We start from the raw sequence: 478,312 nt of genomic DNA, 5'->3' as shown, positions 1-478,312 counted from the left end.
ATTATCAGAGGTCTGGAACACCTCTCCTTATGAGCACAGGCTGAAAGAGTTGGGGTTGTTCAGCCTGGAGACGGCTCCAGGGAGACCTTATTGCGGCCTTTCAGTATGCAAAAGGGGCCAATAAGAAAGTTGGGGACAGACGTTTAACCTGTAGTGACAAGATGAGGTGCAACAGTTAGAAACTGGAAGAGGGCAGATTTAGATTGGACATAACAAAGACATTCTTTACAGAGAGGGTGTTGAGACATTAGTACAGGTTGCCCAGGGAAGCTGTGGATGTCCCTTCTCCAGTCAAAGTGAGGTTGGTCTGGGATTTGAGCAGCCTGATTCAGTTGAAGAAGTCCCTGCCCATGGCAGGGGGCATTGGACTTTGAAGGGCTCTTTGAAGGTCCCTTCCAACCCAAAGCGTTCAGTGGTTCTGATTCTATACCAGTGCTGCCTCTGTCAGCCTCGTGGGTGGGAACTGGAACCAGGCAGGTGTGCTTCACCCCCCTGCATCTTTGGCACTTCAAAGGAGAGACTCTGCCCCCACACTGGTCCTTCATTTCCTCAGCATGCTTGGTAACGGCCCAGGGTTATCTTTTTTTAAATGTCTCGGACTAGTCCGAGACCAGATCGAGACCAGATCGGAGGTGCTCACCGACTAAAGCAGTGAGCCCCGTGACAGGTGACTAGTGTAGTTATGTCCTGGGATTTTCCTTCACTGTCATCTTGTCCAGGTGCTTTGAGCCTCCTTTTCCAAGCCTTTTCCCACCCTTACCACAGCTAGACGCAGCACTGTGTTTGGTGGAAAGGAGGCTTTAAGCTTAGGAGGGACCAGAGTTACTAGAGGTCTCCTGCTCTTGCTATAAAGCAAGGAGAGCTTGGTGCTTAGTCCTCAGGAAAATATCAAAATAGATAAGGGCAGGGGAAACTCTTTTACCTTCTCCTTGTTTCCCTCTGAATGATAGACCTTTGCCAGCAGCATTTCTGAAGGAGGTATAACCTCCCACTGTCCTCTTGGGGACTACCTATTTAAAAACAATCAGTTTATCCTTGCAACACACAGCTCTTTTGTTCAAGCACTTCCCTGTTGTCATAGTTTTCAAGGAAGAAACTTGCCGTGTCCTGATGCCAAGTTTCCCAGTGAAATGTCGTCAGGTAGTTACTATTCCAATACGCTGAACTTTGCGGGAGTTTAGGAGCAGCTTCCAGCTGCACTGTTAATCATACATCACGGGTCACGTACTTTACATAAGAAGTAAACATAAACAAATTCCTGCACACTCTGTGTCATTGTGTGCTCCAAGGCAGTCTGTACAAATCCTTCCTGAATTACCCCTGATTTTGATACCTCTATTTGATGCCAACCAACCTGAGGCTGTGAGGTGCGTTTTTAAGATAAGCACTCACATCTCTTACTGAATTTGCTAGAAGGTGCCTGAGGTGATGTCACAGCCATCACTTTGTCCAACAGTGAAGGCTGAATGAGGCACCTACACATACAAGTCTCTATATATAGTCTGACTTGAAAAGTCACACTTTCTTATATCAGGGGTATAGAGTAAGACACATTGTATACTGAGTGTCATCTAAGATGGATCAGATCATGTTGCCTCAACACATGACTACAAATTCAGGCATCACTTCATACAAGTTTGAAAAGGACAGTTTTAAAAGCACTGTCCTGACATACAGCTTTAATACTAAAGTCCCTTCCTATTCCCAATTTCTGTGTTACATGACCCAGGAGGTGGTGTTTTAGAGAAACACTGAGACATGATGACTCTTCGTGGAGAAGCCAAACAGCCTGACCCGTTTAGGGACATCAGATGAATCTGAATGTCAGTGCTGAGCACTGGTGCTGCATTATTTACCAACAGGGATGCTCTGGCAGTCTGGAGACGGGCAAAAACCCTTATAGCACAAATTCCAGGAAGACTTGAGAAAGCACTAAGGCATAAAGAGAAGGTAGAAGAGGAATCTGGAGTCTTGCAACCTAGGACACTACCATGCTTGAAGACCAACACTGCCTGCACTTTCAGCTGACGGCTCACTACCCAATATGCATAGGCAAGAGCCAGCTATCAGATACATTTCAGTTAATTATTAACACGTGAATCACTACCAACTTTAGGTTGAGAACCAAGAAAGCATTTTTTTCCTCAAAAAAGAAAGTTTCAGCTGGGGCAAAAAAAAAAGCGGGGGGGGGGGAAAGAATGCTGATTTTATCTGATAGAGAGATTAGCCAGAGTGAGATGGAAGCGGCAGGCTGGAGGAAGAGAAAGCCACACAGTCTAGAAGCATATACTTCCCAGTGCATAGTTTATTATCCAGCTTAGATAAGGGTATGGATATCCTATGCTCTAAAATGCTTTCCAGGCCAAGAGATAAGCTGAAAAAGTAAAACCAGCTCCTGACCCAGGAATAAATGGTTCTGTGTTTCATTTCAGTCATATCTCAGCTCCCTTAAGTGATGTCTTCTTTTATTTCAGCCTAGCCTCAAGAAACCATCTTCATCCCTGGGGAAAACCCATTAGCTGTAATGGAGTTTGAGTACAAATGAACTTAGCCCAGCACACAGCATTTTCTCAGCAAAAGTGCGAGTTGCAGCAGAGCCCCTTGGAGCCTGTCTGGGCGATAAATGAACACTTTCTCTCCACCACGCTGCAGCTCGTTGCGAGGCAGGCAGGGCACACACACCGTGCCGTTTGACACAACAGTGAAATGAGATAAGGCTTTTGTTGCAGGTGAGGTCCCTAGGTGAAAATACATCCCCTTCCTTCACATCCTGATTCCAGTCTTTCTTTAGACACAGTGTTCAAAGTGCTTAATACTGTAGAGCACCCAGAATCTGCGAATAGAAACAAATATATCTATTGTAAAAAAATGAAATAGTTTCAGGAACAGTAGCATTAATGAAGCTTTATTTTATCTGTTCGAGGCTTCCTCTGTATCTGGAATATTCAGAATATCCCTCTCCTCTGTGCATTCTTAAGTGTTCCTCAATAATATTGCCATTGTTCTCTCAGTGGAGGTGCTGATATTAATATATTTCTTTTACTTGGCCATCTCTGTTTCCTGAAGCATAAAAGCATATATTATTCTTGAGACTGCCAATCCTTTACCATTTTTTTTTTTTTTCAAATTGAGTAACAGGCACAAAAATTCCTAAGGGGGACTCACAGTATTTATACACGTGTGTCTTCTGTAGGCATTATTTATTTCCAACCCAAACTGGTGAATATTTTTAAAGAATATAGTGCTTACAAACTGCTTTTTATTGAGTGTTTGTTTGTTTACATTGAAACTGTTTTTTTCTAATACTATTGAGAAATACTCAGTTCCACAAGGGCTGTGTGTGAAGCAGGTAACAACTTTATTATGAACAAACAAACACAATGTTGTCATTTGCTTCTCTGCATGAACTGTAAATTATGTACATCCACTATTCTGTGTTTATTAAAGTATGCCACTGCCTCCTTCACATGTGCTATTAAAAATCAGTCAAATTCTTGTGTGCTTTCCAAACTCTCTATTTTAAATGTAGGATCACCTCAAATACATTTTGAGATTCTTTTTTGTTGTTGTTTTTTATAACTATGTAAAGGGTGATACCCTTCAGTAAGGAAAATAAAGCTCTTTTAAATGACATAAAATATTCAGTAAATGTCAGCCTTCCAAAATCATCACTGATATCTGTTGAGAAACTACATTAGCATTATTCATTTAAAAACAGGTAGAAAAAATATGCGATAACCAGCCAAGACAAACGTAATGTCATATTTCTACAGCTTCTGTATCTTGTTCGAAGCCCTTTGTTTATCTATGGTGTGTTTTATTTGGGGTTTTTTTTGTTTGGTTGGTTTGGGGTTATTTTGTGTTTTGGGTTTGTTTGTTTGTTTTTTAATTCCTGTGCCTCTTTTAAGACATGTGGGACATTTTCATCATAACCATGACCATTTTTTCTAACTTTCTAGCAGTTTACACAAAGGTGTAGTGTCTTGGCAGAATAATAGTTAAATTCTAATCCAACTTCCCAGAATAAAAACGAAATTTTTTCATCACTTGCACCAATAACTACTCACTGTGACTGACTTTAAATGCAACTTCAAAGGAAATCTGACTCAGAACTTGCTCAAGTTTTAAGAACCTACTACAAATTCAGTAGTATGTTACTCCCAGTACCTCTGTTATCTTCAGTAAGAGTCAGTGGAAGTTTAGAGAGATGATCCAGGCATTCTAACCCTCCTTCAAATGATAATGTAAATATTTATACCTCCTACAACTTAATTTTAGTATGGAAAGATTTATTGAACTGAGCAGCACCAATCAAAAAACTGTACATGATTTGCATTTTAGTATTCCAATACATCCAGATATTAATTTTTTAAGGTAATGCCAGCATCATCATTAATGTCTGCAAGGCACATGAAGAGGTCAGTTTTCCATAACTACTGCAATTAAATAGAATTCACTAAACAGAATGACCACTTACTGGGTTGTACTTGGAGTCCTCCGAAAAAGAGTCCATAGGAGTCATAGTCACTGTCTACTGCCACACTGGAAATCTGTGACCACTTCAGATACCATTGCCAAGAAAACATAACAGATATGCTAAGAAATGAAGGGTGGAGTGATTATTGATAAGGCACCCTGCCCAGGCTCCCAAAGAACAACCCTGCTGCTCACACGCCATGACTTTCAGGCTTTCTTGGTGGAGTCAGATATTTGTCCATCATATTAAACAAATAATTCTATAGCAAACAGTATTTTGAAGAGCAGCAAATACAGGATAAACACTACTATTCCAGAGGACAAAGCTCATTGATTAAACATACTATCCAATGCAATGAAAATAGACGTGTCAATCAGGTCAAATGCTTTTTTGTTCAGTTTTCTCAATCAAGAATGGAGTTTTATCCTCTCAGCTAAGATACTAATGCTTTATGTTAGAGAACTCAGGAGCTCAGAGGGATTATTTTTTCCTGCAAGATGAATCATTTGCAAATGCAAACTCTTTGTTTGCAGTCCATGGTGAAAGGTCAAATGCTGGCTTGGTGGAGGGATTAAGGAAGGTTAAGTTCATTCAGAGGATTGTTACAGGACTAAAGCACAGTGCCAACAAAACATTTAGGCTCTGAATTCCTATTTGAGCTCCTATTATTGATTTCAATGGATATTCAGAAGTCTGAACCCATGCTGTTGGAGCTAGACGTGGTCCACACTGCCTCAAACCTGAGGAGAGTAAGTATGAAACGCTGTCAAATTAGACAGTTTCTATGCTGCCTTCAAATGTTTTGTAAGGAGACAAAAGGAACTTGTCTTCTGGGTAGATGATTATGTCTGCCAGGGGAAGAAAACAGGGCTGAATTGCATCTATGGGAGGTAGGGAGATCAGATTAAACAGTCTAACTTTGGCCAGACAGAACCAGGGTCAGAAAATTAGTAAGATTTTGTCGGGTCTGGAAGGCACAAGAGGACGAGGAGATGGAGTGGGGTGGGACTCCAATGATAAAAAGCACAGCACAACAAAGCATGGTGAACATAAGCAGTATAGTGCACAAGGATGAAAATGGTCTGAAATGGAGATTCCTAGTGGTGAGACATGTACCACTGATGGCCTGCAAGCCATGGAGTGCTAGTGACATGGGGCAGATAAATGCAGTTTGCATCCTTCCTTGGGAAAGTGAGAGCCTGTGGTAGGTAGGCAGGGTAGGGGAAGAGGAGCTGGTAGTGCTTCTCCCCTTATGACCGCTGCCCACTATCGCTGAGGCTGAGTAACCCAGCTGTAATTTGTTTATAAATATGTACTGAGCAACTTTTTGTTTCAGAGTTTTTATTAGGTGGTACAGTAATCTGCAAATGGAAAAAAGGATGATCTGGCTAAATGTCAGCCCTTGCTTGCCCTCTGCTTTTTTCACCACTAATTTATTCTACTGAGCAGCCACTTGAGGTAAAAACATGGTTATTCTCCCTAAGTGTTAAAAGAAAATAAATGAGGGAAGAGGTGTTGGCAGAGACTAAGAACTAAAACTGATCATTGTCAGGAGTACATCATGTATCCTGACACTGTTAGTGAGCTCTCTTAGCACTCTGGAGAAAATACCTGGGGAATGCAATTTCAAGCACATGGTGACATAATGGAATGCAAAGCCATACCCTTTGGCCTGCAAGGATGAGCTCCCTGGAATTAAATAGTCTGAAACACCTAATTTTTGCTTTGTCTTCCTGTCTGTGCCGTGAACAGTCTCTCAACCCTTACAGCATCCTCCTAGCCAGAGAATAAAAAGCTCTACCAGGTCAATGGTTACAGTCTGGAATAATGAGACCTCAGTGATCCAATTCTTCTCATATCAATGTAAATTAGGATTAATTCCACTGAAGTCAACCGAACAAATGTAAGACCAGTGCAAGTGGAGAACTAGGTTTTAGATTTCAGCTTGAAGTCAAACAAAAAGCTGAAGTGAGTTGCATAATAGGGGTTTTCCTTCTTTTTTTAAAATAGTAACCATTTCCTGCCTTTTTTCTCTTCCAGTGTGAATTTATCTGTAGCACACCAAGAATTTCTCCACTGCTATAGCCTGGATATTTCAATGTGAGAAATAACATCCCATTAAATAAAGATGGAAAAAATGCATCAGTTGTCTGGGAACTACAGGCAATGTGTTTATTAACTAATGTCCCCCCACCAATCTCAATTTTTTCATATTGTAATGAGATGGAAACACGATTAAGCTGTTGGTGGACTGAAAAAAAATCAACACTAGATGTATTCTAGAAATCACAAGGGATAAAATGTAACTGATGTCAGAATTACAAGAAATCATAACAGTACAGAACAAGGACATCTGATCTGTAAAACAAACCGTTTTCAGTAATGGAAAATATGTAGGGCTTTTAAAAGGACTGTGCAGTGATGCCATTCACTCGGTCTGTTGGAGCAACCTTAGAGACCCTCATGGGGTCCATTATGAAAAGGAATATTATTTAACCTTTAATCAACCTTCTTTGAGATGTGCAGTCTCCATCTACATTCACACACATGCAACACTGTTAGTCAGGGAATATTTGCCTAAATAGAATCACCCAGTGGCATCTCCATCTACCTATTCTCCCATGTTCTACTGCTACTACTACTACCACCACTACCAGGGTTGCATGCAAAACCAAAAGAGGACATCAGACATATCTCCTTGCTCCCTCAAAATTCGACAGGGACTAAACCAGAGAACAGAAGGTCAGTGGTGTTAGATGAGTAACCTTTCCCTCTCACTTGAGAGATAGTCTGCAAGTGTGCCCAGTGGATGACCCTAAGCCCTTCAATAATACAAAGTCTACTTACCAGCCAAGGTTGTGAAGCAGTCTTGATGGCATGGATACACAGCTTGGATAAAAATATAGGGCAGGTAGATCTGCAAAGCTGGCTGGCATGAACAGCATGAGGTATAGCCGAGTCACGACTCATGTTTAAATTATGGAGAGGGTTGTCCACCACACACTCATGTCAGATGAAGAAATGTCAGGCAAGGAAATTTTCAAGAGAAGCGATGAGTCAAGGAAAGCGAGTGGGGATTACAGGAGGCTGAATGTAGGTTTTGTCCCTTGGGCAGGGTTTCCAAATACTCATCTCAGAGTTAAGTTTCATAGAGCTAAACCACTCAAGCATGAAGCACAGCATTTATATGAGTGTTGTCATCTGGGTACCTTTTGCTCTCTAAATGGATCCTGAGAGGCTGCAGGATGAGGAAGCTTTAGCTTTGCTAGAATACAAGCAGTGGAGTGATTTCTGTGTCAAGAGTGAAGAAAGAAGCTCAATGGACTGTAGATTCAATATGTATAAGATTTCTTTGGTGAAGGTACTAGATAGTGGTTTTTTTCGCTGTTAAAAGGAGTATCTCCAATCTTCTGTTTCATCTTCAGCCACCTTCTTGAGGAAACCTGAGGACCAGAGCCAAGAATTTCTTCCTAGCAGTTGTGTGAAGGGGAGTGTGCAGGCAGAAACTGAGGCATGCAAGGCTCTGCATGAGGAAACTACTTTGATTTTCTTTAAGTGTGCATACTGCTTTTCCCATAAAGCAAGCTAACGCCTTCAGCTGAGGAGTATCAGTTCACTAACTCAAGAGGCATTAAGTCAGTCTGGGTCATTGAGTAAATCTAAATGCAAGGACTTAGTAAACAGTAAAGTCAGTGATTTATTATTCACTTGGCTTTAACAAACCGCTAATGCTGTTCACTGTGAACAAACATCTCATACTTACCTAAACTCCACTACAGCATTTATTATCCGAGGCACTCCTTTCCTGGCTGTTCTGAACCACTGCAATGTGCCATGCATTGTTAAATAACTTTCAAGCAGATTTACTTTCAACTATACTAGATTTTTACCAGCACAGCTTGCCTTATGTTAGCACATATTTGCCTGGCCCTCAGTCAATTTCAAGTCCGATCATTAAAATCTGTATTTGTGCTCTCATGCCCATTTCTTGTAATGCTCTGTCCTTCAGCTGGCCCAGCCTTGAGGAACTACACTATGACCGTGCTCCAGGGCATCCTTATGTTTTAGGAAAGAAGTCTTGGTTTTTCTAGGCTTGCTGATATTGAAGCAGAGGTAATGTGTGCCCATCTATAGAAATAAAGCTATTTCTTGAGCACAGGAGCCAGGATGTGGTGGGGGCAAATCACACTGCTGGGATACGGGAATGGAAATAGTCCTGCCAAAAGCCAAGGGAAACTGATAATCTTACACAGCACTCTGTAGCAACTGCTGCTACACAAGGCTGGATGCGATGGGGGGCAGGTATCTCATCAGCACTTGTCTCTCATAGTAAAGACTACATTGCATTCAGATAGAGCATAAACTGGTAAAAATTTGAGGTAGAAACCTAAAATGATGCAGACCTCACAGAGAAGCAGAAACTTTCTGCTGCAGCCACTCAGAAATAGCATAAACACAAGATGGTTTCCTCCAAAAAAAAAAAACGAGGAAAAAAAATGTTTCCGTGTTCATTGCCACAAGTCTTTCCATCCTCAGTCATCCTTTTCTTCTTCCTCTCTTTTCAAAATAGCAACTGACTATGCAAAAGGAATAAAGAAAACAGCAGAGTTGAAGTGTCCCAATACATTCAAGATGACAGCCACAATGCAGCCATAGCCCAATAAAATAACAAATCCATTCTACAGTCAATGCAAAAACCATTCCCAGGTGCAATTTTTGACAGATAAATTGAATTCTTAGTAACAAACAGCAAAACACACAAAGGAGCAGAAAATAGGTTTAAACCAATAAGTTTCCACATTGAAAAAAGTGGATCCAAAAGAGTGTCTTTGATCTGCAGCTATGTTAAAAGTTGGCTTGAGAAAAGTTATGGTCTGATACAGTGTTGCAGGGAGTTGCTCCCACATATAGAAGAAGTGTTGGTATCCTACATCTCAGTGTAACAACCTTTACACACCCATGGATTAGACAGTGGAGTGACAAACAGCCGGATATCAACAAGCTAAAAAGCAACACAGCTTTTGCCAGTGGAATCAACCATTCAGCTTACCATGCATATAGCAGAACTATCCACAGCACCAAATGGCAATGTGAACATCAATTATTTAACAATTATTATCTATGTATTATTATTAATAGACCTTGCTTTGACATTTGCAGGGATTCTGCCTGGAAAGAATGACACAGTTCCCAAAATGAAGTGCTTCTGGACTCCATTCAGGATGAATATCCACTATCCTTTCATCCTTTTTTAGTAGTGGCAAGAGGTATTTACAGGAACAATAGGACTGACAGGAGAAAATATCCTTCTTAAGGAAACATTAGTCCACTTTTCACTGTACAAAAACAGCAGGTTTGAGGGCAAGCATAAGAACACTGAGCCATCCATTATTCCAGCAGCAGCTCAGCCTCAAAGTATTTACACTGTGCCTAGAAATAGTCAAACTCAACATGCTTATTGGTAGATGAGGCTGGTAACACACATCCTGCTCCTTCTGTCTGCTGTGTTCATACCACATGAATGAGATGGAGAGCAAGCTATCTACTTCTCGCAGTCACCAAAGCTTGGGATAACATGTTCTTTTTATATTAGGCTAGAGAGTTCACAATATAGATGGTCTTAAGAAGGTAGAATTATCCTCAGTGTCAGCAAATGGTATTACTTTATTACTAACTAGATGCATATGCATTTCAAATGGCATGTGAAATCTCATAGCTAAAAATAAAACAGCGGAACTATTATTTTTCTTGTTGAAATAACTGATCACTTGGTCTTGTTGCCTCCTAATAGAATACCATCAGGCCTGTAATTATAAGAGTGTAAACCAAGTAGCTCTAATAGCTGTCTTTTCAGCCAGTCATTCTTACTCACAGAAATAAAGACAAACACAGCATATTACAGTGTTTTTTCAGATCACTAGACCAACGTAATCTAATTTATACCGGCAAGCTTTAATTTTAACTAGGTCAATTCACTCTGTGAAACCACAGAGAAGACTATCCTGACAATGCGAAATTATAAAGTATTGCGAACAATAAATGTCTAAAATTGCATGTGGGAGAACAGCAGTGTACAAATGACGGTAGCCACAATTGAAAATATTGTGCAAACCTGCCATAGGGAAGAGAAATTAAAAAAAAAAATAAAAAAAAGAAAAAAAGAAAAAAGTCATTTACTCGCATTGGGTGAGATCCAGCAAGCTATTGAAGTCAGTGGGGGATCTTCGTCTTGGTTTCAGTGGGCTTTGGCTTGGAGCCATTGTTTATCGCAGTTCAGAGAATCAATTTAGTTCTTTCACTCTCGAGACTGAATGAAACAAGTAATACTTGCTTTGATAATGTGAAAACTCTGCTTGACTAATACAAGGATGTTTTGAATGATTGTGCGCAGGCCACCTTTGTTGCTGGTGTCAGTGAGCTTTACTGAGCCGGGACCCCAAGGACTTCTCGTGCCCATCTGCTACCCTCCGTTCTCTGAGAAGTACGACACGTAGAGGAGGGCGACACCGTTTTCAGAGACCTTCTAGAGCTAGTACACGTTTTAGTATTCCTAACTCACAGATTTTAATTAAATCAAATGTCAGTGGAATCATATTATTTTCTGCTGGTTAGATTTTAATGAAGTTTTAAAACGATCCTTCACTGTAATGAAATAATTATATAACACAGGGATGTGTGCTACTATTCATCTGAATTAATAACGCGATCACTTTGTGTGCTGTCATTTTCTGCCGAGGAAGAAGAATATAAAGCAGCCTTCTCAGTCTGCAGATAAATGAAGCAGAATTCTGCCTGTTTGTGTTTACTGATACAAGATATGCACTTTCTCTTACGGACTATGTCTCACTTTCAGTGACTTGTCTCCTTCACCTTTTCTTACTCCCAAAACTCTTGGAGTCTATTTTGTTTCTGGCTGAAGAAGCCAAGTGAGCCTTGTCGGGGCAGATGACCATTCCGTGGCTGCTTGAAGCAATGCAAGCAGAGTCCAAAAAGCTTGCTCTTTTCAAAGGAATGAAGCACTAAAGCCTTCTGTTGCAGGCAGTCAACAAAAATAGACAAGTTCAAGCAGCTTTGTGAATTAGGAGATTTGGTTAGGATAAAAAGCTATTTAAAGGAAGTGGGCACTTAATGCTGAGATGAAAGGACAGGTCAATAGGAAAGGAGGAGGAGATGGCAGCAGTGTTTGACCTGGTGGTATTTTTCAAGGGCCTGTGTTCTTCATTTGAGCTTTCATCCTTCCTTTTCTATAATTATTCTGTATGCATTGAAGTAATTAGAAAGATATTTGGTGCTTTGGTGAGCCTTTGTAAGCCATTCATTTCTTTCAATAGTACTGTCTTTGCAGGGGGGAAAGACTCTGAAGAGAAACGATGTAGAAACCCAGTGAGCTCACCCCAGGGAAAATTCCTCCCTGTTCTGGCAGCCATGCACAGTTTGCCTTGCACTTTTAAAATTTTCATTCCTAACAAGGAAAAAAGTCATCAAAAGAGAGACAGTTTTACGACCTAGGTACACATGGAAAACACCATTGCCTCATTTCACCTGTGGTTAACCACTCACTATGCAGGGTGTCACAGGGATATTCCTGAAGGATGAGATTTCTACATGACGCCAAGCAGATGAATTCTCAATCTAGTCTTGTCTTATTACAGTGCTGTACACAAAGATTGCTTTCCTGAGCAAAGCCGAAGAAATTGCCTCCTGTAGCGTGCTCAGAGTCACAACTGATTATCACTCCAGCGACACCAAGTCCACAAAATCCTCTCCCCTCCCTCTCGAGGTCATGCGTTCCTCATGCATTTTTTTAATCTTCCCTCAGGAGTTGGAAATGTGGGTAGGCTAAAATGGCAACTGTCTCAAGAGAGTTTTTATAACTCTGATATGTTCTCGGTTCCCCTTTTTCATGCACCATCATAATGGTTTTGCAATATTGATAAAGCTTCTATGATAAGACCTGAGCTCTGTGTTTATCTGCTCTGAGTATCTGGGGGTTGGCCCAGTGTGAGCAGTTTCGCATTTCTTTCTGATGGTGGAAATTTCCTCTTTTCTGATTGTGTGTGACAGGCAAAGTTTACTGTCACAACCCTCACATCTCTGATTTTATTTTCAGAACACCACCTTCACTTTTTTCCACAATCTCTAAATATAGCTATTCCTACTCCCAGCTGTGGCATGTGCTAGGACACGTAGAAACATGGTTGGCCCTGCTGTGAAGCTGTTGGCAATGTCCCCTTAAGGACCATTCTTGGGTTTTCAAAAGCCTCTTCCATGTGTCGAGCTTGGATCTTAGAGGAAGAACCTAAACCTTTCTGGGTGCTGGAAGGAAAAAGAAACCCATATGATGAAGTGCCAAAGTGAATCAGGAGATAGTAGAGAGAAATGATGGAAGTTGCAGAAGTTTCCTTAGAGGTGGAGAAAGCTGGATGAGCAATCAAGCAGAAGGCTGTGTTCCAGAAAACCAAGAGTAGCCTTTTTAAGTGCGTTATGAATGTGCATATTGTATGGTCCCAGATGCATATAACCATCAAAACACTGTAGTAGAAAACAAGGGCTAAGAATTCCCGTTGTCTTTTTTTGGGCTTCTTATTTGACAAAAATTTCCTGCTTGCCTCTCAGTTGTCAGGCATTATCTCTCTCACATTTGTCCGGCAATGCTGTAAAAGGAAAGGCTCAACTAGCCTACGAGATTTTAAAAACTGTTTTTTTCAGTCCTTTCACTTTGGCTAACAGAAATAGGCATATACATGCAAGACTGTTAAGAATCTGAAACGGAACTGTATGACACATGGGTTGGAAAGCGTAGAGGCTCAATAAAGTACTTTGCAGTTACATACATTTCAAGAAGTAGTAACATCAGTCAAAGAAGCCTCTAAAATTAAATCCCATTCTTTCACTTTCAGTTCCCGATGACCAGAAGAAGTGGTGAGCAGCTACACAGATCATCCAGGCATCTGTCTGCCACGCTTCTGACTGAGAGGCATTTTTGTTGGTTCAGCAGTGTTGTGTCCTCAGCTTTAGGGAGAGGAGAAAGAGGTTAACTTCAAGGGTTCAGCAACTCCAGGGTCCTAAATATTGGCTGTAGTGGTATATACTGATATGCTCTGTATTAAGGGCACATAAAAAGAGCTATGGTGGCCATTTCTAAACAGTTTTCAGTTCACAGCTCTGCTTATTTCTCTTGATGCCTCAATGACAGAGCTGGTATGACACGTTTCTGTCCTTAGCTGGAGATTTATGAAGTTTCATTCACTTCAATTTGTATTCTAGAATTAGCCTAAAACTGCCTCTTGATTGGGTTTTCCCCCTTTTAAAGGCTGCGATATTGTTATTCCTCTTAGTGCCCTACATTGGGTTGTGTGAAGAAAGGAATTTGTTATGTGGACAACTGGATGCCATTTCCCACATGGTGTAAAAATTAGTGGTTTGAAAGTGCCAGAGGGCTTGACCTCTGCCTGATGAGTTTTTTGAGTCACCCCACAAGTTAGTCCTTTAGCAGTTAATGTCATTGTCCATCATCCCTGGGTGATAATTCATAGTAGAACAAGGCAAAAGAGCAAAGGAGAGAAACTGAGGGTCATCTATTGACACAGAAATCACATCTTAACAACTTTCTTAAGCACTTTAAATTCACAGCAAATTTCAACTATAATTCATCTGAGACACCTCCAAGATGTTTTTGTCTCCTATTGTTGTTGGAACAGATGATTAATGAAACTCTGCTTGTTATGTAAAAGTGAATAAGCATGTGTTTCCTGATTTGTGTAAGGAAGAAGGGAGCTATCATCACTTACCAGAAACTCTGTGGTTCTCAGGCACGTTCCTGCCTTATACATTTTTTGCTTTTAATGAAGTCCAGATCAACTATTTGGCTATCAAATGTTCTTGCTCACTTGACACAGGTCTATGGTTTTAGTGCAATTTCCTTCTTTTAAAATGGATGCAAAATCCCCAGTCACTCTTTCCCTTTGCAGTTGAATAGATAGTTCATTTCTAGGTCTCTTGATATTTTTACATTAATCTGTGCTTATAAGAATCCAAAACTCCTGCACATTTCACAGGTTCAAGGGCTGGCCAGGTTGCTATCAAGTTTGTTAGCTTTCTCAGCCTGAGCAAAATTCTACTTTCTGTCTCTCTGTCCCATTTTCCACATTATTTGAAGGACTTTTCCTAAATGCTTGTGATTCTTATCCCAGGATTATCTTATATTTAAAATGATCCTCCTGACTGTGACTGATTTTGTCACAGTAGTAGTATTTACCTGAATTGCTTTTCTCTGCTTTTTTCTGACTGCCAGCTTCCTGGCTTAAACCGAATTTAACACTTTTTTCCATCCGCTTCAAGCACCACAAAGCAGATGAGAATCCCTCTTCTCCACCCAACTTGGCAGCATCCCACTCTTACAGCACTGACTGTGGCAGAGTCCCACACTCCTTGCTTTCACAGGAGCTTCCTCTTCTCTTGCCAGTGCAAGCACTGTGATGAATATCACAGGCTACTAAAACCTTCTCAAGACTCCCATGCTGAGCCCTACAGCCTGCCTCCAGCTACATTTGCTTGTTAAACTACACGGCAAGCCCTCTGTCGCTCCCTGGTCCAATACACCAAGGATCAGGCTGGCCTGATCCTGACCCACTCATCCCTGTGCAGAGGAGAGCCAGCCACAGAACACATCATGCTAAAGTCACAGTCAAACACTCAAAAAAGTCCCATCAGGGGACAAGCCCCCTGATTGTGTGCTGGGCACTGCTGGGCATATGTGCTGCCGCTCAATCAAGCCTTGAAGAATGATCCCTTGAACCTGAGCTTGCTCCTCATGGATCGGGAAAGAATATGTTGCTGACGCTCAAATGCAGCTGAGTGTTTATTAATTAGTCCAATAAGAGATTCCCCATATGGTCTGTATATATGGATACGTGAAGAGTGCAGGGCTCCTCACCTCCTCTGTTGTTCTGCATGGCTCACTTCTCTCTCTTCTGGCAATAAACTAAATCTGCTCTGCATCGCAAGGATGTGACCAATCTATTCCTACCTTTGACATTCAGCCTGAACAGATGTGAATAAGCAAACATTTTCAAAGAGTGAAAAGGAAGTAGCTTTGATTTTCTAATCAAGTATCGATTGCCTAATGCCACTAACATTGAATGTAAGGGTGTTTTTCTGCCTTAAAGTGTTATTTGTTTTTCAAGCAGGCAGTTCTAGTTGATAGATGAAAAAACAAGGAATGACAGGTTTATACCAGGAGCAAAATAAAAGACCATATCATGGGTAGTCTGCTAAAAACTCTCTCCCCCCCGCCCTGTCTCATAAGCAGGAATTCTACTTGAAAAAGTATTTCAGATTTTGTGCCTGTATGAATAAGAACTGACTTTCTTACCCACAGAACAGCCTTTTCCACAGAGGGTTAAATAACTAACAACATAATTTGTCTTTACTTTGATCAAAGTTTAATCAAACAGTAACCATGGGGATGCAAAGATGTAAAGGCAGAAAAATCAAACACCATGCATAATACCTCTTAATAGAGGTTCAGCAACCATAAAAATAAATAGACTGTCACTGTTTCTAGGTTCCTTGATCCAAACAGATGAAAACACAAGATTTTATCTGCATTGTTAATGTCACAAGATTGCAACTAGAAGAATACCTGGGCACGTGATGTTCCATAGAAATTATTATCTTTGACTAATTGGAGTGTTTTCCTGGAGGAGAGGAAGGCAGGTCTGTCTAAAATAAACACAGTTCTGTATTAAGGACTGAGGTTTGAGTTAGACACTGAGGGTCAAATCCTGAAGTCCTCATTCAAAGAAAAACGTCTTCTTTCTGCTTTAGGAGCTGAGACTAATAAACTGGCCTCACTTTCACCACACAAACGCACACAGAAACACAGAAATCTGCAAGCTTTTAACTGAAAACAGAACCGCAGACTTAACAAACAAACAGCACGTAATTATTTGCTCAATTACTCTCAGAGCACAACATCCTGTTACCCTTGAGCTGACAAGGGAAGGACAGTGCTCAATTCTCATTTTTAAAATATTTTTTTTCCATAGGTTTATAATATTCCCGAATCTTGTCAGATCATCATGAAGATTGCAAATACCACCTTCCCATTTCAAAGTATTTAAAAAAAAAGTTAAACTTTAGCATAAATAAAATAATGTATATTCTCCAGGTAACACCTCAAAAAAACCCTCAAAACAATGGCTTAGAAATTCTCCAAAGCTATTCTATCTGAGCCAAGTATCTGGTGTGGAAAATTACAGTCCAAATGTTAAAGAATAGTTAGAAACAACTGAAACCAGCTTTTCACAAAGGAATATATTGGGCAACCTTACTGATAGGCAATGCAACAAGTTCTGCATGAAATAATAAAAAGCTATACCAGGTAAATAACTTTTGTTTACATTGGTCCTGTCTCCTGCTGAGAGGATGAGTGGTAACCACTTAATGACTTACTACAGCCACTGAAGTGATAAATCAGAATTGATGGCTTTCACTTAGAGCGGGTTGTGAGATTTTGCTGGTCCCCGCTGATGCAGCCCACCGCCTCTGACTTCACTCTCCTCCGCCACACCAGCGGGTGCACTGAACATGCCACTGTCTCGCTCAGCCTCATTAGCAGCCGCAGCCTGACAGCTGTTCAGACCCTTGCTTTTTGAGGCAGGGGGGGGAAGAGGTAACAGAGTCAGGCAATTTAGTTTAATTGCATGAGGCGGGCAGCCGAGCTGCACCCTCCTCCCCTGGCTCTCATCTTCCCCCTCACAGAAAGGGGCTGCTGCTCTGCAAAGATCAGACACGTATCACCCTCAGCCGGCTCTTTGCCTTTTATTCTGCTATTTATTAACTGATGCCCGCAGATAATTCCAATGTACTTGGGCCTCATTACCAGAAGGCAGGCTCTCAATTCAGTAATCTCCCAAGATAAAAGAAAACAAAGAAGAGGAGAAAGTCATTTATGTACTTCAGGCACTGCGCCGAGGCTTGAGAAGCGTGTGTTGCTTTCACAGCTACCACAAAAAGAGTCCATAGGCAGGAGGATCGCCAGCATTTGTCAAGATGTGCCTCAGCCTGCCTCAGTTCATGCCTTGGTGATGGAACACCCATAGTTTTGTCTCTTCCCTTCTGAGCTGGGCGCTGTCTCTTAGTTGGGCTTGGCCACCCCACTGCTACAAAGGGATAGATTTAGCATTACTGTGACACCAACAATTACAAAGAGATGGGATTATTATTGATTGAAAAAAAATCAGGCTTTTACTTTTGCCTTTGTTTTCTTTCTGTTGCCCGCCCTACAAGCCTCAAGCCCAGCCTCCCCTTGATGGCTGGTCAGAGGGTTGGAGTGCAGAAGGCCAGAAGTGACCAGCATCTCCTTCTAACCTGGCCTCCTCCACTGCCCCAAGGTAGGGCTCTCTCCCTGTAATTTCTAAGCTGAGCTCCTACAAACCGTAAGTTAAAACACAGTTTAAACAGTTAAAAAAAAAAAAAAAGGGAAATTCTACCTTTTCCCAACCTAGAAGTGTTAAAAATAAAAAAATAAAAGTAGGTAAAAGTAGGTAACTCTTCCTGGAAAAGCAGCGGCTTTTAACAGTTAACTTTTTCAGTTCAAAGCCAGAACAATGACCTGTAAAAATAAAAACACTGAAGCAGAGTGAGATTTGCCACGTTTCCAGTAGTTGAGCTCACTGCAGAGGCTAAAACCCAGGCTCCGTGGCCCCTCTCGAGGCAGCTGAGACTGTACCCTGCCCTGCAGCACGCTTCCCTCCCACTTGTGCCTTCCTGACTTTGAAAGGTGCTCCTGTTAAGCATGAATAATGAACCAATCTGGGTTAAAAATAACTTTCCTTTTCCCCTCAGCTATTTTTTTTTTTAAACCAGATCATCCTCACAAATCCCATCCACAAAGTAGCTCTGCAAATCATTCATCTAACAGAAGGACTGCTACCTAAATGCAAGGGCAGACCAAGCAGTCCTGGGCTTAACACAGCATTTGATGATGATCCTCTCTCAAGAAACCATTCCTGCATGCAAGAACCCACTGATTTTTTTTTTCCCCCATAAGGCTAACCTTGTGGAAGAACTGAGTGGCACCTGGGCAGAGGAGAAACTGCTCTCCACCACGTGTTGTTGCATCTTTATTGAGGCCGTTACCCTCATGGATCCTTGTCTTCATCTAATTCTGCACCTAAAGTGAAAGCCAGACCCTACACATGTTCAAACCCTCCTTGCATCCACATTACATGAATAAAACTGCAGCTTTTGTGGGACGCCAGGTCCCACAGTCACCCTTAGGAAGGACCCGAGGCCATAGCTTTCCCACATAGCACTGCCTGGCAGATCAGCTGGCGGTATTTCCCTGTCCAGGCTACTCATCTGCATCTTACCTGTGCTTCCATATGCTGTAAGGCCTTCCCCTAGGAAGGCAAAGGGGATTTATTGGCAGCCAGAGCCCTGCCTGCCCAGTGTGCTGGTGCCCAGCATAGAAACCTGCAGAGCTGCGCTGGGGCATGTGGTAAGCATGAGCCTGCTTTGTGGCTCTGACAGTCATTACAAATGTGGCTCCTCATCTCTTTATGCTTATTATTATACTTTCCAGTACCACCTCCTGGTTCCCTCTTGCAGCTTATGAAAGCTTGTGACCATTTTTCATTAATGTCAGGATGCGTATTCTATAACCATCCTTGGGTTTTATCTGCAGGCAATTATTAAACTGCCTCTTTCTTATCTCTCCTCCACTGCTAAATATGTCACCCATCCCAATATCTACTCTACCATGCTGGCTTAGTACCTCTCTCTTTCAGTCAAGTATCAGCACTACCTGCTCTCTACACTAAAAATAGGGAAGATCCAGACTACGGAGCCTTCCCCCTACCCCGGCCATTTGCCATTTTCACCTTGAGCTCTTTTCCAAGTCTGCTTGCAGTAAATCAAACCCTTTCCCACTGCATAAGCATCTCTTTGCTGCAATAGTCTGGGACTGATGAATTCCCTATCACTTTTGCATAATGCCCTTCTCAGAGCCTGTACAAAGTACTCTGTTATCTGATGTGAGGCCAATTTAAATATCTCCTGCCATACAAATATTTGTCACCCTTCAAAGGTATGTTGTAGACCTTAATCCAAAAGCAGCTGTGCTGGCAACCCATAACTGAAACTGCTTCAGCTAATTTTATGGGAAAGGTTGCTTAGTAATACATACCATTTCTGTCCAGAAAGAATATCCAACAACCACAACCTGGTACAATTGCTTATTCTTCCCTACAATAGCACTGCTTCTTCAAAAATCATGTTTTCCTTTTCAATCCAAGCAGAATGCAGGACTTCCATCTCAGTTTTATAAGTGTCCCACTATTTTTTTATTTTTTTTTTTTTCTTTTTCACTCTTAACTCCTACACCATAAAACACCATGCAGCAACATTTATCCTGGAAGTCATTAATCTGTAATTCTTTAATATACAGCAAATGCACCAACTATGCTGTAGGGTAATTGCTCCCACCAAAGTAGTCATTCACGTACATTCATTGTTAGAAATGCATTCAGTTCTAGCTCCAACACTCACTCCTTAGACACACAAACTGAGCATAGTTTAGTAACCTCTAGCCAGCCTCCAAGTTTTGCAAATGAATAAATTTAGGAACAAGATATTGATTCATTTCAGCTGGGATTTACAGTGGCTTTGTTGCACCCACAGCTCCTTAAGCTGCCATCAGTCTTTGAAGTATTTGCAATTGGTGCAGTCCTTTTCATAAATTCCACAGATTAATTTTTGCTCTGCTTTTACAATTTATCCAAGTGCTTTTTACTGGCTTTTTAGCACATATACCACAGACCTAGATTTGAGAAATTTAGAAATGAGTTTCTGAGTATGTGACTCCACTACATAGAGCTCAGCATTTTACTTTCGAGTGTTCCTCACATCCAGCACATTTGGATCCAATTTCTACCTAATTACCATTGCCTCTAAATACCTTTGGACAAGTTACCCTAACAGGAAAGCTGCTTCAGCTTTGCTTTAACTGTGAGGTTGTAAAATCATGCTCACTTACCTTAAGCTTGACCTAGGGCACTTTTGTTGTCCAGTACTTCCTGGACCCTTAGAAGCAAAGAAATTTGCTGCTTCTACAACTACATCAATTTTCAGTACCATACTGTGTACCCTCATGTTAATGATATATAAGCATACTGTCCCCTCCTTATACATGTATGGTCCCAGGGAGCAACACTGTACCTTTTTAGTCAAGAAACAATTTTCTGCCAAACATCTCTATTTTTGCATCTCAGCTGGGTGGGAAACACGGTCACCCCAGCTCTGGGTCAGCTGCTCTACACTGCAGCTTTTCCTAGAAGTGCTACCAAAACTTCTAAGTGCTAAGCTCTAACTCCTAGATAACATGGCTTCACCCATTCTTCTGTATTCTGTAGAATATTTGGACCTATACTGGGCCACATCACCACCATTTTTTTGTTTATTTTTATGCCCTTGCTGAGGCCTTCATTAAGCCAGTGATATTTCAGTGTTGGAGCCTTCTGTGAGTGGCTTTGGCCAGAACTGTCTGCCCACCTCCTGCTAGCGACAACTCCTTTTTCTACACAGAACACTTAATTCTCCCTAAATTCCAAGCATTTTAGCCCAAACACCAAATATTATCTCCCTTCAAAAAAAAAAAAATCAGGCTACTAGCAGCCAGTTTGGTAGGTTGCTCTGTTAAAAGCTGTAGCAGGCACACACACACAAAACAGTTCATCTTTATACTTCATTCCCTTCCAAACCCAGTGTTCTTGAGGAAGTCATGTCTTTCACTTGAGAAACCTGCTTTTTCCAGTCCAGGTATGGCTAGCATCTCTTTTTCTAGATTCATCTTCCATAGCAGTGGTTTCTTCCATCTGCATGGCAGGTCCACTCTCACAACATTTGTAATCAATCAGTCACAATCGCGCCGTAATCAATAGATATCTGCCTCTCTGTAACTCCAGATATCCAATGTTCCCACCTCATCTCCCGTCCTTCCATCTTCTCCCACTACAATATGAGCCCTACCTCCATTATGTGTGTATTTTCTTATTCTTTTCACAATCCTTGTCTTAACGAGAATTTTATAAGTCTTTGTATAAGATGCTACACAGAATTTGACAGGTGTTTTGCTTGCATAAAAAGGGAAAGTATTTCTGGTAAGCAATGTTATTATTACATTATGCCTAATGAGATAATCATATAAGCATTTCAAAGTTTTAAGCAATGTTGAAATGTAGAGTAAAGCCCTCCGTTTCTATACCAACTGCATCCCACATGGAAGCAAAAGTTTAACTTAGCTTTTCCTCATATAAAATACGTTTTGTGCTCAGCTTATAGCATTGAAAATATCCCCCATGCCACAATCACAAGAGACTGAAGTAACCCCTTCCCAAGTTCCCATAGCAAGGTATCCATTCCTTCCTTCCATCTTTTCCATGCAAATACACATCTGAATTTAACAAGCTTGCTCTAGGCCCAGTTGCTACCTACCCATCAATACATTTGTTGTCAACCAGGAAAAAGCAGGATTCTGAAATCATTACCACCAAATTCCTGCCCTGAGCAGGAGGCTTTACTGACCCCATCACCAGGTACAATGCTCTCATTTCAGTAGAAACAGGCATGGCCTCTTCATTGAAACTAAACAAGACAACACAGATGATGTTGGAAGAATTCAAAACTACGTCCACCAAAGTAATTTTTTTTTTCAATTGAAAATAAGATATACTTGCTTTTCTAGATGCTCAGCAGGTTGGTCCCTCTGTATTGTTTAAGGCCATGTTAATTGTTAGCAAAACTCAGGTGCAAACACTAAGGCTCCTTTGGCCAAAGAAGCCCTGCATGACAGAGCAGGCTCTGCTTTTATAAACCTCTGGTTTGTTATCATTAAAGAAAAGCCAGAAGATCCAAGTTTAGGCATCATCTGCTACAAAAAAAGGTCTCTAACAGGAATTGTCTCTGTTGGTGAAGAAAACAAGGGATGTAGAATGAACTTTTCAAAAGGTCTCAGCCCTGCTCTGCTTCCCCAGCCTCCTGCCTTTAACTTTAAAAGGACCTATACCAACCAATCCAAACTCTTGGAAGATCTTTTCTGTAGGATTTATAGCTAAACTGTTCAATACAAAATGTTGTATTGTCTTTTGGGAGCCATAAGGAACAAACATATTTTGATAAATAATTGCATAAATGGTGTCACAAAAATCCATATTTATTATCTTAGCAGTTTCTCAGTTAAACGTCTCAATTTACACCTAATATGTTTCCTTTGGCTGCCAGCATAACAAACGCAGTCTGTGGTGCAAGAGCAAACCTGGCTCTTGGTGATTCTCATGTCAATAAAATAAAAATGCAGCAGATCAGGCTCTGCCTCCAGATGAACTTGTGCATGAGGGAGCTTACTTTCATCCTGCAATTGGCTGTTAATTAGGTATGCTGTACTAAGTAAAACATAAGGCAGAAAGAAAATCTTACAGAATCTTTGTAATTAGTGAAAAAGCGTATTTAAGACCACAACTTGAGTTACAACACACACAGCAGAAGTAAAATCTTTCTTTGGTAAATTCAAGACTACTGTGATGGGTATTTTTAATGGGCTGAACCAAAGCAGTTGAACAGATAAAATCTAGATTTACATTTTGAGGTGTAGATCTACAGTTATTTATGAACTTCGGTAGTATCTAAATGGTCGAAAAATATTTATACAGCTGTTATATAGTGCTCATATAAGCAAGAAAGAGCCTGCAATTATTTCAAAATAGCGTGTTGCTACCAAGTGAGAATATTATCCAAAACAAAACATCCTCAGAGAACATGGCATGCATCTCCAGCATGGTAACACAGGATGGTCATGGATTTTGAACAGTACCTTCCCTGTGGCTGGAATACCTCGTCTTTCCTACTTTTTACTGTAGGCCTCAAATGGGAACACTAAGTGAAATATGATTAATTTTTTTATCATCTAAAATAGAGAAAAGGAAGAAGGACACTGATGGAATGTGTGCCGGAGGTTGTGATAGACGACACACTAGAAAGAAAGTACCTGCCAAGTATGGAGAGGCAAGAATAGAGCAAGAGTCAAAAAAAAATGGATAACACAGAGAAGGAAGCAGCATGGAGGGGTTTTAGTAAATAAATATGTTCAGCTCATGACTGTGATTCAGTTGCAGTTCCAATGTAAAACAGGAGCATTACGGTTTCTGTTTAGGGTCTTAATATTGCAAGCAAGGGGCCCTATTTGTTTATAAGAGCCAGCTTAGCACATGTAAGCTGAATATCCTGTATGATTTTCCACACCTTGTTCCCCACTAGTGAGGTTCTCTCTGCTGTTACTGAGATGCACTGTCACCAGTTGCACAGAGGCATGTGGTCAAACAGGCTGTTGATGCCCAAGCAGCAACACACCCCACCTCTTCAGCACAAATTTAGCCCAAGTCTAGCCCATTATTTTCACAGTTAGAATAAAATCTTTAAAGAGGAGAAAATTCTATTAATGTAATAGCTAGGTAGCATATGTGTGACACAAAAAATAAGGTCCCCACTAAAATTAGCATCCTAGATGCATCATCTACATTGAAGTCAATATAAGCAATATGTGGCAACTGGCCCATGAGCTGAGGATATATTATTGAAAGGCATTGAGGCTTGTCTTGCTGTGGTGGTTTATAAGAATGGTGTAAATAAACACTAAGAAAAAATAACTAAAGACTCTTGATTTGGAGATTTTCTGTACTTTATGAAAGACTCTGTGGGTGCCAAAAAGTTTTTAACTGCCTTTCAACTAAATAAATAAGGTATATTTTTCCTAGGATTATTTTTCCGGTGTGAGGAGGAAACTCGAATTCAAAACAATTACTTCAGGCTTCCAGGAGGAGAGTGCTTAGGCTTTTGTGTTCATAAATGCATTAAAAATGTCACACTTTGAGAAAAGAAGGCAACTTGAAGTCTGGAAGTACTTCCCCAGCTATCTTCAAGGACATCAGAAGGCCAAGTGAATTTCAGCATATTTATTTTGAAGTGCTGAAATGCCATTTGCCCTTGTGACCTGGATTCTCAGAGATCCTAAACTTCCTTTAGGGATTTTATGTCACTGTTTAGTATGTGAAGAGATAACGGATATTTAGCTTATTTGCTGGGTGTCCTGTTATTCAGGCTAACAGTGGAAAGTATGTTCAACAACACAAAACATTCCATTTGTTTGTAAACATGATAGCCAACTCAATACACCAAAAATACTGTATTGATTTCTGCAAATCTTTCATATGGGCCTAAATCTTCAGGATACCGATTACTGCACATAGCTCCTTTTTTCATTGATGTCTTTGGAGGTCTATGGTCCAGGGGTGGCATTACGGTTTTAGCTGGCACACTTACATGATATATAATCCCATGGTTTATCTGTTATATATGTGACTCAAAGTTAACATGTGCAAGGGTCTTTCCAACCACAGGGCTTTGATGCCTGACAGAAGTCAGACCTAACCCGGTGTTTTTCCATTTATGAACATTTTACATAATCCACCCTTTCCAGCACTGGCAAAGCTCAACGTCCAAGCTTTCATCTCCGCCTCCACAACCCCCTGGCCACTGGCACAACTACTTGGCCACCTCCTGCCTACTGGGAAGGCCTGGGATCCATTCCCAGACAGGAAAACCTGTGTGGTGACTGGAGAATTAATTATTTCCTTTTATTCTAATTTTAAGAGAAATTTATGGATTTCTGAATCCTGTAAATTAAGCATTTCTATCTGCATCATTTCTCTGCCTGTCTTGTATTTACCTCCTGGTCAATGCACCTCAAGCTTCTTCTCAGGCGACCTCAAATAGAGACGATTACAGAGATTGATCCTCAAAGTCCCTGAGGAATTATATGCACTCTTGCTTATAAAAAGCATTGTCATTTTAAAGAATTGTTTTCTGCTTCAGTAAAGTCATATGAAGGCCACAGCCTCAGCTCCTTAAGCTGAATTACTCCTCTGGCTTTAAGTGAGCTCATTTGACATCCGTGGCATATAGTTGATGTGGTCAGATTCTCTTCCCCTTTGCTATAGCCAGGTGTCAGGCTGCTAGAGAAGCCAGGAGCGCACTAGACTGCTGTTTTAAACCTCAGCCACCTATTTCACAGCTGGATCCTAAAACACAACAGTAAGAAGCCAAACATCACTGTCTTAACCCTGCGTGAGATAAGGAGTTCCCCATTCCCATGAGAGCAAAGCATTTTTCTGTTACTCACCCTGTCCTACCCCCGATTGTAATTCCCTTCTCTTGTCCTCTATTGTTTTATGCTTTTTTATACTAAGTAAGCCAGATGACAGCCTTTTTGTCTTCCTGTCTGCTGCATCCTCCATTTTCTCACTGGAGCTTGTGCTAGAAGTAAAATATTATAACACCACCATATCCCCACAGTCACTTTCTCCTGGCCCAAAATCTGCAGGTGTTACTCATGCCTGAGGCCACAGAAAGGATCTAGCAGCCCCGTCACCAACCATGATGTTGACACCTGCACCATGTCTCCAAGTAACCAGTTAATATTCATAAAAAGAAGAAATGAGAAGGCAGCTGCTTACACTTTCCCACACTAAATCCTGCTGGTGTGTCTCCCCAAAAGCATTACAGTGCCAAAAAAAAAAAATTCAAAACATGTTAACTCTCTCTGGCTTAAAAAAGAAAAAAAATAAAATTAAAAAAAAAAAAAAAAAAAAAAAAAGAAAAAAAGAAAAAAAAGAGTAAACCCCAAATTAACTGGTAGGTTTATTTAGGTTTATTTTCCCTCTGATTTTTGTTATTTCCAGCCAGTTGGTATTTTTTCTGAAATTAACATATTGATTAATTGAAAACTCTGACCATCTTAATACTGAAATTTCACATGTCCTAAAAATTATGAGAGCAGCTTTAATCCTGCATATAGTTTTAATTCTGTATTACAAAAAAAAATCTGAGCTAATGAGTATGCTATCCTTGCTTTTATGAATGAAAACCAGAGTTATTTGGGACAGAAAAAAACAGTCTTGTTATTTTCAACACAGCAGGGAAGTGACAAAAACCTAGGGACAACTCCAAGGCTTTTGCACCCTTTTTTTCCCCTCTGGTGGCTGCTGTAACTGGCTTCCAAGCTTTGGACTCAACCAAACCTGGACTCAACCATCCAGGCATCGGGGCAGCTTTTCATGTGAAGTGGCACATGCAGCGCTGTGCTGGTAGCTACGCTGAGGCACAGCAATCCTGTGTTAATTCTTCAGCTCAGCCCTGTGGGGCTGGAGGCCACTGCCTTTGGGTGGGATGCCTGCTCCAGTAATAATAAGCACAGGCCATTGCAGTCTGCCAGCTAAATTGCCAGTCCAACTCTTTACATTTTCTTCTCACACAATCATGAATACTTATCCTGCTTGGTTGCTGTTCTCCGGTTGGCAACTTCCTTCAAGTGCCCACATGTTCTCCTAGATGTCCACCATAATGAGGAGAGCTGAGGAAGCTGCTTCTCTCACTACTTACGGGTGCATACATCAGGACATACCCAGCTCTCTGCCTAACCATATTTCATCTCAGATGGTGCCAGGCTGGCACTTTTCACCAACAGCAGGACTAATTTGATGAGGAATGTGCTCTTCTGAGGATGAGCCACTGCGTAGTGTTCCCTGGTAACCCTAATACTTTTGGGAGCCATTGACCCTTTTCAATCACGTTTGGAAATGGGAGGAAATTGTTTCATACCTATCTGGAGTCCTACAAGTTGGGAAAAACCAGGAGCTAGAGAGAGACACTGCAGATCACAGCACACTTGGTGTCTCCTGTGGGAGGCATTTTACAACAGGCTTTCTCTGCAGAAAAGGGAGTCAAGGGACAACATGCACAAACAACATGGCAAAGCAGGCTTCATTAGCTCTGCCACTCACAGAAAAAACTTGTCTTTGACTCTGGGCAATTATCCAGCAAATAATGACATCTTCAACTCAGCATAAGTCTTAGATGAAGACAGGGGAGTTTGAGAGGCCATCCTACATGTATAAACATGCTCTACAATAATTTGGTGTATTGGGAAATTTTAATGTTACTTTTACATAAAAGAATCCAAAAGATAGCTTAGGTAAGGAAATCAACTGTGAAAGTGAGGAAGATAATTGTCTTCCAAAATGGCTGAAAGAAAAGTACTGTGGTTTAAACAGTTTATATTGACCAGAGGACTTAGTATTTTATTTTCCCACCTTTTTTTTTCCTGTCAAGAATACTCACAGATTATGCCATGAAGTTTTAATTCTCATAGCTTTCCTATTCTGAGGCTTCAACAGTAGTTTGTTTGTTTGCTTGTTTTTAAATTTGATCAAAATAATTAAGGAGGCTGTTAAAAGACTTCTATTGCTTTTGGCTGGCTTTGTCCTTAGGTTTGTGTTGACAGAAGGAAAAACTGATACTTGTTAAAAGCTAATAAAGGCAGTAGTTATTTCCAAAAACATGATTAAAAAAAAAAAAGAGGCAACAAAAACAAACACAAACAAAACCTGGAGAATGTTCTAATTTAATCTTTTATTTTGTACTTGTTTTTAGAGGTCACTGGAAGTTTTAGGAGTGCTACCACGTGAATTACCAGGCTGTTCTGCAGTGTGGTCCTCAGCTTATTTTGTGGCACACGTTCCTCTGTCAACTCTCCTAGCATGAAACAGAAGAAAGCCAGGTGCGATGAAGAGCAACATCCATGCATGAGCTTTGGCAGACATATTGTTTACAAAGAATTTGTGTGTTGAATTCGTATGGAGCCTGTCCAAATGCCCCGAAGCAAGAAATGTCATTTATATTCATATCCCAGAAAGGAGAAAACTATTCCAAAAGATTTACAGGCTGCTGAGCACGGAAGAACACCAGGATTTCAGATGAAATCTGCATTGCTGTGTGTAGGCACAAGAAGGGTATTTTTCCTCTTTGGAAAGCCACTTATTTCTACATGAATACTGTTTGTCATCAATACCCTTAGGTTTCAGGATGCTGCACTCCTGTAGTATAGTAATATTTTTCCGTAGACTAAGCAATTACAATGAGATGCTGCAGGGCATGGGAGGAGGAAGAACAATTGGTACTCTACTGCCTTTTTCTTACTACATCCCTTAGCAATGGCCTTTGTCCTTACGGTCTGTTTTGGACCATCAGGTGGATTTCCTTGCTGGTGCATCAACCAGTTTTTCCTGATTACCTGTGGCTGTGGCACAGTGTCAGTGAGAGACCTGATGCAGAGTTAGGTCAGGCCTCAGCAAGCCCACTGCTCTCTCAACCTTCCTCTGGTCTCAACAGAGACCTCCTTACATGTTCTTCAAAGATTAACATACCAGATCTGTTCTTTTGGCCGAAATCATTTATGAATTGCATTATGCATGTCTTTCTTGCCTCTGAGTTACGTTATTTGCCTGCAGAGCCCTGAATTACTGGGAGTGAGCACTATCCTGCTGATAGGGTCAAGTGTATTTAAAACCTGCAAAAATATACACCTCACCACTGTAAAGGGTCCAGGATCACCTGAATTCATACCAGTGAAAGGCACAGGCTCAGACAGACAGAAACAAATCTCCAGCTGCTCAAAAACCAGAAGGCTTTGCATGCTGATTTGAAATTGTCCGAATATCACCTTACTCAGCTAAGAGTTCAAGTCTTTGGCTTTGGCTGTCTCACAGAGGAACACAGAGAGAAGGCGAATGAGACCAGCCCTACTCTTCCTGACACCTTTGGAGGTGCACGGGGGGCGATGGACCATGTATATGATTCCCTGGCATTCAGGCTGGTGTTCTGAATCAGTGGGACATCGGGGACAGGCCTACATGTCTGTGCAAGATTAGGACAAATAAGGCCTTGATTTAAGTGATGTTAACATCTTCTCTTAAATCAATTTTTCAAATCCTGCAAAAGTGTCTCTGCTGTTCCTGCCACTTCTAATCCCCCTTTCAGTGCTTCGGAGGAGCACCCAAGGTAATCCATACACCAGGAACAAGCCCCTTTAGTGTGGGTGTTCTGGCAGGTGCAGGTTACCTTCAGAGCCAAGAAACTCTAACTGATGGGAATTAGGAGACTTGCACATTTCAGTCATTTACCACAAATGTACAGCAAACCCTATTCAGCAATCCACAAAACGAAACCCTAGAAAACAAATAAGCAGGAATATGAAAACACAATTATTTGATTCTGCAATCGAGAGTTTGCCATAGACTGCGTATGCAAAGCAAGTTGAAAAACTTGGTTTTCTCTAGTTACTCAGTCATTATCCACATTATTGTGTTCTGATGAGATAAAAACTGATTTTGTTCTTTGCTGGGATGTCTCAGTAATGTTATCCTTCGTCTTGTCCTTCCTTCCAGAGAGTAGATGCTGACCTGCAGGTGTGGAAAGCCCGGGAAAGCCAAGGTAGCTTCTCTTCTTCCAAACATGCTGCTTCTCTCCAACCTGACCGCATCAGTAAATGGCAAAACACAACAGAGAGAAAAGGGGACTAGAGGGGCAAGGGAAGTGACATGGGGAGCGGGAGCAGTAGGCGAAATGGAGGCACCAGAGGACAAGGCAGAAGGGAGCAGGAAGGAGATCCTAGTTCAGCAGTCATCCTGCACTGAACTAAATGCAGGGATTCCTGGCAAAAACTATATTAAAATGGAGCAATTTAGCCTGGATGTTGAATAAGCAAAAATTGTCATAGTTCAGTTTTGATGTGGCAGAATCAGCCACAACTGCCTCTCTACACACAGTGAGAAACACAAAGCTTTGTGTCACCCTGGCTACAGGGGCTGAAGGAAGGGAAAATCCAAGGATGGAGGATAATCCAGTGGCTGGGGCTAGCACAGAGATGATTTAGTCATCAGCCCAGCATAAGCCTCTCAAATTTCCTTGAACTTTGCTGATTTCAAAGCAGTGGGCCACGCTTTGAAATACAGCATTATATAGCCAAAAGCAAGGAGATACCTGTAAGGAACGTTTAACGAAGGAATGTTGTTTTTACAAAACTGGGGACCCGGTGCCTGATCCCAGCTGGGAGGAAGGACTGAGAGACATCAGACTATGAATACTTAATGTAAAACAAAGTCTCTTCAAACTAATCCCAAAATGCAAACTGATTACTGTATTTAAAAAGTTAAGCTAGAGGGAAGGGTAACCAAAGAGTCAGGAATACACTTTTTAAATAAATCAATAAGGGGAGGGGATTGTTAGAATTAGATGAATGAAATATGTAAACTGAGGCAGGTGTCAGGTAGTCTGTAAATCCTGAAATACCCAACCAGTGAGGAACAGGGGAGGGAATTTGCAGCTGGGATTTGGGGGGGATATAAGCAGGGGCTTTTTGCCCTATTATATGTGCCTACCTTTAGGTAGAACACCCGGTCTTGCAAAAGAGTTAATAAAATGTGCTTTGCTGAGAGATCCTGCCTGGGCCTATTATACTGGTCAGCTGATCATTTCCTACATACTTAAGCACTTATTTGCATACAATTGGCTTTTCAAAAATGTTTTCTTGCCACTTCTAAGACTCAGCTACTGAGCACATCAAAAGAAGAAAAAACGCACCTGTGAAATTTTGCATATGACAGAAAAGAAAAGTTGATAGATTTCTTGCATTGTCCAGTTTCTGTGTTTCTCTCACCTTTTCCTTCCTCTAGGAAAAAGTGGAAGACAATAATCAAACTGGGGCAAGAAGGTCATGTAAGGAGTGTCTGAAGTCAGCGTCCAGAGTACAGTCTGCCCCGTGTGTAAAGGCACACAGCACATCCTGCTGAAACAACTAACTGAGCAGAATCACACCCCAGAGTTTTTAGTACTAATGAAAAGATTTCCATTGATCTCAATTATAAGTTGCAGAGAGATAGAGCCAGCTGGGCTCCACACTGGAGCACCTTTGTGTTGCTATGTGCCAACTCAACAAGTGTCATCTGCCAACCATAAAATCAGTTTGTTACTGTTTTTTATGCATCATGATCTGTATTCTTGTGGGCTTAAGAGCAGATTTGGGGCATGCTGACCCACAGTCTCAACAGAGGATGCACAGCATAAGGAAGAGTGAAGAAATAATGACTAAAGGGCACTTCTATGAGTTCCTGAGCCCTGCCAGTTCTCTTGGCATTGAATGCCAGAATGATACCATTCCACAGGCCAGAAATTGTGAGGGTGGGTAAACAGGTCATTGTTTATCTTTGCAAAGAGAAGTCAAGCCACTGGCACTGTCATTAGTCCAGGATCTGTGCTCAGTGGGAACTGCTAAATATCATTCTCGCGATTAATAATTTTCTTTCTTACAGGGGTACCAAGCTGGGAAACTAGGCCCCAGGGGGAGCAAAACATCAAAATTTTCCAGGTTTGTGTTTCATGTGATCTTTCCTGTAAATGCAGCCTCTCTGTCAATTCCTTCATTCACAATTCCCTACTCTTCCCGTCTTCCCTCACTCCAGGCCTTTGCTCCTATGCCTTATTTTAAACCTCACTGGTGTAGGCTGTCAGTCAGGAGAGATGTTTGCCTGGGGAAAAAAAGCCAAAGAGGACATTTTCATGTTTTTCACAGGTACTGATGAGTGGAAGGGAGAGTTCACAGCAGCTTCTCCAGCAACACTACTTTTTTTCCTGCCTCTTAGTAAAACAAGCCTTAAGAAGTAAACATACTTTGGATCAGATGCCTATCTAAATCTTTTTCCTAATACTTCAAAACCTCATCTTACAGACAATAGAGTCAACAACAGCCTATTATTACACTCATCGAGCAAGAACTGCCCCTGGTAAATTTTTACTCTTCTGTTTTTTTCTGTATTTTCTGAGTAGATAAATAAGAGCAGAGGTTTCCTGAGATTAAGAAAGAAACAGGGCACCAACATACAACGAAAGTGCTGCATTATTCAAACTGTTTCTCTGGGAAAAATAAACTGGCTACTGGAGCTGCTTCGAAGCAACCAGAATATCATGAGTTTCAGAAATACATGTCTGGGGAAAAAATGCATCCCAAGCATAGCTGAATAGGAGATGTCCAGATGTCATTTTTTTCCATTCTGGGTAAGGGGAAAAGGTTTCCTACAAAAACATATTTTTTTTTCCTCTGTCTCAGGAAAAGCTGCATTAATAAATAAGCATCACAATATGAATCTCTGCCCTAGCTCCATCTGTTAAGCCACTACAAGACTCCAGAGAGAGTCTTCGCACAAATAAGACCAAATATAAATTTCAGACTGCTCTTCATTTCTTTCTCAGAACAACAAAATCAAGAACAGCTAAGTCCATGCTGCCAAGGTGAAAAATGTAGGCTGAATAGTTACATTTGCCTAGGTTCCTTCATTGGTAGCTCCTAGTGTACAAATGGACCTTACTGAGCATTGGTCAGTTTTTTTACTGAACAGGTCATGTTTTTTCCACCAAGGAAATGCCAGGCAGTTTCTGCTTGTCCTAGAGGTGCAAAGAGGTTATCCTGAAGCACATTTCCCCCCTGGAATGTGGTTAACAACTTGCAGCACAGACAGCATGGATGAGAACCAAAGTTGATAAAGACTCTCTAGGGAAAATTTTCTCCAGAGAGTCTCCCAGCTATGTTTTGTGTAGCACTGCCCTGATGCACTAAGGTTTTGCACAGTTGAATTGCAGTTACAGGACAGGAGGGTGATGAGGAATAATAAGTGGATACCAGGACTTTGGAGGTGAAACGGTCAGCTGCAACTGGAGGATGAACTTGGGTGAACTTAGCCTTAGAGAATAAACTATGCCTTGGCAAGGCTATAGGCTGCAACTTCAAAAGCCGGAAAGGACAGTTTTTGGAATAACGTTCACCACATAAATGAGCTATGGGTACTGTTTTAATTGGTTGTGTAAAGTAACTCACAGGTACACGTTGACAGCACGAGCACAGTCCTCTGGGATCAATCCCAGGGACTCTCTCTGAGATCAATACCTCTCTGGCATCCCAGTCCTTCACTCTATTAATGACACCTGTGTTTTAGAAATCTTTAATTTCCATAATTTTTCTACTCTTTGTTGTTAATAAAAATCCTTCTAGTTCACATTAGTTCCAGCTAACTTTCCAAGTGTTCCTTTTCCTCTTGAGTTTTCTAACTTTTCTGCATCCTCACCAATCTGGTCCTCTTTCTCTCTGTACATCAGCCTTCTGCAACTTTGCTAACATTCATTCATATTTTTACGTAAGTGTCCAACAAGCTCTCATAATAATTCTCAGTATTTTGGAACTTCCAAATCCTTTCCAGGGATTCAAGATCTGTGCTTTCCATAAATTTCTTCAATTTTCTTTGTAAGTCTTCAGCTTTTTGCATGAGAATGACCAGCAGCATTATGAAATTTTATTAGAAAAAGCTCGGTAAACTCCTGTGCACAGTACCTATTCTGATTACATATGGGGTAGCTTTAACCAAGCAGAATTTCCTAGCAAATCTACATCTCTGTGGAGACACGGACTTCTTAGACTATCAGCTCCTTTATCCATCTGCTCACTAACTTGTCACATCTGACTGGAGTGCAAGGGGAACTCCATTCTGCTGACCCACTGCTTCCAGAGTAGCAATAGCAAAAGGTCAACAGCTGAATGTTGTGGGATTTGTGACCAAGGACTCCATGTCTCCTGCTTGTGTTACTTGTTCAATTGCTAAACAAAACCCCCACCAGTCACGTCAGCAGGCTTGTGCCACACACGGGACATGCTCTACACCACAGGTTACCCTGTTGTTGCCTTGGCTGCAATGTGCAGGCTGGGAGCTCTTCACCCAAGAGAAATCACTTGCCAGTGATGCACCCTCCAGAACCTTAAAGCAGCATCTCCAGGAACCCCCTGTCCTGCCTGCGTCTGTGGACGACATGGACCTGTACAACACAGCCTGGAAAACACCTCCACGGTGTCTGCAAATATGAAGAATATCCAGCACTGCCACAGGTATGTTGACAAGTCGTGCCCCGTTCTGAGCAGAGCGGACCCCCAAGGACTCCATTTCCACTCTATCAATTCACATGTATTATTTTGCCTTGTTCCAGCATCTTGTGGTTTATGAACCCAAATACTTTCTTCCCTCCCTGTCCCCCTGCTGGCTTCTCTACATCCTGCTTGTAACCTTGGTACTAACTAAGGTGCTGTGTAATATGCAGGAACTTGTTTTTCATTTATTGGCCTGGCACACAATGCTCTAAGAGCTATTTTTATACTTCTTAACTAGGTGTGTTGCCACTCACATCCTGAACAGCTTTTAAATCTTCTTCTGTGTCCTCCTGCTGAGAACTATTAATGTCCATCAATAACCTCTGTTCCAGGGCCCTTACTTATTGCTTCTCCTCCCACCAATCCCTCCTGCCCACAGAGGCCACAGGCTGACATTCTCCCTAGAATCCCAAATATCTTTTTCCTGCTGTTTTGTAACATTTTCCCTTTTGGGATGCCAAATTCCCTCCCTGGCCCAAATACCAACTGATCTATTGATTACTTTGAACTCATGAATCACTTCTGTCACCGTTTCCACATAAAAGTACGCCTAGTTTTTGTGACAAAGCTGTCATGGTAACTTGAAGTTTGTCAGGTTTTCACATTATACATAATCTGCAAAACTGCATGTTATTAAATATGTTCTAACGCTCACAATTACTTATAAATTATTCCATTGCCAGATCCCACTGCTATATTCAGTCAACATTTGTCATCCTGAAGAAAACTTGCAGATTAAGTTGCTGTTGCTTCAGGGCATTGAGGGGGGAAGGTGCTGTTCTGTCATGCCTGGAGCAGAATTAGAGGAGATCAAAGTCTCTCATACTTTGCTGGATCAGCTGGTGGATGGACTTAAGAGCTGCTGTAGGTTGTGCTGCTAGGGAACACGATTACTTCTTGCGTGCAACAACTGAGCCTTAAAAACATGATACAACAGCTGTTGTCATCCCTTTCTGAGCACTTTTTAGCGCTCACATTTTGGTCAACTAGAGTCAAATAAATGTATGCTGATAGCTCTAGACATAAGTCAGATAATCCATAACATTATGCTGAAACTGTAGTAGGTACTAACAGCCCTGTGCTCCCCAGCTTGGAGCCCACAGAAGTTCTACTAATATGTGAGCCTGGCTGTCAAACATTTCACACACATCTGTACTGCTGTAAAGACATTTAATTCACTAACTTCATTTTCCATTTCATTTAACTTACAAACACCTATTCTGAGTCTGGCCCAGCCTCCGGTTGATGGCAGATGGATTCTCCTTATTTTTTATTAGGCAATAAGGCTTAGGTGTGGGGAGACAATTTTATTTCATTTCTGATCTTAACTTCAAGTACCTGCAAGTATTTTTCCATCTGTTACCTGATTTTCATCTTCATAGGCTTCAGATATTACCAGAACTACTTCATCTTACAAAAAATTCTTGCTTTAAGAAAGAATACAGAGACTTCAAAGGCTTTTCCCTGTGGAAATCTAGATGGTTTAACCAGCTATAATGCACTGATTGATTTATAATTTTTAAATTCCCAATTTTTTAACTCCAACTGCACATTTTTACTGCACAAACCTATATAATAAATAAATAATGAATCAGTTGTAAAGAATTAAAATAACAAATTGCTTAACAAAAAAAAATAATAAAGTAATACATCAACTTGCTTTTTCCCTTCTGTATGCAGAGTAACTTCTGGTTTATTCCTTTTTTTTGATGAAAAATTACATTTGTTCTGCATTCTCTGAACAGCTTTAGCCATAATATTTTATATTTGATCCCACTGGGACATCCTGGGATAAAAAGCTCATAAGAAGGTATAAAAAACTGTGTATTTGTCCCTCTTTCTGGAGTAAGATCAGACAGAATGATATACGTTGCCTTCCCACAGACATTAATTCTCTGCAAAGCTCTACAGCATCCTGAGGTCCTTCTTTGGCATTACCGAAGAGGACACTGTTACAGTTTTCTCCATCATTTCTCAGGAGATGCTACTATTAATATATTGGAGCGTCTGCAGGATGGCTGCTGTGATGTGCTACAAATTCATTCACATGTTATTGGATTCTGAATGCAAGAGTGGCTATTGATAAATTATTTTCAACTCAGGATTATCTGACTTTAAACCTTCCCCTCTAATCAAATTAGAAATTGGGTTTGGTCTCTGCACTCTGTTGAAACACTTCAAGTCACCCTCTGTGGTCTCATCCCAGTGGCAGTACCCATTTCTCCTCTATATAGTCCCTTTTCTTCCTCTCTGATTTTACCAAGCGAGCAGGAAAATAATGATGGGAGTTCTAGCTCACTGCCTAAGGAGGTATCTGTAGACAAACGTCCATTTCCCAGGTGAATGCCTTTACCTTCTAGCACTTCCACCTCACAGCAGCCTCTATGAATTTTCCATCCTCCACATACTCTCCAGTAACTTCCAAATTACCCGCCTGTAACTACCTGCCTGCTTCTTTGATATGTCACAGCATTTCTCGGCTTTTTTCTGCCAGGGCATCAGAAGCTGTAGCATGCATCAGCTCTCAGTTCTGCGATCTTCTGCTTGAGTTTCTGATTTTCACCTTCATCTCTTTCATTATCTGTACATTGAACTTTTCACATCCTCTTTCAAGGCCTCATTTGGCTCTGCTATAGGCATGGTTGGTATCTGTCAGGCCCTGAACAACTGCAGCTGTGCTCTATTCTTGTCAATATTCTATTAAAATACAACAACAAAAAATATTTAGGGATTTCCAGCACATGTTTCAAATACATTCTGATGCATTTGTATAACAACCTTTTTGAGGGATTCAATGCCAGGTGCTGCCAAATACTTACCTGTGCACCTTTGCGGAACACCTAGTATCCCGTATCTCTTATTTACTGTTCCCAACAACTTTAATTCACATTTAATTCACAAGATCAGTAAGAGCCCCATCTGCAAACTAGCTGCAAATAGCACTGTATTTATCCCTCTGGGATCACCAGCATCTTGATCTCCTTGAATCTTGATCTTTATAAAGTCTCTGAAAATCCCTTCCTACATCTACAGTACTAACTTCAACTTTCCTTTTTAACAGTTGCAATGTCACTGTAGGTGGTGTCTTTAGTTTTAGTCAGTTATGATTACTTTGTATTACACAGGCTTTTCTAGCAAAATACATTAGTAAGGTTTTCTAGTGTAAGTAGCATTCTCACTCAGAAGCCCAATTTAGCCTTTGCCACTTCTTTCCTATAACACCATTTCCTCTCACTTGCTACAGCTGCATTTGTAATTATTGATCCTTGTACACAAATGGTCTCTTTTTATTGCATTTGCCAGTGACCTATGGAGTTTGTCCCAACACAGAAGGATTTCCAGCTGTTTGCAAATGTTGTAAAGAGCCACTAACAACAAGAATTCAATAATCTGGAATTTTTTGGAGGAGAAACACCTGTCTCATAGGTCACATTTTCCTTGCTGTTCTAATCTCTGCCCAGCCATAAGCTCTTCCAGTTTCTCTGAAGCTGATTCAGAGCAGCACTGCAGGTGGATGAACACCTCCCTGGGGACATGAGCCAGCTCCCATTTTGGAAACAGAGCTTATTTTCAGATGTCTTTCGTTTTCCCACATGACGAAGGGGCATCTCTTCTGCCTCTTCCTCCTCCCTCTGAGAATATGACTTTTGTTTAATGTTTCAGAAAATAAGCATTAATAAATAAAGATAATAAAATTAATTCTTGTCCTGGCTGAACCTTCTTGCAAAACACAGCAAACAGCTGCCTCTCAGGGAGAGAAATCAATGGCAAACTTGTATTTCAAGTAATACTCTAAATGTTAATTCTGTTATGTGATTTTTTTTTTTTTTTTTTTTTTTGAGTTTTTGTGGGGTTTAAATTCTGGAGTTATTTTTTATGAGAAGAAACAAAACAACCTTGAGATTTAGGAAGAAATATTACACCTTTTTGGACTTCTATTATCAAAACCAACTTTTCATCAGAAACCCACCTGAGTGCCAGAGCTAACAATTAGAACAGTGTTTAAACTATTGTATCCAAGTTGCTGTTGTAGCTGTCTTCCCACGTTCCCCCCCCACCCCATTAGATAATTCTCCAGCTTTCCCTGCTCCTCCACCTCCACTTCTCAGGAAAACTCTGCCCATAAATCATCATCCTGAAGATCCTAATATGAGTCTCTGTTCTGAGTCTTGCTTCAAAGCTAGGGACTCCTCCCACACAAAATAATTACATCTGAGGCTTCTTTTTTTAACCCAACTCAAAACCACAGGTATGAGGCATTACAGGTAAGCCAGCACCACTCCTCCATCTAACAGATCTCCTTACAAAACCTCTGGAAGGCATTGCATAGCTCCAGCCAGCTCGAGTCTACAGAGGAAATGTTTTTCTCACAGGTCTCAGAGGACATGCTTTCTGTGCTAAGTCTGCACAGATTTGTAGACAAATCAAGCTGGATTTACTAAAAAAAAAAAAAAAAAAACCAACACAAACAACAAAAACAAACCAACAATCAACAAAACAAAACAAACAAAATAACACACACACACACAAACAAACAAAGAGAGAGAGAAAATAAAAGGATAGAAAGACCAACCAGAAAAAAAAATCCCCCATGTCTTATCATGTCTTCACCACAAGGGCACCAAGGCAGCTCGGTGACTTGTTGCCTTTCTCTTCAGCACAGCTTCAGCACAAAAATGCTCCTTCACCAAACAAGGGTTCATAGAAAAGCACTTAAGTGTTACCTGGACTGGACTGGACTTGACTGAGTGAAAAGGTGACAAACCTTTCTTCCATCTCCCAACCTCTCTCCTGGCTGCTGGGCCTTTGGAGAAAAAGGGTCTCTGGCACAGCTGGCCCTTGTTAGCCATGGGCAGAGAGCACAGCCAGACACCGGCCCCAGGGTGATGTCTGGCAGTGACAGACCAGGAGAGAAGAACCTCTCTTGAACACCAGGAGAGAAGATGGTGTGAAAAGAGGCAGAAGCCTGAAAGAAAGGAGTGGACTTGATCTCAGAGATGCAGGGCAGGGAAGTTAGAAATCCTTGATGCCACAGTCCGTTTACAGAGTGAAAATGTATTGTTTAGAGGAAATACACCTTTAGTCATTAATAAATACATAGGTTACATATATATTTAAAACCACTTAATGCCAATTTCCAAAACAAGACAAATGGTTCCCCTGCTTTCTGCTTTTGCTTGGACTGGCTGACAAAGGCAGAAACAGTTTTTACATCACTTCCCTCTGCCAAATTCTAGCTTCCTTTTCTCTTAATTACCACCAGAGTCTGCAAGAGGTTGTGATTCCTCTCAAGAGCCTGTGTCTTCCCTGCATCCTGCCCACACTCACTGCTGGACTCCTCCTCTCCATCCTTAGGTGAACAACAAGAAGGTTGTCATACTTTAAGAAGAGCAGTTCTTACAAACAAGAAAGCTCACTGTGTTTCACAGTCTAAACTCTACAAAATCAATTTCCCAAACCTGTGACGGACAAAGTGCTAAAGTACCTGACAAACATATTACAGCAGAACTACAAACCACGTTTCCAAATAGGGTGGTTTGAAAATACTGGGCAGGGGGAGTATTTATCTAAAACATGAGATAAAACAGAGCTCAGGTGAAGTGCAAGTATTAAACACAAAAGATGAACTGCAAAACTATTCAACAACACTATATCAAGCAAACAGTGACCTCAGGAACCACAAATATTGAAATAAAAGCTGTTGATTACCCTGCAAACATGAACATGATGACACGTATGAGAACGGGTGAATGTACCCACACACACACACACCTAAAACTGAACACCACAAAAAATAATAAAGCAGAGCAGAAATTAATGTAGAATTTCTATAATACACTTAATATTTTTTTTCAAACACTGATGATGATGGTTTGGATAGGCTCCCTTGTTACATGTGACAGGGCAGACTCAAAGTCCATTAAAGTTCCTGGGAAATCAAGCACAAGTATCCCACCACCCCTGTCACTGTCTGTCCAAAGAAGAGTGAAACATGCCCATCTGACAGTACTTCCTCTGAAATGCTTGCTGTCTCTTGCCCAGAACGTGTGCAAGTAAGACAATTATAACTATAATCTTCATTTTTAAAATACTGGTGATCTCTTCATTACATTTATGAATGCATGTCACACCCCAGATCAAGCATCACAACAAGTAAATCTGGACTTGAATTATACAATGCAGCCGAGCGTGGCTTCTGTAATGGACTCACACAAACCCAATTCTATTCCAGAGGCTGCAGCATTTTGTGCTCATCTTGTTGGTGTAAGGAATGTTTAACAAAGAACTGTTGTTTTTACATGACTGAAGACCTGGCATCTGACCCCAGCAGGGGGGAAGCAACGAGAGACCTCGGACTATGAATCTTTAATGTAAAGCACAGTCTCTTCCCAGAATATATAGTGACACCTGTATACATACTGATACCTGTATTTACAAGTTAATTTAGGGGGAAGGACTGAGAGACATCAGACTATGAATTCTTAATGTAAAACACAGTCTCTTCCTGGAATATATACTGATACTTGTTTATACCTGTATTTACAAGTTAATTTAGGGGGAAGTGTAGCCAAAGTACCAGGAATCCATATTGATAAGGGGAAGGGTATTGTGTGCATCAGGGTAATCTGTAAACCCTGAAGTACCCAACCAGTGGGGAAAAGGGGAGGGAAATTGCAGCTGAGATTTCGCAGATATAAGCAGGGGCTTTTTGCCCTATTAGGTGTGCCTGCCTTTAGGTAGAACACCCGGTATTGCAATATCGTAATTTTTTAAAATTGCTTTGCTGAGAGATCCTGCCTGAGCCTATTATATTTGCAAAATAATTGTTTCCTACATCAGGTTGCACACCCAAGGTACCCAGTACTTCTACATATTGCCTGCTCATCAATATAGGTAAATGGAGAAGTGGGAGATTGCAAACATATGGCCTCTTCAAAAACTGTCTTCAAGACACATTGGTTGCAGAGGTTGGTTTCTGCTATACTCTGAGAGTAGAGCAATAGAACAAGAGTTATAATTGGTATAGGATAGTGAGGGAGGAGACATAAGAAACAGCCAGCAGCTGTGCCCAGTGCACAAACACAAAGGGCAAAAAGAGCCATCTGGACCTCCTGAAAGGAGAGACAAAGCATGTAACCAAACTTTTCAAAAAAACAACCTACAAACAAAGAAACTACAAATACAAAAGCTACAAACAAACAGGATAGATTCCAATAAGTAACATACAAAAAACACACAAGAAACCTAAAAAAAAAAAAAGTTAAAAAAGACAACAAAAAGAACCAATTACTAATCTGTGAAACCCAACCAATGACCCAGCCTCAATCAACCAGCTTCAAACAGCCAGCCCAAATAAACAAAACCAAACTATCTAAAACAACCTAAAACAAACAACTGCAACCAACCTAAACCAAAACTGCTTGAACCATCCAGGCTGAAACTGCCAACCTAAACAAACCAAACTCAAACAATGAACCCTAAACAACCTGCAAACAATCTGAATGGCAAAGAAGCCATCAGGTCCACCCAGCAGCTGTGCCCAGTGCATGGCCACAAAATGCAAGGGACAGCCCCTGGGCCTCCTAAGCACAGGGTGTGCCTCGGGGCCAGCACCTAAACATCATCGTGCACAAAACCCCCAACCTAAACCAGAGAACCGAAACCAAAGCAAACTATGAAAAGCCTCCTACCAAAACCAACTGAACTAGAACCAACAAACCAAATAATCCTAAACCAAACAGCATCAACCAAACTAAACCAAACAACCTCCCCCTCTACTCTGCCCTGGTGAGACCACATCTGGAATATTGTGTCCAGTTCTGGGTCCCTCAGTTCCAGAAGGACAGAGAACTGCTGGAGAGAGTCCAGCGCAGGGCAACAAGGATGATTAAGGGAGTGGAGCATCTCCCTTATGAGGAAAGGCTGAGGGAGCTGGGTCTCTTTAGCTTGGAGGAGACTGAGGGGTGACCTTATTAATGTCTATAAATATATAAAGGGTGAGTGTCACGAGGATGGAGCCAGGCTCTTCTCAGTGACAACCCATGACAAGACAAAGGGCAATGGGTATAAACTGGAACACAGGAGGTTCCATTTAAATTTGAGAAGAAACTTCTTCACGATGAGGGTGATGGAACACTGGAACAGGCTGCCCAGGGAGGTTGTGGAGTCTCCCTCTCTGGAGACATTCAAAACCCGCCTAGATGCCCTCCTGTGTAACCTCATCTGGGTGCTCCTGCTCCAGAGGGGAGGTTGGACTAGATGATCTTCCTTCCAATCCCTAATATTCTGTGATTCTGTGAACCTAAATCAGCCTAAACTAATGCAAAACAACGCAAGCTAAAGCAACCCTTTTTAAAACAAATCTAAAAACTACTAGCTATTCTGCCATATCCAAAAACTACTCAACCAACCAAGCTCAACCAAGCTCAACAGAAACTGCAACCAACCTAAACAATGCAAAGCAAACCTACTTCAACTCACTTACCTAAAGACACACATATACACCAACCTACCTAAGCCACCTACTGAAAAGGACCAACCTAAAACACCTAAATAACCTCAACAACCTAAATCCAATCACCCAAACCAACCTAAACCAGACAACCCAAACCAAACACCCTAAGCACACCTAAAACAAAACACTGAAAACAACCTCACCGAAAACAACTTCAAACATCCCACCTAACGAACAACCTTCATTACCAACCTAGCACAACAGACATCAAACAACCTCAGCCAAAAATCACCTCACCCAACCAACCTCAACCAGCCACCCTTAACCAACCAGCCTTCTAGAACCAGCGTCTAACAACCTGCCTCAAAACAAAAGCCTCCAACAACTTCAGCAACCTGAACCAAGATACCTACACCAAAACACTCAAACCAAACTCTAACAGCCAACTGTAAAGAACCTTCCTAAAACAACATCAACCAGCCTCATCAAAACAAGCAATACCAAAACACCTGAACCAAACAACAGAAATCAACATTCAAATGACATCAAACAACCTCAAGCCACCAACTAACCAACCGCAACCAAGCTAAATCAACAAACCTAAACCAAGCAACCTAAACCAACCAACCTAAAGCCAACCTCAACAGCCCCAAACCAACCAAGCTTCAATGGCCTACAAGCACACAACCTGCAAACAAGCAGCCTCAGCAAAACACCCTCCAACAACTCAGAGAAACCCAGCTAAAGCAACCAACATAAACCAACATTTGAAACAAAGAGCTTCAACCAAGGTAGAAACAAAGAAACTACAAACAACCTCATCCAGTGTAAAAAAGGCAACCAAAACCAACCATTTGTAAACAATGAGCCTCAACCAGCCAACCAACCAGCCCCAGCCATCCAGCCTCAACCAAGCTAAACCAAAAGACCCAAACCGGCCTAGAACATACAAGCTCAACCATCCTACACCAAAACAGCCTCAATCAATCAACCTGAAACAACCAACCTAAAACAAACAAGCCTGAAACAAGAAAGCCTAAACAACCAACCTAGAACCAGCAACCTTCAAGAACAAACTTTCAACTATCTACAAACAGTGCACAAACAATCCAAATGGCAAAGGAGGCGTCAGGGCCACCCAGCAGCTGTGCCCAGTGCACAGCCACCAAACAGCAGGGACAGCCCCTGGGCCTTCTGAGCACAGGGACTGCCTCGGGGCCAGCACCCCAAAGGCTTCCTCCACAGGGTGCTGGGCAGAGGCGGGGGCAGGAGGGGCTTCTGCTGGCGGGACTGCACGTGTAGCTCTGTCACCCCCATGTCACAATGCCAGCACCCGGCCACACAGCACAAAATGGTCATATTATTATATAGATAGATAAAGGATAATAGTAATAACATATTCACATCAAAATGATGTAAAACTGAAAATTTGTAATTAAGTCAGTAAGGCAAATCAGCTCAATTTAAAGAGCAGGTTTTAATCCAATAGTGTGTACTTCGTACTTATTTCTGAAACCACGACTGAACTGCATCAGTGATTAACCACTGATAACACAAATAACTTTTACGCAAAACTTACATTTCACTTTTACTTAACATCTGCTACTTAAAGAGATATAATACAAGGGATGCACTTCTTATATAACCTACAGCATATGCACTCAGATTCCCATTGATAAGACTTTATTATCTTATAAAAAAATGGCATTTCTTATTTACTGAGCTATTAATACTTCACTTATTTGCTTTGCATAGCAGACTATTCTATTTTATAAGTGCAGTAATCTAAAACTATGCTGAATGCACTGAACAATGAAGAAAAATAGTAAATTTACCCTTAAAATGTGCTGTATTTAAAACTGGTTTATTATAAACGAAGTATAGTCTGGGGTTTGAGCCTGAAGATTTTAAAACTGTCATATAGCCCCTCACACCTAGTTTGTAAGCACAGGCCCAAGGAACCAAGCAAGTATTTCTGCTTTTTAAACTTCCAACCAAATTTTTTGTTGTTGTTATTGCTTAGTTATTATTTGGAGGGAACTACACTGAAATAAAGACAATAAAATGAAAAAAGCATTCTATGAGAAGTTATGGCTATAGAAAGTTATTTTATCAATTCAGAAAACTCTGGCCTCAGTCATTCTGCTAAGAGCTTCCCACAGTCTCAGCAACTTTTTCTTAAGTGGTAAGTATGCACTAGGGTTTTTTGCTGATCGTATTGACATAATTTTATTTTATTTATATCATAACTACAGGCATTGCATTTTAATTTCAAATTCAATTTTAAGTAGATTTATGTTTTAAATTTTTATTGTTTTTTCTGTTGGTGTTTTGATTTTTGGGTTTGGTTTGGGATTTTTGTTTTGCTTTGTTTGTGCTTTTTTTTTTCTTTATTAAAATCTGATTTAACTATTTTTTGTCCACCATGCCTGAAATACAAACATTGAGCTGGCTCAGAAAATTGAAATTTCATATGGTGTTGCTCAGTCCTGGAAAAGCATCCTTCAATCTTGCAAATTGAATTGTTTCATATTTTCTGTTTTGTCAAATATTTTCTCACAGAGATAGAGTCTGCATTGAATGGCAAAAAAACTGGCCTGCGAAACCTCCACTTGGAGTGGTCTGAGAAAAAGAAGAAAACAAACAGCTCTATTCTGAATGCAGTAAAGCGTTACTTTGGGTTTTACAGATCTCGATCACTATTCAAGCTCAAACTGGTCAGAAATTCTGCTTTCTCCCAGTCTGGATAAAAATATGTTTGGATGCCACAAAAGGGAATTTTTTCCCAGGCAAGCTCAGGATGGCCTTTATTCACTGGGCATTTATTCTGTCACAGCCAGACAAATTACATGGTTCTATTTCTGCATCCGCACACTTCCACTGACTATCTTCCTCGAATAGCTCCCACTCCTTGATGCTCCTGGGAGCAATTTTGTTGCATCTTCAATCAACAGGTGTCCCTCCAGCTTTGCTTTTCCCTTTTGCTGTGATAAGCGGTACAGCTTACCTGCGAGGGTCTTAACTGGAACTCAAATGAAGTACCAACTCAAGAGGCTCTCCATTGATTTGCACTTTGAAGAAACGTGTGAGATGTGGTTCATTTTGATGTGGTTGCCCTTTGAACTCTTTTGCACAGACAGGAATTACTACATGAGGCTTAAGGTGTGAAGACTATTTCTATTTCCTTTAGTCTGAGTGAACTGAACAGTCAAAAAGAAAACAGCTGCAAGACATCATTTCAAACAAATCTGTTCCCTGACATGAATGGCTAAAAGCAGACAGGCAGATTAAACTGTAATTATTTCATGCATTAAAAATCAGTGGAATATGTTCATGGGATAGTCTGAGTTCTTGATATATCTTAGTTTGGGTCCTGAATTTCTAAAAGATCAGAGCTGCATTGATAGCAAGACATTACACTGCCAGTAATAACTACCTGACTAAGATTTACTGCAGTTTTCTGCCTAATAAACAAGTCTTAACATACTCAGTGATCAGAGCATTTTGAGTGACACCTTATTATACGCTGTTGCAAAATGAATATCAATGCAAAAAAAAAATCATTTCAGCTACATATGCAGAGGATACATCAACCTTGTAGAGTATTTTACCCATGTAGCTAAAAGTACACGTAAAAAAAAACCCTACCCTTTTTTTATTGGAATGATTTAGTTTTCACACACTTATCCTTTCCCATATACCTGTGTTGTAATAACTTCTCACCCTCTGCAACATCTGGTCATGGCTTTGTACCAGGGCTGGCAACTTGAATCTGTACAAAATTCACATTCAGTGCCTTGTAGTACTTGTGGTGCTAGAGATCAAGCTCTAGTTTAAATTTTACTTGCAAAAAAAAATAGATACTTACCCAGAGATGTTGTTAGAGTGTAGGACCTGCCTGGCACAGCAGTATGGCCATCCAAACTCACACAGCCTGGCGAGGCAGTGCTTCTTCCTTCAGAGGATGGCTGTAGCAGAGCTCTCAGAAATAGAAGGTACAAATCCTGCTGTTCAAGGGCTGATAAGCAGAGGTCAAAGTGACTTTGACCAGCCCAATCACATATTGAGTCCAGAGTTTCACCCCACAGGGAAGCTTCTGAATTCTCCGCTCTAGACTTTCCAAAGCCAGAAGACAAGCTGTCACAACTGCAGATCACCCAGTAGGAACTTAGAAGTTAGAAAAACAGGGCAAGGCATCCCGGTTTCCACTGCTTTCCTTGCTTTCAAGGTGAGGCATAACTCCTACTCACAGCAATAGAAAGCAGAGGTGGTACTGGGCTCCAAATTGTTCCACTCCTCCATCTCACCTCCTTTCCCAGAGCCAGACAGCGCTGTGTGCTGGCAAGGAGGAGCACCTTGTGTGGCTGCTAAATAGAATGTGGCTCTTCATTAAAATTAAAAAAAAAAAAGCAAGGTACATCTGAGGAAGGTGTATATGAGGTAAAGGACAAAGGGAGCCTTCCTCTATCAGATTCACCTTTGTGACTGATAACCACCTACATGGACACTTTCCCCCTTCAAAACCACCTCTGGGAGGACATCAAGGAGATGACCTGATCTGAGGCAACCCAAACCACCAGACTGAAGACAGTAGCTCAAAAGAAAGGAGTGAGTGGAGGCAAGCCCGCACTCAGGCTGGCATACAAGATCCTCCCTTGCCCACTTCACACTACCAGGTGCCTCTGTACAACAGGAAGGAGGCTCTTGATGTGGAAGGCCAGTCAATGGATGAGGATGATGAAGATCCATCTACACCGGAGGTGTTGACAGGATCAGAAAGTCCTACCCACCATATTATGACCACCTCCACAAGGAAGAAAAGAGGTTAGGCTTGTAGTTGTCGGTGACTCCCTTCTGAGGGGAACAGAGGGCCTGATATGCCAGACAGACCCTCCCCTTAGAGATGTCTGCTGCCTCCCTGGGGCCTGTGTTAAGGACATCACTAGGAAACTTCCTAGCCTGGTACATCCCTCGGACTACTACCTGTTACTAGTCTTCCATGTGAGTGGCAGTGAAGCTGCAACCCATAGTCCAAGGGCAATCAAAAGAAACTTCAGGGCCTTGTGACATTTGGTAAGGGAATCAGGGTAAAGGAGGAGAGATTCAGCCTAGGCATAAGGAAGAAAATTTTTACAAGGAGGGTGGTAAAACACTGGCCAAGGTTGCCCAAAGAAGTGGTAAAAGCCCCATCCTTGGAGATATTCCAGGCCAGGCTGGACGGGGCTCTGAGCAACCTGATCTAGTTGAAGATGTCCCTGCTCATTGCAGGCAGGTTGGACTAGATGGCCTTGAAAGGTCCCTTTCAAACCAAACTGTTCTATAATGATTCTATGATGACGAGATCAAGAGCCTGGGTTGTGAGACTGGGTCCCTGAGCCCAGTCCCCTACAATGTCAGCTCGCTGTGTAGTAGGTAGATGTTTAGTACAGAAGGATCCATGGTACAACCCATGTGTAAGCCCTTGCCTACTTCAAACGCAAAAAAAGCCTCTCAATATCTGACAACAAACATAAAACTAGACACAATAACAGATCCTGAGAGAAGATGAGTAACCAGTCAAGGAAAGCAGGCTTGCCTGGCAAAGAAACTTGAGGTCATGAGCCTTCTTTTTCCTTTTTCTCTTGGTTTAAAAGCCCTTCTTCCACTGGCCCTTTCTCAGTACAGGAAAAGGTGTCTCTGCATGGAGAAAATCTATAAATGCAGAGCAGCCAAATTACGATGTGACTTTTTACCCATGGGCATTTAAGACATGAGAAATCCAGGCATCACCTACAGAGAGATGCAGTTGGTGGGGTTTGGGTTCTTGCAACTCCTTTCAACAGCAAATTGGAGCAAGTCTGGACCTTTCATATACAAACACCAGGAAGAAAGATTATCTGTGTTTTCTGACTTATTTTCCACAAAAAAATTTAATGCTCCTTACTGGATTTTTTCTTCTTTTCTTTATTTCTTTCTTGGTGTGGGAGTGCTAGCGAAGTGCCAACTGAGAGTGACAGCTCAGCCTCCTCCCTCTTCTTTCTATGCTAGAGTCCATGCCTCCGGCTGCTGCCCAGATTTTGGGTGGAGAATTGCTGCTGCCTGTTCCTCCCTCCACAGCCCTTCCCAGCCCTGTAGCGATCTCACAACCAAACATCTCAGGGATGCACCCTGCGGCATTGGAAAAGGGGCCACAGCAGCAGCACAGCACATCTGGAAGAACACCAACAGGTATTGTGGGAGGGGCCACAGTTGCATGTAGGCAGCTGGGCAGGGACAAGCCACGGGCACTTGGTGGTCCTGACTAAAGAAGTTGTACCCTAAAACACCACGGCTAAGCTCTGACATGTAGAGGGCTGAATTCCTGAGAGCACAGTACCTGTGAGTGGATTTGCAAGCAATAAAAATAAGGAAAACTTTTCACTTTACCCTGTCCTTCCCTCCAAAATCCATGATGCTAGAAGACACTTAAAAGAGCTTTTCATGTGAAGCATTGGAATAACATGCTGGCTGCCATGGTTTTTCAAACTGGAAGGACTGCAGAGAAACAGACTGCAATTAACAGAGCTAATAATCTCGGGGTTGTTGGTAGATGTAGTCCACATAATGCTATGCACCAGGGAAAAAGGTACAGATACCTGAAGAGCCCCCCACCTCCAGTGACAAGTTCAATTAAGCAGAATAGAAAAAAACCCCACACACCTAGTTGCACCACTTGAGCTACATGAAACCTCATTATTTTCCAGTGAAAAACACCTCCATGCAAAGAGCATCTCTGATGAGTGAAATCAAGGACATTCCAAAATGATTAATGAGTGTGTAACCTGGCTACAGCTGACAATAAGATGACTGTGCCTTGACAGGCTGAGATGACAGGCTGAAAGATGAGCTCCTAACAAAATCAAGCTCAAAAGCAGAAATAGAGAAAGCTCTAATAGCTGAAAATTTAACATAGAAAACCTTAAGAAACAACAGCACATGGGAGTGCTCTGGGGTGTGCAGTCATGACCCGAACGGTCGTGTAATAAAACAGGTATCTGTAATAAAGCCGATATGAGCAGTAGTCTCATGAGCACACAGAGGTGTAGGTACAACAACAGGACACGGTATTACAAGAGGAGCAAGTGTGTGAACACAGCAGGTTTGTGGCTGAGGTGGATTGCACTGTGCGAAGTAAAAAGCATGCCCAGTGAGAGGCAAGATAAAACTACATTTAAGCCCATTCTGCCTGAGTTCACTGCAGCTAGACTGGCAGACAAGGTCAGGACGAACAGGGTAGAAACAGTGACATTGGTGGTTTAGGTCTGTTTGGTTTTTACCATAGGGCAAAACAAGACAAAGAGGGAGAGAAAGCATTTTTAAGTCCCCATTTTAACAGGTCTTAAAGAAATTTCCATAGCATTCAAAATCTGGACACAAATAGAATTCAGCACAGTAAAAGTCTAAACATAAACACCAACACCATGTGAATGAGACTAGGAATTGAAACAGTCCTCATATGCAAAAATGCTATATTAAAATGCAGGTAGAGTCAATAGTAGGAAAATGTCAACATCCAGGCTTTTTCTACAATAAAAGCGTATTTTGCATCAGTACTAGAAAGAAAAGTCTTACTGTTGAACTTGATAATAAATCCCCTGGCAGTGGAATTCATAAAACAAAATCTCACATTGGAGAAAACTGAGAAAAGGTGTCCCAATTCACTTAAAACCTTACTGAGATTTAGCAAAGCCAAGTTATCTACAAATATTGCTGATAATAAGGACCAGAACAAAGGAGAGACGTCATTTTACAAAGGAAATTTATGTTTTCAAAAAGGCAGAGGAGCCACTGGTATAGGCAACAGAGAGATAGATAGATAGATACACATGTATAAACAGCTCCTTAAGAGCCATGTAGAACAAGGATACTGCTGCCTACCCAGACTAGGACACCAGCTATAAATCAAATATATCAAATACAAAAAACAAATGCTGCCAGTGTGCTGCTTCCCAAATAATGGGAAAAGGTCGTTTGAATTAAAGCTATATTTGAATTACAGATGATATTTGAATTACATAAGAGAAAAAGAGGGCTAATAGTTTACCCACTGCCTCCTACTACACAGAGCTATCCCCATTCTATTTGTTTCTGGACTGTTTTAGAAATCCTGAGTGACCAATTATTCACAAAGAGATATTATTCCTGACATTATTATTAGTCCTCTCTTGAGGACTTATTTCTTGACTTTCTGCTAATATTTAACATCTTAACATCTCATTTAACATTTAACAAATACATCAGTTGTTGAATGGGAAACTGGAAGTGTACAGCCAATATTAAGACTTGCCAGTACTCCTGGGCAGCAGTCAGACAGGACTGGAAGGACAGGAATTTTGTGGGAGGGCTCACGAATTGAGACAAGGTCACAAACCCCACCACATTTGTATTCAAAACTATGAAACAGGAGAGAGAGACAGTTGAGGGCTTTAGGACAGGATTAGAGCCTGTAGTCGCTGGCAAAATTTCGCAAGGCTCAAGGGGCAACAGGGAGGGGGGAAGAACCTGTTGGGACAGAGACGCAGCACAGCCAATGGAAATTTCTTATGAAGGACAACAAGAACTAAAATAAATGATTAAGAACTGCAATATTTTTATTGGTGAGTTCAACATCTGGTTAAACAGTACGTACGTTTGAAGTCTGACATCCAGTAGCTCTCATATACAAACCATCGTGTTACCTGAGCAAATTCACAGGGCTGAAGGAAAAGCCATTTGAACACTGCAGGCTCCCAGGAGCAGGGCAGACAGCAGTAAGCAAGCAGGTTAGCTAGGAGGAATGGGAGGGGGGTGGAGGAGAGCGCAGGATATCCAGCTCTAGGCATCTGCCTTTCCTAGCTCAAATTAACCAGCTAATTTCCCCAGGCACTCTCTATAGAAACAAGCTTCTCCAGAGGGTGATTCACGACACAATGTTATGCTGCTGCTCTACAGAGTTCCCGTGAATTTATTCTCCATTTCTTAGAGGAATACTGCTCTCCCCAGCAACTGCAGAGCACGCCTGGGGAGACATGGTGGCTAATTTTGATGCCTATAGATGTGGAGTGTGAATCTCCCTTCCCTTTGTCCTCTCTCCCCAGCTACCTGTTTTGAATTAGTGTATAAACAAGTGGTGTTCACCTCATATTTCACCTCTCATGTGCTGCCATACATAAAAGACAGATATAAACACTAAATTCTAATCACACTCCCAGCCCAGATGGACTTCCCCATTTTGCCACAAACCCACTTTTTCCCCTCTCACACATCATCGGATCTACCCAAGTAAAGTCCATCACATCAGTAAAGAAGTCCCTATGAATGCTCAGTAAGCTGTCCATTTGGGTGGAGACGTGCATGATCTGACTGCACAAATCTGTTGGCAACCCACATGAATTTCAATCCACTGAAGTCAACAGGAGAGTTTTCACCAATTTTAACAGACAGAGTAGATTTAAACAAATTTCACACACAGAACTAATTCACGTATCAAGCTCCAGTTGCCCCTCAAATCTGACCAATTTGGGAAAAAATACAGTCTCTACTTCCCTGTTTCCAGCTAATTGAACTGTATCCAACTTCTGAATGGACACGATTTACCCAGAGGAAGAACTTTTTCCATCAGTATTGACTGGCTATAATTAGGTATACATTCACAACATATATACTCCCTTATTAAAAAATTGCCCACGTGATAACATGGAAACAAAATTATGATTCTGTGTTTCAAAAAACAACTCCACAGACTGAAGTTTGTTGCTATATTAATATAACACTGACAGATGCTGTAATTAGAAAGTAAAAGGCAAACAGAGGAATTGTTAATAGTTATGTGCACTGTTTAGGCTTCTCCTAAAACTAAAATGCTTCTTCAGGGAAGTGGTACTGTCTTCATACATGACCCTGGGACTACTGTAAAATGCTAAAGACCCATTCCCACAAGTGACATATCCCATAACCACATGGCTATATTTGCAAATTGCTCCATTTTCTACACTTCTATTCTAATTTTATCATGTTTTCTAATGAATTTCACTGTTTCCAGGAGTTAGGTAGTTTTTTTCCTAGAGGTAGGATGTATATTATTTTTAGCAGTGAGCTGTTCATATGCTGAATTAGATAGAGAATATGAATGAAGGACAATAATACACTGCTTCCAGTACATAAAAAGGAAAATATTTAGATTCTGTAGTAAGCAGGCAGGAGATGCCTTAGTTTAATGTACTGTTCTAATCTCTGCTGGAAAACTATTTCTGTGTTGGCACAGGGCACCAGAGAAACTGAGTAGACTCAAAGCTGCACTTATCAAGAGACAAGATTTTTCTTATGGTTTGATACCAATATAGATTCTATTTGAAGGCCGATGATTTCCAATGCAAAAAACAAAACAAAACCAAACACAAAACAAACAAACAAAAACCCCACATCAAACAGGCACCACTAATTAGAGCAAACACACAGAACAATTCCGGGCATCTGGAAGAAAAGGTCATGACTGTGGTGGCACAAGTTCTGCTGATCAAGTAATGAGGTGGAAATCTCACTTGGAACTTCATTCTAGCTAGTACTTCTTTCTAGATAATAATACATGAACATTACTAAATAGACAGATGTCATTTTCAGACAACTAGAGGTCGGAAAAAACCTCAGAAAGGAAAACCATATCTAGTATTTGCAGTCCTCCAGGATCTGCTTTTAGGGACATTTCTAACTGAATCCCAGGAAAGCTTGTTGCTGCTAGGTTCCTATCTGTCTGAAAGGAAGGCAACGCATCAGAGCGGGGTAATGCTGCTTTGTACTGGTGCAAACAAGAAGGCACAGGGTGTAGCCCAGGCTCTCCAGCCCACCCAGAGAGCTAGGAATCACAACTAGTCAAAAAGAAGGCAATGAAACAGAAATAGCAACTGCCTGATGGCAACAGTGCACTCTAGCCCTACAGCTTTCCCGTCTGCCACATTCCTCCTTCCCTAACAGCAGTCTCAGGAACAGATTTCCTCTGGCTGTTCACAGTGCTGTTGAATCACCTCAGCAAGGTCAAGACACCGCAAAATTCGCCATTTCTCAGCAGCCAGCTCTTCCTTGGATACCTGGCCCAGCAGTTTTTTGGCAAAGAGGTTCTGATCCTGCATGAAGAGGCCCATGGCAGACCTTGGGGCTTGAGGGAAGTCCTCCAGGCAACCACTTGTGAAACAGAAGTTGATTTTCTTTTCACGTCTCATCCCTGGTCCCCTTTCTTCAATCCAAGTCAGAGGTCTAGTGTGGAGAAACAGAGAAAAAGAAGAGTATTTATGAAGAAATTGAATCAACAGTTTTGGTTTATGCTTTTTTTTTATTTTCTCAGCACTTACAGAAAATGCCCTCATAAATGCACCATTTTTAAATTTCAGTCATTGCATATTCAGGTAACATGTTCTCACCAACATGTCTTGTGGTTACAGAGCTGAACACCAGGTAGTGATCTTAGCTCTGCCACTACTTCATGCCATGACTTTCAGTACATCATCTAAATTCTCTCTGGCTTTGTCTTCCCTATGTACAAAGTGAAGCCAGCAATGTCTAGCCATCTCACAGGGAAGTGGGAAGCTTAATCTAGTTGTTTGTGGACTGGGATGAAAAGAGCAGTTAAGCATCCAAATATTTTGTGCATGACTCTCACAAGACCCTTAACGTCTAGTCATTCCTCCAGGTACATAATGATGACCCAGGTGCTACTGTGCAAGCTCAACACCACCCCATTAGGATGAGCTGGAGAGACAGCAAGTTCACCCATGCAGACACTAGCATCAGTGCTCCTTGAACTTTTCAAAGGCCTTTCTTTCTTTTCAGTGGGAGCACCGAGTTGACCCTAGAGATTACACCAGAAGATGTCAATTTTGCCTGGTTCAGCTACACAGACTCTCAGGCAGGTCTTCCCTAATCAGAGCAAAGTCCTGTCTTATGCCAACCTGATGGCCAAGGTCTTCAAGTCGAGCATTGGTGCTGTTGGCTATTAACTGGCATTGCTCACAGGTCCACGCACTTTCCTCCCCAACTTTCCACTCTGGCTGAGTAAAGAGGAGCCATGGAACAGAGTCCCTAGCCCAACACGGCAAATGTTTGCAGAGGCTTTGAGGAATGGTCTTCAACACCAGCCACAGTCACGATTCTCCCTTGCTGCTCTTTTGTCAATTTCCTAAACCAGACCATTACCTCTCTGCAGATCATTCATCAGCACTCACTACTGCCTGTGTTTAGAGGATGCACATTATTTTTCTCACTCGGTTATTGATGGCCCTTCCACAGTCCTTTATGGCCCACTTTATTCTGCCATTCACAAATTACAAGGGCATAAATATCATGGAAGAACAAATTCTGTCTCCAAGTACTGCCCATTAAATCTTCAATATCATTAGAACTTGAAAGTCCCTGTCACTCTACCCTGAACACATTCTGCAGAGCACTTAGCTTAATGATTCTGCACCTCTCATCTTTTATGCTTTAGGATCCAATTTCTGTATTCATATCATTGTATCAATTATTCTTTGCTCACCTGTACAACCACACACACCACCTACAAATTAAGCATGGCCAGGCGAACCTGACTGAACAGAATAAAACAACTGGAGGGGAAAGAAAAAAAAGACCCAAATCACAGACTGCAAAAACGCATCCAAAAAATCCTCAGAGGACTAATAAATGGACTTCAGGAAGTCCCAAGGCTACGTGTTGCTGCAGGCCAGAAGGGTGCTTAAAGGCCATTTCACTTAGTGCATTCTGTGTTCTCATCCTCCTTCCCCGAGGTGCTGGCTATTGACCTCAGTCAGAGGCAGGTTGCTGAGCAAGCTGGGTTTTGCTCTGACTCAACAGAGCTGGTTTAATGTCATTTTGAACTGTTCTTATGAAAGCAAACAGCCACAGAGGGTTCAGGTCACTGCTATTCCAAGCTGCTTTACCTCAGGTAGGCAGGTATGAAGAAACCACTGGGCAGGCATAGGCAAAGACCTCCACCATGTAACAGAGGAGAGTCCACGATATGATCCAAAACAGGCAGTGTCAATGCAGGGTCACCTCCCAGGGTGATCTGGACCAGATGCACACCAATGACCAGGCTCAAGCCTATGTTGTCTTATCCTCTAGTCTGGGCAAGCCACTGAACCAGAAGCACAACCATGCAGAGCAGGCAGAATTTAATTAAAGTGAATAAAATGACTCATTCACATCAGCGAGCAGGAAAATGTTGATTTTACTAATACATTTATCTTCTTCTGTGATTAGATTTTTAGTTACTTTCCCAAAGAGAGGTTGGTTCTACTTGACTGGTAACCAAAACATGTTAACTTTTAATTAACAACAACTTCTACATTAAAATTAGTCGTTTTTTTTTGCTATAAAGATATGTATGCTGCAAGTCTGCACATTATTTATGCAATTTTGTAGCTTAAGAAACAGGTTTGTATTTTATGGCAGAAAACTATGAAGAACTTCTGTTTCTTAAGCAATAGCTTACCCATTTACATTAATGATTTACATCGAAGTATTATCTGCCTATGGATGTAGCTAGTTAGTTAGTTCATAGTATTACTTAGAAGCAAGATATGCAGTATTTTTGGTAGCTGAATAAAGCCACACTAAATGTGTTGGACAGTTAAAGAAGAAAAAGAAAGTTTAGTCAAATACTAACAAACCACTTTTATACTGACTTTTTACAAAACAAGCACTATCTGCAGTGAAGAAACCACTCTGACTTTAAGGTCATTTTGTCTTTCCAGATTTTAGATTGGTAGAGCTCTCCTAGCTACATTTTATTCAGAGATTGGAAAAGACGTTCTGCTTTTCAGATTCCCGGTTTCTTCTTTCTTCAATTAATGAGTGGCCCTAGTTGGAGTGTCCAGTTAAATAAACCAATATGAAGTGAACATACTTTGTACCTGCAGAAGAATTAAGCTGGTTTCACAATTTAAAGAATTCTGGGTCCACTCGGCTTAATATTTTATACAACAACTTCTGCAGAAAGCATATATTACGTGCTTTTTAAATTGGATGTTCAATTTGAAGGCTTTTTATTAGACTTTATACGCTTATATCTCAGTACAAACATAATTTCAAACATTTATTGCCAGAATACGTGTCCAGAAAATGTCTTCAATTTCTGTTAAACATCTTCCCTTTCATACTTTGAAAATGCCAATATTGTTTATTTACTATGCAATCAAAAAGGACTACCTTACCTTGGATGTGAATTAGACAATTAGACCCCAAGCCTAGTAAATGTCAAAAGAGATGTTGCCCAAATCATTATCTCTCCAGCTCACAATAAAAATTTATTTTTGACATTTCCTGAATCCAAGTCCTGTAATCCTGGGACAAGAACTGTAGTCCCAAACCAGCCGTGCTGTCAGTAGAGGTTTGGGTTTTCCTAGATTGCTCAATGTTTTATCACGGAGAGCCTGTCAGCTCAACTGTCTTGGAAACACAACAGAGGCAGAGGTCATCTCTCAGATAACTGGGCACCAGAAGTTATCGCACACCTCCAAAATCCACCCAGAGACAGATGAGCAGCCAGCGCCGACTGTGCAGTAGACAGACTGTAGCCTTTGCACAAATCCCTGCTTAACAAGCAGAACGCACGCTGCTGCTCTCTGCACCTGCTGGATTTTCCGAGGCAGAAAACAGGCTGAATTAACCTGCTTTCTCAAGGTTAGTGTAATGTCTTTCAGAAAAGGGATTGCTCTCAGGAAAGATGCAGACCTTTCCCATCCTTCAGCAAAATAAAGGTTGGGCAAATCAGAGCTGTAACGCCACCACCATGACTGGCTGGGCCATAACTTCACTTGATGGTGAGTGGGCCAAATGCTCTACTGCTGTAACTCCACTGACGTCAATAGTGGAAGGTCAGCAGGAAATATGGCTTGGCCACTGAAGAGCATACAGGAACACTATGTAACTTTCCAGCCAGCGTAAATTATCCCAGAGACATAAAGCTGAATGTCCTCAAGGTCGTTAAAAAAGCTCATGGTGACAAAACACTGACTGACCCATACAAATTGCAGTGGGCTAAGAAAAGTGGGTATCTGTTAACAGTGTAGAGTAGGAAAAAAACCAAACCAAACCAAAACAAACATAAATCCAGAAATGCTTCTGTATCTAGCAAATATCACACAGGGCAGCTAAGGACTACTTAAGAGACAAGACAGCCAGAGAAATGTTTAAGCCACTCGCTAGTTCCACCTGCTGGAATTAGTTCAAAATCTCACTCTATACAGATCTTTACAGCTACTCATGTTACTGGCAACCTGCTAAGAGGGTAAACAGAGCTTGTATACCAAGTTCTGTCCTCTCACAACTGCATTTTAAAAGGAACTGGAAATGATGTTTCATTTAAAGAGAGAGGAAAACTGCTAAGGCGAGATGTTAATCCCACGGTAAACTGCAGTGGGCTTTGTAGGACTGGTAGATAAAACGTTTAAGTAGACCCATGGTGAAACTAACAGTTCAAATGAGCCCTGATTATCCATTCCTCAAATAGCTAGTCCTTTGGGTTATTACTTTTTTTAACTAAAGGCTTATCTAAAATTCTTAAAGGAGTAAGCGTTCATGTTTGGTGGGGTTTGTTTGGCTGGCTGTTTTTTAAGTGTTCAAGTAGTGTAAGTGCAACAAAAAAAGAGTAATTTATTTCAAGTGAAGACAGGCCAGAATATTTTCCCATGGGGTCTTATTTTCTCCAGCTTTCCCTAGTCTTCTCATCTGCCTCTTGCCATATGCCTATGAGTGGGATCATCTCTCTCAAAGGCAAAGTCCACTATATGGAAAACCTGGAAAATAGGACTGAAGGGAAAGGAACAAATTGTTCTATGACCATGCCTATCTCCTAAGAAACATATAAAGCTTGGGTAACTTCTCTGTACCTTTCTATGTCAGACAATTCTCAAGTTGCATCTATGGCATGCAATAAACTGCCGTCGTAAGTAACTTCAAACTATCTGAAAGGACATAACCTTCATGTGGATGGCCCAGAATGATCAAACCAGAATGATCAAACCAGACCTTGGACCAAGTTGAGCATGCAATCCACAGTATGAAACACTGGTGACTTGCTTCATGGTCATATAATATTTAAAAATATACTATTTTATAGCAAGACCATTAAAAATATATACGTAGGCTATTGTTATAATACAATAAAAGGGGGATCAAACTCAGTATTATAAAATGCATCATCAAATGACCTTTCTGCAAGAAAATCATAGTGCAATGATTGGAAAAAATGACAAGTAATCGTGACTGCTGGATTCTCGCTCAGCCTGACACACTCATGCAACAAAAGCAAAAAGAAAATAAATGGGAAACTGGCTGTTGTCTTACAGCCAGTCTTAAAATTGTGGAAACTTCAGGACTGCAGATTAGGCATTAGTCAAGAGCAATCTTTGCAGGTTGGCCTTTCAGTAGTTTATTATAACTCTGCTTAAAAGGCGTAATTTTGTCTTATCTCCAGCCAGTACTACATATTAGTACAAGCTTTATACTGCTATACGCTAAGTGTTATAACTAGTGCATTACCTTTTCAAACAGTCATATATTTTCAACCTTTAAAGAAAGGTTAGGTTTCAATGTACAACTAGAATATCTGATGATAAACTAAAAAGATCCTGCTTCTGAACAATTTTTCAGAGTGCAAGAGAAAGGTCTTTCAGTCTTGGGCATAGTAAAATATGTTATAGGCACTTTCCTACATTCAGACATCAGAAAAGAGCTTTTAAACCACCTTGTGCTCTTCAGCAGACATTTTGTGGTGATAGCTCTTTTTACCATGATTACTATAGTAAGCATTTTCAGGTCTGTTTCTCCTGTTCATTTTCATGCCAACATCCACCTGTTCTTTTTCCACAAGAGGAAGAGACGATGCAGGACTCCTGCAGACAATACCTGAGAAACCTGGCTCACCTGATGCCATGGCCATTACTCACTTCTTGTTTGTTGTCTCAAAGTGAACAGTCATTCTGGAATAATTCTTATCCTTCTGCATTACTCTGGTGGCAGAGGTGACAGTGAGGTCTCCAAAGAGGTCAATCAGCCAAGTCAGTCGGGCAATTCCACTGAAAGCTGGGAATCCTGCTTTGTTTTCATCGAGGACACTACCTGGTGCAACAGCAACAGAAAGTCTTGAGAAATGGGAAAGAGAATATCCCTCTGCATAGGAAAGGCTGAACAAACTGCAGTGTTGCAGGCTGAGAGACCAGGGTGTAGGAAAGCCATGAGTGGATGGATGAGCCGAGTAGGAAAAGTCAACAAACATGGTAAGCCTTGAAATGGTGAGCTATGACACAGAAGGCTGCACGAAGTACATATAGAACAAACCCTTCAGGACATGTTGAGGACAGGAGGGTGTATGCGGATTCAACAAGAGAATGGAGAAGGAGAAAACAATGGCTCAAAAATCTCTCCCAGCTCTTCCAGGGCCAAACACCAGTATAGAAGCCTAAAGGTGCCCAGTAGAAACTGGGAGACTTCCTCAGAGCTCATCCTCCTCTCTGAGACCAATATAAATAAGAAACTGGTCACTATCACCAACGTATAGAAGGGATGAAGACATGCTCTCTCCTCCATACAACAAGGCGTGGGCTTCTGTTCTTCACCAGAAGAAAGAGATTAACAAAGCAACAGCCCGTAGAAGACAACTGTTAAGGCAAAGGTGCTTTCCAGATAGCTCTGTAATTTCATGGGAACATCCAAAGCTGACATCCAGGTCTCTAGTCAGTTTAAAGACAGACTCTCATCTAAAAGGACTGAATGAAGCCTGGAAAGACTGGCATCCCTGTGGAGCAGGCAGACGAATCCAGATGGACTTTGATTTTGCCACAGCTACTGACCTGTGAAATGCAATGTTCCCTTCACAAGGTCTTTCCCAGTCACTTCTTTTTTCAGCTGCTTGTACTCTTCGGTCAGAAGCTCAATGTGCTCCACATGGAGTACTTTATCTGCCATAAAAACAAACAAACAAACAAAAAAACAACAAACACCACCAAAAATCAGGACATATTTAATAAGAGCTTTCTGCACATCTAAGCAATAGAAGCTTCACCAGCCACCAGTGAGAACTGACTTAGAAATGTTTTCATGCATGGCTGGCAAAATGATGTCAGGAAGAAAACCAAACCAGGCATCAATCTGGGTTAAGGATTTTCAGGAGACAACAAATATAGAGACTACACAAACAGTAGCCACTATGAAAACTAGAAACTCTGTAATGAAACCCAATACCTGACTAAGGCTGAAACATGAGTCTTCAAAGTAAAAGACGGATTAATTCTTGGTCTCTTTCCCCTCACATTTCCTTGTTCTGCATTTTTCCTCCCAGGGTAGTAAGAAAGAAAAAGAAGGGGAAAACACAGCATAATACTCAGACCCAGATTGTAACAATATGTTAAGGAGTACCTCCCTCCATTGGAATTAATTGGGCTAGTTTGGAATAGAGGCTATCCAATACACATTGAATGTGTCCCTCATTCAATATGTGTTTTTCTGGAAGGTTTCCAGGAGAGTTAATTTAGGCTGCTGACAGTAATGCCTGCTGCTTCAAGAGAAGAGGCATAAATTTTGCTCAATGGGAAGCCATTTGGCGAGGAACAAGGCACTAAGTGGTGTTGGTACAGGGAAACAGCAAAGCAGAAATCCTATACCTCTGGTGCTTTAGGACAAAACTCAGAAAGGAATTTTTTTGAGAAACAGTGGTATAAACAGTGCAGCTTGTCCAAAGAGTTTGCACTCTGCTCCTGCCCAGCACTATTCTGTTCCTTCCAGCTCCATACATCCCCACTGGCCTCAACTGAATTGCCAGCTTCTGACCCTTGGCACTGCAGAGATGGGACCACACACTTTCCAGAAAAAAAGAGATTTTGCTTAGAGAGCGGTCTTTCAGACAGGGATGCTTTGCTGGCCCACATAAGCAAATCACAAACACTAGAAGCTAGGAAAACTGTTTCCAGTTTTATTTTCAGGGAGAGAGAGGACAGTGAAGTGCACAATTCCAATGGCTACACTCATTAAGTGCTATATTATCACTGTGACAGAAGTTTCCTTCTCTATCTGCATTCTTAGTGCCACAACCAGAGACCAGGGCTGTTGCAAGGGCAAACATACCTTACTCTCAGACTTGACATTTGTGTGTTTATTTCCCCATTGGCACGTGCCTTAAATCCTAGACTGACACATCTCTGAGACAGGCATACTCCCTTGTATGTCATGATTAATAGCAGACTGGAGACCTGCCTTTGAGTTTGATGCCTTTGTTGCCACCAAACAGGCAATACTGTTTGCACCCATGAGAACAAATGCCATTACCTTTCTGTTCAGCCATCTCCCAAAGCTCATGGGCTGCCTTAGCAGACAAAGCCATGGGGTACTCAACGAGGACATGTTTCCCAGCTTCTAAAAACATTCTGAAAGGAATACAAGATCAGTCTTTAAAAAGCAGATCATCATAATCATCTCTCTCCACTGCGCAAGCTGCTTCTCATTCCCACAGTCAGCCCCATATGGAGAAGTGCAGAACATGGAGCAACAGGAATAAACGGAAAGTTTCCTAACAAGGATGGTGTGGTGGCTGCATCACACATTTAAACACCAGAAGAGTTGGCTTTTAATTCTCCTTTTTCCACAGAATTCCCTCACTCACCTACAGCAAGTCGCTAAAATGCCGCAGCATAAAGCATCACAATTTCTAACATCCAGACACTTGAGTGGCTGGAATGGGGGAGTGGAATGCCCTTCCTCTATATAATCTGTGAGGAAAGGCTTTAGATACTGTCTTAAGCTGCCTGTCAATCAAACACAGGCCTAGATGTATGCAATTTGAATTACTTGGGAAATGAATGCATCTTAAATCCTACTCTCTTCCAGGGCTTCTTGGGTGCTCTAGGGAACTCACTATCATTCACTTCAGGCTTCTAGTCTGGCAGTCTCTCCTCCAGTCTCCACATCGTCTTAAGCAACAGCTTTACACAGCTCCTCTGTGCTTCTAAATTACAGGCAAAAGGGTGGGAAAAGGGGAAGAAAACCAAACCAAACCAAAACCAAAAACCAACTCAAAATACCTGATGGTTTCTTCATGGCTTCTGTTCTCTGTGCTGATGAAGACTGCATGGACCTCTTTGCTTGTTAGAGCATCTTCCAGGCTAATCTGCTTGGCCTCATTAATATTGCCAAAACTCCTCCTGTGCATTTAGCATAAATACAACCAGAGCATAAGCATCACAATCCATTCTTCCCAATTGCATGTTGTGCAGCAGCACTTAAAAACTGTTACCACGGACCACTCTCTCACTGCCTTCAACTGGGGTAGAACAAAGGCAGCTTCTAATTCAGGAAGGGCAAGATCACTTACAGACAGAAGTGGAGTGCACGAAGGAAGAAAACAGATGGGTCAGTGCGTGGGTGCTGGTATCAGTATAGAAACTGTCCTGCTATTCAAGTGTACAGTGTTTTGGGTTTTGTTTCTTTATTTGGTTTTTTGGTTTTTGTTTGTTGTTGTTATTGGGGGGGGAGTGTTTTGTTTTGGTGTTTTGTTTTATAATAACCATTATTATGAAGAAGCCATTTTAAGAGCATTACTTGAAAGAGGACTGTGCTCCTGTGGGAGAATTCTCTCCACCACGTTGGACACCGTGGGTAAAAGCACTTGAGTTGGCAGGGCCATATGCAACTACAAGAAATACAGACAGGCAGGAGAGGGACAAAGCAGATGCTTGGCTATGATGGCCCATTCCTTGCAACACACACTCCATGTCAGTGCTAAGGGGAAGGCTCTCTCAGCCACCATCCTGAGCACATCTCCACCTGAATACGAAACACGAACACACACTCCCCCCAAAAACCCTTTCCATTAAGAAAGACTGGAGCAGACACCTTGACAGTCTTAGGACAGGTGACAGATAGCATGAGGGTAGGCCAGAAGCAGGACTTGAAAGCAAAGACAGGTAATGTTTGTATGTGACTGGAAGGCAAAGGGCAAGGCAAAGGACAAGCAAGCTGTCTGTGAACCGTGCATTTCGACAGCACTGTGTCTCAACAGAAGCAATAAATCCCGTCTTCAGTGTTGTCCAAGGCTAGCTGTAGCACTAGCAAAGGCATCAGGGAAGCAAGAGGGAATTTGGCAGCGAGGTAAATTGCATGACCTAATGGGTCCTTTCAGTCTCAAACAACCCTGACTGCATGATTTAAATATAGCTGGAAAAATACATTCACAGTCTGAGATCCATACATGTACCGCCTAACTATTTAAAACCTTTATGCTCCACTGTTATGGGGCAGACAGTTTACCAGGAGTGCTCAGAGGGGGGTATAGGCGTAACACAGTCTTGCTAAATTTCCATGGCTCCAAGCTAGTGAGAAAAAACATAAAGCTGCCCTCTCAGAGGCAACTTAACTGCATGTACTAAATGATGAGATTTTCTTTAAAGACTTCTACAGGTTTGGTATTTGGTTTTAAAAAAAATTAGAACTTTAGGATGCAGTTGCAGTGTTAGAAGCTCTACGACGTGCTTTTGTAGAAAAAAAAAAAAAGAAGTTTTTAAAAACTTCATAAAACACCTTGTGTTTTTTAAACATTTCTATAAATTGAATGCAGACATTACCTCATTAATGCAATTATTGTCTGCACCATCCTAAACCTACAGGAATTTTCAGTCAGACAAAATTGCATTTCTTTTTATCAAACATATTCTGCAGTGAGAATGAATCTTAGCTTTTATTTTAGTAATTTCTGCAAGGTATTTCACTAAGGTAACCTATTTGTTCCCTCTTGCAACACTTTCTGTGCTTTTCCCCAGCTGCCACTCAGAATGACTGGCATGTTTGCACAAACATTCCCTTTTCAGACAGCCTTAATTATAAGAGAAATGTAAAACTTTGGATATTAATCCACTGCCCCCTTCAAATAATAGTCCTCCACATGGAAAAGCAAGTGCACCAGAAAGAAGAAACATTACAATATCCATATGAAACATACTAAGACTAAATTTCTAACCTGGATACAAATCCAAAGAGTTTGAGGTGTTCAGAAGGGCTGGAAGGCATTGGATTCATCAAGTCTCGGATCCGTGCTAAGCCAGCGATTCCAACTCCAACCACCACAGTCCCAAACATTTTGTTAATCTGATCAAAGGAAAAAAAAAAAAGAGCAACATTTTTTTCTTTTAGCAGGGAGAGGAGAAGCTGAGAGGGAGGTAGGAGGATGGATTACTCTTGAACTGTGCTCTCTTATAGCCAAACCTTATTCAAATGTCAGCAAGCAGACAGCTAACAGAGATGCTACAGGCTACTGAGCTCACTTGCATCCCATTGAAATCTGGTCAAGTGGTTCAGCCTGTCATAGGACAAGTCTTGAGGCTTGTATTTAACAGCTATTATATCACAGCTCTGGCACAAAGTTCTTCCCTTCTGTGAATAGAAGGCAGACTTCAAAAGTGAGACATTCTTCTATTTATATCGGCGCTTCCATGCTGGAAAGGAGCCAAAAGGTTCTGCAAACCCAGCAAAGCTTTATATAAACCCTGCTGACTTCCTGAGCATCTGCAACACAGCCTGCCTCGGGGTCCCACACAGACACTCACAGCACACGGCAGCATAGCCGGAATACTTTGGGACAGGAAGCAAAGAGCATCATTTCTTCCCCCATATAACCACCGGCACGTCCTACAATGTCATGATGCAACCAACCATCTGGTAATTTGGTCAAGATGCTTGCTTGACATTTCCATGCACAAAGAAAGCTCTGCCATCTCTTTAATGACAAGCAGGCATGTCCTCAAGATTTACGTCTCCCAAAAGCACATTCCTGCCACAATTGCATCATACAGAGGACAAGCCAGGTATTGCACTCGCTGGCCAGACTGCTGGGCCACTGGTAATAAATTATTCTGTTGGTTCTATGATTTGCATTTGATTTGCGGAAGCACTGGGCAACCAATGTAACCTTTCAAACCTGCACTGTTCCACCATGCTGAGGACTAGCAAAACTCTGTGAAGGAATTGTAAGATTTACAGGAAAAACGGCCTAAAGCCAAGACAAGTCAGCCCCTCTGCATTTTTTGTTCCTTCCATCCTATGACAGCATCCCTTCAAACTCTGTTTTTTTCTGTTTTGTTGTTCTCCTTCCTGCCACTGCCAATCTCTTCACCTGAGTGAACTTCTTCAATCACTTCTACTACCCAGCTGCAGCCCTTCAAATCCTTCTGACACTTAAAGGGATATATGGACACCCCCACTTCATTCCTCCTTGTGCCTCTTGTCTGATGGGATCACAGTGCAGCAGCACAGCCATAAGTGACTGTTCTGACAGTGCTAGAAGATGACAGCTGGTAACAAATTACATCAACTGGCACAAAGAAAAAAAGTAAATGAAGTTCCTCTCCAATCACATGTCACATCTGGATTTTGTTTTTCTATAAGCTCCCGCCTACGTATATATTCCTGTCAGTGCTGAATCCTGCTTACTTTATACATGTCAAAAGGGTACAAGGGTAAAACACAGAGTGGCATATTTAATATAAAAGAAAAAATGAGTTATATTGGAAGAGTTCTCTAGGGGGATTACAGTGACACATCATTACCAAATATTTGAGGTATAATGTGATGACACTGCTCACCAGGGAAGAGAGATGTGTAGGGCCGAGAGAGGGGGTTGGAAAGAAAGGTAGCGTAACCATACAACCCATTTTCAGTTCCACCCACAGGCAGAATCCTGGCCTGGGATCTCAATTACACTTGCTTTTATCTATGGCCAAAGAGGAGAGACTGAGATTTCAAGAATTATCTTGGCTGGAAGGAGCCCCTGGAGGTCACCCGATCAAAACCCCACTTTGCCGCAGCAGGGCCATGCCTGAGTTCTGACTGTTCCCGTGCATGGCAATCCAGCAACATCAGGGCCTCTGCCACAGTGTCTGACCACCCGCACAGCAAGAACAACTTCTTACTATCTATTCAGAGTTTCCTGCATTGCTTTTTGCCATTTCACTGCACTTCTCTGAAAAGAATATGGCTCTAGCTCCCCTACATTCTCCTATCAGAAAGATGCAGGCAGTGATAATATCCCCCTTTACACTTCTTTTCTGGAGGCTCTGAAGCCTCTCTTCATTCATCATCTAATCCAGCCCCCTGACCATCCTGGTGGCTTTCCACTGGACTTGCGCCTGTATTAAACTTATTTCTCATACCACAGTACACAAAACTGGACACAGCACTGCAGACGTAACCAGAATCTGTTGGCTACACTCTTGCTAATTCAGCCCAGGACAGGGTTGGTCTTCTTTGCCAGAAGAGCATGCTGTGGCTTGAGGTTGAACTTGTCTACCAGCATCTGCATGGCACTTTCTTGCTTTCCAGTCAGGCAGTCCCCAACCTGTACTGTTTCACAGGGTTATTCCGCCCTGGACAAGGGACTCTCATGTTTGCCTTTGATGAACATCATTATGTTCTTGTTTGCTGTTTCTCTAGCCTGCCCAGGCCCTTCTGGTGTATCGGCCTTTCCCACTAGTTTGATTCCATCCATGGACTTGACAAAGCTGCTCTCCATCCTGTCGTCCAGGTGGTAATAAAGACATTTAACAGTACTGAAGAGAACAACAATATCTGCCCTTTTGCAGTCACCAGGAATCTCCCTTGATCACCAAGTGTCTTCACAGTGACATCAGCCAAGCCCCTCAGCACCCCTGGATGTACCTTGTCTGGTGCCGGGGGCTGCTGTACATCCAGTTATCTCAAGACCTGTATCACTGTCTTCCTCTACTATTAGCAGACTCAGAAATACCGGAGGTCTGAGGACAGACCTTACTAGTAAAAGCTTCAGTGAAAAAAGGCATCAAGTGCCTTTAATTTCCTTCATCCCAGCCCCACTGAGCACCAGGCTCATACTTTCTCAGTGCTCTTTTTCTTGTGAATATACCCAGAGAAACCCCTCCCATAGCTCATTTTCCAGCTGAGCTTTGCCTTTTCCAGCTCCAACCCTGCAAGCTTGGCCACTGTGTCTATGTCCCTCGTGGATAGTCCCTCCCAGTTTATGCACTTGCTTTTTGTGTTTGAGCTCAGTCAAGAGGTTCCTGCTGATCTACACCAGCTTTCTGCCATTCTTGGCTCTGCTTGCAGAACACGAGTGGGGTGCCTGTGCTCCAGGAAGGTCATTCCTGTAGATCAATCTCAGCCTCTCAGCACACCAGGGCAGTCACCCATAGGACCTTGACAAGCAGAGCCATCGAAAAGCCGAAAAACTGCTCTTCTGAAGTTTATGATTGTAATCCCTTAAAATTTAGATTCACGAAGGGCTACAGTGTGTATCAGGACTAGGTCAGCAGAGGTTTAGAAGCAGTCCAGCTGATCAGGGGCTTACTTTAAGTTCAGAAATTTTCAAGGTTAGTGGAGTGTTAAGCTGTTAATATTTGCCTACTGCCTTGAGGAGGATTGGGAGTGGGAGTCACACAGCAGACAAATTCCCCTGAAGCTCCTACAGTCATCTTGTTTCCAAGAACTGCTTTTTTTTTTTCTGCAGAGCTGCTGACCTCCACTTCAACGAAGTGGAAAAGGTGGGGGAGCTGACTACCTTCCTCAACTGCCATGAACAAAGAACACACCTCAGCAGATGCTCAGATTGCTGAACATCAATATTTTTGCCTCTCATTTAAAAAACTTTCCTAGTTTCATCTGATGAACAACTTCTGACCTCCCTAAAAGTCACATTTAAGAGAAGCAAGATGATTTCAAGCTAGGAACAAAGCCTGTTACTATGCAACCTGTTGCCATAGCAACCAGCCACTGGTCCAGGTCAAGGGTTTGCAGGCTAATACAGTATCCACACGGAAAAAGACAGCTACTACATGTGCATTACAGAAGCTTTCCTTAACGCGTGTAGCTAAGAGAAAAATCACCATGTCTGCAACCCTGCTGCTGCTTTTTATTATCCTCACGTGAGTCACATAAGAAAACCCAGAGATGCTTAAGGAGCAAAGTAAATTAGATGTTTTTTGGAACTGTCATGAACCAGGTAAGAACAGAATACAGAACACTCATCTGAGATTCCAGATTAATATATGAAAATTTACTGCTCAGTTCATACCTTTACACTAGGATAACAGCTACAGTTATCTTTCAAGCACAAAAACAAAAAAAGAGGAAGCCCAAACCATAAACTGCCTGTCTTCCATGCCTTTTTCTTAAGATAGGTGACCTCAGTTCAAGCTTTGAAAAAAGATTTCAGAGGCATTTTAAAGGCTGCTGAACTTTGACTCCTGTTGTACTGAAAAATTGTACAGTAAGTGATAGAACAGTACATCAGCCAGGGTCTAAAAGCATTCTTCTCCATTCTCTCCTGACTAGCTATATGAAAGCAAAGGGGCTGGTGAGAAGACGAGAGAGTGATGTCCTTCATGCTCACAGCCTGTGACTGAAGAGTGTCTCCCACCACCCCACAGCAATTGCCCTGGCCTGGTCACAGGCAGTGCTGCCAGCCCCACCAAGGGTCCCCTCTGAACTGGCACAAGGAGCATGGCCGCTGCTGACTGGTGCTGGAGCTCTTCCCTACCAACAGCCACAACAAGTGCCTCCTCTTACTAAGGGAGATGAGCCCTGCATGGCACAGAAGCAGACCCAAGAAAGGCATCTAGCTGAAGAAGATCATCCATCCTACACCAACATATCATCACCTTGTCCTCCTTCTGATCTCTGTTGAATTTTCTGTGCTTGTGCTGCTTATTTCCTCCATTGAATAGACACAGACTACTCTACAGCAAAAAAAAAAGTCCCCTATACCCAAGGATTCTTGCAAAATTTAGCAGTAAAATAGGAATATTCAGCAGCAAAACAGGCAATGTCCAAAGGGATTGGTCACCCAGCAAATGTGTTCCTTCCCAGAGAAATCACAGTGGAACTTCAGTCCCTATATCTTAAAACTGCTAATGCTCAGAGGTAAGCTTTAGGGAAGTGAGGCTTACCTCTGTTTTGTGCAACATCACTAAGACTGTGCAGAGGTAAGATAAAAGGCAGAGCTTACAAATTATCTCCCCTTCAAGAAAATTTTTCATGGCATCTCTAGATATCACAGGATGAGAACACGTACTTTCTCTCATAATACATCAAGAATTTCAGTAAGCCTCATGCACTCTCCCTGCAGTTTTCAAAATCTTGTTCCCACAGGTATGAATGAGTGACTTGCATCTGAAATAAAAATATTTTCCAATTAATGTCACCTGCAATAGCATAACAGTAATGTGGGAGTCTTTACTGAAGCTCTCCCAGACTGGTCTTTTTAAGTGTGCTACTTCAAGTAACTACCACTTTACTGCCACACATATCTTAAGAATAGCAGAAACTTCACAAATGAGCACTTAATCTGAAAATACTGCTGTCAAGGTTAGTTGACTTTTGCATACTCAGCTGTTGAACCATTTCATTCCCACAAGTAATTCTTCAGCAATTTTCACTCTCTCCAACATCCCCTTCTATACCTGTCAGATCTTTGCGTACATTAAACCTATAGTTCTACCAAACCTGAGTGCTGACACATTGTAATTTCCTACCTGCCAGTTAAAAACACACAATACAATCCATACTGACCTGGCAGCCACATCCCACTGCTCCTGTGAGTAGAGGGGGACTCAGATGGCCAGATACCAGCAACCGGGGACATGAAGATTCAGGGGCAGCTATTGCACACACGGTGTGTCTGAGCCCAGCCACTGGAAGGATCCACCTTGTAAATACATACATACATACATTCTCATTAGCGGACCTCCATCCTGCTCTGCCAGAGAGGGGAAGAGGATGTGGCTGCTGGTGCTGGCTGTGTTTTTGTGAGCGCTCTGTCTGTGATCTGTATGGCTGGCCACATACAAGTGTATATACACGGTGTACACGTATCCTCTGAGTACATCTGCTGACTGGGAATATGTTTTCAGCGTTGCTGCTGGTTGGACCAGGGGCCACAGAGCTGAGCAGCCTCGACCCTCTCAGGCCGCTCAATTCAGCCAGTGTTCTCCCATAACATAAACCAGGCTGGACCGAGGAAGTTCTCCAGAGCTCCCTTTGCAGCAGACTTGTGGATTAGACATCATAGAAAATGTTTTCTCTGTTATGGCAGCAAAACCCTGAGAGGGGGGTTGCAGAATCTTCCTTGATAGGTGTTTTTACGTCAATGCTGGACAGACAGCAACAGTCACTGTAAAATCAACAAGCTGAAACCTCAAGGTCCCTTCCAGCCCTACATCTCTGATTTCAAATACCCAGAGCCCCGGCAGATGCTGTACACAGGGTGTTAGTACAGCCAGTGCCACCACCTCTCACTCTCATATTGTCTACTCCTAGCAAGATGCATCTGTCTGGAGGAGAGAAAGCAAAAACTGAACAATGTGGATTTTGTTAGTGTTGTTTTTTAAAAGGGAAAAGCTGCACAAATGTTCCAATTTAGCAGCCTATTCAAAGGCATAAATATCCTTTGCTCTGCAAGAAACCACTTATGTGCTTTAACCTCTGCATGTGCTTAAGTACCTTAAGAAAGCAGACTCAACACAGGCTGTGTTAATTCTAGCTAAAGGCAGACCTTGAAGGAAAAGGAGAAACAGAAACAGAGGCAAAGAAAATCATTGTTCAAATGCTAACATGCTGGAGCGGGAGCTTGTGCCTTTGCTGCAACCTAGAGATAAAAGTAAAATCCTTCTGCAAGAAAGAGACAGTCAGGAAGGCAACCCCCACCACTCTCTTTGTTACTTCTCTTTAAAACATTAATTGGACATAAAATGAGAGTCAAAAATTTTCTTGAAAACCTGCCAAGACCATTTACAGTCTCCACATTTCAGAGGAAAACAACAGCACCTAGAAGCTGTGAGCAACCACACACATTTTCCTTGCGAGTTGTTTGTTATGGTCTTAAGTGTCAACCCTCCCCAGCACCTCTCTGTCTCTCACACCCATCTCTCTGGTTATCGTAACATGCAGGCTCTGGCAAGTTACACCTTTGAGGCACCAACTCTAGCAGAGCTTTGCCAGCAAAAAAGTGTCTCTCATCCTGACTGGCACCACTGTGCTGTGGAAACAGCTAGAACGGGCTGTTCCTCCTGCCTTTTAAATGCTATTTGAACAATACACCTGTATTGGTTTACATTTATATGTAGGTTTATTTGCCCAGGTTTACTGATTAAACTCTGGTTTTCCAGCTAGCTGCCAAAGCTGAAGTTGATACAAGTATGGTCAGATGCTGTGATACAGCTGCTGAACAAGCACCTTTATCATATACAGTGATGGTTAATAATAAATGACTGCCCTTGTCAGGGATACTTGACAGATACACTGTCTTCAGCATTAATAGTTAAATAGAAAGGAGAACTTATCTTAAAACATACATCTGCAACTTAAGTACCTCCAGAGTCTGCAACAGTTCAGACTCCAGTCACAGTGAGGTTGCTCTCCACAGCCTGCAACTTCATGCTTGCAGCAAAAACACTTCACAAAACTAATATAAAAGCATGAGAGGTACTGGAAGAATCTGAAAATCTGTTTTTAATACATGACATATCCCACCCTGTAGAGGACTGAGTCAGATGTGCTGTGACATACATGCATGGGTATGAATGACCATTTTATCCTGCTCTCTGTCGGTAGTTACCCTTTGTGTTTCAAATTTGGTTGTTAGTCTGAAGAGGAAAAAAAATAAAAGCAAATAAAACGTCTGAGATGGAGTCCCAGACATGCGCAGAGAAGCGAAGTCCTTGGTCTGGCTCATTTTGTCCATTAGACAACCTATATTGTTTCAGTTTAAAGAGAAAAATGGTGTTTTGTGCAGACAGTTCAAATGGTGGACCTTGCCTATTTTAAGTGTTTTGCATGAAACAACTGATTTCTATAGGTGACAGCGGAGAGCCAAATTACATTTGAATGTAATTTAGATAGTACACTACTAATGCTGAAACTATCCAGGAAAGAACTAAGCCCATTTTTTGGCACCTGGGAGAAAAAACAAACAAAAAAACAAACAAACAAACAACAGAGAATTGAAGAGTTCCAGTTCTTATTTTATAAATATATCCTCTTAAAAAAAATACAACAACCACCCTACTTCTAATGTTAAGTTTCCAGGAACTAGTCTGGAGTGAATTACCAAGAGCCTTATGAAACTTCTGGTGGGTAAATAAACAATCCCACATAACTGCAGCCTCATCACAGCTATTCTTTAACCAAAAGGCTGCTTGTATGTGGCTAAAGCAAAGAGAGCCACAGACAGTGCCAAAAGTTTCTTTCAGGCTTTAATGTGCTATAACAGTTTTTGAAAGTGAACTTGTCTATGGTGGCAGAAGAATGTTTTAGCAAGTGACTGTCAGTTACTTTGGAGTAAAGTCCAGTTTTAGATGAGCACTCAGGAGAATGAGCAGTGGTATGGAGCTATCGGCAATCCATAGATCCTAATTTTCCACGTAATCAAACAACATTATTGCTGTAGTACTAGCCTGTGCCTGAAAACAGGCTGGAGAAAATAACCCTGAGTAAAGCTAAAAATTGTAATAGCTCAAAGAACAGAAAGGGAAAAAAAGGCATGAAACACATCCCCCACCACATTTTTGATTTAACACCCACATAAACACTAAAGCTACCACAAATTTGAACTCTGCCAGGTATGTGTGGACCACTATGTACCCTGGCTTCCCCGCAGAACAATAAAGCCACCAAAGCCTCTGCACAGCTAAATAACTACTGAGGCTCTGCTTAAACACCTATTGGATACAAAGACATTGCTGTTTGTGCTGACTCTTACACTTTTTAAAGAGAGCTTTTCACGTTCCATTAAAAAAAAAAAAATAGGACTACTCATCTCTATCTGCATTTTTGGGAAAACTTTACTCAGAGCTAATCACAAGAGGCGTAGCTGACAGGGCAAGGAGCTGAGACATGTCAAATAACCTCAGCACATTCCCCTCCCTTCTTATGCTGGTCATTTTCTTTTTGCTATGTTACCTATCAAAACTAGAAACTTCTCCAGCTCACTTGGTAATTTCACAAGTGCCTTGCAGATAAACTCCAATGCTAGCAGTGGCTTCCAAGCCTTTGCTGTAATACAAATGAAAGTGATGACAGACAGTTACAGAAAAATGTTCAGAAATATTGTTTCAATTACTACATCAGCCCCTGAATTTACCCGTCAATTACTGCTGGACTTTCTACAAGCGTTTTCTTCTGCAGAGGACCCAACGAATGCAGAGGTGGGCTGGGTAGAAGTAGGAAAGCTGTGTTTCCAGGCTGTATTCCTGCCTTCTTCCAGAAGTTTACTGGGTGACCTACAAGAAGCAAACCACATCCCCTTTCCCTGTCAGTCCTCCCAGTTAAAGAGCAGAGGAAGTATGTCTCTTCTGTAAAGCACTCTCAGACCTTCTCATGATAAGTGCACTGTAAGAAGTAGGTATTATTACAACCTTTCTCTTCACTGTAGGAAAGGCCACACAGATCAGACATCTAGAAAAGGTGGCTATAACTTAGGTTTGTATTGAAATATCAATATAAAACAATGTCATATAATGCATGACACAAAAATGTTTTGTTTTGTTTTTTTCCTTTCTCTTGCTGTCAAATTAATCTGAAACCTAAACTCTACAAGGAGTTATATGCATGCTTAGCTTTAATCCCAAGTAATCCCACTTATATCAATGAGAATATTCCTACAAATACATTAAGAGCTTTTGCTGTTTACTGTAATACTAGCAGGCACAAGAACAAAACACTTAGCCAGCCACAAGTATCTTTTAATATCTTTATGGACTCAATCCAATAGATGATACCTATCTTCCGGTCCACTAAAGGTCACTGCATCCCAGATCTGTAACAGGCTGACCTATTTTGAGAATTCCCCAAACAAAAAAAGCACTCCTGCTACAAGCTGCAGTCATGATAAAGATATTCCTCACCATGGCTCATGGAACCCTCTGACTCCATCATTAGCATGATGGCAATTCATAACACCAGAGGCCTGTCCCACACTCTCTTCAAAGCAAACAAATTGTAGCTGGTCAGGCAAGTGTAATTTTTTTAGCTGATTTCTCTTCCCCTATCCCAGCAAAAATGTTTTCACTTTTCTAAAATAAATTGAGTGTGATAGACTTTTTTCTAATAACAAAATAGAAATAACTTGAGAAGTAGATAACATTTTGCATAATGTTGTAACCTTAAAAATTATGCATGCAATGGCTAACACCTCTGTCATCTTACCAGTCTACCACTCCTCAGTAGGGCCTGAAAAATGCCATGGGTGCTCTCCATTCCCATCAAATTTTGGAAATCTACCAATGGCAGCAATTGCTTGAGAGAAGGGGGGGAAAAGCGCTTTTGAATTAAGATTAACAATTGAGGTTACTCAAATCCCTCCTAACTTTAGAGCTCAGTATTTTTCATGAAGAGTCAGTCTGCAATTCAATGTCATTTAGCAGTCAAGTAGTCCTGACGTGCTACTTATCTGTTAAAATTGTCCCAAGAAACTGAAAACACCTTTATCAAAATATCAGCCACTAGAGGGGGCGTGTGGCGTCCTTCTTAAATCATACTAATAAGAAAGTTAATTAAAAACAAATTTAAAAGGTTACAGGAATGCTGTAAAAGCATATTTCCCACAGCGCTTCAACTGCACATTAAGTCTCCTGCACAGTTTTAGGAAGAACACTGCTTTTCTTGTCTATAACCAGACACATTGCAAAAGCAAACTCCACATTTTCCCTTCCAATTCCTAGGTCTACCCCCATCAAACCCTACAATTTCTACAAGCAGAGAAGTAGTTTTATAGGCCAAGAAGACGGCTAAATTACCCACTAGTTTTGATTTGCCTGTACAGTGAGGCAGCTCTGAGCATGCCTAAGCATGAACCTTCAAGTGTGCCCACCTAGAGCTTGACATGCTCAGGCTCACGCTCAGGCTTGACAAACAAGCGAAAGAATGACCTACAAGACAGCTCCTATTTACAGCTGTCTGCCTCTTTACAGATCCGCCATCAACAGATTCACTGTTCCAAAAGTCTCCAAAAGGACCTAAAAAGCAGCCATCAAGTTGGCTCCAATTGCAATCAAAGCAGAAGATCCTATTTGGCTCAAGCCACTCCAACAACTACTAAAATGAAAACTTGTCTAAAGAGAAATGAATACATATTGCAACTCCCAGTTATTGTATTCCAGTCTTGCACATGGATATGTAATGAATATGAAACTCATAAAAAATGATAACCTGACTTGATGCTTGGGTTCACACAGTAAATTAGCTAGAGGAGGATACAGGATGGATTGTGCCAGTGTATTAGGGGCACTGTAGGTTCTACATACTTTGTTAGATCTCATTGGTTTTGGACCAGTGAAGCTGCTGGCAGCACCTACCAGAACTCATGACCCCCACCAAAATGTCTTTAAAAATAACCATAACTGGTGAAAAGGCTTTTTAAAAGCCTTTACTCCTCACAATATATCTTCAAAGATGTGGGGCTTGAAGGTTTTACTGAAGCTGAATGCCTGCTCAGAGAAGTAGTTTAAACACACAGCCTACTGACAACCAGCATGGCCATGTAATCAGGACAAACAACCAAGTGTGAGTCTTTTCGTTTCCTCTGACACAGTGATCTACTTACTGTGGACCAGTATTTTATTTACAACAACTGTGACTGAACAAATGGACAATATTCCATCAAAGGCAGGATCAGCACAACCTCCTAACTTTGCAACAACTCAAACAATTACTGCAAAGTTCAGGAGCAGGCAATACGTAGTTCATTGGACCTTTTCTGCAATATTTTGTTGAAATAACAGTTACTCTTATAAGAGCTCTGTCCCCTCCTCAAGTTCATGCCCTTAACTGCACCATCCCTTTAAGTGAACAAAGAGGTCACTGAGTTCTGAAGAGAGTGGCTGTACTGAACCACCACCATCCTATGCTACCAGTGGTAACATTAAAGATATTTTAAAATGTAACAGCAATCGTGTTCATTACTTTATTCAGCCTTGCAGCTTTAAAAAATCTCAGTCTAAATCCCTTCTTTACTCCTTACCTTCTGCTAGCATAACTCAAAGAATTTTAAGGTTCTGGGAAAGAGACCCAGTGTATAAGACTAATTTCTACTATTTAAGTCATTCACATCTCATGCATGAGTGTGGCCTGTTACTGTTTAGCCCTGTGCTGGTGGCCGAAACAGCAGACAGACATTCCCTCTTGCCTTTCCTTCCATAGGGGGACAAGGGGAAGGAAGGGAAAAGGAGGAAAGACTTGAGGGTTGAAATGGAAGTAGATTTAACAGAACAATCAAAGAAGAGTGTTACAGGGCAATACTTAGCCACTGAAATGCATGCTATTAGTAATGAAGGCCTGAGGACAGGCAACCAGCCCAGTAAAAACACAGAGATCAGAACCAGTGTCAGGAGCAGGGATAAGAGCAGGAACAGGAGCTGGAGCCCCTCTGCCCCACGAACAGCAGCCATCAAGGAAAGAGAGCAGACCCTGGTAATTTCCCACTTATATATGAAGCATGATGTTCATGGTATGGAATACCTGTGTTGGCCAGCTTGGGTCAGGTGTGCTGGATCTGCTCCTCCCCAGTGCTACCTTGCACCTGCATCTGGGCAGTTTCCTTTCATACCAGATCCCAAAGACCGGAAAGCTACTTGAATAAAACCTTAACTCTGTCTCAGGGTCAAAAGTGTCTAACTGCATGAAGAAAATTTACCCGCTTTTCAGTCAAACCAGTACAGGCCTCTCCACAAACTGGGTTTCAGACAAATCATCTTTTTTATCATTAGAAACAGAAAACACAAGGCATCCTACATTAGTATCACAAACACAAACACTAAACATGGATATTTGTAAGCCGTCACTGTTTTATCAATGCCTGCCTTAGCTATCAGATGATAAATCTCTGTTTTTCCCTCCCATGGTCAGACTTCTATAGATAAAGACAGCAATGGAGCCTCAGCAGCTCAGAATATGTAACCGACAACCGTCTGCAATGATCTGTCCTCCAAGTCCACTTGGATCCATTGGCTTTAGTTAGGATTAAATGGAGTCAGAGAAAGACCATTAATAGTGTGGCCAAACCATGGCTTGTGAGTCACAAGCCATTTGATTACACTTGCTTTCAGGCTGGATGGTTTTTCCTCCTGACCACACAGATTTTAGTTCTGCAGTCTGGAATAGGAAGGTTTATTCCAAATAGGCATATGAGCAAAAATAAGGTGATGTTAGAATAAGGTGGGTTAGAAATAAAAAAAAAAAATAATAATAATGAGCACACTGTAAGTAATGTACTTTGAACTTCTCTTTGTTAGAATGACAGAATGGTTTGGGTTGCAAGGGACCTTTAAAGATCATCTAGTCCAAACCCCCTGACATGGGTGTGATGTTTCTCTTTCTCCAGTCACTGGGGACATTGCCTGATCGCCACAAATTTTCAAACATGACAGAGAGTGACTTGGCAACTGCACCAATTCTTCCTACTCATGATGATTCTATTGATGAAAAAGGCCATCTCTGTCACCATGGCAGTATGAGAATCCAAAGGCAAAAGATGAAGAGTTGAAGCCTCATTTAGTAGTCATTTAACAAAAAGAAACTTAATCTCCAGGGTTATCAGCACCTTCAGGCTTCCTTAGGAGCTGCTAACTTGGCAGCATCTAAGATAGGAGGACTTCCCCTCCCATGTTTCAAAAACAGGAACATCATGCCTCTGATATTACAGGACATTTGATGCTGGGAAAGTACCAGCCAATTGACAGGGATGGTGGTAAGCTGCAGTGAACCAGCAGTTTTTCTGAAAGGTGCTATTTCAGCCCGAGTGCATGAGCAAAAGAGCACTGCTGACCTTGCATTTGAAAAGAAAAAGGAAGGTGCATCATGCATTTCCCTGGTGCAAAATTAGGACTTCTTCAGAGACAACAGGGAATAAAGAGTGTGTTCTCCATCTCTGCCCACTTGAGAAAGCAACATCCTGTCTGGTAGAGTCTTAGCAGAAAAACTGGGCTCAGAACAGCCAGAGAATTACGTTGCCACATTCCCTGCTCAGAAGGCAAGATGAAAAAGGATGTGAAGCTTTTCTCTCCGCTAAAAGAGAAGACCATCAATCCATCTTAAGTCCTGTTTATTTTATCATATAACATGGATATTTTTATGGTTCTTTTGTGGTGTTTTCTTTATGCCTATGTTGCAACTATTACTACATCAGGCTGGTTGTCACCAGGACCCACCCAGAAAGGACTGGGTTGGAAACACCTGTCAGAATACTGTTAGTTTTAAGCAGTAAGCAGAGCCAGGCAAATAACCTTATTCAACAGATCCTAGTATTAAGGCCTCATTACAGATACCAGGCATATAAGAAAAGACAATATGTCTTATCTTTCTAAATCGGGCTAAGTGCAAAGACAGCTATCCCACTTTACTATGCAAGGTGGTAAATGTAACACAGATTCCAAAATCAAAGTTTTGCTCAGATGTTGCCATTTGAAAAGATTACACAGTTCAAATGAAAAACATGTTTCCCAGATCAAACACTTCCAGCAGTCACCAGTACTAGTTATGCTGACTTCTGCATGACAAACCTAAAACATATCAGGGCTGTTTCTAACAGACTGCACTCCAGGTTACTCAGACTGCAAATCAAGTACTCCATACTAATGTAAAAAACAGGCCTACTCTGTCTTACATGGGACACCAAGAATGAATGCAGACAAAGCCCATAGTCACCTTCAACGCCAGAAGTGTACCACTCCAGTTGCAGCCTCATCAAGTGACAGTGAGTTGTCACGAGTACAGAATCCATCTTTACCCTTTCCTGTGAGCTTCTCATGGATTTCTGCCTCCGCAAAATCATAGCTTTAGTCAATTACAGAAGTCAGGAGACAATTTGCCATCTCCATCCAAATTTTATGTATCAGATTTAATGGGGACAAAAAATCTCAGTCCTTTATATATTTGTATCTGTCACTAAGACTAAACTTAGAGAGATCTATACAAACACGCTGATGCCACTTCCAGCTGCACACCATTGTGCTATGCCTGGGAAAAATTAGCAAATTACTCCAAAGACAAGTACAAGCAAGCCACTGTGGTCTCTAAATTCATCACCAAAATTACAGACTAACCAGTCTTCTGTTGCTAATCTGTGTTGGAGACTGCAAAAGACAGTAAATACTGACTAAAGGCTGTTTTGCCTAGCAACAGAAGGGTTCACAAAGCTTTATAGCTGCTAGCATAGCTAAAAAACATCCATGGTGTTTCAGCTGTGGTCTCAACTTTTCCTCTCACATCCTGTCCCAGTTCCTCCTCTTACTGAGGGATTATGGAATTACTTAATAATTCCATATTCTTTCTGGCAGCTTTCCTTTGCTCTTATTCACAGAACAAAGGTAACGACAAGACAATAAGAATCCCTTTCTGCCCACACATTTCACTAAGAGGGAAAGCTAAGAAACACAGTAATGTTACTTGAGCCATAAGAATAGCTTGCTTTATTAGCCAGTGTAGTGCAGCCTTTAATTTATCATTTAGGATACTTACTATAATATAATAGGAATGCTGGTTGTACCAAACATGGTCTTTCTAACTGGTTTATACTGCTATACGGAGAAGAAGGGGGAAGGAAGGAAAAAAAAAAGGAAACTTCTTTTATGCTCACTGTTGAACTTGTGTTGTTAAAGTGGTGGATTGCAATCATCTGGAAAAACAGGACTGGCAAATGCATTTCATTATCTTTCCCAGCCAGGTGTGTTTTCTGCAATGTTTTCTTATTAGCACAGCAGAGCTCTGTCTGGATTGCAACATTAGTCTATGGAACACTTAAGTTCAGTTAAATAAAAAGCCACAGATCTTTTTGCTTAGCAGAGAAGAAACAGGTCAAATGCATAGATTCATGTTTTTATTACAGTTGCACTGATTCTACAAACTTTCAAGATGTAAGGCAACACTTTAGCCTTACATGCTGTCCTGGTTTCAGCTGGAATAGAGTTAATTTTCTTCCTAGTAGCTGGTATCATGCTGTGTTTTGCATTTAGGATGAGAATAATGTTGATAATACACTGATGTTTTAGTTGTTGCTAAGCAGTCAAGGACTTCTCAGCTTCTGAGGCTGTGCCAGGTGCACAAGAAGCTGAGGGGACACAGGCAGGACAGCTGACCCCAGCTGACCAAAGGGATATTCCATACCATGTGATGTTATGCTCAGTATATATTTGGGGGAAAGAAGAAGGAAGGGGGTACGTTCAGAGTGATGCTGTTGGTCTTCCCAAGTAACTGTCACATGTGATGAAGCCCTGCTGTCCAGGAGATGACTGAACACCTGCCTGCCTATGGGAAGGAGTGAATTAATCCCTTGTTTTGCTTTGCTTGTGTGTGTGACTTTTGCTTTACCTGTTAAAATGTCCTTATCTCAACCCAAGAGAGAGTTTTCTCACTTTTACCCTTCTGATTCACTCCCACACGCCACTGGGGGATAACAAGTGAGCGGCTGTGTGGTGCTTAGTTGCCAGCTGGGGTTAAACCAGGACACATGCATAGGAACACTTTCCATGGTCCAAGGCTAACTGCAGAGGAGGGGGACAGGCCCTCAGCAACCTTTGTTCTACTGAGTTACAAGAGAGTATGTATACACTCAGGGTGTTGGAGTTTTTTGTGTTTGTTTTGTCTTGTTTTTTTAACTACAGGATTAAGCTGCTAAGTGCCTTGGCTTTCAGACTGTTTTTCTTTCCTAAGCCCCATTCTCTACCCTGTCAGTGAAGTAACCTTTTTAGCACCTTGCTTAATAAAGTGCAGTACAAGTATAACATAAGTTCTTTTACTACACTGTGCACTACTTACAAGCTTCAGAAAAATCTACAGTTGCTTGAAAATTAGAGGTGAATGCGTTAACCCTGGTCCTGCATATGTTGATGTTGGTGTACCACTGTGTCAATCACAGGTAATCCTTTCCTGGGGAGTTATTTTCCCACTGCAAACACTGCTTTATTACATCTAAGCTCTTTCTGCTAGTTTTTCCACTTCTTTCCAGTGTTGGTTTGTTTTTTATCTCCTGTTGCCTGGCTGACACTTACCTAGCCAAGGAGGGCAGCACAGACAGACCTTCAATGGACCACACCAGTGACAATAGAAAACACCCACTAAAGCTTCTTACAACAAATCTGCACAACATACAGTGCAATATACTCTCTACAAACTATATCAAACTGAGGTGACTTCAGAGTCATTATCAAAAAGCAAAAATGCCAATGAGCATTCCGCTCCTGCATCTTACTAAGTCTTGAAATTCATGTGCAAGATTCAAAGTGAATCCAGTTTTAAATTGAAAACTGGTCAGTTAATTTATCCATTCACCTTCACTTGTTTTGACAAGAAGGGTTCATTTTTAGTGAAGAGATCAAAGTGGCCCCTTTCTCATCCTGTTCTCATCTGCTGAGTTTAGTTTCTGAAGTCTGTGGATACAGCAGACATTCTTCATTAAAGAAAAAAAAAAGTTTGGCCCTTTGACATTTAAAATCAAGTCTTTCAGAGCTGAATGTGGTGGTCTTTGGGGTTTGTTGGTTTTTCTTTGTTTGTTTGTTTTGTTTTTTATTTTATTTTATTTTTATTTTTTTTGGGGGGGGGCAGTCGTTGTTAAAACAACCAGTTAGAACTACATTCGGAAAATACTGAGGATACTAAAAATAAGAAGTTGAAAACTACAAAGATTGATTCTCCTTTTTAGCTATACAAAATAAGCATTGCCATTCCTTTAAGGATAACACAAAGCATACTTCACTGATTTAAACTCCAGTTGCTCATAAATGGTAACTCAAGTCACTGTCTAAAGAAACAGTGAGGTTGGTATTAGAAAAAAAAAGTCTGTTGACCATGTGCATGTAAATCCAGGACAAGTCCAGTATCATCAGCCTTCCAGTATATGGGAAGTTCCCTGATGAAATGGTAAGAATCATATCAATCATTAACATTTTACTATCAATTATTGAATATCTAAGTTGCATGACCTGTTTGTGGCAACAGGTTTTAGTAAGACTTTAACGTTAAAGTGCTGAAAATAATTTTAAATATTTACCTATTGCTTTTTATTTTGTGAAAAATAAAATTCAAGTTAAACTACTGAAACAGATTTGTCTTTATTTTCCCATTTATCAACATGAACGACAGAAAGATGCTCAAACACTATGTTATTGATTTTTGGCACAGTGTCATTCCATGTTCACATGTGTAACCACAGGACCAATAGTTGAATGACTATCCTCTTTCCAGGAGAACTAATTTGGCAAATCAGTGCAAGGAGTTTGATAAAAATTATTTCACACAAAATCAGTTAAATAGACTGTTGCCCTAATTAACATTACCTTGTTTTGTTTGAACAAGCTCTAACACAGAAGTCCAGCACGATGCCAGGAGAGTTACATAAAAGCTGAGCCTCTTTTTTCTGTGTGTAGACTGAGCCTTGATGCATTTTTTTTTAAGATGGAGACTGGTAGTAGCTGTGACTAGACCATAAAATAATCATTAACAAAGTGTCAATGTGTTTTATATACAGATTCTGTACCATATCTGAGGACGTAAGAACCACCTTTCTCCCACCAAAGGCTGACTGGAATATGGCCCCACCACTTCCTTTTACAAAAGGAAAATATTATCTCCACTTTTTGCATGGGTAAACTGAGGCACAGCAAGGCTAATGGTCTGTTTCAGAAGGGGGTGTCAAACATCTGCAGTAAACATGGATTTTAACACGATTTGGAGGAAGATCAGCATCTGTGAACACAAGCCCAGAAGACACTTTCTAGGGAGGGTTTTAAATGACCTCTCATGCTCTCACCATGCAGTGCTCTGGCCACGCAATGATGCTACTTGGCTACTTCCACATCATGTACAAGGTGCTGCTTCACTCCACCTTGAACATTCTTCCAAACCAAGGGCTTTTCCGTTTCTCTTTTCTCTCTGTTCCCCACCCCCTTCCCGAGTGCTGGCCTGTCCCTCTGGTGTGGTGGGTGCCTTTGGAGCAGGGAGGACAGCCTGACTCGCAGGACTGCCCCACTCCTTCACAACCGAGGGGGAAACGCTGGTGACAAGCAATCCTGGGAAGGGTGGAAGGAGGGGGGGTCAGAAGACGAAAGCGGTGCTTCCAAATTCTAATTACAGTTAGCAGGGATTAAGTAATAGTCACTAACCTCTTCAGCTCACAGAGGAGAAATGTGATCCTGTTTAATTCTCCTCCGCTCCCCGCAGCTCCTTCTTATACAACCCTTCGCAGCTCCCGCATATCAATGCACGGCTGCTATCAGTGCAGCAACACCCCCTCTGTCAGGAATCCAATAAGGACTCTATAGGGGCGGGCTATAGCCAGGAGCAGCTGCAGAAAGGCTGGTCCAGGCACTGGAGCTGAGTGCTTTCTCTTAGAGAACACCTAGAAAGCTGCATATGGCTAGCAAGGGGCTGAAACCTCCCTGGAGACCCGTACAAGACCCCGGTTAAGCCCACGCAGCGGTCACCCCAGAGCCCAGTCACGCAACGGCTTGCAGATACCGGTACATCAGCAGTGTCCATAGGCTGAGCCCGTGCTCAGGAAATTGGGAGTTTCAGCAGTGCCAAGCTGAAAATAAACCCTCCTGTGCCTGTCTCCCCCCAAGCAGGCGGTATACAGATAGCAGCCGCTAGAACAGCCCAGGACAGATGTTACACAAGCTCTTATTCAAGACTATTTGTCTCCCTTCCTACAGGGATTGCTTCCTGGCCCATTACCTACTGTGCTTAAGCACCAGCTTTTCCTTGGAGAGGCACCTTTTACCCAGATCTTAACCCCAGCCTCTTTACTTGCCATTTCTTATCTACATGCGACAGGACATTCAGCTGCTTCATCCAGGGCTTGGAAGATAAAAGCCCGAGAGGCTGCAGCTATTTTCCCCGAGGCCAGTAGCTCCTGAAATAAACAGTGTATGGAATGAGGACGGTCTGAATTCCACAGATTATTCTATACCATGCCGATGCTGGGCGTTTACAGACCTTGATGGAACCTAAAACTGTGTCACATTGGGACTACACATACAAAGGATCACATTCTGTACTCGTTTACCTCAATAGAAACAGCTGTAGAAATCAGTAACTATTTTTGCACCTGAGTGTGTTCTATTCAACCTGTTTCTGGCAAATCTTGGGGCATGCAATGTGTAAGCAGTAATACCTTAAGCAGTCTGACTTCTTCCTATGAAAGTTAAAAATCCAGTGCAGCTCTACATTTCTTGATTTATTTTTCAGAAAATCTGCAGAAATTTTAAGAGTGCTACACTCTGCTTTCCATCTTTTCCCACTAATTTCTTCTGGCCAATTAACTTACCAGCAAGACTTCAAGAACTCACTTGGCCTCCTCCCAGCCACATTTGCTTTTCCAAAGTGACATTTTCTGAGTCAGTTATAGAGTTTTAACTCATGCAAAACTTCTGTGGTCTAACATAACTTCATCCGAACATGGGTTTTATACTGACATTACTATGCTGGATGTTTCAGATATGTCACAGGATGTTTTAGAATTCTTTCCTTCCGCTCTCAAACACATTGTATTACCTACCTTTGTATTATTGTACATTGTACACATTGTATTATCTACCTATCAGCAGCTCTAATTACAGTTGTTACATAACTGCAATAAGGAGGAATTCCAGTGAGTGACTGAAGAATTCCATACAAGACTAAGGAGCAGAAATATTAAAGTCCATCAAAGCATGAATGGTGGTCTGCAACATATGTATGGTATTGCATTGGCAGACCAGGAGATACAGCATCTAAAGATATACATCATGAGTTCAACATACAGGATTGCTAATGAGTAGCACAGCAACTGTATGCTTAGCAGAAAGTAATGAATCAATTAGCATGATAGGAAACCATAATGAAAGGCAGAACATATGAAAGAATGAATGTGGGAGTGATTAGAGGCAGATGTAACTCGGAGCCCTTAAATTCATTAACAGCGCTCACATTTGTACAGCCACGTGTTCTACAGGATGCAGGACCTATCCAATCTCCTAATTAACATTGTACAAAGAGAAAAAAAAATGCTTCCCAGATTGATCAGCTCCCAAAAGCAAGCGGGAGTGGCAAAATACAGCCAAACAGGAGGGCCTTTCTGCCTCTTTCCAGCACACTGTGGAGTTAGGTTAGCGTAAACCAGCCAGGTAACTACTTGCTGTTTGATACCTGTACACCGCCTCGAGCTTGCTCTGCCACACATTTGTTTATTTATTCAGGCAGCCAGATAACAAACCCAAAATTTAACTGAACTCCATACCTGGTCAAGATTCAGGAGGTGGAGGGAGCAGCTCCTCCAGAGGTGAAATGAGACATAGGGGAGCCATTTGTGGCCATGAGATGAGCAGCTGGCATGGCAAGAGAAGCTAGGGTCCCCAGGGTGGTGGGAATGGGCAGGGGCAAACGCCAGCCTTGGAAGAAGCAGCAGGAAATATCCCCCAGCGTGGACATAGCTCTACTGCTATATTGATATCTTACACAGTGTGTTTCTCTTTCCATATGGAAATAGCAGAGTGAGTATCTATAAATAACGAGTGCCTTTCGACAACAATAAAACTTCATTAAAATTGGATGGATATTATATAGCTTTCATCATTGAAAAATTACAAGGGGTAGTTAGGCCAACAGAGGCATAGCTGGGAACAACAGACAAGTTTTTGGCACAAAATCCTTCTTCACGTCTGAAATGTGTGAAATAGATTTTTTAGAGAATAATTGGGTATGTGGGAGTCAGACCACCCCTGAAGGTAAAGACAACAGGTTCCCACAAAGAAGGGATGTTAGTGGAAAGGCAGGAGGCGAGAGAGGTTAAAAACCTGCAGCTTTGCATACAAAACAGCCTCTAGCAGAGCGCAGGAAGATTTCCCACTAGCCTAGGTCACCCGTTCCCTTTTTTGTCCTGTATTTCTCATGGTCCATTTTTTTGTCATATCTGCACATCGTTTTGTTCTGCTGATTTTTTTTTTTCCATGCCATGTTTCTCCCTGCTCTCACCTTCCACAGTCCTACGAGTGTTACAAGTCCTAGCAAGCAGATGTATTAATTAACTTCAGCTACAACCTAGCAAACTCCCACTTCTCAATTATTTTGTTAGGAACAACTAAGCAATGCAAAACAATATAATCATTATTGTGACAACAGGGGTTGACTAGCAACCACTGGAAGACCTCCACAGGAAGGAACGGTTTTATTTGGGATAATTCAATAGCGCATAATATTCCATTAAATCAGAATGGTAAGACCAAAATTAAAAAAAAAAGGTAAAAAGCTGGAAACTATTTGGATGATAGAAGAAACTGGCTTGGCAAGAGCCCTGAGAAGAATGGCTGATTCGACTCCTCAGCCAGGACGCACAGACAATAAATAAGAAAGCAGGTACAACGGAGCAAGAAACAGCAGTGAAATACACTCTATTGGTACACTCATGGCTTAATTTCAGATTAATCAGAACCTGTGAGTCAAGACTTGGGGCCCTGTAATCCAGCAGTGCTCACGCACACTTTACAAATGCTACAGCCTGCGTGCTGAGCTCAGTGACAGCCCTGGACAACTTGCTTAAATAAACACCACCGTGGCTTTGGCTTATGCGGTACAATGATGAGGGATAAATTCGGAATGAAAAAGATAAGATAAAGACAGCAGTAATCAAGTTAAATATGCACATCGGTGTAGGGAATCAGATCATCAGATAAAATCCAGAAAGTTATCTTTGGGGATTGCTGGACACTTACAGAAATTGTTGGGTTTTCCAATTTTAATGCAGAAGAGCGTTTTTATGGTGTCCCCGATTGGGGCTTGGCCTGGAAAATAATAAACCACCACAGAAGAGAGCAGATCTCAGAACTAGGCAGCAAGTTCAGGTGTATTTGGGATTATCTGTACGGAGCAGACAGGATTTGGGTTAGAGGGAGGCCCGCGCTTTGTTATCAACCATATGTTGACCTAAAGAAAATGGGAAGAGCAACAGTAACTCCAAAGTGTCAGAAAATATTTAACATTCAAACTTGTTTTCACATGGACCAAAAGACATACCATATTCAAATACAAAACCTCTTGTCCACAACTGTGACCGCTTTAGAATGAACCAGTTCGTTGCATGCTGAAGCAACATTGTTGGTCTAGAAACCAGGTTCTGGCATAGCACTATTTGTAGTTAATTTTGCTTTCTCTGAGAGACTGCAAATAATAAGATATAGACATTAACACCTCGTGAATACATTTAACTTTCCATTTAGCAACAGGTTTATTCAGCATGACTGTAGATAAGGGTAGCAGCAAACAATCATTGGAGCTTAAAAGACATTTTGAAAATAAGTACCAAGGCCTCATATTTGTTCTGAAACTGTTTGTTTTCTTTTCAGGGAACACTGTTTGTCTTGAGGAGCTGACAGGATCTGGGTTACAGGCAGGCCCGCGCTTTGCCATGGCAGGCGGCTGGGAACCGCAGCCGTCTCCTCACAAGTTTCCCCCTATTCACCCCCCATAGCCGAGCCCACGGCTATGGGACACCCGCCACCTCCGCAAAACGGGCGAGGCACAGACCGAGGAACCCTCCAGCCGTGCCTCCGAGGAGAGGACCCTCGGAAATCACCCCCTGCTCGGAACACAGCGGGGCCAGAGCCGCCGCCACAACCGCCGCAGCGCCCTCCCCTCAGCCGCGGCCGCCGGCAGCGCCCCCTGCCGCGCCCTGCCGGCACCGCAGGCCGCGGCAATGGCGGCCCCCACGGCCCACGCGTGAGCGCTTCCGCTGACCGCCGCTGCCGTGAGTGGGGAGGGGCAGCCGAGCCCGGGACGCGGTCACGGCCCCTGTGGGCGGTGGGGTACCCGAGTGAATTCCCCCCCGCCCGCCGGCGCGCTCGGCGCTGCCCAAAATGGCGACGCGGGAGGGGGCGGTGGGGCAGCGGGAAGGGGGCGCGGGGGTGAGTTTGCACTGGGGAAGGTCGAACAGGGCTCCTCCGGCTCTGTGAATAAGTACAGGAAACAGCAGACACTTAGGAAGGCGGTAGGGGTGAAAACAGAGGTACTAACCGGGTGTCATCACGGTGAGGGGAGCCGTGCAGCCAGGTGGCCACAGGCCTGCTAAGCAAGGAGTCTAAGACCCATAAGAGGATGAACAAGGATAATAATTATACACACATCATCTCACAGTGCATTTACCAGGGCCACGTTGACATAACTGCACTTTAAGTTAGCTCACCTGCTTTTAGAAGTGGGGTGTGAGGCAAATCTATTTAGTAAGGTAAAAACAAAGCCTGATGTGCATAAAGTATTCAAGCTGCTCCTCTAATGCTGATTTCATCTATTTAAAAGTCATTTCCAGAGAAGGGAGTGCCCAAGGGAGCTCGCACGCAGGTGGGTTTGAGATGGGGGAGGCACGGGATGCCATCACTTCTGCCCCACGGCCAAGGGGCACGGCAGGCAAACCGGACCTCAGCCCAAGGAAAAGTTAAAACAAGTACAGGCCCACAGTGCTCTGAGCCCTGGAAAACCTGGTGACAGAACCACAGGTATCAGAAGTTTGAAGAAACAAGGCAACTGTAAAGCAAGTCGGTTTCAGTAGCTTATCCACATAGTACAAAAACTATAGTAAATTTACTTCCGCATTTGGTACAACTTGAGGAGGGATCAAGTTGTCTTGAGCATGTTTAATATTCTAACACAATGAAAAAGAGGAATTGCTATGTTTCTTTCTCTTTAAAAAAAAAAAAAAAATCGAAACTCTCCAGTTTAAGATAGCTTCCATAACTAGATCAGACAAGGCTTTTGCCGTCCCTTTTGATTGGTGAGGCTAGCTCCTTCAGCCCTCCAGCTTAGTTGGTTTTGACTCAAATCAGTTACTTTCTGCCGATTTACATTAACTCTTGAAAGTACAAGAAGGGAGCATGCAGCATGAGGTATAAGAGTGGGCTGGATTGCTTCTTTTAATGCCAGGTTTTGATAAACTGAAGCATTGAACTGTAAAATGAGCAGCCCCTGTTAGGTCAGCCTCACAGTCTGGAGCAATAGCAGGCTGTGACAGCAAGATGGCCCTATTCCACTGCCCAGCTGTACATCATGCTGTACCTCTATCAGGTTTAGGGATCAGCTGGCTTTTTGAAAGTTAGTTTTCCTGTGCATCGAGGTTTTGTAGACTTGGCATACACCACAGCAGCACAATCCAGCAGAAGGGATGGAAAGTGAGCATGAGTACCCCTTCCAGCAGCAACTCGCAGCTGAACTTTAATGCAGTGTTAAACTGCACCTACTCTTTGTTTTGAGTCTAAGCTTTGACACAAATTTGAGCAGTAGAACAATGTTTCCTGTCGTGCTGGAGCCCATGTTAAGGGTTCTTCTTAAACTTGACTGAGGGTGTGGTAGGGACAGACGTGTGCATGTTGACAGATAACAAAATGCTGCCTTTCTGGCAGCTTAGTGCCTAGAGATCATTTTGTCCTAGTTAAGACTTAACAAGAATTATTGCTCTCACTGTCTCAACATAATAGTTTAAGGTACTGAAATATCCCAAATCAGCCAAATTCCAATAAATACAAACTGCAAAGAAAACTTATCTTAAACAAGCAATGTAGCAATTTTAAAGTTGATACATTTATTCCCCTGAGGAAGAAGGGGGGTGAAGAGGTTAATCAAACTTAATGTGTCAAATTTTTGTTAGATGAGCTTTAATTTAGACCAATGTAAATTGAATCAAAAACATGGAGAATGGAGATAAGGAGCTTTTGGGATTAGAAGAAAAAAATAAAACCCAAACCCTTCATTACTACTTTACAGCTTTTTCTAAGTAGTCCTTCACTCTTGCAGTTCTGAAACTAATCAAGTGTGCATGGATTATTGCTGCACATATTTTACTTCAAAGCTGTTTATTCCCCAGAAGTCAGAGGCTTTGCATGTCTGTTAATATAGTACTTTCCAGGCCACTTTTCTAATACAAACTTCTGAGTTTTGACTCAATGCCAAAAGGAGCAAAATAACATCCTTACCTTTGCAGCTGTAACCACAACATAAAACCAAGCAGGAGGAAGAGATGATGCTGGGGTTTGTTTTCGCTACACTTAAGGCACCTGAGGTGTTGTAGCTCGCACAAAGAGACAGGCCCACGCATGTCTTACCTAACAACATGGCTGTTAGGGCACTTGATCTTGCTTTTACAAGTGCCACAGTTAAGCCAGCACAGGTGAATGAAACTTATCTGTTAAATAACAGCTCTGTGCAGGCATCGTCCTTGCACAGCAGTTTCTCTTTGCCTGTACTACTGTCATGGATGAGTGGAATGCATCTCACTCGAAAGAAAGAAGCAGCAATATGTTTTATTGTGGTTAAATAATAATTTGACAGAGTCCAATGAATGCAATGGAGGAAATACACAGAGGAAAATTGAATTAGCCTCAAGTTAGAATGATGTGCACAGAGACTGGAGATGCAAAGCGTAAGAAAAACCCTCCCCATTGAGTCATGCGATTTAGAATGGACCCTCTTGCTTTCTAAATGCCTAGGTGCATCTATGTCCAGTCTTAGTCCCAGACTGGATCAACAGTTTATGTCTAAGAGTAGAGACATAAGGAATACAGAGGTTCTAATGATTAATACTGAGTAGCCACATAGTTTTATAACGTCCCATTGGTATAAATTCAGCATGCAATCAAACTCACCAAGGCAAAAATAAAGTTACTGTACTACAGGGTATCATGATATCAGTCACTTACCAAAGATCCGCCATTGGCAAAAGGTTTCTCTGCCTTGAGGAGCAACCCTGAGAGGTGTCCCAGCAGCTCAAGGGAAGATCACCACCATGCAGCCACGCTGCCTAGCAGAGAGAGCTCAAAGAAGGCTCACGTAGGCTGTCATATTTATAGATTAAAGTGGTCGGCTTGTAGTCAAATCATATGTGGTGGAAAGGTACACACGAGACTCCTTGTACCCACAGCTTCCTTTGTTCCTTGATAAATGAGTCTTGGAAAAGCTACTCGCTATTCATACGTCTACCGCATGATCGGTGTTCAGGCTCATAGGCATCAGTGATCCCTGTATCACTGCTCCTTTGTGGTGAACTAGAGGAGTTCATGGATTGGCATTAGCTCAGGCCTTTGCGTCCTTTGGAGCCGGCACCAAACCATCGCCAGTCTGGTCAAGGGGGCGAGTGCACCCTTCACAACTACCTTACCTGGTCTGTAGCAAACCCTTAGAGCAGCTCTGAGAACGATTCGGTAGCAGCCCAACTTGTGGTTGTTCTGAGAATTAGGAGGGATACAGATCTGAAGGCCACATCAGCTCTAGCCTACTTTTGTGCAGGCTTGTCCAACTCCAAACTGTACAAGTGCCACAGAAACAGAAGTCAACAACAGATGCATGCAAACATTTGATCTTGAAATGCTTGCATATGCATATTCAAGTTAGGAGGAAGGAAGAGGCGGGAAAAAAGGAACTTAGCTGAATTTTTCTAATTGTCTATAATGCTGTTAGTGACTCAGTCTACAGTTTTGAGCTGTGATTTTGCATAACTGAGGAGGCTGCAGAAAAAGGCTGTATTGTTTCTTAGTTTCTGGAAATAAGCAGCAGTTACATGACCATAAAGCTAGTGTGGGAACTAACTTCTTGAATATGCAGTCTTACTTTTTTCTACTCAGCATACCATAAGGAATAGAAATGATTTGAGTATGTACTTCTGAAAAGCTACTTGATACACAAGAAAACTTGAAATTTTACTAACAAGGTTCCAGTTGTCAGTCCAGCATTGCTTCTTGGTCTTTTCCCTGTTGTGAGCAACTTGAAAAGCACCACCAGCTACTTACATGACATTTGCTTTTAAGCATGTTTCGGGTGATGCTTCCTGGTATTAGTGTGTCTTTAGTTGAGTGATAGAATACTTTCATCTGCTGGGGTGGCAGTGGTGGTTTTTGTTTAACAACTGCATAGCAGTAATAACAGTTGTATTTAAACACCCTCTCTTCTCCCAGGGCAGAGTAATTTGCTTTTCTTTGTATTTACATACTTTCATTAAGTGATTGCACAGCATACTGCCAGCAAAAATAGATAGTCCCTGTTTCCAGAGCTGCCTCAGAGTACTCTACATATCCCCTGTACACAGCAGAAAATTTAGAGGCTTTTACCCCACCTTTCTCTCCCTTCCCTACACCAAATAAAAACTCATTCCTGCTATTAATTTGATTGCTACACTAAACATAGTAAGTGAAATTATCCATTACCTAAAAATGGATCCTGCCATCATGTTGTTAGACCTCTCATGGATCAAACTGGAGGCACGTGAACAGGGAATGTTTTCCTCTTCCATATCTGTAGCTGTATCTGCTTTGAAGAATGGTTTTGCAAGCTTCTCCCATTAAGTAACAAAGAGATAGAAATCTTCCACATCCCTGTGTGCCTTCTCCAGATGCGGATTAACTTCATTAGTGGCAGCACTAATCTCCCAGTCTGTCTGGCAGGTGTTGATCTATGCTCCAGCACTAGCATAGATTCACTTTGATGATGTTAAATGTGTTAGAGCCAGGAGTGTGCTTTTGAAGCAGATTGTCTCCATGTACTGTGCTTTGACTTGAACTTGAGGCTTTAAGATGGACCACCAGAGACTGCACCACCAGAGGATGCCTAACAGACTCACAGGTGGGAAAGTCTGTGAGAGCAGGCAAGAGCTAGTATAAATGAACCACACACACAAGACCCCTACAGTGGGAACACAGCCCCCAGCATCATGTATTTTGATTTACAGACCTGTACTTATTCCTGATATAGATATAATCAGCAGTAATTATAAAAAAGATCATTCTAGCATTAAAATATTTATAAATTGATGTATTGAACTCCCCCAGAAGTAAGACCCATAAGGAAAGGGAATATCCATGGGGAAGTTTGATCCATCAGAAGTCTAACACAGTCCCAAAGACCTCAAGACTAGTGCATTCCAGTCTTTTAGCACTCTACAGAAGTCTCTACAACTGGCTACATGGTGTTGATGAACACCACAAATCAAAGGTTTAAACGCAGAGCAGTACACGGAGTTCTGGACTACTTGAAAAGACACGCTTATCTATCTGAGCAGCGTTCATTATAATGTAATGTGAAAAGTCATTCACCTGGGACCGGGAAATACATGTTAGAGTACTTAGGAGGTCAGAGAAAATAAGAAGATACTCGGAATGCAGAGATGTTTGTAGATACAGGGTGACTAGACTGCCTAACAAGAGCTCACTTTGGCAGGTTGTAGGTAAAAGGAATACAAGTCTTGCCAGAGGCACAAATCAATAGGAAAGCAGGAATTTGTGTCCTGTTCATGGCATAAGAGAACCATAAAAGTAGTGTTAGCATTAAAACCAGGCACATAAATGTAAGTTAAAAGATGTAAGAACTGCAGAAACCTGCTCTGGAAAGCTTTCTAGGCTAAGAGTTATTAGGCTTGATTAGATATTCTTAGAGGCAATTCAGATGCTTTCCATATAGCTGTGGTTTTCTTAAGAGATTGCTACTGAGCTGCTCTTCAGCCTACTGGGTAACAAAGTATAAGCCAGTAGGAGAAAGCCAGAGCTAGCCAGGTTAAAAGTCAAGGATAATGGAGCTGGAAATATAGTGAGGAGAACAAGCCATGAAAAACCTTATTTAGCAGCATTGTGTTTTTTTTTCCTGAAGTCTTAAAATGAGGAACAGTATTGTCTGAAAAATCCTACAGGTCTTGTCAGCTCAATGCAGACATCACCAAGTAAAGGTCTTTGGCTCACTTACAACCTTGCATACTCTGATGTCTTGTATCATTTTCTTCTGTCCTCTCTACAAAACAACCTCTCCAAAACACATAGTAAGCATCCTTTCAGTGGCCTTCCCTGACAGCAGCTATGCCAAGCAGTAGACAGAATCATCTTTACTCTCTACTGCCTGCCCACCATTATCTCCAACCGTAATAAAGGCAAACTCTGAAGAAACATTTGTCATTTTTCATGGGACTGGTTGTCCAGTAAGCACGTTATTAATGAGTGTTCAGAGAAAAGAGTCACAGCCTATGTGTCTAAACAAGTGACATGGCACTTTTTGCACATGACTTCAAGTACCAAGCATTTAACTTTTAGTCAAAAAAAGCTTTAGGCTTGAACTTTTGCCTTGGCCCCCAGCATCATCTGTGTTTAGCCAGAGAGCTGCAACATGATGTAGGCCATACACCAACCTATTTTAACTACTGAGTTTAGATGGAAGAATGATGTTGCTTATTCTACCAGGACTGGAAAGCAACTGTCAGCACTTAGAGCTACATCATGAGCTGCTGCAATAAGTTTATGAAAATCTTCTGTTAAATAGAAAGCAGTGAACTGCATGTGAGTTATTAGAACTGCAGCTATCTAAGCTTAATTCTGGCATCTAGGAACATTTCCTTGGGTTTTACTGCATATGTATATTCATGGTACAAGCACTGAGAGTGAAAACTAAAAGCCTATGTGCCTCAGAACCTGCAGTACAATTAGAAGGACACAGCAGACTAGTACAAGTGAAGACGGAAAGTTGCTGTATGTAACTTCATCATTACATTTGGTCATGGCAAATGCATAAACACAAAGCTGCTTTAGAATTGCTAGTTTGCTGTAGTACAATATTTCTTCATATAGCATAGTGGGAAAGCCTACCTTAAGAAATGGTTTACAATAAATAGTACCTCTAAGATTCCCTGTGCTTTATAGGAGTACATGAAGAGATCCTTAGTGGAAGCCATCACACGCCACTTGGAAAAAGGCAAGTAACAGCTTACCAAGAGCCCTTATACCAAATAGCAGGCTTCAATCCTTTAAAAAAAGCAAAACGCCACCACACAAAAAACCAACTTGTATCCTAGCACATTTTCACTTCCTAAAGTAGCAGTAGAACCCTGCTGTAAAATGACTTCTCTTAATGCTAGAAGCTCCCAGGTACTTTGTCTTTGATGCCTATCACCTGCTAGTCTTTATAGCCCTTCTCCTTCAAGCCTCCCAGGTGCAAACCTTTCAGTTGAAAAATGTGCTCCTTAACTCTGCCTTACCCACAAGTGCTGAGGAGTATGTTTCTACCAGTCTTTATACTGCTAGGTGTGGAGGACTAACTAATTCTGAAAAAATAAGTTGTCTGTATTTCTGTTACTTTTTTTTTCTTTTTTTTTTTTTTTCAGTCAGGGCTTAATTACAAATTCCATGGGCTTCTGAGTAAATTAATTGAACTCCAGGGGTGTATATGAGTTACAACCACTGTTAAACACAGCGTGTTTTCTTCCCATCTTTGTTACAAAATCTACAGTGGTCTCCGTACTGCTTCCATTTAATTGGAGTTTTGCCACAAACTTAAATAGGTAGCTCAGTTCCAAATTCATAAACAGAATGGAAAGATTTACTCCAAGTGTGGGATGTAGTGGAAAGACGATTAGAAGCTGAGCAGTTGCTTTTACATGGTGAGCATGCCCTAGCTTGATGAGGTTATTTCCTGAACCTAAACTGTAAACAAGCAACTGTGCAAAGTCACAAACCTGTGTATGGGACACTGGATGGATGTCTTGGAAATTATGACAAAATCTAACAATCTTCACCTCACTGAAATTGCTGAAACATTTTCCGTGTACTTGACTGGAGCCAGGATTTTGCTGTAGGCACTTACACTCTGACTTTGCAGCAGTTAATGCACGCTGTGCAGTAAATTCCTATGAAAACTGTTTTAGCTCCTCTTCTTCCCATTTCTCCATTTTCCTTTAGGATAACTGAGTTTTAAAAGGTTTTCCTAAACTTTCTTCTATTCCATTCCCCTTTTTACACGAGAAACTAATAGATATCCTTCCAGCATTCTGCTTGAGCAACACCATTGTTGTTACTTTTACACTGTATTAGTCATAATGCACACTAGTATGAAGTCTTCCTTCAGAATTTCAAAGTACTTAACAAATATTAATTAAGTATTGCGTCTCTGTGAGGTACGTAAGTAATTAATTTTATAAGCCAGCATCATAAAAAGGAGAGAGGAGGGTGGATTCTCACATCAGTGCATAGCCTCTTATTCATTTACAGTTATTTTCTTCACAGGTGTCTAGACTTGAAGTTAGTTCCTTATGCAGCTTTTGTGATGGCCACAGTAACAGGAACATTTGTGAAGCTGAACTGCAAGACACCTTTCATATATCCATTATATGAAAGCATGTCCCCTCAAATTTGTTGTAAAATGGAGTTATAGTGAATCAAGTCAGTAGAGAAGCCAGGTGAAGAAGGTGAGACTTGAGCTCCAGCCCTGCCTCCAGTTCATCAGAACAGGCATTCTGAAACTTCTGTTGCCCTATGTTTGCTTTCCTACAGGTAGCAAAGGGCTTTCTGGATGTTGCAGGCTTCTTTTTCCCGACACATTTTACTCTTTCCACCTGGAAATCACATTTAGGCAGATTTTGAGGACTTCATAGATCTGTCTGGGCTTTCCAGATGTCTGGTAGCTGTAGGGAGCAGCAGACACTTCTGAACTAGTTGCTGCAAGTCTGGAAACTCTGGACATAATGCTATGAGCATGCACTGCAGTTACAGAACATGAAGCAGCCTAAGCAGGAGCAGCTCTGTGTGTGCTGTGCTGTCCAGCCATGCATCATAAGTCCTAAACTCTTCAGAAACAGCAGCCTTGATGTAGATATATTGTGCATCTACTAAGACTCAATGCAGTCAGCCCCATGCTTTCATGGGGGAACTACGCAGTTATTTGCACATAGATTATACAGCCACTGGCTTGTGGGTGTGCTGCAGCTGGTGCATAGGCACAAACTTTTTTCTGCTCATGAAGTCCACTGCAGGCATACGGGATTCCTACCCCTCTTGTTTGCATCCTTATACCCACACTCCTCCAAAGCAACAATGATCAGGATCCATACTTGTTCCACTTCTCTCTTTGATTCCCCCCTGTGACACCTGGGGATGATTTCACAGTTGCTACCACCAGGAGAGAGAGGTGGCAATCCCCAGTCCTTTTCCCTCCCAGCAGTCCTTGCTTTTGGTCATCCTGCTGTTTACCCTGCACTGGTTCTGGCATGTGTTGGATCCCTTCATTAGCCACTTTGGCCTATTAGCCTGGAAGAAAAAGAGCAGAAAGGTGGGTAGCTTTCTCTGTGGTAGCGAGGTAAATCAGCTTACAGACACAAGGTAAAGGATCCGAGGAGTACACGAGCTGCTGCAAGTGCAACCAGGGGGCTGGGAAGGAGATTGAGAGACTTGACCTCACACTTTTGCAACACTGACTTGTTAGATCAGCCTAGCTGCCCATGAAACAGTAGTTTGATTTCTTTCTTTTACAGAACAGAGACCTTACTTGGCCTCTTTTTCGCTTCTCATCATTTATAGCTATGTCTTTCAATCTGGGGAAATTTGGGTGGATTAAGTGTTTTTGTCACACCACCACATAAGAATCATATTTTTTGAGGGGTTATCAAGGATTTTCTACATGATCGCAATTGCGTATGAACTTTCTTTAATATGCTTCTGTGGCCTTAAACCAGTTGAGCTATTTGTTTTCCCCAGCTATTCATGTGTTGGAGGCTAAAAGTGTTGCTATCTTCATGTTCAGAAAACTCTGCTTTTTAAACATCCTTATTCTGATGCTAAGATATTATCAAAAAAGGCTTTGAATCTCTTGTCTTGCTCCCTTGAACTAGTTTTGAAATTGTACCTAAGGCTAAATACAGCTCCCATATTGTGTGGAAACTGCTTTGAAATTAAACAGAAATTTGAGAAGCTTCTGACAGCTGCCTCCGAGAGTGTCAAGCACATGATAGCTTCTTCCCAACCCTCTGGAAAATTAATAAATAATTTAAATCATCAGGTTTTTTTCCCTACTGCATAACATCTAGCCAGATTTCAGCTGGAAGAGCAGAAAATCAAAGCGTGATGAAATTCTGATTATTCCTTCAGTATTGTTTGAGAAATGATGGAAGACTTCAACGCATTAATAAAGCAATTTAGACATCCGTCTGCCAGAGTGGTGGAGCACAGAAGATCAAAAGAACATTCTCATCTGCTTGATACACACACCCAGTGTTCATTCATTAATGGCATACTTTTAGCGTAGGTTATAACTGTACACATCTTACAACAAAGCAGTGCCATGATGTCCCTTGTACATAGGGAACAGAGAGAGCAGGAAAAAAAAAGTCTGGTTGATGAAAGCATTCTCAGCAACTGAGAACATCACTCACTCCGACATGGTTTACTGTCAACTTTGAAAGGGTGGGAGGAATAACTGCACACCACTGTCTTAATTCAATTGTATTGTTCAGAATTAATCCCCCACTGATAAAATAATTCCTGATAAAACACATTGTAGCTCTCAGAAGTCATGCACTCAAAGCATACACAGCAGGTGTGTGTTGATGCATCTGTGCTCTGTAAACTATAAGCAAATTAGCAGTTTGGGTCTGCCCATCTGTTTTGGTGACAAAAAGTAAAGACCTAAGTATATGTATTTTAAATCAAATATGACCCATTTCAGCTTCTGAAGAAGAAAGAGGGTCCATCCTTTCCAGACAGAGGAAAGAGACAAAACACATTGTGTTTGTCCTGGTATTCCACAGGGGTCTCTCTAAAGACCTAAACTTCAACTGGAAAGCAGAAAGCATTTGCTTACTGCTTTTGCATTTTTAGGAAATAAATTTCCTCACGTCCTCTTAAGGAAAATCCCAGTTGTAATGAGGCTATCTGGGCAGACTCCAGATCAAATTTGTTCCTGGCATGATGGCATTGACTTAGTGGCAGTGCACCAGAAACAAATCTGGCCCTTTCTCTCTTTGAAAGCGAAAGTGTGTTAGCCAGTTGTTCCAGAATCACACAGAGTAATATGCCTTTGGATTGTACACAGCTAATCCTCTTTATACTTTGCTGACTGTAACCTGCTTAGTCTTACATGAAATGTATTCACCGTCTTTTCGTGAGCCTGATCCAAAGCATGTTGAAGTCAGTGGAAGGAGTCCAGATCTTTTCAGTAGTTTTGGAGCCGGCTCTATATGAACAGCTGGTCTAGCAGTGAGTCTTCTAGTTGAAAGACAAGGAAAATAAGCAGCACCAAACCACATTGGACTCAGCGCTGTATTAAAGATATAAATGAGAGTAATGTGAAACTTGTAAAACCAGACTGGACAAAACACTGTGAAACATGCTGCAGGGAGCAGTCTAGTGCTAGCAGAGGAATAAGCTAGCTATTTAATGATTTCTTTTCCATAGCTTTTACTTTTCCACTTATTCTGTAATGTAACAGGCAAATAGCTGCCAGACAGCAGCACTGCAATGAGAACATATGTAGTGTTTGCTTTTATCTTACATTACAAAAGAAGTATGAGTGCTGTGTGTTATTCAAAGTATAAAATTACAGGTGTCAAATCCTTTGGTGCTTTAAGTGCTGTGCCAGAAAAGTAATCCAGTAAAAATAGCTATGTCCTGTTGAAGCTGAGCAGTTAGTATTGTTATTGCAGCTCCTTGCTTGCATGGCAGTGTAAGATGGCACAAAACAAGCATAAGAGACCAGCAAGAAACCTGTCCGGAATTGCCAAGAGCATAGAAAGACAGGGGGGTGGAAACCATATAAACCTAAGAGTCCAAAGTGAGAATCTGCCTGGTCTGCTTTACAGTTGGTTTTAACTTTAAAAAAGCTGTTAGACTAAAGCTCTTTAACATCTTAAGAGGTAATTCTTATCCAGAGATACCAAAGAATTAAAGCCAAGGGTGATTTGTGCTTGGTTTTGGATAAGTATGTGGTCAATCCTCTATCCTAAGGAGCGTACAATTTAAAAAGTAGAAAAATATTTAGCTCGAAAGGTGAAATATTTTTTTCATCTCCATGTTACAGGTGAGGGTGTGCAACGGGGATTAAGATGGCTTGGCTGGGCTAGACAGTCGGCTCTGTTGCCTGTGGCAGAGAACCTGCAGCTGCTGTCAAGTACTTTACAAGCAAGCCATCTATTGAGCTGAATAAGTCTTGAGGAAAAAGCTCGCTGTGGACCTGAACTAAGGCAGGAAATACTTGAAGAGGACATAGTGGAGCACAACACGGGTTTTTGGTACGTGGATTTCTCCTCAGTAGAGCACGAAGAGCCACACACACTGTGTGCAGCTCCTGGAAATTAAGTTAATGCTTTTAGTGTTCATTTCACAAAAATTGAGTCTGAAGAAAATCTATTTAGTACATCATTTCCCTAAAGGGGGCAGAAGACTCACTCCACTTGATACTTTTTCCAGGTCTCCAGAGCTGCAGTGAAACCTGGACGGAGGTAGCCTGGTTTGCTAAATTGGGGACATGCTGTTTCTGTCAGTATAGATGTTAAGAAGCTTATTAAAGGACATAGCAGCTAACAAGTGAATCTTTAATCCCTGCCAAATCCCTTTAGTTCATGATCTGTGTAAGCAGTTCATGTAAAAAAGAAACTTTTACTCATCAGTTCTTGTGTGTTTCCAGATGAGATGTGTTTTTACTTGCAGGGTGAGAATCAGAACACATTTTACTTGTAATTTTCAGGATGAATTTTGGCTGCCCTTAAAAACACTCTCCAAAAAAATCTTTCTTCCCCTACTTCTTGAAAACCATGGGAGTCATATTCATTGTCCACACTGGTATTTTAAGTAAGTGGCATGTAGGGTGTGGTGGGCTACGTAGTATTCCACTGAACAGCAGGCTAAATCCTTATTCTGAGAGGCTGCAGTTCTGTTAAAAGGTCAGAAATGACAAGGTTGTGTAGTACACCAAAGCTTGCCTGTCTTGACTGAGATGTAAGTAAGAGGTTAACAGTCACGTTTCGATTTACAGAAAAACTTTTACTTTGGTTGCTCTTTTTTTCTTTGCATACCGCATGCTCACGCTGAATGTAAGTATCTCGTGCTGCAATGAGTGAGTCAATTTTAGGTTCCTTTTTCATACAAGTTTTGTTCCTGTTAATTTGTGAAGGGACTCTGTACCAAAAATCAGAACCAGCTATGAAGGAGTTTTTTTTACTTTATCTCTGAAAAAAAGAACACTGCAGTAGGTCTGTCAGTCATTAGATCAAAGGATGCATCTAGTGTACCTCGGTATGCTGTAACGTGAGCTATTTGTTCAGTAGTTAGCTCTAGTTAACTAACATGACTATTCATTCTAAAATAAGCACTTTGGCAGTGTTTGCTCCCAGGCAAATACTTGTTCTCCTACAGCTCTTTCTCAGCTCAGCTGCCTCTGATCCCCTTTGCAAGTGCCGAAGTTGTTAGCCTTTGTAGTCATGAGAGTTAATTACTGCTCATTTTGCTCCCTTTTCTGCATGGCCAAAAGCTTTTATGTCCTTTAGGTGGTTCAGGAGTGGAAAGCCTAGCTTGCATTAAGGGACTGTTTACTTATGCAACATACGATTTATAGTTGCCAAGAAGTGGTCTGCCACATGCGTACTGGCAGGTTGGTGGCTGTGCAGCTGCACTGCTAATTACATATCTGGGCTGGCTGAGCTCAGTGCATCTGACAGTGGAGATAAGCTCTGGGGCAAAGCAGGAGATCGAGGTTGGGTGAACTAGGCCATCTGGGAAGTGGTGGCTAGATGTGACACCTGGGGACAGATGGGGTGGATCTGCTGGGGATGGAGGCTGGACATGTAGAGAGCACAGCAACTAGCCATGATACAGGGCTCTGAGTAAGGAGCAGAGGAAGAAAATTGCAGGCTAAAGCAATTTGTGTAGCAACTAGCTGTGCCCAGCATGGCCCTTTGGTATTGGGCTGGACTCCTTTAGCTTTGGGAGTGGTTGTGGTAGTAGGAGGGGAGCATATATTATTGTTTAGCTTTCATATCAGTCCAAGAAAACTAGGTTTATCTCCCAGCCCCAAAGCATTGTCCTCACCAAAGCGGATATTCAAACACAGTGTTTTTTAGAGGTTGTGGCCTGCAGTAGCAGGAAGCTCAGCAGAGACCACATACTTTTAGCATCTCCGATCTCTGGGGTTTTTTACTTGAATTATGTTTTCCCTTTTCAGCTAAATAAACCATAGCGAAAAGCCTTTCACTGTGTGCTAAGATATTCTCAAATGCTCTTGTTTCCAAGGGCAACTTTACTGGAGGCAGCGATGCAGTCTCAGAACAGAGTTTTTACATGTCCCAGTTATAGATTTACTTTCCATGCTGCTGACAGCTTGATTTGTGAAAGAAAAAAGGACAAAATAGCAAAACAAAACTCAACCCGCAGCCTGTTCAAGAGAGAAAAACACAGACTTGCTGTGCTACAGAGGAAGTGTCAAACGCAAACATTTCAAAGGAGGAAAGCTTCTAGTCTTCAAGAATATTCTTTACAAGAATAAGTCTCATAACTGTAACTATTTTTAAGCTTTAAAAGTTTCCTGTTTAATACCTGTGGGATAAGTCTGTGCAGCTAGCTGGAGGCCAATTTTAACCTTGGACCATTGAAATCTATTGACCTGTGGTTTGGTACAGAGCTGGCCATTGTTTTTTTCCCGCTTTGAAATAAGGGATATCTGGGAAACCTCTAGCACCACCCCCCACCCCCCCACCCCTCCCCCCCCCCAAAAAAATCGCGTGACTGACTCTGCGCTAGACCTGTTTTACTTAGCTGCCTAGTTTTGCAAAGTAGCCAGATACTGAAAATGTTGCTTAATTAAGCAGATGTCAGATGTGGAAACTCACCATGATGCTTTTACACTGAATCTGGTGAATACTAAGAGGACATTAACTGCACGTGTAATTCCAGACCTGTTTCATTCTGGTTTGAAATTTAGCAGCAGCTGTGGAAAGAGAAGGCTGAACTGGGGTGTTCTGCTGTTGAACAAACAATTTTATTTCTAAAGCAAAGTCTCATGGCAATGCACTGCAGGGCTCATGATTCATAAAGCCAGTCGAGCACTGAAGGGAACTGTGTCTCGATTTGCGGCTTATAAAAACAGGAGTTCGCTAATAAACGCATTCTTCAGAATTGCAGGCCGGCACATTCTTGAAAGTGGAGTTCACAGCTTTGTCTTGAACAGTAGACTCCTATGATTACTGCATACTGTGCTTTTATGATAGGTGAGACAGCTTCCTCCTGGCCACTTAGTTATGTCACCATTAAATGAAGAAAAAGAATTGGGATGACCTGGTCTAGAAGGGGTAAAGCAAACAGCAGAGCATTGCCATCGACGAAACAAAACTTGCTTTAAGCGCATTCTCTAGTTACTCTGAGTCACCAGTCCTCAAATATGTTTATTCTCTTCTTCCTCCTCCGTCTTTCCCTAAGCTGTATTACAAAGCGGTGCTTTGACTAGAAGCTGGGGTGCAATATGGGGGCGCTCCTGAGAGCAGGCAGGGGTGGAGACTGTGGGGAGGGACTGAGCTAAGGTACTGAGAAAGACCAGAGCCTAGGTTGCAAAGCTGCTTGAGTCAAATGTTGCTTCTTAAGGCGTCTTAGGAAGTCCCAGGCTGGGTGTTCCTCTCCCTGTCGTCTTCTCATCCTCAGTGCTGGGCATTTCAGTTTTAAATCCAGAATCTTCAGAGGAAAAAAAGTGTTCCCTGGTTATGAAACTGAATGAGTCAAGCATACCTTTGAATTGCTGCATGTATTTCTGACAAGAGGATCCAAGACCTGCAGATTAGAGTCAAGTGTGGTGAATAGTGACCATCCACAGAAACCAGCCCGAATATGGCCATCCAAATGGTTATATTATAAAACTAAGTAGTATAGGTGAGCAGATGTATTTTGCTAAGGCTTAAGAGAGACACAGAGGAAATTATTTTCCATAAATACTAAAGTAGGAAGTATTTCTTAGTTGTTCATAGTGCACTTTTTTTCCTAAAGTCAGCCAAATACACAGTTTTGGGAATGTACTTCTAGTATATGTTGAACTCAGGAATCTGCCTTCACCAATTTAGTTCCCTAATCAAAACACATTAGACATGTTTTCTTCTCTTAGCACATCTGTATATGCATGTGTGTTTGTATATGTATCCGTGTGTGTGTTCCATTACAGTTAGCATTAACTGCAGGCATCTGGGATGAAATGGACTGTAATATTTCCATGCCATCTGCTCAAACAGCAGACTGCCTTCAAAAAGAATACTCAGATGTTCATGAACTGGGATGATGAGGATGATGAACAAGTCTCTGTGTGAGGAAAAAACCTAGTTTCTCAACTGGCAAACTTTTTTTAAAAATCAGAAATTTCTGGTATCTGAAATGCTTTTAAGTGCAGGATTCCGATTTTCTCCTTCATGAAAACTGTGTTAGAACAGCATGTAGACTGAGCAGGACAAAGTTAGCAGTATGATAAAATGTTTTGATATGTTTTCCTAATTTGAGAGAGGGTTTCTCACTCCTCCATGGAAGAGAGCTGCTTGTCAGCATCGGCTGAGGCTGCAGCAAACCCTGTTTCGGTAGCAGCAGCTGTGTCACTGATTTTGCTCTGCTGCGAGAACCCCAGAGCAACAGCAGCACCAGGGGCAGCATTAAGATAGCAAATCTATAGATGAAAGAATGCAAATTTGATTGCAGTATTGGTTATGCTGTTAGTCAGGTTCAGCCAATTGCATTTATGTTGAGCAACACCTAGAGCCTGCTGGAGCCAGTGGGAGTTTTGCCATCAGCTTCCCTGGGGGGTAGGATTTTGCTCATTGTTTGAATTAGCTGTATCTTCACAGGAGCATATGGGAGCAAATGCAAAGGTTTAGAATTGAAGGAGCCAGTAAGCAGCTTTGTGCGTTTACTTTGTTATACAGGTAAAAGCTGAGACTGTATAACCCATCTGCTAGACTTTCAACACATCTCTGTAAAACCCATGTTAGAGTCAGAGCATTCTTTTCTATTTAATTTATGGCCCTGGCTGCCTGAATGAGTGCATCTGGAGCTCAGAAGTCTTATGCCCTTATTGTAAATTAGCTTGAAAAACTGCACACGTTGTCAGACCTTTGCTGTAGAAATGCCAGGCTCTGTAGTTGAGATGCTTTTGTGTATGTGTATGTTTTTTACGTGAAAAGGCTGTTGAACTTCATGCATAAACACTGTTCTCTGTTTCTTTTTTTTTTTTTTTTTTTTCCCCTCCCTCTTTTGTTACAGACTGTGGACTAGCATTGAATATTCAGGGAAAGCTCCCCAGAGAGATTAGGGACATGGACAGATTTTAAACAGGGCCTTAATGCATGGACACGGAAGGACAAACATTCTAGTGGGAATACTAATGCAAATGCCCTGGTTTTGGGTCAAAATGCATTAAACAGTTGCTTTAATGCTAAAGATGCTTTTAAAATCAATACAGACCGGAAATTATCAAATTTATAAATAGAGATTTTGCCATTTCCTCAGTAAAGTAGCCAAAGAGAATAAAAGTACTTCACTGACTGTCTTTGTTGTAAAGCATACAACACTTTCAAGTACCAGTGCTCGAGAGAAGCACATCTACAAAACCCTTTCTGCAGGGCTCAGAATCCCATATCCTACTGAAACTTACTTAAGATAGGAGTTGTCTGTGTCCTTGCTAGAGAGCTGTGAGAACTAAGATGCTTTGACCTGAGTAAACTGCTGTTATCATCAGTTACTCTGATTACACCGTTGTGGAACACAGCCTATTGCTGTTTTTTAATAAATCTATGTTAAAAGAAATTCAGTGAAGCCATTGCACAAACAAGCAGTAACAGTACATATATTTGGGCCAGGTATGCAGCAACTAAACTCAAGTGGAATCCAACTGTAAAAACTGACAACCTAGATGGGTCAGAGTCTGTAACTGGGTTGCATAATATTAATATGGCAATATCAATGTCTCAGTGTGGCTTTAATCACTACATGGTTGGTATTTATCATTAAGCTATGTGCATATTAAAGGAAGGTTTGACAGATTTAAAATAAATGTAGTGAAAAGATATTCCAAGTACCTTATGTTTCTGAAATAAATACGTTGCCCTACCTTTGCTGTATATTTGCCTTATGAGTCCTTCAGCCTGACTCCACATCACTGTTGTGCCCCAGTCTCTGAAATGGAAACAAGTATCATTTGGAGTATAGAAGTGCAGCAGTGTCCGTATAATACTTAGATAATTTAAGTTCCCATTGTGGACCACATTTCATTAACTGTACACTTCATATGACCCATTGACTCTATTGCCACTGTCCCATGTCACAATAATCCCTGGGATTATTTTCCTGCCACTGGGTTGAGGCCCTTTGGCTTAGGTACTGCATGTTTGCAGCTGTTGCAAACATTTGACAGCTTTGAACTCAACATTTCTTAAGCTCCAGCTTAGTTTGGAGCAGAAGAGCAAGTCGTCAGTGAGGAGCCCTGCATCGCTGTGTGCTGCAGCCTGCAACTTTTCATTGCTGCCCGTCTTCTGCATCATCCCTGTAGCACTTCCTTTTGGCTCCTCTTTGCTTTCAGTCATTTCTTTCCAACCTCACAGTTTTTCCTGGTCTGCTTCTCCCTATTGTGCTCTTTAAACCATTCTGTGGACACTAGAAGTTGTTCTCAGGTTTATTCTGCGGGCCAGTTTTGAGGCCATGTTAGGTGTATGCATCCTGTTTGCTACTTGGAAGACAGTGGTCAGGTTCCACTCTGCAGCTATAAGACACAGATAGAACTGCAGCTGCTGTCCGCGGGAGATGTAATTTTAGATTCTTTCAGGATGAGGCGGTCTCTCTAACCTTAGCCTTGCTCTCAGTAATGCCTGTGGTGTAACCACGCTCAACAGTTTGTGGTTTGGATGTTAAAGAGCACAATTCCCATTGAGAAGACGGCTGCTGTTGACATAAATGGCAAGATTTCAAGATTTCTGCGTTCACACATGGCCTTTAAAGCTAATCGGACAGCAAGACCAGTCAGACCTCTCTCCACAGGCTGGTCCTTGCTGGAATTAATACTTTATGAGCCCCTGAGACTGTGCCATTAGTGTTAACCAGGGTGCCCTTGCATGCCTCTGCTTTTCCTCCCTGCCCTAAAACTCACAGTTGTCTTGTAAGAAAAGTGCCACTGTCTTGTCTCCACTTCTCCCATGCTTGGCTGTGTCTCAAAGATGCTTGGAGAAGACGAAATGCCAAAGGGAGGGAGCATTTTTCCAAGCTTGCAGTCCGTACTTTTCCACAGAAAGTGGGATGCACCGTGCAGCTGTCTTGGGTCCTGCTGGGACCACTGCCACCTGATTTGTGTGCTACATGGTTATGGATTAAAAGGTGTGTGGCGGGGGGGGAAGCAAAAAGCAGGCTGGGGATTGAAATGAGGACACTTTACTGGGTTGCTTTCATCCCAAAGGGAAGGTGAATAACTCTTGCGCTTATATCCAGAAGGTGGCACCGGCAGACCGAGCTGCAGGCAGCTCTCCCTGCCCTGCCGGGCCCCCGACAGGCTGGCACCGCCGCCCCGGCTGGAAACAGCCTCGCTAATCCGGGCTCTCAGCCCTCTAAGCCTACATCCAAGCCTGTGCTCTCCTTGCTTGGCTCCAGGCTCTGAACCCACGAGTGACCGGCATGGGGTGACCAACAGTCATAGGTGTGATGGGATCTTGTGGCTTGAATAAGCAACTGAGCCCAAGGACAAGCAAAAGCTTTAAGCAGTGGGATCTTTACCTCCTTGTTACAAAACCAGTTTTGCTGTTGAAGTGGGGAAAAGCCCATCTAAGGACATCATTCAGGGATTTTTTTTAGAAGATGTCTTGCAGCAGCTGCTAGTGCTGTTTGGGCACTGCCGCCTCTGTTAGTAGATGTGTATGTGTTGGTGTCAGCAGCTGAGTTATCACACATGCTGGCAAGTGTTTCTCAGGTGACACAATTCTAAATACTAAATTAAGAGATGGTTCTTTATCTTCTTTGTTTTGGGGGGATTTCTGTGGCTGTGAAAGGCAGACCAGGAACAGCGTTTTGGCATTGTAAATCAAGGCTTTCATCCAAAGTGCAGGCCATGGGGACACCTTCGTGCTGGAGAGCCCTCAGCTCACTGCCCCTGGGCAGTGAAACTGTTTCACTGCAGAAGGGAGTGGATACAATTTTTAAACATGCTTGAGGAGCCAGACAAGTCAGGCTTTTCTGCAAGAGCAATTCTGGCTTACACGTTTCCTTTTTTGAGACGGAAGATAGCTTTCTTAATTTAGTCAATGGTTTTCCAACCTCAGAAACCACAAGGATCCATGCTGGATTTTGGAGATATCCATCTTTCCACATTGGCCAGTCTGTCCCCATTTTCCCTTACTAGCATTATTGCTCTTGGTTACAAAAATAACCTTTTTTCCCCCCTCTTTTCTTCATCCCATCTCACCTCAGCAGGAGCCAAAACCAGGCTCCTGTACCCACCACGCAGAGCCAGCTGCTGGGGTGGGAAGGAGGAGGCAGGCACCAGGCCAGCTGCCAACTGTGGGGCTGCTGCCAGTCCTCATCCTCCAGCTGCTGCCCTCTGCTCCCTCTGTGGCAGCCGTTCAGCCGTGAACACCAGCAGGCAGGAGATCCTTGAGGGAAAGCAGCGAGCTGCCTGCTGATCATGTTGATCACTTTTGAAAAAAAAAAATGCCAACAAAACAACACCCACAATAACCCCCAAACTCCCAGAGCTGTCTTCTGTGATGGTTCTTAGGTGCTATTAGTTGTCATGTGGTGGCATGAAATTGAAAAGTAGGCCACAATAAACTTCTGATATCTGGGCACTGTGTGTTTACTGTGTGACTTCAGTTTAACAGTGTCCTGAAAGGACCTTTGTTCTTTATAGCTATACACTGAGCAGCTAAAAGTAAGGCTCTTTAAAATACAGATAATTAAGTCCATTTAAATTTTAAAGAGGTTTTACACTAAGAAGTAAACATGTAGGTTGAAAATAAGGAGTAGACAAGAAATTATTCTGAGCTGCCCAGTTGACTTTGTGCTGGAACACCATACTTTTTCCCAGATGTTTGTCTGCTGTTGATGACTCTTGGCATTATGCATATGCAGGAAGGCAGAACATGCAGCTGGACAAAAGGACTGCATACAGAGTGAAGATTTTTGAACTTGCAGCCACCTCAGATGTTACTGTTCTTATTTCTGCCTGTGTCCTTTGTTTCTTATATAGTTCCCTTGCTAGACAATGTTAGGGGCTGGGCCTCTTTTCCTTTTTTTTCTTTTTCTTTTTTTTTTTTTTTTTTTTTTTTTTTTGACACCACTTCTGATAGATTCTTTATCACCTGCTCCCTGCAAGGCAAACTGCAGGGCTGCTTCCCTTCTGTAGCAGCTGTGCTGGAGAACTGCTGATGAGGAACAAATAGGAGCTACTGAGCAATCATTTGGAGACTGGCTATTAAAAAAAAAAAGCCAGCTAATTAGAGCTTAGAGAAAGAGGCAACACTTTGTGCAAAAACACCAGAAGGTAGGCCCTCCAAATCCCATACACTCCCTGTAAATAGCCATAATTAACCCCACAGTATTCAATTTATTAATTAAAATTTAATTAATATTTTCTGTCCTTGATGATCATCTTAGAAACAGTCAGGAAAACATAGAGGCAGCTGTGTTTCTGTAGAGCAGCAGTGACATTCAAGAGGATAGAGCCATGTGAGACTCCTCTCCAGTTGTACCTGTGATAAAACAGAAGTGAAACTGGTCTCTGGATTGCTGGCAAAGGAGGGAAGGATGGGAGCCTGTGGAAGCCCCAGTTTTCTTCTCCTGCACGCTTCCAGGCATTACCCTACAAATGCAGCACTCACCTGGGTTGTTTGAAAGTGTGAAAGGGAGGAATAGTGAGAAAATTAATATCATCATTACTTATTTGACCACACCAGCTGAGGGCTGCTGTGCAGCACTGTGCTTCGCTTAGTTTTGATGTTCCGCTTGTTGCTGAGTGAGCTCAGCAGAGATACCTCTCCTGAACTTCTTGGACCCCATCAAAGTAGCACAGTTACTGCTTAAAAATGCTGTGTCTATAGCTTGGCACAATCCTGTTTTACTCCAGGGGTGGGTTTCCTGGTCATTCATGCTACCTATGGTCAGCATGTCAGACATCTGTCAGTGTCAGAGCTCTCTTCTGGAACAAATCCATTGGTATTCCCAAGGGGAAACGTGAGTGTTGTCAACCGTGTAGTTCACTGCAGCGTTTGCTACAGACAGACAGGGTAGATGTGGAAGACACTAAATGTATTTCCTTTAAGGACAGCAGTTCAGCATTGTTCCAGGTTAGGCAGTAGCATTATTTGTGCCCTCACATGTGCTTTTGCTAGAGCACACAACAATTTTTTCGGACATTTTAGTGTTTTTGACCCAGCACTCCTTTGCTGGACTGCAGCATACACCTGTTAGGATTGTTCATACTTGGAACTGAAAAAAAACCCCACCAAGGTCACACATAGAAAATAACAACTGTTATCTACAGGTTCATGAGAGTCTACATGATGTGAGTGCTACGCAGCCTGGCTGCAGTCAGCACACTCAGAAAGGAGCAAATTCTTAACAGTGTGATCATGAACTGTCCTGCAAAAACGGGCCTGTGGGCAAGTGCCCACTGTACAGGCCTGGTGAGAATGGCCACGAGGTAATGAAGGTCTTTTATTCCCCATTTAATAGAAGGGTGCAGACTGACTCAGCAAGAGAACGTACTCGGAGTATGTGGAAAACAAGTCTCACAAGTCATGGGGAAAAAGCTTTCAGTACAGAACTGTTAGACAGAAGAAGCAGGCAGAGGAGATGGGACACAAGTACTATGACCACCATCTTCTTGTCTTCTCTCTGCTTCTCTGGATGAAACATGATGGGTTAGGCAGTCTTTTTTGATACAGCTAGTGGATCAGGCCCTTCTGGTAGTGAAGTGGCATGTCATTTCTCAATCCTAGGGCGGCAGGCACCAAGCTGTTCAGTGCTATGAGGTCAGAAGTGCTTCTGAGCACACCCAGAAGCAGAACTGGAGGTTTCGGCGAACGTCAGCATTAGAAAAGACTAATGTCACAATCTGGAGTCTCTTCACCCTCCAGGCTTTGGTGCATAACTATAGCTTTAGGATCGTCACAGACCCTGCCCTTATGGTCTTTTCTATGGTCACACAAGAAACAAGCCTCAGGCCTGCTAGACCAGGGGTCTAGTTTGGGACTAAACTGTTACATTACAAAAATTACATTTGGCCCTTTGAAGGCAACCACAAGGCTGATGTGGCTCCCGGTGAAAATGAGTTTGGCAATCCTGCACTAGACTGTGAGCTATGTCTCCCATCAGTTGTGTGCTCCAGGCATGGACAACACTTAAGGGCAATAGGGGACTAGAATGAATAAGTTCTTTACCTTTGAGGGGAAAGAAGTGCCTTTCATGCTCTGCAAAGGTACTCATGCAGGGATGTCTCCAGTTCTCCAGTAGCAAGGCCAAAAGGGTGGAGATGAAGATGCCATCGCTATTGCAATGGCTCCACTGGCTTCAGGCTGGGACACCTGACGTGACAATGTTGAGTCACAGCAATATTTAATCTTGTGTTGCCACATGTGATGAAACAGGCCTGATCCATTGTTACACTGTTGGTAATTCCGATGCTGAAAGTTACTGCAGCCTTCATCTGAAAATGAAACTCAAATTAGCACAGTAACTGTCCAACAACTATTGCAACTATTGCCTGACTTCACGTGCATCATTTATCACTTTCTTTCCTTCTTTCTTTCTTCCAGTCTAGTAAATGATTTTTGCTGAATTTTTAGAAATGTACTTCCTGCACCTTTCCACAATTCACCACCTTCTCTGACTTTTACAAAAAGTAAGGCAGGGATAAAAAGCAAAACAAAAAAACCTTAGGCAACTCACTGTTGTTTTGAATTTGGCATTCAGAACAACAAATACATCCAAACGATTTTTGCTTTACTGTTAGTCATTTGTAGTAACCTGCAATTAAAAGGCTCAGCATTTGTCCTCACCTCTTTCTGAAATTACATTTTCCACTTCCGAGGCCCTGGCCTCAGGCCGTGGATTTTTGAAGCAATCATCCCTTGATAATTAATGCTTAAGATGAATGTTGCAACTTTTAACACTGTGTTGCTGAGTAAACATCCAGAAATGCCTGGTACTAAAAAAGAATACAAAAAATACAAGGCTTTTACTGGAAGCTGAAGGTTTTGCAGACACTATCCTTACAGCTCCCGGCTGCAATACGTTTGGTTACCCCTTCTTCTGGATAGGGGTGACTGCCACGCTCAAAAAACCAGAGAAAAATAAATACCACATCTCATCTGTCAGTTCTTTGTGCCACTGACTCATCACCCCAGAAAGCTTGCTGGGAACGATTAGCTCATACCGAGAGGGAGGAGACCGATCTTTGACAAATGATCTGTAGTTGTAACGCAATCAGTGTCATTTTGGATTTTCGTGAAAGGGCATGAGGAAAAGGGATGGACTGGGAGGAGAGGAAGGGGTAAAAATGGAAGATGAAGGAGCAAGTATGGTTAGAAGTTCCCTTTCTCTTTCATATCCCTTTGTTTGTCCTGAGTCTGCCTTTTCTCTGTACAAGCCATAGTTTCCAGTCTTACTAACACAGTTGTTTTTAGCTGTGATAGCAACTCCTCCTATAGGGGGCTTCTGTATGTGACACCACATGCTCCTCAGTAGCATTATCTGAACCTCTCCTTGAGGCATTTTTGGTGCTTTAGAAATTAAGTAACTGTATCATCCCTTTCTAACTTAAATCTGTAGCAAATATAAAGGCAAGTGGGAAAATCTGCAACTTCAGTCACCTGAGAAGGGGAAAGGGGGCCTGGGTTGAGGCTGTCTCCTTGGTTTAGCTATCTGACTTGGGCATTCCAATCCTGATTCAGACCTTTTGGGAGACACCTCATGCCTAACATTTCCCAATCAGTTGGCACAAGGCAGCTGCCTTCTCACCTGAGACTCCTAAGAGAGGAAAAGTGGGAAAACACATGATTTTGTGAGTGGACTCTGTGAAAAGTGGCAGGGGGATCACACTGCACTAACCCCGTACTGCATCCACTAGGCTGGTATGTCCCCCAGAGATCTGATCTCTTAGTGCTGTTTCTCATACATTGAAGCCTTTCCTGGTCCAGCAGAGGCTGGTAACAAAATCCTAAACAGATCAATTAGAACAAGAACAGAATACTACTTTAGACTAGTTTCCCACTCCCCTTTTTTTTTCTTTTTCCTCTCCTTTTCTACCTCCCAGAAGAAAGAAGGGAATTCCCAATCCAGCACACAACTAGCAGGTTGACAAACCAACTTTGGAGCTGGTGGTTTGGGTTTTGTTACCCTTTTACGTTCATTCTGTTCAAAAGAAACCAAAACCCGAAGAGCTCCTGGAAGAGCTTCATGTGTCTGATTCTGCAATTAAGTGTGAAAACGGAACCTCCCACATAATCTTGCCTTTCTGGAAGTGAAGTTCAGGCTTTAAGGAAGATTAGTAAGAGAAACATTCAGCACTAGTCATACTCATTTGGGTAACAGGCAAGTTTCTGCCTGCGCTCACTTCTAATATTCATTATGAATGTGTATTAGTGACTTCCTAAGCAGTAATCCCAGCTGAATAACAAATGAAGTATTGCATTCTGCTGTAATAGTTTCCTGTTCTTTTAGCATTCTTTGTATACCATCAACAGCATGCTGATATATTAACCGGGTGCCTAGAGCTTGGCTATTTTATTATCGTTTGCTTTAGTTATCTGCCCAGATTGCTGATCCTAAAAGTATTAAGCTAATTTTCAGATTATTTCGTCTTGAATTATTTTGTTGTTGTTGTTTATTTGCTCCTTTAAAAGTCTGCCAATAAAGATGAAGACCTCTTTGTGCTAAGTTTAAGTCTCCTCAAAATAGCTTGCTTGCCTTTTTCTGTTGATTTTTCACAGATCCCTTAAAAAATGTGGGTCCAGAAAGCACTACTGCAGGCTACAGTGTTCTTCAGTTACACTTTATGTTAAACATGACACAGATCGTTCAGCATTTTGCTGAACTGAAGCATTACCAAATCCCATGGAATGGAAAATGTGTTGTGAGTAAAAGCAGTGTGTTTTTCAATAACTGCTTAATCCTAAACAGATCATTCAAATGCAGTGTAATAAAGACGCTACTATAGCTGATGAAAAGATTTTGTTTAACCTCAGTGGGCTCTCAGACAGGTGGAGATAATATACTTGCCCTTGCTAACAGCATTCATTTAGCTGTGTTTTATTTAGCTGTGTTTCATTTCCTAGACTGAGAATTAGATTTCCTTCTCTGTTGTTTGTATAGAAAGATTCAAACTACTCCAGAAGGTCATGTGGGACCCAGTGTGTTTAGAAGAAGGAGCTGCATTTGAATAGAAGATACCTCCCAACTTCATGTTCAGCCATTTAGCTTTATTCAAAATAAGCATCCTTACCATGCTTTTGAGCTGATGCCATACAATGGACCGTGCTAGTCTACTGCACACCGTGGCTTGCTGCAATGAGGGACCATAAAAGAGCCTACATAAAGAGCAAGAAGCTGTCTCACGTGCCAGCTCACACACATGTGTGCATGTGTTCACACTGGTGAGCATGTATATTAAGCCATTCAAGTTTATACACCTAAGGCTAGAAATGTTTATCTTTTTTTTCCCCTTGGCTCAATTCCCACTTTATTCAAATCCTGTCCCCAGACTTAACATACTTTGTTCTTACATTGCCTACTTTGAAGTCTAGGAACCTGAAGTGGGCAGGCTCCCAGCACCTTCAGTTGTCTCTGGACCAGACTTCAACTAGTACGTTTTATCTAGAGGACATTTTGAAAGACATTTGACTGTAGCCTTCCACAGCCATTTCATAAGGACCAGGACTTGTAAAGAAGCAAGCAGAGGCACAGAGCAGTTTGATCAAAAGCACAGTCACCTAAGTATCAGGGATCAGGGTAAAGTTTAGGCATCTGACTTCATACTTGCACCAGAGCATAATTTACTGGCTTTGTTTTGTTTTGTCTTTTGCTCTTTCTCCTCCTTACTTCTTCACTGTTAGAATTAAAGTGACCAAGGTAATTTATGCTCCAAATTCCTTCTCTTGTTCTGAAACCAGCAATGAATACTGTAGGTTTTTCTGAAGGAAAACCTTTCTCTTAAGGTGTCACATGCTACAGTTTTTTCCCTGGGAGCATGGGATAGGTAGAAAAAAAGCTCCATTAGTGACCCTTTTGCTATGTAACCTTTCCTTAAAATGTCAGCAACTGGGCTTCCACAGAGAGAACAACAAATATTGAAAGAGGAATGTGAAGGACATTATGAGAGAAGAAAGCAAGAAAAGGGATCTGCTCAGACAAGTTTCTTGGGCAAGGTGATGTAATATGTACTGTAGAAAATCCTAGCGGTTGACATAACTTTCTTTCTAAGTAGCTGTGGCTGCCAGCATGCAGGGAGGAACAAAACATACAGCTGGGAATACAGCTGAGCAGATTGTTTTGTCCAAAAGAAATATAGTAGGTGTAAAACTTGTTTTCAAAAGATGTCATTGAAGCTTAATTGGAAAGTGTCTTATGAATTAAGGCTGAGCGACCAGTGTTGAAAGTCTCATTTCTGTTGGGGCTGTTCATGTCGATACTGTAACATTAACTTCTGCATGCTGGGAGTACTCAAGAGGCTGCTGTTGGGATGCCACAATATGCAGTTCTGTTATAAACTCCCAGTCTTGTTCCTACAATTTGGCAAATGTTTAACAAGCTTTTTAGCAGCTGTCTTGAAAATTCCCTGGCTTTGTATTGACTGACTTGCACATATTTCAGCTTGTTTTCCTACAGAAGCGAGACTTACCTGCTTGTGCGTTGTGCTTGTGTCTGCATCTGTGTATGTACAGTTCGGGACCCTCCCTCTCTGTTGTATGAGACCTGGCAGACAACCACAGGGTCTTTGAGATATTGAAGATACTAGAATTTTGTGGGAGCAGGTGTCTGGATACTGAAGAGAGTCTGATTCTTCTCTGTAGGGGAGAGGCTGCAGGGAGCTGTGCTCTTAGTTGGCTTTGGAGACTCCAAGAGGCTCAAATTCAGAGGAAACCAGGTTTTCTTACTCCACTTCTCACAGAGTTTACTAGTTTAAAGATCTTGACTGCAACCTGAAATGTTTCATCTTTGAAGACACCAGTTCCTCTACTTTGTTCCTCCTGGTACATGTACAGAGCAAAATGCTGCATGTGCAGAGACTGGTAAACATGAAGCGGATAAACTACTAAACAAAAAGTTCCAGCACATGGACTATTGTGGATTTATTCATTATTACCAACAGATGAAGAGCTGTACAGGAAGAACGTCTATTATGAAAATTATATTTAGTTGTAGTACTGAAATACATCATCTGTTACCTCCTTTTCACAAATACTGCTAGTGCTGTTCAGACAGCCAGCAGGCGTGGTTTCATGCAAAAGAGTGTGTGGTTATTTCTGTAAGGTTTTTGTGAATAAGGCTGGACAAAGCTGCAGAAGATCCCTAATGTTTTTGATGGGACTACTGTTATGTCAAAATGCCATGTGCTTACTTCTCACTTTACTGTAAATTGGTTATAGGGAAAACACAGGCAGTAGGGCTGACAGTATGAGATTTTTTCTTGGAGTGGGAAGGCAAAGGACCCCGTTGAATACTTAAGAATGTCTGAATATTCTGCCTCTCCTACATACCCACTCTTTTGTATTTTCTTTTTTTGTTCTAGGTGGTGTCTGGACAAGAACTGTCAGGAGAGTTTTAATAGCTGGATTGAGGCTACTGAGTGATAGCGATTTTGAACCACTGTTTTACAGGAGTGGTACCAAAAAGCCTGCTGTTATGCTGAGTGCTTTACAGGATAAATAACACTCCCTTCTTCCTCAGCTGCCTAAAAATCAAGCCATAGGTGTTGAGCTTCAACCTGAATACGGTAAGTCAGTCCTCAGAAGCCTGCATCCATTGCATGATTAAGCTTAAAATAATTGCATTATAGTTATCAACCTGTCATACACTGTTTTAAACAAAGCCAGGGAAAAATCACTGCAGTGCAATCAAAGAATCATAGAATAGTTTGGGTTGGAAGGGACCTTCAAAGGTCATCTAGTCCAACCCCCAGTGTAGCTGACACATTGCCAAATCTCTCCCTGTTGTACTACAGCTGCAGTAAATTGGGTCTTGTTAGCACATCCCAGCTCTGTGCTGATGTTGGGTTGGATTTCAAGAGCTCCCTAAGTTACAGCAGTGCTGAGGCCAGAAAACTGCAGTAGATCACTAGAAAAGCCCTGCCTGCTGCCAAAACCAGTCGTGCTTCTTGGCCATGACAAAAGCTCAAGATTTCTTTGTGCAACCTCCGTTTACTTCCTAAACTGGAAAGTGCAGAAGACGTCTAAGCTGGCCAGTTGCTTAAGCAAATAAAGTGGTGGTCTACTTTTTCTCCTAGGGTAGAAAAATGGGATCAGAAAGTGATGTTACAGATCAAAGTGGCAACTCTCTATCCCTAAGGGTTACTGTATCCCTAAAGAGACAGTAACCTTTCAAAAACCTCTCTGTCCAGGATACAGTATCCCTAAAGTGTCCCCTAAAGTATCCCTTTCAAAAACCTAGTCTTGGGTTTTGCTTGCAATTTGCTGGGCTCCTTTAAGGGAAAGTTTCCCCCAACTAAAACTTTGGTGACTAGAGAGATTGAGGAGGAAGGGCAGTGTAACTGGCTGCTCTCTTTCTGCACAGAGGTGAAAACCAGCTGGTTGCTCCAGTTGGCCTTTAGGCCAGCATTTGATAAAACTTTGCTCCTTTGCTGTTCCCACTAAATGCTTTCCGGTGTCACACTCGCATGCACAGTCCTTTCCCATTCCCTCATAACCTCCATGCATACTCTTGCATCTTTATAAAAGTCTATTTGTGGCTTGGAAAACTTGTATCAGAAACAGAGCTATTTAAATATCTTGTGATTTCTTATATTTATTATTTCGGCATCTGAGTACAGTTGCTGAAAGTCTGAGAATGGTTGCTGCTTCAATATGAATTACTTCCCCTCCCCACCCCTAAACCAGGTGACATTTTTAGCTTCACATTGTATAGCAGAAAGTACATTAAACATCAGGTCTGACAGAAATGGGAAATAACAGGATGGGGCTGCAGCTTTAGGTGCTGCAAACAGGCCAACTCTCCATATTAAAAATCAACCACTTTTTTGGTTTAAAGTGTGAACAGCCCATCAAAAAGCTATTTCCTGGGTGATGGAATGTATGCCTGCCTAGTTTGCTTCCTATTAGGATATTAACACTTACTGCATCTGTAACTGCAGGTTATTGAAGGAAGAGCTTAACTCTCTACTAGAACCCTGGGACTAATTAAAACATTCCCATTAACATTTAATGAGAAAGTTGTTACTTTCACCAGTAAACTGGCTTATACTTTTAGTCCCATAAAGCACAAATAGCACATACTGAATCATAATTAACAAGCGGATTTAGGGAAGAGTGCAGTTAGAGGAGTGCAGCTTGCTCCATAAGTTAAAAATAATTGGTTGGTTTCTTCTTGCTCTTCCCACCAGTACTGGATATTATATATGCTAACTAACATTCGTCTCTCAGCAAGGCATCCAGACCTTGTAGGGCCAGTTCTGTCTTCCAGTAAGACCTTTGCATCATAAAATGTCCCACACCAATGATCCACAGGGGAAAAATCCCATGCTTGTAGGAACTTCCAAGGCAGGGTATCGCACCATTTGCTTGCCTAGCTGCTTGTCCTGGGTAGAGGAGAACGGCCTGTTAAAAAGAAATAGCCAACACAAAAGGAGAAAAAGAAATGAGACACTTGAGGGTGTGTCTAAAGGATCTAAATATGGAGGGCAGGAAAGGAGGAAGTGTTGCTCTTCTGTGCCCACTTTGGGCAGAGGAGCAGGTCTGGTAAATTTTTGCTCTGTATATCTGTCAGACAGTTCTGCTGTTGTACTCTGGTACTGAGTTATACCTCATTTAAAGTGATTTGATTTACACTGAAGAAGTGTCACATAAGGAATGTAATGTTGGCAGAGTATGGGTCCTCATTAGTAATGTTATAAAGGTTAAAAAAGAATAATACCTCAGTCATTTCACAATGAATTTACAGATAATATAGTAAGAGCAGTGAATAGTGTGTTTTATTCCAAATGTTTCATTTAACAAAGATCAAACACACGTCTGAACACTCTGACTTTGATGCAAATTCCTAATCTGGCCTTCCTCTTGCTTACAGCTGTATAAATCAAGAATTACTCTAATGAAGTGAGCAAAATCATTACCCTTTATAAAAGTCAAAAAAGAGAGTGAGTCTTTTTGCCTCTTCAGCGAATCCCATTTTATTCAATACGAACACAACAGTACATTTAAATGCAATGCAGGAACGGAGCCAACTGGTAAATATTGTTCAGAGTTCTTGAACTGAATGTCCATCTGAGTACTCTTGAACACTGCAGCACTAAATCTTCTTTTCCTGCAATGTAATCTAGTTTCTTTTCCCCAGAAATAATTATATTTCCTTTTTGTGGACAGAGTCTACATGAACCACATAGTTGTCTTCTGAGCAAAAACCTCAAAGACCACGGCTTGTATAATATATATATATTAAAAAAATGACAACCCACAAACTTTTGTTTTGAACTTAAATGCAGTTTTTGAGTCTATCAGCATTTTTAATTCCATACCAGTTTTCTGCATAGTGGAAAATATACAGCCTTGGAAGGGTAACCATTGTCATACATCATTTAAAAACAAATTATCTAGGAAAGTAATTTTTTCCATTATGAAAATGGCTTGTCATATGTTAGTTAAATGAATTAATCACATAGTACAGCTTTCACAACCTCAAAGACTTAGATTATGGCCCATACATTCCCACGTGTAGCAAGAGCAGCTCTCCTCTTCGTATGTACACCACTATCACTCGACAGTTTCTGTTATGTTTTATTCATATGCAATCATAAATCACTCACAAATCAGTCCAAAGACTAAAACTAACCAGACCAGTTCATATTTCTAGTGTGAGCCAGTCTATTTGCACCTCTCTCAGGATTAAAGCATTTCTTGTTGTGATATGGAAAGATTCCAGGTACGTGGTGTTCAACAGGGAAAGATGACAGCATGACATTTTAGGAGAAGTATGCAGGGAGACAGGAGGAAAAGCAACAGGGACAGAAAAGCACATTTGCTTTTGACTCACCCAGGAGAAGAAAGTCAACTGAGCAATAGCTACCCAATTCATCCTTTGATTTAGCACTCTGCTTTCTGGGATTGTTCAGAGAAGGGAAGGCTTAAGGGAGATCTCATTAATATATGTAAATACCTGAAGGGAGAGTGTGAAGAAGAGGAAGCCGGGTTCTTTCCAGCAGTGCCCAATGGTGAGACCAGAGGCAATGGACACACGCTGAAACACAGGAGGTTCCCTCTGAACATCAGGAAACACTTCTTTATTGTGAGGGTGACTAAGTGCTGGCACAGGTTGCCCAGGGAGGATTTGGAGTCCCCATCCTTGGAGATACTCAAAAGCTGTCTGGACATTGTCCTGGGCAAATGGCTGCAGGTGACCCCATTTGAGCAGGAGGATTGGCCAAAGTGACATCCAGAGGTCTCTTCTGATCTCAGCCCTTTTGTGATACTGTGATGCCACTTTGGTTTTCTGTCAGTGAGAAAGTCAGGCACCTAATTTTCTTGGTGGCTCCCTTCAATCAGGAACAGCAAATTTCAGAAGTGCGAAGGATCTCCAGCAGCCAGGAGCTCTGTAAGGACTTTGAACATGCATGTAGAGTTTGCAGGGGGAAGGAATTAAATGCTTTTGGGGTCAGAATGGGCAACCTTACATCTGGCAAATTAATAGAAAAAAAAGAGGAGTGCAAGAATTACATATTACTTCCACTTCAGTCACTCCGAATAACATTCCTGTCTTTTTTGTTTCAAGGAAGGAGAGAGCTGTGACATAACTAATAAATATACTTCCAGGTATCACCTGATGACTACAGCTTTGTGCCAGTGTCACTGGGAGCACAGGAGGGATGATGAGAACTACTGTGAAAGGACTTGTCATGAGCAAAAGCAAAGCAGAAAAATCTGGATGCCTGAATTTTATGACATTTAATTTCAGTGCAGACTACTGAGGCCTCAGTGGTTTCTGGGGTTATAACTTTTCTTCAGGCTGATTTACCATGTCATTGTCCTGTGCAGGATGAAGTTGAGCACATCAAGAGGTGCTTAGGTCCAGGAGCTTTGCAATGCCAGTTGCTGGTGCTCCAATCTGCAACACTTAGCTCCGACCATAGACAAGAATCCCAGACTTTGGGGCTGCACTGCGATCACACTGAGGGAAACATAGAAAAAGGGATGACACACGTCCTCCGTCTCTTGTGACTATCTGGTCTTCTTGAATGCCAGCTCTCTGACATGCTAAGAAATAGCTGATGTGGACTTAATGTAATGGAGGACAGCAGAAAAAGTGAGAAGGCACATTAAGCACCAGTCTCAACACAGCCCTTTCTCAGAATGTGACCTTCCTGGAATGGCTTCCCATCAGCATGGCAAGACAAGGTGGCAATTTCTGTTTCTACCTTAAGTGCATTTAGCAAAAGGACAGAATAGAGGAGGCTGAAACTTTCACAAACATGAACTCTGTAATGCTAAGCTGAGTTCAAGCAAAGGTGCAGTATGTTCAAACCATACCTGGCACACTAGGGCAACCCTGACAAGCAAGATACAGAAGTGCAATTTCAGCTTTAATGTTGAAGTAGCAAGTTTCTGTTTGTCATGTTGAAAAAACAGCATCTTGCCAAGTTAAAAAGAAGGCACTTTTTCATACTGTGCAGTAGACAATCCTATTATCAAATAATGACGTCTTCATCTTTTGATAGTGCCGTTGGAAGGGGAGAAGGAGTTATTTTCACATCTTGCTGTGTTCTGCTTCCACTTTTAATAAATACAAGTGCCCACTGCTGAAAAGCTCCGTGCTAGAGTGCCCAGGTTTCTCTAACAGAGACCTCAGAAAAGCAGTGCTGGGGTTAACATACTGTTTTACCCAGGCGTATACAAGTGTATTGCAGGAGGCACTATGCAAATAGTGTTCACAGAGTTTATAATTTCCTGTTGGAACAGCAAAGAAAAGAAGGTCATTGATTTAAACCAGAGAATACAAATGATTTCCTGCCCACAAAGCTGCCAAATGCTTGGAGTTATTGATTTTTTTTCTTCCCTGCTGCTAACCAAACACTTCTGGTCCTGTCACGGGCATCATCAGCTTATTGACTAAGTAAACATAACCCATTAAGCTGAACATTTTAAAAATAATAGAAAACAACAGTGACTACAGTAAAAAAAAAAAAAAAAAAGGAAAGGAGCAACAGCTCCTGAAGTTAATTAACTTTTATATAGATTCAAGTTTCTGGAATTCAGTCTTGCATCTAAAAGAGAGAGAAAGGAATAAATTGAAAGACTGTGGGGAGAGAGAAAGAAAAAATAAAAATTAAAAAAGCCCTTTCCAAAAGAAACCAAAAAGTGAATGGTGCAGGGAGGTGTGTACCTCAAATTTTAAGACCATAAGGAAAGAAAAAAATATTGCAAAATTTAGATTGAAATGGTAAAAAGGTATGGCAGCAGCATGGTAAAGACATGCTTTTATTTACTTATTAGCAGCAGGAGGTCTGTGCTGTTGTCTGAATATTTTTTTTTGAAGCCAGAGCTGAGCACAGCTGATGCCCGGCCTTGGAACATGTCAGTTTGAAGATGGCACGTACAGTATTAATAAATGTAGAACAATACTTGCTGTCAAGTCGGTTACAAGGCAGTACTTCACTGAAGGGAGCCTGACAATGTCAAAAAGCATTAGACCAAAGCCAGCAAATGCTTTATACGGTACAGCTGAACCCAAAGGATGAATTGATGCCCTGGATCTGACTTTAAGGCATCTGTCTGCTCTGGAGAGCGTGTGTTTGTCTGAAGATGTAGGGAAACAAGTTGCTTTTCTCTCCTCCTCCAACCATCTGCCTACACATGGAAGGCAAGGAGAAAGACACCAGAGAACGAACCACAGTGTGTTGTAAATGGACATGGATGCCTTGGAGACAAAATAATCTTCAGAAGTAGGAGCACAGGCTCAGGAGACGTGTTCAGAGGCTGCTGTGAACAGCAGGGAGATGGCTGCCAGGCTGGGACGCCACAGAGAGGGCTGTCCTTCCCCTGGGGCTGGCTGTTGCAGGTGCAGCTGCTGGCTTCCCCGGCCAAGATCCTTGCGGTCTTTTGGTGTGAGCGCTAGAGCAGCGAGAGATGAGGTGGTGGGAAGAGATACCACGAGGGAAGTAAACAAGCAGATTACAAAGTGATGAAAAATAAGGGTATCAGCCTTCTACACTGACTTAGAAGAAGGTGTGACCAATTTCTTCCACCCCCTCACCCTTGTGCCTGTCACAGAAGAACACTAATAAGGCAGGTAGTCACAGATTATTAATGACCTGTTAACAGCTTCTTTAATTGCCAATAAGTGCCAACTGTGGCTGTTGTAATTATTCTGCTGGTCCTGAAACACACTCTGTGCCAGGCTGCTAAATACCTTTTCTTTTTTTTTCTGGAACACTCTGTCATGCCTCTTCACACGTGTGTACTGCACCAGGCAATTCATACCTAAGTAAAATTACATATTAGGCTATCAGAGCATTTTACAGACATTAAATGTTGTTGTATTCCAGAAAAATAGTAACCATGAAGTATTTAGTCACTTATTTTTACATGTGTGAATTGAGACACGCAAAGTTTATGGTTTTAGCCACAGTGATACAGTGAGTTGGTCTCTGAGCTGCTTATGAAACCTGAAAGCACTGTCTTCTGCTTTGCCTGCTCTGGTGTCATATGAACTGCAAAAGCCACAGGTAAATTGGAAGTAACACCGAGTAGGGGCTTTTTATATCTGAGCAGAGGTCCCTAGGAGTACACTGTGTAAAAGCCATGGTACCTCTTTATCACTTTTTCTAATTCCCACAGAAGAGAGAGCTGACTAGCATGCAATGGGGAAAGAATACAAAAACACACAGAAAAATGTGTGTATTGTGGTCAAAACCAAAGTCTTTCCTCGGCAGCCTTCAATTTAAGAATTCTGTGAGCATGGATCCCTGCCAGCATCATTAAGCAGCAGTGACTCCCCGCTAACTGGTCCTGTTTCCTTTTCTAATGGATCACAGCACAACAATGTATCTCATGTATGCCACGGTTGTCAGATTTCTTTGTCTTTAGCTCTTGGTAATCCAGCATTTGATCAACAAACCCCACAAACACCTATTTGAAGATTACAGTAGCAACAAGTTTATGAGGAAATAATGCATGATTTAGCAGCCCTGTATGAAAGCCACTTGTGAGGGTATGTCTTGAAAACACCATAAAGCAGCCTAATTTTTGAAGATCCCAGCACTTTTAGGATACAGTGATTCTGTAAAGGTATTGCCCATTTTTAAAAATGTCACCCTTCAACAGTACATCGAAGTGTGGTTTGTGCTTTTGTCCAGCTCTTGGACTGCCACACCTCCTTGTTGGGCAAAGCCCTACACTGTAGCTCCATAGGAAAACCTTGTCCCTGTATCCCTGAAGGTATGTTCACCATGGGAAACAGCCCCAGAGTTGTGCTGAACCTGTCTAGGATGGTACATTTTAGGGTGAGAGAGGGGATGGGGCAGGGGCATAGCCCGGTCTCTGGAGACCGAATGCCTGACCTGGCATAGAGTTCCTGTGAAGTCATAACATGCTTCTCTGCCACAGCTCTGAAAAAAAATAAAAAAAATACTGCCTTTCCTAACAGGAGCTATAGGAGGACCTAAGATTTAATGAATGAAATAGAGACATCGTTTAAAGCATTAGAGAGAGATTTATTTTTCCCTCAAATCTTTTCCCACACATGTTCTCAGCAGGAAACTATGGATTGTAGTCAGCTGTTCTCTGAAATTCCTCCTGCCTTGACTCATTTTTGGAAGAGAAGCTGATTCACATCCAACTGTCTTGTGAGCATCCAGCACATCTTTTCCTTTTTCCAAGGATGGATGGATAAATTGGTAGCTACTCCTCAGAGCAAGTTAAGGGTCTGAGCCCAGATGCAGTACGTGCAAACAGTGTGGCAGGTTCCACTACTTCCTTTGCCCTTTTGCTTTCTCCGTCTTGCACAGCTCTGTGCACAAGTTAACAAGCTGGATCTGTCTGAATGGAAACATTCAAGTATTATGAAAGTTTCTTTTTTATTATTTTCTTTTATTTTTTTTAATGGTTCCCATCATAACTTTTTCTTCCCCTTTTTGTCTTTATGAGAGTAGAATGTTTCTAGGTCAGAATCCCTGATGGTCTTGTGCTGGTTTTGTTGTTCCATGCTTATTAAAAAGTCACGAGTCTTTGAGGTTATTTTTTCCCCAGATCTTAATTTGTGTTAACAGATTTAGCTGATACTGAACCAGTTCTGCTCCTATGGGCAAGGACCAACTTCTGGAAACAATCCAGGTGTCCAAGATGTTTGAAAGTAATTAGTTTTCCTCAAAGCCTTAGGCTTTAAGTGTTGATCTGATGTATTACAAAGGGACTTGACTTTCAGAAGAAGGGTAGGGTCAGCATTTTCTGGGGGAGAGAACGTTCTGAGGAGGGTGTAAAGATGGACACTTGAAATAAACTTACCACATCTGAGAATCTGGAGGGGGTTAGGGCAGCATTTTATTTATTTTTGGTTTTCAGTAGGAAGTATGAATAAGAGCAAGGTGTTCGTGAAGTGCCGAAAGTATGTATAATACTATATAATAAAAGGCATTATGTCAGCAAGATGTTTAGCCTTAGGGCTGCAAACCTTCCCATCTCTGCTGATATTTTTAAAGGCTTTGTAAACTGGGCTCCAGGCTGATCACGGCAGAGTAGATCAGATGTTTTACCTCCTCATTTCTGGAAGCAGATGCATTACAAGGGAATAAGCATCATATGATTTACACTGTGTTTGTGCCTTAAACATTTTGTCCTGTGACTGCCTCCCCTGGCATTCTCTTCCTTTAGGTCACCATCTACTTCTTGCCTATTTAATGCATGCATGTGGATTGTATTATTGAAGCTAGTAAGACTACAGACAGGCATAAACCTTATCAGAAGTGTAGATGGAGACTGTAAACTTCCAGACAGGTACTAACTTTTAACGTAGCCCCATATAGTTCCTAGCCAAATAGTTCCTAGCAGTAAATGTGACCTGATTGCCAGGGAGGTTATTGCAGACTCCTTGTACTTCTTGATGTTTTTTCCCCATCTCAGGATTTAATAAGGTGACTTAAAGCTAGGTAGGTTGTTGGTTTTGGCTCTGAGAATTTATCACTGTCTTTGGCATAACTAATGTACTGGACACAGATAAATGGCGGCAGACTGGCAAGAGAGCTAAGTAGTTACAACTGCATAGCAGGTATTGCAGGCTCTTTGATCTTTCCATGAGAAACGGTTTGGTACTCTCCACTGATCATTTACCTTGCAGGTTCAGTGAACCTATTCTAGGAAACTATATAGAGAAAATACACATCACGCTATGAAAACTTCCCTGGCTTGACAGTCTACTTCTGCTAAGCTCCTGCTAAGCACAGAGTGCTATTCCCTCTCATCCTGACAGCATGAGACTGTCAAAGGACTATATTTGCTCGTTCTTTATGAGATTCTTTTGTTTTAATGTGCCCATTTGGAAGCCGGGCTGTGACGCAGGCTGTGGGTAGGTGTGCGTAGAGTGTGGAGTAATTCTTTTGAACCTTGGATTGCAGCGTTCCATGACTTCCCTGTCAGTGGCAGGGAAGCCAAGAAGCTGTTCTATAGGTTTCTCAGGTAAACCACTCACTGTTAAAACCATAAACACTACTGATCTTTTCTTCCGGTACCTTGGATGTAAGTTTTTCATTTGCCCTACTTAAGAATTCTTACTCTTAAATTGTTTGCAGTTCACCTCTAAAACACAAAAAGTGAATTCACACCTTCCTCACCACTCCGTGGTGTCCAATTACAGAAACATACAATTAGGGATGTTAATGACGGATTATTAGGCATTAACCTATAATGCTGTGCTCCAATAACAGCAAAAATGGGTCACACTGTGGGTATAATTATCCTCCTTCTCCAATAACACACCCTGGTCCTGCCTCTTTCCTGTGATATCACTTGTATTTCAGTACAAAGCATGGGCAGCTCCAGTTGTCTTGGATGATGGTCTGTAGTGGGTTGTTGAACTGGCTGGCACGTGAGTCTGTCCTTCTAAAAGACTGAACAAACTATGATGTAGCATCTTTGCAACTTGGGAGAAAAGCAAAAAAGGATTTAGGCAGTTGCCTTTGTTATCTGCAGTTAGTAAGAAATAATCCATTTCACAGAGGGATAAACTGAGGGACGGCAGAAGAAGTCTCCTTGGACAGTGGGAACAGTGGCCCCACTGTTTCTGTCTGCTTGGCACTGGGGTGGTGCAATAGTCCACAGGGGAAGAGGGCATTTAGAAGGGTGAAGGTGGGCAGGCAGGAGCTAAAAAAATGCAGTTCAGGCAAGCCTGCTGGATGAGACCCTGTAGCATAAGGGCACATGGGGAAGTAGACCGTGACAGTGGGTACAGAAGATGTATGAAGATATATAAATACATAGAAACGTGCAAATGAGAGCACCCAAGAGAGGAGGAAAAGGAAATGAAACTAAAATATCTGTAGGCATCATGTCAGGTTTTGTACCAGCTGAACAAGCCACCTGCATTGTTGTGTGTACCTCAAGAGATGCAATGCAAGAATAAGGTGGCTGTTTAGCGTTCTTCTTAATCAGTCTATTGTCTGCTTTCACTTTCCTGGTTAATTAGTTAGCAGCGAAGGCATAGAATAAACTTATCATGGTTTCCTGACTTGCCTGGAGTTGTCCCTTCAAAGAATTTTAACCGGGGTAAGTTACATCTTTCTAGGAATTGATCCATGAGACCCTTGAAGGAACCATTTCAAAGCTGATTGTAAAGGTGTTTTACCTCCATAAATGCCAAAATGTGCCTATTCAGTGCATCTAGAGAAGAATCACTGAGGAAAAAAAAAAAAAAAGAGAGAAAAAAAAAGGGCACTACTTCTACTTTTGTTTGACTGTGAATTAAGCAAACTTATTTTCTGCAAGTTGCTGAGCTTTTCGTGAAGGCATATCAGACATGCAAAAGCTTGGTATTTCTGAACATACTGGCAGGGGCCACAATTCGTGCTATTAATTCTCAGAAATTAGGTAAATAGCATGTTAAGACCTGAAAAAGGGGAAGATGACATGCTGAAATTATGATCCTGCCAAAACACTTGTGCAGTACTGTCGTCTTTGGTGACAGTACTGATGATGAAGGTATTTTGTAGACAGTGAGTGTTAAGAAGCTGTCTCTAAATCGTTGTCCTGGCATATTATTAGTATAGGAATTGGCTCACACCCAGATGCCTTATGGATCTTACAAGATCAATGGATGGGCAGGAGAGCAAGAATGTGAAATACAAGTGTGTGCTTGTGCTTGTCTGTGGTTTACCTGATGTTACCCTCATCTCCTGTGACTTCCATGACTACCTGGGTGGCTTGCAGAAAAGCTGGACCTGGGGCCAACACAAACCCCACCAGTTCAAGGGAGACGTTCATTGCAGAAAGGTCAGACAACAGTTCCAGCCTTGAAGATAGATGCTCAGATACACGTTCAGACCTATTTATGAGTTTTAATTTAATTTAACAGTAGTCTTTTGCCACATATATATTGCATGTCATGCTGACACCTCAAAGTTTAAAGGCTCCCAGCTGCTTGTATTGGTGGCCTGGCAGTGCATTGTCTTGGCCAGGTGAGAAAGCCAGGAGTGATCCCACCAAGTTTGCATGGATCAAGTCACTTCTCTGAATTCAGTACTGTATTATTGTTTACTGTTTGGACTGCGATTAGCACCCAGAAGCCAGACATGCTGGTGGAGCTTGGTAGCACCAGTAGGAGAAGGATGAAGAGGAGAAGGAGGAGGAAATGTTTTCCCCAAAGAACCTGCAGCCCCAGCTCCCTCGCTCAAGTCTTAGGCAAACAGAACGAATAAATGTGGCTTGGTGAAAATGCCCGTGCATCACTGCTACCTGCCTTTGGTGGAGATGCCTGAGATCGAGCTCTGCCACCCTGGAAAAATAATGACCTACACAAATTTCAGAGACCAAAACAGAAAATCTGAATTTGCTGAAATAAGGGAGACTCTCTTAAGCCCAGCCTATTTTTAGAAGGACCTCTGTGGAGAAAACAAAGTCTAATTAAATCCCGACTTTATTGTTACAGTAACCCACCATTTCACATGTGACCCTGGGAGTCTTCCACCTCTCTGGGTTTGTTAAATCTCATTGTTAACTGCCTGAGTCCTGTTTAGTTTCAAAGTGAAGCCTGAATACTACCTTCTCCACCATCACTCTTATTAGAAATCTCTGTTCTTTAATATATATTTTTAGAGACTGATTCCTTTTGTAACTGTAGGCTCAGTGTTTTTGTGTGCTGATTTCTACTTAATCTTTCTTACTGCTACAGATAGCACAGGGGAAGAAAAAAATCATTTTTTTTCAGAACAGCATAGCTTGGAAATTGTGCTTTTTTTAATTACCGGCTGTGAAGAAATCTGTTTTTCCACCAGTTGACTTGCATACTTTTTAGTGGTATAACAGGTTCTGAGGGGAGATCTTCGCCACAGATAGCAGCGTGAGCTGCCTTCGTTAGGAGGCAATTGCACGCTCTATCTGTAAGATTCTCCTAAATGCATTGTCTTACAGTTACTCCCTTTGTGCCGAATGAAGTCAATGGAGTTTGGTTCTTCCCTTTAATAGTCTCTGCACTTTGCAGGCTCTAATTAATTTTCAGAAAAGCTTAGGACAGAAGGCACTCCTCTCGGCATGCCTCTGCTTCCCTTCCCTAGCGAGTCACCTCCATGGCACTTCAGCAGAGCAGCAGATGGGAGCAGCAAACACGGTTGGCCAGAGGGCAGAAATCCTAGCCACAAGCCCTCACAAACACCAGTTCCTTACTATGTTTCCATCTTCCACAAGGTGACACCATTAATCTCCAGTGTCATCATCCAGAAGTCGTCAGCAGCTGCATGCTGAGGGATGCTCAAGGATTTGGATGCAATATCTGGACGTCCATGCTGCAAAGGACTGTGATGGCAAGGAAGGGGACCAGCAGCTTCTCTCTGAGGGCTGCACTGGGCTCCAAGGACACTTCTGTCCTTGCTTTTTGAAGCTAGCAGGGAATTGTGGCATCAAAGAGGAGGTTTGCAAGGTCTTGAGATGCTTGCTCTGAACCTCTTCCTGCAACATGCTGTCATAGGACTGGCTTGGGGAAACAGACAAGAAATAAATGTGAGGAGAGTGTCAAGGGCTAGCCTGGGGCTGGGGTGGTCCATCCTGCAGGCCTCCTTCTGCTACTGAAAGCAAGCACCAGCTACATTCTCCCTGTTACAGCAACGATGACCTTCAAAGAGCCAGTCTGGACTGCACAACTTGGGTGCGCCTCAGCCCCGTGTCCCTGCCTCACCAGGACCAGCAACGTGCAACAGCTGCAGGCAGGGGTGTCACATTAGTAGCACTGCATGGGGCTGCAGTGCTTACCAGGATCACCATTCCTTGGCTGCCAAGCTCCTTTGCCAGATGGCACTGCCTTGGCACAGCACCATCAGGGTGCTTGCGGCCACTGAGTTGCTGCGAGCGAAGGGGGTAAGGAGAGCATGTGCGAGAATGTGACTGATCGGCACAAAACTCCTCTTACTTTCTATCCCCTTAGTCTGGGTGCAAGCAGACCGTGAGACCTAACAAACCTCAAACCCACCGACAGCGAGTTGTGGAGCCTCTGATTTCCGTCCTTTGCTGGGCACGTCCCATGAGCCTCAGTCAAAACATCCTCGCTTGTGCAAGAGCTCCACATTTTCCCATTTTAACTCAGCAAACTGCCAGCAGCACCCCTCCACCCCCAGACATTTGTGTTCAATTACCCTGAATTTCATCACAGAAAGCAAATTTTGCCTGGCCACAACTTTGAGTAGGGCAAAACCAAATACTGCAGGTCACAGCCTGTTGTATCTGATCTGGTCTCCAGATTTACCACCTTTTTTGTTTTCTTCCTGTTATGTAGTGGTGTCAGATCCTCCTCCTGGCCAGACAGATCTTACAGGAAAATCTTATTAATCAGATTTTGCAGTTTCGGGGTGGGAGGGGGAGGGGTGTCAGGAAATAATGTTGTAAATTGCAATTTAAGGAAAGTTGCAAACACAAGCAAGCAGAAAGCTCTCCCTGTCCTTGTGAAATGACTGCTGCTGTTTCTCTGTAAAAACACACTTGTATTTCCTCTGCCGCAGCTTCTCACACCACTCAAGTTCCCCAGGGGAAGTGAAGAAGAAAACTCATCAGAGAAGCAGATCAGGAAGGAGAGATGGTGACTAACTGTACCAATGGCACAATTTGGGGTTTTTTGAGGCAAAAAATAGACATAATGCACACATGCTTCTCTGAGTTGCTAGCATTACTAGCCATCCATAAATCTGAAGTAATTTAAACAATAAATGTAGATATTAAGAGCTCTTAAAATCAACCTGGGTTGCATTCACGGTTTCCCTTGGTCTAGAGGATGTAAGAAACGGTGTACAGGCATGTCAGCAGAGAGGCAAATGGAGGGAGGCTGCCCGTGTCACCTGGTCCAGCTACAATGGGAAAGACTCCTGACATTTGCCTCTCCACCCTTCTCTAAACTGTGGTTGTCAGCTGAGCAATGCCTGACTAATGCGTACCTGAGGGGATCTAGAGGTGGTTTTCACAACAGGACTCAAACGGCCTTGCCCAGGTCACATTTCTCTTACTGGTTTGAGCCTTGGTTTAACCAGGTCTCACTAACTGTAACCCTCAAGTGATATCATTGTGGCCACAATGAGCGCTGGCAGCCCAGAAAGCCAATTGTTTCCTGGGTTGCATCAAAAGGAGCGTGGCCAGCAGGTCGAGGGAGGTGATTCTATCCCTTTGCTCCACGCTGTTGAGTTCCCACCTGGAGTCCAGCATCCAGCTCTGGAGCTCTCAGTACAGGAAAGACATGGACCGGTTGGAGAGGGGCCAGAGAAGGCCACAGAAATTATCAGAGGGCTGGAACAGCTCTGCTGTGAGGACAGGCTGAGAGAGTTGGGGTTGTTCAGCTTGGAGAAGAGAAGGCTCTGGGGAGAATTTGTAGCAGCCTTCCAGTACATGAAGGGGACCTAGAAGAAAGCTGGAGAGGCAACAGGCTGCCCAGAGAAGCTGTGGATGCCTCATCCCTGGAAGTGTTCAAGGCCAGGTTGGATGGGGCTTTGAGCAGCCTGGTCTAGTGGAAAGTGTTCTGGCCTGTGGCACGGGGGTAGGAACTAGATGATCTTTAGGTCCCTTCCAACCCAAACTGTTCTATGGGGTGTGAAGCCTTTGGGATTAGAAATCCCATACAGTTTCCCCATGTATTCAGACGTCTACATCAGAGGGCAGCCTTTTGCTATTTTTTATCTTTTATTTTTTTTAATATTTATTGCTGTCAAGACCACTTGCCCTTACCATCCCAGCTGCAAGAGAAACAAGAGCATAAACCAATACTCAGATGCCTGGTCAAGTCCCATCCTGTCACAGCCTGAAGAAATGTGCTATTCCCCCACTGACACCTCAGCTCGACTCTTGCTAAGCTGCTGTGGGCAGGAGCATTAGCTTGAGCTCTTCAGGCCACACCGTCTCCCTCTTACCCAAACCATAGGAAGTGTTTAGTAGATGGACTTTCTCAGAGGTGTTTCTTATTCTGCTGGGTCATTCATTCAGATGCCAAAATTGTGACTCATTAAAAGGGCAAGCTTGGGCTGGGGGGAGGGCAGGAAGGAAGAAAAATAGGCTTGCAAGAGCCTTCCTGTTTACCCATAGCTTGGGAAAAAAACCAAGACAACAGAATACCCACACCCTGGCTCCATTATCTTTGCTGGCACAGTGCTGGCTTGGCTCTGTCCCTCACCACTCCAGGCCAAATCCAGCCCTGCCGCGAGCGTGTTTACTTTAGAAGAGTTTACTTGAGAGAGAACCCCGGCCCCCCGAGCCTGAATGCTCACAGTGTGCGAGCGAGCGTACAGGCACCACGAGCCCCCATGACAATGTGCCCTGGCACTGGCCCCCAGCCACACTGAGGAGGTCATTTTCTTCTCGGCAATTAGCAAAGTGGTGGCATCGCTAAAAGAAATTGAATAAACACATTCAACCCGGCTGGGTCCCCAGTTTGCTCTGTTCTCACCACCCTTCCTTCTGGGCGCATGGTGGGGCCCCAGTGAGCAAGAGCGTGATGCCTGTGCCCTGCACTTTCATTCAGGCCTGGTTGGAAAGGGCTTTTAGGAAAGACGAGAAGGGGGGGGAAGTAATCCTTTAGCTTTCTTCTTTTATAACAAATGTCTTCCCTTTTTGTTTTCAGGGAGGAAAAAATGCCAGCTTCTCTAAGAAAACTGCAGCAAATGGCTGTTTTCATGGGTCTGTTCAGTGGCGGGGGATGCATCGTGATGTATAATCTTATGCAAAGTAAGTCTTGGTGCTGTTAGCAACCTTATTTCTCCTCTGCTCCTTTCATTTGCTTTTGTGTAGCGGGGAAAATAGCAGCATGCAAGATGTGAAAAGCAGATGAAGTTAAGGGAAGTGTGGCTGAGCCTCTGGGTTCTGCCTCCATGGGCTCTGCTTTGTTCAGCCTCAGGGCTGCTGCTCTCCCAAGTGCTGCTGCACACATTTCCAGAGGTGGGTACTGAATAGGAATCAGGCTCCTGTAGTCAGGAGAAACTCTAGTTTCTGGGGGTTTCCTGAGGGTGAGGGCAAAGTGAAAGCTTAGGCAGGTTTTGTTTCTTACTGAGATTTTACAGCTGGGCAGGAAAAGAGGACCATCTGTGAGAGGGTATTAAAGTCTAGCGGTTTTATCTGCATATCTCTGTGGTGCTGGCCCTTAAACACAACATGCCTGTGAAGTGCTAAGACATTAGTTTTTTCTGAATGAAGGGCAGATAAGAGTGCTGTTCATTGAGAAGATGAGGACAAGGAGAGAAAAGCTAAACACGTGCCATTGCTGTTTATAAACAGCTCTAATTGCCACATGTCTTTGGCCAAGAATCCAAATTATTAGTTAAAATATGTTTATTTTCTTCTAAAATTGTTTCTAGATATTTGGCATCAGACCAGAAACAAAGCTTTGCCTCTCTCTTGGTGGGTTCTATAGGCTTCTTGGCCCTATGCCTCTCACTCGCTGGTACTATCAAATTACACTGCTTTTCAGCTAGCCTTATATCAGAGGATGCTGCCAGAAAAGTGTAACCAAGCCTGTTCCTCAAGCCCTCAGATAAGCTCTGAAACCTCCTCTTCATTTTGCACGTATTAATAACAAATCAGACAAGGCTGGAAAGCAGGCTTTAATTTTAGGCAGCTCATGCCTTCAAGCTCTGGAGCACATGACAGATATATGATCCTCTTACTCTTTAAAATACAGAATCTGGCTTTAACAAGGACATTAGCATTTTTTAATTTTCAGCTTCAACATTGACATTGTTATCTAGAAATCTCTGGGGGGCGAAAAAAGTCACCCTCCATACTATACAGAAAGTCAAAGGGCTCATTCCCTGCATCACTTAGCTGTGTAATCCAGTGGTGGAACGCGATGGCTACTTCTTGCTTTGTTGCAATAGCAGTGGCCACCGAGTAGCTGTCTGATAACTTGGTGACAAGCCAGCCAGGCTGTTGAAAGGACACTTTGTGCTGCAGAATGCGTCCTTCTGCAGCCTCCAGCAGACAGGGGAGCCACACTGGGACACTTCCTCCCTTGGCACAAACCTAAGGTTATCCCAGTTCTTTCTGCTATCCCAGTGCACATACCTGGCCTATACTGGGACCTGTGAGGAGCAAGTGACTTCCATAGTGGTGGGAGCAGGGGGAGGGGTGTGCTTCAGGTTGAAGGGAAGTTTGCATGCACATGGTGTCTACGAAAGCTTGTACAAACACTTGGGTAATCCTATTTCTACTCACTCACTTTACTTCCACACCCTTCTCAAGGGAGCAGCCTCCCCAGCCAACACCAGCATCCTTTCAGCTCTCCTGCTGAAAACGTGTGGACAAATGGACTGGTTGGGTATTTTATGTATTTTATTGTGTCCAGTTCTGGGCCCCTCAATTCAAGCTTGAGACAGTCCAGCACAGAGCCACGAAGATGATTAAGGGAGTGGAGCATCTCCCTTATGAGAAAAGGCTGAGGGAGCTGGGTCTCTTTAACTTGGAGAAGAGGAGACTGAGGGGTAACCTCATTAATGGTTATAAATATGTAGAGGGCGAGTGTAATGAGAATGGAGCCAGGCTCTTCTCGGTGACAACCAATGATAGGACAAGGGGCAATGGGTACAAACTGGAACACAGGAGGTTCCACTTAAATATGAGAAGAATCTTCTTCACGATGAGGGTGATGGAACATTGGAACGGGCTGCCCAGGGGGGCTGTGGAGTCTCCTTCTCTGAAGACATTCAAAACCCACCTGGACACATTCCTGTGTAACCTCATCTAGGTGTTCCTGCTCCAGTGGGGGGATTGAACTGGATGATCTTTCAATGTCTCTTCCAATCCCTAACATTCTGTGATTCTGTGATAGGAGATACTAACAAGAAACAGCTGAGAAGCAGCACCAGGAAACTTGAACCCATTTCCCCTACAACCTGCAGGATAAGCACAACATACTTTTAACATTGGGTGACTGCTTGCCATGATCCGTGGGCACTAACGGGCTTGTGTGCTGCCACCTCTATTGCTGGAGCTCCTTAGGATGGTCCAGGGGTCCAGGGAGGACCAGCACAGGCTGCAGCCTTGCAAAGCTGTTTCTGTGCCAGCTGGGTGCTGCCTGCTCACAGGGGATACCTCTAGTGAGGGAGAGGGGGCAGCATCCTTCTGCCTCACGCTCCAAGAATAATACCGACAGGCAAGAGGCCAGGGAACAAACCTTACACCTTGTTTTAAACTCTTTGGAAGGCGAGAACCAAGTTGCCAGAGTGGAATTTTCACATGTACATACTCCTGGCTTAACTCTGCCCTTCTTGAGTGAAGTTAGGCTGGTGTGAAGCATACCTAGAAGTCCCAACAGACAAGCCTTACAACTGTTTATAAGCAAATCTCTGCCCCCATATGGAGGGTCGGCATGTTTCCAGCCTCACAGCTCTGCATTGTCCATTGGTGACCACTGCACAGCATTCCCCAGCTATACATGGCAACCAGACATTGATAAATAACGATTTACCACAATTGTCCTCCATATGCCAACAGTGCAGCATCCAGACTACTGTGCTTTTGTTGCTGCTTGACCATTGACTCTAATGGCCCTTCTTTGTGCCTCCCTTTCAATGCATACGTCAGTAGAGTTGCAGCTTCATGGCTGCCACTTGAAAAGCTGTATCAAGACCACAGCAAGAGTTTCACAGCAGCAGCAGCTTTTCCTGTCTCACACCAACGTCTGTGAAATATCCTCCATTCTTGAAGTATTTTCTGTACCTCCTTTAAAGAAGAAATTAGTTATCTTCAGAACATTTTCAGTTATTCGTTTGTATGCTTTTTTTTTGTTGCTTTTAGATGACATACAAATGTATGAAAAGCAGGGAGACACAGCTATAAGCTGAACTGTATAGCAGTATGGAGCAGGCTATATTCAGAGCCCTCTTTACTTAAATTAGCTGAATAACATTACAGTTCAGCATCGCTTCTCTGATGTGTTTCCTCCTTTAAACAGATTTCTCCTAATTAGTAGTTTTGGACTGTTTTTCAGGGAGGGTGTGGTAGTCTTGGTAGTCTGGAGGAAATGTCTTTTTTTTTTAAAAAAAACAAAACTTATGTTTTGGTTTTAAGTGGACAGTCTCCTCACCATCCTGTTTCTCTCACCTAGAAAGTTTTGCCCGGACCCAGTATTACCAGCAGGCCTTGGAGCAACTGAACAGCAATCCCGATGCCTTGGAAGCCCTGGGTGCCCCACCTCTTAAGGTTCACAACATCCGACTGACAGATGGGAGTAATCGTGTGGACACAGAAAGAGCACGGGTAACGCTGGGGAGGTGGTGTTACAGGGTGGCTTCCCAAGGCATCAGTTGATAAGAGGTCAGCCAGGGGATCTTTAGCAGGTCACAAGTCACTTGGGTGCACTGGAAAGCTGTAAAATGCGATGCCAGTTGATTTGGAAGAGGAACAGGTTTCCAGATAATAGATCTCCACTCATGTGAGGGACTAGATACAGCAAGAGTGGCATCTTCATGTTGTACTATATGGGCACATCACAGAATATCAAGGGACCTCCCAAGCCAGTCAGTCCCCTTCCTGCTACTGTAAGTCACAAAATAGTTTTGAGAAACATATCAGATCCAGCTTTAAAGTAGCAGCTGCCTCCTTCATCTCCCTAGATACATCCCAGGCTAGTTTTTAAAGCTTTGTTCAGAACAGAGTTTTATAGCTGCTTATGAGCTGTGCCATGGTACAGCACAAATGATGGGGTTTCTAAAAATCACCTGTAATTCTGTGCCATGGAGGACGGCTGCCTGGCGTGGGACTGAGTGCGTGGGTTACGTAGTAACTGAAGAATGCTGTGCTGGGTGCTGAAGAGTTGCACAAGGCTGCCTTGCATCAGCCCAGGGCTGGGCCAAAGCAAAGCTCACAAACACAAGTCCACTTCCAGTTGGGGTTGCTGCCCAAAAAGGACATCCCATCAGTGTTTTTCCCCTTAGACCAGGACTAGCTGCCTTTCCCTGGTTTTGCTGGTAATGCAAAACATGCCTAGTGACCTGTGCAGGTCCCTCACTGGGGCATCTCATCACATTTGAATCATTTTGTTCCTCCTGGTGAGTAGTTTTGAGTCCTGGGGACCAAGCAAGGGCATTAAGGAATGGGGTAGATGGTACAGTGAAGGAGGGGGGCTGTCAGGGCAAGAAGGAAAAAAAATAATTAAAAAAAAATCAACCTTTAACCAGCTCACAAAATTCCATGTTCCATCTCACTCCAGAGAGGATTCACCCATGTAATACTCTGGGCCAAGTTTCCCAGGTTTTAGAGATTCTACCAGCAAACATATCTAAAGCCAAAAACATGCAAAAAAACCCCACACGACCTCTTATGCTGATTGAAAAGAAGAAGAGAACCTGTCCCAGTGATGTTTTCCTGTGTCACTGCTAAAGAATGCTGGTCGCTTGGGTGACTCAGGGTGAAGTCAAATCCTGCCTTCTACCGACCTCACCCAAGACACAAACCACCAACTTTCTTCTCTGCTTTTTCATGCTCCTGACCATTCATGTTCTCATGAAATAAGCTGTTTAATCATCACTAATGATTATATCATAGATCAGTTTACTAACTCCACAACATTCCCAACTCCTGGGGTTGCTGGACAACCCCTGACATTTTCTCTTCATGATTGCAATACCACCAGCAAACACTACCCCTGAAACACATTCGTTTTATTCAAACATTACATTAAGTGCAATTAGCTGTGGTCGCTGCTACAGCTCCTAACTTTGTTGAACTGAGTGGTAGGATTTGTGACACTGAGAAAAATCATTGAACATCTCTTATTGCCTCGATGTGTGTTAAGGAACTGATCTATAGAGGATTTGAACCTATGTTATGGTTATGGGAAGCTCTAACACAGTGCAGGTCACCTCTGGATCACCATGCATTCCGGTAAGGAAAGGTGTTTGCTCATAAATATTTCAGAGAGTGAGTGGTTTTCTCTGGGGGTTGCAGCTGTAACACAGTACATTCTTTCAGCAGAGAGAGATTAATGTATGGCAGAACAGACATACCTGTATAGCCATGCACACATTAGCCATTAGAAAAGCTAAAGCTTAGTGAAACTCTACAATACAGTTAAAAAAAAAAAAAAAAAGTTAAAAAGGTGTTACATCTTTGACTGTAAAAGGACTAAATGTCCGTTTCATAACGTTTCACTGAATCTTTAACATACTTTCACATTTGCAGATAAAGTTACCAGTATCTGGAACAAAATCAGCAGGGTACCTTTACATTAACTCGGAGATGGACCACTCCCGTCAATGGTGAGTACTGGGGAAGGTGCTGGGAGAAACATATAGATGCAAGAAGAAAAGTGGCAGGAGAAGAGAGCAGAGCAGGGCATTTGCTTTAGTCATCCGTGTTGCTGAGATCATGCACACAAAGGAAGCAGAAATTAATGTCTGAAGGTCTTGTGAAAGGTTGTTACCATTGTTATGACAAAAAATACACACTAGTTGAGAAATACATTGACTTCATCCCTATGAATACAAATAGCAGAGCAACATGAGCGATTTGTTGTGTAAAATGTGTTGTTCAGCAAACTATAGCTCAGTATATATCTGTAAATACTGTGAGCCAAAGTAATGTATTGCCCCCTCCCATCTCTCCTCCCCACAGAGGCGCAGAGGCTGTTGCACAGCAGTCCAAACTCCAGTCTAGTATTAGGTGTTGCAGTAGGGGAGTTACACATTAGACCAGAACCTATCAAGGTGAGCTAAAAATCAGTGCAGGACTTTTTTTTTTTTTTTCAAGCTACCTGATAGATACAGTCCTTATAGTTAAAAAAAGTGCTAGAACAGATACATTACAGCAGAAGGATGCTCTGATTCCACATCATATAGTAGCAACTTTACATTTTTGTAGCACTGTAGCCTGAAAACCTCCACTGTCAAGGGTAAACCAATTTCTAGAACCAAGCAAAAAATTACAACATGAATTTGAAGTCCATCTTCCGTTGCAAAAGAGGAAATTTAATCAGACGCAAACTTCTTCACATGTACTTGTTCTTGGAGTCTGTTAGGCACTTCTGTTAACTCTATTTAAAAATCCAAAGCTACAACATTTTTACTCAGCTGCCACCAGCCATATGGTAATGTTTTCTTTTCATAATTAGGTGAACACAACTTACTGTATTTCTCTTCTGAATAACTGTGGGAAGTAAGGTGTAAAACAATGGGAGGAAGACGCTGGGCTGGGACTTGAGAGAATCAAGGCCAGACCTGGCCTCCTCCCTAGTGACCAGAGATATCCCCAGAGGTCCCCAGCCACCTTTCTTGCACATCTACACTTCCCCAGGGCCTGGGCTCTGATGTCCTCACTTATCTCCTCCTGACAGATGGAGGGAAATAACAGTTCCCTCCTGTTTCGCTGAGTTACTGTGAAGATAACTGAGGATTGCAAGACGTTGAACTACAGGAGAAATTGAAGTGCACACATATCTCTCAGAGATATCTTCTGTAAAAGGGTTTGTGGCAGACGAATCTGTCAGACTCAATCATCTTTGTCCTGCACACAGTTCCACTTGAGGCTAGGCAGGATTTGGTGTCCTTGCACTGGGCTGAGGAACTGAGAGTAAAATGGCTGGTTCCCATCTGATCCACGGAGAGGAATTCCTGAAATACTCAACAGGAATAACAAACATGTAAGCTGGCCATCCTGGTGGGGCTCAGCATAGTGGGCACATGGGCATTTCCGGTGGAGACCACCAGACTAATAGACACAATTAAATGACACCAGGAGCGCTCTGTGCAAGTGGTTTAGGCTCCTAAGCCACCAAAATGCTTCTGACTCCAAGTGCAGTCAGTCCATAGCAGTTTATTTGTTTATGTGGTTATTAAAAAAGAGGACAACTTCAAAGAAAGGGAAATTTTGAGTGCACGAGCTGGTTTGGTCCTGGAGGAGGAGGCACTCAGGTGCAGGCAGCACAGGGATGGGGAGGGTGCCTGGAGGCGAGGTCCTCCAAGGCACCAGCCTTACAAAATGACACTTTCCTGCCCTGAAGTGAGTGGAGGGAAGGTCCGAGACCCCAGGCCATGCTGGGGAGAATGAGCAGTTGCTCCTTCAAGCTGCTATAAATGAGGCAGCTGCTCATCCCAGCTCAGATGGAGATGGAGGGCTGGCGAGCGAAGGGCCCTGCCACAGACCCATCACACAGAGGTGCGGCAGCTGAATTACCTGGTTTTGTGTACTCAGCACCGACTGCAGCAGAAGCAGAGTTGGTCTGGGTGAGCACCGGGAGCTTTTGAAAACAATCCTATCTCAGTACCCCAAAACACTAGTCCTTCCCAGCTGAAAAAGCAGCACGAGCAGTCTCACAGTAGCAGGCTTGGAACAGAGTTCAGAGGAAGCAAAAGGCTCCCTCTCGGTCTCCAAAAAATGCAGTTTTCCTTCTTCTTTGAGTAACCACTGTCATACCCTGTCAGTGTTTCAGCAGTCACATTGAGTGATCACACAGTGTTCAAACTCCTCCAAGCCAGGATAATTCCTTAGCAACACAGTCTGGCTCCAAGGCTGGAGAGGAGCTGAGCAAGGAATGCACCCGCAGGATGGGGAGGAAGAAAGGCACCGGGTCGGGGGAGGAATGTCCTCTCTAAAAATAGCTGGCAGGATTTTATTTGAGTTGCAAACAACAGTAACATGCATCCCAGACCTTTAAATCTGGGCTGTGCTGTGCTATTAGGAAAAACAGCTTTCAGAAGCTGGCACTCAAAAACCAAGTTTTAAAACACTTGAAAGAATTTTTAATAGCACTGAATGCATGGAATGATTTGTTTCTCTATGCCAGCTGTTGCTATACCCTTACTACTATATTAAAGGTAATTGAAACAAGTTGAAAACCTCTTTTGGTTTGTATCAGCTGGTGCCTTCAGGATGTCACCTTGAAACTGCGAGATGGTCAGAGTATTCCTGTTTACCGCTCCCCGGTGGAGACCAGTGGTGTGCAAGAAGGCTAAAACTCAAAGGCAGCTGCGTCTCCACCTCCCACTGAGCCGAAGGAGCCATTAATCGATCGCATCCCACTGTGTTTGTGAATGTATGCAGTTGTCACAAGCGACAATTCCACTTAGGTGGGTGCTCTCAAGACAATTTTCTCTCCAAGACTGACCTCATCATTGTCATGACTGTAATTTCTTTCTTTTGCTGGTCTACTCATGTGTTCAGCAGAAGACTAAAATAAATATATTGCAAAAGACTTGCTGTTGTTCCAGAGAAGTCATGTGTTATGCCCTGTGCGTGCTGGTATTATGAGTTTGAAATAAATAAACAAACTGCCAGGAAACCAGGCTTTTCTACAATTACAGACCAAAGTCAGGACAGCTGGGCTGCTCTGTCATGGCTAGAAGGCTGAGTCAGCTTCTCATAGTCATTCCTGTACTACTTCGGTTTCCCCCATTTCTCAACAAGTGTTTCCTAAAGCAGGAGAGACAAAGCAGTGAAGGCGAAGCTCAGCACCAGTCTCCTCCGCTGCTAATGAATGTCACATATTAGGTAGATTTACACCCTCACAGTTATCATTAAAAAGCTCACGAGATAGCAGAGACCACTTACCATAACTTCTGAATTCCAGGAAAAGTCTTGCTACTCGCATTGCTCCTGCTGAAGGTCGATATAACAGAAGAAGCCACTGTTACACACCAGTGCTGCCCGACGCAGGCTCAGGAGAGCACCTTCACTCTCCCACTTCTGCTTAGAGAGGAAAACACTCAGGAGGTCCAGAACAGGCAAAATACCACCACAGTTCAATCAGACTACAACAAGAGATTGTGGTTGTGCCTTGATTCTCTCAGTGCAGCCACTCAGCCAATGGAGGTGGAGGATTGCCTATAACAGAAGCAAGTTGAGGAATAAGCAATAAAGCCCAAAACCCCAGCCCCCATCAAACTGCACCTTCTAACTAATTGCAAAGCCTAAGGCTCAGTCTGAGATGGCTGAGAGACACAAGTAGCTGTCCTGCTGTCATACCGTGAAGTAACATGCAAGCCACTAAGAACATCCAGAAGAGTATCTTGGATTTATTGTAACAGAGCAGGTTAATCAAGATGCAGCTTCTCTTGAGCCGGCACACACGAAATCCCTGGTCTGGCGTCACAAAATGCTGCACCATGATACCACTGCCTGTCGTGGCTCTAACCCTGAGGGAGATCTCCCCCCATAAACCTGACCAGTAACACTGGAGATTTTACCTTGCTTGGGGGAAGCAGAGATCGCAAAGAAGTTTCATCTCTTAGTTTCCCCCTAAAGACCTAGCAGACCCCGCCTTTAACTCGAAGCACTCCTGATCATCCTAACCAAGCCATGGGCTCCCCAAAGCTGTGAGAATGGGTGGCATCATCATATCAATGTTTCTCTAAGTCCAATCTTTAAACCTGGAGAAGGAAGTAATCAATGGGTGGAGGCTGGAAGCCAACCAATCACTGAAGTGAGACAAAAGAAAAGTCACATTAAAATCCCTGCTTTTGTTTTGCTATTTAATAGTCAGTAAACCCAGAATCTCTTACCTCTTGACCTCAAGTGCCTCAGAAACCACTTCCTCCCTGTGTTGGAGCTCTTCTAAGATGCTCATATCCAGAGGGAGAAAAAAGGAGCAGGCTGGTGTGTTCAGTGCTGAGCTGCTTTGACCATGTGGCTCCCATTAGATCTACCACAGCCTACGGCTGCTGCTTTCAGAGAGGACACAGGTGCAGCCAAAAGAGCTGGAGCATGCCAGGAAAACAGGGAACACAAAGGTCTCAAAACCACTAGCAGCTGCTGAAAGCCCAAATAATTTCAAGAGGGTACCTGGACACCCGTCTTCCCCTTGCAGTCTTTTCCACTAAAATATGCTGGAGCAGATTAGGTTGCTTTTTATCTTCATTAGGTCATTAAAACACTAATTAATTGTAATTATATTGTGTTGCATGTCAGTAAATACCAGTCTGGACAATCATTTCATTTTTATTGAGAAAATATTCATCTTTTATCAAAAGACCTTAAAAAGTTAAAACTTCTTCAGAAAGCCATTCTTTTCTAATCCCAGGAGGAGCCTCTGGAGATCATCTAGTCCAACTACCTCACTCATAACAGGGTCAACAAGAGCAACTTGCCTGGGACTGCATCCAGTCAGGTTTTGAAGATCACCAAGGATGGAGACTCCACAACCTCTGGAGACACTGTACCAGTGTTCAACCATTCTCACAGTATAAAAAAAAATAATAAACCTCCAACAAAACAAACAAATAAACAAAAAAAAGCTTTTTCTTATGTTTGAACAGAATTTCCTGTGTTTCAGTGTGTGCTGGTTGCCTCCTGTCCTGCCATTTGGCACCACTGAGAAGAACCTGGCTCCATCCTTTTTACTCTTCACCCACAGTTATTTACACACACTCATAAAATCCCTCCCAAGCCTTCTCTTGTCCAGACTGACAGTCCCAGGTCTTTCAGCCTTGTTGACAGGTGCAGCAATCCTTTAATCATCTTAATCATTTTAAGCATGTTAAATAATTTCTTTTAAATTGGCTTGAAAATCTGCATAGTTCCTTTTCTATTTGGTGTGGTTAAACCAAGCATCATCTTTATGACCTTTGCTGGATTGCATGTTTGTTTCTTACTCTCTAGTTTGATCTTAATAGGTTCTGCCAGGCAGTCATCACCCTCAAGGAATCTATCAAGGCTGTTCAGGGCAAGAACTTAATTTACAACTGAGAAACAACAAATACTGCTTAGCAGATTGTTACAACACTTGTGCCTATTTGAGCTGGACCCGACTAGCACACAGGGGCTATATAAAACCAGATGTTTTAAAAACACTAGTTTCATAAAGGCTCAGCGGGCTGATGCCTTCCCTTTTGAGTATGTTTCTCCAGGTAGTATTCATAATATGTTTTTGTCCAATTTGTGGGCCTGTCAGTTCACTGCGTAGCTTGGGCAGGTGTGCTGCAATGCACAGGGAACATCAGTCATTTGGATTCACCTCCCGTTTAGAAATGAGGCTGCATAAAGTTCTTTCCCTCCATTTACCTGCATCTTGTCTGCCTGACAAAGCAAAATCATTTTCCTGCATGTTTTCTGCAAAATTGGCTACAAAATTCCCTGCAGCGTGGCCCAGGCAGTCCTGTAACACCGGTAGCAAAGGAGACCTGCCACATTCTTGGTGTTACTTTGGAAGACGCATCACACACAGCTAAGCACTTCTGGTTCATTTTATGTAGCACCGAGTATATAAAAACACTGGAATCACAGCATTTCTTGACCGGTCAAATGCACTTTTCTGTTAATTGGCTTTCCTAGAAGGTTTAGAAGCAAGCACCTTCATTCAGTGACTTTTGAGAGAGCCTTGCCTCTGCTTGCTAAGGCGAGAACTTCCATCCAGCAACCAGACCAGCTGGATCTCACAGGGTGCTTCTGGAAGGTGGCAGCTGGTAAGGTGATACCCCAACAGCTCAGGAGATTTTCCTCTAAGGTTTGGTTAAAAGGCACCTGTGTCATTCAGCCTGTACACTGGGATTACAAATTAATTGAAGAGATGGGGTACACTGGTTTCAATGCATTACCAGTTTAGCTGTGATTCTGGTTGCACAAGCAAGCAAAGACTCAATGCAATTAAGTTCTCTGTGTTTACACAAAAAAAGATAATCCCTTCAAGTAGTTAAGTTCCCTTTCCTCTCCTAATTTTGTAGCAACTGTTGTAGTCCTAACGCTCTGCTTCACTTTGACAAATTCTAACCTTTCCTTAATTAAGAGAGATTTTTATCATACCCATATGGACATTTTTTTTTTCTATTTTATAAAGCTTCACAGTTGTATTTTTATGGAACCAAATATTTTACTTTTACAGTTGTCAGGTGTTCTATAACAGGAACAATTAATGAAATTAAGCAGTGTTAGAAGAACCCAGCGTCTTACCCAGCATCTAGTCAATGCTCTGACTTCCCTCACGGGAATGTGTGTCAGGCAAATAACACATTTCTGGACACAGTGCCCCTTAGAGGGGGTGTGAAAGTTTGTGTCACGGCTTCAGAGGACACATTTCGGTGTGATTTGTTAAACCTGGATTAATGCTGATTTGCATCTGCTTCACCCTGTCCTGGGTACACAGCTGTCCTACATTGCACACCATTCACTGGCATTCACATACCATCTTGCCAGCCCCACGTCTTCAGGCAGGTCGTTTCCCACCTATCAGACATCTGAAATAACAGTCCTAACTTTAATGGCAAAACAAAACAAAAACCCCAAACAAAACAAAACAACAAAACCAAAAAAACCTCAGCTTTACACAGATGATGTGACTATATTTATTAATCCCAGTAACAGCTTAATTCAACAGCTGTAAATGCTGTATTGTGAAGATCTCTTCAGTGTAAGCATATTGCTTTATCGGTGCGTTTTAATATTTGCAGCAAAAATGGAACAGGTGTGTAATTGAGAAAACTAAAACATTAGTAATCCTGCTATACGAACGTTGAGAAAAATAACTACAAAACTCCGTGGATAAAAGCAAGGACACCTGAACATGTGTGCTGGTTTGATTGAAAATGGGTTAATTTTCTTCATGCGGTTAGAAACCTTTCTTTTTTCATAGCTAGTACGCTCATTATTTGGACTTAGTTTGAGAACAAGAGATAATACAGAGTTCATGTTTTTAATTGCTCTGGTCTGAGAGCCAAGGACACTCAGAGCTCTGCCCACAGGTGTGAGGCAGCTGGGAAGGGGGGGGAAGAGATGGAGCAGAGCTTGACTGACATCCAGACTGATCAGTAAGAACATTGCATCCCATTAGTGTCATGCTAATTATTTAAGAAGAGTCAGGACTTTCTGGTTGGCTTTTCCACTCTTCTCACTTGCTCTATGGCACAGCCAGAGGAGTTTTTGGTCAGGATGTTTAGTTTGGCCTTTTGCCATTTTGCAGAGGCCTCTGGGCTTTCCTGCCTTTTTCTTCTTCCTTCTCTCTTTGGGATCAGGTGTTTTGGGACCAGAGTGCTGCTTTCCTGGGATTAGCTGCTCCGCATGTTCATGAGGAATTCCTTGAGTATCTTTTATTTCTATTTTGTGTATATATATATATATATATATTTACTAGTAGTGTGTTAGTATTTTGTTATTTTATTAAACTGTGTTTATCCCAAACCAAGTTTCTGCCTTCCCTTTTGATTCTCTCCCCTACTGGGGGTGAGCGAGTGGCTACGATGGTCGTATTGCTAGCTCGGCTTAAACCACAACAACCTGAGACTTCATCTCACGTATTACAACCCAGTTCCAGCAATATATTTCTAGCTGGTATGCAAAGCCAAGCGTGAAGGTGTGCAGTCACCAACCACAAAAGGGTTCAAGTTGCAGTAGTTTGCAATGCAGCATTGCACTTCAGCTTCACTATTGATTCCAGCCATCATGCAGTCATCCTGCACCAAAATAGAGTAAATTCTGGAATTCTGTTTCAAATCAGTAATGCTGTCTTGAAGAAAGATTATAGTTTCTTTTAAAATATTATATATATGATGTTTTAAAGTGTTTCCCAATGCATAAAGAACAAAAGACCCATCAGCTGCTCAGAAAACAAAATTTTATTTATTGTAAAGTTCCTGAAACAACAAACACCTTATCAGAAGTACAATATACTGGCACTATTTCTTTAAAATGTTGAACTGTCTTCCAGGAACAGCACCTGGAATATTCAAGAGAGCTCTTAAGCCATGGAACAACTTGGTGCAAAGCCCACCTTCTGCCCTGTCCCTTGCCAGCGCCACCAGTGGAGAACGGGCAGTTAATTTTTATTTGCATTTCCTACCTAATGGCCCTCAAGCTTCACCTGGCAGATTGCAAGCTGGAATTCAGCCTTTTGTATTTATGGATCCTCGACTGGAAAGTGTAAGAAATGAGGCAAATCATAATGCGAATTCAGCTTTGGACAATAAAAGGATTATTTAATAGAAATTTTAGTTTAATGACTATAAAATTGCTTCTTGCTTAGAGAGGTGAACATAGCAAGAAGACAAGACAAGACTTTACTTTCAGCTAGATGTTTGCTGTTTATTCCAACAACTGCAACAGAGGCAAAGGCCTTGACTAACCCCCCCACCCCCTACAGATGTAGGTCACATCTCTTACATCAGAGCCACAGAAATAACAATTCTCCAGCAATTTGCAGGAACATCTGCACTTCCATTCCTTTCAGGTTCCTGCATTCAATCAACAGCAGCCCAGCCCCAGCCTTACAAAGGCAGCCAGCAGGTGCCCAGTCTAGAGAGGGGGACCAAGGGACAAGGAGTTGGTTCCTTCTCCACAACCACCCCATCTCACAAACACTTTAAGGCAAAAGCAGCTTTTTTTCAGATGAACTGCGTACATACAACACAGCCCTTTGTATTCATGGAGCTGCAGAAAACCAGCTCTTCTTCTCAAACTGGTGATTTGTTCCCAGTCTTAATGTGTTACTTCACTAGTAACTAAGCGTCTCAAAAACCTTAACCTCAATAGCCCCTTTCTACATCTTTACTCACAGTGGAACAGAAATAGCTTGAAGTGTGTGGGACTGACTGATAGTCCTGCAGTTAAACATTACTGAAAATTTTTCCTATTATAGGGCCAACCTAGGATGCCTTGTTTATAACTTATACTATTAAACTTTCACAACTTTATACAAACTCTTAATGATGTTAAAAAACACTGTACAAAACCACCTTAAGGCACAAAAAGTTAAACAGAAATGCAGCCCACTTGAAGTCTCAAAGCAGCCAATTCAAGAGAAACTGGCCTTGTAATAAGTACATAGTTCATTTATACATGTTAAGCTTCATTGTCATACATTGAAACCAGTAAACATAGGACAAAATGTATGCTGCTCAGCATCTACTGTCTTTCTTCAGTACCAACCCCCATACAAGACACGATCTGCAGTTACAAATTGGAACTGAAACAGCTTATATGTCTCTCCAGGGATTTGCTTTGAGCAACCATGAGCTATTACACATTGAGGTGTGCAGATATGGCAACATAAATTTGTTTTGTAAGGGTGGCACGTGAACATACACCTCAGGGTTTTGCTCGACTTTATAAAAGCAAGGACACACAAATGTGAAAAAGTCGAAATGGCAGTGATGGAGACTGGGAGAATTTTAATCTCGCGGAAATGAATTTCATAAGTTGATGTCCCTCCTCCAAGCAAATTGTCTTGGGTAAATGACCGAACAATAAGAGAGATGCCCATGAAAAGTACTGCCCTGCTTCAAAACTCCAAAAGAGATCAGCATTGTAGGTAGGGTCAGCAAATGTGTGATAATGCAGCTACCCTCCACCTCCAGAAACGTCCAGGGAACACAACTACTCTGTTGGCTCAAAGATTCTTGTTTAACGTTTGCTAATGGCCACACAGAGCTATCCAAGAAAACCTCGCGTGGTTGCTTCTCAGTAGGAGCCTGTAGGTTACTGGCTACAGAAGGGAAAAATCCAGCAAACAACCCATTTCTCCTGAATATGAAAGGCATCTCTGCATTACAACATAAAACACATCCAAACTCAATCATTCAAGTACTATTGGATGTTTTCTTACATGAAGGTCTTCAAGGAGTGGCAAGTTGCCCTACCTACATCAATATTCAATATATGATTCCACAGGGGAAGAATCCTGATAGAACAGTTTAATTTGGGTGCAATTTTTCTGATGTGGCTTCAAGTGAAGGCAAGCAAAGCACTGGCAATGAAGCCTCAGGGAAAAAGGCTCATTGCCTCCCTCAGTGTCACGCTGCTGCTTTTCAATTGTCTTCCTTACTAGCACTTTTTTTCACACCCGTACAGCAATGCTAATTAGGTCACCCCAGGACTGCCTGCGTTATTAATAAGCCATTTACATCTTGTGTGGAGGAGGAACTGTAATAGCACAGAGCACTGAACTCCTGTTCGCTCAAAAGAATAAGAACGCTCTTGGTACTTTTGAAATTGGGAAAGTCTGTAGCAACATGAAAAAAGGAAAAACTAGCTTAAGCACTTATATTCATTATTTTACAGCAAGAAAACTTTTATCGGGGTTTATTATAAAGGAACAGCATAAGGAAACCAAATAAATAGTTGAATAGTTAACAGTACACAATATAATAGTACTAAACTTCAATGACATCAAAATTAAACTTTGGAATAGCATCAATATGAAAGATTACTTGGAAAACTAGGATTCGGTTCAAGATCCTGAGACCTGTGCATTGCAAAAACCAGTCATTTTGATGCCCTGTTGGTCCCGGCTTTGTCCCCTGCAGGACCACATCCATTGAGAACTGATGACCCACCCGTGCAGGTCCCTAATCCCGCTCTGCCCCATCATCCATGTGCTGTTTCTCCAAGTGCCTAAGGGAGAGTGATTGGGAAGCACGAGGTGTGAGTTGTGCTTCATTGTTTCAGAGGAAGCAGCATCTCCTTCCTCATCTGATAGTTATATTGAACCAGGTTATGCAATTTAGCCTCAGGATGCTTCTTTCTTCCTTAAAGCAGCAGTTAGAGGAACAGAAAGAAGGCAGCAATGACCTCATGCTCCCAGTAAAACCCCAGCTGGGTTCTGGGCAGAAGGGGTGGAATCGAGGGCTGATTCATCATTAGTTGGATAAAGTGATCTAGCATGGTGAAGTCAGTGGAGAGAATTTAAACAGACCCTCTGTCATTTGCTTTTTTCTACTCATTAACACTGTGCAGCCACACTGAGCTGGATTCTGTCAGCTCATCTCACCCGACACAGGAGGGGACAGGAGTGATCTCTGCTGGCTCGCAGGAGTGACCAATTTAAGCAAATTCATCACTCTCAGGAGGAGGATTTTACTGTGCTCCCAAATAAGTATCACCTCTGTGTGGTCTGGAATCATTCACTGATACAGATTTCTTCACCTGTGGGACATGTGCATCTCTTAACAGAGAAGCACAGCTCACTTTAGCCATACACCAGGCCAGTCTGGGTCTTGACTTGATGTAAACTTAAAGAACTATATACACAGTATAACTTTGAAATCTGTATGTCAAACCTGTTGATCAAACTCTCTTCTCATACAATTTTTAGATCAGTAGATAGTACCACTGAAGTCAAGAGTGCTAAAAGGTGTTTGAGGAAAACTCAGCATTATGTATTTGCATTAAATGCCAAAACGTATCCTAAAATACTCCTTTTGACGTCTGTCACTGAAACACTTCCAATGTCAGCTTCTCCAGAACACTGGAACAATTAACAAAAACTCTATCAAGCAACAGAAAAACGGAAACAAAAATTACAAACAAAAATAAGCTTTTATCTTTGTTAAATTCCTGTTTATCTGTTTCATGAAATTAAAAACTTGGCACATTTTCCTTGGATGCCATTTATCAACATTTTCTTTTATCTAGAACATTTATTGCATATCAGAAATTCACTTGGCTAGGATATTTGTGTTTAGTAGAAAACACTGCCTTCCAGTTATAGCTATGAAGCTTCACACAGTTCAGTAAATGAATTCTCCTGGTATTTCTTGCAGCAATGGTTCCTCAAATTTAAATCGTTTGGAAATGGCTTTCTGCTCAGTTACTTTTTCCTTTTCTGACTGCCTACATTGTCCCAGTGTATACGAAGCCACTACAATTAGTTCTTCTGTCACTATGGATTCTTCCTCTTCAGTCTTCTCAGCATCTACTGACTTTTCAGAGGCAGAATCTGCATCTTTCTGGGCAACATCACTGGTCTCCCCTCCTGTACTCTTGCTCCAGGCCCTGCAAGCAGGATTATCGCTTTGTTCTAACCATGGATGTTGAAGACATTCTTCAGCAGTTGCCCGGTCCCTGCAGAAGAAGAAAAGTGTTAAATGTCCAAATAAATTTGGAATCCAGTGCCTTGCAGAAGAGATCCGTATCAACTATTCCAAGGATATGACTCTATTGAAGACAGACTGACAGAACATCTAAAAGAACATGCCAACAGCTACCTTTTACCAAAAAAGACCAACAGCAGCCCAAGGGGATGAACAGCTAACACTGAAAGTAAAGGAGTTCATAGATCCTTAAATATCACAGTTTACACTCCCATGTTTCCAAACAACTTTCAAAGTTTATACAGGTGATTTTTTTTTTTTTTTGTAATATAGGAAAACTATCTAAACCTTACACTCTTAAAGTATTTCCACAGACACGCAGTAGGCAGTTTCAATGGTTGACGTGCCCCATGAAGAACTGGTGAAGTTCCACAGGAAACACCTCTTTTGAGACCTGGAATTTCCAACTTGCTGCCCACTGAGAAAAGCACGCTAACGACCCAGAAACGACAAAGCTACTCTACCATCTCCTCAGGAATAAGAGGCTCAAAACACAGTTCATTTAAAAGACATCAGCAAGGTACCTGTAAAAACAGCCAGTATACTGTACCATATGCTACAATTCATATACAGTTTTCTGAAAGGAATTTGAGTTTTAGTTATTAACAGTTGGACACATTCAGAATATGCAAATTTGGAGGGAAACAGAGAACTTCTCTTTTCATATACATGAAAAGTAATAGCACAATGAAATGCAAATACTCAAAGTCCCCTTTTACTTTAAAAATGAAAATACCAGCACTTGGTATATTTAAAATTAATCCAGTCAGACATACTAGCATACACAATTGTGTATTTTACTTACTCAGGTTTCTTAACCAGGAGAGTTTTGATGAAATCCACAGCAGACTCTGATATGAGGTCAAAGTCTTCTCCAGAGTAACTTACATTCATTTGAGATATATTTAAGAATGTTTCTTGTTTATCATCCCCTAAGAAAGGTGATATCCCTGTTAGCATAACATAGGCCAGTACTCCAATGCTCCTAAATTAAAGTAAAAAACAGAAAAGCAGTTTAGTGTTGTATTTTTTTTGTTCTTTTTTTAAAAATGTTTGGTTTGGTTTGTTCTGTTTTTAAACCAAACCAAAACACCTTTTCAATGAAGTTATGACCACCATTAATTTCTTCAACTTACCACATGTCAGTTGCTGTACTGATTGGGTCATAACTCAGAATTTCAGGAGCTATTCAGAGGAAAAAAAAAACAACAAAAAACAGTTTTATTTTTTTGTCATATGCAGACATTATATTTTAGTTACATAGTGCAATAACAGGTATGTGGTAAAATTTAATATAAATCATTTGACGCACAATAGTCTTTTGAAAGAGATATTTCAAGTTATTTAAGTGATTGCTACCATTCACTGGCTTTAAGTGAAACTGATTGTTTTCCTTTTATTGTTCTCTTCAGAAGCAAGGCTATTCTCCTTCTCAGTTAAGGAGGCTATACAAAAATTCCTTATGGGAAAATGAGAAATATCCAACATTCTATATTCCAGCACTGAAACCCATACCCATAAAGATATGAAAATGTACTTGAAAATATATTTTAAGGCCTGGAATGATTTGCTTTGAAGAAAATGAAATTGATACAAACCTCCACAAGCTAAAATATTATATTCAGAGACTGAATAAGCAATTCTGAACTTTTAATCCATGTAATACTTGTGATCACTGCTGGTAAGTATCATCTGAAGTGTGAACTCATCTTCAACACAAGCCCACAATTGTCACACATTAGACTGGCAAACCTTGGCAGTTTTAGCTTTTACAGCAGTATCACATCCAAGTAATAACCTGACCTCTCAACACAGTAACTACCCAGCCTTCTGGCACATTCACTGCACTGAGGCAGCTTCTCATTGCTCCCCAAAGCCTGGCCAGTCCCCTTCTCAGGGTGACATCACTTGTCATGACAACTTACCTACATATTCTGGAGTTCCCATAATTTCTCTTAGCTCCTCACTGCTCTTCATTATTCTGGAAAGGCCAAAATCCACTATCTTAATGTCTCCTAGAGGAGACTTACTGGTTAGTAGAATATTTTGGGGCTGAAAAACAAAAGACAATGACTTTCAGGATCACCCAAATCTAATGCCTATGACACCATATTGCATAAATATTTTATATCACAAGTAGCAATAATGCGTTCCCACAGCAAGTATGAGACCCAGGATGATTCATTTATTTATTTGTGTTCCCCTCTACCCCTCAAGGTGAACTTGAAGAAACACACAAGCTAAAAGGAGTGGCAGATTTTTCTGCTTATAACTGAGACCAAGTATCTACCTTTATTAGCTTAGAACATAAACAGAAGACATACCAGTAACAGTGATTTAACAATAGCATATAAATACCTCCACATTTGTACCTTTGGTCCTTCATATCACCCTTAAAATTCCCCTTTCCTCGTGTCCTTCCAACAGATGGTGCAAAATACCTCCTGTTGAAGGGTGTCCATTCTAAAAGACCTGAACACATAAAACTATTGACTACTTCTGTTTAAAGTCTGTTGCAACCAACCTCAATCTTGTTCAAAGTCCAACAATTGTATTACAGAATACGAGCTCAAGAACAGTTTTAAAAAAATACAGCAGCCTGAAAAACAGGTTTTTAAGAGCATCACCTTTGGATAAACTTGTTTGCTCTGACGTCACTAGATCTTGGCTGTCACCCTTCAAAGCAACTCTGTGGTCATTAAGAATGTCCTTACTGTCTACTTTGAATGCTTGCTCAGTTTAAAAAAAAAAGAAAAAAAAAAAAAGAAGAAAATCTGAAAGCTAACTTTAGACAACTGGTCTTAGAGATTTCTTTTTTTGTAACTGAAGCACATCCTTGCCAAAAAAGACACCAAGTATGACACTCCCTGTTCCCAGGCCAATGATCACATTGGGTTCTAACATCAGCTTCTCCAATGGCCACACTGACAGTTGACACTACGCTCATGCCTCTGGTGAACACAAGTTCTATGAAAGTGAAGAACCCTTTATTTATTGAGAACCTGGATCATCTTGCATTAGGGCTGTTTGAACAGAGAGGAGGGCTGAAGAACATCGAAGCAACCGCTGGCTGGTAATCCAACTGAATTAACACTAACATTTATAATTTTACTAACATTTATAATTTTACTCTCCTCATCCCCCAGTCAATCACAAAGGCATGTTTTCACATGAACAGCCTTGCTTTTGAATACAGAAATAGAATTGTGCAAGAACATTTTCAAAACCTTGGGCCAGTTCTCCTTGCTGTGAGACCTAAATACAGTCAAGCTCTTTCCTTCCCGCAAACTTAAACCATGGTATTTCAAAATAACTCCATTATGTTGTCAATCTATTGCTTGTTTGTAAATTTACGCATTAAGAACACTTTAAAAAAAAAAAATTGTTTGCTTACAAACTAGGTTCTGGTGGCCCTACAAAGGCTTTTGGAGCTGCACATTACCATATGCTTTATAGCTCACATTTGTTATTCTGTATTTGTATTAGAAAAGCAAACATTCAAAAATGCTGACTATGCCTCCCTAATTAGCCTCTCAGATGTTCTTCCCACTGGGAAATTTAGTTACTTTCTGAAGAGGCAAATAGAAAGCATGAGAAAAGCATTTGTTTTCTATATTTAAACGAGGAAAAGTTTTTGATGGAAATGTTTTGTGAAACCCTCAGACCCTGTATTGTAATATTTTTGTAACTAATGTGGTTGCCAGAAGCCTTTTTTAAAACAAACAAACAAACAAAAGCAAACAAAAAACCAAACAAAAATTACCCAAAACACACATATACGGAAAAAACCTTTCTGAAGAATGAGTTGAGTCATAAGCCTAAATCAATTCATAATGAAATATCAGTGATTTTCTTCTTTTAGGGAATCATTAAGGAGTTCAAGAGAAGTGACAGTCTAAACATGAGCATGAAGCCTTAAATAAACCACAGCTTTTAACTTACCATAGCTTTCAGCTCGACACAATTACTCTAAAGGTTTAATAAAAGGAAGATCACTTTCTCACATCTCTAAAGCTGTTTCTCTTTTGCCTTTCCACTGCTATAATACATCTAGGTTTGCCTAATGCTGATTAGCCCACAAATGCAAGAGCAACTCAGGCCAGAGGCTCTCCTGGTAGTCATTCTAAAAAGGGCCTTTCACTCTTACCATCAGGTGGTAATGAAATGGCTAATGACAGCTGTCAAAGGGCAACATTTAAAAACCTCCCCCTCCGCTGCAGCAGGGCTTAAAGGTTCCAATTTAGATCCTTTTATGTTGTGCACTGAACACAAACATAAAAGGAAAAAAACTCCTGCCCAAACAGGCAATCTGAATGGATGCACTTTACTACAAGATGCGTATGTGCAGAGAAACCGCGTGGCACGGCCATAAGACTCTAGCCCAATGTCACGTTAGCATAGCTAGAAACAGGTACCTTTGGAAAGATCATGGAAAAAAGAAAAGTTTCGTTTTTCCAGGCATACTGTCAACAATCAGAAACTTGGGCTTTAGGAATCTGAGATGTTGGTTATACCCGTATCATCATGGTAGAGTAATAGCAGTGTAAAGCATAATTTGTCAATGCGAATATACTTAAATTGGACTAAACTAGCGCCACATAAAGAGCATAGCTCTCCTGACACTACGAACGTCAGTGCAAAGGCCAAAGTAAGGCAATATACACAAAGATCTGTTTTAATCTAGAAACTTATTCTGCAAATTGCAGTTTGTAGTAAATGTACTTAGTGAAATGAAATAACCTTCAACCCTATGTTGCCAGAAGGTTTTTGAATCTTGTAAACTCACTATATAATGGCACTATATATAATGGCAAAATCTGTACATTGCAAATTTGCCATTATTCTAGAAGTTTCATAGAAACTCTGGTCCTAATATTTCTTGTAACTTTAGTTGTTTTCAAGAAGAGTTTGACTAAGGACACATAAAGGTCATGCTTTTTATCAGTGCGTCACCTTAACCTGCAACATTAAGTTAGCTATCTAATTTTATGATACGGTCAAAAAGAAAAGCCAGATCCCTATAAGACAACACAGGAACTGCCCAAGGAATAATGGGCAGAAATGGGAAAAACAGACTAGGTGGGATCCCCCAGCTACAGGGTATGTAAAGATACTAAAGCAGGCTGAGCAGTCAGCCATAAAAACAGTTAAAGGACTCCTATATCTTTAGGCCATTGAAATGCAAGAGCAGAACTTACTTGGGGGTTGGGTTGTCTCCATCCATATGTAAAAATGGAAAAAAATGCAATGGTCACTAAAAGAGTACACATATTAGACTGGCATCACACCTTATTCCCAAAATTAAGCAATGCAAGTCTCAAATTAAGAAATAAGGCCATAATCAAAATAGGTTCTGTAGAACCTGGATACACTATTCTTGCCTATTAAGTAGTTTTGTACTAGTTGCTATAAAGGTTTGAACTCCAGATGAAACTGTTCTTTTGCCTTGAAAAAATGATATTTTAATTTTTAACTCTTTTCTTACTTTCCTAGATGTTCTTTAGGCTGGAATACCACACTTCTGTGTAATAAACATTCCACCTTATCCAACCTGGAAATCTCAGCTGAGAAAATTAAACTGTAACCTTCTTGTAACAGGCCACTTCTGTAATTGCATTAGCTTGCTTGCTTGCTTGAATACGGGTGTAAAATGACACCCAAAAGAATTCCAAACAGTGATTATGCTCATTGTCCTCACTGTACACAACACCTTGAAAAGTTGTCTGCTGGATAACCAGCGTAATACATGCTGTAGGAGAGTGCTGCATAAAGCATTCTCCCAGACCTCAGGGCGAGGTAAGGCTCTTTTTACCCATCTCCACTGCATACAAGAGGCAGCAAGTCCTCCCTAAACCCCCACGCCTTTTTAAATGCTCGTCCACTCCCAACTACTTTAAGCTTTTACCAAACGCCAATTCAAGATCAAGTCAAACAGCGAAAACACAGAGAAAGGAGTCTTCCCTTACTCTGCAGCTTTTATGCACCATTAAGTGGAGATGAAAGACTTCTGACTACAATCTACGCACACCCTGCAAATTAAATAGCATCAACACAATACTGTCCAGTGATACTTAATTTGCACTCAGTAGCACTATATTAGCTCTTTCTCCCAGTCAAAACTGGATTACATGATTAGATTTTGCTATTAAAAAACAGCTATTTTTCAATGATCTTTCCGAAGAACCATGCCTTTGGAAAGAAATGATCAGGTGACAACCCTGCTAAACCACATAAAAATACCTCATTTTTTTCTGCAGTGTTTAGTCTCATAGGAAAAATCTTGCATCTATTAAGGAGGCAGACAGAGGCTAAAGTAAGTTAGCTGCCAGTGTCATAGATCTGGTTGATTAGACTTATAATACAAAACTACAAAAACAAGCTGATAAACACATCCTGACCACCATTTTGACCTAAATTCTTCCAGGCATAGAGCCTTTTTTCAAGATGCAACACAGGGAAACTGGATGGACCTTTCCAAAGGTACTTGTACCAGACAAATGAAAGGGAAACCTTTAGAGAGCCAAAACTAACAGCATAAGCAAAACATTTTATTAAGTATTTGTAAACTTTTTGATGTTGGCAAACACCTTGCTCACCAGCAGTACACTTTGCCCGAGTCTTCTAAATGTCGCCCCGCAAAACCAAGTATGTAGTAAATTCCATGGTGCTGTAAGCACTAGGTAGTGTGAGCCACACTACACAAGAGAAGATGGTTTGAGGCCATAAACATGCTGCCAAAAACAGCACTAACTTCAATTTTTTAGTTTCTTGAAAAATAGGCCACCCCCCCCTTTTTTTTTGAAGTCTTGCAAGGCATGTAGGTCAATCAATCTTCTCAAGTCATGGTTTTTAATCCTATAGTTTCTATCATCCTTATTTGCCAATATTCTGAAGATTTTTCTAAACCTTATTTTGCAGAAGAGTCTCATATATCAAAGTGATAACACTGCAATTAGGACTCCTATTAAGATCCACTTTTCAAAAATACATTGCACACTGCAATCACGTATAAACATATTAACTTGAACACGAGACAATTTGCTCTCCTAATTAATTTTTACAAGCTAGCAAAGCAATGCTGGATCTTTCATTGAGAACTGGAGATGCTCAATTTTATAGCACAAGTTTTCTGGTCAGTTGGAAAGAGTTTTTAAGTAAGCTTTTCCTGAACTCTGAAAAAGCTGCCTGTCCACAAGCTGTAATCAACACTCCAGTCTACTTTTGCCACTAAGTACTGTAGTCAAATAAAGCACAACATATTTCTGATTACAGATACCCACGACAACTTTAACTACAAACATGTATGAATACATACCGTCCATGAAAGACATTTTAATTTGCTTCAATTTGCACTTTGCTTCAAGGACATTCAATGGAAATACCTTTGGCCAGCCATAGTACAGACACTGAATATCTCATGTAAAAGTGTACTGGAACTTTAAGGAATTCTAACTGCTCATTTTCAGTCCTTCTGAGTGCTTATTCTCACATCACCTGCTAAAAATTTTCCATTAATTATTTTAATACAATTATGAAAATATTACGTGTATGACTAAATCAATGGACTACAGAGAATTTTAAAGGATTCCAGAGCTAATTTGAATAAATGGTTGGGAAACCAGGCAGGTGAGGTATTTGTGTGCAAATATTACTCATCCTCTGCTTTAGCTGATGAATGGTGTATGATGTGCTAGGTTATATACTAAATACGTACAGCTTGATACTGGAATCTACTGGCAGCTTTGTACTACTGCCAAAAAGCAATTAAGTATAAGTAAGGATCTCAGCAACAGAACAGACGAAACATGTAGCGGCTTACTACATACTTAGTAAATATGGTAATTGGACATGCAAAAAAAGAATTCAAAAATTTTAATGCAAGATACTTTCCCTACTGCCTTGCTTAGTAATAATAAAGTAGTTCAACCTCAAAATCAGACAAAGTCCCATCTTCCATATGAGAGTACAAATGGAAGCTAAAGGAAATTAACTGCAGCTTGTTGCCAATGGGAGATGATAGTTTTCTGGATCTGTGGTACAACCATAAACAATACTCTGATGATGGCAACTATATTTTTCTCTTCCTTTGGGTCAAAAGTATTTTTGAGCAAGAAAAAAATATTTACTCCAGTAAGTCATGATAATTGATATACCAATAGGGTGGTGGCCAACTGTTTGGCAGTAATTGACAAATATTTAAATTAACTTTTACAGTAATTTAAAAAAAAATCTCTGAAGTGTTAGAAATACATTTAACACATTAGCATACTGTTTTCCAGTCCAGTATGAACACTTAATTCTGAAACATTATACTTTATAATACCACTGTCTCTGCCATCCTTCTGCTTCATTGAAACTCAAGTCAATACTAAAACCGACCTATTTTTCAATGATCATATTGTACTCAGACATTTTTACTGCACTTTAAAAATGAGCCAAGTCTTACCCACAGTACTCATTTGCAATTTAGGGTGAAATGCAAATCCACTTTTGACTTAATTACATTTCCATTAATCAAACCAAGTTTATATTTGACATAATCACAGAAATTCCCCAAAATGCCTGCAACCCCTCAAAGGTTGAATTTTATCCTTTGAAGAATAAGTAGATAAAAATTGTGTTAATTACAAATTAGTATTAGTATGACATATGACCAAGATGTCACCAAGTAAGAAACTGAGAAAAATACAGCAACAATCTTACCTTTAAGTCAAGATGAACCACGTTGTTTCTGTGCAAGAATGAAACTCCTTCCAAGATCTGCTTCATAAGTCGCTTAACATCTTTTTCTTTGAAGGCTTCCTCTCTTTCAGCCACACACTGGTCAAAGATTTCACCTCCAGCAGCGCTATGGAACAATATGAATTCTATTATTTCAAATGTTCAGTTATAGTACCCATTTTGTTCTACTTACACTATTTTATTTAGCATAAGCAAGATCAGCAGGTGGTAGCATTCAATAGTGATACTTTCAGTTATTCAACATTTGGCAAGCTTTTCCTAGGAAGGCCTCTCTGCAGTGTGGTGGCTTTGGAGAGAAGCAAAGATGAGTCACTAGTCATTTAGGTTAGAGAATATGAGTACTACGGAAACTTTTGGGACTGTTTTGGAAACACTACCGACTATGCTTAAAGATGAATGCCACGTTCGTTGGAGGGCAGTGTTTACGTAAAAGATGTGCCTTTTGCCATTTCTGTGAAACCACCTGGAAATGTGGCCAAGGTGAGCCTTTGTAAATGCAAAGCAAAACAGCCCCACCCCCAAACCTCCTCAAAACACTTTGTACGTGCTCAACATTTCAAATGTAAAGTTTATAATTTGTTCTTGAGGTCTCTGGTACACAGGGATGCATTCGGTTTCTAAATAGCCTTCATCTAAAAATAGTTACGAAAATTTTAGCTCTTAATTTGATTCCTTATCTTTTGTTTGTATGATTTAAATAAATAACAAAGTAACAATTCCCCCCCCCCCAAAAAAAAACAACCTACAGATGAATGAATGTTTTTAAGTACTCTGAAGCCACATGCAGTACTGTCTCCATATAAGAGTGACTCTAGAGAACAAAAATTGTTTCACAACATAACCATGTAGCATCTAAAGGAAAATGAGCAGAGCAGAGGCTCCATCTTAAAACAAGAATGGGCATTAGAATGGAACCATTTTGCATATGGATTGTTGAATTACTACTTAGCAAAGTATAAATGAAATCAACACATACACACTTTGTTCTGCATGAAATTCTATAATCATCCCTTAGTGAAAGACGTGAAACCCCCGAGGACAGGATCTTCTCCAGTTACCTCGAACTGTGACAAGCCAAACCTGACTTTGCACAAGCGTTAATCATTATTGATGCACAGCCATCTATTCTGCCTATGCTTGCTCTTTTCTAATAAATTACATTACCTTGGCAATCCAAAAGACAGAGAGTGGTATTCAGCAGGGATGTAACAACAAATGAGAGTTTTATAAAAATGGTGAAGTTGGTTTATGTACCCACAGAAAACACAAATATACTCAATTTTTGATTTTGGCATTACTAACTGCTATAGTCGCAGTACCTGAAAATGAGTCATGGTTGATAATTTTTTGCTTTCTTAGATATTCTCATTATTTAAAATTCTTCCTGTGGATTGTCTTACAAGCAAAAGGAATTTAAAAGAGGGTTATGTCTTTTTCTAAAGAGTTTTATATTTCTGTTCTATATTCTGGCATACTGGTACAGAAATGCAGTTTTATTTTTGAAACTAAGAGCTTCTTTTAAAAAAAGAAAAGTCCATGAAATAATTATTTTTCTTCATCCTTTATCAAAGATGATATAACTCAAAATTGAAATCAATTTCCACCAAAGCAGCATTAATGCTTTAATTCCTCTAGAAGAATTGCATATGCCTGACACTTTATCACATCTTTCTTCAGTACATTTTTACTTAATTCAAGGAAAAAGTTAATAACATTTCAGGTTTGAACAGGTATATTCTAATATTTTAAAATAAAATAAATTTTAAAATAAATTCTTCTCAAAAGCAATGTCATTTGGATCTTCAGGATAAGGATAGAAAAACATCTACTGTAATCAATAAATTAAACTTTCTCCTTTAAGAATTCCATATCATGTTACTTGAAGAATTATTTAATTCCTTGTAGCAGTAAATTATAATGTAAATGCAGTGATAATTTCTACTACCAAAATTACTAACACAATATGTTTTACAGCAACAACGCTGGGATTTTTCTGGTATTGCTTGGCCACTTAAAATAAGTGAAGCAGTACTTCTCCTATTTAATTCTATGTGAAATAGGATTTATTTCAACAAAATTGCTGTTGTCAACCAGGGATCACATTGCATTTTTCATAGACTCTGCTGAAACAAAAATCAGCAACAGGGGGGCCTTATAAAGTCCTGTTTGCTATATGTCTATTCAGCAGACATCTGTTATAATTAAGTAACACTAATAAACATATTAGCATTGAAGTAGGCATCAAGCTAAAATGTAAGCTACACAGAATTTTAACATTACCCTTAAAGTTTCACATGGAAAGGTGGTTTCACAGGCAATGTTTCATTTTTCAATCAACTTTACTAATTAGAACAACTTTTTCCAGACAATTCATTTAATCAGAAAATTACCCCATTCAAACAAGTAACTAGTGACCCTTTACAAGAACATGGGGAAATTTGTTCCTGCAAGTTTGTTTCGTGTATTGTTGCTGTGGAGTGAGCTTAACTGATCCACTTAAGCACAACAGCCAGCTTAGCTGTGAGCCAACTCAGTCACAAGTGGTTGGAAGCACAACATCAAAATGAACTCCAAAAAGATTCTCCCGCACATCTATGCCAAATTTTGCCAAGGTCCTTAACAATACTTTCAACTCGGTTATTTTGTATTGCCTAGCTGGAGTTTAGGGAAAAAACTTCAATCAAAACACAGAAGGGTTTTGATACTTGCTATGAAGGTAGCACAGGCATGTCATTCCTCTGATTTCTGTACACATACAGACCAGGAGTTCTCTGGCGTTCACAACATTTACACATTTTTCCATCACATTTTCTATTAAGCTGTAGCTTTTCTAACAGTCATTATAAAATAACTTTGCAAACCACTGGGTACCCCCACCCATCTCCATACAAAATGTTCCCATAGGATAAAAGCAAATAATTGTCCTTAGGACAAGAAAATCTCTAGGAAAAACAGCCATCTTAATCTGAAAAAAAAAAATAAAATAAGGAAATATATAAGAGCACAACATATTGAAATCCAGTGTTACTTAGAAGGCATTATTTCTCCAGTATACACCCCCTTAGCTATTAACTTCTCTATAGTTTCAAGTGAAATCCAACTGCTCTTCATTAACAAAAAGCATGCTAACATTCTATTACCGCTTATCAGCATGAATGAGCTAAAAGTCATTTGGAAGGCCAGAGCATTAATCTTGGTTACAGTTATGTTGACTTTAAATTCAATGGAGACTGCTTGTCTTCCTTCAAACAGCTTAACAATGCACTATATGGAATTCAGCGTCCTACTTTTCTCAAGGGTACTTAAAATACACCCGCACAGTCATTTAGCCTATCATTAGAAAAATATTGAAAAAACCTATTTCACTGCATCTGAAAAAATTAAACATTCCCTCAGCTCTAATGGATCAGACATTAAGATAGTCTTCTGAAAGACTCAGAAGTACAAATCCACAGAGTACAGATACACAGATAACTTCCTAGACTACACTTGATTTCAAATGCTGAGTGAGAGCATATACAGTCCGCAAGGGTCAAAAATTTACTTCCTACATGTTATTGTCTGCCAAAAGCCTTTATTGAAAGCATTGTCTTTGGAAGATAAATGGAAACCCATCTGCTTTCTGTACACAGAGCTTATATTAAAGATCACACCAACGTGGTTGTAACACTATCAGCAAAGGTTCATCTTTGCTACTGCTGACAGTCGTACCTACCCTCCTTTCCTTGGCTCAGCACAACATTGCATAGTAAACAAGCAAGTGAATTTACTGAGAATTTTTCCAGTGTAAGGCTACCATAACATACCAATGTCTGCATAGCCTGAGAAAACTGCACATCTGTACCTTATGAGAGGATATATGGGAAGAGAAGCATCCAAATGCATTAAGTTGTAGATTCTGTTCTTTTAAGTTCTTGGTTCTCAGACAAATTATTATTATTTTTTTTTTCCTTAACCTTTCCAATAAGGCAACCCAAGAACTGAAACACAAACAGAAGGCAACTGACACATTCAAATAGTTTTCCCCTAAAACTTTTTGAAGAGCTTCAGTCTTGATTTGAGATTGTCACTTAGAACAATTTGTTAATTGTCCTAATAGACACAATGCAAACACTGGAGCAGCAGTTATTTCTGATTACAGTGGTTTTGCATCAAGGTTTATCTATTGAATCCTTTGTTAAATGACAGCAGACTCTTACTTTAAGCAGTTGCACTTCCAGTGAGTAGGATAAGTAATATTCAGGACAACACAAGTAGTAACGTCGTCCAGGTCTAAACAACTATAGGTTAAAAAAGCAATTCATCCAGCATCATCGAATAATCCCTATATTTTCCATATGATATAGACATCTTTTTTATTTTTTTTTTTTTAAGTATAACAACAGTCTACAACATCTACACAAGACCCTGGCAGGTAATTATTCAGTTAAGAAGCTCTTCACAAAAGAATACTTAACGGCTTAGACTGTGAAGTTACACATACAGGTTTCTTTACTATTCAGCCCACTAATATGATCTATCCCTTCCACAGATGTATAAATATACCGTGATGAACACTTATAAAAAACCCCACCAGTCCTAAAGCATCAGATGTTCTGTTGCTCTTTCTTTCAAAAGAAACTGGAAAAAGCCAGGTACTTTGCATACAAATATTGAGCTTGAAAGTTATCAACTTTGCTTTTTTCTTTTTATATCTGCTGTGTCAGGCTTCCCAGACTGTATCTCTACCTTTTTCAGTAAAAGTCCAGATTTCTTTTTCATTCAGTTTTCACTGATATATGGAAACATGACTGACCCACAGATCAACTCAAGGCTTTACATGCTACCCCTTCAACTCCTACTTAAATCCTCTGCTTCATGTCTTGTGCCAACAAACACAAATCAGAGACTGTTGTAAGGGTGGAGGCCGACAACCACCAATTTGCTACCCTCCAGCTGAAGCCGATACTGTAATGCCTCATCGCTTCCCATTCCTCAGCACTTAATATTAACAGTTAGTGGCCAATTTTAAGTTTGTTTTCTGTCAGAAGTTGATAGTGCTTGAAAGACAACCCTCCAGGTAACTAATATTTCTCTTCATGAAGGCAAAGCACTAGGTGTCCTCCTCACCCCTTACGACAGATTCAACATCAAGACAAGAAACTTCAAAACCTTAGCAGATAAAGTTAGTGGCCAACAATTAAGTATTTGTTCTTCTCCTTCCCAAGATAAACCATCTGCCACACAGACCATCGAGCTTAATAGAAACTGAAATGTCCCGGAGAAGCTTACAGTCTAGATATGACCTTTAATCCCCTGCATACAGAATGTTAGAAATTTACTAACCTTCATACCTGTTTTGTTGCAACATGTCTCTGGAACATGCTGACATTAAAGAAGCATCCAGACATACTGACTGGAGTCAGGGAATGACTTTTTGTAATTTACAACTTAACACACAGCTATTTATCTGAAACAAGGTATGACTGTTTGATGCATATAAAAAACATAATGTTGCTAATTAGTGAACAACCTGGTGCCTACTGAACAACCTAGTTAATACTTTGGATTTAAAATGTTTTGCAATTTTAAGAGAACTGAGTTATAAAAGAAAAGTAGCAATTTTGCATTAAAATTATCACAAAACCCATTGCTGATATCAAGTTTTTCATTCTACCGCTCATGTCATATACTTACAGGATCCAGAAATTTAGACTGTATTCTAGGTAGATCTGTGCTGCTAGGGTTTAAAGCATGTATTTCTGAGTCTCCAATAGCAGCAGTTAAAACTCTAGAAGCTCTGTTACACCTTTGCATTATAACAGATACTTGAGTATCTCACAAATCGTGAATTCCATAAGGGCACACTCAAGCTGAAAAAATGTACTCTGGAAGAAAGTTTGCCTTAGCAGACATACTCTGATTCCATTTCACTGAACACTAAAGATACAGTTTCTTTTCATCTCTAAACGTGATTAGATTGGGACACAAGATTTCTCACTATTTCTTTTTGTTATCAAGCAAGAAAAGAGCTATACAAACTAGATTTACCTTAGCAGACAGGTTAAGTAAATTCTGAACTCTCGAGCCTCCCTGTTCCTCTCCTAATTATTTAAAATCCATAAAGCTTGAACAGAGTCTTAACAGTCATTTGACTGTCTCTTGACACCTACATGCCACACATATAAACCACTGGCTTATTATTAGATGAACAATCACAACAGCTGCAGAGACACCCACCTGGGCAAACCCGAGGAGGAAAAAACCACACAGACAAATGTAGAGTCAAGTTAAATGTCATTTGAAAGAAACTATTCTAGGTCAGAATCCTTTTTCTTTGCCAGAAAGATGATTTAGAGAGCTTTTCATTGTAGATCATAGGGGTTTTTGATAGTTTCTTTCTAACAATGAGGTTGCTTCAATACCTTTTTCACAAGTGGTAAAAACCAAATAGATGTTTTGTTTTGTCTGTTTTGTTGCAGTCAATGAAAGAAACTTCACTTTTTGAAGAGATGCTCATTGCAGTCTCTTATACAAGTAGGGAGTGTACACAGGTCATATTTAACTTAAGATTTTTTTTTAATACACAATTTATAGTTCAGCTTTGAAAGATACTACATAATTGGAAAAATTTATTATAACCTGCAGTAGTTATGAGACTGCGTATAATTTCTTGTAATACTGATTTTTGTAGCAGTTCTTTTTGAACTCATGCAAGTGTAACAGGCAAGCAATAAGATATTTTCACATTATTCATACAGACACACAGCATTTTTACATTATTAGTTTTAAGCAAATACTGCAGAATGTTATTCAGAACTCATTAGTAGCACTTACTATTCCAGGACTAAAATCATCTCTGTCGCAGTTTCATAAACTTCATGCAAGTTAATGACCCAAAGGTTGCATTGTGCCAGCTCAAGGACTGCAATTTCGTGGATTATTTCCATCCGACAGTCTTGGCCCTTTCTTCTTTTTCTCATGAATTTTGCTGCAAACTCTCTTTCAGTGTCTTTCTGGATGCATTTCCTCACCACTGCAAACTTTCCCCTGAAATTAAAAAAGAATTTAAAGTTAAAATTAAAACTCTTAATGACAACTTTAGTATCACCCTTATAATTTAAAATTTCAGGAAACCTGAACTCAGTCACTGTTAATGGATACATTTAAAATATGTTCTAAATTTACAAAGATGCCTTCCTGAGTGGTAATCCCTACACTTAAAAGTTAGGAACACCACAACTCAGAATGCAATTTAATCTCCACGGAAAACAGGGAATTAAAAAAACCTATCAATTCAAGGAACCTGGATTTCAAAAATACAGAATAAACAATCTCTGCTAGTTCATAAAATTATGTCACCCTCAAAAATTTCATTAAAAAGCTGGAAAAAACAAAGTGTACAAATCTGCACTTTCTACTTTCTACATCACAATAACCCGGTCAGTTTTCTAAAGTTTCCCACCATATTAAAGGCAACAGCAACCATCACTCTTATTGAATAACTGCTAAAAATCCTGCTCCATTTGCCATGTAATATCCAGACTCTGCTCTTTATTTTCGAAGATAGCACTTTGTTTTCACCATGATAGGTCTCAAATGATGAGTCAGTTCTTTGATTGTTTAACAGTTCTCAAAATTCCTTATTCTTAGTCTCACTGTGTAAGTAAGAAACATAGATAATAATAATAATAATAATAATAATAATAATAATAATAATAATAATAATAAAAAAAAATAAGCACCTTGGCCAGCATAAAGTTTTCTAACAAAATTTTTGCAACAATGATAAGATCAACACAGACACACTGAGCAGAACTGAGCATAGTACTTAACCCACATTAATGAGCGTCATCTCCATCCCTGACACAACACACAACCGATGAGTTACAGGAAGTCAGCAGGCTGGCTAAAAACCACGCTGCAGCACTTGCGTCAGAAGACTTCCCCACAGCATTTTGGACTGAACTGTCTGCTCTAAACTTCCTTGCAGTAGAGTCCCACGCCACCTGCTCCACTAAGTTTCATTCACACAGCATGAATTTTTAAACCAAAAAGGTCTATTAATTAATCTGTAATCTAATGCAATGATGAATTATCATACTTTACGGTATGGCAATCTTTTCTTAATTATTACCATACATGTATAATGTTCATCCTATCTATCTCTTTATTTATATGCAAAAATGGTCTTATAAAGCTGCAGGAGTTGCTTGAGGGTCTTTATTTTGATTCTTTATTTAACTGATCGAAGGGTTGTTGAAACAAAAATGATAGTCCTCACCTGGTTTGGAATACAGTTACATGAGCTTTGCCTCTCCTACCTCCAAGCTGCAGTTCACAGATTTAACTAAGTAAGCTCATGTCAAAGTTTTCCCTCTCACAGCTCCTAACCTATTGGCAGTTACAGCTATCCATGAAATGCAACTGCTAAAAGAAGCTGTGGTCAGCTTACTTAAAATAAGCATTTGTTTCAAAATTAGCCAGTCTAAATGAATGAAGTCAAATATGATCCCACAAAGTGGGTATTCGCTAGGCAATCTCACCAAAATAATCTGACTTGTAACCGCTCATACAGTCATAGTTTTCCTCTAGGAATAATATTTCCCATAAGCACACATTATCTACAGAACAATAAGTATGAAGACTAGATCAGAGCACAGTCCAGACGGCTGCGAAGGCAGACAAACAGTAAGAATATGCTTTCAATGCCTTCAATCCTGTTTCTTGGAATAAAGTTCTTAATTACTAATATATACATTAGGACAACATTATAGTCTTGCAAATGCATTAAAATAATATTATAGGATTTTGTAGCACTATGATGGTGTGGTCAGAAGATCACTATGAAATGTGTTAATAGATATAGAGTTACCACAGAACACCACAGGAGGAACAGACACATAAAGGCTAACAACCTGCTAGGAGCCTGCGTCTGTCAAAAACCACACTGGAAGAAATAACAAACATCTACAGTACAGACAGCTCATCAGGAAACACTAGAATGTGCTCTCAATTCCCAAAATATTGCATGGACAGTGTTTCTTTTAGGTAGATTTCTAGGAAGCTTGTGACATTAGTGTTGGTAGCTACCAGTATAAACATCCCTCCAGTATTGCAATCTAAACCACAACAGAGAGCAACCCTCCCCATGTGGGCAGCAAAAATGATTTTAAATTGCTCCAAATGAAGACATGCATCTGTACAGCCTGTGTACAGTATAAAGGTATAAATTTATTAAAAGCATTAAAATCCTTCCTGAAATTTTTAGCACCAAAAACAGCACAGGAAAAACAAACAACAAAAAACCAAAAACTACTATTGACTACGCTGATAAGAAAAAAACGAACAGATAACTGAGAGACTAACAGGTAAGCTCTTTAACAGCAAATTTTTTTACTGCCTGGTAGATACTAAGCCTTTATTACCAAAAACCTAGACCCCTGGGTTCAGCCTTCTCTATTTTTTCTTAAATAGTCTCTGAATGAATGGTTTCCTTACGGTTGAATGTTGCCTTAGCTCAGAGTCAAAAGCTTTTAATTCTAGCACTGGTGAAGGACCTGGAGAAAGCAGTTTAGAAAAGTTTAAAATCTCTATAATAGAGCTTTCAAGAAGCACGGCCTTGCTTTGCATTGCATACAAACCCATCTGGAAGCATGTTAATTAGCCTAATGAGTAGCAGTGTTGCCAATTCATTGCACATTAGTCACTGTGGAAATAAAACAGTATTCACCGGGCAGGAAGAAACAGCAAGAGCCACCACTGTGTGTGGCCACGCATGTCCTGTTTAGCTGAGCTGGCCAGAAGCCTGACAGGTGACGTAATTAAAAGGACAGGTTACACAGGAGTTCAGACAGCTGACAAATACTAATTCTTAGTTGTTTAAGACCAAGAATCCTGCCCAGATTCTTTATGGTTATACCTATAGTTAGAGCTATTACAACTATAGACTGTAGAACTCATCTTTTCTGAATACAATCCCCCAAAAGATCAAACTTGGCAAACCTGACCTTTATAGCTAATAGAACTAATTACTGTACAGCAATCTAGATTCATGCCTGAAACAATTTGAGAGGTCCAAAGATATCATCCCCTGTATGGTTAAGATAAATTTGTAGAGAATTTATTTTGATAGAGATAGAATAGTAGACAAAACAGATGGAAACAAGATTTCCCATAAAGTACACACGGCACAGGCTTCATTTTTGCTTTTCAGAACTCCTTATAAAAAAATCCTATTAAATAGTGAAAATAGTATTAGATCAGAGTCCTGCTTGTTTAGCTGTATTGAGAAAAGCTAGCAGGGAGAACACTGCATTGAAGGAAGTGCAATGTTGAGAGAAAATACTGAATGTGCATTTCCAAAGTTAAAAACTGACTATCAGTCATCCAAACGCAAACAAAAATTCTTTGAAGGGAGACATGAATAGGAAAGCAGAAGTAGTTCAGTCCTCACAAGAGTCTCATTCAAGAATTATGATTTCAGATACATCATATCTGATTTCAAAGAAGCTCAATGTCATCTTTTCAGATCACCAACAGAATTAGCATTGTTTTATCTGGCATACATTATGGCTTAAAGCAAAAGCCTCAAATCACAAATCAAATGTCAAATCAGATAAGCAAGAACATTTAGGCCACACCAGTTAATTTTGGTTGTCATAAGCTCAGAAGAACAGAGAACTAACCTTACTTTAATAATTATGTTTAAAGCGACCAATAAAACCCTGTCACCGTGACAAATGCAGGAATAATAGCAAATCCTGTGAAGATATTTACTTTTCATAAAGTTCAAAAATGTTTTCCAAGACCCACAAAACACTATGCAATTTATTGCGTAACTCACATCAAACATTTTCTCTGAAGTGAGATTTTTTTCCTTCCCTAGAATTTCTGATTTTCAAACAGCATGGTGTGGCATTCAATTTCTGATGTTCATAAATTATTTACTTGCATAAAGTTATTCTCAAATGGTGGAATCAACTACTTGCAACATTTTCACCTCTTTTCCACTTTTACTTAGTTCCACAACTGTTCCACCCCAGCTGTGCTACTGCAGAGAGCAGCTGAGGACAGAAGTGTGACAACATATACATTCCTACCGATGCACAAGATTGTACAAATGTCATGGGCCTCTAAGATGCACATTACTGAAAGCTGCCTGAGAAATAAGCAAGGTCATGCCAGAGTTTGTGGAAAAAAAAAATAATCAAGATATGGGTTATCTGCATATGAAACTACAGCCAGTTCACTAGTTAGAAACAAATAATATTTCCTTATTCTGTTCAGTGTCCTAAAATTATTAAATACTTGTTATTCTTAGCCCAGGTGGAGAGTGAGCTTGTCTGCTTTAATAAGAAACCGAGAATGATGAGCATCAACTGAATTGCACTTGACATACATTTACATATATGTGTTGCATACATTTTGCTAGCAGAAGATTTCTTATTTTAGAGAAATAACTTAAGATGAATGTTACCATCAAGTGAGAGGAAAGAAAGGCCAATCATTTACACCTTCTTCCAACCCACCTCTAGCACCAGGAGCATTATTTTCTGTACACAAATGATGATTTCCAATATGTACATAGCTTGTTTTACGTTTAAAAAGAGTGCAATACTCCAGTGAGCTGAAGGATTCGTTGTCTAGTAATACTTTGTGTGCAATTAGTTAGAAGTTTTTTGTTGAGGAAAATGAGCAAAGCAACCAAATACAATTACACTAGATTCTTTAGAGAAGCTCTAGGTAATACAAAATATATTATTCCCCATTTTACAGACAATCATGGCTTAAGCATAGATGGCAAGTGGAAGAAGAGGTAAGCAATTGGTGCCTTGTCCTCTGCAAAGGTCACGCTACTTCAAACTAACCTAACTCAAGCTAGCACCATCTGAAAACACTTAAGTCTGAGTGAGCTGATGAAAATGGCACCTTTAAAATACCCATCAGAGGTAAGTTTGATTGTAAACATCAGGCAGAGGAAGATTTGTGTGAGAACGTTCTGATTTTAGGACAGTAGAATTAATAAGGCTGTGAAGACTAGCCCAAAGTTTCATTTCATTAAAACACCTGCCATTTCCATGTCATCTTAAGCAACTTAAATTCATTTCATTTCCAGAGTAGCCACTACAACCAGGTTTTCGGTATTTTTTCCTAAATTAACCTGGTTTTCATCGCAGCTCTATTTCAATAGACTTGCAAATGCCCATTCAGCTACTGAACGAGGCAGCAGCCTTCTGAAGCACATAAGCTTTGCAGTCTAAAAGCAGTTTTTCCCCCATGAGCAGAACTAATGAAGCCTGATTTCCTATGGCTTTGCACCCAAGTCCCTCAGGTGACATTGTGACAAGGTTCCTCCCTCATCTACAACTTTCAGCAATACTTCCCTGGGACTTCCACCTCTAACCAGCACCAGTACCTGCCTGCCCTGCATTGCTAGAACACCTGAATGTTTTCCCATGTTCTCCCCCCTTCCCACCTATCACACACACAGGTGACAAGGAAACAGAGGACAGAGGCCCCAAGTGCCCAGGTGAGTTCAACATACACATATTGGCCGACTGGATGAGGGGCCAAAGAGCACACAAACCCACTGAGCCCATGAAGTCAGCGATGGTGCTAAATCTGCTTTCTTACCTCTCCCTGCTGTCAGTTTTAAACTCAATTTATACAAGTGTTGTTATTCCCAAAACCTCTACCTAAAATGTAGCTTTTAAATTGTTTCCCCAATTCTGGGAAGTGGGATGGACGAATACAGAGTGTGTAAACTTTTTCCACTAGCAAACTCCACTATCAAATTAGAATTAAAATAGACTATGTTGTGTGCACAGAGACTGCTTTTCATCCAAGACTAAAATCTGTCATACCTGAGTGATCATTTTTTCAAGTCCTGTGTAAATATAAACTCTATGCATAAGCAGAGACTTACACACTTCATGAACACTTAAAAGTGAAACAATTTCTGTGAAGCATACATTATCAATAAAATGACAGAGACAGTTACAAGTGGCAGAGAGATTTTTCCACTTACCACCTATGTTTTGTCACAAAAACCTAGCAAAAAATCATTTTAATGGGAATACTCAAACTGAGATACCCACCTTTTTATAAATGAAAAGGTAGTGACTTATTGAATAAAAAAAAACCCAAGCACATACATTCAAATTTATACATTTCTATATTCTAAGACAGTGAAAACATTTGTGAGTTGAGGAAAGAAAAAGGTAGTAAGAACCAAAATATGTGCAACTGTTGCACAAAAACAAGACAAAGCCTCAGAACAGTCACTTAACTCATTTTACTGTAACTACAGTTACAAAATCACAACCTTCATGCAAAGGTCATCTTTAAATGTAGTTCCGACCAAAAATGACTCCACACGAAAGCCATGCTGAGATTTACTTGTCTAAACTACAGACTAAGATTTGCTGTAGTACTTAATTCTTGTTCACAGCATAAAACTAATAATTTCAGTTGTACTTTTGTGTGCCAGAAGGAAGCTCCATCTAGCCTCTTTTCTGATTAGCCCAATGAATATCACACAGCTCTAAAAGAAGCTCTCACTCCATGGCAGAGTGACAAAATATTTTCTGAAAAGTCATCTCATCTTCAAATTAAAAAAGACCCTCAAAAGTAGTGCTACCGAGACAACCTGTGCTGCACTGTTCCTGTGACTTCTTCACTGTTGCTTAGAATTTAGACTGTTTTGCAGTCTGCGTTTAGGTAGCTTTGGTTTCCAGTCCCTGGACGTTATGGTCACATCACGCTAAAAAAAACCAACAACTTTCTCACTTTAGGCTTCTCCCACCTGCTTCCCATGTGAATGCTTTAGGCCACTATGTTTAAACAGGTATTATTCAAATAGTACACCAGAAGTATTAATTAAGCATTAAGCTGACACCTAGGCAACCTAAAAATTTGTTAGAGGTACGTACAGCAGCTACATTTGTTTTGAAACTTCTCTTTAGCTCCAAGTGAGTTGTTGGTGCTGCTGTATAAGCTGAGCTACACAGTTAGCATAACTTGCAAAAGAACACGCACCAAGGAGCGTACCTTGCCATATATCCTATGGCATTTAATCTAATCTTCTTTATCTGAATACTGTTTAGAAAAAGTACACATCAATAATAATACTATAATTCTTTTAATAAGTGACAATTTCAGACAAAAAATACTGGTTTAGTGGTGCTGGAATTCCATGTATATGGTTCCCGAGATGCAAAAACCTTTTAATGAGACTTTCTGCCTCAAGCCCTGCTTGTTATCAGTCAGGTGTTGAAATTATACATCAATTAAACATCACCTGTGCAGTCACTTTCAAGCTCTTTTTTTTTTTAACCACTTTTAAAATATTTTCAAAAGTCCCACCATTACTCTCCAACACATGCTACTACAGACTAGTCTTTTCTAGGCTTGTTTTCCCCCATGTCAAAGCTTACAAAGCTCAAGGAAAAAAAAAAAAAAAGGCAGTTTTCTATCTCCAAGGGGAATCTCTAAAGCAAAACTCTCTACTCCACACTGGCTCCCAAGGAAGAGCACAGTCTCTCCCCAGCCGGCTTCACAAGCCTGAGGATGACTTGTTGGCCAGACGGAGGGACAAGCAGCTGCGGCCAGCAGCTGGGGCACAGCTGCCTCCCAGCACCCCTCTCAACCGAGCCAAACACCACCCGGCCAGTGCGATGGGCACGTCCCCGGGGCTGACCGCAGCAGGGCGAGGCGAGCAAACAGCAGACAGGGCAGCGAGCCCCTCGCTCCCCCCTCCCGCTGTCATCGCACACAGGGCAGCATAGGAAGCGGCAGCAGGTGACAGCGGCTGGTGAGCTCCCGGCTGCGAGGGGGGAGACGCGGAGCACAGCAAAGGCACTGACTGGGTTCTCAGCCTCTCAGGCTCCGCCGCGGGCACACGGCTTACGCCCGGCGCTTCGGGCGAGCGGAGCCGGCGGGGAGGCCGCGGGGGGACACCGGACACACCAGACACCTCCTCCCTACCGCCGCCCCCGCATCCCGGGGACGCGCCGGCAGCGCCAGCCGCCCGCGGCTGCTGCGCCTCCCGCGGCGCGCTCACCTGCCGAGCTCCCTGCCGGGGCTGAGGCTGTAGCGCTCCTGGAAGGGCTCGGTGCGGATGGGCGTGCGGATCTCCGTCAGGAAGCCTCCGCGCCGCCGGCCTCGGCCGGGAGTGGGCTGCGGCGGCCGGTCGCCGCGGGAGCGGCCGGGTGGCGGCTTCTCCTCGGGGCTCATGGCGTGAGGCTTCTCCCTCAGGAGCGGGGCGCCGACTCCTTCCTTTCCCGGCTCGGTCCGTCTCCCCGCCGGGCCGGGCTCCCCTTAGGCGGCGGCTGCGCTCCCGACCGCGGCCGCTGCTGGAGGAGGGCGGCGGGCAGCACGCGCCGCGCCGATGGGGGCGGGGGCTTGGCCGCGGGGCCCCGCCCTCTAACACCTCACCTTGGTGGAAGGGAGGGCGGGGCGCGGGGAACGAGGGGCGGGGCGCCGCGCGGTGCCGCGAGGAACGGTTGGGCAGCGCCGCCTGCCGGCGGCCCTGGGGAGCAGGGAGGGAGGGGAGTGACAGGAGTGGCGGGAGCGGGGACCCGCCGACCCTCCCGCCAAGTGGCGACGTTTAAATAGTCGTAAAGCCGAGTGACCTGTTGTGGGTGTCAAGAGGATGGGGCCAGACTCTTTTTAGTGGTGCCTAAGGACAGGGTGAGGGAGGTTCTCCTCCCCCTCTACTCTGCCCTGGTGAAACCACGTCTGGAATATTGTGTCCAGTTCTGGGCCCCTCGGTTCCAGAAGGACAGGGAACTGCTGGAGAGAGTCCAGTGCAGGGCAACAAAGATGATGAAGGGAGTGGAGCGTCTCCCTTATGAGGAAAGGCTGAGAGAGCTGGGTCTCTTTAGCTTGGAGAAGAGGAGATTGAGGGGTGACCTTATTAATGTTTATAAATATGTAAAGGGTGAGTGTCATGAGGACGGACCCAGGCTCTTCTTGGTGACAACCAATGGTAAGACAATAGTAAGGGCAACGGGTATAAACTGGAACACAGGAGGTTTCGCTTAAATTTGAGAGAAACTTCTTCTCAATGAGGGTGAGTTTATAAATATGTTTATAAATATATATATATATAAATAAATGTTTATAAATATGTAAAGGGTGAGTGTCACGAGGATGGAGCCAGGCTCTTCTTGGCAACAACCAATGATAGGACAAGAGGCAATGTGTACAAACTGGAACACAGCAGATTCCACTTAAATTTGAGAAGAAACTTCTCAGTGAGGGTGCCAGAGCACTGGAACAGGCTGCCCAGGGAGGTTGTGGAGTCTCCTTCTCTGGAGACATTCAAAACCTGCCTGGACGCATTCCTGTGTAACCTCATCTGGGTGTTCCTGCTCTGGCAGGGGGATTGGACTAGATGATCTTTTGGGGTCCCTTGCAGTCCCTAACATTCTCTGATTCTGTGATTGCGTGAGGGGCAATGGGCACAGACTGAAGCATAGGAGGTTCCATCTGAATAGAAGGAGAAACTTCTTTACCTTTCCAACCCTAACCATTCTGTGATCCTGTTGTTGGCTCACCTGGCACTGCCGTTAGGACCTCACATCTGTGCGACCCAGGAACTGGTTTCATGGGCGCTCAGGTGTGGCCTGAGGGAGTGGTAGGGCAGAAGGACAAATCATAAGGTAGAAACCACAACAGCTGGCTGTGATGGGCATGCCCTTGTGGGGAAACAGCCCCCAGGCCCCATGGGGACATTGGGCTGCAAGGCTGAGGGGAGGTGAGGACAAAAGGGGCAGCGTCATGTCTGAAGGGGTCAAGTACCCCTGAGCCCACCTGATGAAGTCTTGGCCTCTGTGGTGTCTGTGGCACAAGCTCTAATTAAGCCTTTCCCATGGCTGGGACGTACTTGCCTCCTCTCCTCCATGCATGCCTGAGCTCCCAGTGTTTGCATGAGGTGTGTAGGAACTCCTTCCAAACACCCTTTTGTCCAGGCTGGTGGAAATTGTCTCATGGATTGAGAAATGGCTGTGCTCCTCTCACCTCACAAGCTCTTCACTGACTGGCTTACTTAATGTACATGTTTAAGAGACTTATTCAGCCATTTATCAGGGTAGTGCTTTGGCATTTGCCTCCATTAAGGTCACAGAATGTGTTTGCCATTGCCTGCCAATATCTAGAGTACAGTGGAGACGAGACTAATGAGGAAACAGGCCAACAAACAGGAAGGGATTCAGCCCAAACCCCGGTCATTGATTAGGGATGGGAGTACAATTGCTGATGAGGCATTTTGCTGGAATTCCCTCATTCACCCAATTTGCAGAAATAAATAGCTTAGCAATAAACTCCAGAACCAGTATAGAGAGTAATGGATGGTTCAAGACCTACAATATCAATGTGCTTCCCAATCAGAGCATTGCTTATGCTTCAGCAGGGACAGACTTACTGCTGAACAGTAAAACTTGGATTAAATGAGGGTTAAGAAATTATTACATCTGAAAGTATGTATTAGAGGCACTTACTATGGAGAAAAGATTGTTTCCTGAAAAGCAGATCATGTCTTATGTTAATCCTAAATGAAGCGTTTGGATACTTAATTCTTATTATATTTTCTATTTCTTTACTTACTTTCAAAATCACATTTTCCTGGGGCAGGAACCTGCAAAAAAAAGGATGAAAAGGAGTGCAATTACTGATTCTGGAATATGAACAGACCTTCCTCAAAATACTTTGGGATTTTTAAGGTTCTCTGCTCATATTTTAAACAAATCATAAGTTTTAGATTATTAAATGCCTTCAAAAATCTAGCATTTGGTTCTGTTTGGCTTACATTTTTTTTCCCACATGCAGTTATTCAATAAAAATTAAGATATATTTCTAACTTATGGAGAGTTTTGAGTATATTGCTTCGTCCTATCTGGAAATTTTTTTTTCCTTACAGTATGTAAGCTTAACTATTTTTCTCCCATAGCATGAAACTACCAAAGACATGAACAGTGTCTTAATACAACAGGAAGATGGATTTGTTCCATTCTTTAAAAGAATTATCCACAGAATAGGAAGACAATGACAAAAAGAAAAATTGTGCTTTAATCTCTTGAAAACTGAGAAAATAAAATCTTTTCCCACAAATTCCTGTGTACTAGCCATACCACAGACTATGCTTTGCCCAGTCACACCAGAATATTATGGACCCGATGTATGCTGTATTAGTTTAATTTTTCTCTGTAGAAAGAACAAACATAAGCTTTATAACTCACCTGTATATTAAAACACTGATAGCCTTAAATACTGCAACATGTTCGTGCTATCCACACAGGGAAAAACATATGCAGATATGAATAAAACTTGATTTATTTAGAGATAAGCTAACAGACATTTTGGTGGTTACTCTCATATGCTACCTACTGGAAAAAAAAAAAAGAAGCAGCTTTTTTTCTGTTGTTATATGCTCAGTTGCACTCAGATGGCATAACATATATTGATTTCTGCTTGTACAGATAACATTAACTGGTTTACATTGAATATTTTTTCTTCTTTTCTGCCAGTAGCATTCAAGGAATTCATTCTCATGAGCTGTGTTTGATCTGCAAGCTAAGGAGTTGGAGGTGAGGTGGAAGACACTAGCACAGGTACTCTGTTTAGAAGAATTTCCTTTTCAATTTATGCCCGCATGCACTGGAGTTAAGGAGCAATTTCAGTTCTGCCCTGAAGAGGTGGATCAAACGTGTTGCACAGGGCTATTAGCTTTGCTGAGTTCTATCAGTGTGACTCTAGCTTCACCTTCACAGGACTTGGCTCTTTCCAATATGAATATATTCAGGCAACTTGTACATGATGGAAGAGTTACCCTATATCATCATCGTGGTCCATTTATAACAGAAATACGAAATCTAACCATCAGTAGCTCAGCACATATACATAATTTAAGGTTGTTTATCAGGTGCTAAATTCATCCTTTCTACTTCCATAATGACAGAAAAACTTGATCTTCTGTGGCTGGAATGTCCACAGGCTGCTTAAATTCCATATGAAGCTATCTTTTTTGCATTGATGGGCTACTTATGTCTTGATGTGATTGTTTTACATATGAGGCAGCAGGAAGAGTACACATTCCTCACCTGGGGTGCTTCACTCCTGTATTCCTCAAATGCTTCTGGTCATCAAGTAAAGTCACTTACACAACAGCTTCAAGTACTCAGCACCCCTGAAAAATGGTCCCATGCTACACCTCTGTACAAACTGGGATTTCTTACTACCTACAACAAAAAATATCTCCACTTTTCCAATTTAAGGAAGGAAAGCACAGCTCCACTAAGTGGCAGCACTAGGCATCATTAGTGCCAGCTTTGTTGAGTTATTTTTATATTTGTAAGAGATTTAATATAGACTGCTGCTCAGGTAGCAATAATATGTATGCCTCTTTTTTTTGCTCATAGTGTTTGATTTTCTCATTTCCAGAACAGGTGAATAAACTTATGCTCAGAGTTACCTTTCCAAATACTTTCACAGGTTAATATTTTGCAGAAATTTCAATTTAACATGAGTTTTACATATAGTATAATAACATCAATTTATGAGTTGAAAAAATTAATACGGTCTCCATGCATTCTTTTGGGTGCTCCTCAGATCACTTTCACAGCTTCTGTGCAGCGCCAAGGCAGTCCCAAAGACTATCGTTCACAAACTAGATAGACAATATTTTACAAAATCCACGGTGCATCCCTACTTATTTTGTGTCCAGAGCATAAAGATAATCCATTATGGTTTGTACATTGGGAGGACTGAAATATGTAGTCGATGAACAATTTTGATGTTCAAAAGTCAAGGTGCATGCTTTACATACCATAGTAGTAGGAATTAAGCTCTACGGTCCCGGTTCTATGAATCAATGCATGAACCACTAAAGCTGTTAACTTACATGGCAAAAGCAGGAAAGTTTATATTCAATTGCCAAAGATGCCAAAGCTGTCAGTAAACATGTCCTCACACATTGTAAATATAATCTTATATGGTAATTTGTATTACTAATTTCAGTCATTTTTAAGTCACTGATCGTACTTAATACTAAGACATACCTAATAGGTACTGAAGTCAAATCACAGCTTGTAACAACGTTCCTGAGCAGATTCCAGTGCTGCCCCAGCTGCATTCCTGAAACGCTGTTATCTAAATATGATGACTCCATGTGGCACGCTGGTTAGGTTCCTACACTGCTTTGTCTATGGACTGAAGCATATTATGTGTTGAAAACAGAAAAGTAGAAGCCTCTGGGATTTATTTTTGTATGTTGTTTTGACTCTGGAAAACCAGCATTAGGAAATCACACTCAACAATAGTTCTTTAACTGATGTCTGTGGTCCATTTTGAAACTGACTGAACAGATTTTCAGTGTCACACTGCAGAGTATTCACAGCATTAGTTTTCTTACAACTGATTCATTTTGGAACCGGGAAACAAAATAACCCAAACGAGTCTTTATTTTCATACTGAAAAATGTAAAAGGTGAAGGTATGTCTCTTAAGTGTATTACTCTTCAGAGAAGGAAAGGCAAGTGAACTTAGTATTACTATTGTTTATCATTGACATAGAAAACTTTCCCATGCAGCTCCACTATCTTCTTATACCATAGGAGTTAATTATATGAAATCCTAAGTGCCAGCAAGTCAGGAAAAAAAAACATCATCTTTGTGTTCTCCAGTGACTTCTGTTCTTTTCAGCCTCAAAGAGCTGTAACATAGCACTGTGGGGATGAGCTAAAGTAAAAACAGTATAAATGTGCTTTACACCAAAGCCTAATCTAAATAAGAATTGGGGCTTTTGTTTTAGATAGAATCACATATCATTTTATTTCTTCAAGATTTAATTCCAAGAGGGTAGGAACTAAACAAACAAAGCCACATACTCTTCATTTTTATATACCCATGAAAGGTATTTTGAGGCAAAAGTGATTTTGAAAGTTACCAGAATTAAATCAAAAAATAGTAAGAGTGTGGCTTTGTAGCTCAAGGAAGATTTATGATTAGAGGAGGCACAGCAGATCCTTTGTCACTTTATTGTCCAGTCAGGCCTCTTATACAAGAACAAACTTCAGGCCACAAGTGGATTTATTGTCCACTGTAGTGAAAAACTATGCCTTTACTACTACAGGGTGGGAAGGGATTGTTATTGATTTGTAATATCCTGTAAGATTATGGAATTTTGCTAGCAGGCCAGGAAAGACATTTGATGTACATATGGAGGCTTCACTGTATTTTTACAGAAATTCAGTAACATAAGTCATAGAATGGATTCTGGTAAAAGGCATAGTTGCAGTCACATAATGGATCACTGCTGCAGAAACTGACATATCCTAAAGATCAGCAGCTCATCTCACTGCTTTTTAGTAAATATTGATTTTCCCTGCCTTTATATGTGAAAAATTCAGATAAATGCAGCTTAGTATCACAAATACCTTTTCCCTCTGCTTCCTCCTCACACACCTGCATGATCACACAAACAAGTTTTGAATAAAGGCTGCACTGTGAGACCCGGATTTCTTGAGCACGTGCATGGGAAGATGCTACTCTTGCCACCACCACTGTCCCTGCCGCAGGACAGTCAGAGCTGGCCTGAGGCTTGTGGGCCTGTGCTCCTCCACACATGGCAAAATGCCGTGCTGACTGCAGGTCTCGTAAGAGTTGTTACAGTCACATAGTTTCACATTTGCTACTGATGTGTCTTGTGCAAGATATGCTTACCATTTCTGTTGAAATTTCTTCAACGGGTTTGTAGTTTTCCTTATGAAAACTGCTCCTCCTATTTAAGCTTTCCCATCCTTCATATTGTACCATGAACCCTCATGAGGTGCCATTTATGTAAGAAAACAGGTACGGTCAGCAAGGTGTCTGCTGACTGTGTATCTGAGGTGTGTTAATCTATCCTGGAATGTGCAAATGAAACACGCCTGAGATATTAGAGTGAAGAGCAGTAGAGAAATGGGTGTGACATACTGAGAATGCCAGAGCATCTTGCTATTTATTTCCTGTCAACACTTAATGCAGACCCAGCACATGCTATTAAGAAATCATCTTCACACTTGCATTTCATGCCTATAATGCGGTAATTATACCTAGAAGCGAGGTATGTATTAGTATATACATCTCTTTTGTCCCTCTGTTTGTCCAGACATTTTCTAGAGTGAGGAGTAAGCTCACATGCTTTCAAAGGCAGGTAGTCTAGGAGAACACGGGGGATTTGGTTATGCACACTCTTTGGAGAGCCTCAAGTTTTAGACATGTACCCTGAACAACCGGACAAAAGCAGTGGAAGAATGTGACTGCAATGATCAGAAAGGATAAGACACTGGAAGAGCAATTCCTTAAATCAGTGGACTTTCACTAGCGCCAGTTTCCACTCACTGCAGTAAAATACGTCCTCTACGAAATAAGTTATTTGTAATAGACAGTCCACACAATGCCATAACAAAGTGATTTTATTGACATTCCTCTATAGTGTTATGGTTGAATAGAAAGCACAGCCTGAGTATCATGTGACATTTTTCTGTCAATATAAGCAAAATCAGTCCAATAATGAGGACCTTTCCTGCCATTGACTTTATGTAGTCTTTAACAAAAACCATAACAGACATTTCTGTTAGATAAATCGGAAGCTGCAGGGAATTTGGCTAATGGTACAATATTTACTATACCTAGTATCTACTATCTACAGGCATCTGTTTTTCTACTAGAACAAAGGAACTACATGACTCACTAGAGAGAAAGTAACAATCCAATCTTTTGGACCTTGTGATAACTGGAAAACCTATCCCAGACTTAGTATATTGCAGTCTTTTATTTTATTTTTTTTTAAAAATAATGAACACTGAGGTACAGCAAGAATAATAATAAAAAAGCACCGCATTTGTTGTAGAAAGATCTGTTGGTCTGCATTTGACTGAAAGTGTTTAATCTTGACTGGGAAGCCCTATTAATGGTACTATGGAGACAGGACAAATAATTAGTATTTCAACAGAAAATAAACAAATCTCCAGTCAAATTTGTCCTTCTGGAATTCCATAGAATGTCACAGGATAAATAGCAAAGGATGAACTTAACTCATCCTCTGTGTGTATTTTAGCTTACCTCTTGTTTGATTTTCATGTCCAAATTCAGTATCCTACTGTTTTCAACCAGAGGTATGTCAACTATTCGTTACAGTGAACTAGAACAACAAAACACAAACCGAACGAACACCACCTCTCCCCATAGGCTATATCTCTCACAGATTAGACTACGAACAAAAACCTTAGCTACAAGTTCTTTGAAAAATTCACGGGCACTTGAGCAAACTGGGTGAAAAAAGTCCTCAGTGTCAGACCTGTACAAAACTCATGATCTCTCTGTTAGATGCTCAGTGTAGTCTGGACCACTCACTTCCGGCCTTGTGATAGCCACAAATCTTCCTAGAACATAAAAGTTAAGTTCCGAACATGCATAGCCACATGACTGAAACTGAACACTCCTGTAATGTACTGCAGACTGAAGTGACAACATTTGTAAGGTTCACACCCAACACAATTAACAGTAAGGTACGCTTGTTTGTATCGGATCAAATCCTGCATAGCTGATAGAGTCAGTCAGTGAGACTACTTCAAGGTGGAAGACCTACTGGTGATTTAAAATACCTATTTTCATTCTGTATCTTCAGCTTAATGCTACTATGACAACAGGATTTCATAAACAGAAATATCACTTTCCATCCTTCTACCATTAATATTATCAGAACTGTCACTTTGAGAAAGATACGGGTCCTCTGAAACGAAATGTACAAATTACCAATATTCATTGCTTCTGTCAAAAACTGCAATTTACAAAAGCTGTCAGGTTGCCTATTCCATTTTTCAATTGCATATTAAAATCTGTTGATATTGACGTCATATCGCAATCTAGCCACCACCACGTTTAAAGGGAACTGAGATGAAGAAGCTGAACAGATTATTTCATTGTAAATCTGCCCTATGGAATATCTTCTATTCCTTCCTGTAGGAACACAATGTCACCAGAAATTCTCTAATTAACAATCAGCATTTAAAATGTGAAAATGCAGACCTAGAGAGAGCAGAGATGATTAAATGAGCAAGTAACAATCGAAAGGTGAACAAGGAAGGGTATATGCCTTGCATATGCCTAACAACAACAACGTCGTCAATTAATTGCATAATGGACAGGTAAAATAACAGGGCAAGGGCAATGGGTTCCTCCCTGTCTCCTGTTAGCAGCATTCAGTGCCTCTCTCACTCTAACATTATAGTGCCACTTAGATGCATGTCTTGCCCTTCACTCCAGACTGGGACCAGATTCAGCCCATGCCATGATGCAATGAATGGAGAAATGCACTGTGAAGCATCGAATTGGATGCCCGACAGATGATGTCAGTGTTTGAAAACCTATTGGGGTAGGGCATTTGGGAAGAGAGAGGGATAGGTTTGGTATAACAGAGTGCAAGAAAAGCACATTATGGCATTTTCTTTCTCTTTGTTTTATGAAAATAGTAAACTGTCTTCCTCTATTTCTGGCTTTGGATCCATATAACTTGCAAGGAAATCCACATGACCTTGTTACTTTGATGTCATCACAGCCACCCGAGAAAACAACCTTTAAAAAATACTAGGCTGTGCACTTGAAAGACAGCTTGGACCGAGGATTTTGATGGGAAGTAGCAGCTGCATGTTTCCCAGAGGAGGAACACACAAGGTGCTCGAGACAGCATCTGACACACGCAGAGATGCAGAACACCTAATCTGCCTTAGAGTGTGGTGAGTGCCAGAACATGTCATGAAGAAGAATTTCAGGAGAAAGCCTTCTTTGTTTCAATCAGTGGGGTTTGATGCTGTCTCTGAAATACAAACACCTTTTATTACACTACAAAAAATAGTTTCACTTTTCTTAATAAAATATAATTTTAAAATACTTTAAAAAAATTAACTATACAGTAAAGATTTTTTTTTTTTTATCACGTTAATGAGACAGCTCTTGATGCACTATTTTTCTTGGCCAAACCTGCACCAACTGGTTGGATAATTCTCTTTCTTGTCTTCTGTTGCTAGAAGACACCCAACATTTGACATAGTGCAGGTAACTTTGTAACATTGCCAGGAATAAAACAGGAACCATACAGGAATTGCTGGATTTTGGGGCGTAGTGGTGAAGAGACAGAAATTATGTACATTGGAAGATTTTGTTGTTCAGTCTCTCCTGGTGTGACTCGCACTGATGTAATTCCTGTGCATGTGACAGACTGTCTCAGACAAAGAAGTTAAGATTTCCATCTCTACTGTGCAGTGAGGAGGGTCATATGGAACAGGGGCCCAAAAGCTCATTTGTGGAAATAATAAGCATAATTTTTGGTGTCTGGTGGAACGAAAGCTGGCCTGTAGCCAAGGCCCCTGTATGCAACTGTAATATGAGTACTCAATACGGATAATAACGTATTACAAAAAGATCCTCAGTAAAAGCCATACAGTAAATTACTATAAAAGTGGCAGAAATGTCACAGAAATTGAACAAATGGAGCAATTTAAATATCCCAAATGTTTTATATACCATTAACAAAAGCTACTATTTCTGCTTAGAAACATGTTTTTAGGTACGTCACCTTTCAAATACCTGTTGACCAAAGAATCAAAGCAGGAGAATGATCTAAAGTTCTCAGAATGCAGTTTTTCAAGTGTGATGAGTTTCTATGTAGCCAACATAAAAATATGGGGGAAAACAGGGCCAACTATTTTCTCTGGAGAGAAAACTTACAGGAATTAATGTGTCAGACATTGAACTGATCTCCTGATTCTACAGTTTTCTGAAGCATAGCTAACACAAAACTACCAGTAACAAGCCCCCAAGGGGGTGTGGTATTTCGTGTGAGCTGCTAGACACTATGATGTTACCTTCTTACTTACCTTCACAAGTCTCTCACTTCATATTTCATGCATCCTTTAACTTACTTAGTGTCAGAAGCAAAGAGAATTCTTATTTCCTTTTCCCAGTTAAGACAAACACTTTCAATCTGAGTCTTAGAAAATAAGGGCAGCAAAGATTAATAAATAGAACACAATTAGAACAGTGAGGTTGACTGTAACAGTGTCAGCAAAAATCCATCCAAACACAAGCCTACTGCTGTTTTCCTTTTGTTCCCTGGCTTCAGAGCTGGAATGCGAAGGACACCAAACTGAAGAGGGTTATGTCTGCAGTAACAAGAGCAACGTCTTTAGTGGTACCTTAGATAACTGAAGGGCCTTTGGGCTTCAATAGGAAGTATGACAAATTCTTGACCCAAAGAGTTACAGTCCCCTTCATCCCTGACAAGCATCCTCATTCACTGCAGCTTCTCATTTCATAGACTGTAGACTAAAACCTTCTGTCTACAACCACTCTTGAGGTTATGGAGATTGGCACTGAACAAGAAAAGAAAAAATGACAGAAGCGAAAACTGCCCCCAGCAACCATAGTTAAGCCCAGCCTGACAGAAAATAAATGGCTTCTGACACAGGGGGTGGGATTGTCTAGACTTCTCATTTGAAAGGAGCATTTTAAACATCAGGAAACAAAGATCTGGTAAACAGAACCCAAGGTTATTCATAAGAGTAGAACATTCTTCTTATTTCCCCTTTTCCTTGTTGTATACAATACTAAGGTAAGGGAGCCTCATCCTTTATGCTACATAAGACATCCTTCTTGAGCATGCACAACCTTGTGCTTCTTGTGTGGTAAACATTACAACGGAGATGCCCCTCCCAATATCTCTGAAGTGCAAGTTCTCTCCAGTACTGGCAAGCAACAATCATAACAATCACTGTTATGCTTTGCATTGCATTACAGGTTGTTTTTTTAGTTTTTGAAGGTCTTATCTGCACCATGTATCTGGGCCCGTTCCAGCTGATGCAACTGATGTGGATCATGAGTTCATATATAAAAATTTCAGTTTCGCTCATAGGTGTCTCTCAAATGGACAATACATACAGGGAAAACAACGATGGATGAAGACATATCTGACCAGCTTCTAGTGCTGGGTTCAACAGTTAAGAAGTAAGATGGGCTGTGAATTGATTTAGAACATCTGGGCATATAAAAGCTTGGAATGCTTGATGAGGTTTTTTTTATTTTTTAATCAACGTAGGTGGAAGTAAACATTTATTAACATTTGGTCAAGTGTAGTGTAACTTGCATTTGTATTTTCATTGTTATTAATGGAGGTATGTAGAGATATACAGAAACCTTGAGACAGTTGTTTTTCTATTGCATACAGACTAGCAGTCCATTGGAAATAGAGGATGAAAGCATGAAGGTTAGATCTTAGAGGGCGGCAGTTCTTCATGCACAGCTTTTGTCAATCTTGATTTTTTTTTTTTTTGTTCATTTTGTTTTAAAAAATAAAAACATGGGAAACCAAGATCAAATTATGGTGGACAGGAAAGGTGACATCATCAGCCAGAAAAACACCAGAAGTGCCTGAACCTCCTCATTCAAGTCCAAAGGTGCTAGTTTCTTCAACAGCTGTCAGCAGCTTTTCATACAGCATAGAGTATGAGGGGTAAGGTGGAAGATCCAAACGGTTGAAACATGTGTGTGCCCTGCAAAGGAAAACATGCTACATGTTAAGTTTAATCTAATTAACTTGAGAAATTAAAAATTGAGAACACAAGTTCCTACTGACATTCAAATTCACTCAAAGGAGAGAAAAGGAAATTCTAACTATTAAAGTAAAACTCGCAAATTCCACCAAAATCTGAGGTACTTAAAAGTATATGCACATACACACGAATATTTTAAACAGAAGACACAGCTAAGTATCAACAGGCATTGCAGGGATCTTGGAGGGAGCAATCTTCATGGAGAATGCCGGAGGTCACTGAGGAGCTGGGGTCTAGGCCCTGACAGAGAGAAAACTGCACTACTATAATTTTGGTTGCTTTGAGCTTTTCCAAAAAAATTGCAACTCAGCTGTACATCCAGTATGAGCAGCTAGTAAGTTTTGGACCAGTGGATAAGCATAATGTGATGAACTATATGGACAGAATGGGCTCAGCAAGTGTCCACAGTGAGGCAGGGCTGAGTGGTAAGAGACCATTCAGGGATCTGCTGACTGAAGATGGAAGGTTGCTGAAAATGTGCCTGTAAGTCAGCTGTCGGCCATCTGCTGCAAGTCTGGCCTTCAAATGCTATTTATTTGTAGTAGCCAAGGCAAAAGCAAAATATTTTGTGCAGAGCAAGCTGCCAACTTGACGACCCTCTCTTCTCCCGGTTTTATTATTATATTTACCCTCAGTTGGCAGCACCTTCAAAAGGAGCCGTGGAGCAGGTTCCACGCACGCCTCTAACCTTGTTGCAGCTTTTCTGGTAGCAGCAATTAGAGCCAGATGCACAGTGCACTTCACTGTGTGAGGTGCTATACAGATGTGGAGCAAAGAAACAGTTCCCTGCCCCAACAGTTCATCCATTTCAACTGACTGAAAAAGTGTAGAGCTCATTCAACAAATGGGGGAGCACATTTTCATTAAAATTGTCGCATTTTTTTTCAGTCAGCTTGGAGGTTTACATGGTGCTAGAAGTATTTCTGTTTTCTCTCGCTCTCTTTGATAGATGCGAATTGACAAAAATGCTACAAGAAGGAAATGTAGCCTCAATGGCTAACAGTGTCTAAGCTTCTGGCCCCTAGCATTTTTAGAAGCCATGAAGTTGTTTTACTTTTAGCTTTTCTATCTCATACTTTGATTCAATGCTATTTCTTCAAAACTGAAGTAGAAGAACCATCTTGGAGAAACTATTTGAAACCACCCTAGTCATCTCTTAGGCCACCCAGAAAGTGAGAAAAACATGATACTGGTATATGGGCTGGCCTGAGACTTGTGGATTCAGAGTTTTATCAAGCACCGATGGTGAATAATTAAAAGCAATCAGGCAACTGAAATAGCCAGAGGCAGGTAACCTTCCCTGCATAACAGAACTTCAATTAGGAGAGGTTTTACCATTCTTTTTCCCCTTCTGAATGAAGATTATTAGCTGGTCACTCTCGGAGTGTACAAAAACCACAGAATTTGTGGAAATGAGTTGGGAACACGTGAGTTAGTGAAAAAGGAACATTAATAAAGCCATATTAAACATGGCAGCTCCTATGTATTATCCATGAGAAGCCCTGCACTGTTTATCTCAGCAATCTTTGGCAGCATTGTTTCTACAATCTATTGCAAATATGTATCAACCACTGGGAGTTAATAACTGAAGGATTCTTGTAGTCCATTCAGAACGTATTTATCATAGGCAAGAGAGCACCATTCAGAGACAGCTGGTCTTGAGGAGCTCAGCTGCCTCCTCCAGAACTGGAAGCAGCATTGTCATGGTGGCTCAGGTGTGGATTCTGCTCATATAACTTTAATATCTCTGTATGGCACTTAACCCTGGCATATTTAACTGTATGAAACCACAACATCTCACACATTGCCATCATGCATCCTGTTGTATGATGCAGACATATCCACAGCCACTGACACTGGTGTTTACTTTCTTGCAGACATTCATCTTGACTGATGATTATCCATCTCATTCACACCGGTTATGAAACAACCTTGCAATGCTGTTGACTTTTAGTCATTCTTGACTTAGTCAAACTGAGGAAAAAGACCAACTCCTTTTCCTATATGAGGTTTACAGAAGTGGGCTCCTCTACAGAAGGTCACAAAGAATTTATTGTAAGGAGAAACTATTACAAAGAAAGGAAAACCAAGTTAACATGTCTAGAAACACTGAAGCATTTTGCCAAGCAATATTCTTGTGTTCTCCAGTTCAGAAACTTTATAGAAAAAATTCCTTTCACTCCAAATAACATCACCAAATATAAAATGAAAACTAATTTTCAGGAGTACTATGCAGGTTAGGCTTATACTTTTACTACTTAAGGTGCAAAACACAATATATTGCTAAGGCCAAAACCTGAGTTCTAGTCTGTGAAACTAATGTGGATCTACTGCAACTCCAATGATGCTAGTGAAGCCCACTCAGTCTTACAACAAGGTAATTACATGCAAAATTGTCTGGTTTACATTCAGAAATGGGGCTAATTGGTTCTCTTCTGCAAAGGTCAGACATGGTGTCTGCTTGTGTAACTGAGCAACATATTCTGCCTCATCTGAAATACGAGAGAGGGTTGGTTTGGACTCCTCATTCAGTGTTCCCCCTCTCCTCAGTACTGCTGTGCATAGCACATTTGCCTTTTGCAACTGAAAGCTGAAACCTTTATTTTCCAAACCAGACTAAAGACGAATTGCTCCATCGCCAGTCTGTTATATCATATGCTGTGTGATACAGCAGTACACAGGGCAATTAAGAGGGAAGGATATTTTCCATAACATTCCCTGTTGGCTAACTCTGTGCTTTGTCCTCCAAAGCAGTAAGCTCCTCCTGAACGATGTTGATCTCCTATTACTGACCTCAGTGAGATTCACTACAGCAAGCATAATCCAGAGGACACTTGCTGCACGTATCGGGGTGCAGTGCAAGAAAGAGTCATAGCAAAGAGAAAAGTCTTTCTTCCCTTGATTAAGCCTCCTACCACATAAGCCTGCTGACATTTGAGAGGGTGTTCAGGGAGTGAGAGGTCTGGTATAAGAATTAGATTGGTAAGAACTTTTATGGAAAGGATTCTGGCTTCTACAGAAGAAAATGCAAGATAAAGTCATGTAAACTAACTCTGACCCTTGTGTGCCCTCATCCTCCAGTAAGTAAAGCAGTAAATGCACTAAAAATTTCATTCTTCCTGGCAGTCTCTCTTTATTGCTCAAAGCAGATTTGGTGGGTCTGAACCTTTAATCTTGCTCACTGTTCATGGTGCTGTGCTATTTTTCTTTTAAGAATTCTCTCTAAAAATTATAAGCTTTTAAGATTTTTGCATTCTTCTTTTCTTCATCATTTCCTTTAATCTCCATAACGATGAGAGTACAAAGGCAGTAAGTGTGCACAGAATCCCCTCCTATCTTATTTATAACTTCAACCTATCAACTAAAATAAGCCTTGCATTCTAACATAGCCATGCTTGTCGAGCAGAAACTAGGCATTTCTCCTTTTCATCTTGCTTTCTTTAGATGAACCCACAAGCCACTCTTTGATCGATCTCAGGATCCACCGGTATCAACTTTTGTTCCTTTTGTTTATAAGAAGGAACACTTATACACTGTCTGGGAACCACTGCTTAACAGATAAGTGTAGATTTGTAGATGGTATTTCTGTTGTATGTAGGAAAAGAGGAAAGAGAAGAAGCACAAGAGATAAGGAATGATAAAAGACAGCAAAACACACAAAGTCCACTGAGAAAGATGGAAATGATGAGAATGAAGTTCTTTGCAGTCACACATAATTATTTTTTAATCGCTATATGGGATTCCGGTGTGATTAAACACTTTATCATCTAATAGAGAGGGACAGAATTCTCTTACAAAAGATCAGATATTCACTAGCACTGGTAATATCTATCATACATAAACCACAGACAGTATGGTGGTAATCACTAATATACTCTGCTGAATGAAAATCTCTTTTGATGCAAGGGTAGTTGCAGCTCAGCGCAGATGGGGTAAATTACCTCATTGTGTCAAATGTGATTATTTGAATTTCTGGGATACACGCTGAGGTCCCTACTTAATTAATACTCAAGCAGAAATAACCTAGGAGTTGACAGGAGTTTTGGCCAGGTGAGGAGCACAACCAGAAGATGAGGCAGTGGCATTTGTAGGCACTGGACACTTGCAGGCTGAGGTCTGAAGATGAGGGAACTGTTGCCTTTTATAGCTATGGCAGAAAACACTGCTAGTTCTTTGCACAGGTTTGGTTTGGGCCAGGAGTTCTGCTCCCACAGTATCAGATGAAGCTGTGTTATTCCAGCCAGAAAGCCACTGCCCGTTCATTTATGTTCGGTGGGGAACAAAGAATAAGTTCTTGTGAAACTACTGCTAAAACTGGTTCAGTGTTAAGTATCTGCCTTACCCAGGAAAGGTGAAGAGAGGTTTCCTGCTTTAGAAGAGCCTAGAGCTGGAAGAATTCTCCATCCATTCTTACTCAGGCAACCAGTTACAAGAAGTAAAATATGTAACTCCTTTATTTTGGGAGGAAGTTCTGCATATTAAAGAAGGAGTCTAAAACTCAACCTTGATGAACAAGTGGTTGAGCCTGTTACTTGTTCAGTGCTATTCCATTTGAGAAGCTACATCAGCTTGGAAGAAATCATGCTGCAGATTCACACTGACAGATCTGTAAATCTGGCAGTCTCTTTGGCACCTGCTTTAGGGTCATCATCTAGAGATATGGGATTACAGTAGACTCTCTGCCATTTAGTACTTTGACTTTCTAACGTGTGTGATCTCAAAGTAAATATAGATAGGAATAACGTGTCTGGTACACATGCATGCTCCAGAAATAAACCACTGGTGTATATCTAACTCTTATTTGTCTTACATGAACATATCACACCATCATTACCCTGTTCGTGTAGGGAAACTGGTATGGATGAACAAGTGCACCAATTTAGAATGAAGTTCCTGGATTATCAGCCTTCCTGAAAAAGTCTTGTTTATTCTCAGTTCTTTCAAGAAGCACTGTACGTGTTATGTATTAGCATTTATTCTTTGAAAAGTGTTGCATTTTAGAAATTTACATCATACTTATTTTCTGGGAGTGCCACATTGCCATCCCAAGTGCAAAAGCATGACCGGTTTAGGTATAATCACATCTTTGCTCACTATAAGCAAATGGCAGTTGCGTGCTCCATGGCCAAAGTGTAAGGACAAGATGTAAGGGAGAGTCACCTAAACTATTTCAGCCATCTGGAGCAGGAGTGAGAGAATGCAGATGGAGTCCTGGACTTTCCTGACAGAGCCAAAAGTTATCTTGATACTTTGTAACGCAGCTGAAAACCCAAAGGCCAGACTAACCCATCCCCAGTGACACACCATCGCCCTGGATGTCAGGAAAGCCCAATGCATCAGCTTTAATGCAAGTTCCCTAACACCCCTCACTGCATCACATTTATTGGGTCAGAGGTTAAGAATTAAGAGCAGTAATTAAGAGGTGCAATCCACACGTAAGTACATAAATTACTAAATGTGATGATTGCTAAGACTTTGAAAATGTGGAGCAGGAGTAACTCTCACCGTGAAACCGTAGGAATTTTTAGAGATGGGAATTTGTTGTGGTTTATGTTAAACAGCTAAAGTTAGTTACACTCGTATTATATCACAGGGGCCAAAAGGCCTACAGGATATGACATATGACTTTTTTTTTAGCCTCTAAGTAAATATGTAAGTAAATCTAATAAACACAAGCAAACCATAATCAGGAATTAAAAAAAAAAAGTTTAAAATAACATTTATTTAGTGGCTTAACTAAGGATTTAGGGAGCCTCGAGGTTTAGCCTGTGTGTTTTATGCATTTCTTAATGCTGTGTATACTTGGCAGCACCCCATAATTTTATAAAAATGCAGGTAATAATTCAAGGTGATCAAGCTGTGTTTATTCCCCATGAGCAAGTGTTGTTTCTCTTTCCCCCGGCTAAAATGAATGCAGAGCTCTAAGACTTCTAAAAGGTGCTAACAACTTTCACCTGGAAAAGAGGCCTCTTTCAGGGAGGGTGATCAGCAGACAAACATAAAGTCATTAATGCGAATATCTTGGGGCTAACTGAATCTAGGTCATAAGTAATGCCTAGGTTCACAAAGAAAGTTAAGCAGAGCAGAAAGAGGCCAATTACCTTTTCAGAACTTGATGGGTCAGCCCAGGGCATTTTTGTGTGCATGTGCTAAGGTCTACCCTCCCCTCTCGACCCTTCTCATCTGGAAGAAGTGCAGAGAGCTCTGCAGAAATGCTGTACAAGTCTGTGACTTCCAGTTGCTGCCTGTCACAGGCCAGGAACGCCCTTGGTCAGCTCTGAAACCCTAACATAGAAAGACTATATATATGCTGCAAAAGGAGGATCTTGCCTACGCAAAGCAAGCTGTAGCTCTCAGGCTTTCCACATTGCTGGCTGAAGCTCAGAAGGCCTGAGTCATCTCACTGACCGTACGCTTTTTTATCTGTTTTTAAATCTCAGTGCCTAAATCTAGCTTTCATGTAGGCTCTAGTTCTCCATATTGTCTCTGTAGAGATGTTATAGTTGATGGACATAAATCACAATATACCATGTGTGATTCAGCTGAGCTATTTTAAGTCTGTGTTCAGCTGAGATGAACGGTGCCTTAAAACCACTTCCCTTTTCCTGACTTTAGGGGGAGTCCATGCAAGATGTCAGCTCAGACTGTATGCTGCTATAGCACCCTGGTCCAGCTCCTGTCTCTCCCCACTGCATAAGCAGGAACCTGAGCAGGCTTGTACTAAGAAGGCGACCATATTTAGCCTTTCTCTCTCCAGAGGACTCGAGATCTGCTCAAGTCCATATCTTATAGTATACTTCTGGGCAAACAACGTGGATGGTAACTAGAAAGCTGGACCAGACCCATCATTCATTGATTGTCTGAATATATCTGTAAGCTTTGTGAGAAGAGATTTTTGCTTTGTGTCATGAAAGTAGCCTCCTTTTGACTGCAGCTGAAAGCAGATGATAAGAAGAGGAAGAAAGCATCCTCTGAAGGGCAAATATTATGTATACAGGTCATGTAGCAAAAGTATCTCAGAGGTGCTGAGATGCGGTCCCACGAAAAAAGCTCTGTAATTTCTGTGGGGCAGAGCCTCAAACAACTTTAGGTACATTCAAGAAAATGTGAAAAAGGATGAGTCCTGGTTACAGATAAAGTGCTGGAGCAGAACTCAAAGCTGAATGTGTCCCTGCCTGTGCCATGGTTCTCTTGGGTGGCCTTAGGCAAGTCAGACCACCCCTCTGTGCCCCAGTCCCTTTGTTCTGAAAAGGAAGATGTCCTCTCCTTCAGGAAACACTGTGAGGTCTGCTGACTCTGTATGACATACAGACTCTGTATGACTCTGTATGACATTATGGCTCATTTGCTCCTACTTGCCTGACTGAACTAGATGTAACAAATTGAGTATTATCACCATATGGTCTGAAGTCCCTTCACTAAGCTTCCTTGTGATGAAAAAGTGCAACTATCAGAGCAAATGAAGGGATTACACTCAGGTCTCTGGCCAAAACTCAGAGACAGGTTCTGGCTTCCACGGCTCTGTAAACTCACAAGTATTTTTACTAGTATTTTGGAAGTAAAGGGAACAGAACCAGTTGACAGGCTCCTGCTGATCTGGATCATTTCCAGAATCAAAATAAGAGAACACAGTTTGGACCTATGGAAATCTTTATCTTAATAATTTCCTAGGATTCAAAGTAGTTTAAATTGAGCGTGCAAATCAAAAATCTCTGAATGTAATTACAGAACAAATTGATAATTGTTCCTTGTTGTTTAAAGATGTCTTTATTCTGTTCATTATGTTTCACTGTCACAGTGCAAAAAAGTACCAGGCTCACCTTTCTCACAGCACTTCTGGTTTTGTATCCTAGTTGGGACATACCTTGGAAGGGAGGTTATTTTCCCCCATTTCTCTATGCAGAAGCGTCGTAGCCCATTGCTCCCTCGGAGAGCTGCAAAGCCCTCGTATGGCACACTTGATGTTCCAGTGACAAATTGCAACAACCGGAGTCTCTGCTCATTGTTAAATCTCTCCACTGCTGCCCAGAACCACCGTATTACTATGTGGCCATCATGGTAACCTAAACCAAGAAGCAAGAGAGAGAAATTAAAATGACCCCCTCTAAGTGGGAAGTGTAACATTGAAATATGTTCCCACTGGCATAGCACAGTAGATCTCTGACTGAAAATATCCTGACCTAACAATATATTTTGGGATGAGCAGTAGGTCCCAGCCCCCACCTTGTCCTGGCTGCGGATACTATAATATTACTATCTCATTTGAAACCCATAAACTCAAACAAATATTTGAGGTACATCGGCCTCTCACAAATCTCTTGGCAAGAACAGGGGCTACCTGCATGAGACATAAAAGACCAATTGTGATATGCCACACAGTGAGAGTCCTAGTGACTTAACAATTTCTGGTTCCAAAATAAATTATTTTTTGGATTGCAATAGTGTCCAACATATGGAGTAGAGTTTGCAAGCCCTTCCCTGGCAAAATTCCCACCTGAGGGGCTCTGTGCCTTGGTTTGTGCTAGTGAAAGCCAGCATAAACCCAGGCGGAATCTGCTTCAACAGCTAAACAGAAAAAAGTAGGACAAGAATAACTTGGGGGACAAACTGTGCTTGTGGTAAGCTGCATATTTCAAGGTATAATAACAAAAAGGCTGGGCAGTGAGCAGCAAAGACTTAAACTTTGTATTTCAGGGGAGGATTTGGGAGCTTCAGGGACTTTCCTTTTGTAGTGCTGAATTTGTAGATTTTACATTTATCCATCATCCAAGACAGCCTGGATAAACTGTGCTCAGCATTTAAAGCAAAACCGAGGTAAGTATTAGAGAAGGGAAAAAATCCAACTTGACACAGTTTAGGCTGAGGGGGTTATCTGTATTTTGTTGAAGTGTAGTTGGGAATCATGAAATTCAGCTCTTGAATTCTGCTCCCTGCTGAAGCCAACAGGACTTGTTATACCACCTTCAGTGAGGCCAGGAGTTCATTCACAGTCATCTGAGTAACTTTCAGATCTAATATTACAAATCCTTTTCGGTCCTTAATAGTCAAAACTCCTGTTAAATCATCAGGAATTGAGTGTGTAAAATCTGGATAGAAGTAGCAGAAGCAATTTCAGTATTATTACACCTCTTGATCCAAACCAAAGATCTTAATTATTTTATTTCATGAGTTACTCTTCACAAAAACTTCCCGATCAAAACAGGGCATTTCCCTCAGGAAAGACAGAAGGAAAAGATGGACCAACTCTTTCACACTTAAGGCTGAAATTGGTCAAGATATTAGTAAGCATCAGCAGGCAGTTTACCTCCACGATATTCTGTGTTGTTACGCCAGTCATTGAGATCTATTTCTGCAGTGCCAGCTATAACCAGCTCCAGTTCTCTGGCATCAAAAACAGAGACAAGCCTGGAGTCTACAACCTGGAACAAAAAACACTTATTAGTTTCAGACTGGATATAAAGCAGATGCAATGTCTTGTAAACTTATGAATTTGATGGCCAGCTCTTTATTCTGATGAAGTCTGCATGCTGACAGCTAACTTCTACTCCTCTGCTGATAAATCCATGCTCTTCTTCAGGGACCCTGCTGATATTTTGAGCTGCAAGCAATGATGACATATGAGATTTGACCTGAATGAAATAACACAAGTGACAGGACATAATGTGTGCAGAACATTCTTCATTGACACATTCCTTCTGACAGGTGATTTTGATAGCCAAATAAAGACTGGATTTGTAATAGGACAATTTATTTCATATTTGTTTTGCACCGGAATTTGATCACAATTGTGTAGGAATGACCTCAGGTCTTCATCCACTAAAGATGCAGCTGAGGTTCACTTTCTTCATTACATGAAACCAAAAGCTTTAACGGCGTGCAGTATTCACAGGGAGAAAAAACTAGTGAGCCAGATGCACACTTCAGTAAAGTGTATGGAGTCACTTAGCCAATCCTTTTCCACAGGAAGGGGCCGACCAGGTCTCTTCAGGTACAAAGCCACCCTCGCTGGCTTCACCTCCAGTAAATGCCAGTGCATGACTGCTTGGAGCCAACAGTTACCAGTACTATTCTGTCTGTCCATTATCTGCTGTTCCCTTTTCCAGGGTTGCCACTCTTCCAGTTTATTTCACTGTGTAAGACAGCCTTCAAATTCTATTATGCAGCTGCCAGGGCAAGATACATGTTTGAATATGATAAGTAAGGGGTGCAAGAATAGGTGACTACATGGGTTGGTCAGCAAAGCCACAGGTTTTCATCCAGTCTTTGGCAGCCTTTGTAGCAGCTCTGCCAGAAAGATGTTCTCAGATCCAGGTCTTCAGCAAAGATAAATTAGCAAAATCAGGGACAGCAATGGAGTGGCATCCAGGAATACCAGCAAGGTAATAGCTGACTGCATCCTAGGACCAACTTTACTGCAATGAGTGCCTGAAGATACAGTATGTCACACCAGCTCCTCACTGAAGTGTACAATTCTTCACAATCTTCTTTTGTATCACAGCAGGGTAAAACAAAATTTGCAAATGCCCACTTCTCTTACTATGTGAATGAAAGGCAGTATCTTTCTTAGCTTTACCATATTCAGAACAGACATTTCTTTCCTTTCTCCCTTCATGCTAAACATGAAGGTCCCTGTCTCTACAGGTCCATGCACACCAATTCCTCGCCATCTGTGTCTGTTTAGCTCTTTCCTAGGGTACCAATAAAGCACAGTTTAACCATGGGGTCTTCTCATTCAAATGAGGAATGGAAGACTGTGGGAGCATCGCTTTGTTACTTACTTCGTAGAAGCCACGGACCAGGGCCTCTGTTTGCTGAACCACTCCTCGTTCCACTCGCCACTTAACCATTCTCTCGATGTACTCTTTTTTGTTCTTTTCTGTCACCGCTGTATTTGCCCCTCCAGATTTCAACTCTCTTTCTGTCACCTACAGAACAAAGATAAATAGTGGCAGTAGCAATGTATGGATCACATTGCATCTCAATTTAAGTTACATTTTTAAAATGTTAGTGAACAATACAGCAGCCATATTTCTAGTTCTGGTCTTCTCGCCTCCTGTCCATTTGCAACAGAAACAAAAAGGATAATGAGGGCACACACCCTCAGCCCCAGCTCTAGCCTTATCCCCGGCTAAGCTCCACTGACCTCTACGTTACTCCAAACTGTACCAGCAAAGACTGATTTGGAGAGCACCATCCATCAGCCATGTATACTGTGCCATTTCAGCCTGTCTTGTCATTCTTCTCCTCTCCTTTCCCCCACAGAAGCTCCAGAGCAGGTGACAACCATACCAGTTTGCTACTTGCTGTAGTTATCAGAGCACCAGTATGGGAAACAACAGGATGGAGAGGGAATCACAGTATTGGAATAGGCAGACTGTTTTGTCAGCTTGAAGGGATATCTACTTGTCTCTTAAGCAACAAGTGCTAATAGAAGTGTTTACTCAGAAATAACAACAGCCAAAGAAGTCATCACAAAATGAATACACCCAATATGCTACCTAAAAAAGACCTGTACAACACCCTGCTCAGACGAAAAAATATCGTCACTGTGGGATCCAGAGTTTGGTATCAGCCATTCAAATCTGAGAAGTGTTTGTACTGTAAATTATTTTTTTGTTTAAACCAAGAGCTATAGCATTTCATTGCATTTTAATGGTTAATTTGATTGGCTTTGGTTACTAAGCCTTAGGATTGAGAAGAGATCAATCTAGATTCTAGCCAGCAAGCACATACCCCTTCTCATGTGTGACAGAAAATAATATTTATCTTGCAATTATTTTTGCATTTAACCTAGTGGATTTTAAATCAGGAATGTTTTGCCTTCTCTTCATTTTTCTGCTGCTATAACAATGATGTCTAGCACAGATAGTAAATGAGCTGCACGAATACATACTTGTTATTTGTATTATTTACATATTATTTATCTTATTATCTATTTATTAGCCCAACAGACAGCACACAGCACATGTAGTATTTAGGTCACTTTGCTTGAGGGACCAGTTGTAACATTATGAATTATGGAAACACTCAATGAGTCATCTAATCTGTAGCTTTGTTGAGAAACAGCAAGAACAAGTAAGGTTGGATGTAATGAGTTAGGAATTCTTAGCTGGTTCAGGTTAAACTCCCAAACGTAAATCACGGCATCAACATTATAGAAGCAATGCTGCTGTGTCCAGAGGATAAGACTCTGGCCCAGCTGCTGTGCTGTATTCTTCAAGAGTGTGTGGCATGCAGATATGTCTGTTAAAACCAATGACTAAATGTTGTCTAGATTTAAGCACAACTGTAAGTCCAGATGTTCTAAATCTCCTTCAAGATTTCCCACAAACACCTGGGCATGCTGGTGATTTCTTCAACTTGTCGTCATCCATATAGTTCCAAATAGCTGTCTAGAATTGGAAGCGGACAATCAATAACAGTGTGTCCCAATTTTTTCTTTCTTTTTCATAGAGGCATTAACCACAGCTGTGAGCTACAATTCAGAATCAGGTTTCAGAGCAGGAAGGAGACACTTCAACCAGTCTAGCCCATTCCTTTTACCTGACTGGAGCCATTGACGGGCCTTGGAGACATACAGCTTGGAGAGAGCCCTGAAAGAACACTTTCTACTAGTTAAAAGCATGAGAAAGTACTTGGGGTCACAAGCAACTGACACCTCTCTCAGTCTTACAAGTGAAATTCTCAAATTGGCATTCAGTCCCAACCAGCAAAAATGTGTGACACTTGATTTGCTATCTCTGCTATTAGAGTAGTGCTCTGGGCACCAGTATGCAAGAAGGCTAGAGCTCCTCAGTAGCACATTCTAATAAAACAGGCACCAGGAAAGAGGATTTGGCCTGAAAGGATTAAAAGCTACATACATGTCAGAGATGAGATAAGAGAGAAAAAAATTCAAGTCGTAGTGAGTGGTCCATAATAAAGTCATTGTGGAAGCAGGACAAAAGGGCTGCAACCCATCTACCACACAGCTTCTCAAGGAGCCACTATTTCTTGTTTCCCCTCCCCAACCCTTGAAATCCAGGTTCCCAAACATTAGCAGAGCTCCCACTGCGATCTACACTTGCACACGTATCCAGCAAAGCAATGTTCAGATGGCATGTAAGTGGTCAGATACTCTTGGCATGCAAGAATTTCCAACTGGGATCCATCTGTGAGCATGAAATGTGATCGTGATTTCTTCGTTAGTTTGCTGTCACCACTTAGCAAATTTCAGAAGGGGGAAAATCTCACTTTCACTTAGGACTCTTGGATTCTGACAGTCGTAATTCACAGCAAGAAACTTTTTTTCCCCATCATTATTAATAGATCTAGCAAGGTTAGTACATATGAAATAAAAGTACTAGACAACATGTGAGCTGGCAAAAAAATCTGGCTTTCAGTGTTCTTTTGCTTTCATACCACAGCATCTACAATAGATTGTGATTTTTTTCTGTTCTCTTTGGAGCCATTTCTTATCTTCCACAACAGACTCCTATGTAATTGTCTAGCTCTTTTCTTTGGGGAGAGCATAGGAAGTAATGAGTATGTGAAATGTTACCTTCAGGTGCATTAGGGCAATTCAGGCTGAGATTCTTATTCATTTTTGTAGTCTTCCAATGCAAAGACAAACTTGTCTCATCTGTCTTTGTGAATATGTCTGTATGTTTCTGTCTGTCTTTGTGTATTAGTCTTATATAGCCATACCTTCCAGGGAAACCACTGTCAATTGAATGTCATGCAAGCTCTCAGCTCAAAGCCTGTGAAAACCCTCTGCATTTAAGTCTGTGAAAAAGCAGTGCTACCTTTTCTACAGAGGCTTCTTACTTCAGTTTTTCTGTCCCATCCTTTTCATTTCATCCACCCTTGACTCTGCTCATCCTTCAGAACCTTGTACTACAAAAAATGTTTGACCAACCTGACCTCCTTCTATGACAAGGTGACCCGCTTAGTAGATGAGGGAAAGGCTGTGGATGTTGTGTACTTAGATTTCAGTAAGGCCTTTCACACCATATCCCACAGCATTCTCCTGGAGAAGCTGGCAGCTCATGGCCTGGATGAGTGTACTCTTCTCTGGGTAAAGAACTGGCTGGAGGGCCAGGCCCAAAGAGTTGCGGTGAATGGAGCCAAAACCAGTTGGCAGGTGGTCATGAGTGGTGTTCACCAGGGCTCAGTACTGGGGCCAGCTCTGTTTAATCTCTTTATCAATGATCTGAATGAGGGGACTGAGTGCAGCCTCAGTAAGTTTGCAGATGACAACAAGTTGGGTGGGAATGTTGATCTGCTGGAGGGTTCAAAGGCCATACAGAGGGATCTGGACTGGCTGGATCATTGGGCTGAGGCCAACTGTACGAGGTTTAACAAGGCCAAGTACTGGGTCCTGCACTTGGGTCACAACAAGTCCAGGCAGCGCTACAGGCTCGGGGAAGAGTGGCTGGAAAGCTGCCTGGCAGAGAGGGATCTGGGGGTGTTGACTGACAGCTGCCTGAACATGAGCCAGCAGTGTGCCCAGGTGGCCAAAAAGGCCAAGAGCATCCTGGAGTGTATCAGGAACAGTGTGGCCAGCAGGACTAGAGAGGTGATTGTGCTGCTGTACTTGGCACTGGTGAGACCCCACCTTGAATACTGTGTTCAGTTTTGGGCCCCTCACTACAGGAAAGACACTGAGGTACTAGAGAGAGTGCAGAGGAGGTGACAAAGCTGGTGAGGGGCCTGGAGCACAAGTCTCATGAGGAACGGATGAGGAAACTGGGGCTGTTTAGCCTGGAGAAAAGGAGGCTGAGGGGAGACCTTATTGCTGTCTACAACTACCTGAAAGGAGGTTGTAGCATGGAGGGGGTTGGTCTCTTCTCCCAAGTAGCAAGTGATAGGATGAGAGGAAATGGCCCCAAGTTGCATCAGGGGAGGTTTAGATTGGATATTAGGAAAAATTATTTATGGAAAGGGTTGTCAGGCATTGGAACAGGCTGCCCTGGGAAGTGGTGGAGTCACCAACCCTGGAGGTGTTTAAAAGGCATTTAGACGAGGTTCTTAGGGACATGGTTTAGTGCTAGATTTAGGTTAAGGTTGGACTTGACGATCCCGAGGGTCTCTTCAAACCAAAATGATTCTATGATTCTGTGATAATACAAGCGGACTAAAGTCAGTTTTGAAAATATCCCCTGAAGTCTTACTTGCTTTCTGTTACTTTCAGGCTTATAGTGGAGCAGTCCTTTTCCTTTCAGGGCCAGAATTCCTCCCCTCAGAAACTAGTTTAAGTCTCCCCTAGCTCAAAGAGCTACCCTAGCTCTGTGAAAACTCTTCTTGCCAACTTTATTTTCAAGACTAAGAGTCACTCTCTGTATATTCCACCTTACCTCTCTGCTCCCTTTGACACTGCTCCTTACACAAGTTAACTTCCATCCCTTGAGCTTCTGCAATACTTGGTGAGCTTAGTTCTTTAATCTCTCTAGTTTTTGGTACCTCCTTGGAGGTCCTTAGTTTTGGTTTGAATATTGCTTTGGGTTCCTTCAAGGCTTTCTGGAAACAGTTATAATATAGCACAGGTTACAACATCAGAGAGCACCAAGGCTTCAGTGCAAGCTAAAGAATCCCACAGGAGACACTTGTTCTGGTTGCCAGACTCTGCTTAAGCCAAAGCTGCACCCTATTTAAGGCTATAGTTATCCAGATCAGATAGATTAAAGCGAATTGTCTGACTACAGTAGAGCTGAGTGGTAGAGAGCATAATAAATGGACGTACACACCAAGTTGATAAGTAGGTACGAGGTAAGTTAGAATCTAACAGGGAGGTATCAGACAAAATAATTGTGAGAGTTTCCAGGTCTTATACCACCTGCTGAATATTTTTCTTCCCTCCTGACTCCCCCATCCTTTCAGTCACACCAGCTTTACGTTACATTGCTTGCATTCACTGAATGCCACATCTGTGTGAACTACACCCTGGAGAGAAGAGCTGCACTACATGTGAGAGAATTCCTCATGTTCATCAGAGTGTGGCTCAATAGGCCTGCAGGGGGGCTGGTATTTTATATTATATACCCTAAGAATAAACATCTGCATTGAAACAGGTGGCTTGAAAGAAACAGAAGGCAGGAGAAGAAAATTATATTGAAAGGCTAAAGGATCTGTTCTGACAGAAAGATGTTCATCATGCTCAATTCTGTCAGCTTCGAATTTGCTTTTCAGATGGTTCACATAGCTGTGCTCACCTGTCCAAACACCTCCTCGTTCACTGTGAAGGTGAGATCCAGGATATCTGTGATGTTATTATCCTTCATCCACTGCAAGCTCTGATGGAACTCTTCATCCAGGTACTCTAAGTCACTTAGATCACATGGCCTGATTGCGAAGCAAGAAAAAAGATGTAGCTGAATATATGACTCCATGACTACTGGCAGGCTGACTTACTTCTAAGAATGAGAACAAATTTACGCTGAAGATCCAACATGAAGCTGGTGTTTGTTTGGTTTTGTTAACATCAAAGCCTGTTACACAGATCCTCTTAAAGCAGTTCTGGAACTGCCTGCTTTGAGTGGCTGGGCTCAAGGCCAAATCTGTTGGCTGCCTGCACTATTTGCTGTCAGAAAGAATCCCTGGGGCTCGATTTTATGTGGCTCTTCAGGATGCCCAGCACTTCAGAGCAATTCCTTACCTTCATTCCGGATGGGCCCTGCCATGTTGTGCCGGGCTGCTTCCATGTATCTGTCATCCTCGAGGTGAGTGCACAAGACTGACATAAGGCAGACCAGGCAGCCTAAATTTCTGTTAATAAGGACTTGGCCTGGTTTGCTGAAAGGGCAGGTGGATGTTGCAAGCAGCCTGGTTTCAAATCCCCTAAGGGGGCAATAAGGATGCAGGGAGCACTCTAGTTTTCAGGCTGTTTCCAGACTAGGTCAGATATGATATAGATTTGACTGTTGGGACCCGAGCAGTATTCATTGTTAAAAAAAAATAAAATTAAATACAGTTAAAGAACTAAAAGAACTGTTAAGACAAATATCTTTGCTGATTTGAAATCAGCTTAAATAATGGACTATTTTAGCTAAGCTTTATTCTACTCTCCATCCTTTAATTGCAGTCCTCGCTTACTACTTATGGTTTTTCTTATTGCTACAAATTTTATGTACCTTGTCTTATTGCAATCTATTAATTAAAGAGGAACAGACTGTCAGTTAAAGTTAACCTTATAAACCTGAGATTGAAAGTAATATATTACTGGTAGCTTCTGCTTACTAGTGTGAAACACAGTAGAAGACAAACACAAAACATTCACTGGTTATGTCTACATTAGCATTCCTAATTAACCTGAGTTGTGTTTAGAATGAAAACGTGCTCAATCAGTGAGGCATAAGAAATTATGTATTTTTCTTAATGTGACCCCGCTCTTTTTCTTGTTGTTGCTTTGTTCTGTTCCATCAAAGATGCTTTGCAGTCTTCCATATATCATTTTAATTGCTTTGATAACTTTTCATCATTAGTAAACTCTGGAATTACAGGTCAGTAATTCCAGGTCAGTAATTACAGGTCAGTACTTCTAAAGGTGTGTTCCTAAATGTCATACTTACTATGCATTTTTTTCAACACAGTCAGTATTTATGTTCTTAGAGAAAGTAAAGAAAAATTAAAATGTTTGTTTTCTATCACAGACCAATGAACCAACAGTGGAAAGGACTTGAAGGTCAGAGTGCTCAAAACAACTCCAGGAAGGTCTTTGTCTCTGTAGGACTCACTGCAGGATCACAGTTTTGCATGGTTTCTGGAAGGCTGAATGCTTTTACTTACAGCCTTAGTAGTGCTTTGTAGAATGGCCTTGTGAAGAAAGCATCAAGAAGGTACTGATGAATGAGAGCAAGGCCCAGAATACGACCGCTGAACCTGAACCTGGGATAGAAAAAGGCAGAGTAAATGAAGTATAACTCAAGACATTCAGCATAGAAACCTACACAGGTAGCAACTGTTCTTTGTTTCTGATTTGGTTTCTTATAGTTATTCATTTTTTCCTGAGCAGATACCCAAGACCACCCCTTGCCCCTCTGATCAATAACGGATCTCTTAGTGATCCATCTCCTACACTACCCACACTTGCTGCTGGCATGTTATATGCTCTCCTGTGCCAAACCAATAAACACTCTGAAGATTCACCTTCTGTGATCTTTAGTTGAATGTTCTGATAGAGACTGTCTCCATCAAACGCAATATTTAGCCAGTGAAATACTGTAATACTTCACCTCAGCAAAGAACATACTATAAAAAAAGCTGCAAAGGACATTCGGTAAGTCAGTATATGCAGTTTCTGACTGGTTACAACTCTTTCCAAGGTGGGCCTTTAAAGTATTTCAAAGGGTAGAGAGTTGACTTCATGGGGGGAACTAAAGTGCAAATACAATAAATTAACTGTTGTGACCAAGGACACATATTCAAATCAGTATCTAAAGCTCAGGCAAGATGTTCCCAGACCACTTTCTTAATGCTGATGCTCAGCTGTCTTCAGTATTTTCATGCTCTTGTGTTTGTTTCTGTTTTCTAAGAACAACGATCCCTAGTCCTGCTCCAAGTACACCCAAATAGCGCCCTGCCCATCGCAAGCTATGACCTGTGATGATAAGCTAGTTAAATTTTCCTTTCTTCGATTTCTTCTATGACTCATTAGATGTTCTTCCATCAGATCTGGTTTAAAAGCAGTAATCTCAGACAGAAAAACACAGAACTAGTGTGAGTCCAGGTGAGTTTGTTTTTTGTAAAATCAAACCTCATCAGCCATTCAAAACTTTATTTGTGAAATAGGAAATGAAAAAAAATCCAACATCCCAAATATAAGTTCTCCAAACCTGAGCTGACTGACATCAAAGTCTTATTGCACAAAAGATGAGAAACAGATCGAAAGGCCAAGAAACCATCCCTTCCACTACAGGAACCAGTGCGAAGGTCCCTCCCTCAGATGAATGAAAAATGAGTCTTATTGTAATAAAAGCGGTGCTGGATACCCGTTCAGTCAATTTTATGCTCATGAGACAGAACAACAAGTGCTTAGTATGTCAAATGGGACACAGAATAGCATGCTGTGGGCCCAATTAGCATTTGCATCACCACAGGAGCTGCCTCCGGGTCCCCTGCATCCAAGAAAGGTGCTTATGATATGCAGCTGACCGCTAACAGAAGAGTGATTATATAACCCCCTTACAGCTGTTTCCACAGCAGCAACAAAAGGCAGCTGTTGGGCCTAGTTAGGACCTGCTTCACTTCATTTGTGCTGTGGTGCAATGTTTCCAGCAAAAAGTAATGAAAAGAGAGGGAGCTGACACAATGAAAGTACAGTGGAAGCCAGACAGCTCAAATCCCAGAAATGCTGAGCCTGTAATCCATCAGTTTTATAGCACCTTCAGGATCTATAATCAAGTCCATTTGTGCTAAATAACGCATGTCGGCTTTTTTGGTTTTGTTCTTCACCATCCCCCCTCCATCCATCCCTGTACATTTTGAAAGCAAATGCTGAATGAAAATACTATTAATATAAGCACTGGGTGTTCCGCAACACAACGCTCATCCCATGGCTACTTGAGTGTGCAGGCTGGGTAGGCAGGAGCCATTTGGAATAAAGTAAAACCGGAAGTGAATTCCCAAGAAAAGTGTCAGGGATTTGGGAACGCTGTTTCTGCTAAGAAATTGCTTGAATGTGCAAACAGTGTCAGTTTTCTCCTTGCTGCTTGTATCACTTCTGTACCTCTATGTGGCTTTGAGGGCATTCAGGCAAAGCTGACACCAAAGGGTAACGTGCCTAGACCGAGGTGTTTACAATCATGAGCATATGTTACAGTAGCCGTTAATGGCACGTTTAATTTGAATTAGTGCCTCATGGCAGAACCGTATCCATCCAAAAGCCATGGGCAGTGTTTGAGGGTGAAAAGACTTAATCTGGTGGGTCAGCATAGAGAAAATGTGGGTAGAGCAACTCTAGGTTGTGTGATCCATCGGTCTGGCCTGGCACTTGCAGCCCTCTGGGACACATCAGGTCTTGCTCAAGCTGGGGGCCCGATTGTGGCTTCACAGTCCCTGCCCTTTCAGTGGTACTGTGTAGGAAAAGAAAGCTCAGTACTAACTGGTCTGGATAAAGAGATGAAATAATTAACAAGATATTGCCGCTCTGAGTGCCTGTGAATATCATGGATAAAAAAGCTATGTTGCCGACTGTATTTCTTGGCAGCTCCGTACCACCCCAGCAGACACACTGCTTCATGGCCAAAGCGTGTGAGCTCTCCAGCTCACAAACCCTTCTTCCCCTGCACAAAGCTTTGGTATCTCTGCAGAGACTTGCTTTATCTGACTCTCCGATCTGAAGAGTGGTGTAACAGAAGGTCCTCTGGCCCCTTGTCATTTCTGGACAGAGCGTGGGACCAAGTGCAGCGCTACTCTGGTCCAGCAGTGCGCTGAGAACCATGGTGAGTCAGTGGATGCCTTCCACAAGGGAGGTGTTTGCTACTGTCCTCAAAGGATGACTATACAGTCTGTGTGTGTGTCCATACAGTCCATCAAGCTGCCACCATAATCAGCCAAGCATAACAGTCCCACTTGAAATATATCAAAACTTACAAAAATGCAAGAAGAAACAAATTGGCCTCCTTACAAAAGCCAGTTAAAACAAAGCCAGACTTTTGTGTTCATTTCTTCCTGGAGGATTTAAAGCATGGGTGAGATTTAGAGATAGGTGAGATAGTCCCTTCATAAAAAAACCCCACAAGTTCTCTTGACAGAATAAGCAGCACAAAGGTAAATCCTGTCTGGAGGGCACATACCTTCCTTAAGCTTGACTTACATTTATCTTTCTAAGGAAGCGTAAAATGCTTGCTTGATTTCTTTCTCGCAGGAAGGAGAGCTTGGCAGAGTTGGGGAATGTCAGGTTTTGCTCTGGCCTTTTCTTTCAACACCCTTCCCTTTCAGAGACAATGATTGAGTCTGAGTAATACGCTCCAGCATAGAGGCCAAACACGGGAGGGAATTAATGAACAGGAAATGGTGGAACAAGAGACAGAATTAACGAGCAGGAGAGGTGCTCTGGTTTGCCTGCCTATTGACACTGTTTGTCCACTCAATAAGAATATTGTGTGCACCTGCTTTCTGGCTTTTAACTACACTACTCAAACCATTTGCAGAAGTTTCCACACTACCCAGCTAACTTCCTTTCCTTCTGGAGGCTGCAGGTGCCCCTGAAACAGCCTGTTTTCACAACAGCCTGTTGCAAAATAACAGGCTTGTTCTCCTCAGCGGGACTCTCTGCATACTTACTGCATGTCAGTGTACACAGGGAGAGACAAATCCATATGCCGTAGCAGCAACTAAGCAATATATTTTCTTCCAATTGCAGGTGAGTCACAGGAAATTTAATTTACTCTGGTCCTTATCATATAGCAGTGGAGTAAGGCAGGACACATAATGGCCTTTTGTCAGAGGGCTCTCTGAACCGGCTGAATGAACGCAGATCTGCTTTACATGACAGTCCTTCCTGGGATTCGGATGGAGAATGATGTACCTTGACAAAATTGTAATCTATGTGTACAGCGGAAGAATGTTTTTTATCATTCTACAGGGGATGCTTTGGTAAGTATGCCTTGTAGGCTAAATCGGCTAAGATATGAGAAACTTTAAATCCTAAATAGAGGAAGCACCTGATGGGATTAAAAAGACTGAAAATCTTGCCAACCTTATTTCACTCAAACACATCAGCTGGGTTTAAGCCTGCCCTTCTTGATGCAGTAGCTTGTGAAAAAATATTCAAAGGGCTCAAGAGAGATGAATATAATATGGTTCACATCAAATTTGAAAATGTAATTTTCCTTTCACAAGACTACTGAAAACTTGCTTTCATCTGTAAGATAAATCTACACATTCTGTTGCACCAGTTTTAAAGCTTTTGAATGTTTAATCGTGCAGATGAACTTTTGGCCACCTGAAAGACACGCTGAACAAATGAGGCTGCTCTGTGGTACAGGATTTCTGCCCTTGGCAGCTCTTCTAAGGGAGAATGCCATTTGGCAGGTGGATGCAGCTGGAGAGCCTATTAGTCCTTCCACAGTGGCAGAGATTGGACCTAATCCCAACTATTACTAGATACCAGAGAATCTAAAAAGGGGAAAGTATTTAGAAGGGCCCAGTTGTGGGAAAGGCTTCACTCTGACCATCGTATTAGACATCATTATGCATCTTATTAGATAACAGAGAATTCAGTCATGAAACCCAAATTTGTAGGAAACCAGGCATCATGGGTTTCAGAGGTTGTGGTAAAGCTTATTTTAAAGGGTAGTTAAAACCTCCATTGTTATAAAGACAATCGTGAGCATCCTGAAAGCCAGAAACTATTGATTAAAGGAACTAAAAATCCATTCTTACAGCCTAAAATATTGCGATTCACAATCCTGTGATTTGGAGGGTGGGATGACACGCAAAGGAAAATGTACTGATTCCTGATTTCTGAATTTTGGTGGAATCGCTAGCACTAGCATTATTAAAATGAAGAACAATTATTTTTTTAAATGCAAGAAAGTTCTAAGAATGTGTATTTTGCAAAAAAGGTGACCAGATGGCTACAGAAACTCTGCCTGGCTTCATAAACTATGAATTTTAATCAGAACTGGCAGTGTGTCAGGCATATGTACCAGAGGTGCGTGTCCATACATTAATAGCATACATCCTTGTGTTGGCTCAGTTCAGGACATGATCAACATGTCCTGTAATAAGCTACATCTACAGAGCAACAACCTAGCAATAGATCAGATCATCTTTGCAAACCCTTGGCAGCAGATCAAATCCACACCTCTATCAGCCTTCATTAACAAAAGCCTTTCTTTAGTTTGCTGTGCTTATTTAACCTCACCTCACATAGATGACGGAACATTTGAATGGATTAGTGTGATGACATGAAGCGATCTATTGTCAGAAAGGGTAGCCACGCAGGCTGGGATAGCTAACGCCATTCTGTTTATCCGACTTGCATCTGCAACCTTTGCAGACCGCCTCTTTGCTACCATGTTATTTGGTGTTGTGGTAAATTTGCTCCGCATATCTGCAGGCTCAGAGGTGGACGCTGCAGCATTCCAGCACGATGCCTCTTCAGTTCAGGAATCTGATGAGCTCATGTGTCATTAATATGAAAGGAATGGCTCTTACAAAGGCCAGGAGACAAAAGTACGTGAAGTCTCAGCACATTAAAGAGAAAAGGTAAAATGATTTCTAAATTAGTCGTGGAGGAGAATTCCAGTATGAGGAGTAATAAGATTATTGTTAGCTTGTTTTCTTTTCTTTTCTCATATCCATCTCTAATATGAAAAACTCTCAGAGAGATAAAGATATAATGGTGTTTCACTTACACATGGTATTCTCCAATGTTGCGCTGAGAACTTATCCCACCTCTAACTACACCAGCATCCCACCTGAGAACTTACTCCAGATCCCCACACACTTCTTCTAAAGGAATAGTAATGAACCACCTGACCAAGCTTTGTTGTTTTCATTTGAATCTCCTTTGAGTAACGTTCTAAATACTGAAATTAATCGTATCTCATTTATAGTCAAAATTAATTCCAGGTTCTCAGAGAGTTACTGAGTTTTTAAGGGTAATTTTCATACTTCCTCACTATGAAACCATAGAAAATTCTGTCAGATAAGCTTCATTTTCAGTCTGTTTTCCAAATCAGAATCGAAAGGAAAAACTTAGGAGTGCTGAGAGGGAGCAACTTTTTGTTCAGATTTCCAGCCTGGAAACTGGTGGATGTTAAATAGTTATACACTACAGGGATTTATCCCCACAGCCCCTGCAAATGTTATTGGGACTTAACAGAGGATATATTCTACTCAGAGCCAAGGCATATCATTCAGGCAGCAAAAGATGAAGAAGCATATTCCACCAGCCCCTCTTTGATAATACTCTGTCTGCTTACATATCTGTAAAAGTTATGATATTTAACTATATTTTAAAGGAAATTTGTAACACTCATTTAAAGAAAGCACTGGCCTTTCTTAAGTAGCCCCACTTGTAAAGTGCATGGAAAGTATAACAGCTCAGCAGGCCTGCTTGCAGATTGTCATAAAATGTAAAGAGGGTGTTCAGAGATGTGTGAAATATATGCACATCACCCAAGAACTGAAATTAAACAAGATTAAAAAAACAAAAAAGGATGAAAACTGATTTTCGGAGAGAAAAGCAACCTGGTACAAATAAACTTCTACTAAGCTTCAAATCCTGAACTGGCAATTTTCTTCAGGGGAAGTTCTACAGCAGTAAGCCTTCTCCTGCCAGCCTTCCTTTAGATATTTTTACTCTTGCTGGGCACCTGAGTTTCATTTGATGAACATGTTTGTGTGAGTCAACCTCTCAGCTAATTGCTAAATGGTGTATAAATTTCCTGCTGCAAAAGGCCAGGGCAATACTGACACTCCACCAAGTGCTTGTCCTGTTTGTATTTTCTGGATCTATCTGCAAATGGAACACAACTCTCAGTACTAAAGAGCAACCACATGAAAAAGAGCTATTGCTTACACATGATGGAAACATGAACTGTCCACGTCCTTCTAAATCTCTGGAGCTCATGTACCTTGAATTAGCAACTAAGCCCCAAACCATTCCTGAAGCCTGATTTACCAGTAAGTGAAAAACAATGAGATAATGAAAACCTTATTGCTTCTTTATTTAACATAATCAAATCCTTCAAGTTTTTTCCTTCTCCCTAACCTAGCTATGTTGCATTTTCACTCAAAATGTCTTTTCATCTTCCTTATACCCTGGCTATACTCACCACAAAAGAAGTGTCAGGAAACGTTAAAAGACTAATTGTGCCACAGAGAAAAAACATAGGTAACGGAAATGTAGGTAAGGGAAGTTCACATCATCTCCTCAGGTTTCTCTAAACACAATCTATCTAATAGTTACTTTCAGGAGGACTCCTTAGTTTAACCATCCAGCGGCTCCAGGTAAATGCTCACAGAGCAACAGTTACAGCTGCATTTTCACAGCGCTGCATCCAAGTTAACCATGCTGAGGTAGCTGTGTTGGCTCCTTGCACATCAGCTGAATTGTGTCAGAATTATTTACTGCAGACACAGAACTGAGAAAATCCAGCTCTGGGACTTCCACTGTGTGGAGTCACCACAGGCAGGCCAGCCTCCTTGTCCTGGGTTGTCAGCACCAGAGACTCCAGGCATGGGAAATGGAGATTTGACTTCCAGTTCTGTCTTTAAACTATTAAGTAGACTAATAAAGTAGATGGTGTCTCTATAAAAAGAAATCTGTGCTATGTGTCATTTCACCAATAACAAGTTCCCTGGCAGCACAAACATGACCAACCTTCCTCAGAAACTGTGCTGCTGGCAGGGTTTAGCTTCTCTTGCTGGTACAATGGATTAAACGCACCGGTCTGTAAGGCTGTTGGCAAAATCTCCTCCAGTTCCACCCAGTAATTACAGAGGAGATGCAGACTGAGGTATGAACTGCTGGCTAGAAGATTACAAACATCTACGATTTTGTGATTCCCAGATCCTAGACTGTATTTTTGACTAGCAAATATCAAAGCAGTTTACTGAGAAGATCAGTGCCAATACTTCCATTTGACAAATGAGAAAACTTAAGTCCAGAAGCAAAATGACTTATCTAATGTTATCCAGAAAACAAGCAGTAGAGACAGCAATGGAATCATAGTCCTCTGAGCTCCAGCTCCATTTCAGTTGTGTAGTCTATTCCACATTTTTTACTTTATTCTACAAAACAGTATGTAATTTTGTGAATCAGCACTAGCTTATGATCTGCTCCTTATAGATCAACTCAGCCTGATGCTTTTTTATTGTCTGGGTTTTTTTTAATTTTTTTTTTTTTTTTTTTTAAAGCCAGCAAAAGAGTATTTTTAACAAGAGATTTTGATTTTTCAGTCAAAAGCTGGGGATGGGGGGCACTTTGTAAACCTATGAATTGGTAACATTTTGTACATTGCATGATTTATGTTTGCTTTCCATAGCTTTGCCATGTGTTGAAACAAATTAGTGGAGCTACAGGGGAAAACCCACAGATTGAGTCATCTGCCAGACAAGAAGGCCATAAAAGCACAAGCCAAATGACTGCACATTTTCCTTCAATGGCTAACTATGAACACTGAAGCCACAATAACTGACTTATTCTCTACTCAAAAAAGTCACATCCTTTCCAGCCTGTTTGGGGTATTTAATCACGAGAGAGGCTGCTCTTCAGAAACTCAGTGGCAAGCACCCAGGAATGTTTACGCCGTGTGCTGGAGCACGATGGAGATTCCCTTGAGCTCGCTGCAAACAGGGAGCCTGCAGTGCGGAGCCATGGGGACCCACCACCTCCAGTCTGGACGCCGTACACATGGGTTTGCACTGTGCTGCCATTCAGCTCACGACCCCTGCCTCTTGAAATGAAGCTTCTTGACCAAGTAAACTCAGAAATCTGTGCGCTAAAATTCACACATGCTATTAATTGTTTCAAAGTCTGTTTTAGGTCTGGTTTCGCAAACCATTGAACACCTCCACCTTGTACTAAAACCGCTGCAAACTGACAGCTCCCATCTTCTCCTGGGAACACGCAGAATGCAGCAGACCTCGACCTTTGTTTTGCTGTTCCTAAGTCCACAAAACTTATTTACTTTTCCTTTATGAATCTTTCAAACAAAGTTAAATGATTACAGTTTCTAGTTCGTCTTTTCCAGAATGCAAGTCATAAGTCACAATGTAAAATCAATCAAAATGTTCCTTCAATCAGACATAAAATGCCAAATTTACAGTTCTGTACTCCTGTTATTAAATGCATTCTTTTTCACAGAGGATGGAAAGGTCAGGATTTTTCTCATTCTCCATAATTTTATTGCGATTTTGAAAAATATTCCTGTCCCAAGTTGAGGCAAACTGACAAACTTGGCATTGCCTTTCTCCCTTTAAATACATTCAGAACAATTTAAATCTTTAATCTTCCCTTTTACTGCATTTAAATGTAACACTAGGGTAACATACTGAAATGAAGAATAATTTTCCACGGACAAATGAAACTTCTAACTTTCAAAATATCCCAGGGAGAGACCTACACAAAGAGAAATGCCTTTTCTACTCAAAAATACCCAAAATGAATGTGGGTGATTTACTGAAAACAATTCTGCTCTGCAAGCAGTCTTTCTTTTGATGCATGAATTATGTTTACAAATTAAAAAAAAGGTTAGCTTGGGAATTTGTGCACCTGCTCTGACTTTTCTTTACCTCACCAAAGTCTGAGGAAAATAAGGAGGGGCAAAGACGGCTGAGCAATACTTCACAGTGACAGCTCAGCCTCGCCATTCCAGTGTGGCTGGAACAAGAGATACGAGGACATTCATCACTCCCTGGGAGTTTTTCATCACTACAAATAAACACACAATCACTGCCCACCCTGGTGCTTCCCTGCAGCCCCACGTGCTCTGAGTCAGCGTGGATTTTACCCTTCTCTCCTCTATCACGTGCAAGGTGGAGACGCACTACAGAGATTCTTCATGTGGAGTCTCCCGTCTCTGGGCAAATTTAATCCGCAAAGTTGCAAAAGACTAAATGGCCTTAAGCAAGGGGAAAAAAATATAAAGATGACTTCTGTAAAAAAACCAACAAAATAGAACACCTGCCTTTCCCTCAAACCAAACTAATTATGGCAGCAGTGCTAGGCAAGATGAGATTCAGAGAAGGGAAAATGAAGCAAGAAGAGACATCTTTACTTTCAACCTGTGTTATATCGCCATTCAAGTCTTCAAAAGAACGTGAAAAAATCCCCCATTAAGAGACAAAGTCAAGAATAACATAAATATAAAGCAGAACCTTTTTTTAAAAACTGGTTGCTGTAGAAGCTTGGGGAGAATGTGGGTTTTTTTTTTTCCTCCTTCACTTTGGTTTGCCTTTAATCTTCCAATTTCTCCTGACCCTTAATAAATAATTAACCAGCTGTTGAGGCAGGCCGTATGTGATGTAGTCATACATCAAACTTAATAGGAAAATCAAAGTTTACTTAAGTACAGAAGGCACTGAGAGAGATCACAGCGTAGCAGCAAGAAGGCATTTCAGTAACTTACTCTTTTCACATATTGAAAAGGTCTTATAAAATGATGTCAGCTGCATATTTATTTTAATATCATTCTTGTCCAGAAGATTTACAATAGTGCTTGAAAATTTCTCATGCAAACATAATTTATTTATAGTAAGATATTGCTAGTAATTAAAATTTATAGTGTAATGTAACATTAAAAGCCTTGGTGTTCTATGGTGCCTTTCATCTGAGAATTTCAAAGCAGTTCAGAGCATTAGTATACATCAAATGGATTTCAAGTTGATTACATACTAGGAAATCTCCTCAGTTGGAAACTGAGGCAAAGAGGTAATGATCTAAATTTCAAAACCAACTGGATGTATCTGGATGCCCCCTCTGGGGTGCTACATCAGCTTGGAGTTTCAAGAGGATGACTTTTTGGAGTTTAGCTCAAACAGGCCCCTTGAAGATGGCAGCAAGATTGGTCTTCTAAATTAATTCCTCCCCCAAACACAGACCTACATAACTGGCTTCTTTGAGCCCAAAACCAAACTCAGTGTTTCTGACTCCCTTGATAAAACAGGTATTGGGCCATATGTAAGTTGTCTGCCACAAGAGTTGAAGCATTAAAGAGATAAATGAATCATTTGGGCCACATATTCCCCAGAGCTACTTTCGGTCAGTGGAGAGGGGTAGTGGCTGTTTGCAGACCTCCTGCATAGAAGCTGTGAATTTTTTTCTCCACTGTTTCTATAACGAGCCACAGAATGTGTCTAAATCCAACCTATGAGCTGGTCAGCATCTGAATACAACCCACTAGGTCATGAAGCCATTTGCCACTTTCTTTAAAAAGACTTCAATTGAAATAAGTTCTCCATGAAGCAGGACTAACGGAGCTTTGTTTCCTATCGATCTGCCTCTGATGGCCCTACGTTACCACACAGCAATGGCTTCAGTTCCTCCTGCACATCTCTGCTAGTGCTTCCCACACTCTGGCATATCGACAGGTTCTCCCTTCTGCCTCCCCTAAGCTTCCACAGCTCCCCCTCACATCCTTGGGCTACCGAGGAAGATGATGCAGCTGCTTCACAGCCTGTGCCTGTGATGGACCTGTCAGCTCGCTCGTGATAACTGGCCAGTCAAGAGGCCAAACACAACAGGTAACTGTTGAGCTCACCAGCCTGCCTTCACCGTGGCACTCTTCTGCATCTCTGTTCTTCACACAGCCACAAGTTTCGCAAAGCTTTTAGGAAATTAGTATCTGTGAGATGTCTACCTTCCTGTCAAATAGGTCTCAAACTGATCAGGAAACCAGCTGATGGACAGGCAGGGCAATTGCACAAGGCACAACTCCTAAGGAAACTGAGTTAAGAAAGCCAACCAAGCTCTCTAAAAAGAAAGGACAGCTGAAGTTGCAACATTCTTGGTTCTTCTTGGGTTTATTAAAACTAAAAAAGGGGAAAACAGTGCCCTGCATTCCTTGCCATGCCTGAGACGGATAGTGACGGCTATGTCGTTTCTTGTTTACACAAAATAAATAAGAGGTCAGAGTTTGTCTGGGGGTATACTCACACAGCACTGCGCGGGCAAAGGGAGCTTGCTCTACCCATGTGCCACGCGTGCCAGAGCACGTAAAAGCAACCGAGGCAGCACCAAGCCTGAAGTTGTTAGCCCAGATGGGAGGCAGTGTATATTTTATCAGCTCGGTACTGCAGCAACCACGTCAACTGGCTTGGAGCAGAGGGAATGCAAGTTCACGCCTGCATGGAGAGTGGGCGCCACAGGCTTGCATGTAGAAATACATGCAAGTTTCCTGTCTGACTCCAATCAGCAGCACGGACTAGAATATGAGGGGCATTGGAGGGCAGAAAGGAAGGTTAAGTATAGGAAGTGAATGAAAAAATTCCTGCCCCAAAGCAGTTCCAAATGAGTGTTAAGTTAATGGAGTTCATTGGGACATTGCAGCCAGGAATCAGTCTACAGTTCCTGGGGACATGGGCCACTGGCTCTGACTATATCATCAGGTCTTCAGTGCGGTTCTGTACAAAAACATTTTACTCCCAAGTCTTCAACTTTCTAGTAAGGTTCTGCTACAGAAATGTACTAAATTTCATTTAAAGAAAAACAAATAAAACACAACAGGACTTTTCTGAGATGGATACAGAATGCTAAGTATGATTAGCAAGCTGTAAATACCTTCAAAATAACTGTGATACTGGGGTGCTGCTTTTTGGTTGCATAAATGTCACAGCAAGGTCCGCAAATGCCTAATTGTTACAAAACCATGCTGTCATTAATTTGCTATGAAAACACAGAAGAAGATGTTTCAAGTTAACATCCCTCAGATCTCCAAATGAATGTCTGTGAATGATTTTATCTGTCAAAACCATCTGGTCTTCTATGCAGAGACTGGGCTGCTTTTCACATTCCTGGCTGTGGTTCTACATTTACAAACATGCAATGAACTAAAAATTCAAAAGTAGATGATGTGAAAAGGCTTGCCGGGGTGAATCAGATGAAAGACCAGGCAAGTGATCTGGGGACAAAAAGTCTGGTGTAGATGATCGTGTTGTGAGTACGGTGCTGTCTCTCAAAGAGAGTGCATCGCATTACATTAACTTACTGGATTAGTACTGTGGGTACAACTGCTCTGAAGGAAAACTCTGGCCCACTCAGAAGCCGTGAAAAAGAGAGACTGGATTTCCAGCTGACAGCAGTTTGTGAACACACTGTTTCGTGAACAGAAAAGACAATGGAACTTTTGTTGTCACTATCTGATTAAGTACTCACAGCAGGGAGGGAAAGTTCATGAGAAAACAGTGAGAATTGATTTATTCTAAGAAGCAGAACTTCCTATGTGATATTATGATGACAGCCAAATCATAAACATCTGAAGTTGGTAGCCACAGGAACAATGAAAGAGATCAGAGATAATACTCTTCAGGTTGGGTGAAAATGATACAGAAATCATCAGAGAAACAAACATCCAGTTTATGATTTTTCTTCCCCAGAGCTAAGCAGGGAAATACTACAGAAAATCACAGGCAAAACAAAGACTGAGGAAAACCACAGTATATCACAGCATGATTAAACAAATCATTCTGTGATAGAAACATATACTATTCCTCACTACTCTGTCTTCCAGCATATTGAACAAAACCTGAGAAGGATTCTTCAGTGACTCACCCTACTTCAGTTGCCCAAAACCCCTGACCAAGAGCAAAGACAAGAATATTCTTTCTGGGCTGAACCATATTCTTTTCACTGAAATAATATATAGCAGCTGGCACCACATTTTGCCTACTTACTTGGAGAAGTGCGATCTACCTTAAGTGGGGGTGTAAACAGTATTTTAGAACATGCTTTCAAATAACCAGGCAAAAAGCTAGACACGTTACCTAGATGAGACAGACTGGCTCCTTACTGGCATGGATTAAAGGTAGTTCTTCTGGCTATGAGCTTTGGGTACATCCTGTAGCTTGCAGATAAAAATGTGTATCATGAAACTTCTTAGGTCTAGAGAGACATAACCGTGTCTTTTCAGATACAGGGGGATTTAAAATAAATTTTTAGGTTTGAAAATATGTGATATCTTGTATTTTGTGTGTTCAGCAGGCACATGTGTTAACTGAGGGAAAAAGTCTTATTCAATGGAGCCTTGCAGGAAAGGTGTTAAATCTCAGTTTCTCCATACATGAGAAATATTTTCCAGTCATTATGTCTCTTTCTTAACTTGGCATACATACAACTACTCCATGCTTTGATGTGCTCATTTTGGACCCAGAATGCTGTTTGTACAAAGAGCAAGGCATGAAATAAGCCATTAGCAGGGGCAAAACTGTAACTTTTAGGCCAGAGGAAAAAGAGCAGTGTATTTCCAATTCTGCAAATATGAACAAAACTCCACATCTTTGCCTTTTGTTGTATTTATCTCAAACTCACAACTGTTCAATTAAAGAAGCTAAAATGTAAAATAATCTTGAAGCATCTTTTCTGCTAGCCCTGTTTCTTAATATAGACGTGTCTGGATAGGTCTTACAGAATTACTATACAAAAAACATACCGGGGTAGATCCCCCATAAATTATTAGCCCTACAGCACCAAAAGACATACAGTTCAAGAAATCTGCAAATCTAAACCAATTGTGGTTGTGTGGTTTTCATAACTGGCATCAAACTTCCAGCTTTGAAAAAACTATGAATATTAATTATCTGTGACCCTTGAACTCTCAAAACTGATTCATCCATCTATATTAACTGATGTTTCATAACGGATTTGGGAACAGGAAAATAATCTTTATTTCTTCCATGTTAGAGGGAGGAGGCTTTATTGGAATCATATCAGCAAGTGAATCTGAGAAACAGAAGTTTTAGGACTGACTTTGATGAGAACAAAGTTGGAGAAAGACTGAGAACTTCATGAAACCCCATTCCTCATAAACAAATAATGACAACCAAGTTAGCACAGTGCTCTCAGAGAAGTTACCCTATAAAGCCTTTAGGGGAGATTCATACTCTTTGAGTTTTAAAAAGCTTGCTCCAAATCCCATCTTAGCTGGCTGCACAGATTTCTGAATAGAGTAGTCTAAGGTTACACATGAATAGCCGAGATCAATCAACACAGACAGCATAAAAACATTTAAAATGTCTAGATATCTAACAAGCCAATCATGAAACCTTTTGGACTAATTATAAACTGCTGGTCTCAGCCAGTTATTTCCATAACAAGTTCAAGAAGTATTACCAAGCACTTACTGGATTTCTTATCTTTGCCTTGCGTTCTGCAATCTTGCCCTATTTACACTACTTTATGTACAAACCTCTTCATTCATAGCACTTGTTTCCTTCTGCAGTCCAAGGGACTTCATTTCTCTTTCCTAAAAAAAGAAAACCCAAAATGCCCAAAGCCCAAATAACAAGTATACAAGAAGCCTGCACAGATACACATAGTTGGACAAATATGATCCTAAGTGTCTAACTGCTACTGATTTCTGACTTAAATGGAAACTGCTACTGAAAATCATATTAGGTATCTTTCTGCTGTTCTACATTCCCAGGACACCTTTAAAAATCTGCCTCTCTATGCTTTAATCTCTCAAAGAACAAAATGATATCAAACAAAGTATATACTTTTTGCAGGAGAATTTATCGTTTAAGAAAATGTCAGCTGAACTCTTCACAACAACAGTATTTATAACAGATAAGAGTCAGGGCCTGTTTCAAATACTACTGAGATAACAGGGCAACACCATTTCTGGAGAAAGAGGCCTGCATCCAGTTTGCTCACAGTGTGGGTAGAATGATCTTGGGTTTGCACCTAGCTAGTCCTAGTCCTGTGCCCTGAAATCAAAATGCATCTTCACAAATATAGCCTCCTAAATCAAAAGTTTATTCATGCTGCCTGTTAAGCTGATCAAAAGACAGACTGTATTTCTTCTTGAAAACAAGAAAGCCACTTCATAATGTCTAATAAACAGGACTGTAGTAGGAGATGGACAAGCTCTAAGAACTAAGTCACTCTCTTCTTGCAAACGTCAGCAGATAAACAGTCTAATGCAAGGATCATGCTAGGTCCCAGCAACATCCCTTTTTTCCACTGCAACCTTAAGAGTGGTGACAGTTGTTCTTGACCTCCTGCCCACACTAAGCCGAAGCAAAAGAGGACCTGTTTACAACAGTAGAAGGGCATGTGCTGTTTGCAATTGTAAAGGGGCCTGAACTGCCTCCCATTGTAAAAAAGGATCTCTAAGAAGAGACAGTGAGATCAGTGAGGCAAAGAAAAACATCATAGGAACAAACCCATGTGGCAGTATTTCTTTGACACACTGAAATCCCGTAAGGAATCAAACGATGCTCAGGGCTGGCAGCTCAGGCTCCACTGAACCACATCTGAAACTATCAAAGGGAAAACAACTCCCAAAGACAGACAGACAGATAGAAAAATGAGGAGATCACAATATGCATTCAGCATTTTTGATAAAGAAACAAGATCAGCAATTTGTCTGTTCGCACACATACTTGGTGAGGTGAAGTACCTGCTCACTCTGCTGGCCTTGCCACACACAGGGAGGGACACTGACACAGGAGAAAAGGGAAACTGCTTTCACTGGGCCTTTCTTAAGGCCTGTAGCAGGTACAGAGTGGCAATGTGGCTCATACAGAACACTGTATAGCTTCCAAGCACAGTGTTACTTGATGTACAGAAAGACCACACTTGCTATTCTCAGAAAGGGACCAAGGAAAGAAGGCCTGGATAAAGCAGAGATCATCTCCCTGTCTTTTTCCCATTGATGCAGAAGTACATGAACATCACATTGCAAGTAATGCAAGCAAGACATTCTAATAGTAGTGCCTGCTGCTGTATTTACACTTACTCCCTCTCTTCCTTCTCCCAAGCCACTTCCCAATTCTTCCCAGCAGAAGCAATGATACTTGTATGTAGTCTAGTCTAAACCAGCAGCTTTTGTGTTTTGCATTTCCATTTTTGTATTGCTCTAAAAGGATTGTTCAATTCTGCATTAATTGTCCTTACCATTCCAGGTGATTTTCAACAAAGGCAGACATGGGGCTGATCTGTACAGTGTAGGTGTCGTTGGCTGAATACTCAAACAGCCCATAATAGGGATTGAAGAGCTCCTGAGACAGAAGGAAGAAGAATTCTCGAGAGGGGCCACTGTAGTCCAACCTGGAAAGGAAGATGTAAAAAAGATAAAATGAGGCTCATTCCCATTTCAGTGAATTTCCTGGGTTTTGCCTACACTGGCTGCTGTCTAATACTTACACCTTTGTGGTCAAGTGTTTCTAACATGGTGTATCTCCCCTCTCAAAAGTTGATTCTGAGCCCTGAACCAGTCACGATGCTGAAACTTCAGCAGCATCCACCTTGATCTGGGAGGAATCACAACTCAGACACATCCCTTAAGTAGTTTATTTTCCTTTGTTCCAAATGCTTAGTAAGGCACAGCTACAAAGCTCAGCCTTGCCTTAGCTGGCTGGCTAACAGAGGGCTCGCTTTTCAGCGAGTGGGTTTGAACTGCCTATGAACACCTGAGTTCATAGACCAGACAGCCCAGACTGAAGCAGAAATTGCTCTTAAGCTCCTACACTGGGATGTAACCAAAGATGCAGTCTAGCCACAAAGATACGTTCTTAGCTATAGGCATAACCTAAAGGTCAATGCTAAACAAGACCAAATCTCCACAGAACTGTGTCTCTTAAGATAGAATGGTGATTCTGCAGTTGTTCCATCCAAGCACCTTTACTTTTCTGACAGTTTCAAATACATGTGGTACCCCTTAAGCTGGGCCTTGCTGTTGAGTTATTTTGCTCTGTAGAGAGTCACCTTTCTTCCTTGTGTTTTTTTTTGTAAACTCAACTTTTAAATCAAGAAGTTTCCAATTATCTCAATTTGAAAAACGAACAAACAAACAAAAATTAAAAAAGCTTCATGACTGCATTACCCCCAACTGTGATGCATTTATTAAAAACAGACCATCCTCTAATAATGGTAGATAGGTTTTTCAATCTAAAATAAATCTACATGTAGCAATATGAACAAATGATTTGTAGTCATATATTGTGTGTGCCAAAAGATTTTTCTGAGGTGGGCACTATTCCTCCTACTTAACAAATGTCAAGTAAGTGGAAAACTCTGCAGCTGCATTGGAATGCTCTGTTTTGTGTTTGAAGTTATGGAAGCATAACCACAAGGGGTTGAATGATTGATTTGTGCAGCTAGAAAGAAGATAAAGGGCAGGCTGGCCCATCCTCCTCTGTTTTACATCTGGAGATTCAGTACTTTTCTCTTTGAGCAGCTTTAGCTCTAGGATCATGTGGTGAGTCTAAAGCCACAACAGCAAAACGGGATGGTAATGAGGCCACACGAACCACGAGTGCTAATCATGTAACAGATCTGGTTCAACGGACATTAAAATACTAGGCTAAGCCTAATGGTGTCTGGAGTAAAGAACTACAAACAACACCTGCAAAAAAACCTCCAAGGAGAGACGAGGGATTGCGTTTCTGGGAACACATTAACTCATCATAAAGCATAGTTCATTTTCAATGCCATTTTAGCTTCAAAACATGTGGGAAGCTGTGCCCATGCTGCACCACGTGGCCTTACAGCATCAGCTCTTCAGTGGGGAATTGTTATCTTGGAGTCCCTCCAGCAGAACCTATATTAGCATTAAAGAGCAGAAACCCTGGGGGACTGTATCTTCAGATGTAAATGAACCAATGAAGAATGAATGAATTTGCAAATCAAATTGTTTGTAATTTCTCCAAAGGGTACCATGCTTCACACAGTAAAAGTTATTAGAGATGTGAGGAAAACAACGTGACTTTGGCCAGTGTTAGCATACTAGAACGCTACTCCAAAAACACAAACTGAGGTATGTTGCGTGTCTATGCTTTACTTGCAAGCCAGAAGCAAAACTAGCTGTGGAGATGACCTCTGTCAAATAACACTGAGTATAAAAATAAACACAGAGTATAAAAAGTAAGAGTTAAGAAAACCTCTGATATTGAGGTCACCAAGTGACTCTCTTTGGGATTGGTGACTTCTGTTTTCCATTGGACTCAGACAAATTAAGCTCAGCAGAAGCTCTTCAGGTGACACGCCACCTTGGAGCTGGCAGTGTCAGCAGTTGCTAGACATGCCAAGAGCTGCCTTTCTGTTCTGGTATTTTTGGAATTGAAATCCTATCTAAATGCTTTTTTTTTTTTTAAAGAAACTTTGTATGCAAAACTACTGAAATACGATTTCAAGCCTTTGTTACATGGAACACTGGAAATATGCACAATGGTCTTTCCATTACAAAAGTATATGGATTAAGCCTCAACTACAACATAGCTCTTGAGGTGAGCCAGGGTGGCTTTGAAAGGTTCCGTTTAGATTTGGAAACAAAAGATCATTTAATCATATAAGAACAGCTCACGGATTTGCAAGGCTGGCAGAAAGTCTCCTGAGAAAAGACCTTCTCAAGAGACTTCTATTACTTTCAGCTTCCAACTGGGTGAATTAAACTGCAAGGACTGAACCAATATTCATGTTTCTCACTTTAGCTAGAAACAAGAAGTCCACATATGGATAACAAATGATCATTAGATGGCATGCAAAGTAAAAACAATTTGAAACAAAGCCAGGCCCATTTTGAAGAATTAGAGTAACAAAGGGGATAAAGGTCTGGTCTCTAATTATTGTCTGGAGACTGATTCAGTGTGTAAACATGGGCCTGCAGTTCAGTTTTACCTTCCAGCCAGTTAAAATAGCTATGGCAACATGATGACATTAGATTTAGCCACTTAAATTGTCACTTTGAGACATCTAGATGGAAGGTGCCATGGGAAAATGAAGCATTATTGCTATTATTATTTTTAAAAAACGTTTGAGCTGATTAAGATGAATCACTTACTCAGAGGTAAAACAAAACCAAAGAAACATTACATAACAAGGGAGGCCCAGCCTTAGTCAACTCTGTGTTTTGCACCATAACAGCTACTTCAAAACTGATAACATTTTGTGGTTCCCTACCCTTCCTCGCCAACAAACGTGACGTAGAGTTTGTTCCGCTGGAGCTCCTTGCGTGAATATGCCATTACCTGGTTGAAGGTGCCTTCCAGTAAGTGGTCACGTCGTATAATTAACCTGCAAAGGGAGGCAGAAATAGAGATCTAATGATTGAATCTCATGTGAGCCCACAGGCAAACAAGAGCTGGTAAAGAGAGACATTCAGCCTGGAGAAGAGAAGGCTCCAGGGGGACCTTATTGAGGCCTTTCCATACTTAAAAGACTCCTATAAGAAAGATGGGGACAGACTTTTTAGCAGGGTCTGTTGCAACAGGACAAGGGATAATGGTTTTAAACCAAAAGAGGGGAGATTCAGGCTAGACATGAAGAAATTTTTTACAATGAGGGTGGTAAAACACTGGCACAGGTTGCCCAAGGAGGTGGTAGATGCTCCATCCCTGGAGACATTCAAGGCCAGGCTGGATGGGGCTCTGAGCAACCTGATCTGGTTGAAGATACCCTTGCTTATGGCAGGAGGGTTGGACTAGATGACCTTTGATGGTCCCTCCAATCCAAACCATTCTATTATTCATTCTTAGAAAACTTAATAAAGCATCCACTGGTGTACATGCTACTTGACCATTATGTGTTTTCAGTGAGTTGTTTCATTAGGCTTTTCTATTTGCCTCAGAGGTGAATTTCTTCCCAATGCTGTGATTAGGTTCGAAGTGTTGCTCTACTGCTAAGACCCTCCGTAACACTCTCAGTGTACAAATTTGTATGGTAGAGGGGGCTGTGAGTTTCCTGTGTATATGAGGTCACAGCTGTCTGGGACTGGCCCCAAACTCTTCCTGGATTTAATCCAGTGAATGTCCGTGGAAATACTGCTTCTGTAGCAGGGTAGGGAAAGGGATTATCAGCCTCTGTTTATGTAACAGACCTCTCACTCCACTGCCAACCTCTAAAACAACTTAATAAATTGTACATTTAAACACCACCTGTGCAAGAAATCCTTCTCATTCATATTTTCACAGACATTTTAAGACAGACCTTCTAAAATGTATTTCATGACTGCCTTGGACCCAGATAAGCAGGACACCAAAAGAGATAACCAATGGTTAGGACTTTCCAGCTCTGTAAGAATATTTTTATGATGATGTTTGCCTGGAATAAATTGCTTGGCTTCACACTTTTTTTCCCCCCACAACAGAGGTGATTTAGTAGGAAGCCAACCTGATGCATAAAGTCAACCAAATGCCCAGGAAATACCTTAGAAACACATAATTCCTTTGGCCAAGTTGGATAACTAGATTGAGCACAGACTCAAAAGCCAACTAACAAGATGTCTGGAAAGCAAACCCCACGATCAAGTGAATGAGATCCCCAAAATACCTGAAGAGAGGCAGAAATCTCTCTAGTTCAAATTCAGGAGGGCTACCAACACAAAGAACTACTGAAAGCTAAACCTGCATGTACAGGCTTCTGTAGGGTCATACTCAGATCCTGAGTTTTACTGATGTGTAGAACCAAAGGATTTGGAGTCCTTCCATCATTACAATGGCTGTTAATAATCTCTGGGGGACGTTTGACTGAATGGATCTTCCTACTAGCAAATTACAGGTAGGAATACCAACCTCCCTGTTAAATAGTTAGGGAATGGCAGTGTACAAGAATATAAATCTATAAGAAATAAAACTACTACATAAAAGCCTCTTGAAGGTCACTTTTTTTCAGGATATAAGACGACCTTATTTTGCCCTGATGGTTCATGTACAAAATGTAATCTCTGCTGTGTTTCCCACTCCCTATCAGAGTCTTCATTCACGGATAATGACAAAAGACACCATGTTAAAACTATTTGAGTAAGTTATCAAAATACTCACTTAATTTTACCTGGACCTTGCCCATACCCTTTGGCTTCAAGTTTTCGATAGAAATTGCGCAGCTTGGCTTCGAAGTCCCTCCGGTATGGAGAAGGTGCTCTTGCACTTGCTCGCTGCAGTCCTGGAGGGAAAATGAACAGCATCCTAAAGTGTAAGGGGCTTTAAATTTTTCCAGATCATGCAGCTGATTTTCCAGACAGAACTGCCTAACTAATGAGTTAGAAACTTTATACAGGTATACTGTGCACTCTGTATTATTTTTGTTCTACCTGGCATTAATGCGGTTGTAAGCTCCAGGGGCTATATCTTCTTCACTAAAAGAACCATTGAGCTTGCCTTGTGTGTGCCTTTGTGTTGCCTCAGCCTTTAACTGTGATTGATCTGAATGGAAATTCAAGGATCGGAAAGGCATGAGAAAGACTTAACTCCCACTCACGGTCAATGGTGTTTAGGTTTTCTTTCCCTTTTGCAATTTTAAGAGATCTTTCTGCTCTGCACTGTATAGGAGATCTCCTTACTTGGCAGGATTAAACCTCTGGAGCGCAAAGCAATGCTTCTCACTGGAGCCTAGCACCCTAGCCAAGCTGGGAATCAGGTTTCCCTGAGTTAATCTGACTGTATATTAAACACTTCCAGCTATCAACACAAACCTCTTTGTGGCATTGAGAAGGATTTCTGTCAGCAAGAAATGCTACATTTTCCTATTATGATTCACACATACAGCAGATTTTTAGCAATTTGGGACCTGTTTTGTTTTGAAGCCCACATTCTCAAAGGAGTTGATCAGTCCTTTTGTATGAACAAGTGCCATGCCATCATGGATCCATGAAATCCCACTTCCCTATCTCATTACAGAACATAATAAAACTAAGCCCTTTTAATGAGAAATCTAGCAGAAAATCCTCCACAGGAAGGAAAAAAAAATCATATTTAGTGGGAGCACAAAGTATCATGGTTGCCACGAGGGAAGTACATTACTAATTGTCTCTTTTGGTAGAACAGAAAGGCATATTTACATGCAGTGCACAAAGAATCCCTCGCAACACTTCTTTTTTTGTTAGACCTTTTTTCCCCCAAGACACAAGAGAATGAGTGTTCTCATGGGCTGTGTAACCAGTAGCAGAAATAAGCAAACAGACAGCATGTTGCCACAAATGAATATTTGCCCTTGTCTTTTCACAAGAATGGGAAAAGACTAGTGCAGGTCTTCTAACATTCTCTAAAATCATATTCTTAGCAAATATTTTGGTTTTAGTCTTGCAGGAGACTTGTTTTTAATCTGTCCTGATGCTCATGTAGAGGAGGGAAACTGTATTTACAATGGTGTTCATATTCATTAATGACAATAGGACATTCTGACAAAAATGTTCTCCCAAAGGCAAAGGTTCAGCGTTTAACTTCCTCACATCAAAAAACCTTTCAATTTTCCAGAGCCACCTCCAAGATGTGAATGTTTCTTGTCCATTAATTTTATTTGAAACCAGATAATTTAAATGAACGTTTAAAAAGCTCAACCAAAAATGGATTTTTCCAGATCGCATTTCTGTCAGTTCGCTCAAAGTGGCCACTGGACACAGCCATGCAGTGAGGCTGTGGTGGGGGTTGTATATCTTGGCAAAAGGGAGACATTAGCTCCTCAAATTTCTATAGCATAAACAATAACTACAGAGACATACCACAGCTGGAAATAACCTTCTCAGACATAATGTCTTTCTGGAAAATATGTTTCCCATCAAACCTAAGTTAATGGGATCAACACAGGAGGTCAGACTAGATGATCATGATGATCCCCTCAGGTCTTAAAACAGAGTGTTTCAAATAGATGGTCCCAGTTTCAGATATATAGTGATTTCAAATTAGGTCCATCTTTTTGAAACACCCTGTAGATGAGTCTTGGGAAGGAGTCTTCAGAACCCCAAGCAGAGGAGACTGAACTTTCCAAGAGTACTTTATGGTACTTTACAGGTGCCACAGTATAAAAAGGATATAAAGCTACTAGAGAGAGTGCAGAAGAGGGCCAAAGAGCTGGTGAGGGGTTTCGACGGGAAGCCGTATGAAGAGTGGCTAAAGTCACTTGGTTTGTTCAGCCTGGAGGAGACTGAGGGGAGACCTCATGGTGGCTACAGCTTCCTCACAAGGGGAGGAGGAGGGGCAGGCACAACACTCTTCTCTCTGGTGACCAGTGACAGAACCCGAGGGAACAGCAGGAAGATGTGCCAGGGGAGGTTCAGGTTGAACATTAGGAAAAGGTTCTTTACCTAGAGGGTGGTGGAGCACTGGAACAGGCTCCCCAGGGAGCTGTCACAGCCCCAAGCCTGACAGTGTTCAAGAAGAGGCTGGACAACATCCTCAGACACATGGTCTGAACTGTGGAGTTGTCACATGGAGGGACAGGAGTTGGACTCGATGATTCTTGTGGGTCCCTTCCAACTCTGGACATTCTATGATTCTACTGGAAGTATTGCAATATGCCTTCGATTTGGAAGCTTCTCTTTGCTCCTCTCACATAACATGAATGCTCTTCCATGTCACTGAATTATATTTGGAGTGCACCATTCTCTTGTCCTAATATTTTCCAACTACATAAAAAGCAGGAAAACACTTTATTCCATATGGGCAATTTCTGATCTCTGTGTTTCAGCTACTGTTAATGCTTCAACTGATGCATAACAGCAATGGAAAAGATCCAGCAAAAAAGCAGCTGCAGTCAGATTCGGAGCGGGCACTGGAATTAGCAGACTGACAACTAATGCTAGCTCTGAATCTGCCCCTTTGTATTTATTAAGAGAAAGCATACAAATGCAAGGTTTTGTATTATTTTTCTCATCCCCTTACCTGGAGAATTTTGGGGCGATGAACAGGGTGAGCAGCGAGGAGAGAAACTGTAACCAGGATGGAAGGCAGCCTGCAGTGGTATGTAGGACATAATATCCTCTTCAAAAAGGCTGCATGGAAAAGCGATAGGGAGAGATTTGGTTCACATTCATCACAGGAAGGAATGCAAGTCTGCTGTGGTCATAAGTCTGAATCCATGAACACATGGATTCATAAAATCCACAGGTTTCCCAAATCAGGCATGGTCACCAGTAACCGAGAAGAACAAAATGAATTTTATTAGATATTTCATGTTAACACAGTGGCTCAATCTACTGGTAGAGAGGTAAAGATCTAAGGCTATGTAGTAAACAGGGACAGCTTCAACACGTTAGAACTGAGAAGCAAAGATACATTCATCTGTCTCCCAGGTTGTTTTTCTTGGTTCACACGTTTTCACATAGCTCAGCTCTTTGGCCATTCAGATTAAGTTAATAGGAATGCAGTAAGTTGATGGGAATAGGTGGTAAACTCCTTGCATCAGGCAGTGCTATATAGCACAGCAAAAGCACCTCAGAAATGCAATGTTTTCCATGTAAGACCAAGACAATAAAGTAAGTCCCTACCTGTGCTGAATAAAAGGCACTAGAACCTAAAGGGCAAGCTCCCTGGTCCCAAATCTACATTACCCAAACAATGCTCAATGCATTGCATGTTGAGGTTTCATGAGTGTGGCCTGGCCCTACGCGTGAGCAGCACTACTGCAGTAAAACTAGGAATTTTGTGAGCACTTGCGTTATGTACTCGTACTGAGAAAGACAAGATTTTTCCTCTTTTTTTTTTTTAAACAACAACCTAAAAAAGGCAACCAAGAATTTTTCCATTAAAAGGGAACATTTTGACCTGATTCTTTTTTATCTGCTACTTGATGGTAACAGCTATATTGATTGAGCTGCCTGGGGATGGAGTTTACTGCACTGATGGAGGTTGCCTTCCAGGAAGTAAGGGTTGACAGATATATACTCTGGCAGAATTACTGTTTCGGATGACTATGAGTAATGATGAATCCTATTCTAATCACAAACGACCCAGAAGATTTAACAAATTTTTTTCAATTATGCTGAGAAAGAGCCAGCCAGCGTCTCTGGTGCCACAAATCACGACATTATGCTCTTGATCAAATTGATTACCTCAGCAGAATTACTAAATCTGCATCACAGGACAACTTTTCAAGCCCATGTGTACCCTCTGTCCGAATGTAATGGATCTTCTCCCTGAAACATAAAAAATATTGAGATGAGAAGAAAGGAAAAAAAGAACACGCCATTATCAAGGCATGAACTATGCAAAGACTTATTATTCCTTGGTATTTTGCCAGTTCCTGTTTCTTTCCTTACAAAAATGGCACACATCTTAACATCTTGATTCCTTTTCTAATCACACTAACAAACTTGCAAAAATTAATCTATTTTATATCACTCGGTGTTCTGATCCAAAAGCAAGAGATTTTATACCGTATTTTAGAAAACAGAATGTTTCTTAGTCCTCTAAGCTTATGTGTAGCACTATAGCTAAGGTTACTGATTGACTTTTTGTTTAGGGCTACAACTAGTATATCGCCTTTTGTTAACAGAATTTCACATAATACCACTTCCTTTACCTCTGTCTGTTCTATTTGGCAAGCAACACTAACATATACTTGATATTAATTGATCATACAGAGGTTATACAGTACATTAGTAAAATCATACATTTTGTTGTTTAAACGAACGCCTGTAAGGCATGGGAAACACAGGACAGGATGCTATCAGCAGATTAGGATCATGGAAGATACAGATCTACACCCCCATCTGGCAGTGTCTTTCTAAAGCACTGCAGTGTCCAAGAATATTTATTCTAGTTTCAAGTCAGAAGATTCTACCTCAAGTCAAGGATGAGCTTTAGTGCCTTTCTGGGTGGGGCTGCAACCTATTGCAGAATCAAGCACTGTAAAAGATGGACTTTTGTCTCCTAGGGGTTTGGTTAAAACCTGCTGTACGAGCGTTAGATGGTAGCTGGGGATCACTCCTGACCTAAGGTTTAATCAAAGCAATGACCTGGAGGCAAAGGGCTCAATATCCTGTTACAAATCTCATTACGCGCTGGCTAAGCTGTCTAGTCCATATCACTAGCCAATTTTGTTCTCTGCTCAAAAGGAGATAAAAGCATCTTCTGTTCTCTGCAAAACAAGAATTCCAATTACAGCTAAGAAAGAAAAATAGTCTGGAATAATTTGATAGTGAAGATAAAAAAATTCTCAGTTACAGAAATTTACATCTTGAATTCTGGGAGCATTTTTCACTCTGTCTCCCTCACTTTATTTGAATGTATTAATTCCTTCAGGAAGGAACTTTAATTTTTGCACCCAAAGAACTCTTTGTCTGGCCCTCACAGGTAAACAACAAGTCAGTAAGGCTATCAGCAGAAACTGCACTGCACGAACTTGAATGTCCTTCCCTTGCTCTTCTTCCTCTCCTTTGCCAGTCCCGCAGCTGCAGTTTTTACTGCACTGTACAAACGAAATTCTTGGTCAAACGCTTAGCTGGTGCACACTGGTATTGCTGAGACTGACTAATGCCAGCTCAGGTTCCTGGCCAAAACAATTAATTTAACCTCTGGAATTAGAATGAGTTTAAGTTGTACTGGCTTCTGGTTCTGTTTTTTCTTCTCCCTTTTTTTCTTCTTAAAACCTAATAGGAAAGGAATGGGCGTAAGAAAAAGAAAGATGCAACATAATTACTTTGGAAAGGACTACCATTAAGTCATAAGAAAGAAAGATTAAAGGAATACAATCTACTTCATAATGTTCCTATTTCTTCATAAAATCTAGGGTGACTAAGTCCATGGCATGGGTGTAAATCCAACCACGAGAAAAAATCCTGGTTCTGCTGTAGTTACTGGGGTTTTACTGCTGACTTCCATCCAAACACAATTTTAACCCTATTTTCTGAAAAGCAAGGTGATCATTGTAGGTGAAGACAGAGCTTCTGCTATTCAGTAATATTTCCAGTTGAATTCAGATATGTCACTATTTGCCCATAGTTAATTTGGTTCTTACTTCTTGGTGTCTGTGGAAAATAACTACAGTAACTACATAGATTCTGGTGGCGCACACCTAGTCTTTAATGGTCACAGTTACGTAAGGGGCTCAAGTTCATCTTTTGTACCACAGTTACCAGAATTTATTTTCCCCCCTTCCAAGAAGTGGAACTTCCAAGAAGTTCCTTCCTGGAACTTGGTTTCAGCAGTCTGGAAAAAAGTGGTACCTGAGTGCATGGTTTCTGGCCAAGCTGGGCTGACGCTCCTGCAGCATCTCAAAAATGTTGGGTTGGCGTAGAAATGCAACAATCTTGTCATTGTAAGCTGGAAGAGGAAGAAAAATAAATACAGAGGCTTTATCTACCATTGAGGAGTCCTGGTCATGTCACCAGACCGTGCAGGGGCACACCGGCTGCACTGCTAGTGAGGCACAGGGTGACATGAAGCACTATGTATGGTTGATGAGAAGTTCTCAAAAGCATCTTCGTGAGCACCGCTTTTAAAAGAAAAGAGAAACTTGGCTTACCCAGAGGTAACGTCTCATGATGGTGCTGGTTTCGAATAGCTGTTACGAGACTATTGCCTGGTCTGGCCAACAGAGTAACTCCTCTGTTTCGAGAGACTTCGGAGGCCTACAGCATCAGAGGAAAGGGAAAGAATGATCAAAACTGACCATAAGTAGCACGTCAGTCAGTAAAAATGTTTGTCATCTTTACTTCTGTGACCTTCAAAATGGTCCATGACGCTGACTGACTGAAGGACAGAAAGCCAGCATAAAATTATAGCTTTATACTTCATCCAAATTAAAAAAGGCAGGTAATTCTCTGCTTCCAAATGGAAGGACACCATTATACACAGCTATCACACCCCCTTGATGCTGCAGTGAAGGCACGGAATCCAGAAGTAAATGCAAGTTAATAGAAGTATTGCAGTAATGGAGTTCCTTGGTTCAATGAAAAGAAAATCTCTGTAACATCATACAGTCTCTTGTTCTAGCATAACTGCTTTTACTTTAAGGTTTTTAAAGCAACGCTGATTTGAAAAAAGAAACTGCAACATATTCACTCAGCATTGTTGAAGAGAAATTTAATATTGGAAATAACATGAGGTAGGTATATCTACGTAGATTACAGGACAGTAAAGGGCTATATCATTGCAAAAAGGAGGTTGCCTAAGGTGCATCACCAGAAATAGGAGTCGAATTGTATACATTGAAAAAAGAATATAAACCGAAGAGCTGATAAAGAGAGTAGTAAGAAGGAAATTTATCACTACTACTTAACTGAGGCAGTGAAAGAATGCCACTGTCCTAAACACAGTACCTAGTGAAGGGAATCATGTCAGGAAGGCAGAAACATTAACAGGTAGGAAAACACTTAGATATGAGGATATTAAAAGTCATACAATGAGGTCTGACAATCTGTCTTCAGTAAGTCATTACTTGCTGGGTAACTCTCTGGGGACTTGTGCAAGCTGAGGGGAATCTACCTCTCTCTCATATGTGTTCCTCCAGAATATGGCCACAGTGAAGCCAACAGAGAAACACTGCTACAAAACCAGTGTGAGGACACCCTGTCTCAGGACAACATGCATTAGGAATTCCAACTGTCATTCTATGAGGCTAACAGCTGCTCTTTTCTCACTGCACAAATTATAGTACTTGGCAAACACTTCAGGAAGAAATTACCCCCACTCCAGTATTTTAAATGCTTAGCTCTGCATCCAAGCAAATGGTGCCAACCCATTTTCAGTGGTACAGCCAAATGCCAGGTCTTCCAACTGGATAGAAATGAAAACCAAGAAGCTAAATGTGACTGGCAAGTTGCCTTTGGAGCACATAAAGCACAAAATGTTTATATGTAACAAGATACTAGTCAATGCACTTGATACGTGTCAATACAGAGGTTAAACAATGAAAAATCTTGATGATTCTAATTAAACGTACTATAATTGAAAATGCAAAACTGCTGTGAAGGTACATGGGGGATGTTTTGCTCCGTCATTGAACTACGATTTTACCTGCACACAATTTATACTGGTATGCATCTGCTGATTACCACGGCATCAGGGAGGTCAAGCCTGCAGTACTCAATGGGCTGATGTGCTAACCTTAGTCCAACCCTTCTTGCCTTGAAAAACAGGAAGAACTTTCAAGTAGTTGATACAGAATTCACTAACTCCCTCTGCGCTGTGTTAAATCTTCTGCCTTTGTCTCCTTCTCACACCACCATGAGCCACCTGACACTGCAAGTTTGGCTTGGGCCAAGTTTGGCTCACAGCTTTCCCCCTGTGAGGAAGGCAACCACCGTGTCAGGCACCATATGGCCCTTATGGCCTTGACTTTATGCTGTGGAAGGACGAGGCAGCTTAGGTTCAAGAGGTGCCCAATAATCCATTGCCCCTTCTGGGAAGGGCTATTTCTTGGTGTCCTGGTTTTGTTAAAAACAAGTTTCTCTTTTAGTGAGTTTCCCTGTTAGCTACAGTCTTTTTACTAACTGCAGTTTTCTGAAAATCTAGATACATGTTTTGGTAGACATAGCAGTGGAATGCAAGGTCACTTGATAATGATGCATCTCGCGAGATGTGCAAGCAGGAGGTAAACTGAAACTGGCCAACTAAGTATTCCATCCCATTCACGTGATACTTCATATAAAAGTGGGAGATCACGAGGATCTCATCCCTTTTCCTTATGGCCGACTTTAGGAGAGGACCTTGCAAGCTGTCCCTGTGAACTGAGGCCTAGGGACTTCCGGGTGCCAGCCCTACATCTGCCAGAGCAGTTGCCAGGATTTTCAAGATTGGTTTTGTATATTTTGTATTATTTTCTCTATTTTTATTAGTAGCATTAGTAAAACATTTTTAATTTTTCCAACTCTCTTCTCTCAGTCCTTGTTTCCCTCCAAATTGCCTGTCCTGAGTGGGAAGAGGGAGGGGATAATGGGGGAGAGGGGATTAACAATACATCCGCCAGGGTTTTATTGTCACCCTGCAATCAAATCTCGACACTTGGGCAGCGCAGTCAAGACCACACTCTGGCCTGTGGTGGGCTGTCAGCAAGCATGTGTGGGACGGTGCTGCGGCATCGCCTTGTGCTGCTCTTCTCCTCTTCCAGGTCGCTCTGCAGACCAGGTGAGGATGCCTCTGCCCAGCCCCTTGTAGAACGGGCTTGTGTGCAAGTGCGGGTGGTGGGTGAGTCTGTTTTTTTTAAGGCTTGTCTCTGACTCATATTTGGTAAAGAAAAATCCTGTGCCCTTGTTGCTACACATAGCTTTACAGAATAAATGGTAGGAAGGGGGAAAGGGAGGTTTAACAGAGGAGTTAAACCCCATTCTCCCACAAAAGTTAGCACCAGCTAGTATTTGCTTGTCACTTGGGAACTATGTGGTACTTCTGCCCAGCCTGTGACTGGATCCTATCCCTTGCTCATGTCACTTGATTTTTTTTTTTGGTTAGCTTTCCAGTGCTGCTGAGTTGTATGCTTGAATATTTCTCCTGTAGCGAGAATTCTGAAAGGAAATGTGTCTAGAGCATGTCAAGAGAAACCTTCACTTCCCCCTTCCCAGTTCTGGTTTAACAGCTAATGTCAGCTAGATTGTAAGAATTCAGTTCTGTAAGCAACCTAAAATAACAAACTGTACACTCTGGTGCCATGCTTCTCCATCACCATCATTAGGCATCACTAGTGCTGCGTTTGGATCATGGTCTTCACAAATTTACACCTCTAAACAATTTTGCTCTGGCAACACAACAGGAAAATTCCCAGCCGTCTAATTAACTTCTGTTTTGCTAACCTACTCTTTCCAATCTTTCATCTAATATAGTACAAATGATTACCCCAATTCAGCATTTAATCACAATTGCCTTGTCTACTTTGGCTTTCTAATTGAATAACTCAATTTAGATTAGCAAACTATTATCTAATTAAAAAAAAAAGAAAAACCAAACAGTGATCCCTCTAACGATTTAGTGACCTGGTTCATCTAGTGCAGGGTAATCTGACAGATTTATGGCAGGGTTTAACAGCTTTGCAATTGATGCTGGGATGCTGCAACTGGAGCAGAGAGTCCAGCCTATCACAGGAGCCTTTCCTGTTAGCTAAAACCCTTTCCTGGGTTTTATATCACTACTGGGCTTGAGAAACTCCTGCCTCTTTGAGTTCTGGTGCTTGCTTGTGGTTTGGGTCAGTAAGAAGATTTATATACTGCTATGTCCCAGTATCTCCTCTGCTTTTCTTGTTAACCAGAAACTCTTGCCTCTCCACTCTGGATGCCTACTTCTATCTTCTTTTTGTCTTTAAAATCTTTACCCTGTAATCATACATGTTGATTTCCATTACAGACGGAAGGTCCCTTAGAGGGAATGGAAGGAGCTTTTGTTTTGGCTTGAAAGTATGAAGGAATGGAAACCCAACCCCCACATTATCATTCGTTCCTATGGTTAACTATTCTCACTGAATTTCAACCTCACCTTTTGATTGAACTGGTTTGGCTTTTACCACTAAACTTAGTTCTTGCAATGCCTGGATTAAACACATCTTTATTTATCTTCTAAGAATTACAGACATCACATTTGCTCCTTTTGTCCACTGTTGAGATCGCAAGTTCCTAGAACAATAATAATTTATTTATGATGATGCAGCTAAGAGCCATTGCTGGCTGTGTGAAGCTGGGATATTTCTTTTTTCCCTACTTTGGGCTCATCTGCCTATGACTTCTGTCTGCTCTTTCCTCAGCTGATCACTCAGTGTCACAAAGTCCCTGGAAAGTCCACACAACACTGACAACTCCTTTTGGCACTTGGGCAGGATGCCAGGTGTGCATGCCAAGGCAAGAGGTGGAGTTTTTCCTCTCATTACCCTCACTCTTTTCTATACCCTCCCTGGCACCCGCAAGCAGTCATGACTGAAGCTGCACTGTTCTGCTCTCCTTCAGGCTCATTTGACATCTGTACATAATGTTCAAAACTGGTGGTTGTCTTTCTTGGTCCTTCTTACTGTCCTGGTGACAAATTCCAGAGGCCACAGGACCTGCTCAGCCAAGAAAACAGCTGGACTGCAGACAGCTGACACATGGCCAGGACAAAGCCCCAAGTGTGTCCCTACAGACATGATTTACAGGACAAAGCACAGCCAAATATACTTGGAAGAAATGGCATAGAACATACGGGTCTTCATAAATGGGCTGAATTGCAAAAGGTTGAATCTTCGTAAATGATGGGCTTTCAGGCACTGATCCAAAGTCCTTGGAAATCCATGGAGCCCTTCCAGCGGAGCAGCAGGCACTTCCAGAAGAGAAGCTACTGACTATGACAACTATCAGAAGGGGTGTGGTTAGTAGGTTGGGAGAGGTTCTCCTCCCCCTCTACTCTGCCCTGGTAAGACCACATCTGGAATATTGTGTCCAGTTCTGGGCCCCTCAGTTCAAGAAGGACAGGGAACTGCTGGAGAGAGTCCAGCACCGGGCAACAAAGATGGTTAAAGGAGTGGAGCATCTCCCTTATGAGGAAAGGCTGAGGGAGCTGGGTCTCTTTAGTTTGGAGAAGAGGAGACTGAGGGGTGACCTCATTTATGTTTATAAATATATGAAGGGTGAGTGTCATGAGGATGGAGTCAGGCTCTTCTCGGTGACGACCAATGGTAAGACAAGGGGCAATGGATGCAAACTGGAACACAGGAGGTTCCACCTAAATACGAGAAGAAACTTCTTCACAGTGAGGGTGACAGAGCACTGGAACAGGCTGCCCAGGGAGCTTGTGGAGTCTCCTACTCTGGAGACATTCAAAACCCACCTGGACACATTCCTGTGTAACCTCATCTGGATGTTCCTGCTCTGGTAGGGGGATTGGACTAGATGATCTTTCAAGGTCCCTTCCAATCCCCGACATTCTGTGATTCTGTGACAAGGGTGCAGAAGCACCATGGGAGCTGAGCCACTGGGGCTGCGAGATGAACGCTCCAGTGCTGATGGTTCCCTAGACAGACAGCCCTGTTTCACTGGCTGATCATGCTAAATCGGTGGCCTGGCTGAAGAGTGTACAAGATTCCCAGAGAATCATTACTCAGAAGTATTCAATACTTTTTACTCCCTTCCCTGTGCTTGATATTTTGGGCTTATTGCAAATTGTTCTTTGCCAGCACTTGTGAGCACTTGCAAAACCAAGTGTATTTTTGGGGCTAGGTCATTTGAATTGCTCAGCAGTGCTTCTGTCCCTGACACAGTGAATTTGTAAACAAGCCCCAGGCAAGCATTAAGCCAAATATGAAACATTATGCAGGTGACTTTCATGTTGCTGTCAATAATTCAGTCACAATAACAACACTAAACTGCAGGCTGTTGGCAGAGGGAAGTTGTTAAGTTGATGGGAAGATATGATTGAAACAGATCCACTGATACACTTCTATCTTCAGAAAATACGGTGCTACTTGCTTGCCTGGTCTGCCTTTGGTCCTGAACTACTGACCTCACAACCTAGTCAGCTCCTGATTCCAACCCCATTTGGCAGTGGAAGGTGTTGAGATGTCCTGCTGCAATACATTTTAATGTTAATTTCACAAGCATTTCTGGAAGAAGATGATACTTTGGCCATAATTCATCTCTATTCAGCTTCAATAATCACAGATCTTCAGCTACATGGATTTGCTATATGAAGATTCTGATTGCTGGTACTTTTTCATCCTTATATCCAAGAGACAAACCCAGGATTTATGCTTCACCAGTCCTGCCCATGTCCCTCAATGATAAAAATCATCCCCATGAAACACAGGAGAGATATTTAATGTGACTGAAAGCTAGGGAAGCAAACCTCAATATCCATTACTACATCCTATAATCTCTTCAGAGCCCAGTGTCACAGTGGGGAATGAAGAAAGATATAAGGCTGTTGAAGTATCTGGCTATAAAAATGATGAATGGCTTTCCTTGACTAAAGCAAGACTAGGATGTTAAATATGGATTCTTCTTTTAAAATCTATTTTGCCATCATTTAGTTTTGGTTATTTACTTTCACTTGTTTATTATTTTCTTCTGAGAACAGTCAAAATATAAACCTTGATTACCAGAAAGCTCTGAAATAAGCCTTTTAGAAAGAAGAAAATATCCCTTATTTCCTTTGGAAGATAAAAATCCACAAGACAGTCTGTTTAAACACATTCCAATTATAAGAAGTGCTTTTAATTCTACAAAAGATTGCTGTCAAAAGTAACTGCATTGACAGTAGCACCATTACCTCTCCAGCGCTGTAGCTACGAAGCCGCTGAAGATGTTGCCTGTGAGTCAGGTGATTCGGGAGACGACCGTTCTGCAGAGGGATCCTGGGATCTATGAAAGTGGTAGCACGGCTGTTGTGGTCAACGAAGAAAGACTGAAACACACAGGAATGATTTTTTTTTTTTTGGTAAGAAGATTGCCCACACTGTGATGGAATTGCGGGATCATAAAGTGAAAACCACTGGCAATTGTGTGTCAGAAATACCCTGTTCAGGCACAGTCCATGGAAGATACCTGCAAACAACACGACTTTCTTAGCTGAAGCTAGAATAGCTCTTGGAAAATACCTGAAGCTGCATAGGTCATAATCAATGTGTAATGGCCATGAAGTACACAAGACAGAAGAGAATAGAAGTATGAAGGAACACAGCTTTAGCCTGCTTGGTGGTTCCTGAAGTCACTCAGCATTGCAGGCAGAGACACTAAGCCAAGCTTTGCAGTCATGACAGGTCTAAACTTGCCTGAACTTTTTTCTAAGTGCAATGCTGCATTTGCTATGGCATGATATTCCACAGAAGGGTAGAGGGTCACCACTATGCTTCCAAACATTTGTTCTCAAAGCTTTTTTCTGCTTCTAAAATAACTCTGCTTGCTGCTTGTGTCGTTTAAACCAAACCTTCATCAATTTTGAGTCAAGAAGGAAGAAACCTTTAGTGGTCAAGGAGTCTGATGTGCTGTCTTAAAAAAGTGATAAGTTTTGTTGGTGCTCTTACCTTGCCCTGCTGGTCAGTTTTTATCTCCCAGCCCCGTGGAAGCTCCAGTCGGGTATCAGCAAACATGTTGATAAAATTTACCAGGTCTCTGTTGTGCTGATAGCGTTCAAAATTACGAGCATCTCTACGGATCTTCAGAATCATATGCTTCAAGCAGGTGCTGTTAGTGAAGACTCGATAGGCACTCTATGAGATGGAAAACAGAAGTGAGAAAAATCAGTTCTGATGTCAAAAAAAACATTTTTGGTTATTTCATAGGACATATGCCCAGGGAACTGACACAAATCCTGTTAGAGTCAAGAACCATCTCCATTTCATTATTTTGATCAACTCCTTCACACAAACACCTAGAAGTAAGAAATATAAGCTGGAAAGTGAAACATCCCACACATTACGCACAGTTAGCTTGAGCATAAACTTCCTTTCTAATGCACTCCAAAAAGACGGTCAGCTAAAGCACCACACTTTCAAGATGCGTTGCTTTCACTGGCCAACAGAAACACTGCTTGTGGGACTGGATGATGCCAGAGAGATGCAAAGACAGCTGTGAACACGTATTTATGCTATAATTAAAATCCAGAGGCTTGAGATAAGATTCAGGAACTTAGGAGGACTGCAGTGCTGATGTCTACATCTAAGCTTGTTACCTGATTTATGGTCACTTTCTAGCCAGAGGATAGAAACAGACACTTTTAACTGTCTATTTTTGGAAGATATGAATAATTTCCTGGAACGGAATAGTTTTTCCTGCAATGGCTACAAAGCATGTCAGATGGAGATGTTTTCATGAGTCAGATGAACGCCACCCCTCAGGCAGCTGGTTGTATCTCACAATGGGCATTAAATATGCCTCTTAGAGGAACATGCCCAGATACAGATCTGAGTTAGTGCCGATCTGGTTGCGGAATAAAGGCCAAAATTAACTATATTTGTTGCTACAGTGCACTCAATGACAGAGTACCACAAACGACACTTGTGGTGACAACACTTTTTTCTCATCCACAGGCTACTCTTGGGATCTTTTACTTCAGGGAAAAAGGCTCCTCAAGACAGGGTAGGAAACTTTACAAAAATCTGCAACCCTTCTGAGCATTTTGCTAGAGACAAAATGAGTACATTGGTTCTGCTGGTCAGGGCAAAGGATGTAGTTACTCACTAGAGCAATAAAGGATCCCTGGAGGATTTGTGATTCCAGTGAAGTGAGCCCCAATATGCACACCTGTCATCCATCCAGAGAATCTGACCCAACAGCTTTGCAGTCTCAATTTCTGTGTACTTCTAGTGTATTTTAAAGACTATAATGCAATAAAACGTATTATCTTTATTATATAAGGATTTATTGTGGTGGTAGCGTTGAGAAGAGAATACTCCTTGTGGCACAGGGTCCCTAATTATGACAAGGGTTGGTAAATGTTATGAAATCACAGAGACATTATCTCTGCCCTGAAGATATGACCTGGTTATAACCCAGAAAACCTTCATGGTCACAAATTGCTAAGATCCCAGTCTACCCATGACAGAAGTTGTATTCTGATTTAAAGTGTGATTGAATGTGTGATCACTGACTGAGTATCTCTTAGCTGCACTAGGGAAACAAAAAATGTAATGTAGTTTTAACCCTCCATGGAAATAAAATATTTGAAAAATGAGAGTCTTTCCCTTTTAATTCTAATGGCTGGATAATATTTTCCAATCCCAACTTCACTGGCATAATTAATAGCTTGAAATTTTAATAGGAGTTTGTGGTTAAGGTATTACAACCATGTTAAGCCAAAAGTTATGTGAGCCATTATTTCTGTACAAGTGGAATTTGTATGACCATTTGACAGATGTTTCAATAGATGACTCTGGCTCTCATATTAGAGAACTTTATAAGCTCAAACTGAAGGCCTTTCTTGGCTATTTTTTATTTCAGTGAGAAACAAAATTGGGGTTCAGCCTCTTGTGAGCTGTTTCTTATACCACTATGGATTCAGTTGCTCATTTTGCAAACAAGTATGCCAAATGTAAATGGTATTGGTCCCAGCTATAAATCATCATATATCACTCTGTCAATGGAAGAAATTATGAGCACTCCGTGACCTAGTTCAGGCAATGTCAGATGAGTTAATATATCCCTTCCTCTGCAGGATCTCATGAGCAATAATCTCTGAAAGATGGAGTTGGACGGCTGGTTTCAAACTGCAAAGCGCCACAGCCAAAACCTGAGGTCTGTAGTTAGCTAAAGACCTGTGCTGAGGCAACTCCTGAAGTGTTTTAGTTTCCTTTCAAGAAGAAAAGTCATTCCTACCCAGAAATGAATGATTTTCCAAATATCCAGAAGTCACATGTAGATGTCCAGCAGAACTACATTCAAGGTATAGAAAACTAGGACTGCATCTGCTTGTGAGATTTCCCTATCTGCTTCCTCATGGCTGACCTATCATTACATTTTTTCCACTCTGCATCAGGTTGGCAAGACAAAATAGCTCCACGGACTCAAGTTAGTATTTCTTTGACTGCATTCTGCCCACCTGCTTCTTGTGAGTGCAAACTGCAGGAGTTAATAATTCTTCCCTCTATTAATAATTCCTTTCCCTCTATTTCCCTGAGACTTAGTGGTATCTGAATAAGATTTCTCAGGAACGTGGCTTGAAAGGCAACAAGCTCACTCCATGCAGCAGGAACAGAATCAACCAAGCCGAAACCAAGGTTCCTGCTTATTCTGGAAGTATAACATTCATGAGCTTTTGTTTACCAGGGAATTCTTTGTGTGAGACAGAAACTCAGCAAGAGTCTCCTTGGAGCAACCTGCCTGTGCTGTCCCCAACTCGGTCTGGTGCTCAGAAAGGACAACTGAGCCCTGAGTCACACAATTCAAATTCACTGTGCATTCTCCCTGAAGGCCTGGGGTGCAGAGTTAGGATTCAGAAACCAGTAGTGTGAGAGAGTAAATCATAATTACTCACATAGTTTGCATGCAGCACAGTGAAGAACTCAGGATTGGTGATGAACTTCACAGCTGGAGACTGCAGCAGCAAGGTGATTTTTTGAGAATTCACAGGAGAAAGCGAACCTTCCCTCCTAATCTCTGGACAACAACAAAAAAAAGCAGCAAAATCTTATTAACATAGTGGCAAGTGCAGTCTATTATTTAACCTTCACTGAATGCCTGCAAAAGTGATGGTATAAAAATGTCACCACCCTGCCCAATGCACCAAACTTCTTTGTGTTTCCAAGACAAGCCTGCTGGCACATGGGTAGATGTTCTCCTTATGGTTAGTGATGCAGTGTTTATGGCAGCAGGTCAGGAGCTGGATGATTTTCTCTATGTTATAAAATTCTGTGTCATATCTACTACCGTCTCTAAATATCCATGTGACTACAAAAGGTTTTACCAGCTGATGGCTTGGTTCAGTACTGTCACACAGGTCCTGACTGGTTCTCTGCATTGCTGATTTTAGAGAGATCTGATTTCCCAATCCAGCCTGAGGGGTTCACCAGCAAAAAGCATTTGGCAGCACAACTGGGTTAGGAAAGTGCCCTGCTCAGTCACTCACATCCATGTTGGTGCTGCGAAGCGTTGCCCTTTGCTTGTAATTGCATTATTTTTGGCAAGTCCACGGTTTTGGGGACTTGTATAGTGAAGAAAACAAAACCAGACACAATGTGATTATTTTTAATCTGTGTCAATTCATGAAGCATAGAAACAGAATCGAGCATTTGAGAACATAAATTCAGCAGACTGGGAACTCCTTCATCTTCTACAGCCACCAGAAAAATGTTTCTTACCACAGATTTACAGCTTGAGTTTGCACTTCTGTATTTGCAGTCCAAGGAAACTGGATGCAGACATCATCAACGTGATAATCATAGATTCCCATATTTTCTTATCTATTATTTCTTTTCTCCCTGCTAGATACACCACATTATTCTATCCACTTAAAAATGTAGACTGGATCCATTGCCAGAGTTAAATGGATTTATGATGGCTTAGAATCTCGATTTACGTGCCTAAATTGTATTCCTTCTGACATTTTTCATTTTAATTAAAAGGCAAATAGCAAATGTATCATAGTGCAAACTTTCTCTTATTCTAGTGTGGTTTGCATCACCTCTGATCTTTTAATTCTTGGCATTTTATAAAATATGGACTTTTTCCTCCCAAAAGCAAAGCAATTATCTATAGCAAAAACCATTTCCTCATAACTTGAAATGACATATGTCATACTCATTAGCTCTTTGGGATTAAAACAAAAAAGTGAATGTCACATAATAAACTGACCTAAATACTTACTGGTAGCAATTTCTATTAAATTACTATTTTATTATGCAAGCTATGATAGTAAATGATTATATATATTACAAGGAATATAGTTATGGATATATATGGATATATGGGTTATAATTTAAATACTACTAATAGAATGTGTACCTCATTTCCATTTCAGCTACTAACAGAATTGAACTATAGGTTCCCCCTATAATATTCAGTGTAGGTGCAAGGCTCCCATAAATTGCAATACAAAGGACTGTAAAGAAATTTTGAATAACACACATTAAACATCCTAGGTCAAAATTGATTTTCAGTCTAAAACCACCTACTGGATCAGGAAAATAAACAGGCAAACTTAAGTATTTTTCTTAACTTGTTACAAAACAAACAAACAAGAGGTTCACTGTTTCTCTGTGTAATTCTTCCTATTCAACATGGAACATTAAGAAAATTCAAGCAGACATTGTCTTGATTCTTTCCTTTGCCAGTGCTCTTTACAGTGGGATGGCAAAAGGATGCCAAGAAGTCAGATTTACTTCCAGCAGACCACATAGAGCACAAAGTTAGATGGAGGTGAGAATGATCCAAGGGAAGAGAACTGGCCATTCATTTTGGTGGCATAAGTTCTCAAACAAAGCAGGCAGTAATTTCCGCGTGCCCACAAATTGTATAGTGGGCACTAGTCTGATTCCTGGTGTTTCTTACCTGAAATAAATGCTTAGGCTACGGTTTCACAAATGTTTTTAGAAATATGAGTATGACTACCACCAAAAAGAGCAGAAGAGCTCCCTGCCTATCCGACCCTGCCCTGGGTACACATTCTCCTCTTCTTTGTAGAGACACTCATTCTTGTCTGGTCATCCAGTGACCCAGATGAAAGAACCAATCTGGCTGTAAAACAAGAGTAAGTACAAGAAACTAGGTTATCTATCAGAAAGATGAGTTTTCTGCTCTGGTATGGGGTGTTGTCACATGTATTAGTGATGAGCTAAAGGACAGCTGTGCCTCCTTCAGTGGCAGCCCACACTTAGATCAGCTCATAGCCATCACAAAAATGCAGCTTTAAAAACACAAGTATTTAATCCTCGATGCCAGGATCACCACAGGTGTGACCATATGGGCAAATGTGGCAACATAGAAGCAACGCCCAGAGAGAATAAACTGCAATGACTCAAGATCAAAATCACACTGCAGTAAAAATAAGACATTGTTGTTTTTGCAACTACTAAGCTGAATAAAAAACAGATGCTTTTTCCATGTTAATTTCAAATAGCCCTTTACTAACTTAAAAATGCTTTGTCTGTCTTAGTAGTTGTTAAAAAAGAACTGAGGCCCTTGGTATCTAGCTTTGAGTTTGTAGCTTGAGGTCTGAAACCTGTAGCTTCAAGTCTAAACCTCTTATATTTTAATTAGCTTTGCAACTCAGTATAGTAAAGTTCCAGTCTCCTAGAAAAGTGCAGATATCCCCAGAACTGAATGCCATCACTGAGCAGCACTGAACATGCCACTCAATAGGTTTTTTTCCCCCATACCTGAGCTTGGCTGGGAAGGCTCTGCCTCAGAATCACTTCCTCCTCCAGTGGGAACTCTCTCCACCCTGTTGTTTACTACAGCATCATCTTCAGTCCGCTCTGTTGCAATAGTTCGCTGGATATTTTGGTACCTACATACATTCAGAGAAAGGAACAACATACTTTACTTAATAGAACAGCTTTCTGGTGCCTTCTACCTTAACAATCAGCACTGGTTTTGAATTATTCTAATAATTCTGTATTCAGCACATGACAAAGAAGAAGCATGCTCGACTCCTTCAGCTTATGCAGCTACTCACACTTGGGCAAACCATTACTCCACAAATATGGCATTTTCCACTGACTAACAAATAGTTACAGGAGGTGCAAAGCAAGGAGCACTCAAAGGTCGAATTTACACAGGTATTTAGGCTACAGATTGCTGCTGAGCTTCCCTTTAAAAGATCTGGATGTCTGGAACCCGAAAGTACTGGTGTATTACGGTTCTTCATCTCATTTAGTCTTAAGGTAGCATAACCAATGCAGTAAGGATCAGTCCTGTGAAGCACCGAGTACCCTTCAGTCTTCTTTATTACATTATTGGATGCACATGCTCAAACCTAAAAAGGTAAATGCTATTAAGAGTGTTCACAAAATGTTTATTACAATACTGCCTGCCCAGCAGTTGGGAACAGTTCCATTTTGGTAGGCAATTTGGAATGTAAACTAGTAGACAGTGTGACCTCAAAGAGCTACAGTCTAATTGATATGACAGACACAGAAAAGTAAAATAGGATGTAACACATGAGCTGAGCGAAGAGTGTGAGAATGCAAGTGTTAAGTCCATTTCTAGAAATCAGTGGGATGGGCATTTAGCTTGGGTGGTAACTAGTTGGAGAACAAGGAAGAGAAAACAGTGTAGATCAAACAGTGAGGAGGATGACAGAAGATAATTCTGAATAAAAATCTGCAAATACCTTAAAAAATATAATGTAATTTCCATACCGATCATGGAACTAATTGCCACACTAGTTGATATCAACGGGATGATCCCAATCCTAAATAATTTACCAGATCAGGAAGAAAGCACATACCTGGCTGTGGGAATAACCTGGAGTGTTTTGAATTCACACTACACAAAACAAACTTTAGTTAACTTTTTCACTCACATAGACAGATGAAAGAGACATTAAGTTTTCTTTGGTTCTACTGGAAAGCTATGAATACAAGTCTTATATATTGAACAAGAAAATATATTTGATATACAGAGAGAGAAATAAAACAGAAAGCATACAGAGGAAGAGAAAGAAAGAAGCAGAAAGAGAAAGCAAGGGAAAGAAAATAGGCTCTCTTAATTATTTTAATTAGGTTTTACTCCACCCAAATATTTTTAATCCTTATTTCTGGATTGCATTTCTGTATGTATGTATATAAAACAGGATGGCTTTACTGCTTGCATTTAATCTGATCCAGCATTGTTTGTCTCTCATTTTCCTGACTTAGACTCTTTTCTCTTTCCTCAGCTCAAGTTCTGACTTGAAAATTGTACTTACTATCTCTTTATTTGTTAATGCACACTTTATCCCAAATTAGAAGTTAGTCAGAAGTTAATTCCTCAAAAGTGACACAGGTTTATTAAAGGCAAGCAGTTAGGATTTGATCTCTCAACAGACAGCATTTCCAGTAGCTCACTGCAACCCAATCTTGGGCAGAAGGGCTGGAGATAATGAAGAAAAATAAAGTTTTAATAGATTTATGCAAAACTTTCACAGTACTACGTGTGTCCTCCAGTACTCAGAGTCATTAGAAGCCACATATAGTGCATATTTTGACAGCCTTATAAACAGTATCTTCAGAAGGGTTTTTTTTAAGTTGTTTTGTTTTTTAAACTGGGGGTTTTGTGTTTAAGTAAACATTCATCTTTACAAGCAATTTGTGATAGCAGGTTTCACAACAGCATGGATTTACTGCAGTTTTAAACCCTCTGCTTTAGACCCACACTTAATATTTTTATTCACTTGACTGCAGGCAATTGAATGAACTTTCCATTCCAGTACTGGAGAAGTTTTACAACACCCACATGCAACAGAAAGGGGGAAAAAAAAAGCACTTTGTATAATCAAGGGATATATATAAGCACACATATAAAAAAACCCTTGTAGCTTCAATTTAACTAGATGGTAGAAAATCCCTACTGGCAAACCTTAAAGAGTAACACTAGTTGTATGCCAACAAAAGGCTACACTTTTCTTTTGGGTCTCAATACCATAAAATCATCTTATATAAATACCAGAAAATGCCAAAGTAATTGGAGAAAACACTGAAGTGCAAAAGTTACGGGAATGCCTCTGGAAATTTCAGTCTCCTTTTAAAATGATTAGTCAAAGAACTGGAGGTTTAGAAATACCACACTGTGGTTGTCTTAACTATTACAGTTATAATTTCTTCTGTTACTTATTATCCTTCAAATCAGTGCAAAGACAGGTCTGGATACACAAATGGTGCAAAGGAGTTTTCCAACAGAGCTTGAAAACAAGGGGCTGTTATCTGCTTCACTAACAGTAAGCAATTCAGGTAGTGCTGTAGAAAACATGCAATAGTCTTTAAAATGACAAGTATAGATATATCTTTGGAGTTTGCCCAACACCTGAATTCCGGTTTTGCATCCTCTATATCCTCAAGTGGCTAGTACAGCTGATGGGAATCTCGGAGCAGAGAAGGAAAGCAGGACTAGGCTCAATCACAGCTATGTGGTTTTTGTGTCTGCTTTTGTTATGTTTGTTTCTTTTTTTTCCTTCCCCAAGCTGAATTTCCAAAGCTTTGTGGTTTTGGCTGGACTGGAAATACCAGGTTTCCTTGTAATATTTTGGTCTCTCCATTCCCTTCCAACAAATGAAACCAGGAAGCCAAAAAATGAGTAGATATTGGTTTAAAAAGAAAAGTCGCCAAGTTTTTTCTAACTGCTAAGTGATTTTGAGTCCATATTTTGTATGAGGTTAGAGCAAAAGTTCAGGCTGCTGCTAATACTATCAGCAAGGCCTATGTTTGCTGTTGCCTCACCTAAAATGATTCTCAGGTGTGTTGGCTGAAGAACATTTCAAATAATGAAGTTTGAAATACAACAAAACAGTATTGTTAAAATGAGTGCTTAAAACAAAACCCAATCCTCCTCAGTGTTGATAATAACCATTTATGAAAAATTGTTTTCATCACAGTCCTGAAATCTGGAGACATGGAATGTTTCAAACTAGCTTTAGAGAAACAGTAACATAAAAATTATATCACCTAGGTTAAAAGTAGAGAAATAACTTGCCACTGGACAACTGCTCAGAGATTCAGTACAAATCTCCTTTACTAGAATATCAGGAAATGTTCCCAAACTTGGCAACAACAGGAGACCTCTGTATCCAATTCCTCCACTCAGCAGAGGTCTTTGGCAGTGAGAATCATCAGCTTTTTTCCTCTGTCCCAAGAAGCCATGATAGTTCATGTTCATTAAGTTGCAAAATGCTTGGGCTCCAGCGGGGCTCGGGTAAGGAGAGAGATGCCAGAGCTGAAAACCCTCTATACTTCTCGCTTTGCAACTGGAGATATGAATACTGAAAACAGAGAGATTCAAAGAATGTCAGCCCTTATTAACTGTCAGTTCCCAAGACAAATGAGTGGTAATCAAGTCATCACCAGGAAAGCCAGGCAGTCTACCTGAAAACATGGAATAACAACGTCTGCAGCAAGGCAGTCACAAAGACAATGCCTACCCTTCAGTTTCTACTGAGACAGCTGGTTTAACGATTATGCTGCATTAACTAACAGAATGGTAAATTCCTATGCAGACTCTCACAAGCACTTATTTATTTCCTGTTAGTGCTGAACTTACACGAGTTCAGTCTCAAAAAATAATTTTAAAAGAGCTGATGTATGTCCACAACAGAGCTTTCTGCTTTTTGTAGCAGACAATTTGCTTAAGTGGCAACCAAATAGTCTGAGCTTTGACATGGCCCAAATCACTCTTAAAGACAAATGCTAAATGGCAGAGCAGTCATGTAAATCCTTTGAAATAAATATACATTAAATATTTACTTTCTTCAGTATTTTTCTTTTTAAGCTATAAGGAAAACAAATACTGAGCAGGTCTTTCACCTCTGCAAGATACAATGCATGTTATGAAATGCTATTCAAAAGTTTGGTGAAGAAAGGAGATATTCTTCAAGACTGATGATGGTGTGAACTTATGTTGCAGAACAACCACTTCAAGAATGCTGGTTTGCTCTCCACAGGTTACATTAACTTTCTAGTTGTTGTCATTCAGGGCTCAGTTCTCTTTACACACAGTAACTCCCAAACCATTCCACACTCTGAAAAGAGTACTTTAAAACTCTGCATCCTTCTCTCAGCTGCAGATCTTTCTCTTAGCACAGAAAAAAGGACCAAAAAACTTTTGTGGTATTTTATATGCTACGATTGAATATAATTGCAGATTTGCTTGTCTTTTTCTAGCAACCATATAATTACAGTAAGTGGGGAATAAAAAAAACCAACCTCTTCTGAAGTAAAAAGGGAGGATCTTTGGCCAACTTTTTATTTTTTCTCTTTTTAGTCCAAAAAGAAAGCATGAGAAGGAAATGATACACAAATCTACGTGTGGACTAGTCAAACAAAGGGAAAGAGCGCACCCTGTTAAAGAGGTATCTCAGACAGCTTAGAATGAACTGACAGATTTACAGGGCCCAATGCAACAGTGAGCAGACCCGTCTGTATCTAGAAATGTGTACAGTCCTATTAGAGCAGTGCTCTGCCCTGGAAAAAGAGACAGACCTTTCAACAGGCCTTGAGTAGAAATGCCACACTGATATGGCAACACTATTTCAATAGCAGTCAGCTCAGAAACCTCTGCAGCGTAGCACTAGATGCTGACCCATCAATACTACTCTTACAGTAAATAGCAAAAGTGACTCCATCTTTTGGAATAATACTCCCTTCTCTTCTGGGAGTCATTTAAAAAAAAGTTTTCCAAAAGCTTCTTGCTGTTTGAAATGTTTTGCAACATCTTTCACTCAACAGTGCTTCCCATGGGGGCAGGATTTTGGGCACCGGACACGCACAGCGGGCACACCAGCAGGCTGACAGACATCAGCAGCAGGGACAGGAATGTGTACACTGGACTCTGACAAGGAGGAAAGATAAATCCTTAGGGAGCCAAAGCGATGCACCGGGGAAGAAAGGAAGCCACTGGGGCAGTGTGGAAAAAGGCGAATATAGGTGCAAGTGCTCACCGCCGGTTGAGCTGCTCCATTTGCTGGATGGAGCCCGACCTGTGGATCCCATCTGGTGTTGCTGCGGCTGTGGGGCGCTGCCACGTGGTGGTTCGGTTGACGTGATCAACGTAGAATACCCTCCCGTGGCTGTCTATCCGAGCTTCCCAATCTAGGGTTGGAAAAAAAGGAAGGGGTGATGCTGTCAGTGTGATGCCTTCCAGAAAACCTGAATGCGGGAGATACATATACACGCACATACATATACACAGACGGGGTATATACACACAAGAGATACTATATATAAAGTCTACATGCGTGCAATATATATTATGTGTATATATTTGAAGGATACCTTCAACCGTGTATATATACTATGTGCTTGTCTATATATATATGTGTATATGCCGTATATGCATATACATGAACTTTTCACACACAGCACATAGGTAGCCTATGGAATTCACTACCATAGACTATGAAAAGAAGTGACAGAGTGGCTACATTTTTTAAAGGGCTGGATAATTTTTCAATTAGTAATACTAGCTGGCTGGATTCATTGCAGGTCAGGGTAGCCACATAGAACCGATCCTCACTAGAAACGGCTTACATCTGAGTTTATATGGCAAACCCCATGTTTTCTCTTTTATTATGTTTCAGAACAAACATTTCATTTCTCTCTTTTTTTTATATGGTGGCTTCAAATGATATCATAGAGCACTCAAAGGCTCCCCTGAAAACTGATCACAGTTTGGTTGGACATATCCTTAGAAATCTCTCTAAACAGATTAGTGCTATAAATCTAGAGCTCTGATGAGTGCCAACCAGATTGAAAATGTTTGCAGCGTAATATTGAGCCTTCCATCATTATTGTTTCCTCCTAATGCTTAAGTTGTCCTGTGATCGAAAACTGAAGGTTATTTGGCATATGATGGCTTGTGGAAAATGGTAATGTTAATAAAAAAAAGTGTTTGTAACAGGAGAAACTCAGAAGTGAGTTAGCTAGCAAAGCCACATACCAAATTCATTGGAATGTATGGAGTAGTGATATAAATTAGGCTTGCTAGATTCATATTTCTACATGATGCATCAGCTGATGACATAGCTATGTAAATATATGCACATACTTTCTACATGTGTTTATATACAAGCCTCACATTCACACACAAAATCAGATATTGTGATTACCTTTGGGGATGAACACTTCCTCTTATTCCCATACTCTTACTATGATACCCTCCTCCCTGACGAGTCCATTCCTTCTTCTATGGCTTTCTATGATCAAATTCAGGATCAGGTGGATTTCATACTTGAGGAGAGTAGGACTGAAGCTGTACCTCTTCCTGCTGTCTGGAAACCTATCCTTCACGACCAGTTCCCATGCCCTGAATGATAACCCTGGCTAAACTCAGTTCCCACACGTGGGCTGCTCCCAGCCAAGTGTGGGTCATCTTAAGTCTATGGCTGGCTGGCTGTCCCTGACTTGTTAATCCCACAAACCATAAAAGATGGGTACTGGGAGTCCTTAGAGAAATTTTATGTAAGACTCCAAACCCACAAGACCCTCGTGCACCTGTGTTTTTTCTTTCAAAGCTGCCTGTAAGTACCTCAGGCCTTATTGATGCAAAACTTGTAGTCACACCACAGGTACACATATGGTGTCTCTAACTGTGAACATCACTATATAATTTTAAGTAGAGGACTCTCTCTTCCTCCCACCAGGTAAAGTTTCCCAAGAATGTTGTAGCTGTTCCAAGAACAAGATCACAGCTTTGTGAAAACAATGTCTAAAACATAAGACAGTGAAAACCAGCACATCAAGTATAACAGATGAACACTGAAGGAAATCAGACTGACACATGAGGAAGGCTGATGGCCAGAGCCTTGCTGAGCACACTGTCACTGGTGGCAGGTGTACCTCCATGGGTGGGGAATGGTCCTTCTGGAGCTATATATTATCTGCAATATCCTCAAGGAAATAATCTTGGCCAGATCAAAGGTGACATGATGTACCTTAACGTCACTAAGATCTTCATCTTCCTTGCTGTTGTATGGCAAAGGACGAATCCTAGCTTTCACCCCACACTGTTGTAGTATACATGTAACAAGTTGAGAATAATAAAGGTTGATGGATAATTAGAAACTTGTAAGCAATGCTGTAGATCCACACGCTAGGCAGCCTACAGAAGGCTCTACCTGGTCATATTGGTCTGAAGACTGCTGATGGACACTTAGTAAGAATAATACTACCCGATTACACAGTCAAACAGGGATTCTCATAATCCAGCCCTGTGCTCTACTGGCTCTAGAGGTCTCTAATTAAATGCATCTGGGAGTTCCTAAGCTCCTAAGCCTAATACTTAGAAATCTAGGAGCAACAAAACTTGTCCAGAGCTTGGAGGTCACAGCAAAAACATCAGGTCAGGTTCATGTGGACAGGATTACAACTTCAGGAAGGCTATCTCTGTTGGTTATATCAGATATCCAGCAGCAGCACCTACAGACATGAACTACACCTATCTGTGAGCACTACTTTATTCATTGCTTTATGGGTATATACACCTGAAACCATACACTGACATTTGCACTGGCATGCTAAAATATTAGGAACTCTGTGCGATGTGGTTTTTGAGAAACCTGCAGCATTACTTCTCCTTGCAACAGCATTTCTAATCAGCTGAATAACTCTTCTTTTTGTCACCCAGGAAGGCTGTCAGAGGGTGACAGATGCTGATACTTTTGTTGTACTCAGGTGGCAGGTGCACTTTTTGCCTTCCCGCAAGACAACCTGTAAGTCACACAAGTCACTGAAGCTGCATATGACACCAGATTTGTGGACAGGTGGATGGATACCTGCACAGAGAGAGGAACAGGCTGACAGGTGAACTGACAGGCAGAACTCTGCTTCTGAAATGTGCTCAAGTTCCTTCATGTTTCTTCAGGGGCATAGGTGACCTAGGAAGTGGCCAAATCCCCTCAGGGTCTTTTGTTGTTTTTTTCAGGCAAAATAAGACTGTGACTACAACAGAGACTAACCTCCATCTAACCTTCACACTAAGAGCTTGCTGGAGCACAGGTTGGGGACAGGACAGGTTCTGTTCTCTAGCGATCGTCCTCCATCAGCCGAGTCATACTTCACAGCAGCCTCTGAAACTGCTCTGATTTATACCAGAAGACACAACTTTTTCTGGCAGGACCAGAGTTCTGGTGGGACCAAGTAAATATGCTTTCCCTTTCCAAGCTCAGCCACACCTTCGGCAAAGAGCAGCTCTGAATTGGGCACACATATTTGTCTTAGCTTCGGTTCTGCAGGATTTCCAGCAGTGCCAGCAAACACATGCATAATAAGGGGTGACTATTAATACTGTCATGAGGCTGTACAAACTCTGGAGATCTTCTGTCAGTCGTGTATAGGCCTTCATATTCAGACTGGTCATTATAACATTCCTATGTAGATAATTAATCTGCTCTACCTTTTCTAAATAAAACTGTCCAAAAGGGAATTTCCTTCCTGAGACCACCTGTTGTGGGGTTATGATGAAACAAAGTTATTCAGAAAAATATTCACAAGAGAAAGAAGATTGTCTGAAAGATTCTCCATCACCAAAGTAAAACCAGTCAGCACTGAACTTGCAGCAGTGGCAAATTATCTTTAACTCTACTTATGGAGTAGCTAATGCTGCATGTGAGAAGTAAGCCAGGTTTAATCATATAACTCAAAGTATAAAGTTCCTTCTTTTCATGGGACTGAAGAAATGTTTTTCTAGGATTAAGAGGCATTTAAGGCACTGAGATAGGGAGACTAAATGCTAAAAGAAGAAACCTTTCTAGATTAAGGCTATAGTTTTCATTTCTAAGCTACCTTAAGACTTCATGTAGAGTTTTTGGAAACGGGCTTCCTAGATGATATTACCCAATTCAACTTTTTCTTCCCAAAAAGAACTTAGTAAAGTCTATTCCAATTAAGATCAATATAGTTAAGCTCACAGTGTCAGCCTTTACTGTAAAACTTATGTTATATGGAAACTCTAAAATAAAATCCCACAAATGGATATCACTTCTGTACTGTATCATCCCACATTGCAATTCATGTCCTTAAACCCTGTTGTAAAAGCACCTGTGAAAAACAATAGTAGAAATACTTGCCTTTTGAGGACAATTGAAAGAAAGAGGAAAAAAGTATTAAATTGGTGATGGAAGAATACAGAACAGATTCACAGTATGTTTTGTTTACCTGAGTTGGTACCAGTGTCCTATCATTAAGTCATCTAATGGGGGATGTGCCCTATTCACAAAGTGTTGAGGTAAGAGTGGGAGGAAGAGAAGTATTTGTCTGTTAGAAAGGTAACCATTCTCATTTCATCATTCACTGGCAAGCCACACTGGGGCTCCAATAAGAATTCATTGGGCTAAAGGCATTTGAATCATTCACGCTACTGCGCAGCTGACGCCAGCATCGGGGATATTTTTGGCTTAGGGAATACTGACAGTATGGTTGTTAAACGAGGAATTATTTGTGGAGAGCACCACAGGCCAAATAAGTGTGCTCCCTCCTTGGGCTTTGAAAAAAATAAGAGTGCTTTGTTTATACGCCTGGTTGTTTCTCTGAGGCACTGCACATTTTAGGTGTTAAATCATGTGAAGTTGAACGGGATCAGCAGCGCGTTGCAGGGCACAGAGTGCGCTCTGCTGGGCACTTAATGCCAATGCAAAAAGCAGGATAGTCCTCCGGGAATACACAAGGGAAAGGCTACAGAGAAAAGTGAGAACATCTCCAGCTGTTGATTCACTGGTAAAAATCCCATATTTTCAGCCTGCTAACCAATCATGTTACTTACAACCTCCTCATTTTTATCCAATGCAATGGCAGATGCCATTACAGTCCACAATGAACATAAAATTTACCCATTATCAAATCCAAAGACAGCACATTCTACATGAGTTGCCTATTTCCAGCTTCTGCTGGTTTTGCTCAGATTTGGACTTGTCTGTCCTAGGACCATCCTGACTGTGAAAAGTTTCCCAGTGGACCTGCAGGCAGAGCTGACAGACCACAGGGACTGCCATCCCAAACCATCTTTGAAATTGGTTATGGAAAGCCTGGAGACAAGCATTACAGAAAAATCAGAGTACTTTGCTGATACACCATCCAGAAAGCTTTACAGTGAGGCTTCTGGAACACCTGACAGGCACCCACTCATTCCAGTCTAAACACACTGACTGGAAACAGGGAAATGTTATTTTCATTTCATAGCAGTTAAGAAAGAAGAGGGACCAAGGCAGAGGGAAGGTTATGGAGCTTGTTCAAAATAACATGACGACAACTGAAGGCAGGATCAAATAGGGGAAACAAAAGGGCATATTGCTTGGGTTCTGGAGATGCATATACAGAACAGATGGGGTTAATTGGAAAGACATACTGACCTCTACACTGTTTGAGTTAACAGGAAAAGCTGAAAAATGCAATAAGTTAAAAAACTAAAGCTTACTTGGCGGAAGAGGCTCATCGATAGTTGGGTAGTGATGATGGTCAGGCCTCAGAGAAGGAAGCTGGCTGACTGGCTGAGAATTATGGAGTAAAGGACAATCACCTATGGACAAGATATTCAAGACATTGACAGTCATTCACTGTTTTCACAATGTGGTTCAAAAAATGTGCTACTGTAAAACAAGTGATTATTTTTAAAATAGGTTAGCCTGGTGTACTAGCAGCTCTGGTTATTCCTATTTTCAGGCACTATGTTAATAACAACTCATATGCCAAAGAATTATTAAAATAATGCAGTCAAGGCTCTGAGCTCAGGTTTGAGTCAATGCTAAACTATTATGGGCCAGATTCTGGACTCATAGACACACAAGTGTAAGCGAGAGAAGAATCAGGCTTGATCTCTGAGAAATACTGTGCATGTACAACCAAACTCAAGCTTCTGCAGAAATTGGCAGGAACACGCAAAATCCTGGTTCCAACTTTTAATTCATCCCATCAGCGGAATATGAGGCTAAAAGCTGCCCTGGATCTTTCTCTGCTTTTCCAAAAGATCAATGGCTGCGTAAGTGGACCAGAGTGTCAGGATTTTGCAGTCTCCGCAAAGCAGAAGATCATCCCCTTCTATAGGTCTTTTTCAAAATTCAAGGAGTCCATCTTGGGTGGAAGGAGGGAGAATGAGAGAAGGACCAGAAACAGGTAGGAGACAGGTGGTAGAAGAGGACAAAAGATAGTGAGATATAGTCAGGATCTGAGATAAAGAAGGAAGACCTGAGATACAGAAGAGGAAAAGAAGAAGAGAGACACAGAGTAGACAGTGCAGAGGAAGTTTTTAAACACTAACATTGTATATATGTCTATGTATCCAAATATGAAACAAAAGAAACCTAAGCAAATGTCCAAACTCACGTTCTGTTAAAAGGAATAAGTAGCTTGAGATCCAGTTAATGTTTATAGAATCCTTTATGAAATTAAGAACTTATGACAGAGATGAAAAAGCATTCCTTATCTTAGACTTTACTGCGAAAATAAGGAACCTGCACATTAAAACTTCAGGGGTTCCAGAATTAAGATTCCTTCTTGGTCTGTCCTTAAAACCTTAGAAACCAGGACTGTTTATCCTACTAATGGACACATTTCCATATTGTGCGGTAACAGCTCTTCTCTATAACCTCCAGCTCCAGGTGGGCCTGTTAATACAGATACAACCTGAATTCCATAAATATAACATCTGCGTGCATCGGAAAGATGCAGTTTAGAGGAAAAAGAAATATATATATATATTTAGCGTTTGCAACATCACCAGAAAATTACACAAAGATACTTCAAAATTAAAAATCATACCATTCAGCTAAGCCAAACTCACTGTGTGCTGGCTGGCTTAGCTGTCCTTAATGTCAGAATCTTAACAGCCTGAGAATGAACACTTTATATAAAGAGAAACAACCAACAGCTACAGGATAGAAGCCAATTTTGTACAAAATTGTAAAAAATTCTCACACCATCCAGAAGTGAGAAAAATCACTTAGATGAAAACACTCCCTCTTCTAGGTGCTCTGATGATACTGTATGGCCTGTTAAATGTCTTCATTAAGCCACTTGTGTATGGGCGTATCTCACAGTTGCATCTGCTGCATGTTTTGAACAGACAGCAGAGTTATGTAAGTTATTGCTCAGTGCTAAAAGTCCACCCCCTAGCCCTTCAAAACTGTGCTGTTACTACATGTGTTGCAGCACCAAGTCCCAGATCATCCATCTTTTTTTCTTTACTTACCTCACCACAATTGACTCTCCCCTAGTCAAGATAATTATCCCAAGCCAGCAGAAGCATGGTAGTGTAAGTCACCTGGAGTGGACGGAGGTGACCACATCTGCTGTATTTGTAGCAGCTGCCACGTCACGATGCAACATGCACATTTACTGAAGCACCCCGGTGATATCAAAGAGTGCTAAGAGCTGGGCTGCCCTTCAGACATACGCCCTCTCAGCTAATCAAAGCCAAGCCACCATGAACACGGCAGTGCCCTTTGAGGCTCAAGGGGCACAGTCTTGGAGCTGTACTGAATTCATACGCAGAAGACACCCTTTCCCCCCACAGCCCCTCTCAGAAGTGCACACAGTGCAAAATAACCATCAAATCTGTAAGCATGGTCTCACACACACGCATGCTCTTGCCTCCATAGGTGTATACTTGTACATAAATGCTGATCACACACAAAGACCCTTGCCTGTAAGGGAGGAAATTGTGCGTTTCTATGCCTCTGTGTACTTCTGATAATTTAATTCCTTGGGCTAGATTCTGCTCTGTAGACCAAATAATTGCCGAAGCTCAGCTGTCCAGAAAGCCTTTAAACAGTCCAGTGTGTAAAGCCACCCTTACACCTTCCTTTCTGCTCTGACAGCGTTTGTGGCAGTGAGAAGGTGAGGGTAAATAAATTTGGAATAGAGAAGGAAAAGGTAGAAGGATGCTTTGATTGGGGTTTTCCCAGTGATCCCCAAATATTTTACCCTTTTGGTGCCATTTTAGTTTGGTGTCACTTACAGTGGGAGACAAATGACTCAGGATTTGGAAATACAAAGACTACCTCTTCACCTCACTGCATACTCCTTAGCTGCTGCTAAAGCTTTTACTTCTTCAGCTGGAGAAAAATTATACACTAGCTGAAGATGAGTGACCAAACCCACCCTTCATGTAACTCCATATGACATAAAATGAGTTACCAAAGGGAGGAATTTAATGTAACAGTTTGGAGGGATTGGGAAAAACAGTACCTAAATTACAAAGACAAAGTATTTCTTAAGTATGTTTTTCTCTAGAGAATGATACGGAGATGAGAATTTTGTTCAGTATGGTTCAATTTTCGAAGAATCTAAGAAAAAAAAAATCTCTGTTGACTTGTCCTATGGTCTGTGAAATCTGAGGTAGATTTGTTTGATATGCAAGGAACTGGAAGAAATGGGGCTAGAAAACTGCGTTCAAGAAACAAATATTTGCATTTATCCATGCTTATGACTGCATAGCTACCAATCATATACAGACGCTGGCCCCGATCTTTAGCTGGTGTAAATCAGCATATCTGTCCCTTGACAAGCACAAGCTGGTCCTCTCGCTGACTATCAGAGACATGGCAGCACATCAGATACGTGAAATGGAACAATCCCAAGAAATAAGGAATGAGTTGGTGGATGTGATAATGCTGATCTGTCACATAACTACAGTAGCTAATCTTGATTTTATAATGATGCATGTATATCTACAGGAATCCATATATACAGATCGCCATCTGATTTATTTGGTTTTGCTGGGATTTTTAAGGACAGGCTCAATTATCCAACCCTCCCTGATATCTGGCCCAGCTCACAGCCCCGGGATTTGTGTGAAATAAACCGTGAGCTATCTGAAACCTTGATTATTTGATGCCTTCTGTGACATCCAGATAATCAGGGTTGCTTAGCGCATCGATTCTCAGGATCTAACCTTCTCTTCTGCTGCTTGGACCTGCTATTGGGGTGTCTAGACTCTCTGTGGCTCTTTGTGGATTCCCACCATGAGCTACTAGTTCATCTGGCCACTGGGAGGAGCCATCCACTTGCTCCCTGTCCAGCTCAGGGCTCTGTACTGAATCTGGCACTGACTCAAAAGCACTGTTCTCCTCCTCCTCATCATCCTGTGAGGAAAACACCGTGCTCTCAGAAATCTTTGCACTGTCGACGGAGGAGAAGCGGGTATGGCTGGAGAAGCGATTGTTACTGTCGTAACAGGAGGTGCTGTAGCAAGAAGTGCTGTAGCAGGAGGTACTGTAGCAGGAAGTGCTGTAGCAAGACGGGCTGTAGCAAGAGGTGTCACACGCCTCACATTCGTTGTCACCATTGGGCCTAGAGCTTGACTCGCTCTCACTTCCTGTCCTGGAGTGTTCCCCATCCAACAGCCCTTCGTTTATGTCAGAGAGTTGCTCATCCAAGGTCCCAGGAGGCACCGTGCTCTGGCTGAAGTTCTCTTCGGCCTCGTTTTCCAGAGGAGGCTCTGCTGCCACTGTCTCACTCTCACTGACCACCTCCTTCTCCAATGCTTCCTTGACTGTAGACTCCTCATCGTTCTCCCCGCCGTTGCAACCATCTTGCTCTTCTTCCCCATCGCTGCTCATCTGTGCCGAGGGCAGGCTGTGGAGCAGGTTGTGGATCCGTATGTAGTGCGTGCGAGGGGTCTCTGGCTCACCGCAAGCTGAAGCTATGACTGTCTCAAGTTCAGACACAGGCAGAGAGCATGGCCTGTTTTTCCTCTTTGCTGTCGTCCTCAGTTGTAGTTTGCTGTCTTCGTCCTCCTGTGCTGAAGCCCCTTCTTCTTCCTGATTCTTATCCGTGTCCTTGCCAGCATGTACATCTGCACTCACCTCATTAATAACTACTCCACCATCTCCCTGAGTACCAGAATCGACTTTGTTATTTTCCCTAACTTCAGTCTCAGGAGGAGACATGCAAGCCAGCAGAGCCAGCTGCTCCGTGAGGTCCGTAGCACTCGTAGAAGGCAGCACTTCTCCTGGCATGGATTCCAAGGGCTCAGGAACCGGAAGCACATCAACCTCCCCATCTCCTGCCAGCTCTTCTTTTAAGCTGTTCTGGTTGACTTCCCCAGGTTGTTTGACAGCCCCTGGGCTATCGACACTGTTCACACCGTATCCATTTAGATGTTCTGGAGCTGTACTTTCTGAGGTCACTGTGTTGATGCATGGAGGCTCACCGAGGCTTTCCTCTGTGGGGTTGTTCACAGGGCTTTCCTGGAGGTCAGCTGGCTCAGGATCTGCACTAATGGAGACCTCTTCATCATCTGTATGAGACAGAAAAGTAAATTACTTACTCTGTTAGAAAGAAGTGGTGATTGAACCCGAAGCTTGGCTATGGGGGCACAGACATCCACAGCAATCTGAGAAAATCAAAAGCATAAATTAGAGCATGAGATGAGTGGACAACTGAGCAACTATCAAGAAATGCTGTTTTTTTTCTTTTTTTTTTCCTAAGCAGTCTTTGTAGAGTGAATTTAAAAATCATAGGGCTTGCTCATGGTGGTAATCTGCACCGTACCTCCTTGCAACACAACCTGAAGGTAACGCATTCTTTGAGTCAACTGGCGTTAGAGGGAATATCATGGGCATGACAAGGAAGCCTTCCCTGAAGTTTTAATGACATTTTTCTTGTCATGCTGAAGCTAACAGGACTCCACAACAGAAAACTTAAAAACCTGATTTTTCAGACCCCTGAAAGGTGAAAACCTTCCCCAAAATATCCTTTGATGTGATCCTCATTTGTACCACCTCCTCCCAGATGCCAGACAACTTGGGCTCTTTCATACCATCCAAAAAGTCAAAAGACAGAAGTCAAGGTTTTCCAGCAAGGGGCAGATCACGATTTCCAACCAGTAATGCAGCTCCTGTTGGCTTGACAAAGTGTACCTGAGAGAGCACTACCATAGAGAGGCAAAAAGTCCCCAGGCAACGCTGTTGAGACTTCGACACGAAAACCAAGGTTCAAACTTACACCATCATGACAGTGACTTCCTAGTAACTACAAGAGAATGTGAACCAAAACCAAACCAAAAGGGAGGGATGGAGGGGAACATAGAATTATTTTTTGTTCTACCTTTTTCATTAAAAATAATCAAAATGAGAAAGTTTCTAATAATCTCTACTATTACATTCTCCATTTTTACTGACAAAGTGCAGATGACTCTACAGATTACAGCCCATCTAGCGCTTCCCCAGGATAAGTGATAGAGAAGCAGATGAGATTCTAGTTTTCTACCTTCTTCTCTCCCAGTGATGTGGCAGAATATTTGAAGCAGCCAAGAACAGGGGTATAAGAGACACCAGTAGCTCTAAGCTAAGGGGAAACAGGGAGAAGTTGTGACTCATGATGCATCCTGTGATCGGGGACTTTATGCACTTCCCTTTGCTCATGACGGTACCTAAAGTCCCAGAGCAGCCAGGAATGAATTCAGATTTCTGGGGAGAAATAATGCAAAGCAAAAATAAAATCTAGATAAATGATGGGTTTAGACTGACAATTACCTGGATGGATGGAAGAAGTTATCTCAAATCGGAACTGCAGCTGGCCACTGACATGATCTGTAGGAAGCCTGCGACCCAGAGTGTAGCTTACAACCCTGTCCCTGAAAGAAAACAAATATTGTCAGAATAGACTATAACCTACCCAACATGTACTGTGCATAGATAAAGCTGCTGTGTCCCACAAAAATATATAACGTTTTTCAAAGGCTATTCAACCCAGCCATGAGGGCATGTTGACTTGCATACGAGAGAACGAATGGCAGAAAAGGAGAGGACAATGTCTTCAATTACAATGGAACAGCTGTGTCAGTGAACAAGACAGGCTTCTGGGATACACAAGCATGTATGCATATATAGAGAGAGAACGGTGGGAATGGAACTTCTGCAGTATGGGTATGAAAATATCGACATGGGAAGCAAACAACTCCCACTTCAGCTATTGTAACAAGACTTCACTTGCTTGCTGATATGACCATATCTACCCTTCTGTAGAATCTTGCATGTCTGTATTTCCTTCCCTTCGCCATCTGCATAAAATTCAGCTTTCCTGTCCTTTCTTTCAAAATCCTGTACAGGCCAGTCCCCGCTTACCACCTTCTCTTTGCACACTGGCTGAATGACTGCTCTTCATCTCTTTCACCCCTCTTACCTCTATGAAGCTGAAATATCAGGAGAACACCTTCCTGACAAGGTTGATCAATGACTCCATTCTGTCCTTGTGCAGGTCCCTCCCTTTGCCATACTTCATCCACCCCTCAGAACAGAATGAAACTATAGAAGAGATTAACTTCCCAGCTGCCCAAAATGAGGCTGAATCAATGTTTGCAAAGCATTTTTGAGTGTAAAGGGTTTGCTAAATAGGAATATTTATACATCTTTTGGAGAAACATAGTTCACTTCTAGTTGGGCACAATGTATTTGCTAGGCTAGTTTCACATGCATCAGAAACTCATATAAATGAGACAATCTCAAGATTTGTGTATGATCTTTCTGAACTTCTGCGTATCCTTCTCACTGAGTTTGCCTGAGACTTAAAAGCCACTGTGGCATTAAAACTAAACCAGATCTAGGTGCCAGTTGGAGGCACTACTCTTGGCAAACTGTATCCTTAGATAGACAGTGTTTACAATAAGGAAGTAAAATAGGAAGATATAATCAGAAGATGATGAGAAATCTTCTCATACAGAGGGAAGCCAGTGTTATCAATTATAGGGCTCTACTTTCCCCAAGCTGGTCTTTTCCATCTGGTTTCTAAAAAGCTACTCGGTCTTCCCCACTTGAGAAACAGGGAGGTAGCTTAATCCCTTCTGGAAGATTCAGCTGTCAGTATCACAGCCAGTTTCTGAACCAGCTGTTCAAAAATGCTTCCAACAAGTTTAGCTTCCTGCTGTTCTGCTGAACTGAGATCTGATTTTCAAAAACGCCTTCTTGGGAATGGCATTGTCTATGCTCTCCTCAGTAGATGACTCTTCCTCTCCTTGCTCCTCAAGGTCTGAACCGTGTAGTTTAGGGCTATTTTTTTGGCTTTGTCTGCATACTATCCATCTTCCTAAAATTGGTTTGTTACTTTGGCAGCACAAACCTTCCCAGGACTTTCATGCAAAGGGGAAGCAGGGCAGGTTTGGTGAAATCAAGTGAACCAGTTATTCCTTGGCAGCAGGGTAGGGTCAGAAAGATTTAGTTACAACATGCCACAAGTAGTTTTTATAATATTTCCACTATCCAGAAATTAAAGGGAGGAGGAACAGATCTGGCATGATTTTAGCCCATAGATAATTATCTCAAACATATAAACAGCCTGTTGATAACATTAAAATAATATTCAAATTGAAAATATTGCACTCTCCAGATTTGCAGCCATGATACACACAAAACAATTTTCTTTCCTAAATGCCAGCTCTCATTTTTCAAAATGCAATGGATAGGGTTACAAAGGGAATTCTTTGTTGGGCCCATAGTCCTATAAATTCTAATTACGATCAACATCATTCATCAGACAACTGTCAGTTTAATAACTCCCCCTCAACATCATTATATCAACTATAATGATATATCACCAGGGACTTCAAAACAGCAACACACTTGTTAAACAATGGAAAGTAGCATAAGCAGCAAATTTACCCTATGGCATGTCTTTCTAAGAGGCGCTGAACTGGCATAGAGAGTTTTCCAAGGAAACGCTTGATGATCGGTCGGCTCTTCGCAAATTTGTCTTTAACTTCTATTTCCAGGACATCGGTGGGCAGGGAGACAAAGCTGAATTGCTGCAACAAAGGAAGAGCACAGAACATGAAGCTGGTGGCTGGGCCACAACAACACACAGCTGCTAGCAGCTTATCAACCTCTGTAAGTCTCTCGATTTTACACGGGACAGAAACAGTCCTTGGATTTCAAGGCACAGGCCTGCAAAATAAAAAGAGCTTGGCCTCACAGCAGGCAGGTGGAAGCATCCTACAGGTATTGAGTAATGCTGCAGAATCAGGCTTAGGGAATGCAGGAATTTCATTTATCCATGTCATAGTACCATCCAACAAGGCTTGCTGACTCTAAGGACAACACATCTGCAGAAACATAATGAACTCTGCCCTAGCAATGATTATCGATCTAAATGTAACTGCACATATTATGTTTTTTCCTAAAGTTCTAAAAACTTTAAATAGCTGCAAATAAGTACAATTGAGCTGGCAGACCAGACAGATGTTTAGCCAGCGCTTCCCTCCAAGTGAAATTAGTCCTCTTTGCATTTGACCGGCTGTTTGTGGTACTTCAGTTGTAAGGCACACCTCAGCTATTGAGAAGTCAGCATCTAAGGAGGTGAAGAATACAAGATCAGGCTTTTCTGATATGTCATGAAATCTCTCCCTCTCTTGCTCATCCCTGCGCCACTGTAAAAAGGAAGAAGTCTGAATAGACTGTTTATTTGAATCAATATCCTCACCTGATCTCACCATGATCCCACAGAGACCTAAACCAGAAGGCAAACCACAGCACAGGCTACTGGAACAAATGATACCGGTGAAGACAAGAATGGCACCATCCAAAATGTTGTCACCAAGTGCTTTGGAACATGTGACCACCACCTCAGCTAATGTGGCTCTAAGAACATTTATTTTTATTTGTGAGCAATGTTTCAATAAGCGTTTAGAGACTGTGTGCATGCAAACCTGATATAGGAACAAGGAGGGTGAAATTTTAGGTTGCAGGAGCAAGGAAGTTCACATGTACAGCTTCCAAGCATGGGAGCATCAGGGCACCTGGAGATGTCCAGATGTCCCCATAGGGAAAGCAAAGCTCTACTTAGGAATAACAGTGAAAAGCAGATCTGTTAGATAACTCTGCCTTGCTTGCTCCTAGATTGGCTAAATTCAGTACAGACTGGCAGCTGGTGATACAGGTCACTGAATCCTTTTTCCAAATAGACCTGCTGCTATTAAAATATCATCAATCAAAAAAAGCACATCTCTGCTGTGGTGTGCCGGAGTAGAAAAACTGTTAAGACTGCTGTTTACCTAACTGAAAGGTCAGTATTGAACTGGAAGACAACTTCTGTAGTAGGTGAATATTGAGATGGATAAAAGGATTTTCTACCTTTCCTGCTGCCAAAAGCAATCCTCACAACAGCATCATGCTCCGGGTTATCAGGCCTGGAGTTAAGCCCTAAATTGCTTGCTCTATTGAATCATGATCTAATTTTCAGAAATGCTTAGTTCAAACCGCTTCAAGTGAAATGAATGCGAGTGGGATATTCTGTTAATTAGGCCCTGCAAAAATGCAAATAATCAGAGAAATACAATTAAAATAACAGCTTAAGCATTATTGTCTTCTCATTTTTTTTCTACATCTCTGCAACAGGTTACCAAAGATGTTAAACCTAACAAAGGGGAGAACATTAATTCCACATGCATATTGAAGGTTTCCTTATAAAAATAATTTGTATTACCATTATTGTTTTACCTGCTAAAAACCTTGGGCAACTGTCACTTCATGACATTTACAAGGAAAGCAGAAGAAGGGAATTAACTTCTAACCAAATGAGGTTATTGTAATGTACAGCAACTTGCCGTTTAAGAAATTCTCCACTATTATGCTGTTGACACCTATATTACAAAAAAAGTCTCCGTGGGTTAGACCATGCACACACACAGCTAAAAGGCTGAACTGTTCATAAGTGGAAAGTAAAACATAGGGTTAATGGTCTGCACCTTCCTATATTATTAATATTTTGTCTTGTTGTACCACTCTCAAGAAAATCAGAATCTGCACAGACATTTGTTTCCATTTCAGATGGAATGCCGTCTGACAGCTCCTTTCTTGCACAAGAAACACATTGAGGTTTTTCCAGAGCAACTATCAGCACCTGAGCAGACAGTACGGATGCATGGAGCAAGGTGTGTTGGAATCAACCAACGGAACTGTCCTTTTTTCCTTGACCAGCAGCCCCTCTCAGACGCACAGGGATAATGATGTAAAATCAAATTGTGTTCCAATTCCATCACCTCTCAACCATCGCATTTAGGGATATACGAGACTGCCCGGTGACCAGCCCCCCGTCTATGGTCACAGTTGCCCAGTGCTTCTGCTAGAAGAATGTTCTGACACATAAAAAACATCAGCATCTTGGAAAAACGATTAAGCCTTTAAGACCAGAAGTGTCTTGTGGCAGAACTCAAAGGTTTTACCTTTTGGAAACAACTGCAGTTTAAGATCAAAAGTGGACTCAGTGAAACAGGTTTGCAGACATCTTGTAAAATGGTGATAATTTTACATCATTCACTTTTCCATTATCTATGCACTTGCTCCTGCTGTTGCTCTCATCTAGTTTAATCCTTAATGGAAAAGATTTTCCTAAGGCAATCTCTGACTGTGGATGCCTCAGGCTCAAGCCATCCACACTGAAAAGCCCCAAGGAATCCTTGTTTGCAGAACACACTGGCCTCTGGCCCCCTGAAAAATGGATCCCAGCAAAACACCTATTTTTGAGGACTCAAAAATTTATAAACTCAATTTCAAAAGTCGTCAATCACTTTTGAAAACATGCAGGTTCATGTGATTTTTGAAGATGAGACTGTCGTCTTTGGATGTGGAAGGAAACCACCATCAAACCCTAATTTCTCTCTCTTTGTTCATCTTCTTTTCTGACAAGTGCTGGCCCCTGTACCTTAGCCACAAAACAATGGCTGCATTTACACTGTTCAAGCCTCAGCCTTTACTATGCTATCTGTCTGGAAGAGAAAGGACACTGCGTCACGGTCTTCTCCAATTTAACTAACATAATACATTAGTATTATATTACTGCTGTAATAAACGGCACCCTTTCCTTGCCTAGTATTTGCTAATTGTCACAAAGAAATGGCCACTTTGTGAAGATGACATTGTGAGCTTCACCTCTGAGTTGAAAAAAAAAAGAAGACACCAATTATAAATTCTGCAGCACCCTTGGGTTCACACTCAGTGATATGATTAATAATTCATCCCAAGGAGAGGTGAGAAAAGGAGCTACAAGATCACAACAGAAATAAGAACCAACTCTTCTTCAGGATAAGGAAAGCTTGATGTGTCTTCTTATATGTGCCCACAAACTACACCACTGATAACCAAAAGTGCTGCATTTTAAGAATAAGTCTGGTTTTGATGCCACTATCACAATTTTTATTGATAAGTCTTCCATTATTTGGAACTTCTCTTGTTATCATAACTCTTAGTATTAAAGAATTAACTCAGAAATTAAGCTTTCACATTAAAAATAAATATAATGTCAGAAAAACAAGAATACAAAGGCTTTAGTACAATGTGCCCAAGTATATTATTTTCAAAAGACTTCTGATTTTTCTGACAGTCACTCCTTGAAGCCATATTCTTGCATGTTTTGCAGCTGGTATCATCTACCATACATTTCCTTTCAAAATCTAAGACAGCAATCTTTAAGCTGTCATTGAGGTCACAACTCATTCTGTGGGCTTGTTCATTGGTTGGGTTTTTTTCCACAAAAATTTAAGTTCTTTGCATCACGACCATTAGTGCAAACTCTGGAGGTCTGGTCAAGAACTTCATGGAACCTGCTGGAATCCAAAGACACTAAACTAAAGCTTACACTGAGAATAACTGTAGCAGGCTGTCCTGAAGTTTACATAAAAGGGCTTTTTTCACAGTCAAAGAACAAAGTGAAAATGTAATTTCTGGCAGTTTTAAAATTCTGAAGTCCCTACTTAACTTTTTCAAAAGGTTTAGCCTCTCCAGCTGTCCAAAGGTCCACAAAACTTGACAATGGCTCCATGGATATAATTTGTGACTTTGTCTGAGGATTTCTTTGTTAGCGAATATAAAACTTTCAAAGGAAGTCAATGATCTCAGCACAGGTGCAAACTCATCTACCAAACCAGCTACAGCTTCAAGCCTAAAGCCCCACCAAAGGAAAAGAGTTTGTCTCATGACTGATTATGTATTTATTTGAATAACAGCAGAAAACAGCAGAAAACAGGACACCTGGGAAGACAATCCACAAAAATTGTAAGCGATGGCTAGAACTTGATAATTTTACTCTGTCCTTAACAAAAATTCAAGTAAAATGCATTCTGCAAAACATGAGGATAAAAACTCTTACAAGGTATCACTGGACTCAAAATTTATAGTCACGGCGCGAATGGATAACAAACAAAAAGCTAAATCTCTCTTCTCTGATTAGCCCAAACCAGTAATTGCTTACAACGTTGCATTAGTCACAGTGCATTACCCTGCACATCACATCAACTGTTGCTTGGTACAAAATGACTCTTAGAACTTGAGATGATACATGACACAGCACACTCCACAGAGGAGACAGCAGATTGCCTCTACAAAACTGCCAAGAAATTACCATTATGAACAACCTGTTTCTCACAGGGTGCCTGGCCCCAGAAACAGTCTTAGAGCCCATCTTGTCCATGTGGTTTATCAGTGTATCAGCTGTCCCCTTGTCTGATCTTACTGCCTAGGGATGAGACGGCTCCTGTTTACAGGTTAGATGTAGGTGACTGGGGATTGTGGACACCCTCGCAATGAGGAGCACCACTGGAAGGTCAAACAGCTGCCCCTGTGTCTGGGCTGGAAGTATCTCAGAATGGAAAACCTCCAGAGTTAGGGGCTTGAAAGAGAGTACATGGAAGCTCTGAGTGCTGAGCTCCAGAGGGGGAGAAAACCTTTTTATTTTTCTCTAGAAACATATTAGGACTGTTATAAGAAATGGTTATGTTAACTGTATACCTAAAAGAAAGCTATGTGCAGAAAGTCTGAACACAAGGAATGACTGAAGATCACGGAATGTTAGGGATTGGAAGGGACCTTGAAAGATCATCTAGTCCAATCCCCCCTGCCGAAGCAGGAACACCCGGATGAGGTTACACAGGAATGTGTCCAGGAGGGTTTTGAATGTCTGCAGAGGAGACTCCACAACCTCCCTGGGCAGCCTGTTCCAGTGCTCTGTCACCCTCACTGTGAAGAAGTTTCTTCTCAAATTCAAATTGAACCTCCTGTGTTCCAGTTTATACCCTATGATGCTGGGGGAAAAAGCACATGTCATGCCCTTTTGCCTTGCCTTGCCTTGCCTTGCTTTGCCCTTTTGCCTTGCCTTGCTTTGCCCTTTTGCCTTGCATTGCCTTGCCGTGCTTAGCCCTTTTGCCTTGCCTTGCTTTGCCCTTTTGCCCTTCCTTGCCTTGCTTTGCCCTTTAGCCATGCCTTGCCCTGCCCTGCTTTGCCCTTTTGCCTTGCCTTGCCATGAGCAGAGGTAAGGAGGCCTTGTGGTGACTGATGCTTCCTGATCTGTGGAATACAGAGGCCATGTCTGCATCAGGAAGCCATGTCTGCATCAGGAAGATGCAGATCCAGAGAGCAGATCCAACAGGAGCAGATCCAGAGAGCAAAGCAGCTAGTGCTGTGCACCTGATGACCACATCCAGACATGCTGCAAGGGTTTTACCATGGAGTAACTCCAGGCTGGTGCCCTGGATTGAACTCCCATTATCATCTAAAAAGTGTTAGGTGCCCTCCTGAAGCACATCTCTTGGCTTACTTTCTGCTAAGAGTAATTCAGCCCATGCACTTTAAGACTGCCAAGTGGTGTCTTTAGTGGGGAGATGAGGAGATTCGCTTTGAAACTGCTCTCTGGAACAAAAGAAAAATACTATTATAGATGGATTCATTGAGTCATGAAGAACCACGATCCATAGAATAAGTTGGTATTTGTATGATTTTCTCAGTGTCTTTTTCATTTCCTTTTTAGGATGTTCTTGCATCCCTCTGGAATTATGATGGCTAGGAGGAAACAGACATGCCCTAGAAGCAAAGCCATTGCATCTCTACTTTCCCCTCTTCTTTAGCCATTTATCAATGCCTGTCCCACTTGCTAAGAGTGGCAAGAGATCCAATTATTGCTTTGTTCCTACACATTTAATGAAAAGAGGCAGTGGGATGAGACAGACCCTATTAATTCCTCTCTAAGAGAAAAGCTGCAGCCTTATAGCATATCTTGTTAGACACTGGAGAATTTGTACCAGTCACAGCCTTAAAATGCCCCATCTAAAAGAAAAGCTTTAGTTGATATTTTGTCAGGTACTAAAAATCAACAAGACATTATTAATTATTTCTATAGAAATAATATTCCATATTTCCAGAGAAGGGAGGGAGAGGGAAGAGCAAAAGTGGTATGATGGAGAGAATGGCATTAACATATTAAGTATTCTGGGGGTAAACAGTGTATCATCAGTTTTGGCTCTGGTCAGTAGTAAGTCATTAGGATTCTCCTCTCATTTACACAGATTTTACACAGCCGCCACCTGCGGATTCACTCCCACAGAGACACAAATCAGAATCAAAGCTACCTAGGATCAGCCGACACGTTCATATTCTTGCACCATCCTAATGACCTAAATACATACTTGGTTTAACATTACTGCTGCCATCTTTGAGCAAGATCTGAAAACACTGTAGTGAACACCACTGAAGGGGTTTCAGGCAGTAACCTGCTTCTCAATGCCTCTTCGCTTCCAGACCCAACAATGGTTTTACATACACAGATGATCAATAAGTTTCTTAATGCGAATAGATCTTGTGGGGGTTTAATGCTTGACTTATATACGCTAAAGAAAGAAGGCGCATCCTAATGCTGACCTGGTAGAATTCATCTGCATCCATTTATAAGATAATAGAACAGAGAATAGAATTTCTAGAGCTTGAGAATAGTCTTCGTAGAAAACCAACTAATGACGATGATTAATTACCATGTTTTAGTTTTACTAATATTATTTGTACCCCTGAATACGGATAGATCACAGTGATCAGCTCTCAATAACTCTATCAAGGAAGCTGTTGAAATGAACAGAGTATGTCCATTAGCACCACTTGGACAAATCAAGTGCAAGTCAAGTTCTTTAAAAATAGTCAGTATAACAGCTGGTGAAAGGTACATAAATTAATACGTTGGTGACAGGAAGAATTAGGCTCTTGATTTGGAGTTGAACAAGCAATATAATTAAAAAGAAAATTTATTTGTGATATCCATCATGCCACAGGGACGATACAAGCAGAAGTAAATCTTAAAAGGCTGTAAATTACATTTGATGGATGAACACAGATTTAGTCTTTCAGCTGAATATTTCATTAGTGGGTTTTCCATTTCAAATACTCCAGTGAAACACTCTTAAAGCACTCACCACTCTCCATCTGTATTATTCTGCTCCCCATTCAAAAACCTCCTCTACATATCACTGCTGTCCCACACAACACTACTCATATGAACAACGGGATAAGCTTGTGGGGAATTCCAGTTTCTTAAACTTACTACAGTACTCCTCAATGATAATACAAAACATTGCAGAGTCAGTAGTGTCAAGCACAGAGCTCCACTGCTGCCTATACATACCCTCCGAGTCCTGGAATTGAGAAGTGACTGCAGGGTGCCAGATTCAATGTGGTACTTTATTCTGGCATCACACAATGGTAGGTTGGTTTTGGTTTGGTTTTGTTTTGTTTTTTTTTCCCTTACAGTAAAAGGGGTGAAGATAAACAAGTGTTGCTGTTCTAAGGTCGGATTCAATCCTTTCTACTGAATGCCTTCAAAGTCAGATAGGGCCTTCAGTAAACTGGCTTCCTAGATTTCTCTCTCAGATTCACTACCTCTCTGTATGGGAGACAAGGAATAAAATGTCCTTCCCATCCATATCATGTATTTGACAACGCTCAGAGTTACTAGTTAATAGTCTCATCAGGAATTCTTTCTGATAGCTTAGATAGTTTTGCAAGATATCTCTTACGTTATTAAGGACAAAATTCAGCCCTAAGACATTAGAAATTTAAAAGAACTTCTGGATAAACCAGGTGCAAACATTGCTTAAAGAGTCAGGGTTTTTTCTTCATACACATTGTATACAAATTTATTCGCACAGCCTAGACTGAAAATATTTGAGGACGCTCATGAGCACAAATGTACAAGATTAGCAAGACTGATAGTCTTCTACACACAGAAGCTGCAATTAAAATGCTCTTCTAGAAGAATAAGATATTAAAAAAAATCCGGACATATTTTTCACAACATAACCCATTCCTGAAGAAACGGAAGTTGTCTTGGGCTTTCACACTTCAGTCATCACCGGATATTCAAAAAACTGCAGCTGTAAAATCACAGCTTTTCTGTGTAGTCAAACTATGTTTTACACTTTGCCTGGCCATATGTGCAGCTACCACTTTATAGGCTTTACGCAGTCCCAATGACATCTTTGGCAAAACTCATACTAATCTGCATTTCACTGCACCTATATTGGACTTAAGCTTAGGTTTAAAGGCCTCCAAGTTTCTGCAGCAGAACTGTTCTATCTGCCAGTGGAAGGGGGGGAAAAGGTTATCTAAGTTAAACAACAAATAAGTAGTTCTATCAGTATGACACTCCTGTTGCTCTTTTCATACGTTGGGCTTCTGCTGAAATCACAATGATTCTGTGAGGCCACGGCAGGACAGTTAGCATGTAGTGCTCCAAGTATTAGATCAAAATCAGATCAAATATAACCTGCGTTTGCTTAAATTCATACAGTTGACTCAAATATATTAAAGCATAGTTAATGGTTTAACTTTGTTCTGGAAAGATTCATTTTTGATCAAGTATCCCCTGCTTGCCTCATTCTAGGTCTGTGCTAAATCAGGTAGCAACCATCACATAAAGCCAACATGAAGCCCCAAGAGAAGCAGAAAGCTAATCTAAACCCCATACCGCATGATCTGGCTACTTTGACAAAGTGTCTTTCAATCCCAGTAGTGTTGGGTGGTCCACCATATACCAGCCCAGCATTCATGATCACAGAATCGGTGCCCAAATTATGAAGCCACATAGCATGAGAAAAGCAGATGCAAAACAGCAGTCAGTCAGTTGCATTCATGTCATCCTGGCATCCTTGCAGGCAGCATCCAAGCCCAGTGTTTCCACCACGGACAACAGCCTGCATTACAGAAGCCCTCTCTCCTCAAACCACCTCCCTCTGGCATTCGAGCCCCTGACTGTTTCGTTCTCCTGATTTTGTGTTAGTAATCCGAAGAGACAGGTTACATGAGAATTTATTCAAGTGCAGTATTTTTTGAAAGGTTGTGGGTTATCCGAGGTGCTGAGTAGAAGTTACACATGTGAAAATACTGTAATTCTGTTTAGCAGATCTGACACATTAACTACTATTTGTGAAGTGCTCTTGCAACAGAGTATTGAACACGTCTGCTTACACACATCAATTAATTCACCAGTGAAATGCAGCTACCTTCAGAGTGATAAGGCAACCACCCCAAACAGTATTTTGTGCCTCAGCTATAACTTAACAATATTTGTAAAGTCCAAGGCAAAGAAACAAACAGTGAAGATGCAGGGAGTTGACATAGCTTGTATCCTAGTACTGGGCTCCCACTTTAGAACAATCTATTCTTCCAGAGCTAGAATTATCAGAGTTGAAATTCAGTGCGTCATTTAACAGATGACACTTCCTACTACTTTAAATATGCTGGATGGTTGCAAAAGCCAATTTTTGTACTTATCTCATTGCCCATTCCTTGAGGGTCTCTATCCAGTCACAAGCAAATGAACAAAAACTGTGCAGCAGTTAGCTCAAACTGTCACAGTTAAGAAAGAAATTCCATAAATATATCTAAGGGAAAATCCAGAGGCCTGAAGTCCTTTATTTGCAAAACCATCAAGAGAATTTGCTAACCAGCTGGTGGTATGTGAACTGCTTTTTTTCACCACTTTGCTTTGTTGCTTATGATTCCTCATGGTCTCTATTGCTTGTCTGAACGACCGCTTTCCTGTTTGCTGACAGATTAAATCTTCTTAAAGGAGCCTTTTCCAAAGAATGTGACTACAGACACATTGTCTCAATATAAAACAACATAGGAATAGCATCATTACTTTTCTAATATCAGTATTAGAAGAGATATGATCAACATTCACCCTTCTCAATTCTATTAATATCACATGTACAGAAGATTTAGGGCCCTTCCTTTTGAGATTTCCTTTGTGTTTTACCTCAAATCAGCATGGTATGACAACTCACCACTATGCCCTTGCAACCGTGTGGACTGCCAGAGCAATGTCTGCTTAACTTAGCAGTTTAAAGTCACGCCGCCCAGTGGCACACAGTCTCCAGGAACTCACTTATTTCATTTAACAGTACAGATGTCGCTGAAGAATGCACCAGTTTGAAACTAGAGCCAGGAGTAAGAAAACAAGCATGACCTTCAACCCTGAATCTGTAACAAGTTCCCTGTCCGAAGACATTTGTCATTTTCTGCAGCTGCCTTCTCCTCACTGGCCCTGTAGAGGCCTAAACACCATCAGTAGCTTGTCTGGACTTCCTCCAAAGTACTTATCATTTGTCATTATTATACATGACAACATCCAGCACTTTGGCTTAGCAGAATCTAATCTTATGCTTCTGTGAGCACGTGAAAACATACAGAAACATCACAAAATGACCCCTCTCTACCAGCAGAAGATACCACTTGAGCTTTAGCCTCAGTGAACAATTCTCTGTGTGAGGGCTCTTCCACCTCATGTAGAAGCTTGCTGCAAGTGTCAAAATGTCCCAAGCTACTTGAAATTTCAATTTCCTTATGTCCTCTTGTACAAAGTACTGCAAAATAGAGCAATGAAAGAGTAGCTCTAAGTCAGGATAACTTGTGCTGAACAGTATTGAAATGGTCTGTGAAATGAAGATGCTCACCAATAGTACATGACACAGATGAAAAGCTGCCTGAGATATCATGCTGCTACCAAAGTGTTCTTATAATACAAGTGGTTACTACGCAAATGGAACAATCTGGTAACATCAGAGGGAACATCAGGATTAATTAGTCTAAGTAAATGAATTATCCCTCAGTCTGTAGGACTCTAATTTGGTGTTGGGGCCCTACAAAACTGAGTCAATTCTTTCACTTCTGATTTTGTTCAAGGGTGACCAAGAAAATATATAAAGATCCCAGTCTGTAGCTATTTCTTTAGTGTTAGTTCCTTATTTCAGATTTTTTCAACTTTAGCAGCCAAAACAAATTAGACATATCATTCAGCTGGCAAAAAAAAATATTTGGCTTCTATTTACCTTTAGTGACAGAGAACCTTAGGAAAGAATAATCCTTTTGAAATAATATATTGCCTTTTTTTAAATTTTTTAAATTTTTTTTTTGGAACAACAGCTAATGACTGATCCATTTAATGAAATGGTTGTGATCCCTCAATATTTTTCACTTCATATATTCACATCCAGCAGTGAAAAGGGTGGACAGAAGAATGGCTACCACCACGATTCAGCAACAGTTTGCAGTCTTTCTTCTCCCCTTGTCCCATAAAGGGACAAAGCTGAAGAAAATCAGGCCTAGGGTCTTCTGTGCAATAGAAACCAATGTGGGTTTCCAGTACAAAGACTTCAGACCAGCTGACGTGCATAGACTGCAACACAAACGCATGCAGTTAAACATCTCAATATTAGCTGAAGTGAAGGCAGAAGGAGAACATGTTGAATGACAGCACAGCTATTTTGGACTCCTTAGCCACTAACGGGCTAACAACAGAATGGGAGAGGCAGTGTGTTTGCATGCAATAAAGAAAACCAAGGGGCTGAACAGAGAAGCTGGAAGACAGCTGCGCTCTTTTGCTTTCTGATGTCCATAATTAGGCCATTTCATTGTTTCTCCTTTTCTTGCTGCCAAGCTCCATTGGAAAAGAAATGTCAGCTCACAAACTCATCCATCCCGCATGGCCTGAGAAGACACCCATGACATTTTATCAGGGCCACATTCTTACTCTATGGTTATTCTATCCTCCAGCAGTGCAAAAAGACCTTGAAGCGAGAACAAATTACACTGGCTGAGGGTTGCCCTTATCAAGAGATGACTTTGGACCAGTATTGGGTTCTTCTAAAAAGCCTATTTTCAGCCTCCATCGGCAAAGCTGCTACATCCCTCTTTGGATAAGGACAGCCTGTGTGCCACCTCAGCAGATAATTCTGGCTGATAAAGAACTGTGGGATCACAGCCATATCCTTGGTCCTCCTTTGAGTGTCAAGTCCTGGCATACACTTGCTGCCAGCTCCCACAATCACACGTACCGAGCGTGACATACACACACAGCAAGTCTCCCCTTCATGCCTGCCAGCCTCTAGGCACGTGTCTTATGCACTTTACTGAAAGATCTCTACCAGCCCCCTGATCCTCCATGTCAGTTCCAGCTCCTCATCTTGACCTGGGACCCCTCAGCCAGATACATCTGATGCTTGAAGCCACAAAGAAGTTACGGCTTGGTGGATTTCTCACAACAGGGCTTTCCACTTAATTAAGTCCTGTTAGAAGGCGTTTTTCTCAGACTGGTTTCAAGGTCATTGCCCCTGCCTCTGTCATATAAGCTCCCCAACACAGGTTCACCTGTCACGTAACCCGATGTGGTACCTAGTTTCTTGACCATCCTCCTGCAGGTAGGAGTATTCAGTGACATTTCTGCTGCCTTTTCTTCTCCACTCACACTTTCATGTCTACACAGTTTGACCTAATTATCCCTCAACTACCTTACAATTTGCATTTTAATTTGAATACATCTATTTAGTCTATTTACTTACTTTTACTCTTTCCTGCAGTGGAGAGATTTGTCTGACAGGGAACACCAGTAAATCACACCTGTTATGTCAGGCTCCTTTAATTCCAAAGAGGTTCCTTATTCTTGGCTGTCTGTTGCCATTTCGCATTTAATTTAGAAACAGCAGGCAGCAATTGAACTCTCAGATCTCATTAATACCTACTAAGCCCTTCCAACAGGCAGCAGCAGACTGGAGAGTGTTTCTTCAAGGTGATGGGCAAATGCGCCAAAGTTGCCTTTAATTTATATTGCTACTGACACTTTTCAATCGCATAGATTCTTTTCACTTGCATGCTATACTTGCCCTGCTTTATATAATGTCTCCTCTCTGTGCAGGAACACTATGACAATCAGGCAGCAGCCTTTCACACTGTTCAAGTTTATTTTTCAATTCTGAGTTATGAGTTGGCCTTCAACAATTAACAGCTTCATAAATTACATCCACAAAGTACAACCCATACTGAAAGTTGTAATGTATCATTCATCCTTGTCGCTAATTAAGCCTTTTGCATTAAGACAATAAGTTATGAAATACATCAACCACACTTAGGTCAACAACTATTTTAGCCAAGAAAGGTGTTTTGTGTTTTGTTTTGTTTTTTAGGGATACTGCTAGATTAATTTCCATTAATTCTCAGCTCAACACTCAGACTGCTTACCTCTCCTTGCCAGATCGGGTTAACAGTATTACACATGATCTTAGATCTCTTCTCCTGTCCATGATGAGGAAGCGCTGGGAAGATGCTATGTTTTCCAGGCTGGATGGAAATCTTCAGATAAGGATCTGGATTGAAGAACATTCCCTTCTTCAGACCAAAAGCCTGGAAATCTGAAAGAAGGTAAATAACCTGATTATTTTTCACATTTCGGGAATTCAAATAATACGTCAGGAATATCTCACTATGCTTCTTGTGAGATAATGTAAAACCAAACCATAATGATCTTGTGATTCAGGATTTACAAATGATTATATAATGAAATTGCAAATTTTACAACCTGAAAGTGCAGAGTGCTCTGGCTTCTAAGTCAATATTTATTCAACTCAATTTAAGTGATCTGCTGATTTTTCTAAGGAGCTAAGCATTTGGTCAGTCTAATGGCAGTGGTAGGACTACACTGAAAATGAGATCCATTCATTTAATCACATGGACGTGGCATTTGGCACACAACATACGTCACTTCTAGGTATCAATTTTCTCTTCCCATGAATCTTACCTTTTATACCACTTTTTTTATACACAATGAGTCATTTTACTTTTTTTTTTTCCCCACTTTAAAATGTTTCCTTCCCTGCATGGTTTAACTTCACCTGTACTACCTTAGGAAAACTCTTGTATATAATGTCGAGATTTTAAGCAGGGCTTTCTTGCTGCAGAAGTCCCAGGGACTGTAACAAGACTCATGCAGACAAAAAATCTCCAGGCACTTATTTCAAAAATTACTCATAATATTCTAAAGAAAGACAAAAAGTCTTTTAAGATTTGTGCCTTTGAAGCCAATGAAATACAAACCACTCCACAGGCATATCAATAATTTTGCCTAAAAAGCTACAAACTAAAGCCTCTGGCCTTCTTTTTTTCCAGATACTTTTATAAGATTTCTTGGGAAAATATAAGCACTTATTCCTATCAGAGAGTTCAGTAGCTAATTTATTTTCCACTGCTCTTTGCATGGAGATTCCCCTCCTCTGTTTAAAGCTTTATTTCACATAGAGTTATACCCACTGAAATGTGTTCTGGCTACTTGCTGTATTGAAGAGGTACAAAGTATTAGTGAAGATAATTTCCAAAACTGCTTAGATGTATAGCTGAACATGAAATTTAAACACACATTTTTTCTTTTAGGAAGGTTTTGAAAACATTAATTTTCAGAGTCTTTTAATTCTCTTCTGATTAAACCTCTGGCAGGCTGCAGGAGACCATTCAAAACCTTTCAGGCAGATATTTTGGATGAATCTGAAAATGACACTCTTTCCACACAAACATAGGCCTTTTTTTCCAGAAATCAGCTATATTAAGAACAGCAATAAGATTCACCCAGTTGTATTTTGCTTCCTTAACATATGGTAATAGCCAACACAATAAAATGTGCAAGTTAAAAAGAACCACTTTTGTTCTAGTTGGTTTTAATTATCTATTCCAGCACATAATTCATGTTGCAGATATTCAAAAGCTGTTGGGCAGATGGTCCAGAAACAGACTGTATTTTAAGAATCTCATTCTTGTGACGTTCTGTAAAAATCAACAGCAAATAGGGGATGTCACTACTAACAGCCTATTTGGAAGTATTTTGCTGACAGTATGTACTGCCATGGTCCTATCAACAGTATTACACAAAGAAAATATCTGGTTCAAACTGATATATCACTGAATTTTTTTTCTAAGTGTACAATATTTATGTAATCAGCATGTATCACATCTATCAGCCCTGCTGGAATCCTATATGGCAAACTCTCTTGCTTTGGAAGTTATACTGTTAGAAATGCATTCCAGAAATAGAAACCAAGATTGCAAAAGCACTAGAAATGACAAGGCCCAGCAGTGTAATAGTGTCAGGCTGCTAACATATGAGAGGAGAGAAAGACCTCTGGGATCTTATTTTCTTTCTCTCTGATGTTTCCTCAAAAGATTCTGAAACTGAAATATTTATTGCTGTATATGTTTCTGATTTTTTTTTCCTTCAAAGAGAGACCACACTATCTTTGAGTACCACTGTGCAAAGAAATGGTTTATTGCTAGACAGAAAATAACTAGCACTCAATTATGTATACTTACATATTATGTATCTTAAAGAACATACATATTATGAAGACATACCAGTCTCTTCCCACTTATGGGAATTAAGCACAGCCATGAAGGTGAAGGTACTCCTAACCTGAGTTAGTAGTTTAATTTTTGTATTTGGATGAGAAAAAATAATTTAGCTAAGGACACAACAGGAATTTTTATTTGTATCATGTTCTTGCTTAAATTGCGTAATACAACAAATTTACTAAAAATGTCAGTCAGAAACTTCAATTTTTAATGTCCAAAGCACGCAAAGGGATAGCAGAAATCGCTTTCTCAAGGACGAATGTCCCAGTTATACTTCCATCTCTCACCACAAATTCTCGGCACTGTGAAAAACAGATCATCAAAAATACAAAAGCTCTGAATAAAGCCACACAGACATTCGCAGATATACAGAAGTCCACTTAATTTGAAGTGGAACCTATGGATGCTCTAGCTTCTTGTAGCCAAAGGCTCAGGTACTCTCTTACCACGGCTGGGTAGCATCCTAACAGCAGAATCCCAGCTATTCTGCTTTCCCAAATGGAAATACTTCTCTCTTATCTGTATTGTCTTCAGAAAAAGGCTCTGAAAATATGAAATATTTAAGTGATGATTTAATGTTAAGTGAATTTAAATCTTTGGAGAAACCAATGAATTCCAGAAGGCTTGGATGTACCTCACTGTATACTGTAGTTTTACAATGTATTTCTTGGAGGAATATGAGCAAATGCTACCAAAATAACTCATCTATGCTTTGCAAAGGTGTATTTTCATCCAGTCTCCTCAAAATGTTATTAATATACCATACGTTCCCATTTACTCATAAATCACACTTCAGCATGAAAGAGGTTCTACACATCTATCAGTTTAATCATGTCAGGCCATCTTTCATGAAAGATAACAGAGGGAAGGGAGCCAGGTGGAGACACACCAAGCACAGACTCTTTCACTGCCTCAGACTTTCAGTAATTGTAAGTACCTGCATCCTAATCCAGGTAGGTTCACTTCATTACAGAAAATGGTTTATACTAACTGCTGCCTGTTGCTGTCCCCCAGTGAATAATGTATTTATTCCAACTTCATGGCTTCCCTTCCATATTGCTGATCTCTAGGTGTCTGGATGAGACCTAAGGAAGTGTTGCTCTAGGTCACCTCAGGTGGGCCGTAGACTTCCCTGTCTGTCTTGTAAAGGATCATTCTGCAAATCCATTTTCCATGCAGCATTACAAACTTAGAGGCACTGATGACTGCATAACAATGGAGATTCTATTTTTGTGGCAATTTGGAAACTAGCGTGTGTTTATTGGTGAAACATGGAACCAGGTGGGGATATCAATTCTGACAGACACAGCTTGAAAGCATTTGTGTTTTATCATGTTTGATTTTGCCTCAGTACAAGTGACTAAGTTTTCAAAAGGTCAGGGGAGAGGAATTATTTGGGTTTGTAGGTCACATTTTGTCACACTCAGCAAGGAGATTCTCTGATGGTAACGATCAGCAAAACTATGGTGAAGCTGGTATTTCAGTTCCCTGCAGGCATAGCAAGGTACTGGTCCAAACCCATGCTTGAAGAAGCATGACAGAAAAGGATGCGGAATCAGAGCAAGAACCAGAGTCTGGAGCAGTTTGGTTTCCAAATCAATTAAGTTTAGCCTGGTAATCAATCTACTAGTTCTGTGTTAAAGAACTTAGAAGATGTTGTACTTGAGAGCTGAGCTTTTGCCAACAGCTTTGGAAGAACTGTCCTAGAAATAATACACCAAGCTATTCTGTGCAGTTTATAAATATGTCCCAAGAAGACTGAGTCCACCTAGTCTCTTGATAGTCCATATTTTACTTCACTGAAGTACACAAGTCTACAAACCAGCAGAAGGGTCGAAGACCAATGAGTACCGGAGCTACTAGTTTTGAGAAACTGATATTGATGTTCTAATACAGTTGGCAAATTCCTTCCAAAAAAAAGACAACAAGCACTTCATGTCCTGTGAGTTTCCAAGCACGATTCAACCAATTTCAATAGATGACTTGTAGCTAGCTATATTGACACTTGTGGAAGAGATCATCAAACCCCAGTAATTCTATGGTCAAGTCACTGAATTCACATTTTTCTTACTTAGCACATTACCCAAGTGTTTTCAGAACCAGGAAATGATACAAATTCCTCATGAGTCACCTGATCCTCTGAGAATATGAAGACATCTTGAGTTAGGCCAAACCTGCCCAGAATACATCTAGAAGCACAACTACTGAGTGGTAACAGTTTTAAACCAAAGCAGGGAAGATTCCGACTAGATATTAGGAAGAGATTCTTCACCATGAGGATGGTGATACACTGGAACAGGCTGCCCAGTGAAGCTGTGGATGCCCAACCCCTGGAAACGCTCAAGGCCAGGTTGGCTGAGGCTTTGAGCAACCTGATCTAGCAGAAGGTGTCCCTGACCATGGTAGGGGCGTTGGAACTAGAATGACGTTTAAGGTCCTCTCTAACCTTCATTCCATGATTCTATGATTCCACCATAAAATTACCAGGACGCTAGAAAAACCAAAGAGTCAGTGGAAAGACCATAGCCAATTTAGATTGTGATTTAGCTTGATGAATACCAAAATGGAATGTAATATCTCTATGATCTGCTCATTAATGACAGAAAGTACAAATACTGTCATCTTGCTGGGATCCTGATAGTTCATGTATCAAGGCACAATAAACCATCTTCATGATCCATCACCACAAGAGAGTTGCTAATTAAGATGTCAACAGACAGCTCCAACATTTGCAAAGCTGTCCTTTGCAAATTCCCAAAGGGCTGCCAGCTCAGGTCTGACACTGAATAAATGTTCTTGAGCAGGACTAGTATCTGGGTTGACCACCAATGAGGTAAAGTAATCGCCATGGTGCTAATATGTCAGTGTTTCTTTTGCAGAGTGCACTTTGCAGAGCTTGATCAGAACAAGTATGACCTGTCTTAGAGGGTAACAGTTTGTATACGAGCTACCTAGGACATAATGGTGGTTTCAAAGGAGGAAAGAACAAAACTCTGCTTTCTCAAGAATCAACAGGAGGCATGCAGGTACTGCTTCTCAGCTACGCGTTTTTAGAGCAAACAGAAATTATTTTAGCTACTAGTAGTGTAATAACCTTTCAACAGTAAGAGCACAGCAATATTGCATTGACTTTGAAATGCCAATTTAATTCATGCAGAAGTATATGATACCAAAATTTATCATAAGGAAAGTGGACACATTCACAGAAGTATTGCATCTGGTATTAGATTTCAAGAAGTGAGTATTGAGGAATTTTAGAAATCAAACAGTAATGTGCAGTGATAGGAAGTCTTAAAATCCAACAGAGCAAAATAATGCATGGGCATTGAAAAAGATACTACATATTGTACAAAAGATTACTGCCTCGATCAGCTACTGAACAAGGTTCTGCAACTGGTGATATATGAGAGGTTAAATCACATCATTAAAGTGGTTCTTTCTGCTCTCAGAAATCTACAGATATATAGACAGACTCCATTTTGCTTTTTAAAAGAGAAAGAATTTGCTGATGTAGCTACCCAAGGAGGTGCTTAAAGATCTGAAATTAAAACAAACAAACAACTAATTGGAGCAGATAAGCCCAAACATTTCTGTCACATGGGGCTCTCGAGCAAAATATTAAAGACAGTGAAAAAGAGAAAATAATTTTTCTCATGGGAAATACTACAAGGGAAAATGAAACGGAATCTCATTTGTGTAAGGAAGGGGCAGCAGAGGTATTCAGGAAGGAAATAGGTCTATTAATAAATGAAGAGGCGTAGAGAATTCAGTTATTCAAAAATGTCTGAAAGACGGGCTATCTTTTTAATTGTCTTCATCAAGAAGGAAAACACAGAAAATGATTGAACAGCTTAACACAGCGAGAGGGAGTTTTTATCACTGCAATTAACTCCTGGAGCAAAGTACCATCTCTCAGAATCCTCAGATCCAGACTACGAGCCTGTCTGTAAGATACGGCTGAGCCAACTCACACAAAGCTCCACACCATGGGACAAGGTGGCCTGTGTTACAGAGGATAATGAAACAGCTGAATTCAAAGCCTTCTGAGGCCTTTAAATCTATTAGTTTAGAGCCTTGCAGTATTTTGTAGGCTCAAAAGAATTTGGAGGTGGTAGAAATTCACCTCACCTTTGCACAAACTCTGATAGGTAAGAAAAAGTTGAGTGATAAGTAACTCAGGTTTATAAAGAATATATCTGGGCAAGCCAGCTTGAGTTGGGGAGGGCAGAAGAACAGGCAGGTTTATAGCAATATTAAAAAAACAAAATGTAGTGGCTACAACTCCTGTTATAAAGTCAGTCACTAGGATTTAAAAAAATTGTTGGAAGACAAAGCATATTATAGATCTGCATTCTGATCAAGGATTTCATGGTAACTACCATTGTCAAAATGACCCTTAGCAGACCTAATGCTATTTTCAGTTGTGATTTACACTCTGACTTCCATAAACTGACAACTGATGTTACCTGAATGTCTGGTCTGAAAGCCACTCAAAAATAACTAACACCACTTCTCAGAGAGGTGTGAGGAGGATAAATGCCCGAATGTTTTTGAAATATTTAGATCTTCCGGTTATTTGTTCCACAAGAACACTTGAAAATAAAGAGTGTGCAAACACATATGTGAAATATTAAAGCCTGAAAAATGATATTTGATGCAACACATAGCTAGGAGGCATATCATGCAAACTTTATGATACCACTTTCTAAATATACCAGCCAACAGAATGGTTTCAACGACTTTCAGCAAATGCGTTATTCTGCTGCTAGACCATGAACCTTCACTGAAGTAGTTGGTACATGCTGGAAATCTTAGCACATTTCTGCTTTCTGTACTTCATGTGAGAGCTCTGACACTTTCAGCCACCTTATCAGAAGTGTGACATTCACTGGTAACAGCAGAAAAGTCATGCTGGAAAGTAAATGCAAAGTGGCTGCATAGCTTTCCTTAAAGACTGCATTGAATCTGGCTAAATTAGGCTTACGATATTTTTCTTGGTATTTTAAATAATGAAAGCTATAATAATAGAGTCATCATATAAACAATTAAGCAGCTTAATTGTGGGAAATTATCTTCTTTGAGATCAGTGTTGTTAATGAACCTAGTAATCTGAACTAACTTTTCGCAGGACCAACTTCCAGTATTCAAGGAAGCAAATACAAAGAAAAGAAATCTTCTACTGACATACTGCAAACTCTCAAATATTTCCATTCTCAAGAAGCTAGTGATCTCCTTTTGCCCTGAAACATCAGTTTATGCTTTTTTCTTTGTTTGAATAAATTTTTTCAATCCAGAAATCTTTTCTCAGGAAAAAAGTTCCAGTGAAACCAGTTGGATTTTGTCCAAGCAAATCTCAGTGAAACTACAGAAATAATAAAGTACTTTGTCACCAGCTTTTAGAAGGAGACTGTTCCTGTACAGTTTATTTCAATGTAGGGTCTCACTGGAGTGTCTAGGCAGTAGAAAAAGCAATACAAGTCAGTTGAAATGGATTGATGTTCAGTATTTCTTGGGATTTGGCCTACTTCAAGATTTTTCTCTCCCATTCTAATATATTTTTCTTAAAATGATATGGTAGAAGGCATAGCTCCTGTTGCATCCTTTAGATGATGGACAACTTAGGGCATGATGGCTTTGTGTTGGTGCAGCACCCAATGCAATGGTCCCCAGTCAGACTAATGGTATTTCATCTCTCTTTTTTCTTTTAATTGCAACTAAATCAACCATAATTTGGAAAGCTATTGTCTTTTAAGAAATTACAATGAAGGTGACAATATACAAAAATATAGCTTTTGAAAAGAAGTCTGATGAGCTGAAATAATTTGTGGTAATGGAGAGGTTATTGCTGCGATAGTAGTGCAAACAGAAAGGAATCCCAGCTCCTTCTGATGCCTCTGGAAGGCTGGCTCAATTTGCATTTTATTGGGTAGCAGAAGATATATGAATAGCAATAACTTTACTTTGAGAAAGACAACATTTTTTTTCATTAAATAAGAAGGTAATAAATAAATGCTTGTGATGTGTTATTATGTTAATTTCCGAAAGACTGAAATAGGGCTATTTTAATACCAAAGATTTTTTATAAAATAATTGAGAGCTCAAAGCCTTTCATATACCTGTCTGTGATGATGCTGTTAATATTGACATGATATAAATGTAAATGAATTGCTGTGAAACACTAGAATAAGATATCCCAAATGTATTACATAGTATGGTCTTTGTATACTGAGAAACAAGCCATAAATTAGATAGTTTATAAAAGGGTTCATTGAGACAACATTATTTAGCAGTCTTACAAATTATTCCTCTTAACATCTCTTGGTCTACTAGGCAAAAGAATCTGAGAGAGTGAAAAAATGTTACTAATTCTGGGAATCATTTTCTGTGTAATATTATCTAAGAACATTAAAAAATATTAACTCTATTTTTGATGAGCTAAACCCATGGTTTTATCAAATTAATATGACTGGGTGGGTGCTCAATGTTCAACCCAGCATAACTAAGTGAGGTGTTAAAAGAACCCCATCTAATGTCAGTCTAACCTGCCATTTATCATATATAACCTCTCAAGAACCACACTGACCACTTAATTGGGAAAGCACTGGCTTGCATGCTCAGTATTAAAGAGATATAATAGTCCTAGTTGACTTTAACACAACTTAGAGATAAGCTTGAAATAAATAATGTAATGTGATGCTTATGTGAGTGTAGGACTTTATGCAGAAAGGCTTATGCTTTTAAAAAATTTGAACTAGGGTAACTGGGGTATAAAACCACTGTTTTTTCTCTGTACTACTTCCTCAAAGGATTACCAAGTCAAGTTCAGGATCTTCCTCTTTGTCTTCCAGGACCTAGAACACATGAAAACCAAACAGCAAGCACAGAACTCCAAAATGAGAGCCTTACTCATTACTCCCTTTTGGCAAACTGATTTTTTTCTACAGAAGTGGTTTACAGATTGTTACCAAGGTCAGATCAAATGGTCTGTAGCTGCTCCATGGAACCATGTTAAGCCTTTAAAACCTCCTGTGACATGCCAAGTAATGAGGCTGAACATTCTTCAGAAACTGTAGAGGACTGAGAGCAGTTTTCTGGCTCAAGAAATCCCAGAGTCACTTCTGAGCAATCCAGACAAGCTTGTGCACCACGGTGCATGGATTCACCTCAGGTCCAGACCAAGACTGGAACATGCTCTCCAAGAAACAGAGGACTACCACAAATCATATTTTGCTCTGCAAGTAAAGCTCGTGCCTTTGATCTTGCTTTCACTGTTCTACATATATAGTACCACATTTCATTATAAACAGGAAAACCTAACACAACCCCAAAACTCTACTTGAACAAGATACTTCAGCACATAACTCTTGTTGAAGGAAGTGTGGCAATAATCATAGACATTAATTCTACTTCTCAGCATCACTTCTAGAGCAACAGACAAAAAATCATGCATAAACATATACATACATACACATACATACATAAAAATGGAAGATAAACATGAAAGGTTTTAGTAACTTCAGTTTCCCACTCTCCGAGCTTAAAGCTTTCACATCATCAGTGACTCACCTGACAATGAAAAACTTATCAGTCTCCGACTTCCTTGTCCCTGGATTGAATCTTCATTGGTGATGCTTTTAAAAATCTGCTGGAAGAAAAACAATGGTGAGAGAGTAGTCTCCAATAACTCCTGAACAGATAAATTACTTAGTAACTGGCTTTTTCTAAAGATTCTTAGGTTTACAACTAAGAACCAATTAGATGACCATTAATCAAAACACTGCTTTTATCCAGGTAATAATTTAACCACTAATGACCTAAGTCATCCCTCCCTGAACGATTTTCTTTAAGAAAATAGAATGATAAAAAAATACTACTGTAATTTAAAAATAGCAGTTCCTCACCCAAAAAGGAACTGCTATATTAAAGAACATGAGATAAAAACTGCGTGAAGGGATGGGGATGTGGCTCTTGCCTCTAAAAACAATTTATGTCTTTATAACATCTTATTAGTAGTGTAGAAAATCTTGTTTACAGAAGGTTTATTGCATACAAGTAAGAAAGGCTTCTGAGAGCTTACTAACAACCTGTGTGAAAACTAACTGTGAATTATTATAACAATAAGTATTGAGAGTGATCTGGAAAAAAAAAAAAAATCAATAGATGACCCTTTGTACTCCACGGTTCAGGTTTAATGCCAGTTTTTGGTCCAGCATGGTTATTGGAGGGCTGCTGTTGTGAAAATTAGGGCCCAGGCTGCCTTCTGGCCATGGTCAGAACTGGGAAGCAAGAATGCCTTTGAGCCAGTGTCTGGGGCACCAGCAGGAACACACCATCAGCAGTTTTCACTGCTGTTGCCCCAAACAGAGCAGAGGAGATGCCACCTGGAATCAGGCTCCAAGATCAGTAGGGAGGTGGTGGTGCTATTACAGCCTCCCACCAACTTTGGAATCAAACCAAGCGCTGCTCTGCTCCCAGGAAGCTGCAGCTCCTCACCGCTCTTGCCATTCGGCTGTCGGGCAAAAAAAGAAAAAGCACATTTATGCAGTGAAGTTCCAATTTCTGCCAGGAAACAGTAACTGAAGTCCCACTCAGCTGTGACTCACTCCTCAGTATATTAAATATTGTGCATTCAAGCTTAACTTAGAAAACAAGCAGCTCTTTGCCCCCAGAGAGTTCAAAGCCTGGGCAAGGTGGCAATGCTGCCCAACTAGCAGGGACAAAGCAACAAGCAAAGCCTGCAGGTCAAGAAAGAAGTGAGGCCTAGATCATAAATATATAGGGTGAATTTAGCAACATCATTTAAAAAATGGGCACTGTTGGACTTGACTTTTCATCATAATCAGTTTGTTTCTTACAGACTCTTTAAACGGGAAAAAGGGCACTGAGTAGAGCTGGACTAGGAGCAAATTCCAATAGAAATATCCCTGCTGGATCACAGCTGCCCAGTTACAATTGCACTTTAGGACTTCTCAGATAAGCAGGTTTCAATCTATTTATTAAAGTCACCACTGACTTCTAAATAGAGACATATTTAAATAAGAATATTATACATGACTAAAAGAATTTTAGGACAAGAACTCAGTAACCTTTACCAGCCAAAGCTGTAAACCCACCAAAAACCAATGACGTTTCCTTGTCCAGACGTATTTTTCATACTACTTAACTGCCTGGCATTTATTACACATTATCCTTTAATGCTTACTACTTATGGTCTTGTTCTTGATTCTGTCCTGGGCCAAACGACCTAGATATGTGCACATTGGCAAAACACGTGCTTTTTTCCACTACTTAAAAAATTCTCTGGGTTTTTTAGATCTGCCACGAATATGAATAGTTTAACAGTCTATGCTTTGAACAGACTGGGGTGGATCTGATAGGGTCCTGCAAATAGCAGCCTGTTGAAAACTTGAAAACACGTTGCTATTAAATGACCCTTTTGGGGCCATATGTACATCAGTGAAACTGTATTGAGACAGTTATGCTATATATTACACTGGTAAAACTTCACCAGTATGACCAAAGTGGCAAACCTTGGCACTATACAAAGACAGTAAAAACACATCCAACCCAATAAGTGAAACAACATAGAAGAAAAATCATTTGCTCCTAAAATATCACAGAATCACACAATGTCAGGGATTGGAAGGGACCTCGAAAGATCATCTAGTCCAATCCCCCCGCTGGAACAGGAACACCTAGATGAGGTTACACAGGAAGGCATCCAGACAGGTTTTGAATGTCTCCAGAGAAGGAGACTCCACAACCTCCCTGGGCAGCCTGTTCCAGTGTCCTGGCACCCTCATCACGAAGAAGTTTCTTCTCATATTTAAGTGGAACCTCCTGTGTTCCAGTTTGCACCCATTGTTCCTTGTCTTATCATTGGTTGTCACAGAGAAGCGCCTGGCTCCATCCTCCTGACACTCACCCTTTACATATTTATAAACATTAATGAGGTCACCCCTCAGTCTCCTCCAAACTAAAGAGACCCAGCTCCCTCAGTCTTTCCTCATAAGGGAGATGCTCCACTCCCTTAATCATCTTTGTTGCTCTGTGCTGGACTCTCTCCAGCAGTTCCCTGTCCTTCTTGAACTGAGGGGCCCAGAACTGGACACAATATTCCAGATGTGGTCTCACCAGGGCAGAGTAGAGGGGAAACAGAACCTCTCTCGACCTACTAACCACCTCCCTTCTAATACACCCCAGGATGCCATTGGCCTTCTTGGCCACAAGGGCACAGTGCTGGCTCATGGCCATCCTGCTGTCCACCACCCATCTATTCTGTGAAGCAGGCGTACTCCACACTGTACTGCCAAGTGCTCACCTCTCAGTCACACAATCACAGGGCCACAGATAGTGCTCCCCCAGTTTCCACTTGGTCCATGTTTCCCCATAGAAACCAAGGCAGAGGCAGGAGTGGGGTGAAGAAGCAGGGCACATCCCAGGCCTCACACCAGCGAAAAGCCGCAAGGAGGCTGGGGTGCACATCTGCACCCAGGAGTTGGGAAATGCTCCTGTTTTGTTATTTTTTTATTCTATAGATGCAACAACTGTGTCTTAAATAAGGGTCAGGTTCTTAAACGACCTGATTGTTAATAAATGTCAGCCGCGTCACAGGCCTCAGATGCGGCAGGACACATGCCGGGGGGCGCTCCAGCAGGCAGTCGTCTTCTCAAAGGAAGGAGCAGATATGCAGGGACGTACCCAGGCAAGGACATTAGGAAGGCTGGGAAAGTGACAAGGTGCTCCAGCCACCATGCTGACTGGGGTTCACAGTGTCTTGAGGCTGGGGAAGTGCACCGGTCATACTCTTCCTGCTTGCCATTTATCATGAAATTAATCCAAGCTGGTTTTAGTGGCTAAACTATAATTATGTTGGGAGTTTTGTCATTGTAGGTAAATCCTGAATTTAGCCATCAGGAGGTAAAAAACCCTCTATCTTCTCAACTGCTACTTAACACGTAGTTAGTTGACGGAAAGACAACATGAATCTTGTCACTTGACATCCTATGGACTTGAAGTCCTTGATATGAAAAGAACAAGTGTCGTATCTATAATAGATATGAAGAAATGGGACACGAGCTGCAATGTCAAACCTAGCTGAATCTCTCAGAAAACCCAAGGCTTCCTAAACCATATTCAAACCTCCTTTTGCTTTCCCTGCTTGTAACCGGAGCCGGTGACATTGTCACTGATGGGACTTTATGCACTCATGGAGTTAGAGAAGTACCGGCACTTCCTTTAAAATACCCTCCTGTAAACACACACTGTAAAAAATATTCCTCTGGTCTACTACAAAGTTTCCCAACCTCTGAAGACAACATCCAGAGCCTGTGATGGCTACGTGCAAAACACAGGGAGGTACCTGAGGCCAGATCTAACCCTCTTGGGACTTGGTGGGCTCAGGAAAAGCTCCACATTTGGTAGCGCTTTTCATTTTTTTTCAGTACAGAGAAAAAAAGAAGACAGAAGGAGAGGAGTGAAAGCTAAAAATAGTACAGCTGTGTCCTAACACCACTTTTCCTTGTGAGTAGTTCCTGAAAATGCTGGGGGGAAGTTATGTGACCCTGAATGAGAAAGGAGGCAGGTTTCACACCAGGAAACAGAGCCCTTGAGACTCCTTCCCTCTTTAGCCATGGTATGTGTTATGAAAAATAAATAAGTCTTGAGAAATCCCAGACTACTACTGTGCATCGGTTCTTGCTGAGGTAAAATTCCAAGTTCATCACTAAAAATCAGTCTAAGCAGAAGCTAAGAAACATCGACTCTCACAGCTAATTAAAAATATCTCCTAAAATACCTTACCCATCAGACTACGTAGATATGTGGAAGAATGACAAGGACAACCCTCTTGCTCCTGAAAGTAAAGCAGCCTACAGGACATACCTTGGGCAGCCCTATTCAGCCTCCCTGTACCTCTTTGTTCCATTGAGGCAAATACTTTTGGACACATGTACAGTTTGCACGTGTGTCTTGAAGAGGCTTCAATCATGTTTGGCTGGTGCTGCACTAGAAAATCTGCTTTTGGGCACCACAGTGACCAGTAATAGTGGAATGTGCTGGTAAAGCGCTCTTCGCATCACCAAGTCACTTCCAGCATGTTTGTATGTTGTGCAGCCCAACTTCATTATTTTAAAAGTCCTGTTGGTATGAAACAGGATTAATATGATCTTATTACATGCTTCTACTGCAGCTAAACATGCACAGCTGATAAATACAAGCACATGCTCCTTTTCCCATACACAGCACAGAGAAACACCGTTATGCCTTAGATTTATAATTCTGTAACACACTTTCCTCTCCAGAAGGGCATTTTTGGCCCCTGTGACCACACAAAGAGATTCAGCAAAGCTAAGCAAATTTTCTTTTCCCATAAATAGAACATTCGGTTTAAGAAACTTCACAGTGACAGTCAAAGCACTTCTGTGACAGTAGCTTCTGCTGCAAAAGACTGATAACAATTGATGACCATAAGTGATATGAATTATCTCACACAGGCTGGTGGTTTTTACACTTAAAACAGAGGAAACTGCAGCGATATTAAAAACAGTGCCACACTACCTGTTGTATTTGTTGACTTCATTTTGTGAACATCATGGGCGTGACCTAATGCTCAATTCAATCAAGTTCCAACTTTAAAAGGTGCTAATTAAAACCTAGAATATTTTACACTGACAGCACAGACTGTAACTACAGTAATATTTAATGCAGATTAAATAGTCAGGTACTGTAAACTAGCAAAGCTCTATCCTGGGCCATACTAACTATTCACAAGAGCTTCTCTTTAAAAAAGCGGATCTAAGAACATATCAAAGTCTTCAGAGAGGCTCACACTTCCAAGCAGTATTAAACCTGTATGGAAAATAGAAGTCTACAATGAAAGAAAACTCAAAACTACAAAAGTAAAGCAGCAAAGTATTTTATCTTTATACACACCAGCTCTGAGGATAAAAATAAGTAGATAAGAGCACTGCAAAAAGGGAAGGCTGTGACCCACGCTTGATTCAAATCACAAGTGAAAAATAGCCTCAACTCAGTCCTAATTTGTGCATCAGCAAACAGAAAAAATACTGCTAGATGTGTCAGAACTAAAGACGTGGTGTTGCAGAGCAGGGAGGAAAGCCAAGCTGTTCAGTAACTGCCTGCACTATGCTTGCTTCAAGCTGCAGTTCTCTGTTCTCTGCTTTTCAAAGCACTAAACTTGCTCGCAGATTCAAAGCAAAAAAATAAGTAACATTAACAGCCTGAATTCAACAGTCAGGAACAAAAGAAGCTGATACTTTGTTCTCTGTCTCCTTTCACCTCTTTGCATCCCTCAGTTCATTTGAGATGTAAGACAGGTCTAAAACACCCCAGCCTGATGCAGGAGCACAGCACCAATTTCCACTCTCTACAGCTTTGCTGATGTCAGTTTAGTCAACTTTGAGCTATTGTTTTAGCAGACCTGTACATGGCACAGGTGTCAAGAACAGTTCCCCAAAAAGTTGTTCTCCCCTAATCTAGTTTTGTTGGCTTTTACTGTTGCTCTCCTGATTTCACTGAACTCTTAACATTAGGACAACTCTCTAAGCAAATGGCTTACACTTTCCTCAGCTCGGCAGTGGCCTTTTCACAGTGAAAGAATATAAGACATTGTGCCAAGTTAATGCTTCATATTGTGCCATCCTCTTCACAAAGGGAACAGTCCCCAGTAGACCTGCAAACAGGTGAATACTCACAGTTCCTCCTAGTGCCAATTTTGGGAAAAAAAATTACTAAATAAATACAGACTGAATAAGTGCTTCCTTTCTCCCCATCCCTTGACTTCTTTTACGTTTTGGGAACACAGAACCCACTGGGACACAAGGGGCGAATTGTGGAAGGAGCAGAGACCTGATCTCCATGACTGTCACTGACAGCATTATGGATATAATCCCAGGCACCACTTTGAAAGTCTAGCCCTAATTAGTGGCAGTGCTTCAGCTACAACCCTCACTCCCTTAACAGAATTATCCAGCTCTTGAATGCAATATATTCTGATTATCCTGTTAGCTACTTAAGCCACTGTGCTGGCACGACAGTATTTTTCTATGAGGTGCTTCCAAACGGTAGCCAGTTTCTCCAGCATCAGCCTAACTCCCTGCTGGGCTCTCGCCTCTGAAGGACTGTGACCACACACACGCAGAGTCTTTCCCATGTGTCACGGTGCCATTCTAGCCTTGTACTGCACCACCTTCTCAATGTCATTCCTTAATTAAGGGGAGAATTTGCCTTTTGTGGGCATACTGCAATTGCCCTCTGCAAAAAGCTCCTTTTGCCTCATCTTGCAGCCACATTTATTGATTATTGATTACTACATTTATTCCTGGGATACAGAAGTTTTTCATTCCAAAACCTTCTCTTCTAGAAACCCTTAAAAGAGGCAGCAAAGAAGAGATTAAACATTTTTACATTTTTTTTTTCTTATTGATAAATTCTTTCAGTAGATTCTAGATAACAAACCCTGGAAGCTAAACTAAATTGCCAGAAAAAACTGCTGTTTGGTATCATCAGTAAAGTCCTCCAGAAGGCAACTATCAACAGGCTATGACAAGAGGACATTCAGTGACAGCACAAACCAAGTGTATGAAGTCTCCTCATTGGCATGAAGATATTCCATATTCCCTAATCTGCCTTATACAAGTATGCTGTTTCAGCATAACCGGCAGCTAGAATCAGGATGTTAAGAGCAATCATTTTCAATTAAAACAAAATCGAGGATTGAGGCAACAATCAGTATCTCCCACAGAGTCCAGTATCTTTTTCTTCCAAAATTTCATTAGAGTCAGCTTTTTCATTGTTTCAACAGTTCTGCCTAATAAACTTCAGCTATCCTTTGGCAACAGAGGAAAAGCTTTGATTAGAGATTTTGATCTTCCATCACCCTTTGAAACTTCATTTAAATAAACTCTTTGATTTTCAGATACTTAAACACAATCACACATGCATGTGGACAGGCTTAGGGTTGTGCTTTCTGGGTCAATGGCTGGACTCCATTTGAGCAGCAGCTGTGTATGTAGCAAAATCCTGGGATGACTGCTTTCTGCAGCATCTCCTACCAAGTGCCCCCACGTTGGCTCTGACACTGATTGCTATTTGATGCCAGTGAGCCTTTGAGTGCTAACAAGTCTCTCAGCAAGTTTAAAGTAGTCCAAAGGATGACAGTAGTTTACAAACCGAGAATGCAAAACAAACTCTAGTCGAGTTGGCAGGAAGAAGGCTCCTTGCAGTTGCTAAACAGCTTTGTGCTTCTGTGCTGGTTTGACTGAAAATGAGTTAAATTTCTTCATGCAGTTAGAAACCTTTCTTTTTTGTAGCTAGCACAGTCATTGTTTGAATTTAGTTTGAGAACAAGAAATAACACCCAGGACAGAGTTAATGTTTATAATTGCTCTGGTCTGAGAGCCAGGGACATTCTGAGCTCTGCCCACAGGTGTGAGGCAGCGAGGAAAGGGGGCACGGATGGGGCAGAGCTTGACTAACATCCAGACTGATCAATGAGAGTATTCCATCCCACTAGAGTCATGCTCCACATTTAAGGAGAGCTGGGATCTTTCATTCATTCTCTTTGTCAGAGTTTGGACAGAGACCTGTTTGGGGGAGTTCTGTTAAGGAGTTTCTTTGGTTCCCACCATTTTGCAGAGGTCTCTGGGCCCTTTCGACATTTTCTCTCTTCTCCCTCTGGGACCAGCTGTTCGAGACCAGCTGCTGCCGCCTGGGACTGGCTGCTCGATGCAGAGAGAGTTCGTGAAGAATTGCATTATCTTTTATTTTATATTCTATTTCTATATTATATATATATTTACTAGTAGTGTATTAGTATTTTGTTATTTTATTTAACTGTGTTTATCACAATCCAAGTTTCTTCCTTCTCTTTCGGTTCTTCCCCCTATTTTGGGGGTGAGAGTGAGCGAGCATCTATCGTGATTATATTACTAGCTCGGGTTAAACCCCAACAGCTTCCCAGAGCTACCATCATCCAGAAAAAAACCTCTAAGAAAATCTGGGTTTATGATCATATTTATAACAGGCAGATCCCCAGTGCAGGACAGGATCAGCCCTGTAAACCTGGCAGGCCCATACACAGGGCATTAACAGGCTTAAGCACTCTGACAGCAAGAACTGCTTGTAAATATTATTCCGTTAGGAACAGCCATGCAAGATCCTACAACCCACTGAAATAACTGGAAGGTTTGCCATTGGCAGGTGAGATAGGACCACTGGGCACTCTTTGGATCCTGTAATTCTGCATAAAATTTGCTCCTGCAGACTCTAAACTCAGACTTCTCAAGAAAATGTTTTGTTTGTATAAAGAACTAAAAAAATCGCTTCTAACACCTTTCCTCTTTGCACTATGAAATGATAAGAGTGACCAAAACGTAGGGCATATATTGAGGAAATACTCTAAACTCTGACACAGCCACAATGTCTTCAGAAAGCAGGAAACTGCATTAGGTGGCAGTTTGTGCTTCCAGGCAGCCTTCACTAGAGCTTCAGAAACTCCTCACTCTGCTATTGTAGTTTGGTTGGGACAAGTTACGTAGATGAGTAATGCTCACATGTGAGAGACAATCATATCCTTCAGCTACGCTGTATTAGAAGAACATCTTGCTGTCAAAGAGTCTGGACGAGGGAATCAAGGCAATGACGCTTTACACTATAAAAGAAGCAGCAAGGCAGTGAACAATGCCCATTCTTCTATACGAATGCCCCAAATATCAATTCACTATGAATACCATTATTTCCACAAGTGAGTTACAGTCCCTTTACTTTCAGCCTCGGAACCCACTTCAGGCAGAAATGAGGCAACTGCAGAGATTTGTAGTCTGATTTAAAAACCAGAGAAATATATCTGTTACTTCAAATATACCTCAGTCTTGCTAAATTACTAATAAAACATTTGCATTCCACAGAGCATTTTTCTAGTTATGATGGCAAAGAAAGGGTCAAGCTGAGAAAAAAAAACAACAGAAAACAACAAACAACCAATGAAACCAAACAAAACAAAACCACCTTCTTTTACAGTGTCTACAGTCACGTAATGCAGCCTCATTCATACTCTGTTTTTCCTGTGTATCTTTTGGGACATCTGTCAGAGTCAGCAGAAACCGCTTATCCTATCTCAGTATATATTGGGATTTTATTTCGCTTGTTTGTGTGGTTGGGTTTCTTTGATTTTTCTTTTTCAGAACTGCCTTCATCTTCCTATTTGGCTACAACATTCACAGTTCCGTTTTTCTTAGTTTGCTGCTTTCTAGAGTAGCAGGCTGTAAAATGTCAACAGGCTTCTCTAGTGTAGTGTGCTTGTGGGAATACTCATTGTAATCAAACTGCCATAGAATAACCAATGTTGGGTGAGACCTCCTGGAGTCATCTAACCCCTCAGTCAAAGCAGGACCAACATAGAGCAGGCTACTTGGGGCCCTGTCTCATTGAGCTTTGAGTATATCCATGGATGGAGATCCCACAAGCACTCTGGGCAACCTGTTCTGATGTTTGACTAGTGTCTTGAGAAAAAAAATAATAATTCCTGAGGTCAAATCAGAATGTCCCTTGTTGCAACTCGTGTCTATGGCCTGCTGTCATTTCACCATGTGCTGAGAAAAGTCTGTCTCCTTCCCTACAACCTCCCATTATGTAAAGACACCAGTAACATCCCACCTAAGACTTCTCTTATAACTGAACAAATCCAGCTCTATCTCTGCTACTTCTATGTAATGTCAATGACAAATCTGAAGAATGAAGAAAACTGCGGCTAGACCCAACCTGAAAATGATGGTGGTGTGGTGTTACAGCAAACCTGAGTTACAGCAAAGACTTCAGGGAAAAACCGGCATTTTCAAAATCCAATCTGCTGTAACAACTGAATTCACTAAAGCAATTTGGTCATCACAGAAAGTCTCATGAAGGATTTGGCCTGCTGCATATTGGATACAAGACTTCCAAACATAACATCATTATATACGACAGGAGGGGAAAGGGATGTCAGCTACACGCAGGAGTGCTGTCACTGTAGAGAAATCATTAACTACAGTGTGTATAATGATATAATTCTTGTAGATCTTAAATAAATCACATCTTATCAGCAACGGAGGCGCTTTCTGTTGCATGTGTCAGTTTTGATGCAAATCAGGGTAGAATTCATCTCATGCACTTCAGTCAAGCCTGGGAAAACAGTTCTGTGGAACAGAGCAAGGCAACGCAGAGCTTCATGGCCCCAGCTACACACACCACCCACTACTCACATGGAAGAGAAGTGGCTCCCATCCCCACGCAAACTCCACGCAGGGCTCCCCAGACCACTTCGCTTCCTGGACACGCTCACAGGAAATCAGGTGTGCTCTGCACAAAATGCCTCCCCCTCATACCCACCAGGAACATTCCTGTGCTCTGCCAGCCCTGCGCAGGCAGTCCCCGCGCTCACTTGTCTGCGGCTGTGTGAGCAGTGATGGGCAAGGAGAGGAGAGCAGAGCCGACTGCTCTTGCTGGAGCTGGAAGCCATGGTGAGCAGAGGCTGGTGCTCTGTCATGAGGCTGCCCTTCCAGAAGTGACTCTCACTCTGCTTTTCTTCTATTTCCTGCAGTTGCAGCAGCAAAATTTTCTTGGTTAGCATCCAAAACTTTGGCATACATGGAAGGAGGTCTGATCCACACCACCTCCTTGGACCACACCTCCCTAACTAGCTGGAAAGAGAAGAAAAAGAGACACAACTTTTCCCCTGTCTTGGAGTGGGCTGTGCTGCCAGTCCACAATGGTACATGAAGTATGACTGCTTAATCTGGAAGTCAATTTAGACCCGTCTGAAAGTGGTAAGAATTTGGCTGCTGACTTCATGGCATTAATATTTTACTCTCTTTTGCTGCAGAAGCATTATATATCCCTGAACTGCAGGACACTGAAGCAGCCTGTGCTGACCCCTTGTCCATGATTATTATATCACTCACAGTAGCAAATGAGGAGGCCATGAAACAGACTTCGCAGTTTCACCCTTCGTTCCTTACCCTCAAAGGCACAACTGAAAAATAAACGTGCAGAGCCTGAGCATCCTCGCAGTGGTAGCAGCTTCAAAAAGCATGAAGACTCACAGGGTGCTAACTGCATACCATAGGGAGGCAGCTGCAAAACCAGCTGACATCACGGAATCACAGAATGCCAGGGATTGGAAGGGACCTGGAAAGATCATCCAGTCCAATCTCCCTGATGGAGCAGGAACACCCAGATGAGGTTACACAGGAATGTGTCCAGGCAGGTTTTGAATGTCTCCAGAGAAGGAGACTCCACAACCTCCCTGGGCAGCCTGTTCCAGTGCTCTGGCACCCTCACTGAGAAGAAGTTTCTTCTCATATTTAAGTGGAACCTTTTGTGTTCCAGTTTGTACCCATTACCCCTTGTCCTATCATTGGTTGTCACCAAGAAGAGCCTGGCTCCATCCTCGTGACACTCACCTTTTATATATTTATAAACATTAATGAGATCACCCCTCAGTCTCCTCTTCTCCAAACTAAATGCAAGCTCAGCCTCAGATATAACCACAGCTCACCCTTGCAGAAAGCAGGAGGTATCTCACATGCCCGGGTGCACCTGGCAGCTTTGGTCACCCCCCTTTGATGCTCACACGGTGACTGCTATTTGCCAGCTGTGGCAGCAAGGTGTCCTGAAGGCTGGTCGGTGCCAGAGCCCAGCACGCTTTTTAGGCAGCCTGGACCTTCTAGTCAAGAAACTCTTCAAAACTGTGAAAGGAAGCAGCCAGCAAAAACGTGACAGAAATGAATTAGAAGAGAAGAGAAGAGAAGAGAAGAGAAGAGAAGAGAAGAGAAGAGAAGAGAAGAGAAGAGAAGAGAAGAGAAGAAAAGAAAAGAAAAGAAAAGAAAAGAAAAGAAAAGAAAAGAAAAGAAAAGAAAAGAAAAGAAAAGAAAAGAAAAGAAAAGAAAAGAAAAGAAAAGAAAAGAAAAGAAAAGAAAAGAAAAGAAAAGAAAAGAAAAGAAAAGAAAAGAAAAGAAAAGGCAAAGCTCTACGGAAGAATAGAAAACAAAGAAAAGAGTAGTGGAGGATGCTATAAGGAAAGCAAGCAATTAATTTCTGAAATTTCAGATCTCCCACATCCTAAAAAAATTCCCTCTTTCCCTTTCAGATCTATCCCAAACACACACAAAAAAGCCCTCAACAATCATTAGTACAGCTTTGTTAGAACTCAAACCTGATGGCAGCAGCTTTCAAGCATGCCTGCTGGCACAGGTAAGTTAGATCCTTTTGGGAAAAACAAACGAAATATATAGGCTGCTATTTAAACCAGGGCTTCCTGACAAGTAGTGGCACCTCCAGACTTTTCCAGCACTAGGCTTAAATATTCCCATATAGCTGAATCAGCTCTATGGTAACGGACCTTGGTTGCCCTCAAATACCTCACCTCTGGAAGCACAGTCTTAGTACTAGTCTGCTAGACAAAAGGTCATAAATGTGTTGGTACCTCAAATATGGTCCATTACACATTTTGTGAACTAAACTTTAACAATTGCCCAGGGTTAGTTAGGTCATATGAGCGATACTGCTGGTCCTTTGCTAAGAATATCAACATATGGTCTAATTAATGTGGTTTATACTTATGTTCACCATAAAGTCCTACTGCATTGCCATAAGGGCAAACAGGGCCTCAATGTAAATAAAAATCAGACCCACTGAGTTAAACAGGGTACTGTGTAAGAACAATTAAGTTGCTTTCCATCAGACTTTACAGATGTAAGAATTTAAGCCTGCTTTGAAACTGGAGATATTAAGTGAGGAGGGGCTGCACGCTTTCTTTATGGATGAAAACATGCTTGTCTGAGAACCCAGCTAGCTAGCTGGGAAAAAAAACCCAGATATTTAATATAAGTGGAAAATGTTTCTCAAGGGATTCAAGGATTAAAAACAAACAAAGGGCTTAAAACTCTATTAAAAAAATTCTTACCACATCTGCTGATATATCACATACTGACCTACATCAATTCCCCCACTTGAACCTCCTTTGTTCTTAATCTTTCATAGAAGTAATAATTACAGAAAAAAAATATTTAGAAAAGTATGCAATCTTATATAACTGTATCCATCAGCAAAACTATGTTAAGGGAACATGATTATCCTGTTGACCTCTTAGAAACCAGGAAACATAAACCTGAAAGATAACTGTGAAGCATTAAGTCTGCCTCTTCATGAATATAAATTGTAATGCTGCTCTCTTTTTTTAGCTGTCTCTGATCATAACCTTTTCCTAATATAACATTACAGATATATTTTTGGATCATCTTTATGTGGGAAGTTAAGTACAGGCAATCCAAGATACTTTGGATTCAGACAAAGCATAAACCTAAAAGCTGAATCATGGTAGAAAAAATCAGAAATACGTAATGCGAAAGTAAGAGTCGAGTAAATGAGGTGGAAAGGATGCCATGACCACAACAGGGCTTGCGTGCACATGCAAATGGACATACACAGACAGGAACATTCACGCACGCTATACTTGAAGGGCAGATATCTGCAGGCACTGATGTGTGCTGAGTTGCTGAAAAGTTTTCAGTTTCAGTCACCACCTACTCTTCTCTTTCACCTCCTTAGGGTATTCCCACTGGAATAACCTGTGAGTGATGCCACAAACATTCAAAATAACCTACAAATCCACAAGTTACAAATGCGAACACGTTCACCTCAGAGTCAACTCTACAGTCATGTCTGCTGATTTTATATAGGTTATCTCAGGGTATGGGTCATTTCGGGACAGATTTTCAGAACTGGTTACTATTATAAAGGGTCATGGATTCTGAAATTGCAATAATGTTCTTCTCATCTCACCAAATCTTCCTACCATCCTGCCCTTCCTCCCACAACTAAGGAAAGCAGATAAAGAAAAAAAACGAAGATACTTCACGGAAAAAAAAAAAACAAACAACAAAAGATGCTTCAAGAAAAGTCAGTTATTTTAGTCCTTTACACTGGCTGCTGGAAAAGATTTGGTTACTGAAAATCCAATCAGGACTAAAGTTGATGGCATCTATGTGTTCCAGTAGAGATGAAACTTCATTGCCAGATTGCACACTGAGATGTTCAGCCCAGGCTCTGGATCTGGCTTTGGCAAGTTTTACAACCTCTTTCTTTCCATCCCTGTCTCTGGCAGTTTGTCTGGATGCTGCTCTGAGGTCAAGAAATCCTCCCAGTGCTTGAAACAGCCACATTAGGGAACACCAGTTGTTGAAATTTGCTGAAAGATGCTGAGTGAGAGGTTGGGCGTGCAATCGCCCACCTCAGCTAAAATTTATATCTCGGCTTGTATTATGGATGCACGGACACAAGAAAAGGACTTGTACCTATTTCCCTGCTTTCCTCCCACTGTGCCAGCCTTCCAGCTGCCCACAGGGAATGCAGCACACTTCAGCATAGAAAAATGTGATTCGAATAAAACTTATGTTTCATTTGTGGGTGGTTCAGAGACTTTATGATCCATACATCTACCCGAGAATTTATCAGTGTTCTCAACTACACATCAAAGCTTTGTAAAACTATACTTTGCTTTTGCAGAGCAAATTCACCACTGATATATTCAGTTCATTCCTCATCTGTGTGTTCTAAACATTTTCCTCGCATCTGTAAGCCTGCAGGCTACGGCTTTTGACTGCAACACTGAGCACCCAGCAGCTTGATGGGTGCATTGAAAGTCCCCAAACAGAGACCCCCAGAGAAGTCTCTGTGCTCTTTTCTGCAAAAAAAACCACCAAAAACCAAATTTTACTCAACTCTTGTAAGTTACTTGCATTATACTCCAAAGCAGCTATCCAAAGCATCATGCCTTATAGCAAATTAAGTAATTTTAAACAGCCAGGCAAAGAAACCCAATGTAAGTGACAAGCAAATTGTATCTAGCCTATATTTGTGCAATAGTTCTCCCAGGCTTCGAGAGAAAGACCCACTGAACCAGCAGGAAGATCTCTATTACTTCAGTGGTTCTGGTTTTCAGGTTACCATGACCTACACCAATAGATTTAAAAGCCATAGCCACAGCTTTTAAGCATCTTTCCCTGCAGATGAAGCTTCATCCTCCCTTTTCACTTGGCAGCATGTCTGAGACTGAGCAGCAGACACTGTTACACAAAACACCATCTTCAAGAAATAACATGAGCCTCTGACATCCTGATGTTTTAGAAATCACTGATCTCTTACAAACATAACAGATATGTTAAACATAAACCAATAAACCTGCTGCATTTGCCAAGTTTTCCTCACATAGTATTTTCATACAATCACAGAGGCATCACAAGAGTTTTACAAAACAAGTTCCTTCACTGCCCCAGCTCCATCTGCTTATTTTGCCTAGTTCATTGTAAGCTCCTAAAGAGTCATTTGGGATTTTATTCAGTGCTTTGAATAAGCAGTGAGTTCATGTTTTTCCCTGTACAACTTTTTAAATTTATTCAAATTCATTGGAAGGCTTATCCACACAAACAGTTGTCTCTCAGCTAACATCTGCATCCCTTCCTCAACATGAGTAATTTCTTCTTTCTTCTAATCTAATGACCATGGCTTAGTATGCTAACTTTCTTGGATGAACACGTCAGTCAGTCAGAAACCTGGCCACTGTGCTCTTCAGCACGGCTAACACTTGCTCCTAAGTCCTTTTCTTTGTCTCATCAGCTAACAGAAAATAATAGCAGATTAAAGACTATGACAAAAACTTCCATTTAAGTATTTCTAATCCTTTCAGAAAACATTAATTCTTAGCACATAACTGAGAAGTAACACATTGCGACCCACATCTGAGACAAAATACAAAGCTGTCCAACAGCAGCGCTAGATAACAAAGCCAGACACAAAAAAAGCTAAACCAATTTGAAATTGCAGGTACTAAAGATGGATCATAATTACCCAAATTAGAATCTGAACAACTAGAATTCATGCATTAACCCAGGTATTCTTGAAAAAGTGTCAGTGCAATCTTAACAACCACCAGAACACAGGCTTCTTATCTTGATGAAAATGCAATGACCTCCCAGAGACACTGGACTGGAAATTACTCCCTGGGTCATCAAGTCTAACATATACATTAATTGGTACATCTCACTGCAACTGATTCAGATTACTTAGCTAATTAGCACCATTCCTGCTCAGTTGCAATTCTACACAAAAAGATGTGGTTATCATCCACTCTCAAAATTTAATTTCTCTTCCTATATTGTATACAAACACACAAAGACCTTCCTCAACTCATGTATACTGGAGGATATCAGAGGCTCTGAAAATGCCTGCTTTGGCCTTCAAGAAGAATCTCATTTTGTATTAAAAATTGTGCAAGATGCTATTCAGATCAGAATCACATGTTGGTTGTAGATACTTCCAAAGCACCTTAGAAGAACATGCATAAAAGGAGACACAGTAAAACTGTAAGCAATCCTAACTGGTAAACAGAAGATCAAGAGCTTCTAATCTCTCTTCTTCATTAAACCTAATAAAAGGAGACACAGTAAAACTGTAAGCAATCCTAACTGGTAAACAGAAGATCAAGAGCTTCTAATCTCTCTTCTTCATTAAACCTGGAACATAGGAGAAGACAATGAAATTGAACAGCAGTAAATTCACAACTGAGGAAAGCAAGGACTGTTTTTCTTGCAAGGCGTAATCGAAGGGCAAAATTTGTTACTGCAAGGACACAGAGAGGCCAAGGATTTATCAAGACTAAAAAAAGGAGAGAGATGGCAAGCGGGAATATCCCAAATTCTATAACACGGCAATAAAAAAATCAAACAGAATGGCAGTCCATGACCTAAGCGAACGAGGTGTGCCTGCCTTACTGATTTATTATCTGGGACTTCTTTTTTAGTGCAGATTTGACTTGCATCTTTATGTGATGGCTTGTGGTGCACATCCAAGTGTACAATTGATAAGCCCAAAATTACTCCCCTGCTGCAATGACTTCCAGTCACCAGGCACCACACTTGCCGCATGGACACAAGTTTTTCCAACAGCCAGCCCCCTACGCCTACCCAGTGCACACTGAGAAAGGGCAACTGGTGAAAATGTTATGCCCAGTAAAGTCACGATCACAGAATCACAGAATGTCAGGGATTGGAAGGGACCTCGAAAGATCATCCAGTCCAATTCCTCTGCCAGAGCAGGAACATCTAGATGAGGTTACACAGGAAGGCGTCCAGGCGGGTTTTGAATGTCTCCAGAGAAGGAGACTCCACAAACCCCCTGGGCAGCCTGTTCCAGTGCTCCAGCACCCTCATCATGAAGAAGTTTCTTCTCAAACTTAGGTGGAACCTCTTGTGTTCCAGTTTGAACCCATTACTCCTTGTCTTACTGTTGGTCATCACCGAGAAGAGCCTGGCTCCATCCTCCTGACACTCACCCTTTATATATTTATAAACATTAATGAGGACACCCCTCTGTCTCCTCTTCTCCAAGCTAAAGAGACCCAGCTCCCTCAGCCTTTCCTCGTAAGGGAGATGCTCCACTCCTTTAATCATCTTCACTGCCCTGCGCTGGACCCTCTCCAGCAGTTCCCTGTCTTTCTTGAACTGAGGGGCCCAGAACTGGACACAATATTCCAGATGTGGTCTCACCAGGGCAGAGTAGAGGGGAAGGAGAACCTCTCTCGACCTACTAACCACCTCCCTTCTAATACACCCCAGGATGCCATTGGCCTTCCTGGCCACAAGGGCACAGTGCTGGCTCATGGTCATCCTGCTGTCCACCAGGACCCCCAGGTCCCTTTCCCCTATGCTGCTCTCTAATATGTAATTTCCCAACCTATACTGGAACCTGGGGTTGTTCCTGCCCAGATGCAAGACTCTACACTTGCCCTTGTTATAGTTCATTAAATTTTTCCCTGCCCAACTCTCCAGCCTGTCCAGGTCCCGCTGGATGGCAGCACAGCCTTCTGGCGTGTCAGACACTCCTCCCAGCTTGGTGTCATCAGCAAACTTGCTGATAGTGCACTCTATTCCCCCATCCAAGTCATTGATGAATATATTGAATAATACTGGTCCCGATGTGGACAAGCAGTCCCAGAAACATAACAGAGCACAGAAAAACAAACCCTGGTCCTTTCCTCTTCATGCCTTGTCAGGCAGTATTGTGGACATAACCAACGTGACCTAGAGGATTTCATGCCCATGCACTGCAGGACTCCTGTTGCTTCCACAGTCCTGGGAATTGGACTAGCTGGATACTGGAAACTGCCTGACAGCAGTCCTGTTCCCTCTTTTCTCTCCCAAGTGAAAAGTGTGATTTTTAAAGCAAGATTGTGCCAAGTATAGATGGTCCTCTCACTAAATGATAGCCAAATACACACAAAAAATAGCTAGAACACAATGTGCTCTTTTTTCAGTCCATTGTAGCAGGCCTCCAGAGCACCCAGTGAGACTTAGGTGAATGCATGTAATACTGGCAATAACAAATCAAACTGATAAATGCAGGGGCAAAGGGCAGAAAGAATCTATTGTATAAAGCAACGTCAAAGCAAGTGTTTTTGCAACTTCTGAACAGATACATACTGGAAAGGTGTGTCATATAGCCTGAACTACCTCTAGTAAATTATTATAGCTGGTGTTCACCTGCAATCAGATTTGTGCCCTGTCATAGCAGGTAACTCCTACAAGGGAGGAAGCAGCAGGAGACTTAATTCAGAATTCTATTACCTTCACCTCTGAAGCATCATTCTACTTCCTTCTTTAAACAAAACTTAAACAAAATCTGCCCTCAGTACGACCATATAACTTTATGGATCTGATCAGATGAAGGAGGGAGTATGTAAGACAATTAAAGGCCAAAGCACAGATGATTATACTAGTGCAGTGTGCTCAACAGTCACTGATCTTTCCATAATTTACTAAACTACAGAAGGGAGTAATATGATGTGCAGACTATTAGTATGGCTATTATGTGACCATAACAAGAAACATTCAGAAGGCAAGTGGCTGGGAAATACCAGACACGTATTGAACCCATTAACGAATAAATGGCTTGTGTAATGATCTTCTTGGTGTTGCTGAAACAAAATCACCCCCGTTCCCATCTGTCATGTTTTTATTTCTTCACTTCAACTTTGTGTTGCACTGCAAGTCTGCTAATTAAACCATTCTAAATCTACATTTAGAAGTTCATACAGGATCGGATGCCCAGTAAGGTTAATTTTGCCAGTGTTTTCTTTGTGCAAAGAAACTAGGGCAACAGGGAGAAGTCCAAAATTGGTGCAACTGCTCTGCAAGGTGAAGAGTAGGCTGTGGCCAGTGAAACTCAGGGATAGCTCAGCAGATCCACAATTAGCGCTGCTTAATTGGAGTCCATGAGGGGGCAAGAAGCTGACATCATTTTAATGGGACATATGCAAATGGTAGCCTTCACCCTGCCTTTTGTTCTGTCCCAACCCTGCTTTTCTGACTGCACAACTACAGATCAGGCTAGCACAGCAGGAAAAAGTCTGATGGATGAACACTTAAAGAATTATTTTGCTTAACAGTTTCACAGATGCCAGCTTTTTCTTATGTCATCTCTTCCCTGTTTAAAACCATTGCAGCTAAGCCTACAGCACTGCACAATGTGCCAAATAAGGTTTTGAAGCTGCTTGACACAGTGCTCTGTGTCAATGGTTTCAAAGCGGCACGGCCAGCGCCAGTCGCAGGTGCCGCGTTGGAGAGACGCGCTGTGCTGAGCCGTGCCGACCTGCTGCCCTGCCTTGCACTCACACCACGCAGGTGGCTCTCGTCCCTTGTCTCCTGTGTGTGCAGTCCTTGAAGATGCATGTGAATTATGCAAAAAGTGAAAAAAAAAAAGCACTGAAGAGTATTTCGGGCCCATTTCTGGCATTAAAGGTCTTTTCCAATCCACTCTGATGTTTGCCACCAAGCTTAATCTTAGGTGTTTGTATTTAAACTTTCATTATGATAATTAAATACACTACACCTCTCTCTTTCATACAGACAGATCAGGAAATTGTGAAGACTGCAAAATTAAGTAACATTTAAATATGCAAACAGCTGTGCTGGAAAGCAGAGGCATTTCTCCTGGCTTGGAACAATAAAAAAGAACATACCTGTGTGTTCAATTTACAGGCTGCTGCTCAGGAAATCAATGCTGATGTTCACAAAGCAAATTGTTTGTACCTTCCCTGCTCAATTTGTATTTGTTAGATAATAAATTCTGAGCACTTATCTCTCATAAGTGGTGTAAATCTAGGAGCGGGTGGTGATAGGAGTTTGAACCACACCAAGCTGAAAAAGTCAATATCAAGACAGGAAAAAAAGCCACCAAGTGCACAGATCCGGATCACTTGTCACTTTAGCTATTGACATATCCAAAATCTGTCATAATGATAATGCTGCTTGAAGTGACTCTACTTGCTAGTTCTACTTCATTTTGAAAGATACTGCCAATTAGAAAGAAAATCGTTAAACATTTCCAGTAAAGTCAGTGGGGTTTCAGCACGTGCTCCGCATCTTTACTGAAATAGGACTGCAAAAGCCAGTATTATTGGACTGCACTCAGAAGAGGCTTTCAGTGAAAATTAGTTTTCTTAATATTTAAAGAAAACCTCTTCCCAACCATCCCAATTTAAAATGTGAGTAGAGGAAACAAAAGGAAGGAAAAGGTTATTATTTATAACACAGTGACTATAGTTATGCTGCAGTCAGAGACCAACTACACCCTGGTTACGCTTTCCGACTCCCCTAATTCATATAAATGGAGTGCTCGCTATGTGACAGGGTAATTGCAGCATAAATACAATAGTCTTTATGCATCTGGATACTGAAAAAGTGCCTGTGTTACTGAGGTGGCAATAAGAAATAATTTGGACATGTCATTAACCTTCAAATTCTTTGAATCAGTGCTAATTAGGATATAGAGAAGCACAACCAAAAATGTAATTACACTGAACTAAGGGCTCAACTGTGTAACTATTAGGAGGCTGCTCATGTGAGTAAGTATGCTTGAAAATAACCAAATCAGGCTGTAAAACACTACCATGGTTTTATAATGACACAAAACGGAAGTGAAAAAATTAATTCATGACATTTTTCAGCTTTAACAAATGTGCTGAGAGTTGTTCTCGCACTAAAAATCAATCCCATGTATTTTGTAGGTGGGGAGGGTCAAATTCTGCCAGGAAATCCTTCCCTCCAAATCAGTGTTAGCTGTAGCTTGTGTAATGGCTAATGTACCCATTCAGTATTTACTGCCCTGGAGCCAAATCCTAGATTAGGGCATCAGGTGATACTACAATATTAAGTGTTGAGAACAATATAGTATTAATGAACATATTTTTCTGTTGCTCCTAAACCTTTCCTCGCTCTCTTTTATAACATCACCTCTCTAGAACATTTCAAAGCAAGAGTACATTGAGTGCACATAGGAATTCGCAACATAAAAGTGCTAATGTTTCCTATGCACACAGTAAAATATTTGCCAATTCACTACTAATAAGTACTACACTTCCTTTTTCTACCTCTGACGAGTTTAGTGTGAGCCATTATACCTCCTGAACTCCAAACTTTCTGTTAAAATGCTGAAGCAACTCCCCAATAATTTTAACTTTCTTTAAATTCAAAGACTCATGTTCTCATGTTATACCACTTCATGTCAGCCTACACCAGCAGCAACACACGAGCATGAAAGGCAGGCAGGATGTGGACAGCATTGCAACTATTGTGAAAGAAATATCACATCAGAAGAAAACCACAAATGAGCAGATATTTCTGATAGATGAGAAGCCCACACAGATCACCTTCCTCCCACAGTTTATGGATCAGCTATATTTTTCAGAATTATTCACCTCAAATGGTTAATCAGTAGAATTCACACTTGTTCAGCAGTTGTTTCTTAGCATATATATTTTCTGTCTGATGCCCTTTTACATTGGAAGGAGACTGTACCCTGGCAGAGAGCACTTCATGTTTGACTGCTAGAGTCTACGGTTCCTTCCAGCTGAGTGAGTGTTTCCAGTCATTTCCTCTGCTCATTTTGCCTTGACTTTTTCATTTCTGAATGACTCCGTCTCCTTTGCAAGTAAGCAAAATAAGAGGAGATGGATACGGGGATGGGTAGAATACAGGTGGTACTGACAATGCTATTCCTCACCCTGCGTTTGAAGGTAGCTGCATGTTGGGGTTGCTCTGGCTACTTATCTTGAGATAAGGAAAGGGGATTGATTCTCTTGCTCACTCCTGACAAACACTTGGTCACCTAGGCACACCCATAGCTCCCAGAGAAGTGCTGCTTCCCTCCCTGGAAATGCTGAGCCTTCCAAGGTACACCACTTACATCTGTTATAGATGTACCTGGCTTGCATTCTTTGCTGTGATTAATGGCAGCAGCCTGATATTGTGTTTCCATAAACTTCTGTTTTTTTAAACCTCAATTGCTGAACAATGCAGAAGCCACTAGGAGTTTCTGCTGTTTCCTGGAGCATAATTATTCTTATACTCTCAAAATCAGACTGTTGGATTTATTACATAGTGATGCCCCATAAACACAGTTTTAAAACTCACCTATCACACAGTAAGACACAAAGTGAAAAACAACACAGAACTGAGATTTTTAAATCCAGCCTTTGGAAAGACTAAGAGATACTGCTGCTCGTACATGCACACTCTCATAAAATCCCGGCTTGCAGCATGTATACGGAAATGAGGCAGAATGCTTCATTATCACACACTCCTTGGCAGCCCACACTGACGTAACAGCACATAATGCAAATATTTACAGCAGGAAGTCCTCAGGATTGATCAGTCACCACCAAATGGCAGCAGCTTATCAAGCGGTAATTCCTACTGTGGGAAACCCAGCTGAAGCAGCATTTCCACATAAGCACAACGCAGAGAAGGTCTCTTTCAATAATTAGCTCCAATTTACACAGCTTTCCACATGATGCTAAGTGTATGTGATGAGTGCCATCATGATCTATGAGACAAGAACTGTGGCATGAAAGCTCCAGAGGTTCGATCAGCTGTGGTTCTTTGCATCTAATATACAGCGAATGAATGCTCCCAATTTAGTGAAGACATTTGTCCTGAGGCTAAAACATTGATTCTCCACTTACTGTCTTTTAATTGTGATGGATCCAATTTATCTTCTTAGGCTATAAACTCTTAAGGGAAATGGTTTTTCTTTTTCATTCTGTATGCTGTTTTCACACCTGCTTTATTTTACTGCAAAAGAGTGGTGTTTAGGTTAAAACCTTTTTGCACCAGAGAGATACCATTTTCCTATTGCTAGAATGAATTGCTGTAACTTGTATTGTTTTCCTACAATGATATCTGATGTAAAGATTAATGGTGACAAAATTATTAATAAATGGAGAGTAACAAATAGAGGAATGTTGCATATGTTGTAAAAATGTTCTTTCCTACTGAGAAAACTTTGTTCATCCATACCATGGTAATGCTTATGCTTTAGAAGTATAAACTACTGTGCACAAGAAAGATTGCTTTCAAAATATAACTAGTCCAGAAAAAAAGCAGCTAGCCAGGATGTCCCTTCCTCCCAGAACTGCAGGTGCTCCGTTTTACTGTCATCACCCCCAGGCCTATCTGCTGCCCCAAATTCACATTCACGCTCCTGCCATGTATGAATTTGCCAAAGTGCACAGCCCTTCATTCCCAGATATTCAAGCTTGACGACTCACAGGAGATAAAATGTGACAGGACTTTTCACCAACTAACGAACTGCAGGGCATCCTAATCAGCAGGAGAGGCAGCTCTAATAACTGGGCTACATTGTAAGGAGATAAAATCAAATGGAGCAGAACACGCATAATACAAGAAATGCGAGAAGCTACACAGCCTAAAGCACCATCGGTGCTATACAAAGGCATCCAACTAACACAGCAACTTTTTTTTTTCCCCTTTGGAAAAAGGATTTCTTTTAACTGCCAGTTAAAGATGGTCTCAGCAGCGCGTTAACAAGAATGGCAACCGCTCTACAGCCGCCAGCAAGACTACTTCCAGCTTCTTTCCCCTTTTCAATTGCAGTGAACCGCAGTCAGACAGACAATGAAGGGGTTGGTTTCTTTGTTGTTTTGGTTTTTGTCTTTTTTTTTTGTTGTTTTAATTGTGCTGTTAGGATACTGCTGGTTATCAGTGTTTGCAGGTCTCGTTGAGAGACAGGACAGGACGCACACTGAGCAGGCAATATGCCAGCTGCTGCCCTTGCCACAGGAGCTACCACGTGCCCCGAGGCTCAGACAGAACCTTCTTGGGTGGCTCTGGCATCAACTGCAGATGAGTCCGTGTTAGCACTGTCCCCAGAAGGTCACCTGTCCCCAAATGCTGCCTCTCAAAGGACACCTGCTCTGGATCTTTTTCCCAAGCTGTGCCAAACAAAAAGGTTTGCTTGTGTCAAATAAACAAAGCCTCGTTCTTTCTGTCCCTCTACTGACAGTCTAAGCTTCAGGGTGAATTTGTGATGCCATCACTACAATGGAAAAACTCCCTACGCAACCAGCTTTTAAAAAAACTTCATCCCCTATACCCACAGCAGGAACCCGGTTGAGATTTTTTCCCCTGAAAAACTATTATTTATAACACACTAAGGTCCAGGAGCCACGGCTAAAAATCCTACTGACTGCAAAAGAGGGTAAATTTCCAAGCACAGACCACAGGATTCCCTCTTCCAGCAGAAAGGATGTGCAAGAACCTGCCTCAGGAGCTGAGACAGTTCCCTCCGAGCAGAACCCCTCTCTGCACCCAGGCCGCAGCAGTCAGAGAACCACAGCTTCTGCTGGTCCTGTGAGAAACACCACTCCTGGGACCCTGGGGCAGTGCTCTAAATCACTGGAGCAATGAAAACAAGCGAGGAATCTGATGCGTCCAATTCGATCATGGAGGGCCCTGCGTGTCAAGTCTCACTAGGGTAAGAAGTGTCAGGGCCCTCGGATGAGCTATAGGCATTGCGCTAGAATGTCACGGCCCTTAACTGATCACAGAGAGGAACAGGGGAAGATAAAACAATCTATCGCTTCGCTGCTCAGTCGTGCTGAGAATATGATTCAAGACACAGGGGAAAAAAGAAAGAAATGGGGCTGCCCACCCAGCACACCTCACTGTGGAGCTGCTGCAAAGGGATGGGGAGGGACTCGGCAACACAGATGAAGCAAGCTGTGCATTTACTCTCTGTTTGACGATGGATAAGCAGAGCAAAGTATGAAACAGAATAACTGCTGCTTCTTTCAAACAAGAAATTTCTGACCATTGTTCCAAGCTATTATATAAAAAAAAAAAAAAAAAAAAAAAAGTTTTAAATAGATATAGCAGTTTATTTTGTGATTTCTTTAAGATTTTATCCCTCTCTCCTTCCATCTTGGACAAAAAAAAAAACGGAGGACCATGTCTGGAATTCACTATTAGTGAAACCACACTCAAAAGGTGAGTGCTTTTTGTGTGTTTGCATTTCTAAGGATAATGTTTGCCTTTTGCATGGCTGTTACCTCTGTGCCAGTGGCAACCAGCGCAGAGGCACACAAGAACCCAGGCAAAGGCTAGGGCTAGGCAAACCCTTTGTTATTCCCTTCCCCATCTGTCCAGCGAGGGTAACACCACTTTCCAATGGTACAGAACACTGTGAAACACTTAACAACTGTAGTAGTAAAGGTCGGGCATGTATTGCAGAGCGGCAGATATAGAAAGCTATCTGATGGTTTCAGCTGGGACTGGAGTTTGGAGGACCATACTTTGCTGAAGGCCTTCACACAGGCAACAATCAGCCCATTATTTTTCTCTACTCTCTAAAGGAGTTTTCATATCTATAGCATTTTTCTCCCCTCATACAGGAGGATCTCTCTGGGTTCATATTGCATAAGCTTTGTTACTAGTGCTTTGCTCTTGTTGTCTTCACTTCTTGGTATTTGCCTTACAATGCACCAAATATTTATGTCACACAGTAAACAGTAAGGAGAAAACAACAGAGAATCTGATGCTGCACCTACAACACTGCTGGCCTCCCTGGTCCGTAAAGGACACTGGCAAAAACCACACAGGCAATCCAGAAAGGCAGGAAAAATTAGCAGATGATGTGAAGAGAATGCTATTTCCAAGGACACTGGTTTGGCCCTCAAACAGAAAACCGTTATCTGATACCACTTTTAATTATATTTTATTTCGCAGTCATGTACTGTATATTCAGCTGAAGGTCATAATAAGTGGTTCTTTTTCTCATCTGATCTCTACAAAGACCAAGAGTACTGCACACAGAGGACTTCCTTTTAAACACAAGTCCTGCTCAGCTGAAAGTGAATGGTTGCTTTATTTCACCATGACCATACAAAAAGGCCTCAACTGAAGTACTTGGGAAGGTTGTATTTGCATGTTAAAAAGGCACAGGTCCTCAGACATTCTTCTATTAACATAAAACATATTGTGAATACTTAATAATGAAATGTAAGTCTTCCGCACGAGACCTGAAAAATTTGACTATTTGGTTCAAACTCAAGTCTAAGTCATGGAAATGAATTTTTTCTAATCTGTCATCCTACTGGTATTTATTGCCTTGGTTGGCTGGTTTATCTTTCAGAGAAGACTGGTACTAAATCAATGACATAGATCGTACCACCCAAGCTGATGATAAGAGGGAAATGAAGGGCAAGTCCTGAGTCAACAAGACACCATTCACTACAGGCTAAAAAGAACTTTTCAGCATCCCACACAATGAAGATAACCACGGCCACATCATAATGTTCTTCTGCAAACAGCTGAAGGAAACTCTCTAGGATTTGAAACCAGTGAATGCCTTCCCTGTGAGCAAGTCACATCAAGACCCATCAGCCCCTACCCAGCATTCAGTTTGAAGCTGTTGAATCTAACGAAGGCAAAGAAAAACCACTAAAAGACTTTACATGAGTCAAGGGTGAAAAAAATTAATCTTTCCTGTCTCTGGTACAATCAGACACAGTCAACACACCACACGGAAGACTTTTCAGCCTTTCTAGAAATATTAATTTGGGACTGTTTAAAAAAAATAAAAAGAACAACCTTTAAAAATTTCAGCAATGTCTGCTGAAACCTACATAGACCCACAGGTAATACGGTTCCTTCTTGAATCCATCTTCCAGACTAAACAACATCTGAGCTAGTCCTTTTTTAATGCTGGTTGGACTAAAGCTCCTCACCTCATGCAGATCTCTGTCAAGATGAGTCTGGTAGGCAATGAAACTTTGCCAGCAAGGCCAGACAAGCTCTAGAGGTCAGCAAGTCCCTCTGCAGGCCTCTGAAAAATAGTTCACTCTCAGGGTGATAAAATTCTCCCAAACCAGGCAAGATATATAGCTTTTTAGAGCCATTTGAGTCACAGAGCTTTGCTAAGCTCCAGCAAATCGAAACTGCTCTCAGTGAAGCCTCAATCTGTCAAAAACAATCTTCAGTACTTTGACAGATCAGGACCTGAATGCCCAGTTCTTAGCATTGATAGGAGTGTGTCACAGTGTAGCTGTTCCTGGAACTCAGAGGCGCAGCGATGAAAATGCTCACGCCTTGATTTTGAAAAAAGCACCTTAAAATAGGAAAGTCTTATTCCTTTTCTGGACACTCACTATATTTACAACCCCAGGATCCCAAATCCTCTAGAGTTATCACCCAAACTTCACCGCACCCAGCAGAGAGAAGGTAACTTTACAGAACGGGACACAGCTAGGGCATGGGACTTGTCCCAGTTTAGAGAAGTTATCTGTGACAGATTGAGAGCTGAATCTACATTTGCTTGGTGTACAAACCCACATCTTAACCGAACATGACCCATTTCTCTGTACCACAGTGCACTGAAGAGCAAATATTATGCTCAGTTTTCATAAAAGTACACAAAGCAGGCAGGGAAGGTAAGGCATAGCACAGTGACGGCAGGGAACATACACTGGAAGAAGTATAAGGTCGGCATAACTTACGGGAGCTGCGTTGTTTTTCACTGTGACACTCGGAGTTGTGGCTCGTAGTGCCCCGCTCACACCATGGTAGTATTTGAAGCAGATCTTTGTTTCAGCTAAAAAAAAAAGGGTAATTATTTTAGATTAGAAGAACTGCCAGGGAGAAGCTGCACGATCAGTTGCAGCTCCCAGAAACAAGGCCGGCAAGCAGTTAAATTGTGAGTGGTCTGTTTCACGTTGGCTGGCACAACAGGATAACTCCTGCCTCTGATCTTCACCTTTGCTACAGTGAATTCCACAGTTTGGTTCCTATGACTGAAATAAGTTAAAACTCCAGTGTCTTCTGAGCAGCTTTTACAACAGACAGACCTCACAGTACCTGATCAGCACCCTTTAGCTACATGAAGAAGAAACGTAGGGACAGATAAACCTTCCCTGCTCAGACATACCAAACGCTAATGCACAAAGTGAGAAACTTCCTTAGGATAATAAGATTGCATAGTGGCTCACTGAGCCCCTGTATTCTGGCCTTGGTCAGGGCAAGGATGTAGATCTACACAGATTAACTGCTCTGACAGTTACTACATTAAAACATTTTCTCAGAAACAGCATAATACCACGAGACCCATCTTAGTGTACTTCTACTGACTTCCAAAGACCTGCACTAGGTGAGGAACACAAGCAAGACTATGATTTTGGACTCACAGATCTGCTTTTTGCCACATGCGTTGATATTCAGATAAACCTATTAAGTGACGGAAACCCATTTTGATAACTGTATCAAGGCACAGGAGAAGTGAAATTGGCTTCCTGTTCAATCATCCCCTTAGGATTTACCTTCTTTGCTATAGGAGGCTAGATTCTCTGTTGCTCTGTAACTACAAGTAGATATGAATTGCTAGTATGTGCCATAATCCCACTCACTCACTTGCCTGGACCTGGTGACTTGCTGAAGCACATCCAGCAGACAGGAGTTTTTTTCCATGGTAAAGCAGGATGTGAACTGCATTGGTATGTGCCTACATACATCCAGGACACAGCAGGTATACACTGTATGTGTGTAACAGATATGTTCGTGGGATCTGAAAAATGCCTATTTAAATAAAAGGAGCAATTGCATCTTGCAGTTTTAACTGGATAATGCCACAGAGACTTTCAGCTGCCCCATAATATATTTGAAGTCCTTCTCATTACCAAGTTTGCCCTTAAAACCTTGCTTTGCAGCTGCTGCTGAGGCTCAGGGAAAACACCAACCTTGTCTCATTGGAGCTGCAGTGCCTATGTAGGAAAATAATAAAGGAATGCCAATGTTTTAAGGTACAAATTGCATTGCTGTTTTAACATCAGTAACAAAATAAGCAAAATCAGTGCAGCTGTGACAAAAGATTATGAAATGTTAAGAGCTGGAACCTTGGCCACAGATCATGGTGCTGTGATCTGCCATTTCGTACATCCAAAAAACAACCATGCAGCACCCCAGGTAAAAGCAAAACATGGGGACATGAAAAGCAGTGGAGACCCTTAAAAACACGGGCTCGAATCTTACAGATACACAGGAGGAAAAATAAATCCCAATTTGTTTTTTGAAAGACAAAATAGTTTTAGGAGTGTAAAGCCTTCACAACTTTCAAATGTGACTTGAAAACTGAAAATCAAAGTACTTATGTTCCCAAGTAGTTCAAGCGCTTCTCAGCGCTCCTCTCTGAGGGGCCACCAGGGACATGTAGGCCACCAACAAGAAGCACAGTGCCAGTCCGTTAATCCACCGCCGTATCTTCCATCCCCACACCTCGTTCTACATCAGGCAACCAGGTACACATCTCCTTGCACGGTGAAAATACACACCTCTTCCACTATAGGCACAGGTGCGTACACGTGTCCCTTTCACTTCACAGCACTTCTCAAGGAATGGAACAGGCTAGAGAGTCCTTCAGCACCTCCACGAGGGCCTTTGTTTCACATCCTGGGGTTTAATTCGCAGCTATGCCCCAAACCAACTTCTGCAAATCTAAGAAAATTACTTGAAGTGCTAGTGCAGCTGAGCAAGCAACCCTGTTGTTGCACCTGGGAGCAGCAGTTGTTTTTTCTCTGGCAGCAAAAAAGTTGGATGAGCTTATGGGACTGAAAAACTGCAAGTCCAGACTGAATTTTCATGTTGTAATTTTCTCTACAGGATTTTTAACAGCTCAGCAGCAAACTCATTACCCACTGAGAAGATAGCAACAGCTGAGGATATCACAATAGCTAAAACATGCAGTTCTCACCTATTATTCAAATCTTAATTTTCCTCTCTCCTGGAGATTTTTAGCTACAGTTTGCACGGAACATTGAGAACTAGAATAAAAAGAAGTGTGCTTTTTTTAAATAAAATTTCTTTAACTCATGTAGTTAATAAAATATAACGTCAGGTACTAGCTTGTGTGACAATGTTCAGACATTACAGCAGGAAATCTCACTGTCGGTTGACAAGCAGGAAATCACTTACCATGTACACTGGGAAACTGTGTTTTAAAATAATCTATTTAATTAAACTAAAAGTGTTAAACAGACAGAACAGAAGGAGGAAAGAATATATCCTTATGTAGGTATTCTGGATATTAGTATTGCTTTCAAGGACAAAGGATTACTAAAACGATTGAATATGTATTTGGAAAGAACCATGTAGGTATTGAAGATTCCTCTCAGTTTCACACAACTACTATTTCTACTTTAATTTTCAGTCAAACTGCCCACGTACAGATGCAAGCTGGCAAGAGGGCAACCCAGAGAGACACAGGTGTCACACCCAATTCAAAACCGTGGCAGAGGTGGAGCCATTCAGTGGGCAATATTTGATGTGGTGATTAATGAATGTCAAAGGTTTCATTCAGAGAGCAGATCTGATAGGAAAACATCTTATGGGGACCTTCACAGCTTGAGAAATTGCTCTAGAAACATTAGAGGAACACCTTTTTTTTTCCTGATTTCCCCCTTTCTGCCTTTTTCTCTAGATCTTTTTGAAATTGAAACTATTAAGAAAATGGCTATTGTCAATGGAGAGATAAAACTTCAATGAGTATAAGGCTTGCAAAATTACACACAGTATATATGTGCAAAAATGCCACCTGGACCCCAGTTGCGAGTTTTTTGGTTGGGAGCTATTCTTTCCAAGTAACATTGTTGGTGTCATGTTTCTTACTTCAAGAGTCCTCTAACATTTTAATCCATCTGAAGATTGTTCTTTTATTTCTGAACCACCTCTAAGACATTTCCAAAAAAGATGCAGACAGTCATTGGCTTGGTACCACTGCCTCTGGTACAGAAATCACTGTAAGTATAGGCAAGACAGTGACATAAATTAACTTGAATACTATCCAGCTGGCATTCATGCATAATATGTAGTTATAAGGGCTGTTTGCATTACAGTCGTGTAGATTAGCTTGTTGTCAAATAAAGGAAGCCATTTAACTCTGTCCTGCTGTCCCAGCTACATGGCACAGAGCACAGGTCAGGATAAAGCATTGTCCAGGTAATTCCCAGTCATAAATAAATACATGCCATTGTTGTTTTCATCTCAGTAATTATGAATAGCAGCTCACTGGACCAAGTAATGAAGTTATGATGTTAAAGTCAGGAAGTAATAAGGTTAAATTCTCCTTCCAATTAGCATAAATTGCCATTAGACTGCTAAATCTTCTGAGAGATGAGATGTCTGAAGATGCTCAGAAATACTCATGCCCATGACAATTACCAAACTACTCAACAATTTTTATGGATCAAGAGCAAAACAGCATTTTATTCCCTTCACACCAGGCCTGGTATCCCCATTACATTATTCTCCCTTATGAGGAAAGGCTGAGGGAGCTGGGTCTCTTTAGCTTGGAGGAGACTGAGAAGGAGGAGGAGACCTCATTCATGTTCACAAATACGTAAAGGTGACAGCCTCGGTGACAATCAATGACAGGACAAGGGGCAGTGAGTTCAAACTGGAACACAGGAGGTTCCACTCAAATATGAGAAGAAACTTCTTCTCAGTGAGGGTGACAGAGACTGGAACAGGCTGCCCAGGGAGGTTGTGGAGTCTCCTTCTCTGGAGACATTCAAAACCCACCTGGACACATTCCTGTGTAACCTCATCCGGGTGTTCCTGCTCCGGCAGGGGGATTGGACTGGACCATTCCAATCTCTAACATTCTGTGATTCTGTGATCATGGTTGTATTACAGCCTTTTACGACACTGGTACAAATAAGACGTTTCCCAGTTGTATGCTCAGACCTGCTGCTATAACCATCGTGGGTGCAGAACACAGAGCTGCCCACAAGCAGGGCCCCAAGGCAGTGTCGTCAGAGCCAGGCAACAGGAGAGGCAGTTCTGCTTTGCTGCTTGCAACTCTGTGGCCACAGAAGAGGGATGCTCATAGGGAAGGGAGAGAATCTGGGATGTAGCCCGTCCCTGGACACCACAGAGACCGCTCCTCATTCACAGGAAAACTGAGAAATTTGAGGTTTGCCAGAGAACTCTGCCACAGAGTTTCAGCCATCTCACAAGAAAAAAAAAAAGGTCCAGTCCACAGAAAATTATTTCTCTATCAAAGACCTGAGTTATCTCAGTTACCAAATCAGTTTTGCTAATTAACTGGAAAATTAATTTAACAGCTGAACATTACTCTTCTTGGCAATATTCTGTATGGCCTCTACAATCACCCAGCCCTTGAAAACATCCTGTCTTCTTACTAAAGCAAAGTGAGAGGAGAAAAAATCTAGTAGGGTATACTGAGGAACAGCAACTGGAAGTATTGAAGGTTGAAAGCCCCTAAGACAGGGGGGTCAAACCCATTTTCACTAACTACTCCAACATTTATAAAGTCCTAAAATTACATTCAGCCCTTTGAAGGCAACTGCGAGGCCAACATGAGCCCTGGTGAAAATGAGTTTGACAACCCTGCCCTAAGACATATTTCCATCACCCACCTATTTTTTTTTTCTGTCAGTGTTATTGCCCCTGTTGGTTTATTTGATACCCTTTCCCTTGAAAATACTTCACTTCCTACTCATCTTCCTCATTTCTTCAGAGTCGTAAAAATTGCCCTGAATCTCTTCTCAAAAGTTCCCTTGTTCTTATAATCCCTTGCTCCTCACTTACTAAGGTTAGTCTGGTCTCAGAGGCTCCGCTTTCACAAAAAGGTAATTTATTCTCTCAAATATAAAAAGAAGCACTGCCAGGATTAAGCAGCTTCCCTTGTTAAATTTAAAAAACAAAACAAACAAACACACACGCACAACCCACCACAACCAAAAAAACCAACCATCCTAATGGGTATTTCAAGGAAAGATTTAATGATACTCTTTGGAGCAGGCAGAAAGCATCAGCTGGTGTTTGATAGGAATGTGTGATACACCTGAGGCACTTCCTCAATCTTGTTGTGATTTAGTCCCATCATAGTTTTTGTTTCAATTAAATAGCTGAGGTGACTAGGCATTAGCTAAGCATTTCTCAGCATTGAAAAACCTCTCAGGAAAGTAATGCGAGTCTTAAAATTGAGTCATTTGTGACCAACTCAATCTATTACTAAAAGAGCTGTTGTTGCTCTTTTGGGGAAACATTTTGTGTAAAAAATGAGAGGTGTCAAAAACCAGTAATGAAAAGGTAGCTGTCTTTGGTAAGTGGGTGGGAACCAAGTGAACCAAATCAGAGAGTGAAGCAATTAAGTTATGAGTCAAAAGTTTTCCCTGGAGAGGACCCAGAAGTAGAATAAACAAACATGTGCTATAATCAGATTGCTATGAGACCACCTTGAATTAAAATAGCCACAGCAATCTCTGGAAGTGGTGACAGAAGGTGTCAAAGTGAAGACAGGGAGTCAATGAAGGGTAGAACTGATTGAATACACTGGGGAAACTGGGAGAGGTGTATGAAAAAAACAGGAGACGGAATTACAATTGTAGTCATTGCCACCGTTGGCAATTGCTAACCCAAAGATATGTAAATCCTCTCAGCTTTAGGTTAGTCTGCTTCTCTAACAAAGATGACTAGAAGGACAAGGAATTACTGGAGAGAGTCCAGCGGGAGGCTACGAAGATGATGAGGGGCCTAGAACATCTTATAAGGAGAGACTGATGGAGCTGGGTCTGTTCAGCCTGGAGAAGAGAAGGCTGAGAGGGGATCTCATCAATGTTTATAAATATCTCCAGGGTAGATGTCAAGAGGATGGGACCAGACTCCTTTCAGTGGTGCCCAACAAGAGGATGAGAGGCAATGGGCACAGACTGAAGCACAGGAGATTCCATCTAAACATGAGGAAAAACTGCTTTACTTTGAGAGTGACAGCGCACTGGAACAGGCTGCCCAGAGAGGTTGTGGAGTGTCCTTCTCTGGAGACATTCAATACCCACCTGGACACATTCCTGTGTAACCTCATCTGGGTGTTCCTGCTTTAGCAGGTGGGTTGGACTAGATGATCTCCAGAGGTCCCTTCCAACCCCAACCATTCCGTGCTTCTGTGATTCTGTATGACTGACTTGCAAAACACCTAATTTGAAACTACAGACACTACTGACCTTGTAGCTTTAGACATTCTGGAGCCCGCACAATTAGCTGAGTCTTGCTTTATTAATAATATAAATCTTGAGACTGCTTGATAAAGTGTCTAGCTGAATGTTGCTCATTATTCGCTAAAATGAATATGTAACCTGTATGAAAATGTGTAACCAATTTGGTCTTTAGGCCTGCCCTGAGCAGTGACAAGCTTTTGTCTATACCTACTTTTCTTTCTGGCATGCTGGCTTTATTCCAGCATCCAGACTTGCACAACTCTGTAATAAACAATATCTCTTCTCCGTGTGCTAAAATTTGTCTCAATTGTGCACAGGGGGAAAACAACCCTGTTTGTGGGAAAACACAATGGGAAACCAAAACAGAGAGAGATTAAAGACAGTTCATATGAGGTGTTGCAGTACTGGAATTTAGTAAGTAACAGTACCAATGTCAAAGTTGAGGGAAGGAGAGGACTGATATTAGAAGAGAATCCCTGTGCACAGAGTGTGCGTCAGGGGAGAAAGACTAAGACTGTCTACATGAGACTAAACGAGAAGAAAGACAAGAAAAAGAAACAAGGAAAGGAAAGGCAGAGAAGGAGAGAGTAAGTCAAACCTGAAGAAGAAAGAGGAAAAAAGTGCTGAGACTTTCAGGAAACATGGAGCACAATGTATGAGTTGTATTAGCAGCTCCTGTGAAACCTGGTGCACAAATGTACTATGTCCTGTCCACCTCGCATGCCCACTCACCCTTCTCTACCTGCTGCTGCCTCCAGTATCCATCTCCTGCTTTTGAATACTGCTGGAAGTGTAGAGACCAGGTAAACTGTGCAACCCAACGAGTCAAAATCCATGAGCCTACCCCTAAGCATCAATATTTTTTAGACAAATTTAGGTAGTTTCTCCTGATGCTATACCTGCCCTGTCAGCAAAGAGTTAAAATACATAACGAAGATGAAACGTGAGGTTATTACTGGCAGACCTAATTTGTACTTACAGCATCGCTACACGGTATCATTTATTTTGATGTGTGCTTGCTGCTGCTCCATGCAAACAATGGTTCTGATTTCCTGTGCTGTATCATAAAAATTGCACATTCCAGAAGTTTCCTGTCCCATGCGTAATGGTGACACTACAGCTGTCACACTGGTTTGATACTCAGACACCTATGGAGTGTGTATTTCCCTAAGCTGTAAGCTGTATCTGCTTACAGTATTCATTTACTATCACAAGCACCTATGGTTTTCCACAGGGCACCTCAGTTTTTAAACAACTAACAGTTTAAAATCAAGGGAGGCCTAAACAGATATATTTCTTCAACCCCAGCTGCAGAATTTCTTCCAATTTTCTGATTACCTTTTCCTTGCCCTGTTCTAAAACGTGCACAAACACATGGACAGACTGTTAAAAGACTTCTTTTGAGAAAGTGAGATAGAAGATTTTCAAATCTCACCTTTTAGATTATTATAATGCTTCTAGGCAAAAAAAGTACCTGGAGACAGATTTAAGGCTGACCCGTACATATCAATAACTCAGGCACAAACCTTTGCTAGAAAACTGTAATAGCTCAAAGCCATGCAGCAGAATACCCAGTTAAATTCTAAACAAGATTAAATTTAAGCCAAAAATCTAAACTTGTGAAAATGCAGAAATGCACAGTTAGAACTTTCAAATAACCTTAACTCAGCAACAATAAATAATGTATTTCCATATTTGTAGTTGTTACTGATATTTGAAGAACAGATCAGATTATTTTAGTCACTTTAATTCATCTACAGATGGTGTTGTCACAGAGTGCTACTGCTTCATGAGAACTGCACATTCAGGGCTGGAATTACCTCCAGGAGAGCTAATTATTATCATTTATTACATCACTGATTATTTGTTCTGCTGCTACTTGTCATCTGCGGATACTCTCTGCTATTGACTTTTGCTTTTATTTCTTTTGCTTGATAGTTTGATTCAGCAGCTACCTGCCTTCAACCACCACAAGAGCAGAACAATAAATTAGTACACTAATGACTAATGGGTAATAACAAATCCTCATACTCAGCGGGGGGTCTCCCCTCTTCTGGCTTCATTTGTTTGAGGCCTCAGTGTTTCAAGCTCCACACTACATTGACTCTGGGTCTGGCTTTGTGTAGTCAACCCCTATTACTATGCTGTTCGTATGAAGTACCACGCATCTGCTTACCCGTGACTGTGCTGTGATTAATTATCATTATTCAGAAATTTTACAGGTGTAGACTCCTGAGCATAAGACAAACAAAATAATACCATTTTAGCCTTATGAAAATACAGGTTTTTTGGAGTTTCTATGACAGGAGAGGTATAACAAAGTAGCTCTGTAAACTGCTATTTAGGAAGAACATATAGATCTAATTACAATAGGTTGTTGCTTGTGTGCTGCCCTCATAAAAGCTGTCCTATTGGCACAACTCATTACTAAGGAATGCTAGCAGCTGGAGTGGATGTGTGCTTATATATTCATTTCCAGCATTTGTATATATTTCTCAACACAGGCAGGACATCTGGCCTTGCTGATTAGCAAAGTTGCTTGACATTTTTCATTTTTAACCTTGTTTTCAGTTGCTTATACATTTTCAAAGATAGATACATTTGGAATAAAATTTTGCATGCTGGATGCCCACCTCAGATCTGCAGAGATGCACAGCAAGAAAATTTCATCCAGCAATTTGTAGCTGTGAGGGCAAGGGAAAAACATGGCTTTTTTACCCATTAAAGATTTCTGAAGACCTTTCCTTTTACCCCTCATGTTAATATGGAGCAGAAGTCACTATACTAAGCATGTATCTTTTGCTGTTCCTGTAAAAGTACATTAAAATTCAGTTAACTTCTAAGCCTCTCCAAAAAATTCAGTTTGATATGCTCATTTGAGACATCTTTGATTTTACCATCTAAATGCCCAGGAAAACCTATCTGTGCTGAGCACATTCCAGACTGGTGCTAAGACAGACTTTTTCTGTAATACAGATCTAAGCTCTTCCTGGCTGTGCCTCCTCTGAGTACCACTCCTGGGAGCGGGAGGACTATATCCCTGGGCATCTCCCCGCTGTGCCAAGTAGCATGGAAGAGAAGAATATGAACCCACTGCCCATTTGCCCCTGTTGAAGGAAGACATGAAGGCAGCTGGGGAGATGAGGAGCACGGGGTGGGGAAACAGAAGCCAGGACAAAAACAGGTAACATGGTGATTTGTGGTGGTCATAGGTTTGAGTAGAGAAGGATTTAGGGGGAGCAGGTAGCAGAGCACTGTTTCAGTCTTGCCAGGAAAGATTAACACGGCCAGTTGCCTTCACGGTGGGAACAAAACGCATTTACTGTGGGGCTTGTATTCAGGCTCCTAATTAGGCAGCCACAGGGGGATGCCAACAGGATTTATGGTCAGTCTACTGGCTCAAATCCTGTCCAGACCAGCAGAGGTTGGAATGCATTAAAATTTACAGCCATCCAGTGGCTCCTGTGGAAGTCCATGTCATCATGGAGAGGGTCCACCAGAGTGCCCAGTAAGCCTGGCGTTTAGATTGACAACTAGAGTCGAGGCAGAGGATAGCAAGGCAAAGCTTCTGCAAATACTCACCACAGGAAAGGTCAGTGGAAGGATGCCACTGCCCAGCCAGTAACTGAAGACGCTAAATGTCTTTAACAAAGAGGTGGTTTAGCCCTTATGTAGCTAGGAACAGAACCTGCAGTTTGCACTGGGGCATATTCTCTGGCTATTACCCACTTTTAAATTTTTATTGTATAACATGAGTAATGGAATTTAAATTTGGTTTGCTCGGATAGCTCACATCTTTGAAAATAATCATTTCCTTGTAAAATTATCTTCAGAAATGTGAGATGGGAAAAAAAAAAAAAAAAGGTACTCATCTTTACCATTCCTTGCACTGAGTCATCTCTCATCCCACTGAAACCAACATGACTATTTGCTCCATATTCATAAAGACAGCAGGATCCAGCCCAGAACAGGCAAGAATTTTATCTATTTACTTTTAGTCAAACTGAACAGTGCTGTCTATTCACTCTGCCTTTATGGACTCTTGTAATAAAAGGACTGACAGGCACCAGCCTGAGTGAATGAGAGTTGAGGATGGGGGCTGTTGTAACAACGTTACCTGTCTTTCATCAGGAGAAGGAAAAGCTGTTCGAGAGAGACATTTTAGTCATTGCAAATAGCAAATTATAAGGGCTGCACTAAAATGGAGACTTTAATGAAATTCCAGAGCCTACAGGCAAATAATGTTTTTATGTAAATCAGCTTAACGATGAGTTTTTCACCATGAGCATTAGCAAGTGAGCAATTGATTTAAGAAAAACTTGCAATCATCAAAGCATTTTTAACTGTGTGATGGTTGAGTCCATAATAACTGGAAACCATGCCTAAAGTTTGCTCTCTGATCCTAACCACTCATTCACATTGCAAGAAAAACAACATCGCAGGCAAAATCAAACACGTGGTTCATCTACTTACGAGGGAGATGATTTAAAGTAACTTCTGAAATGCAACAATTACATCAGACTAAGTTTTTAAATAATACTTCTGTTTTAAAACTGCTTATGGTCTTGGTTACAATGGACTCTACAGTTCTTTATCAGAATTGAATAGCAGAGGAAAAAAAATCCATGTGCTTCCAGTACACTGGAAATAAGCCTTGCTTCACATATGGAAAGCCATCAGTTTCATTGTATTAGTGTCCCCTTAGCTACATTAGAGTCACTGACAATATCCAGGAAAATAATTTGAACTGGAGATATAGTGCCTGTGTTCTCGATTACACCAATCTATATTAAACCACACCACAAACAGAGAGAAAATAAACATACAGAAACATTGGCATCCCTGAGCTTTGTTCTGAGTGTCAGCAGAGGCACTGTGAAGACGTCTCAGAGATTACAGGGAAAGGTATAAACTCAAAACTATACAATAGAGCACAGCTCCACAAAGGACAAGGGATGGGCGGAGCTGGGGACCCCCCTCATCTCTTTACTGTGATATAGAGGCACTGGCTTGTCCTAGATGATGCAAGCTCTTCTCCGCTGCCCCTATCGCAATCTATCCTTTAGGCTTCCACATGTTAAGTCTGCCTCAAGTTAATTGTCTCCTAGAGCACATGCCTTGCTTTTATCAGAGCAACAGTAGTTTAAAGTCTTAATTAAATACATATGACTGGATTATGCCCTCAGGCACAGCCCTGGGCAAGAGAGCACATGAACTTCAGAAGCCTCAGACACGGCTCGCTAACATTGCAACATGTTTTTATTCTCCTTGATCTCAAAACATGGGTGGACCAGGCAGTGCTTTTGATTTATAGAAGCAGAAAATGACATCAGGCTTATAATCAGTGATTAGTATTTAGGAAGGCGTAGGCCATAACTTTACCTGGTGCCTGCTTTGTGAAGGGACGTTGACAGCATGAGAAGGGACACCTGGCAACTCCAAACCCAGCCAAGTACTGAAATTAGGGAGGATTCATGTTTCCATTTACATTAGTAGCTGTTTAATTCAAGACACCTTCTTGAGCTGGTCTTTAATCATGTCTGATAAGCATGACTGAATCTCATGTTAGAAACATTACACTCCCTTGATTTAGTCTTTCATTTTTTTCCCCAAGAAAGTTACCTTTGAAGATGTTAGTGCCAAAACTAGCCATCGTGGACACCACCATTCCTCCAGGTCCTCTTACATGTTAAATACTTCCTCTTGTTACTCTGCAAACCCTCCCAGCCAGAAGCCCTATCTATTCACATTTTCAAGTGCTCTCTTCAGTCACTATCAGAACGCTTTACAACAACAGTTTCTTTGTGTTTAGCAGCCAGACCACGCAATATTAAAACTCATAGTATTCACTCTGATTGGGAACTATTACAGTCAGTCAAGCATGTGCCATGCAGCAAACAAAGAGAGTCTTGCGATTAAGTCCTTGTGCAATAAGATATGAATATTACCAAGAACAAAAAACCTTTGCACTTGGATGTAAAAGAGAAGCCAAGAGCTTACCACTTTTATTCACAATACCATAAGAAAGGCTGCTTTTCTTTTTTAAGACGTTTATCACATTTCAGAATCAGTCTGCACACATTCCTTGGCCCTACTGCATATCTAAGGATATTTTTAGCCTAATATTTCCATGACAACAAAGCAAAAAATGGTCAATTGGAGAAAATGGCTGAATGAAATCTCAAAATGCTTGTAGAAGCAGCTTCCTAGTGCCCAAATTGTTTCAGTTACCCACTACACTACGCACATTATTGTTTGTTGCTGCTATTTCTAATCATCAAATTAAAAAAAACTGATTTAGAGTGATTAAATAATTACACATTCTGTTATCATACAAGAAAGACTGTTCACTGCTGTCATAGTATGAACACCCTAATATAAGTAAAAGGTGACAGCAAAATGCTGCTTCAGATTGAAGTAAGAGCTCACAGAGAAGAGCAAGAACAGATGTTGTGGTACCCTCTTAGGCAACGGGTAATAGGTCACATGTACCAAGAGGGCGATGGCAAGTGTGACAATTCAAACTCTTTGCCTTCCTGACTTCAGCACAGAGCAGAACTATTTGCAAACAATTCTGGAATAAAGTTATTTACAAAATCTGAAAAAACAAAAGGAAGGACAATTCCAGGCAGTGGCACTGAAAGCAAGGAAAACGCACAAGAGAGCAACCCAAGGCAAGGCATGCATCTCTCCCTGCACTTCAGGATAGTCTGATTTTATTTGCAAGTCACTTAACAGGTCTAACATGGCATAAGGAGAAAATGAGGACAGTTACACCTGTGTTTTGGCACTGTAACTCTACTGAAAGCAAAAGACAGTCAGAGAACGATAACAGTGCAGCAGAACTTGGCACGCTGGTTCCTGCTTTTACATTACCACCTTGCAAACATTTCCACATTATGTTTTCCTTCTTTGTGGAAAAAAAAATGAACAGCAGTGAACAATATGCAATTCTGTCACTAAGTACTTTTTACATTATTGAAAAGTGTAAGATGAACAGCCTTGTACTGTAATTACCCAATGATCAACATTCCACCAAGTTCAGTTGTTCCAAAAAACAATATTCTTTGAGGTCTTTTCTTAGTACACCAAAGACTTACCTGGGTAGGTCTTGTAAGCATTAATTAAACAGAGGAAAAGAGACTTCTGTGTCTTCACAACACAGAGCCGTTCTCTTGTTTACACATCCAAAGCATTTATAATTAATTGAGTTCACCCACTCAGAACCATAAGCCTTGAATAAAAGCTACATGCCAGCTATGCTGCTGTGGTGTGTTTTTTCCCCTTTCCTTTCAGTCTTACAAATGGTTTGCTTTACAACAGCAGGGCACATCTTCCTTCCATTTGCTCAGAAACCACAGGCAGAGAAAGCGTGCTCACGGCCTCTGATTCTCACAGACACCTCTGAGTCACGTCACTGGTTAGCGAAACCCCATCAGCGTGATGCCTTTGCAAACACAGTGCGGTCTCTGGGTATAATGGATAAAAACTTAGCCTTATTCTTTTAAAACAATGCCACCAGAGCCCACAGGGAAAAGAGTGTGGCATGTGTGGGTTTCACTAGATTTACTTTTTCCAGCGAGGACTTGTGAAAGACAAACTCAAAGCCCAGGTTACCCAGGGACACACAGGAGATCCCAGAGTCATCTACTTAATGCACAGCCCCTTTTGAAGGTCTCTTCTTTCTCTGCAACAATACAATCTCTGCAGATCAGAGAATCCTGGATGCTGACAGCCATCACAAGACACATTACAAAGAGAAAAGCCCTTGGCATTCCAGCTTCACACACCCTGATCAGTCTCATTATCGTGGTTTCTATTCCAATACCAGTTCACATACTGTCTGATTGTGGCCCGTGTGCTCCAAGATTCAAAATCACCGGTGTTTTACATGATGCTGCACATATTTGCCACCAGCTCCTCCACGAAAAGGGAGAGGGAACCACAGCCGGCTCCAGGGAGATAAACTCACACTTCAGTGCCACTGCACCTCCTTTCACATGTGGCATGGACTTGTTCCTTCCTCAGAGCTGCTTGGGCCTCTGGTTTGGCAGTAAAAGGAAAGGAGTGCGACCAACTCCTTTTCTAGGAACTGGGACTATGCTCTAGGTATGTTTTTGTATATTTGCACGACATCAACAATGCCAATACCTGTCTTGCTGCCAATAGTATATGGATTGTGCTCAGCAGCAAGCTATGTATAAGCCATAAGGTTGGTCCTAGGACTCTCAGCAAGTCAAATTCCTTTTCAGGAAAGCAATTCACAGGCAGCTCTGCCTGAAGAGACGATGTCCAGCTGTGTTCAAAATCTCAAAAGGAGAGAAAGAAGGTGCCCACATCCCGAGAGGGAGGTTCTGTGGGGCTCAGGATCTGATTCAACTAAGAAAGATTTATGTCAGAATGAGAATTAAGGCTGGAGTTAATTAGATTTAGATCTACAACTCTGTACGATGCTTTCTAAACCTCAGTCAGAAGGAAAAACCTACTTATAAGGAAAATTGCAGTTTTAGCAGGAACCATGAACTGGACTTCTGGTTTTGACTGTAGTTGGATTCACAACCATATGGGATGTAAAAACACAGCACTAAGCCTCTGTTCTCTTTTACAAAGACGGGCCCATCAAACACTGCTGCTCTTCCAAAGCTTGCCCATAAAGTGACCTTCTACAGGAATCACACTATGAGACTTGACTCACTTTACAGTTTCAGCTGTAGAAGGAAAAAGCGGGTAACTGCTGCATTTTGTTGTGCTGCTCTACAGTGAAGGATTTCTTACATTTCGGCTTGAGAAGGCCAGTATGGGACTGCTCACCCATTCAGAAAACTGTTCACAAGGGCATTTTGATTAGGTGCCACTGCTATGGTGTCCTTTGTTAAATTCCCTGGGAATTTATAAGACAAAGCACAAGCTATCAAGAAGGAAAAGATCAAAAGCCTCCTAAGAAATACATATTATATCTGTTACTACATTTCATCTTAGAGCTCCCTTCTGCAATGTCCTATTTCAATAACCTTTTTTTCCTTTCTAAAATACCAACTTTTGTTCACTATTTATTTGCAATGTAATAATTAGGGAAGAAAATTGCTGTAACTACAAAATGGAACTTGACTTTTTAAAACTCAGCAATTCCAGAAGTATCTTTCTCATTACTGGTAAAAAGACAGGGCTACAAAAGGGTTACATTAAGCTGAAAGGCAAGACAAGATAAGATATCCTGACTGTAAAACCATCAGCGAATCTAGTGTTGAAAGCATTGGATGAGTGTATTTGTTTTCAAGTGCAATAAAAATATGGAACTGTGGGGGAGAAATTACTATGAAACATACGCTGCATTTGTGCAGGTGAAAAAGTTACTATCTTGTGATATATACTGGAATAGCAAGGAATGGAAATACCACATTTAAACAAGCAAGAGGACAAAGAATCATAGGCAGACTCGACAAAACACTGCAGAATGAGGAAGGTTTATTCTCTAGCAAAATATATTCAGATGTACATTAGGAAACGGTAAAAAATTGTCTTCAAAACATTGTTCTTGTTGATTATAAAATCGTATACAGATACCAGTATGTCCGTCACCTGAAGGTGTGTGCCAGGTGGCTGGCGCATTCTCTGGCTTTGCGCTTCACTGATGGGACCCCTGGGTGTGAGTCGCAGATGTTCGCTTCGCTGGCTGGCGCTGACATCTGCAAACCTTCAGACCTGCCGCCCCAGCAGCAGTAACTGCTGGCTTGCTCAAGCCCATCCAAGCTGAAGTTGCTGCAGTCACACACACAGGTGAAAGTCAGGGAATATTCTTTTTTATTTTTGGGGATTTTTTTCTAGCAAAGGGTAAGGTCTCCAACCACAGCATGCTTAACTCCCACGGGATTTGCTGCACTGTGACAAGAAAACCTTAATGCAAATTAACAATAGGATGAGCAAGATCTATCAGCTGTTATGTGTCAACACACAAGGGGATGACTATAAAGGCCAGACTGCAGATAACCTAGACTATTTTTAGAACACTGTTTTTCAGAAATAAGCTTGCAGAGAACCTAGACAAAATTAAAAGCAGAGGCAACGGACACCTGGAAAAAGGAAGGAGCAGTGGAAAAAAGATGATTCTGGAGTAAATTCCTTTTGAATTGTCTGCATATTTGTAACATGTACTATTGCTAATTAATACTTAAGTATACAATATATATGTCCTTTTCTTTCCCCTAATTTGCCAGTTATATACATAAAAATACGACAATCCTAATCTTGGAACTGACATTCATGCCTCTTATCGCCCCGTATGTGGCAACATTGAAAAAGGAAAATGCTATGTCTGTTCCTTGCAGTCTGGAAGACAGATGTCAGCTTCCTGCACCTGGAGTAAGGCTGAAGACTTCAGGTGTCCTGCAGAGCCTGGGCCATCACTTTGCCATCTCTGGCAGGAACATGCTGAACATTCAGATGAAATGCTTCAACATCAGGAAACCTCGGTTCTATTCAAACCACTGCCACTGACTTACTGTGGTAGTTTCACTCTTTCCTGACTTAACTTCCTCCTCTATAAGTTGAAGAAAATTATACTTCTGGCAAATCAATCCAAAGCAGAGAGGAATATGAGTGTTTGCTAGTCCTTCCATAAGCCATAACGGAGCTGTTCTTCAGTCACAGGAGAAAAGTATTCTCTTTTGCAAAGCAAAGCTCACGATGACACTCAGTAGGGGCCTTAACAAAATGCATCAGCATCTGTGGGCATAAATTCCCAGAAGGTATCTATGGTGCAGCTGGTCAATCTGCCTCTGTAGAGGTAAGGCACTGCATGGACGCTTCTCTACTGACCTGAAGGGATTGGATTGAGCGGGTCATCACAGGATTTAGCTCTACTTATTACTTAAGCTGCAACCGGTCAGGTCACACTAAAATTGAAAAGGGCATTCCAAATTTCTTTTACAGTATTTGTTTCTTCACATCTGCCCTACACCTATTTTCCCTTTAATCGCAGTCAGGTTTGTACTTTAAAAAATGCCTGGGCTGTAACCCTGTCACTCCTGGTATTACAAACCCCACGGACAGAGCATGGCATTCAGACAAGTGCTGTATTTGGCACCTTGTCAAGCAATCACAAAGGAAGGAGGATGGAATGGAAAGTGAGATTGAAAGTTACTGGTTTAACTGGCTGGCTGTAGGTGCCTATAGCCAACACGGGGAGGGAAAGAAGCATCTATTATGGAAGAAGAGCACTTTCAGGATGCAAATGGTCACATACAACTAATGCAATGATAACAGTAACAGGCACGCTGCTACACAAACCCTGCCCTTTTTACATAATGTACTGCAGATGCATTAACCAAACAGTTTCTTTACATCTTCTGGTGGTGTTCCACCAACACCAGGGGAATTCTCCCTTTCCTACAGAAGCTATAATAGCCTTTTGAAACCAGTTTCACTTGTTGAGATGCTCAAAAACATGTCCACCTTGCATCCAATCTTCACCATTCTGTAGCTTATGTTTAAAACACAACCTGCAGTGCCAAGGAGGTCATACAAAAGCATTTGCAGGTAACATGTTTTAGTTCACTCACCGGGTCAAAAAAGAATCTATTAAAAAATACTACAAATGCTGGTGGTGTTGAGAGCTGAAAAAGAAAGGGCAAACAAAGCCATGAATGAAGTTTTGAGACCACAAGAAAGGAACAAGATGTCCTACTGGTTTGAGTTTTTCAGTTCTAAGAAGAGAGAGAATGATTCTAGGATGAGTTTGCAATAGATTTGTTTGTAGTTCGTTGTTGGGGTTGGTTTGTTTGTTATTGTTTTTTCTCTGCTACCTCTGAGAATTTCTAGTCTGAAAACCAAATACTTGGAACTCTCACCTGCTGTGAACTGACATCACCTCACACAAACGAATCAATCCATCCTACTTGATGTGGACAAAATACCCAGTCTCTTGTTTTTCAAATAGAAATCCTTTATTAGCACACGTACATTCTAGATCCAAAGTCTCAAATAGACCCTAAGGTGACACAAATTCACCTCCTAGCAAAAGGCCAGCATGACATGTGCATTTTTACCATGTCAATTTGGTCTTTCAAAGAAAGCATATGTGCATGTACATTTTCCACCTGTACAAAGCTGTTGTAGACATCCAACTGATGAGTGCCACAATAGGACTCCAAAGAGGTAAATGTGTACCTAGTACTGTTGTTTTATAGTTTTGACAGTTCGTTTTTCCATCCCCTTCCTGTCTTGGAGAATTTACCTACCATAAAGCAACTGGCATGACCCCAGAGAGGGCTGGCAGATACTACTTTGCGTCAGCTGCCATCATGCAGGAATCTTTTTGTCAGCCTTGACAAGCTGTGGCTTCTAAAATCAAAGTGTTTTGAAGGACTAAGTAACTTTTAGCCCAAGGCACAAAATTTTGTGTTTAATTTAACCTTTTAAATATTTTCCAACATCTAGACTATATGCTCCTTCCACACTGGCTGTCAAAAGTCTGATGCATCTTGTTAAAATCAACGGAAGAACTCCCACTGATTTCAGTGTTACAGAGACCACACCTGCCTCTTCTTATTTTCCTTCCAAAAAAAACCAGTGTCCTCAGCTGCAATCTGTTCCTTTCACATCCACATGTCACTCAGTCCTGCTGCCCTTCTCCAAAATATTTCTAAAGCTCCTGCAATCTTTCTGTTAGAAAGTAGAAAGACTAAGAAAAAAATCTGCTAAATGCACTGCCAAATGGATTGATATTCCACAGTACATTACATGCATGGGTCAGCTAAATCATTTATGCATGTCACAGAAGTTATTACTTGGCATTTCATTGCATCTCAAATGCAACAAATTTAAGAAATTTAGTAAAATAAATAGATCTGCTAAAGGAAAACCAGATTCTATTTTCCAACCTGCACAAAACCTAAATGGGATAGTTCAGAGGCAGAAACTTTGTCTTTACACTTATTATATATATTTAAAAGGTTTCTACTGAGACACTTTCTAACAGAAGAAAGCACAATATGAGATTTTTAATCCATCACAGAAGCTCAGCGCACTTCTTAGAGAAGTGGTAATTACAGAGGTGCCTGCTAGCAGTGCTACTGTTAAGGCTGTGTCGGAGGTTCATTATTAACCCAGTTTTCATGGTTTCACAGCTCAGTCACAAAACACCCATAATCTGGCCTCAAAACACCATAGAAAATTTCATCCGAGAAGCAATTTATTTAGTTACTTTTTCTTCTTGTAAAAGAAAAAAAGGGAATTCTATCAATTTTTCATGCTTTTCTATGAATATATACCAGGCAGAGAGTTAATTGTAAAACAGCAAATTCTGACACTCTTCAGTGTAATCCTTACCCTGTTTAAATTAACAGATAATTCTCTTGACTGCACCAGGGACAGGATTTCAATCTTTGTGTTCTGGAGAAGTTCAGATCCTGCTGCCCACAGATCTGCTCTGCCAGAGCAAGTGCCTTCTCCCATTTAATTTATGGCCTTCCCAAGCCTGTTCCAGCTGCAACATGATGCAAATTATCTCAGACCCCGCTGAAAGGCATCACTGTAGATGATTACACTCATGCACTGTCACATCTCCCTGTTTTGAGCATTGGGAAGTGTTTCTGGTACAAGTAGAGCCAGGGTCTTTTGAACGAGATGTTCTAGAGAACAATTGGAAGGCCCCTCTGGATGGCTGCTCACAGCTCTTGAAAAACACACTTCACATGAATCAGTATGGGGTTAATCTCTGTGCATTCCCCGGGCACAACCACCACTGACAGTGTAGTGTAACATGCACAGCCAGGTCACCAGAGTTTTAAGGGCTGTACTCTACTACTGGCTGAGTACCAGAGGGACTTCACCAACAGCACCGAGACTTTGTCAATCTTTTTGAAAAAGGACCATCTTTCGCAACAAGGTTGAAAGCTGGCATGAGTTTCCAGGATAAGGCTTTAAACGAAGCTTTTCATTTGACTTGACTCTGCCTGTGAAGCCTTTGCCTTTGTAAGGTTGAAATCATGGGAACCTTAGCTGGTCTGTTCAATTGCCCCCTACTTTTTGGTCAGGGAAATCAGTAGAGCTGCAGCTGAGATTTCTCCTGGCTAAGTTTCATTTTCTTTCCCTCAAAAGTCAGAGAGAAATTTGAATGGAAAAGCAGCATGAACGCACAGGAAAATTCCATCTGCACCAGAACATGATAAACAAAAAACACAAAGTTCAGAGCCTTTCTGTTAAGGTGCCACAACTGAAGCCCACACATCTGAAGTCTCTAGATCACCTGAGCTGCGTCCAAATGCTTGCTTATGTTAGCTAGCCTAGTAAAATGCTGACACCTTTCGGAACCACAAATTAAGATGATCTGAAGTATCAGGATTGGAGCAAGTAATCCCGTAATTACAATTGATTACAAGGCCAGTAATCAAACAGTCACTTCAAAACTAGTGTGGTGGTGAGTGATGACTTCTGGCAGAAAAGCCAACACATGCAACTAAATGCAGTAGCATCTTCTCAAGCACCACAGACGACTCTGCCACGGCTGTCTCCAAACTGCGCTCCTACAATCCAAAATGCCACTATGCGCCTTTTCTTTTACATTTTCACCTTAATACAAAAAAAGGTACGTGACGGGTTCTCCAAAATCTACGGAGGACTCAGGGAAAAGAAGAAAGTATAAAACCAAAGCATATTGCTACTGAAATTTATTTCTCAATTTTGTGACATGTCAGGCATAGACTTCACGCAGTTCACAAAGGGCAAGGGAAATTATGAATCTATTAGCTATGCAGATTTAATATTCCTCACAGGCAGCTCATAAAGCTTACAATAATATCTTGTAAACAGGAAAACACTTGAAAGCCTGAATCCAGATGCACGCTAATTACAGAACACTTATCCATAAATCAAGAAATCCTAGGCAAGCAGTGAGAAGGAAATAGTTCCATCTCTCCCCACAAACCCAAGATGCCCCAGTGAGCAGGGCTGGCTCATTCCACCTCAGGCAAACACCTTTATCAATAGGAACAGGAAAAATGCACCCCTTGGAGGTCTCCAGGCTAACATAGACTGTAGAAGTTTAGAAGTCAGAAATACAAGTTTGCTACTATACCTGAGAAGCTAAGGAGAATTCCTTGTTGTAAAGCAAAATCTTCATAATGTATTTGTATTCTGTTTTACAGAAATATATTAAAAATATTCTTTCATCTTTATATCTTGTCTAGCAATTAAGCAGATAGACTAATCTAATACACTGTAGGCATACTGCTTTTCGGTGTGGTAAATCTGTTCAAGTGTTGCCTGACAATTCAAAGTGGTTAATCACACATCAGTTTGTGTGGGTTCCCAGGTGTCTCTGGAGTAACCCAGAGTTACCAGGTTATAAAGTGATTTTACCCTCAGGAAGCGCCGCTCAGCAGGTTGGATAAACATCAAGTTAGTAGGAAGACAAACCCAGATTCTGAAATCTCTACAAGCCCCTGACAGACTTGACATGTTCCAACTGTAGACTGGTTTTAATGGAGTAGAAAAGGAGAAGTACAACTGCAGTCCCACACCTGTAACACCCGTGCTAGAGAACGGCAGTGCTAAGAAGCATTTCTGTGTGTAGATTGATTTTTGAAGCTAGAGGCAGGAGAGAGATGTGTCCACAAGACATGGGCTGCACCAAAAGCTGCTTCCCTTCCTAGGATCTGCCTGCTGATCTCAGAGGAACCCACGGAAGCCAAGAGCCCTTACCCACAAGTTGCCTGGAAAGCTCCTTGATACTCCTCTATTGCAAAAAGATTACACATTTATTCTGAGTGCTTTTTCCCTCTTGTGTTTGCACACTCTGCTTTTTATTTTTTTTTTTTGTATTTCTGCCACTCAGAAGTTTCCATCGGGAAACATGCTGGCAAGTTACAACCACAGCTGAATTCTGATACACGTGCATTGCCCATCTTATTTTTAAACCCAGTTTGCAACATAGCAGCAACGCACTTCATAATGGATTTTGTTTCTTATGGTGTAAATGATCTATTCCCAATATAAATAAAACACACAAAGATGATTATTTTTTCTCCTGATACTTTTTTAAAAGTTATTTTTAACATTTCCTTTTAAGATCTTCCAATGGATGGAGATCACTATTGAACTTGTAAGGTATCCCAGCCATGAAAAAGAAACGGGTCAGGAAAAAAGTAAAACTGAGAGGCAAAGAGGAAGATCATCTTTGAAAATGAAACAGGATATGTTCCACTTTCACATTTGAGGCCTGAGATGCATTTACATTTAGGTTACATCATTATTGGTTTTTTCTGATTACGTATGAGAAAGCAAAAACCACAATGACAGTAGTCGAACACTGGAACAGGTTGCCCAAAAGGAAACTCCGTCCTTGAAGACAGTAAAAATTTGAGCAGAGTCTAGAGCAACCTGCTCTAACCCAACCTGCCTTGAGCTGGCAGTTGAACCAACCAACCAAAGATTATTGAACAATCATATTCATAACTTTTTTATAGTGTGAAGCAGCCACTAAGAAGAAGCAAGATTATCAGCATACACCGTCTAATCATGGAAAGCTGCCTTAAAACATCCCCAGAGTGAGAAGAAATTAGACCCGTAGCTCTTAATCTCAGGAATGGGTTTAGAGCTACAAGGGAGCTGTGGAAGCTCAACCCCAGTAAGTAAACACGTCACCTCCCCACATCTCTACTTCCCACCACTACAGAAGTGAATAAGTACCTGCCTGGCACACAGGCTTGGCTGCCAAGGAAAAGGAAGGGTCCGGAAGAAACGCTGTTGTCCACTCTTAGAGGTCTCACTGTAGCAGCAACTTTTGGTAAAAGAGACTTGGAAAAAAATCCGCAGGCAGGACAACTTTTAAAGAGAGACCGCATAATGAAATTACCATAGATAATTCAATGAAAGCGGAAGGACAGAAAGAAGCATTGTTACGGAAATTTAATTAATAAACAATTACAGTAAAAGTATTTATTTCAAGCTTGGTGGGGTTTATTATTTATAAAGAGCTATTAGCACTGAGATATGGGAGGAAATTATATCTGCAACTAATGGGGTAAAGAACATCTAAAGTATTGAAAAGGTTGGAGAATAGCTTGGAAGTGTAAAACGCTATTTGTCCAAGGCTCTCAAGATCCTATTACCAATATCAAAGACCTTGCAGAAAGATGGTTCTGCTGGGCAGGAGTGTTTGAGCCCTGCAGGGAGACAGTAATTTATCCCTGCTGACCTCCCACTCTCTGAGTAAGTCTGTTCTGGATATAAATGGTGTTCTTGACATCTGGCAGTAAGATGACAATAGGGCTAGATTTACTAGCTAGTTAGCAAGAAAAGCCAATTATCAAAAGGTTTCCTGTATCATATGCACACTTTTTCAGAAGTGAAATGAGGAAATGAGTTATTACAGCACTACAACACAGATACAATTCTGCCTTTCTCATGGAAGGTCAAATAAGTTTTTCTGTCTAATAAAATTGTCCAAACACCCTTGTATGAGTTGGATAAATGTTGTCATAATGTCTGCAAGGCATGAGAGATGGAGTAGCTGGCTGAAACTGGATGATGACATATCAGGGTTACAATCAAATTTCTGTATTATGTGAATGGAATTATCTCCCTTTTATACTGATTTTTTTTTGTGCCATGTTGAACATTGAAGAAGAGCCCTTCAGAGGTTTCACTCCTGCAGAGAGGTATAAAAGAGCTTTCTTTTAGATGTGAAGCAAACTCCCTCTCTCCCATAAGCTAAGACAAAAATTCTATATTTAATACATACACTCCAAGTTCTGTTTTGATTAATTACTTTCACAGTATGCTTTAAATACATTACCAAAAGATCCACAAAATGCTCCAAAACTAGAAATGGTGAATTATTGACGCTGATCTCTTCTTTAGGACCTTTAAACCAGTGATGGGCTTGGTCAATAAACCATCTGCTGAATTTGCCCTCTCAGGCAAGCCCCTGATAAAATTTGGCCTTTGCTCAGAGACCTATGTCCTTGGGGACCCTATTCTCTCCATCAGCAGAAATGTTCAAGTTTGATGGTGCTGAGATCTGACACAGACCAGACAGCCTCCTTACCTCCTGAATAACTTTGCATCCATGAATTTAACTTATATCTTTCATTACAAAAAACTGAATGCAATACCTTTCTTTTTTTTAAATGTATTTAATAAGAAAATAACTGAAACAAGGCTGAGTACCTTACTACTGTTGTAGAGTGCATAAGACCTTCTGATGCATGTGCTGATACCCTTCCAGCCACAGCTGCTTCCCATTTCCACTGCATTTTGTCCTGTTTTTCTACAAAGATAAAACCACTTGGGCCAAATTCTCCACGAGAGGTCTCTCTACATGGTTGTACATGAAAGGTGCTGGGCCTGATGGCATGCAGGGGCTGCATGCAAGCAATTCTTACTGAATTCAGTGGGGACTAACTTGGCTTGCAGCAGCTTCAGAAACATGCCCAATGGAAGTATCCCAAGGGAGAGCATTGAGGCCCCTGTGCAATGGAGCAAAGGGTGGGGATCTATCTTCCAGGGAAATTCCACCAAATCTCTAGATAACATCATCCAAACCAAACCTTCCAGAAGTGGTAAAGACAACTGTTTTGTGAGTCAAAGATGACACTGTAATCTCTCACTGTCAATAGTAGAAGATTATCAAAAACAACATTATCTACGTAAAACTGATCCATTAAAATAAATTATGTGACTTCAGCACCTGTGGTGCTCAATACCGACATCCAAAGTTCAAAGCAGCAAAACAATAGCAATCTGTTCAGGCATTTATCAAATGCTAGGCTACATGAGAAAAATACAGCTGCTAGCCACACCACTGGATTTCAGGAAACTCTCTTCATTTCCTCCAGTGCATGATATGCACTATGGTATCCTTATACCAAAGCTAAAACAGAAAACACTTTACAGGCCCAGGAGTTCTGAACCTAAAGCAAGTACATTGCTGACATGACTGGAAGAGCAAAATGGTATGTGAACCCGTATTTTCAAACTTTGCCACCTACAGTCAGATTCCTCCAGACCCAAAGCAAGGATGTGCCATTCCCTATAGTACGCTGCCAGGTACACAGTGGTCTGATGGATTCTACTTAAATTACTCTATCCTGGGGAACAACTGCATGATCAACAAGTGACTCCAGAAGTGCAGAAGGATGTAGGCCATACCTGATATCTTCAGCAGGATCTGGAGAAGAAGGAATAGTGCAGACCAGATCAGAAATTATAGCTGCCTAAAAATGTAAATGCTGGAGCATGGAAGGCCACGCATTCCCAGCTCCTAACAGATTCAAGCAGGAACTGCATACTACATAGCCTCTTTTCAATCTCCTGGTAGTGGCAGCACAGCTCCCCAAGTCCTCACTACTTTCTTGCAAAGTTTGTTGCAAAGTTTGTTAAGCAACAAGTTCCTGCTTGGCAAGAGTGAACTCTCTGAACTTTCCCCTTACCTTAAGATTAGGCAAGCCTGAAAGCACGCCAGTGTCCCCCAAAAAACAGTCACAATTTTCTGTGTCCTCCTAAATCTTGTGAGTTAGGAGAGTTAGTCAAATTAGGGACTTAGCATATAGTGTGCAAGAAAAAATGATAACAGCGATTATCAAAACAATGTGATAAATGAAGGAGAACAGGAAAAGGCTGTGATTTCCGCACCGCTTGGTTGGGCATCCTCCTCAGGCTGAACTCTTCTGCCACCCTGGGGGACAAGATGCCAGGTGAAGCTGAGGGCTGTCCCTATAGTCTGTGTGTCCAGAACAACAGGGTCACCCAGCAGCACTGGCACAACAGTGCCATTCTGCTTCCACACGTGAGATAAGCCCAGCTGCAGAAGAGTAAGAAGGCTGGAACCAGTTGCGTCAGTCTGATGTTCATTCGATGAGATGACTCCACAAATCTTTGTCTTTCCTAGGTAAAGGATCGGCCAGGCAAGAGTCAGGCTGTTGGACTGCAAGGGAAGCTAGTGCTGTCCCTCAACCTGACAACATCTGGGAAGAAAACAACAAACAGATCCAGCATGCTCACAGTGGGCTTAAAAAATAAAAAATGGAACAGAAAAGAGAGGAAAACTCATGGTTCCTTCATTACCACCTTTTCCGAGGCTCATTCCAACTTTGATAAACCGTAACAAACCCCTCCTCTCTTTCCAGCACAAGAGCTTTCAGAAACTGTTCCTTAAAGAACAAAAGGAAGATGAATATACTATGCAGCAGGGCACAATTCTTTTCAGGGTACAACTTTAAAGTAATTCCCAATAGTTCAGATTGCAAACAAACTAGAGGTGGCCTAACACTACCAGATGAGACACTAAGCAGGGAGTATGGAGACTGAAGTCTTACCTGCAGTTGTACCCATGCACTGGCAAGTCACTTCCTCACTCTGTGCCTCTGTTTCCACCTCTCACCTTTTAATCTGTCTTCCCTATCTCAGCTTTCAAACATTTGCACTGAACTTATCCAAATCTTCAAAAATCTGGTGTTAGCTCTTCAGGACAGAAACTACCTTAGCACACACAAAAGAAGGTCTATTCTTTATGGGAGACGGTAGACACTACTGTAATTAAAAAAAAAAATAAAAATAAAAAAAAAAAAAAAATAAAAGCAACTAGTACCAATTTGAAAGTTACAAAAAAATAATAGATTTGTGCATCCAAACCAGGTCCTAAATGTCCCAAGGCTCAGTGTAAATAGCACAAAATCACCAGTAAAATGTTACCACAACTTCTTGACCATTGCCTTGGGAATTAGTGGATGTCCAGTCTCTGATGCATTGATACAATGTCTATGCTTGTTTAAGGTTAAGTAGATGAGACAAGGGACCTTATAAGCTGTGTCTTCTGTGACTGAGAACTATGGTTTAGTGAAGAAAGGCTTGCTCTGACTTAAGCGTGCCTAAGATCAGGCATTACTTCTCATTTAAACCTTTCCAGTTCACCTTGAGAGAGCTTTCTGAAACTCCCATTACCAACCTGTCAGAGCTCTCATTTTAGTATCAGCTTTGTGCAAGCAGAGGTTTTGTAATGTCTTTAAGCACTGCCAGGAAAAGTGGAGAGCAAGTAGTGTGGGGACCAGCCAGGCTGTCCCAGCATGGTGTCACCAAGCATGCATGCTGCAACACAAGCACCTTCCTCCCTGTGTGGGAATGCATAATCAACCAGCCCTGATCTCCACAATACAAACAAAATATGTTCAAGTGTCAAAACAAGTTGTGGAAAAGGAGAGAAAGATGTAGGAAAAATCTGATTTGCAGACTGGTCTCTCAGTTAAGCTACCACGACACAAGCATGCAGGAAGCTGAGAAATAGCTGTCTAATGTCTTGTATGGATTGACCTATATTTCCATTTATAGAATCATAGCATCATTTTGGTTGGAAGCGACCCTCAAGATCATAAAGTCCAACTCTTAACCTAACTCTGGCACTAAACCATGTCCCTAAGAACCTCATCTATGAGTCTTTTAAACACCTCCAGGGATGGTGACTCAACCACTTCCCTGGGCAGCCTGTTGCAATGCCTGACAACTTTTTCTGTGAAAAAAAAGTTCCTAATATCCAATATCCAATAGTATTTTTCTGATAAGTTGCTGCCTACAATTCTGGCACATTATAACAGAAAAACTAACAGGAAATGCAACAACAAAGGTTAAAGGGCTGATCAAAGGAACCAAAGCAAAGGGTTCTTGAGAAACTTCAATGGCCCTGAACTGGGAAATAACTTCATCTAGGCTCAGACTGTGCTTCTCTTTCCAAAGCTAAGCCTGGCTCAAATACGGTTAAACTACTATAAAGGGTACCGGGCTGAGGAAAATAAGGAAGAATTTTAAAATTGTGTGTAGGATGGAAGATAACCAAAAAGCATCAAGAAGACTACTACACGTGCAAAGAGATGAACAGAAAGAACATCAAAACCATGGCATGTCTTCCTTGGGAGAGACACAAGCAGTAGATGCACCTTTGGGGACACAAGTCTCTCTCATTGCTTCATATCAGTTTTTTCTCTGACACCTTTAACTAATTTGTCTTCACGCTGTTGAAGATGCTACTGTGTTGCTCCAGTTTTTACGTTCTGTGGACTCCTGAAAGTTAAAGTCATGCAGCTAATTCTAATTTGCTCAAAGGTATAGCAGGATGGATTTCAACAGCCTCATCTCTATTTTCTCCCATTATGCACTCTTCCATAAAGTGAAGTGCATGTGATTTGAGAGACATTGGGGTAATGAAAATACAGACAGCAAATTTTTTTTTGTGGGCTGGACTTGTTAACAGCTTGTCCAGAAAAAGGAAAACTTTGCAAATACTCCAGCTTCGTTAAAGCTTTTGTTGATTATGACTGTTCTCTATTTATTTGGAAACACTGGAGGCAACAACATCCTTCAAATATTCCTACTTTGGAAGCAGCCTTTTTATTGGCTTCCTAAAGAAATGTAAAGGATATCTTTTCTAAAAAGAGCCCTAGATTAAAGGGCTGACTGTTTTTCAGTTTTGGGGACATTTCTGTACATATTCCATAAACACATACTTATATGGCTTATACTGACCGGCCTTATATCTGCAGATGTATCAGGATCTCTCAGACTTGACTTCAGTTGCATGCTTTTTTTTACCATTATTTCCCTGTTAGTCAACAGGTATAAACATAATTTCTGCTCTCTGCAAGGCCTATCTTCCTTCTTTGCTATTAATAAAAATGCAGCAACAATAACAGCAACAAATTTAAACAAACAACTGCTGCACAAGCTTCTGCATAGAAGTGACACAGAGATGACTGGTCACACTTGGAAATGGTTTTCTTAGTTGTCAGGTAGTAAAACAATCTACAGAAAAGCCAGTAGATTAACAGGGGTCCCTGGTATTTGGCTGCCTTCAGTGCAATTGGCACTGTGACTGGTGACCAGTCACTGTTGGGGTTCCGCAGGGATCCATCTTAGGGTCAGTGCTCTTCAATGTCGTCATACATGACTTAGATTCAGAACTTGAGGAAACACTAAGTAAGTTCGCTGATGACACAAAATTGGGAGGGGCTGTTGGCACTCTCGAGGGCAGAGGGGCCCTGCAGAGGGATCTGGACAAATTGGAGAAGTGGGCTATCACTAACTGCATCAAGTTCAACAAGGACAAGTGCCAGATTTTGTACCTGGGACACGGCAACCCTGGCTGTACAAAGAGACTTGGGGATGAGATGCTGGAAAGCAGCTCTGTGGAGAAGGATCTGGGGGTTTTGATTGACAGCAAGTTGAACATGAGCCAGCAGTGTGCCCTGGCAGACAAGAGGGCCACCCATGTCCTGGGTGCATCCAGCACAGCATTGCCAGCCGGGCAGGGACGTGATTGTCCTGCTCTGCTCTGCACTGGTGCGGCCTCACCTGGAGCACGGTGTGCAGTTCTGGGTGCCACTGGATAAAAAAAGATATTAAGCTACTAGAGAGAGTGCAGAAGAGGGCTACAAAGTTGGTGGAGGGTTTGGAGAGGAAGCCGTATGAGGAGTGGCTAAAGTCACTTGGCTTGTTCAGCCTGGAGAAGACTGAAAGGAGACCTCACAGCGGCTACATCTTCCTCACAAGGAGAGGAGGAGGGGCAGGTGCCAAACTCTTCTCTTCAGTGACCAATGACAGAACCTGAGGGAACGGCAGGAAGATGTGTCAGGGTTGGACATTAGGAAAAGGTTCTTCCCCCAGAGGGTGGTGGAGCACTGGAACAGGCTCCCCAGGGAGGTGTCACGGCCCCAAGCCTGACAGTGTTCAAGAAGAGACTGGACAACACCCTCAGACACATGGTGTGAACAGTGAGGTTGTCATATGCAGGGACAGGAGTTGGACTTGATGATCCTTGTGGGTTCCTTCCAATTCAGGACATTCTATGATTCTACGATAATTCCAAATAGCGTCAAAACTTTCCTAGTCATTTTAAGGATAGGCTAGTTTGATACTGTGCTCACAGAAAGAACCTACATCGCACCTCAGTGAAATGTTTTTTTGCACTCTGCCTCTCCGTATTGTTGTATAAGCCAAAAAAGTGTGCCAGAAATTGCAGCGAAGCACAGCGTGTTTACTTTCCTGGAAGACCCATTATAGGCTGGTTCTTTCATTGCAGTACCCTCCAGGCCTTACCACAAGGTATTAATATAAATCCCTAGCAGCATGTAGCCTCTTCCCTCCTCCTTCCTCTCCCCAAACCCCAACCATTTTATGGTTACAGTAGATGGTTACTGTTTATCACTGGCTGTCACGAAATCCCAAATTGCTACAGTTCTGCAGGAATGCAAAACTGGCTGTAGTGCGACATTGCCTCGGCAGCTGTTAAGGCCTTTTGTTTGCTGGGTATTAATAGAAGATGAGTTCTGTTCTGCCAGCATTCATGCTGCAGTTTGGAAGCGATTCCCTATCTGGCTCACACCAATTACATATCTGTCTGGCAACATTATTCTGCAAGTTTGTGATATGCAAAGTGGAAATGCATACGCTTATCTGGGAAAGGTATTAATCATTTTCAAGGTATAAGAGTAGATCACTAAAACAAACACAAACTTTAAACCTCTGTGGTACCTGAAAATGCTGTATGGGTACGTATTAAGAAATTACCTTCATTTTGAAAAGTGATAGGGCCGTCTAGGTGGTCTTGAACCAGGCTATCAGCAAATTCAAAAGCAACATGTATTTTGCCCAAACACCTCCAAAACACAGAAGCATGTATCAAAAAGAAAAAACCACTTGGCATTGTCACTAACCTATCACACAAAAGGCATTTTTTTTAATCAAGGGAGATTTTAAATATACCTGAAAAGTAACCCTTAGTGACTCAGACTGGTCAATCCACTGAGAATACTGTGAAAGTACAGCTTAAACAACAGAGAAGCATCTGAAATTGCAGAATTTCAGTTTTATTTACTTCTGTACAAGCGCAGTTAACACAAAATACCATTACGATTTTTCCGCCATGCTTTCCTTTGTGTTCTCCACTCCTGATGCACTTCTACAAATCTCTCGTAATATGGCTAGTTTCTTCTGCCCATAGTGCATAATTTCTGACTAGTGTGGTCCTCCAGGTTGATGTTTTTTGCCAGTAATTATCATTACAACTCTGTCTGTCAGAAGATTACTATTGTGATAATCTGCCACCACCAAGAAAATAACTTCCAGCCACATTGGCCTTTACTCACTCCTACTCCAGGTCCCAGAACATTGCATGCAAACGCTACCTACAGCGACTAGATGTACAATGACCGCAAGGCTACACAGATAGAGTGTCATATTTCATTTTCTTGTTAATTTTCAGAACATGAAAGAAAGAAAGGATAACTAATTGGGGAATGTTAAGGCTTTTGAACAAAATACTCCCCAAAACATTATATATGCCTCCAGATTCAAAATATAGAAAATGAGTAATAACTCTGTATTTACTTGACCTCATTCCTAATGCTTCTTTTTCTATATTAATGAGAATTTCACTGTTGCAAATCAGTCAGTCCTTAATACCTTTAATTTTTCAAGTTCCTTCATACAGCTCTTTAATAATAAAAAAAAAAAAAAAAGGCTTTTTAAGCTCTTTATGTCAAGCAGCTGGCTGGTCACAGCAAAAGGGTAATTTCCTTAAATGTGGTACAAAAACACCGCATGGGGATACCTAAAAACTTTGACTTCTGAAGTTGGACAGGATGATCTCCATAGCCCCACAATAATAAGCTTATTTCACCTCACACAATTGCACCAGGAAAAAAGTTAAATCTTCTTTATACATCTCAAGAACAGGAACCAAACCAATCTGCATGGGGTGCCTTAAGTTCTTGAGAACTTTAAATTCTCTATGTAAGGTTAATTATTTGGCCTTACTCTGATTTCCCCTTTATCGTGGTTCCTGCCAGCTATGATGGGCCAAATGCGGCAGTGTATACCGTAACATTTTCTGAAGCACTGTGTGGTTGATAAATTGCCAATATTGACTCATGTGGTGAACAGATACCAAGGTACAGATAGTTACAGGAAAAGCAAAAGCATAAATTAAGGGCTGTCTTTGTAAGTAGGCTACTCAGTTTTATAGTGAATTAATGCTATAATCAGCAAGAACCCAATCAATAGCAAGTTAAGGGAAGTACAACATAATGCACAGAAAAACAATGCAGATACCTTGAAAATAAATAACCATGTTTTAGCTACCCACTGTATGTCTTCACAACCACTAAATAAAAAGACTACATATCTCAGAAAGTACCAGATTAACAGACGCTAAGAATACTCCAGCTAGAAGAGTCACTAACACTTGCTTACCTTTATACCCTCCTCCAGTCAACACTACTGGCCATTTTTGGAGACAAGACACTGGGTCAGGTTAACTTGGGACCAAATTTGTAATTTGTATACCATGTTACCACTAAGTGTACCCTTGCACTGTCCTCCAGGTTCTCTCAGTTCTGTAGCGAATGGCAAGAAAAATAAAATAGATTTTGGCAACCAGTATCTTTCCAATTCCTGCAAATGTCACCATATTGTGTGATATGCAATATAAAAGGAAGATATGGTCTTTGTCCAAAAAATAAAAGTCTGAAGAAAGGTGGTTTACACTGTCCTCTTTGGATAGAAAATACATGAGGATTTCAGACACTGCGATTTTTAACATAACATTTAATCAACTGCAAAGCTGTGTACCTTGGTGTATAAGTCTCAACAATGAGCAGGAACCCTCTAGTATGCCTTTAGATACATGAAATTCACATACATCAAAATTTTTCTCATATGCGGATACTCTTAGAGCCACTCAATAGTCAAGTGGCTGTAAGAATATCCACATATGCTGTTATTTACCTCTGCCTACTTCCTTTTTTAAATGTTAATTCTGGACAAGGCCATGATTTTTGCTTGATGAGTGCACTGGAACATAGTTTCAGGACTGAGATTCGCAACCTAATGATGGCAGCATTAACAAATTACCAAGAGGCAGCAACTTATCAAGCGTGGGCTGCCCAAGTACAGTGTAGTAGAACATAGTTTTAAGCATCAGTGAAGGATGGTTATGCTAAGTTGCATTTTCTTACAGTAGGGCAAGTGAAGAATGTACATGCAATCAATTAACAACAGCTACTATGTCTCAGCTAATGAGGGCAACTTATTAAGCCGACATAATTCATTGTGCAGCCGAGCTCTTAATGAAATGTAGCCCACCTGAAGAGGATTTCTCACATTGCCTCTTTCTTTTCTGTTGCAGATTAGGCAGGAAAACTAGTAGAAGCCCAGTCCCACTTCCACCCTTTTTCAATAAACCAAGCTACTAAGGCTTCTCCAAAATGCAGTTCTGGGATTTCATACCTCCTCACCACACTTCTTTAACAGCTAAAAGAAAGCATAATCAGCCTCACAGATTAGTAATCACAGCTCAAAAAGGCAGTTGCAAATCGAGCCTGCTTTAAAGGTTAGATCCCATAATGGATTTCTGCTGTGAAATCAGGATAACTAAAATCAATGTTCTGATATACTAAACATGATATACTAAACAATTTCCCATAAATGTTTTTTTCAAAACACAGGATATAAGCATTCTGTATTTCCTGTAGATATTTCAGCAGTTCCCTTATTTCTTTAGAAGCACATTGTCAATTTAACTTAATACTAGGAATTACAGACCATCAGCAATGCTTCATACTGCAAAGAGATAACCTATTTCTAGGACTGAGTATCTGTAAGATCTCTGGCTGTAGCATCCGTGCTTATACCAGATACTTAAGCTCGAAGTCATAGATTCACCTAATCAAGTACAATACATACGCTTTCCAAATCCTTTAGAATGAAGGTTACATCAACGATTCTCTTGATTGCTCTCAAAGTCTGGCAATCTTAAACAGAAATACTTGCCTATCATGCAATTTATGTATACTTTTACAAAACTTCTGAATTTTGCCCAGCAGGCTAAGGTAGCTCATCAGAAACATTCAGTACAATTGAAAAATGGAAACCACTGCATGCTAGGCTTCTTCACGCTTAACTCCTCCATGAGGATGCTCTTTCACTGCAGATATTTTGCTATAGATCTCAGTCCAGTCTTTGTTCTCCAGAGACGACCATAAATTCCATTCACACTAGCACAGGGTAACTCTTTGAAAAGATGAAGGACTCAAATGGTCAGGTTCACTTTGGTCAGGGATGTATGACAGCCAAGCCTGGAAGTGTTAACCTGCTGTAGAATGTACGTAATACTTTGCAGGAGCAAATTCAGTGTTTCTGTATTTTGCTTGCTAAGGAAGTGGAAAAGAGTTACACTGTATTGCATCAGATGCCCTGGGTAATAAATGAATATAATGAGGAACAATTTATTTGAAATCAGTGTACCTTGCTGCAACTACATATTGTTATACTTTTGTCAGTCTATATGATGATCAGAACTCTACTGTTTTTATCTCTGAATCCATCTGAATCTGGTAGAAGCCAGATGCACAATGAAGTTTTCCAATTAAAAGTCAGTGTGAATCTTCTTAGAGTGAGATTATGCCCCTGAGTTCCTCTTTTTCTTAATATGATATTAAAGGTTATGCAGCTCATTACTAATGATATGCTCCAAATAACAGCAAATGGACTAGAACACATAACTGTATATATATATATATATATATATATATATATATATATATATATAAATGTAAGTAGTCGATATCCAGAAAATTCTTTGCTTGCAAAAACTGTGGTTTTCTACTCTATAAAATGTTTCAGTTCCTCTCAATACATTCAAAAGTTTTGGTAACATTTTTAGCTGTTCCTAAAAGGACTTATTGGGCATAAAAACATCCTAAGAACAACTTAAGCAGTTCACTTATCTTTCTGCAGTGACTGAAATATACCATAGCAGGATAGGAAAAATACTTACGCTCCACAAAGTAAGAGCTGGCATCAATCTTCCAGATAATCTGACCACGGTGAGAGCCATTGACGCCACGGTTCTTGTAGTCCAAAAAGTTTTCGGACAAGACCTCATCTATAAACAAAGAAAATGGTCTTATCAAGCACCTGTTATGACAATGTGCATAGCAGAGTCAGGCTAAAAATATGCCTTTGGCTTGACAGAACATACTAGAGCTGCTAGACAGCTTGGCACCACCTGTTGAGAAGTTAGAATTTTCACTCATATTTTTTAAAAGTGCAGCTCTCCTTAAAAATCACAGCTTTTCCTGAAATGTAATTTTAAAAAATATATCCCTATGAAAACATCTAGCTTAGCATGGATGAACCCTTATCTAATTAAACATAATTATCTACCTGTAAGAGAACAGTAGCAAAAAATAATCCCCCCTTTGCACCAACTCTTCCCTTAAAAAAACGCCGCAGAAAGTAGTTACATGTAGGCATCTGTACCACACTTGCTCCTGTCACAACAGATGTGGTTATTTCTTGCAGCATACAACAAAGGATATTTATTTTTGAGAATCCCACTCACTGGGTGCCTTTCCCCTCATAGCATTTCCAGACACCTAGCAGCTGTCAGACCACCAGCTGATTTACAGAGAAGTCGAGGGGTAATCTATAAATACGAATAATCTCTAAAAAGTTGCTGAAAACTTGCACAGGACTGTATGTATAATAAATATAAGGCAGGCAGATAGCAAGCTTGAGGAATGGCCTTCTGGTTGACCACACAAATAAATTTTTAGTCTGCTTCCAAACTTCATTTTAGGCCGCTTCAATGAGCTCTTTTCCAGACCAATCTACAAGACCTACATTGCGTAGATGTGAGGAAACATCCCAGACTCGGGGCAACGGCCTGGCTCTTTACACTCTTTTATCCAACAGCTTAAAAAACAGCCAGTGAGGCCATGTCATGGCCCCACGGCCACACTCGCCAACTTACGAGCTTAGACCGAGCTTTTAAGCAAACAAAAATGCGCATGTCACCACCATACTAGGCCAGCGGTTACAGTTGTGATCACCAATAAATGAAAACAGCACAGCAGAAATAAAATAGATATATGAAGACATTTACAGCCTGTCAGAAGGGAGCAGGGCTCATGGGCAGTGGCCTGTGGGAGCCCAAAATGGCCACAAACTCAGGTGGCCAAAGCAGTGAGATAGGATGAGCCAGGCTGTTGCCTCATTACTCCAGCTTCGGGGAGACGGAATGGATTTCACATCTGTGCCCTGCCAAAGCACTTCACCAAACAAAAGGCCACAGTCTCTGCCCACGAAGACCAGTCAGCAACCTCGTGGATTTTTCCTCTCTGCAGTGAGGATGGTTTTCGTTTTAAAAGAGATTTGTAGAAATACACTTTAACCAACTCAGTCATGCTGCTGGAACAGCTCTGCGAGGGTGCTGAGATTCTGTTCTGAAGACAGTCCTAAAAGCTGAGGAAAAATGTGAACCACTCAATCCCAGATTAAAGCACATTTACTGTAAATACTGTGATGCACTCACTCCTTTGTCACGTAGATCAATGAGAAGACAAAGACAGCGCCACACAACAAGGGACTCCGTGCCTGAGGACAAGTTGGTGGTGTGACCAACTGCAGAGCAGAAGAGGCAGCCCAAAGGACAAAGCCAAGAAGCTCAAAGACTAACATATTGTTAAAATATATATATGAATGTTAAACAAAGTAGACTTATAAATCAAAGGAAACTACACCTTCTCTGAAAGAATAAAGCAGCAAGCAGATGCCAGTGGTGTCCCATTGGTTTTGCCTAGTTGTACTCTCACAGGAAGAGGATAAGTGGGCTACCAACAATGAATTATTTGGGGCCACTGTCTTGAGGGATTTACAATAGAAATCATTTTAAAGAGGTCATTAATGATTGCAATGGGTAATTATAAATGACAATGCTATCTACAATACATTTTCCCTTTGTTGACTTGCTAATTGTCAGTAATTATTTCACTACATGTGTTCCATGCTCTGTATTGAAGTGGAAGTATTTCAGCACATTCAGACAGTACATCTCTGTGGTAATTCTTCAACAGTGAAGTCCTCTGGTATAGTTTCTGTTCTTTCTCTGTACTTTATAGCTGGTTGTGTCTTCTTTCAAACGTCAAATTAAATATAAAAAGGAGAGTAAATAAGTATAGACTGTTGCTCTCAGAGCTTTGGCTTACTAACTACTACCTTCAGTAAAGGAACATCCTGGATACAGATTATCCAGAATCACCCACATCATTCTGTGGAAACAAGAACACTTCCATACATACGAGGTGATTTAAACCTAGGAACTGTCCCTTTTGCTCTGGCAGGGAAAACACTTTATAGTTAAAGGTGAAACATTGCACTGAGCTGGAGCCTGGGAACCCTGCCCGGCCCCTCATCCTGATGGGGCACAGAAAGCATCCCTCAGCTCAGACATGCTGCTCTCTGGCTTCATTACTCATGACGTTTATTTGTCGTATTTAGTCTCTATAAGCTGCTGGAGTTGCTCCAACACCTGCCATATTATTAAGATGTATGGTAAATTACTGCTCCTCAAGATGTGTTGTTTATAAAATACCCATACTTGCTTAAGGATGCTTAGCTGAGCTAGACTGCATGACCTTTCTTAAGAAATCACAGACATTTTAGGCCAGAGTTTAGTGACACAAGAGAACCCAGAATCAGGTTTAAAATGTGGTGTTCCTATGTAGCATCGGTGGGGGCCAGCTGGCACTTCCACTGCATCAGCTGCTGTCTGCTTCCCACGGCAGTGTGAACGCTGCATGACGCAATCTTTCTAATTTGACATAGATGTCGACATACGCCCATACACAAAGCAAATCACGTCTCTGTTGCAAGCTGACCCAGCAGGGTGACTGCAGAAAGCCCTTTCCTCCTTTTTTTGACGGAAGCCTGGAAAGCCAGGTTGAGAAAAAGGACCACTCTCCACCTGCATGTCCAAGGTAGAAGACCCCTGAAGGGAAGGGATAAGCAAGCCAGCCAATGGTTACAGCTGACAGATGAGACCACAGGAAAACTGGAACAAGCTGCTCCCACCGAGTAACACCTGCACTGTGTGTCCTGCCCCAGAGGCAAGAGAGGGGGTGTGCGGGATGGACAGTCCAGAGCAAAAGGTCAGCTCACAAAACACATGAGGGAAGGGATACACACACATGGAGCCAATCATGCACACACAGTTTACAGACAATCACTGCTGATAAAATACAGGTTCAGGCAGTGGAAAGGGTATTTTGATACGAATTTATGGAACTCTGCAATATGCAGGTCATCCCACACAGGAGCAGTGGAGCCTTCAAGTATAAAAGCATGTTTGTAAATAAAACATATTTACAAATGTCTTGATTTAGAAATCCAGTATGTAGATCCTTCTTACAGCCAGAAGTAGGTTCTGTCTGTCTCTCCTGAAAAGCTAGGTACGTCCCTCTTTCCAAAGGAATAAAACTTATTTTTAGCCCAGTATAAATCTGTGTTCATCGGGATTTTTAAGCCAGACAAATTTTAGCTCTATAAAAATACATGCAGGTCCAAAAAGGAAATCTTTCAGTTGTCAAAGGTACGTATTTTTGGAAGGTGAAAGAAAGAAATATCCCCTGCCAAGTTAAAAATAGCAGTAATTGAAACTGGTCAGGAGGTTGGGATGTATGAATATGCCTGATTGACCTGTTTTAGTTGGCAGGTGATACTATTCCAGGAATGCTATTACCTAACATTGACATTAAGTATGTACCTCATTGACAAAGAAAAATGTGCACATGAAATACACAGCTGTTTACTGCATTACGTATACGTGCATATGTGCGTATATGTATTTATCAACATTCATACCATATGTAAGTGAACAGACAATATGGTATGTTAAAGAGTATGTGCAAAGGAAAACAAATTTTATCTAATACTTCTACTAAGAATCCCTATAACAAAGAAACTGACCTTAAAAACAAGTTGCCTCTTAATTCCCGAAGGTAAATGGTGAAATGCTTCGTTTCACCTCCACACAAAATGAAGAGCAGAGTTAATGCTGCTCCCTTTCATGTATTTCAGCCAGCAGCTAATGGCTTTTGACATTTTTCCAATGAAGCATTGTAATGCATCTCCCTCCCTCTGTTTTTGAAATGAGATTGACCTTTAAACTAGCGCTCTGCTTAGCTGGCAATCCACTGCACAGCCTGGGTTTGGCCCCGCTTGGTCAAAAAGCAAACACTTTGCGATCACTCTGTGATCTGCAGCTTCATTTCCCTGGATGGTAAACAGTTAATTAAAGAAAGCATCAAATGAAGGAGTGTTCGGGATGTGCTGCCCTCTGAACATCAGCAGCTTGTCCTAGAGCTGGAGATGATGGTGAAGGCATCTAAGACATTGCTCTCTGCCTCCCCTGCTCTGGGCACACAGAGATGCCGGCTGCCTCTTGCTGACAGGAACAAAAGCGGCTGCAGACCTGCAACGCTGCATTGGGACGGGAGCAGCAGCAGTCAGACCTCCCACATCTCGTGTGGTCCCTTGAGGAAACTGAGAAGGTGATGCATGACCAGGCAGCCGGGGCCTGAGCAGCAGCCAGAGCCACCACAGCACACTGGAGGCAAACCTCAGCAAGTGCTCTGGGAACCAGCAGCGGTTCTGACAGACTGCTTGTTCCCACCAAACCAGATACCTCCAAGCACAGCCTCTTACTGCTAAAAATATTCTGTGCTGTCACTTCCATGCTGAGCGATCCCAATATACTTCACAAGCGCTATGTATAGAGAGAGATAAATAACGATGGCCACCAAAGAAAGCTATCTTTCAGATGAAAGACAGTAACCAATTGACAAAAAGCATGTTGTTCTTCAGAGGAATTAGGGAAAATGTTGATACAGGCCACCTCTCAAAAAGATCTGTAAAAAACGTAATGGGGACTTCAAGTGCTGTCAGAAACCTACACTAAACAGACAGGACCTTGATATTTGAAAGCTTACCTGAAATTCCCACAGAGAAGCAAAAAGATAGCCAATACAACTTCCTAAGAAGCACTGACAGAGTTCAAATACAAATAGTTGGGTGACCCTTTTGATTAGTTCGGTTTTGCTCAGGAGGCAGAAATGAAAAACCCGCTCTCCCTTCTCAAACAGTACTCTGCTGATATATATGATCAGTCTGTCTTTCCACATTCTCCAAGAATAACAACTGCAACATTTAAGAACAACCTGGGCTACCTTCAAAGAAGCAAATAATTAACATGAGACAGGAACACAGACAGGTGCCTGAACTTGGTACACTATTCCAGTCTCTTATCCATCACTAATTTGATTTAGCAACACATATTACAATACTTGCCTTCTATAAACTTAATGCAATTATGGTGTAAAAATAGAAGCTACATTTCATGTATTGATCCCCTCTGAATAAGAAATGCTGTACTCCTGAAATTACAGAAGGCCTTATAGTCTTTAGCTGAAAAAATTTGCTTTAGATTGAAATTTAAAATTGTTTTTGGCCAATATGTATGTCTATGAACATAATTAGCAAAATGCTTTTAAAAATAATTTTCTGTACAAAGAGGTCAATCTCAATCTCTGGCTGATCTGTTTTGCAATTTGCATGGTAAGTTGCAGGAAAGGGACATTGCAAAGCACAGAGTACCAATAAAATAATTTTGCAATAGAATACAAGTGAAAGCCATTGATATGTTTCCTATTTTTGATGTTTCTTCTCTTACCACCTAATTTATCACTTGAAGAACACAAAATGATGACAACAGCCTCTACAATTCATAAGTGCAGCTCATAGTGAGTTGTATCAGGTCATGCCAGTATTTCCTTTTGCAACCCTTTAGCATTGCAAAACCTAAAGCTTGGAAACCATGGTTCCAAAGAGTTGTACAATACAAGTGGCCATTGCTCTGTAGGAGAGGAGCTATTAACGAGAAACACATGCAGAAGATGCAGATACCAATTTCTTATTTACACAGATACCATAGTAAAAAACAAATATCACAAATAACAGCCATCACTATAGGAGTCGATAAGAACACTTCCACTGACGTCAGCAGCTACACATACAGCTTTAATACCGATTGAAACTTCACTGTTAATTCATTTGCCAATTTCTGCCACAGACAATGAATATACTGCAATTTGCAGTTAGCACCCCTCCTTCTAGGAGCACTCCCTCTTCTTAGGGAGAAGAGTTCTGGAAAACAAGGGACTAATCCTTTGTTGGTTCTGAAAGCTCAATCCTTGATCTAACAGCTATTCATGTGTTTTGTTTCAAGTACATGGTTCCATTTTAATCCCACAAAAATTAACCCCCTATCCAGTTAAAGTAAATTGAGAGGGAGAAAATGTGAACAAGTGGAAAAATGCAGTGAGAGGAAGACATGACAAAAGAAAGACCAAATGAAAATAGGGAGATGAAAGAACATAAATGGTAATAAAACAGGGATAAAGTTGGGAAAATTATAACAATTCTTGGTCGCTGAGGGCAGAAGATGCTGTCCTAAGTAAAACTGCTCCAGGCACATGGAAAGGTAGGCATGGTAGGTTTAAAACCTGAGCCACCTAATCTGAAGCAGAAAGAATAGCACATAAAACCCAAAGGACACCTGCCACCCACTCTCAAAACCAAGGAGTTACAACTTCCAGCAAAACACTTAACATTGGAATATCTAGCTTACTTTCAGAGCCACGTACGGTTACCACTTCAGCAGCTTCCAAATTACTGCTGGGAGGTATCATTCTGATCTTTCATGACACCAATACCAATAAAAAAAGCAAACAAGACTGTCAATTACAGAGACCCTATTAAATCTTGGGGCTGATATGCCTATGGATTTTCAGAAGGCTCTGGAGACGAACCACAGATCCAGTGCATCCTCACTGTCCTGCCCTCCTCGCACAGCTAATCACACTGTGAGTCTGAGCTCTGTCACTTGAGGGACTTCCCTCTCCTTCCCTGCAAGCCTGGAGCTACTGGCTAAATGGAGAGCTGACAGCAATGATCCCTATTCTTCTATGGCACCCTTGATGTGTTTGGGATCTGTGCTCCAGGCACAACCCATCAGTCATCTATTTCTCTCCAGTAACTGCTGCTGAAAAGGCAGACAGAATGAGGAAAGGGAAGCACTGAGCTGCAGCTCAGCAGTAACAGCTTGTGGGAGGTAAAACACCCACAGCAGATATTAGGTTGCAGTGGGATGGGCATCTGTCTAGTAACACCGGTTGTCACTTGGTTCTGCATACACTCAGAAGTGTGATAGTAGCTCTCATTGCTGCTTCAGCTATGCCTGTCCCAGCATATTCCTGACTCCTGTCTTAGAGCTCCTGCACATCCATATTCTCACCACTGCAGCAGCTGGACCACATCTGGGCTTTAGCACAGCAACGGATGTAATTCAACTCTGCATTGCACAAACCTCTCCACAATTAATGACAGCCAGCTTGCACACAGAACTGAAGATGGCAGAGACAAATCCAAACAAAGATGGTCAGTATGTACTGAAAAGCTGAAGATACACAATGTGTGGTGAGGTACAACAAGGAAGAGTTTTGTCTGCTTGTTTTTCAGAACAACGACAGTTTTGAAGTTATCACAGTCAGTGGAAGCCTCCCCACTGGTTACAGAGCAGTTTGGAAAACGAGGATTAGGAGAAAACAGTGCACCCATGAAATTCACTGGAAGATATTAAAATAAGACATGCTGCAAGCCCAAGGCAGTATAAAGACATGATATAAAGGGACACGGGAAGATCTGAAATGTGAACAAGGATGACACTTGTCCAGGTTAACAACATTCATTAAATAAGGGGGAAATAATTTCCAGTATTTGAAAAATGGGCTTACAGCAATGTTGAAAGACATAACAGCAGACTGTAAATTAGACAGGCATTTGTCATCTGATACAGCAGAAAGAAAACAAACAAACAAACCAAAACCAACAAAAATCACACCAAAACCAAAGCCCAAACACAACTCATATGAGTGCACTGAAGCATCACTGTGCAAAGAATCTCTTAAAAATCTGTAGTGGTTTTATCTGAAAAATTGTATTCAATTACAAGCCTATTAAAAAGTGGAAGATCTTCAGTGAAGAAAAAATTTAGGGCTGGAGAGATAAATGGATGAGAAAGATTACAAAAGCTAAACACATACACAGTCATTACAGTAGTTGTGAAGGGTAGCACGGGAACATTCAAATGTTATGAACAGCTAAGGAGTGGGAATGCTTTAGTTTGGTTTAGAAAACTAAGAGAAAAAAAACATATACTGAACCTTCAAATTCCACATGGGCTAGCCTGACAACCTCTACAGAACAAATCTTTCTGCTTTAAGTTTTATCCTGCCAAGAACTTTATGCTTGTGCTGTCCACTGTTTGTGCCGTAATTGATTCTACCCAGTCAATGGTCTGAACATGCTGCACGGATTATGCTGCTTTTGCAGGATTGAGGCCAAAACCTGGCTTTTGGTGCACCAATATCCCCCACTGACTGATTTCTTCAGAAATGCTTTAGTGGATGATCATTACTGGCTTCATTATCAATCTGCACTACACGGTGATATTGTTCCCCGGCCTTGCACAGCACAGAGGCAGTTTTATCCGCAGGCATAAGGACCCTGGAAATCACTGGGAAGGCAGGAGGCTGCTGTACTCCCTGTCTGCATTATTTCCCTCTCCTGATATTCAGGATGACAGTTCAAGTGGAAAACTCTTCTCCACCCATTTACCTAGAAAGAGGTTCATAATATCACAGCTTTTATTTTATGGAGAAATACCAAACGAAAACAGGAAGATTTTGGTACACAGTTAAGCACCTCCACCACATATTAAATATTTAAGGACATGAACTGGCAATCTGTGAACTGCTTTACCTTGACAAAAAGACCATCAAGCACACCACCACTGCACTAACCCCCCTACAGAAGCTTTTTACTGCATTGCCACTAACATTAACAACACATAAATGACAGGTGAACCTTGTGAAGCACTGAAAGGGAGAATCGATCAGCAGCGATACACATTGGGAATATTCAGAGACTCTCACATTTTAAGTGCTGACTGTATCTACTTGTAAAGGAATGAAACAGAGGCAAAAGCTAACTGTGTCCATGCCACACTTGGTGGGTCTGGAAACAGCATATCCTGGATTCATCTGGCTGAAGTGGGCCACCAGATACAGAACTGGGAAAGGCAGAGAGTGACTCGGCCTGATAAAGAGAAGTCACTCTCACTGGATCCAAGAGCAGCCAGGTGAAGGCAAGCCAGGTTGGAACAAAGAAACGATATCATTGCACTAACAGATCTGCCAAGGCATACAATACCTAATACCACCTCTGTTCAGCTTTTGTGTAGGCTTTCTATTGTTTGGGGATTTTGTTGTTTGGGTTGTTTTTTGTTGTTGTTGGCTTTGTCTGTTTGTTTTGGGGTTTTTGTTGTTTAATTGTTTATTTGTTTTTTTAACAACAGGTTTGCTCCACTGACACCTTTTGTTCCTGAAATAGCGCTTAGTGAAAGCTGTCTGGTCACTGGCCACCTTTGTTAATGTTTTACACAGAGAGCAGAATCGGATGTGTCGAACAAAACTGAACTTGCTGAGTTGATCACGGCCAGTCACGGCTGCCATGCCCAGCCTGGCAGGAGACCCAGCTACAAGATGACCTGCTGAGGAGAAGCCCCAAGACCACAGCAAGGTTCTCTTCCAAAGGCCATGAAAGGACAGGGAAGATGGGTAACCCCAGGACACAACAAATCCAAACATCAACAAAATTCACTCTAAGCAGGCACACTACGAAGAGAGAGCCTGAATCGGGGATTAGAGCTGTAACATAGGGACCCACAACTCCAAGCCTTAGATGCACATTACTGTTCCTATTATAACATTTCCCATTGCTGCTGGCAACCTGTGACACCTTCTCCTTGTATGTGTTGGATGTTTGGTAAAACAGATGTACAAACAAGTTCTGATCCAAGTCTGACATCGGGAAAAACATAGATCTTTTCACTTGCCTCAGTGAGCAATGCAGCAACACCAGGCCCTCTAAGCTTAAAATCAATCTGGAAAGTGTTTAAACAACTGTTTAAATACCTATTAACCAACAGCTTTAAAAATTAAATTTGCAAGATTACAGTGAATTGCCTTTTTGGTAGAGAAATAACATGAAAGACTGAAACAGAGGGGGAAAATATGCTGGTTTAAAGCTAAACTTCACTTGCTAATTAGGTCAAGAAACTCCTACTTGTATGAATTTGCAAGGAACTACCCTGTCAAAAGCTGGACCTAACTACGCTGTCCAAATATGGACAGGAAAATGGACCCTAAAAGATTTGTGTATGAAAGAAACTTCTAATAAACAGCCTTTAATAATGTTTTGCTTTCCCATACAGAAATGCCAAAAGAAAAAAAGCCTGTTGCATATGGATAACAAGAGTATAATGTTAACCCTGATAAATTCCCAATATCACACAGACGGTGGAACAAATGATTCTTTCAGTAGTCTGGTTTAAACACTTCCCATTAGCTGCTCTACATCAGATATGGAGATGATGACAGAAGTGAAACCTAGTCGCAGCTAAAATGCTACTGCAGTAATTATTAGATAGCTCTTTATCTACAGGCAGCTGCCAGCAGTCCATATTAATTTATCTAAGAGGCTTCATACTGTAGCAAATAGTACTAACAAATCAGGTAAGAGAGAAAGAGAAAACTTTGAGATAAATAACTGCAAATACTCCATCTGTCTCACAGTAGCCACTAAATGGGAGTTATTTTTAAAAAATACACAAACACACTATCTTCATTATTCATAAATTTGTTTTGGTTTCACTTTTTTTCCCAATGTGCATTTTTTTTTTTTTTACACTTATCTTTTCTGCTAGGAAAACTCAAATTCCAGAGATTTTTAAATAGCAACAGAGCTGTGTTATGTTCAAATTTCTCAGATAAATCTTTTGAGTGTTTACATGTATTTTTGATCATGGATATATTTCTGAAAGACTGCTGATGTTCACAATACTATAGTTATCTCGAGGGAAGGCAAATGCACATCTCAGGTGAATTGTTACAGAACTTAGATGTTCCCCTGCGTAGCTCAGGGCTGATATATAGTGTATACAAGGGGAAGTTGGAACATCTCTAGAGTTTCAGCCTGGCAGGAATGAAATGTGATTCTTACTCCTGAAGGCAAAATAAGTCTTAAACATCTAGGAAGGTTTGTTCTTCCAATTTCTACTCTTTTTGTCGTCTTACCATGGCTAATCTTAAAACACATTGAAGTAATAACATCTATTTTTTAACAGAGCCAACATTTACTACCCTCCCTTCAACTAAGGAGTTTTTCTATGGCCCTTCATCATAATCACGTGGGTGTGTATGGATGTTTTCATGCAGCTACAGGATGGATATTCTCAATACTATTTTTTGCCATGAGACAAACAAGAATAATTTTTTACACTGTTTTACAATAGACTGACTGGCTGCCTCGACCATTTTGTGAGACCATGAGAAAAAGTTAACTCTAATAACCAATTCTAAATCCAGCTTTTAACTGCATTTACAAAGACTGTTTCCCAGTTGGTCATGGAATGTGCATGAGAATTGACAAGGAGAAAAACTGAAGAGAAGAAAAACTGATACTTTTTGATAAAAGGAGCTGTAGCTCTCTCACATGAGGAGCAACCAGTCAGAATTTCCCTATAGGGAGGACTCCCTCAACTTCTTTCAGGCTACTTTAACCTTTGAATAGCATCCCAAATTGCCCTAGAGCATCAAAACATATGGGCTACTTGATTTTTACTGTTTTACTTTTGCAAGCCTTTTACATCATCTGTAGTCTGTTTTCCAGACTTGAACCATCTTTTTTTCTGAAGTCTGCAAATTATTTGGCATCATTGAAATTTTAGTGATAGAAGGGGTGGTGAGAGCAGCCTAAGTTTTACACATTTCAAACCCAACACTCATGCAAAACAATTTGAAGAAATTTCCTAGATGACTACAATTGCAACAGCTAAACTCCTCTAAGGTGAGAAGTACCTTCTGTTCTGCTTTTGTATAGCCCCCTCCTGGGATGCCCAGGAACTCCCACATCACAAATAAGAAACAATAACTCTAATGTTCCCACACAGAGAAAATCCACACCACACTGCCTGATACCCCAAGAACACAATTTCTCATTGTTCTCATGACTCGCTGCAATATTGAAGAGTTACCACATTCAAACCTTTCAGCTGAAATTCCACCAAAGATTCACAGAAAGGATTAGTTTGTGTCCATGAGCTGGTTTTCATACAACCACAAGAGTGACCAGCAGCAATGCAATAGTTAACAGCGTTACCATGCAAGTGGCAATAACAGGCTTCAACACTAATCCCCTATTGAGCAGACCAGGAAAAGCTCATAGTTTCTTTGGTTCTCTTGTTCCATCCTGGCTGCTAATTCAAAACACAGTCATATATCAGTTTACGTCGTGGAGGTCATACCCACAAGGCCAGGAACATTTTCTTTCTAAAAGGAATGCAGGCTTGGAAAATTTGTGCAAACACACACACAAATCATTAGGATCCATTAGGATGTCTGGATCTCCCACCCCTACAAATTTGACACACACACTGAATACAGGATGTATCAATGTTTTATTTCAGGTGAGCAGCAAGCTTTGGAACGACCCTTCCAGCTGTCCCCACTTTGTCACCACCAGGCCATGTGGTGATCTTTGGGCACACAAACTCGGTCCTGTCCTGGTGAAGCTAAACTGAAAGATGCACTACAGCGACTCAAGGGCATTCAGTCTGCCAGACTGAGACTGTTCTAAAGCCAAGCCTCCAAAATTTATTGAGCAGCTGTTTGGTTTTACAGACCTGTTCCTACCAGTTCCCTCTACGATGTTAATGTAGATGTAGCCATAGTGCCACTCACCTTCCAAGACTCCAAGTGTTTTCTGTGTCAAACACATAATAAAAGTCAAGTGTTCTTCACAGTCTCCCATGTTCTTTCTTTAAGTGAATCAAAACGCCAAATCTCACCTTACATTAAGTTTTGGGAAGGGACGAAGGGGAAGAGGGGAAAGGAAAAGAAAAAATGAACAAGGGGTGCTGCTGTCTGCTATTTCCTCAGTTATTTAGGTTGATAATCTGAGAGGCTGGAGGCAAAGCACCTTCAAAGACAACAAGGGTCAACTGTTGGTTGCTTGAGGGCTGGACACACTATCCATTTTTCATTTGGCAGTGGTATTACTTGGAACAAGCCATTGACTATTGACATTAACACCAGGTGTTCAGCCAGCAGGGGCAAAGATTCACTTCACAATTGGCACTTCTAATTTACTGGGGTGTCTGTAGCAACATCCTGTTTGATACAATAAATTATGCAAGAGTAACAAGGTGGATTTTTCTCTCCTGGTTAATCTCTCATGTATTAAGGTTACCTATTAAAAAAAAAAAGAGGATGTGTCTTCAGAGCCCTTGATACAGTGTCTGAGCTATAGAACCTGACTGAATTAGTTCAATGTGAAACAGCTCTGTGGACTTTTTGTTGATTCCAGACCACCAGAGGTACTCTTCGCCTCTTTACTCAAGCAATACAGTCCTTCTTGAGTTGCCTGTGTTACTACAGAACAGGCTTAGAGTACTTCTTAGTGCCTAGTGCCGCTGTGCCTTCTCATCTGTTCCAGTAAAACACTCAACTGCAAGACTAGCTGTAAACACAAGTAACTCTGTTAAGGCAAACAAACCAGACTGTTTTCAGAGCATCTGTTTTAAATCCAGTCTCTGTTTTCTTCCAAAAAGATTTTAAATCTCAGAAGTCTAATTTTATTTTCAAAGGAGGGTATTTTATAGGGTTACTCATGGAAACAAGTACTGCAACCTGGCTTACGGTAAACCCACTCCTTTCCCTCCAGGTCCTGAAGAGCCACCCTCGTGATCCCCTTATCGCACTCTCTCCAATACACTGAACTTATCTTCCAGTGCTTAACACCACGCCACCAGGGTTCCCCTACATGTTCAGATCACCCATCCAGTCCCTTCTTTCATCACCATCTGTGTTCCAAACATCCTCAGAATATGACCCTTCTGGTTGTACCCACTAAAGCAACACTGTAGCTCCCTACAATGCCCCCTGTAATTGCCCCAAAAGCCCATCTCACAACATTGTATGCTTTACCTGGTTTTGCTCAGCTTTCTATTTGGGCAAGACTAAACATTGCTATAGGAACTAAAATACCTGCTTAGTGCTAGGTACGCTTATCCAAAGAGGTACAGGCATCATTTTAGAATCATAGCATCATTGAATCATTTTGGTTGGAAAAGACCCTTTAAGATCGAGTCCAACCATAACCTAACTCTGGCACCAAACCATGTCCCTAAGAATCTCATCTAAACACCTTTTAAACACCTCCAGGGATGGTGACTCCACCACTTTCCTGGGCAGCCTGTTCCAATGCCTGACAACCCTTTCCATGAAGAATTTTTTCCTAATATCCAATCTGAACCTTCCCTGGCATAACTTGAGGCCATTTTCTCTCACTCTATCACTTGCTGCTTGGGAAAAGAGACCAACACCCTCCATGCTACAACCTCCTTTCAGGTAGTTGTAGGCAGTGATCAGATCTCCCCTCAGCCTCCTTTTCTCCAGGCTAAACAGCCCCAGTTCACTCAGCTGCTCCTCATCAGACTTGTGCTCCAGGCCCCTCACCAGCTTCGTCACCCCCCTCTGCACTCTCTCTAGTACCTCAGTGTCCTTCTTATGATGAGGGTCCCAAAACTGAACACAGCATTCAAGGTCTGGCCTCACCAGCACTGAGTACAGAGGCACAATCACTTCTCTAGTCCTGCTGGCCACACTATTCTGGATACAAGCCAGGATGCTCTTGGCCTTTTTGGCCACCTGGGCACACTGCTGGCTCATATTCAGGCAGCTGTCAATCAACACCCCCAGATCCCTCTCTGCCAGGCAGCTTTCCATCGACTCTTCCCAGAGCCTGTAGCACCGCCTGGGGTTGTTGTGACCCAAGTGCAGGACCCAGCACTTGGCCTTGTTGAACTGCATACAACTGGCCTCAGCCCAATGACCCAGCTGGTCCAGATCCCTCACTCCCTCATTTCCCTTCATGGGGGCACCAATTTGAGTCTATCTTCTTTACCAAGCCACTGGTTTTCAGGAAACATTTAGAATTTCATATTTTTAAGATATGTAATCCACAGAGGAATGTGGCTGAAATTGATCTACCGTATCCAAAACTTACTAGAAGGCAAAGATTAACAGAGACTTCAGTCTAGGCAGCAGGACTGACTATTTCCGTAGAAACCAAACCCGGTTAAAAAAATGCTAATTTTATACTGAAGAGAAGCAATCAGGTAAAAGTCCATTGAAACCATTTCTTATTAGTCATATGTAGGGCTTGATTTAGTATATGGAGATGCCAAAAATACATTAATGTACGTGGCCTAAAACAGCTTTCAATACATTAAAAGAAAAAAAAAAAAAAAAAAAAAAAGAAAAACCTTTTGGGACAATGCCAGAATGCCTCAGTCTATAATTATTGTTCATATCAAAATATCCTTTGGCTATGTATGAGAAGTCATTCTGTTTCATGGGGTTTTTAAATGATTCACATTCTTGACTTGTAAAACCTCTCATCTGTCACAGATTACTCAAGGACTCACAGGAGGAAACCCTGGAAATATTATGCTTTTTTCATACAGCAGGTATTTTCCCAAAATCCAAATGGCTTTAAAATGAAAATATCTTGAAATTTCAATAAACTGTCAACAGAAAGCATTCTCATATCTGTACTAAAGAAAAAGTGAGGTCCAGGACTATAACCAGAAACTCAGGAGCAGAAGAAAATTTGAAGACTACACTCACTGGGGCTGTATTAGTTCATTAGTACCATTAGCTCTTATTACCCCAACGCTTACAACTAAAAAAAATCAGCAAGAAACCCAAAGGAGAAGGGGTAAGGGGGACTTACCTATGAGATACATGCCAATCCAGTCCCCTGCATCCACTTCCTCCTTTATATCCCAGTATATCACCAGGTCCTGTGAATGCCCGATGGAGTAGTAGGAGCTGCTGACCATCAGGGTGGACCGGCTGTCTGAAGTGACAAGGTCCGTGTCACTGGTAGACCTAGGAATGGTGACCGTCTCATGGGAGTTGTTCCTGATGTCCATGTTATGGAACTGGTCCGGATTATAGCTGTATCTGAGAGGCTCTTTGCACCGGCGCCGATTTTGTGAGTTCCTAGATGGAGACGCCATGGCTGCCAGGCCCAAGAACCTGTTTTGGTACAGATTCTGCGAAGAAAAATAAAAGAATGGTATTTACAGTATGATTCATATTTTAGTGATGTTAAAGCTCAGGAATAGTAGCACATCAGAATGAGAAAGTAATAGAGCAGATCTTTTGCCATTTGGCATTACAAGAAAAAAAAAAAAAGGAGGCATGAAAAGGTGTAGCAGGAAACATAGTGCTAACTCAAGTCCTACTCTGTAATTCTTACCGTGAAAACAAGCGTAAAGCAAGCGTATGCCACCAAGCTCAGCCGCAACTAGCAGTGTGTGAGGAAATTAATAATAGCTGGCTTCTTCCACGTTAATGCATGCATCCAGACACAAACATAACAACTATCAGACCGCTAGAGAGCCATTTATTTTCAACACCAGGAGACAGTCTTCCCACTTCTGACACTGAGAGATAAGTCCTCTCCCTCATTATATTTGCAGAGGACTCTTCCTTAAAGTGCAGTCACCTCAGAGAGCATATCCTATCTGGAGATACTGATCAGCAACAAGGAAGAGTTGTTCTTCCTCACCAGAGATCTGAAGAGCAAGAGCCGTGAAAATGGTCATCCCTCTTACACTGTTACCTAAATAGAGATGTCTTCAGTGAAATGTAAATACAAACTAAGTGTTGCAGTGTCTCCAGTACCCCTGGTAACTTCCAATGCTGTTACTCTGCTCCATTTTTTGCAGTAGAGGGTGAGATCCCATGCACACCCAGTCTGGCAGGAACTTGGGAATGCACCTGACAATTAATGGGAATTGCAGAGGTTACTGCAGAGTAGTCATCATCTTAGCAGTTGAAAAAATATTTAAATTCCAACCTACCCCCTGCCTCGAGGCAAACTGAGTACTTGTACAAAATGTGTCATGGTGCATGAATTAAGAGCTCTTGTGAGTTGGCAGAGAATGCTTAAGTTATGACTGGGGTTAATTTTGATGTGAAGACATGCCCTGATACTGATCAAAATACTGGTTATTCTTTAATCCTGTGCTCTTTATTTTTTTTCCTTTTTTTTTTTTTTTTCCCAGCTTTCCCTCTTCTCTCCCTGCAGCTCTGCTATTCCAGTCACTCAGCTCTTCAGTATTCATTAGCCTTCCATTATCCATCTGTTGCCAACCATGCTGTCAAGTCTGCTAGATAGAAAACCAGACAGCATTCCAGTATGCTATAAAATGCTTTTCACATGATCAGAAGTCAAATCATCCTTTTGAACCCAAACAAATTAAGCGGAAGGAAAATCACAGCTCCTTTGTCCAGCCAAGCAGTTATTTAACCTTGGCTTTGTTAAGGCTATGGTAGCACAGGAGAACAATAAGTACTGAAAAAAAAAAGATTTTGTTTATTAATACCAATTTCCATAGAATAATTAAGATACCTATTGTGTCTTCACATTCCATTGCACAAAAGCTGTACAGAGCAAAAAATTCAGCTGGCATATTTGTGTATCCCTAGAATATACTGTCCCTTTGCAGATACTGCCCTACAACACTTACAATCCAATGACCCAAATCCTCATTTACTGCATTAAACAGGGTTTATAGCAAAAATAGCTCCAGCAAGGATGCCACACCTTATAGCAAGTGCTGGCCAGACTGAAGCAAATAATGCAAAAGGCTACACCAGAGGAACAGGAATAGGAGGAGGAAGGAAGCACGTGGGGGAACGAAGCACACAGTGTTGCATTTGCTACGCATCTTATCATGTCTTTGCTGCTTCTTTTCTGACAATTACATTCGTTCACTGTTTGAAAGAGAGTTCACTTCATAATATAAAGACAGATATTCCCTGTAAACAGAAAACGCACCGTTTTTCATCAAAAACCAGGGTGTAACATGCTGTCAACATTTTCTAATCTGGGAAGCACTCACAGACGTGCACAACTACCGCACTCCAGTCAGTAATTTCAAAAAAATTGATGGGAGTTTCTGTCACTTAGCAAAGAAGGCAGCTGCTGTCACAACAGTACCTGAGACAACTACTATTGGTTTTATAATGGCGAGATGGCAACAGGAAGAAATTCAAGACTACTCTTCTGGGTTAGTCTGTATTATTAACATGGGCTCCTTAGCTCATACTGTGCTATCCAAATCTACTCCAGGCAGGCATTTTATTTCTGGTGACAAATTACTCCAGGGAGTAGTGGTTCTGCAGATACTTTCATTTTTGAATGTTAATGGTTGTAGAGTATTAATTAACTGCATACTTTCAAATTAAATTAGACTTAAACATTTAATTTTTTCAGCTTCAGAATGACTTCAAGCAGTTTTAGTGAAAACGGTAAATCCATCACTATGTTCTAATTCTGTAAGTTCCCATTTTCCTGTATATTGATGCCAGTGGAACAAATGGCATAATCTGAAAGTAATGCAGAAGAGGCCATGGTCTCCAGAAATCCGAGTCTCCCATATCTCCAGCACAGATTCTACACATTAATCTGCAAAAAAATAAAAACCCCAAACTGAAAAAAATACCAAACAAATGGGACAACAGTTACACATAATTATCTGGATTAAATAATGGCATCAAAATACAAACACAGCTGTATGAATAAATAGAAAAGAGGTCAGTAAAAGTAGTTGCTCTGCATTTTATTACCAGCTTTGCATGTTTTCCATGCAGCTGTCTAAAGCATGCACGCAGCCCCCAAGGCCTGCTGATAGACCCCCAGTCATAGTGAGACAGCTTAAAAAAATCGCAAATACTTCCTCTCTATGCCTTGTAGAAGCAATCTGATCCATCATAGATACCCTATATATATAAAAATCTTTTTTAGAGGCTTAAGATTCATATTTATTCTCTCTATGCCCTTGCAGAGGTGTGTATACTATACACATTAAGCTACAATCTCATTTCTAATATACAGTGTAAATTATAAAATGTCAACAACAAACACCCAACAGCACAACAGATCAAGCTTGCTTGTCAACAGAAACAAATCCCTCTTCATTCCTGGCTCAAAACAGTCACTCCATAGCTGCTTCTACAGTCAATCTTTCCCTCTGTGCCAAATGACCCCTCCATCTTCTCCTGAAGAGCTGTAGGGCTTGATGTTAGGGATTTTTTTCTAAATTATATTTTATTATTATATTTTCAATCATGCCAAAAAGGCACATGATGCTTTAGCAATACAGAGATAGATCCCAGCTAAGCATTTGCAAGAATCCAGCTCAGTTCTCTGTTCTGACAACTAAGAGCTGTCTGTTAGATATTCGGACTGACACCAGTTATCTCCTATTGCTGCTTTGGCAGAGAAGATGTATTTGTGCAGCACAGGATGGTGGTACAATGGGCTATTACTGTCCATACCAAACATACTATACAATCGAAATACAACCCATCACTGGAGCATTGGCAGATGAGGAAATTAAAGGGAACAAGGTGACAATGCTAGCCAGCATGACAATCGGCTCAAAGTAAGGCACATGTAGTCACTCAGATGTCTGCAAGCATCACCACAACCAGAATTTTAAGAGCAAGTACCGAGAAAGACAGTGAAGTAGCTTTGTATGATGGGAAGCTTGGGACACAGTATATTTATCCATTTGAAAATAAGCCCGTAGACAAATCTGATATCATAGGCAAATGAGATATGAAGTCAGTCTCTTTGTTGCTCCACCAGAAATGAAGGTTCTCCTGATAAGCTTTTAGCCTTCATTCGCAAGGCTTATATGTTTCATAATGACAAGGAGTCTAGACAGATTTAAAAAAACAAATAAATAAAAACAACATCTAGGGTACCCTGGTCAAAGTGAGAATTTATGACAGCAAAAGCCTTCTGACGGGCTTTCAATAAGGTAATATAATACGCATCAACAAGGATACTGTACTACCAGAAATATAAGGTAGTAATTGCCTATATTAAATGTTTAATTGACTGGACGAGAGACAAAATGAAAAGATTTTTAAAACCTACTCACAACCAGGTTGTGAACACCCAGAGCAAAATCCTGAGGCCAGGCCAGAAAGACAAGCAGGAAAGCAGCAACGCCTACAGCCATCACAAGGTGATATGATGAGACCCTGCAAACCAGAGCTCCTGAGGCACACCTTTAACATAAAGGTGAGCCCACCAAAAGGTCTTTCAATATCTTAAACCATTTTATTAAAGCATAAATTAGGAATAGGGAAGATCAGGAAATTCAGCCCTACTGGGTGGAAGACTAAAAAAACCTGGGTAAAAGCAAAAAGGTATGAGAATGAATCTCACTGCTGCTCCTTGCAGAGCAGGACTTGCCCCTCCAGGCTTGCCCTCAGTGCAGCAATGTGAAGTCCTTCCTCACAGCAAACTCTCCTGCTTTTCGTAGCCCTGGAGACTTGTTGCAGGATCCGCTCCAGGTTCTTCCCAGCAACCTCCTCATCTCCGTTCTACCTGCAGGCCTCCTGCTCTCTATCTTTTCCATGTCTGCTCCCACAACCTGTAGCCCGCAGGGTTCCTCAGCTGCCAGCACCCAGCAGCTTTCAGGGAGGGTACACTCTCCCTCTGTCAAACTCAGAGCCAGCAAAAGGCAAATAGAGTACATAGATTCCCTCTTTTTTGCCTAGGGACAGTCCTCTTAACACAGCACGTGGTACCTGAACAGCAAACTGTCCAAGAAGACATTTGCATTTTCCATCACTGCGGGCACAGTACAAAGGGCTAAACAAAATGCTAGGTAATACAGGGGGTAAGAAGAAATACAGTTTAAAAGTAAACTATAATGAAGGTTACAGTTTCAGCTATCATCATAAATGCCACCTCTACTCCCACTAATCACAGCTATTTTTATTTGTTTTTCATCATGTGAGAAAAATCCCTATGGACATTTGAATTTTGGTAGAATTGTTAGTATAACTCTTAGCACAACAAAGATTTTTATAGCATAGCTTATAGTACAGCCAAATCCAGTAAACAAGGCCTTGTAGTGCAGGGAGTTGTACAAAATCTTCTCCAAATGGTTCAGTGTCTGGCTTGCTGAAAATGAAAACGTGAAAACTGTCAAGCTTGGATTTGGAGACTGCTATGAAGCCAAGGATTTGGAGAACACAAAGAACTTTTGCAGGATTGGGCCATTTCTTTAAGAAACACAAGAATGGTTTATCAAAGCTTCAAAGGAATAATTTAAAAGCATTAGAGAGTTGCAGGCTTCCACACTCTACTGGCACCCTTTTCCCTGCAAGGTATTACAGTGTACATATTAATAGATGAAACTACTGTTCTTGTCAAGACTGAAATGAAGGTTGCAAACATTTTAAGGGGATGCATGCCATAGTAACACTAAAGAACCTGAAGTGCATTTGTCTCAATATTGCACATATATGGCACAATATATATATTTATGCCTATAATAAACACTAATTGGAAATCAAAGCCATTATACACCAGCAATAGGGCAAATGGATGTTACCAGGTGGTTCATTTTTCCATTTCCTGACCTTTGTGTGTTTCCAGTTTAGCTGTACTGCTGTGTTAATGTATCCTCTTACATTTAACTTTGCTTCAGTGTTGTGCAAATCACTGCATGAATTGGAAACAAAATGAACGAGTTCGCCTCAAGGTCAACCTGGCAAGGTTTGGTGCGGGTGGGTGGGATTGATTCCCGATAAAGGCCTATTAGTCATAAGGCAGCAAAAGCTGGGAGCACAGTAAACCAAGGTACTCTTAGCATCTGCAAAGAAAATATACAATTAAGAGCAGTTCACATTAACTGGGAGCACCTAACAATCTCCTGGGCAGAAGGAGATGGAGGATGGAATATGTGGCAATGATTGGAAGGAAATTCTTAGAGTTCAGGAAAAGGAAAAAATTAGCAATGCTTTCTATCATCACTTTCTGGAAGTAAAAAAGAGTGCCGTCCAATGACCCCAGGAGAGCATGCTGAAAATATACACATCACATTTCCAATTAAATGACTCCAATAATGAAAACTTTTACTCCTGTAAACATATAAATCAAACAAGTGTCTGAAAAAAATTACATTTTACCAGTTTTAGATGAGATCGCTCCAAGCTTCTACACTGTAGGCTACTTAAGCCTAACTAAGGACAATTAACAATCTTATATTCAACACATTTCTATTGACACAGTTTCTGCAACAGAATGCAGCTATGGACAAAATTAATTTCTTAATTTCTCTTAAAACAGTAGCAGAAAAACAGTCTTGTCTCAGCAACTTGGCACAGCAAGGGATGAGAAATCAGACTTACCTGTAAGAGAAAATGGGATCTGAAAACATTGTCAATATTTTAAGAGACATATTCAGGTATAAAAACCAGGTAAACATGCAGTATGGCCTGAATATAAAATCTCAAAAGGATAACTATAAGGAAATAATGAAAGGGTCAATATGGTAACATTTTAAACCAAGACAGTGCTGCCCAGCTTCAATCCATGCTTTCCACACCCCAAGATTAAAGAATTAACCTTGGGATCTTCTTACACACTACTATCAAACACTCCGAAGTCCACAACACTTGCCTTTGCTGATGCTTTCCAGTGCGCATAACAGGAAATCCGTATTTTTTCCTTGGTTGGTTTTAAACATCAGAAGCCTGCAGAGAAGTGCTGCTGCAGTACCAGGCAGAGGGAGGACACTGACCATCTCTCAGCAGGTGCAAGATGAAGCACCCGTTGGCAGGATGGCACACGCTTCTTGACAAGCATTCTTGTGTCCATAATGGCCAGTGTGGACCACACCAGCTTCACAGATACGTAGTCCTAGTGACTGCGGTGCCAAAGACTATCTACATTCCTCGTCTTGTCAAACCCAAGGACAATATTTATGAACAGCAATCATTACAAGAAGAAAAGCAATCATTCTGCACCAGGCAGTGGTACTGGTTTAATCCACTATTCAAAACAGAGAAGCATCACTCTCAGCAGAGTTCTCCTGAAAAGCCTGTGTGCCCCACACCAATCTAGTTAAGAATCATCACTGCATTCATCAGGGCCGCTCCACAGCTGGACTCTGCTGGTCTCCAGGAATGCTACTTACTACAAAGGGGTTTTAGGAGGGAGGAAGTAAGAACAGGGACAACACTTCTCTGCAGGCTAAAAACAGTGCTGCTTTTCTGGGAAGTGATCAACCGATGCTCCTACTGAATGTATTGGATGCCCTGTATCAGGTTCTGCACAGCACACAATAATAGACGTCTCTTACCTGATGGAATTTATAACCAGTGACTTCAGTTCTCCAAGTGCTCTGCCCATGCAAAAGATCAATGTCTTTAATAGCATTACCAGGGGCCCAGATCCATCCAGCTCAAGCTTTGAGTACTTGAGTCACCTAATTTAAAAATGAAGGTTCCCAAGAGTCCCTGTGTTCTCAGAGGAAAGAGAAAGGCTCCTCCTGAAAAAGACTGAGACCCAGGTAAGGCTTTCCCAGAGAGGATTCATTTCCACATTTTTCAACACCTTTTTAAGGGGTCGATGACAGTTGGGATCCTGGGTTAGGCATGTTAGGGTAGATAGGAAAGAGCCAGTCCTGAGTATGAACCTCTCAAGCTGTAAGACTTTATATTCTGTAAATTAACTGTGCAAATGTGTATTCTGAGTACATTCAAGCATGTGAAATAGAGATATAAGGCACATGAAAAAAAAAAAAAGGTACTAAAATACTACCTGATTACTTAAAAACAGTTTGATTTTCTAGGCAGCTATAAAATTGCAAACTAGAAGGTACACCCAGAGAAAGTCAAAGCAGAGAAAATAAAGTACCCCGTATACTGTATACACTTTATGTACAGATATTTTCAAAAGTGTAATACCAGTAAAAATAGCAGAGGTTTACAGGAAAAGCTGCGAAGACACCTTGCAAAATTTAAGAGACTTCTCAACATGATGTAAATATGATTTGCAGAAAGATATCCAGTAATGTACAGCGTTTCCCAGAACTGTCAGATACAGTCATTTCTCTGCTTAGAAGCAGTCCCACATTTCCCATGTCTCTTCCCTGGAGTCCAAAGACTCATCTGAAAACTTTTTGCAGGAAAAAAAAAAAAAAATCTTAATTTCTTATGATATGTGAGGATTATTTAAAAAAACATAATTCTCTACCATTAGGAACATATTACACCTTCCACCACAACAGCTGTTTTGCTAAAAAACAAAGTTTGTGTGATGTTCGTAGTGTATACTGCTACCAGACAAAACAAAAGAGTTGTTTAATGTATTACACAGGTATCAGGCATAGCTTGTTATGTATAAAATAGACACACAAAAAGGGAACAGAATGCAAGCAATCACAGATACCAAAAGTTAAGTTTTTAATACTAACCTCCCTCCAGACATGAGTTTGAATCATTGCAAATGGAAGGTTCGTGTGCAAATGTACCAGAGGATTTTCCCCTGCAGAGCTCGGGCCCACCCCTGCAGCACTCCCACCACCCACGCTTCCCTCTGCCTGGACGCTCTTGTGTGCAGCACAGACGGATCTGTATACACGCACCACAAGACATTCACCGCTGCTGCAACCTGTAAAACTTCTATTGACACCATGAGCACCATTCCCTGTAAGGGCTGTGTGTGGTTTCCCTCTTGCCTTCCTCTGTTCCAGGCTGTCAGCAAGGTCCCTGTTCCTCTGTGCCACGTCCCTCACACCATGGCCTAGGTGACTGTGCACCTTCCTCTCCTCCTCATCCCTTTTTATTCTCAGGGCACATCTCCTCCTTGCTCATCAATATTACCATTCTCCCCTCACTTGTAGGAGGGCATAGGGCACAAGGCATCACTTACTGTAGCAGCCAAAGGACAGGCAGTGGATTAACATGTGAAGACAACAAACACAAAACCCAAGAGGGATGGAAATAGGCTCTTTTCAGTCATGGTTGCTTCCAGCTGCCCATAGTGGCTGAACCCCACTCCACAGAAGAGAACATTTTAAATCTCCTGCTTCATTCAATGCCCCTGCACTCTGTTGTGCTTCTTACCCCACCTGTATTTCACTAAAAGTGATCTGAAGTGTCAGTACCTTAACTTCCTCCGGCAGGGAGGCAGGCAGGTATTAGCAGGCTGTCAAGTGTTAATGCCTACATCAACCACTCCTTTGATCAATTACACAAACAACAACAAGCCACTGCAACAACCCAGTCTCTCAACAAGACACCAGCTTTAGTGCATGCCCGCAGCTCCATCTTCTACCTTTCAACAAGACCTAGAATATTACCTGACATTTTGAAACCAATTGGCTACAGGACTCCTGTTATTATCATATTACCTCCAGACAAATACAGAAATGCCATGCAGCTGAGTGTGCTTGATCCTGCTTCTGAGGAAATTAAAGGCAAAACTCCCCCTGACTTCAATGTGCAACACAGTGACTTTGTAAAACAAAGGAAAACTCATATAGATGTCAACAGCTGCAGTTAACAAGGGCTCATCCAGACCTGGAGAACCAAAAATTCATATTTTAACTAAAACACTTCAAGCATCATCATCCATGCTACCACTTATTCTGTTGGAAAACACATCAGACAAACGTGTAGGCCAGCAAGTTGCATTCTAGGACACGGATCACAGTAATTACTTTAGTAACAAATATGTCATTTGATGAGCTACAATTAATTTAAAATATAATCATATTTTTAGACCATGATATCTGAATGGTTTTTTCCTATGTCATTGTAATAACAGAATCCAACACATTTTTCTATTTTTCAAAACAAAATAAACACCTCATTGATTTAAACTGAAACCTCAGGAACTGAAGCATATTAATCATTACTGCATGGATTTTTCCTGATGTCAGTGGAGGGCAGAATGAAAACTAAGAGTTCAACTGCCACATTTAAGCATGCTTGTTCTCAGATCGATTTATGTCTGCATACTCCTGGGGAGATATGACAACAACCCTGTATTTTTTGTAGCTAAATTTTTAAACTGTAAATATCTAAAGTTCATTATCTGTTTTTGTTGTTGTTGTTGCTTGTGTTTCTTTGGTTTTGGTGTTTAGTTTTGTTTTAAAGAAAAATCTATTATAACAAAGCTTTTGAAGATCAAGAGTTCTTATTTTGCACTGAAAACCAGCAAAATAAAACTGACGTACACATAGTAATGCTTCAGATCCAATATTTTATTATTTTAAATAATCACGATGCTGTTAAAGCTTAATGTTACTGATAGAATCTATAAGGTATAGTTTAAAGGGTGAGATTTCTCTCTTCCATGGCAGGTAAAACTGGCCTCAGATACTTATCTCCAAGTCAGAGTGCTAATTACTGTTTCATCTTTATTAAAAGTTGTTTATGTTTTGATTGTATAAATCATAATAAATAGTTACTATAATTGTATTCAGGAGAAAGCAAAGAAACTGGGCAAACTATCCCAAGAGGAACTGAATAATTCTGGTATTACAGTCTCTAGTTGAGGAGCAAGATTCAGATTTCACAAAGAGAACATGCAGCAGTTTTATCTAGGGCACAAAAATAATCCTACATGAGAAAACAAGCTGCGTTCAGAGACTCTGTTTTCCTCTGGATCACAGTAAGAAAACTCCAAACTACATGTCAAAGGCTTTCTGGGGAACCGCTAGCCAAGGTTAGATTAAAGGTAGCCCAGTATTTTCCCCCCTAGAGAACAAGCATGGGCACAAAGCAGATTTTCAAAGCTGAAACTGCGCAGAACAGCTCGAGGAGAACTAGATCAAGCAGATGAAGAGCAAACTGGTGCAGGCTCCTCCAACCAAATATAAATACATAAGAGAGATAAGCCCTGCTGACTACCATCACCAAGAGAAACTGGACCTGCACACAGAGACAGGCAAGTCCCATCGTGACAGTATGAATCCTGAGCTTCACCCATACTTATTTCACTGGTAGTACACTTCTAATACAACAATTAGATATCACTGTGTTTCATCACACAATTGCATGTAGGTTTGCTCATATTACTGAGTGAGGTCCTAATTTACTTTTTTCTCTGTTAGTACAGTTCAAAAGGATTTGTAGTCCTGTGTTCAAAAGGTCTCACAAGAGTTTTCAAAGAGGAAGAACATCTGCAAAGGTGACCAGAAAAGTTACATTTCACTCACCTGCAGACAGCAGCACAAGAATGGTTATGAATGAAGCTTCAAGCCATAGTTTCATTTAATATTATTGAGGACCATCAGTTAAACTTAACCCAATGCTTTTTTGCTGCCATTTAATCCTCACAGAAGTAATTACGGCTTTTGACACTGCACCTAAAGTAAGGCCCAAAGGAGAAATTTTTTAACCTATTTTTCTGTTAACAAGCCCTCTGTCAAGGAAATGTCCTAAATCCATCAAGGATTAGGTTCTAGGGCATTGCAATGAAACTCCACAGTTTAATTAGGATTTCTAGCAGCTTGCACAAGTAAGCAAGTCAGAAAAGTTCAGTTCTGCAGGCGTTGAAGCTCAGTTCCAGAAGAAAGACCAAGAAGCAAGGCTGCAGCCATGCGAGATGCCATGTCCTGCTTGGACGTCTTGGCATGGGACTTGGTTCTCTTCTCCTAAGGACAATGAGAATGACCTACTGTCCAATTCCGTGCACAAATCAATAAAGCACGCTTTGGTCCACAGATGCCACTTTTAAACTGATGGTATTACTTGCTGGGTAAAATGCTTTCCAACTTAACCTTAAGGCAGTGAAACTGAATGTCAGTGAGGTTAAAACTTGACTTTTGAACAGGTATTTCCATTAGCAGCTCTCAAGTACCGCAAAAGAATTCATTTGCGTGTAAGACCTGCAAACAGAAAAGACACTAATTTGACAAATTTATCACTTGTAACACATTAGCTTAATGGCCACATAGTAGTGTTTCTGGTACTTTTCCTCTCAATACTAGTGATAAATTAACTTGATTGCTGTATTTTTCTAACCTTTAACCAGAAGCTGATTGTTTGTGTTAAAGATATTCAGGTCTGATTCCAAAAGCATTCCTGGAAACAAAAACAAACAGCCCTGTTAGCAGTGGAATTAATGAAGCTCTTTTCCTGCAGAGCTCTCTCTTTCATCACCACCAATTCTTTGCTAAAATCCCAGCTTTTTCCTGTCCATTCTCTACGAACAAAACACTCAAAGCAAAGGCACAAACAATCCCAGCAGCTGTCCCGGCTGCTGAACCGGCTCTGCCTGCCTCTCCCCCAGCCCCAACCTGGGTCTCCCTCCTCTCCCCAGCCCATGACCTCTGAAGAAACTTAATCATCTCACTTGAAATTAGCCAACGGCTTCAGAAGTTACTACATAAAGGAGTGACAGACAGACAGAAAGTGCAATCAGAGAAGCCTGATCAGCCCAGGAAGACAGGCTGTAAAAAAAATTTATACATAGCCTCACCAATTTAATTGACTACTCAGATGAGGGAATTTCAGCCTGCGTACAGGTCTGCAAAAATAGGTATTTCAAAAACCATTACAAAATGTAACAGAAATCTAATCATATCAACTTCAGTGGGAATAGACCCTGATATAACATATAACACCACGCTATTCCCTTACCAGCTCCATTCTTCTTGATTAGTATTTTGCCCTACAACAGGGGTGTCCAACTCATTTACATCAGGGGCCACATCATCCTCACAGTTGCCTTCGAAGGGCCGAATGTAATTTTAGGACTGGATAAACGTAGAAGTAGTTGCATTTATTCAGCCCTAAAATTACCTTCAGCCCTTCGAAGGCAATTGTGAGTCTGATGTGAAAATGAGTTTGACACGCCTGCCCTGCAGAGACCAGTGTGTTCACATCCTGGTAGAAAATTTTAGTTAAAAATGAAACAAAACACATTTATATTTTCTGTAAGGATTTTGTGACAGATTTCTAGCTTGGTTAGTAAATCTGGGTTATTTGTTTTCTCCCATGTTAAAGGAGGCATCAAGTGTGTAATTTTTATTCAAGAAGCAAAGGAATTCATAGCAGTAAAAACTCAGTATCATGAAGAACGGATTAATTTAAATTGCAAAGTACAAAAAAAATTTCTCATTTATATTTTTCATTTTTAGATTCCCAATGCAATTAAAGTCTATATCACAGAAGAGTCAGAGGTAACATATTTGACAGAAGCTTCCCAGAGTATTGTAGATTATTTTTTTCATTATGCAAGTAACTCTGCAAATGGTTTAATATTAACAAAATTAAACATTCATTGATTTTAATTAGTCTTTTATTATATAGAATTTCACAAAATAATGAATCTTTTCAGCCAGCTTCTCTGTAGGATTTAAAGAGATGGGCCACATTTTGACAACAGACTTACATTTCCCAGTAAAATAAAAATATTTGTGCATGTCAAAACCAAAGTATTTCCTCATGCCATGCAACAGCAGATCTGCAAAATGCTACGAAAGCAGTGTTGGTGACCAGTATGGAAATTCTGAAAGTTAAAAGCATATTTGTATTTTACCAAAAGAAATTATAAAGCCTTTTATCTCATAATTTCTAAAGCCCCATGAGATTCTCACTGATATCGGCCAGTACAGCCCCAAGAGATTCTGAAGCAGCATGAAAACTCCAAAGGCACATGGCACAGACATTGTTTCCGAGGTCACAAACATCCAGGTTTGTGCACACGGGTATGGGTTCATGTAAAACCTTTCAGTTCCTCTGAAGTAAATTCAGCCTAGACTTGATCTCGCCTGTCTTGGACATGATAGAAAGACTCCTGTTGACTTCAACAGACTTCGAAGCATAATGTGTCCCACTGGGTTATTCGGGGCTCCTTTAAATTCCCAAACACTCAGGGATGGAAAGCAACATCTTCACAGCCTTCCACTTCTGTGATATAACGGGAAGAATGGCAAACTCATCACCAAATTGCCTTGCAAGTGCTCTTTTCCTAATAACTTGAATGACAGCATTATTTGGTTGTGCTGGTTCTTCATGCACATCTTTGTTTCTGCTGGTGCCCTTAACCCCCCCTCGTGCTTTCCCAAATGTGTAGTTATTCCCTTACAAGGCTGGCAGATAATAAGCAAATACAGATAATTGTTCCTTCAATTAAACTGGTGCTGGAAATAGTGATCAACGTAAACAGGAAGAGGGCATTGTGCCAGAAATTAATCTATTAATTTCTCTGTTTAGATATAACTATCAACCCAGCCAATATTACTCTAATTAAAAAGACTTTAGGAGAGCAAGGGCTCTGGTTTGCAGCTCCACCTCTCCTCCTGCCACTGCCTCCCATCTGCTGCCTCTGCTGGGACCAGAAGTGCCCAAGCTGAGGGTCTATGGGACAAATGGGGGGTTTCTTTCATGCCACCAACCCCTTTGCATCCACAGAGATTTTTGTGGATCTGTTGGCTCTTCTGCCTATCAGATAAACACACAAGGAAAGCTGCAAAGTTCAAAACACACTCTTTACATTTTTGGGGTTATCATTAGCAAAAAGAAAAGGCAATGCAAGTGTATGAGGTATGCTATAAAACAAAGGGGTTGCAAAACACTTTATTTTGGATATGTGGGTTGTGGTTTGAAATAGCTTTCAGCACAGCTTCTACCTATGTGTGCTGTTTTATAAAAAATAATTCCTACAACTGATTTTTTTTTGTTTGTTTTGGCTCAAGAACTACACTGTAAAAGAATGTTTGAAAGGTTTCTCTACGTTGAGTCCTAGATAAACCACAGGTAATAACTCTACACTAACAGTGTTTGGCATAGGAATGCCAATAGATCTGTCTTCCATTTTGCCTTTTAATCATTTGGGTGATTAAAACTATCAAACTCCACATATGCTATAGTGGCCACAGATAGACCAAATATAACACAAAGCTCACACAAAAGGTGATTTTTGTAAGTGATGGATCAATGTAAGCCCTCTTCCCTCATGAAGGACGAAATCCAAAGTGAAAGGTTAACATGCTGTTCTTTGTCTCACTCAGAGAAGATCTTTTAAAAGCCAGAAATGACTCACAGGAACCATCACGTACTAGAGCACTAACTCCTTTCTAACTGAGACCTTATTTCAATTTCACCTTTTTTTTTTTTTTTTAAAGCTGTGTTTCTACCTTTTCATTCCAGTCTTTTACAACCTGCATTTGAAATTTGGGCACTTGAATGAGGCTAACTTTTCTATATTGGTTATACAGTTACAGGAGTGAAAAGGGTGCTCTAATATACCACTAGGAGCATGACTATTGACTATAGAGGGTATATGCAGGGAAACTAACGTAAGAAACTAAATTAGTTACTTAAACACAGCGCCGTGAATAGTGCTCAGGCGTTCCCAAGGATATGGGAGGGTTCTGCACTCCCTGTGCCCCGCAAGTCTACGTATCGCTAACAAATACTGGCACTTTATCTAAGATGCCTACATGCAACTCAAGAGGCTCATCTGGAAGGTCAAGTAAATGCTCTTGCAGATGCATACTGTTCATTGCCATAGTCTAAATCACACATCCGGTTTGGTTTTCCTGAAGTAGTCCATGCTGAGACTGAGAGGAAAACTGTTGTGTTTTTTTTTCCCTAATAATGGCAATAAAGGATAAAACAGTGTCCAGTGACAGCTGGAAATATAAACTTGGTTCAACAAGTTTTTCCATAGGGAATGAGGAAAGGGGAGGTGGGGCAGTGGACCAAGGAATTACTTTCTTCAGTTTAAATAATGGTTTGGTTTTCTTCCTCTATACATAGGGTGGTAGAAACAGAGCCAAAGCTGCAGTTTCACTCGATTAATTTTGTCAATAAAAGGCAGGTGTTGTATCTAATAGACAGCACTTTGTGACAAGTACTTATGGATTTGCATCACTCTGGTACATCTGGATACAGCTGTCCATGCAGACTAAGGATCCAACTTATCTTAAGCAGAAGACTCCCTTGAGGAAACAAAGCACCAAAGACAGCTGAATACACTGCAGCAGGTAGTTAATTTCCTTTCTTCTTGCTGTTGTGTCAGCTACCTATTTCTGGCAGGCATCTTGGTGGGAGGTATTTAATACAACCTCCAGGATCACCTGTGTGTTGTCTGTAAGGGCCCAAAATTTGTTAAGACACTTATGTAGTAGTGAGATGCATTTGGTTAAAACTTGGGAACATTCATCACCACAGATGAACTTGAAAATTCTTCAAAATAGATACTTCTGGTGCCCAAGTAAAATATCATTTTGCTCTTAAGTTAAACAGGTGTTATTTATACACTCTGCTTTACTAAAATAAACCCATCCTTTTGATATTCCTTCTGCTATTAAACATGTCCTTCCTTTTGAACCCCTTCACTTGAGAGAAAACATGCAATCCTACAATGACCTGCATCATCTTTCTGGGGAGACATTTCATTTAGTTTTTGGACTGTGACGTAAATGAAGTACATTTTTTTGTTTCCAGAGTAATAAAAGAAACTGCCAAATACCTCTGAAGATGTACTTACCTGATGCAACAGCTGCAAAATTCACATTATTGTCATGTGAAATGTTAGGTCATGAGCAGTTTTCATAAGCTAGAATATTCAAGGATTACTTTTCACCAAAAGAATCTTAACCACATTTTTTAAGACTGTATGTATGCAGTGTATATAGCACACACACACCCAGGAAACTTTCACACTGTGTTTATAGCGTAGAATACCACTGAGTTTGCAGCTAGAGAGAGGTGAAAGGAGGAGTGCTGTTGGACAGTCACACAAAATCTGTTATCATCAAGAGGCTGCATTGATTTCACCAGCAATTATAGCGCTGCTTAATTTGCACAGAGGCTCAAAATGCCCCCGAGCAAAACTGCCAGTGCCTGAGGCTCTCACTGGCTACTACAAAGTGCAAGACTTGACTGTTCACTGAATTCTTACTCTTCACAGAATTAAAGTTATTTGGATGATTAATAACAAAGAAAAATGTAGAAGCAAACACGCAAAAGCCCAAACCATAACAACATTTCAGCGACAGAAATAACACTAGATATGCTCTAATGCACGTTCTATCTCTCTTTGATAACGCGCGACAATTCAGAAGACTAAGCTGTGCAGGAAGATGCATCCAGCAGCAGTGTGTTATGCATGCACATCATCTCACAGGTTCCCCTAGTAAGTGGTTAGTGCCAGTCATACATTCCTGCATCTCACACATTAGTGTCTACTGCGATGGCTGATTTGTGTGTCGTGATGACTAAGAATTAATTTGCGGTTAGAAGCTGCAGGTTTCAGAAAATGCCTTGTGAGGGTGAGTGGCTGATGCATTCCGTGCGTGCAACTGCAATGTCACAGTTGCCTGCTGCTCCCAGGACCTCCTTGCTATGATCTTACAATTGCCATGTCTTGATTCAGTCAGAATTCTTGGGCAGGCCACACAAAACAAAACCAACACTGACATTAGATGGATGCTTAGCAGGTTACAAAAAAAAAAGTAAAGAAAGAAAAAAAGAAAAAAACACAGAAACAAACAAAAGGTCACTTCAAATGAAGCTTGATTGGACATGTTGTTGAAAAGGTGCTCAAATTACCTGAACTGCTTTGTTTGTTCTTAAACATGGACCAGGGGCAGCTGCAATGAGCTCTGAGCTTTGGCACATTCCATTATATGAATGGTAGTGAATTTATAATGGAATGGTATGGATGGTTTTTATAATCAGAAAAACACACTGACCTTAACACTACACAGGTGGAGCAGCATAATGACCCGCCAATTGTAAGCGCATCAATTCCTGGGGAAAAGTTCAATGAGGTTAACTCAGCATGTATCCCATAACCAACATAAGCGACATTTTAAAACATTGTTTTTTCCACAAAAGCCTGTTTGTCTTTGCCAACATTTACTTGACTTGCTTCACTGTTTGACACTGAGTATATATCTTACCCATGTTAACAGTGTACTACATTATGCTCCAGTAGAGCTGGACGTTGTCATATACTTCAATGCTGAAATATACGTGGTTAAAGAAAAACAAGAATGGCGTTAACTACAATAAACTTTTCAGAGTTTGTAAGATTAAACATCACATTCATTTAATTTAGAAATTGAAAGAAAACAAGAGGCATGGATATAAAGAGACACCATCAGTGGATCTTCAGCTTCATTGTAAAATCCTCACATCGAGTGAGCTTAGATGTGTAGCAGCTGATGGGCATGTTTGCTTACCATCAATTTATTGATACCTTTGGATACTCATGGGGACCAGAAGCAAAGGAAGCTAATTTCAATGTACCACAATCAAGCTGACTGAGTATCCAACATAATTCTGATAGTCCAGGATTAAACCACAAAATACAGTGAACAAACCTAATCAGCCTCAACCAGTATGTCATAAACGCACACATTACAAAACGATACAGAGAGAAGAAATGAAATGAAGAGAAACTTCAGTCTGAACCGGGGAAAACTAATGAGCAAGGACAGAAGGCTCTCCAAACGTGCAATAATAAAACTTTAAACAGCAACATTTACATCTGTATTTCAGCTCATTCTGCCTCCTCTTTTGTGACCAGGGCATGACAACACTCCACATCTTATCCATGGCACTAGCAGGGAAAGCATCTCAGCAACAGGACAGTCTGATAACCCCATCTCCTCACATCACACGCGTCTGGAGACTGTCATCCCACCCCACTGTTCCTTCCCATCGCCAGTTTCTGCTGAGCACTCAGCAGCAGCTGAGAAGTCAGGAAAAAAAGGCTCATAACAACATGGTTGAAAGCACTACTAAAATTATCAGTTCAACAAGAGCACAAAAATGAATACAAGAACCAAAATTGAAGGTGAAGGTAACATATTTAGGAAGAAGTTCTATTGTTTGGAAATGTTCAGCTGAAAAAAAAAGATTTAGAAACCTAAACAATGCCATTTGATCACACTCCCCTGAGATTAAACGATTTTAAAACCACAAAAGAGCCATGAAATAAAAGTACACATTGCTTTGTCATCTGCCTCTGCCTTTCAAAAGGCACTAAATCTCGTGGACATAATTCATTTTAGTCCCAAATCTGCCTACGCTCTAGTGGCCCTTCTATTTAAAAAACTATTTTACACTGGATATAAAGCAGGGTGATCCCAAAGTTGTGCAAAGAGCCACATAATCTTTGGACACAAATCTGAGAGGTTAATCCACACACAAACACTTGTTTATTTTCAGTTGTCCATTAGGAGCGCACACAACAAAAACACTTCCAAATAACCAGGACTCTAAAACCACTTCTCACAACCAGAGTCACCATGAATTTTCTTCAGCCACACAGAAACTGCTTCTACACCCACTAGCTTCACTCACTCACAGCAAGACCTAATAATATGGTAGCATTTTCCTTGACATAGTCCAAGAGTTTTGTCTTCCTGACAAGGGCAGAAAAGAACTGCAGAATGTCACCTGAGGCTGCTCATGCTTCAGTACCAGAAGCAACAGTACAGCAACCTAGTGCAAGGTACATTTGTTGCTGTCCTGATCTCTGCCAGGATGTTCACAACCTGACCTACAACGATGCTTTTCAACAAAGGGAGAGTTTCATTCTCCACAGACAATGTGAAATGCCCACAGCCTCACTCCTGCCTTCAAAGCCATGCAGACCATACCATCAGGTTATGCAGCCCAGGGACACTGCATCATCAAAGCAGAGCTCTGGAGCAAGGAAGAGCCCCCAGGCACACATCGCCACTGCCTCCTGCTGCACTGAGCCTGGCTGCAGCAGACAATGCAAGCCTGAGGTGTTGCAATAAATTCATTTTCCCCCCCACTCCTCAAAGTGTCTCAGCATTACAGAGCACAAGTCACCTTGTGAAGTAAAAGCAAGAGAATAAATTGAAACTTCTTCATGGTGAGGGTGACAGAGCACTGGAACAGGCTGCCCAGGGAGGTTGTGGAGTCTCCTTCTCTGGAGACATTCAAAACCCACCTGGACACATTCCTGTGTAACCTCATCTAGGCGTTCCTGCTCCAGTAGGGGGATTGGACTAGATGATCTTTCGAGGTCCTTTCCAATCCCCGACATTCTGTGATTCTGTGATACATGTCAACTGCCAGTCTCACACATCACACAAAACCCAAACTGAGTCACAGAAAGTGTCTTCTTGTGCAGAGATGGGATGTGTTGTGATGCCTTCGAACGTTCAAGCCAGAAAGAAGAACATCACTCAGGGTTCACAGGGATCCTGACAGAAGCCCCAGCCACCCTCACCCTGTCTGGCCATGAACACCCATGGGGCCAGGGAGCTGTGTGTGCTGTGGCCAGAGCTCTGCCCACCTACAGTCTATTTACACCCCGGCCTCAGGACAAGTGGCACGTCTGCCTGTATGTGTTCAAACTTTAGTAGCAATAGATAGGAAAAGCGCTACCTTACGTATGATTAGATATACTCAGGAGTACATTTATGTTAAATAAAGTGCTTCAAAAACGTAATTATGGTTGAAGTGCACTCCAGGTAAATTGTAGAGCCTGTGATCAGATAGACTACCATTGCTCTGATTAACACTGTTTTCTGGATTTCTTTGTTGCCTCTCTCTGCTCACCTATGAACTCCTGTCTTTACATTTAGATTGCACATTTCCTGACTCTTTTGTTCAGTTTTCACATAGCACTTGTACAACATTTGCCCTTCCCTTCTGAGTCCATGACTGGGTCTGCCAGTTGCTATTGCAATGGAAGTCTAAAAAGCACTTGTTACAATAAATGCATACAAAACCACATCATCTCAAGGGTTGGGAAAATCAGTTGTATTGTGTTTTGAGCCTGTATGATAGAGGGGTGAGAGGAACAGAACTAAAGAACACAGGAGCTGTGTTGTTTGTGTCAAGACTACTCACAGTCCAAGTACCCATTCATTCTCTGGCTGAGAACAACAAAGGTTTTCAACGAAATTAGCCCTGCCTTCACATAAGATGAGTAGCTTCTTCTGAGCTCTCTGTACTAGATTAGCATGATCCAGGAGAAGAGTGAAAAGTAAGGAGACTCCCCTTGGCAGTGAAGTTTTCCTAACCTGTTTCTTCTTCTGAAAACACAGAGGAATTCAAGTTGATTCAAATAATGTTTACTCTCTCTCCTGATTTCTCTTTTTGTCTCTCTCATCTCTTCAAACACCTTCTTTTTCATCACCCGCCATTTAACATTAAGGTTTCCTGTTTGCTATCCAGCTCTGACAAACCCAGCTGTGCGTCAACTCCTTTCCCTTCAGGTTTCTTATCTCCTTCATTTCTGCTGTTATTCCATATCCCCTTCTCCCCCTCCACTTTTCATTGTTTATCCTTCTCTCTACAGAAGCCACTCCTAGTCTCTGCAGCCAACACTTGACCCACCATCCTGCTCTTAAGTAGGGTCTAAGTCCCTTCTGTTTTTTCTGCTTATCATACAAGTATATTAAGACCATTTATGCATACCGTGCCCTGCCTGAAGTGATCCTAAGGCTCATATCCTGCTGGTACCTGCCATCTTGCTTCACACCCCTACTCAAAAACACTTCTTGCATTAAGTGTTTAGAAAATAAAAAACAAAATTGATCATGATAAAGCTGGCATGCAAATAGCCAAAATCAATACCTGTTTTACATGTCTACATACATGTTCCCACATCTACTTGTACATTATTAAATTTTTACAGTATTCTTGCCTCCTGTTGCTGCCCATCCTTTCTATATTGTTTCCTCTTAGCCCATGAACTGTTAGTGCCTTGAGCTAGTTTGTAATTAGCTCAACAGATCTCCAGTCATTGTGTGCAGTACTGGTTAGTAACAGTGTTCCCAAGTAAACCCGTCCAAGGCTGAAAAGTTATTTAATTCAGTGCTCAATAGTTTGTTTCTAGAGACAGCAAACACTTGTGCTCAGTATGGTGCTGCTTGCACAGGGGTTGACCTTGCAGCTCAGAGAACAGACAGCTGCCACTTCAGACTGAGATGCAGCACCACACCCAGCCATGCTAACAGAAAAGATGTCACGCTTTCCTGTCAATAAACAATTCCGTCAACAATAACAAAAAAAAAATATATGCTTTTCTGTTCCTCTGTCGCTCCCCTCTTTGTTCACCCCTGCCAGCATCAGCCCCAATATACCGTTAATCAACAGCTGCCTGCTGCATGGTGTCAGCATGGTCTTTGCATTGAAGGGATCAGAACAACACTGAAGAGATCAAAATGACTTTTTTTAACCCCCACAGACTGATATTTGAAAGGTTTTTCAGTTTTTATAAAGATCAGAGAAGAAAGGTACTACTGGTTATTTATGCTAGAACTGCTTGTTCCTTCTATTGCAACAGTGAAAACACGTAAAAGAAACTTGTGTATCTTTCAATTTTGCCAGTTATACCTGTTAGCTGAAGCCACTATTTTAACACACCCCACTACAGCGGGAAATACATAAATCCCTTAGAATAAATGCTCAGTTTTGTGACCGCAAGACAAATACTAACAAATTATCATGTGCAAATTAGCTAAATACCTCACAAACCAGTATACAAATTAGACATTTTCTTTTTCCTTCAGTAGACAAAAAGAATGTAATGTCATTAGAAAAATAATTAATATGTTAATTTAGGATTTTAATTGCCCAGAGACAAACCTCAGTTGCCTTGAAATCTCACTTAAAATCACAGTTACATCTGTTGCAGAAAGCACTCTAGCTTTTTCAAGTAAAGGCACAAAGTCTCCATATATTAATATAAAATGAAACCTCTGCTTGTTTTACACCAAAAGTAAATTTAATAGACAGTAATATCTTCATGCTATTTTCAGGCAAGATCTTCCATTTGCAAATCTGCAGATCTACCACATCGTTCCCAATTTACAGCCCAGTCTGGGAAGGCATCAGGTAGTAATATTAAAAACAAATAGCTGATATTACTATAAATGCTACATTACAAACTATATTATTTGGGGGTTGGACTAGATGATGTTCAAAGGTCTCTTCCAACCCAAACCATTCTGTGACTAAATGCTGATACATTAAAATGAAGTTTAGAGCCTAGGTCCTGAACCAAGACCCTCCATGAAGCAAGAAGACACAGAAGCATAGAACAAACCCCATGAACGGAAGGACGGTAGGAAGACTGTCCACAGGTGTTGAATTTCTCTGAAGATGAGCAGCTGTTTGATACATTCTGCAGAAACTGGAGCTAACAAAGCAAGAAGGAGGCAAAGAGAAAATATAGTTGAAGGAACATGCTGTGTAGGTAGAGGATGCTTCCAGCAGTACTGTGCATTGGTACAAAGTGAGGCACATCCATTCCTACAAAGGATATCGCAATAACGGAGGCCCCAGGGAATGAAACACTAGACCACAACAACAAGCTGGAGAGCTCCAGAAAGCCTCTCCTGCAGAGCCCATCTCAACCAACCCACTATTTCCAGCATCATTTCCTATCCTCAATGGAGGGATCAAGTTCTGAAAAAGCACAAAATATTCTTCTTGCTTTGACAAGCCTCTGGGAAACGATGCATCTCAGCAACCTCTCCTTCCTCCTTTTTTTTTGTCAGGCTATTCACCGAACTCCTTGGCAGTATATAGAATACTATAGTTACTGACAGCACACAACAAAAACAAAGCAAGCTGGTATTACTGCAGCAATAGGAAAGGTCGCAGGGCTGATGTTTCTCAATCACCAACATTAGTTCTCCCTTTCTCATATGTGGTGAAATGATGCACAGGTCTGTTTCTACCTACTATTTTGGTTAGCAATTATATTTTTCCAGGAGAAGTGATCCATAGATATTTTTGATTACTTGTTCCACTTTTTTCTTTTCCTGATGAAGTAAATTTCATGCTGATGACAGGCATCAGCAGTTCAACCACTGGGCATGAAAGACTTCTGCACATTGTAGGAGAGTTCCAGGAACGGGAGCTGCCAAACTCCTCCTGGAGCTCTGTAACTGGGACTCAGTGCTGGCCTGAGTAGTAAACATTTTGCTTGGCAAGGTGGAACTGTGTACATCACCACATCTTCAGATAGAGTAATTTCTGATCACTTCACTGGCTCCAATATAGTATAACTAACAACTGGTTGAAGGGACTGGCTTCATGTCTTCTGTCTCTCCCTGACAACCGTGATTTTCCTAGTGATGTGGATACTTGGCAGTGCACCGACTTCAGTAGAAAAACAGTTTGACACAGTCCATCAGCCACTTGTGAAATGAAGTTGGATCTGAACTGCTCTCCTAAAAGATCAGTGGAATACTAACATCTGCAGCTGAGCTAATGCTAACCAAATGAAGTTTAGCACTGAACGGGCTATAAACGTCAAGCACAAGGAAACCAGACCCATCTCCCAAAGAACCAGGCACAAGAGAAGAGTCAGTGTTTGCACACCTTATCCTTTATCTATAATCCTGTACCTGCAAATGCAATTTCAAGGTCTATCTAGAAGTATCCTTTTGCTAGAGCAGAAAAAGCAGCAGGAATCAAGCAGACTTCAACAAACAGTAAACATAACAGTGATGTAATAAACTATTATGGTATTTTGTATTCAAGCAGTATGTTAAAGCTATTTAGCCTACACTGGGAAAAGGTAGAAGACAGAAAACTTTATTTAGCACTGCCTAAATGCCACTACTCCCCTCTGACTGCAACAAATCACTAAAGCTTGTGTCTACAAAGCAGCATGCTTCAAGTATAACAAATTGCTCCTTGGACCTCTCTGGAGCTGGCAATCTCCTCAACTTATCTGATGAGTTGTGACACGGAAACATCCAATTATCTATTAGCAGCACCAGCAGCATCTTCCCCCAATTGCTCAGCGCAATGATCAGTATCTGCAAACTACAGCTTACATTTAATTGGAAAAAAAAATAAAAGGTGGAGGGGAGAGAAAAAGCAAGCAGCAAGCCTTGCAATAAAAAGCTTCTACTGTAAATGATAAATACTTTTACTTCTGTTTCTAAACCACCACCAGAAATGTTATGGCTGTGGTGCCACAACACTACCCCTCCTAACTGCTACGCAGGCAGCAGATGAGGCTCAGCTTCCTAATAATTTCAATGGAATTATCCTGTGCCTCACTTTCATCCACTTTTCACTGCAGATATAACCATACACTATAAAACAACAAACGCACACAACATTATGAATTTATTACCATATTAAATGCTGGGTTTGGATAGTTTACTGAACATGGAAGTTATGGTAAAGAGAGGTGGATCCACTATACAAAATTTTGGAAGCCCTGGGCCAGGCTCTGATACATTACACTTTTATTCGTTTTCCCATAAACAAACAGGCAAAGGTTAACACAACAGCATCTCAGCAAGTCATATCCAGAATTGCACCATTCAAAGCAATATTCACAGACCACATTGTCAGTGGAAGATATATATAAAAAAAAAGAATCCTTTTTTCCTTGGAAAAAAAGAATATTCCCAAACCAGAAGCATTACTTCTATTAACTTGTTGGCTCCAGCTTGCTTTGCATAAAATGTCCTAGGGAGCACCTGCACCAAGTTTCAACAGGCATGTTCTTCAGAACCCAAAAAGTACATAAGCAGGGCCAACTCTGTGGTTACAAGACAAGTTAAGCATGGAGACAAGCCGAAATTTTCTACACAGATGAAATGTAAAGCCACAATGATTACTGGTAATCACTAATTATTTATCCAGCAGTCCACTGTCACAGAATTTCAAGCTGGCTATAAGGAAAAGAGATTCTTTTACACACTAGAAGTCATAAATAGGATAATCAATCAGGCAGATAAAAGGCAATGTTAGGCTTTATAAAAGGCCACTGAAGAAGGGAAGTGCTGTTTCTCAGGTAGACAGACTGGAGAAGGACACATTGAGACAAGCAGGATACAGTCACCAGAGCAAAAAAAAAAAGCAGCTTGTCTTCACAGAAACCTGCCCACAGGGACAACAGCCCAGTATGTCCTATCTAGACCACTAATTTCCCATTACTTGCATGCACCATGATTATTTCCTTGGTTTGCTGTATTCTTCTGGCCTTTTGGTACTCCTTAGCTATCCTAAAAAGATGATTTGGTACAGTAAGAGTGGTCTTTCCTCTTCTAACATTAAAAAAGTCTAAAATTGCATATGGTTGCATCCAAAGGCACAGCTGGAACAGTCTTCCAGTAACAGAAAATGAAATTACAACATCATCTTGTGTAGGTTAGTCAGAGTCTAAGCGCCAGATTTGTAAAAACTAAGGCTCACTCTATCTCTAAAGACTGCATCATTGCCTAATCACAAATGGTGGGGCCAGACAGAGGATTCTGCAGATCGTTCCTGTGGCCTGTGACAGGAGACCACACTGGGTGCTGTGCTATTCTCAGCCTGGCATCACCGCTTACGAGGACACAGTAGGTGTCACATCTGGAATACTGTGTCCAGTTCTGGGCCTCTCAGTTCAAGAAGGACAGGGAACTGCTGGAGAGAGTCCAGCACAGAGCAACAAAGATGATTAAGGGAGTGGAGCATCTCCTGTATGAGGAAAGGCTGGGGGAGCTGTGTAACTGTACATCACTTGTACTGACTGTACAAGTGATGGCAGAAATTAACTTCTCCAACTCTGTATTTCTACAGCATGTATCTCTGAGGATAAGAGGAATTGATGTGGAGCAGCATCTCTAGAAATCAAGTTATTGAGCTGGGTCTCTTTAGTTTGGAGAAGAGGAGACTGAGGGGTGACCTCGTTAATGTTTATAAATATGTAAAGGGTGAGTGTCACGAGGAAGGAGCCAGGCTCTTCTCGGTGACAACCAATGGTAAGACACGGGCTAATGGGTGCGAACTGGAACACAAGAAGTTCCACTTAAATTTGAGAAGAAACTTCTTCTTAGTGAGGGTGACAGAGCACTGGAACAGGCTGCCCAGGGAGGCTGTGGAGTCTCCTACTCTGGAGACATTCAAAACCCGCCTGGACACATTCCTGTGTAACCTCATCTGGGTGTTCCTGCTCCAGTGGGCAGGTTGGACTAGATGAACTTTTGAGGTCCCTTCCAATCTCTAACATTCTGTGATTCTGTGAAGAGCACAGCAATGTGGATCTGTTATGGGATGGGTAATGTCAGTGAGAATAGAGGATGGCAGATGGCACTACCCGGGCTCTCTGATGAGCCCAACTCCTGCAGCAGTTGCTGTGCAGAGGAGGAGCACAAAGAGATAGGGCAGGAGACTAAAAACTCTGTCCAAACCCTTGTCCACCAGACACTTTGGGGCACCAACCTGCAGAAGATGCTAAGTTATGAAAGTGATGCAATATCCATTCTATATCAGGAGACAGATTTGTTTCTTTTGCCCCCCTCTCCCTCCAGCACTGCACTTCAAAGACTGGGCCATTCCACTTGACACAAAACATCAGGCGCTCTTGTTGAATGTCATGCAGCATGTCAAGATCCCATCCCCTGGGGCCCACAGTGGCTGGCAGCTATTATTACTCTTAAAGTGCATGCTGTCATCTCAGGGGGTTTGGACTGAAGTGGTTGTCTCCTGGAAATAGTCCATCTCCTCATTTGCACAGCCATTGCTCAAGCAGCAGGGAGTGGAGGAGCCTGAAAAAGCAGAGGTGCTCGGGGCAGCCCTGTCTATTGCCTCTTACACAGCCCAGCCTGTTTCTTCACATTACACAGGCACCAAATTTGTGTTGATGACAGTTCTACCTGATCTACCAGTCCCTTATCTCCAATGTGCATGTTTACCTGATGGCACGTGATCGTTGCAGCTACACGGGTTTGCAGCCAGAACAGCCTCTGCAGAATGCCATCTGCAGAGGTGGATATTTTTAATGTATATTACATCATTATAAATAGACTTCAGAGCTAAATTCTGGAACTAGCCCACGGTATTAATTCTAATTTAGTTTGGGCCCAATTCCAAATGGGTGACTATGCATGCAAACATTAGTCTGAGTGTACAATTGGCTGTTATGAACACAAAATTACTTCTTGTGCTCATGCATGCATAATTTACACGCACTAATTTAGATACCAAAGTAATTCCCTAGCAGAATTCCAGTGATCAGATTTAACTTGAAGACTGCTTAAAAAAAAAAAAAAAATCACAGTAGTATATTCTTTAGCCACATAAAAAGCAGTAACTGAGAAATTAATTGCTGTTTCTAGAACAAAAAATCTTCAGTATAAACCTATCACTCTTCAGCTGACTGCTGGTCTTCTTCCTCCCCCAGTTACTTCTGCCATACAATTTAATTTCTACTAATATGTATTCTAGATTGTCAAATATAAGCATGGTCATCCATTAAAAATAATCATCAGCATGAGAATACTGTTAAGTAGCATGTTTTCTATCAGGTATATCTGAGTTTCATGCTTATATGGACAAAAAAACAAAACTCCTCTCAGGAACCAACACTTGGCTTCTCAGTTTTGAAGAGAAATACCAAACAAGTGAACCCAGTGAAACACAAGCAACCTATGAATCACAATCTAAGAAAGATCTAATTTGTGTTAAGGAAATTAAGAAAAGAAGGTTAGGCAAATTGTGCTGAGGAACAAGCAAAGTGGAATTACTTCTCTCCAGGAAATTCTCATGATAAAGTTGTTTGTGCCCTTTCCAAAGTAAACTAATAAACATTGGTTAAATGTGTCAGATCAGCTATCTGGAATATTGCATTGTGTAACAAGATCATATAGAAATAATGCAAAATCATAATCAAGCACACAATTAGTACTGGCATATCCTGGAAACAGGAACTATGCAAATAAACTGATTTTTCCACACACTGTTGCCACACTGATGTTCCCTTTTTCATCACCTTCATTTAAAAGAGAAGGGAGGTATTTTTTAAGTTAGAGAATTCTATATTTTGGAAGGCATGAGGGTTGGTTTTTAATAAGTCACTTCTACCGGTCTAAGCATCCATAAAAGGTGCTTGGAAAGTTAATAATTTTATAAGTCACATACTCATGACGTTAATTTGTAAAGTAGAATCCAGAGACTGGTGTTCATTTAAGTCAGGTACATTTGTTCTCAGCTATTACACAGGTAGAGACAGGCCTCTTATGTGAAAACAGACATGTATGGGAAATGTTTTCAAAAATACCCTCTTATGAAATAGGCTTCCCAGAGCTACTGATTCTGCATACAAGCAGCAAAATACAATCTGTAATTTCCCCTGTCTCTTCCACTGTCCTTCATTACCGTTCACCGTGATCAGAGGACACTTAGAAATGTGCTACTACCCTTTGTATTCAATCAGCAGAGGTGGGAATTATCTCACCAAAACCAACAATGCTGTGATTTCTATTCAGCATATTATGGCATATTCTTAACTATCTGAAAAAAACTATCAAAGGTTGTCAAAGCAATTATACATGTGTTTGTAATCAAGCTGGCATTTAAGAATACAATCAATATTACTTGTTAGAGTTTGTTACTTGTGGGGAATTGGGGAAATCTGTGCTGGAAGATTAATTCTGCATCTCAGCCTTTTTAAGGAAATAGAATCCAGCAGTAATTAATTTTGCAATTTCAACAAATATTTATATTACCATGTGGCGTGGCCCTTGAGTTGGATTTTTACGCAGAAATAAAAATTGTGGGCACACACACACACACGTATGCATGTATATTTGTATCCTTGTCAGCATAATTTACATGTGATGTCTCTCAACGGATTTTTTTTTAAATTAAAAAGCACTGCATGTTGTGAGAACAGCTTATTAAAGTGAGACTGTAACTTAGAAGATAAGGCACTGTTCATTAAATGAATTGAAAGGATGCATTTTTCCATCGCAGAACACTTCTGAGCATGTCACCTTGCCTTGATTCATACATTATGTCTGATAGTTTCTCCAGCCAACATGGTGTTTTTCAGTCTAGTGGAAATATGTTCTTTAGGTCTTATGAAGAAGCAACAAATGAAAAGGTCTGAGTTTTGAGCAAGAGCCTTGTAAATATTTGGCCAAAAAATGCTGTTATCTGTTTCGGAGTATTCAAGGAGTTTGGGGGTGAGGGGATAAATAGCAGAGTTAGCAACTAATATTTAATCACAGCTTTTACAACATTTGGTATTCTTAAAAAAGGCAACCCTGAAGCTGTATGAACAGGTAAAAATCTTTCAATATTGTGAGCTTCTAGCTGTAATTTTTCAGAGAATCTGGAAAAGGTCAACCCTAAAGGCCACGAGACAAATTTAAAAGAGGTTCTCCTTCCCACGAACCTGATTTTTTCATAAGACAATTTCTTAGCTTCTCGTTCTTGACTCATGTTTTTAAGCACTTGGTAGAATCATAGAATCATTTTGGTTAGAAGAGACCCTCAGGATCATCAAGTCCAACCATAACCTCACCTAACTAGCACTAAACCATGTCCCTAAGAACCTCATCTAAAGGCCTTTTAAACACCTCCAGGGATGGTGACTCCACCACTTCCCTGGGCAGCCTGTTCCAATGCCCAACGACCCTCTCCATGAAGAAATGTTTCCTAATATCCAATCTAAACCTGCCCTGGTGCAACTTGAGGTCGTTTCCTCTTGTCCTGTCACTTGCTACTTGGGAGAAGAGACCAACACCCTCCATGCTACAACCTCCTTTCAGGTGCTTGTAGACAGAGATAAGGTCTCCCCTTGGCCTCCTTTTCTCCAGGCTAAACAGCCCCAGTTCCCTCAGCTGCTCCTCATCTGACTTGTGCTCCAGACCCCTCACCAGCTTCGTTGCCCTCCTCTGTGCTCTCTCTAGTATCTCAATGTCTTTCTTATGATGAGGGGCCCGAAACATGGGACAGGCAATAAAGAATTAGAGATTAAAGAGACCAAGATGCAAGCGAGGAGCTTGCAGAGGAAGAGATTTGTGCCTTGGCTCGCGCACTGCCTGGCGGGATGCAGAACCACACACCAGCTCACACGGAGCTGCCGTGGCTGCCGCGTTGCAGCTCTCAGCACAGATGCACCTGAAAGCCAGGCAGATGAAGAACAGGAGCACATCCAGAAGGGACTGAACAGGGCAGGCAGGAAGCCTTAAGACATTTGTCATTCATAGAAACGCCCTTTCCCAAGCCAATTCCTGTCTTAGAAACAGCAGAAGGGACAGCATAGCATTTCTCACCTAACCATCAAGCATAACTTCAAATACAAACACACTGTAAAAGATTAACAAAACCTGTGAGAACTCTTTCTTCACGAGAGACAAACTAACACCCGTGTTGGAAGAACAGACAGCAAAGAAGATGTTTCTCAGGGGATATGGATTTCAATGATGGTTATTTTTAATATACTTGGGCCTAAGGTAATTCTCCTCCTTTTCAATCTTGAATTTTTTTGATTCTCAGAGAGATTGACAACTCTGTTGCAAAAGACTGCATCCCACTGAGATTTGTCAAAAGTACTCAGCCTAGGAACAAATATTAGTCTGCTTCCTGCAAGCAACCGTAGAGGTGATTAACTTAGAGCATGCCTGAGTGCAAAGCCATTTATTTCCCAAAATGTTTGTAGGAAGGGGCAATGGCTACAAAAAAAAAAAAAAAAGTGAAGAAACAACTTTCGTAGTTTATCACCCAAGCAAACCTTAGTGGAGTTTTGTGTATGGCAAACACAAGACACTATAACTTCAATTGCCTTCTCCCTTCCACAGAATCACAGAATCATGGAATGTCAGGGATTGGAAGGGACCTCGAAAGATCATCCAGTCCAATCCCCCTGCCGGAGCAGGAACACCCAGATGGGGTTACACAGGAATGTGTCCAGGTGGGTTTTGAATGTCTCCAGAGAAGGAGACTCCACAACCTCCCTGGGCAGCCTGTTCCAGTGCTCTGGCACCCTCACTGAGAAGAAGTTTCTTCTCAAATTTAAGTGGAACCTTTTGTGTTCCAGTTTGTACCCATTACCCCTTGTCCTATCATTGGTTGTCACCAAGAAGAGACTGGGTCCATCCTCGTGACACTCACCCTTTATATATCTTTCCTCCAGTCCTCAGGCACCTCTCCCATTTCCCAAGACTTGGCAAAGATGATGGAGAACGGTCCAGCAATGACCTTAGCCAGCTCTCTCAGCACCCACGGGTGCATCCCATCCAGACCCATGGCTTTACGGATGTCCTTCCAAACTAACAAAGCTCCTTCAGAAAAAAATAAGTGGTTCCGTTGTCTCAGAAAAGGTTTCCAAAACATTCTTACCATGGAAAGTTTGAATAGAATGAGAGACATCACACATCCAGTTCCTACAACTCTTTATTCTGCAATAAATATGCTACAAAAAGCAACATAAATACATTGAAACTTACTGGCCATTTAATCCACTTTGTCACACCAATTTTACATCCACCTGTAGATTTGGAATCAAAGCCATTGCATCAGGTTAGCAGTGATTCCATGAAGGAGGAAATCGGACCCTTCACATTTATACATGCTCCACTCAAGCAGAAAGTAAAATGAGCTCTACATTTTCCAAAGACTAAAACTCCATGGTTTTTTCCCTAATAACAGTTTTAGTTACTCATAAATTTATTATGAATAGCTATAAGGAGTGAAATTCTAAGAGATTTATTTGGCATGCAGAGATCAAAGAGTCCTTTGGCAAAAAGTGTCCAAACTTCCTCATTATGCAGCTTTTGCCTTTTTCCCACCAGTAGCTGTATTTTAAGAAATATATATCTGTATAGGAACCAGGTTTAAAAATAAAAATTGTCTGGAGAAAACTGGAAAAGCTTCCCATCAGATTTAATCAGAATGAAAATTGTTGGCTCCTTAATTCAAAAGCAGAATACTGCAGCAGTACCAAAAGCAGTGGATAGGATCAGTACCCCATTGTAGCAGTAGTTACAAAGGCACAGGTGAAGATAAAAGAACTGCTCAAATATGCTTCATTTAGAAAGACAAAAAATGGAAATATGAATCATTCTTGCTTTGTAAGAGGTGAAGTACAATGCCCCTTTGCACACCATGTTAATCTGACACTCTGCAAGCACTAAAAAATAGACCCCTTGCACTTAAGCATCAATCCACTGTATCTGTTTTCTGGCCACCTTTCATATCTTTTGAAATATCTCTACCCTCTGAATTATGAGAGCTCTGATCTCTTAAGATAGTACCAGAAAGCTGTGAAAAACAACATATATTCAAAAGATAATGTGATAAAGTGTGATTAAAAAAACCCACCATTCTCCTTGAAAACAATAATCTGGTCATGTAAGTCAAGGAAATTTGTGTTATCCTTTAAGTATTTATGTATTTGGAATCAAAAAAAACCCAAAGTGATTTCAAGACATTTACTCATCTTCTTTTGAAAAGGTCATTTACTCATAAGCGCTATAAGCCGATAATGATGAAAAATGGTTTTGTTTTGCCATACTCACTCCAAAATCCCTTCTGGTGACTTAGCAGTCAACCACTACTGAGGTATATAGCTTTAATTATGCCATCACACAGTTATAATTTCACATCTCACCCCCGCTTGCTCTTGCTGTGCCAATAAACAGAGTGGATTGTAGCTCCTAATATTCCCCGTGAGAACCAACTCTATTTCACAACTAGTTAACTGAAGCTATGACAGATCCTTCTGTGTTACGAATTATTACGAATCACAGCTAATTAAGATACTCTGAAAAATGACCTACTCCTGGTAAAACTCCAGCTCAGATAAGGAAATCTCCTAATTTTGTCTCGGCAAAATCCAGTAAGTCAGACTCTCCTTGGAAAGTCACCTAAGAGTTCCTTGACAGCTACCAACCATTCACTTGGGATTGGGGAGATAGCTTATTTTTGGATAAGATCTTAATGGCTGCTTCTTCTTGGGATTAAATGGATCATACAGAACACATTACATGTCACGGCCCTTGGCCTGCCCCCCAAGTTACTACAATTCAGGCAGCAACAGTTAACACCACACTGAGCCACAGCCAAGGTGCCCTGCAATGAACTGCCTTCATTCTGTTTATGAAGAGACAGTGATACAGAGAAGCCATATAAATAATGTATCCCATCTACCAGCTTTTTTATGAATTGAGCACAAAGCACGTGGAAAAAGCACGCAGCTTCATAGAGACTCTTCAGGACTGATGGCAGACCTCTGATCATGAGCAGCTGGCAGGCAACATCTCTCCTCTTGTACATCAACACCAAGACACTTGACTTTTACGTGAAGCTTCCCCTCTTTGCATTTGGCATTGATCCGGGGCTGGTTTTATTTAATTTCATGCTGAATTTTCACTAGAATTTTTGTTTCTCTGCTTTGAGTGCCAGATCTTTTTCTGCTTCTCAAGCAGGTCTGGAGATTGCACTTGGAGTTGGCAGCTCCTTGTCAAGGTTCCAGGCTCAAATGCCACCTTTTAAATTGCCTCTGACTAAACCAGTCTCTACTTATGGTGGCCTAAGACACACTGTTTGTGAAGCAAAAGAAACCAATTGTCTCATGTAAAACGAAACCAGGATTTCCACATATCTGTTTCCTGAGACAGAGGCTACAGAGTCCCTGAAAACTTCCTTTTTCCACAGAATAACAGAAATTGCATATGTTTCTCCTTTACAAACAACAATACAGACAAGTTAAAAATTAAGGTATTATGGTCAAAAAGAAAATAAGTAGGCCAGGGTGTCTCCTGGTAACTACTCTAAGGTTAATAAAGTTGTAAAAATTAATTTGGTTGTGTTCACCATGTATTTAAAGTTGATTACAAAAATTAGGCTGCCACAAATTTAAAAGTCAGCAGTTACAAATATTGAGTTTTCCTTTTTCTTAAAATTACAACTTGTAGATACCAGGAAATTATATTCTCACATACATAAAACACTTAGATTAGCTTCATTGCTATCCTTCCTTCCTTTAAAGCATAAGACAGCAATTTGCATGTCTTTTTGGAAAGAAAGAGTGGTCCAAAAGTGAAAACACAAGCTATTGATATTATAAATTTCTTAAAGTTCTGCAAAGCAACTCCAAAGCTACAGGACCCCCAAGTCAGAAAGATATGAATTACCAGAAGTGATCAAACCTTCTGACTTGCTTTTGTTATGCACTCATCTTCATTGCTACCACAATGGCATTGGAGGAGGACAGAAATCGGATGCTTTGCAAGCTGACCCTAACTCAACAGTACAAACTGGATGAAAAGCAGACCCAGGAAACTGCCCAGGAAACAGCCCTCTATCTCACAGTAAATCTGTGTGATTTGAGTGCTGATTAAGAGACCATTCCTGGTAAAGTTATTAACCTGGCATCCTTACAGAATCACCGAAGCCTGGAGTTGCAGTGTGTAGCATCAAGCATCTTTAGCTTTGCTCCTGCCCAGGCGCGCAACCAGATCAGCTTTAGCGGTCATCCAAAGGCAAGGGGCTCCGCTTCTTCAGGGCTGACTTAAAGTTCTCAAAAATAAAATGAGCAAACCAACAAGTTAGGACCTAGAGAGACAGTGCTTGCTTTATGACACTGCCCAATTTCTATTGTGCTTCATGTCAAAATGCAGCACAGCAGCTTGGGTTCAGGTTTTTTGCTTTTCTTGTCACAGCATCTATCAACCTGACCAATGATTTTGCCCACCCAATTTTTTTGCACTGAAAAGATGGCAATACCTGGTGCAGATCGCTCTCCTGGTCCAGTTACTGGGAGTAAGGGAATTATTTAATTGTTAATCAAGCCCTAAAGGATGGATCTGAAAGAAGACAGCCTAAGGCGAGGTAAAATTTAATTCAGTCTCTGAGCTAGAGAGAACTTCCCTGATATATTACTCCAGACACTGAACTCAGCTTCCAAAATGATAAAACATTTTTGTGCAAACCTTACCAAAGAAGTCACTCTAAACGACACAGACAAGTCATTATTTTGACGAATTGTCACAACAGGGGGCAAAAAACTACTGAGAACACTAATGTGAGCCTTAAAGTGCCTCCTACAAAATCACAGAGGCAGCAGAAATAGCAACAGAAAAAGATGAACCCAGGTTTTATTTTAAGTTTGAATTTGAAAGCAAGTCATGTCAAGATCCACGCAATTATTCTGTAAGTGATATGAGAGAATGTTTTTTTTTTTCTCCTCCTGTAGCCATCCTTGTTGTTTTTCTTCCCCCTACGCACACAGCTTGTCACCATCCAAGCTCTGCCTGTACTTCCAGAGCTGTAACACCAGTGTGATCTCTGACAAACACACCTAAGAAATGCAGCAGCTCCTGGCACACACAGAACAGGAACCCCTGTGCCATCTCCCACCATCTCAGAGAAGATCCCACGCTCTGCACCCCGTGGATGGCAGATCAGCTGCCTGGTGAGCAAAGAGGACAATAATCTAAGCCTCACACTCTACCAGCACTTGCCCAGACCCATTCTCAACTCAAGCAACAGGCACTGTAATGACAGTCACGCCTCCCCTCTCCCACCTCCTCCCCAATTTAGATTATGTCATTTGGACCTCCACTCAGAAAGTATACCTTGGACATGACAGAATACTGCTGAACTGTGCTTCATTATTTATGTAGGACAGAGTGGCAAAATTTACTGCCTCTGCCCTCTTCTTACCACTAAAATCCATACCCTACACTAAGAAGAAAGTAGATATGTCTATGCCTAACCTTTAATCCCCATCCCAACACTGAAAGACATTGTTAAGTTCCTCTAAGGAAAATAAATAGTAGCTATTTAGACTGTGATGATCTGTTAATTGTCAATAACAGAATCACAGAATGTCAGGGATTGGAAGTGACCTCAAAATATCATCTAGTCCAATTCCCCTGCCAGAGCAGGAACACCTAGATGAGACTACACAGGAAGGTGTCCAGGCAGGTTTTGAATGTCTCCAGAGAAGGAGACTCCACAACCGCCCTGGGCAGCCTGGTCCAGTGCTCTGGCACCCTCACTGAGAAGAAGTTTCTTCTCAAATTTAAGTGGAACCTCTTGTGTTCCAGTTTGAACCTATTACCCCTTGTCCTATCACTGGTTGTCACCGAGAAGAGCCTGGCTCCATCCTCATGATAGTAATTCTTTATCTATTTGTAAACATTAATGAGGTCAACCCTCAGTCTCCTCTTCTCCAAACTAAAGAGACCCAGCTCCCTCAGCCTTTCCTCGTAAGGGAGATGCTCCACTCCCTTAATCATCTTTGTTGCCCTGCGCTGGACTCTCTCCAGCAGTTCCCTGTCCTTCTGGAACTGAGGGGCCCAGAACTGGACACAATATTCCAGATGTGGTCTCACCAGGGCAGAGTAGAGGGGAAGGAGGACCTCTCTCGACCTACTAATCACCCCCTTCTAATCCACCCCAGGATGCCATTGGCCTTCCTGGCCATACAGGCACAGTGCTGGCTCATGGTCATCCTGCTGTCCACCAGGACCCCCAGGTCCGTTTCCCCTACGCTGCTCTTTAATAGGTCATTCCCCAACTTATACTGGAACCTGGGGTTGTTCCTGCCCAGATGCAGGACTCTACACTTTCCCTTGTTAAATTTCATTAGGTTATTCCCCGCCCAAGTCTCCAGCCTGTCCAGGTCCCGCTGGATGGCAGCACAGCCTTCTGGCGTGTCAGCCACCCCTCCCAGCTTGGTGTCATCAGCAAACTTGCTGATAGTACACTCTATTCCCTCATCCAAATCATTGATGAATATCTTGAATAATATATATTTATAAACATTAATAAGGTCACCCCTCAGTCTCCTCTTCTCCAAACTAAGGAGACCCAGCTCAATAACTTGATTTCTAAAGATGCTGCTCCACACCAATTCCTCTTACCCTTAGAGGTACATTATGCAGAAATACAGAGTTGGAGAAGTTCATCTCTGCCATCACTTGTACAGTCAATACAACCACTTAACCTCCTTTGAGCACTGTTAAGAGCAGTGGTGGGCTAACTGCTTTCTGTGGGGTTTCTGGGAAGGCCCAAAGTTCACAAAAATAAGAAAGTTTAGAGAGAGAAGTTTCAGAGAGACAACCATTACAGGGTCACAAGTTACAGAGGAGGAATGTCTTATAATACCACAGGGCCACTAACCTCACATTTTAAATGAGAGTGATAAAGTACTGCTTGTTGTGTGACACTGGAACAACAACCTGAAGAAAACTGATACCCTTGTATATTAGACAACACTCTGAGAATCACTGAAAAGTAAGTATATTCCTGCAGCATTAAATTAAGAGAAGCAGATACCATTTTTCAATTCTGCAGTGTCTCCAGTGTTCATCTTTCTTCTTTTCCCATTTAGGTCATTTTGCTGGATATGTTTTCCAGAAGAAAACTACAAACATTATCTCCATAGCGTTCTCTCGGCCTCAAATCCGTTCAAGGTGGCAGCACACTAGCTTGCATAATTTGCCATATCTCGTTTCTCAAAAAAATTTATTAATGCTTTATTCCCTTCTGCAGGAGTCGAGCTTCCAGCCACTAGCACAGTGGCCCTGGGGCAGATTTACACACTGTTGTCCATGCATGAGGGTAAAATTGAGCTCACAAATTGCTGTAGAAGGCCTGGCTGCACATGATAAGATGTAAGTAACAGTAGGTATCCAGACATTTGGACCTTTTCTTAAGATCAAATGGATCTTCTGCTCCACCAGGAAAGCCAGATAGATGACTCCCTAATTGCCAAAGTTCACTCCTTCAAACTCTGCCTACAGCTCCCAGTAGAATCCACTGGCTTTTGGGCTGGTTGCTTTGTTCTGACAGCGAAAAGAGGAAAGTTGAAGGGCTGGAGCCTAGAGCATGGACAGGGACTCAAAACCAGGCGGTTCACATTTGGCTCTGCCAAAGAACATCCTGCACAGTCAGCTTAGTGTCTGTGCTGCAAAACTAGGAAAATCACAGTGTTTCTGTGATACCGCCAGTTTTCAGGCACCTCACACATTTAGACAAACCCTCATAGAAAGCACTGTGCTTTATTTTGTGACCGCAATGCTCACAACATGGAGTGATTCTGGTCTCTGCTGGGTTCTCTGGAAGCACCTTCAGTAAAGGCCATCATTCACAGAGCCTCCATACATGCTTCCAGAACGGTGAGGTAGTTCACACAAGTGTTTCTTTAAAAATTAAGATCTTGCCATGCCACTGCTACTGTTCTGCATCCAGCCATTTTCCATAGTTTTGCTCTGTGGACAGAACTTTCAGTGACCAAATCTGACATTCAAAATGCCATATGAAGAGTAGTGACATGAAGCTTAATTTACACAGATAACCAAAAAAAAAAAATAAAATGGAGTGGCCTAAAAATTGGAAGAAATTTTTACACTTTCTGAAGATTTTGGATATTCACAGCTTCTGTAAAAAGCACATAGTGCAGTTAGACACAAAGATATTTACATCCAAGCAATGAAGTATGGGTATCAAAACCACTACACCTGTGTTGGAGCTAACATGAACAAACCACTTCCAAAACACATTCACCCACCTATGGGCAGCTCAGATATTTTTGCACCCCCCTATATGATGTGGTTCCCAGTTGAATCCAGTCTGGACCTCTCAGGCTTTGTCAGAAATTGAGAAAACCTGACTTGAAGATACCTAGACTACTACATGTATGGAACTCAAATGAGCTACGGCAGCAAGCTATCTACAGTATTTCTGTAATTTAAAACTAGATTAAACAGTTTAGTTGACTTTTTTAGGTGAAACCATTTTTATTTTAAATTTTAATTTCTTGGCTTCTAAGGGAGTTTAACTTCACTATGATCTGTTAAAATTTAAAAAACAAAACAAAACAACACCACACCTAAAACACTAACAGCTCTCTAAGAACACTTTTTTTTTTCCCTATAAAGAACAGTGTAGGCTGCAAAGAACTGACATGGCTGGAGTAAAACTACAAAGCCCATCACCGAGCATAACATCAGCATCAAAGGATGAAGAATAAAAAAATTAAAGGGTGAAGATGTCACATGTATCTTGTTACACTGGAACAGTGAAAATGGTTTTAACTAGAACCTTGCTTAAACCAAACAAATGAGTTTGAGGTCTAGACCTCAAGCACTTACAAACTATTCCTTTTAGATTCAGGTTCTTCTCCCAGCAACATGTAAGAACTGGATTCCTCCTTCTGACCTCAAGTAAGAATCAGGCTTATTTTCTCCTCGTCTTTTCTCCAGCATCATGAACTTGGACTGCACAGTAGCTCCCATTCATTGAGAGGGATTTCTCTTGTCCAAGAGAGCTTCCTTAACCAAACCTAGTTCTAGTCTAATGGTTAGGAATTTCTCTGAGGAAATAGGTGACTGTATTTAAAAAACACAAACAGCAGGAAGGCAAAGAGCCCGACCTCACCCATAATTAGGGCCCTCAAAGGACCTTGGCGGACAGATGTGTGATATCTTGATCTTTTAGAAGATACATGTGCTTTGAGGTTCTGCAAGAGGAAGTTCTGAACAAGGACATAAGCAGAAATCAGGGTAATGTCAAAGTCACATGAAACTACTGAGCTTAGAAGACTCCACACTTAAGGCAGCAGAGAAACAGAGTTTATTATTTGAGCTTGGATATGGTCAGTTCAATTCCAGATGGTCTGCTTCAGCTAACCAGGTTTAACCTTTTTGGTTTGCAAGCTCGGCAAGTTTAACTAGTCTTTGCTGAACTTAGCTCTAAGGCCCTAGTTCTGCATAGCATCTGAGGTTCACCTTCAGACATGCCACAGGCCAATTTAATTCAACTACTCACCCACTATTTATTGCTGGTATGCCTGCAGTGCAAGACTGATCTTATGAGCCACCCATCATGGTCTTCACGTGACTGAGAACCAAAACTCATGACACCTGAAAGAGCCAAGAGGCAGCTCAGAGACTGGCTCAGCTCTGGAGTAGGGTGCAGATGGGAGCAAGCAGTAATTTTGCAGAGGTTCCAGCACTTCATTAGAGGATGGAGCCGGGTACCCTCAGCATTCTGCGCCAGCCCTGTCTCCTGATGCTCTTGCTGCATGCACCTCATGGAGCCCCAGCTGGCCACCCTCGCACAAGCCTGCCCTTAAACCAGGACGTGTCCCAACACAATGTGCAAACATGGAACAAAAGACCAGTTCCAGTCCCAACAAACCTGCGGCAAACAACACACAAGGACAACGAAGCACTATCTTACAGTGAGACGAATCATGACAATGACAGACTAATTACAGCTTAAGTTTGGGCATGCCATATGGTAAAGAGAAATATGAAGGAGTATGTGAGGTGGATTTCTAGTGCTTTTGTTTCAGCAAAGGAGATTCTCCCAAGCATGAGGGCAGAATATGAGATGGTATAAGGGATCTTGCTCACACCTGAGGCCATGTAGCACCTTTTGGATGCTCAAAGAAAGCAACAACATAAAGCTTCTCCCATTTGGACTTCATTCTCTACTTCTTCCACTCGAGGGAGACAAGGGGCAGGATATTGAAAAACACACAGTTACAGGAGCAGTTAGTATCCTAAGAATCATACACCTTGAAAAAGAAAGATTAGTGGTAATAAAATAAACAAGTTTTAAGAGTCCTATGATTTAAAAATCAAAACAAAACTTAATCAGTGTTGGGATTCTGCAGATACACAATGGAACTCTCCCTGAAAAGTCTGGGAAACAAAACTTGAGTCCAGATTTAAAATACATATAAAGTAAGAATTCAGTTGTTGGGACTGGAATGATGAATCCTGGTCTGGAACATGTCTCACCACATTTGGTAAGCCCTTGTAAAAGCTGTTTTTTAGTACCTCTCAAAAATATATTTGCCTCAGTGAAACCACATTGGAGCTCTGAACAGCAAAGATTTACTTAAGAGTAAACCCCAGAAGCCAGAGCTTCATAAACAAGACTGTAGGACCCCTCAATGAGAGATCACCATGGATTTTCCCCACACTTGCAGAAATACTGACGACTGCTGGAGGGTTAATCAATCCCCCAAGAAAAGAATGACAGCAGCCAGTCAACTGGTCTAAATTGCTTCAGTAGATCTTGGTTTCCAAGTGACCTTGGCTGGCTGAGTTGGCCACAGCTCACATCACCACTCTGCCGTGATTCATCTCCAAATACCCCCAAAGTAATCCTCAAGGTCTATCTTCAAGCAATGGCACAAAGAAAATTTATAAGACGAACAGAAAATAGCTTTCTGCTCTTCTAACTCACACAACAGATGTTCTGATCATCACCTTACTCTATCTAATGGTGCACTGTAAGAAAAGAAATTGTTCTGATGATCTCCTATGCCCTTCCTGTGACTTTGCTTGCTAGGATATTTTTGAAAAGGACAAATTGCCTTCATTAATTGAAGCTGTGCATCCTGCATTTTACAGGGAAGATGCCACAACAAGCATGACCCCACTGTGCAAGGAATTACAAAGTTCCCCCATAAAAGAAACGTAGCAAGGAGAAAACACAAGGACTCAACAACAAAAAACCAAAACAAGAACACTACAAAGTTGATTAGAAAAGAACAAACCATTCAGGATGGTTATGAAGCAGCCACTGATACGTGGACATATTTGTGAGGAAGTGTTCACAGGGATGCCAAGAAGAGGGGTTTTCAGTTTTATTTAACATCCTTATTACGAATCCAGCTGAGGGGCAGAAAGTACATTCCTTCACTCTGCAGCTGTCTGTAACGAAGAGGCAGCCCGTGCCTTGAGGAGCTGATGCTGTGAAGTGCACAAACCTACCCTTGATGCTCACATCAATGACAAGTGCCTCAGAAATCTTAAATCCCTGTGCCCTTGTGAGGATCAGTGGAGTTACTCAGGCGCTAGGGGTTAACACACACTTAGGTGCTCAGCTCAGGAGTCTTAGGGAGCCTGATCTAACATCCCTTGAAAGCAACAGGAGTAAAGACTTGATCCATGGTCTTTGGACAGGCCTCCAGTAAAATTCACATGGGAAAGACAGTACCTTCAGATGGAAAATAAATCATACAGCAGAATTTCCAAGACTTCAGCTCCTTCAAGCTGCATAAAGCACTATAACATGTGCCAAGGGTAATGGTAGGGAAACATCTTGGACTGGCTTTGAGATGGATGAGGTAATCTGTTGGGTCATTTTTATCACTGATTTATTTAGTTTTCAGCTTAAAATGAGTAAGCCTAGATAGCTCATCTTTTACCTTTAAATAACTTGCTTTAAGAAAAACATACCGGTAATGCTGCCAAAGTGGCAGCATTTTCCTTATAATAAAAGCATGAATTGTAATGTACCAGTTACAGCTTGCTAATGTGGAAAGAATGGTTTTATGAAGGAATTCTCTCAACTTAAATTTCTTCAATAGATCCAGCCACATCTAATTTTCTTCTATATATGTGTACTACATGTAGATAGATGCACATATAGACATGGACATAAACATGAGATAGAGGGGGGAAAAAGTCAAGCTTTAGATAGACAGATACAAGCTTCAAAAATCAGATCCAGTTCAAAACTTTCAAACACTGAGAACATTCAAGCTCTCACCCTTATGAACCATTAACAGGAATGCTGTGTCTAAAGCAGAGAAGACATCTCCATCTTCACTATTCATTCAATATTAAAATTATAAGACTCCACAGGCTGCCTGCCCTCTGGAGAGAAGTTGATATTAAGCAACAGTTTAAGAATTGACTAAACATTTTCATATTGACCCATGCCAAACACACAAAGGGTTTCATGTAAACCACATGAGCACAAACACCAGAAACCCAAGCAAATGCAGACATCTAACTCCATTTTGAGCCTGAATAGCTGAGATTATTCAAATATTCAACCATCACACTCAGCCACCAGACACAGGTATGCTCTTAACCATGCAGACGTACCAAACTGGGGTGGCACACCAGCATGGACACAAAACCACAGGGAAGTTTTTACTGAGTAAATGATGATACAATGCAATTAAGAACAACGCTGTTTTGCTAACTGTTTATGGAGTATATCCCTGGCTGCTTTGTCTTGTTTCACACAGGCTCCATTTGCTTAAAAGTCTCATTATCTGCTGATAGGGCATAGAGCAGCTTGTTTTTTAAAAACCACAGAACTACAGCCTTCTGCACGGAGACAGCTGTTCACAGCACATAACCTCCTGCTTACTCATGGGGCTGTACAATGCACCAGGTCTAAGTCGGATACCATTCAAAAGCCTAAAAATGTTGACTACCTGGTTGTTCTTTCTCCTCTTGCAGCAGTGAGGGAGGGAATGTTCTTCTCCCTTTATAACAGCATGAAGCGCTGTGCTCTCCAAAGGCATCCTTGGCTGGAGCAGTAGCTCTCACGTGATTCTCTCCTGATCCTCATCTGCATGAAGATGTTGAACAGCCACCTCATGACCCTAATATTTCAGCAGAAAGACCCCAGCCTTCAGCTGAGCAACCAAATTTAGACTATAAACCCCTTAGGGTCCTAAAGCACAGCCAAAGATGCTTATGGTTCTGAGTGTGACCAGTCTGGATAGCGCTGCAGGAGACCTTCATATGCACCCTTTCTCCCCTTTCGAGCTGGTTCTCCTACCCATTCAGTGATTCTCCTTGAACAACGTGACAAATCCACTTCAAGACTTTAAAGAGTGAGAGATCCAGGACTCTCACCTAATAGTGTGAGACTACAGAACTCACTGGGAGGACACAGAACAGCCCCACTGCCAAATTCATTTATTTTCCCCACTAAGAAATCATTAAACCTTTCCCTTTACTCAAGCATACCCCACAACAAATCAGGGGTCTTTCTCGCCCTAGACCACTGCATTCTGTAGCCCAGCTGCTGACCGACAGAGAAAGGACAGGAGTGTTCAGACCTGCTCTGCTTTAGCTATATACCACACTTTCAACCTGGTAAAAAAGGTAGGTGTTCTGTACAGCTGGAAAATCTGCATTTGAATGAGACCTGTTAGAGCAGTAGGTTCACATTTCTTAAAAACCACTGCTTTTATGTTAACTGCGACTGGTCAGGAATTTGGCTGTAATATCTGGTAATTCTCACACCACTCATGTTTTACAAACACATTTTATTTTTATATAGCAAAACTGACACCTCCCAGTTGGTCAAAATCCCGTCAACTCACTTGGCCTAAGGCAGGACTCATCTCATATGCGGTGTTACAGGATACACAAGAAGTGGCTGCTCTTAAGACTGGTATATTCAGAAAATAAGCCAAATCCTCAGATAGCTCAGACCAATAGAAGTCTGCTGAAATGAGCACCATTATTCCAGCCTACTCTTCCTAGTGATTTGGCCCACTGGTGCAACAAGTAGTCTCATCACTTATGTATCTGCATGACAAAAATGCTTATGTATGATCCAGGGAATCTGATACGCTTCTCCTAACATCCAAAAACTCTATCATGAGTGTCCCTTTGAGCAGAGGCCTTCAGTACATTCAGCTTCTCCCTTAATGCACCTCACTAAGACAGAAGAATATAGCATAACAATTGCAAAACAAACATCTACCAGCAAAGGAAGGCTTTTGATGGAATATGCTGGCTGGGTCAGAATCAGAATGAAGAATTTCTGTCTCCTCTGACCAGTAAATTTTCCTCTTAAACCTCCAAAACACCACAACTTTTAAATTGCACAGTTATAACAAACAATCAATATGTTTAGAAAATGAACTGACCTAGCTCACAACAAACAAGTGGGCTCAATATAAAACAGACTAAACACTAGAGGCACTATATATGATTTAAACAGAAGGTCAAACTGCACTATCTCAAGGCACCCCTACTGGACTTAAAACTTCATATAGTACATTTTGGGAAGACCTCTCCATTAGCTCCTTTCCAACTACCGAAAAGCTATTAGTTTTACTATAACTTGCGTGTCCTCTAAAAGACACCTACTGCCTACTGGCTCAACCTGTCTTATTATTAAAAAGCAACACTGTAGTAGATCTGAGTAGCAATTAACATCCTTTTTGCTGGAAAAAAATAATAAAGCTAACACATTACTAAAGCAACAGATGCATTTGCTCAGAAGAGCAAGGAACTCGAGATGGTTGGCTTTGACTCATCCAGCAACTTCTCTGAAGAATGCATCCAAAAAGTACATCCCCCAGCACTATATGAATCTGACAGGTGACATTTCAGCAGCACTTTACTGGAATGGAAGAGGAAACCCTGGCTCACAAACCTGCTGGTGGTGAGTGTCTTCCATGTGCCCAATAGGTCTCTAGCTCTGGCACTCAGTTATCAGGATTGAGTTCAATTCCCTCCTCTGCTCAAGGGGAGAATTCGGCCACCAATACCTGCACTTTATACTCCAGGAAAGTTAACAGTGATGCCCTCTCAGCCACTCCAGATGACACTGTTCCACTGTAATTAAAATACTTAAGTATCAATAGAAAGGAAAAGCAATAGAATGAGTCTGGCTCTCAACATCATGTGTAAGGATGCTCACTTGCCAAGCAAAATCCTTCATTTTCTCCTTCTGCTCCAACGAAATGTTTATTATTTATATAAAATTTAAACAGAAGGCATTGTGAAGATTCCCCAACTTTAACCACAAAGCTGAAAGCTAGTCTGAAGTCACTAGTATGACATGCAAATTTAAATGAATCCTCAGGAAATATGGGAAGAAAACACTAGTTTTCCACATCCTAGATGACAACACAAAGCAACAAACTCCAAGAAAAAAGTGGACATGAACATTGGTGATTCTGTGAACACGGGAATTTTTTTGCTTTGTTTTTCAGTCAGCTGCTGAAAACGGTGCTATATGGGTTGGTTTGGATTGAGTGAAAAGGTTTTTTTAGAGAAAAGGGAAAAAAAATGTAACTGGCATAATCTGAACTAGTTAGTCTGTCTAATCAGACATGCACCAACATCAATAGATGTCATGTATGCAGATCAAAAGCAAGTATACATCTCAAGTGTAGCCCTGAAGCAGCTCTGAATCACTCTTTGCAACAAGGCAAGAATTTGCTTTTTTCTTGTAAATGATCTGTCATCATAACACCTCAAAAAAACACCATAAACATGAACACCACAAATTAAAACATATGTGAGACTGTACTTGAACAAGTTATGGTCAAAGAGTTGCTCCTCAGCTAGGAATAATGCTGCACATGAAAGAATAACCCACATTAAAAATTCTCTGATGGATTCATACCAGGACTTATGCCTGTTTCCACTATCATGACTGTTTAGCGCTTTGTTTCTTATCCAGAAAAGAATTCAACGGGCAAGGCATAAGCACAACAGCACAACAGTTCCTGTTCAGTCTTTGCAATGGCTATATGCCCAACCGGACTTGATAAATCCGAGGTCACGATCACAACTCTGATGAGGTTTGCAATATTTCACGTACCTCTCAGTAAGGCCCAAGTGGCACTGAATTATATACAGGTGATAAGTGAGCCCAAATGGAGCCAACATTTTTTTTTTTTTTTAAGCTCAACTTACTTCCATTTCACACTGAGATTTTGTGTAACAAGCATATTTATATACCCAAGTTGTAAGAGTTGGGTTTTACATACTAATATCTACTACTTATATTTTCTCACTTCAGAGTACAATCACTGGCTTTCCTGATGTTTTAGAAGATGTTTGACATATTTGCACCTACGGTATGACTTGTTATTTTCATTGCCTCAGTGATAATGGAGACATTTGCTAACATTCAGTGCTCACTAACAGAACGTGAATGCAGTGACATTTTGTCATACGGCATACACATGTGAGTAGTCAGGAAAACAAGTGTAAGCCTTTGATGCACAACCTTATATGAATTTGATAATTAATACCTGATTCTTGAGAAAATGAATCTGCCCCTTGTCTTGTGGTACTGACTCAAATTTCCTCCTACGGCATCAAGTACCACATTGCAATAACTAGATCTTTCTAAACTTTTAAGCACAATTTTTACCCTTTTTGGTTTGGGTTGTTGTTTCACTTCTTTTAAGCTTCATTTCCCAGGTGCCTGACTTCCATGTTAGCAGAAAAACAGCTGCTAGGACAGGCAAGACAACATCTGCAAAGCTCGCTTCTCCCACTGCAGAGAAAAGACTGGAAAGATCTCCAACTTGTATATTGAACAGCCTCCAGGACAGACTTCTCTTGCCTGTTGTTTCTTTACATCTATTTTAAGCATTACTGGATGGTTTTATTTGATATTTAAAAATAAAATATTTGTTAAAAAGAAAACAGAACCTTTGAAATACACAGAATAAGCATTTAAATGAGCGGTTTGGTTGCCAAACATTGTGTGGGTAATAAATATGAGAAAACTGAAAGCCTGGTCAATGCAGTGAATACACATCTGAAATACAGAACTTCTAAGCATTGGCAGACTCTATTATCGCAGCCAGTGTTTTTTTCTAGGACTTGTAAAGGAAAAAACCCTTATATTACAGTCTGCTCTTGTCTCACTGCAGTGGACTAACTCAATTTCGATGCTGTGCAAATAACACTGATTGTTGTGAACAAGGGACCTCAGGTGGAGTTTCTTTATCAGGAAAAACTTGGTGATGTCCCACAGTGCTTTTGCTGTTGGAATGCAGGAAACCTGCGTGTCCTTCTAACTTCCAACATGTGAAATCCTTCACTCCCCGCTGTAAGGGGAAAGGTTATTCTTCTAACATAGAAAGCTTTCCTCTTTAAAATATATCTAAAAAGCCAGACAGACCTTTCCAGATCATGACAAGGCTGCTACATAAACTCATATGCCCAGTTGTACTTCCAGCCCTTCAGCTCATTAAGAGTGCATCCCATGTCACAATGCGTTATGACAGTCCGCATTTCCAACTATTACCATTTGACAACAGGGATTACAGTGTACTAAACCCAGTGTGGGTCCCAACGCACACACATTAGGGAAACCTTCCACTGAAAACAACAGCAGTTGCACCTACAGGGAGCTGAATCCTGTGGTCTGCAAGGCAGGAGGCTGTCTTCAATGAAGCAGAGAGGGAGAAGGGCAGAAATTCAGATTTAATAAAAGACCTTAGGGAAGATAAATCTGTAGCACAGGGACGGAGGGACTGAGAATTATGATATTAATGCCTGGTGCACAAAAAACGGGTGCTTAGTCCAGGCACTATCCCAGTGTTTCACAGTGTTTATTCCACTCTGAAAACTAAACTGCTTTAAGTGCTTGGTTTAAGAAATTATTGGACACCCAGATTATGGTTTAACAAACATCATTGATGGAATAATCTTTCCTAACTCTAAAAGCCAGTGGATGAAATTTCAGTTCCAACACAATCAGATACTTTCTAACCAGGAGAGGCATATCAGTGCCTAACGATTGTATTTGTTACACCTCATGACTGAAAGTGGCTTTCTTCTTTGCCTCCAGGTAGCAGTCACACATTTACAGAGATATCTCATCTTCCATGGATCTGTGCCAGCCTCTTCCCAAGATATATTTTTTCCTACCTTCCTATCAGCTCAACAGACTCCCTCGGGGCAGGGAAAAGAGGGAGAAGTAGTCTGGGCAAGCCAAGCGTTATCACATTCAAAATGATAAGGCGCAAGCACAAATGTGGGTGGAAAGAGCTCCGTGTCAGATTGCCGCAAAACTGAAAGAACAAATTACATAGAGGTATTGCCCACAGTGTTACCAGTTACCAGACGCTCTATGTGACATTTACACTCAGTAGGAGTCTGAGACTCATGCTCAGGGCGAGATGTTTACGGTTGATTACTTACTCAATTAGAGTGTACTGTAACCAGATTAAGGAGATGGCTGTATCCTTGATTACTTATCGTAGTTTTGTTAATACCAGTTATAAAGATTTGGGCAACTCAGGTGAATATATTAAGTTCTCTGTTACCATTTACTTTCTTCCAAAGAAATATTCCAATCTAATTGAAATAACTGTTTGTTTGTTTTTCCAAAACAGCCAATCACAGCTGTTTGAGTTAGAGCACACAATAGCAATATCACACTATCACATCTCTCTGGTAGCCAGAAACTGCATTTTCAGAGTAGATACGCCTCAGGACACAAACTTCATTTTTGTGAGAAATTTAGTGGTGAGAAGGGGAAAAGAGTTAAGAGGGATAAAGTGGAAAAATGAAACTATATTTTAATAAATCAATACAAATTCCTTAGGAGTTATTAGACAATATGAACTTGAAGTTTGTGAGCCACAGAGTACTGCAAGTTAGGGGAGTACTGGCAAAGGACCATTACAAAGCCTGGGATGTTTCTACGTTTCATTAACTAAACGCATGCTAATGGCTCCTAAGACAGGAGGACCTTTCCTTCTGATCCAAAACAGCTGCTCTCATGTTTTTACAAGGAACTTCATTAGTACACACTGTGCTGATCACAATATCTATTATTAAATTTACTCAAACCTATTCTCATACAGAGCGTTTTTGATTGCCCTAACCTTGAACTAAAGTAGGTTGGACTCAAGAAAGCAAGCCCATCTTCCTAGTTCTTCCCTGCTTTAAGTCCTTGAAGCATTTTTTGGCAAATCAAGAAATAAATTGAAAATGTGTTAATTTTGCTTGCATAGCCAGGCATCTCTTTGCCTGTAGACAGGATCACAAAATTCTTCTTTTTCAGCAGCTCTAGTATCCAGCTATTATGCCTACATACCTTATAAGAATACATATACAAATATGTATCTGTTGCCCTGTTAAAACATAATATTTTTCAAAAAGCACTCCACATTTTACCAAAATCTCCTCACTGAGAAGTTAATGTATACATCTGCTCTGACATTGGTGACAGTGCTGTTACACCAGTCATTGAAAAAACACTACTCTGAAAAGCGTGCTCTGTACTGGATGCTCAAAACCCCAGCAGAGCTCTATTTTTGCAGTTTTCCCCTCTCAAATATCTGCATGAGGAGACATCTGTTCTGCATTCTGACAGGACCGTGAGAACTTCAATTATTTTTGCCCAAATGAAAACACTGCATTCAGGAAAATACAGTTCATTGGCAAATTCATATTATGCTCCATTAACGTGGACAATCACTGGGGTACAAGCGGAGAAGATGTTTAAGAAATGTTTTAAAAGTTACCTACATAACACACAGCCTGCAAAGCTCTATTTCTGTCAAACAGATTTGGGGTACTGGACGCTGCCAGCCACATGACAAGTCCTCTTGGCTAACCTGCCGAAGAAATAGGAGTACTGTAGAGGAGATAAGGGAGAACAAAGATATTTCAGAGGTAGAAGAGGTAATTCCTGTGGGTAGAGAGAATTTGGGGGTAGAAGAAAAACCCAGAAGGAACAAGGGGTGCATTAGAAAACAAAGCACTGCAATCACAGAATCACAGAATCGACTGGGTTGGAAGAGACCTCAAAGATGATGCATCGAGTCCAACCCTTGGTCCAACTCTAGTCCGTTTACTAGATCATGGCACTAAGTGCCATGTCCAATCTCAGTTTAAAAACCTCTAGGGACGGCGAGTCCACTACCTCCCTGGGCAGGCCATTCCAATGCCTGATCACTCTCTCTGTAAAGAATTTCTTTCTAATATCCAGCCTAAATTTCCCCTGGCCCATGCCCCCGTGTCCTATTGCTGACTGCCTGGGAGAAGAGACCAGTCCCCACCTGGCTATAACTTCCCTTCAGGTAGTTACAGAGAGTGATGAGGTCACCTCTAAGCCTCCTCTTCTCCAGACTAAACAACCCCAGCTCCCTCAGCCTCTCCTCATAGGTCTCATGTTCAAGTCCCTTCACCAGTCGTGTTGCTAGATTTTTATACAACAGTTCCAACAAAATAGCTACCCATTTAACAGAGTTCTGTATTCTGCCTTAATACATGGTGCATCCTTGTCTCTAAATGGCACATTTTGCTAGTTGAGAGGAACTTCACAGTTACCAACAGCAGAATTCATACACTCCTCAGTGTATTCTTCTGCCTACTATTCATGATTTTGCTATGACATTGTCCATCTGCGTAACACACTGCCACGCTTGTCCATCACCACAACGTATCTGTTTTCTTCTGCATCTGACAAGCCTTGCTGGCTTAAATGATTACAACTTTTACCTTCTGGGACAGGCTGGGGATAGAGTCACCAGAGTTGAGGGCAGGTTGCCACTTGGGACAAAGGAAGGTGAGCATCTTTTGCTGTATAACGCAGGCGAGCAGGAGGGCAAAGGCGAAGCACACAGAAGTATTAGTCCTTACAAGAAACCACCACACATGCTGTTGCTAGTCCAAATCAAACCTCACATCACTGAAGCAAACCCCTTTAAGAGCCACTGGTTATCAATGGATTATTAGCTCCATCTTTTGTGGACACAGAGCAATGTTTTCGCCCCTCACGGCTCCTTTCCCCAGCTAGCACCACAGTGAAAAGTTGCTGTGTGGGCACAGCCTTTTAATTAAAAGCCTTGTTATGCTCTGCACAATGCTTATTTTTAAATCAGTGCATAAAATGAAAAAGGAATATCTCCCAGCACAATGTATTCCTAGGAGCCTCTGATAATTAGGGCAGTCACTTAATTTTCACATTTGGGTTTCTACTGGGGTATGTGCCAATTATGGAGCTTCTGTGACATTCCTGCCTCCAAAACTTTTTTCCCCCTATCTTAAAAGTGCATGCAGCTAATGTACAGCTGCCTGCCAGCTCTGTTTATGCTATAGCAAACATTAAATATTAAAGTGCCCATGAAGAAGTGTTATGTAAGCTATCACAAACTCACCAGCACCAACCGGTGCCTTTTTAATCCACTGGCCCTGGTGCATTATGCCCCCCCATTTGGTGTCCAGCTCATGTATGATACGGGTTTAGGACAACACCCCTGTGGGAGCTCAGCCATGCAATTCAGGCTGCAGAGACGAGGACACCTCCAGATGAAGGACTGTCTCAGGCTCCTGAGCTGCTCACCCACTTTGTACCCTTTTACCTTCAGTGGTGAACAAGTCCAATGCCTTCAGTGCTATCTCGCACTTATTGGGACTTCACTGTCCTGTGTGTGCTGTGTTGTCCCCTAAACATGCCACTGCCTCGCCTGACCTCTCAGCCTTCTCACACAAAGAATCATAGTATCATTTAGGTTGGAAAGGACCACTGAGATCATTGACCCCAACTGTTAACCTAACACTGCCAAGTCCAACACTAAGTCATGTCCCTAAGAACCTCATCTATGTCTCTTTTAAATACCTCCAGGGACGGTGACTCCACCACTTCCTCGGGCAGCCTGTTCCAATGCCTGACAACTCTTTCCATGTAGAAAATTTTCATAATTTCCAATCTAAACCTCCTGTGACACAACTTGAGGCCATTTCCCCTTGCCCTATCACTTTTTACTTGAGAGAAGAGACCAACCTCCTCCATGCTACAACCTCCTTTCAGGTAGCTGTAGACAGCAACAAGGTCTCCCCTCAGCCTCTTTTCTCCAGACTAAACAGCCCCAGTTCCCTCAGCTGCTCCTCATAAGACTTTCATGCACACAAATAGGGCAGTAGCCCATTTTCTGAAATCAAGACCAGTTCAGCACTGTACTTAAGTATATGCTTAATTTTAAGTAGCCCAGCTGAAGTCTAGTGTTTAAAGACAGGTAGAAGTTCAAGTGGCTTGATGAGGATTACAAAAGAGTGATTTTAGCTGCTAAGGTGAGCTTTTCTGTAAAAACAAATAAGACACAGAATTACTACTCCTCTAGAACATCTCAGTTTTGACATTTGCTTTCATCTCCAATTAGGGTAAAAATTCAAAATACCAGCATTTTCAATAGAATAAAGCATTTAGAAAGCCCTACATTTGGCTATTAAATACCTCACTATTCCCCAGCTGAATGGGTTAGCATCTTGGACTAAATAGAGAAGCCTTAATTTAAAGTGGTTTGACATTAAATTGAATTGGGTCTAAGCTGGCCCCGAGGCCACATACAACACCACAGAGCCGCAGAGCCTCCCGCTGGCATCTCCTGACCTTCTTCCCCCTCAAAGGGCTGATCTTCCCAGCTGCAGCACATCTCAGGGCACTCAGCACACAGGGAGAACAGGCGGTCTGGTCCGAGGCCGTTCAGCCAAGAACCCGGCACTCACAGGGCAGGTGGGGAAACAGGGTCAGTTTCTCTCACCAAAAGGGACGACAGGGGTGTTTTTAATTCATTCCTCTGTACCTCCCTGAGTGTAGGTTTTAGAAAAAGATGCAAAAAGGATGAAGATTTCAGAGGCGGCAAAAGCCACGCACACCTAGAGGAATTATTTAAATTGTTAATTACAGCATAAATGAAAAACGCCTGTTACAATCTCAGTCCTCAGGGTGTTATACTTCTGCTTCAGATTTTTATTTCCTCTGTATGCATTTAAGACTACGATGAAGTGACCACTTAAAGTCTCTTTGATAAGATAAACATATCAATAGATTAAAGGGGCCCAGTATCTCCAGTTCATCACTCCTCCTTGTGGCTCTTCTCCAAATTCCACTTTCAAAACTTTTCCTGACCTGTAGGCACAAAAAGCAGACGCAGCACAGAAAGGAGTGTCAGACTTCTTTATGTCAGCAACGTTTTTTCCTATTTACCATTACATTTGGGGACCTCAGTTATACGGTTTTCATCTATTTAACGTGTCACGTTGATTCTGTATCAACCTAGTGTCTCAATCAAAATCCCGTACAGCAGCAAGAGAAATGCCTTATAGTAGTCTTGGTGTATTAAATCAATTGTGTAACTTTCCTTAACCAGGCTTAAAATGTCATAAAGAAAAAAAGTCCAGTTTGACATGTGTGGGGTTTTTGTGTGTGTGTTTTTTTTCTTCAAGTCAACATCTGCGTGGGCTAGCTTTCCTTACGCTACCATTCCTTACAGCTATATTAAACATATCCCAGGTATTCCATCATTTCTGCTTGGCATAAATAACAGGTAACAGACAAACAAGTAGCTGGGCTGTCCCATTCACCCTTCTTAAACACCTACAAAACAGGTCCTTTTTCTAGTTCTCCTGAAACTCTCCAGCACTCCGATACATATTAGAACTGATATTAGTGGCCTGCAGAACACCCTGATAAGCTTTAAAACCATCAAATGCAAACCTCTGGATTTGCTGACTTCCTTAAATGTAAATTTTCTGTCCCCCATCTGGTAACATACAAGCAATATGCCTAAGAGGCATACACAAGGCAGACAGCTCAAAATGGTTTGATCTGGATAAAGTAAACTAAAGCAAACTATCTTGCTCTAATTGTGCAGGTCAGAAATCACGGTATTCCCCACCCCCACTACTCCCTCCCAATAGCGAAATCTTCTGGAGGAATATAAGTGATACATACTAAATTTTCTTAAAAATAATCCCAAATGAAAATTACAGATGTCTATCCCTAAATTAATGATTGCATGCACATTATCTGTGCAACCTTGCTAATTTCTTCCCTTATTTTACCTCCCTACGTTTTGTTATCTCTCATCTATATTTCATTTTGAAATGATCTCTTGCATGTTTTGTGAGTGAATAGAACAGGAATCTCTACGAGGCCTTTTAGCCATTACAAATATTTTTTTGTTCCCCCCAGATATCTGTCCTTGACCTTAATGTCATTCTTTTTTCACTGATGAGAGAGAGATTAATATAAAAGACACTCATGTATAGTGCCCTGCAGAAAGGATTATCCTCTTGTTCTGGCCATGTCCCAATACATACCAGTGAAAACTCTTCAGGATGTTTTAGTCATAGAGGAAAGCTCCCATTATGCATTCCTGCAGCTAAAAATAAAAATTGCTATCAAACACTAAAAGGTAGAATCAATACAAATTTTCCTTTCTACCTTCTCCTCTACTGCACAAAGCTATGGACAGCCTGAACAGAACAAAACAAAACGAGCTGTATACTCTGGCCTGGTCTCTGTGGGCTTTACTAGAACATCAGGAGCAAGTCAAAGAAGACAGAATATGGGTCTGAGCTGTACAAACAATAATAAATTCAGTTTCAGTGGTTAATCTTAAACATGTTTTCTGTGAAGAATGTGGGCAAGAGTCCAGAGTTCATTTGAAGAGGACAGGAGCAGTGGCCCCAGGCTTCCTGCACAGGACAAGAAGTCAAAGGACAACTTAGCTCCTCCTGGTTTTCCTGTGGCAAATCTGAGCTCATGATCAAAAACTCTGCCTCAGAACCTGCCCAGAGCCTTACCCAGGGAAACAGAGAAAAGTCAAGTGCATGAGTGGAAACCAACTCATTAGTTTAAGGGCATAAGCAGCAGTGTGATTCTTGCACAAAACTACAGCAGGGTACAGAGGCTAGAGTAGTCTCTACCATGCAGATGATTTTTGTTCTCTTTCAGAAGACAGCAGAAAACTCATATTAAGAAGGTCTATCCAGCCCTTTTCCACCTCTTCCCCAGCCTATTCGCCTCCTCTTTTCCAAAGAGGTGTGCAAAATTCAACCTTTCACAGGACTATATGTTATCAGTCATGCACAGTGAAAGAGTAGTATAAGTTTTCTGGACTGGAAGAACACCAGAATTCACTTCTCCGCCCATTAAACCTCATTTCTTTTCATCAAAAAAATGGAAACAGATTCCTAAAGTGAGAAGACAAATTTATCACATTCCTTAAGCTACTCAATGAAACCAGTATGGAACACACATGGCAGCCATACCTATGCAATTCTTTTCATACTGATGTAAGTGAGGTTTGACCAAGCAAGCTGCTGCAGCATTAACTTCTTTTAGACTGATGAACCAGTGTTCACAGTGGATTGCAGGGATTTAGCTAGTTGCAGTATTTTTCTTCATCATTTTAGTTAAGCTAGTGAAAAAACAAGCAAACAAACACCCAAAAACCCACAGGGTGGACAGGAGGCAGGAACCAAATACACCAGCACCCCCAGCTACAAGACCCAAGTGCACTTTTCATCACTCTGTGCCACCAGACCTGTATCTTATGTGGTAGATGGGACTTTGAACAGGTTCACCACCCAAGCACAGGCCATTTCACCAGTGACTTTTGCAGCACCTGCTATGCCACTATGATGACACTGACAACAGTACCAAGTTAGATAAGACCTAACTCCTTCTTCACAAACCAGTCCCTGCAGTGACTGTACAGTGAATGCAACTTTCATCACCATCTGAGCTCCCTGGCTGTCACTTAAACTATGTCTTTCTCTCATCTAACTCTTGACACTGAATTTTTCTGTACTTTCCAAACCTTTTCTATACGATATCACTGTTCAGAGATCTCATAGTTTGTAAAAAACAATGCCTTTAGGGGTATATTGACAATAAAAATGTGAAGTGACAATCAAAGTAACTGTTCTGGAAACCCTCAGAAAGCAGATACAGTAAATCCAATGTGTTTTAGGACCCACAACTGTTTGTGAATAGAAAAGAAACTAAACTTCGAAATTCAAGGGATCCCTTTGGTTTGCATCAAAAAACCTGAAATTTAAAACCACACAGTCCAATTATACATGCATACATGAGCTAGACCTGTGACAACTTGACCAGCCATCCACACAATTCAATTTGGTTCAAATTTTTCAGTAGAGATAAATTAAATTGGAAGGTTTATTATTGCAAACATCTGTTTTTAAGTTTTTACGATGATGAGAGTTTCTTTCCCTTAATCTTTTTGAATATAGTGCAGACATTTTGGAAGATGAAGGCTATTGGAATGTGTTGCCTAGAGACTTCATGAGAAAAGCAAGATAAATAAGTTAGCTATTCCCTTTCGTGTTCTACTCCTGTTAGTTCAAAAAAGGCAGGAAGGAGAAGTAGAAAAATGAAAGTGTTAAAAGGTGATCTATAAAGTCCAGTAATAGCAAAAGAAGGTGTGCAAATGTGGATTACTCAATAACCAGCTATTCCTAATTCCTATTCGACCATCAATGGAAAAAACCGTGTTGACTCATTGACCAGTGAACACATCCCTCTTTAATCATGAAACAGCCTTCTGTTTCAAGAGGTCTGGAACCTGTCACCTTGTCAACTGCTAATTACTCCCTAGGCATAATTTATCTTCTCAACCAAGAATTCAGCTTTGCTGCCCACCTGTTGGTTAAGTAAAGGACTCCACCTCTGGGAAGTTTTCGTAGTACCTGACCACCTTCATATATTCTGACACATCTAGGTATCCTCCCTACCACATGTGCAAAACAATGGGGTCTCAGGCCCATACCTGAGGAGGTGTGCAGATCTCAGGACGATGATTCCCATTCTGTGGTGACTTGATTCTATAGGTCTTCGAAGAAGGAGTACTTCGGCTGCCTTTTCAGCATCAGACATTTCAGTTCTACTTGAATCTCTACGCCTTAGCCAGGAAAAATCAAATCCATTGGAACAGGAAAGCCAACCCAGAAGCCTTTTATTTTGTAGTTCAATCAAGACAAAGATGGCACACTGCTAGAGATTCCCAAACTACATTGCTCCAATGACTGGCGTGGGGTGGATGAGACTGGCTTTAATTCACTCAGTCTAATGGGGCTTTCTCATAAAAATTTGAGAAGAATCCAGGGTGGTCCATTAGAAATTGAAACTTGACAGTCATCCAGTTCCAAGAGGTTGCAGAATCACTGCTACAGACTATGAGCAATATTAAGTATGATTACAGCGTCATGCCTCTTGCTCACAGGCTCAGGACAAACTCAGTTTTCTAGTGGAAAGAAATCATTCCCTTCAAGTAACAGCCACATGTTGCTGATGAATAGGAATCCAGCAGCTGCCGTGCTGGCCCCTACTAGAAACAAAGCTGTGCCTTTAACAACCATTTTGCCTCACAAACAAATCTCATTCTCAAACTGCTTCACTTTGAATTATAAAGTGACTCTAGTCTAATTTTGGCATACATAGTCCATACTGTTGATATATTTCCTGATGTTGTCTTTGCTACATCCTATCCCTTTGACATCCCTGCTCTACAGAGGACAGAAGAGACAGCTCAAGAGCAGCATATTCTGGTGGCTAATCATACACATTTATCTACTTGTGCAATGGGAAGCAAATTTTGTAGGTTTACAGATGTGGTACATGTGTCACATGCAGTACCCCAGAACTCAGGACAAAAACCATTGCAAAGAGGCACGTAGCAAAAGAGAAAGTCCTAGTCAAAATGACAAAGTCTAAAATAAAAATGCCTTCATAAATCACCCTGTTGGATTCTACTGGAGTAAGAGGCAAAACACACTTGTAAAACATTAACTCCTTTCCCTGTTAAACTTACACCACAGGAGGTGCATGGAACCAAGTAATTTATTGTGTTTTGTTAACAAGGGAACTTCCCAGTAAAACTGTAAGTAATTATTTTTTGTTTAATAAGAGCAAATGGAGCATCACAGAAATACACGTCCTTTATGTGTCTATTGTAAGGTAGACAAGGAAGCCTGGCAGTCGCTCATTATTATTCCTTATGCTGCTTCTAATGAACAGATCTATGCTCTCACTTTTCATTGGCTTCATCAAGGATTCTCTATGATATGCAATTAATCTTTAATATGACGGTGATTAGGGAGAAGACAGAAAATGCGGCTGAACATCCTGACCACTGACAACCAGTTTAAGGAATTATTCAAAATCCATTTCCTTCATATTGCATTTTTACATTTGCAAATCTCAATGAAACAAGTTTATTTTTACAACCCATGGAACAGATTCACAGTTTTCATTCAGATGGAAATGTTGGTAGCTCTTCAGCAGTGAGCCCACACTGCAATTTTAACACTCTGAGGCAAAGCAGAAGAAGAAAGCAAGACATTACCACAGTTCACAGTGTTAGGAAATATAGACTGCATTAGCTTATTGAACTATTTGGTACACTGCTTTTTATGGAATTTCTTCAGAAACTGCTCATATAGAACTTGCTTAGCAACTTGCTTAGCACAAGTAACTAAGTTTGCTTAGGCTGCAAGTTGTGAAGTTTCAAACTTTATGCCTCGTTAAACAAAGAAGGGTCCCAGAGTCAGTTCAAGCCACAAGGTAAGGGAGCTTTTGGTTGTCAGCAGGAGCTACATCTCTGGAGATAAGGAACAGAACGGCACGTCTAAAGACAAGAAACTACAGAACTTACTTATGAGAACTTACTAATGTTTTGGCTAACAGACTTATTTTTCTTCCCAGTTGCAGGTGCAAAATAGCAACTGATGGTCAGGACCTAGACTGACATCCAGCCTGGTTGGTGGAAGACAACCTACCACCTGCAGAGATAAGAAACAGCCCGCCTGACAAAAATCAAGGGATCCAATGAAGAACAGGGGGACTCCAGACTCCAATTTTGCAATTGGTCTGAACTGAAACGCAAATGGGGAGAAGCTTAGATCATAAGGCTGTAATTGCCCAGGATTTTCTTTGCTCAGGGTCCCTCTTCTGGAGGCACCCAGCTTGAGCTGCTCTCTATGCCGAACCTTACAAATAAATTATTTTAGAGGAATTTCTGGAATTCATGCCTGAGACTCTGCTTTGGGATACCTAAGGGCGAAGAAACTTCCTTAGCGACAGAAAAATATTGGGAATACATACTGAAATCATAATACTGGCAAACCATGCCCACCAATTTTGTCCTGGTTAAACGTACCAAAAAAAACAGATGTGAGTTTAGTTTACCCTGCCTTGCTAAACCTTGCCTGGATCACAGGTCTTTGAATACGAGCTTAAAAACATGGAAGATGGCAGCTGGCAAAGCTGCTCTTGACTGAGACAGGAAACCAGCAAAGACTCTTTAGAAGGATGGATGGGCTTGACCACCACTGTATATCTAATTCAAGCTCGAGAAACACTGATGGGGTTTGGCAAGTTGTAAGGGCAGGAAGGAGGCTGAAAGCTAAGCAGGAATCAACCAAAGACTGTTTCAGTGGGTTGTCAGTCTGGAAGGGGCTAAGGCCCCTGTGATGCCTAGGCCGGGTACAACATCACCACCATGAAAGGGTGTCAAATAAGAATGTTCGAACTTCTCTATTTACCCTTCTAAGTGTTTTTGTTTTGAGATGGCACCTCAGCTACAGAAAAATTACGATATTTGTATTTTGGAAGCTTAGTAGTTTACCACAGGTATTACTATTTTTTTTTTTTAATCCAAAACAGAAGCATAGCATAGGCTCGTTATACTGTTAATACTGCTATAGGCAAGCCTTTTAATATCAGTAGTGTTTGCATGCATCTTTGTTTCACCAGAAACTTCAAAGGACTTAATTTTCAGAACATGCAGGCCCCCTCAGAACTAGCTTCTCAAGGGGAAACTTTCTTAGGGAAACCAAGATCCTTAAAATAAAAATAAAATTTAAAAAAAACAGTAAAAAAAAAAATCACTAGTCACTTTTGAGAATAGTAACCAGGTAAAACTAGATGGTAGGCAATAAATCATGACTATGCACATCTTTGACCATTTCATTTAACTGTTCAACAAACCATTTCCACCAGGATAATTCCCAAGAGTCAGAAGAACAAAACAGTTCTGCAAGACAACTGTTTTCCTTTCCTTCTGAAAGAGTGTCTTGACACTTTAATACTTTGTATGGTAAGCAAAGGTCTGCAGGGGGTCAGTCACCTCTGAACGGCAGTCTATTAAAAGACCCAGCCCTCTATGACCCACTGGAGCAGGATGCCATTCCTCAAACCACATACCCAGAACCTGCCTCTACCCTGGCAGCTCCCCGCCCTAATGCAGCCTTCATTCGTCACACCCTCACCTACAGCAATACTAGTGTGGGTTATCTACATTTATTTAATCAAAAGATAATTTTGATACTTATGAGTTCCCTCCTGCATTTAATGCTGTACAGTCATCTCTATAAGGTAGCCTAGTATTTGTAAATAAAAAAGAAAACCAGAAAATAAAAACCCCTCCCATTTTCCCATAAAAGCTCGTGTGCAAAATAGTATGCCGTACTAAGTTCGAGGGGAAGGAGTGTGGTAGCCTTGCACTTCTAAGCCAGGGTCAATATAAATCTTTAAGCTACTTTTGCATTCTTTCACTTTTTGTTAAAACAATCTCCAATACAGCTGAGAAATAGAGTCTACCAAAACACCACCACCCTTCCAGTGACACAAATGAAATAATGCAATCTTTCCCGTGCATGTGGCACTGCATCTTTCAGAGACAGGGTAGATGTGCACGGCCCAAACAAGAGAGCAGACTACTGAGTAAACTGATTTAATCCTTGACTACAGTCCCAAGCCCTCTGTCTCCCAACTCCACCTTGTATTTTCTTGGTTGCCAGTAGCAGCCGGACAAGTACGTGGCAGGGGCAGGTAGGAACAACAGCATTTGAGCTTCCTGACCAGACAACATGCAACATAAGCACAACACGAGAAGCCTATTGCCTGCAATCTTTGCGTTGTACAAACCTGAAGTACGGATTATACTCAATCTGTAACTGAAAGCCCCTTCATAATTCGCAATCCTTATGGATTTTCCCTCATGCCTTCCCAACACCATTATCTTGAGAAAGAAGTAACCTTAACTGTTTCCAAGAGCATCAGCCTCTTGTAGTTACCTTACTTTGTGGTTTAGAAAAGCATCTAATGAGAAAAAAAGAGACGTCAACCACAGGCTTAAACATTTTTTTTTAATTCAGGCCAAAGGAAGTAGGCTTTATACATTGCTTTTTATACACATCTATCTTAGATGGCTGTAATTCTCCAATTCTCTAGTGCCCACAGCCTTCTTCCAGGGACTGAACAGGGAGCCTGAAAGCAGCTTGTCACATCACCTACAGGAACTTAATTACGTCCTCAACTTTGGCCCCTCTGTCAAATTCAAATAATCCCATCAATGGGCGCAAAAACTATGGCAGAGAGATGACAGGAGATGATAGGAGACATCAAGAGAACAGAGGATTGTTATTCCGTAAGCCTTATTTCCTTCCTAAACCAGGCTAAAGAAGTATCTTGGGACAAAAGACTTGTGACAGCACCTACTCTTGTTCAGGAATGCAGCTGGGTAGCACAGTAATTATGGAATGGAGAATTCAGGCGATTTTTTTTAAGTGATGTGCTTACCCTGGAGCAAAAGCTTTAAAAGGACAAATTGCAAGAAGTCATTATCTCAGCCAACCTCTTTCCATGCTTCCTCCCTTCCCCTCCTTTTTAATTTTAACCTTGATCAGAGCCTGCTCCAACAGTCTGGCTTCTCCTTTTGTTTGACACTGTAGTAAAGTTGTAGGGTTGTTTGTGAAATATGTTGTCATGGAAACTAATGTGTGCTGCCATGGAGATCATGTCAGATCCAACCTCACATCTTCAACGCGGACTCAAGAAAGGAGGAAGAGAAGGCCAGGGAGGAGAAATTCTTCCTTGAAAAAACAAATGTTTTGAAATATTAGCAAATCTAACAAGAGAAGTGGCAAAAATTGAGCTCAGTCTTAAGACATCAACATTTACTAACAATTCACACAATGTTTTCCGACATGTCACTTATTTTAACAATGTTCTCAGAATTGGTGTAAAGGGCTCCAAATTGTTGAACAACCTTATGTGAAAAATCTAAAATTATTTTTTAGGCTATCTAGATATCAAAAAACCTTGCTCAATGATTTTTCCAAGTCAAATAACTCCAAAAAGCACAGAAGTAAGGAAAAAAAACCCGTTATTTACTGTAAAATCTGCATAAAATCCATGTGGTTTAATAAGAAAAATAAATCAAACAATGATCCATGACATGCATATATGGTCAGATTAAGACCTTTATTAGAGAGACTAAGGAACTGAAATTCTTTCTAAATAAAATAAATAAAATAAATAAAATAAATAAAATAAGTATCTGGACGTACTTTTAAAGTGAATGGTGGATACAAAAAACTTGCATTAATTTCCCTGCACTTCAAAACTCTGATACTGATTTTTCCTGCATTCTTTAAATGAAAAGAAGGAGAAGCTGTAACTAAAAGGCACCACTAAACTACTTTAAGGACTTATGAGGTATCTCAAATCATCCCAGTAGCCAACACAAACTCAGTTTTAGCCCATTCAAATTAATTTTAAGCAGAGTCTCTTTAATCAGTGTGCATAGTCTTCTTGCTTCAAAATTAAAGATATGTCTAAATCTTGGCCAGATCAGGGACAAAGTAAGTTCGTTGGTTCATGAAACAACCTGAATCATTGACAATAAAATCTCTGAATAAGGAAACATAAATTAATGTTTAAAGCCCCACCACGATGAGCAATCCCTTCCTGAATTCATGCTAAATCTTGTCAAATAAAATATCCATTAAGTTTTATGCAAGATATATTGCATCTCCTAATCCTATCAGTTCTCCACACTTGATGGCTCTGTAGCCAAGCAGCGACAATTTGCAGCCACCTATAACTCACAGCCACACGTTTTCTGTATTTTATAAATGCGTTTCAGTGAAGACTATGACTAAATATTTAAAATTCAACCAGTTAATTTTCTCTGGAAGAAATGCAAGCGAACATTAAAAACATGAAGAGACACGTCCTCTTCCTTGAGCTGATACACTTCAGAAAGAAAGAGTTAAACTCTTGACAAAATATTTACAGCTGAGAAAACTTTGCAGATCCATCAGTCCAAAGGCTTTGTCAGAGAAAAGCACTACAGATATCCAAGTGCCTGAAAGCCATCCTGCTCTAACTCCACACAGGCTGCAGAGACTCTTCTCTACAATCTTTAGAGATCTACATGTTTTCTTGTATACAGAGGGTATTCCAAAGTGCACTTCACAAAACTAATAATCAACACTTCTATACTTACAGTGTTAACATGCAGGCAGAAAATCTGCCTTCCATCTGATCGATCAAGTTGTGAGGCAAGTAAAACTATTTTCACAGTTCCAGAAAGAAACACAACTGAATAAGGCGGCTAAGCTGTACAAAAAGAGAAGCTTTCCACAACTACATAGCAATAAAGTAATTTTCAGTAAATAAAGTGTATTATAGATGGAATATCATTCAGTAAATCAAGTATATTTTAGACAAGAATAAATCTTAGGATTGATAGATTCAGCTCATGAAAAAGTCTTTAAAAAATACACCTTAAAAATGGATTCATATCCTTCAGTGCCCCTGCTCTCTGAAAACAGGTGGGATCTAACACCCACCTTGATGAGGACAGGTCAAAGCCCTGCATAATATCCATACAATGAAGACCTGATTCGGCGAGATACTATTACTTTTATAGTTTCTTTTTCACACATCGACTTTCTCTCTATAAAGAGGTATTGAGAAAACACTTTGATACTTCTCATCCATGAAAGTTTTTCCCCTACACACAGCAGGGGAAAAAGCAGATCGGAAAAATACAGTGATTTCATTTTACCCATACCATGACTAAAATAAAGTTTATGCTACATATCAGATCCCACTTTCTCTCTATCTCATTCATTTGGCTACAAATATATGAGGGATCAGAGGGACAAAAAGAGATTCTGTTTATCTGCAGAATCAGTGTTTCTTCTACTTGGGTGCAACCTAAATAAATATAGAAAAGTGTTCCAGGTAATAGTACCAAGTACTCTTTTCTAACTGGCAACTGCTGCACAGATCATAGGGCCAGCTGACATGCTATGCACTTGGACAGTTTATTTAGTTCCTGGATCTTGAAATTGTCCCTAAGAAAAAAAAAAAAATCTGTTTGTTTCTTTGTTTTAATTCCCTTCATATTGAATTTGTACAGTCTTACTGTTTAGACTTTAGGAGGGCTCAGGATTTACCAGATACTTCTCCAGAACACAGGGGTAAACACATACCCTTACCCAGAGACTGCAAAGTCTAGACAAAGAAAAGACTATAATCCCTCTCTGGCAGGTGTTCACCCCGGTGAGAGATCCCAAGAGCTCTTTGAGTGGGCCAAATCCAAAAAGAGCATCAAGGAACTGGGCACAGGAAGTAACAAGAAACAGATTCATCAAGAACAAATCACCTCAAACCAATTTAATATTCTTCTGCAGCAAAGTAACAGGTTTTGTGGCTCAGAAGAAAGCATGAATACTTTCTAATTTAACTTTAAATAAGGATTTTCATATAGTCTCACACAACATTATTTTAAGAAACTTTGGAAACCATGATCTAGGTAAAGTTAATTCAGGTTGGATGGAAAACTTGGAGACCTATATCCAGCAGTTATCCCTGGTTTACATGAGCAGACAGCACATAGCTGGATGAATTCTGTGGGCTAGTCCTGTGCTGTCTTTAATTGGAGGACAGGAAAGAGTCAAATTATTAAATCCATAGACCAAGTAGAACCAAGGAAGACCACAAATGTGAAGGATGGGATTTAAACCAAGTATTACTGTGACAAACGGGACAAATTGGGGAAGGAAAAAAAAAAAGAAAAAAAAAAAGGGGGAAAAAAAATAAATGCAAAGCTGTACACATAGGCAGAAATAACTGCATAAATACAGTAAAGGGAACTTCTGGCCAGGTAAGAGTCCTCAGAGATAATCCATTGGTAAGAGGGGGTGACACTCTGAACAGGAGTCAGAGTCAAGCTAATGAGCACAAGACAAGCAGGCTGGAACAGAGAAACAGCACTGTGTCCCACATAACACATGGAGTTATCCTGCCACTCGACTAAGCATCAGCAAAGCTTCAGCTGCAGTACTACATCCTTGCCTGGGTGCTGCATTTGAAGAAAAAGATGAGCCAACTGGAGCAAGTCCAGAGAAGAGCCAGAGGAAAGAGCAAAACTCAAGAAAACACAAATCAGAGAGACATCAACTTAGTTGGGATTGGTTAACGAAAATGTGGAAAAAAGACAGGAGATGGAGTGGGAAGAATGGTGCAAGTGACATAGTTTAGTATTTAAGACACTACTGCAAAGAGGAAAGAATATTTTCTCTCGTAGCCACAGTGGATGGGCCTGATTACACCACAGCTTAGGCATTACAAAAAACCTACTGACAATGAAGAGCAGCACAGGTACACGCTTCACCGGGAGCCTGTGGACTGTCCATCCTGAGCAGCCTTTGAGAGTAGCTACACAAGCTCCTGGTGAGCGCTGCGGGTATCGTTGCTGCTACAGCTCACTTCCAGTTCTGCATTTCTATGCCCTCCCAGAACAGACATAGCAAGCAGTCACTTGTGCTTTATAAAACTTATTCCCCCACAGCAGCACTGGTAAGGACTCATCTATAGGCACTACATTTCAGAAAAAGACAGCCAAAAGAAGGGCACAATAGGAATGAGCACGGGAAAGGGAAAGGGAAAAGCTTATTAGTTGAGTTATGTTTTAAACCCACATAAGATGAAGCAGGTCTGTAAAAATCACTATTACTTTGCAGGAAAAGACAGTGGGAGAAGTAGTGTATGTATAAGCAAAATTTTTATTCCTCTTGCATAAGGGATGGCTTAGAAATGATCAGTACTCTATTTTATCTAGTAGCTACTCTAAATCTCACTTCTAACTGAAAGATAAATAAATAAAAGCCAAGTAAAATGACTGCTTGTGATGAGAATGTCTTTTTTGCAATTGAGGAATTACATATGGCAAAGTAAATGAATGTGGGGGTGTGTTTATTTTTTTTTTCAACTAGCATTTACTATTATTTGCATAGTTTTAGTAAGATTTGCAGAAGGTTGTGGGACACAACAAGGTATGACAGTTGCTCTAATTTCTTGTCAAATTCTATTTTCATCCGCAACAAAAGACAGATGGGACAAAAGCAACGACAGGTACCCTCTTCGCCACGCTAGGAGGGGGAGAAAAATTGCTCGCACAAGCCATCCATTAGTTTAATGCAAAAGAGATTATGGAAGCAGTAGTCACTCAAGAGTAAAGAGATAAGTGATGTTCTTACCAGCCATTAGGCTAATGGTGAGAGCAAGGGAATGCCTGCGTAATTGCCAGAGACGCAGATGAGAGAGACCTCTGGGGATCCAGGCAGAGCACAGGGCACCAGAGAAACTGCTCGGCCCCAGCACAGCGATGACTGCTGACTTACAAAGTCACATGTGTTATTAGAGGCATCAGACCCATCCTTGCAGCCTTTATCTGTTAAATGTCATTCTCTGGTTTGTTCAAGACCCCATGAATCAAATGTATTTCAAAAGCATTGCCTAGGGGAACAAAGGGTCAAACGTTAGGTTCCCTACATTCCCCCCCTTCTCAGCTCATACACTCTTTCCATGGAGTTTCCCAATTTGAACCTCAGCTGTGAATCAGGAAACAATCCTCACCTGCAGAGGCAGGAGCAGAACCTGGATGTACTCCCCTCAATGCACAGCTCAGATTTACAAAACCCAGTCACGCCGAGGGAGGAAGCAAGCTCCTTCCTTTTCAAGCCTCTAGTAAACCTGGGGCAACATGAGCCCAAGAGAAACAACTTTTGCTGCTTTCTTAACATCTGCCATCACACAGAGGTATCCCACCCTTCCGCTGATCTTTTGGCAACCAGTTAACTACCTTTGCACCTCCCAGGTTCAGTCAGCGCAAAACTGCTTCTGGCCAACACACATGAAAAATTAACCCCATCAATTTAAAGCGACACAAACGTGCTGCAATCTTAGTGAACTTACCCACTCCAGGCACACCTTCACGTCAGGTTTGTGCGGCTATTGAGCAGTACTCTTCAGCTGACGCCACACACCAGACAGCAGCTCCCATGCAGTCAGCGAAGGCCAGGAACAGTTGTTATCTCTGACCCACAGGCAACTCATGAATACGAAGGCTGAGCAAGGGCTGAGCAGACACCCACACATGGCCACATGCCATGACCAGCCCTGATTACAGAATCACACTATATTAGGGATTGGAGGAGACCTCAAAAGATCATCTAGACCAATCTCCCTGCCGGAGCAGGAACACCTAGATGAGGGTACACAGGAAGGTATCCAGGTGGGTTTTAAATGTCTCCAGAGAAGGAGACTCCACAACCTCCCTGGGCAGCCTGTTCCAGTGTATGTCACCCTCACTATGAAGAAGTTTCTTCTCATATTTAAGCGAAACCTCCTGTGTTCCAGTTTATACCTATTGCCCCTTGTCCTGTCATTGATTGTCACCGAGAAGAGCCTGGCTCCATCCTCATGACACTCACCCTTTACATATTTATAAACATAAATGAGGTCACCCCTCAGTCTCCTCTTCTCCAAACTAAAGAGACCCAGCTCCCTCAGCCTTTCCTCATAAGGCAGATGCTCCACTCCCTTAATCATCTGATCCCCAGAACCTGCAAGCCACTTCACAGACTAGATGTGCTCCCTGAAGCACTGAATTTAAAAAGACAACCTTGATCAATCAGGTAATTAAACATCACTTTAAGCCACTCTGAGCATATCTCACAGGCTTAGTACACTGTAGAAGCTCTTACTGATGGATAGACACTGCTAACAAATCTCTCTCTAATTTGTTGGCTTTTTGGCAGTCCACAATGGGTCACTCAATGCGATTTCATTTTCTTAATTAAATCTTGCCTGAGGTATCATCATAGGGTATTATTTCCCTTTGATTCCTTTATTTAATATTTCAGAGCAGAGACAGGCTCACCCTGCTCTCCCTTGATTAACCCTCAAAGATGAGAGGATTTTTCTTAAGTGAATAACATTCACATTGGTTAAATAAACATAAAAAGGCCACATAAGAAGGCTTAGGATACCGTAGAGGAAAAAGTAAAGCATAGCAAGTTTAAAACAAAAAATAAAAAAGGTTGTTTCTTGCTATCTCAAACTTTACTGAGCAGAGTTTGTTTGCAAAAAGGAGAGAAGAGCACCCAAATTTAACTGCCTTCCAGTGAAGCAACACTTTTGTGAGTTCAATAAAAACTGATACTTATCCTCATGTACATAGTACCTGTAGTCACAGGGTCAAGAAAAAAAAACAAAACAGACAACTCAACTTTCCTTTCCAGAAACAAATCTCCAACCAGTGTGTACTGCAAGTCTTCAAATCACGAACCCTGTAAGCACCCCATTCCCATAAGAGAAACATTCCAAACCAGAAGCCTTGAAAACTCCTACATTAGCAGGGAGTCCAACTCCTGATTTTTCAGTACTTAACGGACAGAAATATTGGCTGGATATGTGATTATCCTTCATACTTTTGTTCTAAATAGTTATGTGCTGGTGATTATGAGTCAACCATTACTGCTTGTGACACCTTCCACTGAACATAATGAGATGCAACCCCTCTGTTAAAGCAAAACTAAACTCTCCAGGAAGAGAGATAAGAACAATATTAGCAACACACGCTTCAAGAAAACGCTAATATGAATTAGCACAGAAATAATGTCCAGTAATTCCCATCCTCTGTTGCCACACACAACCCTGTAGTAGATATAAGGTGATATTTACACTATACAATCCTAGCTGTTTGCTGAAGTTTGCATAGAGGCTCTCTCTCAATAGCACCATTGCCACAGGAAAACCCAAATTACCTTAAAATAAAAACTGGTTCATCCCAAGCCCGTCTCTCTACTACAGAAAGTCCAGCTATTCCACTGACACAAGAGGGCTCAATTCTAGACAGCTAAAGTAAGGTGAGATACATGTAATAAAACAGAGAGAGAAAGATCCTCAGAACATTCACCAAAAAGGACGGGATCCCTCAACTGCCTCTAGCAGGCACAATGATTCCAATAAGCAATATGTACATGAAAATCCCAAGCCAAACTCATTGAGGTCTTCTGCACTTTAAAGCAGGGGTGTCAAACTCATTTTCACCGGGGCCCACATCAGCCTCACAGTTGCCTTCAAAAGGCCGAATTTAATTTTAGGACTGTATAAATGTAACTACTCCCGCTTTAGAAGATTTAAATATCAGATCATCTACTAATAAGGCAAAATAAAAAATACTCAAAACATTAGAAACAATTGTCACACAAATTGCTAGGATTAGACACAATTTTGTGAAATGCAAGGTACAGCGCTGAGCTATAAATCATCCAGTCAGTGTGTCTGTACACCAAAAACCTAATAACCTTATATAGATGAGATAAATACAGAACAGCAGTTCACAGATATTATTGCAGTAGCCATTTTGTAGTTGTAAATATTTGGGAAGGATCTGAAGGAATAAAGTAATAAACAGCTCAGGCAGTCTCTTTACCACTGGCTCAGTGAGTACAGTAGCATGAACAGAGTTGCCAAACCAATGGCAGAAACAAAGGACTTCAGTCATGTTAATTATCTCAGAAGAGAAGGGACAGAAGGCATGAGAACCTGTATTTAAGAATCGGCAGTATTCAGCAGATCCAGGATGATAAAAAGATAAATAGACAAAAAATTGACCTGGGATTCAAATAAAATGAACAGAGGAGAAAAAGGCCCTCACAGCAAAAATTTAATTTGCAGAAAGCTGATGCGGTAGAGACTACAGCAGAAAAGTATAAAAATTACCAAGTCATGGGCAGAGATTTTTTGTGAGAGAGATGAACAAAAAATTACATTCAACAATAACATGAGAACAAAGTTGAATTTGGTCTAATAAAAAAAATCAAAGACTAAGTCCATGACCAAAATATGGGTGGCAGGATGAGAAAAAGGAGGGAAAGGGGTTGCATACAAGAAACTGAGCTAGATCCAGATGAAACAGTAGTGAAACAGGACCGCTACAAGAGATGCAGAACTGCACATTAGGGGGCTGGAGTTAGAGGAGAATTACTTTGGGAGTTAATGCAAAAGGAGTATCTGAAAAATAGTAGTGCCTAGAATAACCATAATTAATCGGGAGAGGAAGGGTAAGCAGGTACCGAAGATGAAGGCAGGGTAGAAGACTAAGAGAAGATTCAGGGAAGGATAAAAGACAACAGAGGGAAGATATAACAGAGGTTCACAGACTTGTGAGAGGAAAGAAAACAGAAAAAAGGGAGGCATTAAGAGAAGGCTCTAGGAGTCAGGTTCACAACATACTAAAGGTGGTGGTTCTTAATGGAATGGATAGCTGAGCTGTGAAATTAATTTTCAAATTACAGTAAGAGTGTAGACAGGTTCAAAGGAAAGCAGGAAAGATTTCATGGAGCAGGTCTCTGTTGAAGGGTACTAAATGGACAGAAACACAGTCAGTTAAGAAAGTTCCTGAGCAGAAAATGGTTGGAGTGGGGCCAGCAGTGTGCCCAGGTGGCCAAAAAAGCCAACAGCATCCTGGCTTGTATCAGGAATAGTGTGGCCAGCAGGACTAGGGAAGCAATCGTGCTACTGTACTCAGTGCTGGTGAGGACCCACCTTGAATCCTGTGTTCAGTTTTGGGCCTCTCAGTACAAGAAAGACATTGAGGTACTAAAGAGAGTCCAGAGAAGGGTGGCAAGGCTGGTGAGGGGCCTGGAGAACAAGTCAGATGAGGAGCAGCTGAGGGAACTGGGGCTGTTTAGACTGGAGAAAAGGAGGCTGAGGGGAGACCTTATCTCTGTCTACAGCTACCTGAAAGGAGGTTGTAGCATGGAGGGTGTTGGTCTCTTCTCCCAAGTAGCAAGTGATAGGACAAGAGGAAATGGCCTCAAGTTGCACCAGGGCAGGTTTAGATCGGATATTAGGAAACATTTCTTCATGGAAAGGGTTGTCAGGCATTGGAACAGGCTGCCCAGGGAAGTGGTGGAGTCACCATCCCTGGAGGTGTTCAAAAGGCCTTTAGACAAGGTCCTTAAGGACATGATTTAGTGCTAGAGTTAGGTTAGGTTATGGTTGAACTCTCTGATCCTGAGGGTGTCTTCCAACTCAAATGATTCTGTGATGCTAAAGAAATAATATGAAACCATCATTTTCTCATGGCACACAAAAACCTTTGCCCAAACAATACCTCCATTGCCTTGGTTTCTTGGTAAGTCTAAACCAAAAATTTTTACCCTCTTCACAAGGGTTCACAGTTCACCCAGCTGACTACTGTCACAAACACTTTAAGCCAGCAAAACTAAGACATTCACAAGGAGAAACACCTTGCCTTCCTCCCACTCCTCATTCCCAGCCTTTGCTGGGTGTTTGCTTGCATTGCCATAAGCCTTCACAAAACCCCCATCTGGGTTAAAACCACATGGCATAAAACAATAGGTTTCTTCTAACTTGGGCCATTTCCCTGACGCAGCTCTCCATGCAGCCACACAAATGCACGTCCTGACCCAAGGAAGTGACTAACATGCAGGAAAGAGTGGCTAGAAAAGCAGAAGGATTCACTGGGATTATTTAGCCTGCAGAAGAAAAGCCTCAGAGGGAATCTTATCTATTTGCATAAATAGCTGGTGGGATAGAGTGAGGCCCTTCTCAGTGGTCTCCAGTGACAGGACCAGAGGCAATGGGCACAAGCCAAAAACCAGAAAATTCCCTTTAAGAAAAAATACTTTTTTTTTTTTTTTGTAAACTGTGAGGCCTGAAGAATGCAGCTACATAAATAACTGAATGGCAGATATGACGTGACATTTCTATGAGGGGGTTCACATCCCTGCTAGAAGAGCATTTAAGGTCTGAATATTTAGGGACCATAAACTGAAAATGGCTAAGCATTCCTGGCAGGGCATAACAAGGATCTCTGAAAGATTCCCATTTTCATCCATGGACATGTTTTTCATATATACTTGGCTATCTACACTCAACCTATAAAAGCATTTAGCACAGTGATAAAGTTTCTGCCATTTCTCTTTTTCCTTATTCATGTGCAGACAAAAAAAGTTTGACACCTCCAAGTTTTTCCCAGATGACAGAGCACTTCAAGACTAGTTCTGCCTCTGGCTATGGGAATGCCCGGAGCCAGGGAACCAGTGACACGTCAGGGACCTCATCCAGCCCACCAGCCAGCAGAAGGGGTGCAGGGCCAAGGGAAGACTGAAAGGGATCCGTATATGCAGGATGCTGGGCAAGTGCTAGTAAACAAGCACCAAAAAATCAGGGAACTAAACAGAATGAGTAATAGTCTCAGTATAATAAAAAAATCCATTAACCTTCTCTTTTGTCATCTTACTTAGCAGATGACAAAGCTGCTATGTTATTGCTGCACAGTGTGCTCTGAACGGGGAACTGCTCAGTTGTCAAACAAACGCGTTGTTGAGTGTTCACACCAAGAAAAACTCATTTTCCACATCCACATTTCAACAGACTAAGCAGCTGAAGGATGGTCTTCAATATACCGGAGCGACCCACAGGCAAAGGGTAGAAAAAGGTCTCTGCAGGAACAAGACAGATCACCACAAAAGCAGAGAAAGAAAAAGCCGTTTAAATGGTAAGACTTTCATTGAAGCCATCATTTTTCTGTCCATTGCACCAACACTTGGTTCGACTGGCACAAGAGAAGTAAAGCCAAAACAGGACGTTTCTTTCCTTGATGAAGGCCACTTTTGAACAACCTGCTGAACAGAGTTTGCCTTTGCTGTACCCTAAGTAAGAGAGCTCAGCTGTGCCAAAGCACAGGCCTTTTTTGCAACCAAAAATAAGAAGGTCCCAGCACCACTGAAACCAGAAGGGCCTAAAACAGTAGCCCTATGCCTGGTTTGCACCAGCTTAGGCTGGAAGCTCAAACATTTTACAGGCTTGCTACTGAGAGATCAGACATATTAGCCTCCAATGGCTATAAAAAAGGTGTTTGTGAAGTTAAAGGAAATACAGATAATGAGAAGGAAAAAAAATCGCTCCCAGCAGCCTCAGGGGGGGAAAAAAAAAAGTAAAATAAAATTAAATTAAATTTTAAAAAATAAAATAATTTTTTTTAAAAAAAAAAAAGAACCTTGCTAAAATACTTGCTAAAATAACTTTAGTATCCACACTTGAAAAATTTAATTAAAAAAGGGAGCAGGAATCCCATCCAAGGTGATCTTGTCAAGCCAAAAAGCAAGCGTTTATGGGGAAGGAGGTCCCTTACTGACATGCTTTTGTTTTCCAGTGTGTGTTACAAACCTGCAAGCTGAAAGTCTGTGAACCTTTCCACAGTTATTTTAAGACCTCACAGGCCAAATGCATCCCTAGTGCAAGATCAGTGATTTAATGAACTTGATGTAGCAGTGAGATCAGCCCCAGGCTTCCACGAAGTAAATACAATAGTACAACACTATGATGACGATGTGCACTGGAGACAGGAGGTAGTTTTCAAGAAACAACTGTGTGAAGCAGAGTAGGTCAGGCCTCATTTTCTACACAGTGGGAAATGGAAGAATTTTGAAGTTTTCCTTAAAGCTAAAGAATAACAGCAACAACAACCACCACCTTGCCACGCCTCCATCTCTGATCTCTTCCAACTGGATCTGATCACTAAACAAGGCTGCAGGGCCCCATGTCCTCTGAACAGCTGCCAGCTGCAATACAAACACATTCTCATGAGGAACATTTTGATTCTGTTTAAAACAGCCTTATCTTTTTGATAGAAAACTGTTCCACTGGCAAATTTTCATGCAGCTCCACTATTTAATATGCCTCGCCTCCTCCCACACTTCCATGCACCAGAACTACTTCAAGAATATAATTACGCTGCATGTTTGCAGTGCACTGGATTGCTCCTACCAGGTCACCTGTCTTTGCTGGGAGCGAGAGACTCCAAGAAAAGGAGTCATCAATGTGAGAGTGTTTAAATGTCCGTACAAAAATGGCATACGTATTCTCCAAAAAAGTACATGGTTTTGTTTGTTTTTTTTTTTTAAGAGAGGCTTGGTAGCCTCAGGGTGGCTCACATGGCGACAAATTCAGCTCTTAACTCAAGTAGCCAGCTACTTGAAAATGAACGCCATAATTATACCACGAAACAATCTCGAGCAACAACTGAAGAAGTGCGGGTGACTTGTAGTGGGTCTCTAGTTTTCAGCAAACAATCCAGCAGTGCTGTGCAAATCCAAGTAATACTTGTGTCTCCGGCTCTTCCCTGTGACTCAGCAGGGCTGCTAAGGGCTTCTGAACCACACCTGAAGCTGGACCGGGAAGACAAGCCTGGCAGGACAGCACTGCAGGAACCCAAAGTGCACACAGCAAGAGGAGGAACGTTGCGCGTGGTTAGCGGGGTATATAGGAAACTCTGCTCAACAGCAAGCCTCTCTGGCCTAAAATGGGATTTTCCTCCAAAGCAATTACATAAAAATTGTTCTTTATTAGGCAGAAGCCCGGCTGCCTCCAGCATATCCAGAATTTGCTTGCTGACTGAAGCACAAAAAAGTTTGTTACGCCCTGGCTCCCTTTAAAACAAACAAACAAAAAAGAAACCAAAACAAACAAACAAACCCCACCAAAATTCAAACCCCTAAAAGGTCCAGGACAGAGCTAACTTTTTGATTCATTTATCATGAACTTCTGTGTCAACTCTGTTCCTGTGATGGAAATCCTCAACTTACATGAAGTCCAGCTGGGCCCTCTTTGGCTGCAAAGTCTCCCTCCTGCCCCAGCACCTATCAGAGACCATGAACACAGGATCAAGGGAAGGGATTATGGAAAGAAAGACAGAGGTTTGGCTCAGTAGTGCAGCTGTAAAACATTTTTCAGTAATCTTTCACCTACATCTTGTCACTCTTAAACCCAAGGAGGTGAGCCCAACAGCCTTCTTAGCTCGTATCCTAAGTCTTCCAAGGCTTGAATACCTGGTTACCACATACCTGTTATCAAAGCCCTAACTGAATTGTATTGGTTATGCTATGACATGTGAATTTGTATCTGAATGCTTTCATATTCACCATTAGCTACCAGGATTCAACTCAGAAAACTACTGCATGAAACAAGCCAAACAAACATGAAGATCCTCACTGGACACATCACTGAGGCATGGATAAAAACCGTTCAGAAAACTAAGACCAAACATAGACATTTTAGGCCAGATCAAAAGAACAGGACATCAGCGGGATTGATGGACTTAGTGTTCTGCTCTTGTGCATCCCAGAAACACCAGTCTTGACATCCCACTTGCATATAAAGCACATGAACCAGCCCTTGGCAAAAGCATCCAGGAACTCCCCCCTGTACCCATTAAATCAGACTTATCCTCCCTCTGGCTCTTTGGCTCAATGATTCTTCAAATCTTCTATGCAGAACACAATTACTTTGGCCAGATGGATGTAAATCATGCCCCACACACTCAGAGCAGCTCCCTGCCTCTTAGGCCACATTCCTGGAAAGTCACAGATCTAGGTTTAATCTAAATCAGGTGCAAGAGAAATAATAACACCCCTTCCTGGAGAGGGCAGTTCCTCCAACAGGCCCTACCCAACACACCAGCTTGGGGTATCTGCTTCTGAGGACCTCCCTCACTTCAGGCACATAAACCAGTTGCATGCAGCCAACTCCAGGTAATCTCTTACAACTCTTTTTGGTGCAGTGCTGCACAAAACATAGTTATAACATCCTGGATATAGGCTAGTAAGCTCCCAGTATGCCATGTAGACTTAGCAGCTTGGATTTTCATTTGCTTAAGGCCCTCTTACCACGTTTTATTTCAGTATGTGGGTGTCCCCTCTCACAGTCCCACAGGGATTATTTGGATTAGCAATACTGCATGTATAACCCTTTTGGTCCAGGTAACTAAAGGAGATGAAATGGGTTTTCAAGTGAGTTATTAGAAGGCTATCAAGTAAATTATCTCCTGTCCATCTCTCAGAGCTGTTATGAGGAGGTCACAAGTCAACCAAATACATTTATTCACAGTGACCCTTTCTGTGCTACTAGATGATACAGTGTTAAATCAGTGGAGGACTCCTCAAACATCCTATCCCACATCTTACCCTTGCTGAGCTAGCCTGGCAGCCCATCTAATGCAAACACTGAGCCTGCTACCACCACTTACGCACCGGCTTTCCTAAGGTGCGTTGTGTTTCTGAAGTCAGTGGGACTCCCCAAGCAAGTAACATCATGTAGGCACACACAGAGCTGGCAGAATTGGGTTGGGAAAAATAGGTCAAAACAGACATCTATTTAACTTGGAGTCCAAACCTCAGAATCATTTTTTACAAATAAATAATTTACACGCACGTGTATAAAATCCACATTTGATAACCGTTAGAAAGTCATTCTGATGTGAAATAGGCAATCAAGATATTTTACAGAAGCAGAGGCTCTGCCAGAAACATTTCTATTCCCACTCTCCAAACAGAGATTTAAACATAGAACCTCTCCCTCACAACCCTATATCCATTGTTTTTTCTGTAATTAAGCAACTTCTTCATGTACGATTCTTCGGGAAATTGTTTCTTACTCATTTCCTACTAGAGTCTTAGACATTTTTTGTTTGTTTTGTTTTTAAGGTGGTGAGGGTAGAGGGCTGAGACCTCTGCAGGAAGCCTGGCCTGGGTCACCACCCCAAGCTTCAAAAAGCCACCTTTGCAGGCAGGTCCAGGCAGACGTACAAAGACAGGAGAGAGGGCACAAGGGCAGTCTGCCCCTTTCAAGAAGTTCTGCAGCAGCTTCCTTGGGCTTGTTACGATCTTCCAAGGTGGACGAAACAGTAGAGCTGACACCTAGAAGTTAGCATGTGGTTCCAACAAGCAAAACGAGCAACTGATCCTCAGATCAGGTTTCTAGAAGGTGCTGTCTGCTTCCACCCTCCTCTAGAATCTACCTGTATCCAAACCTCAGCAGCAGAGCTGGCAAGTTCAACACACAGAAGCACAGAGATCATTTCACCACACCTTTGCTACAATTTTGATGAATTTCCTGCAGCCTGATTGCTTGTTATTTTGCTCCTATGTCTCAAACTTTTTCATTCCCTCCCCAGCAACTCTAAAATCTTTCTAACACCAGGTTTGTGAACTGCTTCAAGCACTTTAGGATAAGCAAGTACTCTGCACCTGCTCCTGGCTTTATACACAGTTGAGTGCAAAAGAGATATTTAAGAATTCAGACGCTTATAATTAGGTGATATAAGTTTTTAATTAGAAATGTCTTAATATATTTTCCCAAACAGACATTAAAGTTTTAGGCTACATTAGTCAGAGTTATTAACCCACATTTTATTTGTCTGAGACGTAAGACTGCATGGCCTTGGAACAGCTATCTGTGTAGCAAAGCACATTGGAAAGAACTGTACTTTGCAATCACCCAGTTCTTGCAGAGTGGGGATGTTAAAGTGGGAGAGGAGACTATCAAAACAAATGCAAACTCATGTGCAGAGAGAGGGCCTTTGAAAATCTGCAAAGAGGATGCTCTGAGAGTGACAGTTCTGAGGAGCATGAAGGAGTAACACAAAGCCAAATTTAAAGAGCGGGTAATGTTTTTACACCAGCACACAGTTTCTTGACCAACATACAAAATTCTGCCTTTAGTCGCATGGGATTTCTTTAATGAGAGCTTTGCTTATATAAAAAAAAAAAAAAATGGGTAACTTCCTTTCACACACAAGCCAAAATCCCTAAGGAATGTTAAGTGGAAACCAAAAAGAAGGTAAATCAGAGAACCTAACTCTTATAAGTCACCATAGTGATGGGTCTTGGAAAGCAGTTCTACCACAGGACCAGGTTGGAATCCTTTTCTAGCCTAAGAGGAGGAGAAAATACAGTTCAGTTCATTAGCCCTTAATACTTGGTCTGAGTAGTAACTCCTATGGTTGTTTTCGGCTTCAGCCTGCTCCTAGAGCAATGAGAAAGAAATGTCAGTGCTTCACATTGGCACAGCAAACAGCCAGCTTGCCTATGATACCAAGCTCTGTAAAAAAAAGAAGAAAAATCACAAAAGGGCAGACAGCACTGTCCATCAACCAAAGTTCCCAATAACTTTAGGAGGAACAGTGCTCATTTTTAGACTAAAAGTTTTGATTCAATAATACTTTATCTCAGCATTAGGTCTCTACTATGACTCAGGGTACGTATGTAGTATTTCTGAATCACGGTATTGACCTCACATTGACTACTGTTTGAGAGCATGGTATAGTCAAATTAAGCAACTTAAAAGTTCATGAAAAGATCTCACTCCCAATCTCTACACAGCTTCCACAGGCCTGTAACCAAGGCAGCAGACAACTTAATGTCTAATGGGCCTTTCATGAAATCTTGAATGGCATCATCTTGGAAACATGTGTTCTGGTTCCAAGATGAAACATTTCATCCACTTCTCCTCTCTTTTCATGTTAAGCATGTAGCAATGAAATCTTGCTATTTAAATCAACATGCTACTTCAGAGAGTAAATCTGTTGTCATCTTTGTCTTCAGGCAATCACACAGTCACACACCAAAAGTATATAATTTTTATATTAAAAATCCTAAGGCCTCTCCAACAGTTTGTTGGGTTTTTTTTTTTTTCTCTTTTTAACACACCATTAAGGACACTTGACAAATAACCCAACACTTGAAGGATGTTCTGCACTAGAAAGTGAATTCTAAGTTTAAATTTTCCTGAGGCTGCATTAAGATGTAAGCACAAGACTGTATCTCCTACATTAACAACACTATCAGTCTTGACAGGGCCCAGATTTCAAAGGAAAGCACCTAGCTGCCCAAGGACCAGCTTGGTACATTAGATGGCCCCATCTATCCCACTAGTTTGTCAAGCATGTGTAAGCATACCCACAGATACCCAGGCAGGTTCCCCCATGCATCCATTGTGTCCAGCTGGGAGAAGGACTGAAGATCAGATGGTTCATGAACAGGCAACAACAGCAACCTTACAACAACCACCTTGCAAAAGGCATCCAGCTCAAGCAAAGCTGGATGATCCCCAGCTTCACTGCTTCTTACCTAGCTTAGCAAGGTCTGTACGAAATAAAACGTACGTTCTGCCAAGGAAACAGTTTGGCAGGACAGTGTGTTTCAGGGAGGAAGAGAAGTCACAGCAACACTTAAGATCCAGAGAAGAGCTCCTTGACCTGTCTGCTCCACACAACCAGCACTCGGGCATCTCAGCAGTACACAGTAAAGAACAACTTGTTTAACCATCTTGTCAAGCATCCCCCCCCTCTCTTTCTTTCCTCTGTCCCTTGGGAAAAGCAGACAATTTCCTGCTCCACCTCTTCTGCTTACATGTTTGGGAGGGGTATCCATCGGTACTCCCCTCTGCAAAAAGTATGCAGCAGGTAGCACAACATCAGATCTTCCCAAGCTTGCAGGATGCCACCCTAAACTTTACACAGACGTGTGAAAGCACTTTGTTGGCACCAGAACAGCATACTCCTCCTTTCTCTAAAACAATAGGCCTCCTGACCCACGCATTTCAGGACCTGAGAAACCTGATTTGGTAATTGAAGGTGTACATGGAACACATTTTCCAATGGTATGGAAAACTTAATTATACCACATGACATTTTCATCCTGGTGCTCAAGAGCTCATTAACAAAACTGCTTTAAAAGGTGCTAATAGAAACAAATGCCTTTAACATCACAGACTTCCCAGATGACTCCTGCTATAGAGACAGATGACAAATCACTCTGTCAGTCATCTTTAAATTCCATATTGACTACATTGAAGCAATTACCCATTTATTTTTAGAGCATGTTCCATTTTAAACACAAGTGATTTTTTAAACACAAGTGATTCAGTCCAAGAGACATTCTATACTGCATCACTATTTCATGGGTTAACAATTCTCAGATTTAAATGGATTTTAATTCTGGGACAAACACTTGCATTTTTTTTTTTTCATTTGCCACTAGACATTGGTTGGGAATTTTAATTCAAGCTTCAAACCAAACAAATGTTGGTGTTCCACAAGCATCTGTAGAGAAATATAAAAATATCTGGGAAGTGTGAAAGAGCGAGCCTGTTTTGCTAAATGCATAAAATGAAACCTCAGCCAGGGTCTCAATAATAGCCTTCCTAACTGCTGCACACACGATCTCTCCCACAGACCTTCTGCTCTGCAGCACGGGAACGCTGCCTGCGCTGCTGCGTCCTCAGAGAACTTTGCAATACAATGGAGTGCAGCGATTCCCCACGGAGCACGACACTGATCATTTATTTCCATATTTCAAGCAAGAGCATCAGGGTTTCCCCCTTTTTTAAGGTCTAAAAGGGGCAGCTTGCTGTACTGCTCCCCACCTCCCCAGCCTCCAAGACATCTCAAGTTTTATCTGCATTGTAGGCGATGTTCTGGACAAAAAGATATGGGGCTGGGATCAAGGTTAGGCAGCTCCTAGCTCATGGAAAAGGAGGAGGAGATGATAAAGTGGAGAGGTTAAGAAAGGAGAATCTTGAGGATCTGAGGTTTCTGTTGCCGCTGCCACCACAGGAAGAGGACAAACAGGAGCTTCAACAGGTACTGCAGCAGGGGAGCCCCACTTCAGGCTCAGCTCTGTCCCTGCTCAACCCAACTCCTCCCTCTTTCCCAAACAAAAACAGGCTGTGGGCTCAGCCAGCCTCTTGCCCCTAGCAGTCTGCTGCCCATGACAACAGCCCATTTTGCCTGTACCTTGGACCAGTCTTACCAGTCCATGCTCTGGTGAACCCACAAACACCTGAGAGGAGGACATCATCATCTTGCCAAGGGGCAGTCCCAGCACTTGCTGGGAAGCCCTGTCTGAAGAACCTAAACCTCCTGCTTCAGAACTGATGATGGGATACCCTGGCCACGGCATAGCTGATCAAAAATTCCGTGACTGACTCATAGCTACCTAGCCACCATTCATTAACTGTAAAGAAAATGACCCTGGGCTCCCTACATCAAAGAACCTTGCCATTTCTTCTTAATTAATTCTAAGTATCTTGCTGGCCTCAAATCTCAGCTGGAAAACATCAGCTGGAGTAGGTGGCATCTCAGCCTGCCCTTTGCTGCTAGATGTACTTTTATTTTACCCATGTCACATGCCTCCTGCCCTCCTGACATTATCAGTATAAACCAAAATATTGCTGTGTTTTAGGACAAATGCATAAGTATTTAAGTTCTAGCCTGTTCTAGACTTTATTAGAATTAACGTTCATGATATCTAAGGCAAACAGAAATGTATTTCTAAGGAATTAAACCAAACTCCTGCAGTATTTGCCACTTAGCCATTGCAGAATCACAACAGCGCATGAAATGTTACAAGAGAAATGGGTAAAAAAAGCCTTAAACAGAAGCAAAACTGACTCATCTCCTTATTGCCAAAACTGAGAAAGCCGCCGAGCGTAAATAAACAGCAGACATCCTGAAGAAAAGGGGACATCACAATTCCTTTTCATGCTAATAGGCAGATACACAGACTGGTATGAGCAGGACCATCCTCCAGCTACTCCCGCAAGCTGATCCGAGGGAAAGAGCTGATGCCACAGTGACATTCCCAGCAGCACAGGTGCTGCTGGAGGCTGGGGAGCATCTCAGGTGCAGTGACTCCAAATCCACTGACAGTTCCTAGTTATATACGCGGGAAAGCTGTGACAGCTGCAGGGATAATCCACTCACAGAAACTACACATATATTTGGATACTAAATGAAACTGGTTTGAGTGATGTTCATAAAGGCATGCTGGCTCTAGGCTGGCAAGAATCCCCTCTACAGAACAGGAGGGAGAGTGAGCCAGAGCTCTTGTATAAGGCTCCAGCTCTGCTCCCTTGTCTCCAGAAGCCCACAGAGACTATAATATATGCATAATGAAGGCAGACCTTGCAGGTACCCCTAAGTTTGGAGGAAACTCAGTAGGTAAGACTTAGGACCACAGAGACACTTAGGGAGAACGGAAGTCATTGTGAAGACAAGTTGTGATGCCTGGCAAAATCCATTACCACAAACTAAAATACTTTGGAGTAATTGCTTTTCTAACATTTCTAAAAGCCCTTCTGTTTAAAATTTGCAACATATCTAAGTGGTGGGGTAATGAGGAGATCGCCTTGCAGGATACTTTTCAAAAGTAGCTTTCAGAGTTTAAACTACGGGGGCAATCTTAATGCCTGCATCCACAAGACAGATTTCCAACAACTTCAAAAAATAGGTAACCCAACCTCTTTGTCAGAACAGCTCTTGGCCCAACACCAACAATTCAACACTCACTCTCCTCACTTGAATCGTCCCCCACTATCCCACAACCACATCTTTTGCAGTATTTGAAAAAGCAGCTAATAACCTAAATTCCACTCATGCGATTTATTCAAGCAATTGCATTGCTTGTAAGAAGACATTCAAAAGGAGACAAGGAGAAGCATTTCATAGAATCACAGAATGTCCTGAGTTGGAAGGGACCCAACAAGGATCATCGAGTCCAACTCATGTCTCTGCTGCATCTGACAACTCCACAATTCACACCATGTGTCTGAGGATGTTGTCCAGTCTCTTCTTGAACACTGTCAGGCTTGGGGCTGTGACACCTCCCTGGGGAGCCTGTTCCAGTGCTCCACCACCCTCTGGGGGAAGAACCTTTTCCTAATGTCCAACCTAAACCTCCCCGGCACATCTTCCTGCCATTCCCTCGGGTTCTGTCATTGGTCACTAAAGAGAAGAGATCAGTGCCTGCCCCTCCTCCTCCCCTTGTGAGGAAGCTGTAGCTGCCATGAGGTCTCCCGTCTGTCTCCTCTTCTCCAGGCTGAACAAACCAAGTGACTTTAGCCACTCCTCATACGGCTTCCCCTCTAAACCCTTCACCAGCTTCTTGGCCGTCCTCTGCACCCTCTGCAGTAGCTTTATATCCTTTTTGAACTGTGGCACCCAAAACTGCACACAGTACCCAAGGTGATGCCACAAGAGTGCAGAGCAGAGTGGATTTTGCACTGCCTTGAATGAACGCTACTTAGCATCAGACGTAGCACGTGCGAAACTCCACAAAGCTTCACAGGGATTATCTCACAATTGCAAAAAATGCTAGATCGTGTGCCACTGAAACATGCACTTAAGTAACCAGTGTTAGCCCGTTATTTATTGGAATACAACAAATACCACGTTGTTTATTAGAATGCATTTAAAATACTGAGCATACGGATTTTGAATCAGTTCTTCGGGATGTTCTGAGTGCATGTCCACAGTTTGTTTTCAAATAAATCACTGCCACATTCAGATATTGATAGTTCCTGATAGAGTCATCGAGTGCATCAGTTCATGCTCTGGCCTGCTCTGGTTTCAAGCGAGTAAGCTGATGAGAAAGAGCTGACTGATGCCAAAAAGGTTAGGAGTCCAAAGCTCAGGTCACATTAAGTCAGCAACACATTAGCGTATGTATCACACCAGTGGTAGGACACACCATCCACAACCGACTCACACGCCACTCGCTCCTCACAAACACTGTCCATCTGACTAACCTCTCTTTGTTCTGAGCTAACTGCCCGCTCACCCTCCTGAAACAAAAAGTAAATAGTCCCAGCGTTTCCTCCATAAGGACGGATCCTCTTCCTCCCCCTTTCCCAGACTGAGACTGGATGAGTGGTGTTTGTTGACTAAGTGCACACTGCTTTTTACATCTGTTTCCAGCATGAAAATCAACATTGCACCTCTGCTGTCCAAATGGGTGTGCATCTCAGAGACAGACAGAAGTAGAGAGAGCAGCCAGGACACATACCATACTGCATTTCTTCATAAAACACACGTACTACATGGAGAAATGATAATCCCTTCTTAGTGGAAAATCCAAATTTTCAAAATGAATCCCCAGGCTAAAATGAATTACTGTAATAACTGCAATCCTCGCATGAGCACTAATCAGAAAGGCGCAGCTGACCACCTGCTATGTGGCACTGCTGGCGCAGCAGCACCCTGTCCCTAATTGCTGCCACCATCGGACAGGGCTAGCTGCCCCCACAAAATGAAACAGTACTGCTGGGAAATATGTGGACAGGAGCACAGCCTGACTGACTGTTGTACAATCTTACTACGCACTTCTGCTGAGTGCAGCATAAAAAGAAAAAAAAAAAAAGAAGCAGCAGGCACTACTGCAGCTCCAAACAGCAGGATGCAAAAAATCTAAACCCAGGCCAAGTAATTTCTTCTGCAACTATAGAGAAACACACAGGAAACGATGCAAGAGGCAACAAAATGAATTGTATGTGCCTGTGTCAGTACAAATCCATTATCTATGCAGGCTGCGAAATGAGAATAGCAGTATTTGACAATGCTACAGGCTGGGGCAATATTCTGAACATACTTATAAGTTATTCTATTTAATTGCCAAGGAAAAAATGCAGTTACATAATAACACAAGGTAATAACCAAAATATGAAATCACAAGATTGGCTTACAGCAGGGCAGGGAGAAAAAAAGGCAGTTTGAGCTTTAAATTTTGCTGCATTGTCAGGGAGCCAAGAACCAAATCTGGGGGCTTCTTCTTCTACAGGGAAGGGATGTAACCACCGAAAATTCAGCACGGGACTCTTCATCACCGCCTACGCGCATCCACATCCTCAAATGATGTCAATCTCTGCCGGCACATCGCTCATCACCATTCTACACTATTTGTTCGCTAGTGAAATTCAGCCGCCAGGCCGACAGCTAAGCCCGTAACCCACACCAGGGCCCATATGCTCCACGGAGAGCAACACCCCTCGGCCACCCCCCACCCGCAGAAGTGCCCACGGACACGGGGGGTCCCGCTGCCGCACAGCCCGGCCGGCCCCGAAGCACAAAGGCGGGCACCGCGCAGCCGGGCGCGGATGACAGCGCACACCCACGACCCGCCACCGCATCTCGCCCGCCGGGCGGGGGCTGCCGGCCCCGGGAAGGGCCTTTCACGGCGGCGAGGCCGCCGACAGCCCCATCCCGCCTCGCACTTCTCCGTCGGGAGGCAACACCGACCTCCTCCCGCTCCCCTCACCGATCTCCCCCCTCCCTCAAGCCGGGGCCGGGCGGCACCAGCCCCTCGTACCTGGACAATGCCGGCCTGGGCACAGCTCATGCTCCCCCGGCGAGGGCAGGTCTCACATCCCACACGTGCGGCTCAGGGCTCGCCGCCTGTCAGCCGGCAGGGAGGGAGGGAGGGAGGGAAGGGAGTACGGGGTGCCGGCGCGTCAGCCCCCGCAGAGCCTCACCATAGTCCAGCACCGGCTGATACGCCCGCAACGCCGCCGCGCTCCCGCCTCCTCCGCCCCGCCAGCCTCCTCCCACCCGGCCGCCTGTCGCTGGGTACCGGCCGCCTGGAGCCACCCACACACCGCGGCGGGCGCCCGGCAGCGCCGCCCGGCCCGGCCCGCCCCTCAGCGCGCCGCCTCACGCCCGACCCCCGCCTCCCGCCCGGCACGGCGGCGTCCCAGGCCGCCTGGGGACCGGCCGGCGGTTGCCTGTCGCCCGGCCGCCCGGAGCAGGCCGTGCCCCGCCGGCTTCCCCGGCCGCCGCGACCGCGCTCCTGCCAGGCGGGCGCGGACCGAGGCGCGACGCTGCCGCTCCCGCCCTCCCTTCAATCCATGCCCAGCACCCCGAGCTCTCCCTCAGCCGATCTCGCAGGGCCGCCGCTGTACACACACCCGCTCCCGGCAGGTGCCCACCCAGGGGCATCTACCCTGCTGCACATGGGCACGGAGGCAGAAAAATTAACCCGTTTTCTTTTTTGCTCTCTTCTTCAGGCCTGCAGCCCTCCCACCAACTCTCCATCAGCGCCCTAGTCTCTGGCGCGATCCTTAATTCCTTTTCTCTTGCACACACAGAAACAAAAGCTTGGGCAGCACTGCTGCCATGGGAGCTGTACCTCCTCCTCTGGGGGACACTCCAGCCTCTCCTGCACAGTGCTTTATGAACTGCACCCCTGGACAAAGACAGCTGCAGGACCACAGCTGGGAATAGGACAAGTTTCAAAAGACAGTCCAGGATCTAGGCATAGGTGCTAAACACTCCTTTCTCCCACAGGTCTTGCATTGGTTCTGTTCCTGGGCAAATCTGCTCACCATATCTCCGTTGAAGCTAATTTTGTCCCTAAAACCGTGTTTGCATCCTCCTCTCATACAAGTTTATTTGGAACTAAAGATGACTGTGCTTACTATGAGAGCAAGAGATATTTTTTATATGAATTTTCCTAATCAACACACTCTGAAATATTTTCTGAGACATTGTGGCCTATAACTTCCATTTGATCATCTCATTTCCTTTCTTAAAGAGGTGAAACAGGAGAAATTAGAACTTCGTATCAGCAGAAACCTCGGAAGAAAAATCTAATTGAATTTGGGAAGGAGAATGGCTTGATATTTTATTACATTAGTGAAAGAAGAAATACATCTACAACCAGAATTACCGGCATGCAATACCAGGGAGTAGGCTAGTTCCCTGTGCAGTCAGAATGGGAAGAAGGGAGTGCCCATCACACAGCCACATCAGTTCTTCCCCAGGAGCAAGGCAGACCAAAAGTCACACCAGGCCATGAAGGTCACACAAGCACATTTATGTGCATCTCAGGTCTGTGTGCAAACATACTCTTCTGCAGGGGTTTGAGAAATTCAGGTGATGTTTGAGTAAGCACACTGTCTCTCCCCGTCCAGTGAAGCCATCCAGTGATCACAGATTGCAGGAGATCATGCTAACAAATAACTACAACAGGCCCCCAGCCAGGTATGTGCCTCCTTGTTTTAAAGCTGTATATCAATGCTTGCACTGAAACTGCTCACAGTAGACATGTGCTTTTGCTCTTACACTTGGAGAGTCTAAATAATGAGGAATAAAATAAAGATGAGGGACGAGTCAGAGGCATGGAAAAGTGAAGTAGTTTGCCCAAAGATCACACAGCAAGTTGCTGGAAGAGAGCAAAGAACTGAACCAAACCTCCTTTCTCTTAATTCATTGTGTTTCCCCAACTCCTTCTGCTCAAATGGGTTACATCATGTATTAATCTCAGACATGCATCTCATCCTCAAAGGTGGACGCATACATTCATTCTACTAAAGACATTAATTTAGCTAAACCAGGAAAAATTGATAGATGCACATGCTCTAAAAAACAGTCTGAATTCAGCAGCTCAAACTCCAATCCTGATTCTGAGTTGCAGAGGCAACATTATGGGTGTGCAAGGAAGAACCAAAACCCTTATCAGCACATTTCAGGACCATGAGACTTCAAGCACAAGACGTTGCCATGTTGTGTGGAGCTGGGGAGAGGAACCCCTTTAAGGAGGACTGAGCATGTGCTTTCCTCTTTACTACCTACCAGCCCTGCTTTCCTTTCAGACTGAAAAGAACATCCTGAATCTCCTACAGGAGAAGGAAGTTGAAAGTTGTCCTCTGTTGGAATTCAACTAAAACCAGAGAGATCAAAATTAAGATCAAGAGGCAAAAATGCATACATATCTCCAGAAGATGTACATTCTAATATTGAGCAGAAGAAAAATGTGATAACTGACTCAGAAAATGAACCAGGCTTTGAAGAGGGTATTTTGCCTTCCTGTTCCTCAAAAGAAGCAAGTTATACATATAGGAAATAAGTGGTTTCCATTGTAACTTTGCATTTTACTGAAAAGAGAGTTGCATAATGCATAAGGAGCTTTAAAATTAGACTAAAGTTTGGCAATTCAGATGCCAATCTATATTATAAACAAACTTATGAATTTTGTACGCCTACCTATTGTAAACTCCCCAGCCTCCCACAGCCTAAGAAAAACAGCAAATTTTGCTGTCCCACAGGCATGTCAACAACTTCTGGTATCTTTTCAGCTAGAAGTTAAGGCATACTCATGCCTCAGGACAGGTCTACAGACAGCATAAGGTAAAGATGATTTGGGCAGCTGGTGACCAAGATGCATGCCTGTTTTACAGGGAATTTTACAGAGAATTTTGCAGAAGTTTGGCAGCCAGAAAGTAGTCCTGTGAAAAAGGGAAATGGGAGGGAAAAAAGAATTTGGCTTGAGGAGGGTGGAAAAAGATGAAGCAACAGTATTTTTCCCTACCAAATATTTCTGGGGGACATAGACCAACATTCTTGAGTTGGCATAGGACTGATTCCATTCCAGTCTGTCATTCTGGTGGCTCGCTCATGAGGAACTTCTACATTTTCATCCAGAAAAACAGACAAATATGGTGATGTTGTCATGTTATGACCAATTAAAAAAAAAAAAAAGGCCACATCAATGTCCTCCTCTGCAAGACTCTCGACTTGAGCTGATCTGGGTGATGATAGAAGGACTGAGTAAGACTTTCATAGGGTTTACTCATATCTTGCATTTGTAGGTGGCCAGGTGCAAACAGAACAACTTCCCCCAAAAGCATTTTTCTGAAAGAAGAAATAGTCGGCCTTTAAATCCTTTACTAGGCATGCTTCTGCCTTAAAGCTGTATAAAACCTGTGAGTAACCTGAAGCTGCTTAAGCTTTATATTGCCCTTTTAATCTGTCAAACATAGGAGTTCAGCCATTATCCTACCACTGGTCCTGTGTGGCCATTGTATGAGTGAAGACCAGATGACTGATAAATAGAAATCCACCACCTTGGTAGAAGTGGCAGAAAACACTGCACTGTGAGGGTTGTTTAATAGTTCAGATGTACATTTGGGCATATCCTAACTGTTATGCTGGATTTATCTCCAGTTGATCTAGATAACATGTATGCAAGTACTTCGCTTTCTTGCAACATAGTATTAATTAAATTTACAAATAAACACGATTTTTGAAGATAAAGAGACTGCCACTCAAGTGATATACCACATCATTTCTAGATACTAGAATCCTTTATGTCCAACTCATTCTCATACCTGGCTCATGTGGCTTCTCATTTTGGATTGTTCACTCTGTTGGGACTCAGAACTTTGTTACAGACTTTGACACACACAGACTGTCTTTAAAAAGGCACTTGGCTGATGGTGTCTAATGTCTTTTGCTATATTTTGCCTTACACAGATGGGATTGCTCATATCTCAGCTGAATGCTGTGCTTATGCAAAGCAGTAGATCCTGGTCTAATGTAGGTGGTAGGACTTCAGGCTCTGTCAGAGTGCTTTCTTTAAGCAGCTCTTGGGCACAAACTGCCTTTTTCTTGGACACTATTTCCTTCCTTCCTGGCAGCCCAGATCTGAATGTGTAGCGAGGCCACAACAGACTCTCTCCTAGAAAGAGATGGCCAAGGATTATAATTGCTGGGTGATGACATGGGACAGGGCAAGAGTCCTGCAACCCCAATAGCTACCAACCCTCTTCGTTGCAGGAGCAATCAGCACGTCATGCAATAGCCTGAACTTCATCCCTGTTTCGTCCTGGGTATACAGAGGAGTTTCTTTACACAGATAATGAATCATTGGAGCATTTACCCAACTTGATAAGAAGAATTCCAGCCCTTCAGCTGCAATCATTTGCATGGCCTAATTTTTGCTGTTTCACCTAATTGTTTTACATGTAGATATACACTGGCTTGACATTTCTCCCTGCCAAGTTCATTTTCCTCTACCTTGATTCTCTTTCTGGAGCAAATGCTAACCAGCTTCAGAATAGAAGGAGGTTAAATATTAGCATCCCTGGCAGAAGAGATACACAGTGATTATGCAACATTATTCTACATGGACTAACATACTGCATATTTTTTTCCTGCATAAAGCCTGTGATAATCCTACTAAGAGAACGACTATTTTTACAACTAAGGCTCCACTTAAAGGAAAAAAAAATACAAAGCATGTTCAATGATGCAAAGATTGAGCCCATATCCCAACAAGTTGTTCAGTCAGCAATGAAATTATTTACATGAGTGTCCCTGTAGCTCATTTGTTATGTCCTGTGAATAGTGAGTTCACATCACAGCTTTGTCTCACACACCAGGAAAGTCAAGGTGGGAAGACACATTATAAGCGTCTCTTCTCTACCTGTCTGGCACAAAACTTAAAAGAACGTGATATATTTGAGACTCCCCCATCTAATGTGCATGAGAGGTCTAAGCTGGTTTAAAGATTACATGGATTGCGTGTAGTCAGACACTCAAAGTAATTATGTAAGTCTTATTTGCTTAGGAATCCACACTAAAAGAGGGGAATAATTAACTCATTGTCTATGAAAAAAGTCAGGGGTCTACAATGTGACAACAACAATGAAATCAGGAGAGAAAAAGAGACACCTGGAGAGTCACAGCACCAGACCGATTTGGCTTTATTCACATACATTTAGTTTTAATCTCAACTGGAGACCTCCTCTGAAGGGGCAAAGTGAAAAAATATCTAGTTATAAGAATGGGTTTTGAAGGGACTCCCCAAACAGGAATAATTCTAATAAAGACTGACCAAGTTCACCTTTCACACAGGCAGCACTGTGACATTACTGAGGAGACAACTATTCATGTGCTTAGACACACATTTTGACATTGTGTTAGAACAAAGCCAGAGAGAGGTTTTTCTTCTCTTGATGAGGATGAGTATTCAAAAGGGATGAATGAATCCTACTGATAGGGGATGCATCAGGTTTTGCTGTGCACCCAATTCCTGATCTGGTGGTCCCACCCCTTCCTGCCCAGGCTTTCACCTGGCCCTTTGGTAACTGAGTTCAGCACGTTAATCCAGCAGACAGTAACTCGCTGTTTTGCTGGTTTAATTTTCTACTAGCTATTCTGGGGTCAAACCAACAGCTCCTGCTGGTACATTGGAGAGAGGGGTGAAATCACTTGGACTGCAAAAGCAGAAAAAAAAAGAAGTGAGATTTCCCTTTTGTGGGGCAATTAAGCCTGTTGGATCAGTCCAGACTTCTCATGGGATCCCTCCCAGGCTGAATTGGAAGATCAAGGCCAAGGCAAGCAGGGGTATTCCTCTTAACTTGAGAGAGCATCCTGAGCCAAAAATCACTGCATACTCAGTAGGGTGGCGAAGATGAGACTTGCTGCCTGCATCCAGGCCATGGAAATTTTCTTGAAGATGCCAAATACTCAGTTGTTCTGGCTTCTCTCTCAAAGGTTTCCAGACAAATCATTAGTAATTTACATTTTTCTCAACACTGGCCCACCACTGAGTAGCAGGCCTGTTTTAACTAGGTTGGAGGGACTAGAAGAGCTCATTGTCCGTGCTCATTTGGCTGATAAACAATTCAATAGTAACAGAGGGTTGAATTAACAGATGAAGGCAGATGGGTTTATGAAATAAGGAGGGACTGAGAGAGAGGTTATGTTGAGAGAGCAGAAGGATTGGAAAAAGATCAACCAAAAATGGGCCAGCATGTTAAGCCATATGTCTCTTCTAAACATTTTTTCTGCTCTTGTTGTTTGATTGTCACAGTGCTTCACAGCTATCTGTTGTTTTGTTCTGAGATTTTAAGGAGGTTTTTTTGGGATTGTGTTTTTTGGGTTTTTTTCAGTCAGTTTTTCCCATGAGTCCAAACAAGTGACACCATGCACACTCCATTTTGTGTAGGGTGAATACCTTTACTATTTTTACAAATACATAGAAACACATTAGTATGAACACAGCTATAGTAAGCACAGATCCACAGCCACCCTCAGTAGTTCTGCAATGTCACATCCAACTCCCCATGTAAATACTGTGGAGATAAGTCTGGCATGGGTTCAGTTGCTACTGTCTACCCTCATCTGTCAAACTATCCTACTGAAAAAAGGAGAAGAAGCAGATATGCACTTAAATAGCATATCCCTTCCAATTTCAGCCAAAGGAACCTACTACAAAATGTCTTAATCTCTCAGGACAGATGTCCTGAGTTTATACGCAGCCTGCTGCAACATTTCTGATGGCCTTTGACTGACATCAACCATACCAGGTTTAAACTGCAGTGGACAATAATAAAACACCAGCTTGAACCCCCAACCCAAAGCTGGCAAAATTAAGCTAAGCTGTCTGGTGTTCAAATGCCTGATTTTTCCACACCTGAACATATCAGTTCTCTTAACAAATTATTACTTTGCTGAATGGTAGAAATGCATAACAGGAGGACAAAAGCAGTGAGATACAATACCTCTTTGTATGACAATTATAATTGTTTACAACCTTCCTCCCTAACACCCTGGCATAGCCATCTGTCTGTCTCCTCATCTTCTGCACTATCACTCCCTTCTCAGCTTGCAGCCAGCAGGTCCCAGGGCTTCGTCACCTGAACAGCAGGATAACAAGGCTTTATCCAATCTGTTGCTGGCCCTACAGCATTAGCAGCTCCTCCTGGCCACAAATGCTACCTGTTCTCCTGGTTGAATCCTTGCACACCCTGATTGAGCCCTGCCTGCTCCTGCAGCTCTGCTCTTGCCCATCTTGTTCTTGCCCTTGCTCTGCCAGCTCTTCCAGCTAACCATGAAAACTTTGCTTGTAGTTGCTGCTCTGTTCTATCAGCATTTCAGCTCCTCTGTCTACCAAGGTCTCTGCACACACAGCAACCTCGTTTAGTCCTCAGCCCCCAGACTGACACCTGCAATCATGCAGGCAAACTTTAAATTGTGCCACCACATCACTGTACCTGCTGGATACTAAGAACAAACTAGGACATACACATAATTTGCCCGACTCCACCTTTGAACTACAAGAGGCAAGACAACAACAGCTCTCAGCTAGGAAGACTGAGGGCCATGTTTACAGAAGTTAGACATATCAGCTTGCAGGGGCTCTTTAGCATCTCGTAGATTTAGAGAGCACCTTTTCCTGCCTTTAAATGCTCATGCAACTTCTGAACTCTAGTTACAACCAACACACATTTACAAGGAATTCTTGCTGCAGAGAAGTTCCTGAAGTTTTGAAGAATAGCTTGCTGTTTTTGTAAGGTGCACGAATTATACCAGGGATGTTTATCAGCCCCAACGAACATTTTGGTTTTAAACTTAAAGGTCAGCCTGAAAAAAAAATCACAAGGAATGTTATTATGCTCAGTGAGAAGTACAACTGCTTCCTTTGCTTTCAACAGTTTGACTTTGTCTTAGAAATAGACATTACCATTACCATTAGTAAAAGCTAATGACTAAAAAAAATAATGAAGTTACATCTGTACATAAAATAAATGTATATGTTATGTACCTCTGAAAAATACATCAGTGTAAGAGAAACATCAGATCTACTGCATGTACACAAACTGAGTACAAAAACTGTCTTCTCATGAGTACGTGAGAAGTAGCAGCAAAAATTAAGCCTCAACAGTTCTGTGCAACGTGAGTTACACTTGGGATTTCCTTTTGTGTTTATTTATGCTGGGCATCTTCAAGTCTATATGTTCTCTGAAGCACGACACTGAGAAAGCCCACATTCATGGCTCCAGTTCACACGTCAGGTAAACACAGAGAAAAGCTGCTCCTTGCCCAGCAGCTGTACATCCAGCCCAGCATCAGGGAGTCAGCGCAGGTGTTCGTCTGGCTCGCATAGCGCTAGCAGAGACTATTCTCTAGGGGGAACTCAGCAAATGAGCCGATAATAATGCACTAGGCTTGCAGTTTAGCTATATTAGCTTTGCAGAGACAACAGGAGCGAAAAGCAATAAAAACTTCTGACACTGTTAGCAGGTGTGACTGACTACACGTTGTTCTGTTGAGCAAGCAGAAGTCGCACATGCTGCACTGTAAAGCTGAACCATACACAGTTTGAAACAGAAGAAGCAGGGACAGAATTACGGACAAGCCATATGCAGCATCAGCTGAAGTCCCCTGTGAGCCATGGGTACAGGGTAAGCATCTACAAGTAAGAGTGGTGTACCAGTGTCTCTACAAGCTACCAAGACACCTGGAAAGAGTCACCAGACATCATAAAGTGGCAGCCTTTCATACTATGCAGTTAGAAAGGGTCTGTTCCCAGGTCCTCCTGTCCCTGGATTTCCTCCTCTGTTTGTTGCATAAAGGGAAGGAATGATCTATACTGCAGTCCCATTTCCGCCAGCACAGCTCACTTCTATGCAAGAAGAAAATTGCAGTGATTCTTTCTGTAAAACTAATGATATAGAGTACTTGCATCTTCCTGCCAACATTTTTACAGAAGGGACAAGAGTAAGTGCCAGGAGCTGCATCTGAATCCAAGGTAAAAATGGCATCTGGTGGGAAAAGTAGACTTGATCCACAAGTGATATTAGAGGACAACTGACACATGAACAGGAAGAATGTTATAAGAGGCACTGAACACCCAGAGCTTGAGTACCTTCATTAAGGCGGTGTTCTGCCTTTAATAGTCTTCCGGTCTTAAAAGCATTTTAACCATCTACAGTTGAAACAAATATTGTCCCTATAAGGCTAAATTCAAATCTATCACACTGCTTTATATCCAGAGTAGTTCATCACTGAGACCAGAATCTGTCCCTAATTATTATGAAAAAGTGCCAGTATCAAAGTTCAGCATCACTTTGAGATTCACACAGAGGAATAGATTCTTCATTCCAACATGAGCAGCCATTCTGGTGCTCTAGCACTTCCCAGTCAAGCAGTAAACTATTGCTGGTTTCAGTTTTAACATTTGAGATAAGCTGTAAGATAACTGCAACATTTTAAAAAAGTATTAAAAACATTTAAGAGAAGTTTATAAAAAAATAATTTCCTTGTGATTAATATCTCCCAGGCTCTGTACTTCAGAGCAGGGATAAGGAAGTAGCAGAAAGGAGGATGTCTGGCTTTGCTGTAATCCAATGATTTTCAATAGAGCTTGTACACATCTGACCACAGATGGATTAATTTTGTGTATATAACCAAAGTATTTAAAGAAAAGAGAACAAATATAGTTTCCACCAGTTAGTCTGGATAACATCTATGTAGACCAGAGTTCCTTGTGGACTTCAGGACTCATTCATCTTTAGCTCATCAAAACTCTCCAGGGTGTAGGGTGGCACACATGTACTCGGCTGTGGTTTAGTATGGCAAGAATTTATCCTACAACAACTTTTCAGATGCAATCCATTTGCCTAGAGCACTACTCTTCCACACAATTTTTCCTCAGTTTACAAACTTGCATTCCTTGCTGCCAGTGCAATTTGCCACTCCTGAGAAGCCTGAGCCTGCTCATAGGAACAAAACTTCTCCTGGTAAATTGTATTCTACTGGCACATTATTTATTTTTGCAAAGCTGATCAAATCCTAAGGCTGACTGACCTACAGAAAGCTGCAGCATTTCTCTTGGAAAGTGACTCCTACCAAAAATAACACTACCAAAAATAAAATTCATAATGTAACATCCCTTTTACTCCTAAAGCTCACTGAGACACCCTGCCTGATGTTCAGGCACTTCTGGGTAATAGTGCAAGAGCCTTAGGACAGGAGTTATTTTTTCTACAGCTACTTTAAATAGTGTAGTGATATTTTTAGTTTTACTGTATGCTTATGCTGTTTAAAATGGTACTGTTTTAAAATAACCTCTGCAGTACCAGGTTCCATGCTGTGGAAGGAAAATTGATTTAAACTTCACACTCAGTATTTGCATAAATCTGATGCTTTATACACAATATACTGTGCATCCGATTATTATTCCCTCAAATTTCTCATTTGATCAGCGCTTTTCTGATAATTTTCAACTTTTACCCAACATAATACAACTTAAGACACCTAATATAGGTCCGAGCAAGCAAACTAAATACAATCAGGAATACGGAATAGGAGAGGATTCTTGCAAAAGAATCCCATAATGATTTTGGCCAGCACCCAGTATCAGTTTTAGAATTAATTATTCTCTGTTCACTGTATTTCAGTACCATAGGAAAAGTGGGGTTTTTTCACCCACTCTTGGAATACACTAGAAGGTGCTGCAAGCAGATGACAACAGATGCCTGCTGACCATGCTGCAACTCCAGATACCTGGAGTCAGGTCCTGGCTCTGTCAGACTTCCTATATAGCCCTGGGTAAATACTTCAATCTACCTGCTGTTCCTTATGTGTAAAAAATGAAAATACAGCTTTACCCAGGGAAATGTCACTAAGCAATAAACCAGAAAGAATTGTGAGAATGTCAGGTCAGATGCATGTTATGAACAGTGAGGATCATGGAAGTATTTGGACAGACAGGACAGACACTGAAGTGCACAACAGTACAGGAAATTAACATCTTCAAGGGTATTAATAAGGTAAACAGTGTAATTAGTTTTGTAGGGCAGACCTCACTTTTCAAGGCCTGAAAATGAACAATTATTACATACTCAAGATTTTTAGTTTCCAGTATTCTTAAGGTAAAAAAATATGAAATACCAGGGGAAAAATGTTTGCTTCATGACCTCTCATATTATTTCCAAGTATCTTGAAGCAGAAAACAAGTGACAGGCACAAGATGCAGAACTGTAATTGGAAAATAATCATTACTGAATTTCCCAGTTCTACAGTGGCAGACCCCTTGTCAGTTAACTGGGTAGTTCTGATTTCACTACCTTACACCCTCTGGATTTATTGGAGTTACCCCAAATATGCCCAGCTGTATTAGAGAAGTACACAGAAATTCTTCTGGGAGAAGTGAAGGATAGAGACTGAACTGTCCAATCTCCATTTTTTATTCTAGTATTTAAGCTGTTTCAAGTGATAGAGATGTACAAATCTCAAAAACCTCAAGCCTGCCTGCAAACAGGAGGGTCCCCGATGTGGAGATCTTGATTCTGAAATTTTCCAGAGCATTTTTGTATTGGAAAAATTGGACAGCTAGTGCAACCTCACTAAGCTAGGCAAGTTAAATAATAGTAGAGTTTTACTTTCTTCTGTTGGATATGTTATTACCAGACAACCGGACAGGAGTCCTTTAGAAGCTTGACTGCTTATAGAATAGCAGCTTAACAGTGGCAGAGCATTTATTCCCTTTGCACTTTGTTTGTCTTTGGTTTTTTGGTTGGTTGGTTGGATTTTTTTGTTAGTTATGATGTTGATACTTATGCTCAGTGGTTGTGATTATCATCCATATGGAAAATACAGCCAGAGAGGATCAGACCAAAGGCCAGCTAGCCTGGTATCTGCTTCCAAATTGCCATGAGCAGACAGGGAAAAATACCCCAGAGCAAACAGGGTAAACGCTACATGCAGTGCAGATCATTGCACTTCATGAACCAGTGATGCAATTTAGCAGATCATTTGTGTTTGTATAAAAATGCTGAAGTCTGTACATAAATGTGCTTATTCCCCTTCAATTCAGTCTCTGGAAGTATGTTCATCCCTGCTGTGTGGACATTAATGTTGCCATAATTCCTTTAGACATTCTTTGAATGTTTCACAGAGAACTGACAAAAGATATCCAAGGACTTAGCCAAGGATGCTTTTCTGATATTCTTCTAAAAGTGTACAGAAGAAAGTGCTTCTAAAGAGAATAGCTAAAAAAAAAAATGCATTAGATTCTTGCCTTTCTTTCCACTGCTGAATTCCTGTCTCCGAAACAGGTTCCTGTAGAATTTCTAAGTAGGAAAGCTTTACAACAAAGAGTTAATAAACCAAAACTTCCAATAACCATTTGGATTATGAGGATGTCTGTGAGAAATCACAAAACATTAACAGAATATGGCACAGTAGCTGAGCTATTTCTAGAAGACAGTGAGGGGTGAGAGGGAAAGAAAACTGTCGGTACAACCCCGCTCAATTTAATGCACCACATTTGGAATAGAAACCAAGCTTGTCCATGTAGTGACTTACTTTTCAGTTTGCCTGTGTGTGTATATAGATACATATTAAAATATTTTCTTAGTTTAGGATACTACAGAATACATCTACAGATATCTAAAATACTGGAAGTGCTGTTTATTGTACAGGAATTATTTTATGTACATGTTCTTCCTAAACAGACTCATTCTGTGTAATCCATTGTTGTCGTTACTATCCAATCTGCTATGTTTCATAATACTTTCCTAATCGGGAAGTGTCCTATTTTATGATTAATCCACAGGAGATATTTGGAAGGGTTTTCTCTGAAGAACATTCTTTTTTCTAATCCTTTCTCAAAATGTTTTTTAAAGTATATCACAAAATAACGACCTGGAAGTGAACAAACCTCAGATTCAAGAGTAGCTTTTACAAGGCTAACTTCTTCATGGCTTGACAATAGACTTATTTTGGGTTATGATGTACAATTTGGATGATGCCATCTGATTACTTCAACACTTTCACAACTCTCAGTCCTTTATGAAGAGATGTGCTCATAAAGTAGGGAATTTGGAAGTATTTCTTTGTATTTAAACAATTTGAAAGCTTTCTTTGGTCCTAAAGAAAATATCTAAGTTTGGGATAAGCTTATTGTTCAATGGCTTGATTTTTATTTTTAAAAAGTGTGGGCAAATAGCCAGGCCAGAAGTACTTCATCTAAACATATGCTGTTATAGTAAAATATAAAACATTGACTTTTTATTCATTATGGATCTTTTCCCAATTTCTGCGTATTGTTTCCTTAATTATTTCACATCATGGCTAAAGCTCAAACTTCAGTCTGTTTCAACAGGCTTGAATTCTGTCTTGACATTTCATTTAGTGACAAATTCCACATCATGGTATAGGATGCAACTGCCATTTCCTACTTTCACATACATACATTTCTTGCACTTGAGCTGTTCTAGAAAACTCAGGTTGAACCAAGCTAGCACAGTTGCTCCCTTTGTAAAAAGAGCTGTCCTTGAGCTACGGCTATCACACAAAGTCAGTGACAGCAGGATAGCTGAGGAAATAGAAGATGTGTTATAATGAGAATAGATGTTATTCTCCAAAGTTCAGAGCAACGCTTTGCCAAACAATAACATTTTTTGAGCAATCCTTGTTATTATTGACTCACTCAAGATCCAATCAATTTGCTTCAGCAAGGAAACATTGTTTAGACAGTAATTCAGTGTTCATAGTGTTAGGAAAAGACTTGGAAAGTCATAGCTACAGAGCAGCAACAGCCACTTCTCAGGCTGCATGAAAAAGCTTTCAAGGGACCCTATTCACTGCCTGGAAAGCCAGCATATTTCTATAGCAACATAGGGTCAAGAAGCAATCTGTCAAAAGGTAGAAGTACACTGTGAAATACCCAATGGATGTTACAGTCATTGAGCCTCCTGACTCAGCAGTGATACACACCGTTGTGTGCCCTACAGAATTTCTTTTAGTATCTTAGTTGTCATGAAACAGTGAGTGCCACTAACACTCAATTTGAGCAAAATAACAGCTTTGATGTAGTCCTGCACCTACTCTACCTTACTCCTGAGCATTCCCTCCACAGATCCTTCCCTGTAATAAGCACACACATCCTGATTGTCCCAAGTGGACAATTCATAGTTGTAGTATAGGAAAAAAAGTACCACATGAAAATGACATATCAGTAGAGTTCTGGAATGCTAAAATGTTTGGCAGCTCAGGTGGAAAATAGGTACCGTCTATAAGCACTGAAAGGTATCATCCTTTCAGATATTGCATACAAGTGAAACAGAGAGCCAAAAGCAGAAGCTGAGATCTTGGTCAAAACCAGTCCAGGAACCCAATACAGAAAAATACATGTTGGTCCATACTCAGATATAAGCACATTTTAAATGCCCTTCAGTTCTGTAAGGAGCAACTTTCAAACAAATTGTACCCAGCTGCACATAGAAAGCTGAGCCCATATAACTACAAGTCACAGTGGATCCCAGGTACAGTACACTCTACTTATGTTTTCTGACCCTGAGGTATTTAAAGGCACGTCCAGATACACAACAGCCAGCTATTTGGTCAATCCATGTCTGGTGGGACAGGAACAGTATGTCCCACAAATAAGCTAGCTATGCTTTAGAATGCAGTAGGGTACTTCAGGAGCACAGGTAAGATGAAAGCGTGTGGCAGAACAGTGCAGCTGTGTCACCATTTACAACAAGTCCCTATTAAGACAGCTGAACTTAGGTACCTGTCCCAATTTCATTTATACTTACATTTGTGTCACAGATAAATATAAATATGCCATAAGCAAACCCTTGAGTCTAAGAACTTCCAAAGTGTAAGAATTTCTACAAGCAACCAGCAATTCAGTGGGCTTCCCTGAAAATAAATTTACTGGTTTTCTTTGAAAGTGCAAACTTTGCAAGAATTCCCTTCCTTTACAGAGTCTCAAGGCGAACAACCTCACATGGAAAAGCCCTGCAATTCCTTTCCCAGTAGCTTTGTATTTGGACCATCTCTGGTCCACTTCTACAACAGCATTTTCCTTCCTTGGCTGCTTCAGAATATCTTCTCTACAGAGGTCTGTTTTGCAATTTGAATCACTCTCAGGGCAATTCAAGCAAAAATCTTAGTTGTATTTTGTCAGCTTCCAATGAATATGGATAACTAGGTCTCAATAGGAACCAACAAACAGTGAAATAGCCTACTAACACAATTAGAATTTAATAGTCCTATGTTTTGCTCATTAGACTGACATTTCAGGATCAGGGTTGAGGGTAAAGAAGAATAAAGATGCTTGAGAACATCTCCAGTTATCCTATCAGCTAATCGACTGGGGGTTAGGTTGCACTTTAAGTAGTAAGATAGTCAATCACACCAGGAACTTGCGTTTTCCTGCCAGAATGGCTTTGGAATGATATGTAGGCCCATGACTTGAGCTCTGCATACTACACCAGCCTGACTACCAGAAGCAATCTCTCCCCAGCATTATGTTCTGCCATCCTTCAAATCAAGTAAAACTTTGTCACAACACTGCCTGCCCTGTGCTGATGCAGAAGTAAGATTTTCTAAGACCATCCTGATACTCTTTGAAGTCTTTAGTCCTTTTCCTCACACAAAATTAATGACCCAGATGTCCTCCAGGTCAAAAACTTTCCTATTGTTGCTTTGATACACATTACCTTAAGAGCCTCAAAAATGTAACATTAAGATTTTAATATTTCAGTAGCTATTTAGAGCAAGTGAGCATTTTTAAACAAAGATACCAATGTGTATAAGTTCATTCCAGCTGGACAAGCTGGAACAGAAATTGTGCAGCGTGCTAGCCAGCCCACAAAGCCTTAAGATAATGGATAGCTGTGAAATGAGGGAAAACAATGCTAATGTGAAGTTTGGTTAGCATCTCAGACAGTTTAAGTATCCTTCCTGTAAGTGGCTGTACTGAGACACATGCTGTAGCCAAGGTCATGCAAAAAGTTGGCAGAGAAGTTGGAACAAGAACCCAGAAGTTCTAATTCTCTAATTCCCCTGTGAGAGATTTCACTTTCCTCAGATAGTATTTTAAGTCAGACAGCTTAAAAGTTTTTAAAATATTGCCTATTATTTTCAAGACACAAAAGCCAGACATACCTTTCTTCCTTGCTTCTTCTCTTCCTTCAGCATGTTTTTTCTGTGTCTCAAAATTTGGAGATTTGTTGTTTAATTCTAGCTTGCATTGTAATATTGTAAGAGGTCATAAAATTGTTGAAATCAAACCAAATCCTATACCAGTTTTGTGGGGCAAATGTTTCATGAACATCAGTGGTACTGCTGATGTGATTAATGTGAGTGGGATTTAGCCCAGTATAGACACACTGAAGAACAGCACTGCTACAGATATTGGGACTTGGAAATACCATAGGAGTGGATAACATATTAGAAAAAACTCTTTCAGGTTTGCATTTCTTTTTCAGGTTATAATTAATAGGGAAGCCTCTTCAGGAATTTTTAAGATGTCTTAACTACTGTTCATGGGAACCAATTTATAATTATAATTCTGTAACTCCACAAGTGAAGAATGTGTATCACAGACTCCCATCAATATTTGTTAGTTTGCTGTCTCACTAGATTATCCAAGGCATAACAAGATATTTTTGTCCCTTCTGTTGCTTCATTTGATGAAAATGCAATTTCCTTCCAGCAGGCATACTGCTGACATATAACAATAATGGCTCATAAGACTTCTTTGTAAAACATCTGTCATGATCTATACCATAAACACCCAGCTTGTTTGTCAGAAAATTCTACAGACAACCAATTTTAAAACCTCCAGTAGCTTCTGTGACTATCAGCTAGAAAAAAATCCCCCAAAATCCAAAAAATCTAGACTATTTTCCACGGTCCCCCTCCCTGTCATCCCCGAAGACTTAACCTCAGCTTCTTCAGCCTTTGTCTTAACTCTTCAGGAAACAAACCCAGAATTTGCTTTGCTCTTGTCCTTCACCTTTTAAAAGCAGACAAGCATACTTGAAAGTACAGTCTACCACATGTTTGCCTTTATAGTTTGGGGATAATCAGAAAGCCCCCACCTCCAGTACTTCTATGCAAGCTAAATAACTGAGGATGTCAGCAGCTGCTTTGAAAACCCACAGCATGTGGAGTATTTGTCTGAAAAAGGGAGCAGAGATTTGGATTTGCCTGCTCAGATTTGCCCTTCCTCAAGTCTGGCAGGGTGCTCAGCAGAGGAGCAAGGCTGCCCAGACCTGTCCTTGTGCCACCCCAGCTTCAAGCCAGAACACCACAAGCTCTGCCAAGGCACTGCAAAGAGCCTTTGGGAACACAGAGCCTTTGCATCAGTTTGGTATACCCGGGTGGTTCAGAGCATAGACAGAGCAGACCTCAGTCTGTCTGCATAGGGCTAAGCAGATGGATTGTCCTGTAGCATCATCTAGTCTAAGCACAGACTTCATTCAGACATAAGAGTCTAATATTTTGGGTACAAGGTTGTTAAGGATATTCAGTCACAGGCTGCTATAAATGCAGCAGCTAAGTTTTGCCCATACATCAAGCTGACACCATTCCAGATTTGGGCAATAGTGTCTAGTATGCTTATGTTACTTTCTTCAAACCCTCCTTCGTAGTCCACAAAAAACATCTGTATCAGCATGCACCAGAAGTATAACAATGCTACTTGAGTCTCTCCCCATCCTTCTGGAAATCCTGAAGGATGTTTCAAAAGGCAAAAACATTTTTGATTAAAAATAATTCATGTCAGCATAACTCACAGGCTGCATGAGAAGGTAATGGACTCTTCCAGGGTACAGCACAAGTGCAGACACAAGGTAGGTATGTTATTATATATGTAGCAGCTACTATAGTTACAGGGTTGAAAGAAAAGTGCTATTTGTGAGCCAGACCTCTCTTCTCCAAGTTTTATAAGGGAAGAACTCCTGAGAAGCCAAATATTTCTACAGTCCAAGCACTTCCCTTCCGATCCATTTATTCCACCATCAGAAGAATGTGACAATCATGAATCCATTTGCCTATATTATCTTAAAAACAAACTGATGCAAGCAAAAGCCTGTGGATAAGAGACATAGGTTATTTGAATCAATGATATCTAGAAGCATAGAGAGCTGTTACCACCGCACTCAGAGCACAGAAATCCTGAAAGCCTCAGGTCTTTCAGTGTCTCAGAACATTTTCATGAGATGCCACAGCTCATCCCCAGCAGTGACGCATTAGGCACCAGGCTTCTGCACAAGCCCTCCTCCAGTCTGAGAAGTGTGGGAACCAAACTGTCCTTTCCCCCTTGGAAAAGCTCCCTCTGGATCACGATAAAAACAAAACATATGCAACCTTCTTGGAAAGGGGGATGGGATTAGGTGCTCCATACCACTGTGTTATGTGAAAAATTGATAGAGATCTGAATGACCAACAGCTTTCAAAGCTCTGGAGGTGAAGATCTGCTCTAGTTTATGCCTGAACAAACCTGGATGCAGCCTTAACACTATAAATTCTATCGTTCCCTACAGCAGTTCAAGTGAATTTTGCCCGTTCACTGCCTACAGAAGGTATACTGACATGAAAGTGCCACAAGTAATCTATTTTGACGAGAGCTGCTGTAACGAGTCACAAGTTCTTATCACACCTTTAAGCCACACCATTAGCTCCAGGATACGCTGTTTTCAGGCAGCAAGGTGCAGCCCGCACCTCTGCAATCCCAGCTGCCTCTCAGAAATAAAGGATGTTTCCTGTCCCTCTTTGGAAAGATGATTATTTTCGAAACTCTGTGTCTGAAGAGCTCCTCCTGGTCAACTACATGAGTAAGACGTGCAGTCACTAAAACAGATGCTACCCCTCCCCTGGATATTTCTATACTAACACACTGGGCAGGTATTCTGTTGAACTGGTGCTAAAAGCAATGCATGGTGCTCTAACCTTTTGGATTATTCTTGTAGAAACCCTGCTCCAGCTTCTTGATGTATGTGGAAATACATCTTGATTTTATTTGATGGAATTGGCATTCCATTTTTTTGAGTGGCACTAGCTAGGTGAATAGCAATATCTTATCATTGTAACATAATTTACAAAGTTCTGTGTTATAAAGCAAATAAACAAAAACCCTAAACAAACACAAAACTCCTCAACCAAACAACAAAAACCAAACAAAACAAACCACCACACCAAAACACACGATCTTTTCAGATCACTGTCCATTAAGCCAGGACCCAGCTTTTCAGCTGTCACTAGTGATTTTGAATGCCATGTGTGAGGCACTTTGAAGGATCCATTTTAGCCAAAAAGGAAATCATTCAACACTGAATACAAAATACAAAAGCACTAAAACACACTTCTGGAATTAGAAGTCATCTGAAATAACTGCCCACCATCTTAATCACTTGCTGTTGATGTACCATGTGATTTCCTTCTTTAGACAACTTTTATTCTTATAATTCAGCTTTTCTTCTATGTATTACTGATAGGTTTGCAATAGTACTTCATCACCTCTAGCAAGTCTTGCAGATCTCCCTGCAAGTGTACTGCAGGTAATGAAAAAAAAACAACATTCTATTTATTTAGCCGCATGGAAAGGTGGGACTAGACAGTTCCTTCCTTGGCATCACATCCGTAGCTTGGGTGGAAAAGTGTGGTTTATATAATTAGATTCTGACTTCCATTAGCCTAGAACTATCCTACATTACCTGTGGTAGGTTTGTAGCAGCTAAGGACCAGCCCAGTGCATTTTAACAAAAAATTTAATTAACCTGGGACAGATTCATACATGTAGATCCCACCACCGATTAAAAATGTGTGGCAGCAGTTGGGTGTTGTGTTTAATAAGCATACAAATGCAAGGTTAAAGCAGCACATTGGTTTGACTACCGTTTTGTAACTCATTACTGCAATCTTGTTTTCTTCTACAGCACAAGGTTGTGTTTCTGGTCATGTCTAAAAATACGCAGCCCCAAAAGCATTGCTTCCTGGAAAAACAGTACAGCTATGCAAGCCAGTGACCTTTTTGTGGCTTTCACAGCACTGACAATAGCTGTGAGCTTCCAAGTGTGGGGTTTTTTTGTAGCTCAAGAATTTAATTCAGCTTTTAGGTACAAGAGGTTGATTAATAAAAAGTGAGGGTTTACATGGACGCTTATGCAATTGGTTTCTGGAACTTTTATGCCAAAATTTGTTTCATGTGAAAGGAAGAGATATAGTCTGACATTTACTGTCATGAGGGGGAACGAAGTGATGGGGTGGGCTGGTTCAGAAATCAGTTGTGCAGGAAATCCATTCTGAGGATAGTCACCATGCTAAGCAGAATTGCCACTAGAAAGAGAAGTAGTCCCCTTTTAGGGTGGAGGACAGACACAGCTACTTTTTCCATGTGAACAGAGTATAATCAGAATTTAACCTGTTCCTTACTAAAAATATCTTCAGATTTATTTCTCCACCCTCCCAGCTGCATTTTCCTTTCGTAAGAAAAACTTACTTGGACTTAAGTATCAGAAAAATATTGCAAATATACAGAAAAAAATGCTCCCAAGAATAACAAAGATGGGGAGTGACTAGACTGACCCAGACACGTGGACAAAAGACGGGAAGCTGCCAACACCAACCGAGAATGAAGCATTTCAAACGCAGGAGAAATTTTGTAAGGCAAGAAATCTTAGCAAGAAGTCCAGACAATTCACTTAGAAAACTACGATGATGTTCTGTGCATGTTGGGCCAGTTCTGCAATTGATTCATTAATAGAATTAATGATCAATATCAGCCAAGGATCTGTCCTTTTACTTTTTGATTTAAACACAAGAATCTCAAAGAAAGAGATCTCTATTTGCATGCAGACTACGGATACATGATCTACATATACAGCAGAGAATGCAGATCAAAATCCATTTTCAAGAACAATTAATTACATTTAAAAGTCACATTTGAAAAAAAAAAATTTGTTCAGGAAATGGCTTTTATCAGCAGAAGATCTATTTAAGAGAAAAATGGCCTCAAGTTGCACCAGGGAAGGTTCAGATTGGATATTAGGAAAAATTTATTCACGGAAAGGGTTGTCAGGCATTGGAACAGGCTGCCCAGGGAAGTGGTGGAGTCACCATCCCTGGAGGTGTTTAAAAGACATATAGATGAGGTGCTTAGTGACATGGTTTAGTGCTAGAGTTAGGACATGGTTGCACTTGATGATCTTAAGGGTCTCTTCCAACCAAAATGATTTATAATTCTACATCACATTTAAATGCAAAGGTTTCTAGTCTCACCCTCTTCCTGAAATAGTTCATACTGCTTCTCTGCCACTTGCAGAAGCTATCTTACATGACTGACACTATCCAGGCATACTGGAAGCACATTGTGCTGTTAAAATCCTAAGGACAAACACTGGGTCAAACAAGACTCACCTGTATTGTGTTTTTCCAGCAGTGCCAGATGCTTGGGCAGTGCCACAGATACCTCCTTTAGACATCAGAGCAAGGTATTAGCTTTCACTGTTCCCTCTGTGCCACAATAGTTATGTTAGTTCCCCAATATCCCAGCTCCCTTCCCTTCACTACATTGTGCCACCTTCCCCCACTTTTTACTTCTCAGAACAGCAGCCTTCTTTTCACTGGGACTTAGTGAGCAGGATAGAAAGCTGCTCCACCCCATCACTTGCTTCTTAAGACTCTCACTTTGGGAAATATTAAAATAAACATAACAAATACACAGTGACTCTTTTCCCAGATGTGACCCTCCAAGGCAGTAAGAAGTCCAAGGGCTTCTGGAGCTGAAAAAAAATGTGTTGACACTATTATGTTCAACATCTGCAGCTGATCTTGTTCTCTTACCACTTTTTCTTAGCCTTTCTGTACTTCTGGCCTCTACAGCATCCTCTACCAATGAGTTCTGCCACTTCACTATGCCCTCCCTGGAAAAGTACTTTTCCTTTTCAAAGCCACTTTCCATCAGAAGAGCCCAATGAGTAGATATGAGTAGACATTCACTGCTGACTCTCTGCAATGCATCCATGACTAAGTCCGTACCACATGCTTTCTTCAGCTTGTGAGAGAAAACTGTAGAATCTCAATTTGTACCTCCCTTGAACAGAAACAATTCTGCAGCAATCCTGTATCACAGAAAAGTTTGGGTTAGAAGGGACCTTCAAAGGTCAGCTAGTCCAAACCCCCTGCAATGAGCATCTTCAGCTAGATCAGGTTGCTCAGAGCCCCATCCTTGCTTTTACTCTTGTTTTTCAAGCAGACCTGTAGAAGCTCTTGTGATAACAGCAGCTGGAGCTTGCATTCATCTGACTGAACTTCCCTCATATCCTGCACACCACCAGCTCTTAAGTCTTCATTACTTCCTAGGCTGCTGCATCAGTTTGTTCAGCCAGGTCCCCTGGTCAGTTCCTGCTCTCCCAGGTTAGATCAGGGTCAGCTAATCCAATGACCACCCT

General features: G+C 41.3%; 4 protein-coding genes and 2 long non-coding RNA genes across 23 annotated transcripts; 2 read left to right on the top strand and 4 right to left on the bottom strand.

Annotated features, from left to right (window-relative positions):
* Positions 1-51,438: 51,438 nt before the first annotated feature.
* BLVRA (biliverdin reductase A) lies at positions 51,439-92,188 on the bottom strand. 10 transcript variants are annotated; one of them, XM_021293028.2, is made up of 9 exons: positions 84,000-84,149; positions 70,423-70,558; positions 69,926-70,023; positions 64,847-64,974; positions 62,916-63,035; positions 62,164-62,261; positions 60,693-60,800; positions 59,790-59,961; positions 51,439-54,099 (listed from the first exon to the last, which is right to left on the bottom strand). In XM_021293028.2, exons 4-9 carry the CDS (start codon positions 64,963-64,965, stop codon positions 53,826-53,828), a joined length of 891 nt encoding a protein of 296 aa, XP_021148703.1. In that variant the 5' UTR covers positions 64,966-64,974; positions 69,926-70,023; positions 70,423-70,558; positions 84,000-84,149; the 3' UTR covers positions 51,439-53,825. The 10 variants fall into 10 exon arrangements, with proteins under 10 accessions (XP_021148703.1, XP_064908162.1, XP_021148701.1 ...); XM_065052090.1 differs by lacking the exons at positions 69,926-70,023; positions 84,000-84,149 and adding an exon at positions 91,554-91,989; XM_021293026.2 differs by lacking the exon at positions 69,926-70,023.
* On the top strand, positions 88,335-144,716 carry LOC102097407 (cytochrome c oxidase assembly factor 1 homolog). Of its 5 annotated transcripts, none has more exons than XM_065052097.1 (7): positions 88,392-88,615; positions 100,669-100,879; positions 117,373-117,576; positions 134,097-134,200; positions 137,574-137,725; positions 139,649-139,725; positions 144,480-144,716. In XM_065052097.1, the coding sequence occupies exons 4-7, from the start codon at positions 134,107-134,109 to the stop codon at positions 144,571-144,573; spliced, it is 417 nt and encodes a 138-aa protein (XP_064908169.1). In that variant the 5' UTR covers positions 88,392-88,615; positions 100,669-100,879; positions 117,373-117,576; positions 134,097-134,106; the 3' UTR covers positions 144,574-144,716. The 5 variants fall into 5 exon arrangements, with proteins under 5 accessions (XP_064908173.1, XP_064908169.1, XP_064908170.1 ...); XM_065052098.1 differs by lacking the exon at positions 144,480-144,716 and adding an exon at positions 142,320-142,655 and having other exon boundaries at positions 88,400-88,615; XM_065052101.1 differs by lacking the exon at positions 100,669-100,879 and having other exon boundaries at positions 88,335-88,615.
* On the bottom strand, positions 110,221-144,239 carry LOC135578499 (uncharacterized). Its single transcript, XR_010470206.1, has 4 exons — positions 143,962-144,239; positions 143,012-143,284; positions 112,025-112,290; positions 110,221-110,335 (listed from the first exon to the last, which is right to left on the bottom strand). It is a non-coding gene; the product is annotated as an uncharacterized LOC135578499 (long non-coding RNA).
* A 3,268-nt stretch (positions 144,717-147,984) lies between the features above and the next one.
* On the bottom strand, positions 147,985-176,374 carry STK17A (serine/threonine kinase 17a). Its single transcript, XM_065052089.1, has 7 exons — positions 176,039-176,374; positions 167,812-168,024; positions 160,957-161,101; positions 154,179-154,305; positions 153,390-153,438; positions 153,059-153,238; positions 147,985-152,224 (listed from the first exon to the last, which is right to left on the bottom strand). Exons 1-7 carry the CDS (start codon positions 176,209-176,211, stop codon positions 151,891-151,893), a joined length of 1,221 nt encoding a protein of 406 aa, XP_064908161.1. The 5' UTR covers positions 176,212-176,374; the 3' UTR covers positions 147,985-151,890.
* Positions 176,375-183,412: 7,038 nt separating this feature from the next.
* On the bottom strand, positions 183,413-456,149 carry HECW1 (HECT, C2 and WW domain containing E3 ubiquitin protein ligase 1). Of its 5 annotated transcripts, XM_021293021.2 has the most exons (29): positions 455,863-456,149; positions 387,424-387,481; positions 369,615-369,939; positions 353,638-353,745; positions 318,309-318,403; positions 289,970-290,045; positions 280,250-280,419; positions 266,588-266,730; positions 264,467-264,567; positions 261,883-263,229; positions 258,409-258,510; positions 252,941-253,091; positions 247,689-247,819; positions 244,850-244,971; positions 241,902-242,087; positions 241,148-241,282; positions 234,450-234,555; positions 234,151-234,247; positions 232,036-232,119; positions 230,867-230,976; positions 228,032-228,152; positions 226,173-226,286; positions 223,170-223,322; positions 206,387-206,485; positions 204,814-204,943; positions 199,402-199,548; positions 197,928-198,042; positions 196,488-196,686; positions 183,413-188,563 (listed from the first exon to the last, which is right to left on the bottom strand). In XM_021293021.2, the coding sequence occupies exons 2-29, from the start codon at positions 387,448-387,450 to the stop codon at positions 188,452-188,454; spliced, it is 4,806 nt and encodes a 1,601-aa protein (XP_021148696.2). In that variant the 5' UTR covers positions 387,451-387,481; positions 455,863-456,149; the 3' UTR covers positions 183,413-188,451. The 5 variants fall into 5 exon arrangements, 4 of the variants coding, with proteins under 4 accessions (XP_021148696.2, XP_021148695.2, XP_021148699.1 ...); XM_021293020.2 differs by lacking the exon at positions 387,424-387,481 and having other exon boundaries at positions 455,863-456,143; XM_021293024.2 differs by lacking the exon at positions 387,424-387,481 and having other exon boundaries at positions 263,143-263,229; positions 455,863-456,143.
* LOC110361761 (uncharacterized) lies at positions 210,030-216,749 on the top strand. Its single transcript, XR_002418546.2, has 3 exons — positions 210,030-210,196; positions 211,665-211,813; positions 214,600-216,749. It is a non-coding gene; the product is annotated as an uncharacterized LOC110361761 (long non-coding RNA).
* Positions 456,150-478,312: the final 22,163 nt, after the last annotated feature.

The sequence above is a fragment of the Columba livia genome, chromosome 2, assembly GCF_036013475.1.
Source record: "Columba livia isolate bColLiv1 breed racing homer chromosome 2, bColLiv1.pat.W.v2, whole genome shotgun sequence".
Lineage (NCBI taxonomy): Eukaryota > Metazoa > Chordata > Aves > Columbiformes > Columbidae > Columba > Columba livia.
Note: the sequence above shows the minus strand (reverse complement) of the source record. Positions and strands in the feature narration are given on the sequence as shown.

Bases quoted from the DNA above. Each gene is read 5' to 3' on its own strand.
- BLVRA (XM_065052090.1), bottom strand. The intron at 64,975-70,422 runs GTCAGTATGGAT...TCCTTTGATCAG, and splicing joins CAGTGGGATGTGGCTGCCAG to ATTAACAAAATGTTTGGGAC. The intron at 60,801-62,163 runs GTAATGGCATTT...TTTTTATGGCAG, and splicing joins GGAGATGGCTGAACAGAAAG to ATAAAGTACTCCATGTGGAG.
- LOC102097407 (XM_065052100.1), top strand. From the start codon at position 134,107: ATGCCAGCTTCTCTAAGAAAACTGCAGCAAATGGCTGTTTTCATGGGT. The intron at 137,726-139,648 runs GTAACGCTGGGG...TCACATTTGCAG, and splicing joins TGGACACAGAAAGAGCACGG to ATAAAGTTACCAGTATCTGG. The intron at 139,726-142,319 runs GTGAGTACTGGG...GGTTTGTATCAG, and splicing joins ATGGACCACTCCCGTCAATG to CTGGTGCCTTCAGGATGTCA.
- STK17A (XM_065052089.1), bottom strand. From the start codon at position 176,211: ATGAGCCCCGAGGAGAAGCCGCCACCCGGCCGCTCCCGCGGCGACCGG. The intron at 168,025-176,038 runs GTGAGCGCGCCG...TTTTAATTTCAG, and splicing joins CCCGGCAGGGAGCTCGGCAG to GGGAAAGTTTGCAGTGGTGA. The intron at 153,439-154,178 runs GTAAGTTGTCAT...TCCTCTGAATAG, and splicing joins GGGAACTCCAGAATATGTAG to CTCCTGAAATTCTGAGTTAT.
- HECW1 (XM_021293020.2), bottom strand. From the start codon at position 455,892: ATGAGCTGTGCCCAGGCCGGCATTGTCCAG. The intron at 228,153-230,866 runs GTAAGGGGATGA...TTTTCCCTCCAG, and splicing joins ATCGCCCCAAAATTCTCCAG to GACTGCAGCGAGCAAGTGCA. The intron at 188,564-196,487 runs GTATGTCCCAAC...TTTCCTTTGCAG, and splicing joins AAAATAACCTCCCTTCCAAG to GGCACACACATGTTTCAACC.